Genomic DNA, 576,716 nt, shown 5'->3' with positions numbered 1-576,716 from the left:
TAATACAGGTGGAAGCCAGCAGCTAGTAGTTTCAGTACCAGACCTGAAAGACACTGTGTTTGGCCAATCAGGGCTGTCTGTTCCTGCCTGATGCGCTTACTGCTATTTGCTAAGGCTGTTCACACGAGCAGCTGTCCCCAGGCTTGTGCAGCCCATCCAGGGTAGGGCTGCTCATGTGGGATCGTGGCTGAAGCACCAGGATCACGACAGATCTTGAGGTTACCCCCTGGACCTTTACCCAGTTCGAAGGTTGCGAGTGCCCCCTTCTCCCTGGGTCCCCAGTCAGTGTTTGCTCGGGCTGCCTGCAGAGCTGAGTGGCTAGAGTTGGATGGCTAGAGTGCCCAGCTCTGGGAGAATTCCCCAATGCCCTGTGCTCTTGGAGCAGTGCAGTAGGGGATGCTGGAGGACTTTCTCCCCCGGCTCTCTGCTCTGCCACTCGCTGTGGCATGGCTAATGTGCCACACGAGTGGCAGAGCTTTCAAAGGAAATTGGATCATGTGTGGAGAGGCAGGCAGGAGTCTACATTCCTGCCAGTCCTCCCCCTGGCCATCATTTGTGGCCATGTGAATAACCTTTGCTTCCTTGCAAAGCTGGGGAGGAATTTTCCTCTGGCCTTTAGATTTTCAGGATTTTACTTTGCTTTTCAGGTCTGTGTTTTGCTCTCCAAGCCTTGTCAAGAAGAGATTTAGGAGTGGGTTTAAAAAAACCAAAAGCACCTCATAATTATTTTGCATTGGGTTGTTTCATCACAGCTTTGGGCCTGGTAACAGTGAGTTTTATAAGGAGACTGAAATTGAGATCAGGCTTAACTTTGTCATTGAAGAACTGACTGTAAGCAAATTTCAATCTGAGAGATGGCTAGGGATACTGTGTGGGTCTTAAATGGCTTGAAGATACTTTGGCCATCCCCCTATAGACAGCCAGGGAGTTGATTTTTCCTCCAGTTACTCACTGCATTTTATGGTTATGTAACGGTAAACTCAAATATTTAATCTGGCAAAAATAACATGCTCTCAGTCAGGTTTGTGAGATTACGTGTTAAGCTTGGTCTGTGGTTGTCTTATGACTATCTGGAGATGCCTGCATTTTTCACAGGGCATAATGATATGACCCAAAGGAAATGTGATCTGTGCTGCCTTCGCAGATGCAAAATTTTGCCCTTTGGCCTGTTTAAAATCCACTTATGTCGTGCTGGTCTACCTTTGATTTCTTTTCTCAGGGTGACAGAGGATCGTATGAAATCACTTTTCTTGAGTTTCCTCTTGTAATTTTGGCACCCGTTTTCAATAGGCACAACAGGCAGGCTACAGGTGAGGCAGCATGAGTTCTTTGAAGGACAGTGCTATTACAAAAGCAACATATTTTCCAGCTTTATAAATAAAAGACCATTCTACCCAAAGGACCACCTTCTCCAATACATTCCTGCAAGTTAGTAAGATAATCTTTTGAGGTTTTCTTCTGGATGCCTCTGGATGAGGCTTTCCTCTGGATGACATAGAGGCTATTCTCATGATGGGCTAAAATTGGGAGGAGCCTAGCCCAATTTCAGCAGACCGTGAGGAACACCGTGCTCACGGATGAGCCCGGTTGCCTCAAAGCAGGTTACCCATTTAGGAAGCCCTCCCCTTAGCCCAGGTTAGCAGAGCAAGTGCTCCGCTAACTTGGGCTATACAATTGTGTGTTGCCGTGGCAACTCACGAGGAAACCTTCGACTGGGAGGCTAAAAGGCAGCTTTCCGGCTTGGGGGGTCTCTCCAGCATGCTCTGCACACTTGCACAGAGCATGCAGGAACTCCCGGGGGCCGCATGGCCCCCAAACTCCCAAGCCGCCACCAGCTCCGTGATGGAGCCGGCAGTCATGTGGGCAGCCGATCCGACTGCCCAGGGAGGGCTAATGATAATATGTGGGGTTAGCTGGCTTAGCCCGTTCTCCCCGCAAACCCTCTGGAGGCAGGTCTCACCGATTGTAAGACCCACCTCTTAGAATGTATGTTAGGTGGCTACCAGGGGGCAGAGGTGCAACTAGGTAATTTTGGATGCTGGACCTATTAAGCTTACGGGAGGCAGGGGGTGGATAAGCATCCTCTCTGTATATATACATTTCATCACGAATCCACAGGTCTGGGCCAGAGTGCATGGGGGCGGGGGGAGAAAGACTACACAGCCCCCAAAGGATCCATACATCTTCTGGATCATTCACCACAAAGCCACAGATCTGGGCAATAGTGCATTTGCCAAAACAAAAACAAAAAAAGGTTACACAAGCCCCAATGGATTCACAAACTTATTGATCATTCACAAACTAACTAGGACACAAAATGTGTCCCTTGCTCCACAAAACACAGTTCAGAGTGAGGGAGATAATGAAGAAAATAGGGAGTGGTGGAGCTGGGGGCCCTCAGGATTTGGGGGGCCTGGGTACTTTGAACCCATCTGCTCAATTATAGCTATACCCCTGTCTACCATAAAGGGCACTGTGACACAGCCATGCTCCCAGCTGGCCAAGGGAGCTGGGAGGAGGGAGAGGTGTGTTGGGCTCGGAAGCTTCTGAGGCAGAGACATCCGGTCAGAAGGGAGAGGTAGAGGTACATCGTGATGATGTCAATGATGCGCCTCATTCTGAAGGGAGAGGGCCACAAGAGGGAAGGGGCAGGGAGATGATGAGGGAAAGCACAGCAGGGGCTAGTCAACAATTAAGGGTCTTAATAAAGCAGAGTGGGAACTTGGGAGGCATCTGGGATTGTGCTGCCTGTGCAGGGGCATATAAGGAGGGCCTGGGCCAGTGATGAGGCAGTCAGGGAGCGAGCCACAGGCCTCTGGAGAGGGGCTGTGGTAAAGAGCTTGACACCAAGGATCTGGGAGCTGAACAACCCCCTCCCCTTGATACTTCTGAGGCCCTGTCCCCAAAAGTCCTGCCAGGTAGCTGGGCAAGACCAGCTTGTTTGGACAGGAGGATATGGAGCTTGCAGAGAAGCTAAATGAGTTCTTTACATCTGTTTTCACAGTGGAGGATACTGAGCGTATACCTGTGCCTGAACCGAGCTTCTCAGAGACAGAGGCTAAAGAACTCAGTCAGCTAGAGCTGACGATAGATGATGTTCTAAACTGTCTGGAAAAAACTAAAAATTAACAAATCGCCAGAGCCAGGTGGCATCCACCCGAGAGATGTTAAGGAACTCAAATGTGAAACTGCAGACCTCCTTGCAAATATATGTAACTTATCTCTACAATCAGGCTCTGTATCAGAGGACTGGAAAGTAGCCAATGTAACAACAGTTTTCAAAAAGGGATGCAGGGGGATCTCAGAAATTACAGACCGGTTAGTTTAATGTCTGTGCTGGGCAATTGATAAAAAGCATTCTCAAGGATAAAATTGTTAAGCACATAAAAGAACAGGCCCTGCTGAAGGAGAACCAGCAAGACTTCTGCAAAGGTAAATCTTGCCTCACTAACCTTTTGGAGTTCTTTGAGAGTGCCATCTGGCATGTGGATAAAGGTGATCCAGTTGATATAGTATACTTGGACTTTCAAAAAGCTTTTGACAGTGTTCCTTATCAAAGACTCTTGAGAAAACCTAGCAGTCATGGGATAAGGGGACAGGTTCATGTGTGGATTGCTAACTAGTTGAAGGACAGGAAACAGAGGGTAGGAATAAATGGACAGTTCTCTAAATAGAGGGAAGTGGGAACCCCAAGGATCTGTACTGGGACCAGTGATTTTTAATTTATTCATAACTAATCTAGAAGTTGGGGTAAGCAGTGAGGTGGCCATCTTTGCAGTTGACACCAAACTATTTAGGGTAGAGAAATCTACAACAAATTGTGAGGAGCTCTAAAAGGATCTCTCCAAACTGAATGAGTGGGTGACAAAATGGCGAATGCATTTCAATGTAAGCAAGTGTAAAGTGATGCATGCTGGGGCAAAAAAAACCAACTTCACATAGGAAGATGGGAACTTAGGAAGCTGCCATATACTGAGTCAGTCCATTGGTCTATCTAGGTCCTTATTGTCTTCACAGACTGGCAGAAGTGTCTCCAAGGTTGCAGGCAGGGATCTCTCTCAGTCCTATCTTCGAGAAGCCAGGAGGGAACCTGAAACCTTCTGCTCTTCCCAGAGCAACTCCATCCCCTGAGGAGAATATCTTACATTGCTCACACTTCTAGTCTCCCATTCATCTGCAACCATGTTGGACCCTGTTTCGCTAAGGGGACAAGTCATGTTTGCTTCCATAAGACCAGCTTTCTTCTTCCCAGACCAGCTCTCCTCTCCTCTCAAGCATGCAAATGCTCTTCCACTGAGCTGTGGCCCCATACCTACAGAGCTCACATATACGCTGATGGGATCTGAGCTGCCAGTGACTGACCAGGAGAGGGGTCTTGGGGTCATGGTGGACAACTAATTGAAAGTGGCAGCTCAATGTGCAGCAGCTGCTAAAAAGGCCAGTTCCATGCTTGGAATCATTAGGAAGGGGATTGAAAATAAAACTGCTAATATTATAATACCCTTATACAAAACTTAGGTGAGGCCACATTTGGAGCACTGCATACAGTTCTGATCATTATAGAAAGATCATTAGAGAACTGGATAAGGTGCAGAAGAGGGCAACTAAGATGATCAGGGACCTAGAGCACCTTCCTACGCGGCAAGGCTACAAATGGCCCTGAGCCATTTTTGGAAGGGTGTTGTAGAAATCAAATGAATGAATGAATGAATGAATGAATGAATGAATGAATGAAACATCTGGGGCTGTTGAGTTTAGAAAAAAGACAACTGAGGGGAGACATGACAGAGGTATACACAACCATTCATGGTGTGGAGAAAATTGATAGAGATAACATTTTCTTCCTCTCTCATAATACTAGAACCAGGGGTCATACCATGAAACTGATTGCCAAGAAATTTAGGACTGACAAAAGGAAGTACTTTTTAACACAACGCATAATTAAACTATGGAATTCTCTGCCACGGGATGTGGTGACAGCCACCAGCCTGGATGGCTTTAAGAAGGGTTTAGATAAATTCATGGAGTACAGGTCTATCACTGGCTACTAGTCTGGAGGGCTATAGGCCAAGATGCCTCTAAATACCAGTTGAACGAGAGTAATATCAGGGGAGAGGGCATGCCCTCAGCTTTTGTCTGTGGACTTCCACAGGCATCTGGTGGGCCACTGTGTGAAACAGGATGCTGGACTAGATAGGCCTTGGGTTTGATCCAGAAGGACTGTTTCTTATTTTAAAACCAACTCTGAAACATACAGTGCATTCATAAGGAAGATAAATTAAAATCACAACTCGTGTTTCTTACTTCACCATTGTCATGGAGACATTCTGGATCAAAAACTGACTTGAGAATAGTGCATTTGTTAAAAAAAAAACTTTGTTTATTCAGATGTAATAGTCAGTTCCACTCTCAATAGGTATGAAGTACTCTATGGACAGCAATAACTCTTTCTAGCACCTTTTCTGTGGTGGGGGTAAATAATTAAAAATCACAGGATTGACCAATTTCCTTGAGATAAAAATACACACAGTCCTGCCATCTTGGGACACATGTGTCCCTAATTTCAGAACTTTAAGCCCAGCCATTCTCAAAATGTAAAGGGTTGGGCAAAAGGTGGGGTGTGGAGAATGCTGAACTTTTTTACAAAGTCAAAGGGCAGAATCCTTCACATGGGGCGGAATGAGGGTCCAAAAGGGGGTTTAGTTCCAGAAGTTTTTGTAATTTTCTATCATGAAGAAGCCACTTATAGGACTTTTTGTAAGTTTTTTTTAAAAAAATCAGAAAATCACTAAAAATCAATGCATTGACTAATCTTCTTCAAAATCAATATACAGAGGCTATTCCCACAATCCATGGAAAGTGGGCTAAGGGAGCTTAGCCCGCTTTCTGAGGATCATGGGAACCACCGGGCTCGCAGGCAAGCTTGGTGCTCCCAAGGTAGCTAGCCCACCTACAGAACCATCCCCTTAAATAAGGTTAATGGAGCAAGTGCTCCATTAAACACATTTTGTTGTTCATGTGTCACCATGGTGCACAGCGACACATGAGTAGACCCCCAACTGTGAAGCTGCAAGCAGACTCCCGGGCTCGGGGGTCTCTCCAGGATGCCCTGTGTGCTCGCCCAGGGCATCCTGGAACTTCCAGGGGCCACACAGCCCCCGATCCCCGCAGTCCCTGCTCGCCCCACGACGGAGCTGGCAGCTGGCAATCAGGCTGCCCAGCTACGAGCGGCTGCTCATCTGTGGGGAGGGCAGTAAGCGAGCTCTCCCCGCAGACCCGGAAGAAGCTATTCTCATGGATCATGAGAAAAGCTTCACAGAGTCCTGCTAATCTGCCCTACTTCTATGCCCAATTTTAGAACTAAGCCAAGCCATTCCATAAATATAAGAGAGGGGCCTCTTTTCCCTTGGGGAACAATATGGGGCCCTCTAGGAGAGTGGGCACACAGATCTGTGTCCTCAGGTCCTTGCCTAACAGTGCCCCTGCCAGTGAGAGAGCCATTTGTTTGTTTGTTTGTTTAACAGATTTATATACCACCCAAAATGCACATCTCTAGGCAGTTTACAACAATACAATAAAAACAATAAATAAAAGGGTTAAAACATTACAATTTAATTTTTTTAAAAAAATGTCAAAACTATTCAGAACCATAACACCATTAAAACAACATACATTTTCATTAGTGACCCCCTGTCTTTGGAATGCCCTCCCTAGAAAGACCTGCCTGGCCTTCTGTCTTCCTTGTATGTGTTTAGGGGCCAGGCAAAATCCTTCCTCTTCCAGCAAGCTTTTAATTTGCAGTTACTGGTTTTCTTGACATCAGCTTACTGGCTCTTTTATTTATTTTAGGGTTGATTTTCTATTCTTGATCTTATTGTTTTAGATTTTGGGTTTAATGTTCTTTTTGTAAACCGTTTGAAGGACATTATCAGCTGTGTGGCATCTAGATACTATTTTGGAAAGCACTAGAAACAATGGACAGAGAACTGGAGTGCCTATGGGGAAGTGAGAAGCACCAGTAGACTTGGGGTGACCTGCAGATTCAACCGTTTCACACAACTCTAGAGAGAGAAATAATGGGGGGATGCCCCCATATTATTTAGTGGGACAAAATGTTTATGAGCTCACAGTTAAGCAGGTGGGCAGAGCTAATGGAAGTTAGTGGTGAGGTGAGGAGGAAGGCTTCAGCAAAAAGGATGGGAAATTTCTCAGCTGAACCCCTTCTGCTTCTGAGGTGGAAAACTGTCTAATAGTCTCCTGAAAATGCTGAAACCGTGTGGCTCTCACACCAGTCAGGTAACCCTATTCTGTTTCTGAAAGGGAAGGAATTCAACACAGTTAATCTCTTGGTATTCTGAAGAGCCCTGCTTCTTAACATTAACTCTTGAATCTTTAGGGCTGGATGAAAAGGAGCTAGGACTGAGCAGTTCCCCCCTCCCACAAAAAAACAGGGGAAAAATTAAGTGTACACATGAGTAAGAGTAGTTAGAGCAGGGATGCCTGACTTGTTGCTAACTTTTGTTTGTTTGTCCCCCGCACCACCACACACACACACAAACTAAGTTCAGCCACAGGTTCAGGCAACACATGTACACCAGGAACATAGTGCAATATTTTGTGGGCCCATATACTGGTTAAAATATAATAAATAAATAAAATTAAGAATACCTTTTCCTGCATTGGAGTTAATGCAAGTTATGGTAACTCTGCTAGGCTGTCCCTTGTTTCCACTGAGTGTCAATTCAGTACTAAAGACAGAACATGGATTTGAATGTAGGAGGCTGCCCAGATTCAAATTCTCACCCAACTGTGCTTATTGGGTGGCCTGGAGCAAGTTTCTGTCATAATAACCTGCTTCATAGTGTTGCTGTGAGAACAAGAAGAATGCACTTGGTTGGAAGAAGTGCTATATAATCATATCACATTGCCAGTGTTACTGGGAGGAAGTTTCACAATCTGGAGTAAAACCCACAATCACATACTCATTTAAGTAACGTGCTACTTTATGTTCTTGAAGACAAACTATTCTGGAAGAACGCAAAATAAAAATGGCTCCAAGAAACTAATTACACTCAGATTGTTGACTAGGAAATTCTGGTGGCCAAGAATACTCAAGCACGTGCAGACAAAATATCAAAACACTATTGCCGTATCCATAATTATTGTCATATGTTGACACGGAGAGATGAAGACAAAATCTGTAGTTTATTTTTAAGAAGAGGCTTATTTTTTGTACAGTTCAAGGTGTACAATATACACAATACTACATGGTTTGGAACAGGGTTTTACAGACTACCTTGTCCACATTCATGAAAATTAAGATCAGTGACAAATAAGATAGACTTTCTAACAGTTCCAAAACGTCATCTTCAGAACAAAGGCACAACCCAATTGGAATTCATGCCTATAGCTAGAATACTGGCACTGGGAATGGAAATCAGACTGCATAACAAAGGGGAAATTTATGTCTGCACGCAGAAGTTAATGTACTTCATTAAAAACACTTGACTTGAAAGGAAGCATAAGAAGCTCCAGGCTGGGGATAGATGCATTATTATGTGATTACCCAAAGTTTGTCACTACATTAAATCACCTGTTAAATCATGTCACCGATATAGGTAATGGTTCAAAATAAATGAAAAACTGGATCATAATTTCCAAATTCACAAATATGAAACAAAACTGAGAGGAGAAGCACACATTTTCCCAAGGCACTAAGCAAAACCTTAATAGGCACGAGAGGCTCAGAGGTTTCTCATTCTAGTTCTACATTACATGGTTCTTGAAACTTGTACAATGTGCTCCATAACCATTCTGAGCAATCCACCATCTGAAAATAGCTTAGGATATATCTTTAAAATGGTTTTTACTTGGGTTGAAGGACTGGATTGCTGGAGTTTGAATGATCTAGGTTATTACATTGGTTATGTAAAGCACATAGACTTAGGCCACATTCACACATATCGTGAAACCAGAGTTGAAGAGGCCAAAGGTAGCTAAACCTGTACATCCGAATGTAGGACATCCCTTCAAAACTCCAGTTTCCACTGGAGTGGAATATAGGGCATCCCTTCCAAAACTCCAGTGGAGAGTGACCCAAGGTACTGCTCTTCAAACTCCAGTTTGAACCCTGGAGTTGTAGTGAGTTTCGCCACCACAACCCAAGGTTAAATGCAGCCTGTGTTACATGCAAATGCTGAACTGCAGGCTGCGGTCCCTCAAACCAGAGTTGAGGGAGGAAGCTCCTCAAGCTGTGAGTGTTATGTGGGCTGTCCTTCATGAAAGAAAGAAACCCACACAGCCAGTTCCCCCTCCTCTTCAATTTTGCTGACTGCAGGCTCCCTGCTCTCTTTCTACATCCGAATTCGGACAAGAGAATGGGGTAGGGTCCAGTCCATTGGACACGTGGCTGTGTGTACATGAGAATATGGCCTTCGGCTGTTGTTACTCTCTCTCCATGGCGTAGTGGGGTGGATGGTGGCCTGGGTGCAAATTTTAAAGCACACTTCCACCCCCTTTGCTCTCTCTGCCTCCCCTTCTTTCCCCCCACCCCCAGCAACAGCACGGCAGAGGCATGCCCATGTTTCAGCCTGCTCCAGCCCCCACTGGCACTCCAGCCAGGTGTGTGGCTGGGTTTGGGAAGTGGCAGTGGGTGGCAGGAGCACTGTGCACAGTGCTGGGTGTAGGCAGCTGTGTGCCACCTGTTTGCTGGCTGCTTTGCTCCCCTGCTGCTACCTCCATGACTGTGGAGGCATGGCCATACTCCAGCCACAATTGGTGTTGAGAAGCGGCAGAGGGTGGTACATGTTGCTGGGGTTGGGCAGTGCCACTGCCATGGCAGGCAGTGGGATTTGATGAAGGAAAATTCCACTATCCCCTATCACCTAGTTGTATCACCTACATACAGTGAGGGAAATAAGTATTTGATCCCCTGCTGATTTTGTCCGTTTGCCCTCTGACACAGACATGACCAGGCTATAATTGGAATGGTAGGTTTATTGTAGCTGTGAGAGACAGAATAACAACAAACAAACCCTCAAAAGCCCAGTGCCCAAAAGTCAGCGATGGATTTGCATTGTAGTGAGGGAAATAAGTATTCGATCCCTTCACAAAAGATGTCTTTGTACTTGGTGGCAAAACCCTTGTTGGCAATCACAGAGGTCAGACGTTTCTTGTAGTTGGCCACCAGGTTTGCACACAGCCCAGGAGGGATGTTGTCCCACTCCTCTTTGCAGATCCTCTCCAAGTCAGAAAGGTTTTGAGGCTGATGTTTGGCAACCCGAACCTTCAGCTCCCTCCACAGATTTTCTATGGGATTAAGGTCTGGAGACTGGCTGGGCCACTCCAGGACATTCATGTGCTTCTTCTTGAGCCACTCCTTTGTTGCCTTGGCTGTGTGTTTTGGGTCATTGTCATGCTGGAATACCCATCCACGACCCATTCTTAATGACCTGGCTGAGGGAAGGAGGTGCTCACCCAAGATCTGACGGTACATGGTCCCGTCCATCATCCCTTCGATGCGGTGAAGGTGTCCTGTCCCCTTCGCAGAAAAACACCCCCAAAGCATAATGTGTCCACCTCCATGTTTGACAGTGGGGATGGTGTTCTTGGGCTCATAGGCAGCATTCCTCCTCCTCCACACACGGCGAGTTGAGTTGATGCCAAAGAGCTCGATTTTGGTCTCATCTGACCACAACACTTTCGCCCAGTTCTCCTCTGGATCATTCAGATGTGCATTGGCAAACTGCAGACGGGCCTGTACATGTGCTGCCTTGAGCAGGGGGACCTTGCAGGCACTGCAAGATTTCAGTCCTTCACGGCGTAGTGTGTTACCAATTGTTTTCTTGGTGACTATGGTTCCAGCTGCCCTGAGATCATTGACAAGTTCCCCGCACGTAGTTCTGGGCTGCTTTGTCACCATTCTCATGATCATTGCAACTCCATGAGGTGAGATCTTGCATGGAGCCCCAGACCGAGGGAGATTGACAGTTATTTTGTGTTTCTTCCATTTGCGAGTTATCGTGCCAGCTGTAGTCACCTTCTCACCAAGCTGCTTGGCGATAGTCTTGTAGCCCAGTCCAGCCTTGTGCAGGTCTACAACCTTGTCCCTGACATCCTTCAACAGCTCTTTGGTCTTGGGCATGGTGGTGAGTTTGGAAGCTGAGTGATTGCTTGCTTCTATGGACAGGTGTCTTTTATACAGGTACTGTAACAAGCTGGGATTAGGAGCACTCCCTTACAGAGGGTGTTCCTCATCTCAGCTCGTTACCTGCATATAGTGAAAAGACACCTGGGAGCCTGAAATCTTGCTGGTTGATAGGGGATCAAATACTTATTTCCCTCACTACAATGCAAATCCATCGCTGACTTTTGGGCACTGGGCTTTTGAGGGTTTGTTTGTTGTTATTCTGTCTCTCACAGCTACAATAAATCTACCATTCCAATTATAGCCTGGTCATTTCTGTGTCAGAGGGCAAATGGACAAAATCAGCAGGGGATCAAATACTTATTTCCCTCACTGTAAGCCCTAAAGGTCACACAAGTTTCTGCACTCTGTTGTTACAGGCCTCCTTTCCTGGAAACAATACTCTGCCCTGTCTGACTAGATATAAGCACCTGTTGACCATATCTTGCCCTGTTTGACTAGGCATAAGCACGGCTAAAGCTGATTGGTTCATTATTGCTGGTTTTTGCCTTGTAATTGGTTCACCAATGGCTAAGTGTTATTCTGCTTGTACAAGTATGATTGGTGTGAAACCTTGGCCTCTGATAGGATCTGTACTATAGCCTGTATGTAAACAGTATAAAAGACTCTTGCCAAAAGCCTGAGTGTCTTGGAAGAGAGACACCCAGCATGCCATGATCAATAAAAGCTTGAACTTGATGGATGGTGATCGCCTCTGCTCATTAAACAAACCCAGAATTCCTGGAATTTCTCCATCAGATTGGAGAGGCAAGTGAAGCAGCTCTTCTCAGGACCAGGTGGCTCTGGAAAGCTGGGCGGGGCAGGTTCTTCCGACCCATCTGCTCTATTGAAGCCACACCCCTGCTCTCTGTAGTTGTATAGATCTGCTTTGAAAAAGCAGAGATCTAACATGTTTTCATTAATGCCCATGAACTTGTGGAGTAAATAGTGGATGAGGCAAAAGTATATCAGTATCCACACTTATAGGTGATTCTTCCCATTCCTGTATTGCAATAGTTGCATAAATAATTGTTATTTTTTTTTTAGGAATTAGAGCAATTGCATGTAATCAAGTACATATGCACATATGTTTATATGCTACTTTCTTCATGTCATCATAGGTGCATCTGAACTCCAGGAGGAAGCTGCCACATGCCAAAACTGGCATTCAGAAAGCCACTATGCCATGCCTTCATTCAGTCCAATCTCTATAGATGGAATATAAGATTAAAATCTGTGTGAGTTTTTCTTTGCTCATGTGCACCCAGAAAATATTGAACTAACGGTTAACTGCCTGCACCTCTTTTCACAAGTACCATATGCCTAAAGATTTGCACAGTGTTCTCTCTACCCATAGTGTTGCTATAATGGAACCATCTGTCAATGACTTTGGGGTTCAAGCCAGCAAACATATAGTTTGAGGCTGGGACCTAGACTGGACCTAGACTATGTGTGCCCAGGCATAGAATGGGATAGAAGTATGCAACATCAGTCCCTGTGATGGATAGACAGCCACTGGATTAACCAATCCTTGTATAACTACTGGATGCCTGGCCATCTGCTGTGCCTGGTCAATAGGGCAATGTCTTCTACCTACTCTGCTTCAGTGTCATGTTCCAGCCATGGACCCCAGGGATTCTGAGCTGGAGAACATGCCCCTCAAGTCTCAGTGACAGCTATCCATGCACTCAGCCTGGCCTTGACATGAAAGAATAATGTCATGGTTTGTATTTAATACATCAGGGTGTTCACTGCATTTTCTACAGTATACACAAATATAGAGCCCAATGTAACATGTGTTCCTCCAAATGTCCCAGACAGTCAGACTGGCAACATATTTTTGCACTTTCTTCTTTCAAATAGTCTGTCAATATTTAATTCCTTCTCACATATCTGCATAATGTTGCCCTAAATACTGCTAAAGTGCTTCCAATTAAAATATATGGATTTGTGTTGTCACAGTAAGCGTGTCACTTGCAGTGGTGTCCAAAAAAAGATTGGAGTCAGCTTGTCTGGTCTAAACATCAGTTTAACTTTCTGACAATGATGGCTTCCATATGACATGGGAAAGGATGAGAATAAAATGGGGGAAATTAATTAACTGAATAATGCCATGCTCTTCTTCTAGCACTAGGGGAAGTGGAGGAGAAACCTCATTAGGAACCTAACCTTAACAACAACAACAACAACAACAACAAAACCCTAACAAGAAGATACAGACCACTAAAAGTGAATCAGAAAGGGTCCCAATGTGAAAGATCCATTTTTTGCTTCATCACTTTTTTCCCCAATGTGTTTTTAAATCACAGGAATATTCTGCAATAGAGGTGTGTTGACCGGCTTAAAATCAAGCTGGTTTGTACCCGAACTGGCTCAGTTCAAAGGCTCAACCTTGAACCGAAATGTATCTGGTTTGCCTCTAAACGGAGCCAAGCCAGCCAGGCCAGCTCCGGCCTGGTTCAAAGCCACTATTGCGCAGTAAGGGTTAAAAAGAGTTACTCACAGTGGCTGCAGGGAAGGCTGTGGTGGCTCCCCCAACCCCCACCAGACTCCTCATGAATCTTGAGGGCCTGTCTAGGACCAGTCCAGGCCTTGTTTGGCCCCATTCATTCATTCATTCATTCAATTTCTATACAGCCCTTCCAAAAATGGATCAGGGAGGTTTATTATTATTATTATTATTATTTCTTGTTTACACAGTCAGACAGGTGTTATTGACTGGTTTGTTTTATCCAGACATCGAGTCCTTCCCAAGGACCTGGGATGCCAGAATTTTATTGTCAATTGTTATAGATATTGTGGCAGAATATAGGCTGTTCCCAGTAAAGCTGCTTTTTGTAATTGGCTGATGGTGATTTCTGTGGCCCCTGTGGTGTTGAGGTGCTCTTCAAGGTCTTTTGGAACTGCACCCAGGGCGCCAATTACCACTGGGATTATTTTGGCCGCCTTCTGCCACAGCCTTTCAATTTCAATTTGTAGATCTTTGTATTTGGTGATTTTTTCTATTTCTTTTTCTTCTATTCTTCTATGCCCCTGGTATTGCTATGTCGATTATTTTGACTTGTTTTTGTTTCTCCTCGACTACAGTTATATCTGGTGTATTGTGTGGCAGATGTTTGTCTGTTTGTAGTCGGAAGTCCCATAATATTTTTACATCTTCATTTTCTTCAATTTTTTCAGTGTTATGGTCCCACCAATTTTTAGCTACAGGTAACTTGTATTTTTTGCAGATGTTCCAGTGTATCATCCCTGCTACTTTGTCATGTCTTTGTTTGTAGTCAGTCTGTGTGATCTTTTTACAACAGCTGATTAGGTGGTCCACAGTTTCATCTGCTTCTTTACAAAGGCGGCACTTGCTGTTTGTTGTTGACTTTTCAACTTTTGCTCTTATTGCATTTGTTCTTAGTGCCTGTTCTTGCGCAGCCAGTATTAAACCCTCTGTTTCTTTCTTCAAGTTGCCATTCTTAAGCCATTGCCAGGTCTTGCTGATGTCTGACTGGGACTTTCCATACAATTTCAGATCGTCCATGTACAGCAGATGGTTGAGTTTACTTGATGTTTTAGATGTTTGGTATCCGAGGCCTGTTTTGTTTAGTATTTGTGAAAGTGGGGTCATGGTGATTACAAACAACAGAGGGGATATTAAGTCCCCTTGGAAAATGCCTCTTCTAATGCTAACCTGTCCAAGTGTCTCGCCATTGATTGTTAACTGTGTACTAGGGATGTGCACAAAACCGGTTTGCCCGGTTCGGTTCGGATCTGAACCGGGTCCGAAACGGACCGGGGTGGTTTGGTTTTGGTTTTGTCCGAACCACCCCCCGGTCCGGATCCGAACCGGTTTGGATCTGAACCGAACTGGTTCAGATCTCAAAAAAATACCTGGTTTTAAAGGGGACCTTGTGTTCTACCTGCCACCCAAATTTCAAGTCAATTGGACCTTCCTCTGATGTTTTACAATTTTTTTAAAAAAATTCAAATTTTGCCCATAACTCCCTATGTGGAGCACTTAGGGGCAAAAACTGGGGTGGGTGGTAGCCACCCATGGGTGTCCTCCGCCCCAACAATCCCAAGGCAATTGGTTGCTCCTAGTATTATTGGTGAATTGGGGGGGGGATTTCCCATTGGCTAGAATGGGGGTTTTGGGCTGCCCCAGACCCACCTCTGTGGGGCGGCAGCACCCCCAAAGTGGGTCCGGGGCCATGGCAAAAATGGCCTCAGTCCCTCCCATCAATCCCCAGAGAGATAGGAGTGATGGTTTTTTAATTAAGATTTTCTAAGGCATTAAATAATATCTAATTGGAAACAATAAAATGTGTGTCAGTGGGTGAAAGGTAAAGCCACATAGAGAGACAGTTATTTAATGCCTAGGAAATCCTAATTAAAAATCCCATCACTCCTATCTCTCCGGGGATTGCCGGGAGGGACTGAGGCCATTTTTGCCATGGCCCCCCAGACCCACTTTGGGGGTGCTGCCACCCCACGGAGGCGGGTCCGAGGCTGCCCCCCCCCAAAAAACCCCAATCTAGCCAATGGGATTTTTTCTCTTCTTTTCAAGAAATCCACCAACAATGCTAGGGGCAACCCAACAACTGCCAGCTTTTTTGCCCCTCTCTCTGGGCGCCCTAACACGTAACACCCAGTCAGTCCGCCTTAATGCCTACCTACTACCACCTATCCAAGCAACTAAGATGACACTCAGAGAGACAACACCAACTCTCTGATCTAACAAAAAGGCCACTGCTGTTGCTGCCTGCCAGCACAGCAGCAGCAGTGGAGCAGCACACTAAGCACAACAGCACACACAGAGAGAAGAAGCAGGAGGTGGAGCAGCAGAGCAGCAGACCTGCTGCTCTGCATGATGGGTGATGTGATGCCCAAAGAAACCACCGCCTCACTCAGTGCCTGCCACTGACTAGGCCCGACAGACAGAAGCCAGCCAACCTGCTCTGCTCTGCTCTGCTGCTCCCCATGGATGATGCACACACATCTGCATCCAAACTAGACCAAGTGCGCAGAGTCAGCACAGGGCAGCAGCCACCAGCCCAGTAACAACTACTACTACTGCTACCACCACAACCAGTGTTGCTGCTACACTAACATTTCCAGTCCAGTCACGAGTGCCACAGCCTGAGCCTAGCACACAGCCAACAGCTGCTGCCAGTCAGTGCCTAGCAAGCCAAGCCAACATGAGGAGAGAGCTAAGTAAACGGCGCACGCACACCAACCCATCACGACGCAACTGCAAGGGGAGAGGGCACAATTAGAGGCAGGAGGAGGAGGCGAGGCAATCCTAGCACAGATTTGAAAGTTTAAAATCCACCAGGACAGCTTCTTATTTCTACCACCAGCTGTAGTGTCTAGTTAGTGAGTGCTGTGCAGCTGAGCTGAGCTGAGCTGCGTGTGAGGCTGATAGTATTTAGTTTAGTTTCAGCAGACTGAGCATTGAGCATGGGCAATGGCACTGGGAAGCAACACAACACAACACTCACCTGCTGCTGCTGGTTAGAAGTTGCCTCTTCTCGTCTTTTCACCTCTTCTTCGTGTGTGTGTGTGTGCAGTGAGTGCATGCCTTTTGCCTTGCTGGAAAGAAATGCTTCTCTGGTCCACCACCACATATTTGCTCAAGGACACAGAGAGGCCCAAGGCAGGTGGTGGCACCAGTGTGAGTGCATGTGTGCTGGTGGTGTTTGCCACCACAGGTGTTTTGTGTGTGTATGTGTGCGCTGCTAGCTAGGAGGGGGGAGGGAGGGAGGGAAGGGGGGAGGAAAGGGGAGGGGGAGAGGGATGTAGCAGAGGGGATTGAAGGGGGAGGAGGGTCCGGCTCAGAGTTGGTCAGCCACATATTATGCACACACGTGATCACGTGTGTGCTTCGGTGGGAGAGACCAGATTCTCATCATCTGCCAGACCGGGGTTTGGGGGTAGGTGAGGTGGTGGTGGGCTGGAAGGGAGGATGGAGGGTGGTGAAGAGGAAGGGGGGAGGATAAGGGGAGGGATGGAGGGAGGCATGGGGGGGGAAGGAAGCAGAGGGGGGGGAGGGGAAAAAACATGTAGACACAGACACACAGCGCACAGACACAGAAGACAGCACACTACACAGAAAGCATCCACACACAGAGACAGTGCTAGGCATCCATTCACACAGACAGGCAGACACACAACAGGAAGAGACAGACTGAGCCTGCAACACACACACACACACACACACACACACACACACCCATTCCCCCCCCTGCATAGTTATCAATCAATATGTTGTGTTGGCAGCCAGTTCATTGCTATTCTGATGGTTTTTGTTTTTTTGCCATCAGCCAACATCAACAGTTACCACAATCAAGATGAACATAAGATGATAATAATTCATTCGTTTCATTATAAAAAACCATCAAATTATTTTCTCCATGTAAACCAAGCCCCCCACACATGATTTCTGGTAACATTTTCAATAGAATCAATTCATTTAGCATTCATCATTTTGTTCTCCCTTTGTTAACTTTTTTTTCTCTTCTGCATAATTTTGAGGGTTGATTTTAACATGGGGTTTTAAAGAAAAAATATTTACATGTTTATTTACATACAAGTATTTACATATTTACACTGCATTTTAGAACTTATACCTGCCGCTGCCACTGAGTCTAGTACTATTTGGGCTGTGCTACTTTTGGGGTGTGGGCCGTGCCCACGCCAGGTCCCCAAATGCTGACAGGTGGAGAGATAAGGGCCTGTGCTGCTGGTCAGCATTGGGTTTCTTTTTAGGTGGGCGTGGGCATTGTAAAAGTTTCTCCAGTCGCAGCACTACAACTACTACTACCAACCACTGCATCTCTGTGTGGGCACACTACACACTGCGACTGGCTGGCACGGCTCAGCATCTGGCACGTCAGCTCAGCTAGAGGTGGAAGGGGGGAGGGTAGGGAGAAGCACAGAGGTCGAGCCAGGCAGGTGACCAACCATAGGACAACCCACGGTAATCACTCGCCCGGCTCAAACTCCAGCTTGGGGTAGCCCAACAGGGGGAGGTTCACCTTAAGGAAGACCAGCTGCTCCACCAGACCAGGGTCCAAGCGTGAGCGAGCGGATGTCACCACGTCCCTGGCACATGAAAACACCTGCTCGATTTGGACACTGGTTGGGGGCAGGAGAGGAGGCGAACAGCCACCACTGCCAGGTCCGGCCAGACTTGGCGGCGGCTCGCCCAGAACTGTGCGCAGTCCATGCCGTCTTCCTCCACAGGCTCCTCCAAGTACTGCGCAACGCATTGCTCAGCACTGGAGGGGGGCCTGGCAGGTCGAGCCTCCCGCATACCAGGCATGGCGCCATAGCAGAACCGCTAAAACCACTGGGCGGATTTCGAGTCGGGAGCAAATGGCTGCTGCAATGGCGCTGCCTGGGATGCCGCGCTGCTGGACTGGGAAGAGGGAGGGGAAGGGGAAGCTGACGCCGGCTGGCCACCCATGCTGCTGCTGGGTGCGGGTTGGGCGGTGGGGGCTGCCCCCGCACCACTACCAACATCCTGGTCTCTGCGGGCCCTAGCGGCCTCCTCCTCCCTAACCTTCTCGACCAGGATGCCCTTCCACCTGGGCAATTCGTTGGCACTCACAGCATTGCCCTTGAGGGCTGGGTGACAGAGACAAGCGAGAACATACTCCTCCCTGTCTCCCAGCGCACCAACGAGCCGCCTGTCAACCCCAGACTTCAGCCTCCCAGCCAGAGCATGACCCTCTGGCGTGGTCAGAGAAATCTGGAGTCCACCCATCAGCTTCTCGAGACCAACAGCTGTGGGCAGCGCCTGGCTCAAGGGAGTGGTATCGCCACACAAGCCCTTCGTGGCAAGCTGGAAGGGCTCAAGTGCCAACACCGCCTCGGACATCTGCTTCCACTCTGTGTTCGAGAGGTCACAGATGTCCAAGGACTCATCCCTCGCCAGGGCAACAAGGGCTATCTCCTGCTCCAACAGGCGCTGGAACAGGAGGAAGGTGGAGTTCCACCGCGTCTCAACATCCGAAGGGAAGAGATGGCGAGGAAGCCCAAGGTCATCCTGCTTGTGGCGAAGCAGTCACCTGGACTTCTCACTGCGGTGGAAGTGGGCGGCCAGCTTGCGAGACTTCTCGACAAGCATGGCCGTGGCAGCAACAGCACCTTGGGGGGGGGGCCCTTCTCCTGCAACGCCTTCAGCTCCTTAAGGCCAAGGGCATCCCTGACGGTCAGATGGAGCGTGTGTGCCATACACCGTATGTTCACACAGCCCATGACCGACTCGACAGCGGCAGTAACGTTTGATCAATTGTTGGTGACAATGACTCCCCTAGAGAGGTGTGGAAACCCGCCAATCCACTCCTCTATCTGGCGGTCAAGTACGGCCACCACCTCCTCCTTGGTGTGCCTCGTGTCCATCGTCTCCACATGCAGGACGGCCCACCTGTGCCGTAGAGCATCGGGAGCCGCACAGGACCCAGAAGCATCGCCCGAGGAGGTCCCCTCACTCTCCGGTCCCCACCAGTGGGCAGTGAGGGCCAGGAAAGCAGCGTGCATCCCAATGACACTGGTCCATAGGTCAGTCGTGAAATGCACGCTGGTGCCAGCCGGAGCTGCACACAGCTCAGCCGACACGAGCTCCCTGCACTTGCGGTACAGGGAGGGGACCACATTCCAGCTGAGCGTGGTCCTTGAGGGGATGACATATTCGGGCACCAGGTATTGGAGAATCTGGTGGAAGCCGTTGTTCTCGACCACCTGAAAAGGTTGGTCATCGGTGGAAATCATCTCCCCTATGAGGCGGGTGAGGTGATGATGGTCCACGCGAACAATACGCTGATTGCCCGAGGACTGCGTCCACCGCTGGACTGGCAGTGTACCCTGCCTTTTGGCTGGCACACTGCCGCTGCCCGCCCTAGTGGCAGATGCACAAGGCACACTAGCGCTGCCAGCCTGTCCCTTGAGACCTGGGTGGTGATGCTCTATGTGTCTCCACATAGGCATCGTACCCAGGTGCCCAGGGTCCTTGCCACGGCTGACCTGCATCCTGCAGTGGACACAGCGGGCGTGGAATGGGGCATCTTGAGGGACCTCAAAATGTGCCCATACACCACTGCCCTTGGCCTCCTGCGCCCTGGGCGCTGTCCTAGGCCGTTTCTCGCAGGGTGGCTGCAGTCCTGGGGGGGCTGGCCGCCGCTGCCTGCCCACTGCCGCCACCCAACCCGCCCCTTCCGCCCTCCACACCAGAGGAAGGGCCCGGCTCAACTGGCATCGGAGAGACAGGCCTCTCCACCACCACCTTGCCAGACCGCTCCCCAGCAGAGTGTCGGGCTTCACAAGGGGGGGGGGGCACTGAGCGGCGAAAGGGCTGGGGGAAGGGGCCCCAGAGGGAGGGAGAACCTGGCTGCACGGTCCTCACCGCCCTCTACCTGCTCTTCCACATCCTCAGTCTCCTCCACCACAACAACTGGCGGTACCCCAGCAGCACCTGGTGCCGCCGAGGAGGGACCTGCCACAGCCCTAATGACGCCTCTGCTGTGATTGCTGGCAGCAGGCGGCATGGGGACATTGATCCTGTGGACCAAACTTGGAGCCAGGGCGAAGATTTGCCCAATGGGGAGGAGCGGGGTGTCCTCAGGCTCCCCGCATCCTCTCCCTCTCCATGCCACAGGCGCACCCTGCACCTGGCCTCTCCCACGTCCTCTGCCTGGCAAGCTGGCAGAAGGCCTGGCTGGAACACGGCGATCGCCTTTGCCAGGCATCCTAGTTGTTATCTAGGAGGAGGGAGGGAGACTTTAAGAGTAAGGCCAGAAAGGGGCAAAAAAATAATTTGGAGGGGGTTGGAAGGGGCAAAAAAATCCCAATCGATTGGGAGCCGGCGGCGGGGAAGTATGTTTTGAAAAAGTAAGCCAATTAGGGGGGAAAGGAAGACTTTTTGATACGGGGGGGGGGGAGCCAATTGAAGTGAGGGGGAGGGTGACCTTTTAAAATTTGGGTGTCAAGCCAATTGGGGGGAGATGGGGCTGGGAGGTTTTTTTTAAATTGGGGATTAAAGGGTGGACCCCTGGTGTGGGTGGCACAGGCAGTTGGGTGGAGTAGTGTGGTGTGGGTGGCAGGTCTTTTTATTATTTTTGGGGAGAATGGATGGGGGGAGGGCACAGCACCTACCGGGGGGGGGAGGGACGCAGTCAAAGCTTGGGAACCTGCAGATCAAAGGAGGAAACCCTTATTTAGTGAATTGAAACACAGTGTGGTATGGTTCTGGGGGGTGGGGGGAGGTGGGGGAGTATCATGAACCTCAATGCAGCCTATTTAGTGACTTTAAATTTCACACAACCCAAACCAGAACCCAGTCGCACTTTCACAGAACCCACCACCACTGTGACTCTGCCCGCCCAATCCCATGGCAAGCAAGCAGGGCATCAAACACTTGGCAGCATGGAACATCATCATCGTATATCTTTCAAAGATTACTAGAATGGCCCCAGGAAGAAATTAGGAAACGCTTCTTTGGCGAACTGATGATAATTGATGAACAAAGCCAGCCTATCTGGAACTTTCACTGACACAGAACCCAAATTGCACTTCCCAAAACCCAACTGCACTTTCACAGAGAGAGAGAACCCAACCCACCCACGCACTCTGTCTGCTGCCCAAGGCAAGAGCAAGCAGGGCATCAAACACTTGGCAGCATGGAAGGAACATCATCATCTATCTTCCAAACATAATGACCTGGGGACGGTGTGGTGGTGTGTTGGGGAACCTGTTAAAAAACCACCTCAGCATGCAATGCAACAACATACAGCAGTAATTTCTTCATCAAGCAAGACACAAGTCACAACAGTACATCTCCAAGTGTCCCTCCCCACACACAACCCAAATGCATTTCAAAATAGGGGTATCCCTATTTAAAACCGCCAACTAGGGAGAGAAAGGGGGCAACAAAAGGTGCACAATTGCACACGCACTAACCCCTCTTCTTCCAGTCCTTCTCCTGCCGCTCACTGCTGGTCATGGATGCACCGCCGCCAGCCAGCCACCCCTGGGCTGGGACACAACAGGGCGGCTGCACGAGGCACAGGCAGCCGGGGTAGGTCAACGATGGAGGAGCAGAAGTGAGGAGACAGACAACACTATTTGTGTCGCTCACTCACCTCCAAGCAGAGACAAATGAAATGAACAAACAACTTTCAAAAGAAAAGAAAAAACCGATGGCAGGGAGCTCCAGGTGAGGTCGGAGGTAGGCTACTGTGTGGCTGCAGCTGTGGGAGGAAGAAGTGAAGGGATGAGGAGAGAGAGAGAGAGAAAGAAAGAAGAGAGAGGAGGAGCAGCACGGAGGGGGGGAGCTGTAATGTAGCAGCAGGGAGGGGGGAATCGGGTGGGGGGGAGGGCAGCAGCAGCAGCGGTCCCAAGAGGAGGGACCAGAGGGTGTTTGGGGGGGTGGAGTGTGTTGCAAGGGGTCTGGGGTATGTAACAGAGAGTCAGGGGCAAGAAGAGGGGAAGTCCAGAGGGTGTTTTGGGCGTGGAGTGTGTTGCAAGGGGTCTGGGGTATGTAACAGGGAGTCAGGGGGGCAAGAAGAGGAGAGACCAGAGGGTGTTTGGGGGGGTGGAGTGTGTTGCAGAGGGTCTGGGGTATGTAACAGGGAGTCAGGGGCAAGAAGAGGGGAAGTCTAGAGGGTGTTTTGGGGGGTGGGGTGTGTTGCAAGGGGTCTGGGGTATGTAACAGGGAGTCAGGGGAAAGAAGAGGGGAAGTCCAGAGGGTGTTTTGGGCGTGGAGTGTGTTGCAAGGGGTCTGGGGTATGTAACAGGGAGTCAGGGGAAAGAAGAGGGGAAGTCCAGAGGGTGTGTTTTTGGGGGGGGGGTTAGTGTGTCAAGGGGGCAGAATCTGGATGGGAGGGAGCAGGGCAGGAGTGGACGTGGTGGTGGGGGGGAGTGGGTTTCTGGATGGGAGGGAGGGGGGAAGCTAGGAGCAGGGCCACACAGAGGGGAACAATCAATGAATCAAACCAATGGCAATCAATATGCAAAGTCAAAAAAAGAAAACCTTGGACCAAACTGGGCAGAAAGTCTCGGGCGGGGGGAGGGGGGAGGAACCAATAACAACCAGCAGGGAGGAAGGGAGTGGGACTGGGACACACACAGCAAAACCAGAACCAAAAGAAGCTAATTTCACAACAAAATCCAAAGGAAGGCAGGACTCAACAGGCAGCAGCACCAGCGAGGATGGGGGAACAATCTGGATGGGAGGGAGGGGGGAAGCTAGGAGCAGGGCCACACAGAGGGGAACAAATTAACAATCAGAATCCAATGAATCAATTGCAACAATAATATAAACTAAATCCTCAGTCTGAACAAAACGAAACAGAACTCAGGCGGCCAGCAACAACACAGGCAATGGCACAAATTATTAATTAACAATCAAACCAAACAAAGCAGTAAATATATAAATTAACACAGAAGCAATAAACAATCAAATTGAATGAAAATCAAAAAGTGGAATAAAAACAAGACAAGCAAGGCACAAAACAGCAATAAATGAAAGCAATGCAGATGGGTGGGGGTAGGGGAGGGGAAGCCAAAACTTTTGGAGGAATGAGAGAGAGAGAGAGAGAGAGAGAGAGAGAGAGAGAGAGAGAGAGAGAGAAAGGGTAAAGGGAGGGAGGGGAAAGGAGGAGAGAACAGAAGAAAAAACAACAGGAAAAGTTGAGGGAAAAGTAAAGAAGGTAACTTTGGGGAGACAGACAGACACACACACACAGAGGGCAGATGGACAAAAGAAGGTGGCACACAACAACACACAGAGAGAGCAGAGACACACACTAATATAGGACACAGTCAGGGACTCACAGACACCAGCAGCAAAAGAGTAAGGGTCTCAGATAATGATCCCACAACTGCAGCCAAAGAGAAGTTTCTAGGCAAGAGGCTTGGGTTTATATAGCAGGTTTGAAATTCCCTCCTTTGGGAGCCCCCACCTTTGCACTCCCCCCACGGCCAACAGGGTGCCAGCTCTCAACAGTACAACAGCCAAGCAGCCTACCAGACCAAAGGACTCATTCTGGCCAATCAAAGGATCAATAGCACAGCCAATGCAATGCCTGAAAATAGCCTCACAAAATGGATGCCAGGAGCAAAAGTTTCAGAAAGGAGCCACAAAATGGAGGACACACTCTAAACTTAAAATAAAAACTCCAACCACTCAATAGAAGCTTATGGGACATCCGAACCAGTTTGGAAAATCCGAACCGGCCCGAATTCGGTTCGGATCCGGCCCGAAAGGGCCCAATTCAGTCCGGATGCGAACCGAACCGCACATCCCTACTGTGTACCCCACATGCTCATTGCTTTTTAAATAAATATCTGAATGTTTTTGCTGACACCAGTTGTTTCTAAACATTTTAGTATCCATGTGTGAGGCAATGAATCAAAGGCTTTATTGTAGTCAATCCATGCAACACTTAGATTGGTTTTTCTTCTCTTGCAATTTTCTAAAATCATTTTGTCAATCAGCAGCTGGTCTTTTGTGCCTCTGGTGTTCGGGAAATTTCCTTTCTGTTCAACTGGAAGCTGTTTGTTAGTTAATAAGTGTTGCATCACTTCATCTGCTATTATTCCAGTTAATAATTTGAACATGTTTAGCAGGCAGGTTATCGGTCTATAATTACTTGGAACTGCATCTTTTGCTGGGTCTTTCATGATGAGATGAGTTTTCCCAGTTGTTAGCCATTGTTCAATATCACCGCCTTGCAAAATGTGATTGAACTGTTTTGATAGTTGTTTATGAAGGCTTGTTAGGTGTTTAAGCCAAAAGCCATGCAGTTCATCGTCGCCTGGAGCAGTCCAATTTTTAATTTTCTTTGCTCTTTCACTTATTAATTCTGGTGTTATTATTAGATCTTGCATTTGTTGGTTACATTTTTTGACCTCTTTCATCCAGCCTGCTTTTTTATTATAATCTATTGGATTGTCCCATAATTTCCCCCAGAATTGCACTGTTTCTTCTTTATTTGGTGTTTCTTGCAGTTTCTCCTTCTATGCAGAGGCGTAACTAGGGAAAACGGCGCCCGGGGCAAGCACTGAAATGTCACCCCCCCACACCGTGCCCCCCGCCCCCCCAACATACTACATTATACTTAGGTTTTTCCTCACAAGCGCCCGCCGCCGCTGCCAAGCCAGGCCACTGACTGGCCGCCAGGTGCCAGCAAAGCAATGCGGGGGGGGCGCAGGTGGCGCTGAAGGGACTGCTTGTGGGGGAGGGGGCACCGACGCGCTCCCTTGACTGCTGCAGCACTGCTGCACTGAGCAGGAAACATTTGTATTAACAAAAATTTTAAAAAAATTAAAAAAAATTTGGTCATGACGGCGCCCCCCCATGTGACCAGAAAAGATGGCGCCCGGGGCACGTGCCCCCCCTGCCCCCCCTATAGTTACGCCTCTGCTTCTATGCTCTGGTAGAAACGTCTCTGATTCGACTGGAATTGGAGATTTCTATACTGCCCTTCCAAAAATGGCTCAGGGATGTTTATTATTATTATTATTTATTCATTTTCTCTACTGCCCTTCCAAAAATGGCTCAGAGAAGTTTACACAGAGAAATAACAAATAAATAAGATGGATCCCTGCCCTCAAAGGGCTCACATTCTAAAAAGAAATATAAGATAGACACCACCAACAGTCACTGGAGGTACTGTGCTGGAGGTGGATAGGGCCAGTAACCTTGACCTTCTTCAGCCCATTTCAGGCCCCATGGGGGCCATATGTTTGACCTCTGTGAATGCACACGGGCTATTTGCATGACGCGGGTGACCCAGCTATCCCAGTCAAATTGCTGCGGTTAAACCATATTTAACCAGAATCCATAACAAGGGTGGTTATCAATCCCAGTTAAATGCTATTTAACCACAGTGATTTGCTTGGAAAACCCACATTCTCACATCATGCTCCATGAGTGTACGTGGGGCTCGACAACTGTGGTTAACTCTTTAATCATGCTCACCATTATCGTTGGAACACAGCTTCTATTGAACTTTGTCTTGTTGGTTTTGGACAAACATTTGAGCCTGTCAGGATAATTTTGAACTATGAATAAAGTCGCATTCACAGAAAAGAGCTTACTGAAAGCAATAGGAATAACTTGTCTAGTTGATTTTAGGGGGACTTAAGCCAAGATCTACATTCTAGATCATGGGGAAAGTGTTCTCTTTCAAGGCACTCTGACTCTGAGAGACCCTCTCAGAGGAACTTGAGCATGCACTAGCCAAGACTCCCAGCCTCAAGGAAAGCCCCCTAGATCTGAAAGACCCTTAGCAGGCAAAGCTTGTAGCCTTCCTGAAGTCACCCTCTCAGACCTGGGGCCTCTCAGCAAGGCTCTTGCCCTGTCCCCAGAACTCCTTCCATAGCCCACAGGATCAGAGGCAATACTGGGCCAGGGCTAAACTCCAGTAATGAAATGCTTGGGCCCCCCCTCCCAATGAGCCAACTTAGGAAGAGGATGCCCATTCAGGCACATTGTTTGAATTGGAGCCAACCTGAGCTCCAGGAAGGAGTGGGGCTTCAGGCTCCTATATACGCCTCCCCCCACCTGCCCCAGTTTGAGATTTGAAGCCAGCCATTGCTGGTTCAACAGCTCCTCTCTTGCCTCCAGCTTGCTGCCTAGCTAGACCCAGATATAGTCATGGGCACTTTCACACTATTCCTGTACCCTTTTAAACAGGCTTCATTCATGTTTTATCTGGAGGGGGGGGCAATTGTTGAAACAGCTCCTTTTCAAGCAGTTTTACCAATGAGCAACATACAAAAAACATCAATACAAACAAGGAGTGCCTAAATATGAAATAAATGTGATGATCTGAATAAATACCAAACTATAACACACCAAATGGTTGGAAACGTCAATAAACAAAATTTCTAAACTCTGAACAATTTACTCACTTCAGAGATAACAGCAGGGAGGTTGTTAGATTAATTTGAAATGTGCTTTGAATGAACATGGCTAGAAAAAAACCATTCATTATATTATAAAAACCGATCACTTCTACCATGCCATTGATGGTAAAACTCCATGAGGAAACAATTCAGTTATTTGTCTTAACAAAATGTAACACATATTTGTTCTAAGGAACATGGGGATCAATCTGTAGCTGACTGTTGCTACTATAATTTATAGTTAAACCATAATCATAATATTACAGTGAGAGAAGAATGGGAAACAGAATTTCCTTACTGAGTGTAATACAATACATTTAATTATGGCAATGGGTTTGGTTCAGAAGTATTTAGAAAGTCATATTGTCCCATTGTTAAAGTATGTATCTATTATATGAAATATGCCCCAGTTATGCTTAAAATAGCAAGCCTAGGAATGCTTTTACCACCAGATACTCCAAGGTTAATTTTCTCAGACACCTGTGGTCCCAACTTTTATAAAGGAAATAGATTTGACCACCCCCAACTGTTGGTGGCACATCAAATGCAGGGGTGCACCTTTTAAATTAGGATCCAGACCTTGTTGCAGCCTATCAAGAAGCAATGGGACCTGCCAGGGGATGGTGGGGACACTGTTGGATCAGGAGAAAGGAGCTAAGTTTGGGCAGGCAGGGTTTGGGCAGGCAAGGTCAAACCAGACCATCAGGGACTTGAATGAGAATCAAAGCAAACACCACATTTGTAATGGGTTAACGTGAAGGGACAGAGCAAGGCAAAGAAGGAAAACCAAAACAGCCTGTTTCAAAGATATAAGAAAGATGAAACTCCAAATGCAAACCGTTGATCAGTCTCCCAGCATCCCTTTTCTGCTACTTCTTTTTTCGTGTGCTTCAGGGAGATAGCAGTCAACAAGAGTAATGACATTCATGTGATGTAACTTGAGCTTCCATTTCAAGATGGGTGCACCCGAGAGATCTGTTCCTGGTACTGAACATTTCCAATATGAGGAAGGCAAGAGCTGCATGTGCACATTAGCCACAATTCTTCAGTCCCCTACTTGAGAGCAGTGCTATAGAGAACAGTGGGAAATACTTGCCATTGACTATAGGGTCACCAGATAAAAGCACAGTGTGAGTAAAGTCTTACCTTAACAGTTTATACCAGATTTTTACATAGATAAGCGCACTGAGGTCATGCACACGACCAAAAATGCCATCGGGGGAGGGCTAGTGAGGAGGCAGACTCCTGCCTGCCTCCTCACACACGATCATCCTCCCCAGTTCACTTGATCGGTGCCACAGAGGTAAAGGAAGAATTCCTCCAGCATCTCTCAATACACACCAAGAACGTGGTGCATTCATCATTTATTTTTAAAAGATTTTTAAAACATCCAAATGGCATCTTCCAATTAAATCATAATTTTGGACCTTGGACCAGTCACGTGTTGTTGTTTTTTAGGTCTGGTTCAAGATCAAACTGGTCGAACTGGTTCTGCACTGGTTTGCCTTTTTAAAAAGGCAAACACAAATACGGAATCTAGAAACAGCAGCTCCATAAGAAAAGGAAACAAACTGCATAAGGCAACTGGCACTGCTCACATTATAGTACAGTTGTAGCAATGAAATCGTCATCATTTAAAGCATAGGCAAATACAATCATTTTAACCAGGTACCTGAAGCTCAACAGGACAGGGCCAGTTAAGCAACCCTAGGGAGCATGTTCTGCAACTGGTGGCTAACACAGTAACCACCACCCTGGCTGCCCTTAGAAAGCTTTTAAAGGATTTCCCCACCCCTTTGCTTGTAAATGGGAATCTTCACTGGATTCCCCTCGAACATAGCCCTCGAACTGGGTCAAACCTGTCCGGTTTGACCTTGGACCAGCCACTTTTTTTAGGTCTGGTTCAAGTTCAAACTGGTTGAACTGGTTCTGCACACCCCTAGTCACCACCTGCCTGACCTTCCAAAGGTGGAAGCCCCTGCAGAAGATCCTACAAAGTAGATAATAAAAGCTAGCAGATGCATATGGGAACAGACAACCCTTTAAAAATGGAAAAGTGATACGGCTCTTCTGTTTCAAATTTGTGATGACATTCTAAGCTGATAAAGAAGATTTTCAACCCGCTGCAATAAATATAAGTTCTATACAAAAATCCTTATGCAGTTTTGTGAAAGCACCACAGTTCTAACCTATATCACCTCTACAATTGTGCTCCTGAGGCTCATTTACAAACATATGGCAAATGATAGCAAATTATGTGGTGGTTTTATGATGCATACCAATGGGAGTTAAGCAAGTATACTCTAGGGGACACAATACGAAGAAATGTCACTGGAAAGTAAAGGCTAGTTCATGATCACTTATTACCGTATCAGCAGAGTTTTCACAGCATGTGAGGAGATTGCTAATAGGTAGAAACACAAGATGCAGCACAAATAAGCTACTGTGTTTTCAGTAGTAAATTATCTATCTATCTATCTATCTATCTATCTATCTATCTATCTATCTATCTATCTATCTATCTGTCTGTCTGTCTGTCTGTCTATCTAGTTTGTAGACTGCCCCAAACTTCCATATCCAGGCAGCTTACAACACAGAATGGATTAAAAATGAAAACCACAAAACCACAGTTCAGTTAAAAAGCTTGGGTGAAAAAATAAGTCTTTAGAGACTTTTTAAAAGGTATCAGAGATGGGGAGGCTCTTATTTCAGCAGGAAGCGCATTCCAGAGGCTTGGGACAGCAACAGAAAAGGCCCGTCCCTGTGTAACCACCAGACGAGCCAGTGGCAACTACAAATGAACATCTCCTGATTATCTCAATGGGTGGTGGGGCTCATGGTGAAGAGGACATTCTCTTAAACAACCAAGACCTAAGCTATTCTGGACTTTATGGTAAAATACAAGACCACACCTTGTATTTTCCCTAGAAAAGAGCCAGTGTAGCTCGTATAGGAGTAATATGGTATCTCCGAGATGACCCAGAGACCAACCTGGTTGCTGCATTCTGTACCAACTGCAGTTTCCAGACTATGTGCAAAGACAGCCCCACATACAGCACATTGCAGTAGTCAAGTATGGAGGTTACCAGCATATGTACTACTGTTCTGAGGTCATTTATCTCAAGAAACAGACACAGGTGGCAAATCAGCCAAAGCTGACAGAAAGCACCTCTGGCGACCGACTCAACCTAGGACACCAGAGAGAGGTTTGGATCCAGAAGCATACCAAGACTGCATATCTGTTCCTTCCTGGGAAATGTGACCCCAACCAGAACTGGCAGATCGAAACTGTCTCCCGAGTTCCCATCCCATACAATAAGTACCTCCATCTTATCTGGATTCAGTCATAGTCAATGTTCCCTGTAACAGGGATTCACAGATGCTGTTGACTATGACTCCCAGAATCACCAGCTGCAATGGCTTTTGCTTGGGGATTATGGGAGTTGTAGTCAAGAACATCTGAGAATCTCTGTTAGAGGGAACAATGGTCTCAGATTGTTATCACTCATTGAGCCCATCACTGCCTTCAGGCAGGCATTTAGGGAGGCTCTGCCTTCTCCTGATGATGTTTACATAGAGAAATAGATTTGGGTATCATCAGATTACTGATAATAACCTGCACCAAATCTCCTGATGATCTCTCCCAGTGGTTTCATGTAGAGGTTAAAAAGCATTGGAAACTATATGGAGCCCTAGGGGACACCATATAAAAGTTCAGATTTTTAAGAGCAACAGTCTCCAAGGGAAACCATCTGGAATCTGCCAGAGAGGTAGGAGTGGAACCACTGCAAAGCAGTGCCTCTCATGCCCAACCCCCTCAGACACTCCAAAAGCATACCATAATTAGATTCAAGTTGATTTGAGTCTGTCTCCAATTGTATCCCAGTTGTCTACCTTGCCGCTTCAGCCCCTGTAGTTCTTCTGTACACCAAAGTGCCAATTTTGAAGCAGGTCAGGGAGGACACTTAGGAGCGATTATGTCCACTGCCCTGGTGAGTTGGTTGTTCCAATTCTCCACCAGAGTGTCGACAGGGTTACTGGCAGAGCCAACACTAAATCCTTTCAAGGCTTCTTGAAATCCTATTGGATACAATAACATTCTCAGGCAGAACCATCCTAGTAGGCCCCTCACCCCTGTGGAGGTGGGATGTGGTTGCAACCTTAACCAGATGGTGGTCTGTCCATGGCAATGGTGAAATCACAGGAATTCCCACCCACATAATACCACTCTGGTCAGAGTAAAAGACCAGATCAAGCGTGTGACCAGCAACATGAGACTGTCCCAAGGCTGCTTAGGATAGGCCTATAGTTGTCATGGCCATTTTGAATTCCTGAGCTGCTCTGGACAAATTGGTCCCAAAGTGAACATTGAAGCTCCCCGCCACCACAAGCCTGGAGGACTCCAATGCCAAGCTCGAGGCTAAGTCTGTCAGCTCAGTTAGGGATTTGGCTGGGCAGTGGGGTGATCAGTACACCAAAAGAAGTCCCAGTCTATTTCTGGTCCTCAAACTTAAGCACACACATATGATATGGTCAAACACTTTGTCAGGGATCCTGGTAAGGGAGATGTTCTTATAGACCACAGCCACACCACTTCACCTGCTCCTTATCAGAGTATTACATATTATTTATTTATTTATTCGATTTCTACACCGCCCATCCAAAAATGGCTCAGGGCGGTTTCCTGCAGAGTACCCTCCAGAGTACCCTGGAGGGAGAAGCTGGGACCAGACTGGCCTACCAGCCTCCCTCAATCAAGTCTCTGTTAGGCTTGTGCATTTTGATTCGGATACAAAACATTTTGTGCCCGAAAATGGCAATTTTGGAGGTTTTGTAACCAAAACAAAATCAAGAATTAAAAAACAGATATTTTTGTTTCCAAATCAAAATGACTGTGTTCTGGACAGAATGCTTTGGAAAAGCATTGAAATTGAAATTGACTTATCTGACTCTCCACGCTCCAGCTGAGGCACTGAGTAATTAGCAGAAGATAAGATGTGCAAAAAGCTTTTGAGCTTGAATGATTTAGTTAAGTATGTGTTGCATTCAGTGTGATTGAAATGCAAACTGACCTTGCAAAGGGATTTGGAAGACAGCATTTTGAGACAGAAATACCCAAATATCTTTGGGAGGTCAATGCAATTCCAAAGCTCTTGCTAAAAGCCATGATATAAATTGTGTGGAGAAGCTTTTCGAGAAGCTGGTTGGGAAAGTTCTGAAATTACACAGGTTTTTCTTTTCAAAGGTTTTGAAAGAATCTCTTGACTTGTTCAGGGCTCTTTTGAAGAGCTATTTTGTTTTTCTTCTGATTTTTATGAGTTATAGTGGTGTCTAAGTTTTGATGCCCAAGTTGAGCAGTCTAATGTAATTTAGTGGGACATGATGTCTAAGCCAGTGGTTCACAACTTTTGCCATTGCAGGGACAGGTCATCCAGATGGGACTACAGGAGACAAAAGGAGGGGGGTGGGGAATAACCCTGTTAATCTATTGACATCCCCAGGAATCTTAGTTGCTTCTCTCTTTCTTGTAACCATGATCCATGGTTTTGCACTTTGTTAAATACAGGGGCTATTCTCACGACCAACAAAAATCGGGCTAGCAGAGGCTAGCCCGATTTTTGTTGGTTCTGGAGCGGCTAACCTGCTCGAGAACACCTGGCAAAAAGGAGGTTTGCGGAGCGAGCGCTCCTGCAAACCTGCTTTTTGCGATCGTGAGTAGCCGCAGTACGCCTTCGCACCGCACCTACTCATGAGCAGACCCCCAGCTGGGAGGCTTAAAAGTAGCCTCCCGGCTCGGGGGTCTCCCCAGTATGCCCTGCGCACTCACGCAGGGCATACTGGGGCTTGCGGGGGCTGTGCAGCCCCCAGTCTCCCCCACCTCCTGCTGGCTCCGTCTCAGAGCCGGCCATTGTGTGGGCGGCCGATCTGGCCACCCAGGGCTACCTGCCTGCTCGTGAGCGGGGAGAGCGAGCTTAGCCAGCTCTTCCCGCTCACCAGACAAAACCAGGTCTCACTGATCATGAGTCCCAGTCCCCAGTGATGATAAATCTCAACAATTCTGAACAGTAGGCTGATTTGTTTGTGCTACGGCTCACTCCACTTCAGTTAATTGAACATTTGAAGCTGTTCCATAGTACCAAGGCAGTTCATTGGTCTATCCTACAATCTCAAATGACGCGTGGTCACTGTTCCATGGGGAGGGAGTGTTTTTATTGAAAGATTGCTTGAATCCACAAATGGGTTGTGCTGCTGTGCTAGTGCCACAGGGCACTTTTTTAACTGTGTCAAAAAATTAAGTGTCCTTGTTGTTCATCATTCTCTTCACTCTTTCAACTTGTTTATGTGGGGCTTCAGGGGCAAAACAGTGGGCTGGGTGGCAGTGCCCCAAGGGTGGTGCACTCAGATTACAAATAGGGCAAAGGGCTGATTTCTTAGGAATTTTTGAGTTTTACGCGTCTTTAAGATTTTTCCCCATAGGGAATAATGGAGGTTTCAGCAGCCCCATAACTCCACCTGGGGGGCACTGGGATGACCCAAAGCAAGTGGTGGTGTAGTGCACAGAACAAAAAAAGCCTGTACTTCATGGGTTGGCAACCCATGTGGGTGGTTGGCACCCTATTTGCACTACACCACCACTTGCTCTGGGCCACTCCAGTGCCCCTCAAGTGGAGTTATGGGACTGCAGGAACCTCCATTATATCCTATGAGGAAAATCTGAAAGTCACGTAACTTCATTAATTCTTTAAAAAACAGCCCTTTGCCAAATTCCTCTGAGAAAATAGTGGTAGCTTCCTTGTACCAACTGGGCACTATCACCAACCACATTCCACTCTGGGCCATGCCCTCCCCTCCACGTGAAGCTATATTTTTCCTGAAACCTCTATCATACCCTATGGGGGAAATCTGAAAGACGCGCAAACTTCAAAAATTCACCAAAAATCAGCAGTTTGCCCAATTCCTTTGAACTTCTTGTGGTAGCTTCCACTCATTGGGCACTATAACCCACACCCACTCTTTTGTCCATATGACCCATTTTTTAATCTAAATTAATTTGGATTCTGATTAATTCGGATACAAAACAAAACTGGGGTGATTCGGAATGCTTAATTTCAGACAAAATACAAAATGAGGTTGATTCGGATTTGGTGCAAATTGAAACAGAAAAAAATACAAAACATACAACCCTAGTCTCTGTGATACATACCAGGTCAGCCCCTTCATCCATAATCAGATCAGGGATGATTTCTGATTTATTCTGGACCAACCTGGCATTACAAAGGAGCAAGTGGTTGGTTTGCACTGCTCCCAAAGGTCAAAGAGCTGGCAGGACAGGCAGAAGGGGGGAAAGCAAGTAGATTTCTTTTTTCCCTTCCTCTGTAACAGCCTGCTGGCTTGCCAATGTTACTTCTTCTATTCACCACCACCACAGGAATGGCCGCTCCATAATCAGTTGATATGCCCCCTGTCTCCCCATCTCCAGTCAAACCCAGACACATTTTAAACCAATCTCACTCAAGACTTAAAATAACAGAAGCTAAAATATAAAATACTCACCCACCACTACCACACAACCAGATCATAAACACATGTAAGTTCCTGAGCCAGGGGGACTGGCTCTTGTGGTCCCCAAAGCGGGCAATCCCCATCAGTGGCAACTCCGCTGCCACAGGCAGAGTTCCTATATAGACCCAGAGTTGGCTAGTGGTGCACAGAAACTGCTGATTCATCCCGGGCCCCAGTCCTGCGCAATCTCCCCACAAAGCAACAGAAGCCACAGTAACAACAAGTCACCCCCAGGACAGGCAGCAGGCAATGGGCAGCAAGCGGGCAGCTATGAAGAATGAGTTGCAGAAAGATGTTGAAGCAGAATTATACTTACCTTCAGATTAATGCCATACTGCAGTACACTATAGTTTAGAGTAACTGACTAGCGAAATCTAAAAACAAGAAAACGTTCTAAGAAGGACAGCTAGTTAATCTTGTTCATAATTAAATGTTTTTAAAATAAAAAAAAATGTCAGCATAAGCCATGAAATGGAGGTGGGGAAGTGGGCCTAAGGCGAACTCATTGCCATGCTAGGCAGAACTGAACTGTGGGAAAGCAGGACAGAAAGAAGAGACATTTAAATGCACTACACTACTAAAATTGAATGGCAAAATTTCAAACATCAGTTTTAACTCATATAAGCCTGCATAATTATTTCTGCCCAATAATATTAAAGAACACATGTAGTGGACAGTGCTGCTGCTACTTACTAGAGATGTGGACAGAACTGGCTGGCCCGATTTGGTTCAAGGCCGGACCAGCCTCGAACCCAACTGGGTGGGTTCGGTCCAGCACCCCCCTCAACCCCCCCTCCATTTGGTCCAGTCGGGGGGTGGGGTTCATGAGCTTGACATTGTTTAATTTTTTTACCTTTACTCCCCTAGGGGGAGTACCTGGATGAAGTGGGGGGGGGGTCTGCGGAGGTTCCCCGTCCCCTCGCTGGCCTTCCTCATGTCCCTGTTTGCCCATTTGGTTGCTCTTTGGACTCTTTTCAGCCTTCGCCCAGCGGCCCAGCAGCTATTATGGAGGCCGCGCGCTGGCACACATGGCCTCTGTGTGGCCTGGGCCACCTCCAGGAACTCCCCCGAGGAGATAAATGGTGGGGTTTTGTTGTTGTTGTTTTACAATGTCAAGCTCGTGAACCTTCCAAATATCGGGGTGGGGTGTTCAGTCTGGGGTCGGACCGAACAGGGGGTGGTTTGGTTTGACACCAAACAGTCGAACCAAACCGGTTTGCACACCCCTACTACTTACTGTATATCTCTAAGGCCGGGTTCAGACATAACATGAAACTGGAAGTTGGCGGACCTGTGGTTTCAATTTTAAATTGTAAATTGCATCACAGATGTTCATCCAATCATGGTCCAGCAGGCTCCCTCCCTGCTTCCCGTCCACCGAGGCATATTCCAGCAAGCTCCATGGCCAGACTGTGGGCTAAACGTCAGCACAATAGTGGAGCGGCTGCAATTGGACATGATCTCAAAGGCGGTATGCCAAGTGTGATCAGAGCAGTCTGCCCATCCTCAGCATGGAAAAGGCATTTAAATCCCTTCAAATGCCATGCCATTCCAGTGCTGCTTCTGATGGCATCCCCCCAAAGAGCCCTGCACCCAAATAGTCCCGCACAAGCACGATTGGGGGGGGGGCACTATTTCCTTGTTACTCAGGGAAGTGAAGGAAACATGATGACTTCCCAGGAGGGTATATGTAAATGAGGGAAACGCTCATTCTTCAGCCTTATTTATGGATAGGGGAAACACTGGTTTCTGGGATGGACGTTTAAACCCTTGCAAAATTTCTGGGTTCAGTCTTGCATTGCACTATATGCAGATCTGCAGGCATAGGGAATCATGCGAGAGGAGACCCCTGATTTCCAGTGACCACAGGAGCGTGGGGTTGCCATTTCAGGGCACAAGCAAGGGTACACATGTCCACCTGGGTGGACAGGCTGGGGGGAGGGATATTTTGACAGCTACATGGTGGCAGTCATCAAGACAGGGAGAGCAATCACTCGGTTACCCATCCCTGGGGCTTTTCTCCATAGAGCAACCTTGCTCAATATAGAGCCTCAATTGCCTGACGCTCTCATGAGAGCATGGGAGAAGGGGTTGTTTTATCATTGTCCATTATTAGCAATAGCTAATCTATGCCCACACCTGGTTCCCCACAGGTAGTACTTCTCATGAGTTGTGAGGGAGGTGTCCCCATGGCCTGGCAATCTTTTGAGTGAGTGCAGTCCATTCCCAGGTCGGCATACAATGTCTTCACAGTAGTGGGCACCCTTTTTTAACAGGAGCACTACTGACCCTGGTGACTGACCCTATTTTCCTATCTTGTTGTGTTCCTAAGGTGGGGTGGGTGGGTGGCTAGAACAGTACTGTAGCTGGTTTCCAGAAAATGATCAGGTCTGTATAGGAGAACACTGTTCTTCTTCAGGTGGTTCCCGCCCCCCGGGGGGCGGGGGGGGGCAGGTTGAATCTTTTTAAGGACCTGGGACCATAAAGCAACCTTACTAATAGAGCAAGGACCATAGAGCAACCCCTGCTAACTTGGCAAAGAGGCACCATTTAATATGGTGATTCTCTTTATTTAGAGAGGGGGGGGGGACTGGCCTCCAGTGACTGTTGCTGGTGTCTATCTTATATTTCTTTTTAGATTGTGAGCCCTTCAAGGGAGCCATCTTATTTGTTTATTATTCTTCTGTGTAAACTGCCCTGAGCCATTTTTGGAAGGGCAATATAGAAATTGAATTATTTATTATTATTATTATTATTATTATTATTATTATTATTATTATTATTATTATTATTTTCTTGTTTACACAGTCAAACACGTGTTATTGACTGGTTTGTTTTATCCAGACATCGAGTCCTTCCCAAGGACCTGGGATGGCTGAATTTTATGGTCAATGTTGTTGCTGTTATAGATATTGTCGCAGAATATAGGCTGTTCCCAGTAAAGCTACTTTTTGTAATTGGCTGGTGGTTATTTCTATTATCATTATCATTAATAATAATAATAATAATAATAATAATAATAATAATAATAATAAATATCCTTAGCAAAACTTTGGTACACCTTTGTGGCTTTGTCATTGGATATTTGAAAGAAATAATACAAAAACAAAGCAAAACTAGTTGTCCTTTCAATCACAGAGGGGGGAAAAGAATCACAAATCCAATATCCAACACAGGGAATGTGAAGTATGCTAAGGGACTGATCTTCAGTAAACTAAATTCTGCAGTACTGAAGTGATAACCACAGAGAGAATTATTAGAAAAATACAATGCCTGCAAGGAAGAGCAGATTACAGGCATGATTGGCCATTATTTAAAGGTGAACTGAAAAACATAGTTAATTAGCATACTGTTGTCACAACATTCACTGCATGAGCTGAAGAGGATCTCAAAAGCAACACCATGCCATTTTCTTGTTGGAGCAAGTTCTCTGTTCCACAACCCAGCCTGGAGCTACTAGCCTATCATTTATTATTATTTCTTGTTTACACAGTCAGACAGGTGTTATTGACTGGTTTGTTTTATCCAGACATCGAGTCCTTCCCAAGGACCTGGGATGGCTGAATTTTGTTATCAATATTGTTCTTGTTATTATAGATATCGTCGCAGAATATAGGCTGTTCCGAGTAAAGCTGCTTTTTGTAATTGGCTGATGGTGATTTCTGTGGCCCCTATGGTGTTGAGGTGCTCTTCAAGTTGTTTTGGAATTGCACCTAGGGTGCCAATTACCACTGGGATTACTTTGGTCTTTTTCTGCCACAGCCTTTCAATTTCAATTTGTAGATCTTTGTATTTGGTGATTTTTTCTATTTCTTTTTCTTCTATTCTGCTATCCCCTGGTATTGCTATGTCGATTATTTTGACTTGTTTTACTTTCTTCTCGACTACAGTTATATCTGGTGTATTGTGTGGCAGATGTTTGTCTGTTTGGAGTCAGAAGTCCCATAATATTTTTGCATCTTCATTTTCTACAACTTTTTCAATTTTATGGTCCCACCAATTTTTGGCTACAGGTAGCCTGTATTTTTTTTGGGGGGGGGGCAGATGTTCGAGTGTATCATCCCCGCTACCTTGTCATGCCTTTGTTTGTAGTCAGTCTGTACGATATTTTTACAACAGCTGATTAGGTGGTCCACGGTTTCATCTGCTTCTTTACAAAGGCGGCACTTGCTGTTTGTTGTGGATTTTTCGACTTTTGCTCTTATTGCATTTCTTCTTAGTGCCTGTTCTTGTGCAGCCAGTATTAAACCCTATGTTTCTTTCTTCAAGTTGCCATTCTTAAGCCATTGCCAGGTCTTGGTGATGTCTGATTTTCCACTTATATTGTGCAAATATTGACCATGCAGTGGCTTATTTTTCCATTTTTTCTGCTTGATTCTTGACTTTTTCTTTCTTGTAGACCTGCTTTGTTTCATTGATGTTGAATAGTTTCTCATTATTGACCATTTTAAGTGCATCTTCTTTACTGTCCTTGATATATTCTTCAAGGCCTCTTTTCTCCTCCTCTACTATTTCATGGACTTGCAGCATTCCTCTTCTACCTGAGCTACGAGGGAGGTATAGCCTATCTACATCACTGCGGGGGTGCAGAGCATGATTGATGGTCATTATTTTCCTGGTCTTACGATCTAGCGTCTCTAGCTCTGCCTGGGTCCAGTCTATACTTCCTGCAGTGTATCTGATAACAGGTATAGCCCAGGTGTTTATGGATTGTATTGTGTTCCCGCCATTTAGTTTGGAGTTGAGGATTTTTCTAAATCTCCTGATCTATTCACTTCCAATTTTTATTTTAACTTCAGTGTGTGCGATGTTATCAGCCTGGAGAATGCCCAAGTATTTGTAAGGTTCTTTCTCTTCCAGATTCTTGATCTTGCTTCCATTGGGCAGTTCTATTCCTTCTGTTTTTCTTATTTTTACTCGTTTCATTATTAATGCATCACACTTGTCTAGTCCAAACTCCATTGCTATATCGCTACTGAACATATGGACAGTGTTTAGCAGCGATTCAATTTCTGACTGGGACTTTCCATACAACTTCAGATCGTCCATGTACAGCATCATTTTACATCATTTTACTTGATGTTTTAGATGTTTGGTATCAGAGGCCTGTTTTGTTTAGTATTTGTGAAAGTGGAGTCATGGCGATTACAAACAATAGAGGGGATAGTGAGTCCCCTTGGAAAACACTTCTTCTAATGCTAATCTGTCCAAGTTTCTCGCCATTGATTGTTAACTGTGTACTCCACATGCTCATTGCTTTTTAAATAAATATCTGAATGTTTTTGCCGACACCAGTTGTTTCCAAACATTTTAGCATCCATGTGTGAGGTTGAGTCGAAGGATTGACTTGTAGTCAATCCATGCAACTCTTAGATTTGTTTTTCTTCTCTTGCAATTTTCTAAAATCATTTTGTCAATCAGCAGCTGGTCTTTTGTGCCTCTACGACAATAATAGCCTAATGAATTATTTATTATTATTATTATTATTATTATTATTATTATTATTATTATTATTAATTCGATTTCCAAAAATGGTTCAGGGCGGTTTACACAGAGAAATAATAAATAATTAAATAAGATGGCTCCCGGTCCACAAAGGGCTCACATTCTAAAATGAAACATAAGACAGACACCAGCAACAGTCACCGGAGGTCCTGTGCTGGGTGTGGATAGGGCCAGTTACTCTCCCTCTGCTAAATAAAGGGAATCACCATGTTAAAAGGTGCCTCTTTACCCAGTTGCTCCAGCCCTGTTCTGTGCTGTGCTTCACTCTATGAATCCAGCTCACATATGTGCAGGCAAATACACTGGAGAAAATGGTGCCTGCCACCTTGGACTGGTGCATCTTAAGGAGCAGATGTCCACATGGTGGTGTAGTGCAAGTGCATTACTGTTCTATGTGCATGCATGCATACTATGCTACAAATGCAGCCACTTCTATTTAATGACTTTTTGTGAACAGTGGAGGCTCAGTGAGAGGAGTCAACCAACTCAGAAACTGGTCAGGAGCCCAAGGCAATCAGGTCCATGGCCAACCCCTGAGGCCCTGCCCTACCCTCTCCAGTGGCAGTGATGGTGTGCACTCCATTAACTCCATTCCTGCTTTCTCCAAACCTCATCCACATCCCTACTGAGAAGTCCACAGACAAGAGGTGAGGGCATGCCCTCTCTCCTGTTGTTGTTCCCCTGCAAGTAGTATTCAGAGGCATCTTGCCTCTGAGGCTGCAGCTGGCCTGTAGCCATAAGACTAGTAGCCATTGATAGACCTGTCCTCCATGAATTTGTCTAAGCCCTTTTTAAAGCCATAAAAGCTGGTGGCCAATACCACATCCCTTGGCAAAGAATTCCATAAATTAATTATAAGCTGTGTGAAAAAGTGCTTCCTCTTGTCAGTCCTAAATTTCCCAGCCTTCAATTTCATGGGATGACCCCTGGTTCTAATGTTGTGTGTGTGAGAGAGAAATTTATCTCTGTCCACACTCTCCATTCCATGCATAAGTTTATACACCTCAATCATGTCTCCCCTTAGTTGCTTCTTTTCCAAGGTAAAGAGCCCCAGGCACTATAGCCTAACCACATAAGGAAGGTGATCCAGGCCCCTGATCATGTTGGTTGTCCTGCACCTTTTCTAGTTCTATAATATCCTTCTTAAGATACGGTGACCAAAGCTTTACACAGTACTCCAGATGTGGCCACACCATAGATTTGTATAATATTAGCATCTTTATTTTCAATCCCCTTTCCAATGACTCCTAGCATGGAATTAGTCTTTTTCACAGCTGCCACGCACTGAGTCGACACTTTCAACAAGCTATCCACTGTGACTCTAAGATCTCTCTCCTCGTCAGTCACCGACAGCTCAGATCCCATCCATGTATATGTGAAGTTGGTATTTTTTGCCCCAATATGCATCAATTTACAATTGAATTGAACCACATTTGCCATTTTGTTGCCCTCTCCCCCAGTTTGGAGAGAACTCTTTGCAGCTCATCACAATCTGTTTTGGATTTCACTACCCTAAATAGTTTAGTGTCATCTGCAAATCTGGCCACTTGGCTGTTTAGCCCAACTTCTAGGTTGTTTATGAACAAGAGCACTGGTCCCAGTATCAATCCCTGGGGGACCTCACTGTACACTTCCCACCACTGTGAAAACTGTCCATTTATCCCTACCCTTTGTTTCCTGTCCTTCAGCCAGTTACCAATCCACACATGAACCTGTCCCCTTATCCCATGCCTGCTAAGTTTACTCAAGAGCCCTTGGTTGAGAACTTTGTCAAATGGTTTTGGAAGTCCAAGTATACTGTGTCAACTTGATCACCCTTACCCACATGCCTGTTGCCATTCTCAAAGAACTCCAAAACGTTAGTGAGGTAAGACCTGCCCTTGCAGAAGCCATGCTGGTTGTCCTTCAGGAAGGCCTTTTCTTCAATATCTTTAACAATTTTGTCCTTAAGTATGGTTTCCATTAATTTATGCAGCACCAAAGTTAAGCTGACCAGCCTATAATTTCCTGGATCCCCCCTGGAACCCTTTTTGAAAATTGGAATTACATTGGCTACTTTCCAGTCCTCTGGTACAGAGCCTGATTGTAGCGATAAGTTACATATTTTTGCTACGAGATCAGCAATACCACATTTGAGTTCCTTCAGAACACTTGGGTAGATACCATCTGGCCCTGGCAATTTAATTTTTAGTTTTTCAAGACAGCTTAGAATATCTTCCCTTGTCACCTCAAATTGGCTCCGTTCTTCAGCTGCTAAACATGAAAAGCTCAGTTCTGGAGAGGGTATATGGTCAGTATCCTCTGCTTTGAAGACAGATGCAAAGAACACATTCAGCTTCTCTGCAATCTCCTGATCCTCCTTAATAATCCCTTTCACACCCTCATCATCTAAGGAGCCGTCAACCACCACCCTGGCAGATTTTCTACTACTGATATATTTAAGAAGTTTTTGTTATTCCCCTTGACACTTCTAGCTATATGCTCCTCAAACCCTCTTTTTGCATCCCTTATTTCTTCTTCCATTTCCTTTGCCAGAGTTTATGTTCCTTTCTATTCTCTTCATTTGGGCAGGACTTCCATTTTCTGAAGGAAATCTTCTTCCCTTCCATAGCTTCCCTGACTCTACTTGTTAGCCACGCTGGCGTCCTACTGAACTTGGTGGTACCTTTGGTGAAGAAGTAGTTCTTGGTATATATTCCAACTGAGCTTCTATTATTGTGGTTTTAAATAAGTTCCATTCTTTCTGGAGTGATTTGACCCTCCTGACTTTCCCTTTCAACTTCCTTTTAACCTCATTTTTTAGAGGTTTCCTCTTCTGAAGTCCAACACATCTGTTATCTGTGTTGGACTTCCTGGATAATTCTCCAGTTGCATATATGCTGAATTGGATCACAGTATGGTCACGGCTACCCAATGGTTCTGCAACTCTGACATCTCGCACCAGGTTCTGGGCACCACTCGGGATTAAGTCCAAGGTCACCATCCCTCTGGTTGGTGCCACAACTAACTGTTCTAAGGAACAGCCATTTAGCATGTCTAGAAATCTGGCCTCTCTTTCATTACCTGAATGTGAATTTATCTGGTCTATATGTGGGTAGTTGAAGTCACCCATTATTACTGCCCTGTCTTTCTTTGATGCCTCTCTCATTTGGTTCTTCAACTCCAGGTCACTGTCAACGTTGTTATCTGGAAGGTGATTTCAATATCACCCCATACAAAATAATTCACCGGGTGGTATAAAATCTAAAAAAAGCAATTAAAACATTGACACAATTAAACCAATTTAAAAATACAGGGGAAAAACGCTAAAGCCTAAAGCTTTCAAAACTATAAACTAAAAGCCTGACTAAACAGGTATGCTTTCAGATACTTCTTTTAAAAATTCAGAAAAGGGGAGACTCTAATTTCATTAGGAAGCATATTCCAGAGTCCCAGGGCGACTCTAGAAAAGGCCCAGTTTCGAGTCAACACCAACTGAGCTGGTGGCAACCACAACTGGACCTCTTCAGATGATCTTAATAGGAAGCGGGGTTGATGAAGAAGAAGGCATTCTCTTAAATACCTTGGGCCTAAGCCATTTAGGGCTTTATAGGTAATGATCACCACTTTGTATTTCACCCTAAGCATATTGGCAGCCAGTGAAGTTCTTTTAAAATTTACGTAATATGATCTCTTTGGGAAATGCCAGAGAACAACCTGGTTGCTGCATTCTGTACTAACTGCAGTTTCTGAACTATGTACAAAGGCAGCCCAATGTAGAGCAGATTGTAGTAGTCAAGTCTGGATGTTACCAGCATATGCACCACTATTTTAAGGTTGTTTATCTAAAAATCCCCAGCCTTACCTCCTCGGCTAACAACCTATATTATAGTGACCAACTCAGGAGAATTGCTATCGCGTGTTTGTCTTCTCTCAAAATCTAGCCTCCCCTCTCACTTGCCAAACTTTGTGTAGCCAGCTGATTTTTCACCTGGTACCTAAAAACCAGCTGCATTGCATCAACTTGTTTTGCCTATCCCCTTCTTTTCTAACCAGTCTATTCCCCCGATACGCTGTTCCCCATGTCAATTAACTCCACACCTGTTTCAGCAATCATCCCCACATAGTATTGCCCTGCTAGCAGCTAGTTTAACAGCAAGACTCTCTAGGAGTCATGCCTCCCAAAACTCTATAGTTACCCCATTCATTTTAATGGTTAGTATTGAAAGCATCACTTTTCTGTGTTAATATTCATGCAAGCATATTTAGTCTCTCAAATTCCCCATGTTAATGATTTGGTTTGCTAGCATAACAATTAGATATTTATGTTATTGATTCCCCAAGTGAGATTGTGTATTCCAATCTATTCATTAAATGTTCATGTTGGGCCACAGCAGGCAGGGGAGGAGCAAGTCAGGAGCCACTTACTCCCAAGGCTAGACAAACCTGGCCCAAAGAATTCGGGCCTTGCCTGTTTATCCCTTTTGTGAGCAGCAGCATCCCGGTTGGGCACATGATGGCCACGGTGGCCTGATCAGAATGATGAGCAGGAACTCTGAGAGCCTTGGAGACACTCGTGTGGATGGCCCAAAATCTTGAGAGATTTCAGGATGGAATCTTGGGCCGATCCCACATCTCACAAGACTTGGCAAGCATGCAAGGGACTATTCAGAAGGGAGACTGCCAGTGGTGAGCGGCTGAACACCAAGGAGGGTCAGGACTAAATGAGCCCAATGACTTGGAAGGCTGGAGGCCAGAGTAGGGGACTAAGGTGGCAGAACCTCCTCTTTCTGGACACTCTGCAGTCAACTCCCCTGACCTTTCCAGAAGGAAAAGGTGTTGAGAGCCACCACTGGCAGAGGGTTGTCACAGTTCAATATTTTGCATTAGAAATGTGTTGTCCATTTGTATCATTCCCACATTTGCGCATGGGGTAGCTCTTGCTGCAAAGGTCCCAGTGCACACAAGTGTCTTGCCCTATGTGTCATAACACCAGGCAATCTGGAAAAAATAAAACAGTGCTACCGCTGAAGGAGGAGCATCTGCTGTTGCCCAGTACTCTTGCCAAGGCCAGGCCCATCACATCCTGGCACTGTTTCTGCATCCGTGTAATATGACAGCTCTTACATTTGCAATAACAGCAAAAGTGGGTTTGCTAGGCTGTTTAGTAGCTTTGCATCCCCCATTTTTGGCAACTGGCCAAAAATGTAACATACTGTGCCTGTTAAATTCTAGTGGCTGACAACCATAGCAAAAGTCATACACACAGATAAATCTCTGTGTGGTTTCAGCATGCAAAGTCCTAAAGGAAAGCTATTGTCTACTTTAAGTATGCGGGCTCAGTTCTGGTCGATAATAGCCAGGGGTAGCACAAGTTATAATAAAATGTTCTTGCCTTTCTAATTGCTTGCAAACCGTACTATAAATAAAGGTTTTGCTCTTTCTCCTGCGGAGTTGCTTTGCTAGAGGCTTCATTGTAAGTATGGCAGGCCCAGATAATGTAACAGTGCATTTGAAGGGGATCATCAAGAAAATAAGACAAAGGGCAAAAGCGTGCTGATGTTGTAGGACAGTGTGGATTATCTGCTCGTGCGGTTTAGGACATGCAAATAGAAGCTGTTGCTGCAAAGAGCCTGCTATAATTAGGTTTCATGCTGTTTTTAGAAGTTGCTTATTATACAGCTTTTAATAGTAGATAAAACCACAGCTTGAAACTGTTGGTTTGGATTTTCTGGTCATTTAATGTAAAAATTAGTATTTTCAAGTTCAGTGGTTTCTAAAATGTCATCATTTCTCTGCCAAGGAACTCAAGCTCCTTCTCTGACTGCTGGGTTTCTAAAAGCGTATTGTATGTCATAACCCAGAGTATTCTTCTTTTGCCTTATATGTGCTGGAGTTAGTACAAGTTTAAAGTTAGAAATAGGATGAATTTTGAAATCAAATTGTGGCCTCTAAGCCACAGCCAGTTTGCCACAGCTTTTCTATTTTATTTTATTTTAAAGCATTTATATCCTGCTTTCTGCTTATAAAGGATCCAAAGCTAGTAAAAAGAAAATAAAGATGTACGTACTTAACCAAATATAATAAAACTGTTTAAAATGGTATCGAAGCAGTGGAGACAGATAATAAAACAAACTAGTGGGAACATAATAAAAGAAAAGAAACACAATAAAACCCAAAGGCCTTCTGGAATAAAGTTTTTACTAGACAGTGAAACCCCAGAAGTGAGGGGAGCATCCTGGTTTCAGGGGAGCCTGTGACACCCTAAGGCTCATGGTGGGACTTACCTTGACAAATGATATGGGAAAGGAGAAGCAATGATAGAGTGACTCTGTGAAGAGCTGCTCTGCTACTACCTCATGAAGGCATAAGGTACGTAGGTGGTTCCAATGATTGGTAATAGGCTCTTCTGAGGGTCCTGAGTGCTCTATAGATGTTCATTGATGTCAACCTCTGAGGCTAGAAGAGCACTAAAGAGAGAATACTAAAGTCCGGAGCAAGATAGTGGGGAAATCCCTGACCCATATAGCTACCTGCCTAATTTCAAAAGTAGAAAGAATGGGTCCTTCATCTGAAGACCTAAGAGAGCAGGCAGATTCGTATTGGAAGAAGCAGTGCTTCAGATATCCTGGTTCCAGGCTGTTCATAAGTGTAATCAGAAAGGTACAAGTGGCATAGTACGCATACAAAGGGACCATAAGGATATATAACCAATATGCTCACACCAGGCCTTAAGCCTGCCCCAAGCCCTGATCCCTTAAAATTTCTTCTTAGATACCAGGAGCAGTACTGGACAACTTATGATCAAAGATAGTCCCTCCTACAGCATATCTGCTCCTGAGTAGTCCTTTCAGTCAATGGTTAATTTCTAAAAAGAGGAATGATGTAGTTATTCCAGTGTTTCTCAAATTCTATAAACTTGATCGCCCCTTTTAAGCGCATTCTTCCACTTAGCCCCCACTCACCCAAAGCACATCATCTATCTAATGGGTGGATGTTCAGAGATTCTTTGTGCAGCTGTGTCTCTCTGTAGGTGGTTTGCTGCTCTGTATAAGTAATTATAGGCTGAGCTGAAAAGATGTTAGAGGTTCTTTTAGCAGGAATCTCCTTCCCCTCAGTGTCCTCCCTCCCTCCCTCTCTCTTGTTCCTGCACAGATAACTCTGTGAGTTGTTCTAAGTATCCCAGTCTTTCTCTCATACACGTCTATGGGTACTATGATCAGCCCACATTATGAAGTCCTATCTATTATCCACTAATGGAGGAATGGGACTTGGCAAAAGTCAACAGAAGCATATTATTCAGTGTGGTCATACTTATTTCTTAGGGAATGCAAACTGCTAACCCTTGGTTCATATTAAGCCCCACTTACAAACTGACCAAGCAGCACTACCTCAAAAGGGGCCTATAAGCCCACAGCCTCTGCTTACACCATTTCTTTGTCCCTTTCTATTTAAGCCCTATTCAGATGTTAAACTAAAAGACACTGTACTGCCATACAGCATCGAAAGCAGGGTCAGAAGTCCCACCTCAGCCCCATCACTCACCTCACAGCCCACTGCTTGCAGTTACTGTGGCATTCATCTGATGAGGCAAATGCTGTATCTGTGATGGCAGGTGCTTCTGTGACTGGGAGACTGGGGTGCAATAACTGTGGGCCTAATAGGCTTAGGACTGTGGCTCCAGGAGCTGATAATCAAGAGAGGAGTTCCTTCCTCCAAACAGAACACAGAAGTGTGTGTGTGAAGTGGGAGGGGGGTGGTTGATTTCTGGCAGATTTCAGAGAAGAGAAAAATGTTTCTGAGAGGAGCCAGCATGTTTGTGATGAGGCCAGAAGCCTGTTACATTATTGTTGGTCTTTCATTATAATCCCTACTGATATAAGGAAAAGAGAATCTGTGTTATCAGTTATAAATAACAGATACTAAGTTTATTGCCTTTGGGTTAGCCTGCTCTGTATGTATGTCCCTACACATTTTCCTTTAGTTTACTTTGTAATCCTTAGGTAGTACCTAAATAAAAACCCAATGTGTATTTGAAAAACCCTGGCTTGTTTACTGAATGAGGAGATATAGATAGATAGATAGATAGATAGATAGATAGATAGATAGATAGATAGATAGATAGATAGATAGATATCCCACATGACCTGATAGCCTATTAAAAGGATGCTCCTTACCAGACCCAGATCCATGAGTAAAAGGACTGGCGGCAGCATAATTAACAGCCAGAAACCTGTCTCCCTCTGGTATTTCGCAAGTGTAAAAAGGACTTGTGTTTACCTATTTGATGGAGGGCTATGTCACAGAGACCCAACAGTTTCTAGTTTGTATCCCCTTTCTTCTGGAATCCCACTGAAGCAACAGTAAGCTTACCTGAAACCATAACCTGAGCTGATTCTCAGTCACACACCTTTGATAGCTTGGAGTTAACCTGTGCAGTTTGTTATCTCAGTCATGACTATGAGACATCCAGCCACACTTAGATTGAATAAATAGATTCCACCACAAAATGAATTTCAATATGAAATGAATAATGGGATGTGGAAATAAGAAAAATGTTCAGTGCACTCTGAAGCGAGGTGGTTGTAAAGGCTAAAGGGAGCCCTAGGAGCTGTTCCCCGGAAACCACAGGCTTCTGAGAAAAGATTGGCAGGGAACAGTTGCCAGTCCATTACTCTACTCTGATTTTTTTTCCCCACCGATGGGGGGATATTTCAGAGAGGCATTGAAAATGCATCATTCTATGAGTGATCTTATGACTTCAGGAAACACAAATACGGGAATTATTAGTAGCATTGTACCTGACCAAGGTATATGAACACTTCTGTGCATAAATAATTGTATACAAGAACAGAGGTAATTTTGGAGCCTGGACCTAAAGGCCTTTGGAGGCTCCCCTGCTCCCCTGCAAATTAAGCATCAACATGCTCTGCTGAGCGACCACACCATCTGGGATAGACTGAAGAGGATTGAGGGGGGCCCAGAGGCTGTGGAGGCCCTGGACTTCATCCCCAAAGTCCAGGGGTAAGAGCACCTCTGTAACAAGAATGTATCTGTACACACATACAAAATTTTTAATCCTTGCTCAATTCATGTGTGGGAGATGCTTCTTTCTACAGTCCTCTTGGGATGGAAGAACAAATTGATTAATTTGCAGAGATTTCTCTGGATGACCAGACAATCTCTCGGAACTCTGGGTTGGATTTGTGCCAAGGTCCTAAACTTTGTTGTACAGTGAAATACTTTGTTGTAATATGTCAGTGCTTGACAGTCTAATATCCTACAGTGGTATTCATGCTGTCAAGGGGGCCCTACCCACTTCACATTACTTATTGTAGGACAAGTGGAATAGTAACAGTACTGATGCACCTGAAGGTCCACAGCAAGGACCACACTTAGGAATGTGATTATTTATTTATGTATTTAAAATATTTCTACCCCACTCCTCAAGCACACTGCTGCTTGACATATCACAAAACAGTTTAAAACCAGATTGAAAAATGTCTCTTGGAAGAGGAATGTTTGAAACTCTATTTAAAACTCACTGGAGCGAGAGATTAGTCAACTTCATCCAAGAGGGCATTCCAAAGATGTGGGGTCACTACTGAAATGGCCTTGTCCCTGGTTCCTGTGAACCAGATTTGTATCAGCTGGGAAGCTGACACCAGGGCCTGTGAGGAAAAGCAAAGGACTCTGGAAGATTCATCTGGGCAAATGCAGTGTGACAGATATTTGAGTCCTAAGGTGTGAAGGGCTTTTAAAGTCAGAACCTACATACAGAGCTATGCATAATACATATTGGTGATCATTTATACAGAGTCTAAGCAAGTTGGAAACCTTGATGACATTGCATCACCTGGAGATCTCTAAGAGCCCATTTTGGATCCATTTCAGGGAGCAGCCAAATCCAGGACAGCATGGATTCTGGTCTAAATGTGGTAACTGGACTATCAAAATCTACATGGGAGAACCATGTGTATGAGGCTAATGCTATGGTTCCTTCCTGCTCCGGTATTGTCTTCTGTGGGAATCAAGCAATATTATGATTATTTATTATTATTCATTCATTCAATTTTTATACTGCCAATCCAAAAATGGCTCAGGGCGGTTTACACAGAGAAATAATAAATAAATAAGATGGCTCCTGTCTCCAAAGGGCTCACAATCTAAAAAGAAACATAAGATAGACACCAGCAACTGTCACTGGAGGTACTGTGCAGTGGGTGGATAGTGCCAATTACTCTCCCCGTGCTAAATAAAAGAGACTCACCACATTAAAAAGTGCCTCTTTGCCAAGTTAGCAGGGGAATGCCAAGTTAACAGGGGAGATATTAATGTGAGGGAGCATCATCGCTGGCCTCACTTACATGGTACCTCATCTAGATGTTACCAGTGTGGTGAGGAAAGAAGCTACAGGGATTTTCACAATGCTGTGGTAACACATGAATCATGCAGTCTATATCCATGCAGAAGAAAGAAAGAAATAAGATACAAAAGTTGTGGTTATCTTGGTTGAACAGACTCCAAGATATACTTTTTAAAGTATATATTTTTCTGTTTTGACAAGTTATTTAAAAATGTACAGAAACATTTTGCATCAGAAAAAGTTCTGATTAACAGAGTTAAACTAAACTAAACTAAATAGATTCATGTTAATCTTTAATTGTTGTCCTGACATTTCATTGCTCTAAGAAAAAGGTGATCCTTGGGCAGATTAAATTAATTGGATTAAATTTAATTTGCCTAATCCAAGGAGAAGATTATGGAAATGCCATGTCACTTTGACAATTTAACAAATGCTTTAAGGGGCAGAATAATCAGATGCATTTTATTTCTTCATTTATATTAGATATAATTAACATTGGTCACAATCCAGTGAAGAGTTGGCATACATGTTACTGAAATAAATGCTTTACTTGTTGCTAGATTGTTGCCATAGCATTAAGTTAAAGAAGGAAAAAGAGTGAGGGTGAATGAAGGAACTTGAGAGCTTGGTTTTTGTTTTTGTTTTGTTTGGGGGGTGTTTTTTGGTTTTGATTTTGGGTGTTTTTTTAAGTGGCTTCACAGAAAAAGTTAATGGATTTTGATATTTCAGTGGTGGCTTTACTGAAGAGAGTGCAGTAATACCATACTGAAATTTTAACAAAGGTTTATTTCCATCCTTCACTAGCATTTGATGGAAGTAAAGAATTGTAAAGGGGCAGATATTAAGTTTACAGAGACTAAGTTACTGAGCTGTGGATGAAATGTAACTCAGTGGCAGAGCATATACTTAGCATGTAGAAGGTTCAAGTCCTGACATATTGACTAGTGAAACACTTGTGTAATGAGCAAAGTTGCACTCGGGCAAGAAGACTGCATAGCTGGGCTAAAAATGGGGATTTGCAGAATTTTACTTTAATACTATAGTGCTCTTGTGCAAATGTTCTCTTTGAAACAAATGATGTGTGTGCAACAGGTTGTGAGCTGTTGCACAAACATGCTTGTGGTAGCACCATACTCATCTGGAATGCAAGAATTTAGCCCTAGCACAACGTCATTCCACAACCACTTCAAGAGGAGAGCTGGTCTTGTGGTAGCAAGCATGACTTGTCCCCTTAGCTAAGCAGTGTCCACTCTGGTTGCATATGAATGGGAGACTAGAAGTGTGAACACTGTAAGATATTCCCCTCAGGGGATGGAGCTGCTCTGGGAAGAACCGAAAATTTCAATTTCCCTCCCTGGCTTCCCCAATATAGGGCTGAGAGAGATTCCTACATGCAACCTTGGAGAAGCTTCTGCCAGTCTGTGAAGACAATACTGAGCTAGATAGACCAATGGTTTGACTCAGGTTATGGCAGCTTCCTATGTTCCTATTGGAGAAGATGTCAGCCACTATCTTGAAAACAGCCTGACCTGGGAAACTTCACAGCAAGTTTGCGCAGGCATGACCACCAGTCCTAGAAAGGATGGTCTTCCAGAGGGAATCAATGATGTAAATCCTACAGAGCCATTAAGTCAGTAATCTTTCCCAGTGCTGTCTTGGCAACTGGGAGAGCAGCAGAGAAGATAAATCAGGGAATGTGCTGCCATGGAACTGATGCATGCAGTCTTTTAACTGTGTGGTGATCTTGAAGAGGGCTGCAAGTCTTCCATGAAAGGGCAATCCAAAAGTCTTAAGCTAGTTCTGTTCAAGTCAATTGGTCCCTCAGTTTCGCCATCATTGCATATCCTAAGATCAGTATTTTTTCCTCTTATTTCTCTTTCTTCTAAGCTGCAAGTCCTACCAAAGATTCTCACAGACTACCCATATGCACGTAATTGGAATTGAAGTACATCTGAATGTGTGAAACCACAGTGCGGACCCAATAGTGACACAAGGTTTTCTTTCTGAGACTCTGATTTGAACCTTTGGTTTGTAGTGGGTTTTGCCACTACAACCTGTGCTTTGGCAGTGCCTGGGTTATGTCTGAACGCCACACCATAGTCCCACTCTGCTGCAACTGGAGTTGTGGGAGGAAGCTCCTCCCTTGCTCTGGCTGTGATTGGATGCTGGGGATGTCCTTCTGTCAAGGAAGAAGCCCACACAACCAGTTCCCCTTCATCTCTGCAGTCTCCATGACTGAAGAGAGCCTCCTGTCCATTATATTTGAATGCAGAAAGAAGAGTGGGAAGGAGGGAAGTGCAGAACTGTGGGTCCAATGGATTTGTGGTTCTGCGTTATGAGTTATTGAGGCTGTAGAGTGAATTCAGACACCATGCAGAAATATCATTTGTCTTGTTTTAACTGTGGCCCGTTGGCCTGTGTGAATCAACCCTGCTTTGCTTTGGAGCATTCAAAAAGCCCCATTCACCCTGGCCTCTTTAGACCCCACTTCAAGGGGGCCCACTTTGTTTTGAGCTGAACTGTTCATCTTTGCTTCAGTCCCCACCTCACCACCCCCACCACAAAACTACCTGCTAGGCCTGGCAGAGACCAGGAGAAAAGCTTCTATCCTTCCTCTTCACTCCCCACCATGAAGTGAGGTGAATCACCTTCCATGAACTGACTTTTGAAAGGACATGTTCTTTCTTTTCCCTATAGTATCCTAGAAATAACATGGGATAATAGCATGGGTGCTCCTGAGATAACAAACTGAGACTGAATCCAAATAAGATGGAGGTACTTATGGTGCAGAGTTGGAACTCAGGAGACAAGTGTGATCTGACTGTTCTGGGTGGGGGGTCACACTTTCCCAGAAGGTACAGGTATGTAGTCTGGGAGTGCTTCTGGATCCAAACCTCTCCCTGGTATCCCAGGCTAAGGTGGTGACCAGAGGTGCTTTCTATCAGCTTTGGCTGATATGCCAGCTGCGTTTGTTTCTTGAGATAAATGACCTCAAAACAATAGTACATGTGCTGGTAAGCTCCAGACTTGATGACTGCAATGCACTCCATATGGGGCTGACTTTGTATGTAATCTGGAAACTGCAGTTGGTGCACAATGTGGCAGCCAGGTTGGTCTTTGGGTCACCTTGAAGAGACCATATTACTCCTATACTTAAAGAACTACATTGGCTACCAATATGTTTCCAGGCAAAATACAAGGTGCTGGTTATGACCTATAAAGCCCTAAACAGCTTAGACCCTGGATATTCGAGAGAAAATATTCTGTGCCGTGAGTCTCACTGACCATTGAGATCATTCGGAGAGGTTTGTTTGCAGTTGCCAATGGCTCCTCTGGTGGCTACACAGGGATGGGCCTTCTCTGTTGCAGCCCCAAAACTCTGGAATGCACCCATTGCTAAAATCAGATCCTCCCCATCTCTGACCCCTTTTAAAAAGTCCTTAAAGAATTTTATTTCCTTCCAAGCTTTTTAACTGGACTGTGGTTTTAAATTGTTTAAAGGTTTTCAATTTTTTTTTGTCTTAATTTTTTTTATATGGCTGTAAATCGCCCAGAGACTGAAGTTTGGGGTGGTCTACAAATGTGATACATACATACATACATTTATAGATGCTATTCTCATGATGGGGGAAAGCCCAGCCCGGTTTTTCCCCATTGCGAAAACTAGCAGGCTCGTGGGCAAGGCCGGTGGGTCTCTGGCGACTAGCCCGCCAAAGTAGCCTTCCCCTTAGCCCAGGTTAGCAGGATGAGCGCTCCACTAACCTGGGTTTTTGGATCGTGTGCTGCTACAGCGTGGCTCCGCGCTATGGCAACACACAAGGAGAGCCTCGCTGGGAGTCTCTCCAGGATGCCCTGCACGCTCACGCGGGGCATCCTGGAACTTCCGGGGGCTGCGCGGCCCCTGATCCCCGTCGCCCCTATCGGCTCCTTGACAGAGCCAGCAGTCATGTGGGCAGCTGATCTGGCCGCCCGGCTACGAGCAACTACTTGTCTGCGGGAGAGCGGGCTAAGACTTCTCTCCCTGCAGAACCCACTCAGGCACTTCACATCGATGGTGTGAAGCACCTCATAGTCTTTTCTGAGGCCATGGCCATTGGTGCAGCTTCACAAAATACTACAAATCCCAGAAGCATCCTTGCCATTCCCAGGACTTCATCGGAAGACACATCATTTTAAAAGTTAAGCCTTGGAAGGCAGCTGTTTGCTGCCTCATGCCAGGGAGCCAAAAAGAGAGCTGGAAACTTTTCTCCTAGCCCCCACTGGTCCTGTTAAGTGAGGGGTGGGAGGCAAAGTAAACTTCAAAGGGCTGAAGGTTTTGGCCTGGTTTGACCCTTGCCTTGGACCCCATTTTAGCCCCCCCAAAGGAGGTTAATGGGGTGCTCAACCACATTTTTGCAGTCGTGAAACACCGCAGTGTGGCATTGCGCCGTAACAACTTTCAAGGAGAACCCCACCAGGAGGCTCCAACAAGCCTCCCAGCCTTGGGGGTCTCTCCACTCATGCAGGGCATCCTGAGACTTCCGGGGGGCGCAGCCCCTGATCACCCCCACCCCCGCTGCCGCCCGGCTCTGTAACAGAGCTGGCAATCGTGTGAGCAAATGATCTGGCTGCCCATGGATGGCTCCCTGCCTGTGGCTAAGCCTGCTCTCCCTGCACAAACCCTAACGGCACTTCACATTAATTGTGTGAAGTGCCTCATAAACTTCTACATTACTATGCATTTTAGAATAGACTGAAAAACAGTTTTTTATGGAAGGAAAAAGCAGTTTTTTCATTGAAGGACTCCTTCATTTATAGGAGTCATTGAATACTCCTTTTTGCTGACTTTCAACCTTTCTGTTTTAAGCTTTCATATTTATATCTTTTTTGTGGGAACCCCCATATTTTAACAACGAAAATGAATGCTCTGAAGCATGTTGGTTGCTTGTTTGGGATAGCTGATATTTGTGAACTTCTAAGGGTCACCATTCAAAATGAATTGGAAATAAAGCTTCACAACTTTGAGTTTAAAACATGTACACACAATTTAAAAATTGGATTTTTATTTCACTTCAGAGGCAATTTGCTGTTCTTCAGAACTTTAGTTATATTTTATCCAATACTTAGCTGTGAGAAGATTGTATTGCTTTAACTAGCCAAAGCTGCAGTCAACAAAACAAACTCCAAACCATCAGATTAGCAGGAGGTAAACAAATCAATAGAGAGATTCCAGTATCTCAGAATATAAGCAACTTGAATTTGGATTTATTGAAAAGAAAACAAGTAGAGCCTGAAGTGTGATTATGATCAAACTGATTATAGTTAGAAGTGTGCCTTTTTATTGCATCATAGACTCTAACAGGCTTCCTTTACTGGCTGTCTCCCTTGTTATACACATTAGCAAGACTCTCTCCTACCATGAGTGCCTCAAAGCTACAGTATGTCCTTAACCTGGGGGTTGTCCACTAGGGATTCAGCCTGTATCCTATGATCCAGCTCTAGCCAAAGGAGGAAAGCACAGAGAAATCAGGCAGACCAATATTAAGAACAATATTAAGAATAATAGGCCAAAGCAATTAATCTCCAGTCCCACTAAAGACTCCCAGATCAGGCTTTCTTGCTGGTCTTAGCAACCTAGAGACTCTGCTGATCCTCCTAACTACAGAGCTCGAGGGGATTCTCACAATCGAGCAAAAGCAGGCTAAGGGAGCCTAGCCTGCTTTTGCCCAATCATCTGCTGCCATGGGAGCCGCACAGCTTCCAGCAGCAAACCCTCCTAATTCCCCCTTCCCTTAGACAAGGTTAGCGGAGCAAGCACTCCGTAACCCCGTCTTTTCGATCGTGTGTTAACACAGCATGGCTCTGTACTGCAGCAACACATGTGGAGACCCCCACTGGGAGGCTGAAACAAGCCTCCTGGCCCTGGGGGTCTCTCCAAGATGCCCCCCCACGCACTCGCAAAGGGCATCCTGGAACTTCCAAGGGCTGCGTGGCCCCCGATCCCCACAGTCCCCATCGGCTCTGTGACGGAGCAGGCAGTCATGTGAGCGGCCGATCTGGCCACTCAGGGCTGCTTTCCTGCTCATCTGTGGGGAGAGTGGGCTAAGCCCACTCTACCCACAAACCCCTTCCCGACGAGTCTCACCGATCATGAGACTCGCCTCCTCCTCTTGCTCTTCTGAGGTTTCCCCACTTGCCACATGTCACCTTTGCCTCACCTTGTTCTGTATCCATCATGGATGGAGCTGGCTCTCACACTGCTGTCCCTGTGCATGCTTAACAAAGATAGCACTGATTATATATAGGTGAGGAATGTACCATTCTCAATGGCGCATTAATGGTTCTGCCCAGAGATGAAAGTTAATCTCCCAGGGACCAAAGTTTGGGGCAGATTTGATAGATAGATAGATCGATAGATAGATAGATAGATAGATAGATAGATAGATAGATAGATAGATAGATAAATCGTATTCTCTAAAAGCAGAAGCCAGTACTGGAGAATGTATATACCTTGTTAGTTGTGGTTTCTCCATTCATGGATTCAAGTATCTGCAGTTGGGTCATAGGGGCCCAATTTCTTTATATGCAGGGCAAAAATAGGACTATTTCTGCCTATCCACAGTTTCTGAGTGGCCAGAAATGACTTCTGGCATCATTTCCTGCTGCCATTTTGAATTGCAGAGCCATTTTGTGACTTTTTTCTGAAAAAATCCTGCTCCCCCCCCCACACACCCCAAATGAAAATTGGAGGATTTGGGAGTTGTTGGGGGGCATTGCTGGAGAGCTGGAAAGCAAGGTACTGTGTTTATTTCTGCTTCCCCCACCTTTTTCTTATGATTTTCAGCACACTTCAATGTGCTTAGGAACCTAACCCACCAATCCCTAGGTTGAGGCCTCTTTATTCACGATTTTGTTATCTGGGGAAATAGGTGGAAATGGAACCCCCACAGACAAAGAGGGCCTCCTGAAAAGGCTGTATCAGATTGGAGTAGCATGAAAACTCTAAATTTCTAAAAGAGAAAGCAGCAAAATGTTGAAAAAGAGAAAGGCAAGCCTGTAGTACCAAGATGCAGTACAAGAATGTGACAGAGATAACACTTCAATTTCCAGGGAATTCAGTATGACTTATCAGTGAAGTCTATCTGCCACTCTCTGCAATATGATTGCCTCAAATGATGCTTTCTAGTGTTGGCTGTAATTTAAGAGGAGTTACATTTGTCACTGAAAGGGTACACCTGTAGTTCCAAAATTGTAACAGGCAGTTTGACTTGGGGTCGAGGATTCAATTCCTACAATTGTAGATGGTGTTAAGTGGTGAAATTGTTCATGATTTGGAGATGGTGGTGCCTGGAAAGAAAGGAATTAAATATAAACATGGATATCTTAAAGTAGGGAATAATATTTATATCAAAACACTGGTTTCTGGTTTGCTGATTTCTACAGCAGTTTTTTTCTGAGATACAATACAAGTTTTGTAATTTAGTTAGGGTTTTTTTTAGTTGAATGCTTACCCTGCCTTCTAAAAAGGCTTGAGGTGACTTACAATCCAGTTAGTTATGCATAATACTTTTTAAAATCTCCACAATATAGAAAAACCGAATATTCTGGTAGATTATAGAGCTAACAATAAAGTTAAAATAGGAAGCTAAGAAAACCCTGTAACCTACAATAGGTGCCTGGTTAAGAGCTGTTGATGACAACTATTGTCTCAGTACTGACTCTGCTAGGCTGAGCCTCAGACTGAGTCCAGAAAAACCTTACTTATGTAATTCAACCAAGGCAGTACCACCTATGCTCTGGTACCTGTGACTGAGGCAAGAGGAAGTTAAGCCTCCATTCCCAAAAGCTAGACAGTGAAGTTGCAGTGCTTACAGTTTAATTACCCCTTCTAAAAAATACAATAGTCTCAGCCCCACCCTAGACACTGTACTGGGCAGAGGCTAGCAGTAAAGCATTTCACATAATCAGTAAGAGGGCATGACAAGCATCTCACTCAACCTTTGAGAGCTGTACATGCTCCCAATTTTCAATTGTATGCTAGCAAACAACTAAGTAGGAGGAGGGGGGAATGATAGTCTGTGATGTAGAAGCTGGGTAGGATGGCTTTTCCTCCTACCTTGTTAAAATGCTGGGTACAAGTGCTGAGTAGGACAATGCCATCCTACTCAGCTCCTATATTACAGATGGTCACCCCTCCCCAACTTGGTTGTGTAATAGCACACAATTGAATCAGGAGCACACACAACTCTCAGAGCTGGGTGGGCTGCTTATCTGACCCCCTCATTGACCATATGAACTACTTTAGTCTCTGCCTTATTTATGTATTTATGTATTTATGTATTTATTTATTTATGAACTTCTATACCGCCCAATCTTTCATCTCTGGGCAGTTAACATACAAACAGTTAAAACACATATAAAGTTAAAACAATGCAGCAATTTAGAAACAGCCATAACATTAAAAACAGACAGTTTTTAAAAGCTGGGAAAGCTTGGGTGAAAAGATGGGTTTTCAGGTGTTTTTTAAAAATTGCCAGAGATAGGGAGAATCATATCTCAGCAGGGAGCGCATTCCACAATCTCGGGGGAGTGACCGAGAAGGCCCATCTCTGTGTAGCCACCAAACGAGTTGGTGGTAGCTAGAGACGGACCTCCTCTGATGACCTCAATGAGCGGTGTGGCTCATAATGAAGAAGATGCTCTTTTAAATACCCAGGGCCTAAGCCATTTAGGGCTTCATAAGTGATAACTAGCACTTCATATTTTGCACGGAAACCTATTGGCAACCAGTGAAGCTCCATCAGCAGAGGAGTAATGTGGTCTCTCCAAGATGACCCAGAGACCAGCCTGGCTGCTGCATTCTGAACCAACTGGAGTTTCCGGACTACCTACAAAGGCAGCCCCACATAGAGTGCATTACAAAAGTCAAGTCTGGAGGTTACCAACAAATGTACCACTGTTTTGAGGTCACTGAAGTAGATTCTTTTAAAGAATCTACTTTATCTCCAGCCATTACAGCAATGGCTGGAGCTAACAGGAAGGAACCCCAGAGTCTGCTGGGGTTCAGTGAAGCCTCCAGTGCCTTTCAGGGGATCAGTGAAAGTTCTGTGGATCACCTCTGCCTGCTACGACCAAAGAAGGGACTTCCCTCAGTGTCAGATTCATCTTTTCTACACTAACTTTCTCACCCTACTCATGATACATCATTGACACCAGGGCTATAGCTCCATCCTTCATGGCATCCTGCCTTCCCCAAGCCTCCCTGCTCCATTCCCACTCTTGACTGGGTCAAGTGTGGTTTTGCAGCACCATTCTCCGGCACCTACGGCTGCAAACAAAACAAGCAGGCTCTACAGTGGGAGGAACAGTGAGGCATGGCAGGTAAGTTAGCACCTTGTTGTGACACCACCCTGTGGAGGTCAGGATGGATTTTGAGCATGATCTTTTCTTCCTGTATAAAACAAACACTTAATAACACATCACTACTCCTACAAATCCTTTGTTTCTCTGAAAAGCCTGCCAACAGCATACGGATGTAGCTGTTGATAGAAGCCTTGTTCAGAATACAAACCACATTAAATAGTTCATGCACTGGCAAACAGCTCTGGTCTGCAAACCTTAGATGAATTATTTTTACATTGGTCCTTTCCCAAGAAATGTGTCTTTCCCTTGGATAACTGAGACCATGCTATGAGAAAACTATGTGAAATATTTCCCTTGGAAAGTTTAAAATAGTCTGTACTGGAATGCAGTATTTATTGAACTGAATATTCAAGAGAAAGAAAACTATTGCTTCTACAAACTAGCTTGAAAGAGCTCCTGACAGCTACATGACAGCAACTGCAGCCCATGGACCACCAATGGTCCATGATATACTTTCAAGTGGTTGTCAACAAAATATTAAAAAACAGACGGAAATGATAAAGGCCTTTTCCACAGCACGTGGCAAATGTTGAATTAAAACAAAAATTTTCAGCACTCTGATGTGTCTGCACTAAACATGTGGGATAAAAGCAAAAGAGAAATAGATAATAGGTTGGCTAATACCTCTGTATTAATGGAGCATGTGCAAACCAAGTAAAGCCTACACACTGAGGCTGTTCTCACGTGCAGCCTAATCCAGGCTAGGGAAGCCCAACCTGGGTTAGGCTGCACGTGAGAACCACTGGGATTGGGCCAGTGTGCTGTTAACCCAGGTTCCAGGATTGTGTGTCTCCTTGGGCTACATTTAGGCCAAGGAGACACAAAGATGGGCACACAGTGCATTGTGGGACACCCAGAGGAGTCTGGAACTCTGCATTGCCTGGCACAACAGCAGATCTTCTGGGAGAGCAGTCCATGTTCACAGAAACCTACCATTGCTTGTCTGGGTGGAAGGTAAGCTTTGTGCAGCCTTCCCCCAGCCATCTTGCTCCCCTGCCCACCCGGTTGTGTGAATACATTGGCTAGCAATACTTCCTAGCATTAGCTAGCAATGCATTGAATGCATTAGCTAGCAATGAACTAGCATTAGCTAGTAATACTTCCTCTTCTATAGTGGATGAATGTTCTTCTAGTGTGAAATTGAATAACCAAGTTACGGTCTATTTGGACAGGTTGTAGTAACACTGCAGAGTATCCCTACCTATTCTCTGGACATGTTTCAACCTGGTTTTAATCCTGGTTATGGGACTGAAACTGCCTTGGTTGCCCTAGTGGATGTACGCTGGAAACTAGACGGGGGAAATGCATCACTGTTGCTGAACCTCTCCGCAACCTTCAATATCGTCAACCATTATATTCTTCTGGTCTGCCTCTCAAAGTTGGGGCTCAATGGATTGGTTGGGGACTAGTTCCAGTCCTATTTAGAGGGTTGGGCTCAAAAGGTGTAATTGGGGGCTTTTGCTCAACTCTGTGGCCATTGGCTTGTGAGGTCTGCAGGGCTTGATCTTAACTCCCTTGTTGTTTACTAGTACATATAACATCTGGGGGAGATTATCTGGAGATCTGGGAGGCAGGTTCATCAATATGCAGATAATGCCCAGCTCTATCCCACTTTTTAATATCTACATGAAACCGCTAGGTGAGGTCATCAGGAGATTTGGTGCAGGGTTATATCAGTATGTTGATGACACCTAAATCTATTTCTCCTTGTCGTCATCATCATCATCATATTGCACTCATTCCCTAAATGCCTGCCTACAGGTAGTAATGGGCTGGATGAGGGATAACAAATTGAAGCTGAATCCAAACAAGACAGAGGTGCTCATTGTGGGAGATCAGAATTTGAGGGATGAGTTAGAGCTTTCTGTACTGGATGGGGTTACACTCCCCCAGAAGGAACAGGTATGCAACTTGGGAGGTACTCTTGGATCCAGGACTCACACTGACATTTCAGGTGGAGGCTATGGCCAGGAGTGCTTTCTGCCAGCTTCAGCTGATTCGACAGCTGCACCCATTCCTTGAAGAGAACAATCTCAAAAAAGTGGTGCATGAGGTGGTAACCTCCATGCTTAACTATTGCAGTGCGCTCAACGTGGAGCTGCCTTTGTATGTAGTTAGAAAACTTCAGTTAGTTCAAAATGCGGCAGACTGATCTCTCGGGTAACTCAGAGAGACCATATTATTCCTATTTTAAAACAGTTGCACTGACTGCTGTTTCCATACAAAATACAAAGTGCTAGTTATTACCTTTAAAGCCCTGAATGGCTTAGGTCCGGATTACCTTAGAGAGTGGCTTCTTCTGTATGATCCCCACCTCATGTTGAAGTTATCTGGAGAGGTCCAGTACGTCTGGTGGCAACTTGGGGCCAGGCCTTCTCTGTAGCTACTCCTGGGCTGTGGAATGCACTCCTGGCAGAAATCTGTAGTTTGGGCTCATTGTTGGCCTTCAAGAGAGCCCTAAAAACCTTTTTGTTTGGTCTGTTCTTCTAAGGTTTTTAAATTGTTCTTAAATGCGCTAAACTGGTAATAAATGGATTTTAACTGTCTTTAAATGTTTTTTATATTGTTTTAAGTCTATTGTTTTAAATTGTTGTTGTTGTAGGACACCACCCAGAGCCTTCAGATAGGGTGGTATAGAAATGTAATAAATAAATATATCAACTGATTCCCAGGGAGGAACTGAGCCAGGGTTTGGAGACCATAACAGACTGAATGTGGGATTGAAGGCACTGCACTGGCTGCCAATCTCAATTCAAGGTGCTGAGCCTTTTAAAACCCTAAACAACTTGGGCCCCAGTTACCTTAAGGATCCCGGACTCCCAACTGACGAGGTCAATTGGGAGAGGAGAGCAGTGCTCCATGTGCTAACTCTGCTGAAGCTTGTTTGCTGAGCCCATAGAAGGGGGCCTTCTCAGCGCCTGCCCCCAGGCTGTGGAACTCACTTTCAGATGAGATCCACATGGCTCCCTCTCTCCCAATCTTTCAGAGGAAATTAAAGACTGCTCTTTTTTATTCAGACCGTTGGCCAACAAATTACTCCCCTCTGATTCCTTGCCAGATGGTTGTAGTTGTGTCTGTTGATTTTTAGTACATTTTAGATGAAGTTTTATGCCTATTGTATTAGGTTCTGTTTGTTGCCCTGGGGTCCTAGGATGAAAGGTGGTATAAAAATGTAAATTTTGCTTATGGGATGCACAGCTGTGTGTTCATTGGGAGAGTTAAAAGGCTGTTTATATGTCAAGTGTTATGTGTATGGACATCAGTCAACTGAACCTCTGCATAATGTGGGATGTATGAGCCAAACTGAATTTTCCAGTGGGGCCCTGTAGAACCATGTAGACTGTATCTTCTCTCCCCCTGCCTTGCAAAAGTGCTCAGCATGTAAACAACTAACCTCAATAGTTTCCCCTGCAGTAGAAAACAGGAGAGATGACTGACAGGCATTGTGATTCTTTTTATGTCACAAACAAGAGAGCCCTTGTTTGGCTCTCTTGCTGTAAAGGACATTCCTAGAATTATATTTTTAAAAAGTGTCTATAGGTTATGGAAGAATAAAAACATTAGGAATACAAACAGGGACCAAGGGCTTCACATTGAAGTGTATCATTCTTTATTCTGCTATGAAACTCCCATTGAGATAAATGCAAATACCATGTCTATCTGTTGTTACCAACATTTCTGTGAAAAGCTATGAAAAACTGATCTTACCCCTGCATTCTCCTTTTGATGTAAGCTGGCTTAACTCCCCTCTCCTTTAAAAATAAAACAACAGCTGTACCATAGTTAGCTTTAAAAAAAAAAAGTATTTTCCCTGAAATATAATTACTGGAAGAGTAATGCTCCTACTACGGGACATTAATTCTTAATATACTTAAAAGCCACATAAAGGTGAACTTTGTATTGTTGTGCCTTATTTTATTCAAGTGGTGTTCCAACGTTAACGTTGTCAGCAGGGTGACACAGCATGCTCAGGACTAGTTGGCATTGAATTTACTGTGTCTAATAAAATATTCTTTGACTGCTTTATTTCCAGCACATCATTGAGACAACACAGTTCTGGTGGTAGTAGTAAATCCACCTATCACCAATACTCAGTTACAGGCAAGCAGTAGACTGTTTAAAGTTTCAGCCATAGGGAGGGGAAAAACAAAATAAAGGCATTTCCAGCAACCTGGAGTGCTGGAATGGAATAATATGTAGCTGCAATTGAGATGGCTAACGGCAGTACAATACTGTGGTCAGGGATCTCAAGGTTTATTGCTCCCTTCCCTTTCAATCACCATTTACAACATCTAAGGCTCAAGGAACACTGTCTAACCAGACAGTTAATCAAACAGATATTTGCCATTAGCATTTTAAAATTGGGTGATGTAATTCAGAGATGATCCCACTGGAAGCTGGCATCCATGGGAGCTCAGGGCATTGGCTGATCTCACATAAACAGTGAGATGTGTCTAGGCATGTCTTTGCCTGTTGCTATACAGGGAATTCCAAAGCACAACTGTTGAAAAGCTTTTTCCTTTTTTACTATAAGGAATATATGCAGCAACATGTAAACTCCAAGGGAAATATCTAAATTCAAGAGCATAATAATTTTTACTGCAGCTTCCTGTAAAAAAAGGTCCAGGGGGATAAGTTTGTTCTTTGCATATAGAAAGATGTTCCATTCTTCTTTTCTTTTCATGACTTTTTAACATTGCATACTATTTATTTGATGACAAGTAATCTAGAATTAGGGGTGGGCAAAACTGGTTCAAATCAAACCTGGTTCAATTTGAACCCGCCCAGTCTGAAGAATTTGAGCTCAAATTGGACCAGCCGCCCAAGAGAGGGGGCCAGTCTAAGTTCAAATCGAACTGGGCATGGTTCATATTGAACAGGTTCAGCCCAGTTTGTCTGGCTCAACTGCCCTGTTTGTAAGGAGAATCCAGTAAGGATTCCTCTTTACAAAGGGGGGTTGCCAAATTAAAAATGGGTTCAGAGCAGCAGGCGAGAGGGCACCTTACCATCTCTGTTGGTGGAGTCACTGGTGGCAGCTTCCTGGTAGCAGCAGGGGTGGCTCTGTGGTGGTGGCAGCCCCTCTTGCCTACCCCACCCCCCGTGCTCCCTCCCCATGGCAGGTGGCCTGGTTCCAACCTCCATATGCAGAGGCCAGAAGTAGGCAGCCTGCCGGCCCGAAGTGCAAAGGAGGAGAGCTGGTCTTGTGGTAGCAAGCATGACTTGTCCCCATAGCTAAGCAGGGTCTGCCCTGGTTGCATATGAATGGGAGACTTGATGTGTGAGCAGCACTGCAAGATAATCCCCTGAGGGGATGAAGCCGCTCTGGGAAGAGCAGAAGGTTTCAAGTTCCCTCCCTGGCTTCTCCAAGATAGGGCTGAGAGAGATTCCTGCCTGAAACCTTGGAGAAGCCGCTGCCAGTCTGTGAAGACAATACTGCGCTAGATAGACCAATGGTCTGACTCGGTATATGGCAGTTTCCTATGTTCCTATGTTCCTATGAGGGAGAACTCTGGCAGGGTCCCGCAGAGCTGCCCTCACTTCCACCAGGGAGCTGCTGCCAGTGCTGTCACTGCAAGAGACAGTAAGGTACCCTTTCACCCACCTGCCCAAAAGCCCATTTTTACTTTGGCATTCTCCTTTTGCTTGTAAAGGGGAATCCTTACCAGATTTCCCTATACAAGCAGGGCAATTGAACAAGGTAGAACCCATTCAACCCTGCTGACCTGTTTCGATAGCTCGAAATGTACTGCCACCAGTTCTATCACCAGTTCTGTTTCTGGCCTCTGCATTTGGAGGCTCACGGATTGAACAGCTCAGTTCAAGTTCTGTTCAAATTCAAACCAAACCGTCCAGTCCGGTGCACACCCCTATCCTGAATCTGATGCTGTAGGGATATTTTCATCTTCATTTCAACTTACAGAGAAATCTAATTGAAACAAACAGGTCCACAAACACAATTCTTTATTAGCCATAGCATATGCATGTATAAATAAAAATAGTTGCTTGCAACGTTTTCAGTTCATTTGGAAAAGCACAATACTTGTTTGCTTTTTAAAGGAAAGTTAATTTCTCCAGTTAGCTAAAATTTTAGTAAAAAGGAAATCATTTGCTGTTGTCTAGTCTCCTAATTAGAGAGGGGTCAAAATGTATAGTCCTTTTAATGGTGGGTCAAAATGGCACAGAACTTTACCTCAGATGCAAGGGATGTGGTGTAGAAAGGTAAGAACATAAGAACAGCCCTGCTGGATCAGGCCCAAGGCCCATCTAGTCCAGCATCCTGTTTCACACAGTGGCCCGAAGTGGCCCATCCTGTTTCACACCAGAAGCCACTGGAAGCCTACAGGCAGGAGTTGAGGGCATGCCATCTCTCCTGCTGTTACTCCCTGCAGCTGGTATTCAGAGGCATCCTGAAGGTTTAGCTGTGGAACAAGCCTGTACAACATGTGATCCACCAAACTAAACACAATGCACTAGTCATGTATGATGGCATACCAGGGCCTTGATAAGCAACAGGAGAGGAAATCTCAAAGATGCTGTAGAAATGTTAAGTATAAGAATAGGCCCAGTGCATTTTAAAAGGATACTCTTCTTCAGGGGGTACAGATAAAGTAAAGCTTGTATTATCTCCATGTAATAATAATACAGGAAGCTGCTTTGCTTTATCAATACCCCTGAAAAAGAATAGTCAGTCAGAACAAGTTGGGCCTATTAATAAATAGCATTTCTAGTGCACTTCTGAGCTCTCTTCCCTTTTTCTTTCTGTACTGGCATCCTCTCTTCTTCCCTATGGCCCAGGGCCTTGAAAAATCTCCTGTTTTGCTGACTGTGTGGGGATGCAAAATGAGGGGTGGAACATATGAAGCAGGTGACAAGTCACAGTAAATGGCAAGTGGGCTGTGTTTGGGGCAGTCCAAGGGGGTCCAAATTATACACCGTCTATTATTTATTTATTTAGACTGGTTCACTCGCCTATTTGTAGAAAGAAAATGATTTATCTTTCATAATATTGGAGAGGATGCATGAAATGACAAGAAGAAAATATTTTGAAGGCACAAAAATAATGTACCCACAATAAAATATAGCTTTCTCAGATAATCTGTTTAAAGCCAAAACAAATGTATTTTATTACCCTCAGCATTCCTGAAGTTGAAAGTATAAGAAGATTCACACTCAAATCATAATTCAAATGTAAAAGTCATATTCAATTTTTTTTTAAAATGAGGGGGGTGGAATGGCAAAGAACTGTGGGAAGAATGGCAGGTTTTCAGCCACCACAATTATGCTTTCCTACTATAAAGTTCTCATTTCTCCATGCCAATAAAATGTCCACACTTGTAACTCTCAAGAGCAGAAGCCCATGTTTCTTTAAATCCATCCTTTGTCACTGAAGTCAGTTTTGCAAAATTTGAATATATTTCAATAGATAATCACCTGAAATAGATTATTCTGAATGTGGTGAGTGTTTTACGTGTATTTTGTGTATTAAAACATTTATATGCTACCTTTCTATTTTTAAAAAAATGATCCACAGGTGGATTTTAAAAATCTTTTTATCAAAGATAAAATCCAATAACTATAAGAAAAAACACAGCATAAAAATATAGCCACTGATCAGAACAAACACTACACTGAAAGCTTAAAACAGCCATTAGTAGGACCAAAACCAACAGTCTGCTTATCTCCCAAAGGCTCAGTGAAAAATAGTCTCAACAGGGAACTGGAACCATCATAAAACAATGTCTCCATCTCCATCTTTGCAAGGCTTTTTCTGCATCTCACTAGCATCTCAGCAGCATTCATTGCCACTGAGATGTCCAAAAGAATCAAAAGGGTTCTACAACCCCTGTCCATCTTCCAATGCAGGTCACTTGCCAGGCAATCAAGGCAATTTCATTTTCTGGTAATCAGATTCATATGGATGTAGGTCATCCAGAAATTCTGGTAACTGGGCCAGCCATCACCAAGCACCTTCCCCTGGAATAGCACATGGGAGAGAGGCCATAATAAGACATCTAATTTCAAACTTTTTTCATCTTTCACAGCACACAATTTCTAAAATGGATGCATGCACTGTTTGTCTATATAACTATCTGTAATGACCCCAGTGAGAGATCACAGACAAATAAATTTTAAAAATCAAATAAATAAATAAGTAATAATAAATTGTCATATGAGTCTCATGTCAAGTTTAAGTTCGGGACTGCAGGAGAATCTCCCTACACTCAGTTCCTTTGTTCAGGTCAGAAATGCCAGAGTAGACATGAGTTAATCAGCACTAGGGATGTGAAACAGTGAATTTCGGGTGATTCGGATCCGAACCGAATGACCCACGAAGAGCCCCGAATAATTTCGGATCCGAAACGAATCACCCCTGTTTCGGATCCGAAATATTCGGATGTTTTGGCCCTCCATTAGAGGCCCTCCAAATGAGATTTTCAATGAGACACCATGAATCTACTCTAATTTGGATCATAGAATCCACACTCAGAATACCTCAGAAACAACAGAACCCTGTACGCCATGGGTTAGAAACCCATGGGGGTGGTTGGCACCCTATGTGCACTACACCACCACTCACTCTGGGCCACCCCAGCACCCCCCAAGTGCACTTATGGGGCTGCTGAAAGCGCCATTATATTCTAACTTATGAGGAAAAACCTTAAAGATGCGTAAACTTCAACAATTAACCAAAAATCAGCCCTCTGCCCAAATCCTTTGAAAAAATTCAGGTAGCTTCCTTGCCCCTACCCAGCACTACCACCAACCCCACACTGCTCTAGGCCACCCCTTTCCCCCCAACGTGAAGCAATACGCCCTCCATTCTACCTAATGGGGGAAAACCTTAAAGACGCATAAACTTCAGAAATTCACCAAAAATCAGCCCTCTGCCCAATCACTCTGCAATTGGGATGGTAGCCTCCACACATTAGGCACTACCACCCCACCCCACTCTTTTGGCCCAGATCCCACTTTATGCCCCCGATCTGCCCCAAAGACACTAAAACTTCAAAAATTCACCAAAAATCAGCCCTTTGCCCAATCCCCCTGAAATTTGGGTGGTAGCCTCCACGCATTGAGCACTACCACCCCACCCCACTATTTTGCCCCTGGGACCCATTTTTTAATCCAAATCGATTCGGATTCGGATTAATTCGGATCCGAATCAAATCGGGTAATTCGGATGGGCCATATTCGGATACAAAACAGAACAGGGGTGTTTCAGTTCGGATCCGAATCGAAACACCAAAAATCCAAATTGCACACCCCTAATCAGCACTATTCTTTTCAAGAATTAGCCAAGTATTTTTCCCACGTTGGCACAGTGGATCAGGTCAAGATATCGCCTCCTCTGGAAGGAGTGATAAGAAAGTAGCAGGTCATCTCCTCTGTTAAAGAGTATTTTAATGGTTGCCTCAGGGCACAGAAAGCTAGCTTGTTTATATCTTAGTCACGCCCTAGGATTTTAAAAATATTTTTTAAAGGACATGAGATAAAGCTTGATGCATCCATTGTGTTTCGCTTACACAGGTCTTTTAGACATTTCTTAGCCTTTGTAAAGCAGGTCAAGGTGAATCAGACTGGTTCCAGATTGGCAATGCAGTAAGGCAAGGCTCTATACTTTCTCCTTCTTTATTCAATTTATATGCTGAACATATACTTAAGGAAGCTGGATTAGAAGAAGATGAGCATGGCTTTAAAGTTGGAGGAAGAAGTATCAATAACCTGCGCTATGCTGATGACACCACTCTGATAGCCAAGAATGCTGATGATCTGCAAGCTCTAGTAATGGAAATCAAGGAACACAGTGAAAAAATGGGACTACCATTAAATATAAAGAAGACTAAACTAATGGCAACCGGTACAGCAACCAGCCTCAGAATTGGTAATGAAGACACTGAAGTGGTGGATAGCTTCTGCCTTTTAGGATTGACCACCAACAGTAAAGGATCCAGGAGTCAAGAAATACGACACAGACTAGACTTGGTAGCATTGCAATGAAAGCCTTGGAAAGGATATTTAGATGCTGTGATGTGTCTATACCTACAAAGATTAGAATCATTCAGAGAATGGTTTTTCTAGTGACACTCTATGGATGCGAAAGCTGGACTTCGAAGAAGCACGATAGACAAAGTATTGATGCTTTTGAACTTTGGTGCTGGAGAAGACTTTTGAGGATACCATGGACAGCCAGGAAAACAAACAAATGGATCCAGAACAAATCAATCCAGAATTTTCACTCGAGGCACAAATGACCAGGCTCAAACTATCATACTTCAGGCACATTATGCAAAGATCCAGCTCCCTTGACAAGTCTATAATGCTGGGGAAAGTTGAGAAGAAGAGGATGACCAGCAGCAAGGTGAATGGACTCAATTACAACAGCAATGAATGCACCACTGAGACCTTAAAGGCCAAGTTGAAGACAGATCATCTTGGAGAGAATCTATCTATGTGGTCACTAAGAGTTGACACTGACTTGATGGCACTTAATCAATCAATCAATCAGCCTTTGTTCAAGAAGAAGTCCAGTCTTCACAATTGTCCCTATTATCCACCTTTACAAAGTACGATCTGCTAGCTGGGCAAAGAGGCATCTTTCTAATGTGGTGATTCTCTTTTTTTAGCAGGTGGTCGTAACTGGCCCTATCCACCCCCAGCACAGTACCTCCAGTGACTGTTTCTGGTGTATATCTTATGTTTCTTTTTAGATTGTGAGCCCTCTGCGGACAGGGATCCATCTTATTTATTTATTATTTCTCTGTGTAAACCACACTGAGCCATTTTTGGAAGGGCGGTATAGAAATTGAAATGATGATGATGATGATGATGATGATGATGATGATGATGATGATGCCTTCAGGCAAGACTTTTCCTATAAGAGCTCTTGTATCTAATGAGCTTGTATCTAAGATCTTGTATCTAAGAGCTAATGTACAGTATCTTGATTGTGTCCAAGTGGCTAGAGTGCTGGACTAGGACTGGGGAGACCCGAGTTCAAATCTCCATTCAGCCATGAAACTAGCTGGGTGATTCTGGGCCAGTCACTTCTCTCTCAGCCTAACCTACTTCACAGGGTTGTTGTGAAAGAGAAACTCAAGTATGTAGTACACCGCTCTGGGATCCTTGGAGGAAGAGCGGGATATAAATGTAATAATAATAATAAGAACCAGACAATAACACCTGTCTGACTGTGTAAACAAGAAATAATAATAATAATAATTCACCAGGTGTTTCTTCCTCTGATCTATCAGTAGCTTTTCACTATATCTTGGCACTGGCAACTCCATCTTGCCCAGCTTTGACTCTCTCTCCTGCTTTATTTTTCACCTCCAGATTGGCCCTTTTTCCTAACCCGGTCTATGCAGCACTCCTGGCTGAGAGATTCTGGTCATTTTTGGATTTTGCCTATCTCTCAGACCTCTGCCCAGTCCATAGACTCCCTGTTTTGCCTTCCTGCCTTCCTGCCTTCCTGCTTACCTCATAGGAGAGAAGCCCCTTGGTAACCAAGCTACAATGATTGTACCACACCCCATTGGAAGGATCAAGGTAGTAGCTAACCCTGGTCTCAAATTTCTCACTCCTTTTTTTCCTCACTCCTAAAATCCAAGGCCTGTTTCTCTCTTTCTCGCCAGCCTTGAGTGAACTTAATTTGGAAACTTAAGCCAAATTGCCTCTTTGTGAGCTGTAATATAGTCCTGTTAACCTCTTAGTCTTTTTAGTTAAATATTATTGCTCATTAATTATTAATTTCTCTTCCTGTACCTCTAAGAACCCTCAAATAAACCTTATTCTATTTTTGAACTTTAACACCTCTGTTCAGTTCTTTCTGCAACCAAAGCTTTGAACACATTTATTCTGAAGGTGGGCTGCTCCACTCAAGCACACTAATTCCCCCCCACAAGACTAAAACAAAGCATGGGATATCTGCCAATTCCCCAGGAGCAGTACCTTTAACAATACCTACGTTACTTATACTTATCACAAAGCTTGTTACACAGAAACTGACAAAAGAATAATGTTATATAGGATGGGCAGATGATTTTTGATTCCATCTGCATTCTAGTGGCTTGCATTTCCTAAGGAATGTGTGCACATAGTTTATAGTTTTCAAAGTGTTTGGAATCTAATTTAAATTTAGCCTTGAAAAATGCTGAGTAACTCATTTAAATTTCAGACCCTTGCAAGTATGCAGGACCACCCTGCAGATATCCACTATATATCCATGCAGCTGCGGAAAGCTCTGAGATCCAAATGTATATTTACAATGTTAGCTTACCTTAGAAGTTTAGGGAATCACCTATTATATAGTTAAATATATGTCTTGGTGCATGCCATCTAAATCAACTCACACACACACTCTTTGTACATTCATTAATGTGTCAAGGCTCCATAAGGCTATAAGAATGTTTAAATGCCTTTCTCATGTGGGCCCATAGGATTGTGAGACTCCAATGCCACATTTCCTTCAAGGCCAAAGACACTGGTGTGAAACCAGTCTTCTGAAAACTTGGAGAGCCACTGCCTGCAGGTGTAGGCAGTACTGACCTTAATTAGTCAATAGTCTGATTCACTATATGGTCATTGGTAGGGGTGTGCATGGATTGTCTGATGCGGTTTGGTCGGAATTCACCAAATTCACCATGGGTATGCAGACCGGTTCAGTCGAACTGATCAGCTGAGCTGGTCAGTTTGATTAACCAGCTCAAAGTGGTTTGAAGCGGTTCATGGTTGAACCGCTCAAACTGGCCTGGTTTGTGGCAGTACAGTTTGCGACCGAACCAGTTCTGCACATCCCTAGTCATGTGAGAAGGGATTGAAGCACTCTTGAAGCCATTCAGAGCTCCAACCAATCAGATGCAACTTTTGATGACAGCCATGTCTCTGTTTCAATGTCTAACCTAGATCTATGAGAAACTTATCTTCTTAAATTGCAGTTCCTCTAAAACTGCAGTAATTAAGTCTTCTTAAATCTGAATTATGAAAATTTACTCATAGTAATAATCCAGATGGCACTGACAAAACTAGTAAGCCTTCAGTGCGATGTGAATTTTTCCCATGATTTCAGCCCACTTTAAAGCTGCCTTATTTTGCCTTACTTGTGAAGACAGCATCATTTGAGCTGCCATTCTTCATTCAAGCCACACATCTACACCAGGTGTTTTACGAACGCATAGCATTATTGTAGACAGCTAGCAAAACAGGTGGTATGGTTGCTTCCACACAGTAACCAGGATCCAAGATTTGGGACCTTCAGGTTCTACTAGAGTTTCAGTTTTGGAATGTACTGTAAATGCAAGTATGAAATATTGTATATAAATTGCAATGCAACCTATAGATAGGGCCAGTTTGAACATATCTTATTGGCTCATATGATCAGAAAGGGGATGTGCCAAGAGCATAATCGTTAGGACATCTTGCACAGACATACTGATGCCCACCCAGCATATCTCTTTATTGTAAGGGAATGAGCTTTGGATGTGTCACCCGTCTAATCACATGGACTGGTAAGGTGTTATCTGAACCTTCCCTTGTATGTGCTGTCATATTTGCAGAGTTCTTTGTTAAGCAATTTATTATATTAATGTAGGGGAAGAGGCAAAAATCACTTAATATTTAACTTAAAACTCCTGCACAAAATACTTGGCTATTGCCATTTAGTTTTTCATTTCATAATTAATATTGATTTACATAAAACAGCAACAGGAGGCTACATTTTAGAGAAACTGTCACTGAATCAATGCTTTGCCATTAAAAATGCTTTTAGCCAGTTAGTAGTTCAAAGTTTACAGTGAGCTTTCTTTTATATGAAATTATATCTACTAACTGAACCCACACAGATTATCTGTGCACTAGGACTTCGTTGCTCTCCTTGCCCCCGGCCAAAGCCCCTGTTTTATTGCTGTCACCCACCCACTCTCAATCACCCGCTCCCCACCATTCACTTGCTCACTCGCCTCCTCCCTGCTGCTCACTGGCTCACTCTCCCCCTCCCTGCCACTCGCTCACTCACTGCCCCATCCCCTGCTCAGTCGCTCACTTGCCCCCTCCCCTCTGCTTGCTTGCTTACCTGCTCCCTGCCACTCACTCACCCCCTCCCCTCCAATCGCTCTCTTACTCCCTGCTCACTCTCACTCACCGCCTCCCCACCAGATGCTCATTCATTCACTCCCTACCCGCTCCTGTTCCCTATCTGCATATGGAATCCCCTCTATAGATAGATAGATAGATAGATAGATAGATAGATAGATAGATAGATAGATAGATAGATATCACACAGTACATACCAGTGGAAAAGATGTCATGGCCTGATTTCCATTCCCTTTATATTGTTATAAGAACATAAGAACAGCCCTGCTGGATCAGGCCCAAGGCCCATCTACTCCAGTATCCTGTATCACACAGTGGCCCACCAGATGCCGCTGGAAGGCATAGGCAGGAGTTAAGGGCAAGCCCTCTCTCCTGCTGTTATTCCCCTGCAACAAGTATTCAGAGGCATCCTGCCTCTGAAGCTGGAGGTGGCCTATAGCCCACCAACTAGTAGCCGTTGATAGACCTCTCCTCCATGAAGTTATCCAAACCCTTCTTAAAGCCATCCAGGTTGTTGGCTGTCACCACATCTTGTGGCAGAGAATTCCACAAGTGGATTATGTGTTGTGTGAAAAAGTACTTCCGTTTGTTGGTACTAGATTTCCTGGCAGTCAGTTTCATGGGATGACCCCTGGTTCTAGTGTTATGTGAGAGGGAGAAGAAGTGGAAGAATTTCCACTTTCTGCACACTATGCATGATTTTATAGATCTCTGTCATGTCTCCCCTCAGTCATCGTCCCCCCCCCACACACAAACTAAATAGCCCCAGGTGTTGTAGCTTTGCCTCATAAGAAAGGTGCTCCAGGCCCCTGATCATCTTGGTTGCCCTTTTCTACACCTTTTCCAGTTCTACAATGTCCTTTTTAGATGTGGTGACCAGAATTGTACGCAATACTCGAGGTGTGGCCACACCATCATTTTGTATAAGGGTATTATAATATTAGCAGTTTTATTTTAAGTCCCCTTCCTAATGATCCCTAGCATAGAACTGGCCTTTTTCATAGCTACCACACATTGAGTCGACACTTTCAAGGAGCTGTCAACCACGACCCCAGGATCCCTCTCCAGGTCAGTCACCGACAGCTCAGATCCCATCAGCAGCGTATACTTGAAGTTGGGGTTTTTCGTCCCAATGTGCATCACTTTACACTTGCCAACATTGAACCGCATTTGCCACTTTGTCACCCACTCACCAAGTTTGGAGAGATACTTTTGGAGCTCCCCACAATCCATTTTGGATTTTGCTACCCAAAAGAGTTTGGTATCATCTGCAAATTCGACCACCTTCAATTACCCCTACTTCTAGATCATTTATGAATAAATGAAAAAGCACCGGTCCCAGTACAGATCCCTGGGGGACCCCACTTCTTACTTCCCTCATTGTGAAAACTCTCCATTTATCTTCTACTCTCTGTTTCCTGTCTTTCAACCAGTTAGCAATCCACACATGTACTTGTCCCCTTATCCCATGACCGCTAAGTTTCCTCAGGAGTCTTTGATGAGGAACTTTGTCAAAAGCTTTTTGGAAGTCCAGGTATACTATGTCAACTGGATCACCTTGATCCACACACTTGTTGACACTCTCAAAGAACTCCAAAAGGTTTGTGAGGCAAGATTTACCTTTGCAGAAGCCATGCTGGTTCTCTTATGCACTCTCCATTTGAAGTACTGAGAAGTTCTAGGGGCAATGCGACAAGGTTTAATTTCCTTTGAATGGGAATACACTGGAGACTTGTGATATCTTTGTAATACTTCTCTATTTACAAATCAACGATGAAGATAAATACACTCCTCTAGGCAGACAGTGCAGGCCACATCAGATTCTTACTGTACAGCCATAACAGGAAATCAGTATAGGCTTTACACAAGCTAAGAAAGTTGAAGCTTAGGATATCACATTATGAGGGGCCTCTGAATACCAAAATATGACTAAATTTCAAGGGCTGGGCTGCGCGTGAGAATGGTTGGGATCAGGCCCAATCCTGGAGGGGCAATGCTGGCTAGCCCTGATTTGAAGCCTGGCTTTTAGCCTGGGTTAATGGCACCAATGCATCATTAGCCCAGGCTCCAGGATCATGTGTCTGTTCGGGCTTCATTTATACAGTGGAGACACAGAGATGGGTAGCTAAAGTGGTCGTCTCCTGGGTGAACCCCCCAATGCACTGTGCTTGGTGCACAGTGCATTGTGGGATACTGAGAGGCCAGGACGCATTGCCCCAGCCTCTGGAGCTCCACACTGCCTAGCACAGTGGAGGACCATTTGGGAGCATGGTTCACGCTCCCAGCAACACTAGATGGATCATTTGGGGGTAAGGTAAGCTTCATGCACCTTTTCCCTACCCACCTGTTCCCCTGCCTGCCTGGTTGTGTGGATAGCTCCATTATTTTCTGATAAGACAAAAATATACTTATATGGTTACACAATTATTTATCATATTCAATATGTAAATCTGTGCAGAAATAACTGTGAGTTATTTCTCCTGCTCCTCCTCCTCCTCCTCCTCCTCCTCCTCCTCTTGTTCTTCACCCAGCTGAGTCTAGCAGCCACCAACAGAGTTACAGACTAATGCTGCTGTAACTGTAGAGGCACAGTGAAGTGAGGGTGAGTGATATGCTGGGGTGGGACTTCTGACTCATTTTATAATGCTATGGGGACTTTTAAGCTTGACATAGTTAGGGCCTCAGCATGTCATAATCCACAGAACATTTTGGCAATGCTTTTCCTAAGTACAATTACATTTTTTTCAAAGGAAAAAAAATTCTATAGGAGTAAAAATAAACTAATAGGCATTTTTTAAAAAAATTCTGAATAAACTAGTCAGAATAAGCCAAAAATCCAATTGTAAGGCTTTTAACTTCTTTTTATATACTGTTTAAACTCTCATGGCCTTTAAACTACCATGTGGGGGGACTCATGGCCTATTGAACCATTTAATAAGTTAGCAAAGACTATTTCTCCTCGGCTACACCACCAAGTTGGTAAGCATGCCCACAAACAAAGGGAATCCATAGGGAAGAACTAGCATGTTAAGGCCTTGAGGAACACCTATTTGCCCCCAAAAAGGTGACCTCCTGGACCCCAGTGGCCCAGGGATATTTGTCCTCCTCTTTGTCCGATGGTGGCTATGCCCCTACTATAAGTTGGGGGGTGGGGGACCTGCAGCGCTTTCCCTGATATTCTCATTTCCACCTTGCAAAGAGCTTTCAAGGGAGCATTTAAAAACATAATCCCTCACCTGCAGTATGAAATGGTTCATCCATTCCACCACCTCTCAGTACCTCACTAACATCTCATTCTGCTGCATAGGTGTACAAATCCTCTGATTCCCAAAAGGTGTTAAAGTGGGTACATGATACAATTCTTTTCCAGTAATAGTCCTAATGGTTTTCCCTTCATGTTCTTAGGGATGGGGGTGTGACTGTGGGCTTAAATGCAGCCTTCCCTTTCTATTAACTGAATACATGATTTAACCAAAAAAGCACTCAATATAGCAACACAAATGCAGAGTACATGAAATCTGAATTAAGACATCAAAGAAAACATCAACTATTTTAAGGGGAGAAGGTGTCACTAAGATTAACCAGCTGGAGTTTCACTTCTCTTCATGGCAGCATAAGACCAAAAACAACAACAACCAACACCCCCCCCCAACACCCTTTCCAATTTAATTTGAAGACCTGCAGACATTTGACCTGAATCTTGTGTTTGGAATCACAAGCCCCTTGAGTGCTGCTTTCTAACAGCAGTAGTTCAGGGGAGCACATTATCGGCTTCCTTTGAAGCTGGCTCCTCTCCAGATACATGGTGCCAGCAATGCGATGGGGGCGGGGGGGGGGTTTAAAAAAAAAGAAGAAGAAGAAGCTGATTTCTCAGTCCAGCAATGGAAGAAACATGGTTAGGGTTTGTTCTGTTTGGAGAAAGATGGAAAATAGGAAACGTGAAATTAGTTGCTGGCATTAACTTGAACTTCTTGTTTTCTACAGACGAAGGTTGTTTTCCAAGATGCACCTTATTCCTCTTTACTGTCTTTGGCATGGTTTTCTACTCTGTGGTATCTAAAATTGATTGTGATGTTTCTGTTTCAGGGATTATGATAACAAAGCAAATAAGACATTGCAATTGTAGTTCAGTTTAGAAAAAAAAAATCAGCTGTACTTAGCACTTAACTTTCCATGCTGAGTGCTCATTCGTCAACGATGCTTGCACACTTCCTAGTCTTTTCACCATATGCATGATTGAATATAATCTGGGCTGGTGTGATGTCAAATGTTTGTGCCCTTCAAAATGCAACACCCACTGAGAATAAGCTACGTCTTATTGAGCCTGACTACCATTTTCTCATGTCCTGTGACGAATTGTATTGCTGTGCTCTACTGATTTCTTCTAATGCCATGCAGTGCCTTACATGATTCTTCTGTGGTCTGCTTGGAAAGGGTAGGAGGCTCACACAGGCTTCTGCAATTGTCATGACTCATTATGCAATTATCATAGAATCATAGAATTTTAGAGTGGGAAGGGATCTTGGAGGCCCCCAGTCTGTATTGAAGGTTCTGTTCCTCAGCCTGTTTTGCTCTTTTAGTTAAAGAAGCCATTTAGCTTAACTACCCTTAATAAACCAATGAAAGGAAAGCTAAATAGAACCTCCTAGGGATGTGTAGGATGTTTTGCTGGTGAAATGTTTCGACTCGAAATGGACTATTCTGAGTGTTTTGAGATTGAAACAGAACACTCTTTAAATAAAGGGCCTGTTTCAACCCCCATTTTGATAAAAATGTTTTGACATTCCTAGTGCCATTGCACACCCAGGCTTCAATAATGACAAGATGTGTGATTGGATGAACTAGGGCCATTTTTATTAATTACATTATAATAATCTGCAATGAGGAATTACAATTAGAGTGTGGGTACCCCCTCTGTGCCAGCCACCTAATGGAGCAGCAGGGAAATGGCTTGACTACCAAGGCAGAGGTTGCCTGTTCGAATCCCTGCTGGTATGTTTCCCAGACTATGGGAGACACCTATATTGGGCAGCAGCGATATAGGAAGATGCTGAAAGGCATCATCTCATACTGCATGGGAGGAGGCAATGGTAAACCCCTCCTGTACTCTACAAAAGACAACAACAGGGCTCTGTGGTCGCCAGGAGATGACACCAACTTGATGGCACACTTTACCCCTTCTGTGGGTCAGCCTCATAAGGAGGACTGCTCACAACAGGGCGAAGGACTGAATGTTGATTCAGCCTGGTGCCAAGTCCAGACACCATCACAACCGCAAGGCTTAATCCTGCTGAGGGGAGGCCAACTAGCACCACCCCCACCCAGGCCGCAAAACTGAGTGGTGGGCACCAACCAGCCTCCAAGTAAGGGCAGATCCCAGACCAAGGGCCGCAAAACCTGCAAGGGCTGCTCCTTGGCTTGCCTACTCGCCTTAAATGGTCCTCCTGTCAGACAACGAACAACACAGCCTACCTCAACCCGCACTCACAAAGTGACCAAACATTCAACAATGACAATCCTACAAAGAGAGTCAGTGAGAAATAGGCAAAAAACAAAAAACAAAAAATGCCACCACAAAGCCAATCAGGGATGACCCAAAAAATTCCTATTTTGCCCCAAAAGGCGACTGGATAACCTTCACCGAAACAGGAGGGGGGGATGGGTGCTTAGCCACCAGAGCGATTGACAGAGAAGCAAAGGGAGCTGGCCACTTAAGCAGCCACTCCCCTACTCCCATTGGCTGGCCTGAGACACCTGTCTCCAGGTCCAGGCACACGACTCCACTCCCGGTACAACCCTGGAAGGTAGAGAGCGGCTTTTTGGAGGTCTCTTTTTCCCTTGCTGATTGGTTTTGCTGGTAATGGCTTCTGAATTGCTTTCAATCTCTTTGTTTCTTGGTTGGCTTATTATAATAGAAATCAAGTGATGGCATTGGCAACTGTACCCCCATTGGCAGGAGGAAGTAAGGAATGAGGGAGGAAGACTTTTTGAGGGAATTTCAAAATGTATTAAAAGGGACTGAGAGGCAGATAAAGCCCTTATTCCTCTCTTGAAGAGGATACATCAGGAGAGGAAGAAGGTAGATTTGATTTTGTGGTTTTCTTTTGTCAGCACTGATTAAAATAAGTTGTGCTATTGCTGCTGTAACTACCTGGTTTTGCTGGATCTCAGACTGACAAAGGCAGAACTTGGGTGCCTGCCTTGAGTTGTGGTTTGTTTTGTTTGTGAGATAGGTACTCAGTCAAAATGTAGCTGAGGTTGCTCTAGTTGAACTTATGGCTATGTTTGCTGCTAAGAAGGGGTGCTAGGAAGAAACAGGAGTCAAATTGTGTGTGAGAGAACAACTTGTACCAATGATACTGCAGTGCAGTCAATGTGGCTGGCTGTGGATTCTGGGTCAGTGATTTCTTTTAGGCCATTTTTAAAATGTGTTTGAAATGTGTGTTCTGAGTTGGGAAGGACAGATTCCCTTTTACTGTGTGCTTCTGAAGTGTTTTGTTTTGGGTTGTTGTTTTTTTTTAAAGGCAGGGTTACAAACTGCATTGTAAATTGCAATGCAAAACTTGTGTGCAGTGCATTCTGTGAGTGCAGCTTGTTCCTTTCCCAAAGAAAGCCACAATAGGCATTCATGATAGGATATCATGATAGCAAGCAACCCCTCATCTCCACCTGGGACACCATTCCATAAGGAATCATCTCCATGGAGCCCAATTCAAAGAACATTTTTTTCCAACTGGTTTGTGGAAGACAAGCCAATCTGCTCTGCTTCACTTTATGCCCATCTCAGTCTTTTCTGCTCCACATCATATCTCTTGTGCTAGCAACAAAATGGCAGCATGCAGTGTCTTTACTGCTCCATCCTTACACTAGGCAGGAATTAATCACAAAAGAACAACATCTATCCTCATGTGTTAGAAGTTAATCATATTTATGGGCAATAGCACCTGCATGACAATTTCCAGAGGGCAATGAGATAATGCACATGTATGAGACAATGTTAACATGCACTGACACCGAAAGCTTGAAGATAACAACAAGAGTGTGTATGTGTGTGTGTTGGTAGAATACTTGCTAAGAACATTGAGAAAGTCCAAGCCACTTACAAACTGAAATGAAGCAATTCTGTCCATCACTAGTTCACAGGCACAAGTAATGTGTCCACCATGTCATTTGAATTAATGTCTCAGGACTAACATTACACTTTCTTTTAAGAAAAACAATACATTATTTCTTTGCTATGTTAATGAAACTGCCCCAGGGTGATTGGCGGACACTCCTAAATTTGTATTCAGGCTTCCATGGGAAAATTAGCTCAGAGAGGACAATTTCACATCAGAATTAAATTTGCACAAAGTTGTAGACCCCGAAAATGATTGGACTGAGGCAAGATCTAAGTTTCAAAATCAAAAGAAAGTCTTTATTGTAAGGAGTGGTACAGCAGAAAGAAGTGAGTGGTTAAAGCAAAATCACTACTAAAAATATGTTCAACTGCAAAGAGGCATTTTGACTTAAAGTTAAAATTGCATAAGTTCCCAGGCGGGCAAGCAAAAGCGGCTTTTAGAGGGCAAGATGGCTGGATTTAAGAGAAGAGACTAGGGATAGAGTTGGGCCCAGCTAGGGGCAAATGTTCATATCACCTGATCTGGATGAAGAAATATCAGGGCTCCTGGAACAACCAAGGGACCTCATTCCTCTGGGACAGCTCAGTCAGAGGAAGGGGTGAGAAGGTTGGAGGAGTTAGCTGATAGAAGTGAATCCATTAGGGAGCTTCCTCTGTGGAAGCAGCTTCCTATGTTAGCAAGAAAGACTGGGCACATCAGGCTAGGCAAGAAAGCCAGTCTGGGGAGTGGCACTAAGTACTGAACACAGCCTGGAGTGGTGGCCTGTGAACAGTAAGCAGTTGGTGACTCCAAAGTAGATGGTACACAGAGAGCACACTGGATCATGGAATTGGGGCTGGTTATACCCCCAAACATGTCCTGGGAGAACATTCCAATTGACCTTTTTTGTTCAATAGGTGTGTTGGGTGGAACCGGCAAGGATTCCATGTTGCTGATCGCTCTTTCTGAGTGTAACAACGTGTGAATTGCCAAGGCTTTTTGTCATGCCAAGGCTTTTTGTCATGAAAACAGAGTGCATAGATATGAGAAGAGGAAATCTGTATGGATGGAGAGTCCAATAATCCAATCAGTACTTTTAATGGGTGCATCTCTAGGTCCTTATCACTGACTCAACATCTTTTGTAAAAGGGGGGGGAAGCACCTCCATGAGCCTTATCTGCATTGTTCCTGCTGAATTAATTGATGCATTAGCTTGCTGCTATCCTTTGCTAAAGGAGGGGATGGTGAGGCAGTTCACTCTGAGTGCAGCGTGACCTTGGCAGAAAGTTAACCTGCTTTAGTTAACCTCTGGGGTCTATGTAGGGTATCCCAGCATAGGGAGGTCATCATCTGCTCCCCTTTCCAATTTGCTTGTTAGGAGCCAAATCTAGGGGCAACTGGCCCACCGTCAACTAAGTGACCTGTCCCCATGTGCCATGAATGGAGAGTTCATGATCAGCAAGCCTGGAGACTCAAACACAAATGAGGGGGCTCCTGGGAGCCAGCATAAAATCATTGCTAGTAACAGTCATCATAGACGGTACCAGGGAACGTGTTTGGGCAAATGCCAGCTCATCCTAACATTGCTGACCCATCCTAAAAGTTGTCTGCCCACTCAAGATATTATGCTGCTGCATGAGACTGCAGTTAGAAGGGGGGCAGGTCGCTGTCAGCAATTACTGTATTTTTAGTCAGGTTTTTTAAAACACATGAGAAGAATGCCTCTTCTGAGTGGTAAGATCCTTTGTTAACCCCACATTCCATGTTGCCCTACTCCTTCTCACTAAGGTTGCTACTTTTAGAGGAAACAATATGGAGGAACAAGAGCTGCAACACACCGCAGCTCTTTCAATTTTTTGACATTTTTGAAATTATTCCATTCCATCAGGAGGAATAGAATTCAAAGTAGAGTAAACTTATTCTTTTGAATAAAGCAACAGAACAAGGGAAATTCACTTATCCCTAAAATGATCCACAACAGCAGACATGGAAGTAGGCAGAACCCATTGAAACCATATCCCAGAGGATACTGCTATGGAATTCTAAAACCCGACATTACAAAAGATTTTGGGCATTCCTTCAGGATCATGTACTAGTTCATTGGTACCCGTAAGTGCCAAGCTGAGTATTTACCCCCACCTCTGCTCATTCTCCATTTCCAAGAATGACCTGGCAAATATACAAGAAATTGAATTGGCCATCACAAACAACCACTTGGGTTGCTTGTGCATATTCCAGGCCATGCTCTGTGGGATGGAGCTGGTATAAGAACCAAATAACTGCACATATTCCCCAACAGTAGCCATGATTATTAACTGCATTTGTATCTCACCCTTCTTTCAAAGATCTCAAGGTAGTACCTATGGAATTATTCCATTTCATTATCACAACCCTATGAAATATATTAGGCTGAAAGATAGTGATTGGCCCAAGATTATCCAATAAACTTTGCAGCTGAGTGGTCATTTGGCCCCAGGTTTCCCAATCCACCCAAGTCCTCCATTTTATTCATGCTACTCTGCCCCCATTTGTTTGGACCTGGATGTAGTTCTAAGTACCATCACAGAGCAGTCTAACTGTTTTTACACTGGAATCTAAAGTCATGAGATCAGGATACTAAAGATCTGTTGGAAAGAACAGCATAGCTTTTAATTTATTTTTAAATTGTGGATCAAGAAGATTATTAGAAATCCTTGTGTTTCATTTCTCTCTTGGAAAGAATAATGAGGAGTCAGGCCCTATATACCCTCAAGAATATTTATTTACGAGAAGGCTGGCCTCCATATCTGCTGAGGCTTCTGATACAGTCATCACAGCAGGGGCGTATCTAGCGTTCGGCAGGCAGGGCGCACGCCCCAGGTGCCACTTGAAGAGGGGCAACACTTGAAGGGGAGTGCCATTTTTTTAAGTTAGAATTTTTTTTAATGGCCACCAAAAACAAAATGGACACTGCGCATGCTCAAATGGCCTCTGTGAGGCCCTAGGCCATGCCAGGCCTAGCAGAGACCATTTGAGCATGTGCAGTGGCCATTTTGTTTTCAGTGGCCATTTTTTTTAAAAAAAATTAAAAATGGCAACTGCACATGCTCAAATGGTCCCTGCAAGGCCCTAGAGGCCAGCAGGGGGAGGGGGGACCTTTGCAGACCCCCCCCCCATGGCCTTTAGGAAGCCCCCCAAAGGGGCTAGAGCTAAAAAAATTAAAAAAAATTAATGTCACTGTACACATATTCAGATTGGCACTATGTACAGAGAATCAGGGCTTGTGAATACTGAGCTGAAGCTTATGAGCTAGGATTGTATGCATTTGCTCTTACTTTGCTTCTTGTGATAGTTAGTGAAATGTGAGGTCTTAATAATATGGCTATTAATGGTGAGTTTGTCTTTGAATCAGTGTGAAATCCTTAGTATTAAGGTCCACTGGGAGTTTCTTGCTCTCTTTCTAGGGTTGTGCATTTTGTATTTTTTCTGTTTTGATTTGTACCAAATCCGAATCAACCTCATTTTGTATTTTGTCAGAAATTAAGCCTTCCGAATCACCCCAGTTTTGTTTTGTATCTGAATTAATCCGAATCTGAATCCGAATTAATCCAGATTTAAAAATGGGTCATGTGGTCAAAAGAGTGGGTGGGGGTTATAGTGCCCAATGAGTGGAAGCGACCAAAAAAAATTCAAAGGAATTGGGCAAACTGCTGATTTGTGGTGAATTTTTGAAGTTTGCGCGTCTTTCAGATTTTCCCCATAGGGTATGATGTTGGTTTCAGGAAAAGTATAGCTTCATGTGGGGTGGGGGGAAAGGGTGGCCCAGAGTGGAGTGTGGTTGGTGGTAGTGCCCTGTTGGTGCAAGGAAGCTACCACAATTTTTTCAAAGGAATTTGGCAAAGGGCGGATTTTTAAAGAATTAATGAAGTTACGTATCTTTCAGATTTTTCTTGTAGGGTATAATGGAGGTTTCTGCAGTCCCATAACTCCACTTGAGGGCACTGGGGTGGCCCAGAGCAAGTGGCAGTGTAGTGCACATAGGGTGCCAACCACCCACATGGGTTGCCAACCCATGAAGTACAGGGTTTTGTTCTAGAGGTTTTCTGAGAGTAGATTCTCTGGTAGCATATGAGGGTGGATTCATGGTTTTTCATTAAAAATCTCATTTGCTACCAGAGAATCTAAATTCAACACCTCAGAAACAACAAAACCCAGTACCCCAATAGGTTAGCACTCCAGGGGGTTGGTTGGCACCCTCTGTGCACTACACCACCACTCGCTTTGGGTCATCCCAGTGCCCCCCAGGTGGAGTTATGGGGCTGCTGAAACCTCCATTATTCCCTATGGGGAAAAATCTTAAAGACACGTAAACCTCAAAAATTCCTAAGAAATCAGTCCTTTGGCCTATTTGTAATCTGGGTGCACCACCCTTGGGGCACTGCCACCCAACCCACTGTTTTGCCCTTGAAGCCCCACATAAACAAGTTGAAAGATTGAAGAGAATGACCAATGAGCCAGCGTGGTGTAGTGGTTAGAGTGCTGGACTAGGACCGGGGAGACCTGAGTTCAAATCCCCATTCAGCCATGATACTAGCTGGGTGACTCTGGGCCATTCACTTCTCTCAGCCTAACCTACTTCACAGGGTTGTTGTGAAGAGAAACCTAAGTATGTAGTACACTGCTCTGGGCTCCTTGGAGGAAGAGCGGGATATAAAATGTAAAAAAATAAAATAAAACTGCCTTGGTACTATGGAACCGCTTCAAATGTTCATTTAACTGAACTGGAGTGAGCCGTAGCCCAAACAAATCAGCCTACTATTCAGAATTGTTGAGATTTATCATCACTGCATTTAAGAAAGTGCAAAACCATGGATCATGGTTACAAGAATGAGAGAAGCAACTAAGATTCCTGGGGATGTCAATAGATTGACAGGTGTGTTCCCCACCTCCACCCCTCCTTTTGTCTCCTGTAGTCCCATCTGGATGACTTGTCCCTGCAGTGGCAAAAGTTGTGAACTCCTGGCTTAGACATGTCCCACCAAATTACATTGTGGTCTAAATTACATTTGACTGCTCAACTTGGGCATCAAAACACCACTATAACTCATAAAAATCAGAAGAAAAACAAAATAGCTCTTCAAAGGAGCCCTGAACAAGTCAAGAGATTCTTTCTAAACCTTTGGAAAGAAAAACCTGTGTAATTTCAGAACTTTCCTAACCAGCTTCTCGAAAAGCTTCTCCACACTATTTATTCCATGGTTTTTAGCAAGACCTTTGGAATTGCATTGAGCTCCCAAAAATATTTGGGTATTTCTGTCTCAAAATGCTGTCTTCCAAATCCCTTTGCAAGGTCAGTTTGCATTTCAATCACACTGAATACAACACTTAACTAAACTATTCATGTTCAACAGTTTTTGCATATCTTATCTTCTGCTAATCACTCAGTGCCTCAGCTGGAGTGGAGAGAGTCAAATTTCAATTGCAATGCTTTTCCAAAGAACAAAGCATTCTGTCCGAAACACAGACATTTCGATTTGGAAACAAAAATATCTGTTTTTTAATTCTTGATTTTGTTTTGGTTACAAAACCTCCGAAATTGCCATTTTGGGGCACAAAACTTTTTGTACCTGAATCAAAATGCACAAGCCTATCTCTGTCTCATTTTAACTGTCTTTTTGAAATATTAGAATATATTCCAAGCAGTGACACAGTTTACTCTGTGTATCTTTTAATTATTTTCAGAGTATCTGGGAAAAGTCAAATTCTCCATTAATTTTAAAAACTTATGTAATAGTGATGCTACAATACATAGTAGAGAATTCGGCAGGCACTTCTGTTTGGTTTTCCAAGTACACTTCCTATAGTATTTGGGTATTTTATGAGCCCCAGCATACTGAAATTTGTAGTTTCCCAGCATGTTTTGGTCTGGCTATGTCCACTGCTAAATAGTTTTTGAAATATTAAAAGATTAACGAGCTTGACTTGTATTTTTGAGCTGATATTATGGTAAAGTTATCTGAAAGATGGGTGTCAGATGTTTGGACAGGGGGTGCAATTTCAGTGCTTGCCCTAGGCATCATTTTCCCTAGATACGCCTCTGCATCACAGCAATCTGACATAGAGAACATTAAAGCAGTCTTGGCCTCAAAGAAGAACAGGTCTGTACCTGAATAAAAAGGTCTAGCATGTTCAAAATGCTGAAACTGAATTGCAAACCTAGACATTGATATAATCCAAATGCCTGATGAAAACACACATGTTGTCCATACATTGCCAAAAATGCAGGAGGGACATAAAGGGCAAAAATATTTTAAGCAAAGTATTTGTCATAAGATCAATAAGGATCTCATTGCAGTACATTTCTTAGTGAATTAATGACTAGTTTTGCTTAACAACCTTCATATTTGCCCAGGGCCATTAATCCTCCCCATTAGTCATTAATCCCTAGAAACATGGTTGTGATCATTACAATGTAATTGATGGAGTAGCTGACACTATTAATATAAGTTTCTTAAGGCACACACAAGCCTCTGTATTCCTTTTATTTTCTTCAGTTTACTCATTAATCAGGATAGGCTGACGCTGAACAGATAGTCAGGAAAATAATACAATTGCTCTGCTAAACACTTTAGGCAATGCAGCCTCACTTTTCATCCATGTATTGGGTTTCCAGACTATTCCCTGCTATACAAATAAATTAGGATATTCTCACAACCACTGGAAAGCGGGCCAAGGGAGCCCAACCCACTTTCAGCGGTCGTGGGAACCACCAGGTTCGCAGGCGGGCCCGGTGTCTAGCTCGCCTAAATATCTCTCCTCTAAAATGAGGTTAGCACAGCAAGCGCTCTGCTAACCCCGTTTTCGTGATTGTAAGTCGCTGTGGCGTGGCTCCGCACCACAGCAACTCATGAGGAGATCCCCAACTGGGAGGCTTCAGCAAGCCTCCTGGCTTCGGGGGGCTCCCAAGAATGCCCCACACACTCATGTGCAGCATTCTGGTACTTCCAGGGGCTAGGCAGCCCCCAATCCCTGTAGCCTCAACTGGCTCCATGATGGAGCCAGTTATTGTGGGAGCTGCCGATCCAGTTGCCCATGGAAAGCTGTATGATCATTTGCAGGGAGAGTGGAACAAGCCCACTCTCCCCGCCAAACCCCATCTGGCTCTCCACACTGCTTGTGTGGAGGGCCTCGATGTCTTTTTCATAGTTGTGTTATACTTGGTTCCCTTTTCTTTTAGGACATGAGCATGTGGTCTAGATAGCATATGCTAAGCGCACTGAAAAAGAGGCATGGAGTTCAAACATTTAAATTTCTGGCAAAAATGGAAAGTATGTCGATCACGCCTAGAACTGAAAATCTGTACAACGGTTTCATTACATTAAGCTTTTACATATGTATCCACTCTAGATCCAGAAGAAATTAAATTGCCAGATGGTGATAGGGATGAAAAGTATAATACTGAATTAAAACAAATCAGAATAATAAATTAAAAACAAAAAATGAAGGGGGGAAACCCACCATCAGATATTAGCTAATCAATATTTAACCATGATAGCTCCATGTCCAGTGGCCACAAGTCTGAACTGTTTCAATATTTTACAATCTTGATGTATGTATTGACCAAGCAAATATGCACTTGCAAAAAAACCTTTTAAAAAGACCAGATGGTATAATATTTTGAGAACAGAGAATAGTACATGAACCTTGTAGGAGATTTTGGCCACAAGCTTTTCTCCTCCAGCCTTCTAACCCTACAACTGATAAAAACTTGGGTTTATTATGAGCAGGAAACCAGCCTACTTGATTCAGTGCATAAAATAAAAGATGTTTCTAAAAAGCTCTCCTTATCATGGGGCAGGATAATATTTGCTTGAGTTACAGATTTCTGAGGAACCTTTTTCCAAATTCATGTTCTAGGACATAAGAGACAGGTGAACCATAAGCCCAAAGCCCATGTTTTCTCAGAGTACAAAGAAATGGGATCCTTGGGTCACCATATATTAAGAAGGACATTGTAGAACTGGAAAGGGTGCAGAAGAGGGCAACCAAGATGATCAGGGGCCTGGAGTACCTTCCTTATAGGATTAGGCTACAGCATCTGGGGGTTTTTAGTTTGGAAAAGAGGTGACTACTGGGAGACATGAATTATGCATGGAGTATAAAGAGTGGACAGAGTGAAATTTTTCTCCCTCTCCCACAATGCTAGAACCAGGGGTCATCCCATGATTCTTGAGCAATGTACTGGCAGCAGTTGGCTTCTTCAGGGGAATCAAGAACCAAGCAGCAGCACCGCACGGACCCCAAGTTTCCTCAACCACCCTCCTCCTCCCCCCACCTAGAATCAAAAGAATGAAAACTTTTTTAAAAAAAACCTAACAAACGCACACCGTGATCCAGCTCACGCTGGGAAAGCAGGATGGAACCTCTCTCTCTCTCTCTCTCTCTCTCTCTCTCTCTCTGTCTCCAGGGGCTAGGGGAAAAGGTAGGCTGTCTCTGCTGGAAGAGTGAGGGAAGAGAGAATGTATAATATGGTTGTTCCTCAGGAGGAGGAGGAAGAGAAGCAGGCAGTTATGTGAGCTAACCTAGAAAAAAGAAGGAGCTCTCTATTGTGCCTTGGTGTATTTAGAGCCTTAGAAGCAAACAACAGAACAGAAGAAACTCAATGTGCTGTCCATTACCTTTAGAGCACCTCCACTCTCAGGCACAAAGTTATTAAACTGTGTCTCAAGGAAAGGAGAATTGACTATCCAGCTCAAACCTAACACCAAGCCCCTGGTTTGTCCCCACTATAACACTTTTTACACCCAAATAGTTATTTGGAAATGACCAAAGAGAAATAAATTTGGAGTGATGTGACTTCTAAGCACATATTTCTATTTTAGGTTAATTTAGGCCAGCTTTGGTGCAGGAAACCATAGATTCCCCCTTTTGGTCAAGAGAAATCCAATCTGCAATTTAAAAAACTACCCTCTCCTTGATCTCTAATTGTAATTTTAAAAAAGCAGGGCTTCCCAGAAAACTCCACTGAAGAAAAATTATGTGGAGGAACAGTGAAAGCAAGGAAGCTACAGTTTTAATTTTCAGGTAGAGCCATAATTTGCAAATCAAAAGATTTGTTAATTAATTAGCTTGACTTGTATTTTTGAGCTCATATTATGGTAACATTATCTGAAAGATGGGTGTCAGATGTTGGGGGGGTGCAATTTCAGTGCTTGCCCTAGGCGCCATTTTCCCTAGCTACGCCTCTGTATACCACCAAAAACTTGTGTCTCATGGCAGTTTACCCAAAGAGTTTTATTACATTTACGAGCCTCATTCAGATGTTAGTGAGTGGTGCTCATGGTTACAGCTGTGAAAGTGGGGGGGGAGTCCAACCCCACCGCTGCCATTCACCCCCTCCGACCGGGTGCTCACGGTTACAACAACATTTGTGTGAAGGGGAAGCACCATCACTGTGAAGGCCAACACTTCCGTGAGCAGCTCCCTGGACTGACTGAGGCTATCTTTAATCATTCACTGCCCTGGGTGCTTTTGATGAGGGGCAGCTCACAAATTTACTGAATGTACAAATACTTGTAATCCATGCCATGCTTTGAGCTGGTAGCAATATTCACAGCAAACTCTTATTGTAAGATTTAGGCAACTGTTGAATCTTATCCAAGAAGCTAAAAGTGTCCTATTGGTCTTTTGCTTTCCCTCTGAGAATTATTGGATGTTTGGAAATGACCCAAATCTCCAGAGAGGACACCAGCTATATTTGCTCTCTCTCACACACAAAATTTCTCTATTCACATAAGATAAACTGAGAATATCCACCAGTATTCAGAAATACTCAGATTTAAAAAAAACCCCATCTCATAGGGTTTTTGCTTTTATTTATTTATTTATTTGATTGATTGATTGATTGATTGATTGATTTCTACAGTGCCCTTCCAATAATGTTTCAGGGCAGTTTACACAGATAGATAGATAGATAGATCGAGATGGATCCCTGTCCCTAAAGGGCACACAATTTAAAAAGAAACATAAGATATACACCAGCAGCAATCACTGGAGGTACTGTGCTGGGAGTGGATAGGGCGAGTTACTCTCCTCCTGCTAAATAAAGAGAATCACCACATTAAAAGGTGCCTCTTTGCCAAGTTAGCAGGGGTTTAAGGAAGGAGGAGGAGGAGGAGGAGGAGGAGAGGAAGGAAAAAACATTGTTGTTACTCCCATTTGAAAAGTCTACCCCCTTAGATAGAGACTTATTGAGTCAGTCTGCTGATTACTTACACAGCTTTGTCAGATACAGTGACTTACACAAACAGGACAGAAATACCAGCACTTCACTTTACAGAGGATTCCCAAACTAGGAAAGAGATAGCACAAAAGAAGCTGTACTTTTGAACGAAAACATCCACTGAGGAGTTGTTCTGCAGTGTAAAGTAGATTTTAAAGTTGTAATAGAAAGAAATGATAACAGCAAGCCAGAAGCAACAACAGCAGCAGCAAGCAACAGATAACAGAGGATTGTGATGTATTTGACTGGTCTACAGGATTCTATTCCAAACTTTTAAGGGGACAGAACTGAGCTGTGATTGACAGGAAGCAAATCTGCACAGAGTTTATTTAAACTACACCAAAAGGCACCTCTCATCACTGAAAAGCAGTTTAATTGAGTTGTGACACGAAACTTGTGCCTGTTTCAAAAAGTGAGCAGAATGACTTGTTTTGAGTTGGTAGCAATGGTACAGCAGAATGGAATGGGCATTTCAGTACAGTATATTGTATGCCCTGTTCCTGCATCTCTCTCCAATAGAAAATATATTTGTTGGTGCTTATATAATGCATTAAATTACACCACACTAACAGGTTTGCAATGGTGTCCTGGATCCAAAGAACCATGCAGGTAGTTTCAGGTGTCCAGAGGGGCTTTGGACTTGTCTTTCTCACTGCCCCAACACCATATAGTAAGCAGTTGTTGGAAACTGCGGGGATTTTCAAGAGCAATTTGTGATAGGACCCAGGGATCTGCCACTCTGAAACAGCTCTTGGGCACACCTAAAATAGCTCTTTGGATAACGGCCAGTGCCTGCATTCTTTTTTAATGTGAAAGCTCCTTTGTATGTGGAGTGGTGGTGGTTAGCTCTCTCAAAGCATATTTCTCCATTGGACTATAGATACTTGCTTTTGACAAGTTGCTATGCATAGCTTGCCTGTTGCCTTGCAAACTGTCATGTCTCTCACTTTGCCTGTGCTAAAGTAGTACCATGATGGCAGTTGACGGTCACTTATCGAATCGTTCTCTGACAAGCCTTTGGTTAACTGCCAAGGTTCATTGTGTGTTTGCACAATGCAATTTGACCAGATGAGATGCTTTGGTTAGGTATGTTTTGCTGGGCATTTGGAGCCCCCATGCTCCCCTTTGAATGCTCCTTGACGCTTTCAGATGAGCCCTTTAAATGGTTCTCCTTCCTCTTTCATTCTCATGACACTCACAGTCAATCTTCTGCTTTTTCCTCTGCCAGAAGTTGATAGGTTATTTTTATGCTAAACATGAGTCCATAGTTTCTGTGACCAACATGGCTTTTCTATGCTGTTTCTTTTCTTTTTCTTTCTTTCTTTGGCCTCCTCATGTGGAGAAATCTCCTTGGCAAAGTCAAGATTGTGGGCATCCCCAGCAGGAAGGGAAACATTGTCTAATTCTTTTGTTGCTAACAAAGCCAAAGTCCTTTTTGAGTCTCTCAACATGATAAACTACTACAAAGAATCCCTCCATCAAGGAACACTGTTATCAATTGCCCCTCAAATCTCTCCTTCCCTTGCAAGTCACACTTTTTAGTTTCTATAACACTTCAATGGGATTTTTTTAAAAGCTAGATGTGCAGTGTCAGACAGGTTTTTACAAATGCCTGGCAGGCTGTCTTTTGTTCAAAATATCACGGGGTTGTCAGAGTCGGGTGCATCATGCATCATGTTGTTCGCTGCACCAGTTCTCAAGATCCTGGAATTCTTGATAAATAAATAATCTTACCTGTGTATTTTTTTTAACAAGCAGTATTTGTTTACAGCTGAGTATGGTTAATATCATTCCACAATGAGGTGATTTCTGGTTGCTCTGTAGCCAACAACAGTGATGTCTTAAAGCAGTCCACCACTGTGGCTACTCTTTTGAAGCCAGGCATCCTGAGAGAGGGAAAAGGCAATGACAGGGAGAGAAGAATCGAAACTCAGCAGAAGAATGAGCCAGGCTAGAAGTGGGCCAAATAACAGGGTAACAAGAAGAAAGGCAAAGAAAAGAGATAACAACATAGGATATATTGGATAAAAAGCACCCAGCATATAAAAGGAAGAGCTTGTTTCATCCAGTTGGTGTGCTCAAAGCACTGAAAAATGGTCTCTTAAGGAAAGAAAACAAGAAAAAGGGGAGGGAAATATTTGGAAGTACTGGGAAAGAAAGTAATGTCAGAAGTATTAAAGGGGGAACCAGAAAGAATGAGAAATCCAGGATGAAGCTACAAGGGCAATGGTCAATGCAGAAATGCGTAGCTGGAGAGGAATAAATTAAAAATTGGAAAGAGAAGCAGGGAAAGACTCAACTGTTTGATTATAATTCCGTGCAAGCAAAAAGATGCATACCTTGTGTTGTTTTCCTGGCACGTATCCCAGAATTAACTAAAAGTAGAAAGGAGAGTACCAGAATGTTGTTGGTGTGTAGGTTTAAGTTGTGTTTCAGGTAACTGTCTTTAGCCATGTGATTTATTCATGCAAAAAATAGGGTGTGCATTTTTGTGATAGGATGACACCAATGCACACCTTTGTTTCCACATTCCAAGTTCTTCTGTGGAACAGATTAAAAAAAATAACCCCAAAGCTAGATAAAGCTCATTTGAGTAATTAAAAGACTGTTCTCATTATAACTATGTATAAGAGACCCACAAGCAAGGTTAATAATAATAATAATAATAATAATAATAATAATAAGAAGAAGAAGAAGAAGAAGAAGAAGAAGAAGAAGAAGGCGGCTGTGGCAGAAGAAGACCAAAATAATCCCAGTAGTAATTGGCACCTTAGGTGCAATTCCAAAACAACTTGAAGAGCACTTCAACACCATAGGGGCCACAGAAATCACCATCAGCCAATTACAAAAAGCAACTTTACTGGGAACAGCCTATATTTTGTGACGATATCTTTAATAATAACAACAATATTGATAATAAAATTCAGCCATCCCAGGTCCTTGGGAAGGACTCAATGTCTGGATAAAACAAACCAGTCAATAACATCTGTCTGACTGTGTAAACAAGAAATAATAATAATAATACAATATTATTAATTTTTCTTCAGTTATCCTAGACTCTTGGAAAGGGCCCAAGAATTAAAGTATGAAATCCAGTCAATATACATCTGGTAGACTGTGTGTAAATCACATAATAATAATAAACAAACAAACTTTGTTAGCCACCCTCTAACAAATTGGGTATGGGTGAGTGTGATGGTTTTCACACTGAGGTTCTTCTCACAATTGGTGAGAAGAGCCTGGATGAGGTTTGCGGGGAGAGCGGGCTAAGCTCTCCCGGCAGACAAGCAGGGAAGCAGCCCTGGGCAGCTGCAGTGGCTGCCCACATGACTGCCGGCTCCATTATGGAGCTGGTGGGAGCTGCAGCGATCAGGGGCCGAATGGCCCCTGGAAGCTCCAGCATGCCCTGTGCAAGCACGCAGGGCATACTGGAGAGACCCCCAAGCCAGGAGACTGCTTTTTAGCCTCCCGGTCAGGGGTCTACTTGTGAGTTGTCACGGCGCGGAGCTGTGCTGCAGCAACACATGAGCACAAAGACAGGGTTAGTGGAGCGCTCACTCCGCTAACCTTGGCTAAGGGCAGGGGCAGTTAAGCAGGTTACTCGCTTGTAAACCACCAGGCTTGCCTGCAAGCCCGGTGGTTTACACGACCAGCACAAATTGGGCTAGGTTCTCCTAGCCCAATTTTTGCTAGCTGTGAGAATAGCCACACTGTGTTCATTATACAAATACAGCATTTAGAAAGGTGGGGGGAGTTCAATATTCTGTTCCAGTACTGGCTAGTTAAATGTTTCTGGATAGCTGGATATGAAGGCAACATCTCACCACTGTTGCTTATCTCAGTAGCTGGTACTTTATTAACAGCTTTACTGCCTCTGAACATGGAGCTTGCATTTAGCTATTTATATATCTGAACAAAGGAAATATACATACAAATGTTAATGTATTTTGTTTCTTCTGCCCATTTTGCATTTGTACTAAGACATTTAGATGTACCAAAAAAGGAGTACATTTTGCATGGACATTTTAGTTTTCACATGATTGTAATCTGAAAGATTTTCACCCTCTGTTTGAAAATCTTGTTTGAAAGTTTTTATCATATATATGATGATCAGCCTTCTGTGATTTACTACCACATTACCTGAGTTTGAAAAAACAGTGAAAATCAAGATGGATTATAGGGTTTCATGCCTGTTAATTGAAAACTGCTCAACAATTAGACAACTTTCATTTCGTTCCCAGAATTAAATTCATAATAGAAGTATTGCTTTCAAAAAATCATTTTGGGTATATATCGCAATCAATCAATCATCTTTATTACGGTCCAAGACCAGCATAAGATAGAACATTATAGCATTATTCAAAAACAAATTATGGAACAGTAAAATCATATTACTTTAAAATTACTAATCTAATATTATGAAGCTATATTATAATGCAATAAAACTCTACCCTTAGAAAAGAGGGTAGCTATAAGATTATTAAGCAGCTGTATTAGAAAAATCATGAGCAATTTGATACTATGATTCTGTTTTGTAATACTGTAAAGCTACACCTTTAAACAGAGAAAAAGAGAATAAAAGCAAGACTGTAAAATCAATAAGATTACAGCCATAACTGAAAGCATCTATATTTAAAAGAATAAAAACATAGAATATATAAGGTAAAATAAAGAAGTGGAGAGAACTGTAAAATAAAGTGGCTAACAAGATAAGTAAAATAAGTTAGCTAACTGGGAGGACTGAACGGGCAAGTAAAGTAGTCAGTAGTTAAAATCAATACAAGAATGACGCATGGTTATGGACTAGCAGTCAGTGCCCAGCAGATCTTACATGCTGCCGTGCAGAACTTGGCAGTGTTATACATGAAGGCCCAGTCTTTGTCTGATAGCAAGTTCCAGGTGTAGGCTTGGCTTGGGAGACCAGGGTACTTGTGGAGTAACAGAAATATCAGCTTAGCATATGTTTAATCTAAGATCGTAAACAAACAACATAACACACATAACATAAGCTTAGCATGGCTGTCTCTATAAAAGGGGCAAAAGAGGAGTACGTGCTCTGTGATTTCAACTTTCCCAATGTCACAGGGACAAAGTCTCCAAGAACGGAATCTTTCTGCATTTGCCTTCAAAAACAGTAGAGGGGAGGGCATGACACAAGGCAAAAGTGAAGGTCCTTCTATGGCTTGCGATTTCCAACTGTGTCAGATACACAGCGGGGGAGGCCGGGGCATAGCTAGGGGAGAGAAGACCCATGTTCACCCCTCTCTCTGGCAGTCCCTTGGAGTGAGGGAGATAATGAAAAAAAAGAGGGAGGGGTGATTTAGGGAGGGGTGGAGATGGAGGGCCCCCAGTAGCTGGTGGCCCCGGGTTATTTGAACCCATCTGCTCAATTATAGCTATGCCCCTGGGGGAGACAGAGTATCTAAGTGGTTCCAAGGACCTCAAATTTGGACAGGATTCGTTCTAGTGAGGCAAAATTGGAGGGAGATCTCAAGTGGGCACCATAGAGTGATTGAGCCAGCAGCTTGGCCTCAAATAATTTGAGCGTTGTGGGTATGTATTGGCCACCTCTAGATCATAAAAACTTTAGAATGGCGGTTGAGCTCCTTTGCACAGTAAGGGTGCTGGCGGTGGTGGCAGGCAGAGAAGGAGTGGCCACTGAGCCTGACTGTCGAGCTCAATGACCTCTGAGAACTTTGAGGCGCTCAGCTGTGCCTGTGCAGTTAGAGTGTCGCAAGCCCGAGGCGTCATGGGCTTGCAGCACTCTATTTTAACTGCATAGGCACACTGGAGTGCCTCACAGTTCTCAGAGGCCACTTAGCTGGACAGTCAGGCTCAGCGGCCACTCCTGCTCTGCCCACCACCATGGGGGTGGGGGCTGCTCACCTCACCCCACCCCCACCCCATGCCACACATGTGGCGGCTAGAATATTGGCAGTTTGGCCTCTCGGTGGTGGGGAGGAAGGCTTGTGGTGGTGGCAAGAGGCCTCCCCAGCCCTTTCGAGCCCCCCAGGCCTTTGGAAGGCCTTGGAGGCCATGGTCTGGGGCCCCAAGGTCCAGGGGTAAGAGTGCCTCTGCTGGGAAATACACCTCTCTGGAGCCCTGGAGAACTGCTCCAAGTTATTATAAATAATGCCTGGTTAGATGGCCCAGTGGTCTGACTCAGTGTAAGGCAGCTTGGTATAATTTGAATGTTTACAGATGGCTGCTGGTGAAGCCACAGGTTGCAGCCTCTGCAATAGTTCAGAGCTCTGTAAGCACTAAAACACAAAGCTCCTGAGAATGTTAATATGCCCAAATGCAGTTCCATGTGCTTAAGATTGGTTTGGTTGAGAGTGAGGACCTAAGGCGATACTAAAAGCTTTGGGGAAGAGGTAGGTTAATTTGGGGGTTGAGAGTATTATATTATATTCTTCTTCAGCTACCATGAGTGAAGATCTCCTGGTTGGCTGCTTGCCCACATCCATTGCCTATATGTTTTTTCTGCAAATTAATAAAGTCACCATCTATTTGCATAACAGCCATAACGTTGCCCAGGACATTTTTGCACTTGAAAAAATCCTGAATAGTCCCAGCTGCCCTAACACAATTTGTAGCTTGCTAAATGTAGACAGATCGGCAGGAAAGAAAGGCACAGTGATATTGTGGCTCAATGCAGAAAAATGCCAGCCCTCTGATGCTTAAAGGGCCTGCTTCACGGTAAGGCTGTGTACTTCCCCCAGGATGCAATAGAAGCTGTTGTGGTAGAAATATCTGTCTGCATTGCCTCAGCTGCACAAGGGATAAGGTCAGACTCTCTGTAAGAATGATAAATATATATTTGTGTAGATAGCCTGTAATCTTCAATTTATCTCACAAATCAAATTTAGGGTGGTGTAGCCAGCTCCCAGTGTGAGAATTAGCTGGCCATTGAATTTTCTGACTTGGTAGTGTTTGGGAGAATGCTTACATTCACCATAATGCTTTTGTCACTGAAGATAATCCCAGAAGACATTCAATGTTCAGCCAGACTTTTTGCGGGATTGAGAAGTTCTTTTGTGTGGCTGCCGATAGACTCCAGTTGCTGATGAGCTTCAGTTGTTCAATAACCGTATTTCCTGCAGTTCTGAGCTGCTGCAATTTGCAGGCTGATTGAAGAGCTCGTAAGGAGCTGGAATTTCTTTCAGGTTTTGAAATTAAAAGAAAAACCCATTTGGCTCCTCGGGTAATTAACTGGAAGAGTATCACGGGGACCCTTTAACTCTGTCTATGGCATCTCCCTTTCTGAGGAGAGTTCACTGTCATGGATATGATTGTGTTACACCTTATTAATTTGCATAATAGAAAGCATAGAGTCCCAGGATGTGGGGAAAGAGTTGATCAAGTGATTGTCACTCTTTATAACAGCTGAACATTTCTTGAATCCAAAACAGTAAATGTTCTTTCTTAAGAATCAAAGTTTTTCATATTTCACTTAATCATACCCTGCTATATTGTAAAGGAACAAAACCCTTGTATCTATATGTTGTACTCGTAAAAAGCTTGCGGTTTTCAAACATCCCTCCTGTACCACAAAATATAGATACAATATTCAGTTGATCTGAAGCAGGGAATAAGAAATAAATAATTCCAATGGGCATCTGTTTTATTAACACAAACACATATTCCTTACCTTATTCCTTGTATTGTGATTTTAACACAAAGACAAGCTATCCAAAAGGGAAAGCCTGCTAGAAATAGTCACTGGCTGCCTTTGGACATCACGCCAAACTAGAGGCAACCATCCCAGAGGTTCAGGTTTGTGGTCCCTGAATACGGGAACCCTTGGTTCCATGAGAAAAGTCACCTCAGGTTTTGGACCACAAACCTGAATTTGTACCCTTGGTTGTTCTTCAGTTTTGCTGCTGAAACCTCCAGTCAGTAAGTGGTGGTGTGTTGTCTGAAGGCTTCCGCTGCTTTTATCCAGAGCTGAGGATAGGAAGCTTCTCTGATTGGCTGCCATGGCTGTCCTTCATAAGAAGGAGCAAGCCCATGCAGCCAGTTTTTCCCCCTTTTCAGGATCCCAGACTCTAGATCAGAATCATCTGGGAGCGCAGAATGAGGAATGGTGGCAAAGTCTGGGTCCACTGGATGAGCACAGAACAGATTTTGCATTTTGTTTCAGGCTCAAAACAAAATGCAGATAGCTGAAATATTTTGTTGAAACAGTGCTCGAACTGGTTGTTTCAAGTGTTTTTTGGCTATAGGGAACAATGGGGTGGGGAACCATGGGTAGCTCCTAGGGACACATAAGACTAGAACAGCCCTACTGGATCAGGCCCATGGCCTATCTAGTCCAGCATCCTGTTTCACACAGTGGCCCAGCAGATGCCTCTGAGAAGCCCAGAGGTAAGAAGTGAGGGCATGCCTTCTCTCTTGCTGTTGCTCTTGGCTGCTGCTTTTTAAGCTTGGGGAAAGGTTAGAAATTTGTTTAAAATTGCCCACTTGCCCATATCTTTGGTGAGTTGGGTGGTAGGTAGCACCCATTATGCCCTACCACACAAGCCACTTTGGTGTCCATAAGAGCTACCCATGGGGAATAATGGGGTGCTTTGTGTTTCCCAATTGTTCCTTATGGCCAGAACAAGGTGGACTCACAGAGTGCACACACATGTTTTACACTGCAATTTGCAATGCATTTTGCAACCCTGTCTTGAAAAATACTGTAAGCAAACAGTAAAAGGGAATCTGTCTCTCCCAACACTGAACACACATTTCAAACACAGTCTAAGAATGGCCAAAAAGAATCACTGACCCAGAATCCACTGCCAGCCACAGTGCCTGTGGCAATGTGGTAATTAGTACAGTGCCTGCAGTAATGTCATTGGCATAATTTGTTCTCTCACACACATGATTATGACTCCTTCCTTTCTAGCATTGCAACAGCTGCCACAACAGCAACATTAGCAACAAGCATAGCCATAAGCTCAACTAGAGAAACTTCCTCCTTTGGGCTCACCACTCCCTCCTCCCAGCCAATGGGGGCACAGTTGCCATGACAACACTTGATTTGTATGAAAACAAGCCAACTAGGAAGCAAGGAAATTGCAAGCCAGTTGGAAGCCTGTGCCAGAAAACCAATCAGCAAGGGAACAACAGGCCTCCAAAATGGCACTCGATACATCAAAACAGGGTTGTTGTGTTCTGAACTCGAAAAACGCCCATTTTGACTTGAAATGTTTCACACATCACCACACATTACCCACCCATCAGAATCAGGGTTTTCTTTCTTGCTGATTTTGGGGTGTTGTCCTAGTTGTGATAACTGAACTCGGCAACATCAGACAGACTGACAAAGAAGAAGAGGGTTCTGGCCCTCTATCTGTGTGATCAAGCAGAAAGCAGTGCCAGAGAGTCAGGTGCTGTTTTCAGGCAGCCTTCAGAAATTAACAGCTGCCATGGAGCTCTGTGCCTCAATTACATAATGAAACCATCAGCTTCCTATATCCAAACATCTATATATATAATTCTCATAAATGTACCCGTCACTAATCCCATATGTGGAAGCTCTTGCAGGAGTTCGTGAGCAATCTGGGAATTAGTGATGGGCATGGGTGGTCGGCTGGCCAGCGGAGGAGAAGCGACAGCCACCGGGCCAGTTGTGGAGAAGCAGCCGCCTCCAGGCTGGCTGAGGAGAAGCGGCTGCTGCCGGGCCAACTGGCGGGCCGAGGAAAAGCAGCCACCGCCAGTGCTGGGCTGGCCAGCGGGCTGAGGAGAATCAGCTGTTGCTGGGTCGAGACAAAGCGGCCGCCGGTGGACTGAGGAAAAGCGGCCGCCGGCAGGCTGAGGAAATGCGGGTGTTGGTGGGTCACCCGGCAGGCTGAAGAGAAGCGGCCACGGCCAGGCTGGCCGGAGGGCCAAGGAGAAGCAGCCAAGGGGAAACAAGGGGCACAGATGCTCTGTGCCAGGTCAGCTTTTATATAATAATCAATAGCTCTTTGCACAATTCCTTTAACCAGATTCAAAATAAAATTATTTATTCATTGCTCCATCGATTAGGTCAACAGCTAATATAACCAATTGTATTAATAATTCTACTTATAATTATTAATAAGAGCTGTAACATTTAGTCAAAGAATCTTGTGGCCCCTTCAAAACTTAAAAAATGTATTGTAGTATATGCTTGCATGGGCCACTTGTTTAATACAAAGACTTCATTGAAACCTAATCCATGCAAACCTGTGCTACAATAAATTTGTTGGTCTGAAGGTATTACCAGAACTCCCCTGGAATGCTGTCTAGACACTCCAATTATGCTTTTGGCTCAGCATGGGTTATTTGCTTGGCTAGAGGGCGCTGTTTGGTTCTAATATCAATTTTGAGCAAGTTGAGTGTCTTGGAAAAGATGAGGAATCAAAAATACAGTTCAAAAGTGTTATTCGGGGTATATAGGGGAACAGAATGCAAGAGTTCAGTTAGGCAAGGCAATAAATCTTAGCTGATATTCTAGGCAAGAGTATGGCTAGTGGCAATTTAGCTTGAAGTCTAATTCTGGATCAATTGGCTTGGCTAAGGTGCTTGACCAGAGCTTGGCTTAAGGCTTGTTGTGGGAAGTGCTTAAGAGCAAGGAGGTTGGAAAGAAGGAGTGTGAGTGAGTGAAGAAACTTAGAAGGGCAAGAGGCTAGTTTACTTATCCTTCCCTGTTTAAGTTGGTGCATTTGTTGCACGTTGGTTGTCCTCTTCACCAGTAGACAAGCAGACAAAAGCACGAAAGAAGGGAAGGGCAAAGGGCTACCACCCACTTGTATGAGAATCTGAATGATAGTGATCCAAACAGATTCTGAAGCCATGTGCTTTGTTCAGAGGTAGATATAACTCAAAATGTGTCCTGATGCAGTTAGCCATTCTGCCTACCCAGAGGGTGGAAGCTTCCATGAAAGACAAAGAAATCTTTTGCCACTCAAACTTAATCACTCTGAGAGTACTTTGCCCAGCAAAGGAAAGAGGAAGCTTAGTAAATGTGATGTACGTGTTGACTAGAGCTGCTGGACTGACTCTCCGAAGAACAGGATGACTCCCTCCGGGTGTATAGATTACACATCTCTAGTTTTGATGTGCTCATTCCCCTGAGTCCTTGCTAGCTAAGTTGTTCAAAAATGGGTTAGGAAATGTACTGCTTATCTCTGTGCCTCCTGAGAAATGTTCCACTGTTATCTCTTACAAGAGATAGGTAAACTAGCCTCAGGGATTCCTTCCCTGATTGCTTCTCCTTTTCAAATGGAGTCTGCTCACTGGCTACTGCCTTCTCTTTGAAAGAGCTGGGTAGGGGCATCCCACTCAGTCTTCGCTATTCTGACCCTGGGGTGCATTGCCCCACACTTTGCTCATGATGAGCGACCAGCTGTGAGTCTTGCAAAACACAGCAGGGGCATAGCTATAATTGATGGAAAGGGTTCAAAGAACACGGGCCCCCAGCTCCTGAGGGCCCTCTAGCTCCATCCATCCCTATTTCCTTCATTGTCTCCCTCACTCTGGGGGCCTCCAGAGAGAGGGATGAACATGGGCCCCCCTCCCCTAGCTACGCCCCTGAAACACAGGCAGGTGAAAGTTCACCTTTATGATCCTATTATGATCCTGCAGTCTCCAACTGATAGCCTTCCAACATAATATAGACAGAGCGGTGCTTTCTGGGCCACCCCCAAATCGGGCTGTCCAGCAACAAAGGTGCCACGAGGCTTTCTGTTCTTGTTGCAACAGACTAACATCACAAGCCCCCTCTGACTGTTTAGTCAATTGGTTTGTTAATATATCAAAAATATTCTTGTTGATCTATTTTAATCTTTTGGGCATCCCCAGTAAAATGGGCAGAAGTTTTTTAAAAAATATATAAAATGCATATACCTTCAAACATGAGTGACAGGTGCTTTCTCTGTCATACACAGAGGGAAACCTTCTAGTTCTTCCCTGCTCTGACATAAGCGTGTATTGTTTCAAAAGAAAATAATGGGGGTTTTTTCCCTGCTGCTTTCTTCATATAGACATTTATGCCGATTTACGATATGTGAACCCTTGTACTATGAGTGTACAGTGTACACAGGTAAATATTTGAAAACAGGTACAGTTATTCACATATTAGGTTGAACACAGATACAGCAGTTCACTTCCTATCTGTGCCATGCCTTTAAGAGGGTCTGTACCCAGGTTCACTTTTTAAAGGAATGCAGACAGAGTGATTCACACAAACACATGTACAAGTATACTGATGATTGTATACCCCTACAACATTATGTTTGAATAGGGCTTTAGTCTATTGCTGTATCTGTTAATCAACACACATGATTAATATATGTCAGTTAATGTTTTCTTTAATCAGGTGACAGCTCTAACAACAACCAAAACTATAATAATAATTTTCAGTTTAAAACTTCAGAAAATAATCAGCTATACAGTCACTGTTCAAGTGGAATTTTTAATAAGTGCTGTTATGGTTGTTTATTCCATTGCCTTTTCTCTGTGGCTGCACTGCTTTTTAATTTTTGTGCTGTTTTAGTCTTCCGTGGACTTATTTTTGTATTCTATTAATAGTTATTTTTATGTTTTATTTGTTCTTTTATCCGCAACTTTCAACAATTAGTAGACATGGGATATACATTTAACAAATAAATACATTGCTTTAGAATGAAGACAAAATTTTGCTGTTTAACCAATAATACTCAGCACATAACTGCTGGACATAGGATTTTGGTTACAAGCAATAAAGCACTCATTTATTAATCACTCCATATTATTTTTAAAAATGCACACGAATCCTGTCAGAAAATGTAATGTAAAAATAGAAACAGCTCAGTTTGGCCAAGACTCCCTAGAGAATACATCAAAGTCCCTCACTTTGAGGCCATACTTTGTCAGCAAACCATAAGTCAGTTTCCATTGAAGTGTAGTTTGGTGAGACCCAAAGCTAATCCACAAGCACAATTTAATGAGTGGCATGCCTGGTGCACTCCGAATGGGCCCGCATTCTCTGTTGGCTGCAGTTCATGTACCCAAATCTGTTAGCATTTGCCTATTTCTGTGCTTTTTTTCAGAAAGGCGGGGGGAAATGAAGCTCTTTGCCCAGTGAACAAAATCCTCCTCTGTATGATGAACAGCGTGGTGAATCACATTAAATACATGTAAAGTAATAGATAGCTGAGATATTTTGGTTTACAACTAGGCCACTAAATTGAAAATAAAGTGTCTACTTTTAAAATGTTTTGGTTTGAAGTGCCATAATCGTCTGTCATAATCTAATCAGATTAAAAGCAATTTGTTCCTGGCAAGGCATCAGCGCTCAAGGCATAACAGAAACCAATTTTTACTATAAGCCTTTACCACAGATATAGAAATTGGAAATAAAGTCAATGCCAAACATGTTTGCAAGAAGTCTAGGTCAATATGAGCCTTACCACTTTTATCTAATTTATAACTGAGCACCCTCTAAAAGCTTTATTCTGTCATAAATTATACCGAGGCTTTGTTATGACTGCTGATAGTTTACAACTTTCTAACTATCATGAAAGCATCATAAACAATGTATCGCACATACACATGGAAAATAACTGAGAAAGATCACCTACTTTGTCATTCAACCCTCAAGGCAGCAGGAAATTGTATATACCTGAGGAACAACAAAAAAAATTTGGGCTGCGGAAACAAACTAATCTTGATCTATCTACAGTCATGTCATTTTTCATAACATACCGTACAAATCATCCACTGTGAAATTCAGAAGGAAGGACTCAGCCCTACCAAAAATGTGTCACATGAGACTGGTGAAAACATACTATTAGTCTTGATAAAGTGGTTGATGGCTTTGGGGATCAAAACCAATCTGTCAATCCATATAGCTATGTCAATCCATATACCCAGGTCAACAGCTCAGGGATTTTTAGCAATAAATTTGTCCTTGTTTGCTGAAATAAACACCCTAATGGAAACTTTCCAAATATTTGTTGGTCTCACCTCTCTGCATGGAGATGAAACACAATACATTCACCTTTAGTTCAACATGTTAAGGGTGTTGATTGTTCCATTAAAATGACAAGATTCTTGTACTGTTAATTAGATATGCATTATTTGTCTCCAAAAACACTCAAGTGTAAGATCAACCTGTAACATTCCATACCTGTGCCTATAAAGACTCACTATAAGCAAAAAGGCTTCTGTGAGTAATCTGTGGGAATGGGATTCTTTCAGATTATTTGGGGGTGGGTTGGGTTAGAACTATGGCCAAGTATATAAAGTAAATAATCAGTTATACTTTGGTAACTTGATTCACCAAGGACCAGTTCAAACAATACAAGAGGCAGCATATGTGAAGAAGGAGAGGGGACGCTAAGAGCTCACCCATTGGGACATCCTCCACTGATGTCCTGATGCCTTACTGGGACATCCCTTGATTGTGTGTCAGGACTGTTCATCCAAATGACTCCTAAATACAAGCATGTGTTTGAACAAATATTTGGAGCACATGTTTAGAGGCCATTCAAATGAACAGCCCTGCTACATTCATTCATTTTATTGTTTTGTTTTGTTTTGTTTTGTTAACATATTACTATACCACCCAAAACCTGCGTCTCTGGGCAGTGATCAAGGGACCCACCCACACATGCTGGGAGGATGTCAGGATCTTTGTGGAGGATATCCTTATGGGTGCATTCTCGATGTGTCCCCTTCATCTTCCCGTGTGCTGCAGCTATATTGTCTGAACCAGCCCTGGAACTAATACAGTAATATCACTATTTGCTCTTTGAAGGCTATACTGTATGTTCCTCCCAAAGATATATGGTATGCTTCAAATATTTCTAATGCAAATGAGAATCACTTCCTGAGGCTTAAAAGTATGAGGATATAATAAGACTCACACAGGTTACTATAAAGAACAATGAGAGGAGGGGGGAGAAAATTCTGTTTTCATGATCTTTGGTTGACTAAGATGCTACCTGAACTGAGCTTACTGTTTCATGTAAACATTCTATTTCATGATCTGTGGGTGACTAGGATGCTACCTGAACTGAGATTACTGGAGTCTTTGAAACAGAACTTTAAAATTGTTGCTGATGTAGACCTGCTGAATCAATTGAGCCAATACTCCACCAAATCAATCAGGAATTTTGTTAATTCGTTGTTTTGCCAATTTTTGAATGGTGGTGTGATCTGAAATGAGCTTCCCTAGTTTGGCGGGTGGGGTGGGGGTGGGAAAGCTTTTTATTATCAATGTCAAAATCCCTTTGCATTTTTGATAGGCTTCTAGGGATCATAGGTAAGCTTTGTTCATTCTGAGCTGTTCTTCCTTTTCCTTTTCTTGAAAACATACCTTCCAGAAGCAGCAGTATTGTAATGGCTGCTCTCTGCAGCTTCATTAATCCTGAAATCCTTATCAACAGGAAGTTCCCAGTGTAAAGATCCCTGAGAAATGGAGTTTGTCAGGGCTTCTGAACTCTTATTAGGGACCCAACAAATTCCAGTCCCAGTTCTTTGTACTGGGAACTTCCTGTTGATGAATATGATTTTCAGACCTATTTGGAGACCCCTGACCCGTGTTCATGTGGCTAGAAGGTAGGTTTTGGGGGAAGAAGATAGGGGAGGAACATGCAAGGTGCTGAATGAGGGAAATTGGCTGAAGGGAAAGCTGGGACAATAGAAGTCTGGCAGGGAAGCATTTGGAATGGGGCAGGGCTTTCTATGTTTCTCTGAGCTTTTTCCAGGAATTATCTGAAAAAGCTCAGAAAGAACAAACCCATTCCAAATAATAAAGAGAGAAATTCACTGTTCTCTGTGTTAATATAAAGTCCAGCTTCTTTTGTACTGTCTGACTTCTCCCTTGCGTGAGAGTCCCAGTTGGTACTGAGTACCTACAGTTTGTTCTTTTTAAATTATAGTGTCTTGCTGACTTCAACGTAAATGTTCTTTAGGGCTGCAGCTTTAGTTAATGGAGGAGACTAGTCTCTGATTGAAACCATTTTGTCCAGAGCATTAAATTGGTGTGGCTGTTCTAGAACAAGTAGAAACATTGCTTCAGATAGAACAGCATAAAATTTGGTAATGGTGTTCTATTTATTTTGGTTTCGAAAATGTTAGCAGTGGGTTTCAGTTTCAATCAATAACTGTATTCTGTTTTAAGCCATACTTGTGATGTCTCTTTGTGTGCTGGGTTTTGCATCAGTTAATAAACTCATACCCTGAATGTTTCACTGATGAAAACAGTGAGGCGGGTCTCACGATTAGTGAGACCCGCTTTTGCTGCTACTGTGGGGAGAGCGGGCTAAGCCCGCTCTCCCCGCAGAAGATCGCGGCGATTGCTGGCTCTGTGATGGAGCCAGCGGGGGCTCGGGAGCTCAGGGGACTTGCGGCCCCCGGAAGCTGCAGTATGCCCTGTGTGAGCGCACAGGGCATACTGGGGAGACCCCCGGAGCCGGGAGGTGGCTTTTTGCCTCCCCTCTGGGGGTCTACTCATGAGTAGCCATGGCGTGGAGCCACGCTGTGGCTACTCACGATCAAATAGCCTGGGTTTGCGGAGCGCTCTCTCCCCAAACCAGGGCTAAGGGGAGGGCTACAGAAGCGGGTGACCCACTTGTAAACCATCAGACTTGCCTGCGAGCCCGGTGGTTTACACGATCGGCAAAAATCGGGCTACGCTCTCCTGGCCTGATTTTTGCCAATCATGAGAATAGCCCCAGTGACATGCATGTGAATGTGAAGAGACAAGAGGATTGTTCAAATGGCCACATATTCCTGGGTAGAAGGGAGTTAACCCACAAATCTGTGGTCATCTGGGGCACTGGGAGTCCTCCAAACCCAGCAGTTCTGAACCTGTGTAGCCCAGATCTGCTACCCAGGTTAAAAGTGAGGTAGGACAAGAAAAGAGCTGTCCTACCTTTTTGCTTTGGTTGCAACCTGGTTCCTGGGCTGCCAGCAGCCATGTTTACCATAGAAGCCTGTGGCTTGCAGGCACGGGCAGAACTGCTGCAATACTGAGGGCTTTCTCTCCACTGATCATACAATGCATTGTGTGATACATTGTGGGAGACCCAAGCTCTCAGTTTCAGCAGTGGAGAACACCTCTGCAGTGTCCGTGTGGGTGCAGTGAGCTGCAGAACCCAAAGGAGGCTCTGGTCATCTTGGAGACATGAGATAGGAAAGTGCCTTCCCTCCAGCCCACCTGATATGGTCAAGAGAACAAGCCTCATGGACAAGCATTCTTGGAGGCATCATATACAATGTGTAGTGGTATGAGCAAGTAACCTGGGAGGTATGGTGTGCAATTCTGACTACAAATATGCTGCAAAAGGAAAGCAGGCAGTTATGTGCATGCAAAGCACATTATTCCAGATTACCAAAGCAGATGAGCCCAGCACATACCCGCCAATGTTTCAGATATGAAAATGTTGTAACAACTAATTCTCATACCAAGGATTATTACTGAAGCCTCCCACCCAGTATTGCTGAAGACTGCATGAAGAATCTGTTATTCACTGCATAGTACCTTAATGTTGTGCACCTTATTACATGCAGGTGCACTAGAGACATTGCCACCTAATGGCTCAGTGGGGAAGTGACTTGCCAAGGAGCAAGAGGTTATTAGTTTGGATCCCCTCTGGTATCCCCTCTCCCAGATTTTGGGAAAGACCTATATCGGGCAGCAGTGATATAGGAAGGTGTTGAAAGGCATCATCTCATACTGTGCGGGAGGAGGCAATGGTAAAACCCTCCTGTATTCTACCAAGAAAACCACATGGCTCTGTGGTTGCCAGGAGTTGACACCGATTCAATGACAAGATCTTTCCTTTCCCCTCTTTTGCACTAGAGACACAATGCAACCTCTCATCCATTTGGAAATTTAATTTCTAGTGACTCTGGGGTGGGAGCTGTATCCTGAAAAATGAGACTCTAGCAACTCATATGGGAAAAACTGAATAGGGCATCCCCAAGTGCGAAAAGTAGGGACAAAAAATAGGGACAATGATTTACCAGGGACAGATTCCAGAAAACAGGGACTCTACATGGTAAATAAGGACAGTTGGAGCTTATGTTGTGTTCTTTAATAAGGTCTGTACAATGTATATTAAAGTGAAAAGGCTATGGTAGCTGAAACTTTGGGGTATCTAAATTATTTTCACTGGATTTATTTTTGTGAGAAACCCTTTGATAGATTTTAACACTGAAGTTGTTGTTGTTGTTGTTTCTTGTTTACACAGTCAGACAGATATTATTGACTGGTTTGTTTTATCCAGACATTGAGTCCTTCCCAAGGACCTGGGATGGCTGAATTTTATTACCAATGTTGTTGCTGTTATTATTATAGATATCATCGCAGAATATAGGCTGTTCCCAGTAAAGTTGCTTTTTGTAATTGGCTGATGGTGATTTCTGTGGCTCCTATGGTGTTGAGGTGCTCTTCAAGGTCTTTTGGAATTGCACCTAGGGGATTACTACTGGGATTATTTTGGTCTTTTTCTGCCACAGCCTTTCAATTTCAATTTGTAGATCTTTGTATTTGGTGATTTTTTCTTTCTTTTTCTTCTATTCTGCTATCCCCTGTTATTGCTATGTCGATTATTTTGACTTGCTTTTCTTTCTACAGTTATATCTGGTGTATTGTGTGGCAGATGTTTGTCTGTTTGTAGTCGGAAGTCCCATAATATTTTTGCATCTTCATTTTCTACAACTTTATGGTCCCACCAATTTTTGGCTACAGGTAGCTTGTATTTTTTGCAGATGTTCCAGTATATCATCCCTGCTGCCTTGTCATGCCTTTGTTTGTAGTCAGTCTGTGCGATCTTTTTACTACAGCTGATTAGGTGGTCCACAGTTTCATCTGCTTCTTTACAAAGGCGGCACTTGCTGTTTGTTGTTGATTTTTCTACTTTTGCTCTTATTACATTTGTTCTTAGTGCCTGTTGTTGTTGTTGTTGTTGTTGTTGTTATGCTATTTACACACAGTCTGCCAGATGTTATTGACTGGATTTTGTACTTTAATTATCGGGCCCTTTCCAAGGGTCTAGGATAACTAAAGAAAAATTAAAGATAGCATCTTAGTATTTGTGCTGTCCCAAATAGTGTGGCCTTCTATAGTTGATGTCTTGTAATTTTATCGATGCTCAAGGTGTCAAGATGGTGTTCAAGTTTTTTTGGTACTTCACCAAGGACACCAACAACTATTGGCACCACTACTGTTTTCTTTTTCCAGAACTGCTCAATTTCAATCTGAAGGTCCTTGTATTTAGTTATTTTCTCCAGTTCTTTTTTGCTGACTTGTCTATCCCCTGGGATTGCAATATCAATGTTCAGAACCCGATTCTTCTTGATGACTGTCAGATCCAGTGTATTATGTGCAAAATGCCTATCAATTTGTATTTGAAAATCCCAAAGGATTATTGCCTACTCATTTTCTGTGACCTTCTCAATCGGATGAGACCACCAATTCTTGCTTGCTGGCAGTTTGTAATTCTTGCAAAGGTTTCAGTGGATCATCACAGCATCTTTATGGTATCTTTCCTTATAATCATTCTGCACGATTTTCTTACAAAAACATATGGGGTGCTCAACCATCTCATCCACTTCCTTCCATAACTGACACTTACTGAGGCACTTCACACAATCGGTGTGAGGCGCCGGAGGGGATTATGTGGGGAGAGCAGAATGGGTTCTGTGGGGAGAGCAGGAGTGGGTTCTGTGGGGAGAGCCTGCAGATGATCAAAAGGTAGCCCTGGGCAGCCAGATCAGCTGCCCACACGACTGCTGGCTCCATTATGGAGCCAGTGGGGGCTGTGGGGATCGGAGGCCGCGTGGCCCCTGGAAGTTCCAGGATGCCCTGTGTCAGTGCGTGGGGCATCCTGGAGAGACCCCCGAGCCCAGGAGGCTGCTTGCAGCCCAGGAGCAATGCTTGCAGCCTCCCATTTGGGGGTCTACTCATGTGTTGCCGCACACCATGGCAACACATGAGCAAGAAGATCAGGGTAATGGAGTGCTTGCTCCATTAACCTCGCCTAAGGGGAAGGGTAATTAGCCGGGGTAGCCGCCTTGGAAGCACCAAGCTCGCCTGCAAGCCTGGTGGTTCCCATGGTCCCTGGAAAGCGGGCTAAGAGCTCCCTTAGCCCACTTTCCAGTGACTGTGAGAATAGCTTCACTGTCTTTCTGGATCTCATCAATTTTTGCTTTTATAACATTTGTTCATTATAACATTTGTTGTTGTTGTTTTATTCAATTTCTATGTCGCCCTTCCAAAAATGGCTCAGGGTGGTTTACACAGAGAAATAATAAATAAATAAGATGGATCCCTGTCCCCAAAGGGCTCACAGTCTAAAAAGAAACATAAGATAGATATCAGTAACGGTCACTGGAAGTACTGTGCTGGCAGTGGATAGGGCCAGTTTCTCTCTCTCTGCTAAATAAAGAGAATCACCACATTAAAAGGTGCCTCTTTGCCAAGTTATGAACCAGTATACTTTTGTAGCCCAGATAGAGCAGCATTACTCCTAGAATAAGTTATTTGATATGAATAGTCATTTTTGGCTATTTGAATGTGTCAGTTTAGACTTAGCAATCAGTCCCAAATATTTGCATAGAATATAATTTTGTTAAAATGGTTAAGTGTTAATTCTACTAATATAAGATTCTTGAAACACAGACATGCTTGTATATTGTCTCATTTAACTTTTAAAAATTCTGTTTGATATATGAGTTACTGGTCTTGTATTCCTTGCAGTTCTTACATGGGGTGTTCAGCACAGAAAATAAAATTGCGAGTGAATCATCTTCCAAATGCTGTGTAATTTTAAGTAAATCACAGTAGTTTATGTAATAATAGCATTGTTCACGCAACATTCCCCCACTCATCTTCAGCAAATTCATAAGGCAGGAGTGGAAGCATCATGCTTGCTAACCACATCCTGATGCTGATGCATCAGGATGTGCAAGTGCACAGTGTCTTCCTTCCCTCCCTTCTACCCCCACCCCAAATTTGTCAGCTGTGGCTGCAAGCTGCTGCAGCTGAAACACAATCAAGCAAACAAGATTAAGGGAGCGCTCACTCCATTAACCTCATTTAAGGAGAGGGATTTGTAGGCAGGCTAGCCGAACCTTGTGGTTCTCATGATGAGGGGAAACTGGGATGGGCGCTCTTAGTCCAGTTTCCCTCATCGTGATAATTTGGTCCTGTTTGTGGTTGTAAGTAGGGATGTGCATGGAACCGGCTGGCCCGGTTCGGTTTGAGTCTGGAACGGACTCGAACCTGACTGGACCTGTTTCGTCTGGCACCCCCTCGTTTGGTTTGGGGGGGCTTTGTGTATTTATTTATTTTTAGCGAGAATCTTTTTTTAACCTTTCTCCCCTTTGGGGGAGTTCCTTGGGGCAGCGGCGGGGGGGAGATGGTCTGCAGAGGTTCCCTCTCCCCCACCAGCCTCCCTAATCACCCCTACAGCTGTTTCAGACAGCTTTTTGGCCCATTTGGGCCTCCATAATTTGGCACAGCAGCCAAAATGGCCGCTGCCATGCATGTGCAAATGGCCTCTGTGAGGCCTTGCATGCCCCAGGGCCTTGCAGAGACCATTTGCACGTGCACAGCGGCCGGCATTTGGGGCAATGCACCAAACTACAGGCCTCCCTGGGCCATGCCAGGCCTCACAGAGGCCATTTGCACATGCGTGGCGGCTGCCAAAATGGCCAGAGGGGATGGTTATGGAGGCCAATGGGGAGGGGGAAAATTCCACGGACACTGCCCCCTGCTGCCCCAAGGAACTCCCCCGAAGGGCAGAAAGGTTAAAAAAAAAGGTTTGTTTTTTAAAAAAATAATTCACTAAAAATAAACAATTTGCAAACCCCCTGAACTGTCGGGGGTGGTGGTTCTGACTGAGGTCAGACCAAACAGGGGGGATTCGGATCAACCCCAAACCGTCGAACCGAACTGGTTCAACATCAAACTGGTTTGGGGTCGAACCTGTTTGCACATCCCTAGTTGTAAGTTGGTTGCCTGTTCTGAAAGAAAAATATGTGTATTTAAAAGTCAGTTTCAGCCAAAGGTTTTATTGAGTCAGCCAAGGAAACAAAACCCTGAAGTTTGGCTGCAACTAAAATCTAACAGAAGGCAAATTAGAACTGTGGGGACAAGAAGAAATGAAACTAATAAAGCTTTCTCATTGGTTAGTGTAATGATCAAAAGCAAGGCAGGGGGGTGGAAAATACAAAATCCCTCCACTAGCTTTGAGGAGTCCCAGGTAGGCTGCTACCAACCTCTTATTTTATATGAGCAGATTCACTCTTCCATGGGAATATTCTGGGAGAGTAAAGTCGAAAACCCCAACAAGAAAGGCTTAAGCAGTCTTAGGTCTTCAGGAGCGTGTGACTAGGGATGTGCACGGAACCATGGAGGCGCGGTCCAGCACTGGGGGGTAGGGAGCTTTAAGGGCGGGGGGTAGTACTTACCCCTCCCGCCGTTTTTCACCCTCCAGCACCCGACTTTGCAGCAGAGTTTCCGTCGTTGCCTGGCAAAAAGGGAAGCTGAATGTATGCATACACCCGTTGACGACGCCCCACATGTGCCACACACATCACACATTGCATGCACACGCCCCACGTGCGCCGCACACATCACACATTGCATGCACATGCAATGTGTGATGTGTGCGGCGCATGCGCGCATGGCAGTGATGGCATGCGCGCGCCGCAACAGGTGCATGCGTGCATTCAACTTCCCTTTTTGCCGGGCAATGACAGGGGCAGGGGCGGCAGGGAGAAACGCTGCCACCCCAAAAACTTTGCTGCAAAGTCAAGCTCCGGAGGGTGAAAAGCGGTGGGAGGGGTAAGTATTACCCCCCAACCTTAAAGCTCCATAATCCCCCCCCAATCCGGACCAGTTTGGAGGCCTCTACCATGGCCCCGGAACGGTCCAGTACACATCCCTACGTGTGACTAGGACAGGACCCAATAAAGAGTAACACTCTTTAACAACAACAAGGATTAATTAAGAATTGGGTGATAAGGAAAACTATAGAGACATCAACAATTGCTGCTTCCATTCAAGTAAAACCCTACAGGAACTACAGGAATCATAAAGTCAGATCTAGGCACTTAAACAAGAATAAATTATCTGATGTGTCTAGCTAAACTGGTCCCTATCCTTTCTATTTATTTGCAGGGGAGTAACAGCAGGAGAGAGGGCATGCCCTCAACTGCTGCCTGTGGCTTCTGGTGGCATCTGGTGGGCCACTGTGCAAAACAGGATGCTGGACTAGATGGGCCTTGGGCCTGATCCAGCAGGGCTGTTCTTATGTTCTTATGCTTATGTTCTTATGTTGCAGTTTCTTTCCCATCACACATCCAAGGGCCATCCCATCCCATCTAAACTTATAGTGTGACCTTCAAAGGGTTTGCGGGGGAGGTGCTGTTTGATGGAGGGAGCCATAGGAACAAAAGGATTTGCAACTCCAACATAGCAGGAGTAAAAGGGTGGTTTTGCTCACCTTCTATCCAGTTTACGGTCCAGGCCTGTGTCAAACCCTTGTACTTGGTTTTATATCTATTACCTTTTGAGTAACCAACACGTTACAATATTTTAAAAAATGTATATTTGTTTTGTGAGATCTGTTGTTTTTAATAATAAAAGTCCTTTTTGTCGGGGAATCAACCCTTTTGGGATAAGTCATCCTTTTGGGGATTCCATTCAAAATAAACTAATATTATAGGGTGCTTTCAAGGACAGGAGGCCCAATGGATTTACTTAGCATACTTCATTCTGAGCCCTGTGAGAGGAAATGCCATTTATAATCTGTGTACAGTGTCAAGTGTGTTACTGATTAATGAAACAGGCCCTTATATTTTATTAAGGTTATGTAATCAAGCACCAGCCTGGAAATGAGCATGTGCTTTTTATTTCAAAGGCACTTAAAAATAACAAAGCCTTTGAATTCAACTGACATTGTTGCAGAGGGCTTCTCCCACAAGGATTCCATACTCCATTATGCTAGCTACTTCTCTGTAGATCTCTTTATTTGTATAGAGAGTCAAGATTCTTTTATTTGGGAACTATAAATTGCATTAAAAGAGTTCAAATTCATCTCACAGTCAGGAAAAAAACTCCATAGCAGAGAGAGAGTTTTTTTAAAAAAAGAAAAGAATTTTCTTGGAATACAGTGGACACGCTAAATTTCTTGGGGACTTCTATAATGTAAATTATTATTATTATTTATTTACACAGTCAGACAGGTGTTATTGACTGGTTTGTTTTATCCAGACATTGAGTCCTTCCCAAGGACCTGGGATGGCTGAATTTTATTGTCAATGTTGTTGCTGTTATAGATATTGTCGCAGAATATAGGCTGTTCCCAGTAAAGCTGCTTTTTGTAATTGGCTGGTGGTGATTTCTGTGGCCCCTATGGTGTTGAGGAGCTCTTCAAGGTCTTTTGGAACTGCACCCAGGGCGCTAATTACCATTGGGATTATTTTGGTCTTTTTCTGCCACAGCCTTTCAATTTCAATTTGTAGATCTTTGTATTTGGTGATTTTTTCTATTTCCTTTTCTCCTATTCTGCTATCCCCTGGTATTGCTATGTCGATTATTTTAACTTATTTTTCTTTCTTCTCGACTACAGTTATATTTGGTGTATTGTGTGGCCGATGTTTGTCTGTTTGTAGTCAGAAGTCCCATAATATTTTTGCATCTTCATTTTCTACAACTTTTTCAATTTTATGGTCCCACCAATTTTTGGCTACAGGTAGCTTGTATTTTTTGCAGATGTTCCAGTGTATCATCCCTGCTCCCTTGTCATGCCTATGTTTGTAGTCAGTCTGTGCGATCTTCTTACAACAGCTGATTAGGTGGTCCACAGTTTCATCTGCTTCTTTACAAAGGAGGCACTTGCTGTTTGTTGTTGACTTTTCTACTTTTGCTCTTATTGCATTTGTTCTTAGTGCCTGTTCTTGTGCAGCCAATATTAAACCCTCTGTTTCTTTCTTCAAGTTGCCATTCTTAAGCCATTGCCAGGTCTTGGTGATGTCTGATTTTCCACTTATATTGTACAAATATTGACCATGCAGGGGCTTATTTTTCCATTTTTCTGCTCGGTTCCTGACTTGTTCTTTCTTGTAGGCCTTCTTTGTTTCATTGGTTCTGAACAGTTTCGCGTTATTGACCATTTCAAGTGTATCTTCTTCACTGTCCTTGATATATTCTTCAAGGCCTCTTTTCTCCTCCTCTACTGTTTGATGGACTTGCAGCATTCCTCTAACACCTGAGCTGTGAGGGAGGTACAGCCTTTCTACATCGCTGCGGGGGTGCAGAGCATGATTGATGGTCATGATTTTCCTGGTCTTACGATCTAGCGTCTCTAGCTCTGCCTGGGTCCAGTCTATTCTTCCTGCAGTGTATCTGATAACAGGTATAGCCCAGGTGTTTATGGCTTGTATGGTGTTCCCGCCATTGAGTTTGGACTTGAAGATTTTTCGAACACTCCTGATGTATTCACTTCCCATTTTTCTTTTAACTTCAGTGTGTGCCATGTTATCAGCCTGGAGAATGCCCAAGTATTTGTAATGTTCTTTCTCTTCCAGGTTCTTGATCTTGCTTCCATTGGGCAGTTCTATTCCTTCTGTTTTTCTTATTTTCCCTCTGTTCATTATTAATCCAGCACACTTGTTTAGTCCAAACTCCATTGCTATATCGCTACTGAATATACAGAAAGTGTTTAGCAGTGATTCGATTTCTGACTGAGACTTTGCATACAACTTCAGATCGTCCATGTACAGCAGATGGTTGATTTTACTGGATGTTTTAGATGTTTGGTATCCGAGGCCTGTTTTTTTTAGTATTTGTGAAAGTGGGGTCATGGCGATTACAAACAACAGAGGGGATAGTGAGTCCCCTTGGAAAATGCCTCTTCTAATGCTAACCTATCCAAGTGTCTCGCCATTGATTGTTAACTGTGTACTCCACATGCTCATTGCTTTTTTAATAAATATCTGAATGTTTTTGCTGACACCAGTTGTTTCTAAACATTTTAGTATCCATGTATGAGGCAATGAGTCGAAGGCTTTCTTGTAGTCAATTCATGCAACACTTAGATTTGTTTTTCTTCTCTTGCAATTTTCTAAAATCATTTTGTCAATCAGCAGCTGGTCTTTTGTGCCTCTGGTGTCTGGGCAATTTCCTTTCTGTTCAACTGGAAGCTGTTTGTTAGTTAATAAGTGTTGTATCACTTCATCTGCTATTATTCCAGTTAATAATTTGGACATGGTTGGCAGACAGGTTATCGGTCTATAATTACTTGGAACTGTACCTTTTGCTGGGTCTTTCATGATGAGATGAGTTTTCCCAGTTGTTAGCCATTGTTCAATATCACCTCCTTGCAAAATGTGATTGAACTGTTTTGATAGTTGTTTATGAAGGCTTGTTAGGCGTTTAAGCCAAAAGCCATGCAGTTCATCGTCACCTGGAGCAGTCCAATTTTTAATTTTCTTTGCTCTTTCACTTATTAATTCTGGTGTTATTATTAGATCTTGCATTTGTTGGTTACATTTTTGACCTCTTTCATCCAGCCTGCTTTTTTATTATAATCTATTGGATTGTCCCATTATTTCCCCCAGAATTGCACTCTTTCTTCTTTATTTGGTGTTTCTTGCAGTTTCTCCTTCTACGTTTTGATAGAAACGTTATTATCATTTCTTGTTTACACAGTCAGACAGGTTTTATTGACTGGTTTGTTTTATCCAGACATGGAGTCCTTCCCAAGGACCTGGGATGCCAGAATTTTATCATCAGTACTGTTGGTTTTTATAGATATCGTCACAAAATATAGGCTGTTCCCAGTAAAGCTGCTTTTTGTAATTGGCTGAAGGTGATTTCTGTGGCCCCTATGGTGCTGAGGTGCTCTTCAAGTTGTTTTGGAATTGCACCTAGGGTGCCAGTTACCACTGGGATTATTTTGGTCTTCTTCTGCCACAGCCTTTCAATTTCAATTTGTAGATCTTTGTATTTTGTGATTTTTTTTCTGTTTCTTTTTCTTTTATTCTGCTATCCCCTGGTATTGCTATGTTGATTATTTTAACTTGTTTTTCTTTCTTCTCGACTACAGTTATATCTGGTGTATTGTGTGGCCGATGTTTGTCTGTTTGTAGTCGGAAGTCCCATAATATAATACAAAAGCCATGCAGTTCATCGTCGCCTGGAGCAGTCCAATTTTTAATTTTCTTTGCTCTTTCACTTATTAATTCTGGTGTTATTATTAGATCTTGCATTTGTTGGTTACATTTTTTACCTTTTTCATCCAGCCTGCTTTTTTATTATAATCTATTGGATTGTCCCATAATTTTCCCCAGAATTGCACTGTTTCTTCTTTATTTGGTGCTTCTATGTTTCTTGCAGTTTCTCCTTCTATGTTTTGGTAGAAATGTTATTGTTGTTGTTGTTGTTGTTAATTCGATTTCTATACCGCCCTTCCAAAAATGGCTCAGGGCGGTTTACACAGAGAAATAATATATAAATAAGATGGCTCCCTGTCCCCAAAGGGCTTACATTCTTAAAAAACCATGATAGACACCAGCAACAGTCACTGGAGGTACTGTGCTGGGGGTGGATAGGGCCAGTTACTCTCCCCCTGCTAAATAAAGAGAATCACCACAGTAAAAGGTGCCTCTTTGCCCAGTTAGCAGGGGATTAAAAATGAATTTAATTCCAAGTGGCTGTGAAACTTCTAATATAAGAAATGCTTTTCAGGTGGCTAGTAATTAGTCTTTTTTAAATATGTGTTTTATCATATGTGTAAGCCTTAGGAATACAGAGGAAAAGATGTGCCACACTGACATCAGTAGGTCTAAAATACACCAAAAAGTATTTTTATTTTATTTTATTTTATTATTATAGTTAACATCTAATTACATCAAAATAAAACACAGTGTGCTCAATGAATATTCAAATCGTACTGTATAAATTAGCACTTAGCAATAGCAATAGCACTTACATTTATATACCGCTCTATAGCTGGAAGCTCTCTAAGTGGTTTACAATGATTTAGCATATTGCCCCCAACATTCTGGGTACTAAATTGTCCCACTAGCAATAACCAGCTTCTTCAGCATGTGGCTAGTTTATTGATTCACCTTTCTTGATTCACCTGCTCTCTCTTGGGCACTCTGTAAACTTTGTTGAGTTTGGGTCAGTGGAGATGTCCTGCCTTGAAACACAGCTTTCCCTTCAACAAAGATTTTATAATCCACCTACTACCTTGCTTTATTTGGGGGTGGGTGGGTTGGGAGGGGGGGAAGGCTTAAATCTCTAGAACTATTTATTATTGATTTGATTTGATTTGATTTATTGATTTATAAAAATCAACTTGGGACTAAGCAGTAAAGAAGCATGCGATAAAGGTTGGTTTTAGTTATCACATTTTTCCATCACAAACGGCTTTCTACTTGGGCCCCATTCACACAAGAATCTTGAAAAAAGCCTTCACATGCTCAGGGACCTCTGGCTCGCGATAGCAGCTATTCATTCAGTCAGGTGAAATAGTCAGTTGGAAAGCCTTGTTCCGACATTCTTATTTTTAATGGTGCTCACTTGCCACTCACTCTCCATTAGTCCAGAGATTTTTGTTGCTGCACCAGACAAGAACAAAGTTTCAGCATTACAGCCTTATCCTCTTCTCTGGTACTGCAGGAAGAATTTTATACTGCTGCTGGATTGTGCAACTGGGTGAGGGGAGACTGGTGGTGGGGCAGAGAGATTGCTGTTACAAGGCTCTTTGGTTGAGTCTTGTACCTAGCATGCAAAAGCAGTGTTTAAGTACTCCTTGTTTACTAGGCCTAAGAAAAAGTAATTAGGTAACATCCAGGCTAACATTATATGTCCTAACAAATATTTTGCACACAAGGGAGGAGGCAATTTGTATCAATGTTACCTTGCATCCACCTCCCGAAATTAGGTCTCTAAGGATCCAACAACCCAGAGGGACATATTTTCAGGAGGCACAGGAGGCTGAAGAAGAATGGGGAGATTAGTGGAAACTGCCCCTCCCACTTTGCGAACATGAAATATTTTCACTGGGTGCCATATTAGTCTGGATGTCAGCCACTATTCCATTGTTCCTAGCTCCCAGACTGATAAAAAGTCTATATGGTATTCCTGTGCATGCTGTCAGGTCCTCTTCCATAGCACTGGCCAGCTAGGAAGGAGGAGATTACTGATGCCTCCTGCCTTGTAGGCACTGAGACTGTCATGGGATCATAGCCTGGCATTATAACTGAATGAATACCCAACCCATTACATTTAAATATTCTGTTTTAAGTATCAAAAACTATAGCTTTCAGCCTGCGCTGCAACACTGATGGGCACCCAGTGTCCTGGAGGGAGGTATCTCTTTGAGACAACATTTATTCTCTCTCACTCCCTTTTTCAAACTCAAAATGTTTGCTCATGAAAATTCAGTTCAATCCAACTGAAAACTCCCACATCTAAACTTTGAACATTCCAAGTTTGAGATATATTAAGATTTCTAAGTACTGACATTAGCTCATTGCTCTTGTAGGCGGGTCACTAATCAACATCTTCAATGGTTACTTGAACCATTGAGTGAGATAAGAAGAAAGAGAAAGTGTTTCAAGGCTGGGTATGTAGTTTCAGAAAAATCCTGAATAAATCCAAATGGTATAGACTCAGCAACACTTGGGATGCCTCACACTCTCAAATAATAGATCAGAGCATGTTACTGTGCCTTGAGCAGGGGCGTAACTACCATTAGGCAAGGGGAGGCAGTCATCTTGTGGCCCCACTGCCTCGAGGGGCCCCCCAGAAGCACATCACATGACTCCCTACCCGCCCATGTTGCACCCCCTATGAATTATGTTGAGTCTCTTGGAGATCAGCAGGAACAGAGAGTAAAAAAACTAGATTCAATGTGAACTAGATTTTCACCGTATTCATAATGGGGATGTGAGTGATATATTGTGAAGTGTGTTTGTGTGTGTATATCAGCGAGGGGCCCATTTTAAAATCTTGTCTCTGGGCCCCCTCCAACCTTGCTATGCCCCTGGCCTTGAGATAACTAGGGATGTGTACAGAACCAGCTGGCCCAGTTCAGTTCAAGTCCAAACTGGACCTGGACTGGACTGGGCCAGCTCGGTCCGGTACCCCCTTGAGCCCCCTGGGGACCAAAAAGGTTTTTTTTAAAAAATTAATTCAGATTTGAGGGTGTCTGGGAGTGGTTCTGGGCAAAGAGGCACATTTTTAACATGGTGATGCTCTTTATTTAGCAGGGGGAGAGTAACTGGCTCTATCCCAGCCCCAGCACAGTACCTCCAGTGACTGTCGCTGGTGTCTATCTTATGTTTCTTTTTAGATTGTGAGTCCTTTGCGGACAGAGATCAATCTTATTTATTTATTATTTCTCTGTGTAAACCACTTTGGAAACTTTTTTTGTTGAAAAGCGGTATATAAATTTTGTTGTTGTTGTTGTTGGTTCGGCTCAACCCCAAACTGTCAAACCGAACTGGCCTGAAGTTGAACCAGTTCAGTTCCGAACCTGTTCGCACACACCTAGAGATAACATCTAGAATGCCATAAAGAAGCAAGGGTTTCTTTAAGGTGTTGGGTATGCCTTCTTTGAATCGACATCTTCTAAGATCAGGAGGTTCCACTATGTGTCTGCCTCAGTTGTGACTGAAAACAATTGAACCCACCACAGAAATCTGTAAGATTTACCTCCTTCAGAAGTTACATGCTGAATTTCTGCCTGAGTAACAGTACTTCCAGTTTTAATCTTTTTTTGAAAAAATAGTATGCCTCAGATGTTTGGAAAATGCTTCCCCCACTGCTGTAGGTAACATTCCCACGCTATCCCCCTGGTGCCATCTGGGCCATTTTATTTTGCTGCTACCATGCAAGGGATCACAGAAGGAACTTTCATATCATCCACTGTCACCTCAAACACAATATTTTTCAGTGATATGGTTAATTCATCCTGCTGCCCATAATCAAGCCACGAGAGGCAAAGTTATGTACATGCCCATATGAACCAACCCCTACATGGCTAATCTTTACAATTTGCCTTCACAGAATGCTGTATAATTATAAATATCTCTCTCCTCAGAATAGGCCCTGAGCAACTGAGCAGCCTGAAGGCTGGCATGAGAAATCCCTGGAGACTGCCCTATGTTTTTCAGAATTCATGTATCCACACTGATTGCGAAAGCCAATAAAATCTCATTGTGGTTTGTGTGGCATCAGTGTGGTTTGTGCTTGAATGTCTCCAAGGGCAAACCAAAATTAACTCTGTTCATCTAAAAGACTTTTACAATGCAGGGTGGAGCAGCCCCATTGCAGTTGTAGCAGATTAGCCATGAATTATTCAGTATCAAAATACACATGTGGCAATTGGCTTCTGTTATGTGACATACATAATTCATAAGGCATCTGTTGTATGTTTTCCCATTTTAAGGGGATGCGCAGAGAGTGCAAAGGCAACCAAGCTTCAGGCAGAGATGTGGGAACATTTTATTTCACAGCAGTGGTTTTCAAGCCTGTTCAATGAGAAGTTATGGTGAGAGCTATTTATCAAAAACAGAGACAGATTTTGAAGATCTTCTCTAAAACAGACAAATGGTCACAGTGATTTCTCTCTCCATCATACAAGCTGGAATGTTTGGGGACAGCCAGCATGGCGCAGCTGCCCCACCAGGGAACATGAAGAAAGTGAGATCTTGTTCGCCCACACATCCTTCCAGTTACAAATCAGAAAAAGGAAACAGACTGAATGCAAACAAAAGTTGTATTTCACAGTGCTGGAGAAGTTTCAGAAAAACATGCCTGCTATCAAAATAGGGATTTAAAAGTTTCTGCTAAGAGTTACAGTCTGATCTACAATCGTAATAAAGTTTATCTATCGATCTGCTAAGATGTTGGAACAGGACTTAGGTCTAAAAAAAAAAGTTAAGTTAACCTATTGCTTAAAAAACATTAGGTTTGTGTTTACATCTGATCACACATAGAAGGCATTTGGGCACCACTGACTTACTGATTTATGCATTGGGCTACCAAAGTTGCTAGGGCATTTCCTCCACAGACTTAACAGATGCAATTTGGAACACACATGACACACGCATACTCAAAGTGCTACAAATATCTGAAGTGCTAGAGTGTATACCAAAAAATGGAAATATGGGGGAGTGGTCACAACTTTGTGACATAACACTTGCTTTGCACAACGAAGGTCCCAACCTCACATTTCGCTAGCAGCTGCTGTCCAAGGAGACATCACTGAGCTAGATGGACCAGGGGTCTGACTTTAAGTCAAACTAGACTTGACTTTAAGCATGAGTTATGCAGCTGTGTCATTTCTTCTTTTCCAGCATGCCCTGGGGACTGATCCAGATCAGGATCATAGCAGGTGAAAGGGATCTTTAAACCCTTTGTGCCAATGCAGTCCTAATTTGAGTTGAGCCTGCCCCCCACCCTGACCTCTATTTGACAAGGGTAGAAAGCTCCTACTTTCCTCCCATGTCAAATACTCATAGGGTTTGATCCAGATCACAGTGATAAGGCAAAGAGTTCACACACACACACACACACACACACACACACACACACACACACACCTCTGCCATGGTCCTGATCTGGATCAGGCACCCACACATGCTATTTTATAGAGAAAAAACCAAGACATGGCTCCATAGCATGTGCTTAAAGTAACATGTTTAGCCCTTGGGCAGTTTTACATGTTCATGTTAATATGTGTTGATCACTTGAGTGCTACTGCTTGGGAAAGGCTGACTGACTCACTCACTCATTGCTGGTCTGATTCAGAATAAGGCAGTTTTATATATTTAAAGGTAAAGTGTGTCGATTTCAACTCCTGGTGCCCACAGAGCCCTGTGGTTTTCTTTGGTAGAATATAGGAGGGGTTTACCATTGCCTCCTCCCGCGCAGTATTTACTTTATTAATTATTTATTGTAAAATTTATATATACCACCTTTCATTTTAAAAAATCACGAGTATGCGATGATGCTGTTCAGCATTTTCATATATCGCTGCTGCCCGATATAGTACCAGCGGGGATTTGAACCAGCAACCTTCTGTTTGTTAGTCAAGCATTTCCCAACTGCGCCACATATATTGATTGCTTGAATGAGGAAAAATCAGCGCACTAAGTCACAATGATAGTTTGCTTACACACCAACAAGAAAGCTGTAATTTGATACATGTATAATTCATATGACCCAGGTTCACATACAGAAGATGCCCTGGTGCCTAACAGAACTTCCCAACTAACTGCAGTGATGCAGTGGGGAAGCGACAATTTCTGAAGCCCTTCCCTTCCCCAAGAAACCCTCTGTGCCATCTGAAAATATGTTCCAAGGGCTGCTCAACCCTCAGGGATGTCTTTTGGGATAGCACAGAGGGCTTCCTGGGGAAGGGAAGGGTGTAAAAAATGGCTGTTTCTGTGCTGCCCCACTGCGAACCCAGGCCCAAATAACAACAGGACATGTGTAGTTGGAAGAATCTAGGGCTATTTTATTAAATAATTACAAAAACTGCAGCGAGGAATTGAACTAAAGTGCAGCTATCCCTTATGAGTGTCGATCTCATAGGTGGTAAGCCCACAGGAGGGCGAAGGACCAGGCTTTGATTCTGCTCAGTACCAGGTCTGAACTTCATCTCAATCACAAGGTTATCCCAACAACGGCATGCATGCCAGCCCACCTCAACCCAGGTCATGAGGCACTGAGTGGCATTCACTGGCATGCATCCGAGTGGGAATGGATCCAGCCCAAGAGTCAAAAGATCACCAAGCTTTCCTCCATATTCCCACTCACCATAATAGCCCTCCAGTCCAACACTAATGCAATTACCTACCCCAACCTGCATTCAACCACAAAGTGAGCCAATAAAGCCAGTGACAACCTTAACAAAATCAGTGAGAAGTCGGCGAAAAAAGGCCTCAACCATAGCCAATCAACGGAGACAAAAAAAATTCCTACTTGGCCCCAAAATGCAAACAGAATATCCCACAATGAGTTAAGGGATGGGCGAAAGGGTGCTTGCCCGCAGAGCAACTGAGGGAGAATACAACAGAGACGGCTGCTTATGCAGGTGCTCCTATAATCTGATTGGTCCGCCCACAACACATGACGGGGGACAAAAATGGTGGTCATTTCTCTAGGGCCAGCCCACAACTCCGCTCCTTACTCACCCAATATCACAGCTAAAGCGGCGAAGGGGAAGGAGAGCAGCTTTTCAGTTGGTAGGGAAGTTCTGTTAAGCTGTTCTCTCGTGGCACTGGTGCATCCTTGCTCTGTGTATCAGCCCTATTTTTATTGCTTTAAAAGGGGAGGCATGAATTGTATCCTCAAATTGTTAAAGTGCTCTCAAACTGGTCTGAAAGCTGGACATTTTTCTGCCTAACAGTTATGATCTCATAAGAGAGGCCAGGACTCCAGCACAGAGTCAGACAAGCTGCGCATAGAACAGAATGTTGAGCTGGGGGGATTCCAGTGTCCCTTGACGCACTTGAATCAGCTTTGGGATCATTTCCAATAGAATCCATGGCTCTGTGGTTATGCAAGCAGAAGCACAAAGCAGAAACTGCCTATCAATTGACTATAATAACTGGACATTACTTAAAGTTTAGAGTTTAAAGTATGTTCATTTGCACAATCTTAAGTGAGGGCACAATAGACAATCGGTATAAAACATGTTCAGCTTGCTCCATTACAAACAAGAGAGTGGGATAGTGCACATGTTAATTTAAACATCACTAGGGAATGAAGGGGAAGGATCAAAATATAGAAGAGAGACATATTTAGAAAACAGGTGCCTGTGATTTTTTTCCAGCCTTTTTAATTTCCTCATATGGCGCCTACTGTGCTGCCCCAGTTATTGTTATAATTAATGAAGTATTAGTGCTCAGCAACTAAGAGTACCTGAGAAGTTTAGCATCAGTCAAGCTGTTAATTTGAAAAATCTCCAGTGATGGTGTTTTTTTTAATCACATCATACCAACCACATTACCCAGAGCTGTGTTCATGCTATAATGATGAGCCTTTCATTTCTACTTACAGATAAATTACATTTTCTTTGATCACTAGGAACTGCTGGGAACTGTAAGATTTGGGATGAGCCCTGAATTCCTAAATACTCACACTCAAGGCTGTTTCGCTTTGCATCCCATTGCTCTCCTAGCAACATGTGCATGCATAATACACACTTCATGCTCATTCATGAAGCATGCCCATCTCCAAATAATCTATGAATACAAGATTTGGGCACAGAAGCTTCCTTGTTTGTATGAAATAGGAGCTCATTATTTGTGGAAGGAAAAGGAGAGCAATAAACGGAGACAGTGTTGAACTGGGGAGTTCACTCCATGCTTATTTACAAGTATGAAGGCTGGACAATAGAAGACAGCTAAGATAACTGGGCAGAGCTGGAGCTACATAGTTGGAACTGCAAAGCTTAGGCCAAATAGCAAGTGAATGAGTAGAAAACAGCTCCAATGAGGCAGGCGGTCTCAGAATGGGTACCAGCTGTTGTCCAATTGCCTTGACGATGGCAGCCCTAATAAAAAAGAAGGCTCTTTTAAGGACATCAAGAAGTGTACTTGATCTTGATACATGCACGTTCATCGCTTGTTGACTGTACCTTCAAGTAATGACTTGCATGGATAAATGAGCCATCACAGATAAATCACAATACATAGAACTTTTGTATTCCTCAGTATCAACTCAGTTTCAGTATTTGTGAGATGTGCTCTGCTGAGGGTTATCAAATACTGAGGAATAAGGAAGATTGCTTTACCTATTATTCCTGCTGATGTGAACAGCCACTGTATTTGTCTGTTATGTTTACATAATAATGATCAATGACTGGACCTCTTCCATTGCATAGTTCGTCTGGTGGCCACACGGAGACAAGCCTTCTCGGTTGCTGCTCCAGGGCTATGGAATGTGCGCCCTATTGAGATACGATCCGCCCCATCTCTGACCATTTTAAAAAAATATTTAAAAACCCATCTTTTTACTCAGGCTTTTTAAGCTTCTTAATAATGTATCGGTTTTTAATTCTGTGATTGATTTTTAAATTGTTAGTTTTTAATTGTTTTTATGTCTTTTTATATGTGTTTTTAACTGTTTTATCATTGTGAACCGCCCAGAGACATGAGTGTGGGGTGGTATAAAAGTATAATAAAAAAATAAAATAAAATAAAATAAAATAGTTTTTAGACTGCCACCCTGTATATTTTTTCTTTCTCTGTCCCCATTCACATATGCCCACATGGGGATACAGAAATATATAGTATGTATATACTGAATATACAATGTGGCTGTAGAAAACTATTCAGACAATCCAAAACTAAACAGTAACTTGTCCCTCCAGATTTCAAGTGGTGCTATATATATTAAAAAGTGTGTCTTATCTAACCAGCCAGTGAGAGACTTACTAACGGTGGTAATTTATTTTTGTAATTTGAGCACTGCCTGGTGACTGGGCTTCTATATCCGTTTTACCAGCACCTCATGATTCAGACTAAAGACTGATCAGGGACAAAAATAATGAGCCTTATGAGTAAGATTTGTACTTTTAAAAATGGGGACATATTTAACCAGAACCTCAGGCTGTTAAGAGGCACTGAAGCTTGAGAATCAAAATGCCATTGAACCTGAGTAGGGTTTTTTAATCAGCTACCACAGACACCTAGAGTAGCATAGTTGCTGCTCCATCTGTTCTGCTTCTTAGAGCATGAGAAAGATTGGGGGGGGTGATCAGCATCTTTGGGGGTTAGTACATACCACATTTTAGAAGTGTCTGGTATGCTCACCACTGCCCACCCATTTGCAGACTGCAGTTAACAGCAGAATTGGAAGCAAATGTGTTGGTTCCCCCTCCGGCAAAATCTCTAATGAACCCAAAAGACTGGTGCAGACATAATACTGCCCAATCCACTAACTATTCTTAGGATCTTGGGAGTGTTTTTCTTTCCTCTCATAAAAACTTGTCTCCTGTCCACTAAGTTTGAGAGATAACTATGGTTAGTGCTACATTGGCACCAATCTTAATGCTAATCGTAGTAAAATCAGTAGCAGTCTCCTCCCCCATCACTGTGATAACCCCAGGGGTGTGTGGTGCTCATTTGCCAAGATTGGGGAACTGGATGAATGAGCAGCCTGTGCGTCTAGGGTTAAATCAAACCAAGGTTTGCAAACCCACTTCTGCCATGGTTCTAAACTGTGGTTTATGGTATTAACATTGGTGCACAGGCACTGAAACTGAAAAGGAGGACAGGGAATGTCTACACAAGAAGGGAGGAGGGAGGAGGTGTTGCTGATAGTCTAACCTTGTTTGTTTGTTTGTTTGTTTGTTTGTTTGTTTGTTTGTTTGTTTGTTTGTTTGAAACCCTGAAAAAAACAGGTACATTAAAACCCTTTACAACAATTTAAAAACTCTGGAAGGCCAGGCCAAACAGATAGGTTTTAAGGGCTCTCCTAAAAGCCAATAAAGAGTTCAAATTATGGATTTCTACAGGGAGTGCATTCCACAGTCCAGGCCCACCTCTGAGTCGCCACCAGACGTGCTTGTGGTAACTGGAGAAAGACCTCCTCAGATGACCTTAACATGCGGTGGGGATCATACAGAAGAAGGTGCTCTCTGAGGTAACCTGGACCTAAGCCATTCAGAGCTTTAAAGGTAATAACCAGCCCAGAAACATATCGGCAGCCAGTGCAGCTGTTTCAAAACAGGCATAATATTGTCTCTCCAAGTTGCCCCAGAGACCAGTCTGGCTGCCACATTTTGAACTAATGGAAGTTTCCAAACTATGTACAAAGGAAGCCCCATGTAGTGGGCATTGCAGTAGTCAAGCCTGGAGGTTACCAACTGGTGCACCACTGTTTTGAGGTCGTCCTCTTCAAGGAATGGATGCAGCTGTAGAATCAGCCGAAGCTGATAGAAAGCACTCCTGGCCATGGTGTCCACGTGAGATACCATAGTGAGGCCTGGGTCCAGGAGTACTCCCAAGCTGTGTACCTGCTCCTTCTGGGGGAGTGTAACCCCATCCAGTACAGGGAGATCTAACTCATCCCTCAGATTCCGAGCCCCTACAAGGAGCACCTCCATCTTACTTGGATTCAGCTTCAATTTGTTAGCCCTCATCCAGCTCATTACTGCCTCTAGGAAGGCATTTAGGGAATGAACACCATTTCCTGATGATGCAGATGAAAAAGAGAAGGAGATTTGGGTGTTATCAGCATACTGAAAACACCCAGCGGTTTCATGTAGATATTAAAAAGCACTGGTGAAAGAATTGAGCCCTGCTTTTACACCATATAACAGCTCCTGTTTTGAGGAGCAACTGTCACCAAGCTCCACCATCTGGAATCTACCCGAGAGATAGGAGTGGAGCCACTGCAAAGCAGTGCTTCCTATCCCCAACTCCCCCAGGTGACCTAGAAGGATACCATGGTTGATGGTATTGAACCCTGCGGAGAGATCCAAGAGAAACAACAGAGTCACACTCCCTCTGCCGATTCCCCGGAAAGGTCATCCATGAGGCCAACCAAGGCTGTCTCAACCTCATAGCCGGTTCTAAAGCCAGTTTGAAATGTATCTAAATAATCAGTTTCCTCCAGAACCGCCTGGAGCTGGTTGGCCACCACCCTCTCGAACACCTTGCCCAACCAAGGGAGATTGGAGATTGGCTTATAACTATCCATCACTAAGGGATCCAGGGAAGGCTTCTTAAGAAAACGTTTAACTATTGCGTCCTTCAAACATGGAGGCACCCTACCCTCCCTCTATGATGCATTTATGATATTAACTAGGACACCTCCAACAAGCAGCCAGGTCAAGCTAGGGTCCAGAGAACAAGTGGTAGGCTGCACTGCCCCCAAGCAGCTTGTCCACATCCTCAGGAGTCACAGATTGAAACTGATCCAACCTACCACTGCAAGAGGGATTGCTGGACACCTCCTTCAATGGAGTCCAAGTCGGCCTGAATACAGGAGATTTTGTCTGCTAAGAACCCACTAAAAATGCACAGCAATGCACCTCCAAGAACTGATTTGAAGCAAAAGGAGCAGAAATTATACTCTTCATAATCCAGGATAGCTCTACCAAACATGAACCCACAGATGCAATGCGTGCTGACCAAACTCCCTTTTTGCCACAAGCACTGCTGCCGCATAAGCCTTCAAATGGGTCCTATGCTGCATCCTGAAAGATTCCTGCTGAGTTCTCCTCCACTTGCATTCCAGTCGCCTACCCAGCCGCTTCAGCCTTCGGAGCTCCTCAGTATACCAGGGGGCCATTTTTGAAGCAGGTCTGGAGGTACACTTAGGAGCAATCATGTCTAATGCCTGTAGGGATGTGCGAACCGGTTCAAATTTGAACTGGTTCTAATTCGAACCAGGGTGGTTCGGAGGTTCAAATTCGAACCAAACCAGCCTGCAGGTTCGAATTTGAACCGAACCAGGGGTGGTTTGATTTGAACCAGTTTGAACTGGTTCAAACAGGTTTGGACACCCAGAAATTGGTAGTATGGTAGCTGGCACCGAGGGGTACCTGTCACCCAAACCCCAAAGCAATCGGACACTCGTACAATTTTTAATGAATTTTTGAGAAATATTTCTATTTTTTCTCATAGGGTATAATGGGACTCAAACCAGGCCATTATACCTTATTGTGGAGCACCCATGGGTGCCAACAACCACCCAAACCCTGAAGCAATAGGACAGTCCTACGATATATAATGAATATTTGAAATATTTTTAATTATTTTTCTCATAGAGTATAATGGGACCCGAACCAGTCCATACCCTATTGTGGAGCACCTAGGGGCACAAAAGTGGGGTGGGTGGTAGACAGACAGGGGTGCCTACCACCCACAAAACCCCAAGGCAATCGGACACTCCTCACATTATTGGTGAATTTTAAAATTATTTTGGAATTCCTCATAGAGAATAATGAGGATTGCAGCAAATGTATAGCTTCACGCTGAGGAGAAAGGGGTGTCCTAGAGTGGAGTGTGGTGGGTGGTAATTCCCAAGGTGGGCAAGGAAGCTATCAGAATTATTTGAACGGAATTGGGCAAAAGGCTGATTTTTAAGTGATTTTTGAATTTTATGCGACTTTAAGGTTTTTCTCCAAAAATTAGGCAATGAATTTCAGATATTGACACCGGGGACCACAGAGGAGTGGTTTTAATCTCATAAGAAGGATATCCAGAGTGAGCATTAGGGTCTCTATATAGATCATGGAAGTATTTCTCCCACAATTCAGAATGAATGTGACAACCTAAGGGGTTAAGTTTATAGCTAGGGGAGTATTTAACTAGGCACCAAAATAATGATGTATCTTTAGTTCATACCGCCTGAATAAGCCTCTTCCAGTTCTCCTTCAAGGCCTCTTTTTTTTTTTTATGGGCCAGTAGGGACTAACAATTTTGGGCGTCCAAACTGGTTCAAACTGGTTCTAACCAGTTTGAATTGAACCACCCCCTGGTTCGGTTCGAATTCGAACCTGCAGCTCGAACCTGATGGCTGGTTCGGTTCGAATTCGAACCTTCGAACCACCCTGGTTCGAATTTGAACCAGTTCGAAACTGAACCGGTTCGCACATCCCTAGTGAGTTCCTTATTCCAGGTTCCCACCAGGGCAGTGACAGAATCACTGGTTGCACCAACTTCAAAACCCTCCAAGGCCTTTTGGAAACCTACTGAGTCCAGCAGCCTTTTTGGGCGGACCATGCTAATAGGTCCATCACCCCTGCAGGGGTGGGTTGTGGCCCTGATACCAACCTTAACCAGGTAGTGGTCCATCCATGACAATGGGAAAACCATCGGATCCCCCACCCATGGAACACCCCTCTGATCCGAACAGAAGACCAAATCGAGTGTGCGGCTGGCAACATGAGTTGGTTCAGAAACTAATTTGGATAGACCCATAGTTGTCATGGCCACTATGAACTCCTCAGCTGCACCAGACAAGCCAGCCCCAAGGTGGATATTGAAGTCCCCCAGCATCAGAAGCCTGGGAGACTCCAACACCAACTCCACGACCAGCTCCCTCAGCTCAGAAGGGAGTCTGTTGGGCAGCGAGGTGAACGGTACACCAACAGAATCCCCAATCTATCCCAAGTTCCCAGCCTCAGAAATACTTACTCAATGTAAGTCAGCTGTCTCACAGGGGCCCTGGTAAGGGAGATGGTATTCTTGTGGACCACAGCCACTCCACTCCCCCCACCCACCCACTTCCCCTAACCTGCTCCACAACAGAATAAACTGGAGGAAGAAGCTGAGCCCACACTGGACCACTTGCCTCCCCAACCAGGTCTCAATTATACATGCCAGGTCAGCTCCCTCATCCATGATCAAGTCATGGACAATTTCGGTCTTATTCTGAACTGACCTGGCATTACAGAGGAGCAAGGCCAGGCTCCTCTGTTAGGTATTAGGCCATAGTTAGATATTAAGCAGCATTACTTCTAGGAATATAGGAAGTGGCCTTATACTGAGTCAGACCATTAGTCCATCTAACCCATTGTCTCTACACTGTCTGGCAGCAGCTCTCCAAAGTTTCCTACCCGGAGATGCTGGGGAATAAATCTTGGACCTTTTGCATGCAAAGCAGATGCTCTGCCACTGAACTACAGCCCCATCTCCCATCTCCACCAACCCAAAGGATTTGGTAAAACTACTGACATTTCTCAGCTGGAGTCAGCACAGGTTCCCTTGATCATCAAAGGATTTTGCTTAAATTGAAATTCAAAGATTCTTCTTCAGACAACACAAATAAGAAATTTTCAAGTAAAACCAATCTTTTTTAGCCTACTTTCCAGTAGGCTTATGAGATCATCCAGCATTCTGTGTGTGTGCCTGTGCGTCCGTCCGTGTGTCCCTGCTATCGACTTCACAATGCCTGGACCAGTATGAACCAAATCAGGTGCAATGGTAGGGACACACAGGGACACCTCAACCATGTAGTTTGTGATGATGTCATCCACCCTGATTCAAGATGGCGGATGCATAAACATTTGAGGCGCAATTGGGCTAACTTGTGAACCGCTAAACTGATTTGAACCAAATTTGCTGCAGCTGTAGGGACACATAGGGACACCTCAGTGGTAGAGTCTGTGATAATGCCATCTACCCCAATCCAAGATGGCAGACACGTGAACATTTGAGACGCATGTGGACAAATTTGTGGACTATCTAACTGATTTGAACCAAACCACCTTGGGGTTGTTTTTAACGAAAGGCGGTATAGAAATGTAAAAATAAAAAAATAAAAAAATAAATTAGGTGAAGTTATAGTGAGTGACACGCAGGGACACCTCAGTGGTGTAGTTTGTGATGATGTCATCCATCCTGATTCAAAATGGAGGAACCAAAAACTTTTGAGGTACAAGTGAGCTAACTTGTGAACCGCTTAACCGATTTGAACCAAATTTGCTACAGATATAGGGACACATAGGGACACCTCGATGGCAAAGATTGTGATGATGTCATCCACCCCAATTCAAGGTGGTGGACATGTAAACTTTTGAGGCACAAGTTCACTAACTTGTGGACAGTCTAACCCATTTGAACCAAATTTGCTAATTTAGCTGAATGGACACATAGAGATGTCCAAATAGTGTAGTTTGTGATGATGTCATCCAACCTGATCCAAGATGGTGGATGCATAAACCTTTGAGGTGCAAGTGCACTAAACTTAGATTGTCTAAGTGATTTGAACCAAATTTGGAACAGTTGTAGTGAGTAACACTCAGGGACACCTCTGTGGTGCAGTTTGTAATGATGACATCCACCCCGATCCAATATGGCTGACACATGAATATTTGAGGCGCAAGATATCTAACTTGTGGAACTCGATTTGCACCAAATTTAGTCCAGATGTAAAGACAGTGAAAGGAAAATAAGTGGATTAGTTCTTACTAGAACAACTTTTTATAACACAAAAAACATCTGTCAGGGGTATATCCTTGTAACCTGCTTTCAAAAGCTCTTTATATGGGCAAATAATGAAGGTTGATGTACAATTCAAGCTGAACATGACCTGAAGCAATCATTCAGACCACTTCAGCATGTGTAAAGCTCCATCCCAATTTGTTCAAACCTTAGAACTACTTTCCCCCAGTAGAGATAGATTTCCCACTCAAGTGGAGCAGAGCTGCTACTGATTAATACTATGTTCAAGATGGATAAAGGGAAACATTATTTCACCTCATGTATAATTAACATTTATTCTCATTCACATTTGTGTCTCAGCTTTCCTCCACTGAATTCAAGGAGGCGTGCAGGTTTGTGGGTTACTCAACTTTATCTTCTCAACAATTCTGTAGACTAGACTGAGAGAAAATCTCTGGCCTATAGTCATTCAGTGAGCATAAGGAGGGTATTTAAACTTTGATCTCACCAGCCAAATTCCAACTCTTTAACTATTATACCACTCTATCAAGTTCATTTCCACAAGATATGGTGATGGCCATAGCATAGGAGGCTTCAACAAGATTTGAAAAATTCATCAGCTAAGACAGACTTTTGGAATTTTGCTACCTATTAGCCTAATTCCACACATTTGTGAGCAATAGTCATTGTTCTGTCAGCTCGTGTGTGTGTGTGTATGCACAAAAAATATCCAGTTGCTAAGACAACTTGATGGGTGGGGTGGGGTGGAGGGGAGGTTTCTTCATTGTTTTTAGAACTTTTTAAAAATCTTAAAATTTTATCAGTTTATAAATTCAATGTCTAGGTTGTCATGAGGGCAAACTATCCTGAAAGTGTATGAGAAGGGTCTTCTGTTGAAGCTTTGGTACAAGTTTCTTGCAAATCCTATTCTGGCCTTGGAGTAAATACTCAACCCCATAATATGCCACAGTTCTGAGAGGTGACTTTCTTAACTCACATAACTATTTTAAAGAATCCCTTTAGGCCTCTCGTACAACCTTTTATGACCTTCTGCAAATGCCTTTTGCTGCTAGGCAATTGATTTTTTTTGCTGGTTTCTTCCCTCGGGTGGTCACTTTAACACAGATTTCACTGCACTTTTCTGCAACGTGTACTAATAGGAAGAAATGAATGGAGGCTGGAGACCAAAGGGTATTGAATTTATTGCACAGACATGCAGGTAAATAATTAGAAAAGTTGCAAGGGTTATTTTACTTGCTGATTAAATAGGCTTTCCCCTGCTGGGCAATGGAGTTGTCTTCATCATGGTGGTCATTTTATTGCCATTTTGTATCACTGTGTGAACTTGGGTACAAATGGGTCCATTTCACCTTTTATTTCTAACAAAACTGGCTGTTTCTGTCCACTGGTGCAACCTTTGCTCATAACTTACTCAGCCTGGCAGAAACAACTGGCTTGACTATAGTGCTCGTGCTACCAAGGAGGTAACTGATTATAAAACACTTTTATGTACAGGCAAAAAACCGAGCATGCCAGGTGCCTACTTTGAGTCTTTCAGCACAGAGATGGTCATTTCTGTGCCTACAAGGAGATACTTGAGACTATTTTTTCAATATATTTATGCATGGATGTACGGATTTTGATGTGTAGTTCATCCTACCAATAAAAGCCAGTTACTGTGGTGTGGAAGTGATACTAGACCACAGGCCATGGGTGGATAGCTGGCCTATTATTGGAGGACCAATAGTGCTTGATGGCATTGTGGATTCTTGCAAAGAATGCTTCACTAGAGAGATCTCCATCTGATCCAGCAAGGAACTTTTTCTTCTTTCATTTTTAAGAAGACTACATCCTCAGGGTCAGTAGACTTAGCTTTCTTGTAGCTTACGAGATCCTTCCTGAGTATGCTCACTTGCTTTGTAAACTCAACATTTTGATAGACTATGGGGACTCTAGGGGATGGGGTGGGGGAACATTACCACTTAGTACTGTTGTATAATGGATAAACTGTACAACTGTGACAGAGGAGAGCTGGGATCAAATCCTACTCAGCCATGAGCTGCTCACTCTCCCTCAGCCTAACCTACCTTACAGTTGTTGTAAGGAAAATGTGAGATAATCTTGTGACTATTGCCCTAACCTCCTTGAAGATAAGGTGGAATACATTTTTTAAATTATATTACAATGGTTAAGGCTAGGTAACAGCATCAAAAATGAAAAATAAATGTGTCCTTCATGATCACAATTTAAAGAGTGTAGAAAAACAAAGCAAATATTTAAACATGAAATACACAGGCAGAAATGTTGAGCCCATGTAATAAAAAATGGCGAGAACTGGGTCTTTTAAAAAGTGGATATCATATATATTCAATAGACAAAATCAGATCCCGCACATTTTGAGTGAAGACACTCTTCATCGGGGTAATAAAACAGTGAAAAGAGAAAAGTTAGTCAGGGGCGGATTAAGCTTTCTGTCGCCCATAGGCAAAAAGGCTTTTGTGGCCCTTTTACCTTAAAACAAAAAAGGTTTGCCTTTTAAAAAATAAGTTAAAAGGGAGGACTTTCTCCTTTCCCACTCCACCCTTGATGCAGCAGCTGCTGCCCACAGGGAGGGATGACAAAATTTGAGGGGGGGCAAAATTTGCTGCTCCTCAAATTTTGCCACCGTAGGTAAATGCCTACTCTGCCTCTCCATTAATCCACCACTGAAGTTAGTCCTGTAGACTTAGACTCAGCACTTATCTCCAGCAAGTTAGGAACACAAGAACATAGGAAGCTGCCATATACCAAGTCAGACCATTGGTCCATCTAGCTCAGTATTGTCTGAGATCTGATATTTTCAATTAATAGATACCCATATTTTGAAAAAAATGTTCTAAACTTCTAAATATAATGAGGAAGGTGGGGGGAAGATTTAGAAACTCTAGGAGCTGGCCTCAGGGGTGAACGAGCTGGTCAGTCTCCCAGGTTGCCTACCTGAAGGGAGCACCGAGCCACACAACTTGGCAGCACTGATAAGCTAACTATGGAGAGATGCCAAAGGCACTCCTTGCCCAGGATACTGTTTACCCAAGGGTTGGCCCTGGTCCAGAGCTAAAACTATTTTGGCAGAGAACCAAAACATTGTAATGGGGCATTTAAGACTAAATACCTCTAATCATAGGTGCTATAAAAGGCGGCTTCTCTAGATGAACCTTTTTGGGCTGTCAGTTGCCTGGTGAGTTCTCTGATCCAATGCACCAATCTCCTCTCTAGTCTTTTCAGATTTATCTAGAGCCTCAGTCTTCACCATTTTCAGACCTGAAGCCTGGCTAGAACCCAAACCTGCAATGTATGGTCCCATTTAATTTTTTAACATATATGCCTCTCTCTTATTCTGTTATCCTCCTTCTTTCACTTCATTTCCCCTTTTCTCTGTCTTCTAAAAAAGCCAAAACCAAACCAAACTGCCAAAATAGAAAAAAAACTCTCAATAATAAAAATAGAAAATGATGGTGGTGCCATTGGTGCAACACACTTTATAGTGTGCCACAGCTATTTGTGTATTATAACCCACCAGCTGAAAATTAATGACTTACATAAAGGCCAAATAAATACACATATGTTGTCCCTTACAGCCAGAGGAGATCCTAGGATGTCATGGTGCTTGTAGAAAGCTTTAGTCTTGGGTTCCTTCTGGCATGCCATTTAGAAGTGGACAATTGTTTATACTCCCCTGTGAGTATCCCATTCTAATATCCAACATGTCCACACTATGATGCACCATGTTCTGTCTGGTTCAGCTCTTCTACTCCTTATGGATTCTTCACAAGGTGAGTCATAATATTGGATACATATTTTAAGACTCACAAGTTCAATACACCAAAATCACAAAAATAAATAAATAAATAAAAATCGACATCACTAGATTAAAATGTAAATCAGTACAAATTCAGCCCATTTACAGTATGGGAAAAGAAATGTCTGTAGTTAGCTAAAGCAAAAACAAACAGGTCAAAATGCTGAAGGTACTTATTCCATTTGTACTGGGTCACAAATCTGCTATAAACATGATGTACTCTACATTCTGTTCCAAATGAAGGGACGCCAATGAGGCTGTGGAAATAACAAGCTTGATGAGGACAAGGTTGCTCATTTTATCAGGTTTTTATTGGCTCCAAAGTTCACCCAAAGCTTTGAAGGTTTTGTATGCTGAGTAGCAATTGGCCAGATAATGAAGCATTCAGAGTCTGAATTGGATAAGCACTCCAAAGTTTGGCTGCTTATCCAAAGTACTCCAAGCCTCTTGAATCTGCAAAGCCAAAAGTAAATCTCAGAAAAATCTCCCCTGCACACACTTTTTTTTTTTTTTTGGTCGTTCAGGAATAGAACAAGAACAGTCTCTGTCATGATCTTTTAGCATGTCTATTTCTAACATTGATCAGAACCAAGCTCTGTGTGCATGGAGGAGAAATGGAAAACGGAGGCAGTGGCTGACATGACACCCAGTGACCCATCGACGCAGTCAGATCTGCCTTGAGGCAGGGATCCTTCACGCTGCTCAGCCCTCATGGACATATTTCTGGGAGCAAAGAGCACTTTTGTGAGGAAGGGAGATAAGTGAAAATCTGTTCCTGATCTCCTTACCCCCACACTGCCTTACCCATCAGGTCTGCAAGGTAACTGCTCTGAAGGAGTAACTCTTACTCTTACTCTGAAGGGCTAACTACTCTGCAGAGAGTCTTGAGGCACTTCTGACTAAGGCTGTGCCAGACCAGTCTATAACTGAACCAGTCCACAGAAAACGGGGCCGGTTTGACTGGTTCAATCACAAATCAGACCGGCCCCAGCAAAAGTGGTCCTGTCTGCTATTGAACCAGACTGAACCCAGTTTGCCTGTGGACCAGTTTGCCAGTTTGAGCGCCTGTAAAGGGGAATCTGGTGAGCATTCTTCTTTGTTCCCAAAGGTAATAAAAGGTGGGGTGGCAGCAGCGAAAGAGAGGCACCTTTAAAACCAAATGTGGAGGTGCTTACTAGGAGGTCTGTGGAGTGCTCTCCCCACCCTTTCAGTGGCAGCATGTAAATGTCCTTCAAATACACTTGTGCAGAGGACATTTGCATGCCACCAGCACCACTGAGAGGGTGGGGACGCTGCACATGCCTGCCAATAAGCACCTTCTCTTTCATTTTTAAAGGCGCCTCTCTCTCACTGCTCCCCACCACCTTTTATTACTTTTGAAAGCAAAGGCAATTCCTTTCCCTTTGCAGGACCAGCCAGTCAGTTCAATTTAACTGTTGTGTGGACCGCGGTCCAGTCTGAATTTGGTCTATATTCAGACCTTACGGCTTAAACCAGTTCCACACACACCCCTAGTTGACTGTGTCAACGATCAATTCCCCATCATGTAAGCCACTGTAGAGCAAAGAACAATTTAGTAAAATACAGTTCTTTGTGCCAATTTTCCCCCACCTAAACCATCTTTATGCATTTTGCAATGATTCCACAACACTGGTACTGAAAAAACTATGTTTGTGTTCTTGGAAATGGTATAGACATATAGTCACTTACCACCGGTCCATATGGTACTTTCTCCATGACATCATGTCCATGAACGTTCCTGAGAATGACTGCACAAAGAAACGTTAGTGGTAAAATGATGGGCCCTAACAGTTGCCTCCTTTCTGACTTCCTTATTTCCTTATATTTCTTTCTCCCTTTGATATTTTCATAGTTACCTCACTCAAAAAAAGAAAACAAAAATCCTGACTCCTATCTGATCACTCCCATGTTTCACTAACTTCCTTATCTGACCATTCATTTTTAATCCTATCAAGGCAACCCATAGGATCTTCATTTCCTGTCCTAAATTACTATACATAGTGAATAGGTATAGTATATCAAGTGAGACTGCCTAACATGCTTTCACAGCACTCATATTAGGAATATATACATATATATAACAGCTTTGAATCAAACTGATAATACTGGTCTATGTAATAATAATAACTCACTATTAACACATGTTCATGTGGAAGTGATAAGCTAGCAACTGCTGGGTTTGGAGCAATGGTTTTCTAGTTTCAAGGAAGTATTTCCACATTTGTTTGTCTGCCAAGGGACCTTTGTATGTCTGTCACAGAATCCTGGAGATTCTGGAAGATTCTGTTGCACGTTCTATGAACAGTTTACATGGAATGTTGGCCAGGTTTATTTGGCTTCATGGATGCCCACTGTAAAATGAGAATATAGCATTCTAGAGCATAGGCAAAGTTCTCCTGCTGCTGTATATTGCAGGGAAATATTGATGGTGGTGAGCAGGCTGACTTTCAAGGAAACTTGGCCACCATTTGAGATTTTCACAATGAGAAAACCCAGTATTTCTCAGAACAGAGTTTGAAAACCACTGGTTCAGAGAGTTCTCAGCACCAGCTGGCATACCAATGAAATGTAAAAGTTGGCACTTTTAGTCTGATATGGAATCTAACTCAAACTATATAGGAAATAATGAAGAAGAATGAACAAGAGTCTTGTTTCTTTGTTCCACTGACAATGTTCAGCATGGCATATCTCCATAGTACATGGGCAAAAACAGTAGGAGTATTTAGAGTTTTTGAGTATTTTGCTTCATTACTGGCATATCGTGTTAGGAAATTACATGCTACCATTTTCTTCTGCCAGTGATATCGAATTCTAAACACAATGGAACCCCATTGGGCAGTTAACTACAATGAGTTTCTTTCTGCCAATTAAATTTGGCACCAAGAACAGCATGTGTATAAGAATATCCTGCAAGATGCCACATCAATGAGAGGTTTGGAAAGTCAGGTAAAAGAGATCATTAGATTCATAGCAAGTCTCATCTAAAATCATTTAGTACTTGTTCTAACAAATTAACCATAACTGAGTCACATTTAAATGCTTTGGGAAGTATTTAAAATGCTTTGGGGGAATTCATTAATGGTACAATTGTGTGCCATCGCCACCCCCATCACCCCCGCTTTGGCAAAGAGCAAATTTTTGTGTTAAAGTGTGTATTTATGTTCACAAATTCAGAATTATAATAAAATTATCTTTCAGAATTGACATCTTGAATGTTCAGAAATTTATAATGGGTGCTAGGTTCCCATGGCTTCCTTAAAACCACATTCTATGAATTCTTTTAGAAAGCTGCCATTATCCTGATTTGGACTATTGCAGGGAGAGAGGTTGAGATCCACATGTCAGTTGGCCACCATATTGTTGTGAGTCTGTTATGCAGGACAGTTACAACAGACATGAAAGCCCTTTAGTATGAACTCGATTTGCCTACAGTAGTGTACATCTTAACCTTTGTGATCCGTATTGGTTCAGATATATGGGCAGAACTGCCATTAAAGAGCTCTAGCAGAGTGTGGGGCTTGGGGCAAATCAGCCAGTATGGGGCCCCCTTCTAGTTAATTGTAGTGGGGGTTAGACGAGCAGGGCCCGGGGTAGTAGCCCTGCCTGCCCTCCCCTAAGAATATGGATCACTCGGCAGAATCATGTCATGTTCCTGGAAGGCCACTCCTCCAGGCTGTGCCTTCCCGATGGCCTGCCCAGTAGTCAGCATTGCTCACTGGTTAGGCTGAAGAGATGTTTGGCCATTTCTTGGGGAGGGCTGTCTCCTTCTTCCTACTCTCCTGGCTGTTCCAGATAAACTGTGAATATGTGTAGTCGCTTAGAAAGTTGGAAAGATACCAACACATAAAATGGCACAATGGAATAAACTGACAATTGTGATGATCCCCTTTGTGGTGGAGCTGGCAGGGAAAAGTAGTGACAGTAATACTACTACTGCTGCAAACAGCACTGCCTTATGCTGCCAATGTTTGGATTGCCCCTAATATCTCTATCTCTATCTCTCTCTCTCTCTCTCTCTCTCTCTCTCTATCTATCTATCTAAACTTTTTGCTTATGCATGTTGCTAGATGCATGTTGCATAGGGAGTTTAGAAAGGTTACCTTCTTCTCTGTTTCAGTGCCAGGCCAGATATTTGGTAGCCTGAATGAAACTTAAGAAACATGTTAGTAAAAGGCACAAATCAGAAGCAGCTGATAGTTTGGGATAATGGAAATTAGACTGTATATTCCATACTTACACTTTGAAGTGCCAGCTATTTTACACTATAATTCTAGCAGCAGGCATCTTAGAAGCATTTTCCTTTGACAAGTCAACAGCCCAATTACACTCAAAATTGAGCAATTGCCACCCTATTTGTTTAATATGAAAGTGTGTTAATGGTGACTTTTTATTACTATTATTATTTATCCATTTTGAGTTTGATGTTTTACAATAATCAGCAATGTTGGAATGTTTTTCTAAAATGCCATGACAAATCAATTGGGCAAACCTCCTAAAACTAACATCTGAATAAAATATGAAACAATTAAAAAAAATCAAAGCTCAATGGAAATGAGTTTCAGTTAAGTGAAGCTCTTAGCTGACGCATTTAGTCCATCATGAGACCAGAGATTAAATTAATAAATGCAGATGTTTCTCTTTTATTTTTATAAAGATATATCTCAGGAACGATAATAAGGGCATCTTCTGCTTTGCAGAAAATTGTTTCATGTAAGCATGAATGCTTTTAAAAAATGATATCCAAGATAAGAGGCAGGCTCAGACAACAAAAAGCTATCAAACTGTGTTCATAAAAGGTGCACCTCGTTTCAAATTTGTTGTCTCTTGAAGTTTTAATTCCTATCAAGGATTGTTCCCTGCTCAGTTTGCAAAACCAGAGAGATCTGCAGAATTGCCACATGAGTATTTACCAGCATGAAAAATATGTTTTAATGTTCCCTTTGTTACAGAATATGAGTTACAGAAAACTCTGCATGTGACAATACAGGATTAGATTCAGGGATACATTAACAAAGATACAAATGATCTCTTTGTTAATGTTTAATATATAATGAATATGGGAGGCTGTAAGGGCTGGGATATTGTAACTCTGTTTCTTATGTGTGTATTTTAAAACCAGGAAAGTATCAATTAAACAAATATTCAGCTTTGTAAACGTGGAAATAAACAACTAGCAAGTTGTTCTAGTAAGAATTAATCTGCCTACTTTCCTTTCACTCTCCCTACAACCGGAGTAAATTTGGTTTGAATCAGTTAGGTGGTCTACAAGTTAGAACTCTTGCACCTCAAAAAGTTCACGCATCTGCCATCATGGATTGGGATGGATGACATCATCACAAACTACACCATTGAGGTGTCCCTGTGTGTCACTCACTACAACTGTACCAAATTTGGTTCAAATAGGTTAGACAGTCCACATGTTTGCCTACGTGCACCTCAAATGTTCACGCATCCACCATCTTGGACTGGGGTGGATGACATCATCACAAACTACACTGTTTGACTGTTTGAGTTGCCTGGAGGTGGTAATGAGCTGGATGTGGACCAATAAATTGAAACTGAATCCAGATAGGTTTGAGGTGCTATGTGTCAGGGGCTCTCAAGTCCATGAAATGAGGAGATATCCTGTTCTTGAGGTGGTGGTAGTACCCTGGAAAGAACAGGTGCATAGCTTGGGGTTACTCCTGGATTTGCTGCTGTCACTGGAGGCCCAGGTGGCAGCGGTGGTCAGAAGTGCCTATTTTCAACTTAGGCTTGTCCGCTAGCTACGGCCATTTCTGGACAGAGATAGCCTGGCCACAGTGATCCATGTTCTGGTAACTAGGGATGTGCGGACTTGTTCAAATTTGAACCAGTTTCAATTCCAACCGGGGTGGTTCGAATTCGAACCAAACCAGCCATCAGGTTCGAGCTGCAGATTCAAATTCACACCAAAAAGGGGGTTGTTCCATTCAAACCGGTTTGAACCTCTAAATGTGGGTGGGGTGGTAGCTGGTACCCACCTGCCTCCCAAACCACAAAGCAACCAGACATTCATACAATTTTAATGAATTTTAGATTTTTATTTTTATTTTTTTCTCATAGGGTATAATGGGACTGGAAGCAGACCATTATTCCTTATTGTGGAGCACCCATGGGGGCCAATAACCATCCCAACCCCAAAGCAATCGGACACTCCTACGATTTTTAATGAATATTTGAAATATTTTTAATTATTTTTCTCTTAGGGTATAGTGGGACCTGAACCAGCCCATTATCTCCTATTGAGGAGCACCTAGGGGCACAAAAGTGGGGTGGGTGGTAGGCACTCAGGGGTGCCTACCACCCAAAAAACCCCCAAGGCAATCGGACACTCCTCCAATTATTGGTGAATTTTAAAAGTATTTTTGAATTCCTCATAGGGAATAATGAGGATTGCAGCAAATGTATAGCTTCACGTCAGGGGGAAAGGGGTGTCCTAGAGCAGAGTGTGGTGGGTGGTAGTTCTCAATGTAGGCAAGGAAGCTATCAGAATTATTTGAAAGGAATTGGGCAACAGGCTGATTTTTAAGTGATTTTTGAAGTTTACGCATCTTTAAGGTTTTGCTTCATAAAGAAGAATGGAGGTGTCAGCAAATGTATAACTTCATGTCGGGGGCAAAGGGGTGGCCAAGAGCAAAGTGTGGTGGTTGTTAGTGCCCAAGGGGGCAAGGAAGCTATCAGAATTATTTGAAAGGAATTGGGCAAAGGGCTGATTTTTAAGTGATTTTTGAAGTTTATGTGTCTTTAAGGTTAGCAGATGAGAGTGGATTCATGGTTTGTCATTGAAAATCTAATATGCTACCAAAGAATCTACACTCAGAACACCTCAGAAGCAATAAAACCCAGTACCCCGGTTGGCACCCTCTGTGCACTAGACCACCACTCACTCTGGGCCACCCCAGCACCCTACAAGTGGCTTTAAGGTTTTTCTCCATAAGGAAGAATGGAGGTTTCAGCAGCCCCATAACTGCACTGGGGCTTCAGGGGGGTGCTGGGGTGGCTCAAAGCAAGGGTGCTAACCACCCCCATGGATTGCTAACAGAATGCTGGGTGATCTCATAAGCCTACTGGAATGTTGGCTAAAAATGTTAACTAAATACATCAAAATATAGTTTTAGAAACTCCTCCCACGTGGGGGCAAGGGGATAGATGCATAATTTCCCATATAGATGTACAAAGAGCTCAATCCTATGGTTCTGCTGGGCAGACTCACCATCACCACAAGGCATCCTCATGCAACTACTAGGGCTCCAGCAGGGCCCATTCCTGATGTCTGTCTTGGGACCCTTTTGGGTGGTTCAAACAATATAGCCAGCAACAGATGTGAACAGAAAGGGAGCCCAAGAGCATGCACATCACAATGTTCTCTACAGTTGTCCCAACATATCCCTAACTTGTATGCGGGGGCTGTTCATCTAACTGGCCCATAAAGACACACACAAGTACTTGAAGCACATGTTTAGGGGGCATTTGGATAAACAGTACCCCTCCACACATACACAATTAAGGGTTTGTCAAAGAGGGCATCAGGATATCTGTGGAGGCCATCCCAATGGGCACACTCTCAGTGCGCACTCTTCCTGTTCACTTATGATGCTGGGTGCATCATTTGAACCATCCCTTTGAAAACTATGTTTCCTTATGCTTCAATCCCTCCTTTAACATTTTGACCCTTGACACTTCTCTCAATGCTGGGCACCTCAATGCTGGGCACACTTCTCTCAATACTGGCCCAACTTTCAGGTGCCTAGTGCCAAGAACAGCACTGCACTGCTGCTGCTGCCTTCCACTATTGCTGCCACATAAGTCTGTCAGGGCATAAGAGGTGCCCCACCAGAGGGCACACTTTCAAGGGCTCCTTTCTAATCTTGATTCAGCCCTGCTGTTGTGTGTGCATAATATAGGTCAGGCCATAGGATCCCAGGACTTGCATATGATGTCCTAGGACCTGCACAGATCATAAGATAAGGGTCTAGATATTAAACATAGGTCTAGAGACTTTCTGCCACTCTGTGTTGAGATTGGGACCTGCCCAACTCTCTATGCTGAATTAGCTGTCAGACTTGGTACAGTGGCCATAGGAAGAAGCCCTTATGTCATATAAGAATGTCATGCAAGATGTTTCCAGGCTGAGGATAAAGCAAGGTCACCTAAGGACCCCAGCACAGGAAAACATATCCTAATGGCAGCATACCTAGGGATCATCTAAACACATTTAGAGACAAACTTGGTGAAGATGTTGAACTCTGTTCCGCTTCCATTGCAAGCTTCTGCTTGTACATGGCAGCCAGAGTGGGGAACAGAGTCAAGCTGCCCATAGGCAACAAAGCAATATCCTCTTTCCCATAGGATTTACTTTGTTCCATGAAATGCTATGTCAGATGACTGACATTTTGCAGCCTCCACTTACTAGCCAAGGGGAGTTCCTCAAGTGAATGCTAGCTTGCACTTCCATCCCCACCATATACTTTCCTTCTCCATTGCCCTTTCCAGACATTGTGCTAGAAAAGATTCTTATCCCAGTTTCGCAGCTGAACTGCTTTGCATACTTCAGACAAGCAAAGTGTTTGATTCTTAGGTTGATTAAACCAATAAACATTAAATTTGTCTTGGCAAACAGAAATGGGCAAATCAATGAAAAAGTAGTCACCATGGATTTTTGTTGCAATCAAAATTGCAGATCTACAGATCTGCAATTCCTCAGATCTACAGTTGAGTTTGGTTCATTTGGCTTTTGGTATATAGGTGTATGCTTTAGATCCAAACATATGACTCCAAATGGACTTGTTGCCATGCCATAACTCATGTGGCATTGTTCCTGTGGCCTTTGTTGGCAATCTGTTTTGCAGGTAGGTAGCAGTCATCACTGCCTCTCCCCAAAATTTAGTAGCCAAACCAGCATCTACAAGCATGCATCTCATCATTTCCATAAGAGAATGGTGGTTCTTTCTTTCCACCACTCCGTTTTGCTCCAGAGTATAAGGAACAGTCCTTTGATGTTCAATGCCCTCCTCCTTTAGGGATCTTATGACATCATTCCCAATGTATTCACCACAATTGTCAGTGCAGATGATCTGTTACTTTCTCCCAAACTTGCTGCTCACTCTAGCAACATATTCTTTTGGTCTTTCTAATACTTGTTCCTTTTCACTGAACAGGTGTGTGTAAGAACATATTTATTCCCTCCTGATGTATTAACTTGCATAGGTCCACAAACATCAATATGAATCAGATCTAAAGGATGCTGTGTTTCTGTTTCTCCAGTTTGCAGAGCAACTGTGCAGATCTTTCCCCTTCTGCATACATCAGTTTTTCATCTGCCAAATATATAGAGATTTTACAACTTTTATCTAGGTTTATAAATCTCTCCCTTTCTCTAATCAGGTAGCTTGTAGCACCTGATTCAATACAAATGCCAGTGCTGCATTTCTCAGACTTAGCTCCCAAAACTTTATCTGTTCTTGCAAGGTATATCCTTTGCTTATTAGCTTTAGTCCCTGATTGCTTGTAAGTTCTGTACTCTGTGTTCCCAGATGACTCACTCTCTTTGCAACTTTGTTTTGCTTGCCTTTTATCTGCAAACTCTTTATTCTTGGGACACTTAGTCTGCAAGTGTTTAGGCTTCCACAAATAAAGCATTTCTTATTTCTTTACAAGGTTCTAAATGCATTTTCTTCACTTTCTTTTGGTTGCCTATCATTCTTTCTACACAAAGCAAATTCCTCTAGATCACAGATCCAGTCCCCAGATGTTATTGAACTTCAACTCCCATAATCCCCAACCAAAGGCCACTGGGGCTGGGGATTATGGGAGTTGAAGTCCAATAACTTCTGGGGACCCAACGTTGAGAATCCCTGCTCTAGATGGTTAATTACAAATTGTAAGTCTCCATCCTCCTTGACTTCCAAGGCACTAGTCACACTATCAAAGTAATGTGGCAAACTATTCAACAGCAATCCTATCAAAACTGCATCTGGCATGATTACTTCTGGAGCTTGCAGGTGCCTAGATAGTTCTAACATTTCATTTATGTTCTTGGACAGACTTTCTCCTTCTCTAAGTCTTTTATTGCTCAGTTTGCTTACTAGATGCACTTTGGAAACTACAGACTACTTCTTATAAAATCCCTTCAGAGACTCCCACATATCCTTTGCATTTTCTTTGTCTCTTAGATTCACTAAGATTGCGTCACTCACCACCGAACAAATCATTCCTTATGTCTTTTGATCTGCTTTGTCCTATTCTTTCTGCTCCTTTCCTGTATCTGCAGGATGCTGGGTGTGCAGAACACATGACTCTTGAGGAGCATCTCCATCTTGAAATACTTGGAGCTTAGGTATTTGTATTTTGAACCTTGCTTTTAATATTTTCTTTAAAATATTTTATGGTGGCTTTTAAATCAATTGCTTTTAGAGCTGTGTCCAAAAAGCATTATATAAATATAAATAAATCAAAAGTATATGCTATGCTACTATGTAAGCTTGTACAGACAGACTTCAACTTCATTTATCAATTGCCATCTGCCAGTTTACAGTAATTTCAGGAACATTCCTTTTCTGTAAAGAACTCACACCATTTTATTTTGAAATATGGCATGTTTTTCCGATCTTTTCTCCATCCTTCCCTCCTTGTATCTATAGAAAACAGAACACATCAAGATGGCTGCACTAAAAGAGGACTTCTCCTTTCCACACATGTTATGAATTTGGGGCAGGGTGGGGGGGAGAGAGAGAGAGAGGGAGAACAAATAAGTTGGGGATATTTCAGATCTCTGAAACCTCCAGTTCAGTGTAGGACTAGCTTGTAGTTCAAGTCAAGAAAATTGGCAAGTTCATTCTTTTGGTCTTTCTGCTTCTTCCTACCTTTGCTCAGGCTGTTTGGCAGAAGACCAGAATTCAATTGTTCTTACCTGCAAAGACAGGATATTTAACAGCACTAAGTGCTGAAGAAGCTGCTTGAACTTGAGCCAGTTGAAATAATGAATCCAGAAAACAAAAGAGGGACTGTGTAGCCAAAAAAACCCCTCAAAAACCACGCTTTTGCCGGTTAATGTTCATTTAAACATTATGCTTTCAGCACATTAGCAATGCTAAACTGGAAAGCTTGATCATTCTTAAAACAAATCACTGTATCCTTACATGTGATGTTACTGTAAAAGGACAGAGTTTAATTGTTGTCAAATTGCTAAGTATATATTATATGGCTACAATTCACGATAATGGTAGGTTGAAGTCAGGCTGTGACATTTTAGAACTAAATTTTTCTATTCTCATACTTTGCACCAAGTGATGCCTTAGGGCAGTGGTTTGCAAATTATCTTCCAAAGAATGGCAACTCTGGGGCTCCTTGGAAACTTATTAGGCATTCTTAAATGAAGCACTAGTAATGTAAGATTCGTCTCCCTGGACGAGAGCTTCCCACCATGACCATCTTCTCCAGCAAATGCATAGCACCTAGGACTGTTGGGGGCAGTGTTCCCTCTAAGAGGGATTCCTAGATGTTGTTGACTACCACTCCCAGAATCGCCAAGCAAAAGCCATTGCAGCTCGGGATTCTGGGAGTTGTAGTCAAGAACATCTGGGAATCCCTCTTAGAGGGAATAATGGTTGGGGGTGTTTGAGGGCAGACTTTGAGGTCATAGGAACATAGGAAGCAGTCATATACTGAGTCAGACCATTGGTCTATCTAGCTCAGTATTATCTTCACAGACTGGCAGCAGCTTCTCCAAGGTTGCAGGCAGGAATCTCTCTCAGCCCTATCTTAGAGAAGCCAGGGAGGGAACTTGAAACCTTCTGCTCTTCCCAGAGTGGCTCCATCCCCTGAGGGGAATATCTTACATTGCTCACACATCAAGTCTCCCATTCATATGCAACCAAGACAGACCCTGCTTAGCTAAGGGGACAAGTCATGCTAGCTACCAAGTCACTCAGAGCAATAGTGAGGCCCAGAAAGTGCTGGTCAGGGCCTCACATGAATTGAGTGTGCATCCTAAAACATGCTCCAGAATCCTCTGTAAAATGCAAGGCTTCAGTGGTTCAGATAGGCAGTGGCTCTTTGGCAGACAAGTTGATGAGGAATGAATTTCCTGAAGCCAGAAAATTGAAAACCACTGACTCGGAGCACACCTCTCAAGAGCTTCCTGCAATCCCAATTTAGCACTTTAGAGTGATTTAAACAGTTAGGGAGGGGTGGTCAGAACCAGTATTCTGTGTAAAATGGATTCCCAGATATTATTGACTACACTTCCCATCATCCCCAATAGCAATCCATAGGCTGGAGGTGATGGGAGTTGTAGTCAACATCTGGAAATCCCTGTTATAGGGAACACTGGTCAGAATTATCTGGTACTGTTTGGCAGGAGAGTTTTTGCTGAATCAGATTTCCAGTCCAGTGACCCCCACACGTCCAAAACGTTTTCTGAAATCCATTAAATTCTTGAATCTCTCTCCTGGAGCTTGGTGTGGCCTAATGGCTGATGATGCCACTTCTTCACTGGATCAGTGTTGTAAGCAAGTTGAAGGCAGTCTGGATGCAAACTCCAGAACACCTCTCCACCCCTTTGCTCACCGCTTTGCTCTCCCCAATGCAGCGTTCGCTCACCACTTTGCTCACACCTGCTCACAGGGTTCTTCTCTCCCCCCCCCCCCCACACACAGCACTTTTCTCAGCACTACGTCCCCCACCTGCTGGCCAGCTTTTTGTTTGTTTGTTTCCTGCCACAGCACAGAGTTGGGTGAGCAATATAGGTGGTGAGAGAGGTTAAAAGGGCAGCCCTCCAGAGCTTAGGGCCTGTTTTCTTTGGACATGAATGCCCAATTGTGGCAACACCCAACACCCCTGCACTGGGTAGATGTCACAGGACTATATTAGTGATGTGGGCCAATTGTTTTGTCAATGCCTGTGACATACTGGAGGCTTCTGCATATGCACACATAGGCCTAGTACAGCCTAAGTATACTGTGAAGCCCACAGATCCCAGATTTCTGTTAGATCTGGCTAACAAATTCTATTAAAAAACAGACTGACTACATTCCATGTTGAGGGAAGCACGTTGTTCAGTTCTCTTCTCTCATAGATTTTACCATCTCAAATTGCTTGTGGGGAAGCACAAATAAAATATGACTGTTAGATACAAATATTAATATGTGTATGCATGTCTGCTAAGAGAGCAGGAGGAGGTAAGTAAGGCATTTCAGTTTCTTAGAGTACAGTCTTGATCAACAGTATTGCAGCAAGAGACATCAGTAGAGATAAAAGTAGAGGGTGCTGGCATAGAGGATTAAAAAAAAACATACCACAGAATTTTAATAACCCAGTCATCTAGGATCAGGAAATCTGCTAGTCTAGTTGTTGTATGTCTAATTGTTGTGATGATGTACCAACATAGCTCGACTAGTAAAAAAAATTTTGTTTGGCTGGTGAACAAAGCCAACATTTCTTGACCCCTTCCAGTCATATTTATAGCTTAAAGAAACTTTCGTGAGTTTTGATTTCTACATTAAAATTGGAATGTTAAATGGGGGTGGTGGACTTTTGTGGAACAGTTAAACCAATAGCATGAAAATCAAAATGCTTCTCTGTTTTTGCGGATGTCCTGGACACTACTCACAGGCAGAGTGGCCATCACACTATTCTAGCTGTCCAGTTACAGGATAAGATACAGTATGAAAGGCTGATCAAAAAGAAAAAGGAGACTGCACAAAGGGAAGTTTGGTGGGCTCCAGTTCTAGCATCACTTTTTACAACCATTGACTATACCAGGAAAGCCCCAGAGGAATGGAACTTGTCACTTATTTTTCCTTACTTTAAAAAGAGGGTGAAATCAAATCCTGCAAATTATCGTCCAATAAGTCTGTGAAGTGTGGTTGGAAAACTCTATGCCAGACATTTAAGTGGTAAGCTTAGAGAATGGATGGACAATAAGGGAATAATTACTGAAGAACAGGCAAGGTTCTGAGAAGTGCACCATACAGTAGATCAGTGCTTGATTCTGCAACATCTTATCGACAAATACTGTACTCAGCTAAAGGGTACCCTATTTGTGGCATTCCTGGATTTTAAAGCAGCATTTGATTTGACAGCTAGGGACAGACTATGGAGGAAATTGGAAGTCTTCCATAAACCATCGCCTCTTGGCCCTTATATGTATGCTACATGATATCAACTGGCTTATGGTGAGATACAGTACCCAGGGCCATTTAACACAGAGGATACCCGTTCAGCAGGATGTGAGACAGGGTTGCATTTTGGCCCCAATCCTCTTCATTTTTATATAAACTCATTGACACACTCTCTATTAGAGTCAGATTTTGATCCTCCAAAAATAGGCCAGCAACCAGTTCCAGCGCTGCTGTATGCGGATGACACAGCAATTATCTCCTTTACAGAGATAGGCTTGTGCAGAGCCCTTTGAAAATTTGTTACATACTGCCAAGAGGAAGAACTACAAATTAACTATCTGAAGATCAAAAATGATGGTGTCCCAGAAGAAATTTGTGCAGCATAAATGGTAAATTGATGGCCAAGATATAGAACAAGTCAAGCTCTATAAATATTTAGGCATGGTTTTCCAATGTAATGGTTATTGGAGAGCACATCTATTCCATGCTACACAAGAGGCACAAAATAGTGCAATGGCACTTAAATTCTTTTTCGAGAAAGGACGTGGTTATGTCCCTGCTGCAGTTCAAATCTTCAAACCCTAACCCCAACTACTACATGGAGCCCAGCTGAACAATTATAAGGATTTCCACCCCCTAGAGTTGGTACAAACCAAATTTATTAGAACAATCCTTGGGTGCCAAGAGGGATGCCCAATGCAGCGTTAAGGCTGGAAATGGGGTTAGTACCAATAGAAGCACGTGTCTGGGTTGCAAAGATCTCTTATTATTTGAAATTAAGTCTTGGTCAAGTAGGCCTCGCACCTCTGGTCCTGAAGGACAACTTTGCATCTACATGGAAAGAGGGAGTTGAGAGGAAATTAGAAAGTTATGGGCTAAGTATCCCCATGTTGGTCTCCTTAGGGTTCTTAAAAGCCAAGGCAGCAGATTTGGGATATAGTGATTCAGGAAGACAGGGCCCAAGTCAAGCATTTACCTTTCTTAGGTGATGCAATTCCCCCTCATTGACCAGCTAAATATTTACATGAGCTTGTTCCTGCCAAATCGAGAAGGGCATTTGCCTTGGCACACTTGAATGCACTGACCTCAGCTCTCTCAGATGGATGCTATCTTGGTATTCCTTTTGCACAAAGGTTATGCCTGTGTTAATCGGGAGCAACTGAGACAATTGATCATATGTTGCTTCACTGTTTGTTATATAGAGATATTCGGCTAGCACTTTTGTCATCTATTTTGTCTAGATTCCCAGGTAGGCTATTGGCCTTTTATGTGCCTCTCCTTTTGTCTGACAATTTTATTTATTTATTTATTACTTATTTAACATATTTTTATACCGCCCAAAACTTACGTCTCCGGGTGGTTTACAACAATATAAAAACAACATTAAAACATTAGTTGAAAACAAAAACAAGAAATTTAAAACACAACAATTTAAATTTTGTTAAAAACAGTATTCTAAAACAACATTAAAAACAATCAAAATAGTATCAGTTAAAAGCCTGGGTGAACAGATACGTCTTTAAAGACTTTTTAAAAATTGTCAGAGATGGGGAGGCTCTTATTTCACTAGGGAGCACATTCACCTCAGGGCAGCAACGGAGAAGGCCCATCCTTGAGTAGCCACCAACAAGCTGGTGGCAAATGCAAACGGACCTCTCCTGATGAGCTCAAAGGGCGGTGGGGTTCATGACAATGATATTAATGTTTCCACCAAGGTGGCAAAATTTTGCCACATTGCAAGCTGTGTAAGGAAGCAATTGATAAAATCATGAGTGCTGACTGTACTATATATTGTTATATATAGTATAACAATACTATAATATTATATATAGTATAACAGTGGTACATCTGCTGGTAACCTCCAGACTGGATTACTGTAATGCGCTCTATGTGGGGCTGCCCTTGTACGTAGTCTGGAAACTACAGTTGGTTCAGAATGCGGCAGCCAGGTTGGTCTCTAGGTCATCTAGGAGGGACCATATTACACCTGTATTGAAAGAATTACACTGGCTGCTGATATGTTTCCGGGAAAAATACAAGGTGTTAGTTATAACCTATAAAGCCCTAAACAGCTGAGGCCCTAGGTATTTAAGAGAATGTCTTCTTCGTTATGAACCCCACCACCCATTGAGATCATCAGGAGAGGTCCGTCTGCATTTGCCACCGGCTCAACTGGTAGCTATTTAGGGACGGGCCTTCTCTGTTGCTGCCCCAAGGCTTTGGAATGAGCTCCCTAGTGAAATAAGAGCCTCCCCATCTCTGACAATATTTTTAGAAGTCTTTAACGATGCATCTGTTCACCCAGGCTTTTAACTGATGGTGTTTTGATTGTTTTAAATGTTGTTTTAGAATATTGTTTAAAAAAATTTTTAATTGTTGTGTTTTAAATTTCTTGGTTTTGTTTTTAACTAATGTTTTAATGTTGTTTTTATCTTGTTGTAAACCGCCCAGAGACGTAAGTTTTGGGTGGTATAAAAATATGTTAAATAAATAAATAAATAAATAAATAAATAAATATTGTAAATGGTGTTTTGTAAGAATGTACTGGCAGAATCATGATTGCTGGAAGTTACTACTTATCTATTGTGTTGTATTCGTGTCTGGTCAATGACCAAAATAAAGATTCCATTCCATACTCACAGGAGAAGCTTAGAAGGAGCTGTGCAAAAGCCCCTTTCCCCCCCTTAATTTTATGTTTCAAGGTTTCAAGGAACAATGCAGTCCCTAAGATAACCCACAGGGGAGCTGTTGAGCCTTGGAAGGAAAAGGGCTGTATAATCACTGAGCTAGTCTGACCCAACTGACCCAACGTTTAGACAGAATCCTTTTATGTACTCTGGGTAAATCCTCCTCCCAAGCTCGTGTGAGTCTATCTAGGGCTGAGAGTGGAGCTCAAATAGGCCTCTTATCAAGCCAATGGGTTGTACAAGAGTTTACAAGAGAATATAAAGGCAAGTTTGTTAATCAATTGTCATTTATATCCCGCGCTTCCTCCAATGAGCCCAGAGTGGAATACATGGTTATGTTTATCCTCACAACAACACTGTGAGCTTAGTTAGGCTGAGAGATAAGTTAATGGCAGAGTCATCATGGCTGAACAGAAATTTGAACTCAAGTCTCCTTGGTCTTCGTCTAACACTCAAACCACTACGTTACACTTGCTCTGTTGCCTAAGTTTTTGATCCTTTGTGGCAGGGACCATCTATGAGATTGGTCAGACAAGCTCATCAAATGTACATTCTTTTGCTCCTATGGTTGTATGAAGCCTTAAAAATCAGGTTTCTTGGCATTTTGTACAGCGGCCTCTAGTGCAGGGCTGCTCAGTTTTGACCCTCCTGCAGATGTTGGCCTACAACTCCCACAATCCCTGGCTATTGGCCACTGTGATTGGGGATTTGTAGTCCAAAAACAGCCGGGGGCCTAAGCTGAGCTCTAGTGTGTCTAGTGTCCAGTACTTAGATAAAAATAGAGCCAATTCAAGAAAGCATATGCAAGTACATCAAGGGGGGGTGTGTATTTTGCATAACCAGTCTTAAATACAGTAGTTCATTTTGTCTCAGTAATGTTTTCTTACACCAGAGAATGAGAGGTATAGATAATATTCCAGATACATAATCACGAGTTAAAGCAATTTCTGTTTTATCTATAAGAGTGGCACAAATGCACTTTATACTGTTTGCTCCCTGAACTAGAGAACTCTGAACTGAGTAGATATACCATTATAATAAGGAAAGCTGACAAGGAAAGCTTTGAGTAGCCAGCATTTCCCCCCAGAGCAAGATCATTTAGCCACAACGTATAATTCAGCTCTATTTTTGCATGACATTATTATTTATTCTGTTTTATCACTAGTGAAAAACTTATACAATGAAAAATATAGTACAAAGAGAGAGAAGGAGAGAGAGGAAATGCCAGTTGGGATATTGCTTGCAGAACAACTGACATATTAATGGCTAAAAGCAAATAAAACAACTGTTTCTTCCCCTTAATTATGCCAAGTGAAAATAATGTAACTTTACCATGTCTTTACTTTGTTTACAAATGCCATGTGCTTTAAGCTGAATGCCTCAATACAGCCAGTGCAGTGTGATCCTATACAGTCACTGGAAAAAAGCATCACAATGAAGAGGCATTGTTTTGTACCCTTTTCTTTTGAGTTCTAGTGAGTGTGTTTTTCTTTTCAGTTGCCCAGATTCAATGAAACTGTGGCTTTGTGGGATGGTACTTAGGAAATATGTTGTTCTCACTGGAACAGCTATGAATGAAAGTTGATTGTATGGGCTTGTACAAACTCCAAGACAGCTTTGTTCAGTGTCCAAACTAGAAATGCAGTCACATGTATCTTTCCTCTTTAGGAGGAAATTTAACTTTTAAAAAGGAATGTGGGCAAAATCTGTTCAGTTCTGGCTTTCTTCTGCCTATTTTCATGAGACCAGGAGGTTTTACACACAGGGCTTTCCCCCCGAATCCACTCCTGATTGGAGTGTGCCAGTTCACATATTCACTGGATTTAACCGGACCTCCCTGCGGGCTATCAGGGACCAGGACAGACAGGGCTTTGTTTTTCTCCAAGGGAGGCTGTGAATTCTGGCTTAGCCCAAGTTATGTCCGGGATAAAAAAAATCCTCTATTTCCAGCAGCTTTTGGAAAAAAACAAAAAAACCTCCGGGGCTTCTGCTTTCTCTGAAGGTGTTGATGGAGGTGCTTATGGCTATGCAAAGGAGGTGCTGATATCTATGCCACTGGTCCATATTATCCCTCAAATTAAAATGCCTCGAATCTGCTGTGAAGCAGATTCGCTCTTCAGATACCCCGAGGCATAGAGCCATGTGTGAAAAACCTCCAGCCTTGAAACAAAATTGGTTGTTCTAATTGACTTTACAGTCCGATAATTCTCTTGTTGGTTGCAGTGGCTAACATACAAGTCATTCTGTCTGCCTTGTAACAGAACCTGGACACAGTTGCATGATAGTGCTTTTGTGCAAATGAGAGCAATTGTATGAACACAGTTGCACAATTGGTGGCCATTAATTACAATAGTCATTGATCGTGCAACTGTGTTTGTACAGGTTTTTTTTGTGTGCACAGGAGTGCTCTTGCACAGCTGCACACACTTTCTGTTATAAAGCAGACATAACATTGTGCAGTATGTCAGACAGTAAATGGGGGATGGGTGGGAGCACTCCAGGGTATTTGAGGAGAGTAAAGTAAAGTAATATCTAGTTTGGCCCTCAGCCTAACTGAAAAAGATTTATCACAGTCAAAATCTTTCTCCTGAATATGGCCCTTCAGAATTCCCTTAAATAATCATGGAGATCTTGAGGTGCAAAATCTCATTGGGAATTAATACGTTAAAATGAAGAAGGCAAAATTATTGGTAAGTATATTCTTCTCAAAATATGCAGCCAATGGTAAAGAAAGATACAGTTCATTGCTGTTAGCCATGGATTATAAAGTAATAATCACAAGGCAAGGAGAGTGAAAAAATTTTTGGAAGAGACCATTTGATTGGACTCCTCTTCTTATCTGCATCACTAGTACATATTTGCATCTTTATATTTTATTGCCTTTCATTAATAAAATTATAGGAACTGCTTGGAATTCAGCAAAAGAGTATATGACTATATTATCAGAGCAACCCATTTATAAAATTTAGCTCATGAATAAAACATAAAATGAATGTTTTCCAAGAGCATTTTTGCTGGCTAAATTAGATGTGATAAATAGTTGAAAGCCAAACTTTTTTCTCTACACCTTTTTGATTTTCCACAATGGACACTGTATCCTCTCCACAGGAAAGTTAACAGGATTATTAATCTTTTGCCTTCTAAGACAATGAAAGAACATTGAGCTGGGGCATTTCTACAAATGCTTCCATTTGTCTTGGCCATGCACTGCACTCTATTGTGCTCATTCAACTGAACAAATTTTAGACACATCGTTTTTTATTTATTTAACCATCTATTTATATATCTCCCTATGGCCTAGAAAAGGTCCTCAGGACAGCTTACAAAAGTTTTTTAAAAACATACCCATAATAATATTACCATTAATTTTAAAAATACAGTTATTATTAAAGGTATAAATCAATAAAATCTACAAGATTAAATGGTTGACTTAAAATAGTGCCTGCCTCACCACATAAGCCCTGCTGGATCAAGCCCAAGGTCCATCTAGTCCAGCATCCTGTTTCACACAGTGGCCCACCAGATGCCGCTGTTACTCCCCTGTAACTGGTTCTTACCACCACCACTACTATCACTTAATGCCAGCTGAAATAAGAAAGAATGTCACTAATTTTCTGGTGGGCTTTCCTAGGAAAAGATTCTAAACAATTGGTGAGAGAGCCATGGCCTTTTGCTTCCTCAGCCAAAGAGGGGATTCAGAGAAGGCTGAGGAAGTTAGTGCATGGGGAAAGATGGTCAAGCTCTCCTCCACTTGCTTCAGATTAACTTGGACAGGATTCAAGTTCTTTCCCAACAAGTTTATTTGCCAAGCTAACCCAAGGAAAATGTTCCTCTCCCCACCAACCTTTCCTGTTCCCATAGAGTCCTTCCTGCCTACCTCAGCACCTGCCAAAACACTATCCCCTTCCTTTTACTTACCCAGTCAGCAGCAGCAGAAGCAACAGTAGTGCCACACAGGGAGGAAGGAAGGATTTTACTTTCCCTCCCAGTCACCCTGGCATGATGCCCAAGAGCCTATGGGAGATGTTGTTCTCTTCAGTTTGGCAGCTAAGTGCAGTTGCTTAGTACTGGTGTCATGTGCTTTCTTCAGCCTACTTCCAAACTAAATGGGCCGTCACATTTTGAACTAATTGAAGTGTTATTACAAAATATGAGCACACTGGCTTGATTTGAAATGAGTTTCCTCACATTTCTAGAGCATACACTTTCTTTAATTCACATTTCAGAAGGGTTTTTTTTTGGGGGGGGGGGTAAGCCTTAAAAGTTTCTTCTTCTTCTTCTTCTTCTTCTTCTTCTTCTTCTTCTTCTTCTTCTTCTTCTTCTTCTTCTTCTTAATTTTTCCTCAGAATCATAGCCATAATGACTGACCTAAGCAAAAATTAGTTTTAGGAAGTTTGTGGAGTGAATGGGTGAGATTTTTAAACAGTGGGTGCACTATACATATCCTCATCTTGTGTTTTACCTCTGGGACCTTCTGCATGCAAAGCAGATATTCTACCACTGATCTACATACAGCTTCATCCTCAAATCTCCACTCTTTCTCCCTCTCCAAACAGCAGATTGGAAGGGCTCTGGATGTTGGCCTAGCTTAGGAACATGGACACAGCACCAAATTGCATGGATAGTTCTCCAACCAAGTAGGGAGATCTGTGCTGAAGCCTGCTTTCATGCCTGTATAACTAGATTAAGGTAATCATGTATGATATATGTATACATATATTAAAATGTGGGGTCCATAACAATGACAGAGAAATATTAAACTCCAGTCTTAGCTGTTAATTCTTTAATATGCAAGTGCATTCTTTTGTCCATACCACATTCACATTTATGCATAAAATCCAAAGATGCATATTTGAGCACCTTTATGCTTTATAGACCTGTGAACATCTGCACCCTTGATCTGGCATCTGCAGGTGCAGGCTTGCCTTCATTTGCTAAAGGAAAATGAGCAGTTGGCCCATTAAGGATAATGACACACTGATTAACAGCACAGCATAAGGCTGACAATCCATCCTTTGACCTGTTGCGATCTTGACTTGCAGTGTGCTGCACGTGTTCTCACTCGCGGGAGATGGCAGGCATGTTCTGTTTCTCAATGACTTCCAAAGAGCTTCCTTTCTCACACACTGTTCCCAGGAGCAGGCTTTCCCAGGAGTCATTCTATTATAATAGTGGCACACAGGAGCACTTATAACGTTCTATCCCAAGCATATGTATGCTTATGCAAGGAAAGTCCCACTGAGTTCAAAGGAGCTTACTCTCAAGTAAGCCTGCACAGGACGGCAGCTTTAAATGCCAGAGAAGCAAAACAAAAGGTAAACCTCAAACTGGTGCCTGAAGGGAAATGTATTTGGTTCAGATAGGTTGCCTGATACATTTCAACAAAATGTCTTCTTCAGGGGAGACAATTACAAGTTCTCCTATTTCCAGAGGTGCTTTTTCAGAGCTCTGGTTCACACAGGATATTCACATACTTCAAAGGGACTTGCTTCCAAGTGAGTAAGTGTGCATAAAATGTCAGGCTTAACATGCCAACCTGTCCAAACCTCACCCATCAAAAGCCCTTTAATCTAAAATCTCTGCATATCAAAAAAGAGAAAGGGGGGGGGGAGAGGGCCTTTAAACTACATTTCTTAATTCCTGTTCCCTGCCCCATGATATAATAAGAAACTTGCATTAATCCTACCATTAAAAGTACAATAATTAAAAACCCTTCTTGAGAAAATAAAAGTGATCACCCTCCTACCACTATAAGAGACAGAATATTGTGCAGCACAGATGAACATCCATCTTGGCAGCTGGCTGACATCCCAACTAGCCATGTGGGTGCACTTTGTGGGACCACTGGGGAGGGATTGGCCACATTGGGAGTCCTTACATAACTCCTCCAATTCCCCTGCACTGCTGCACCAGAGCCTTTAGAATCCAGGGGGCTCCCTGCACACGGAAAGGAACACACTGCTGACCCTCAGTGATGTGTTTCCAATGTTTCAGTATCCTTGTGTAGGGAGCACCCTGGACTGAAATGGCTCTGGTGCAACAGTGCACAGGCATGGGAGGAGAGCTGGTCTTGAAGTTGCTAAGCAGGGTCTGTCTTGAGGTTGCTAAGCAGGGTCTGCAAAGTTGGGCAGGGCTGCTCAACTTTGGACCTCCTGCAGATGTTGGCCTACAACTCCCATAATCCCTGGCTATTGGCCACTGTGGCTGGGGATTGAGGGAGTTGTAGTCTAAAAACAGCTGGGGGGCCTAAGTTGAGCAGGCCTGCCTTAGGGGATGGGGCTGCTCTGGGAACAGCATCTGCATGCTTGCATGCAGAAGGATCCAAGTTCCATCCCTGGCATCTCCAAGATAGGGCTGAGAGAGACTCCTGTCTGCAACCTTGGAGAAGCTGCTGCCAGTCTGGGTAGACAATACTGAGCTAGATGGACTGTAAATGGAACTGTGCCAAGGGGAAATGGCAAAATACCCAGAGCTATGTTTTAGGCTCATGTGGGGGGATTAGCAAACTGAAATGGAGCAGTACACCTTCAGAATAAATTTGTTCAAAGCTTTGGTTGCGGAAAGAACGGAAGCGAGAGGTTAACATTCAAAAATAAAATAAGGTTTATTTGAGGGTTTTTAGGGGTACCGGGGTACAAAAAATATGGTTAATGAGCAACAATATTTATCTAACAAGACTAAGAGATTACCAGGACTATGTTACAGCTCACAAGGAGGCAATTTGGCTTGAGTTTCTGGATTAAGTTCACTCAAGGTTGACAAGAGAGAAACAGGCTTTTGGATTTTAGAAGTAGCAGAAGGAAAGGGAGTGAGAGGTTTGAGAGCAGGAGTTAGCTACTAGCTAGATCCTTCCGGTGGGGTTCAGCAAAACCCTTGTTGCTCGGTCATTACCGAGGGGCTTCTCTCCTCCAAGGTAGTCAGGAAGGTGGGAGTGGGAGCCCAAGGACCAGGCAGAGGTCCAGGAGCCAGGAAAAATCCCAAAAAGTCCAGAATCTAGCAACCAGGAGTGCTGCACAGACCAAGTTAGGGAAAAGGGCTGGTCTGGAGACAAACAGGAAAGCAGGAGTCGGAATCAAGGAAGGGCAGGATAGAGGTGTTAATGCCAAGATATCGTGAAAAGCAGCTAGTGGATCCGAGGAAGAACCACCTGGGGAATTGGGGGTAGAGACACACCAATTGATTGTGTATTGAGCTTTTATATGAAAAGTGTTACCCGAAGGCATTATGCTGATCACACCTTGAAAAGGTGGATATAAGGGGCAAAGGCCAGGACAAAGCATTCTCCTATTCAATTTGCTGGGTGTACTTCTTCTAGGAACAAAGGCTGAGAAAGGTCTAAAAGGCCCGTGTAGGGCAAAACACAAGCGATGCATCAAGGTTTATTTCGTGTCCTTTTAGAATACTTGGGAGTGACTAAAATGTAAACAAGCAACTTCCCATGCCCTGAGACAACCTTTACATACTTTTTAGCAGAGGAGATGACCTGCTACCTTATCACACCTTCCTGAGGAGGTGATATCGTGACCTGATCTGTTGTGCCAACACAGGGAGAATACTTGACTAATTTTTGAAAAAGAATAGCACTGATTCAATCACATCTGCTCTAGCATTCCTCACCTGAAAGCAAACAGGGAGGTGAGCATAGAGAGATTCTCCTGCAGTCCCAAAGTTAAACTTGATCTGAGAGCTATCATCCCAGGCTACATGCCAAGTGACATGCCCCATGAGTCTCGTGCAAATGGGGGGGGGGGGAATGGAGGTCTCAGTGTCCTGTGGGATCTTAACAGCAAAACATTGGAACTACCAGCTGGTAGCACCAAACTAGGTTTAAGGGTGCTCCACAGAGCCCCAAAACAGGCTCTCTTGGTAACTGGACCAATGGGCTGACTCATTCTAAGGCAGCTTCCTATGTTCCTATGACCAGGGGAGTCCATAAAGGCTCCCAGTGTGTCCCTGCATTCCCTCGAAGCATGCATGCTTCATTAGTCAGGATGTCAGCCCCCATCCCTAGGCCTGCATCACTTCACCATTTAATCCCTCACTTGCATCACTTAATCCTTCATCATTCCATTCTCCATTTCTGTTCATGGGTTGACATGTTCCACAGTGTTAGTAGGATGGAACAGGAGAGGCATCCTCCCAGTAAGGGCTGTTCTGAGTGCAGCCGATTGCATGCTCAGTGAGGGGGGGAATATTTCCACTGCTCCTGCCTCTCTCCAAAAGTATTTTTCGGCTTCAGAAATATGTCCCTGAGGATCACACATCACATCTGTGAATACTTCCATGAAATTCATTCTTACATCACAATGGCATATTTCTTTGTTTAGAAACATTCCAGTGAGTTTTGTAACACTCATAATCTGCGGCAAAAATCATTAAATGTGTTCTTCGCTCGCACATCAAGTGTGAGTTGGATCAGCAGTATGGCAGCATAAATGCATATTCGAGTAGGTAGTAGGAGATTGTATTTCGTAAGTGTCAAAATAATTGCAAAGTTAGATATGTGACACTTCCCTTTGTACAACTGAGACCCTCCAAACTTTAAAGTGAAAACTGCAGCAAGGAATACAAGTGATAGAAAACTGTAAGTTCCAAAGGTGACAGTCAGTAGATGCAAATAAAAAAAAGAACTGTGTAGAAAACCAGAATCTGGAGCATGCAAAAATAGAGGAAGAAGATTATCCTAATCCAGTGGTTTTCAAATTTTCTGTCTTCAGGGGACTCTTTTCATGTCAGCTTGTCTGCTAAGGAATCTCTGCATATCTGCCATGGAAATCCTGTGCATCGCAGAGGATTCTACAGCATATTCTAGAGAGCACACTTGCTCATATAGGGGACACTGGTGAGGTCTGTTGGGTGTTGCACCTAGTGCTCCCTGGGAACTGCATATAACAGTGGAAGATCAGTAGTCCAGGCAGAGTGTATTTCAGAGAAACAATTCTGCCATTATTGAGCTGCTCATTGAAAAAGACCTGATATGCAACAGCCACAGTCCTGATTATACAGGAATACGGCTTCTTCTCCTGCAGCATTTTGTTTGCAGAGAAAAGTCCAAACAAACTCACACATTGCTATCCTGACAGAAGGTTTTCTGAAGATGAATCTTACTGCAGGTTGAGGTCTTGTAAACATGTGCTCTTTGAAGGTTTGTTTAGGGTTTTTGTTTTTAGGCTCTGTGATTAATGAGAGATTCCAAAGCAATTCCATATTTCATCTATTAGCCTGTGGGAATAGCCAGCAGTAGAATTATAACATACATAGATGTTTAGCATATGCTAACATATTCTCTATCTCAAAATAACAACAACAACAACAACAACAACAAAACCCTAGGGTGTTTTTGGAATGGACTTGGAAATGTTTGTGAATCGCTGTTCCCTTCTGGCCTTCCACTTTCAGTCAGAAAGTCCACCTTACTTTGCTCTGTTCTTGAATATAATCATAATATATGTCATTACCTCAGCCCTATTCACACACTGAGGCAGGTCTCACGATCAATGAGACCCACCTCCAGAGGGTTTGCGGGGAGTGTGGGCTAAGCCCACTCTCCCCGCAGACAAGCAGCAAGCCCTGCCTGGGCAGCAGCTGCAGCCACCCACACGACAGCCTGGCTCCATCACGGAGCCATTGGGGGCTTGGGAGTTCGGGGACCGCGCAGCCCCCAGAAGCTCCAGCATGCCCTGTGTGAGTGTGCAGGGCATGCTGGAGAGATCCCCGAGCCGGGAGGCTGCTTTTAAACCATGCCACAGGGAGACAAACGGGGTGCACGCACAACAGGCAAAAAAACCAAAAAGAAACCGTGCACAATAATTCCTCCTACATGAGCCCGAAACACTGTAGATCTATATATGCAAGTCCTTATGGAGGCAGCATTTCCTCCCACAGCTTCTTGAGGGGAAAACTTAGTTTTTTCCTCAAGTTAGAAAAGTTAGTTTTTGAATGATGTATTTCTTGCATATTAAAGTTAGTTTTTGAATGACAGATTATTTGAATAGGGGATGAACGTCTGCCAGTAGAATTTGTACAACAGTTAATATTGACTTTTGTTCAGTTTACCGATATGTATGATTTCTTAACATATGTATGTGTGTACAGAACTTGCATGACATTTGTCATTGCTATTTGTTCATACTACTGTTGTCAATATAGTACCCTTGGTCATAAGAGATTTGGCACATGTATTTTGTCTAGGGGTATCTTTGTACATTTCATCACACAGGTCCCCAGGTACAGTCCAGCTCGTGCTTCTTTAATTTTTCTTGAGGTTTTTCCTATCTACCATTGTGCATGGTTTCTTTTTGGTTTTTTCACCTTTAAACCATGCCGTGGCAACTCACAATCGTAGAGCCTGGGTTAGCGGAGCGCTTGCTCTGCTAACCTGTGCTTAGGGCAGAGGTGTATTTTAGCGGGTGACCCACTTAAGAACCACTGGGCTCGCAGCCAAGCCCAGTTGGTCTCACGATGGGAGGAAATTGGGCTAGCTTCTGCTAGCCCAATTTTCTCCCATCGTGTGAACAGCCTCAGAGTGCTCAATGTACATTCTGTGTACACTGTATATAGCTGCAGATCTGTATGCAGGTACAGTTATTAACATGTTATGTCAAAAGCAGGGACAGAAATATATTTCCGGAGTATACCATGCATTTGAGGGACCTGCACCCAGGTTCACTTTTATAATGAATGAAGACATAGAGCCCTTTCTCACAAGCAGTGAGAAAGGGCTACCGGGTTTGCGGGGAGGAAGCCCTAAAAAGCTTACCTCCCCGCAGACAATCAATCTGACATCCCTGGGCAGGCGGATTGCAGGCCCACAAAAGCACTGGCTGCTGCCGGTAGCTCCGAGGGTTGGGGTGACGCATCACCACACGTCGCCACACATTGCCACCCCCACCCCCGGAGCTATAATAATCACACCATGCAAGTGCACGGTTCATTATGGGGATCCCCACTCCCTGAGTCTGCCAGTCGTGACTGCTTGCTGATTTATTGTTAGATTTATTTAGATATTTAGATGCACAATTTAAAAACAAGCGGAGTTAGGGGAGTGCCTGCTCTCCTAACCCCATTTTGAAGGGGGGCTCCATCGAAGGGTTTGCCGCTTTGTGGTGCCACCAGGATCGGGCCCGATCCCAGAGGTTCACACACAGATGCAAAACCAGACTGGGCTCCCTTAGCCCGGTTTTGCACACGCGTGTGAATAGCCTCATAGTCATTCAGACAAAAACATGTATGTGTATACAGACATATGAATGCAGGTACAGCATAGTGAATGAACCGAGTGGGTATCTAGTGTCACTGAGTTCCAAAGATCAGTTTGCAAAATAAATGGTAATGGTTAGAGAATCTCTTCCATTAAAGAAAATAGCATAAGAACATAAGAACAGCCCTGCTGGATCAGGCCCAAGGCCCATCTAGTCCAGCATCCTGTTTTGTACAGTGGCCCACCAGATGCCTCTGGGAAGCCCACAAGCAAGAACTGAGGGCATGACCTCTCTCCTGCTGTTACTCCCCTGTCAACTAGTATTTAGAGCCATCTTGCCTCTGAGGATGAAGGTGGCCTATAGCCCTCAAACTAGTAGCTGTTGATAGACCTGTCTTGCATGAATCTACCTAAACCCTTTCATGTCTGCAAATGAAGAGATTCTATACCTGTTAACATTTATTTGGCCATTTGATCTTTGGTTTTTAAGGTTTGAAAGAAGTTCCTCTTAAATGCTTCAGAGGGATAAAAGGCTTGATCCAGCTCTCTGCAGATGCTGATACTACTTTTAGATCAACTGTAAGCAATGGGTGTCCACTTTTCCAGGGCTGAAAGTGCTTCCAGAACCCAGTGCTATTTAAGGTCCACAGCTGTAGGATGTAAGAAATTAGAGAGAAAGGCAGGCTGGCTCACAGTATTGATGACACATTGAGGCTATTCACACAAACAGCCTAACCCAAGCTAGGACAGCCCAGCCTGGGTTAGGCTGCTCATGTGGAGTGCCAGGATTGCTCCTGATCTCAGCACTTCGGTGCCCTCCAGCCCAACTTTTAAACCTGGCATTTAACCAGGGTTAAACAAACCTGTGGTTCGTTTAACCTCGGCGTGTGATCATGAGCACAATCGCCACTCGGTTAAAAGGTAACCCCCCCCCCCCGGCTCACCACCATTTCTGGCAGCAAGCTGGGGGAAAGAGCAGCTGTACCAATTGCAGCCACTGCTCTAATGAGTGCCATGTGACACTCTGGGATGTGGGAGGGGGAAGCCCTCCCGCTCCCAGCTCCTGCCATTGCCACACCACTGCCCGTGTGGGTGTGCGGCGCAGCGGAGGGGATCATGTGCCGACAGAGGCCGCAGGAGGTCGTGTGCATGACCGCAGTCTCTTAGCTGCCCACTCATGGGGTTCTGTGGATAATGTCATAATGCACCAGGCAGAAGTACATCAGGTGCATGTGTTGCAGTGATTTTGAATGGTGTACCTGATAATTTCTGCTAGGCATTTACTATAAGAGGTGGCATTTTGAGGAAGTGCTGTGACTTATAGGGATGCATCGGGCAGAAACTCATCAGGAGTATCTCTAGAACGTGGTAGGAGATGTTATCCATGTTGAATGTTTGCCTGGATACATCCCTCCCTGAACCAAATTTGAGCTGAAAGACCAAGTCAAAGTGTGTGTACATAAGAACATAAGAACAGACCTGCTGGATCAGGCCCAAGGCCCATCTAGACCAGCATCCTGTTTCGCACAGTGGCCCACCAGATGCCGCTGGAAGCCACAGGCAGGAGCTGAGGGCATGCCCTCCCTCCTGCTGTTACTCCCCTGCAACTGGTACTCAGAGGCATCCTGCCTTTGAGGCTGGAGGTGGCCCACAGCCCCCCGACTGGTAGCCGTTGATAGACCTCTGCTCCATGAAGTCATCCCAACCCCTTTTAAAGCCACCCAGGCTGTTGGCTGTCACCACATCCTGTGGCAGAGAGTTCCACAAGTGGATCATGCGTTGTGTGAAAAAGTACTTCCGTTTGTTGGTCCTAGACCTCCTGGCAATCAATTTCATGGATTGAAATATGGAATATATGGAGCTTAATCTATCATGAGCATAAATCTCTGGTCATTTAAAGTCATGTGATGCTGTATTGGTGCATTTGAATTTGTTTGCATACCTAAAACCTGGCAGTAACAACAAAGCTGTTCCATTTCCAGAAGGCTTCCAAGTCTTAATGCAAAATTGTCCTGAGCTATAAGGAGGAGTGTTGACATTCACAGTCAAGGCTAGGCTTTCACAATCCACTCAAGCTGTACTCAGACACAAGGATCCCATCGTGACTCATGAGCTTTTTTCCTTTTCTTTTCATGAGGAGGCTTGCTCTGGAGTGAAGTTCATATCGAACAATCCTCCTTTCCTAAGGAACTATCCCATCACTGCAGAGAAAAACATTAAAACATTAACCAAATAGTTACTCTCATTCCCAGTATTCTAGAAGGTAATGAAGTGATCGCTTGCTATATTAAAGTGTATTTTGAAAGAGAAATTGGAGTAGTCTAGTGACTGTTCGATCTTCACATCACCCACTCAAATTCTGTCATCCTCTTCATAGCCACAGTTGTGGTGGCCATTGGCTGTATTCTGCATATATCACTGTAGCCAGAGTTAATGGCTTGGTTGTAGTTTGCTTACCAGTGTCTGTTGCTATGGGTGTATCATTTTAAAGTAGTGGCTGGACAACTACCATAGAGAATTGAAGCTGAGAAATTAGCATATCCATTTTTGCTGTATATAATCATGTGTGTAAAAAGAGAGGGGGTTTTGGAAGGAATGTGGAATGACTCAGAACGGAAAATTATAGGATAGTGAAAGTGAGCTGGGTTTGTTCAAAATCTAAGCCACCAATAAAAAGAGAAATGAAGAGCCATAATATTGTAGAAATTGTACTGACCAGAAGGTAGCTGGGAGTAATAGAAATTATAAATATTTTTACATGAAATCCAAGTGCTTATGTGAGTAGTTTTTTCCCCTCCTTCCCCATTTCTCAGGAAGCCTGAAAAGATAGACTCAGCTTTAGAAATTCAACTTGACAATCCCACTATAAACAAAGCATGGGAAAAATTCCCAGAGACCATAACCTGTACCCTCTTTGCTTTGCTGTGTTTTCTCTACTTAGATGGTTAACTAAACATTGAGAGAGAATTTATTACTGGATATTTTGAAGGTGTTTGGCTTTGGTGATCAGCAACATAGGAGTTTTGAGGAGGAAAAGCACACTCATGTTGGAAAACAGAGGCATGCTAAGTTGTTGCTAATATACTAAAATTAGGAATTTAAAAAATCTCACCTGAATCCCCTTACCCTCAAAATATTAACATACCTGCCAACATATCCCTATTTGCCCACATACCTGAAAGGGAAAATAGGGACATGTTGGAAGGAATGTATTAAATGGAATATAGCTGAAACAGAGAAATAAAGGAAGAAAGCTGCTGGAGTGTCCATGATGCATTTTCCTTCCCACAGTAGTTATTCAAATTACTCTAAAAGCTTCATTATAGAAAAGCTCTCAGGATGGAATTCTGACTTATCCTTTCCATATTTATAAATGTTTGAAACCTGAAATAGATCTGAGCTGAATACGTGCTGAGGGTGACTTATAAAACCTTTAGTGGCTGTAATGCTGTCCCCACTATATGAATTATGCAGGAATTTAAAACAACACTTAGAGATGAGGATAATTGTCTAGCCAGAGCAGAAATAGGAAAAATGCAGGTGGGTGGGGGGATGATACAGCCCCCAAAAAATAGACAGAAAAGAGAGAGAAACTTTTGGGTATGTTTCCTCTTTTTTCTGTCTGGCAATTGTCTAGCCTCTAAAAGGAATCTGGGAATCATAGGCCATGTTCTTGGAAATAGCAGAAACAGAAGGATCAATGGGGAATCAGGAACACCATTTTGAGGTTATCTATCTATCTACCTTGCATATTAAATTCCATTATAACCTAATTCTACTTGATTCCCACCACTTTCTGACTGCAGAAGTCAATGTTCTGTGAAAAAAAATATTAGTGATTGTCTCTTTCCACAGTAACTACATGTTAAGGCTAGCTTTCCTTTATTTTCATTTTCCTCCCCCCCCACCCCTCAGGACTCATTGGTGAAGCTTAATGTCAGGGTGTGCTCCCCTATCAAGCAGTTTTTTTTGAAGGCAAGGGGGAGAAGATTTTGGATAAATTCTAAACCTTTGCATCTGAAGTGATTTTCTTTTTTTCCTTCCTAAATTACAGTAGACAGTCTAGCTTATAAACAAAAGTACAGACTGTTAATGACATATTTCCTTTTTTCCCCAACTTTGAATTTCCTTTTGAAGGCAAGAGAGGGGAGAGGCTATATATTGCACATGCAACCAAATATAGCATTTGCCAGCCATTTTGTACTCAGTATAACCATAGATAATTTCTGCATTCCAGTGGTATCCGTTTCTACAGAGAAGTTTCATTTCAGTGGTCCCACGTGATTATGGGTAATGTGAAACAAAACACTAAAGATAAAAAGTCTGAGGACATTCAGTATAAACATTTTTATTCTTGTCTACCAAAAAAGTGGAATGGTTCAGCTTGAAACATTTATGGTGGTTAAGAAAAATAATGCATACTAGAATCTTTCCTCCCCCATTTCATATATGCTGGTGAGTTGTACCATGACAGACACTTTTCAGTGTGGATCATCAGATAGTTCTCAAGTAACTGAATTGCAAACAAAATAACTAAAAGTTTTTAAATTATAAGTAATGACTTAACTGGGAGAGCGCCTTGCTCCATATGTCCCGACCCAGATCTTGAGATCTTTAGAGGCTCTGTTCCGAGTGCCACCACCAAAGTGAGGTGAGGTAGGTGGCTACTGTGGAGAGGACCTCTTTGGTAGTGGCACCCAATTTATGGAATGGAATAGCCTCCCCAATGAGGCTTGCCTGGTTGTTCTTTTAGATGCCAGGTGACGCCTTTTCTGTTCACTCAGACCTTTTAAAATAGCTTTTTAAAGTGTTTTAAAATGTTTTGGTGTTGTATATTTGTTTTGTATTTTATTGTAATTGTTTTGTTTTACATGTTAATAATTGTACGCTTTATTCTATTCTAATTCCATTGAGAGCCACCTAGAGAACAATTTGTTGTTATGGGGCTTCTACAAATAAAGCTGTTGTTATAAAACAGTTAGCAGAAGAAACAGGAAAAAATCTGGATGAGTGAATTGAATAGAATGGATATTTCTGGCTCTATAGAGAGGACAGAATGGTAAACAACAGAGGCTGACATAATGAGCAGCCTACTGCTTCCATAATGGTCTGACTCAGACCTGCTGCAAACTTCAGCGGTAGCCCAAATGCTGTTTTGAAGCAGCAATTGCAGAAGCTGTGATTCTGCAGGATTCCCCATTCACAGGAATGGAGAAAACCTGCAGAAACATAGCTTCTAAAATCACTGCTTCAAAACAATGTCAGGGCTGTTAAAGTTCTTCAGCAGCCCCGGGGTGGACTATTACGGAGGGCAGCTACACATCATATCAGCCACTCTTCCTACTGAAAAGTGATATATTTCAACTGAAGAACTGTGGTGGTTTTAAAAAAGTAAAGTATACCATCAAGTCAATTTCGACTCCTGGCACCCACAGAGCCCTGTGGTTTTCTTTGGTAGAATACAGGAGGGGTTTACCATTGCATTATGAGCTGATGCCTTTCAGCATCTTCCTATATCACTGCTGCCCGATATAGTACCAGTGGGGATTTAAAGCGGCAACCTTCTGCTTGTTAATCAAGCATTTCCCTGCTGTGCCACTTAAGGTGTTTTTACACTAGGTGAAAACCTGATAGAATATAGTTTGCTAGAGGCAGCTAGTGAGGTGGCATGGTAATAACGGCCCTTGCATCTGAGCTGTGGCTAGGTGGGGAAGGGTGCCATGTCCTTACTAGCAGGTGTTGTGTGGTGGCTCTGGAGGAGAGGTCACTAGGTCCATACTGTGCAGATGTGCAAATCCTGACTGACTGACAGTGCCCTTCACAGGCTGATGATATAGTCATGTTTGCCTCCATTGACCAGCCATATGTAGAGTGTCCAGGTCTTAAAACCTGAAATTTCAGATGCAACCTAGAGACTTCTAACTAACCTTCAGCACAGGGTTCTTGCTCTTATTACCAGAATATGTTTCTTATGCCTATCTCAGTGTCCCCCTCTCAGCCATTCTTCCCCATAGAAAAGGAAAGAAAGATATCAACATTATTTTAAAATATATGCTGGGGTAAAAAAGAAGATACACTTTAGAATAGGGGAGATGTGGGGGGGTGGCACTTGTGGAAGCCTCCCTTCATTGTTTCTGTCTCCTGGTCTAGAGGTATAACTCTTTTCCCTGGGGACCCTTGTTTAGGGGATAAAATCCTGGAATTTCAGGTCAAACCCTGACTACCCTATCCACATGATTAACTATTTGTTTGCATTATTTGTTTTGTTCTCTCACACAAGGTAGTTCTTTAAATTGTCACTTTCATCTAAGAATCCCATCTATTTACTTCAATATACATGTCACTCATTCCATGTCATCTGGATAGGATCACAGTGTCCGTGTTAAAAGTTTATTTAGGGTCAGAGTAAATGGAGAATTTCCAGAAGGTTTAGTTCTAGTAGCATGTTTTATGCAGTTCTCTGTATGATGTTAAGGTATGCCTATCTGGAAATAATGGACACAATCCAGCTAAAGTTCATTCTTTACAGTAATTCATGCCCTAGTTACATCCAGATTGGATTAGTGTAATTTGCAGAGGCTGCCTTTTAAAGATTAGGTTATTGTAACATACGTATTGTAATAACATGCAGCTGCCTTTGAAAAGGGTTCAGAAAATTCAGTTGGTTCAGAAGAACACAGCAGCCAGACTGTTGTCTGGAGTGAGGTGTTCTCATTAGTTCATTCCAGTGCTGTTTCAGCTGCCAATTTGCTTGTTCCAGGCCTAATTTAAAGTGATTGTCTTAATCTCTAATGGTCTGAAACCAGGACATCTAAGTCAGGGGTTCCCAACCTTTTTAAAAAACATGTGTACCCCTTCTGTCACAAACCTTCTGCCCCAAAAGGTGTGTTTGTCAGAAAGTTACTCATGAGTAACCCCACTGAAATTAATGGGACAAGTTTACTTGCCCACTAATTTCTTTTAGACTGTTCATGACTAACTTAATCTGAATGTAAGCCTATGACTGGAGTAGCCTGTCTCATAACTGTAACATTTAAATGTTTGTACACATATGTACATAAAAACACAAATTTAAGTGTTACAGATATGGAGGCAGGCTACTACAGTCACTGGCTCACATCCACACTAAGTTACTCATAATCAGTCTTCGAAAGACTTATTCAAAGGGAGTACTTAGCGCTGTTTTCTGAAGCCTGTCAGTCAGGCTGAAGGGAGGGTCTTCACTCTCTTCCTTCCCCTTCTTAAATGGACACATATCTGAGGATGCATCAGCTTCAAGGTGGCAATTCTTAGATGGAGAATAAATGGCATAGCTGAAGCAGGGGAGGCAGGAGGGCTGTGAGTACCCTCTGAAGTCCTTCAAGTATTCCTAGGGGTTCCAAAACTCATTGCGGGGAACTCCTGATCTAAAAGATCACCTCTTCCCATATGAAGAACAGATGAAGACAGGGTTGTCTTAACTGGGGCACTAGAGAGCTTTTCAGAGAACATGAAGGATGGTTCCTTCTACCACAGTGTTTCTGGCTATGGGGCTATTCACACAACTGAGCAAACAAGCGGGATGAAGGCACGGTCCAATCTACCTTCACACAGAAGATTGTTTTCAGCCCCTGCGGCACGCAAACCAATGGCCACACAACCTGCACTGCAGAGGCTGGAAGTCATTATCCTGGTCTCTGAGTATCCCACAGTGTACCATGTGCTGAACATGGTACACTAGGGGATTCCCCCAGGGGATGGGTGCTCTAGGTACCCATCTCTGTTAGGGATGTGCACAAAACAAGCTTGGCCTGTTTGGTTTGAACTGGAACCCAATTCTAACTAGGGAGGGTAGGTTTGGTTTAGGTTTTGCTCAAACTCTCCGCCCCCGCTTTGGTTCAAATTCAAACCCAATTCAAACCAGTTCTAAAAGGTTCTACGTAGGGTATAATGGGGACTTGAACAAGCCCATTATTCCCTATGCAGAGCACCTAGGGGCACAAAACTGGGGTGGGTGGTAGGCACCCAGAGATGCCAACTACCACCTGAACACCAAAGCAATCAGAAACTCCTTTGTTTTTTAATGATTTTTCCAATAGTTTCATTTCTCCCATAGGGAATAATGAGGATTTGAGGCCGCCCCATTCCCCCACTTGGGGGTGCCTGGGCACCCCAAAGTGGGTTTGGGGGCATGGCAGGTTGTGCCACAACCCACCTCCTTGGGATCCCCAAGCCAGCTGGGGTTATGGTTTTATTTTTTTAGGAATATTTTCGTTTCTGGCCTCTTTCACAGTCTATAAGAGTGGAATCTTTGGGGGGGGTGTTTGTGTGTGTGTAAGGTTCTTCATAGGGATTCATTGAGAGAATTCATACAGCAGCCTATAATCCAATGTGTATGAGTGGAACAAAACAAGCAGAGGGGGACTGGAGGGAACACAGCATGTCTGCAGGCAGACTCTTACCAGCAGAAGCAGCAGCCAGCACTCAGCAAGCCAAGGACTGCAGTAAGAATGATTTTACAAGGCCAGAGGCTTGCCTTTAAATAGAACTTGAAACTCCCTCCTTTTGGAGCCCCCAACTTTGCCCTCCCCCCTGGCCAATAGGGTGCCAGTTCTGCACCACTGCAGAGCCTCCCAAAGAGCCAGAGTCATCTGGCCAATCAGGGAAGCGTGAGCTTGGCAAATGAAATCAAGCAACACAAGTGACACAAAATGGAGGATAGCACCTAAAATGGAGGCTCAAGCCATTGAACTGATTCAAACCAGTTCAAACAAAACCAGGTTCAATTGGTTCGAATTCAGACTGGCATTGCCAATGCAATGCCCTGTTTGGTCCGAGTTCAAGCTATCGAACTGAACCAGTTCAAACTCAGACCTGTTTGCACATCCCTAGTCTCTGTGCCAGCACGAGCTGTAAGTAGCTCATGCTTACACATGATCCCGGAAGCTGGACTAAGGGTGTGTTTGAACCCTTAACCTCAGCTAAGATCTGGGCTTTGGCTCTGGGTTTGGCGCCACTGGGATCCACTAGGATCTGTGCGGATCCTGACAGTTCTCACAGGAAGCTAAACCTGGACTTCGCTGCTCATGACCAAAGCCTCTATATATGATTACTATATTCCTCAGGCCCAAACTATACATGGAACACCTGTAACTTGATGGCCCTTTTTAAAGAGGAAAAGTTATGTACAGAGAGCACTCTTTGTTATGCAACCATAATTATTGTGTGTAGAACCAACTGAATGGCTCTATATACATGTTAAAGGCACTGATTCCTTTGCTTAATAAAAGTGTGACTCTTTAACCTGTGCTGAAAATATTACTACAGGTCAATGTTCTTATAATGCATTGCTTTTTAGCACTTTTGTCTCATCCAAGCACTGGCTTTTTGACCTTGCTGAATTTTACCCCTCCCACTAAAACCTGGCACCCATGTTTTTGTTCTCTTCTGAGTGTTATGGTTTTTAACATTCTAATTTCTGATTTTTTCCAAGCTTCTGAACTATGTTCTTCTTTTTGAAGGGAAATACAGCATCTACAACTGTGGAATACCCTTATGCTCTCTGCTATGGAACATCAAACAAAAAACAGCCTAATGTCACAGAAAGGAATTAATTGTGAATTGTTCATAAAAAGGTCCTTAGTTTGTTACTGTTCTTAGCTTCTTTAGAAATATACAATCTGAGGGCAACTATGGCATGTTTAATGAAGGCAGATTGTTAAAAGAGTTTGTTATCTAGAAGCCTCCAAGAAACAGTGACGTCTGTTTTCCCTTTTCAGCCACTTCTGTATTAGAGATTCTGAAGGGGGGGAAAATGAGTTTTGCCCTATACATATTCAGCACTTCTGGCCTCTGTGCCACTGCATTGTTGATTCATTTTTTTAAGAGCTCATAATCACATTCCACCTCTGCTTAAATCATTCATTCAACATGATATGGTAAGTGGACAGATCTGGGGGTGGCAACTGGTTAGGGGATAGGCGGGTTGGCTAAAGGAGCTCTCCTAGGAGTAGAATAACTGGTGCCAATTGCTTTATCTTTCTAATTGTGAAGAAGGAAGTGGGATGAATCAATATCGGCTGTTTTTCTCAAAAGGCAGATGCTCCAACATTTTTAATACCAAAAGTGATTTTGCATAGGACCTCCACACGATTGATTGATTGATTGATTGATTGATTGATTAAGTGTTGCCTCTTAGCAATGACATAGATAGATTCTCTCCAGGATTATCTGTCTTCAACTTAGCCTTTAAGGTCTCTCAGTGGTATATTCATTGCTGTCATTATAGAGTCCATCCACCTTGCTGCTGGTTGTCCTCTTCTTCTCTTTCCTTCAACTTTTCCCAGCATTATAGATTTCTCAAGGGAGCTGGATCTTCGCATAATGTGTCCAAACTATGATAGTTTGAGCCTGGTCATTTGTGCCTTGAGTGAAAATTCTGGATTGATTTGTTCTAGGATCCACTTGTTTGTTTTCCTGGCTGTCCATGGTATCCTCAAAAGTCTTCTCCAGCACCAAAGTTAAAAAGCATCAATGCTTTTTCTGTCTTGCTTCTTCAAAGTCCAGCTTTCGCATCCACAGAGTGTCATGGGAAAAATCATTGTCTGAACGATTCTAATCTTTAGACACATCACAGCATTGAAACATCCTTTCCAAGGCCTTCATTGAAACCCTACCAAGTGCTAGTCTGCAGCGTATTTCTTGACTGCTGGATCCTTTACTGTTGGCGGTCGATCCTAAAAGGCAGAAGCTATCCACCACTTCAATGTCTTCATTATCAGTTCTGAAACTGGTTGCTGTACCCGTTGTCATTAGTTTAGTCTTCATGACATTTTAGTCCTAGTCCCATTTTTTCACTGTGCTCCTTGATTTTCATTACTAGAGCTTGTAGATCATCCACAATCTCAGCTATCAGAGTGGTGTCATCAGCATAGTGCAGGTTATTGATGTTTCTTCCTCAAACTTTAAAACCACACTCATCTTCTTCCAATCTCAATATATGTTCAGCATATGAACTGAATAAAGAAGGAGAGACTATACAGCCTTGTCTTACTCCTTTGCTGATCTGGAACCTGTCTATTTCACCATGTTCCGTCTGGACTGTGACTTCCTGTCCTGTGTGTATAGGTTTCTCCTGAGAACAATGAGATGTTCTGGAATGCCCATTTTCCTAAGGATATTCCACAACTTGATATGATTGACGCAATTAAAGGCTTTTCTGTATTCGATAAAGCACATATTGACTTCTTTCTGGTATTCTTTGGCTTTCTCAATTATCCTGTGTGCATCAGCAATGATGTCTCTTGTTCCACAGCCTTTTCTGAAACCAGCTTGAACATCTGGCATTTCCCTTTCCATGTAGAGCTCTAATCTTCGTTGGATGATCTTGAGCATTATTTTGCTAGCATGTGAAATTAAGGATATTGTGTGATGGTTTGCACAATCTGTTGAGTCTCCTTTCTTTGGTATGGGTATGTAGACTGACCTCTTCCAATCTGTTGGCCACTGTGTCATTCTCCAAATTTGCTGGCATAGTTTAGTTAGAGCCTTGACTGTTTCTTCTTCTGTTGCCTGCCATATTTCTGTAGCTATTCCATCAATTTCTGTAGCCTTCCAACTTGGTAATGACCGGAGTGCTGATCTAACTTCATCTTCCCATACTAGAGTAATCCACACGATTACTCTACCCCATTCCCCTTCAAAGCTCTGGTTGGACTATGCATAGATACTGAAGTGCACAGGCTGAGCCATAATCAGTATAAAGCACAAAGGTGTATCTACAGAAGGCAGAGCTGTTGCCCCAGACAAAAGGGTAATGGAACAGCAAAGCCTATTGCTGCTACATATCTGTCATATCCCACAGGAGTCATACTGGAGGCAATCCTGACCCAGGATTTGCCCTGCCTTCCTTTCTCCATAGCTGATTTGATGCTTAGTTCCTTATGGGAGGCACTGCCTGTCTTCCTCAGCCTCCCATCACCAATCTGGCAATAATAATACTAGTTTACCTTACATAGCCACCTAATAGCATAACGGGGAAATGTCTTGATTAGAAAGCCAGAGGTTGCTGGTTCGAATCCCCACTGGTATGTTTTCCAGATTATGGGAAACACCTATATCAGGCAGCAGCGATAAAAGAAGATGCTGAAAGACATAATCTCATACTGCACGGGAGACGTCAATGGTAAACTCCTCCTGTATTATACCAAAGACAACCACAGGGCTCTGTGGTCTCTAGGAGTCAACACCAACTTGATAGCACACTTTACTTTACCTTACATAGTGGTTGTAAGGATAACAAACTGATGCATATGAAGTGCTTTCAACATTCTCAAATGCAATGTTGATGAAGATGGAGAAGAATTGGGATTACAGTACTTCTATTACATTTCTGGGGATTAATGCATTTTTCTGTAGTTTGTGGTGGGGGCTAGTCTGGGTGAGGTCTAGAATTTACCTGTGAAAATGGCATGTTTCTAACTTCTGTGGTTTGGTCTGAAAGTTTCAAGTCAGTCAGTCAGTGTGTCAGTAAGGGCTAGGAGTTTACAAGCATCTTAACTTCTTATCTTGCTATGACTCTAGTCTTTTCGTAACTGTATGAGATCTCATTTCCCATGTTTTCTAATAGGAGAGGTTTCTAGATTTTCTGGAGAAATAATGAATTTTTCTGGAATTTTTGATTTATTTATTTTTGTTGGTGGTCTGGGCAAGGTCTGGAACTTCCCTGCAAAAAATGGCATGTTTCTGTCTTTTGTGGTTTAGTCTAGGAGTTTCATCTCAATGAGTCAGTCTGTCATGAGGTCCCAATCCGCTTTATATTATAAATGCAGTATTAAATCTCTGCACATAAAATGGTACATGTGTTTGAAGAGGAAGACTTGGACTAGCCTGGGCAGCTACAGCTTTATAGGTAGCACATGTTTTTTTAAAAAAAATCTCCTTGGCATTATAGACTACCCACCCACTTCTATTTTCAGAAAACAGTGCAAGTGATATTATTATTAAATGTCTATTATAGTGCCAGAATTGATGGTCAAGGAGGAACTTCCACTCCAGGCATATTGGCATTGAATTCTGGAGATTTTGTTGCCGTTGTTTGCTATGCTAATTAATCATTAGCATTGTACTGAGATGGGTGTGTCTTACTTGGGATTTCATTCAGCATGGTGCTGAATGTGTTGCGTTTCCACTAAGTTACACTGAGGGAGAAGCTGGACAAGTGGGATCTGCCCCTATGTTTCATTTTGCAAAATTGTGTGTGTGCACGTGTGTGTGCACACGCGCGTGCACATGCATAATTTTAAGGATGAAATGTTCACAAAGAAGTTTTCAAAAATTAAAGATATAAGAACAAGAACTGCAAAATAAAAAGGCAAAGCAACAATAGACAAATGATAAGCAGCAGGATACAATCAAATTAAGATCAGCATAAAACAGCATTAAAATGAATGTTGAAAGTCTAACATTGGACATCAAGGGCTGGGCCAGGTGGGATAAACATGTCTCCATGTCCATTTCACAAGCAGGTAGTGAGGGGGCCTGACACACATTCCCAGGGAGGCAGTTGTAAATGTAGCAACCAGGGGCATAGCAAAGTGGGCCCTGGGACAAGAAGTGAAGATGGGTCCCTGGACCCCCTGGCTTCCTCTGTCTCCTGTCTCCCATCCCCCATGGCTTTGCTGCAGATGAACTATTATTAATTAATTAATTAGTTATCATTATTTATTATTATTATTATTAGTAGTAGTAGTATATGGACATTGTGAAAAACAAAACATTCTCTGCATGCCCTTTCTCCCTATCACACACTCTCCACACTCCAATCAGGTGCCAACAGCTTGCCACAGAGTCAGGGAGGTGAGAGGGGAGAGAAGAGAGTGGACTGTTTTCCAACAAGTGCCCTCCCCCATGGCCCCAAAGAAATTCCGCCCCCTTCACAATTATATATTCCTATGCCTAGTTCCACCACTGTTGTTCCTGATCCCCACCAAACAATTGCATTAAAGGCAAGCCAGGGAGCAGGGATTCAGGCCAGGGAGCAGGGCCTGAAATATAGATTTGAGAGGACAGGTTCATTTAGGTGGAGGCTGTCTTTGAAATAAGTTGGTCCTAGGCCATATACAGCTTTAATCATATTCAGAATATTGCACTGGACCAAAAACAAACTTCAACCAGTGCAGCAGATATAAAATGAGCATTACATGTGTGGCTTGCTGTGCCTCATCAGCAATGTGGAAGATGCTTTCTGAGCCAGTTTCCAAAGTATCTTCAAAGGCAGCCCCATGTAGAGTGTGTTACAATAGTCTGGGTCTGGATGTAGTCAATGCATATGCCTTCTCCAGGTAAGGCTGCAGCTGAGTAATCAGCCAAAATTGACAAAAGGCACAGCCATCACCTGGCATCACCTGGGTCTAAGAACACACACACATCAACCTCACAGTTCTGTTTTTAGATGGAGTGCAACTCCATCTAACACAAGTTGATTACCACCACCCAGACTGGCAGAATTTCCAACCAACAGTACTTTTGGATTAACTTCTCATCCAAATCAGAACAGTCTTTAAGCACCAGTCAAGTGTTTCCACGGCTGTTGCATCAGTTGGTGGAAATGAGAGGGAGAGGTAGGTGTCATCTGCATAAAGATGGTACTGCAGCCCAAACTTCCATCTGACCTCATCTAGTGGTTCCATGAGATGTTGAAAAGTATGGGGAGGACAATATAGTTTCTTGAGACCAAGAGGTAGAGCAAAAGTCCTTCAGCACCACCCTCTGGGTACGATCCTCCTGAAAAGACAGAAACTATCATAATATGGTGCTCCCAACCTGGCAAGGAGACCCAGAATGATATCATGTACTGAAAACTGCTGAGAAGTCCAGGAGACTCAGTAGACAATTTCCTGACTCCTGTCCCAGCACAGGCTGTCCTCCAAGTCCATAAAGCTAGTCTGAATGAATCTACATAATCAGTCTTATCCAGAGCCACCTGGATGATTCCTCTCTTGTTTTTCTGTTTCTCTTCAGAGCCTGTGCCCAAGGCTACACCTCACACAACTGGCAGGCAGGTACTTGTTAAAAGAGATGAATGTGGCATAGTAGCAAGCTTTGCGTTTTAAAATGATTCAAAGTTATTTCATCGGAAGCTAGTGGTTGGACCATGAATGACTACATAATGTTTTCTGTCTTTATGTGGAATGTGACAGTATGATAAGATTCAAGAGAACCCAGGGTTTTCAGAAGGGCTTGCAACATTCTTTCTGACTTCAGTGTTGCCGGTGGAAATATTTGTCTGTTGCAATGCCTTTCAGCACTACTATTTAAATCAGCATCTGAAAATTGCCAGCTCCCACAGAAGAAGCATGGCAAGGAAGCAACTAAACAAGTAAACATATATTTAGAGCTAAACTGAGACACCTGGTTGATTTCTCAGTGTGCCTAGCAACACTGTATCCGACCAATTTTTTAAAAAAATTAATAATTAAAGATGGACTAAACTTCAAAGAAAGTTTTCTCCTTACTGTGGTCCTTTGTACCATTATGGGTGGTCCTGTAATATGGGTGGGCAGAATCCAGTTAATTGCTAGCATTTTATTTACACGGCGGGATTTCTTTGCATACTGTCAAATGTGTTTATGTTTTTAGAGTCTTTTTAGACTAAATCATATAGCCCAGTATTTCTGAAATACAGATAGTGGTTACTTGGGAAGCATATTACATATGTGTCTATTCAACATAAAAGAAGCAACTGATGAAAAAGAATGCCATTGAGAACATAGAAATCTGTCCATCCAGTTTGTAATGATCTATTTCTTCTACTTGCCAAAGACACCTTTTCATTCTTGGTTCGCAAGTTTAAATCTTCCCATATGTATGAAAAATGAGGATTATATTCAGACTTCCATGAGCTTGACCACTTCACTTCACAAAGTATTGCCAGCCTCAGTATGAATCCTTGGAAGCTCTGATAAATAAAACCCTAGTTTCTATTCAAAGGACATATCCATTTTGGATATAGTGGATTTGCATCTGACTGGAACAAGAATAAATAAGAGATTATGCCTATGAACAATGGCCAATATATTTTGGTTTACCTGTGAACAATTTCACATATGGAACATTTTGAATAACCCCTCTAGTTTCACTGAGGGATTAAAAAAAAAAAGGATGTCCTACCTCTTCAACCAGTCTAATATCACTGCATCTCTTGAATGAGATTGTGTACAAATAAGCTTTGGAAGGAAAATAGTTGCCACTGCAATGTTACAACATGTTTCCCTTCATTTTATAAAATTATATGCATTTCTAAAAAAACACACCATAGGACTGAACAATAACAGAGTTTTCTTGTTGCTCAAATATCTGGAGGGATTTAACATGACCCCTTAAGTATGCATGATTCCCACACAAAATGCAAATTGATAAGCAGGAATATTTTCTGATAGTTTTCCTCTCATATGATGAAACAAACATCCACTCTTTATTGAGGTGAAACAAAGAAGGTGTTTTGAATTCATGAATAGTACTTGCACTTTTGAATGCTTTAGAACACTTCAGATTCATCATATATTTGACAAGTTTGGGATGTAGCACCATAATAGTCAGATTGGATTCTCATACTATCCAGTTAGAATTCATAATTTAATATGCTTTGTTTTTTTCTAGGCTGGAAATGTGTCCAGAACCTTGCTTGTGAACATCTGAAAATCCAGTGTTTTATATCTATTTATATCTAAGGTCTTAAACTATTTTAATTAGATGATTTTGATAGATGTCAGCTTTCAGGAGATGTTTGGTCAGCACATTAGAAGCAAAGTTTAATTAATTTGTGGTTTGATTGATTGATCTCTATATTGCTTTTCATCAAAATAATCCCAAAGTGGTTTACAAATATAATTAAAATAATGCACAATTAAAATACAAAAAGTACAGATATTAAATATTATATCTCTATTTAAAAGTGTAAAAATGTATGTAAAGCAGTAACATAAAAAACACAAAGCAGCAGCAGTAAAAACTTGGGGGGTGGCAAAAAAAATGGGGGCAAAAGCTGGGATTACTTCTGAGCACATAATAAATTGCAAGGGAAGTCAAGAATTTCAAGACTAGTGAAATCTATCGGTGGGGACAGGGTTGTCATTAAATTTCACCTAAAGCAAAATGCAAGCTAAAACACTGGACACCTCTGCATGGTGTTGGGGGCAGAATCAATGAATTTCTAGGAAAGCAAAACAGATTTTGGCTAATACCAGCAACATTGGTATTGTCAGGGAGGTTGTCAGGGAGGTTCCTCTCATCTCTACTCAATGCTGAAGCACTGTAGCCCCTCTCAGATATTCCATGCGTTAGCACTGGAGATGAGCAGCACTGCAAGCGCTGCCCCTGCCCTCAATATATGCACAGTATATTAACTGGAAAGTCTGAATAGAGCCTATGCACGAACAGTTCCATGTAATGAGGGTAGAGCTCTCTTCATCAGGGCTGACCCTTCTATTCAGCCACCTGAAGTACATGGCATTGGGCAATGAATTTGGGAGGGTGGCAAATTTGGGGGCATTCATTCCAACCCTTCACTTGCTCATCTTCTTGCTTCCGCTGCTGCTGGCACTGGCAGCACCACAGAAGACATCCTATTGCTCAACTTTACAAGCAGCATTCTCCTCTCCATTCTTCTACTTCCACATTCTCTTCCTTGCTTTTTTGCTCAATACATTGGCTCATGTCACTCAACTCCTTTGCTCTGGCCTCCCCAGATCTGTCTGTCTTCAAGTACCGGAGAGCCCAACAGGTCCACCTGGATTCAGAGTAATTGAGGAGACAGAGAGCGCTCCTATCGGTAAGTCCTGTTACTGGCACAGGTCTATTTAGGAGGTGCTTCTCTTCACCTCCCAATGAGTCCCAGGGCTTTTGCCACTTTGAGCCCTCATTACATACTGGCCCCTCATCGCTGGCCAGTGGTTCTTTAAATAGCTCCTGACAACCAAGGCAACTCTCACGAGATCTCAGCTGGTTCTTTTGGCGCAATCTCATCAACTCCCTGTCCGGGCCAGTCTGGGACATTGGCCATGCTGGAAGTGCCAATGTCCCCCTCCAGAGAGCCCTTCAGTGCCAGTAAGGCACACGTGGAATGGGACTCCCTTGGAGTTTCAGCCTTGCCCAGCCCTCTTTCTGCCCCTGCAACCCCTTCAGAGTTCACCACCAGGAGCTTTTTCAGATGGCGACTTTACTGCAACTTTACTTTGGAAAGGGTGTGTGTGTGTGTTCACATATCAAACAGATTTACCCTCCATATTGGAACCTAGCCCAGGGGCGTAGCCATCATTGTGCGAAAGGTTTCAAAGAACCCAGGCTGCCAATGGCAGGAGCCGCCAAAGAAGCCCCTGGGGGGCGTGGCTCAGGCTCCGGAAGAGCCCCAAACTAACACTCCCCGCCCAGGCTACCACAAGTCCCAAGCGCTTGCCGATCTGTTTCAGGCAGCGTTTGAAGCGCCTGAAAGCATCTATTGTCCCTTTCTCTCCCTCAGAGAGAACAGACATCACATGCATAGGGGGCGTGGCCTCACACTCCGAAGAGCCTGAGCGAGCCCTTCCCTTTCATTTCAGGCAGCGCTTGCTGCCTGAAAGCGTCTATTGTCCCTTTCTCTCCCTCTCTGTGGGAAAGAAAGGGGAATAGACGCTTTCAGGCAGCAAACACTGCCTGAAAAAGATCGGCGAGTGCCTGGGACTCAAGGTTGCCCAGGTGCGGGTGGGGGGCATTTGTTTGGGGTGCAATGGACATCAGCAGAGGGGCCGCCGGGCAGGGCTGGACCCAGGCCAATGCCAAGCTTGCTCCGCACCTGATCTAGCCCCATTTATGTCCATGGTAGAAAAATCCTCGTTTTGCATCAATTATGCCCCAAACTCGCAGTAAAGCCTTCTAGTAAACCCTTGGTAACGCCTGCTGTCTGAAAAGCATCCAGGCAGTTCCCAAGCCTCAGAAGAATATCCAGATAAGGTGGCAGGAAACAAAAGGGATAAGAGGATAAAACAAAAAGGTCTTGGGCTACTCCTGCTCTCCATGCAGTTAGGAACCCCACTTTCAGGGTTCTCAATCATGTGAAGAGAGAGTGTCATGTGTAGGCTCTAATGAACTTGCAAAGGCTGATGGTGAGACCTGCTATCAGAATCCTGCTTTCCCCCAATACATGTTCAGTAAATACATATGGAAGTTCTGAAAAGAGCTTCTTCATAAGCATTATAATTTACAATGGAAATTAATACTTCAGGTTGAGAAAACTTTGATGATTAGTGTGTGAAAGAAATTTAGTTTCCAAGACCAGTCCTATGTATTTTGACCTGGGAGACAGCCCTATTGGATTTACTGTGACTTTTCAGTAAACATATGTCGTAAGCATCTGAGCAGGATGTTTGGGCTACTTAACTGTTCTATAGAGTTGCTTTGTTTTTGTTTTCTGGCTGAGCTCCTTTGCCTTAGTCAACTGTAAGGCCGAAGTTAAATAGCTGAGGCTTTTCCTGGCATGCAGCTACAGTAATCCGAAAAGCTTTGCCAGTTGAAGTGTTGCTGCTTATGTACTTTACAGGCACAAGTAACCTGCCAGAAAAAACGTTGGCAACACTACTATTCAAAAAAAGGACTATTATCACTGCACTTTGCCATAAAGGGTAATGCTAATAATAAATGTTGCAAAGCTAAAGGCAAAACAAGCTACACCACCTTTAGAATCTCAGTAGATATTCCAAAATATATGATAAAGACAAGGATCTTTGTGCAGACAGGTCCTTTAAAATTGTTCTGCCTCTTCCTGGCCTCCAGCAAAATAATATAAATATATAGCCATAATGAGGTTTTTAAACTGATGATACATGGAGCTAGAATGCTACCGTGGTCTATTTGTTTTTAAAAACAAATGTTGTCCTTTGAATTTCACTTTGTGTCTTAAGATGTTGAAGATGGTTACTTTGTAAGTGAGATAGATGCATTTAAGGCTGGCAAAATATTACAGCTGTCTCCAGAAGGATGCTGAAGAGCAAAATTTGGTACAGAACAGGGGGAAAGCTCAGCAACATTGAAATTCAAGATGAATATGCACAAGATTGGAAAGATATACACCCTTCAGATGTGTGCTTATCTAAAATTAACCTGTGCTGAATCAAATCTGAAAGAGATAAAAATCAGAGTTCCAAAATCTGCACATTTACCAAATCCATAGAGAGAGAGAGAGAGAGAGAGAGAGAGAGAGAGAGAGAGAGAGAGAGAGAGAGAGAGAGAATGCTAAACATCTGAGCTCTATAAGGGAAAAGTGTTATGGAATGTATGGGATTTAAAAAAAACTCAACATGAACTAACTTGCTCAGCTAATAGGAATTTTTATCTTCCTTTTAAGTAACAGCTTGGATGCTGTTGCTCTTGTCACCTGATTGTGATTTATGTGTGCCATTCCAAAATGATTATCAAAGACACAGCTGGTTGAGGTGGTTAAGGGGACGCTTGAGAAGTGATAGCGACCCATCAAAATATTTGGATCTGTCTCATCTGTCTGGATGAGCTGAGCTCCTCCTTTTCAGTTTCAAATGATGCGGAGCTGAACTTTATTTTTATTCCCACCTACTTTTTTTTTTTAAATTACTTTCTGTTTCAACAGTCATGGGCACAGAACTGCTCTTCTGCATGACAAGGTCAATAATCACAGCCACGTTACATCTCAGTGCAATGGGCAATGCATCTAAGCGTGTTTATAAATGTGTGAAACCGGGGTGGGGGGCAAAAACAGATGGTTTCAATCAGCCTTAAAAGTCTGAATCACTTACATCCCAACAGAGTAAGCCCTGAGTAACAGATGACAGTTTCAAACATCTTGAAGCAGCTCACTTGGTTTCTTTTCTATTTCAAGCTCCAAAATGCTGCTGTCTTTTCACCTCAGTGTATCTCCTTCTCTTCTTTCAGACTCTTTTCTGTCTTTGTTCATATGCACCATTTACTCCTCCTCTTCTATAAGGCAAGCCCAATTTATAGAGTTGAGCTGGTTTAATAACCATTCCCTCACCCTAGAGAACCTGAGAGTTGTAGTTCTAGGAGGAGCTGGGTAGGAGTGTGTACAAAACCAGATTTGCCAGTTCGTCTCAAATCCAAACCGGGTTCAAGCTAACCTGGCCCAAATTGGTTTTGGCCCAGGTGAGCCAGACCAGGTTTGAGTTCAAACTGAGCCAGCTCAACTGACTTGGAGGTATATTGGTAAAGGGAAAAGGACAAGTGTGGATTCTCCCTTACTACTACAGGAAGGGGCAGGGGTTTTTTCCTTTAAAAATATATTTATTTATTTAGGTTTTATACCACCCTTCCAAAATGGCTCAGGGTGGTTTACAATTAAAACAAAACCATTAAAATCAGTTAACAATTTAAAAAATTATAAAACAGCGTAAAACAACAATTAACAATTAAAACATCATAAAACAGCAATTAAACAATCAGAACAATTTAAAAACCCTGAAAACCAGTTACAACATTAAAACCATTTACCACTATTTAAAAACCCTGGAAGGCCAGGCCAAACAGATAGGTTTTAAGGGATCTCCTGTAGACCAATAAACAACTGGCCTTCAAATTGTGGATTTCTGCAGGGAGTGCATTCCACAGTCCAGGAGCGACTACAGAGAAGGCCCACCTCTGAGTCACCACCAGATGCAGCAGTGGTAGCTGGATATGGACCTCTTCAGATGACCTTAACGTGCAGTGGGGATCATGCAGAAGAAGGCACTCTCTGAGGTAACCTGGACTTAAGCCATTCAGGGCTTTAAAGGTAATAACCAGCACTTCGTATTTTGCCCAGAAATATATCGGTAGCCACACTGTTTTGAGGTCGTCATCCTCAAAGAATGGACATAGCTGTCGAATCAGCCAAAGCTAATAGAAAGCACTCCTGGCCATGGTGTCCACCTGAGATACCAGGGTCAGGCCTGGTTCCAGGAGTACTCCTAAACTGTGCACCTGCTCCTTCTGCGGGAGTGTAACCCCATTCAGCACAGGGAGATATAACTCATCCTTCAGATTCTGAACCACTACAATGGGCACCTCCATATTGCTTGGATTCAGTCTCAATTTGTTATCCCTCATCCAGCCCATTACTGTCTGTAGGCAGGCATTTAGGGAATGAACACCATTTCCTGATGATGCAGATGAAAAGGAGAAGTAGATTTGGGTGTCATCAGCACACTGATAAGACCCAGCACCTTTAGATATTAAAAAGCATTGGTGACAGAATGGAGCTCTGAGGGATTCCATAAAACAGCTCCCATTTTGAGGAGCAACTATCACCAAGCTCAATCATCTGGAATCTACCTGAGAGATAGGAACGGAACCCCTGCAAAGCAGTACCCCGTATCCCCAACTCCCCCAGGCGATCCAGAAGGATACCATGGTCGATGGTATTGAACGCTACTGAGAGATCCAAAAGAACCAACAGAGTCACACTCCCTCCATCGATTCTCCGGTAGAGGTCATCCATCAGGCTGACCAAGGCTGTCTCAACCCCATAGCCAGCTCTAAAGCCAGTTTGAAATGGGTCTAGATAATCAGTTTCCTCCCAAACCACCTGGAGCTGGTTGGCCACCACCCTCTTGATCACCTTGCCCAACCAAGGGAGATTGGAGATTGGTTTATAACTATCCATCACTAAGGGATCCACTGAAGGCTTCTTAAGGAGAGGTATAACCATTGCCTCCTTCAAACATGGAGGCATCCTACCCTCCCTCAGTGATGTATTTATTATATTAACCAGGCCACCTCCAACAATCTCCCTGCTAGATAGCAGCAGCCAAGTCAGGCAAGGATCCAGAGAACAAGTGGTAGGTCGCACCGCCCCAAACAGCTTGTCCACCTCCTCAGGAATCACAGATTGAAACTAATCCAACCTAACACTACAAGAGGGATCGCTGGACACCTCCTTCATAGGATCGCTGGACACCTCCTTCATGCAGAAATAGTGGAGTCTAAATCAGCCTCAATATAGGAGATTTTATCTGCAAAGAACCCATTATAAGCGTCACAGCAGAATACCTTCAGGAACTGTTTTGAAGCAGAAGGAGCAAAAATTAAATTCCTCATGACCCAGGATAGGTCTGCTGAACACGAACCTGCAGATGCAATGAGGGCTGACTAAAATCCCATTTTTGCCTAAATATAGAAGGGATGGGAGGGGAGTAAATATGTACTTACAAGTATGAGCCGCAGATGTGGGGGCAGGGGTGGCCGGCCTCCCCCTGAGTAGCCTGGATTAGCAGTGGCCCGGTTCAGGCCTTCTCTAGCCTAGTTCAGGCCTATGAGCATGTGTGGGGGCCATTTTACTGGCCTCTGAACATGCACAGACTATTTGCATGAACCAGCCCAGAGAAGGCCCAAACCAGGCAGTCGCCAGCCCAGGCTACTCAGGGGAAGGCCAGTGTGGGGAGCCCCAGCCACACACACCCCACAGCCACAGTCACAGCTCATACTTGTAAGTACATATTTACTCCCCTCCCACCCCCTCTATACTTGGGCGGCGGGGGGGGGGCATGCCCATGCCTGTATTGGTAAAGGGGAATCCTCAACTGTCCATTCTGGGCTTGATTCAAACCGGCTCGGTTCGAAACGGGCCTAGTTCAGCTTTAACTTGGACTGGCCTCAGCCGATCTGGTTCATCCCCAAATGCATCTAGCCAAGTAAGCTCGATGTCGAGCCCAGCTTGAACCAAGCTGGCTCGCACACCCCTAGAGCCGGGCATTTCTATCAAAGAATTTTGTGCCTCCTTGTCAAACTCTAATTCTCAGGATGCTTTGGGGGGAGCCACAGTAACTAAACAGGTATAAAGTCAATATATATTGTAACATTTCTTTCTTTCTTCTGTTTCCTTTTGCTCACAGTTTGTGGGGCTCCCATATATAGTGCAAGGTTACACAGTTTAGACATTCAGCAAACAAGAAGGGTATTCACACAACCAGGAGGTGGGGTGGGCGGGCGGCGGAAAGGCTGCTCTAACTTACCTTCTCCCCAGATGATCCTTCAACACTGGTGGGAAGTACAGCCCATGTTTCTACACGATCTGCACTACTGCACACAGTGCAGATCTCCGGAAGCCAGAATGGTGTGTTACAGCTTCCACGTATCCCACAATGCACTGCACAATGAGCACAGTGCATTAGGGAATATCCCCCAAGCGATGGGCACCCTGGGCCTCCATCTTTATGACTATAAGCAGCCCGAGTGGTCACACAACCCTGGCTCTGGGATTAAGGGTGCACTCACGCTTTTAACCCCAGTAAGAGGCCAGGGTAAAGAGTAGGGTTGGGTGGGCAGCACTGGGATCCGTGTAGATCCTGGTGCTTCACATGTGCAGCCTACCCAAGGCTGGGCTGCCCTAGCTTGGGTTAGGCTGTCTGTGTGAATACCCTTCAAATGTGTGCAAAAATATGGCCTGCAAAAAGCTCTTGTGAACAGCACCCTTTTCCTGGAGCAAATACAAGTAGTCTTCATGACCACCTCAGAAGTACAAGATGGAATTGTCGCCTGTGTCACAGCAAGGCAACCAAAAGACAGCCTAACACACTGAACTTTTAAAATGATGCCTGGGGGGTTGCTAACAGGAACCGGGTGGTATCTGGTTCGGCAAGCAAAACCCTAAGGTGCAGAGGTGCAAACATTTCAGATAAATCAGAAGGGGACAGAGTAGAACCAGGAGTAGAGCAGATGGAAACACATGACAGCCGGTCAAAAAGGTCAAATGACAGCAGTACACTGATGGGGTTAGTGTACATGTAAAGCTGTGAGTTTTTGTACCAAAATGCCCTTTTTGTTGCCCACTCACCCATTTTGGAGAGCTCATTTTGGAGCTCCTCACAATCTGTTGCGGATTTCTCTGCCCTAAATAGTTTAGTGTTATCTGCAAATTTGGCCACTTCGCTGCTTACTCCAACTTCTAGATCATTTTTGAATAAGTTAAAGAGCACTTGTCCCAGTCCCTGGGGAATCCCACTTCTTACTTGTCTCTATAGTGAGAACTGTCTATTTATTTCTATCCTCTGTTTCCTCTACTTCAAACAGTTACCAGTCCATATTTGGAGTACTGTGTACAGTTCTGGTCACCATATCTTAAGAAGGCCATTGTAGAACTGGAAAAGTACAGAAGAGGAGCTACTTCCTTATGAGACAAGGCTACAGAATCTGGGTCTCAGTTTGGAAAAGAGGCGGCTACGGGGAGACATGATAGAGGTGTATAGAATTATGCATGGAGTAGAGAGACAGTAGAGAAAGCCGACAGAAAGATATTTTTCTGCCTCTCTCACACTAGAACTAGGGGTCGTCCCTTGAATGAAGGCCACGAAATTTAGGACTAAGCAAAGGAAGTACTTTTTCACAAAGTGCATAATTAATCTATGGAATTCTCTACCGTGGGATGTGATGATGGCCACTAGCTTGGAGGGTTTTAAAAGGGGCTTAGACAAATTCATGGAGGACAGGTCTATCAGTGGCTAGAGGCAAGATGCTTCTAAATACCAGTTGCAGGGGCGGAGGCAACAGCAAGAGAGAGGGCATGCCCTTACCAGTTGCTGTGGACTTCTCAGAGGCATCTGGTGGGCCACTGTGTGAAACAAGATGCTGGACTAGACAGGCTTTGGGCCTGATCTAGCAAGGCTGTTCTTATATTCTTAACTTATTGATAAGGAAACTGTATTGGTAGTATTGATAAGAGATTAACTGATTTGGCTTAAGAATTTATGCTTTAAAGAGACAGAAAGTATGTCTCTCGGTTTTGTCAGCATACTATAACCTTTAGTCACAGACAGTTCCAGGCACAGATGTTTCAACTCTTGCTGTCAGCTGATCGTTAAGTATAGGCCTTACAACACAGTACTTTGGGATGGGGGGATTTCCATGCAGCACAGGAAAACAAAAAGACCTCAGGTGTCACACAACTGATGTAAAGGAAAACAAGGCATATTTGGAGGGACCATGATGCAAAACACCAATTGAGCTTGTGGACAAAGGGGATAGACAATTAGGAGTACATCTGGCTTGAGGAACCTGGACCAGAGCCAATAATCTAGTAATCAAGCTGTGCTATATTTCAATTAGGGTTCCAATGAGAGAAAAGAGGTACAAAAGCATAAGGACAATTTAGGTAATGGTTGCAACTCTTCTTAGGAGCTGCTTTCCTAAGGACTGGTCACTTTCAGGTAGCTCGAAAAGCAATTGCGTACACTCTGCAGACCTCCATAGCTGAAAACTTTTGGTGAGTAAAATAAATTGTTTCTAACTTAAAGGCATTTCTGACCACTTTTTATTTGGGTCAAGTGGGCAATCAGATCTTGTCACCACTATTGTCACTATTCCTCTGCTGTGATAGTAGCCATGCCTTAATAGATAGGAGTGAAATTTATCATTTTCCTTCATTTTAATTCCCACAACAACCATCCACTGGATTTCATGATTGCCATCTACACAGGATGAAAACCAATTTGGACTTGGAACTTCCCAGCCATAATATTTCTCTACAAACAGGTACAGCCCTTATCCTTTGGGGCCTGATGAAGCAGTTGCAGCAAGAAGTACTATCAACCTAAAATATTGTGTACTGATCAAAATGATCATGTCTATATTTAAGAAATGGAAGTCTAATTAAAAATTAACCAAACAAAATCACCCGCACCCAGTTCATTTATTTACGGACTAGAGGTGGTGGTTCTAATTCTGTATTGTTTTTCTTCCAGTTTAAACATATGTCATATGTCTAACACTTTTAGTGTTGTTTTTATAGTACATTTGTTTTATTAGACAGTAGATTTTATGGATCATCTACATCAAAGGGTACATTTTTGTAAAGTGTACTTTCCTAAATGGGTAATTTACATCAAATATCTGACAGTAGATCTTTTTCTATGGTTTGTGCATTTTATTATACGGTTTGTTCTTTGGAGAGTTGTATGTTTGAAACATAATGTAATTCTTTTTTCATATTTTGCAATTTACTGAAGGGGGTACTATAGCTATTGTGCTACTTCACTGCAAAGGCATCCATACTCGGACGTACAGTATATTTTATTACTTTGCTTTTACAAATATAGTACTGCTTCTACTAGAAAATGCTGCACTGCATACCAGTTTGTATGACCTGATAATGGAATAAATGCAGAGATCAGGGAGGAGAACTTGGTAAGCAAGCATGAATTCTCCCTGTTGCTAAGCCTGGTCTGCCTTGGTTTACATTTGGATGGATGGCTACACATGAACACTGCAAGCTATTCCCTGTAGGGGTGGGACGATAGCTCAGTGGAAGAGCATCTGCATGAGGACCCAGGTTCACTCTTGGGCATCTCCTGCTAGGGCTGAAAAAGATTCCTGCCTGAAGCCTTGGAGAGCCACTGCCAGTCACTGTAGAGAATACTGAGCTAGATGGACCTATGGTCTGACTCAGTATAAGGCAGCTCGCTATGTTCCCATATTTTCCTAGATTATTTTGCTACTGCTGCCGCTGCTGCTGCTACTCTTATTCAGTCAGCACACATAGACCTTTACAGAGTAACATAAGCAATAGAGAACTCCTTCTCCTTCAAACATATAGTTAGGCTTCAGTTCTGAGTCTACAATTCCGCACATGGCCAGCTATGGGTTTCAAGGAGCCCTTGGCCAACTTTCCTACATAGGCCTCCTACTTCCTGGATGCGCACTAAGTAGGGTTTCGACATTCATCAGAGAATTCCTGAATATAATCGTCAAAGAAGGTGGGGCATTAAATCCCTGGTTTTCTGGCCTTAGTTTGAATAAGTGCTCAACAGTGGAGCTTGGCAGCTGTTTTGTGCACTTCTCCTTTTTAGCATTCTCCACAAGGGAAAGGGTTAGGCACACATCACCTCAACAAGACTGCAGCTGCTGCATCAAGCAATGGGTGTTCTAGAGAAAAGTAAGACTCCAACAATGTCACTTGAAAAAAGGAGGCTCTTTCTGTCCACATACTTCACAGCTAAACTCAGAGGCCCACTACCACCCTCACTAACTATAGAGATGATCCAGAGAGAAGGGAGATGGGTTTACTGAGTCATATGTAGAGACCCAACCTAGTCAGTCAGCATCACTGGTGCCAGATAAAAGGTAAGAATGCGGAGCTTTAAAATATTGAAACCATGTAGCTACAATGCCTAAGGAGAAGCACAGGAAATGGCTAAAATGTGTTAAAGCAATCTTCCCATTCAAATTCCTGGACATCCAGGATGACACTTTTTCTGCATCCTGGACTGTTCAGGCCAGTCCTAGACATGTGGCAACCCTAGACATGAAACAGACATTCTGCCGCCACCACATAAAAGCCATGGGCACAGAGGCCCTGAGTCCTCAGCAGATGCCCTCAGATGCCAGGCTCGGTTAAATATAAGCCCATTGCTTTGAGAGGCTTTAAACATGCTCAGTTATATATGAATAATGTATTGTTGTCCAAGAGTTTAAAAGTGAGGCTAAAGGCTTCAAGGTAGGTTATGAGTAGGGATGGGACCAAAACATTTTCATAGTGGAGAAATTTCTCCCAAGAAATTTCTCCCCAAATTCTAGAAGAGTATTTGATGGTTTTCCCCAAGGAAGTTATTTGCACGTGGCTTCAGGGTAAATGTTGAGCGAAGCCTCTTCAAGGTACACTCACGGCATTGAGGGAAGCAGCCCCTCCCCTCTGCTCTCGGGTTTTGTTTTTGCCAGTCCACATGGCAGGGGTCAGTGTTTTCCTTCCTAGCCAATGGGAGGGGAGGAAGAGAGAGTTCCCTGCAGTGAGAGATCTGCATTTCTGAAGAGACCATGCCTCTTATCATGCTAATGATTCTACGTCAGCACCTATCCCTGTTTGCCCCAGCATTTTCAGAAAAAGTAGCTTTAAAACAGAATTTTAAAAATCCAGAAATACCTTGAGATAAGCTAGAATTCTCATCACAAAGCCCGACTTGTGTGTGGAGTGGGTCCAAGGATCTCAAATGGACTTCAGGGTAAGTTTGGCTGGTGTGTGAATGCACACACACTCTCCCAAAAGAGATTCGGGGCAGAAACTGTGTGTGTAGAGCTTAGGAAACATAGGAAACTGCCATATACTGAGTCAGACCATTGGTCTATCTAGCTCAGTATTGTCTTCACAGACTGGCAGTGGCTTCTCCAAGGCTGCAGGCAGGAATCTCTCTCAGCCCTATCTTGGAGAAGCCAGGGAGGGAACTTGAAATCTTCTGCTCTTCCCAGAGCGGCTTCATGCCCTGAGGGGAATATCTTGCAGTGCTCACACATCAAGTCTCCCATTCAGATGCAACCAGGGCAGGCCCTGCTTAGCTATGGGGACAAAGTCATGCTTGCTAACACAAGACCAGTTCTCCTCTCCTTCAAGAAGAAGCAGATTTGAAGAGAATGTCAAGGAGATATTTCATGGAATTTTCTCAGGTGGTTCCTCCACTCTCCTAGTTTTTAGGAGGGATGTGAAGGGAGAAAGAGAGAAGTGGCACAGTGTGGGTGTACTGGAAATGATTTCCAGGAATAAGAGGGGAAATGAGAGAAGTCATTTGGAAAGTTATATGAAGAATATTTTTTTTTAAATTCCCACAATCTTTCCAAAATTTTACTGCCATGCTGCAGGGTAGAAAAGGTCATCAGAACCAGCAAATGACCTCTGATGACACCTCTGGGTTTAACTAGTTTCCAAATCTCTCCATGACAGAGCAAGTCTAAAGGTGATTTTATGATACTAATGCATAGCTCCTGAACTGTGTTTGACTGGGCCCAAGGATCTGGCTGTCTGTATTTAAGACTATTTAAGCAATATCTGTTTTTTCTGGCTTATCCAGTTCAATAACCACTTTGTTGTTTCTTTTATTGACAGGGAGGAAAGCACCTTGGGACATGTTGTGTGAAAGCTGCTGTAAAATAACAGTTTGTATTTGCACTGCATTACTTACCTGTGTGCAGAGATCGATGGCTCTTGTATTTTACCCTGTTAGTCTACAAAAGAAAGGCTTGAATGTCTTCTTTTACTGTCTCTTCCTTCCAGTAAATCAATGTTTATTTGTAATATTTAGCATCCCCTTAATGCAGACTCAAGATCTCTAGGTCTGTAGAGCTCTCCCCCATCCCCAAACCAGGTCAGGTGAAAAATAGCCAAAAAGCTGTTGTTGCTATATTGAGCAGCAGTCACATGAACTGTCATTTAAATCAGGACTCTTTGTGATTGCTTAATTTGATTCCCCTTGTGGTGGAATGCTAAACAAGGAGTCAGTGATCTGTTTGGATGATCAAAGCAGATTGCACATATAGACCACAATCCAGTGGACAGTACAACTAATTCAATGCTCCCAAAGGGCAGCTTCCCTAGATGCAAAAACTACATTTAAACTGAAGACAGTTTTTTAAAAAAACAGTTTGGGATCTAGTATGTGGTCTGCTGTTGAACAAAAGGAGAAACAGTTCCCCGTGGTATATGCACAAGACCTTGATGTTCCCCTGAAGTAACTCTTTAGATCCTGGCCATAATTTACTACATGGTCCTTAAACTGCAATCCTAAACTGATTTATTTGGAAGTAAATTCTGCTGAAATCAATGGGGCTTACTTCCAATTCCAAATAAATATGGGCTGTTATCATCTTACATAGAATAAAACAGTAGGGAACTAGGAAAATGTATCTATTCAGCAATATGGGGTAGTTTTGAAAAACAACTTGTGACATGGCATGGGAGTCTGGTATTCCTGCCCAGCCTAAAGTTGCTCTTTGGATTGTGGCTAAGTTTTTAGTTTCCGTTAATTATATTACTGCCTAGTTTTTATTGCTTAATACAATCAGAAGTCAGATTTTCTCCACACCAAAAGTTGGTATTTCCAGTCAAATGTATGGCTCCTAAGTTCTGCAGTAATCCAATGACACTTGGGAAATTCTACAGAGCCTTCAGCTCCAAATTTTACAGCGCAGAGAACTTATTACAACAAAATTGAGAACATCTAAGAGTGTAGCAGCTATTGCATATCTTCAAAAACATATTCTAGATTTTATTTTGCTTTATGAACAATAATGTTATCACATCAAACTGGAAAGCAGAGTTTAAACATGGTCCAAATATGTAGGGAAAAATCATGTCATGGTTACTAAATTATACACAAGCAACAGAGGGCAAACAAGTCAATAAGAAGAGAGTTGAAAAGGAAACCATGAAAGATCTTGGAGGCTTTTGATGAAGGTCAACAAATAACCAATGTTACAGGAGAGAGTGAAAATAATTGGTGCCTTATTTTGTTTAGGTTTTAATGTAGAAATTAACCTTGGCCTGATGGTTCACAAAAGCCTCACTATCAAAAGAAGGAGAAATGCAGATTAGGATATGTTAATGTACATTTGATTGTCTGATTTATCAGACATAATGAAAGTCACACATTTTAGAGTTTCAGACTGTTAGAGGCACAAAATGGGGGACAATGGCTTATGACCACCCTCAACAGTAACTTGCCCAGACTGACAGAAGGTAGCAGATGTGGGTGTTTTATATTAGCCAGAGGTACCACATCTGTCCTCTGATATCACCTCACTTCTCAGGCCTGGAGGATTATGGGATGTCATAAGAACATAGGAACATAGGAAACTGCCATGTACTGAGTCAGACCATTGGTCTATCTAGCTCAGTATTGTCTTCACAGACTGGCAGTGGCTTCTCCAAGGCTGCAGGCAGGAATCTCTCTCAGCCCTATCTTGGAGAAGCCAGGGAGGGAACTTGAAACCGTCTGCTCTTCCCAGAGCGGCTTCATCCCCTGAAGGGAATATCTTGCAGTGCTCACACATCAAGTCTCCCATTCAGATGCAACCAGGGCAGACCCTGCTTAGCTATGGGGACAAGTCATGCTTGCTACCACAGCTATCCTCTCCATAGACCAGCTCTCCTCTCCATATCGTTTAATGCTCCCACTAGAATTGTTTGTAGTTCTCTCTCTAATCATCAGCCCCCTACAACTGGATTAAATTTGGTCCAAATTGGTTAGGCAGTTCACAAGTTAGCCAACTTGGGCCTCAAATGTTCATGCACCCACCATCTTGAATTGGAGTGGATGACATCAACACAAACTATGCCATTGAGGTGTCCCTCACTGTTGAGGTGTCCCTAAGTAAGACTCACTGCAACTACACCAAATTTGGTTCAAATGGGTTAGGCGGTTCACATTAGCCCACTTGCACCACAAACATTTACATGTCCGCCATCTTGAATTGGGCAGGATGACATAATCACAAACTATGCCATTGAGGTCTCCCTATGTGTCACTCACTACAACTGTACCAAATTTGGTTCAAATCAGTTAGACAGTCCACAAGTTAGCCTATTTGCACCTCAAATGTTCACACATCCACCATCTTGAATCAGGATGGATGACATCATTACAAACTATGCAATTAGGGTGTAGTTTGTGTCTCTATGTGTCCCTACAATGGTAGCAAAATTGATTCATATTGGTCCAGGCATTGTGAAGTTGATGGTGGGGTGGACACACACACACGAACACAGATACACACACAGCATGTTCCCTGCTAACTGGGCAAAGAGGCACTTTTAAAAGTGGTGATTCTCTTTATTTAGCAGGGGGAGAGCAACTGGCCCTATTGATCCCTGGCATAGTATCCCTCCAGTGACTGTTGCTGGTGTCTAACTTATGTTTCCTTTTAAATTGTGAGCTCTTTGAAGACAGGGAGCCATCTTATTTATTTATTATTTCTCTGTGTAACCAGCTTTGGAAATCTTTGTTGAAAAGCGGGATATAAATTTGTAGTAGTAGTAGTAGAATGGTTGATCTCATAAGCTTGCTTTCCTTAAGGAAGGTAGGCTAAAATTACATAAATAAATAATAAATATCACATTCCATACGCAGATTATATCCCCAAATAAATTGAGCACATTTTAGCCGGTTTCATTTATTTTGCATGTCTTCTAAAATGTTGCTTACATATTCATCTTGCTTGCATCTTCCCAAGCACCCTTTCCTGTTATCACAGTAGCCACTTCCTCCTACTGTCAGGTTTTAGCTACCATGACCTTCTATTTCTAGCCTAGAAAAGACTGCTTCTAACCTAAGTGCATTTTTATCCCTCAATAAATGTAATCTGATCGCTTAACTTTCATATATCTATCTTTTCCTCTAAGCCCTCCTTTTACGAGTGTATTGACTCCCTGGTGCTTTTCTCTTAATTTTTACTGTGCACTTTTGATATTTTTTGTGGACAGAGAGAGGCCCCAAGGCATGACATAATCTCTAAAAATATTTACTATTCTCAGAGTTTGTTTTAGAAATAGTTTTTATCTTTTAGCTAGCACATTGACATTTATTCTTTTTAATGTTACAGATTTTTACTTTTAGAAAGTAAACAGAGACAGCTGGCAAGATGTCAAAAGCATCAGCCTCCTCCATATACCATTAACCAGAAAATTCTAGCTCATGGATAAAAGAGAGAGGGTCAGGGGATTTGAGGGTTGGTTTTTGTCTCCCCATGTTTGAATGAGCTGCTTCCAGAATCCCTTACTACCCTTCTGCTAATGTTCTCTGTATGAGGATTTCCCCTTTAAGCAGTGGCTTGAGTTTCAAGCTAGAAGAGACAGTTCAGATTAGCCTTTCTCCCATCTATATTGGGAGGTTTTAACAGCACAGCACCTGCTAAAGGTTTTCAGTAAAGACCTAATGGAAGTCTAAAGGCATTTCCATGCATAATGTTAAAGCAGTTCTTGCAACATGCTGTTATATAATGTAGATGTAAAACTTACTTTTACTTAAATGCTTGTTTCAACAAATGGCTTTTCCTGCTTTCTCCCCTGTATGAGCAACAGTCAGCTAATAAGATGTTAACACAAATAGCACAAGGGGATTTTTTTAAGCCTCAGGTGTGGGAATGCCTTAACTAGGATGAATACATAGAAAGCTTTAAGACTGAGGATGAGCTTAATTTCTGTTTCTATGATTCTGAAGTCAATGCATCTGGTTTCCTGTTCAAAAAGACTTGATAAGCTCTGTTGACTCATCATCTTACAGAATGATATCAAAGTCAGTTCATCGGTTAACTGGTTACTCATTAAAGCAGATATTTTGAAGAATTTATCACTCAGTACTGTAGTTTGAATCATATTACTGGTTTTGTGTCAGTGTCTGACAAACGTATATTTAATGTGCATCAATATTTAAGGGCTGTGGCTCTCTGTATGATGACAGTAGAGATGGGCAAAATACTTCTAAAATGTATTTTAGATACAAAATGCTTGGTAAACAAGCAATAAACATACAAAATACAAAGTAGTATTTTAAAATACATCTTAAAATACAAAGTACAGTGCCTGAAAAAAGGAAACAATAATGTTCATTACTTATACGGACTTGTTTCCATTTCCTTTAGGCAATACAAGTTATTCAAAGATTAAATCACTCAAGTTGTGCCTCCTGGGGCTGTGAATCATCCCAGTAAAGGAAAATAACTGTTCTACGGTAATGGGACCAATTGATGTTAGACTGGTATTATATCTTTTAAAATAGCCACCGGACAATGGGATGTCCATCCAACATACTAATGTGCTTGGATGTGTCCTGCAAAAACTGGAGTATTTCCAGCTTTTTAAACACTTGATCAGATAAATAATTCCAAAACATCATAATACCCTGTTTCTTTTTGCTATGTTTCTTCATTCCCTGCAGGCTTTTTTTCTGGCGGGGGTGGGTGGATATACACAAAGCATGTCAATAGAAGTCAAAACATAACCGGGTGTATATAATATTAATCCTGCTTAGAGTAGACCCTTTGAAATAATTGAGTTAGTCATGACAAAGGCTGCAATCCTATAGCTGTGGCCTAGTCAAATGAGTAGCAAGTAGTATTTATGGTGAAGCAATCAATATGGTCAATTCATATGGGGAGGAGAACAATTACTTTTACCCCAGTTAATCCACTCCCCCCTTTCCTCCCTTCTCTATGCTATTCTTGAAGCACTGAGAGCAATTGGGTGTGTGTGTTTTACTGGAGTGACTCAGAAGTATTTCCCTAAACCCAAGCTGTTAGTAAGAAAGCTGAAGAATGCTTCTAGTTTATATACAAATTGAATGGATTTGTTTATATATCCTCCTACAAATCAGAATAAAGAAGATTCTAACTTCTCCATAAGTCAATGTAATGTAATGATTAGGTTGTTGGATGAGGACTAGGGGACCCAGGTTGAAGCCCTCACTCAGTCAGATCACTGGATGATCTTGGCCACTCACTAAGGCTGTACACATGATCTGTGTATAGAGCCAAAAGGGGGTTTACAAGGAGAGCAGGCTTGGCCAGCTCTCCCTGCAGATGAGCAGGGAGTTCCCCCTGGGCAGCCAGATTGGCAACCCAGACGATTACCGGCTCTGTCACAGAGCAGGTTGGGGCAGTGGGGTTCAGAGACCTCCTGGCCCCCAGGCATCCCATAAAACACCATGTGAGTGCACAGTGCCTTTTGGGGAGCCTTCCAACGCCAGGAGGCTGGTTGTAGCCTCCTGGTCGGGAGGCTACTCATGAGTCATTGTGGCATGGAGCCGCACTGCAGCAACACACGGTCATTTAACCCACTTTTTAGGTGCTTTTGTGTCTGAAACCCAGGTTAAGTGGCAGGCTCCATACGCATTGCTGCCGAGCCACCACCAGGAGCTGCATGGCTCCCATCACTTCACACGAGCAGCAGGAACCGGGCTAGGCTCCCTTAGCCCAGTTCCTGCTGCTCATGAGAATAGCTTCACTATTTCTCAGCCTAGCCTACCTCAAAGGAGTGTTGTGAGGATAAAATGGGGGGGGGAGACAAACTTGGGATACTGTAAATGGAGTCATCTGCTTCTGTGAGGCTCTATCTATCTAACTATCTATATGACCAGACAGTTTATAGGCAATTGTGAGGGAAAAGATGGCTTTTATAACTTTAGAAGTGTTTAATCCAGTCTAAGTAAGCATGGTTGCTGGATTTCCTGTATTCTTCTGTATGTCCCACAGTTACACTGAGGACCAGATCTCACGATCAGTGAGAAGTGGTTCAGCAGGGTCCTCAGGGATAGCAGGCTAAGCCCGGGCTCCCCGCACATGAGCGGGGAGGGAGCCCTGGGTGGCCAGATCGGCCACCCACATGGGTTCAGGGGCCACACAGCCCCCAGAGCCTTAGTATGCCTATGCGAGCGCGCAGGGCATACTGGGGAGACCCCCGCAGTCGGGAGGCGAGTCTACTTGTGAGTAGTTGTGGCACGCAGCCACACCACGTCTACTCATGCACCACGGATACTCACGGAGTGCTTACTCCGCAAACCCGGGCTAAGGGGAGGGGCACTTGAGCGGGTTACCCGCTCTAGAACCACCGGGCTCACAGCCAAGCCTGGTGGTTCTTACGATCAGCAAAAATCGGGCTAGCAGAGGCTTGCCCGATTTTTGCTGATTGTGAGAATAGTCCCTGAGGCTGTTCTCATGACCAGCCTAACCCAGGCTAGGGCAGCCCAATCTCAGTTAGGCTGGCCATGTGAAACATACATACAGCCTGACCCCCTTACTAAACCCAGCTGCTAGTCGAGGTTAAAGGTGTGAATACACCCTTAACCCGGCTGTTGGGTGTTGGGTGTCTCCTCGTGCTGCATGCTGAAGACCCAGGCTTTGGTCATCTGGGGGAAAGGTGAGTTAAATGTAGCCTCCTCCTGTTTCCTCCCCACCCTCTCTCGGCGATTGTGAGAATCGCCTCAATGTCCACTGCCAGGAAACCTGGAAAGCCAGCTAAACACTCTGCATGCCTTCCAGCAATCGGAACACAGAGCTCTCTAAAGGTAAACTTCAAACAGAGAGTATGCTGATGCTTTGCTTCACAAAGACAAAAAAAAAATGGAAATTTGCCACCATTAGGTATACAATAGAGGACAAAGACAGGGAGATATTTGTAAACTACTTTGCTGAACAACCTGCCTAAGCCTTAGACACGTTTCAGATTTACAGAGACTAGACCAGAAGAACTTCAGCCTCTTCAGGTCAGGTCAGGTTCAAGTTGCAGCGTGGCAGCTAGAGGGATAGAGAAACTTTAAAGCAAGCGAGCTGTGAGGTAGGAAATTCTCTTGCATCCAAATTCTGGGGTGGGGGGAGTTTCTCCCTCTCCCCCTGCCCTGGACTCCTATGATATTAAAGGTAAAGTGTGCTGTCAAGTTGATTTCGACTCCTGGTGCCCACATAGCACTGTGGTTGTCTTTGGTAGAATACAGGAGGGGTTTAACATTGCCTCCTCCAACGCAGTATGAGATGATGCCTTTCAGCATCTTCCTATATCACTGCTACCCGATATAGTACCAGCGAGGATTTGAACTGGCAACCTTCTGCTTGTTAGTCAAGCATTTCCCCACTGTGCCACTTAAGGTGTGTCCTTAGGGTTCCCAAATATGACCTTGTAAATATGAATTCGCATTGCAATTTTTTAAAAAACAAAACAAAAACCTGCAACTATTTCTGTGCTAGAGGGCGTTTCCGTAGTTCAATTTCCGTAGTTCCTGCTGCAAGTGCCAAGTGGCTGAAATCACTCAGTGGCTATAACCTGTGAGTAGGTCTATTGAAAACAATAAGCTTACTAATGTGTAAAAAATGATGTGTGGTGGCAGGAGGAGCTGCTCATTTGTATGCTGCTGCAGTGCTGGCAATTCCCATCCCATCTCCCAGCCAAGAGTTGTTTGCAGCAGCCTGCCTCCTCATTTTCCAAGTGATTCACCATAACTGGCCCATTGGCAACAAGGAGGGACTTCTTCTTCTGATTACACCATGTGTCTCTGTTGCTCTACAGCTGTGGTGCGCAGCCAGCAAGCTCCTTCCAGGTCAGGAAATACTGGAAATGGCCAGTGTGTGTGCACCACCATGGAGGGGAGGCTAGTGTTGGACTTTGGAGAAGGGGTGCGTCCCTCCCCCAATAAATTAAAATGCACCATTTGCCCCATAGGATTCTGTGATCCAGAGGTTACTGGTGTTTGAACTGTGTGGAAAGGGTTCTGTGGTGGTTTCCCTCCCCCATGAAAATGAAAAGAAAATGCACCATTTTCCCCATAGGATTCTGTGATTCCAGTCAGATAAAGGTTGATGTTTAAACTGTGTGGGAAAGGGTGTGTGAGTTGTATTTGTTCTCTAATTATCCTGTTTTAAGCAAAGCATGAATATATTATACTAATTACCATATGTAAATTTTATGCAATTTTTTAATGCAGAGTGGAGACCTTGTTGGTGAACAGCACCAACTATTTCCACTTTTGACTATTTCCAGATTTCGACTATTTTCACCACCTGGACCTGGCAACCCTACATGAAGTCCTCAGCCCTGGTTTTCTGTTTTACTCACAGGGGCAGTCTCTTGCTTCCCCCACTTTGATTTTCAAACTTGTCTTACTGACCAGTCAGCAGCAGAGTGAAACTATTCAAACTTCAGGGGGCAGATAGGGAGGAACAAAGCACACACATGAAGATGCTTGGAAGCCAATAGACTGCAGGCAATAAAAAGGCAGCTCCTGAAGCAAGAAAGCAAAGCAATAATTGGCTGAGATGTATTTTGTTTTCAGCAATATATTTTCAAAATACAAAATACCTGAGCAAATATATTTTAGTAGGGATGTGCAGACAGGTTTGGGGGTTCGAGGTTCATGGTTTTGGTTTGGGGGTTCGATGGTTCGACCCCCGGACCAAACATCAACTGGCTCGATAGCCCTCAGAACCAAAACCACCCCGATGGTTCGGGGGGGGGGGGTCGCGAATCGAAAGTACTTAAGAAAAATTTAAATTACCTTTAAAATGATTGTTGAGGCGGGGGGTGCACAGAGGTTCCCCCTTCCCCCTCCGGCCTTCAAAGTGCATCCCTCGGGCCTTTTCAGCCCGTTTTTCGGCCCTTTTGGGCCTTGCTGAAAATGGCGTGGTGGCCCAAATTGCAGCTGCTGCGCATGTGCAAAAGGCCTCTGCAAGGCCTGGCATGACCCATGGCCTCACAGAGGCCATTTTGCGCATGCACAGCAGCCATTTTTGTTTTGGTGGCCATTTTTAAAATAATGGCCATCGCCCATGTCCAGGGGGTGGTTCAAGGGGTGCCAGTTCTGGCCCGGTTCTGTTCGAGGCTCATCCAGTCTCGAACTGAACTGTGCCAGACGGTTCCGTGCACATCCCTATATTTTAGATACAAAATCCAAAATACTTTTCTGAAAAGTATTTTAGATATGAAAGTATTGAAAATAAGTATATAAATATTGCCCATTTCTGGATTATGGGAGTCCTCGTTTGGTGTTGAGGACATACAAAAGCTGAGGTAGTTCAGCTGAAGAATGTATCTGGGAGATCAGAGGATCGGGTGGGCCTGGGGCTGGTGATTTCTCAGGTAGCGGGCAGAGGGAGATAAGGCAGTGGGAGTTGGGCAGGCTGTTACAGTGGGAAACAGACCAGGCAACTGAGGCCTGTGCCTTTTTCTGGCTCTTCTTCCTATTCTGCAGCCCCAGGGAGTTCTGGAAACACTCTCTCGAGGATTGTGGTGCTGCTACTGAATGCCATGTAAGTAAATGGTAAAATGTCTCTCATCTCATCATTCATTGTGGATGAGCATGCTGACCTGGTATGTGTGATAGAGACCTGTTTGAATGAACTGGGTGGGGGTGGTCTCTCTCAGCGTTGTACTCCGGGTTTCCTCATCCTGCAGCAGCCCCGCCTTGAGGGTTGGGGAGGGGGAGCTGCGGTCATCTATCATGAGACCTTTCCTCTTTCCAAGTTTTGATCGCTGGTCCCTGAGGGTGGGCCTCCGAGATAGGCTGGGAATTCTGTTGGTGTATTGACCACCCCAAATCACTTCAGTCTCCCTACCTGAGATGAGGTGGCATTGGGTTCCCCCAAACTTATTGTCTTGTGGGACTTCAATGTCCATGCTGAGGTCTCCCTAGTTGGGGTGGCTCAAGGCTTCATGGCCACCATAGCAACCATGGGCCTATCTCAAGGCCCATGAGACATACTTTGGATCTGGCAGGACACATGGCAGGACATACTTTGGATCTGGTTTTTGCAGACCAGGAAATGAATGATCTGGAGTGGGGGGTTGAGATAACTCCCTTGTCACAGACAGATCATCCTCTGTTTAGTCTGATTGTTCTATCTACCCTGTGCAGAGGTGGTGGACCAATTAGAATGGTCTGCCCCCAGAGGCTTATGGATCCATTTGGTTTCTGCATTTTCTTGATGCAGAAAGCCCTTGAGGAGTTTCCAGTGTCCAGACCTCTGTTGAGGCCCTGGTGAATCTCTGGAACATGAAGACAGCCCAAACTATTGAAAAGGTCACTCCTAAACTTCCTCTCCAACTTGGTGGAGCCTGTTCTGCCCCTTTATGGGGAGCTTAGGGCAATGAAACAACTCAGATGACGGCTGGAATGATACTGGAGGAAGAGTTGTAATGCATTTGACCAAACATGGGCTAGAACCCATTTTTGGGACTACTCCAGTAACAGTGCGGGTGAAAGAAATGGTTTTTCTCCACCTCTATTGCAATAGAGGTTTTTCTCCACCTCTATTGCAACTTCTCCAACAGAGGTTTTTCATGTTGGGGGAAGGGTCCAGAAGATGTTGCTGGCGGGACTACTGCTTGGCTCCAGTAAGCCAGCGGATCTTTTTCGTGTAGCTTAGTTACTGCTTCACACATCCCACTGTGTAATGGGGGAGGAACAATCTACAGCCCTCTGTGAACAGTTTGCATGCCACTTTGCAGATAAAGTTGCTCGCATCCATGCCGGTTTAGACTCCAGGATTTTGGCAGTTCCAGCAAATGTGCCTTGGGTATCATCTGGTCCTACTGTGTAGGATTCTTTTCCATTGGTGCAGCCTGAGGATGTGGACAATATTCAGGGCAGTGTATGGGCAATGTCATGTGCTCTAGGCCCTTGACTGTCATGGCTAATAAAATCTGCCAGGCAGGGTACAAGTTGGTGGTTGGAAACATTGATAATGAATCAGTGTTTCATTAAGTGAGGGCAGGATGTCATTGTGCCTCAAGGAGGTGGTAGCAAGACCACTATTTAAAAAGCCCTCCCTTGAACCCCCACCCCACCCTGAACAATTACAGACTTCTTTCTAACCTTCCCATTTTGGGCAAGGTGATAGAGCATGTGGTAGTGTCTCAGCTACAAAGGTCCTTGGATGATACAGATTATCTAGAACTCTTTCAATCTGGCTTCCATCCTGGATATAGGACTGAAACTGCCTTGGTCGCCCTAGTGGGTGGCGTACGCTGGGAGCTTGGCAGGTGGAATGTGTCCCTGTTGTTTCTGCTGGACCTCTCAGCAGCGTTCGATACCATCAGCCATGATATCCTTCTGGACTGCCTCTTGAGTATAGGGATCAGAGGCACTGCTTTGGACTGTCTTCAGTCCTTTCTTGGGGATAAGGGTCAAGAAAGTGGTGCTGGAGGCACTACTGCTTGGCTCCTTGGCCATTGGCTTGTGGGGTCTTGCAAGGTTTGGTTTTGTCCCCCCATGCTGTTCAACATCGACATGAAACCATTTAGAGAAGTCATCTGTGGACTTGGACTGAGTTGTCAGCAATATGCAGATGACACTCAGCTCTATCTCTTTTTATCACTTGATCCTAGGGCAGGCGCAGCTCGTGAACTCTCCTCCGGGGGGGGTGGCAGGCGGCTTATTTAAGGTAAACGGAGCCGGTGCTCCATGTCGCCCAGCAGCCCCCGCAGCGGGGAATCGCCTCCGCCACTCACTTGGCCGCTGGTGGGGGCTCGCCTCCGCGGGAGGCTGGTGAGTGGCGGAGACGATTCCCCGCCGCGGGGGCTGCTGGGCAGCACAGAGCACCGGCTCTGTTTACCTTAAAGAAGCTGCCCGCCATGCCCCCCCCGGAGGAGAGTTCACGAGCCGCGCCTGTCCTAGGAAGATATAGGGATGACTTGAATTGGGGTCTGGGGGCTGTGATGGGCTGGATGTGGGCTAGTAAACTGAAATTGGATCCAACTTCAAGATGGAGGTGCAGTTGGTCAAAGGGATTTGACTGGGTCTGGATGGGGCTGCACTCCTCTTGATAGAGCAAGTGTGCAGCTTGGGTGTACTGGTGGACCCGGCCCTGCTTTTGGATGCTCAGACAGAGGCAGTGCCCAGGGGTGCTTTTGCACAGCTTTGGCTAGTGCACCTATGTCTCTTTCTCAAGAAGGCAGGTCTGGCCACAATTACCCATGCCTTAGTCACATCACAGCTGGATTACTGTTATGCACTCTACATGGGGCTGCCCTTGAAGGCTATTCAGAAACTGCTGCCAGTGCAAAATACGGCAGCTAGAATTTCATCCAGAGCTGCCTGCTGGGATCATATTACAACAATTCTAAAAGAAATACACTGGCTACCAGTTTGTTTCTGGGTCCAGAGCTGTTGGATGGGATGGTCTAGAAATGCAATGAATAAATAAATAAATCCATGGTGCTGGTTTTGACCTTCATGGCCCTTAATGATTTGGGCCCCTGAAGGACCACCTGCTAGGGATGTGCACGGAACTGGTTCCATGCACTCCCGGGAGGTGGGGGTGGTTGCTTTAAGGTGCAGGGAGAGTGTGTTTCCCCCACCGGCACTGCTGCCAAAACCACTAATGCAGGGCAGCTGAGTACCTTCTTGCCACCCCAACTCAGTGTAATACCGGAAGTGGGTGGTGCACATGTGCATGTCACGCACGTGCACACACTGGCCATTTCCAGTATTACGCTGACTAGGGTGGCAAGAAGGTATCAAGCCACCCTGTGTCAACGGTTTGGGCAGCAGGGGAGGTAAGGGCACCTTCCCCATGCCTTAAAGCAACCACCCCGCCTCTGAAATGGCTCAAATGCCAGCATTTTGAACCAATTTGACACTTCAGAAAAGGAGCGCCAAACCGATTCCATGCACATCCCTACCGCCTGCTCCCAAGGGTTTCTGGCCATGACAAGATCATTGGAGGGGGCTCTGCTCTGTGTGCCAACAGTGAGAGAGGCTCAGCTGTTGACCACATGGGACAAGGCCTTCTCCGTCATTGCTCTCAGGCTTGGAATGCTCTCTCCTGGCTGGCAGCTGCTGCTCGGCCTCCATATCAGTTTTTAGAAAACAAGTTAAAAATGCCTCTTCACCCAGGGTTTTATTTGAGAGTACAGTTTCTACTGCTGCTGCTGCTGTTTTGTGTTTTGTATCTTACTGGGGGCTGTGTTTTATAGGTTTAAATAGAGATATATTATTTTTATATTTAATATTTGTATTTTTAATTTGTATTTTAATTGTGCATTGTTTTAATTATATTGAAAACCACTTTGGGATTATTTTAATGAAAAGTGGTATAGAAATGGAACAATAAATAAATAAGGAATATAACTTAGTACTCAGATAGTTAAGAAATTTAGTTATACTTGCTGACATCCCTACAAAGTTACTCATGGGTACATCCATTGAAATAACTGAACAAATTAGTCATGACTAATTTGTCCCATTAATTTCAGTAAACTTAGTCTGGATGTCAGCCACTATGGACTTGACAAGTATTCCATTTGTTGATGTTGGAGATGGAGTTTCAGTGCATCGACCTTTTGCAGCAACTATCCTAATGAATCATGACCACTAGTGGCACTGGGAGTACAGACAGTGAGTAAGGGTCTCCCTATCTGTCCCTACTTTATGACCCCTGATCTGACTATTGAGCACTTCCTGTGCTGAGTCACAATCCTTCCTTTCCTCTTAGAGAGTAGATGGAAACATATCTCTCTCTCCTTACCTATTCATTATGTAGTCCTTTAGATTAGGATTAGGTCTTTCCTATCCAAGTGTATTTAACCAATAAATACTTAGTATTTAGTTCTACAAAAATCTCCATGTGTTTTCTCTAAATAGCTGCAACAACTAAACCATCCTCTGCTACTTACTCTGTAATCAGAGTGTGTGCTCTCTTCCTTAGTGCTCTGTGGTTTAGCTACTGGGGGTAAAATTAACAACCCCCAACAGTTAAGAGATGTTAATATATAGAATAAGTGCCGCATTTTGGTATTGGCAGGTAGAGCAGCATGATAATATCCTTGTCACTAAAATTGATTTATTGAATGCATTTAGTAGTTTTTAAATCATTAATTAATAACATCAGATTTGGAACACTGTGTTATTTTTTAAAAATAGGGTCATTTGGATAGTAATGGTTTCATATAAGATTACTTAATATGTTTAACAAATTAAGCAACAATGATTTATTCTGCTGTTAAATAGTGTAGGACAAAAGAGAGCAGTGGTGCTTAAACTGCTCTGGCAACACTAGTGGTCTTCAGTGTACTTTTAGTTGCTCCTTGAGACAACAAAAACAATAGAGGAAAAGCTAGCAGGCTGTTTACAGCCACTTGATGTAACATTGGGGAGGGGGGAGCATCTGAAATGCAGCCACCAAGTGGTCATTCTAGGACTGCAAAGCAAAACTAGGAAAACAAGACAGGAATTCATTCAGGTTTGTTCTTCAAAGACACACAAAGCATATAGCACTTCACAAGTGCTCTATGTCAGGTACATACTCAAGACTAGACCTTTTATGCAACATTTCATACCACTACACCTTCTCTATTCGAAAAAGCTGAACAAATCATTTTTCAGCGTGATCAGATATAGAATAATATTTCAAACCTGCTCTGCACTGAATCATTTTGTGTATCTTTGGATGGACTGATTTTTAAAAAATTAGATCTTGTTTGTATGACAATCCTAAGTGTACTTTGATTGATTGATTAAGTGCTGTCAAGTAAGTGTTGACTCTTAGTGACCACATAGATTCTCTTCAGGATGATCTGTCTTCAACTTGGCCTTTAGGTCTCTCAGTGGTATATTCATTGTTCTTGTAATCAAGTCCATCCACCTTGCTGCTGGTCGTCCTCTTGTTCTCTTTCCTTCAACTTTCCCCAGCATTATGGACTTCTCAAGGGAGCTGGGTTTTTGCATAATGTGTCCGAAATATGATAGTTTGAGCCTGGTCATTTGTGCCATGAGTGAAAATTCTGTATTGATTTGTTCTATAATCCATTTGTTTATTTTCCTGGCCATCCATGGTGTCCTCAAAAGTCTTCTCCAGCACCAAAGTGTACTTACTAAAGAGTAAATTCCAATGAACTCAGTTGTACTTCTGAGTAAATAAGCTTAGAATTATGCTGCACATCAGGAAACACCATTCACTTACTTGCTATTTTTTTTAATCCCCCCTTTCTTAATGTAGTACTCAGATGGTGTATGGTGGCCATTTATTTATTACTATTGAGATACTTCTGAAACGGACATACAGAGACACACACTGTTTTGATGATCTCTGTGAAGGCCACTGATGGGCTTTTGGGGCTATGCATCAGAATATAATTAACAATAAATAATTATCAGTGGGAATTTATCACACTGATAATATTTTCTTGTTTATTCAATTTAAATTTTGATCAAGGTGGTCAACAAAACAGCTAACCACCATAACAATTAAAATATCAATAATAATAAAAATAATAATGTCAAAGATTATAAAATCATAGACCAACAGGGAACACCAACAGAACAACTTAACATTAAATAGGCAACATAAGAAAAAGTGGTCTCTACTGAACTCCTAAAATAATCAATGGCAAATCTCCCTTGGATCAGAAGATATTTTCATAGGTGCCACCCCAAATAGGGTGGCACCTAATTTCATTGGTGCCACCCTCAGGGTGCCACCCCTGAGTAGTCCGTACTTGTGTTAGATTACATATTACTTCTGATGGTGGTGACATACTAGGGTTTCCAAGCTAGATCTCCAGTGTTTGGGATGGAATTGATGGGTTTATATAGGAGAGAGCATTCCCTCAGATTTTGAGCATGAATTTACACATACATGCTCATCCCTCAATAACAGCAATGTCATGAAAACTTGCATGTGTGAAACAGCCAAACAGAACAAGCACCACAGACAGAATGTTCCTTTCACAACCTTCATCTGAAACATAATGTTCAGATGCATTTGACACATTCAACTCAAGTCACTGAGTGAAACTCAACATGTGATAAGATATCAAGAGATGTAAAGGTATGATTAAATCCATCCTAAAGCATGTTATTCAGGATGGAAAGTCTGTTATTTCAGAATAAATTGAATGATGATTCATACCAAAGTAATATCTTGCTTGTAAGAACATGTGAAGGATTAATATTGTAAAAAACAACAACATTCCGTTCAGTAAATTACTTTAAGAATGCTGTACACAATAGGTGAGACTATAATAATTCTGTAAAACATCTAATGGTCTTATTAATTTAAGGTGCTCTTTAAAAAGTCCTGCTGTACCGCAATGTTGTCCTTAAAATAGGAGGTGGAATAGGCCAAGATGGTTAAGGAAATGCTTGCTCAGTTTCCCCCCATTATTCAAAATTTTAAGAAACCCACTCAAATCATAAATGGCTATAATTACTGTACATTCCACAGTTATGGAAAGCACAAGAGCCTTTGTGGGGTAGAAGCAACCTCTTTAGACACATGTCCTGACACAGCAATGGAAAATTGCCCAGAAACAATGCCCCTTTTTCTTCCCACTTACCATTCCTGACTGCTGTGTAAGCAGAAGCTCTGTAAACTTTTAATGTGAATTATAAGGAAACTGCCGTGCTACTTAAGGCCAAAGAAAAACTTTCCTTGGTAGAACTGCTCTGCACTCAACAGAATACACTTACAGGGTTATTCTCAGAGCAATATACATTCAGAACTGTTGCAGTATGCAACAGAATTGCATTCTGTTCTATGCAATTATTAATCCTGAAAAATAAGTTGGCTTTATTGTGAATCACTTCAGTTGTGTTACTCATCAACTTGTGCTGCATATTCTGTCATTCTGTGATCTTGAGTAGAAAGATAACCAATGATGCAAAAGATGGACTTCAGACTCCTAGGGTTGGTTCTCAACTTACATTTTCTGACACAAAGATGAATTATATTTGGAAAAGTTCACACCTAATCATGTTTGCATAATGGAAAAAGCATTTTTCCCTTCATCATCTGTCATGGTGTCAGGGCTAACCTGAGGCCTCTAGAGATGGGGTGGGGATTTTCCAAACCATAATCTCTGCTGTCTCCTGGAGGATCTGAAACTGGGCAACTGAACATGATATATAAGATACTATTTCAATGAACAGGCAAAAGCAGAAAGCCAGGTTATGTATATTTATTGGGCCTTGGGAGGTCAGAGCCCTCTGAGGGCCCAGTCAGAAGAGGGGTATGTAACACTGGTCCCTGCTATTGGCCACCAATTGCATGCAGGGGCCAATGTTACATACCCATATTCTGACTAGGCCCTCAGAGGGCCCTGACCTCCCAGGTCCTAGGTGAAGTCCCAAACTCAGCTCATGAGGTTCCTGGATGAAATCTCAGAATCCCTTACGGCATACCAAACACCTGAGTGAGAACTCTTACAGCCTACCAGGAGGAGGAGGAGGAGAAGAAGAAGAAGAAGAAGAACAACAACAACAACAACAACAACAACACAAGGTATATACTTTTTCAGTGAATACATTAATTTCTAAGTTCGAACAGCAGGTGGGGTGGAGGGCTGATGGGGAGGCAGACTTCTGCCTACCTCATGATCACTTCTGGGCTACAGGCTCTGCTGCTTGCCTGACACACGATTGGTGCCAGGTGAGCAGCAGAGCACAGAGTTGGAGGACGAACTCCTCCAGCATCCCTCAGTGCACCATGCCAGGAGCACAGTGCATTGAGGGATTCACTCTCAGCCAGGCACTCTTGCCACCTGGTTTGCACTCGCACCCTTAACCCTGGCTAAAGGCCGGGGCAGAGAGAAGGGTTAGGCAGGGAGAGGGTTAGAAAGGGAGAGGGTTAGGCAGGCAGAGAGAAGGGTTAGGCAGCACCAGGATTGGGAGCAATCCCGTCACTCCACACTAGCAGCCTAACCCAGGCTGGACTGCCCTGGCCTGGGTTAGGCTGCTCATGAGAATAGCTTCTCTATCTCACTTGGAAAAAATGGCATATGAAAGAGTTCTCACTCAAGCCAGTCCTCAAAACATTTGTGACAGCAAGACAGAGCCCTACTGATGTCAGTTGTACATTGGTATATGGGATTTGAAGACTGGTGCCTTAACATGAGTGGGAACTTATAAGTCAGTTTGTCTTTCTGAAGTCAATGAGAGCTAGGCATTTCTATGCACTTGGTACATGCTCTAGTTGTAGATATTAAATCTATCCTTCATGGCAGGCATCCCCAAATTGCGGCCCTCCAGATGTTGCTGAACTACAACTTCCAGCATACCCAGCCACAAAGAATTGTGTCTAGGGATGCTGGGAGTTGTAGTTCAGCAACATCTGGAGGGCTGCAGTTTGGGGATGCCTGCTTCATGGTTATGAAGGACAACTTAAAATGAACACAATGAGACGAGACGTGGGCTTAGTTTTCCCAAACTGGAAATCCAACTCCACCTGGGCTGTACCACTTCACACTACAGGTTTGCACTTGTTATGGAACGTTTCTCCATGCAAGAAAAGCTCCCAGAACACAGAATATTGGTATGTTGGGGAAAGGCTAGGCTGGGATTGTTCACCCTAATAACTGTGTGTGGGCTGTTGTTTTTTTAAAATCGAAGGAGCATTCTATCATATGAGCATCTCCTTGTAGTTAAGTGGTACAGCCCAGAAACAGGTCTGCCACCCCATCTGCTGTTTGTGAAGTGGTAGACCATAGAAGCAATGAAACTAAATGGGGGCAGGTGGGGGGGAATGCTTGCTCATTTGCACATGTAATACAAAAGTTTGTTTAACAGGATGTCAAGGTCTTGTGAATGCTGAATTATTACTACTCACAATATATTCTTTCCTGGAAGTAAAAAGAGCTTTCTTTTCAAAACCCAGAGGAAAACAATTCTAGAGATAGATTCACTCTGAATTACATTTCAATCCATGACAATAAACTTGTTGGGGACTGGAGGTGATGTCAGGGTTGGCCACAGCTCTTGAGTCAATGAGGATTCCTCCCTGGCTCTGCTTACCTTAGGCTCTCAAATAGCCTCTCATAATGGTTGTACATTTCCCTGGATCTTGTGAAAATAGGTTCTCTGTTTCTTTGGGAATGCCAACATTATCATCCTCAAATAGTGCCATGATGCTGCAATGTCATACTGAGTCATTCTTCCTGTCTCCCAGGTATGCCCCCTGCACAAAACTTTGCTAGTAGCATTTCCATTGCTGTTTACAGTAATGTTTTGTTTTGTTTTACACAAAGAAATAGGCAAGGACCATTCACAGTGGCGAGGTGGAGCAAAGCAAAGAGCCTATAAAACTACTTGGGTTCAAGAAGGACCATTGTTTTCCAAATAGCTACAGTGGCCATTTTCACATATAATGCGGAACCGCAGATCCAATGCACCCGTGATTCTGCTCCCTACCCTACCCCACTCCCCCATCCAAATGTGGATGTCATAGAGAGCACTCTCTATGCAGTCAATGAGACTGCAGAGAGGAGGGGGGCTGGCTGTGTGGGCTTCCTTCTGGCATGAAGGACAGCCTGCACAGCCAATCATGGAGAGAAGGTGGAGCTTCCTCCCTCAACTATGGTTGAAGGGGACGCAACCTGTGGTTCCAAATTTGGACGCAACACAGGCTTCGTCTAATCTCAGGTTGTAGCTACGGAACTTACTACAACCCGAGGGTTCAAATTGGAGTTTAAAAGACAGAACCTCTGGTCAGTCGCTGCACAGAACTGGAGTTGCATGCATTCACACGTAAACCGCCCTGAGCCATTTTTGGAAAGGCAGTATGGAAATTGAATAAATAATTAAAAACCTCTGCTGCCTGAAACTCCAGCTCTGCAAACTCCAGCCTGCAAAGTGTTGGGAATTCTCTCTGGTAAGAGATACTCTTCTATTACACCAGAGTGCACTGAGGCACAACACAGTGGAGTCCGCCTAGGCATGTGTGTATGCTGAAAGTAAAAGAAGCTTTGAGCCAGTTCATAGTTTCAAATCAATATAAGGAGTCTTTATTGGTAAACTCCATTCTAGATAGTAAAGTGGAGAGACAGGATCTCTAATCTAGCCAGCTAGCTGGATGCAGAGGGATGGTTTCTGCATCTCTGCACACATGGTGCAGGGAGAGAGGAGCATGGGTGTTGCAAGGGAGAAGAAAAGGGAAAGAGGAAGTGGAAGGCAGGCAGGCAGGAAGTCCCTAAGAGTAGCATTCTACATATCAAAGGGATAGTGTCAGAGCAGTAGAGAAGGGATGACCAGTGTCTTGACCCCTCTAGCCCTCGGACTCACTAATCTGTCCCCCCTCTTTCACTGAGACATGAGACAGCGCAGAGTCCACTTTCAACACAAAAAGGTAGCACTGCAAACCTTGGAGGGAGGATTATTCCACATCAATAACTGTAAAGGTGCTGCTTCTTCTAGGCATGACTGTTCTCACCTCACATGGCAATAGACTCCAAAGCAGGGTCTGACTATTGATCAGAGGAAATCTGTGTAAAGTGCCCTGAGCCATTTTTGGAAGGGCGGTATAGAAATCGTATAAATAATAAATAAATGTCCCAAGACTGAGTGCCTGTACTGACAGGAAAGCAATAAAACAATTGCAGAATGAAATGAGGGTTTCCCCCCGCTCAGGGGAAACTTTTGGAGAAAACTTGGTGCTCCCCAAAATGCCATCTTTCTCTGCAAACTAGAACCAAGGAAAATTTACTGTTGCCTGATTTATTTGAAAGAGTATTGCCCTTGTGCCAAAAATAATGCAAGAGAATCTCTTTAGCTATAAATATTAATCAAACTGAATGTCCCAACAAAATACAGTAATGGTTATATTCATTATAATAAAACCAACTGGCAAACTGATAACCTAGATGAGAAGTATGCTTCCTCTCATTAATAGTCCCAGGACTCATTTAGTCTTTAGTTCCCTGGAAACCTTTGATCTCTTTAGCTTCTTGTTAAGCTTAACAAGTCAAACTCTGCCTTAAGTGACACCTTGAGGCCTCACTGACTACAGCAAGACGGTACATTATGGGAAATGGGAAATGGTTCTTAGGGTTATCTGAATACTATATACTTTACTGACTAAAGCTGTTTTAATCCTGTTAGTGCTATGAATCTACTCACAACCTAGAAAGCGATATTGTTCCTGCCTTCCACATTATTTTATATATATATATATACACACACACACACACACACACACACACACACACATACAGCCAGCCAGTAATAGTTCTGTTTCATTTGCAAATACCTGCTTTAATATAATACTCACTGACGGCTTTTAAAAATTGCCTTTCAACATACAAATTGAATGCTGTATCACCTAGTAGCCCCCAATATATACCCAAAATAACAGCAACCTGAATATGTAGATAAAAATGATAAGCCATTATTCCAAGGACAAATAACAAAAGTCAGAATAAAAATTCTGATTACAAACAAACCCTCAGAATGGGCTCATAAAATACAAGTTCTGCAGGACAAAAATTGGCATGATTCTCCCAAACACTACAAATTCACGAGAAGTATGATGCCTGCTACATCTTGGACCTGGCACCTGAAGAATATCAAGCAGGGATTCAGCTTGTGCCCTATCAACTGTCACTGACTGAAGGAAGGAACATCAGGAATACCAGCCACACACACACCAAAAAAATAGCCTCTTAGCAGCAGTCGGACAAAATGGATCCAATACTATCCCCTGATCCTTTACGCTGCTCAGGTGAGTGAGCAAATCTAAGATGGACTCGTTCATTGGTCCGAGCAATTAGAAGATTCTTCTCTGGCTGCACCTTGCATATAAAACTGCCTTCCACTGAGTCAAACCACTGGTCCCTCTATTTCAGTATTTTCTACACCAGCTGACATACTGCACTTGGAGCTCTGCAGCCATGCTGGATATGGGCTTGCCGCTTCTGGAGCAGCCAAGAGCCTGTGTGTGCACTTGCAAAAATGGAGACTACTCCATGTCTCCAAAGTTGTGCATCACTTCAGCTGTGAGCACCCCCCACCCACCCACCCCATTGAGAATTATGGTGGCTGGTCGCAGCTGCAATGACAAGGAACTTCAGAGAGCAGCCTCCATCTTCACATGTTGGGGCTCTTGCCTGGCATGGAAGCAACAAGCCCACATCCCTCTTGACTGCATGGCTCATTGCACAGTATGTCAAACATTGAGTGGAAGCATCACTCCAGAGTCTCAGATGAGAATCTTTTCTAAAGATGTCTGGGATTGAATTTAGGATCATCTGCAGGCAAAGTATATGCTTGACCATTGAACTATGGCTCCAGACAGTTTTGCCTTGCTTCACCTGAATCAGGGACTGAAGATTAGGGGGAATTTTAAGTAAAGTTCTTTAAACCGTTCTGTATGGTTCTGTTAGGATTGGCATACCCTAGTTGCTTTTTTAAAAAGGACAAACTTACCAACATTCTCTGATTGATTTTCCAAGTCTCACAAGCACACTCTGTTCAAATGTCCCTGAATCTCAAACCTTGGAGAATGGCTGGCATTTTTGTCAGACATGCAGGATTTCTCACAGTGAGAGAGATCTGGAAGGCATGTGGCATTCAACAGTTGGTCACATTGACTGTGGGTTGGGGCTTGGAATCTTAGTTCTTTCAGCAGCAGCAGCGACAACAACAGCTGCCACAACAGCAACAGCCGCAGGAGCCACAGTAGCAACTGCAGCAGCAGCAACCGCAACAGCAACTGCAACCTCAGCAGCAACCTCAACCTCAGCAGCAACCGCAACAGCAACAGCAACCGCAGCAGCAGTAACCACAGCAAAAGCAACCGCAGCACCAGCACCAGCAACAACCGCAATCGCAGTGGCAGCAACCGCAGCAGAAGCAATAGCAAATGCAGCAGCAGCAACCACAGCAGTATCAGCAACCGCAACCACAGCAGCAGCAACCGCAACCACAGCTGCTGCTGCAGCAACCACAGTGAGCAGCAGCACCAACAGCAACTGCAGTGAGCAGCAGCAGCAACTGCTGCAGCAGCAACTATAGCAGGAGCAACTGCAGCAGCAGTAACCACAGCAACAGCAACCGCAGCACCATCAGCAGCAACCGCAAACGCAGCAGCAGCAACAGCAACTGCAGCACCACCAGCAGCAACAGCAACTGCAGCAACTGCAGCAGCAGCAGCAACAGCAGCATCTGCTGCATCAGCAACTGCACCAGCAGCCACACCAACAGCAGCATCAGCACCAGCACCAGCAACTGCAGCACCAGCAGCAACAGCAACTGCAGCAGCAGTAGCAATGGCAGCAGCAACTACAGCAGCAGCAACAGCAACTGCAGCGGCAGCAGAAACAGGAACTGCAATGGCAGCGTCGGCAGCAACAGCAACGGCGGCAGCAGCAGCAACTGCAGCAGCAGCAACTGCAACTACAGCAGCAGCAGCAACTGCAGCAGCAGCAGCAACTGCAGCAATAGCAGCAATAGCAACTGCAGCAGCAACAGCAGCTTCAGCAGAAACAGCAACTGCAGCAGCAGCAACAGTAACTTCAGCAGAAACAGCAACTGCAGCACCAGCAGCAACAGCAACTGCAGCAGCAGCAACAGTAACTTCAGCAGAAACAGCAACAGCAGCAGCAGCAACAGTAACTTCAGCAGAAACAGCAACAGCAGCCACACCAACAGCAGCAGCAGCACCACCAGCAGCAACTGCAGCACCAGCAGCAATGGCGGCAGCAACTGCAGCAGCAGCAACAGCAACTGCAGCACCAGCAGAAACAGCAACTGCAGAGGCAGCAGAAACAGGAACTGCAATGGCAGCGTCAGCAGCAACTGCAGCAACAGCAACAGCAACTGCAGCAACTGCAACTGCAGCAACAGCAACTGCAACTACAGCAGCAACTGCAGCAACAGCAGCAACAGCAGCAACAGCAACTGCAGCAATAGCAACTGCAGCAGCAACAGCAGCTTCAGCAGAAACAGCAACTGCAGCAGCAGCACAACAACTGCAGCACCAGCAGCAACTGCAGCAGCAGCAACAGTAACTTCAGCAGAAACAGCAACAGCAGCAGCAGCAGCAGTAACTTCAGCAGAAACAGCAACTGTAGCACCAGCAGCAACAGCAACTGCAGCACCAGCAGCAATGGCAGCAGCAACTGCAGCAGCAGCAACAGCAACTGCAGCAGCAGCAGAAACAGCAACTGCAGAGGCAACAGAAACAGGAACTGCAATGGCAGCGTCAGCAGCAACTGCAGCAACAGCAACTGCAGCAACAGCAGCAACAGCAACTGCAGCAATAGCAACTGCAGCAGCAACAGCAGCTTCAGCAGAAACAGCAACTGCAGCAGCAGCACAACAACTGCAGCAACAGCAACTGCAGCAACTGCAGCAACAGCAACTGCAGCAACAGCAGCAACAGCAACTGCAGCAGCAGCAACAGTAACTTCAGCAGAAACAGCAACAGCAGCAGCAACAGTAACTTCAGCAGAAACAGCATCTGCAGCAGCAGCAACAGTAACTTCAGCAGAAATAGCAACAGCAGCAGCAACTGCAGCAGCAACAGCAACTGCAGCAACAGCAGTCACAGCAACTGCAGCACCAGCACCAGTAGCAACAGCAACAGCAACTGCTGCAGCAGCAGCAGCAACTGCAGCACCAGCAGTCACAGCAACTGCAGCACCAGCAGCAACTGCAGCAGCAACAACAGCAACTGCACCAGCAGCCACACCAACAGCACCAGCAGCAGCAGCAGCAACTGCAACTGCAGCCACACCAACAGCACCAGCAGCAGTCACAGCAACTGCAGCAGCAACAAATATTTATATACCACTTTTCAACAAAAGTTTCCAAAGCAGTTTACATGGAGAAATAATAAATAAGTAAGATGGCTCCCTGTCCCCAAAGGGCTCACAATCTAAAAAGAAACCTATGATAGACACCAGCAGCAGTCACTGAAAGTACTGTCCTGGAGGTGGATAGGGCTTTGAGACGAACAGGTGGGTGGACCTCTTTTTAGAACTGGGGCCTGCTCTGAGACCCCACAAAAGCCAAAAGGCTAGATTGAGGCCTGTGTCTGGATTGCTGTTCTGGCAGGAAGATTTTTCTCTAAGCCAGGTCAGTGAACAGAAATGCATATTTTGGAAGTCTGAGAAAGGAGAGGAATTTTCCCTCACACTCTCTCTCAGCCTTGAAGCTGTTTACTGCCTTGCTAAACGCCTTGGGCTGCTCACGACTTGCTAAAACCAATCATGAAAACTAGTTTGACATGTCAAGAATAATCATATCTAGCTGATTTAGGAAATTATAAGAAACCATGTATAGATAAGAATGCCTACGCTGTGCTATGGGGCACATTATATTCATATGACACTGAGAGACACACACACACACCCTTGCTTATGTAACATTCTCTGTCCTTCTAACATATTTCCCTGGGCTGAAGAACATCAACAAAGATCTGAAATGGCTACAAGCCAGGGCCAGCTGGACATAATAAAGTGTCTCTATCTTGAATTTAATGAAAGAGCCAAGCTGGGCTCCTGATTGGCTCCTCACCTGAACGGTGAGAGAGGACTCAGGGAGCAGGGATGGAGCTTTGTTTATCAAATTGGAGACACCCTGGAGAAAATGAGATGATTGTTTTGACTTTGAGAGGGACAAAAAGGTATAAAAGCTGCAGACAGCCATTCATGGGGGAAGGGCAGGATGGGCTTCTTCATGGAAGAGGCACCATGTAGCTCCTCCCTGTATCTTCAGAGCTAGTCACCTCCCACCAGAGAAGCCAGCGGAAATTTTGTTCCAGCTCATCTGGAAACTGGTAAATATAGCCAGGAGCTGTGACTTCACAAACCAGCCACTTCTAACACACCTTTTCTCCCTCCCTCTTTTCCCGTCTGTCCCTGGATCTTCTCTCTTACCTATCCTGAGCTCCAGCGAAGCCCCTGCTGCAGCCATCATTGCCAGGTGGCAGGAAATGGCATCTGTCTCCCCCTCTCCTCCTTCCGGGCCCTCCTCCTCCCCTCTTCCTAAGCTGCCTTAATGGACATTCCTCTTGTCAGTCTCCCTCCCTCCTTGGAAACTGTACTTTAGCTTTTAGCTTTCTGCCAACACAGCTTCTAGGATTGTTTTGGGAACAATCAGGAGATAGCAAAAGGCCTTCAGCTACTTGCTCCTAATGAAATTAAACTGTTCTAAACTATTCAGCATTTAGTAGAATGGTTAGAAAGAAATGCTTTTTCTGTTAAAAGCCAAAGATGCCTTGCACTTATTATTGGTATGAATTAACTGTCATAGAAATTATTAGACCAAATTAAAGGGGAAACACTGATTGAACTGTGTGCTTTACAGTCAGAACTGAGCTGGGGGAAATTGTTGTGGTTTGTAGCCTAGGCAACTAGAGAGATAAGATATTTCTCACACAGAGCTGAATTCCTAAGCTGCCTTCTTCTGGTGAGGCTAAATTGATTCCTAGTTAGCAGCTCTGCATTTTGACAAAAGGGGGGGAATGATTTTAGAAATGCTTTTAGCTGTTACTGAACACTACACTACAATAATAGAAAAATGAAATTGATAACTACTTGCCTATATGCCTAATCACCTACACTTATAATCATTAGCCTTAATAAAGCCCATTACAATTCAAAGTTGTGAGTGTGTGTGTCATCTTTTCTTCTCCAGAATCACCCATGAATCTCAGAAAATGAACACTGAGGCAGCTTGTTAGCTGCATGTGATAGGATAAGGGGCAGATCAACCACCACCAATGCCCACCCCCTTATTGTATAAGCTTCAGGAAGAGCTACCCATTTTTTTTCCTAACCAGGGGTCTTAAATCAGAACAAGATGAACAAACTGTTGGGCAAAAAGGGAAAGAAAAGAGTTGTTAATAGCAACTCTTGCCTAAACTTTCAAATAATTTCAGACTGTTTTGCTGCTTTCTCATATCTTTCTCAGCAGTCAACTGTACTGCTTTTGTGGAGAAAAATCTAAAAAGTTTTGTTGTGGATTAATCCAAAGCGTTTCTAGAACTAAATACATTTTTCCTGGTTAATTACAGGAGTGCCTCAGGGGGTTCTGCTGTCCTTAAAACACAGCAGCCATAATCTGCTGTTTCAAAAAATCAGTAAGAACATGCATAAATCAACTGCTCCTAAACCCATCTGAATAGCATAGTAATAGTATAATAATTCATAATAAAAATATTATGCACTCAGAAAGAGGTGGGGGTTGATATATGTCAAAGAGGGTTCTTGAGGCCCATATGAGCAAATGTCTCCACTTTGACTGCAAAGAATGTATGGAAGGAATAAAGAGCTAAATACAGCATGACCTCAAATGCTTGATTGGAAGACATATGATGGCTAGGGGAGGTCAGAGCAGATGTAGAGCAGGTGTGACCTTTGTCCTTAACCCCAAAGTCTCTTGATCTGTGGAGGCACATAGTGAAGCTATTCCCATGATCAGTAGAGAGCGGGCTAAGAGAACCTAGCCTGCTTTCTACTGATTGTCGGAACCACTGGGCTTGCAGGTGAGCCCGGTGGTTCCAAGGCGGCTAGCCCGCCTAATTCCCCCTCCATGTAAATAAGGTTAATGGAGCAAGCGACCTCATTTTTTTTGCTTCTGTGCCATCACAGTGCATGGCAACACACAAGTAGACCCCCGACTGGGAGGCTGCAGCCAGCCTCAGGGGCAGGGTGGATTTGATTTAAATCAAACTGATTTAAATCACGATTTAAATCACTAGCAGGGTGGATAAAAATCAAAAAAATCCGATTTAAATCAAAAAAATCCGATTTAAATTTTAAAAATCCATTTTTAAAAAATTTAAATTGGATTTTTGATTTAAATCGGATTTTTTTTATTTAAATCAGATTTTTTTTATTTAAATCAGATTTTTTTTATTTTTATCCACCCTGCTAGTGATTTAAATTGTGATTTAAATTGTGATTTAAATCAGTTTGATTTAAATCAAATCCACCCTGCTCGGGGGTCTCTCCAGAATGCCCTGCGCACTTGCATCCCAGAACTTCCCGGCAGCTCCCGATCCCCGCAGCCTCCACCGTCTCCATGACGGAGCCAGCAGTCATGTGGGTTTGGAGGCTGCTCATCTGCAGGGAGAGTGGGCTAAGACTGCTCTCCTTGCAGACCCTCCAGAAGCTCTTCTCACTGATCGTGAGAAGAGCTTCATTGTGTGCATCTGCTGTAGGGGGAATAAGCTCTTTGTCAGGAACTCTAGGGTCTTCATCAATGGGCTGAGGATGGGACCTTGCCTACTGAGAGTGAGTGGGTTCAGGCCTCAGAGCCCGCTTCAAGCACAACATGGAATAGGGGTGTGCAACCTTGATGCAATACAACGTCTCTGGATTGGCTGGGCATGACATACATAGGACACTTGGCCTTCTATTCTAGCTTGTCAACAGAGCATCATCTTCTGCCTGCTGTACTTCCATTTCTAGCTCAACCATAGTTTCAGCTATGGATAGCAGGAAGCCTCTATAGCACACTCTTCAGGCTACCTTCCATTGGCTGTTTGAGCACCTCTGTGGATAAGTGGGATGGATACGACCCACAGTCAGCCCTGGATCAGAATTATTCTCTGTCATTCTGTTTCCAACAGTGGCCACACAGAAGCCTCTAGGAAGATTGTAAACAGGACATGAAATTGCTTTCCCTGGGTCATTTGCTTTCTTCCAGATAGACTGTTTTTATGCGTGAACATTCCATTTAGTTATATAATCCAGAGAAAAGGCAGTGAACTTTCATAGTTCCACTGGTCATGAGCAAGAGCTATTCAATGGGGTCCATGGATGTAAGTTCCTGCTTCATTCTATTATCTGTGTATCCAAACAAGTCAAATTAGTTTGTTGGCAACTTTAGTCTGATAGGATAAACAAAGAATGGGAAAATTATTAGTCATATTTTTAGTAGGGCTTTGCAGTTGTATTGGTCCAAGAAGAATATTGGACGGATATTGGACCATTATCAGGCATTATCGAAAGGATTTCTGATACAACAGCAAGAAGCCCAACAGTCAAGTTTCCAACTAAAATCTTTCTGGTCCTTTTGGAAATCTTTCTACTTCCTATAGTAAGTGCTAAAATTTAGTCATGAATGTAATTACATTCACAATTATTACATGTGTGATGTTCATGAAAGTTAGACCTGCGACAGCAAGCTAGAGAAGTTGTGCCCAGATTGTAAAATAGCAAGCAACAGTATCTCACAATATTCTGAGTAACTATGCTCGGACATCTGCTTATGCTCGGAGCAATGTCTCTGTATTCATTACTTTAATTTGTATCTAAAATTAAAGTAATGAATATAGAGACATTGCTCTGAGCATAAGCAGATTATTATTCTGTGTCATGTAAATGTTAATGAACTTAATAGACGCAAATATATTTACTGAATTAAAAACACTTTCAATCCAAGATGTTTAGCTGAAGTATTTGACTTATAAACAGGTTAAGTATGTTATATTATACCTTTTATTAAAAGTTATTTGTGCTGATGGTGTGTCTTGGCGGGGGGAACATGCAGAGCATGAATTGCCGAAAGGAATGTGATGCAACTTTGGAAGGACAAGTTTGCTCCATATATACAGTTGGGTATTATGGATATGCGTTCCCTAGTAAAGCAAAGTAGTGCCATTGAGTTGGTATTGACTCCTGGCGACCACAGAGTCCTGTGGTTGTCTTCGGTAGAATACAGGAGGGGTTTATCATTGCCATCTCCCGTGCAGTATGTGATGATGCCTTTTAGCATCTTCCTATATTGCTGCTGCCCGATATAGGTGTTCCCCATAGTCTGGGAAACATACCAGCGGGGATTCAAACCAGCAACCTCTTGCTCCCTAGGCAAGTTATTTCCCTGCTGTGCTATTAGGTGGCTAGCACAATTTAAACAAGTGTTTCCCCCTCCCCGCTACAAATTGGAAAAGAAGAAGATTTTTTTTAATCCAATTGAGATAAATAGTATATTTTAAATATGAAGTTCACACACAAAAATTGCTGGCAGTCGCCGGCAGCATGGGGGGTCAGAGCTGAGATGCTTCATCCCAGCCCCTAGAACTCCCATAATGCATTGCACGAGTGTGCGATGTATTATGGGGATTCCCCTGATGCAGGCCAGGAACCCCACAGTCTCTCAGCCAGTGTTCCCTCTAAAAGGGATTCCCAGATGCTGTTGACTACAACTCCCAGCATCCCCAGCTACAATAGCCTTTGCTTGGGAATTGTGAGAGTTGTAGTCCACAACATCTAGGAACCCCTGTTAGAGGAAATACTGCTCCCAGCCCTGGCTTCAAGCAGCCAGGGCTGGCAGATGATCCCCATAAAATGTTCTAAGAGAGCACTAGCACTAACAGCGTGGCTGGCTTGGCGAACTTGTCGCTGAGCCACTGCTGGGATTGGGTGTGATCCCAGAGGTTCCCATGCATGGGCAAGACCAGGCTTGGCTTCATTAGCCAGTTCTGCCTGCGTGTGAGAACAGTCACATCATTCACTTTAAAAAAAATTAACTTCTATTATTGTTGTTGTTGTTTGTTTACACAGTCAGACAGGTGTTGTTGACTGGTTTGTTTTATCCAGACATCGAGTCCTTCCCAAGGACCTGGGATGGCTGAATTTTATTGTCAATGTTGTTGCTGTTATTATTATAGATATGGTCACAGAATATAGGCTGTTCCCAGTAAAGCTGCTTTTTGTAATTGGCTGATGGTAATTCCTGTGGCCCCTATGGTGTTGAGGTGCTCTTCAAGGTCTTTTGGAACTGCACCCAGGGCGCCAATTACCACTGGCATAATAGACATAGCAATACCAGGGGATAGCAGAATAGAAGAAAAAGAAATAGACAAAATCACCAAATACAAAGATCTACAAATTGAAATTATTTATTATTATTATTATTATTATTATTATTATTATTATTATTATTATTATTATTATTTTCCTAATGAACCGGCGGAGTGTTCCCCTATTTTTAGCACTTTTGTAACCCCCCTTTAAGAATGGTGCACTCCCACATCTATTTTGCCCTATGAACCTTGGTTTCTTTTTTGAGGAAGCAGCAAACAGCTATTCTCCTGCAGCTAGACTACCGCCTAGCACTGTGGGTGCTCCATTGAGGCCTAGCAGAAGTATACAGCTAGGAATAAAAGCTGGGGTCTTGTCTTCTGAACAGACAGTAAGAGGAATGTGAAATCAGTGCTCAGTCATTCTGTGTAAACAGCAGCTGCACAGCCCACAGTGACATATTTTTCAGGGGGCACAAAGGACTCCCTGGGGAATGGAAGGGCATAAAAAATTGCTGCTTCCCTTAGGCACTGGTGCAGTTATTTGGGAAGTCCCCTTAAGCTGCCCTCTTGCTGTACCAGCACTTTCTTGCTCTGAATATCAGCCTAAACAGTTTAGATGGGGTGCCAAGAGGTCAAATGTCTAATGAAGATCAAACTTATATGACTCCAATCCTTTTTGGAACTATCCTCGAGAGGACAAAGAATTGTTTGATTCCCTTGCATGGAGAGAAATGATGAAAGTGATTGTGATCATCAGCTGCTTGGGAGTGGACTTAATGCTATGGTTGCAGTCATGGCTGCTTGCAATCAGGAAGCAAGGTTGGGGGTAGTTGCAGAAAATATACTGGAGCTGGAATATCAAGTTGATCCCCCGTGGATTTGCCAGAAAATTGATGGAGACAGACACAGATCATCCTACCCATCGGACAGCATTGCTGCAATTACTCTGTCTGAATGGATTTTGCGAATGGAAATCTATTGTGGAAGAAAAGAACATGCTCCAGGAAATATTTTTGAGACACACAGTGCATTGCAGTTCAGAACTTTCCTCATAATGTGATATCGTTTTAGGCACTTAGTTTGGCAGGACTGAACAGAAGTAATCACTGAGATTACTTCTGCCTCCCTTAGCATCACTGATTCTCAAATGATGTCCTACATTTTTAAAATATGGGTTGCCCCCCATAAACAACTTCTGTGCTTCCATGTTCACTTGCTTATCTGCTAGACAGATTCATCAGGTTGTGCAAGTTCATTAGTCTGTTTTGAAGACAGTTTGTGTATTATATATTTGCATACAACATTTAAGTGTGTGTTCAGGCACAGGATTGAATCCAGAGTCTAAAAATTTAACATAACAATTGACCCTCAATCTCAAAATATTCTCATTAATATAAAGTGTGTTTTGGAAGATAAATTCAAATGGCTGCTATTTGGAACATCCCACACATTTTCCTTTGTTCTGACTGCTACTGATTTCCTGTCCTTCGGTTTTATTCATAATTTCTTCTCAATGTAAAGAACAACTTAAAAAATAAAGCAGAAAGGATTATTTCTCTTTATATAGAAACTCTGGCATAATTAGGGCCCATTGCTTCATACAGTACTATACATAGTGGCTGACATACAGAGCAAAGCAGCACCAGTGCAACCAGAGAGCAACCTAACAGAACTTCCCAACTAACTGCACTGGTGCAGTGAGGAAGCAGCAATTTTGGACAGCCTCCCCTTCCACAGGAAGCTCTCTGTGCTACCCAAAAATATGACCCTGAGGGTTGCATAGCCCTTGAGGATGTATTTTGGATGGTACATGGGGCTTCCTGGGGAAGAGGAGGACATCAAAAATTGCTGTTTGCCTGCTGCATTGGTGCAGTTAGTTGGGAAATTCTGTTAGGCTGCTTTCTTGCTGCACCAGTGCATCCTTGCTCATCTTTGCTGTCAGCCACCAGACATGACCTGTAAACCCAGTTGCACAAAATCTGTGTGCTGCATGCACCTGGATCCCACCCCCCAAATATAGCTGTTAAAATACAGCAATATTCCTAACTCTCACATTAACTTTAGTTTAGCCTCAGTACCAGAGCTAAAGAACAGTAAATGATACAACACCCATCTTCATAGACAATCTCTTGAATAAGTGTGGGGAGGTAGAGCACTGGTTTGTACCATTAGTGATGGCTTCAGAGGTCTACCTAGGTAATTTTGGAGCCTGGACCTAAAGACCTTTGGAGGCCCACCCACTGCATGTTAAGCATCATTTTTTAACATGTAGGTTCTTGAGGGCACAGAGCACACCACCCAGGAAAGACTAAAGAGGAGGCCCCCAGGGGGTGTGGAGGCCCTGGACTTCGGCCCCAAAGTCCAGGGGTAAGAGCACCTCTAGATGGCTTAAAAAAAATTAAGAGCCATTCAGAACAGCCCAGAAGCTTGCAAAGAACAGTTTTGAGTGAATATATGGCTGGAAAGCAGAGGTGTTGGGACACATGCCCTGGATCAATTCTCTAATGCCCTAGTCCTCTGTACAGCTTGAAAAACTGGGTCACAGTGTTACCTTAACAGCCTCAGTGTCATACTTTTATTCTTAACAACTTCCTGCCATGCACACTGCATAGCATCTGCATTTGATATAGGTGTAGCAGACCTGCTCTCCCCGCCCTGGCCCGCCCAATCCTACAGCATGATGGCACAGAACAGAAGCCTCCTTACTGCATAGTACATCTACTCCCAGCTAAGGCAGGAAGTTGCTGTGGTGCCTGCATGTCGTGCTGAATGAAGGTGGTGGCGTCTTCCTCTTTTGTCCCCTTTCACCACGACAAGGCAAGTGATGGAGAAAATGTGGTATACTTTCTGTTTCTGAATAAAGTGTGTGTGTGTGTGTGTGTGTGTGTGTGTGTGTGTGTGTGTGTGTGTTTCAGTTTCCCACATGTGGAACTGAACAAGGTCTTGTGGGCCCAGGCCCCAGATCTTTTAAGTACCTAGCAATGCCTCTGCTAGAAATCACACACACACACACACACACACAAACACACACACACACACACACACACACACGGAGGGAGGGTCAGAAACTGTGTTCCAGCCAGGTTTGGGAGCTGTGTGTGCTCCCTATTCTCAATTGTGTGGAAGCAAGGTAGGAGGAGAAGCTACCCAGGATTTCCTCCTACCTTACTTCCACACAATCACTTCTACCCAGGTTTTCCACCTACCTTGCTTCCACACAACTAAAAATTGGGAGCACACACAGCTCCCAAACCTAGGTAGAACACAGGTTTTGATTGTGTGAATGACCTCATCATTTGAACGTTACGGAATAATATGCACATACATTTGAATTAGCCCGGAATCAACTGAACTTTCAGCTTTCCCAGTTGTAAAGGGAGTGGTTCAGATATTTTACCAGAAAGTAGTCCAGAGAGGAGTCTCGATGCCAAGCAGTCCAATGCAGTTATGCTTTTAAAGCTAATCAGGTGTAGCCTGGAGGAGAGACTGCCTGTCAGCCAGGAAAGTCAAGGCACAAGTATAATTAATAAATAAACCAGCACATTACTGACCCTTGCAGTCTAGAAGCAGCAGTAACTTGGGATACCATGAGCTGCTTCACTGTCCTGGCTCTTGCACGCAGTAGACCGAGTGGCTGTCAGGGTCACTGCAGGTTGTGCAGCTTGCAATGCAGGAAAGGGGAGGGCTTCTTTATTCAAGGGTCTCCTTCTCCCATTGACCGTTTCAGTGCTAATGAGCTGAAACTCTAGAAGGAAAAGATGAGGTACAGTCACATCCTGATGAAAACCATGACCCAAAGACTGGAAGCAAGCATGTTCAGGGCAGAAGATGAACAAGAAGATTTACTTTTTCCTATGAAAATCAAACTCTCCTTACCACAGAGCCAATTTTGCTATATTTTAGGTAGTGGTGAATCTTGAAAAGATTCAGAAGAAATTGTATTAAAGACTGTGATCTACATAATCAGATATTTCAAGGTGTATAAATAATTAGTGGCATGCTGAGCTTTCTATGTACATTTCACTAAATCGGCATATGTAAGACAATTAGACAATTAATTTTACTGGGGAAATGACAGCCAGCAGAAGATCCATAATTACAGTCCTGAGAGTGTGCTGTAATTGCCACTGCATTTTATTATCTTGATATGCAAGTTATGAGACTATATTGCTGGCAGATGAAAACCATCTTTTTGGCATACTTTTCTCATTGTATTCTGAGTAGCTGGGGTTAAACGCACAGCCGAAATTATAATATTACCTCAGGTCCAGCCCATAAAAGGTACAGAGTGCTTATGCAAGTTCTGTCCCCCACTCCACTTCTATACATTGTAATTTCAGCATCTGAAACATTTTGAGTACTAAACGCCACAGGCAGTAATGTCTAGCTTAAACCTCTTCATGCTAAAGCTGTTTGCAACAATACCACCATTCATAAGTCTTGAGCAATAAAATGACAGCTACAAATGCCTCAAAGGAGAGCGTGCTGCTCTTCATGCAGGTCGCTCTAAATCTTCAGTACAGTAACTTCTGTTTCAATGAAAGCATTATGATATGAAAAAGGCACATGACCTGTAGTACTGCCACAATGTTCCCACTGAAGCTCGCCCTTTTTATCTCTAGGCTGGGCTGCAGTGCAGAGTTAGCTGTAGCACTGATGTTCACTAAGTGCTGTGATTTAACAGGACCCGGCTTCTGTCTTTTGGTGTCCTTTTTAAAGTGGAAAGTCAAGCTCCCAGTATCTTCAGATCTATTTATTTACTAGTGAAAGGCCTGTGACATTTCATAGACAGGAAATACCCGTGGTCCTGTCCCTTTCACCCCACCCCACCCTTCATGGCAGTTCTGTTGTTAAATGTGTTTTTTTAATCTGTTGTCAGCCATCTTGGGACCAGTTGGCAAAAAGTGGGATAGAAATAGAAAAATAAATCCAGGCAGGACTGGAAGGACCCCTAATTGAAACCTTAGAAGGTCACTGACATTTAATAGAGCTCATATTGACCTAGATGGACCAATGGCCTTCGTGTGTTCCAAGAAAGTCTGCGTAGGTCTGTAATCTTAGAATGTCTGTCTGTCTTCACCCTTTGGGGTCACTTAAAATGTAGACAGGAGGTAACAGCAGAAATGGATAAACCAGCAGCAGGAGTGGTGATGATAGAGGAGCACTTCAGGAACAAACAAAAGGCAGTAAAGAAAGGTGGCCTGCTTGGTTAGAGACCTCCACAGTGAGGAGTACTATAAAGAACTCTGTGATCCAACATATTTCACTACTGCAAACAAGGGGACATGGGTCAGGTGGCAATAAAGAGCATTGAGAAGAGCATGTTAGTAAGTTCTAGGCAAAAGCCTACTCAGTATCCAAACAATTCTGCAGCCTTTCTAGGGGTGTGCATGGAACAGGCTGTCCCAGTTCAGTTCAAGTCCAAACTGGACCTGGACCAGACTGGGTCAGTTTGGTCCAGCAGCCCCTCAAATGGTCCAGCATCCCCAGTTCTGTTTGGTCCGGGGGTGTGTGTTCTCAGACCTCTCTCTCTCTCTCTCTCTCTCTCTCTATATATATATATATACATATAAATATATATAGATAGATAGATAGATAGATAGATAGATAGATAGATAGATAGATAGATAGTTTTTAAACTTATCTCTCCAGGGGACTCCCTTGAGGTGATGGGGGGTCCATGAAGCTTCCCCCACTGGCCTTTCTTTATGCAAAAAATGGCCATGTTTGGGCATTCTTTGACCTGTTCAGGCCTTTCTCCTGGCAGCCATTTTGGAGGCCGCTGCGCATGCACAGTGGGACCCTGTAAGGACAGGTCATGAACCAGGTCATGCAGAGGCCCATTGAGCAGGTGTGGTGGCCTCCAACATGGCCACCATGCTGGGGGAAAGGCCCAAACAGGCCGAAGAATGCCCAAATAGGGCCATTTTTTGCATAAAGGAAGGCCAACGGGGGGAAGAGGGAACCTCTGCAGACCTCTCACCCCTCAGAGAAGCCCCCCAGAGGGGGAAAGTTTTTTTTTTAAAAAAAACTTTAAATATTTTACTAAAAGGTCTATGAACCACCACCCCCGAATAGGCCGGGGGGGGGGTTGGTTCAGGGTCGAGCTGAACTGGAGTGGTTCAGCTCAACCCTGAACATTCGAACTGAACCAGTTTGATGTCAAACTTGTTTGCACATCCCTAAGCCTTTCATCATCTTTTCCAGTGGGAACTCACAAACAGGCCAGATGGCCAGCAGGGACCATCACATGGTTTCCCTAGCACCACTTACTTGGTGGTAGGCTCTTGCTGTTGTAGGCTCTGTTGCTGGCTCTTGCTTTCCAGGATGAATTCCAGGAGGCTGATACAAGTCTCATGGAAGAACCAATAATGCTTTTCTTTTCTTTTTGCTTAGTTAGCCTTGATGAGAGCTCCTTTCAAGCTTCTATGTAGTCTGCACCTCTCTTGATACCATGCTTTCCTAGTTCTCCTCTTGGCCTCTAAGTGGGATGCAGGGGCAATGCTAGAACAATGTGTTTTGTGGAGCAAAGGGGTGCCAAGAGTGTTAGGAGAGAGAGGATTTTGCTATACTGTAGGGCTATGCACACAATCATCAAAATGAAATTAGGAGATAGCAGATCTAGCTATGCTTGTGAGAACCTATGAAAATCCTTCCAACCCAGTTTGCTCAAATGTGGGTAGCCCGCCTTTTTTACCTTGTTCTTTACTGAGGTAGAAGGGAAAGAGATGTTGTCCTACCTCAATGTTTTAATTGTGTGGGTCCATTTGCTGTTTCCAGGAGTCCGCAGGAGTGACCGGCCATGTTTCTGATAGAGAGCTGTGCCTAGAGTGTGTGCCACTTTGCACAGCACACTGCATGGTCCTTTGTTTGCAATATCTGAAGCAGAGCTAGTCCTGCCTCCTAGGAAACACAGGAAACATAGGAAACTGCCATATACTGAGTCAGACCATTGGTCTATATAGCTCAGTATTGCAGGTAGGAATCTCTCTCAGCCCTATCTTGGAGAAGCCAGGGAGGGAACTTGAAACCTTCTGCTCTCCCCAGAGCGGCTTCATCCCCTAAGGGGAATATCTTGCAGTGGTCACACATCAAGTCTCCCATTCATATGCAACCAGGGCAGACCCTGCTTAGCTATGGGGACAAGTCATGTTTGCTACCACAAGACCAGATCTCCTCTGCCCCTTTGTGGCCAGTCGAGGGACAGCATGATGGTGTAATGAGGGTTCCCAGTCTCATGGTTGCCCAATGCATGCTGGGATAGCTCTTTCAATCATTGGAAGACCCAGCTCCTAATTTCACAATGGAGACCTCAGCTGTTTGGATTATCTTGTTGATGATGTAGCTGATCCAAACAGAGGGTCTGCTCATCTGTAGACACCAAGATAGGAGCACTTAACACACACACCCAAACGACTCACATATGATCATGTGCAAGACCCTATTAATACTTTTAGAGGTAAGGTAATTAATGTTGTTTGTTTGTTTGTTTACCTTGTTAATGAAACTTGCATAACATTTTCAGACTTATTTAGAAAATAGAAAATTCTGGGGCCGTTCACATGACTGGACGGGAAGGGTAGCAGGTGGGCAGGGAGGACTTCACGAAGCTTACCTTTCCACCAGATGGACCATGGAAGGTTTCTGTGATCATGAACCGTACTCCCAGACAATCTGCTGCTGTGCCAGGCAGCGCGGAGATCTGGAGGCCAGGACAACATGTCCCGGCTAGGGATGTGCACAAAACTGGTTTGCCCAGTTCAGTTCGAATCCAAACCAGATTAGAACCAGACTGGGTATGTTCAGTTTTGCCCCCCTCAAATAGGGATCCAGTTAGGTTCAAATTCAAACCAGTTCAGTCCCAGTTCAGTCCGAGTAGCATTAATATCATTTGTTTAAAAGTTTGACTTACTACTTCCTCGGGGTCAGCCTCATGGTGATGTAAATTATGCCCATGCAGAGGAGCAAAACAGCCAAAACAGCCTGGGAGACCTGGTGGGGAGGCTGGCTGCAGAGGGGAAATGCCAAAGCAACCCTGATTGCCTTTTTAAAAAAAATGATTTAAACACCACTCGTCACCCCCAAACTGGGCCCAAACTGAGACCTGGCTCAATCTTTACTAATGTCTTCCTACTGAATTTCACAGCACTTTTGATGGCTTGGAATAGCCTAGATTTTTACAATAAGCTGAGAAACAACATTGGTTTTCATGCCAATGAAATATCTAATTATCTACTCTGCATTTTTTGCCTGCAATACTTCCATCTTGGCATTACTGGAAGTGTGGCACATTTTGTATGCAGCAATAGGCTGGTGTCTGCATTATTATTCATGACAGAGTACAAACCAGAAGTCTACAATGTATTTAGGGTATTGCAAAAGTAAGATAATGATAAGATGTCACAGTGTTTCTTTCCTAATGCAAAAATTCGGTGTCATTTTAGCCCAGGCTCAAATTTTGTAGTGGGAGCTTGAATGCAATAAATAGGAGGTAGCCAAATTGCACCAAATTGGGGGAGAAAGTGTGGCAGAAGACAGTGCTGAAATATCCTGAACAATCTGAATTGTGTTTGGCAGATGTTTATCTGCCCTCTTCAAACATGGCACTTCTAGGAAGTTTTTTAACTTCTCTGGTCCTTTTGCTTTGAGGAGAGGCCATCCAGTTTAGCATAGGGCTGTAGAACAGACTCTGTACACATACAGAGAGAGAGAGTAGGATTTGGAGGAGCCACAGTTGCTTAAACCAATTAGTCACCCCCATTGTACCCTCCACACTCCATGAGAGAACAGAGAATCATTTTCCTCTCAGCCAGAGTGGTGTCATCTGTAATGCTAGTCAAAGTCTTTGGTACTGTTTGACAGCTAACAATGGCTGGTAATAAAATGTAAATCAAAAACAGCTAGGAAATGGATGCCACACCCACAAGCCTGAGTCCAGGGAACCAGAGTTGCAGGGACATGCAATTTCATTACCGTTCTGTCCGAACACATGGAACTACAGTCCTGTCCATTGCACAACCCAAGGTTTCACTCAGGAGAAACCCAAGGTTTCACTCAGTTTGAACCCTCGGTTTGTAGTGAGTTTCGCTGCTCAAAACTGAGGGTTCATGTAACCTCCATCTCATTTGAATACAGCACTGGAGGCTGTATTTGGCTGGACTGGTGTTTCTCCTGCCCTCAACCCTCTCCTCAGTGTTTTTGTTTGTCTTTTTTAATACTCCTATACCACTTCTATAGCTTCAAGGCAGTTTGCAGCATATTTAAAAATGATATAGAAAGGAAACAGTAACATTAATTTAAAAATATAAAATGCCATTTAAAACTCCATTTAAAAAAAAGCAGAGGGCTGTACAAAGTCATTTGAAAATAAACTCCCCCCCCCCAAAAAAAAACTGCAAGTCTCTCTCCTCAAAAGGAGAATAACTTGACCTCCTACCACATGGGGAAGTAGGAAGCATGGAACCATAAGGTCAGAGGAGAAGCTGAGGGAAACAGTCAGGGACTCAGAAACAGGCAATTATACCTTTAGTTGGTATCTATAAGCAGGGTTAGAGATGGCTCTTACAGAGCCAGCTGGCTTCTGTAGGTCAGATAAAAGGTACTAAGAAAGCCGAGAAAAGACTGCTGTAGAAATACCAAATAAACTGGTCTTCACACACTTCAGAGGTATGACTCCTTTCACTGATCACAAAAGGGCGTGATTCTTTCATTCTTGAATGATGCTGAGGAAATGAGAAGTGAAGCAATCAACAAAGAGTGATGTTCTGAAAGGTGTTTATCATCATACCCCAGTTGTGCAAATATGTATGAATAGTTTCACTAAAATTAATGAACTATGTATGCAAAGGTTCTCATATCTATAGACCACGGTCTGTCCTTCTACCTTGAATATGCTGTTTCTGCGCCTGTTGCTATTTTTGCTTATCAGTGAGTCTACTGGTGCTTTTAAAATTTTCTTGCTCATCAAGTTGTTTTTATTTTTCTTCCTACACCTCACTCCTATTGTTCTTCTAATCTATTATTTGTCAAGAACGCAGTGTACTAATTAATTTCTTTTCAACAAAATCAATCACAAGCTGTTTTCAGACAATTTTTAATTGAAAATTTGCTCAGGTTTTTATGCATGCTAAGCTCTTGTGCATATGCCTTGGCCTTTATAAATCAATTTGTAGATGAAAAGTAGAAATTCAGAACTCCCTCACATCCTCAACTAATGCAATCTTAAATGAATTAACCTATTTTTAAAACAATTTCAGCTTTGGGGTATGAAGCACAAAAAGTATCACTTGTTATTAACCCCTGTTGGGTTTTTTAGCCCCTAAGAAAATAAACATTGTATCAGATAATGGTCATTCTAGTAGACTCAAGGCCTGACAAGGCAGCAAAAGGAATACCAGAAATATGAGAAATCATGCCAAAGAGGTATCTATGGAATCTAGAAATCTATGGCCACTGCATGTAGACATCCACAGATTTCAATCATTTCCTGCACTATTATAATTCATGCCTAAGTAAATGGGTAGTGGGAATGTGCATGGAACACAACATGGGTGCCAAATCACAGCACATATGTTTAACACTGAGGGATTACCGCCTTGGGGTTATCTTTTTAACGAAAGGCGGTATATAAATGCAAAAATAAATAAAAAATAAAAATAAAAAAAAATCCCCTTGAACACAAAGGAGAGCAGGTCCATACCTACTCCTCCACCGCTTGCCACCCCGATTAATCAATGCGATTAATTAATCAATTATGTGAAGTGGCCATTTGCATGGTCAGCAACCATGCTGACAATTCCCATGGCCGTTGTGCATGCATGGAGGCCATGTGTGTGACAGCGTTGCACAAGGGCAGCCAGAGGAGGACACTGCCGGTACACAATGATAGCTGGAGGGAAGATAGTGAGCGGCAGAGGGGCAGGTATGAAGTCACAGCACACCAGCCTGCAAAAACAAAACAAAACAATCCAATTCAGTCATACACAGACAAAAGCAGCAGTAAAGAGGTGCAGCTTGGGGCTACAAGAAGGGTGGGGGGAACCAGGACAGGACTCCCATTATTAAAGCCACCGCTAGCTACAGACAATAAGCTTGGGGAGAGGATCCAAAAGCAATAAGCTTGTGGAGGGGGCGGGACCACACAAGGAAAAAAATTCCAAGCAGGCAGCAGTACCCAGTTAAGCCATTGGGGCTGCTTGTACAATTTAAAAATAATTGGAGAGGGGAGATCAGAACAGCACCCCAGTTATTAAAGCCACTTGGGGCTGGATACAAGCAAGAATAATACATCCGAATAAAACAGAATTCCAAGCAGCACCCAGTTAAAGCCACTGGTGCTGCTGGTAAAAGAAAAAAAAAAGATAGAAAAAAGAAGAAAAAGAAAGCAGTTGTTGGCACTGCAAATTTAAAGAGGGGTGGGAATAGAGAGACAAATAAGCCCTGCAGGCATTCTTTGTCTCTCTCTCCACTTACTGGGTCAGGCAGGCAGGCCCAGACCATCGCCACCACTCTGTTCTCAGTGCTGCTGCACTCTCTCTCTGATTATCATTCTTTCCTAAGAATGATAAAAATCATTCACAAAAATCAATGGCTCTCTCTGCCTCCAAGCATCCCCTTATAAACATTTTGAAAATCCCTCCTTTGGCCTCCCCACTCCCTGCTCCCTCACCACAGCCAACAGGGGCACAGTTGCCCATGCCAACACTTGATGAGAATGACAACAAGCCAACCAAGAAGCAAAGAGATCTCAAGCCAATCAGCAGCCAGTGCCAGAAAGTGAATCAGCAAAGGAAAAACCCAGAGACAAAATAGCACCTGTGATGCAAATCACATGAATCAATTCACATAGCATCAGGGCTGATTCAATTCGACCTTGAACCAGTCCCTCGTTTTATGGGTGATTCAATTCAAGGTTGAATCAGTGAACAGGACCCAATTTGGCACAAATCAATTCACACAAAAATCAAATTGCACATCTCTAATCACCTGGCAGTGTGTGTGTGTGTGTGTGTCCCCTATCAACTTTGCAATGCCTGGATGAATATGAACCAAATTGGGTACAGTTGTAGGGATACACAAGGACACCTCAATGGCATAGTTTGTAATGATGTTATTCACCCTGATTCAAGATGGTGTGCACATGAATGATTGAGGCTCAAGTATGCTGACGGATAAAATGGATAGAATTGTAAAGCACATAGAAGAACAGGCCCTGCGGGGAGTGAACCAGCAAGGCTTCCACAAAGGTAAAACTTGCCTTAATTTTTTTGAGTTCTTTGAGTGTGTAAACAAATGTGTGAATAAAGGTGATCTAGTTGACTCATCAAAGACTCCTGAGGAAACTTAGCAGTCATGGGATAAGGGGACAAGTACATGTGTATATTGCTAACTGGTTAAAAGACAGGAAACAGAGGGTAGGCATAAATGGGGAATTTAGACAATGAAGGGAAGGAAGAAGTGGGGTCCCCAGGGATCTGTACTGGGATTGGTGCTTTTTAATTTATTCATAAATGATCTAGAAGCAGGGGTAAACAGCGAGGTGGCCAGATTTGCAGTTGATACCAAACTCTTTCAGGTAGTGAAATCCAAAACTGATTGTGCGGAGCTCCAAGAGGATCTCTCCAAACTGGGGGAGTGGGTGACAAAATGGCAAATGCAGTTCAATGCTGGCAGGTGAAAAGTGATGCACATTGAGACGAAAAACCCCAACTTCAAGTATACGCTGCTGATGGGATCTGAGCTGTCAGTGACTGACCAGGAGAGGGATCTTGGGGTTGTGGTGGACATCTCGTTGAAAGTGTTGACTCAGTGTGCTGCAGTGTGCAGCTGTGGGAAAGGCCAATTCCATGCTGGGAATAATTAGGAAGGGGATTGAAAATAAAACTGCTAATATTATAACTCCCTTATACAAAACTATGGTGCTGCCACATCTGGAGTACTGCATACAATTCTGGTCACCACATCTTAACAAGGACATTGTAGAACTGGAAAAGGTGCAGAAGAGGGCAACCAAGATGACCAGAGGCCTACAGCAACTTTCTTATGAGGCAAGGCTACAACACCGGGGCTTTGGGGGGGGGGGGGCTTTTTTTTTTTTTTTTTTTTTTTGAAAAAAGACAACTGCAGGGAGACATGGTAGATAGTGGTGTGCATGGTTTTGGTCCGGCCCCATGGGAAAGACCGCCGGACCGGTTCGGTGGTCCGGATGGGCGGGGGACTGTGACTTTAAGCGGGGGGTGGTAGTACTCCCCCCCCCCCACTGCCGCTCTTCGACCTCCGGCGCTGGTCCGTTGAAAAATCTTCTTGGGGCGGCAGAGTTCCTCCCTGCCGCCCCTGCCCCCGTCGTTGTTAGTTAAGGCTTAAAAGAGACGAGCGCTAGCGGTGCGCATGAGCCCTGCGCAGCGCGTGCTCGTCTCTGACGCTGCCACGTGTGTGCCGCATACATGACGTATGCGGTGTGCGCACGGCAGCATCAGAGACGAGCACGAGCGCCGCGCAGGGCGCATGCACGCTGCTAGCACTTATCTCTTTTAAGCCTTAACTAACAACGACGGGGGCAGGGGCGGCAGGGAGGAACTCTGCCGACCCAAGAAGATTCTTCAACGGACCAGCACCGGAGGGGGAAGAGCGGTGTGGGGGGGGGTAAGTACTACCACCTCCCCGCTTAAAGTCACAGTCCCCCCCGCTGGACCGGGGGGGGACTCCGGACCATGCACACCCCTAATGGTAGAGGTCTATAAAATCATGCATGGGGTGGAGAAAGTGGATAGTGAGAAATTCTTCTCCCTCTCACACAAAACTAGAACCAGGGGTTATCTCATGAAATTGATTGCCAGGACCAACAAACAGACCCAACAATGAAGTACTCTAGGACCAACAAACAGAAGTACTTTTTCGCACAACGCATAATCAACTTGTAGAATTCTCTGCCACGAGATGTGGTGACAGCCAACAACCTGGAAGGCTTTAAGAGGAGTTTGGATAATTTCATGGAGGAGAGGTCTATCATCGGCTACTAGTTGGAGAGCTGAAGATCACCTCCAGTCTCAGGGGCAGGATGCCTCTGAGTACCAGTTTCAGGGGAGTGACAGCAGGAGAGAGAGCATGCCCTCAACTCCTGCCTGTGGCTTCCAGCAGCATCTGGTGAGCCACTGTATGATACAGGATGCTGGACTAGATGGGCCTTGGGTCTGATCCAGCAGGGCTGTTCTTATGACTTGTGGACTATCTAACCGATTTGAACCAAATTTGCTACAGTTGTAGTGAGTGACACATAGGGACTCCTTAACAGCGCAGTTTTTGATGATGTCATCCACCTCAGTTCAAGATGGGGGATGCTATAAACATTTGAGGTACAAGTGGGCCTACCACTTTGAACCAAATATGCTACAGCTGTAGGAACATATAGGGAAACCTCAATGGAATAGTCCATTGATCATAAAATTAATTTCTTCTTCTAACCAAGCTGAACCAAATTCAAATTCATGATAACTATGAACCTGTTTCAAATCTTCCATTAATAATAATAATAATAATAATAATTATTATTATTATTATTATTATTATTATTAATTTATTTTACACAGTCAGACAGGTGTTATTGACTGGTTTGTTTTACCCAGACATCGAGTCCTTCCCAAGGACCTGGGATGCCAGAATTTTATTGTCAGTGTTGTTGCTGTTATTATTATAGATATGGTCACAGAATATAGGCTGTTCCCAGTAAAGCTGCTTTTTGTAATTGGCTGATGGTGATTTCTGTGGCCGCTATGGTGTTGAGGTACTCTCCAAGGTCTTTTGGAACTGCACCCAGGGCGCCAATTACCACTGGGATTATTTTGGTCTTTTTCTGCCACAACCTTTCAATTTCAATTTGTAGATCTTTGTATTTGGTGATTTTTTTCTATTTCTTTTTCTTCTATTCTACTATCCCCTGGTATTGCTATGTCGATTATTTTCACTTGTTTTTCTTTCTTCTCGACTACAGTGATATCTGGTGTATTGTGTGGCAGATGTTTGTCTGTTTGTAGTCGGAAGTCCCATAATATTTTTACATCTTCATTTTCTTCAACTTTTTCAATTTTATGGTCCCACCAATGTTTGGCTACAGGTAGCTTGTATTTTTTGCAGATGTTCCAGTGTATCATCCCTGCTAATTTGTCATGCCTTTCTTTGTAGTCAGTCTGTGCGATCTTTTTACAACAGCTGATTAGGTGGTCCACGGTTTCATCTGCTTCTTTACAAAGGTGGCACTTGCTGTTTGTGGTGGATTTTTTGACTTTTGCTCTTATTGTATTTGTTCTCAGTGCCTGTTCTTGTGCAGCCAATATTAAATCCTCTGTTTCTTTCTTCAAGTTGCCACTCTTAAGCCATTGCCAGGTCTTGGTGATCTCTGATTTTCCACTTATATTGTGCAAATATTGACCATGCAGTGGCTTATTTCTCCATTTTTCTGCTCAGTTCTTGATTTTTTCTTTCTTGTAGGCCTGCTTTGTTTCATTGGTATTGAATAGTTTCGTGTTATTGACCATTTGAAGTGCATCTTCTTCACTGTCCTTGATATATTCTTCAAGGCCTCTTTTCTCCTCCTCTACTGTTTGATGGACTTGCAGCATTCCTCTGAGCTGCGAGGGAGGTATAACCTATCGACATCACTGCGGGGGTGCAGAGCATGATTGATGGTCATTATTTTCCTTGTCTTACAATCCAGCATCTCTAGCTCTGCCTGGGTCTAGTCTATTATTCCTGCAGTGTATCTGATAACAGGTATAGCCCAGGTGTTTATGGCTTGTATGGTGTTCCCGCCATTGAGTTTGGACTTGAGGATTTTTCTAACTCTCCTGATATATTCACTTCCAATTTTTCTTTTAACTTCAGTGTGTGCGATGTTATCAGCCTGGAGAATGCCCAAGTATTTGTAAGGTTCTTTCTCTTCCAGGTTCTTGATCTTGCTTCCATTGGGCAGTTCTATTCCTTCTGTTTTTGTTATTTTTCCTCTTTTCATTATTAATGCAGCACACTTGTCTAGTCCAAACTCCATTGCTATATCGCTACTGAATATGCGGACAGTGTTTAGCAGTGATTCGATTTCTGATTGGGACTTTCCATACAACTTCAGATCGTCCATGTACAGCAGATGGTTGATTTTACTGGATGTTTTAGATGTTTGGTATCCAAGGCCTGTTTTGTTTAGTATTTGTGAAAGTGGGGTCATGGCGATTACAAACAACAGAGGGGATAGTGAGTCCCCTTGGAAAATGCCTCTTCTAATGCTAACCTGTCCAAGTGCCTCACCATTGATTGTTAACTGCGTACTCCACATGCTCATTGCTTTTTAAATAAATATCTGAATGTTTTTGCTGACACCAGTTGTTTCTAAACATTTTAGTATCCATGTGTGAGGCAATGAATCGAAGGCTTTCTTGTAGTCAATCCATGCAACACTTAGATTTGTTTTTCTTCTCTTGCAGTTTTTTAAAATCATTTTGTCAATCAGCAGCTGGTCTTTTGTGCCTCTGGTGTTCGGGCAATTTCCTTTCTGTTCAACTGGAAGCTGTTTGTTAGTTAGTTGCTGCACTGTACATTAGTTGGTTTGTTTCTTGCAAATTATTGGTTGTTATTTCTGCAAGTGCAGCATTGACATCTTTTAATTCCTGAGCAAGTTGTTTTTTGGCAACTGTTTTTAGAGCTGGAAGTCGAACCCTCGTGGTTGTTTGGTTCATGTGCTCAGTTATTTTTTGCTTTAGTCCTTGTTGCTTTTCTGTTAAACATCATTTGGGTTTTTGAGGTGAAGGCAAAGGGGAGGTTGCCTGGTTTTGATTCTGGAACAGTTCAGCAACAGTGGCATCCTCGATTTCCAACACCTCCTCCACCTGCGCCTGAGCAACTTCTTCAATTTATGATAATTCTTCTTCCATATCTTGAGCCTGTGTTGCTCTTTGCAGTTCTTCAAGCTCAACTCCTGTGAATACTTTATTTCTTATTATGAATCTTCTCTGGTCTGCTAGCCTTTGTTCTGTTATTTCTGTGTCTGGATGCTTCTCCTTCCAAATTTGGTACATTCTTTTTAAATAACCTCCTCTAGTTGGACTAGACTTGTAATAGCAGATCATTATTTCCTTGTTGGCATTTTTCGTATATTTTTTTCGGTTAAGCGACTTTTCTTCCAGTAACCTTGCCACCTCCAGCCCTGGTTGCTCAACTGAAGATCCTGAGTCCTGTTGCCCACTTGCCACCAGATGTCTTGGAACTATAGCACCTGGCGCGGTCCTTGTTGACCCAGGCGACAACCGATCCGGTATAGATTTATTAAAGTTACGTCTCACCATATTGTTGATGGGAGAGGCTCTCTTTGTCTGCCTCCTCTGGTGAGACCTGTCCAGTATGGTTGGACCTCTGGCATAGCTCTCACCTTCATCCGAGCACACAAGCCCCACAACCACGCCAAGGTAGTGCCTTATTATTATTATTATTATTAATAATAATAATTCTATGTTTATACCGCCCTTCCAAAAATGGCTCAGGGAGGTTTACACAGATAAATAACAAATAAATAAATACAATGGATAAGATGGATCAAACTTTTAAACAAGTTGATAGAGCATGTGGTGTCTGCCTTGGTCACCCTGGTGGATGATCTATGCTGTGAACTAGACAGGGGGAGTGCATCCCAGTTTGTTCTGCAAGACTTCTTAGTGGCATTCGATGCCATTGACCTTGGTATCCTTCTTACTGCCTCTCAAGTATAGGATCAGGAGTGGTGCATTGGAGTGGTTCCAGTCCTTTCTTGGGGCGAGGCTTCAGAAGGTGGTGCCCTGGGACTTCTTTTCGACTCATTGGCTTTTGGCCTATAGCGGCCCACAAGGCTCAGTATTGTCCCACATGCTGTTCAACATCTACATTTATCTGCTGGGAGAGGTCATCAGGGAGTTTGGACTGAAATGTTATCAATATGCATATGACACTCAGCTCTACCCTTCCCTGACATCAGATCCTAGGGAAGCTTGGATGTACTGAACCAGGGGTCGGAGGTGGTAATGGGCTGGATGTGGGCTAGCAAATAAAGATTAAATCCAGACAAGAAGGAAGTGCTGCTGGTCAGGAGAAAAGAAATTGGGATAGGGTGATTCAGTCACTTCTGGATGGAGTTGTACTCTGCTTGAAAGACCAAGTACGTAGCTTGGAGGTGTTGCTGGACCCAGCTCTGCTTTTGGATGCTCAGGTGGAGCATCCTATGTTCTTATGTTGGTGGTGGCCAAGGATGCCATTGCACAGCTTCAGTTAGTGCACCAGCTGTGTCCCTTTCTTGAGAAGGCAGATCTGGCCATAGTTACCCATGACTTAGTCATGTCACGGCTGGATTACTGCAATGTGCTTTATGTGGGGCTGCCCTTGAATAATATTTGGAAACTTCAGTTGGTTCAGAATGCAGTTGCCAGGGTTCTCTCTGGACCTACTGGCTCAGAGCATATTACACCTATTTTGAAAGAGCTGCACTGGCTGATGCCTAAAGGACCTCCTGCCTCCCCCCCCCCCCGCCCCCAACAAGGGGAGCCTTTGCTCCATATGCCGACGTTGAGAGAAGCTCAATTGTCAAGCACACGGGACAGGGCCTTCCCTAAAGGGCATAGTTAGGAATGAAAAAGGGCATAGTGTGGGGTCATCCACCCTGATTCAAGATGGCAGATGTGTGAACATTGAGGCACAAGTGGGCTAACTTGTGGCCTAACTGATATGGACCAAATTTGGTGCAATTGCAGTCAGTGAGACAAAGGGACAGCTCAACAGCATAGTTTGTGATGATGTCATCTGCCCCAATTCAAGATGTCAGACACATGAATGTTTGAAGCATAAGAGGGCTAAGTTGTTCACCACCTAACTGATTTGAACCAAATTTGCTACAACTGTAGGGCCACATAGGGACACCTCAGCAACATAGTTTGTGATGTCATCATCCACCCCAATTCAAGATGGTGGACATGTGACTGATGTGTAAGTGAGAAGCAACTTGGACCAAATTTGGTACAGTTGTATTGACACAGAGGTACACCTTGCAGGCATAGTTGTGGATAGATTTAGGCACCATGCAGCATTAGAAAAGATCTAGCTTTAGTTCTTACCAGAACTACTTGTTGCTAAATTAATCTGTCTACTTTCCTCTCACTATCCCTACAACTAAACAAAATTTGGCCCAAATCGGTTAGGCAGTTCACAAGTTAGCCCACTTGTGCCTCAAACATTTATGCATCTGCTATCTTGAATTGCGGTTGATGACATCCTAATCCCGCATGGTGCCTAAATCTATCCATATTTTTACTGAATTACTGACTCATCCCTGGTGAAAGCCTCTGATCTAACCAATGCCACACAGAATACAATGGTTATTTAACTACAATAATATTGTCAGACAATAATCAAGGCTCTTGGAAGTCAATGGCTGCAATCCAAAAATCACTCTGGAGTTCCTTTGATATCTGGCAACAATCTATAGTCTGCCTCTTAAAGGCTGGTGGCCTTTAAGAGAGCCCTAAATACTTATTTGTTTGGCCTGGGCTTCCAAGGCTTGTAAAGTGTTGTGGGTTTTTTAAAAAGTATTTTAATTGGTTTTAAAAGGTTTTTTAATTGTTTTTATATTGTTTTTAGCACTGTGTTTTAATTGTGTGTTTTAATGTCTTTTTAAAAGTTGTTGTACACCGCCCAGAGCCTCTGGATGCGGCAGTTTATAAATGTAATTAATTAATTAATTAATTAATTAATAATTCAAGTATTACTCTATATAATACTAGACCAAGCTTGGTAAGCATGCATTATGGTAAGCATACAGCTGCTGCCCAGAAATGGCAATCACTTCTAGCTGCCCTTCACTTCCCATCTGTAATATCTAGTAGAAGCTATGTCATGAGTGTGCTGTGCCCAGTGGTGCAAAATGTACTTCCACAGAGTATGGGCATTCTTAACACTGCTCTAATGGCTGTAGTCATTTTCCTCCATTGGCAAGACAACTTCTGTGAGAAGTACCTGTGAGAAATATTCAGGAAGGACTTGTTCCCTTTGCTAAGCAGGGTCTATCTTGGTTTGCATTTGAATGGGAGACATGTGTGAGCACTGCAAGATATTCCCCTCAGAGGGTAGGGATGCTCTGGGAAGAGCATCTGCCTCCTTGTATGTAGAAGGTTCCAAGTTCCTTCCCTGGCATATCCAAGATAGGGCTGAGAGAGACTTTGCCTGTAACCTTGGAGAAGCCACTGCCAGTCTGTGTAGACAGTACTGAGCTGGATGGACCAAAGGTCTGACTCAGTAGAAGGTAGCTTTCTATGTTCCTACGATGAGCAGTGCATAGGTGTTCACCCTGTGATCTGGCCTACCCACATGGATAGGCCAGATCACAGCCAATCACAACCATTTATGGTTGATTCAACATTGAGTCCTTGCCAAGCACAAGCTGTTTGTCAGCAGCTGTAGCCAACCACCATACTGTGACTGCTAACATTTGAAACAGGCCTAAGTGTTGTGTAGAATGTAGCCAAAGGAAGTTTCCTAAAGAATTCTCTAGGTACTGGACCATCAGGCTTGGACTATGGGCATGGATTTAAAGAAGAGTTTCAAATTCAATTACATTATCAAAACTCTGGAAGATGTCCAGACTTTAAGTTAATCACCTTCACATCCAATAATAACAGCACTTTTTTGAATTATGCGGATGCCTTCAAGGCATCAGATGATGTAGAATTCTTGTATTATTGAATACCCTCTCTCTTCAGCCAATTTGTTTTAAAGCTAAGAAAGAGCTATGTTTTTTCTCTCTTCATTTAATCATTAGTAGATGTAGGCAATAGGCATCATTTTAAAAAGCTCATTTGAATTCTTCATGGGCTGTTTGTTCATGTATCTCATTCATTACCTGTGCATTTCTAATTAAAACGGCTGAAGTGCAACAATTCTTTCACTTTATTCCTTCCATGGACAGGACTCTGGACTATTTTTGGTGACTTGATTTACAACAGAAATGTGAACTTGGATTGTTTCCTTTCTCGCTTATTTCCTATATTTTAATGTCAAAATGTATCTGTTAAAACAAGTCAACATTTCAGGTTTTCCTATCCAAAGGAAAAGTTGTATTTTTCCTCCCAACAAAGACTCTGAACAGCTGGAAAATTTGAGTTTTGTATTCATTTTCCACTGTAAGCAGAACGTTCCAAATCAAAAGCCCTTACCTCCCCAAGTCCAAGAGATCTACTTCATTATGTGCTTGTCATGATCTTTCCCAAACTTTTCTTACCAGATTAGGAGCACTTCATACATGCCCCACTTTAATAAAAAATATCCTTATCCAAAGGATTTATGAAGTAGATTTGATCATGAGTTGATAGAGAGAAGTTGGGCCTAATTAGGTAGACATTACAGTAAAAACAGAAGTGCAGAGGCGTAGCTGGGGGAAACGGCGCCCAGGGCAAGCTCTGCCCCTGAAATTGCCCCCCCCCACACACATACCTGCGCCCTGGCCGGAGTGAGCATGGCGGTGGCGGGCGGCGGCAGATCGTGCGGCGGTGGCGGGCGGCGGTGGCGGGCAGCGGTGGATCGTCATCATGTGCCCCTGGGATCATGGCTTGTGGCAGCGTGAGAGTGAGCGCGGCGGTGGCGGGCGGCGGCGGATCGCGCGGCAGTGGCGGGCGGTGGCGGATCGTCATCATGTGCCCCTGGGATCATGGCTTGTGGCGGTGAGCGCGGTGGCGGCAGGCAGTGGCGGATCGCGCGGCGGCGGCGGGAGTGAGAGCGGTGGTGGCGGGCGGCAGCGGATCGCCGAGTGCAGCAGAGCAATGCCGAGGCCTGCCGTCTGGCCCGGCGTCACTCCCCAACTGCAAGGCGCGCCTGCACAGTTCATGAAGCCTGGCTTACCTAGGGATAGCACGTACATTATGCTGTTTCCACTTGATATATGGTTGTCTGTAATCACTCACAGAGAGAAATACATAGGAAGCGTGACAACAAATGGCTATTTTTGAAGCATTTCTTCAGACAATGACTAAATACAATGAATAAATAGCCTCTGATTTCCATGAATTAAATTTTAAATGGTCTGATCCTAAATAAATTTACTTGGAAGTAAGGACAAATTCAGTCAATCATACAATCAAGTGACTATATGATGGCTACTATAAATTCCACTCCATGGAGGATGCTCTCTGTGATGAGATGTCTGTGCACCCACTCACCATGCAGGATCTTTAGTCTTCCATATGCTGGTATGTTGGTATACAGTATGTTGGTATACATGCATTGTATACCAACATCCAGCAGAGTTTATGTTGGAATGGTGTAAATCAGATATTCAGTGTTAGCCTCACACACAATCCTACTGGAACCATGGCTTGCCCTGGGAGCAGTGAGACTTGCCATTTTAATACCTGAGAAGCTGAGTCTTGCAAATAACGCATAGAGTTAAAATGGCCACAGGACTAAAAGCTTGACCAATGGAGAATCCACCTGGGAAAATAAAAGTCTTCCCTACATCCTTAAGGAAGCTTGAATTTCCACAGAACAAAAGGAGTTTTGAAAACATTCAATGCCATGAGTCGCCTACTGCCATACAAAAGACTTCTTAATGCAATGAACTAGTGGGAACCTCTTTACTACTACAGAGATTTTATACATATATATATTGGTATGCAGATTGGACACAGTAGAGCCACATTGTTCTGGTCACCCAATGAAAGAGCACCGGGGGGGGGGGAGGGGATGTTTCTAACAGCCTGATCACCTAAACGGAAGAAAACTTCCTCATGTTTTCCCCACTGCTACTTTTGCCACCAAACCTAAAAAACCCTATAAGAAGATTTTGTTCCCGTTTAGTTTTCAGCACGGAAAATGATTGGCTTAGGCTTCAAATTGGCTAGCTAGTTCACTTGGAGATCTGATCAAGCTGTCTTTGGGACACAGTTCTCCAGGGCTGCTTCCATGGGAGTTTAGCAGCACTCACTGCAAGCTACTGCACCAGAACTCCAAATGTTTGAGAAGGTCAGGACAAACCCAGGGAAAGAGAATTCTTTGAGACTCAAATCCTCTTAAAGTGAGTTTGCCACTAGTCCAGTATGTACTCACACTTCACTTCCCAGGACACTCAGTGTGACTAGTTGTGATCTAGTGCACAACTAGCTGTGATTTGGTGCAGAGCTACAATCTTGGGTGCTGCACTTGGAACCCACTACCCATCGGTGCCTCCTGGCCTCCCTAAAGAGGTACTGTCAGCATTTTCAAGACATTGCACACAAGATCAGCGGAACAGGAAAGGTATGTAGCTCTTCTCTTCACCCTGAATGCTTGTTCATTACTCTCTCCCTGTCTCTCTCCTTTTCCCACCTACGTAACTGTTCCTCCCTTGCCTTATATTATACCACATAACTGCTTTGGTGGCGTTTAAATGTTTTGCTTTTGGCCAGTACAGTCGGCCTATGTCTGGACACTGGTTGTCAAATACTTCCAATTTGCATTGTGCTTCTGTTGTTTCAGAAACTTGATTTCTGTTTTTCACAGACCTTCTCTCCATGTCCATTGTTTTGCTAGGAAGTACTTTGATTTGCTTTTGCGCAGACTAATGATTCTCTGCTATCACACACTTGCAAATTGGTTTCAGATCTAAGTCCGCCAACTTGGGCAAAAGCATAGTAACAGGCCATTGTAGTTGACATGCATCTGAGCAACTGTACTAACTTATGCATCACAATGCCCAGATACAAATGACTCACCACGTGGAGCAACCATTATATGTGGGGCAACTTAAGTGGCCACTATGCAGCTGCTCAGTCAAATGACTCTGCCCTGGGTATGGCTTCCATATAAATGAGAATAAGATTTCAGGCTGCAGGCCATCATTACAGGCACCACGTGGAAGCCATCATATAGAAATAGTAGCTATCATCACAAGGAAGTCAATTCGTACAGAACTATCTGGGCCGGGCACAAAGCATCTGCGCCTCAGGCCGCCCCGCCCCCCCCGCCTTTCCCCCACCCCACCGGCCCACCCGGCTTCCTGGCAAGCTGGCAGGCCCGCTTCTCCCCCCCACACACACACTCTTCTCTTCCCCACCCTTTCTCCACCACCAGCCCGACACTTTCTGGCTGAAATCAGTGCTGCACCTCCTCCTACCCGCCCGCCAACTCCTGGCAGCAGCCACCTCCTCCTGCCAGCCGGACGAGGCCACCGCCTCCTGCTCCTGGTGGCCAGGCCAGGCCAGGCCAGCCCGCCACCGCCTCCTCCTCCCAGCAACCAGGCCAGCCTGCTACTGCAGTCGCCAGAAAACATCCCTATTTTCTCCCCTGTCCCCATTGCTATCCCAGCAACTGCTTGTGAACTCTCACGAGAGCTGCCACGCATTGGATTAGCGATGGGTACGTTTAAGATAATTATATATAAAGATAGACTGGGAATGATCACCATCCCAGCCTTCTTTTAGCAAGGTTGCAATGTCAGCGTGAAAACTTGTTCTCCAATGCACATGGGGACCTCTTCCACATAAACAGCTTTCCACAGGATAGCAACGGACCCGCACAATGATTTACGGGGCTAAATGTTGGCTGCAATTAAGCCAGTCTTGAAGTACAGAGCATAAATTGTCCCTTTTGCTAAGCAGCATTTGCCTTGGTTTGCATTTGGTTGGTTGACTACATGTGAGCGCTGTCTGCTGTAAAATATTCCCCTTAGGGGATGAGGCCATAACCTGGTGGTAGAGCATTGGCTTTGCATGCAAAAGGTCCCAGGTGCAATTCCTGGCATCTCCAGGATGGGCTGGGAGAAACTTCATCTGAAACCTTGGAAAGCCACTGCCAGTAAGTGGCTTATACAATTCTAAGCTAGATGGACCCATGGACTGAGTCAGTATAAAGCAGCTTTCTATCTTCTTTTTATACTTGCGCGATAGCAGCAGTATAGTTAAGCTGGAGAGAATTTTCAGTGTTCCACCATTATAAGCCCTAAACATTCTATTGCTTATATAATCAAAACCATTTGTCCAATCTGCCTGGCCATGATCACACATTCACTAGGTGACAAGAGACACCTCCCCTGCAAATCTGGTGAGGATCTGTTGGGAAATGACTTAGGGCAGTTTAAAGTTTTTCTTTTTCGAACAGGGGTTTAAAGGGTTGGCTACATATTTGCGGACTGAAGAAGTGATATCTAAATGGTTAATCCAGTTGCATAGTTTCAGCCTTTAGACTGCAGTCCAGAAAAGTGCCTTTTGTATATCCCCCCTGGGACCCAATTGATTGTTATTTTACAATTGGTCCTCAAAACTGGGTTTTAAAAGGCAGAAAGATGCATTTTTAGTGCTTACAGATAGGGGTGTGCACAAAACCGAGTTGCCTGGTTCGGTTCAAGTCCGGATTGCATTCAAACTGAACCAAGCATATTCGGTTTTGGCACCACCACCCTGAACCCTCTACGGTTTGGTTTGATTTTGGGGGGGTTGCTTTTTATGCCCAAATCACCCCGTTTGGGTGGTCTTCGATCCATTCTGGGCCTGCCCTCTGTTGCAGTGGCCATTTTGGAGACCACTGTGCATGCCAAAGAGGCCTCTGTGTAGCCATGGCATTGCCCCCCAGAGGGGGTGAGTAAAATTTAAAAAACCTTTTCTTACTTAGAAACTCCCCCCCCCACCCGAATAAGTTAATATTGAACCAAAGTGGCAGGGTGTCCGTCTGATATCAAACCATCAAATTGAACTGCTTCGATGTCGAACAGGTTTGGAATCAAACCTGTCTGTACATTCCTGCTTACAGATTCTGTGCAGTAGCAAGTTTGAGGTTACAGTGCCCACAATAAATATGGCAGCTGACTCACTGCCCCTGACTCACTGCCCCGACCCTGCTGCCCACTACTGCACTCCTGCCTGGTGCTTGCCCCAGCCCCTGGCCCAGCAAGCCAGCATTCTCTGCTGACTGGGAGAAGCTGCTGCCAGTCTGTGAAGACGATACTGAGCTAGATAGACCAATGGTCTGACCCAGTATATGGCAGCTCCCTATATTCCTATGTTCCTATGACTGCCCTGGCCTCCGTGTTTGTGTGTGCCTGTGTGTGTAGGGGAGTAGCTAGGGGAGAGGGGGCCCATGTCTACCCCTCTCCCTGGCAGGCCCTCAGAGTGAGGGAGAGAATGAAGAAAATAGGGAGGGGTAGGAGCTGGGGCCCCCGGGTTTTTTGAACCCATCTGCTCAATTATAGCTTCACCCCTGTGTGTGAGTGCCTCTGGGTGTGTGTGTATGAATGGCTACGTCACTTGTGTAGAACATTTACACTATTTTGCTAATAACATCATCCTGAAGGAAATTAAATCAAGCAGGAGAACTGTGAGGGTTATGGGAAATTTCTGGGAAGATAATCTGTCGTTTGGGACATGGTCGTTTAAGCATTTGTTTTGTTTAATTATTGGTGTGTGTGTGTGTGTGTGTTTCAGAAAAAGGAAAAAATGAAGTACAAACTGAAATACACTTTGCCTTTGTCTTTCAGTTGGACATCTGGCTGGAGAGGGATGCCTCCAAGCAGACGTTTAAAAGGTGCAGCTTCCCTAATCACTTCCTAGAAATGATGCCCCTGATGAATTCCTGTCTGAAGCATTTCTGATCAAGGCAAAGTGTGGGTGAATGGATCCTTATTTCTAAAGCCATTGTCATATACCAGACTGTGCAAAGTCTTTACAGATTTGATGGCATGGCACTTAAGATGGGGACCTTAGCTTGCAATTCCCATTCTTTTTAGGGCACAAGTGAAAATTTAAAGCAGCTTAACTCTCATTTTAAACTGAAGGTTTTTGGATTACTGAATGTTCCTATGTACACCAGTTCTAAATCGAAATACTTCTAAATGCAGACAGGGGTTTTTTTATTTAAAAAGGGAGGATGGGCTGTTTGTTATTGTCTACTCTGTGTGTGGCAAGACGGGGCTATTGGTCAATGGAGGGGGGGATCATCAAGTTTGCTAAGCACACAAGAGCCCTAGGGTACATCTAATTTTGTCTTCTGTATTAATTTCAGTAATTAAGGCATCATTAGATACTTAATTGGAAATCTGGCTTATAGCATTATGCATCAGATCAGCAATATGAGCTGTCATTTTTTGTTGCACTTGTAAATGATTTGCAATGCATACTCAATAAATAACTGAATCTCAGTTCGGTGCTCATATGCTATTATCTATAAAACAAAATGAGTAGCAAGAACCATCAAGATGTCAGAAAGTTTAATTGATTGCATTATTTCAGAACATCTATAAGAGTTATTTTTATGTTGGTTGTTTTTATGTGTTTTTATGGTGATGTTTTATGGTTTTTACTGTTTAACTGATTTTAAGGCTTTAAATATCATTTTTATGGAGTTTTGTTGTATTTTAACTTTTTAAAACTGCCTTGAGATGCCTTATGAAAGGCGGTATAAAAACTGAACAAACAATCAATCAGTCAATAATATAATCTTTAAGATGCTCAAATCTCACATTGATCAGCCTGAACTTTTAGGTTTTGATTTTCCTTGAGAATCTTCGGCATGACCCACCTTGCAGTGTTGGTAGCAAATATGCTGGAGACAGTAGAGGGTCAGAGCAATACCCCTGCACATTATGCTTGTCTGTGGGGCAAAAGGTCCTGACGCCACATGGGGCAAGGTAGCTGGAGAAGGTATTACTGCACTTGGGCATATTTCTCCGTCTTCCGGTTAGAAAGTTCAACAAGCAACAAACTAGAATTTAACATGTATACCTGTGGATAATCCAGTGTGTAGCAGCTCTCGCAAGAGTTTGTGAGCACGCTGCTGATAGTGGGAAAGGAAAGTGACAGTGGCGGTGGGGAAGAAAAAGTGAATGGGCAGGCGGATGGAAGGGGAAAGAAAGCAGTGGCTGGGGGAGAAGGGGGGGGAGAAAGCAGCGGCCAGGGGGAGGTGAATGGGTGGGTGGGTGGGTGGGTGGCGGTGGGGGAGAGGATGCTGTGGGCAGTGGCAGTGGCTGGCCAGGTGGCTGACCAGAGAGAGAAAATAGTGGGCAGGCTGGCAGGGGGGAGAGTAAGCCATGCCTGGGGGATGGTATGGAGGTCCAGCAGAAGCACACACCACCTCCAACCTGTGGCCTCCACTGTGAGCCAGTGGGAAAGTGAACATCACCTCCAACCAGCCTACTCATGAGGAGGATGGCCAAGCAGGCTGGGAGAGGGTGGCAAAACCTCCTTCTTTGGGTCCACCTGCCACCCAAATGACTGGTCGGGCCACACTGCCTGCTCAGAGAGCCCCGAAATGGGCCAACAATGGGGGGGAGTTGAGGGGGAGAGGAGGGGGAGGGCCAAGAATGAGGGAGGGGGCCAAGAATGTGGAGAGAGCCGAGAGGGAGCGGAGAGGAGGGGAAGGGTCGTGAACAAGGGGCCAAGAATGAGGGAGAGGGGCCGCAAAGGAGTGGAGAGCCAAGAACAAGGGGGGAAGGAGGGGGGAGAAAAAAGGGAGAACGAGAGGCGCAAATGCTTTGCTCCCCGGCCAGCTAGTTGTCAATGGAATGGTCATGTCAGTAAGGCTACGTCCATGGAAACTAGCTAAAGAGCTGGAAAAGTCAAAGTGCCAACAACATCCTTCTCTGTAAACTGTAGTGTTACTAGTCAATATCCAGCACACTGCCAATGCTCCTAACATCCAGCGGCACACAACACTAGCCCCTGAGCTCATATTACTCACCCTATAGGGTGGGCAATTTTGTGCAAGAATGCAAATACTTTCCAGAGCTCACCCACACTCTGAAAGTGCTCAGTTAGGGTTAGAAATATGTTCGATATTTGTAGCATGGGTGTGGCCCAAGAGGTAATCAATTTGTTATCACTCTTTTCCTACACTACCCCAGACTAGGGATGTGCATGAACCTGTTCGGAGGCCCTTTTACGGGCCCTTTTACGGGGGGGGGGTGGGTTTGAAGTTTGAAACCAGGGGGTGCTATTTTAAGGGTGGGGGAGGGTGCACTTACCCCTCCTCTGCTCCCCCTGCTGGCACTCCTTGCCGCCCCTTCCCCCTCTTCATCCAGAAGTGGCCAGTAGTACCGGGTGTACACGCCAGCGGGGGTAATGTGGAGGGAGGAGTAAGTGCACCCTCCCCCACCCTTGAAGTGGCACCCCCACCCCCTCAAGCCACCCCCACCCAGTTCCGTGCACATCCCTACCCCAGACCAGCCATGTTCTTCTTCTATGAATTCTATCAGCACAAAGCCATGGTACTTAGAACAGCTAGGTACATTTTGTTTTGCTGTGATTTATTTATTTATTTATTTAATGTTTATACTGCCTAACCCAGATGGCTCTAGGCAGTTCATGATACATCTCAAGAGCCAACCTTTTTTTTTTTAGTTAGTGCTGCTAGTTAGCAATGCATATATGACAAGATGAACATATAACAGCTGCGTGGATGTCCTGCCTCTGTAAACCATGCTCCATATTTTTGAATACCATCATACCAACTAGGCCACAAGCACAATGTTGCCCAAGGACAGAAAGCAAAACCCCTTAATTGGGTTTTGCTCCTTATGTAGGGGGTCTGTTGCTTTGCTTGAAGAACTTTGGATCTTCTTCCAAAGTTCCTCAATTACCAGGTGTAAACTGTATGCCTGTTTTATTTCACACTTGCTTTGTCATAATTTCTATTATTCACCATAATTTATTCAACATTATAGAAAGTTCAGACAGACTTTTATTTTGGCCAGAGCTATTGTTCATTTCATTAATATCCTGGCATTTATTGCTAACTGGATCCACTTTTTCCAGTAATATTTGTTCATCTTTGGCATAAAAACAACATGAAGTGTGTGTGGGTGATGGACAAGGACTCTCCAATCTTCTAATTTGGTTGAGCTCTTTTTTCCTTTTTGTTTACAGCATAATTCTTTCCCTCCAAGCCTATATTCTATTCAGAGTCTTTCCTTCCAATAATCCTGTAAATTGGTTTCATGGTTCTCCACCATGTCTGCCTTTTCTATTTATTATATAATTTTTTAGTTCTATTATTAATAGACATTTCTGTTCAAGGGTTTAGCTCCTTCAATGATTATGGGGAGCATTTCTTCATTAGAACATGCTGCTTGTTAAAGACAACAAAAATGTTTCTTTTTCCAAGGGTTTCTTTCATTCTTGGCCATGGAGTAGTCTGTGTGTGGGCCTGGATAGATTCCCTCAGTCTATGTGTTGTCTAGAAACAGAAACTGGCGACACCACCAATATTGTATAGGGTGAATCATCAGGCAAGAACAAAATAGATTTTCAGGTGCATTATTTTCTCAGAGCAGGAATGTTCCAGTTCCAAATGAGTTCTAGGCAGTAAATGATTTTGTGCACTGAAAAGCAATTACCTACTTATAAATCACCTCGCCCATTGTTTTATAACTAATAGCACATCTGCATTTCCCATGCTATAGTTATATTTGTTCATTATAATGTTATGCCTAAGCAACTAGTGTGGTCCAGTGAATAGCATGATGTAGATAGGTCATAGTGCAGAGAGCTACTTTAGGCATGCCTTGAGGCTGCTACACATCTTGTGGAACTTCTGACTTTTTCCCTTGGAACAGAAGGGAAAACCACAGTTTGTGCCATGAGCATTCCCAGACGGCAATTTTACTTTGATTAATGACGGAAGGGCAAGTGTGCTTTCACATATTGTCCAGCTTTAAGTTAAAGTCCCTGAGATCTATTGGGGAGCACTCCATACATGATTCGGGTTTCTCATTGCTCATTGGAGCTTAACCTGATTTATGTTTTTAGAAATACACTTTTTGTGTCAGTTTTTTAGGCAAATTTGCAATATCCATAACTCACACTACTTCACCCCTCTTAATCCTGTGGTTAAGCCTGCTGTCTGGGAAAGCTCCATGTCACAAACTGCCTTGGAACTTTCCCTGAACTTCAAGCATGGTTGGCTGGTTAGTGTCCTTGTGAAACTAGTTGTACAGTATTGTGGCTCTTTAAAGGTGTTTTTTTTTTTTTAAGATTTCCTTCACATCCCTCTTCGTCACAATCTCAGTTAGTGATTTGGGGCACATTTTTGTTCTTCAGATTACTTACCTTTCTGTAAAAGGGGAAGAACTGTGGCCTGATCTACTTCACTTACCCCATTAAGATGGGCATACTACTAGATAGATGTGCATATGATTTTACATTCCTGCAAAAGAGTGCTGGAAAGAGCTCCATATTAAGCACTTTCTGATAATATGAGTATGTGTTGAACAAACTAATCTAAACATGTCCCAAAATGGAGATTAATCTCCATGTCTGTGATCAATATGTGAAGCAACCCTAACTTCCCAATACATGTGCTAAGGAACGAAAGTCATTCCAGTGGGGTGGGAGCTTAAACAATTACCTACAAAAATATAATTTTATAGTTTTGAATGGGGGGGGGATATTCTCAGGCTTTAAACTATTTTATTGGGTTGTCATGTTTTGAAAACATGTATATTGGTTGTCGTGTCTAATAACTGAGAACAAATTTGTATCTAATAACAATAGATAGAATTAGTCTGAAGAAACGAGGTTAATGGAGCAATTGCTCTGTTAACCTTGGTTTTTTTATCACAGTACGCGGTGACACATAAGGAGACCCCCGACCAGGAAGCTGCAAGCAGCCTCTTGGGCTCGGGGGTCTCTCCAGGATGCCATGCTCACTTGCGTGGGGCATCCTGGAACTTCCGGGGGCTGCACAGCCCCCAATCCCTGCAGCACCCACCAGCTCTGGAGCCAGCAGTCGTGTGGCTGGCCGATCCAGCTGCCCATGGCTGCCTTTTGATTGTTTGTGGGGAGAGCGGGCTAAGCCTGCTCTCCCTGCAGACCCAAAAGAAGCTCTTCTCACTGATCATGAGAAGAGCTTCATTGAGTCCTTTTGTATGATCAATGAGAAAGGACTACAGGGTCAGCGGTGAGGAAGCCTTAAAAAGCTTACCTTCCCACAGATGATCTGCTTCCATGTATTGGGCAGGTGAATTGTTCACTCAGACGATTACCAATTATCCGCCCCCCAGAACTCCCATGATGCACCACATGAGTGGGGGTATTATGGGGATCCCCCTACCCCTTGCGAATCCCCCCTCCCCTCCTCGAAGCCAACCAGGAACCCAACAGTCTGCCAGCCCTGGCTGCAAGCAGCAGGGGCTGGCAGATGATCCGAAAAACAGGGTTAAGGGAGTACTTGCTTTCTTAACCCCATTTAAGCGGGTGGCTTCAGAGGCGGGTTTGCTGCTGAGGCAGTACCAGGATTGGGTCCGATCAGGTGGTTCTCGCATATGGGCAAAACCAGGCTTGACTTCATTAGCCTGGTTTTGCCTGTGTGTGAGAACAGCGTCAAAGTATACTAAAGAGCTTTATGTCCTTAATTTACATTGCTACATTTCAACAGAGCATCAGTCTATATACACTTTTTTTTGTTAATGTGGAAGATGGGAAAGAAACATACAGATACTAATGAGCCACAATGGGGAAATCCTGCCATCAGCTTTTACCCCAGTAATCTCCTTCTTTTATGTCAAGAAAGTGGTGGTTCATGCTTATTTTTGTTGGTGTACTTTTTATTCCTTTAAAGACATTTTAATGAATGCACTGGGGACTCTCTCATATTTTTCCTTTCTATCAGGACATCAGCCTAGAAGATTTTTGTTGTCTGGAGCTCAATTTTATGTGGTCAGTATCCTATTAATATTACCATTTCCTTCCTTCAGGAATTACAACTTTACACAAATGGCATGTAAGTGTGAATGTGTGCATTGGAGTGGGGAAGAATAGAAAATAATGGTGATGTACTGAGTACTAGAGTACTGACCACAGGTCACCTTTATTCATAATTTACTAGCAAACTAAATTTTAAGATCTGAAGCTCAGGCAGGATCACTTATCAGCTGCTCTTGAAATCAAATACAGTATTGACCACAATCCAGCCCAAGTTAAGCACCTTTAAGTAACATAGATTTCCAATGTTGGGAGAAGCTTAATTCTCCCACAAAAATTTCAGTGCAATTCTAAGCATGTTTATTCTGAAGTAAGCCCCACTTTATCTAATACTGGATTGTGCCCATTGTTATTAGGTAATCCTTAAAGGCAGAGTCAGGAAGATATACCTCTTGTTGGTAACAGATGCTATCCACTGGATGTTAGAAATCGTATTCCAACAAATGTTGGCTTTTCCACACATTTGGGCATAAATGAGTTTATTGTATTGCTAATCCTATCCGGTTGGAGTTAAGCATTCCTTGGAGATTTTGAGTCACAAATATAGAAGACATAAGGAGCTGTAGATCTGCAGTTGCTATAGACTGAGAATACTGTAAAATTTGGGAAATGAAGAATTAAAGGGGCTACTGTCAGATACAATATATTCTTATACTTTTAGGAAGGGAGATACTTAAGAGACACTTATTGCCTCCAAAGCCAGAGATTGGCGGGGTGGGGGTGGGGGGGTGCACATTTCAAATTCCAATCTTGATTCTCTGGTTACTTGGGCATTCATTACTTCCCCATTCACTGGCTTTCATTTGTGTAAAAGAGTGTGTACTAAAATAAAAGACAAATATAAAATGCTAGTGTTCTATCAGATAAAGGCTTTCTTTTGAGTTCATAGTATTTCTGAGAGTGACACGATGGCCTCCTTTGCACGTAACAGGACCCGTGGTTTCCCTCCCTTCCTCATACACTTCCGAGATATCAAACTTGCAGTCTGGGAGACTGCAGAGAGGAGGGGGAACTGGCCACGCAGGCTTCCTTCAGGCATGAAGGACAGCCCCAGCAGCCAATCGCAGCTGGAGAGAGTTAGGAGCTTCCTGCCTTCAACTCCAGTTAGGGAAACTGCAACCTTCGGATGAGATGATGAAACCTCAAGTAGGAGCAGTGAAACTCACTACAAACCAAAGGTTCAAACTGGAGTTTGGGGAGGAAAACCTCCAGTCACTTTTCCTCCAAAACCATGGTTTGAATCATTTGGACAACCACAAATTGGAAACTCTGGGTTGTTTACCTCCGGGTTTGCATTATGTGAGAAAGGGGCCAATGTGTCAGGTTATCAGCTGTGCTGATCATTCAGGTTTTTTAAAATGTCATTCCAAGTTGAATTGTTTCCAAGCTGTCCAACTCAGACTGCATTCTAAATAACCATACTGTTCTAGAACATAACAAGATCAATCTACTGGTGATCCTTATTCAGTGCAATTGATTTGATTAGAATCTACATGTGGGTTCTGTGAGTCTCCATCAACTTCCTAAGCTTGTCTGGTTTAAATTAAGGTCAAAGACAGTGTGCCCTTGATCTTGTCCATAGATTGGGAAGCAAGCAGATCAGATGAAAAAGGAAATGGCAGGGCTATAGTGTGCTCTGTGAAGAACCCAAGAAAGCAAAAGGCTTGCAAAAAAAAAAAGAAGAAGAAGCTCCTATAAAACATTTATTTATATCTGGAAGCACTGAAATGTGGATTGTCCCTGGCTCAGACAAGGCAAGCATGGGAATGCTGTTCAATGTTATACACAAGCACCCAAGTGATTGGACAAGTGAATCCATGTGAAATGTGAAATACATTCACATTTCACTTTTCACCTTTTCATGTTTCCTAAAGAGGCAAGTCCCACATCTTCCCCATGATTAGATGGGTGAACATGAGTTGTGTATGAGGCTCATGCATCTCACCATTGGAGAAAGGAGTGGTGTTCCTCTTCAGATGTTATACTGAAAGTTCAAAAAGTGAATATGCATAATCCCAAGTAAACCAGGGATTTTTCTGGAGCTCAGATTTTTATCCAAGCTAGAAAAGGATCTCATAATAGTCACCTCTTCTATGAAGTGATAATTGTTAAAAACCAAAGCTTCCATCTGGTCCCAAGTATGGTAAGCATATTTATGTCATGTGTTTGAGCCTTATTATATACAGATCATAAAGGAATTTGATAAACCAGGAGAAGGGAATTTACGTGGAGAAATTACATTCTGAGATGCTACATGTGAAACTCTGGAAAGAATTATCAGAAAATTAATATTTTTCATTAGGAGAGAAAAATATTTCTTGCTTATTTCTCTCTTATCAAGATTGCATATTTTTCCTCGGCCAAATGAAACTGTTTCCTATCAACTGTACAATATTACACATGGAGATATATATTAATTTCAGAATGCATTTATTTTTTTTAATGTATTTTTAAAATTTTGCTTCCTCAAATGTCACACCTGATTATATTATAAATAAGTTAAGAGCCCCCATTCTTGGTGGCCTAGCTCATACTCATGCAAATGCAAACCACGGATAGGGCTGACACAGTTAAATGATGGAGGAAAGATAGCTGTGTCCTGAAGAAGTCCTTTTTGACAATTGTGTACAAGTTCATTAATTTATAGCGGGAATGATCAGTGGCTGAGCAGAACACATGGGCTTATGGGTAGATCATCAGGCTCTCAACAACTATGTATCAAAACAATATCAGATATCATTTTGTATGAGGAACAGCAGCACTGGATGCTTACAACAAGAGCAGCAGAGAGGAAGAACACACAGGTTCTGAGCCCACATATTCATTCATTTATTCTTTTGTTACACTCTGCTATTTTTCTGAGGCACTCAGGTAGCTTGTATACCCTAGAAAAGTCTGATCTAGGAAGTTTATCCAGACAGTCCTGCTAAGCTTCAGCAGTTGAGGTGCATGGACCATTCTATAAAGCAAAGGGGATTCCAACCAAATACTCTGGCGGGGAGCACTGGCTCTCTGAGAGCCCTTGGTCATTTGCCAGAGGAGGGAGTTGCTGGCCTGCTCTCTGGTATGCTTAGCGCCACTGTAGAGAATCAGCCCTCTTCATTATATTTTTAAAAATTAAATTATTGTATATGGAGGTTAAAGGTTGCCCAGTAGCGTATGCAACAGTGTACACTGTATAGTCTTGGGAACTGGTAAGGACAGACCTTTGTGAAGTAGTTATCTATTTAGGTTTCTAGAAGACCATTTTGGTTGCTAATGGAGTGAAGGGGAAGCTGAAAAGTATGACCTTGAAGCAGAAACCCATTATAATATGTAGGGGCTAGAGGAATGAAAATCAGTTGGTCCAGCACACTGGACACTATCACGGCACAATTCTCTTGAGATTGGGTAAGACCCTGAAAGGGAAAGCCATAGAAGGGGGTTGTGAGAGGGCTGAGAACAGAGAATGGATGGAAGACCCCATAAGAGAAATTGAACCTTAGAAAGAGATCTGGAGGTAGAAGACCAAGCCAGAGCTGAAGGAGTCAAGACAGGTAAAGAGCGCTGGTCACTTAGGAGATAGGAGTCTTTTCATGAAGCCAGATGAGACTGTTGCCCCAGGCAGTGGTTTTTCAGGGCATCAGCAGAGGCACATGTTAGACTGGTGATTATCTTGTATTTCATAGGGAGAAAGCAACTGACCCTGCCCAACCCCAACACAGCCTCTAGTAGCTGTTGCTGGTGTCTATGTTATATATTTTTAGCTTGTGAACACTTTGGGGACAAGGGATCCTCTTATTTATTATGTATTTATTTATTTTTCTATATAAACCACTTTGAGCATTTTTGAGGAAAAGCATTATATCAGTGTCTACGTAGTAGTACCCCTTGCTGCTGCCATTGGAGCAACTCTTTGGGACCAATGTGACCCTTGCAGGCTTTGTGAGGAGCACCTCTCCTCATACTCCTCATTGCAAGAAGCACGAGGATAGAAGAAGAGGATGCTGGCAACCTTCCGTTCTCCATGCCCCCTATACCTTTCAAAGCTTGCAAGGGCTGGTTTTGAAAGAGGGCTGGCCTTCACTGAGGTCGTGGGGCAGAGCAGCATTTGGTGCCTCACCTCCAGCACTGCAATATCTTGGGCTGCTCCTGACAGGAGTGGCTGTGGATTGGCAATGTTGCCAGGCTCTCCTAGGAGCTAAGAGCCTGAACCTCCCAAAAAGACTCACCTGCAAAAGGAAGAGCTGTGGCTGGAATCCAAACGCTTGGAGAGGACCAAGCTGAGTGGAACCTTCCAGGCCAGAGGCGTAACTATAGGGGGGGCAGGGGGGCACGTGCCCCGGGCGCCATCTTTTCTGGTCACGTGGGGGGCGCCGCCATGACAAAAAAAAATTTTTTTAATTTAAAAAAAAAATTTTTTGTTAATACAAATGTTTCCTGCTCAGTGCAGCAGCGCTGCAGCAGTCAAGGGAGCGCGTCGGCGCCCCCTCCCCCACGAGCGGCCCCTTCCACGCCGCCCGAGAATTGGCGGCGGCGGGCGCTTGTGAGGAAAAACCTAAGTATAATGTAGTGTGGGGGGGGGCGCCATTTCAGTGCTTGCCCCGGGCGCCGTTTTCCCTAGTTACGCCTCTGTTCCAGGCAGTAAGATTCCATCCCAGTTGCCAAGTGCTAGGCTGGGCCCAGAGCAGCAGTGAGGCAGCAGAAAGGCCTGGAGCACTTAAACAGTTGCTGGAGTTGTTGGTGAGAGAAAGCGGGGGGAGGAGGAGGAAGAAGAAGAAGCATGGAAGAAAGCTACCAAAGAAACTGAGGAGAAGTAGCAAGGCCTTGAAAGAAAAAGACTTACCTGTTGATACAGTTCCTGTAAGGATCCAGCATAGCAAAGACTGGTGTTAAAAGTGTCAGGCCTGACTGAAGCTTTGAGGGAGCTGGATGGGACTATGGGAAGGATGCCTAGGGAAGTGAGGAAAACTGTCATTTGTGTAACTGTCATTGTTTATTTATGTTGTTCTTTTGAGACCACTTATTTACTTCCCATCTCTTCCTTACTTTTGCCCATAAATTCTGTTAAACCTACCCTGCTTGTTGGATCTCTTTCCTTTCTGAAAACCCAGAGCCTGTTACAGTACTCTGTACCTTTATGATACCAGATGTGTGTTCCAAGGCACCAGGGGGAATATGAACTTAGGCTGAGAGAGAGAGTTGAACCAATTCATCTAATTCACATTGCTCCTTTAGTAAGTAATGCCACTCCATAAAGAAAAGTAACCTAATTTGTTTGTTTGTTTAAAAAAACTTTTACTAATTTCATAAGTAATCATAACTGGGCAGTTGCTGTCTCCTGTGGGATGCTAGTCTAAACCCACCTGCAGCTGCCTGTCCTAATTAACCACCCTGGGAGTTATTCACACATGCCTTCATGCCCAGGGGTATCTGAAGAGTAAATCTGCTTTGCAGCAGATTCACCAGATGTTTAATTTAGGGATTAAATAGGACAGTCCGCTTGGGGTCGGCTCCTCTCCGCAATCCCTACAATCTTTTTCCTGTGCATGTTCCTATAGCTTGCTCAGGGGTTTTTCTCCAGCCAGTCACAGGTGAGAGACCTTAAGTGTGTGTTTTTGTTGTTAGTTTGACAGAAGGAAAAAGAGGGAGTGTGTGCAGAAAGAAATTGGTGACAGGTGTCTCTGGAGAGGAATGTGTCCCTTGAGAGTGGGGAATGGGAGGCGATGTGACACTTAGCTAGGCACCTGCTCATTACTGCTGCTGCTGCTTCTGAGCCACCCCCCTTCCTGTGGGAATGAACCACGGCACCTTCTTGCCAGAAGAGCAGGTACCAGAGGGTTAAGAAGCAGTCATCCCATGGGGAGAAGGGACTGCTGAGATTCACTGAAGCTTTTGTGCAGCTTTCTCTCTTTATGCCTCTCTTTACCTGTGCTACTGCAAGGAGAGCAGAATGAGGCTGGGGAGAGGAGGAGGAGGAGGAGGCAGCGGCTTCATGAAGGAACGTTCTGCTTGTGAGCTGAGAAACTGGCATAGGCGTGCATCCAACTGGACAAAGATCTATTATTAAGAGCTCAGAGACTTTAGTGGGAAGAAGCAGCTGCTCCCCCACTGATTCTTTTGCAGAAAACTTGCATTTTCCCTGGTGTCTCCAACTCAACCCGCCTCCCACGTGCCCGTGATCACACATTGCCTAGTGATGCAGAACCAGCGTCTTGCATGCTCCTCCCCTCCTCCTCTTGATCTGCGGTGGCCCAGCAACAGCAGCAGCTGATCCTCTGAGGAGGGAGGGGACTGTCCCCCCCCATTTCGAGCCCCCTTGCTTGCCTTTTGGTTGGACTCAGACAGTGTTTTTCTCAGTGCTTGGGAGATGGGAAGTAATGATAGCTGGCACCCAAACTAATTCTGTGTCCCCACTCCCGCCCCAGTGGTCAGAACTGCAAATCACTCAGAACACATCTGTCAAACTCCCCTTCATTGTGTTTTGAAAAAAGCTGAGTTACTGCCAATGGCCACTCCACACATCTTGAGAGAAGTGACGGGGAATACCAGAAAGCTCAGCTTAAAAAAAAAAAGCTGCTTCTTTTTTTAAAAAAACATCGGACATAATTCGGTCCAAGCAAGAATGTGCAGTAAATTCTTAACAGTAATTCGGGGGAAAGCAGAGTCTGGATTTGAATTAAAAGCCCTATCTGTAAAGCCTCCTGGTGCCTCACACTGGCACCATCACATCATCATCATCATCATCATCACCATCCTTGGTGTGTTTCCTCATGTCAGGCTTGCAGCTCTCTGAGAGCCTAAGCTGCTGCTTCAGACACCTCCATCTCCTCCCTGGCACCCTCCTGCTCTGAACTAAATAATCCTGCCCCTGCCCATCCACCCCAGCCAGGAAGCCCAGTGCAGCTGTGAGCTTCCACAGCATCTTTGAACCCTGAAGCACTGAGCACAGTGCTACAGCCTGGCAGACTTCCAGGTTACTGTTGCAGTCACAGCATTTGTGGGTGTTACTCACCTGCTTTTCCTCACAGCAGGCATCTTCTGGAAGAGTTAGGCTTTGCCCTGGGGGAGTCCTTTTCTTTGAGCTAGGAATCCCAACAACATATCTTATATTTTAATAAACAGTAATTAGAATTGTTTTAATGTTAAACAAAGAAGTTTGAGTCTTGGTTCTCCCATGCCTATAAAATTTAATCATCTCCTAAAGGGAAAAGGAGCACGGTTATTTAAGTCGAGATTTGGTGGCAGTGAGCAGAGCACATTGGAGATGGAATAAGCTACAAAATAAGGATCCTCCAGACGTGGAAAGTGTGAGATGAGGATCCTCAGGATCCAATCCTCCACAACCATCATTGTGGTTGATCAGAGGGTTCTATTGCAGCTACCAGCTCAGAAGAAGTTGTGTACATATACCTGAGTACATATTGTGTACATATACGCCCTCCCTGAAGAGCTTCGCCATGCTTCCTCCCTCAGTGTTTAAAAAAAAAAACAATTGAAAAAACATCTTTTTAAAGAGGCTTTTTAATGTTGCATTTCTGTTTATATCTGGTAGGTTTTAGTTTTTATAGTTCTCAGTTTTTAGCTTTTAAAATAACTTAATTTGAGATAGATAGAGATAGAGATAGAGATAGAGATAGATGATATAGCTATAGAATAGATATATATATATATATAAATTTAAAATGTGGTTTTGGTTTTAGCTTGGTCTTTTAACTTATCTTAAAGTTGGTTAACTTTATTAATAAATAAAACTTTATTAATAAAACTTTATTAATAAAAATAAAATAAATGTCTTACATTGTACCTTTTTATTAATGTTGTGAGCCACCCCGAGCAATAATGTACTGGAGGGGTGGGGTATAAAATTTTTAATACATACAAACAAACATACATACATACATAATCTGGTGTTTGTAGAAGCAGAGGTGTATTTAATTTGACTCCATTCTCTCAGTTGCCCTCACTTTTCCTAAAGATATCGTTACATAGCCAAATGTGATTAGCTTCCCAGAGGCATCTGGTGGGCCACAGTATAAAACAGGCTGCTGTATTAGATAGGCCTTGGGTCTGATCCAGCAGGGCTGTTCTTGTGGCAGCATCACTTGTGAAGTTGTCCCATTTGGATGGGATCACGTAAGTGACTAATCCAGGAAGAAGCAACAGTCAAAGATGAAATGGTGCCATAGAACTAACAGCCAAGGGAAACAATGGAGCAGAACAATATTTTTAAAAGGTGAAGATCCACACAATATTTTTCAGGAAATATTTCTGCCTCACCAAAATTGCTACTTTCTACCCCAAAATTGAGAAAAAGAGTATTTGACATACTGCTAATGTGAATATGCTATTTCAATTTGTCATTTATAATTCTTTCCACCAGACATTTTATTTGCATTTTGTTTTCAGCACATGACTAGAAGTCATAGCTGTTCTTCAGTTGGAGAAATACAGCTTGGCATGTAATTATTTTTCTTTGCACCTGTTCAATCACATGTTTTTTTTCCCCCAGCAATGGAGATAATATTACACAATTTGGCTTTAAAGTGTGGCTCTTGTCAATTAGCAGTTGAAATGTTTTGTTACTTCATTTAGTTTGCGATATCAGTGTTGCACTTGTCGCCCATACTTCTGTCTCCTCTACCCTTCTGGTTCTCTGATTTGTCATATTGATTCTTTTTTGTTGTTGTTTTTTAAGGAGAAGCTGATGTTGAAAAGTAAATGAAAGAGAGGAAATTGAAAATGCTGAAAGTATAATTGTGTGCTTTAAGTTTTCCATTTTTAATACAGATAATAAGGATGTGATGATATGTGTGGCTATAACCATTTGGTATTATGAATAGCAAATTACTAGACTGCAGCATTGCTGTATATATCTGCCATCAGAGCTTTTTATAACTGCTTCCCTCATACACGCACAAAAATCTTAAGCAGATTTAACGAAAGGTTTATTCAGCAACCACTTTCCTTCTCCCTTTTCCTTCTCCTTTCCCTCCCTTTTCCTCTTGACTCCTCCCACACACTTTCTACAGGATCCCTCTTGGGACAAACGTCCAAACAAACAAACTGCAAAATTGTTTTAGGGGATCCAATTGCCATTTTAACCCCTGCTAACTGGGCAAAGAGGCACCTTTTACCGTGGTGATTCTCTTTATTTAGCAGGGGGAGAGTAACTGGCCCTATCCACCCCCAGCACGGTACCTCCAGTGACTGTTGCTGGTGTCTATCTTGTGTTTCTTTTAAGAATGCAAGCCCTTTGGGGACAGGGATCCATCTTATTTATTTATTATTTATCTGTGTAAACCGCCCTGAGCCATTTTTGGAAGGGCGGTATAGAAATCGAATTAATCATCATCATCATCATCATCTAGGAATATGAATGGCCCCAACTTTACTCCGAATTATGCCTGAAAATATTTATTTCTGCTTTGACTACCCTCATCTGAAGTTAGACGACTTCCTCCCACACTAAAGCTGGCAGACTGGAAAGGCTCCTGGTCAGTCACCAACATCTCAGACCCTATCAGTGTATATGGGAAGTTGGATGTTTTTACTCCAATATGCATCACTTTACACTTGCTTACATTAAACTGTATTTGCCGTTTTGTTGCCCAATCACCCAGTTTGGAGAGATCCTTTTGGAGCTCCTCACAATCTCTTGTGGATTTCACTACTCTAAAAACAGATCCCTGAGGGCTAGGACAAGCCAAGATGAAGGAGTAAGCAGGAAAGGGGCTCGGGCTCTCTCCTTTACCTAGTAATCATAGGCATGAGGAAAGTATCTTTCTGTAAGTACTCTGCCAACTGGCATACAAATCACTTTACTTCAATAGTACAGTAACATTCTACATCAGTGCTCATTATACTTTACAATAAATTATGCAATAAACTGGGAGTTGACATAACATCCCATTTCAAAACAATTTGTACAAGGAGAATGTGTAAACACAAGACACAAAGAGCCAAACTAGATGTTAAGCGGGAGATCCAATAATGGATCTTTTCACAACATTTTCTTTTTCTAAAAGTAGCCTTTGGGACTCCCAATATTGATTAGGGCCACAGGACTAGGCAGGTAAAGGAGTATAACCCTTTCCCCCTGCACCACAGCCCTAATCAAAATTGATCCCGCAGAACTGCTATTAGCAACAGAAGGGGACATATACAGGCAACAATATTGTGCCTGTGCATCTTTTCCTTCAAGATTAATAGAAACTCTGAGTGGGTGTATGATTTGGATTATGGCTGGCCATAGAGAGGAGGTTCAATCTCCTTTCCCTCCATGCTATGATCCCAATCATTCCTCCCTGTAGCTGCTTTTAGAATAAGAAATTTACTTGGGGAAATCTATGGATCTTTCACATAATGCGTAGCTTGGACCTAAAATAACATGAGCAGTGGATCTCCCAAAAGACCTGTCCAACAGAAGAGGAGGCAGGAACAAAAAAAATGAAGCAACTTCATGGCCTTCAGCCACAAAAACCTAATTACTCAGATACACACTGGCTGACAGCCAGAGCTTGTGGAATGAGCAACTTTGCTCATTTGGACAGAGCTTTTAGTGCTTGTGGAATGAGCAAATTTGCAGTAGTGCAAGTAGTAAGTTTCATTGCACTAAAAACAAATAATTTGTACAAAAGCACTACAGCGCTGTAGCACCCTTGCACACAAGTTCTCATTAAAACAAATGAGGCATACATCAGTTGCCCGACACTAGACTGGAATGCAAGCCCTAGTTTTGTACTAACCCAGTCTCCTTGCACAAGCTCTCTATTGCTCTGGATGTCAGCTGCTTATTTTCACCTTAAGGTCTTTTGCTAGCTGTTGCTGAGGCTTCATTATTTTTTGTTCTGGTCTTAATTGTCCTTCCTGATTTCTGTTCTTGGACCCAGTTCTTCATTATAGGTGTTTCTTTCTGCTCCCCATCTTCTGCGCCTCCCAGTTTCTCTTTTTGGGGAAAAATGATTTCCTATTGTGTAACAAATTTGCCTACATTCTAGGCTCGAGTTACTTCCTGCCCCTAGCTTCTTGTTCTCATTCCTGATGCACTGAACTGCACTGGTGTCCATCCACATTTACCTCCAGCGTCAACCTTTCACAGACTGCTTTATACCCTCTTTGGGGCAGGACACGTCAGTCAGATTTTGTTGAGTTCCTGAATAAGTATTGGAAACTTCAGCATATGAATTTACTCATATGCTAAAGTTTCTAATACTTATTCAGGAACAATCCAACATGACCTTTTTTAGGCAAACAAAAATAATGTAATGTCTAAAAGCTATGAAAGTATTTCAGCTTAAATGAAGAATTATGTTGAAGCTTGATTTTGTCCATTGCATGCCTAAAGAGAGAAACAGGTGTAGCCCTGCAGACTCTGTGCTTAGCCTTATGGAAGTTTTCAAATGATTTACTGATTCACCATGGCTTTTCTTTGGGTTGTTCTGCAATTTAGTCATTTGTGTATAAATGTTCTCCAAAGAAAGCACATGTTATTCCTGGACTGTTTTAGAAAGAGATTAACAAGGCATAACTAGAAAATAATGAGTAATATACTTTCCAGTAGAGTTCAAGGCCATAATCCAACAAAAAGTTAAGCATGTTTAAATCCATTAAAATAAAATGGCTTAAAGATGCTAAAAGCTGAACTGACTTGAGGCATAAACTCCTTCATCCAAACAATCTTGGGAACATATGAATTTTTCAGAAAACCAATCTGTGGGGGCAAAAAGCACATACAGTGATTCTGAGTAGGAAGGAATTTTAGATAACCAGATAATGGTAGTTCGGCACATATTTTTAGGTAAAGGGTTTAGATTTGGTACATGTTTGCATCAATGAGATGCAAGCCCTTTAATGATTAATAGGCAAATAAAAGTAGTTTGAAACACAATACATTGCAAAGTTATTGGCTGACATCCAGACTAAAAAAGCAGATGTGCCAATGCTGTTGTTGAGTTCCCAACTAATGCAGCACCCATGCTCACATGAGATGGGTATGAAATTCAATAACCTCCCCTTCCCTTGGAAGTGCTCTGTGCCACCCAAAACGATGCCCCAAAGGCTGTGAGAGCCTCAGGGACATATTTTCAGGTGACAAGGGGGTCATCGAATTTCACTCCTGTATGAATGCTGTTGCTGCATTCATTGAAACCATCAGTAGGACCCGCACTTCTCATCTAGCAGCCACACTTTGTTAGTCTGGATGTCAGCCAATATTATTATTATCAGCAGCATTTGATTACACGTATAATCCTATCCTGAAAGGTTGTTGTAATGGCTGTAGAACAAATATAGGCCTATGCCACTGCAGCTAAATCAATATCTTGTGACAGACAATTGGAGAAGTATTAGAAAGCCTGGATGGGGTTGTGTATTTAGACTTACCTGGGGAGCTGGGGTTCAAATCCCCACTCAAGCATGAAGCTTGCAGGGCAGCTCTGGCCATCAGCTATCAACCTATCAAGCAGATTGTAATGAGGATAAAATCGAATAACCACATGATTTTGTACTGGGCTCCTTGGAGAAAGGGTGAGAAGCAAATGTGAAATGCAAGCAAGTGAGCTATCTAGTTGCTTCCCATCTATCTATCTATCTATCTATCTATCTATCTATCTATCTATCTATCTATCTATCTCTAAACGCAGGCCTGCACAACATAAGGCCTGGGGGCTGGGTTTGGCCCGCAGGGACTATTTTACTGGCCCCACAGGAGCTGGAAGCTGCCTTATAGTGCCATCCTATGCACATTTTCTCAGAAATATGTTCCATGGTGTACCCAGTGAGGCTTACTCGCATGTAAGCATGCCTAGGATTGCAGTCTGAAAGCAATGACTATTTAGGGAGCGGAGAGGACTTGGCATTTGTTTGGGGCTGCCGTGCACTCCAGGGGCCCCACTGATTGAGCAGAGACAGGACCTATTTTCTGGCCACAATCCTTGGTTGAAACTTGATAGGTTGAATAGATCCACATGCAACGAATAATATTTTTAATGTTAATGTAATAATGTTCTAAAAATTGACCTTGGCCCCTGCATGCCAAGCTGTGAATGGTTCTGGCCCACTAGGGCATTTGGGTTGTGCAGCCCTGCTCTAAAGCATACCCATTGCTAATTCCATGTGTGTCAGCTCTCGCAAAAGTTCACGAGCGAGCTGCCGTCAGGGATAGAAGAAAGCAGCAGCACCAGTGGACAGATGGGCAAGGCAGGAAACAAAATGGCTGCAGGTGGGAAAGAAAATGGTGGCAGTGGGTGGGTGGGGAAGAAAATGGCAGCGGTTGGTGGGCGGGGAAAGAAATCCATGGCAGGTGGGGAAAACTAGAGGCACAGATGCTCTGTGCCTGGCCCAGCTAGTTTATCATTAATATTGGAGGGAAGTCCAGTTCTTCTGTCAACGACTACAAATTGCTTGTGCAACTCTTTAATTGTGCCTAAATGGCACTCTATTGTTCTCTTCTTGCCCTGTAATAGTCACAGCTGTAGTGGGCATAAAGAAGCAATGGTCTGTGCCCTTTCTAGTGACATATTTCTCTGCCAGCACAAGGGGACAGACTGTCCCCTTGCACTGGTATTAAGCTTCTTGTGCTGCATTCTGTGAGCTACTGCCTTTATTTATTAGCTGTGCTCTTAGGAACACAGGAAGCTGACTCATACCAAGTCAGACTCTTGGTCTATCTAGGTCAGTATTGTTTACACCAATATTTTTCTGGGCAAATACAAAGTGCTGGTTATTACCCTGAATGGCTTGGGTCCGGGCTACCTTAGAGAGCACCTTCTTCTGTATGTTCCCCCTCGCACGTTGAGGTCATCTGGAGAGGTCCATCTCCAGTTACCACCGGTACATCTGGTGGCGACTCGGAACCAGGCCTTTTCTGTAGCTGCACCTGGCCTATGGAATCCACTCCTGGCAGATATCTGCAATTTAAGTTCGCTGTCAAAGAGAGCCCTAAACACTTAATTTTTTGGCCTGGACTTCCAAGGTTTTTAAATTGTTTTTTAAATTGTTTTTTAAATTCTAATTGGTTTTAAATGGTTTTTGTGTTTAAATTGTTTTTATATTGGTATGTGTGGGGCAGTTTATAATTGTCATACATACATACATACATACATACATACATACATACATACATACATCAGGCTTCACAACATAAGACCCGGGGGTCAGATCTGGCCCATGGGGACTTTTTTGCTGGCCCATAGGTAGGAATATCCTGCAGCAACAACAGGTGCCATGAAGAATTTGTCTGCTTGAGCCAGATGTCCTCTGCCCCTTGGCCAGAGCCCACTGACACCATCCCTCTTTCCCTCAGTCTTTCCCCCCAACTTCAAGTTCCCCCTCACTTTCATTTAATATTTTTAATAATTAATTTTAATACAATAATGTGCTGGAAATTGACCTCAGCCCTCGCACAATGGTTGGTTCCGGACGACCAGGGCATTTGAGTTGTGCGTCCCTGGTCTATAATGACTGGCAGTGACTCTCTGAGTTTTCAGGCAGGGGTCTTTCCCAGCCCTACCTGGAGATGCCAGGGATCAAACCTGGGGCCTTCTGCATGCAACACAGATGCTCTAGCACTGAGCTATGGCCCCATCCCCTCTTCATGCTTTTCAGTTCATATTATATGTATTCAGATTCCACTGTTCACAATGACCAGAATCCAAAAATATGGAATGTGTGTGGGATGCACATACACAGCCAAAAATGTGTTCATTACCTCTGCAGCAACTTCTCTGCTAATAAAACAATCCAGTTTTTACAAGTGGCTCGTCTTTGACAGTAGTAAACGACTAGTGATAGACAAACTCCCTGCACCTTGATTCAGAATCACCCTGGTGTTTATGAGCATTCTTAGTAAGCATTTAGAAGACGTTCATCTGTTTTCCAGAAATTCTCTCTCTTCTTTTAATATTCGGCAGTATATATGCTCATAGAGAGTAAGCACTATATATGCTCAAATATAGTACCATTCAGAAGGTTGAGAGAAAGGTGGGGGAATCTTGCTTTTCTGGCAGCAGTTCTAGAACTAAGGGACTATGGGACTTAAAATGCATTGGATATTAATGAACTATACTTAAAGATATTCTGCATTCAATCTATTTTCAAGCATTCAGGGACATCCCCTTCTGGTGTTTTTTGGCATATGTAGTGAGACCATTTCATAGGAAGTATGCATGCCATGTCTATAAAATTGAATGAATCAAGGCATTTCCTATAGAAATCCCAAATGGCCTTGATTCGCCATCTCAGTAAATTAGAAGGAGATAAGAATATAGCATGATTAACAGTTACACATTTCAAAACAATAAACCCAACTCATCTCACTTCTTGAAACATACCCCCTTATTTTGTCATTTCTTCAGCAATTACATTGTATCTCTTTGCATTAAGTATGGGCCTACCATGTTAATACGACATTGTTCATTCTAGTAAACTCATTCATAAGGTATATATGCTAGATTAAAACTGATACACTAGTTTCACATTTTGTGCTCAAGGGACTCACACAAGAGTGAAAAGAGCCAACTGAATTTTATCGGCATGGCTTACCAAAAATTGTTACTGCAGTAGCAGCCAACAAGTTTCAAATGGCCCTAAACAATTTCCATTTTTAGAATGTCTTCACATATTATACGAGGAATTTATTTGTAATTAGACTTAGAGTCAACCTAATCTGAAGGCTCAGTGAGTAACAACATATTAAATGTGCTACTCTATCCTTTCAGAGGTTGAGCTCGAAATGGAATAAAACGCACTAAGGCGGTTCTCATGTGCTGCCTAACCCAGTCTAGGGCAAGCTAACCCGACATGTCCCGACCTCCAGAGAGCTGTACTGTGTGTAGCAGCGCAGATCGTGTGGGAGCGCAGTCTGCACTTTCCACCAACGTGGAATGCTCGTCTGGGGGGAAGGTAAGTTTTGCGCAGCCTCCCCGCCATCCGCTTGCCTGCCTCCCGACCACGTCAGTTGGGTGAATACCCTTATGCTGTATTCCACTGTTTCCAGAATACACATAAGGTAAGGATTTGGTAAGTCTCCAGGGAAAGAGAATTCTAAAGTTGAAATACTACCACTGATTCTATCTAACGAGCCCCTGGTGGCGCAGTGGTAAAACTGCCGCCCTGTAACCAGAAGGTGACAAGTTCGATCCTGACCAGGGGCTCAAGGTTGACTCAGCCTTCCATCCTTCCGAGGTCGGTAAAATGAGTACCCAGAATGTTGGGGGCAATATGCTAAATCATTGTAAAACCGCTTAGAGAGCTTTGGCTATAGAGCGGTATATAAATGTAAGTGCTATTGCTATTGCTAATAACCTCTTGCATATTGGTTTCCCTGTGATGACATGATTTCAAAGTGATATTCTAGCTATGAAAGTCTTTACCAACTCAGGGCCCCCACAGGAGTGATGAATTTTCTCCATGTGCACATACACTATTACATATGATGGATACACATGCGTATATTTCACCACACGTTCACATGTCAGGAAGCCTCAATTGGCAGCAAGTTTCTGTAGTACGTACTTGTGGCAAAGCAAGCTTGGTTATACTGTGATGCAGGGGCGTAACTATAATAGAGCAAAGGGAGACAGTTGTCTGGGGGGCCACTGCCTTGTGGGGGGGGCAGAGGCAAGTCACATGACTGACTCCCCCAGCTGCGCACCCGCCTGAGCTTCCTTCAGTTGTATTTATCCTCTGAAATTGATGTGAGTGTTAAGACCTGGAGCTACCAGAACAGCATGTCTTTCTCTAGTACCATTAAATGACTTTCATCGTCCACAATTTACAAAACCTTTAAAAAAATAATTTAGGATGACGTTCTATTGTGGCACATAGGTTTATATATATATTTCACTATGCTTTTTGTTACCACTATTCAGCCTCATTTAAGAGAGCTTTACTTCATGAGCTGAGCTTCAGGGGGGGGCATTTTAAAATCTTGTCTCTGGGCCCACTCCAACCTTGCTACGCCCCTGCTGTGATGACGATTGGTTTTAAACAAATATTTATGTATTTATTTGATACATTTACTAGTAAACTGGGCTTGCAGTTTGCAAGTATTCCTCCGGTATCATGAAATGACCTTGAACCCTCCATTGCCTCCTCTCTTGTGCTATTGTTGCTGCTCATGCATGGCCACCTTATGTGTACCACAAAGCACACACTGTCAGTCCACCTCCCAACCATCTTCCTGCCTGCCTCCGCCCACCTGCCATTCCTTCCTCTGTCCTCCTGCCATCCCTCCCTGCTTCTGACCCCAACAGATGAGCATAGAGTGGTGTGCATTCTTGCATGCACTGCTGCAAGGGGGCCTATGTGCCCCCTGGGGGGGCACACGCCACCAGGGCAGAGTAAGAATACAGGCCCTCCACATGCTGGCTATGCTGCTGCTTGAAAAATATCCAAGAGAACTGTCAAAGTTTGTCAGAAGGTATATTTTTCCATGCTTTTTCAATGGGAGAGTTTTCCCGCATTTTCCAATAAATAATTTTTTCCCCAGATTTTCATTTTTTCTGATAGTGTGGGTGGAACCTACCTGCCAAATGGCATGTTTCTGTCTTTTGTGGTTTGGTTTGGGAATTTCATGTCAGTCAGTCAGTCAGTGAGTCCCAAACAAATATATAGAGAGATATAGAGATAGATAGATATTGATATTCTGCCTTTCTTACATCATGAACTCAAGTGGCCTACATGGGTTTCCATGAACAAATTATACACAGTTTGCAATCTGTCTGTATACATCTCAAAGGTGGAAAGTACTTGAGTCTGAAAATGTATGTAGCATATGCTGGAAATATTTTCATTTTAAAGCAAATCGGATCTAATGCAGACTAAATGAGGCCATTTGGCCGTGGCCTGATCCTATTTCCATTGAAACGAATGGAAAAAATTTCCATACACTTGGCTAGGATCAAAGGCACAATCCCATCGCTATTACAAGCCTAAGCCTGATAATCTGTCTTCCATTAGTGAGGTCATATGAATCTCACTAATGGAACGCTTACCAGAATATTTACCAGAATCTCACACCCATACTAACCTGTTGTGTAGCAGGTGAAAACATGTGTTTGCTAACTAACCAGCTCTGGATTATATTCATTGTTAAAGGGTAACAGAGTTTTTGCACCCATAAGCATACCAATGGAAGCATGATGGTTTGTATTTTGCACAATTATATCTGGTTTTCCAAAGGTTTTCTAGCTTCTTTTAACTAAGTGCACAGGCTATCAACAGCATAATATGAAAGCTCCATTTTCTAGAAAAATAAATCTGTGGTCTAAGCTGTGTTGTTCTCTCTCTTTGCTCTTTTAGTTGTTTAAAGAGAATATTTCTCTTGAATACAGTACTAAAATGTAAGCGAGCCAACTCACTAATAGCTGCTACTAACATAAGTTTCATGTAAAATACAGTAATCTATCTTCCATTTGTAGGGTCATTAGCAGATTTTAGAAGAAAGCATATGTTCTAAGCATATTTACCAAAACCTCTCCATAGCTTCATCACTGAAAAGAATTATCAATGACATCAATAACACTTTTTTTAAAACTATGAAATGTATCTAATGGAGGGAGGAGGGTTGTTGCAAAAGTTTCCTTTTATTGAGAAATCCTTTGTATTTTTTTACTCTCCCAATTTCATTCCCTTCAGCTAGAGCTAACATGTTTATGGTCTATTAAATTGCTTTCATTTACTTCACACTTTACACAATGGAGTGAGAATGTAAGCAAGCATAGCTAAGTTAGCATCCTGAACTCACTAGTCTGTGTACTTCATGCATTTGTTTGCATTAGATTCTGACTCTTTGAAGTAGAATGATGTGATTTATACTCAATTGCCTTCAAGAAGATTTTCTTTGTGAAGCGATTCCAAATTCACAAGCGTGCAAGACAGAATCACATCCTTTCCTCTTGTTCTTCAAAGCAGTTGAGGGCTTGCTTATTTGGTTTTTTGTTTAAATAAAAATAAAAATAAAAATTAGCATATATAATTCATATGGAATGACTTATCCTCTCACCCCACCCCCACCCTTGTCATACTGTCAACCACTGATGTCTTACTGCTTGTTTGCTGTCTTAAGGCCAGATCCTTGCATTATAGCTGATATGCAACTACCACCAAAAGCAGTGGTTTCACATCCACTCCTTTTTCTCTACCTTCTAAGATTCAGCAGTTTGATTGACGAAACATGATCAGTGGGAGAGCAGAAGGAGATGGAGGGAAGAAAACCCCTACAAGCTCTTATTAGGGCCTATCTGAAACGGCACTGTCCCTGTTCTTGAACCCAGGTTATCCTTCAAGCTTGATGACATGATTTGATGACTCAAATCTTTTAGTTACTTCATTGCTGGGATGCTAAGCTGCTACAGGTCCATAAGCTGTTAACAGGTAAATAGGCAGAAAGTATATCCTGGCAGAGATATAGGTGGGGACTAAGCATCTGAGGAGTCCCCCCCTCATTTTACTGAACCCTCTGGGTCAAACTTTATTCATTCATTCATCCATTCATTCATTTTCTGTACCACCCTTCCAAAATGTCTTGGGGCAGTTTACAATTAAAATGGAAAAATTAAAATCAATTGACAATTAAAACAGAGATTATAAAACTCTATAAAACAATATTTAAACAATCAGAACAACTTTAAAACCCTGAAAAACCAGGTCACAACATTAAAAATGCTTTCAACTCTTTAAAAACCCTGGAAGGCCAGGCCAAACAGATAGGTTTTAAGGGCTCTCCCGAAGGCCAATAAAGAGTTCAAATTACAGATTTCTGCAGGGAGTACATTCCACAGCCCAGGAGCAGCTACAGAGAAGGCTCACCTCTGAGTGCCACCAGATGTACTTGTGGTAACTGGAGACAGACCTCCTCAGATGACCTTAACATGAGGTGGGGATCATTCAGAAGAAGGCGCTCTCTAAGGTAATAAAAACTGTTTTAATAGAAAAGTCTCTTTTCCCACAACATGTCTTTCCTCTTTCCAAAATAATTGAGGAGTTGTCTCTCAAATCTTCCCTCTGTCTGAATCCTTTCCTCACTGGACCTTCAGCTCCCAGCTCCTTAATTTTACTTTATTCTATATCTCTTCTCCTTCTAACGATCAAATAACATCCTCTCCATTTCCCCCCTCAAAGCTCTAATCATCTCTAGATTGATTTCTTCAGAATGCTGATACCTAACTAGGCTCCAAAGAGCTCCAAAAGGATTTCTTCAAATCAGGGATAGGGCAACAAAATGTGAAATGAAGTTCAATGGATGACATGTTGTGAAAGGCAACGCGAGCAGTTCTGAACTGCTCCTGTCATTGCAGGCATCTAAAGCAACACTGGGATGTGGTGGAACAGGGCTCCAGGGGCACACCTAGGTAATTTTGGTGTCCCGACTTGAAAGGTTTCAGAGCGCGCCCCCCCATTGCAAGCTGTTTTTAAAAGTTAAAGGGTTTTCTAAAGTTTTTTTTTTTAAGGCACCTGTATTTTTCGAGGGTTTCCCCAGAAGCATGCCACCGCCACTGCCCCACAGCGCCAAAAACGTCACTAATTCTAGCCACCATCTGTGTGGTCAGGGGGGTGGGCAGTGTGGGGCATGAGCTGAGTATGTCTCCCCCACACCCATGGGGGGGGGGGTGGCAGTGGCAGCAGGCAGAACAGGAGCAGCTTCTGGGCCTGACTGTTTGGCCCAGCAGCCCTTGAGAACTGCGAGGTGCTCTGGCACACCTGTGAAGTTAGAACAGAGTGTTGCAAGCCTGTGACGTCATGGGCGTGCGATACTCTATTTTAACTGTGCAGGTGCGCTGGAGTGCCTCGCAGGTCTCAAGGGCCACTGAGTTGAACAGTCAGGCCCAGCTGCCGCTCACCCCACACACCCCAGTCACACAAATGGCGGCTAGAATTAGTGGGTTTTGGTGCTGCGGTTCAGCGCAATGGGGCAGTGGCAGGGCAGGCATGGCGTGGTGACAGGAGGCCCTCCTGGGCCTTTTGGAGGCCCCCCTGGCCCTTGGATGCCACGGACCGGGGCCCCAAGGTCCAGGGGTGAGAGCACCTTTGCAGGGCTCATCTGCTACTGCTTGAAATTTTGTGACACTGTGAAAGTGCAATTGTGCAATTTTAAGTAGTAATGGATGATCTGAGCTTCAACTTTTTGTCTGTCTTTGCAGTTCAGGTAAATCAAAATTGGAAGTTCTTCATGTTTTATAAACTTGTTAATTATGCCTGCTGTAGGCAAACGGGTAGATTTAGTTATTCCAGCGATTAGAAAGGATACATAATTTCTACATTAAAATGCGCAGACAGATGTTCTGCTCTGCATATTAGAATCCCAGAGTTACTGAGTTCCATTACCTAGCAGAAATAATCATGAGGGGGTGAGCCAGTCCCACCATGGGTACAGACCTGTTGCTATGGAGTTCCACAGAGCCCAATAAATAGTTCTACATGCTCTGACCCCACTTCCGGATGTATGTCCAGGCAGTCCAATGAGCCATTATAGATGCTGGGTGGTCTGTGCCTACTTCCATATTCCTGTCTAGCCTTTCCTTTCTTACAATGAACGTTACATGCTCTGAGTATGAGCGGTATCTTGATGAGATGGAGAGCTGAATGGAGATATGGCACAGATCTCCAAATCGCTGTAATATTTTGTAAGGATCTTTCCCTATCTAGTACTTTTCCACAACAACCCCTGCAGACGAGCAACAGCAAGAGAGAGGGGATGCCCTCGCCTCTTGCCTGTGGGCTCCCCAGAGGCATCTGGTGGGCCACTGTGTGAAACAGGATGCTGGACTAGATAGGCCTTTGGCCTGATCCAGCTGGGCTGTTCTTATGTTCTTAAAGCCTACTCCTTCCTTTGGGTTCTTGACAAGTGTTTCCTTTTTTCCTTCTTTTTTTTTTTTGAAACAGTAGGTGCTCTTTTTCTGTTTTCTTCTTGTGTTCCTGTTAAGGTTATTCTTTTCCCCTCTGTGTGCTTCTTGCATCATGATAGATCAATCTACAAAAAAGCATAAGATTCTCTGAAGGACTTATGAAAGAGTTACGTGCACAAATACAGAAAAGCAGAATGTCTTCCTTTTTGCTTTTTAATATCTCTAAAGTAGCCTTCACATTAACTATTAACTAAAAATATCTCGGAAGTGGCTTTGACTTAAATATTAAGTAAAATCTTGTAAACACATAAGCAACTCTTCTCTTCACACATTGTAAGCATTAATTCCAATACACGTCTGAATATGAGATGAAGACATGCAAACACGATGACAGATGGTGAGAGTGCATTGGATTTTAGTCGTGGGGAAGTACTTTTGGAATGAGTAAATGGTCCAGGGACCAAAGCTGTATATCTGTGTTATTGCACCCTTTAATAATTTAACAGTTTCAAGTGGTCATACTTAAACTTCTGATGCAGAGAAAGTACAGTGTTTCATCAATATTGAATTGTGCTCTTTTGTGAAGCAATCTGTGCAAGCCAAATATTCCTTGCATTTCTAAATCATGTAGCTGCAATCAGGTTATTTGGACTTGCGGCATACATGAAGCAAACTCATTATGGCCTGCCCTACATGTTAAATTCAGGAATTAAATGTCATAATAATAATGGCATTGGTTGAAATTCACAAGCAGAAGAATAATATCAGAAATTCAGAATAATATCAGATGGCTGGTGGCTCCTAGAACTAAGGGGAAGCTAGGCGGGGCAGGAGATGGGCAGAGCAAGAGGTGAAGCCAACTACAGTCAGTACTGGAGGCAGAGCCTCTAGTGGGAATGTTTGGGAGTGTCCAATTGTACTTTCTGAGCCTTCTGAGTAAACATATAAGATGTGGTGTAGTGGTTAGTGTTGGAATAGGTCTGGGGAGACCCAGGTTCAAATCCCCATTCAGCCCTGAAACTCACTGGGTGACTCTGGGCCAGTCACTCATCTCTCAGCCTAACCTACCTCACAGAGTTGTTGTGCTGATAAATATAACCATGTATGCACGCTCTGGGCTTATTGGAAGAAGAGTGGCATATAAATGTAGTAAAATAAATACTGCAAGGTAAAATATTTAAGTCTCAATGAATGTAAATTAACTTCCAACAGTTTGCACTCAGGAAGACTGCTGCATTGTATCTAGACCAATTAGATATTTTCTATCCAAGTAGACATTTATCCAGAGCCCTGGAAATGAATGCGGCTGGAGTGGATAGGCAGGGACAGAGGTAAATGTGCACATGTGGGAATGCAGTCAAAATTAAAATGGTGGCTGTTGATTAAACAAAATGGTGGGTGTAGGATTTTTAAGGGGACTGTGCCCACCCTACCCTCGCACAAAAATAACCACTGCAGAAACTAGAAGCAGAATCCTTATGCTAGAAGGAAGATAATTTAAAAATAACAGAGCTTCCCTGGATCCATTTTTGTTAAGGAAAAGAGACTTAGTCATAACATCTTATCTGGGGCAGTCATAAAAACAGAAAATATTGACAACCCATAAATTGTTGCTATGACATTATTGCGCAGGCAGTTGTTCCAGTGATAATATAACTCAGTGGTTCTGAAGCTGTTTTCCAGTGAATCCTTGAAACTTTATCATGCATAATCAGTAATGGAGGAGGAACAGCTGCCAGCAATGAAAGTGCATATATCCCTCCTGTAGAATCCAAAGGAAAGAGTTGTGGTATGCAAGGACAAGGCAGTGGAGTGGAATCGGAAATACTAATAGTTTAATGAAATAGATATTATGTACAGAGAGGCAAGTGCAGACTGCTTTTCAGTGCTCTTGCCGCTGGCTGGTTTTTTAGCCCCACCTTTCCTCCAGTACTGGAATACAAGTAACTAAAGCCCCATTCAAAAGCTGGCCTGGATCAAGGAATAGATTAACCCCCAAAACCACATCTCCCATTCACAAATGGAGAGGGAGGGAGGAGCCGCCGCCCACTGTAGTACCAGCCCAGGGCTTTGTCTCAGGACCCATTGCAGCTTGGCCCAGCTCTGTTCCCCCCTGTAGCCAGAAGTGGGTGGTGTTGTTGCATTTCCTCCTTGGCTTCATCCACCAAGCTTGCCTTCTGATCATGAGAGGAGAAAGGTAATGGTCCACTGGCTCTTCCTCCTCCCAGGCACAGGCTCTCCCTCTCCCTCCCTCCCCTCACTAGAAGCAGGACTTCACACCAGTCCTCCCTCATCTGCTCGCTCCCCCAATCTGCTAAATTGACTGCGGCATGCTGCGCAGTCTCAGAAGAGGCAGACTCTTTTGAGACATCGTGGCCTCTTTAAATATTAAACTGCATCCCCGTTGCCTGGGCAACCAGGCTGCTCTTCACCTTGCCACCCAGTTTTCTGCTGGGCAGGGGAGGCCCAACAGACTGTGGTGCCTGAAGCAAGGAACCCAATGCTGCCTTGCCCACAACTCTGCTCACCTCTCTTTCACAGCTGACCTTGCAAGCTTTGGAAGTGGTGGTAGTGGGGGTGGAGAGATGGTTGCCAGCAGCCTCCTCTTCTCTCCTCCTGCTTCCTGAAAGCTATGCAAGGCATGTGAGGAGGTGCTGCTTGCAAAGCTTGAGGTCAGACTGGTCCCAAAAAGCTCCTCTGGTGGCAATGTGTCTCTTGCTGCCCTGCTGGCAATCCAATAATCTGTTGCCTGAGGTGACTAATTCACCTTGTTTCATGAAAGGATTGCCCCTGCTGCTGGGGCAACTTGGCAGGACTAACATCAAGGCTGGCAACTGTCCACGTACGAATACGAACCTTACGAATAAGCATATTTATATATTTATATACCGCTTTTCAACCAAACTCCCCAAAGCGGTTTCCATACAGAAATTGATTGACTGACTGATTGATTGATTAAACCACTGCTTGTCCCCAAAGGGCTCGCAGTCTAAAAAAGAAGCATAAGTCAGACACCAGCAACAGCCACTGGAGGGATGCTGTGCTGGGGTTGTGTAGAGTTGCTCTCCTCTGTTTAGTGAGAATCATCACTTTTAAAAGGTGCCTCTTTGCTCAGATAGCAGGGGTAAGTAAGTGGCTTCTCTTCTGTCCCCAGTTTCACTATTAGCAGTGAGTGGAGGCCGGGGCCATTGGGATGAATGATAGAAAATGAGCTGTTGTAGCTGCATCCTTTGTACTCTGTTCCTGGCCTGCCATGGTTCATGTTCTCTGTCCTCTCTCCTGGTCATTTGTCTGGTTAGGGATCCTGGTGGAGGATCATCTGGCCTCTACTGAAATGGTGGCAAAGATATATTTCTAGATAAGTGGTGCACCTGATAAACCTCACCTGATATCCCTGAGGCTATTAGTTTGAGTACCATTGTGAGATCAAATCCTGATGCCTTTCCCTTTTCTTTTTTATTAGAAATGTTGCTTTCCAAGCTACGTCTTTCCTGTGTGGTTACTGGGAGCTCTTCACAAAAATATGTTAGCCTAAAATCAAATTCTGGATATGAAAAGTAGTAGACACAAGATAATGTCTTTCTCACGTTCATCTGTGAGCTTAATACATCTCTGTTTCCAACACATCTTTAAAGAATGTACAATTGTGGTCGAGTTTGATAACTGCGACCCCATTTCAGAGGACAGAATTAGACAATATCTGCATGAACTGTAATGGCAGGCAGGGCTGAAGCATACAATATAACATCCTCATGAACAGCAGGTGTGCAGAAGCCCTGAAGATGGATCATGCCCAGCTGTATGAACCAGCCCCTTATCTTATTAAAGATCATTGCATTTAGTGTGCCTTCCACCAGCATCGGTAAAACAAACACAGAGGAATGTAAAATGTGTTATTTCAAATCAATGTTAGGCTTTAAACATTTCATAAAACAAGCTACGCTAGCAGTACACTGGAAACTGCCAACAGATAGATAGATAGACAGACAAACAGACTGTGTGTGTGTGTGTGTGTGTGTGTGTGTGTGTGTGTGTGTGTGTGTAAGCAGAAATGGGAGGGAGGGTTTTAGGGACTATGCAACTGATATACATTTTCTTATTAAAATGAGATTTTTGACAAGCTTTGTTATGGATGGTTAGGAGAGAGTGGAAAGAACATATTTTACATATAAAATAATTGCAGGGATGACTCTATTTTTGTAGCATTCTGCATAATTTAACTGTTGTTTATTTTATGTTACATTCATATGTAATAACCCACAAGCTAAGTTGTCTGTGATTCCTGAATAAGTCACTTGTAGTTATACTTGATGTGGCATATTCATGCTTCTGGGTGCATTATTCCTTCAAGAAGTGTATTTCATTTAACCACAGATAGGTGGGGGAGGTGATATAATATTTCCCAAGTAAATTGCTCAGATCCTGTTCAAATAACAGCTTTATTACATCTGAAAAATGGTATTATTTAGAAAGGCAGTCATTCTTTGCACTTCTGTAAAATAGCTTAGATATTGTCATAAAAAAGTATATTGATACTGCAGATATGAAAATATTCTCTTCTTTATTTTATTATTCCTTCCATACAGGCAGTGCAATTGCACCTAAAAGGAACCAAAAAATAATTTTTGCTGTATTTATTAAGCTAATACTTCTACAGAGATTGAGTCTTGCTCATAAGAACATCAAACCAGGTGACTGATGTCTACTCTTTTGATGAAGGCAGCTGTCGGAAAGATGAAAAAAGTAAATTATTAACCCCATTTTCCTTCCACATTCCTAACTGGTTAGGTAAATGAAGAACAGTTAGGAAAGTATGAGTGTTCCACCTTTACTGTGTCCACCCATATACCTACTAGGCAGAATTACATCTAACATACCAGAGGTTTCTTTGAACGCCAATCTTTCAGCTACATCTAACGCCGAAAGCACTGAAGGAAGAAAATGGGGGAAACAAATTAATGAATTCCATTAACATAGTGAGGGTTGGACAGCTGTTATTTTAGGTTTAGGGTGCTCCATTTTATAGGGAAGCTCCAGGAAACAATGGAATGTTTATGTGCACATTCTTTGCCGATGAGAATTGCTTGGGAAAGGCATGCCAGTAAAGGCATGCAAATATGAACACTCAAGATACTGGCAGCAAAGACAAGATTATATTATTGCAATCCCCAGGAAACATTTATTTTAAAAGCGTATGATATAGGTTCATAGAAAATGGAGTAGAGGAAAGATAAGGAAGCTGAAAGTAAGATCTTGATCTCATTGAAATCAGTGTGGATTTTGCCACAACTTTTCATGAGCCTTCCAAAACTGTGCATTTAAAAGATAGGCATATTTATTCCTCTAATGCATCAGAATGATAGTCCAGATAGTTGCAGTTGGCAAGAATACCATTAAAAAGTGATTTCTGGTGAAAATTGAAATTCTATCTTTTTAAAAGGATGTGTACCATACCTGTGAAAAAGATGTCCTAACTAGGGCTTAGATGTCCTTAGCTAATGTAACACTGTTAATAACAAGATTTTTATTTATTTATTTATCATATTTTATACCACCTGATATGTAAATATCTAGGTGGTGTACAAATACCAACATTAAAATCACACGTTAAAATACATAAAATGTGATAAAAACAATATAAAACAAATTATTAACATTCTAATTAAAAGCTTGTGAGAACAGGAAAGTGTTGTGGGTCTTCCTGAAAACAAACAGAGAAGGAGATATTCTTAGTTCAGCAGGGAGCATATCCCAAAGCCCTGGTGCAGCCACAGAGAAAGCCCGATCGTGCGTCACTGCCAGACGAGCTGGTGGCAACAGCAACTGGACCTCTCCAGAAGATCGTAAAAGGAGAGCAGGTTCATTACAGAGGAGGCACTCTCTTAAATAGCCTGGTCCAAAGCAGTTAAGGACTTTATAGGCAATAACCAGGACTTTGTATGTCATCCGGAAACATATTGGCAACCAGTGCAGTTCTTTCAAAACTGGTGTTATATGGTCACTTTTTGTTGTCCCAGAGACCAATCTAGCTGCTGCATTCTGTACCAGTTGTAGTTTCAAGGCTATGTACAGAGGCAGCCCCACGTAGAGTGCATTACAGTAGTCAAGTCTGGAGGTTACCAGCATATATACCACTGTTTTAAGGTCATTCACCTCTAGAAATGGATGTAGCTGATGAATCAGCAGAAGCTGATAAAAAACACTCCTGGCCACCACCTCAACCTGAGAAACCAGGGAAAGATTTGGGTCCAGGGGGACTCCCAGGCTACATACCTGATCTTTCAGGGGGAGTGTAACCCCATCATAACAAGCAGATCTAAACCATCTCTCAGGTCCCAAGCGGGCACAGACAGTACTTCTGTCATTTGGATTCAGCTTCAGTTTGTTATCCCTCATCCAGCCCATTCCCACCTCCAAGGAGGCATTTAGGGAAGATATGTCATTTCCTGAGGAGGTTAACATGGAAAAGTAAATCTGAGTGTGATCAGCATATTGATAACACCCACCACCAAACCTCCTGATGATGTCTCCCGGCGGTTTCATGTAGATGTTAAAGAGCATTGGGGACAGTATGGAGTCTTGTAGAACTCCATATTTCAGTTCTCGCTTTGCAGAGCAACAATCTCCAAGTGACACCATCTGGAATCTACCAGAGAGGTAAGAGAGGAACCACTGTAAAACAGTGCCACCCAATCCCAACCCTCTCAGACCATCCTGAAGGATACCATGGTTGATGGTATCGAAAGCCATGGAGAGATCCAAGAGGATCAGCAGAGTCACACTCCCTCTGTCGATAGCCAATTGGAGATCATTCATCAGGCCAACCAAGGTAGACTCAACCCCATAGCCCACACGAAAGCCAGTTTGAAATTGGTCTAGATCAGGGCAGCTCAACTTTTGCTCTCCTGCAGATGCTGGCCTACAATTCTCATAATCCCTGACTATTGGCCACTGTGGCTGGGGATTATGGTAGTTGTAGTCCAAAAACAGCTGTGGGGCCTACATTGAGCAGGCCTGGTCTAGATAATCTGCATCATCCAAAACTGCCTGGAGCTGAGAGGCTGCCACCGGCTCAATCACCTTGCCTAACCATGGAAGATTAGAAACAGGTCTGTAATTAGCCAACTCCAAGGGATCCAGTGCAGGTTTCTTCAAAAGTGGTCAGATAATTGCCTCCTTAAGACAAGGAGGCATCCTGCCCTCCCTCAGAGAAGCATTTATAATATTTAACAGACCCTCTCTGATAATATAATTATCATATGAGATAAGCCACGTTGGGCAAGGGTCAAGAGAACAAGTTGTAAGGCACATAGTCCGAAGCAGTTTGTCCACTTCCTCGGGAGTCACAAACTGAAAATGATCCAATCTAATCCCATAAGAGGAATTGCTGGGCACCACCACAGTAGACTCTTCAATAACCGTAGAATCCAGCTTGGCCCGACTATGAGAAATTTTATCCACAAAAAAATCATTTAAAATGTCACAGCGAGTAACCAATAGTTCCAAGTTTAAATTCAAGGGGGAGGGGGTACATACTAGACCCCTCACAACCCTAGACAACTCAGTTGGACATGAGTTTGTGGAAGCAATGTGGACAGAAAAGAACTGCTTCTTTGCTGCCTGCACTGCCAGAGCATAGATCTTTAAATGTGCTATGTATTGTACCTGATCAGACTTTCACCGATCCAGCAAGTATAATCCTGAGCATAGTAAATAACTTCTTTTGAACTATTGTCACTAGAGGGGGAAGCTGAATCTTAAAATTGTGACTTTTAAAAAAAGTAAATAATGTAAATGTGTTTGGGGGTTTTTTAGAATGTGAGCCCATTGGGGACAGGGAGCCATCTTATTCATTTATTATTTCTCTGTGTAAACTGTCCTGAGCCATTTTTGGAAGGGCGGTATAGAAATTGAATTTATTAATAATAATAATAATAATAATAATTAATAATAATAATAGCAATAGCAAAAGCAAAAAGAAATAAATACTGTTTAGCAGGAGCCAGACTATGGGTGGCTTCATAACAACCCTGAGCCTTTTGGAAGGGCGGTATAAAAATGTTAATAATGAAAATAATAAAATAATAAATATGACTGCTCGCATAGTCCATACAGTACGTGGGCCTGAACTATGGGGAAAAGTCAGGAACTGGGAGCACATGCTCCCGGGGCAGGACATCTGAACCTGCCCACATCTGGTTCTCATGTTGGATTTTCAAGATTTACCCAAAATTCTCCTGAGATTCTCCATTCATTTGTGGAGTGGAGAACTTCAACACTCATTTGAAATTGGGTGGAGAATGTTGAGGGAAGCTTGGGAATATGATACAGGAACTGGACTTGAGCGGGTTCAGACATCATGCTTACCAATTTTTTCCTGACATGTTCTTGGTTTACTGACTGGCTGGTGGTTGTGTGAAGCTGCCCTATGTTAGTCATGACTAAGCACACTGAAATAAACAAGACGAAGTTAGGCATCATTAAAACCAATTAATTTCAATGGGACTTAGTCATAACTAATTCAGTCTGGATCCTGCTATTGAAATGTAACAAATACAAATCCTTCATTTGCATAACACACAATGCCCATGTTTTCCAGAGGGTAAAGTGCTCATATTTTCCAGAGGTAGGAATAGAGAGTAAAGACTGCCTATGCAAGTTATATGATTAATTTGTATGAAGAACTGTCTGTCTATTTGACAGATGGATTTTTGCCGTTTCTTTCTGGCAAGGAGGACACAATTGGCAAGATCTGAAACAGAACAATTTATTATAATCTTTTTTTTTTACTGCTTCTTTTTCCTTGCTCCATCTCTCACCTTCCTTTTTCCCCTTAAGTATCTTGGTAAACAGATCCCTGAGGGCTGGGGACAACACTAAAATATGTTCCTAACACTAATATGTTCCTAGATAAATAAGAGGATGAGCTGCTTAATAGGATACAGCAAGGGTGATTTATCTCAGGTGATTCACCCAAAATGTCCTCAGCATTGTTTCACCCCAAAACTCTTCAGCAGCCATTGCTCACTACTGACAGAGTGAGAGTTCTACTCACTGCTGCAGAATAGGAGATGATAATACAGGAAGAACTACAGGAAAAGAGAAGGAGGCTGCGGAAGCAGACCCAGTCAAGGCATCTTACGAATTAGGGCTGGCATTACTGGCCAACATTCAGACTAACCATTTGCTGACATGACACTGTTTTCCATTATAAGGCAGGGGGTATGATTTTTTGTGATTGTCCCTTCCCTTTGCAACTACCTGTGGCTCCTAAAACTATGTCCCTGAGGGTTGGGAGACCCTCAGGGACAGTTTTGGGAGGCATAGGTGGCTACAAAGAGAAGAGAGGATCAACAAAAATCATGCCCCCCCAACCCTGTACAATAGAAAACACTGACACAACAGCAAGGGTTTAGTCTGGATGTTGTCCGCTGTAAGCTCTCAATATGAATTATGCACATGAAGGAAGTGTGCACTCCCTATAAGAACTGCACTCTGGATTTGTTTCACAGCACCAGTTTTCTGTGGGGGGAAATGCTGCCACAATCACGGAAATTGCTACCTGATGCATTTGCCTCAGTCTTGTGTTCTTCAGCACAGCAGTGCTTGGCAAACCACTTTTGACACTGAGAGGATTTTGAAAAGCAGTTTGAGATTTGGTGCTAGAAGGCCCTCTGAGCAAACACTGGGGATGCCCAAGTCTGTAGGCAAGCCTAAAATAGTTCTCTGCAAGTAGAAATCCCACATCCATGCAATGCATAATTTGTTTATGAATAAATGAGAATTTTAAAATCTATGAATAATATGTAGCATTCATGGGGCACTTATTATTCTAGAAGCATTATAAGTATTTCACCACCACCACAATATACTGCTAAACTGCATACTAATTGAATTTACAGTTTTGGAAATGACAGCTTTAGGCTCAGTTAGTATTGTGCACACTTACTCGGAAATGGCGAGCTACATCTCCAATCTTGATTACATACTAATAGGTTTTTATAAGGAAAATGAGCAATTAGAAAGCTTAATCTCATTTCAGGAAGACAACAAGGACCAAATTAAACACTGGACAAAAATTAGACATTTCAGGGCCAAGTGACAACCAGCTTTTCTTGTGGTAACCACATATTCATGCTACTTGTTATCCTTGTGTTTGGAAATTGACATGTTTAAGGAGTAAGTACCATTCAGATACAGGGGATGTAATGCTGAGCAGTACTGTGTAAAAATGGGGCAGAATCAATACCTAATGGAATCCAATGTCCATGATTGTCCAATCTTTTTAATTGGTCACTGCAATTTTTTATACCAGATAATTCATTTGTGACCACCTTGGGGTTAGAAAGGCATTTCCTATTGGGGAACCCCAACAGGAACACCTATTGAGGTTATTGATCATTCCCCTTTCTCAGGTGCATGGCTGCTACTGGGAGACAGACTATTTGGGAAGCTTGACTTGTTCCTCAGTCAAATTTCTCTGGAAAATTCTTGATGGGTAAATTGAATTTGAACTCAAAGTTGGAATTACTGTCATATTTGAGTAGAGAATTTCCCCTTTTGTCCATTCAACGAACTTGTGACAAAGTTACCTTCCCCAGTAACATATAGCTTGACTTATTTGAAAGGCTGTTCCAGACAAGTAGGTTTGCACATTATTCGTATTTCAGATCTGATCACCCTCAAACTAGGCATCTGGGGATGGGAGGAAATACCTGTTTGGATTACTACAATCCTGATGGATTAGCAGGATTAATATGAGATGGCAAGCTAACATCTCACCAAAACATTGTAGCTTAATTAAATTAAGCATACTATTAACCTTCTCAGCAGGTGGTACCACATTTGCAAGACAAGTATTTGCAAGACAAGGGAGCTATTCATATGACCATTCAGGACAGCGGGCGGGCAGAGGAGGGAAGGCTGTGAAATCTTACCTTGCCCCCAGACAATCCTTCGAATGTTGCTGTGAGCACGGACCCATGCTCCCAGACAAACAGTGCTGCACCAGGCAGCACAGAGCTCCAGAGGCTGGGATGATGCATTGAAGCTTCCAGTTATCCCACAATGCACTGAGCGCTGTGCATTGGGGGATTCTCCCATCAGACAGGAGCTCTAGCCAACCGTCTCTATGTGTGCAACCCAAGGAGACAAACAATCGCATCAGCTGGGTTAAAGGAGCCCTTGTTCTCTTAACCTCAGCTAAGAGCCAGGCTTAAAAGAAAGATTTGGCTTGGCGGGAGCACTGGGATCCGTGTGGCTCCCAGCACTCCACACGAGCAGCCTAGCCCAGGCTAGGCTGTTCTAGGCTGCTCATGAGAACAACCTCAAGGATGATTACAAAAGAAATTTACTCTGTGATTTCCTACTCAACCCTGCATGGTCATATAAAGACACCCATCATATAAGTACATTCAGAACTTTAGCGTCTTAAGTCGAATTGATTTTCAAGTGATTCTCATTTCTCATACAGCACAGCTTTGGGAAGCTGGACCTAGTTTTTTTTGGCATGGAAACACTGGAGTGTGTGGGGAGGGGAGTGGGGAGCATTCCTCAGCCAAGCTTGCTTAAAAAAAACAACAGCAACTAAAGAACACTATTTAGAAATCTGAAAGGAGTAGAGAGGAGAGACTTAATCTGAGATTTTGCCTCAACCCTTGAGAAGCCTGAAATTTGATTCAATAGAGGCATACTGTAGCACCACTAAACACATACTGCTTTATCCCTTTGCAATTAAGTAGTGCAGGAGATGGGGGAGAATAGAATCCCCTTACATGGCAGAAGTTGGGAAGAGTGTGTGTGTGTGTGTGTGTGTGTGTGTGTGTGTGTGTGTGTGTGTGTGTGTGAGAGAGAGAGAGAAGTCAAGCTTGACCATGGATTACAATCTTCAGTAATCCATGAGGTATGAAGTGATACTTATCCTCTTACCCAATCATATTTAACAGGTTCAGTACTTGATGATGGTTGTAACTAAAAAGGTCCAAATTCATGCAAGAAAAAAAATCATGGCTGTTGTCCAGAATGATGGGGCCATGTATACTCATGTTTAGCCTGTTTCTGAGGATGAGTTATTCCATTGTGTTTGTCCTGTGATGAACTGTATCCAGCAAAACAAATCAGAGATACACATTTTGACTTCATGCTTTATGGAGGAGAGCGTGCGCTAGATTTGCCATTTGAATGCAATTCTCAGAAACTAGCTCTGAGGAAACAGTGTTCCACTTTGGCATGAAGGTCTGCTTCATTCTCTCAGTTTTAATTCCTGTAGCCAGCCACAGCTAGGATGGAGGAAGGAGGTGAAAGCAGAGGAAACACTGAGAACAGAAACTTTCAACTCATTGACTCAGACATATTCTTGCCAAAGTGGTTTTTCCCCCTCCCCCCCCCGCTTTATTGCAATGAGATTACAACAATGCATAAACATGATTGAGGATAGTAATAATAAATGTGAGTATAACTGAAAAACAAAAGAAAAAGAAAAATCCCCTAAATATAACTTAAACATAATAAGATATAACCAATGCTGGAGGAAAAAAGTGTTGGGGGGGGGGATCTTCTTCTAAGGATATATATCTTATGTTTCAAAGCATAAATTGGACCAAAGACCTGAAAATTCCTCTTCTTTACCTTGCCGATGGGGGAAAAAACAGTTCAGATGCTGACAAGGAACACATATTAGTTACCCAAAGTTATAGCCCAGGAGTGAATTTGTCCTTCCAGTGTTGTATTATAATCCTTTTGGCAACCCCCCAAGAGCGAAGAATCCACAATTCTCGATATAATGTTAGATTCCATATGCTGGGGATATACCCCAACAAAACATGAAGGTCCTTGACAGGCAATGATAACCGCAGTGTCATGTTAACAATCTTATGGATTTCAAGCCAAAATGCCACAATAACCAGACAGGATCACACTATACGCGTAAGTGTACCTTCATCCAGATTACACCTCCAACATCTAGAAGTCTGCAGCCATCCCTTGTTAAACATTCCCTGGGGTGTTCAATAAATGTGGCATAAAGGTTTCTGTTGTATTAGCCACATTTTGAGATCTAAAAAGTCATGTTTCACTGCCTTCAAAGCAACCTGCCATTGATTTAATAAGATGGGGTGTTCAAGATCATTGTTCCAAATCTCAGATATAAGAGATACCAATCTTATCAATATCTTTAAGATTCTGATAAAACAAGGTTACAGGCTTAGGTGCATCCAATAGATGTTCCAGGTCTAATCATAGAAATGGAGTTTCTATTACATCAGGACCAAAGTCCTTGTCCCCATAACTAAGCAGGGTCTGCCCTGGTTGCATCTGAATGGGAGACTTGATGTGTGAGCACTGCAAGATATTCCCCTCAGGGGATGAATATTCCTGCAAGATATTCCCCTCTGGGAAGAGCAGAAGGTTTCAAGTTCCCTCCCTGGCTTCTCCAAAATAGGGCTGAGAGAGATTCCTGCCTGCAACCTTGGAGAAGACACTGCCAGTCTGTGAAGACAATACTGAGCTAGATAGACCAATGGTCTGACTCAGTATATGGCAGTTTCCTATGTACCTATGTTCCTAAAGAGCTGTGATAGAAAATGCTTTAGCTGAATAAACTGCCAGCTAGCATTTAAAGGCAGATCAAACTCAAAAGATTTTAAAACAGCTTCAGAAGAGATAATTTGATCTAGTGTAATGATGTTGTGGGAGGTCCAGTTAGCCCAATACAAAATTTATGATCAATCTTCAAACAGAGATTCTCCCACAACATAAGCTTTTCATGCTGGAAAGAATCAAAACCATGTCTAGAACCCAAAGTTCTCCATATATGCCTTGTAGCTTTAAACACCGCTAATGACCTAGATCCATGAACAAATGATGAACCGAGTACCTGCCAAGATTTCAATGGGAACAAATAATAACTCTCAAGCTGTGCCCAAGGCATAACCAAACCTGGGATTCATTGTTCCACCCTAAGACTGAAGATAAAATAAATGCCCAATGGAAATGTGAAAACTTAAATCTGCCTGACAATGTGGAAAATTAAATCTGCCTTCTTCAATAGGTAGTTGAAGTTTACAAAGTGAAACTCAGGGTGGGTATCCTTGCCATAAGAAGTCATTGACTAATTTATAAGCTTGCTTAAAATATGATAAAGGTATAAGAACAATGAAAAAATGGGACTATGACTAAATGTAAAGAAGATTAAACTAATAACGGGTAGAGCAACCAGCCTCAGAATTGATAATGAAGACACTGAAGTGGTAGATAGCTTCTGCCTTTTAGGATCGACCATCAACAGTAAAGGATCCAGCAGTCAAGAAATACACCACAGACTAGCACTTAGTAGGGATGCAATGAAGGCCTCGGAAAGGATACTTAGATGCCATGACGTGTCTATACCTACCGGTACAAAGATTAAAACCGTTTGGACAATGGTTTTTCCTGTGACACTCTATGGATGCAAAAGCTGGACCTTGAAGAAGCAAGGTAGAAAAAGTATTGACGCTTTTTAACTTTGGTGCTGGAGAAAACTTTTGAGGATACCATGGACAGCCAGGAAAACAAACAAATGGATCATAGAACAAATCAATCCAGAATTTTCACTCAAGGCACAAATGACCAGGCTCAAACTATTATACTTTGGACACATTATGTGAAGACCCAGCTCCCTTGAGAAGTCCATAATGCTGGGAAAAAATGGAGGAGAAGGAGAGGACAACCAGCAGCAAGGTGGATGGACTCAATTATGACAGTGATTAATGCACCACTGAGAGACCTAGAAGGCCAAGCTGAAGACAGATCATCCTGGAGAAAATCTACCTATGTGGTCACTAAGAGTCGACATCGACTTGATGGCACTTAATCAATCAATCAATAAGAATTGGAAGACCTTCAAAAATATATATGAGCCTCCCTGTGTGATGATTACCAATCTAGCTGGATTTGGACAATTGAGACAAAAATAGCTACCCTGGGTCTTTCCTCCTTGACCTTGCTTAGCATGGGTTACAACCAGGCAAAAGCCACCATCAAGCAGCACATTATAGATACTGAACACCAAACTGATCTCAGCAGGGTCCCAAATTTTAATATCAGTGACGGGCTTAGATATTCTGCCTCTCCAGCAGCATACCTCAGCCAACTGGAGGTTCCAAAGCACAGAAGGGCATTCACTCTTGCTCACTGTTATGGCCTCCCTTCAGCAGTGCTAGAAGGCCATTGTAGAAGGACTCCATTTGCAGAGCGACTGTGTCCTTGTGGCTCAGGGCAGATTGAAACTACTGAGCATGTCCTCCTCCACTGTTTGTTCTATAAAGACATTTGCACCTCCCTCATCCTTCCATTGCTAACCAAGTATTCAGGACATTCAAGACAATTTTACAGCTCCTTGCTGCTCTCTGACTCTAAGCCTGCAATCACATATTGCATTGCCAGGTACTGTGTGGCTGCAATCAGCATTCGTTGGTGGATGGTAGAGAGTGAGTCCTCTCAGCCTCTATCTGACCCTTGGTGAGTCAAGGCAGGCTCCACAATTGCTCACTCAGTAATGACTCAGTAGAAAGACTTACGCTTCTCCCTTTTTTATTGCTTCTTATAGCCTTTAGTCTGACTGTTATCCAGTTTTATTACTCAGGCTTTTATGTATTTCTGTCTTCTCATGTCTTTTTAATCTTTTTACATCCAGTTTTATGTCCCCCCACCTTTTATGCCTTTTTATGACTCATTACTTTTCAGGCTTTTATGTCCTCATGCCTCTGGTGTATTATCTACTACTTTTAGTATTTTTAGTATTAATATGTACCTTTAGTACCATTCTATATGTAATCACTTTTCATCTACTCTCACTTTTAACATGTAATCACCCTTATACTTTATGCTGGTCTATGACTGTAATAAAGACTGATTGATTATGAGAGCCTCAGTATTAGAGTCATCTTAGCCACATTTTTTTTTGCCCCAGATACTCAATGGAATCATAGCCCACCAATCTAAGTCATTTTTCATTTAAACTAGAAATTTTGTGAAATATAAATTGAGAGAGTTTCCTAGAAATTATGATGCCAAATAGTCAAAAAAGACACCACCTAAAACCCCAAATCCTACACCCATCAGGAAAATCTGTAGAACCTAAAGGCATAAAATCTGATTTGACCCAATTTATAGAATAACCGGACTAATTACCAAATGTTTGAACTAAAGTAATAAGATTAGGAATTCATACCTCGGTTTATCAATAAAACATAAAATGTCATGTGCATATAAAATCAACTTGTGCTCAATCCAACCTAGTGTAAGACCTTTTATATTACCCTTTATATTACCTGAGTCTCTAATAGCATAAGCCAGGGGTTCTAACGCCATATTGGAAAAAAGAGGACCTCAAAATTCATTCATTCATTCATTCATTCATTCATTCACTTTCTATACCGCCCTTCCAAAAATGGCTCAGGGCGGTTTACACAGAGAACTAACAAATAAATAAGATGGATCCCTGTCCCGAAAGGGCTCACAATCTAAAAAGGAACATAAAATAGACACCAGCAACAGTCACTGGAGGTACTGTGCTGGGGGTGGATAGAGCCAGTTACTCTCCCCCTGCTAAATAAATACCACATTAAAAGGTGCCCCTTTGCCAGGTTAGCAGGGGTTAAAATGGCAATTGAATCCCCCCAAACAATTTGAAGTTATTTGAAAGTGATTCATTGAGACAGCTGATCAAGCCAGCTGTTTTCAATGTATCAATTTGATGATTCTGAAATTCTATTCAACCTCAAATTAAATCACAGAATCTGATTCATTCACACCCCTAGTGGAGAAACCTCTTACCACAGAGTAGGGGTGTACACAAAATCATCTAGCCCAGTTCAGTTTGAGTTTGAACTGGATCCGAACCAGACCAGTTTGGTTCCCCCCCCCCATTGGACACCCCCCACCCTGCAATTTGGTTTGGTGGGGTTTGTCAAACTTTTTTTCATTTTTTTAAATTTACCTCTTCCAGGGGGCTTGTCCGAGGTGGCATGGGGGTATCCAGAGGTTCCCCATCCCTCTGCCAGCCTTCTTTTATGCAAAAATCACCCAGTTTGGGCGGTCTTTGGCCTTTTCCAGGACTATTCACCAGCACGTCAGCCATTTTGGAGGTTGCCACACATGCACAGTGAGACCCTGTGTGGCCTGGGTCATGACATAAAGCCCATGGTAAACATGAAGTCTATTCATTCTTCCATTGTGTTGCAAGGAAGAAAAGGAAGAAGTGCTACAGATGCTTGTCTATGTGCAAAAAAAGTTTCTTTTAGGATTTAATTCCAACAAAGCCTATTTTGTTTGACAACAACCAGGGAGTTGTTTTATTTTTAGCCTACCTTCCTCATGGAAAGTAGCCTCATGAGATCACCTTGCTGTGTGTGTGTGTGTGTGTGTGTGTGTGTGTGTGTGAGAGAGAGAGAGAGAGAGAGAGAGAGAACTGCACTAACATGTATACTAACATATATATGTATACATATATACACATGTATATATATATATATATATGTATGTGTATATATATATATATATATATATATATATATATATATACATATACATGCATATGTAACATATACATGTATATACTAGCATGTATACTAAAATGTATACATGTTAAGGTTGTAGAGGACATCAAACCTTGATATCACATATATGAATTCCAGAATCCATTGAAGATGGTGGCTGTGCGGGTGTTGCAACTTTGCAATGCCGATGCTAATTTGGATCAAATTTAGTACAGCTGAAGTGCCACACAGGCACATTTCAATAGCTTGTTTTATAATGACATCATTATCTGATTGCCATCCGCCACCTGTGCACAGTGCACCCAGTTCTTACAGATGAGGCTTTGGCGACTACTGTTTTAGTTTACTCTGCATATTGCATGTGGTGTTTAACAATAAAAAGTGCATGCATTTGAAGATGGTAATTATAATGGAAATTATAATGAAAAGAACGTTCTTATAAGAACTTCTTGTTTAATTTTATTTTGATCTGATCTCTCACTGTTTTCCTTATACTCTGTACGGATGGACCACTAGATCCCATTTACTTATTCTATCCAGAGTATGGGGGGGGGTTGCTTTTATTTTATTTATTTGTTTATCAAATTTATACCCCGCCCAAACTTATGTCTCTGGGCGGCTTTTGCTTTATCTAGACCAGCTCATTTGAACTCTTCTATCTAAAACCTGGATCTGTATTCATCCCCTCTTCATACTCTTTCCCCCGGCTGACTGAGGGCTTGGGAAGTTTGCTGGAGTGCACTCCTTACCTTGGTTTTTTATTCTGAAGCGTTTTCTTTGAAGAAACACAGCTTGAAAAGATTCAACTGACCCCACAGTACAGTATTCCAATTTTTATTTACCATTAGTTTATATAGCAGTTAGGCTGTGTCTCTATGAACGTTTTGATGTCTTCTAAAATGGAATCCCTTATAATTTGGCAGACTCAGTTTCTTGGAGGCATCCAAATGCCTACATACTTCATGAAGATTGGCTAGAAAATCATGAACATAAACAGAGGAGAAGTAGAGGTAGTTCCCTTATTCAAACTAAGTGGAATAATGGACAAACCAGCATCTATGATTCTCACAAATCCACACAGCCATGAATAAGATCTTTAGACACAAAAATAGAGATACAGAATATTTGTTTCTTGTCCACCCCACCCCCCAATGAGGTCATGGGATCAAACTGCTTGGAAGCCACATCTTCTGGCATAGTAACATTATGTAGTAATCCCAGCTCTGCGGAAATTTTTTAAAAAGCTGTAGTTTTTACTGAGGAAGTGAATGCCCTCTGCACATGCTTCAGTGAATTCTAATATTACGTCACATCATCCGTAGCATGGAAAACAGACTTAGTGGGTCTGATGAGCCCATACACAAGTTAAGCCTTGAATTTTATCTTTATAAATAATGATTTTGTTCAACATAAAGTCATTGCTGAACTCCAAGCTATTCAATATAACATGAAATGTATCCATAATCAAGAAACTAAAGCAAATGGTAGGAGATATAAATCGTGTTGTAACTAGAGAAATGAATGAAATAGGCTCTAATGCATATTTCAAAACACATACATTTGAACAGAATTTGCTTATTGCCCCAGTGGACTTCATTATGTCTACGCCTGTCATGTAGATGTAAATCTAGCAGTCAATCAAACAACTTTTCAGATAGCCAAATGCAAATGAACATCTCAACCTCACAAACATCAAACTAGTCTCTTTTATAAGATTTTTGTTTTGTTTTGTTTTTGCTGCTGCTGCTGCTGCTATTAGTGCTAGAGAATGGAAGTGTGTATGTCCATATGCACATGCACATGTGCCGGTGTGTGAATGTGTATCTGTTTTGTTTTCTCTGTACACTTCTCTGGCTTCTGAAACCTTTAAGTGCCTCTTGAGAACTGTCACCTGTTCTAACTGGAAAATATCACTTTATAATTATATTAAAATTTGAGTGTGAAACAATGGTCCAGAATGGTATCTGGAAGCATGTTTCAAGTCAATCTTTCATTTTGTGACATATTCTTAGGGCAATCTTGGAGGGAAGGACAAACGAAAGGCTGCATTGATTTGGTTAAGAAGACTAGCAATTATAATAATAGCAGCAGCAGGATAAGAAATAGTGATCATGAATAATTTGGCACAGTTTATAGGTAATATGCTACTTTGGTTCACTGTGCCAGTTCTGAAGCGGGGGGTGAATTCTGAATGGGTGAATGCTAATCCTTGGTTACATGGTCATTTTCTAACATTATGGTATTTCTTTTCAATATTTCTGTACTATTTCATCTGTTGACATAGTCACAGTGGTCAATTTAAAACAGCATAATAAAACTCAACAAAATAAAAATATAACCAAAGCTCTACTCTAGGGATATACCTTGAATGTTAACTCCTGTCTGGGGTGTATACATCATCAAGTGCCACAATAATTGGAAAGCATAGTTATTAAAGAGCTGGTGTAGCATAGTAGCTAAGAGATTGAGCTACAAATCACAAAGTCCCTTGTCTCAGTCTTACCTCTGCTATGAACTCACAAGCTGGCCTTAGCAAGTCACTTCCTCCCAGCCCAAGCCCCACATCTGCAATATGGGGATAACACTGGGGAGAGACTGGGATCAGTGCTAGAGCACTACTTTCTCTTCCAAAAGTCTCAATTCAATCCCTAATATCTCCTAATATCCTAATATCTGGAAAAGACCTCTCCTTGAAACCCTGGAGACTTGCTACCAGTGGTGCACCTAGGCAATCTGGGTGCCCGGACTGCCCTGCTGCGAGGCTCCCCCTGGCACCACAAGACCCCCGCCCAGCACTGCAAGCCCTCCCCCACACACTGTCATGGCAAGCCCTTTTCCCCACAACCGCAAGGCTGTACCACCAATATTCTAGCTAAGCTGGGGGTGGGGGGTGAGGCAAGCAGGCCTCCCCCCATGGCTGTGGCGGCAGGTGGAACAGGAGTAGCTGCTGCGCCTCACTGTCCAGCTCAGTGGCTTCTGAGAACTGCAAGGTGCTCTGGCACACCTGTATAGTTAGAATAGAGGCCCAGACCTCTGAGTCAGAAGAGTCAGAGGAGGAGTGGGAGAACTTGGTTAAGAGAGCAGGCTCAGAAGCACTGCAGGAGGACCTGGCTGTGAGAACAGACTCTAGAGCTAAGGTGAGGTGGCAGCAGACAGGGGAATCTGAACAGCTAGCAGAGATGAGGGCTGAGGAGACTGATCAGGAGGAAGCTGGAATTTCACCTGTGTTAAGAAGACATCTCAAGAGAAAGGCTCAGTGGGAGACACGCAGGCGCAAGATCTCACAGGAGAGAAAATAGAAATGCTGAGTCAGGAAAGCCTGATTGGCTGCCGGTTATCTTGAGCCCTATATCAAGCGGAGGCTGTTCCTGAGACGATACTGTCAGCAATGTTGCCTTCTACAGACAGTGTTCCTCGTACTTAGAATTGTTCAGCCTTTCTTGTTTCAGCCTGTCCTTGTTCTGTTCCTTCCTTGATCCTTTCTTTCCATTATTGCTCAGATATGTTACAGGGGGGTACCTAGTTTAGTTTCAAGGCACTTTATTTTGCTTATACTACTTTATCTTTGACAGTCATTCTTCGCTTTCATCCGTGCAGCTAAGCTGCTACTCTTATTTAAAGAATTTCGATCTTGACTCATAGAAGTAGAGCTGGAGGGATCGTAAATCCTGTCGGGTCAGCCGTACCAACAGATTTACAACACACACACACACCCGCCATGCATATGGCAGCTAGAATATCGGTGGTTCAGCCTCGTAGTGGTGATGGGGAGAATGGTGAGGGGTAAGGGGCTCACGGCGGCAGCAGGAGCCCCCTGGGCCTTCGGAGATCATATTGCCTGCTACCAGAATAGGCAGTACTAGACTAGATACTCCAATGGTATATCTCAGTAGAAGGCAGCTTCCTATGTTCCTATAATAATGTTCCATGATTAGCTGCACTCAGAGTTAAGACTAGTTGACCAGAAAAAGCTGGAAAACAACCACCAACAACAACAAACAGCCTGGCCTTAACAGCAGCTTGCTTTGTGTATATTAGCAAGTGTGATAATACTTATCACCATGACCACCTTCTCATGAAATTATCTGCTTGGTTACTGAACTCAGGGAGAGGAAAGAGGATCATTCCTGCTGACCATGCCCCCTGGTGCCTACTGGTCAAGACCCCCAGCAACACACATTCAGCTTTCATGAGAAAGAGGCCATTACCTTCTTGACAGTGTGGAATATACAGATATGGCCCTGTTTCTCATACAGTAATTATGAAAACTTACAACTGGACAATACGCAACAACTACTGGAGAAAGGCAATCTGTGAAACTCTCTTTGCTTACTGACGTTCACTTTCTATTACAGGAAAATCACCTTTTGAACTAGTGAGAGGATGCAAAGCAACCACCAAACTTACACAATGGCAACTACTGATAGAGCTTTCCATGCCATCTCACTCTGAGGATGCAGAGATTCATGATTGGGTAAGGGAGAAGCAACAAAAATAAAAATTGTATGTGAATCAGAAATGGGGTGCGAAAAGCAGACATTTCAGGTGGGGGACTTTGATTGAGTACGGCTGCCTTATAAAGTGAGAAAGGGATGTTCCCAATATTCTGGACCAAAACAAATAATTGAAATCTGAGGAGATTTTGTCATATTGGATGATGAAAAGAAATGGAAGAGTTCGAGACTTCTCAGCATGCATACTATGAAAAAAGGAGAAAAGGAGTCTAGTCTTGAGAGAGGAACTGGAGAGGATTTTGATCCTGCCTCCAGTTTTCACCTCACAGATGAGGCTGATGGAAGTGATGGACAGAAGTAAAGATACAAACAGCTCCTGTGCCAAAGAACCCAAGAATTAGGAGAAGTGTGCATGACAGAAGACGGCCTAAAATGACTTCCAGACTTTATCACTGAATTTTAAATTAATTCAGTTCTGGTTGTTATAAAGGAGAGGGATGTATTGTATCCTGTCCAGTAATCTTTTATGTTTTGTTGTTGAGAAGTGTGTCCCAGAGGGGATCCTATAGAGAGTGGGGTGGGGTGGAATCAGAGAGGAAAAGGGAGGGGAAGGAGAAGGAGAAATAGTTGTTTCTTAATAAACCTTTAGTTAAATCTACATAAGATTACCTTGTGTTTGTGAGAGAAGCAGCTATGAAACAGGCTACTAACTGACATTGAACACTGCCAGCTATTGCCATCATGAGGCTCTAGACCAGGGGTTCTTAACCTGGAATCCATGGAGTAGGGCCAGGCAGTCTATGGAAAATTAATTGACTAATTAATCTTAGCTCCCCAAAAACATCATTATATTCAAATGCAGCTTGTCCTTGATTTTTCCTGAATTTTAATTTTACCTTCAGTGCTGACAAGAGATAAGAGTGGAATTGCCTATTCTGAGTGTTTGTTTTTCTTTCTAATGTTTACTGGAGCCTTATTAAAATATATTGTATAAACTGGGTGGGGTCCGTGAGTAATACTTGACGATCTGTCGAAGGGATCCAAAGGTTAAGAATACCTTCCCTAAAGATATCAACTTATATCCTCGTTCACATTTGTTGCTGCTTAATAGTGGTGACTAAATGTGGAATATCATATTCCGTCCTCCCCCTTACCATGGAAGTAAACTTCCTATTCCTCCAATGCACCTGCAGTGTCCAGAGTCTTCTTCCTCAGCTTCTGATGGTAGAGAGGGTGGTGGGGGGATATATGTGTGCTATTGAGGCATTCAGGAGAACAGGGTCTGGCTCTAAGGAACAGGAAGCTATTTTTATTACTAGCCATATGCCTTTTAAGAACATAAGAACAGCCCTGCTGGATCAGGCCCAAGGCCTGTCTAGACTAACACCCTGTTTCACACACTGGCCCACTAGATGCCCCTGAGGAGCCCACACGCAAGAGGACGAGGTGATGGCATGCCCTCTCTCTTGCTAATGCTCCTCTGAGGCTGGAGGTGACCTATAGCCACCAGCCATTGATAGACCTGTCCTCCATGAATTTGTCTAAGCCCCTTTTAAAGCCATCAAAACTAGTGGCCATGACCACATCCTGTGGCAGAGAATTCCATAGGTTAATTAAGTGCTCTGCTCTGTGAAAGCACATTATTTTGTCAGTCCTAAATATCCCGACCTTCAATTTCATGGGATGATCCCTGGTTCTAGTGTTGTGAGAGAGGGAGAAAATTGTCTCTTTATCCACTCGCTCTACTCCATGCATAATTCTATACACCTCTATCGTCTCCCTATAGTTGCCTCTTTTCCAAACTAAAAAGCCCAGATGCTGTAGCCTTGTCCCATAAAGAAGGTGCTCCAAGACCCTGATTATCTTGGTTGCCCTCTTCTGCACCTTCTCCAGTTCTACAATATCCTGCTTAAGATACGGTGACCAGAATTGAATACAGTACTCCAAATGTGGCCACACCATTATTATACAATGATTTATTTATTTTATTGAAACTTCTTATATACCACCTCCTCCAAAGACTCTAGGTGGTGAACAACAGAAATACCAACAACAATCAGTTTTTTTTTTAAAAAAAAATTTAAAGGGCAAACACCTGGCGAAACAGGTGTGTCTTAAGAAGGGCCTTAAAAGCAACCAGGGAGGGGGGCTGAACGAATGGGGGGGGAGTGTTCCAAAGAAGAGGAATTATAATACTATAATTATAATATTAGCATTATTTTACTAGCATTTTTATTTTCAATCCCCTTCCTAACAATCCCTAGAATGGAGTTTGCCTTTTTCACAGCTGCCACAGTCGACACTTTGAACGAGCTGTCTACCATGACCCCAAGATTTTTCTCCTGGTCAGCCACCAGCAGCTCAGATTCCATCAGCATATACAAGAAGTTGGGGGGAGGGGTTTGCCTCAAAATGCATCACTTTCTAATGGCTTAGATTGAACCACATTTGCCATTTTGTCTCCCACACCCCCAGTTTTGAGAGATCCTTTTGTAACTCCTCACAATCTCTTTTGGATTTCACTACCATAAATAGTTTAGTGTCATCTTCAGATTCGGCCACTTCACTACTTACCCCAACTTCTAGTATTTGGCCATGATTACGATGATCCCTTATTAAGGTTCTTTTGACAACGGATAATTATGGCTGAGCTCCGAATCTTTATCTCCAATAATAATGTCCAAATGTGTATATATATTGAAAAAGAAAAAGAACAATTAAAATTTTAATGTTTTAATTTGTTGATGATTTTTAAATTGTTAAATTGTTTTTAAGTTTTTGTATATATTTTAACTTGTTTTATGCTATTGTTAACCGCCCAGAGATGAAAGTTTGGGGCGGTGTACTAATGTGATTATAATATAATATAATATAATATAATATAATATAATATAATATAATATAATATAATATAATATATATAGGAAATGGGAAATGCATACCATTTTGATTTTCCAGGGTTGAAAACAGTGTGTAGATCCCTAGAGATAAATAAATTAGATTACACAGTTCGTTGGAGGAATTGTATTGTTTTTAGGAAGGAAGAAAGTCAGTTCAGCAGTGAAAGAGTAATATTATTTATTTCTTACTTTAGAATCATAGGTTGACATTTCAATGAAAATGCATGCAGTCCATGCAGTCCATACAGTGAAAGGCCACAGTGGTAGCATCCCAAATTCAGAAGCGCAGATGCTTGCATGAGGGTATGTGTGGAATTTTCAACAAATCTCCCTTTCCCTTGGAAGCACTCTTTGCAACCTGGAAACGTGTCCCTGAGGATTGCAGAAGGTTGCTCCGAGCACCTGGGGAAGGGGAGAGTGAAAATCCACCCCTCACCATGTTCATGCACTCATCCTTCCAAAACAGGGAGGATTCTGCTGCAGATGTTCCCTTCCCTTGCAGAAAGTAGCATTAGCCAGGATGTTGGCCATAATATTTTAGATTTGGAAGAGAGCTCAACTCCCTGCTCGGTACAGGAATATGCTATAATACTCCTGACAGATGACCATACAGCTTCTATTTGAAAACCCCCAGCAAAGACACACAACAGAATGTCCCATTGTCCAACAGTTTGTACAGTTGGAAAATTCCTTCTAATGGAGAGCTTCCTTGTAATTTCAACCCACTGGTTCTAGTCCCTCTCATGAGCAACAGACAAAAAATCTGCTCCTTCTTCTGTGTAACAAACCTAGATGGCTATAACACCCCCTTCAGTTTTCTCTTCTGCAAACTAAACACACACAGCTCCTTTAACCATACCTTAAACTATAAAGGAATTCGTGTCCATGCTCCTCACCAGCTTTGTTGCCCTCCTCTGAGAACCTGTTCCAATTTATTAATGTCTTTCTTAAAATGTGGTGCCCAGAGGTGGGCACAGTGCATTATATCCAGAGCAATGAATTAATTGTGGAAGGACATTGTGCTACTGCAAAACTGTTGCACTACCACAAGCATGCTTGTGCTTTCACAACAGCTGTGAAACTGTGCCACATCTCATTTGTTTTAGTTGGGACATTTGTGCAAGAGCGCTATAGCACAATAAAACAATCTGCAAACCGCCATGTTTTAATGCAACTAATCTAACTTCTTGTGCTAGTGCAAATCTGTTCATTCCTCAAGGGGTCCATTGTTCAGGATGTCAACCAGAATTCCAAATAAAGTCTGACCAGTACAGAATAGAATAGAGCCATTACTTCTTGTGATCTGACACTAGGCCTCCGTTAATGCAGTCCAAGATTGAATTATATTTATATTCCACCTTGTTTCAATTAAACTCAGAGCAATGTTTTAGCCTCACAAGAAACCTATGAGACAAGGTTAGGCTGCGAGACAATGAGGCTATTCACACGATGGGAGAAAATTGGGCCAGCAGAGGCTAGCCCGATTTCCTCCCATCGTGTGAACCACTGGGCTCGGCTGCGAGCCCGGTGGTTTGTAAGCGGGTCACCCGCTACTGTACCCCTCCCCTTAAACTGGGTTTGTGGAGCGAGCACTCCTCAAACCCGGTTGTTTTAATTGTGAGTAGGCGTGGCGTGGCTGGGTGGTGTGGCTACTCACACGGAGACACCCGAATGGGAGGCTGAAAATCAGCCTCCAGGCTCGGGGGTCTCTCCAGCATGCCCTGCATCCTTGCACAGGGCATGCTTGAGCATCCGGGGGCTGCGTAGCCACCGAACTCCCCAGCCCCCGCTGGCTCCGTGACGGAGCTGGCAGTTGTGTGGATGGCCACTGCAGCCGCCCAGAGCAGACTGCTGCTCATCTCCAGGCTCTTCTCTCCAGGAATTTGATCCAGGATTAGGGATGTGCAAACCGGTTCAAATTTGAACCGGGGTGGTTTGAAGGTTCAAATTCAAACCGAACCAGCCATCAGGTTCAAGCTGCAGGTTGGAATTCAAACCGAACCAGGGGGTGGTTCAATTTGAACCGGTTTTAACTGGTTGGAACTGTTTCAGACCTCAAAAAGTGGGTGGGGTGGTAGCTGGCACCAATGGCTACCTACCACCCAAAACCCAAAGCAATCGGACACTCGTATGATTTTTTTAATGAATTTTTGAAAAGTATTTATATTTTTTCTCATAGGGTATAATGCGACTCGAACCAGGACATTATTCCTTATTGTGGAGCACCCATGGGTGCCAACAACCACCCAAACCCTGAAACAATCGGACACCCCTATGATTTTTTATGAATATTTGAAATATTTTCAATTATTTTTCTCATAGAGTATATTGGGACCCAAACCAGCCCATATCCCCTATTGTGAAGCACCTAGGGGCACAAACGTAGGCTTGATGGTAGACAGACAGGGGTGCCTACCACCCACAAAACCCCAAGGCAATTGGACACTCCTCTGATTATTGGTGAATTTTTAAAGTATTTTTGAATTCCTCATAGGGAATAATGAGGATTGCAGCAAATGTTTAGCTTCACGTCAGGGGGGAAGGGGTGTCCTAGAGTGGAGTGTGGTGGGTGGTAGTTCCCAGGGTGGGCAAGGAAGCTATCCGAATTATTTGAAAGGAATTGGGCAAAGGGCTGATTTTTAAGTGATTTTTGAAGTTTATGCATCTTTAAGGTTTTTCTCCATAAAGAAGCATGGAGGTGTCAGCAAATGTATAGCTTCACGTCGGGGGGAAAGGGGTGTCCAAGAGCAGAGTGTGGTGGGTGGTAGTGCCCAAGGGGAGCCAGGAAGCTATCAGAATTATTTGAAAGGAATTGAGCAAAGGGCTGATTTTTAAGTGATTTTTGAAGTTTATGTGTCTTTAAGGTTGGCAGATGAGAGTGGATTCATGGTTGCTCATTGAAAATCTAATATGCTACCAGAGAATCTACACTCAGAACACTTCAGAAACAACAAAACCCAGTACCCCAGGGGTTAGCAACCCATGGGGGTGGTTGGCACCCTCTGTGCACTAGACCACCACTCACTCTGGGCCACCCCAGCACCCCACAAGTGGCTTTAAGGTTTTTCTCCATAGGGAAGAATGGAGGTTTCAGCAGCCCCATAACTGCACTTGGGGGGTGCTGTGATGGCCCAGTGTTCTGAGTTTACTTCCCATTTCCATCACTGCAGAACAAATATCAATATAAAAGAATCTTTTGAACAACAATGCTGCAGTACATCTACTTCTTCAGGACATGTGATCTAGCCTACTTTAGGTGAAGGGTGTAATGGCAAACCATGTGTTAATCTGAATTAATTTTTCCCCTTTCTGCCTAAGTGTAGATAATGTCTCATAATTATGTAGCTCTGCTTCCAGAATTATAAAGCAATTACAGTATTTCACTACTTAAAGGGACCATATATACTTCCTGTTTGGAAGGCAAAGTCTTTTCATGATTCCTTGAAGGAAAACAGAGGTCTAAGGCAGGCATAATAAAAATAAAGGTAATGCATGGCAATTATATAGCACGGTATATCTTCAAAGCACTGTGTAAGCTTTTAATAATTTAAATGCTGGTGAAATGGTTCATTGCAAATTAATTATCCATTACATTTCCATCTTTTTTTCTGTTTCCAAGTTCTTTGGGAATCAGTCCCATTTTGTATAAACGTATTCTGTGTTCAAAAGCATTATATTTTTGGCTTTGTTTGCCAAATACATTATCTAAACAATTTTCAGCCTACACCCTCTGTATAACTAATATTTCTGACAGTTTTAAGTTTGTTGCTCATTGTTGCCTCCTACAACATGTTTCTGGTTTCCCATTGATTGGAGGAAGGCTTCGGAAAGGAGGACAATGAAAAACAAAAGAACAATAACAAACAAAAGCAAATGTTGTACATGAATACTTTTTCATGATTGAAGAGATGGAGCTCAAAGAAGCCAACTGGATGGACGGCAGCAGTGACTGAAGCTAAAGCCTTGATCTTGTGCCTGGCCTGATGTGGATCAGCCTGTACAGAACTCTGCTGTGAGCAAGACATGATGGAGTTAATCAAAACTGCTTGGCTTGCCTGCAGATATCAAAATTGCACTACCTCTGGAAAAACAAATCATGACTGTTCCAAAGGGTTTTTGTGACCTTTCACCTCAACCCACAAGCACTAAAACAGAACCAGTGCAATGAAGGGGCGGGGTCCAAAGGGGACAAACTGCCCTGGGGGTCCCACAAAACTGAGAGCCCAAATATATTGGTTCATATTGACAAGGTGCAGGAAGGATGCAAGTGGAATGTCCCATGTTGTTTCCTAGGCCCTGGATTACCTCTCGTGGCCCTGGTGGTAGACAATGACTGAGGAGACCCAAACCCCCACTTAACTATGTATCTCACTGGGGAACCTGGGCCAGTCACAATCTTTCAGCTTCCCCTATCTTACAGGGTTGATGTGTCAGATTATTTCTTCATAAGCAGGTCCAGATATTGTTTGGCAACCTTCACTTCCATCTACCTTACCAATACGTATAGTTGACTTATACTATAAAGTACAGATGCTCCTCAAGGGGTCTATATGGGATCTTGTCTTCACTAGACACCAGAAAGATTGACCTGACTATCCTTGTTTACAGGAAACAACTTGTGTTGTAACTTATGGATCCAAGTAGCGTAGATATTTTAAGGTAAAGAAGTCCATATGTGCCTTGATACAGCAAGAAAAAACTGTGGAGTCCTTTTGTGTTGTTGATGTAGATACAGATGTGCATCTGGATGTGTGTCCCCCTTTGCATTGCAATGCTCACTAAAGCACCATTGGACTGGCTGGATGCCTTTTGATATGTATTGGGATATGCACTAGTGTAGGGAGGGCATAGTGGCCCATGTTCAGGCTACCTGCCCTCCATGCCACACAACCAGTGGTGGCTGCATAGTGCCCCTTCTTTCCCATGATGTGGTGCCTCTTTTCTAATATTGTGTGTGCGCATGGTGACAGACCCTCTGATGAGCAAAGGCTGCCCTGCCTCTGCTGCTCAGCTGTTGTGCATGCACGGCAGCCATCTGAATGGTTGAATGGCAGCCAAATGCCATGCTGATCACTCAGCTGGCTGCCATATATGCACAGCAGGCAACTGAGTAGTGGGGACAGAGCACTCTACCCCCAGCTGCTCCATCAAGGAGGCCACCACCATGTGTGTAGTGGGAGGGAAGGGGTGCCACGCAGGGAGGGCCACCACCAGGTGCCAGTCACAACAAGCATGGCAGCTCCATAAAGAACTAGTGGTGGCCCAGTAGCAGCTGTGCACAGGTTCTTTGAACCCGTACATACAATTACAGCTCTGCCCCTGGGGATACACATCCAGGGGCGTAACGATAGGGGGGCAGGCAGGGCATGTGCCCTGGGTGCCACCCCGGCAGGTCATGTGGGAGGGCGCCAAAAAGTGGCTTCCCCCCACCCCCACCCCCCGAGTGTGGCGGTGGGCGTGTGGCAGCGATTTGGCGGTGGCGGGTGGCGGCGGCTGGTCGCCCGCCGAGTGCGGCGGTGGCTGGCGGCTGGCGGCGATGGGCTGTAGTGCGGCCCGAGAGGCGGCAGATTGCCCGCCGAGGAGTGCAGGCAGAGCAACGCCAAGCCTGCCTTCTGGCCCGGCATCGTTTCCCAACTGCGCAGGCACACCTGCGCAGTTGGGAAGCGATGCCGGGCCAGAAGGCAGGCTCGGCGTTGCTCTGCCTGCACTCCTCGGCGGGCGATCCGCCACCGCCGCTCGGGCCACGCTACAGCTCGCCGCCAGCCACCAGCCAGCGCCGCACTCAGCAGGCGACCTACCGCCGCTGCCCGCCACCGCCAAATCACCGCCGCACATGCCCGCGGGCCGCCGCACTTGGACGACCTGCCACCGCCGAATTGCCGCCACCACCGGCCATCTGCCACCTGGGGGGCACCGCCGCGCCCTCACAGGTATGTGGGGGCCGGGGGGGGGCGCCATTTCAGGGCCAGAGCTTGCCCTGGGTGCCGTATACCCCCGATACGCCACTGTACACATCCCATTCCAGACCATTATTTGTTATGTGTGACTCACTGCCATTGATTAGAGCTGGATTGGAATCATGGTACTCTCTGACAACACAATCCTGAAAGAGGTATTTTTTAAACCATGATGCTCAAGACATACACAACCACTATAACATCATTTAGAGATTATATAGCAACTTTATCCGTTGCTAGTTACAATATGTACTAGCTGATTTTTTGTTTTCTACTTCCAGGGAACAATAGCCACTCATGTGTTGCTATTAATCGTTTGTTTACAGCAAATGAACTTCTCGACATTTGTATGAATTATTTTTCCCCATGTGCAGTCAGTTATAACTAGGATCAAAGGCTGTTGGTTCTTTTTGATGTATTATATTTAAAATATAATTTAAATGCATGGCCCTTTTTAATCAGTATGGAATAAAATTAGTGGCATGTGGCATGTACTCATATATATTCTCCATGGTTTCCACCAGGATTTGCTAACAATCTTTTCATGCAAACACAAACAGCCAAATTTGCTGTGGGCTTACTCTCATGCAAAACCCCTAGTGCCTCACTAAATAACAATCAGTTCAAAATGGCACACATATGCTTTGATTTTCAGCATTTGGATCTGAAGTGTCTAAGGCCATGTATGCAGCTGAGACTCTGGTGAGAGAGTAGAATTCAATCAATGGAAATAGGGAATTAAAATCTACATGAAAACAGTGAAGCTGTCCAATTGTCTGAATTATATCATATGAGACTTGCAAATATGGGAGTTACTACAGTTGAATGGGGAATGGGGGGAGGGACACAAATGTCCCTGGGCACCTGAGGGCCCACTGGCTGGATGACCGATAGATTTAGAAAGGGTTTTCTCCATAGAGCTGGTTCTCATGATGACCTGCAAGATGCAGCCAAACTGGGAAGCAGGAGATTTGTGAGGCATGCTGTAATGATCAAAAAGGCGGCAGGGGCAGGGACATACAAAGTCCCTTCCCTAGGTGTGAGGAGCCCCGGGTAGGCTGCCACCCATCCACTTTTTTGTATGAGCAGATTCACCCTTCCAAGGAAATATTCTGGGAGAGTAAAGTGGAAAACCTCTTCCTACAACGAAGGCATAAGCACATAAGCAGTCTTAGACCTTCAGGAGTGAGTGTTCAGGGCAGGACCCAATAAGGAGTGACGTTCTATAGCAAGAACAACAATGATTTATTAATAATAAATTAATAATTATTATTAATAAGGAAAACTATAGAGGCATCAACAAACACAGCTTCCATTCAAGTAAAACCCTCCCCCAGGTACTACAAGACCATGCAGTCAGCTCCCAGCACTTAAACAAAAATAAATTCCCTGACACGTCTAGCTAAACTAGTCCCTATCCTTCCTACTTCCCTTACTTCCAGGTAAGGGACTCCCAGTTGATTCCCAGCCCGAGGCTGTTAGACTCCCTTTGTTCTACAGAAGTTGCTGATCAGACCTCCTTCAGAGGCCTCCAAGGAACAACTAAACTCTAACACACCCCTCCCCTACATATCTATATACTGTTGTCCGGTAAACCCTGCCCCTCACTCTGGATTGGGCTGCAGGGATTTGATTCTCCAGGGCTTTCTTCCTTATTTGGAGAGGCCCACCTTCCAAGCAGTTACTATAATTGAGGCCAAGTCCTCTCTTGCTCCCTGGATATCACTACACATGCTCATTCCCATAAGAAACTGGAAGATTTCTCAAGTTGGCACTGCACCAACCCAACATTTAACTAGGTTCAGTAATCTAGGATTTGGCCTCAGGTTATCAGTAGTGGTTAAATATCAAGTAGGCACAATGCCAACCCAACATTGCCAAAACTTTCCAGGTTCTCACAACCAGAAACTGTGAGTGTGTACACCTCACAAATCTCCATTTCCCAGTCTGGCATCATTGTTCAGGTCATGAGAACCTGCTTAATAGTGTGCTTATAATAATGCACTAGAATAAGTTGTACCATGGATTTTAAAAGGGTTTTCTTTGAAGTTGCTTAATTTGCACAAAATACAGCTCTCTGGTTTCTAACTAGGACCATTTGTTAGAAATACATCTTGCAGATGCTTAAAGAGCTCTACTGACAATGGGTTCATGTCTGACATCATGCTAATGTAAGTCTGCCTAAACAAACATTATACCCTGCTGAATCATAACAAAAGTCCATCTAGTTTGCCATGGTAGCCACAAGCCAAACAGATGCTTCTGGGAAGCCAATAAGCAGGACATAAAGTGAATAATCCTCCGTCTCTGCTGTTGCTTTCCCACATTCAGCAACTGGTATTCACTGGCATTCTGCCTCTGAACCTGGATGTTCTTTTTAGTTATCATGGCCCATACTGGTTGATAGACCTATACTCTCCATTGCACAAAGAGGGGAAAGAGCTGGACATGGTATTGTGGCATTTGGTTGCAGTCGATGTTAAGTATCATGTCTAAGAATATAAGAAGAGCCTTGCTGGATCCAGATGGCCCAGGATCCTGTTTCCCACAGTGGCCCACCAGATGCCTCTGGGACAGGCGCGGCCCGTGAATGTGCCTCCGGGGGGGGGGTGTCAATGGAGCCAGGGCTCTGTGCCGCCCAGAAGCCCCCGCGGCGGGGAATCGCCTCCGCCACTCACCTGGCTCCCATGGAGGCGAGCCCCCACCAGTGGCCAGGTGAGTAGAGGAGGGGATTCCCCACCATGGAGGCTTCTGGGAGGCATGGAGCACCGGCTCTGTTTACACTTAAAGAAGCCGCCCACCACCGCCCCCCACCGGAGGCATGTTCACGGGCTGCTCCTGCTCTGGGAAGTCCTCCACAAGCAGAAGATGAAGGCATGCCCGCTCTCCTGCTGTTCCTCCCATGCAACTGGTGGTCAGAAGTGCCCTATTCTGAACCTAGAGATAGCCTATAAGCATCCAGACATGTAGTCATTGGTAGAACTGTCCTCCACAAATTTGTCTAGTTCTGTCTGCAGAGTGGAGCCTTACTTGTAAAAAAAAAAGCTTTGCACATGTCTTCAGTGCAGCATCCAAGAAGGGCACTTGCTTGCTTTTCTCCAAAGATAACAACAGTAAATAAGAGTTAGCATGAAATAAGTAATGCAAATTGATTATTGCACATATTTTCATCATTTATTATGGCTGCATTCTCACAATCATGGTGATCCTGAACATAGGGACATAGGAAGCTGCCTTCTACCGAGTCATACCATTGGTCCATCTAGCTTAGTATTGTCTACATAGACTGGCAGTGGCTTCTCCAAGGTTCCAGGCAGGAGTCTCTCTCAGCCTATCTGGAGATGCCAGGAAGGGAACTTAGAACCTTCAGCATGCAAGCATGCAGATACTCTTCCAAGAGCATCTCATCCCCCAAGGGGAATAGCTTACAGTGCTTACATGCAGTCTCCCTGCTTAACAAAGGGGACAATTTATGCTTACTATCACAAGACCGGCTCTCCTCCTATAAATCCTGGTTAAAGAATGAACTAGGATTGCTGAGCCCCATGGAACTGGTTGTAAGAATGCAGAGCTCCTGGCCAACCCTGGAGACCCAACTGTGGTTAAACCACATTTAACCAGGATAGATAACCAGGATCTGATTCTAGTTAAATGTGGTTTAACCACAGCTACCACAATTTGATCAGCAACCATGGTTTGACCAGGACTGCCCAGGAAACCTGTATTCTCACAACCAACTTTGTGGAGGCAACCAGGGACCAGTGGGCAGTGATCAGTGCATAGCAAGACATGGTTTACGTGCATCTACTTTCAATCAATGTGGCAGAGTATCTGCTTACTATGGGCTTACCTTGGAAACACATAACTGTTAATATGTATGTGTGAACTGCCATATAATTGTACCATGAGTGTTTGCTTAGTGTCAGCTAGGTTAGATGCATTTGTTACTAAAGTATTTCAAGATTTTGACCTAAGGGAGAACAGTTTAAAAAGTATGTTTTGCTAATTATGTTTCTTTCTGGTGGTTAGCTAGGCTTGAGAAAAGAACTAAAAGATGCCTACCACCAAACAAACAAACAAAAAAAACCCCTCCCAAAAAAACCTACGAGAAGAAATATACAGTTTACAAAATTCTCCTGAATGTATTTCTTATATGCAACATGAAGTTTCAAATCAGTAGCTAAGCATGTTCCTTTTAAAAGACTCCTTCATCTAACAATGGCCCAATGTCATAACACGTAACCTGTTTCACAGTTCTGTTGAGTTGCAGGATCCAGATATCATACACACCATCATCCAACTTTTGCCTCTGGTAAGTTTTAGGCATGCTTTTATTGTTTGTTTCCAAGACCTTCAAAACCTATCTGACCAGAATGAAGTGAGACAAAATGTGTATACATTTGAAGCAATGCAATGCTTCAAACTATTTTCAATTACTATCCCTAATCTCTGTTGTTCACATTATAGGGGTATTATTGTTACTAATAGAGCAATATTAATAATATTATTGTTAACTAGTGAATTTTGGCCCGTTGAACAATGGGCCCTAGTAACGGCTCTCCTGTCCCCCTGCTGCCATTCCCCCTCCCTCCCTCCTGACCCCCCCCCATTAAGGGCCAAATCGGCCCAGCCACTTGCCCCCGCAGCTTCCGCCGCCGACCAACCGGCCGCCCACCCAGCTGCCGATACCTCCTTACCGCTGGCACACGTCCTCCGCTTGATCCGCTGATCAATTAACAGAAGGAGAGAGGTGCTCGCATGCAGAGCTCCACTCTCTTTAAAGTCTCTTCCCGAACTGGTGCTTTGCGTCCTTGCCGCCCAAACCGCCAGTTCGGGAAGAGACTTTAAAGAGAGTAGAGCTCTGCATGCGAGCACCTCTCTCCTTCTGTTAATCGAGCAGCGGATCAAGCGGAGGACGTGTGCCGGCGGTAAAGAGGTATCGGCAGCTGGGTGGGTGGCTGGTTGGTCGGCGGCGGAAGCTGCGGGGGCAAGTGGCTGGGCCGATTTGGCCCTTAGTGGGGGGGGGTCAGCTGGGAGGGAGGGTTGGCGGCGTCGGCTGCGGGTGCATTTTTTTAAATATTTAAGTGGCCTCCGCTCCGCCCCCGGCCTCGTCTCTTTTGGCTGAGGCAGCGGCTCTGCCGCTGCCTCGCTCAGTTTACCCCGGCGCTGGTTTTCCAGCTTCTTCGGGGTGGCCGCTTCTGGCCGCCCAAGATGGCTGCCGGGTACCGGCGAGCGTGTCTCCCTTGCCCTGTTCTGGGCCTGCGCTTCGCACAGGCGTAGAACAGGGCAGGGAGGCAGGACACACGCTTGGTGTCCGTCCACGGACGGACACCAAGCGTTTTATTAGAGAGGATAATTGTTAATAATAGAAAGAGAACTCAGAGAAGAATGAGTTTATTCTGTTTCTAGTCTAGTTGGCTACAGGAAGACTTTCTAATTTCAGATAATAAAAGTGACCTTTTATTTACTACAGTGTTGATGGTTCTTATTTTACTTATTTTCAATTCTTCCTCCCTAATATTTCAACAAGCAAAATGTCAGTTGTGTCCAGATACCTCAGGCTGCAAAAGCTCTGGTACTACTATAAATGTTGCTTAGTGTATTTGTGGCATCTTAAAACTATAAATGTCTTCATTTAAAAAAAACCAAAAAAACTTATGTGCTAAGATTTTACATTGTCCATTTTGTGTCTTTAAAACAACAAAGTAAGTTTAAATATTAAACAAAAATAACTCTTGCATATATTACAATTTCCCCCAAACTTTTAATTTTTTCTTGAAAAATAACCCAGCCCACCCCTCAAAGCTTCAAAATTTATTGATTTTAACATCTTTATTGTTCGACATGTATATTGTATCTAGGTCGCACCTTGTACTACAGAATGTGGATTAGTAGAGGTGCTTGCAACTATCTCCAATATTCAAATGTCATGAGAATGTAAGTCATTCTAGATTTTTAAAAAAGTATTTATAGGAAAATGCAGCTATCACAAGCATGTAACATGCTTGGCAACAGTGAAAACTTCCTGATCAACAATGATCATTCTCAGGAAGTGGAGCAAATTTCCAGGGGAGTTGCATGCATTAGAAGAGTTAACCCAATTTTCAATTTTTGCTAATGTTTCCATTAAATCTAATTAGAACTCTTACACTGGATGCATTCCTGGACGTATGTGCTCCTGAGGCACAGGACTGGTCTCTAAAAGAGAACCTTAAATCAACTCAAAGTACAAATACTTCAGCATAATTTAGGCCAGGCTTATTTATTTATTTATATTTGTTTGTTTACTGTTAAGTTTATATACCACCTTTCATTAAAACAAGCCCAAGGCAGTTCACAGAAAAATTAAAACAAGACTATAACAATACACAATTAAAATATTAAGCTAAAATATAAAAACATAAATCTGACTAAAGATATAAAATACAAGCATACAATAACCATATAACATACAATATACAAAGAAGCAGCAGTAGAGACAATAATAGAAAACCTGGGTAAAAAGCGAAGATTTAACATGCTTTCTAAAAACTGTGATGTAGACTGAGGAGTGAATAGTCACCGAGAGAGCATTCCAGAGTCTGGGGGTAGCAACAGAGAAGGCCCTGCCGCAAGTGCACGACAGCCGAGCCTCCCTCATTGTCAGCACCCAGAGCAGAGCCCTCTCAGATGACCTCGTCAAGCAGGCAGCAACGTTTGGGAGCAGGTGGTCCCTCAGGTATCCCAGACCCAAACCGTTAAGGGCTTCAAAGGCCAAAACCAGCACCTTGAATTGGACCCAGAAACAAACTGGTAGCCAGTGCAGCTCTTTCAAATAGGGTCTGATGTGATCCCAGCAGGCAGCTCCAAATAAAATCCTAGCTGCCACATTTGCTGCAGTTTCCAAATATTCTTCAAGGGCAGCCCCACATAAAGTGTGTTACAGTATTCCAGCCATGACGTGACTAAGGCATGGGTAACTGTGGCCAGATCTGCCTTCTCAAGAAGGGGATGCAGCTGGCACACTAGCCGAAGCCGCACAAAGGCACCCCTAGCCACCGCCTCCACCTGAGCTCCCAAAAGCAGAGCTGGGTTCAGCAATACCCCAAAGCTGTGTCCTTGCTCCTTCAAGGGGAGTGCAACCCTATCTAGAACCAGTAGAATCTCTTCATCCCGATTGGCTCGCCTACTGACCAACATTACCTCTGTCTTGTCTGGATTCATTCTCAGTTTATTAGCCCATATCCAACCCATCAAGTCCTCGAGCCCCTGATTCAGGACATCCACTGCTTCCCTAGGATCAGGTGACAAGGAGAGATAGAGCTGAGTGTCATCCGCATATTGCTGAAAACTCAGTCCAAGTCCCCGGATGACCTCTCCCAGCAGTTTAATGTAGATGTTAAACAGCATGGGGGACAAAACCAAACTGTGTGGGACCCCACAGGCCAATGGCCACAGAGCCGAGTAATAGTTCCCCAGCACCACCTTCTGGACCCCCCCCCAAAGGACCAGATCCACTGCAAAGCAGTACCTCCAATTCCCATACTTGAGAGGCGGTCCAGAAGGATACCATGGTCTATGGTATTGAATGCCACTGAGAGGTCCAGCAGAATCAACAGGGATGCCCTTTCTCTGTCTAGTTCCTGGTGTAGGTCATCCACTAGAACAACCAATGCAGTTTCAGTCCCATATCCAGAGCAGAAGCCAGACTGAAAAGGGTCTAGATAATCCGTATCATCCAAGACCTTCTGCAGCTGGGACACCACCACACACCTTATCACCCTTCCAAAAAGGGAAGGTTGGGAACAAGTCTGTAGTTGTCCGGGTTGGAGAAATCAAGGGAGGGCTTTTTTAAAATAACGGTCTTACCATCACCTCTTTGAGGGATGATGGCATCCTGCCCTCCCTTAATGAAGTGTTAATTATCACCTCCATCCATCTGCCCGTACCCTCCCTGGCAGCTTTTATTAGCCATGAAGGGCAAGGGTCAAGAGCACACAATATCGCCCACACAATGCCCAGGATCTTGTCCACATCCTCAGGCTGCACCAATTGAAAAGAATCAAACACAATAGGACCAGATGGTACCAGAGGCACGTCTGCTGTAACTGCCAAAACTCTGGAGTCCAAATCAGTATGGATTCATGCAACTTTATCTACAAAGTGGCATGCAAACTGATCACAACGGGCTGTAGATGATCCCTCCCCCTTTACCTGGGGGCATGTGCGCAGCAATGTCTTTGCTACACGAAACAGCTCCGCTGGACGGCACTGAGCAGATGCAATGGAGGTGGAGAAAAATCATTTCTTTGCCACCACCACAGAGTAGTCCCTAAAACGGGCTCTAGGCTGTGTACAGACGGATTATAAAGTTACTTAAATTGCAATCTTCCACGTGTTTACATGGCAGTAAGCTCTATTGAACATAGCACTTACTTCTGAGTAAACAGGCATAGCTCGAGATGTAAATGTGCCCAGTTGCTACCAATGTGGCTTGAATATTAGGTAGTAGTCATGTAGACAACTTGTGAAGTGCTAGCGGTGCTGAAGAGCTGCTAGTTGTCAGCACTGAACAGCCACCCTGCCTGGTCAAAGTGCAGCTGACAGCTGTGTTATTTGACATACGTTTCTGTCACCAAAGCCTGCTAGTAAGCATGTTGATAATGCAAATCATTGTTTTAAAAGGACTATCTATAAAAGTCCGTTCCCAATATTCTATTTCTGATAGGCTCTGGATATGACAGGCCAGAGCATGACAAAGAAAGGGAAGACAGACAACTGGGTTTGGCAGAGCAATGAATCAGCAACATCTCTCCCCTGATTTAGGACCTAGGGCTGAGGAGAAGATGGGAAGCACTTCTGCCCTTTTCTAGGAAGTAAACGTGGCTCACATTTCTGCTGCTTCCTCCTACAGGAGCCATGCAACACTCAAGCTCCTACACCTTCAGCCCAGGTTAAGATATGAGTGGGGACAGTTTGAATGCCTATAGCAAGGTTGTGTGTGTGAATTGGCTCTGTGGAGAATCAGCCACTACAGAAAAGTATTTGATTTCTTTATCTACCTCCCAGCTGCAGTGGAAGTGCAGTGGTAAGGCGAGCTCTGCTAATTAATATTGTCTGGAGACATGGAGCTGAAGTTCTAAATAAAGTCGTGTATTTAGGGAATCCATCAGGGAGATAGCTGCTTGCTAGATACAGGAGAAGAAGGAGAAGAAGGAAGTCTCTCTCTCTCTCCAGGTGAGAGAATGAAACCTGAGACTCTCAGTCTAACTAAGGGGAAGTACAAGGAGAGAAAGCGTAGTCGGAGAAGGGGTTCTCTTGCTCACTATCTCTACTGCTAGTGCCCCTAGTGGCCAATAAGGTTGCTGGTTCTAAGAGTCAATGCCATCAAGAGCTGCATCTTCAACAGTATTCTCTGTGGGAAAGGGTAGGTTATGTCAAACTGCATAGTGAACTTTGAAGGATACTGGCTGACATTTTCTGCAGGGCTTCAAAAACAGAAGTAGCTATTTCTGACCTGTGACCTGGAGTTAAAAACTACATCAGGAAGGAGGAGAAAACAGTGCAAAGATTATCGAGCAGTTAAGCTCACATCCTTTTACATCTTCTCAGGGCTACTTCCATTTTTGTAGACCTGCAGAGAATGTCAGCCACTATGTTTAAAGTGCAGCCCACCTATGCTCTGTTCTTTGGACAGAGCCTTCTTTGGCGCCTTCTTTGGGCCTTCTTTGGCTTGGAAGTCTTCCTTCTATTCCGTGTCTTCTTGAAGCAAGTTCAATGCAAAGTGACAGTGAGGCTCTTCTCATGATCAGTGAAAAGAGCCTGGATGGGATTTGTGGGGAGAGCGGGCTAAGCCCGCTCTCCCTGCAGACAAGCAGTCAGTCTGCTCTGGGCAGCCAAACCGGCTGCCCACACAACTGCCAACTCAGTTACAGAGTTGGTGGGGGCTGGGGGGATTGGGGGCCACACGGCCCCCAGAAGCTCCAGCATGCCCTGAGCGAGCGCACAGGGCATGCTGGAGAGAGGCTGCTTTTCAGCATCCCAGTTGGGGGTCTACTTGTGAGTTGCCGTGGTGCGGAGCCACACCGTGGCAACTCATGAGCATAGAGCCCAGATTAGCAGAGCACTTGCTCCGCTAACCTGGGCGTAGGAGAGGGCTACTTAAGTGTGTTAACCGCTTGGACTCCACCGGGCTCGCCTGCAAGCCCAGTGGTTCTCACGGTCAGGCGAAATCGGGCTAGGCTCTCCTAGTCCTCGCCCCATTTCACCTGATCATGGGAATAGCCTCAGTATCTCCTCCTGGAAGGCTAGGCCTCAAAAGACTCATTCTTTCTTCTTCGGAACATAAGCACAGCCCTGCTGGATCATGTTGCTTCTTCAAACATGTTGCTTCTTCGGAACATAAGCACAGCCCTGCTGGATCAGGCCCAAGGCCTATTTAGTCCAGCATCCTGTTTCACACAGTGGCCCACCACATGCCGCTGGGAAGCCCACAGGCAAGCGCTGAGGCCTGCTGTTGCTCTCTTGCTGTTACTCCCCTGCAACTGGTATTTAGAGGCATCTTGCCTCTTAGTCTAGAGGTGGCCTATAGCCCCCAGACTAGTAGCCATTGTTTGACCTGCCCTCCATGAATTTATCTAAGCCAGTCTTAAAGCCATCCAGGCTGTTGGCTATCACCACATCTTGTGGCAGAGAATTCCATAAGTTAATTGTGCATTGTGTGAGAAAGTACTTCCTTTTGTCGGCCCTAAATTTCTTGGCAAACAATTTCATGGGATGACCCCTAGTTCTAGTGTGAGAGAGGGAGAAAAATTTCCCTCTCTCCACACCATACATAATTTTATAACTCTCCATCATATTCCCCCCAGTCGTCTTTTTTCTAAACTAAAAAGCACTGGTCCTTGTACAAGTCCTTGGGGGACCCCGCTTCTTACTTCCCTCCATTTAGAGAACTGTCCATATACAGTATGCTCCTCTCTTTTTGACCCTGGCCCTTTCTTCCTTTGCTTTCCCTCTCAGTTTCTTTCTTCTGACAGCTCCCTGCTGCACACCAGCTCCAACCGCCAACTCCCAACTGCTCTCTTAGTCTCAACAGATCAACAGTAACCTTTCCAGAGTATACATATAGTCGCGCCCCTTAGCAACTCTGTTTTTCTCCTCCTAAGCAACACGGTCAGTTACTGTTTCTTTTTATCTCCGATAGAGGGCCTAGCCCCTAAACAGTACAAACACAGCACTTTAAACATAATATCTTCCAAAGTTCACTCTGGAGTTTAATATAAACTGGAGTTTAATCTTTCCCACAGAGAATTGGGGTTGGTTCTCCATAGGCTCTGTCGCTTGTGGAGCCTGCAATAGGTTTGGTTTCCCAGCTGCTGTGATTTCAGCAGGCTTGAAAACCACATTAATTTGAGACTCAAACCTCATTTCTCAGTCCACATGATGACAAAACATATCATCACCTCATGATTCCCAATCAAATTGTAGTGTTCTGTGAATCCTTTGCCTAATTCACACATTATGTTCAACATACACACAAAGGTCATTCACACAACCAACCTTACAGGAGTCGGACAGGACTACCCCAGGTAGGGCTGGTCGTGGGAAGTGCTGAGATCACTCCCAACCCTGTCGCTACTCCCCTGGGTAAAGCTGCTTTTAAACCCAGGCTAAAAGTGAGGTAGGAGGACACGCATGCTCCCCCTGCCTCACTGCCTGGTCATGTGGGTGCTCCCAGGCTGCTGGCAGCCATCTTGTCCATAAAGGCAGGGGGAAGGAGCAGCCCAGCAGCAGGAAGATTTCCCAATGCACTGCACTGCTTGCACAGTGCATTATGGGATATCTGGCAGCCTGGCTTCCTTCCCACCAGCTCCCATTCACAGCACTGCTGCTGTGTGGACACACGGGCAGTGGAGCCTGTTCAGGCTATGGTCGTGTGGGGGAAGGCAGTTAGGCTGCTGCCTTTTCCCCAGCCTTCCCCACTTTGGTCATGCAAATGACCTTCTGGTTTGTGTGCTGTGTCTGTACATACAGACACAGAGATATTCATATATTACATCCAACACACATGCAGTACTATACTTCAGATCTGTACTCTGAGTAGAGCAGGGCGGGGCTGTACCCAGGTTCATTTTTAAAGGAATGCATGTATAGTCATTCACACAAAAAGGCAAAAGCATGAACTGGACAAAGTAATATCTGAATAAGTCTCTTTTTTTCTATTAAGCAGAGAGAAGTAAAACTTAACTAGATGTAACTTAGCCAATCTGTATTTGATGTGAATATTTTGCTTTTATGTCCCATCTTTTAACATTAGGAATAATGAAAAAGGCCATGTGACTGAAGACAATTGGACAAAAAAAAAATTCAATAGTGTTGTAGACAAGGTTAAATGTTGCCAGACATCAAAGCAGAACAAAATCTCATAGGCATTTTCTAATAAATACTTTGTAACATTGTGTAATTTCCCCTTGTGCTTTAATAACCATTAGCATTTCATTCTCTAGAATTATTCCTTGTTAGATTTGTGACTGGAGCACACCACTTCAGGGTAGAAAAGAAGAAAGAAAAGCATAGGGTTACTGTAAAACCATTTCTGCACTCTATCTGAAATATTTGTCATATTCACATAGCCTCAGTATCTTGTGACATCTAATAGTCTGATCCCACACATGCATTTTCCCTGCTGTGGCACCACTAGTAGTACACTGTACTGGGAATGGGGCATTAGAAAAATCAACCTCAGCCCCTCTTGCCTTATATAAGCTCTTACTTGGCCATAGGATGCAGCCCATTGGGACTGGCTAGTGGCCCCACCTGACAAAGCCATGTAATTCCCTTCCCCATCACAATAATGATGTGTCCTGTGGAGCCCAGGAATGGAAACCAGGCTCCTTGCATGAACATTAGGATCATATGAATCTAAACTTCTTTCTTAGGGCCAAATCAGATTAAACAGAAGTTGCATGATTGTGTGTTGGCTTCTTTAAAATATGTAAATTAATAGCAGCTGCACAGGAATCAAATCTATATCATGACTACAGCAGGGGGGAGGAGCTTTAACCCTCTGTCCTGATCTGGATCTCAAACACCAGCTACAGTATTTGACCAGGGAGGAAAGGTCACATAGGTGTCTATAGGAATTTTCCTTCTGGGGCCAACAGCAGCGATGGTGGCCCCCAATTCAGATCCGTACCATCTTGGGTCCAAAGGTCAAAGCCCCTCTTCCCCTACTGCAGTCTCAATCAGATTTGGGCGCTGCACAATTACTGTTTTATACTTTAAGAAACAACAACAATGTATATACTGCTTTTTCAACAAAAGTTTACAAAGCGGTTTACATAGAGAAATAACAAACAAAGAAACAAATAAATAAGATGGATCCCTGTCCCCGAATGACTCACAATCTAAAAAGAAACATAAGATAGACACCAGCAACAGTCACTGGAGGTACTGTGCTGGGGGTGGATAGGGCCAGTTACTCTCCCCCTGTTAAATAAAGAGAATCACCACATTTAAAAGGTGCCTCTTTGCCCAGTTAGCAGGGGCCATATCACATAATAGTCATGTAGTCTATTTTGGCCCTGGATCAGCAGCTGGTAAGAAAAGGCTTTGTCTGCATCGATTGTATTATAATACCAGAAGATAATACATGTACTTGCCAGTGTGAACAGAGGCGTATCTAGGGAAAATAGCACCTAGGGCAAGCACTGAAATTGCACCCCCTGTCCAAACATCTGACACCCATCTTTCAGATAACTTTACCATACTATCAGCTCAAAAATACAAGTCAAGCTCATTAATCTTTTAATATTTCAAAAACTATTTAGCAGTGGACGTAGCCAGATCAAAAATGCTGGAAAACTACAAATTTCAGTATGCTGGGGCTCATGAAATACCCAAATACTACGTGGAGGTGTACTTGGAAAACTAAACAGAAGTGCCTGTCTAATTCCCTACTATGCATTGTAGCATCACTATTACATAAGTTATAAAAATAAATGGAGAATTTGACTTTTCCCAGATACTCTGAAAATAATTAAAGGATATGCAGAGTAAACTGTCACTGCTTGGAATATATTCTAGTATTTCAGAAAGACAGTTAAAATGAAAGAAAGAGAGCAAGAAACTCCCAGTGGGCCTTAATACTAAGGATTTCACACTGATTCAAAGACAAACTCACCATTAATAGCCATATTATTAGGACATCACATTTAACTCACTTATCACAAGAAGCAAAGAAAGAGCAACTGAATACAATCCTAGCTCATAAGCTTCAGCTCAGTATTCACAAGCCCTGATTCTCTGTACATAGTGCCAAACTGAATATGAGTACAGTGACTTATATTATATTAAATTAAGAATTTTTTTTACCTGTAGCCCCTTTCGGGAGCTTCCTAAAGACCGTGGGGGGCAGTCTGCAAAGGTTCCCCCTCCCCCCACCGGCCTCTTAATTCACCACCAAAGCTGGTCCCAGGCTGATTTGCAAAGATCAGCATGGTGGCCATTTTGGAGGCCACCATGCATGCTCAAATGGCCTCTGCAAGGCCTGGAAAGACCTAGGGCCTCACAGGGATCATTTGAGCATGTGTGGTGGCCATTTTTTTAAAAATATATTTTTTAAAAATGGCCGCTGAAAACAAAATGGCCACCGTGCATGCTCAAATGGCCTCTGTGAGGCCTGGCATGACCTAGGGCCTCACAGAGGCCATTTGAGCATGCACGGTGGCCATTTTGTTTTCAGTGGCCATTTTTTTAATTTTAAAAAATGGCGCCCCCTTTCAACTGGCGCCCGGGGCATGTGCCCTGCCTGCCCTACCCTAGATACACCCCTAAGTGTGAAATATGCGTCTATGTCTAGCCACCCTTCAATCTCTCACACTCTTACCAAGCCAAATGCATCCATTCACACAGCTCACATGCAATACTCATGTACAGTTACTGTCACAGGTTGTCACATACCACTCTCATGTACACCCCCCCCCATTCACAAACATACAGTGGTTGTTCGTATGAGCAGCTCTGTCCTGGCTTCTGCAGTCCTAACATCATAGGGCTGATCATTTGAAGTGCCGGGATTGGGGCCAATCTTGGTGTAGCCTAAGAAATTGCTGTGGGCTTTTACTTGGGTAGAAGGGCACAAGCGCACCTTTCTATTTATTTATTTGCATTTATATCCCGCTCTTCCTCCAAGGAGCCCAGAGCTGTGTACTACATACTTGAGTTTCTCCCCGCAACCACCCTGTGAAGTAGGTTAGGCTGAGAGAGAAGTGACTGGCCCAGAGTCACCCAGCTAGTATCATGGCTGAATGGGGATTTGAACTCAGGTCTCTCCGGTCCTAGTCCAGCACTACACTACACCATGCTGGCTCTCTACTCTCTCTTCTACTCAAGTCCCCAGTGATGGATCTGCTCAGGCTGCAGGTAGCCCAAGCACACACAAAGCCTAGAGCTCCCAGCTTCTGGGGGAATCCCCCAATGCACTGCAATCATTGTGCAGTGCATTGTGGAATGTGAGAAGCTGTGGTCTGCTTTCCTCCTGCTCTCCAACTGTTCTTGGAGCCACCACGTACCAGTTGTGTGGGCTGGTAAGTCCGAGAGCAGCTTGGATCATGTTGGGGAAAGCAGGGTGGTTCTTACCTTCTTCCAAACCCTTCCATGGTCAGCTAAGTTTTGGTTGTGTGCAATGCATCCAGACATTGATAGTGCTGCTGCCCCCTTCTGTCCACCACACTCTTTCTAGGCTGTGTTTGCTGAGATATTTCTGGAGGTAAACTGGCAAAAGGACTATTTCCTCACAAATTGCATGTTCTGTGCTTTAATTTGACACCTCTCCCATCTATCTACAACCCCAATAAGTGCCTTAGAAGATTGTCCAAAGCTTGCTGGGACTTTGCAGACAGATTATAGTGTTGCTTGCATTCAGTGATATACAGACAGATAAATAGCGCTGCTTGCACTCACATTGCTCACAGTGGATGCATCTGTTTTAAAACTCCTGTTTACACTCCTGTCTTTATTGTGTATTTTCTGTTTATCTCTGTTCATGCATTAGGCATTGCCCTCTTTCTCACCACACACATCAACTACAGGCCATATGCACATTAAACTCTGTTACTCTGGAGTGAGTAACTAAATCTACTGGAGGCTTGTCTTACAGGTTAGCGTGCAGGAAGGGGGATGTGGATGAGATTTTCTCTTTCCTCCCCTCCCCACAATAGCCATTTTCACTTGGAGAAATAACTCCTCTTAGAGAGAGAAGCAAAAATCTTATCTGCATCCCCCTCACTGCACGCTTCCCTGTGAGACAAGCAAAAGGGTTGTTCTCCCACCCTCCCTTCAGCCCCAGTTTGTTCTCACCCATGGCCAGGCCAGCTGATGCTTCCTCTTGCTGCCTGGCGGCCAGGCCGGCCACATCTTCCCGCCCAGAAGGCAGGTCGGCCGCCACTTCTTCTTTCCACCTGGTAGCCAGGCTGGCTACTGCTTCCTCTCGCTGGTCGCTCGCCTTCCTCTCCCCCTCCCCTCACTCGCAAACTCTTGCAAAAGCTGCCACACATGGGATTAGCCATGGGTATATCTTAGCAAATTTTATATATAAATAGGATGGATCCCTGTCCCCAAAGGGCTCATAATCTAAAAAGAAATGTAAGGTAGACACTGACAGTCACTGGAGGTACTGTGCCCTGGGTGAATAGGTCTAAATACTCTCCCCCTGCCAAATAAAGAGAATCACCATGTTTAAAAGTGCCTCTTTGCATTGTTATAAATGGGATGTGCATGGAACCGCAGAGGTGCGGTCCCACACTGGCGGGGGTCTCCCTTTAAGGGCGGGGGGTTGCACTTACCCCTCCTGCTGCTTTCCCCCCACTGGCGCTCCGTTTCAGTGAAAGGTTTTTGGGGCAGCAGCGTTCCTCCCTGCTGCCCCTGCCCCCATTCTTGTCCAGAAATACCAGTAGTAACGAGCACGCGTGCACCCGCCGCTGCACCTGCGCGCCCACTGCGCATGTCACACACATGCAGCATGTGGTATGCACAGTGGGCGCGCACACTCATTACTTCCAGTATTTCTGGACAAAAACAAGGGCAGGGGCGGCAGGGAGGAACGCTGCCGCCCAAAAAACCTTTCACTGAAATGGAGCGCCGGTGGGGGGAAAGTGGCAAGAGGGGTAAGTGCAACCCTCCCCCCTTAAAGGGAGACACTCCTCTGCCATCAGACCACCAGACTGGCCCAATTTCAAACAGGTTCGGAGGCCTCTATAATGGGCTCTGGACCGGTCTGTGCACATCCCTAGTTATATACACAATAGGGATTTTGCTAAGGGATTACAGTATATATTCTGTGATGGTAAAAAAAATCTATCATATTAAAATAAAATAAAAAGGTATAGCTTTGTATAACACTGGTTAAGAACATAAGATCAGTCCTGCTGGATCAGGCCAAAGGCCTATTTAGTCCAGCATCCTTTTTCACACAGTGGCGTACCAGATGCCTCTGGGGAGCCCACAGGCAAGAGGTGAGGGCATGCCCTTTTTCTTTTGCTGTTGCTCCCCTGAAACTGGTATGGAGAGGCATCATGCTCTGAGGATGGAGGTGGCCCATAGCCCTCAGACTAGTAGCCATGAATAAGAACATAAGTTTCATACTGGAGTAAGTTTGTATTCATGTTGATAAGCAAGAAACATAATTCACCCCGACCCTACTACTGCTTGTTATTAAGATCCTCCTGGATTACTCAGAAATTATCTCCAACATTTTTCCTATAGATTTTATCAAACCGCCATAATATGTGGTCAAACGACATGGGCCAATATGCTGCACAGTGAGCCATGAACCCAAGAAGGGTGCATGCTTGCTGGTTCCATGGCACAAACCAGTCCATCAGTGCTTCTAGCAAACTCAGAAAAGGCTCCATGCAAATTTCATTGTGCATCATCAGTGCTGGGCTTGACTCTCATTGGAAATTATGGGAGTCAGGCAGACTTGCGCTGAATGGAGTGGGGGAGGAGACAACTCATAAAACATTTTCCTTAGGGCAAATGGGAGCTATTCCATGGTTTTTTTGTGTTCAGACCCCTTGCCCCCCCTTCTTTTGGCATCTCACCTTTGAGTGATAGATCAGCAGGGACATTCAATTTTAACCATATTTAAGATGCACTGTGCCTTATTTATTTATTTATTTATTTATTTATTCATTTATTAATTACATTTTATATCCCGTTCTTCCTCCAAGGAGCCCAGAGCGGTGTACTACATACTTAGGTTTTTCCTCACAACAACCCTGTGAAGTAGGTTGGGCTAAGAGATATGCGACTGGCCCAGAGTCACCCAGCAAGTATCATGGCTGAATGGGGATTTGAACTCAGGTCTTCCCAGTCCTAGTCCAGCACTCTAACCACTATACCACGCTGGCTCTTTATGTGACTTTATTAGGCTCATTCTCATAATCCTCTGTAGGATTATGAGAATGTCTCTTACCCTAGTTTTAAAGCTCATTTTGTGATCATCTGTGAATAAAAAGCAAGGCAGGATGGGAAGAAAATGATCGTGTGCAGAGTTTTCCTCCTTCCTTGTTCAACAGCTGAGTACAGCTGCTGGGTAGGACAGAGCCTTCCTCCTACCCAGTGCAATCTTCACACATGATCACATCCTCCCTTCCAACCTTGCTTTTTACTCAGACAATCTCAAAATGGGAGGATGCACAGCTCCCGAACTAGAGTAGGACGCATTTCCTACCCTACTGAGGAACATGAGAACAGCCCTATTATGCTGTAAGCAGCCAAATCCAGATTTCCATTCAGCTCATTCATAAAAATTTCTTCTGTCAGCAGCCAGGTGCTTTTGGGCTCGACTCTTCCCTTATGATATTCCTCACTGCCTTCCCTCCTTGATGTCAGGATCCCATTCAGTGTGTCTTCTATAGCTCTTCTTTCTCCAGCCAGCCTTCTTTAATAGCCAATATTTTATTTTGCTACACTCCATTAGCTCCATTGTTACATCCCTCATGGGCTCAGCCTGCAGACTGTGCATTTTGTCACTGCAAATGCCAGAAATATTCTTTGTAAAAGAGGCATCATGGACTCCTGAATGTAATGTACACACACTGAATTTCTGCAGCATTTCTGGCAGGATAGATTCATTTCCTACAAGCCACATAGATGCTACTTGACCTAAAGCAATGCTTGCCCACTATTTTTTATAGATTTATATAAATGAAATAAATATTAAAAATAGGCAACTATTGCTTCCTCCATATAACCCAAGCCAAGGTGTAATATCCACAATTTTTTCTTAAGGACCTCCAATGATAATATCCATTATCTACCGAAAAATTGATATGTTTTCTTAAAACTGTATTGCCAACACTCCGCATAATAAGAATACCAAGTGTGTTTTAACTTCTTCCCCTCCTCAGCATAATTTCAAAAGAGTATCTCTACAATCTGCACTCACTGAAATGTCCTTTCCAAACCAGGCCAGGAATATAATGAGGTCTTTCACACGACTGGGTCAGTGGTGGGTGGTGGGGAGGCTGATCAAATGCACCTCCCCCCCCCAAGGAGGCACTGAATTGTTCCTGGGAGCATGGACCATGCTCCCAGATGTTCCACACTGTGTGCCGCAGCGCGGAGCTGGATATCCCACAATGCGCGCACACCCCTATCTCTCTCCCACCACTCCTGGCTAAATAAATACAAAAATATTGAAAGATCCAGTTTCTGGTGCTGTGTATTTTGGTCAGCAGCCTCCATCAGCTGAAAGTCAGCAGATTCACTTTAATCAGCAATCCAAGACAAGGGTGTGAAAAACAGCATGTGAAGTTGTTTTGAGCGGCATTCATACTGCTAGGAAGACCAGCTGCTACAATGCCCACTGCCTGCCTCTGGTTGGAGAGCTGAGGTCTCTCTGTCCATGCTGGCTGGCGAGTCCTCTCACTTGAATGGCTGTTCTTTGCCTGTTACAACAAGCAGTGACACACCAGCCAAGGCAGGCTTCAGGTATCGTAGTGGCTGGTCTTCCTCATGCACATGCTCTCTCTTCCTCCAGTGGTTAATTTCTGTGCTTTGCCTGTTCCCAAAATGGAGGGGATGAAGCACAACAGTTTGCTGAGGATAGAGGGACAGGTTGGTTGGTTGTGCTTACTGCTGGTGGGAGAACAGTGTTGGATGCTGCCAGGAAGAAGAGGGGTGACAATCAGCATGTGGGTTTCAAGCCCAGTTGTGGGTCCTTTGGCTTTGGCAGGGATGTAGGGCTGTAGGATGTAGGGCTAGTGATGTGGAGATGCCAACTTCACTTAAAGCAGCACCCTTCCTCCTATCACCTCTGATGACATGGCATGCTGCTTCTGAAAGGTTGCTGACCCCTTAATGCATCTGTTAAATGGTGGTGGGGGGAAGCAGTTTGGATAAATTGTTCTCTGTGTTATTATGAGGCTAAGGCATAGTGAAATGGGGTGGGGACATGTTTGATCAGATCCAACCAGATGTGTTTTCCAAACTGGCCCTGTACAGAAGATGGTGGGATCCTATTGGTCCCTTGTTCACCTGATGTCTTCTGAGCTGATAGCTGCAATATCACTTTCTTTTCATTTGCAGTGTTGGCACTGAAGCAAAGCAGAGGAGGCCATCAGCTTCTTCCTCTGGCAAGCAGTAACATGGAGAGTAAGGTCACTGGGTCTTGTTATTGGAGACTGTTGATGCCCTATAGCAATGTTTCTCTACCCCATTCTGCCATTATACTCATTATGCAACTAGGCTACTCACATAGACAGCAATGTTTCCTCTAACAGGGATTCCCAGATGTTGTTGACTACAACTCCCAGCATTCCTAGCTTAAATAGCCTTTGGTTCTGGGAGTTGTCATCAGCGACGTCTGGGAATTCCTGTTAGAGGAAACACTGATAGACAGGTTGTTGTTTGTTGTTTTTTGCAAGGGTTAGCTAGCTGCAGTAATGTCTGCACTGGCTCACAAACTCACCTCTCCCTTGTCATTCTGTTCACAACTGAACTCACTGAGTTCCCTAGGTTAGTCACCACTGATGTCCCCTTCTCTACACTGCAATGTTAGAATATCAATTGTAAATAATCTGAAATGACTTTTATGAAGTTAGCTGGCCATCTCTTCCTTGGCAGACAACTGGCTGATAACAGGGAACCAGTTGCCTAGATCAGATGCCTGTGAAAAGAAAAGAAGCAAATACAAAAAAAATATCACAGTGGAGGAGGAAGTTATAATAGAGTATGGCCAGAAGTCACATAGAAAGCATCTAGCCACAGTGCTCTGATTTTCACAGTGATTAATAATCTTCATAGTGTTGCGCACTCTCCAACCACACTTTGCTGAGCAGTGAGAAATCCCAGGGGTGTAGCACGACTTGGATTCTGGCTTACTTTGAGGGAGAAATATACAGACTGAGCGCTGAATGGAATTGATGGCAACAGAACTCCCAAACATCAGCAACAGGTTACCTCAGTTTCCAGAGAGACAGCATTCTAAATGCTGTAGCTCCTGGCTGGCTACTCTGTCTCATGCTCCAAAAATCAGTTTCTTTAGCCTGCCAGAACTCCTCTTTATGGATCACTCACAACAAAAGAGGAAAAATGAGTCCTGTGGTGCCTTAAAGACTAACACATGTATTATGCCATAAGCTTTCATAGACTAGAGTCCACTTCATCAGATACATATACTCTAGTATATGGAAGCTTTACACTACAATAAATGTGTGGGCCTTTAAGGTTCTCTAGAACTGTTGTTTTTGCTAGAACAGTCTAACATAGCTACCTCTCAGAAACAAAAAGGTAATAGCTTTGCTGTTCATAAAAATAGTCAACATCCAGACTTGAGAATCATGAGTAACCACCATTGAAATCAATGAGACAAGTTACTCATGACCAACTTGCTCCATTAATTTCAATTGGAATTAGTCATATTTAATTTTGTCTGAATGCTGCTCAATGTATTTTAATAACCAGCCCATGAACTCTGTCTTTATATAGAATGATGCATCCAACTTCAGACTTAAAGTCTCATCTGTCCTAAAAAAAACATTTATATAGGAATAAAGCCGACTGGTTTCACAAAGAAAGAGTCAAAGAACAAGATCCAAAGGATTTTAAAAAATTTTGTGGGGGGTTTTAAAAGGCAAAACCTTAAGCTATATCATAATCCCTTTTGGTTTTCAGTTTAGGAAACATAACCCCAAAATTCTACTGGGTGTACACAGCTAGTTGTGAAATTCTTTAGATTCCTACTAAAGACCACATTTCTATTCTATTCTATTCTATTCTGTTCTATTCTATTCTATTCTATTCTGTAGAAATCCTGTTACTAATTCTGACTCCACAGCCTGAATTAAAGTCTCTGTGGATTGAATGGTTGGCCTGTTTATGTCAACTAAGATGCTAAGAATAAATTCAGTTCAGTATTTGGAACTCTAAAGTATAAGCCCTGAAAATATGAAACAATACTATATGTTTTGTTTTGTTTAAAGGTTATCTCATGCCAAAAGGCATAAGAAGTAGGTAAACAAACTGATGTTTCACTCACAAGCAGAAAAGGATGTGTAATATTTCATATGACTGACACATTTATATACACTTGATGATGTGAAAATAAAGTAGATGGGCATTGATTTTTACTTAGATCCTACTTGGATATGTGCCTTTATTTTACAATCATTGACCTTTATATGATCTCATTTAGAGAAGGAAATTCAGCACATTCCATTTAATATATAATATTGGTCTAAATGAACATTTCTGCAGTCTTCATTATCAGTCTAATTTACATGGTAATAACCTGAACTAAGGTGCTATAACATGCTAAAGATTGTTTAGCAACCAAACCTACAAAATAAGAGAATAGCATTATTATAGACTATGTACAGAAAATTTGTTTCTTAGGTTATTAAAAGCTTTTGAGGGAAAGCAGGGAAGAAAAATAACTTTTCATATAAGTTGGGACACAATCTATCTCAAGGTGTTTTTCAGGAAAAAGTCCATGTGCAGCTCCCATTTATTTCAATGGGGCTGAATTGTGCCCATTGGGTCAGATTAATCCATAGGCCAATAAGGCTGTAGCCATAGGCCCTCACATTTTGGGCCCTATTTTAGGTCCTCCATTCCAAAAATTTAGACCTTGCATTCTGGTCCTTCTCTTCTATTAGCCTTAAGTTCCTTATAACCTGTAGCCAATTCTAAATGCAGCATTAGATCTCTAAATGCAGCATTAGCTGGAAAACAGACCAGCTTTTTGTAACACAATCTGAAGTAAGGAAAGAGGAAATTTACATCTTTTCCATTAAATCCTTTTATTTTTGCCTTTGTTTCATCATGTATATATGTTGACAGAATCTCTTGAATGCAATATAACTGGAGAATCAGTTCCATTAAGGATATAATTTCATGCCTTTCCCACAATAATAAGGACATTTCATGTACACTTGTTAAGCTATGAAGTAATGTGAATCTATCATTTAGTAAGGAGAGAAAATGCTGAAGGTGGGACTATTTATTTATTTACCTACTTACCATATTTCTATACCGCCCAAAACTTGCGTCTCTGGGTGGTTTACAATTAAAATCATTTAAACATTAAATCAATTAAACAATTAAAATCATTTAAACATTAAAGTCATTAATATTAAAATCATTTAAAACCCAGCATTAAAATATTAAAACTATAAATCTAATTAGAAGCCTGGGTGAATAAATATGTCTTCAGTGCCTTGTTAAAAGTTGCCAGAGATGAGGAGGCTCTTATTTCAACAGGAAGAGTATTCCAAAGTCTAGGGGCAGCAATGGAGAAGGCCCATTCCTGAGAAGCTGCCAAACAAGTTGGTGGCAACTGCAGATGAACCTCTCCAAATGATCTTAACAGGTGATGGGGCTCATGGTGAAGAAGTTCTCTTAAATACCCAGGGCCTGAGCTGTTTAGGGCTTTATAGGAAATCACCAGCACCTTGTATTTTGCCCGGAGACATATCGGCAGCCAGTGTAGTTCTTTCAGTACAGGAGCAATATGGTCTCTCCTAGATGACCCAGGGACCAACCTGGAGACCTCATTCTGGACCAACTGCAGTTTCCAGACTATGTACAAAGGCAGCCCCACATAGAGTGCATTGCAGTAATCCAGCCTAGAGGTTACCAGCATATATACCACTGTTTTGAGGTCATTCATCTCAAGAAATGGAAACAGTTGGCATATCAGCCGAAGCTGATAAAAAGCACCTCTGGCCACCGCTTCAACCTGGGGCACCAGGGAGACTTTTGGATCCAGAAGCACTCCCATGATTAATGCTAAACCAACACTTAAAGAGGTGTGTTGTCATACAGAGAGAAAGAGAGAGGAAGAATAGGCAGTGGCCTAATTTTTAGCATTATGAAGCACCCTTGACAATAATACTGATAACAGTGGAAGGTTGGGTGCTCAGCACTACCAATATATTCTAAACCAAGAGCTGTTTCTATTACTGAACATTTTTACTCAATTTCACAGGAAAGGGGGTGCACTATTTAAAACAAGATGAGTGACTTCTAATCTCCCTACTGTGAGATTGCTGTTGACTTCTAAAAGGAATAATGTTAAGAGAAATCTGCTTTTAATGGCTTCTTTTGAAGCTGAAGTTCTTGGACAGGAACAAACATTTGTCAACAAAGAATATTCAATTTCTTGGAAGTATGATATTCAACAATACAGTTCCCCACGGAACCCACCAACCTCCAGTTCCCCTGCAGCACTTCCCTCTGCCACACAGCATTTGCCACCCACCTTCAAATGTAGATTATGAATGATCAGGTTTCCAGAGGGAGGTGTGGCTTCGGAACTAGAGCTTGGCAGGTCCAGATGACATGGAAATGGGTGGAAGTAGCTGCTCGCACTGGGAGTGTGTGCATAGGGCTGGTACCAATGGTTCCCGCCAACATCCCAGTAGTTGTGTGAACCTGCCCTCTGAGGGGCACCCTTACCCTGGAACACACAAACTGAGCATTCTCTCATGTCATCTCTGATCTTCTTGTAGTTGCACTACTGGGGCAGTGGGTACTTTGCTGGTCTTGGATGCCCTGGCATATGCCCCCACCATATGACTTCTGGAGCTGGTGCTGTTACTACTGCTTATCATGTTCCAGCACAGAACTTTGTTTTTAAAACAATCTCTAGGACAGAATCCTGCGAGAACTGATGCAAACTGAGACCATTCCGATGCAGAGATAAGTGGCTGAAGGGACAGGAGGCTAGGCAGATGATCCAAGCACAGCACTGCAGAGCTCATGCCTGTTGGGATTCCCCTTGCTTTTGTCATTATCAAACTGGGCACTAGTCAAAGTGCAGGTTCCAGTGTTAAAACTTTTCTTGTGGTTTTGCTTCCAGCATCAGCCAGATAGAATTCTTCTCTTCCCAGCACTTCTGCCATGGCAGCTACACTATCAGTGAAATGTCTGTGATAGCCTTCCCTAGATTTAAACGTCGAGGGGTTGCTGCCATGGCATTTGCTGCAAAAGACCCTTGCCTTCAGTCTTTGCTTTCCCCATAAATCACTTTCCTGGTTTATCTGACAGGGTGCTAGTTTGTTATCATCTGAGATAGAATGAAAGGTTGCCCAGGCATTTGCTTTGAGACAGGCCTGCAAGGAGAATTATGTGTATGAAAGTCGGGGCATGAGGGGACCTCCCCCTCTCTGTTGGAAATGCTGTTTCTTTTTAACCGTAGCTTGTTTCCAATGGGAACAAAATAAGGAGCTTTAATACCATCTCTCATGAAGGGAAATGTTCCCATGGTGGAATAGCGAGAAGCTGTGATCACTTTGGGTTTATTCAGTATATTAGGGGTTGCCTGGCAAAAAAGAATCCCACTCCAGGGTACAAGCCAGGCCTGAAGCCAAATAAAATGTTTAACATATTAGCTGTTATGCAATACCCAATTAAAAATCATCCTAGGATTGATGCTTGTTTGCAAGATCAGAATCCAGGCTCAGGATAGATGCACAGGATCAGGTTTCAGCCAAAGGTAAAGCAAACGCCACAGGCTACCAAACCATACTGATTAGAGATCTCTCAAGGAAAGTTCCAGTTCACAATGCTTAGCTCTGTTGCTGGTAATTCCAAACTAAGGGGGTGGGTACTAGCATGCTGTGAAAGAACTGCTAGTGTGCCATGAGAAATTAACTAATTTAGGCTCTTGTGAGTACCAACACCCACCTCCAAACACACACACACACACACACACACACACACACACACACCCTGGTGTGAGAATAGAAGAAACTTGCTTGGAGATGCATCCAAAATCTAAAACTCCAGTGACTTGAAAACACTGAGAGAGATTCCTAAACAGAAGCTTTGGCAACTTTTACAATTAAGCTGAATATTTTCAAGTGTGTGGGTTTGTTTTTGTGCTTTGCAAATGTATGCTGAGTCTTTAAAAATAAATAGGGAGAGTAAAAGAATGAACACAGTTTGGCAGCATTCAGATTTAAAGCATAACTGTGGTTTACTGTTATATACTGTATGTAGCCAGGCATGAGCCGTGGTCTTGTACAATCTGTCCTCACTTTCTCCCTTCCTCCTCATGTGATGGAAGGAAGATTAGAAGCTTCTGATCTTGGTTTGCAGCAAACCATTGTTTGTAACTTCATCCAAACCAGCAAACTATAGTTTGTGCAAACTATTTACACAACTGCCAGAAAGTAAGTAGGGGGGACCAGAGGTTCTCAGTGAGCACATATAGCTGGGCTCTTTCCAGATTAGACACTGCAAAAGGATCAGGATGTTTATCTGAAGTGTGCTTCCACACTTCCTGTGTTGTGACACTGCAGTCCCTATGCTGACAGCAGGGTGCCGTTCATATTTCCAATGCCTTGTTTTGAATTTAATCGCTGCGATATAGTGCTATGACATCATATATCAGACATAAAGAAGTTGCTGTTTTTCCGGGTTATTCATTTTTGCAAGACTGCTCGCCATGCTGTTTATGTTTTGAATGTGATTTGCCAGAATGGAAGCATTTGCTGCTGTTGAGCAGCTAATTTGGAAAGCACCCCAGTGCTAGCAGAGCATTCTACTCCTTTCTGTGTTGTCTGAACCTGCCAGTGATGGGTGGAGAACGTCAGGTTCCCTCTGCAACCCAACATTCTCTGTCCAGCTTCAAATGTAGGTTGCAGATGTTGGGTGGTAGAGGGAACCTGACGTTCTCTACCCAACACTGACAGGCTCAGACATCATGGAAAGGGACAGAAGTACCGGCTTCTGCCAGGAGTATGTACTCTCCAGGAACTTCCAGTTCCCCCTTTCTTACTTCCTGGTGGTCATATAAACCTGCCCATACTTTGTCCTTACACCAGGATTGCAAACCACAACAAAATTGTGGTTTGCAGGCGTCCTCCACTTTCGAAGTTATACTCATTGGTTACATAGGAAGCTGCCTTATACTGACTCAGATTATTGGTCTGCCTAGCCTAGTACTGTCTACATTGACTTGCAGCAGCTCTCCAGGGTTTCGAACAGATATTTCCAAGTGAAGCCAGGGACCTGGGTCCTTCTGCATGCAAAGCAGATGCCTTTCTACTGAGCTATATTCAGTTCCCTTCCCAAAACACATTCAGCAAATGTGTGAGGGTATGTGTGGCTTTACATGTCGATGTGCAAACTAGCCATGCCCCCAGATGCCTGCATGTTTAGTGTTTGTCTGCAAAGAGAGGGGCTGAATGCCTGGTGGAGGCTCACTACATAACTTAGGGCTTTGACTTGCCAATGCACAAAATAGCATGGAGCATGCCTCTGTGCTATTTATGCTTGCCTTTGCAAACAAACTGGATGCATAAATGTTTGGGAGCAAGGTTAGCCCATGCATCAGAGGGGAGGCATGGCTAGCTATTGTGCCCCCCTCCTTTCACACATTTGGCTGAATGCCTGAAGAGGGCTTGTGGTATGCTGCAGTACATACCAAGACTAGAAACTTCTAATCTCCTCCTTTCCTGAGCAGAGGCAGGAGTACAATGCTCAACCTACAGAGGGGGGCTGACCTCCTTGCCTTTGTGCTCACCCCTTTTGATACAGTTTTTAGAAGGCTATGGGAGCATGATTTGGCTAAAATTGGATGGGAGAGTCAAGGGATGGAGCTTCTGGATTTTATTTTGCCCCCCCCCCTCCATAATTTGAGCACTAATCATGGAAACAGCTCATGCTTGTTTGTACATGAAATGCACCACAGTCTGAACAACCTCTCTGGGTAACGGATTTTATGGCTAACAACTTTTTGTTCATTTAATTTGTTTTAATGGGGGAAAAACACATAAGTAAATCATGCACACAATTTGGGGAAATGATCCTCTCTGCATTAAATGAGTGGATGAACTCATGCTATAGTAGCCTGGAAATAATCAGGATCTGCCCCAGTTTTAAAGTTTTAACAGTGGTGTGTGGGTATTTTAATTTTTGGAACAAAGCTGGACCAAAATTTTTCACAACCCTCTGTTTTCATAAATAACGAGAACGCAGTCTAGCCAAAGTTAGACGCTTTGAAAATGTCCATTAATTTCAGTGAAAGAGTTAGCACCCACTTAAATATTTCAGAATGAAATAAATGCAAACTGAAAGTGCTTAGGACATTATTTCAAGAGATATCTAAAACAAAAAACAAAAACAAAAAACCAGCCAGAGGAATCAGAAAATTAAACTCTCTGCCCACAAGATAAGTTTTTTGCTAGAACACTACTGTTAGTATAAACTCACCCTGGGAGTTATTTGTTTTCAGGAAAACAGATTATCTAGTTCAGTAACTAGGGCAGTGTATTTTTCTTAGCCATCATGGTTTCATGAGAGCTGTGGAATCCATGCCATTCTGTGTATGTAACATGCCTCTATGTAAAAGTCTATTAATAAAAGAATTAGAGATATACTGAAGTGGGCTTAATTTCATTCTGTATTTCAGAAAGGCTGCACAAGGAACTGTGTAGTTTTAACTCTTCAGCCATATTGTGTGATGGTTAGTAATAGCAAATTAATGAAGCTGGGTGTTGTTTTTTGGCTCACTTCCCCATCATGATCAATCTTATAATGGCCCCATAAAATGTCCTTGCCTTCCATTTTAATGGGCTGAAGAGTAGGCAGTACAACGTGTAATTGCTTCCACAACATTTTCACCCAGGGATGTAGCAATGTCTGTTTAAGGCCTTTGAGTCTTATGCTAGTATCTGTTGCTAGAAATGTATAGGAAAAGAAATCTTGACATTAAGTACTTTGGACAGAATCATTCAAAATGCAACTCAGAGTAATATGGATTGCTTGATTTTGAGGGGTATATTGTATGAAGCATATTCTGTTCTACAATACCTCACACATATACTCTCCAGCCCAAAGCTTGCCAAATTTTAGCACTATTTATATACATGTGGAGGCTCATTTGTTCATAGAAAAAAATAAATTCCTTTCAGCTCTCCTCATTTTCTCCATATCACTTTCCTACTAACAGTACATATTCATATGTTATGGTGCCTTCCTGAAGAGAATTCTGTTCAGTTTCACTTTATAGTCACCAGATTTTTATGCAAACATCTCTTGGGGAAGAAGAGAGAACACACAGAAATTCAGCCCACTTCACACAATTTTTCACCACACACAATCCCTTCTGCCCCCATTGTGCTAACACTTTACTCCTGAACATTTTAGAATGCCTTTAAACATTCCATGACATCAGTTATCTCAACCAATGGCAAAAGAGTAGATAGAAGCATTTCAGTAATCTGAAGCCAGTACTCTGGCAGCTCTGACTTCCAGTTACATAAGATCAGAGCAAATGACATATACACAGAAACCTTGAGTTTGAAAAAAGACTATTCAAAGGTGTTTGAATTTGTGGTCTGCTTTAAACCCTGGAAATGTCCCTAATACTAGACAGTTTGCATATAACCAGTTCTAAACACATTCTGAAGAGGGTATTAATTAGTGTTGGAAACTATGACAAAAGGCCTTGATCCTATCAGTGAAGCCTTCAGGTTCCCTTTTGATCAGGCTCACAGTTTATAAAACATTTAATATCCTTATTAACAAAGGAGTCTCTGTATAAGAGTCACACCATTGCTATTCCCTTGTGAGAATATTAAAGTCACTGGGACTGTAGCACTTCACTCAGGTAAGTATTATTGCGAAAAGGAAAACAAGCTTGTTTTCCTGTTTAGTCTGCAGTATGCTCCTCTCTCTGTACAGAACCTCTGTCATTCACACTCTGCATATAGCTGAAACTGTACACATCTGTACAGTGTCATTTTAAAATATAAGCCCATTCAGATAGCCATGGGGGATGTAGAAGAGGAAAGACAAACTGTAGAAAGAATGAAGGGGGAGTTTTCAGAACTAAGTGATGTTGTTTTAATCTTTTAGTGCAGATATTACTGTAGGGAAGTAGAGAAGTCTTGAGTGCTTGGGAGAGGAAGTCTTGACAGAATGCTACCTAAAATTATATCTGTAAGAGGATTCAGAAGTAGGTGATATAATAAAACACAGTGGCAAAGGAGTACAGCCTGCATAATTGATTTTTCCCCATTTAGTACTCAAAGCACCCACTACCATCACCCTATATACAAAAACCAAAAACCTAAATGCTTGCATATCACATCAGTTCACGGTAAATGAATCAGATGCATACTGCCAACACAGTGCTGAAAATGAGTCCTACTGAATCATATTTGTAAGAACTAGCTCAACCGCTGCCCAGATCCATCATCTAAGGTCACATTACTGTCACATCTGTCATTTTTCATCACAGCACAGTAATAATGAATCTGATGCAGCAATGAAAAAGCACACACAGAGGGCCATGTTATCCTGCCAGATCATTTTCGCTTGGACCCTCCAAATCCATCATCTCATGTCCACTACACCATACACCTGTCTACCCGCATTGATCAAAGAAGACCATAAATCAAATCAGGTGCATCTTCATAGTGCAGTGAGGATGATCCTACCAGATCCCAAAAGCTCCCCTCAAAAGCACCACAGATCTGCCTTACGTAACTGCATATCAAAACAAAAATAGAAAATTCAGCACATCTTGGCATCAAAGTAGGGGATAAAAAGACAAATCAAGGTTTGCTTTGCCATTAAAAAAAAAAAAAGCTTCAATTTCAGGTTGTTTGACCTGGGAATCACACTGAACCTCAGGCTTAGTTAAAAAATAGATTAAACCTTTGTTTCCCCCAAATCAGAACTATCTGTCCTGGTTTCACTCCCTGATAATTGTAGTAGTAGTGTTGCTGCTGTATAGTACCATCCATGTAGATGGCATTTTGCAGAGTGAGAAGACAGATTCCTGTCTCAAAGGGCTTATCTCAAAAACAACATTCTACATATTTCATAACTGTATGTATGCAGTGATTTCTGTGTTTGTTGGAATTATTTCCTGCTTTTTCAAACCAGGAAATAATTCCATGTTCAGCTCAGCTAACAGAATTTAAATAATTACAATTACAATGACCATACAGTAGTGGATATAAGATACATATTTAAATATTGATGTATACACTGGAAAGAAGAAATGTTACTACTGTAGCCAAGGCGTCACTACCTATAATAGGGCGGCCAACCTTACTAAATGTTCCTGTTCACACACCTAGACAAGGCTGTGTCAATTAACAGAATATTTCATAGTATAACCATAAGCCAACTCAACAGAAAGGCTATTCACATGTGTGAATAGCAGGAAGTGGGGGAGACTCTATCAGTTTACCTTCTCCCCAGACAATTGTCAATGATGTCTGGCTTTGTAAGCTCCTACTAAGGCTGGGCTTAGTAGTTGGGTAGTTGGGTTTGGCTGGATGGAAGCGCTGGGATCTGTGTAGATCCCGGTGCTCCACACGAGCAGCCTAGTCCAGGCCTGGGCTAGGCTGCTCGTGAGAACAGCCTTGTTGTCTTGTAAAGTAGCAATCTTTGTAAGTCCCTAAGTAGCAATCTTGTAAAGTAGCAATCTTTGTAAGTCCACATGAGCAGCCTAGTCTCGGCTTGTGAGAACAGCCTTCCTTAGTAACTGAGTCCCTGACTAAACTGATTAGTCACCTGACTGAATTCCTTAGGTGTCTGATCAGCTACAGCTCCAAAGCAGTGTTGAGTGTTCTGTTCTTCTCATTCTTTACTCTTGAAGTGATCAGCTGCTAGTCTTCCATTCTTCAGAGGCTGTGTTATCCTGGTCTGCAAAGAAGGATGGAGACATTGACAGTGCCACAGTCTCAGTTCTCTAAGCAAACAGATCAACAATCTCTCTCCTCTCCTCTCATTTTCTTGAAGGCATGGATTCTGCAGCTCTTTTAGGAAAAATGGACACAATCCCAGTTTTCTGTTGTAACAGAACCGCACTCTGTTTTCAGCTCTTTCTTTGATGCTACAGTAAGTAGCCTAGAGTTAGTATTTTAAATACTAAATACTAAATTTATTTATTTAAATACTAAACTACTAACCAGCATTTATTCTCATACCTTTCTTCAAACAGCTTTTCTCAGGGCTTTGACTTAGCTGCCCACTTTTGTCAGGGTGGAAAACTCATACAGTTGACATACAATAACGACCCAAACTATAACCCAAAGAGATATAACTTTAGGATGATACATGTGAGTACATGTGATCAGCACATGCATACATTGTGAGCATGCATGTCCTTTCCCTCTGACATGGTGCATCTTTTCCTAGTGGCACTGGGAGGAGAAGTTCATCTCAACTGCTCTTCTACATGTAGTACAAACACTACTAAAATAGTATATGCATCATGTGTAGAGGAGCAGTTTGGATTTATTGCTCCTCTGCAAAATTAAGAAAAGGCATTTCTGAAGCGGAAAGGATGCAAGTGTACAAGCATGTCCTGATATTGTGTGCTCAGACTGATCACTGGACAAGAATTGTCCAAACTGGCCCATTAATTCACACTGCAGCAAGCAAAAGTCCCTTCCAACTCTAAAATTCGACGAACCTATGTACACAAGACAGGCAGATTAGCTCCCACCAGCCTTTCTGTACATCTTCTCCCTGCATCTTTGCAAGCATCATTTATTTAGTGTGCTCCACTAGGTACCAGGGGAAGGCCTAATCTGCTGTACTCCTTCCATATTTCCAATGTTTTGCTTTTAAAAATGAGAGCGAGAGAGAGAGAGAGAGAGAGAGAGATTTGTAATGCCTTCTGAATGCCAGAAGGCTGGTATTATGGAAGACCTCCACCTTTCTTGTTTTACTTCACAAATTGAGGAAAACCTTAGCAAGTGATCACCTGAAGATTTCAAAGGACAAGCAGATTAATATGCACCATAGCATTTAAAAATAGCCTGGATATGAAAAGCTTGGTTCCTACGTTTATTTGTTTTTAAAGCTGGACACCAAAAAGTCCTCATCTATTTGAATAGTATATCCTCTATTCATTGCTCATAAACCTCACAAATTTGGCACCACAACAGTGGTAGATGAAGACCGATGGATGCTAAAGGAGCTTGACTCACCCAATCACCAAAAATGCTTTCCAAATCCAAATCCATTCCATATCCATCCAACATCAACTCATCACTCAATCACAAATCTGATGCATGTTAGTGACCAGAGATTAAAATAAATCAGATCTATATATATGGATGATTCTGAAAGAGGTGACTTCTATTTCCCCCCTGAACCTCACAGTCTGTCTCTTGAAACCTATTCACATGTTGCACAATGTATTTCAATAAACATAAATCTAGAGTAGCATTTTGCAAATGGTAGATATTATTATGAATGTGCATAACATCTCACACTCACAGCTCAAAAGAGTTAGTTTTAAAATGATGTAAGAATGACATGCTTTTCAGAGAGCCCAACTCCCGTGCCTCAGCATGAATCACTGGTTGGGATATGCTTCCTGGTTGGAAGGAGGTAGGCAAGCCCAAACAGGCAACTTTCTCTGAGGGTGGATAATTCTGCTGTGTTTGCATCCAGGGTACGTCGCATTTTAGACACATAAGAATCTTTAATGTTTGCATTCATTTGTTACAGTTTGGGAATAACTGAAGGCAGATCCTGGAATGAATTTCTTCTTTGTTTGTTACCCTTCCTCCAAGGAGCTCAGGGTACCTTCCTTGAAGGAAAATACCCTTCCTTTAAGGAGCTCAATGTGGTTCTCATTTTATTCTCACAACCCTGTGAAGTAGGCTAGGCTCATGCCAGGCTCACCATCAACCAGTGTGCTTCACGACTAAGTATAGATTTAAACCAGGGTCTCCCCCAGCCCTAGTCCGACACTCAGTCTAAGCACTACACCACACTGGCTCACAGGACTTCCCAGGACATGGTAACCGCTGCTGTTGGATCTTGAAGGTTATTTTCATTCTGTGTTCCCAAACAAGCAGTCTAAACAGGACATTCATTATCTACCACACCACAAAAAATCTGAAGAATGATGCATCATAGTTGGGAAAACAAGCTACACGGACCTGACCAGCTTTTGGTGAATTTTTGTAACCTAAACCTATCATCTGGAGTCATGGTGGTCCAGTTTCACAATTTTGTGCATCCTGGTACAGTATGTGTATATCTGTGGGGAAAGGCAAGAGAGTCACAAAAAGGACTGTTAGAGCATTGATAGTGTAAGATGGTGATGATTTGTTCATCTGCTTTTCTTCTCTAACATAGGAAGCTGCTGACAACTGAATCAGCTCTGTCTAGCTCAGCATTGGCTGCTCTGACTGGCAATAGTTCTCCAAGGGCTTCAGGGAGGAATTTTCTCAACCCTACCTGGACTTTCTGCATGCTAAGCATAATACTGAGCATGCTAAGCTCTGCCACAGAGCTATGGCTTCATACTCTGCTTTCCTTTCTTTTGCAGTGACTCTGGATGGATGGAATACATATTCCAGTCAGGCCCTCTCTAAGGCCTAACTGAAGAAAATGATCATCATCCATTATTTCAGACCTGTATTGTTTTCCTTTGCACTTACAATGCTTCTGTGTGAGAAGCAATGGGTCACTCTTTTTCCTAGTATATGTGTTGAACATAATGTATCATCGGGCTCTGTCTAAAGATTATCATTCCACTTCCCCCCATTGCACTGCACGCATCTGATGAAGAAAGCCTATCCTATAGTAAACATGTCAGATTCTTTATTGGTTTTGCCACAGAGACTAACACAGCTACCCTTCAGTAAGCGGCGGGGGGGGAGCATCCATTCCACGGATCCACGATGCTCGCCTCTGGGAGGGGAAAATCACAAGCGCGCGTGTGTTTGTATATGTAGCAACAGCCGACGGACGTGGCCCTCAAAGAGATGTGACCACTTGCACACAGCGGAAGTTCGGAAAAGTCATGCAGAATGGTATCTGCTGCTGAGGTTCTGCCCGCCCCGGCTCTGTGGTTTTCGCAAGGGCTCGGATTCGCCTAGGAACCCCTCCGGACTGCAAGGCAATCAGCAGCAGTCCTTGCCAGAGTGGCTCCTGATCTCAGCCTCACCTGCCTGCAGTCGCTCAAAGACACGCACGCGGCGAAGGCAACCCTGCAGGCGGAAGAGCGGGGGAAGGGAAGAAGCCTCCTTGCAGGTGCTCCGCCGCGCGCAAGGCAGAGATCCATCCACCCGCGCCGCGGAGATGGGCTGGGGCTAGGTCAAGAGCGCCAGGCTGCCGCCACCGTCGTCTGGTCTGGCTGGAGAATCCCTTCGGTCCAGCGGTTGGAAGAGGGAGTGGGCGGCGCTCCAGCGAGCGAGTTCCAAGCAGGAGGGAGGGAGGGAGTCAGTGTGAGCCGCTGCAGCCCTCGCTCTCCCCAGCACTGCAACTCAACTCTCCCCACACTCTTTGCCTGGACATGTCTTGAAAACTTGGATCTTTCCCTCCCCCTTCCAGCCAAGCCTACTCAAGTTTAAAAACCGGATGGGTTCAATCCGGCAGGCGGCCATTTGGATATGGAGAGAAGCGCTAGATTTCCCGGGCGCTGGAATACGCTGGGCAAAGTTGGCTTTTGATTTTATACGCATCTCTTTTTGATCAAAGTGTGCTGGAATGGACTGAAACAAAAGGGAACTGGATTTAGGGAAGAGAGCAACGTTGCAGCCAGCTGGCCTGGTTGGTGAGTTTATTTGATTTCTCTCTCCCATCTTCCTATTTAATTTCTACAGTTGCATTGGAGTCACTCCGCCGAGGCGGCTGGGTTATTAGCATAAAAAGGGATATTAAGTCTTGACCACTTAATATACTGCTGTGCTTTCCCCCTTTAGTTTCATCGCAAGTGTGCAATTGATTTGTTCCCCCTTCCCTCTCATATACGAATAAATAACCATCCCTGCTACCCGCTACCCTTTCTACGGCGAGAGAGCGGGATACAGCTATCTCGATCAAAGCCTGCACACTACAGAACACGATTAAGGAGCCTTGTTGCAAAGATGTGCTACTGGGTTTTGCATTTATTGTAGAGTGCAACTTGTTTTAGAAATGGTGCCTTTGGGAAGGAGAACCGGGGAATTCACGAGGATGTATTGTAGCGCAGCGCCCTCTAGCGACCGATTCGGATCGGGCCGCTCTGCTTTATCCCAGTCGCGGTTGCCTGGCCCTGGAACAAACTGGTCAAGTTCAGCATAGTCCAGAATCTTGAGACATGAGCGAACACGAGGACTCCCCATTCATTGTCCTCTCACTTCTCTGGGGGCTTTCCTGTTTCTTAGACGGTCCCAAACTCATAAGGTGAGCCTCGAGGGCAAACAGTTTCGTATTTCACTCCACATGCCAAGCGAGCACTGGAAGGGGAGGATCGCGATTTATATACACGGAGTGATTTATGCTTCTTCCTTGATCGCTGTGTTAAGATTCAACATGAATCCCTCACATCTTTAACGCTTGCCGCGAGGGACTTTCTTTTCTTTTTTTAAATGCAAAGGTGCGGGGGCCGGGAATAATAAGTGAGCCTAGTGCGAAGTAAACCTGTTTGGATGCTCTGACTTGCCATCTTTTAGCGCTTTTGCTGGTTTCCTGCTAGCTTCCTTCCAAGCAATTAAGTTTCTCGGGGCCGGAGGAGGGGCGGGCTAGAAACCGGAACTAACCAGACAAGTGCCTGATCGTTATTAAACCTGTCTGATCAATTATTCAGGAGGGCCGGATCCTTCAAATGTTGCTCTCTCTTCCATTCTTTTTATGGTATGAGACGATTCAAATGGAGATCATCAGCGTTAATTTTAATCCGTAATCATAATGCTGTTCTACATCTCACCGGAACAAAACGGTCTCCGGTGCAGTTGATTCCAAAGCGGTTCATCACATAAAATGAGTGGTATGCAGGAAAACGTGATGTTATGGGTGATCTATTAGGTGCAGTTTGGATTTAACCTGTGTTAGACGGTTTCAAATCAGGTTGCTATCCACACACTTATCAGATGACACTGGCATTTAAAACGGTTTAATTCTCAGCCTCCGAAGCAACATAGCCCGATCCTACCCATGTCTACTCGGAAATAAGGCCACAGATGTCAGGTTAGAATCGGACTGCATAAATCTCGTGCACCACACAATGCCAACCGGACAATTTGAGTATCGGACCGTTTAGCCCCATTGAAGTGGATTGGACCAAATCGGTTTAAGCCCAAGAATTTCGGGCCAACTAGGCTGTGAAATGCATCTGAAAAATAAATAACCCAGTTGGATTAGATCACGTGACCAAAATCGTTCTTGCAATGCTCTGTCCATCTCAAGACCCAGAGTAGACCTGCTGATTTGGCGGTGATTCTGGAGTAAGTGATTTGAGAAGAGGAACGCTCCGATTTTCCCTTTTAATATCTATTTATCAACGCCTGTTCGTAGGTTAGGGCAGGCACGTCCTCTGTGTTCTGCATAAACTGCTGATATAAATTATACAGGTCGGCTCAATGTATTAATTAACACTTCCAGCGAAATAACACGATTATAACATGAAAGTTAAAAAAGAAAGATCTATTCATCGGTCTTAGTTGTGTCTATTAGTACACCCCGCCCCGCAATAGTTCTGAGAGTCTAACGTTAGAGCTGCCTTGGCATAGTTTTAAAATATTGGAGCTCTTACTGGAATTTGATATCTTACCGTTTTCCCTGAGTTTCCCCCTCCGCCCCTAGACAAAAAGTCCTCTCCGTTCCTATTGGAGAATTCCGTCTGGAGTTCAGTCTCTCAGAAATAAGGCAGCCATGCGTCTGGGTCTCCGCTCCTTGGAACTCCCTACACCTAAGAGTAAGTAGCTTTGAATACCCTCGGAAACGTCCCCCTCGTTCTCTCCAGCGGGATCTGGAGTTAGAAGTGTGGGCGATGGATGATGAATCGAACTTCTTACTCGAGTGCGTTTCCCCTAGGAAGTCACTGTGGTTAGGTGTGTAATAGTAGCCCAATCTAGACACGACTTAATGCTGAATCCCTGTGATTCCAGGCTGATGGAAAGCACAGAGCTCGACCTTTTGCAGAGTTAGGCGCAGCTAGGCCCGTTGATTTGACTGGATTGAGACAGACTCAACTAACTGGCACAGGGTCGAGTTGCATGTCCGATTGAAATCTACTGGACCTTCTCCTGAGCAAGCAAGCATGCTTAGGATCAAGCTACAAGGTGAACTGTTTGTCGGGAGCCCGATATGAATCGGCTTAAGCCAAATTGCTGCGGCTTAACTGCTGTACGTTCGTATGCAAATCTAAGCAGTACGGGGGTGCAACCCGATCCTATTCATTGAAATGTGACTTCTTCCCAAGTAATCGCGCATGGGTTTATGGCCTTAATTGATCCTCTTATGCTTGAAGGAAGTAAGTGAGGTTCAAGATTTCGTATACTTGGAGATACTACCCACATTACTCTCTGGAGGAATTTTTTTTTTTTAAGAACTCCTTTAATTCAAAGACATAATTGGATGCAAAACTGACCGGACCTCCCAGGTTGGTATTTTTGTCGTTTCCGCCTTTAATTTCTGGTTGAGTAATGATGAGGAGATGCGGTGGCAACTGAGCGACAGCACCCAGCCCGCTTTGCAACGTTGGAGTTTTGCAGCAGCAGGCGAAGTTAGTTTAACCCAGCGGAGGCCGCCGGTGCTGGAGAATATTTATGATGCTCTCTAGCAGTTCTGTGTCATGGGGAGGTTTGGGCAGTGGAGTGTTAAAGCCCGGGGGGGGGGGCAAGATTTGGTTCGCGGAGGCTTCCTTTTAAGGGCTTGCGGCATCAGCAAACTAGAAAGCAATTATAGAGCCGGGGATGTGATGAGAGCGAGACGTATTCAAAGGCAGATTTGCAATAACTCTCTGCGGAAACGCGAGCGGTTGGAAACAACACACTTTGAGGATCGCGCGAAAGGAAAGACTGAAGGGCCCTTGTTCTCACTTTCTTGACTTATTGCATCATCAGCCTCGTGAATGGAAATCAAATATTTCGAACCGCCAAAGAAAGCACAGCACACGCAGGAGCAAGAGCAGCCCGAGCCTAAACCTGTTTACTCAGAAGTAAGCCCCGGGCCGGTGCGTTGAGCGGGGGCTTGTCGCCAAATAAAACCCAATCCTATGCATGTCTGCTCGGAAGTAAATCCTTGTATGTTCTGTGGGGCTTACTCCTAGGTCAGTGTGTTGGAGCCCCTTCTTGGAAATATGTTCCACTGAACTGACTCCCGAGTAAACATGGTCAGGATCGGAGACTTATGTATGGATGAACGTACCGGTGAACTCGGTGGGATTTGCTTCTGAGTAAAGACGCTAGCATCGCGCTGCAACTCCACATTTACCTTACAGGCTTCCATTCCGTGCCCTCCCCTTTTCTGCGTTTGATCAGGGCAGCCCCGCTAAATTTGCTCCTTCCTTAGAAGAAAGATAGTGGCGCGTTTGATCTGAAGGGTTGTAATCGCTCCGGAGCCAGATGGTTGCGAGCCGTGGAGTCGCTGAAAAAGTGTGGTTTAGGTTTTCATGCCAGAGAAATTAGTTCCGGAGGCGGTTTGTGGTGGCAGCCCCTGCTTTGGCGGAGGAATCTGGGGATGAGAGTGTGCCGCGTAGAGCGCCGCGCTGGAGAAAGAGGAGCGGAGGGGCGAGCGAAAGAAAGAAGAGGCTGTAAGAGGCGGGGGGAAGGAAAGAGAGGCAGCCGGGTGGACACCATGAGGGAGTGGGAGCGCAGACCTTCCCCCTACTCGGAAGCCTCTTCCAGGCAGGAGCTGAGGATGAAACGAAGGTGAGAGACAAAATGGGCCGCCTTGGGTAATTGCAGTGTCTCCGGGGAAAACTTTCGGGGTCGGGGAGCAGTTCTGGAATGGAGTCTGACTACGCCACTACTCAGTACAGGGAGCAGGAGCGGCGGCTGCCTTGTGGCTGAGAGGGGAAAACAAGGGAAGGAAACCCCAATTGCAACGAACTTTTCAACTTGGGCAAGGAAGGAAGGCGTTGAAGGCAGTGCCCTCGCTTGTCTCTGTCCCACCCAGAAAGCGCGTGGGGAGCGGGGGCTGCTTGCTTCTGAAATAAAGTTTCTGTTTTGTCACTCCCTTTATTAGCCGGGGTGGGGGGCAGAGCAGGGAGAACGTGAGGAGAATAGCGAATGGGGTACAAGGGGCTGCTGCAGCAACAGGAGGTCTGCGCAGGGTTATTGTCCTGCTGCTGCCATGAACTACACAAAGCCAAACCACGTTGGGAATGGAACCGGAATTGGGGGTGGGTGGTAAGACCTGCGGGGCGGGGGGATCCTCCAGGTCCCTTGAGGGGGCGGGCGGGTTGCTAGCCGCCTTGTATCTTCTGGAATAACTCCTAGTTGTGGAGTAATGCACCCCCTGCTAGAAAGAGCACCGCTTCCTAGGATGCAACAGAGGAGCTCAAGGTAGAGCTGTGCTGAGATGTTTAGTAAGCCTGATTAGGGCTTTTATAATAAGGCTAGGAAATAGATGCTTCCACTTCCCGTCCCTTTCCCTTCAACTAACTCACTTGTTTGTGGCATGGCTGTTGTTAACTGGCTGAGCTGATGAAGAAGAAAAAGATAACTCTCTTTCCTCATTAGCAGGAGTTGAAAAAGAGAGAAAACTTATGGACTGGGGTTGTGGTTTTTGTCTCTTGCTTTTGCCTGCCAGGGTTGTATTGAGGAAGAGCAAAAGAGTGACTAATACTGTACTGTGAAGGGAAAGTGCACATAACTTCTCTGTGTGCTTTGTATATGTCATGAGAGTGTAAACTTAACACCCATAATTGAACTACTTATTCAGAATCATTTAAAAAAACAATCCAGTCATATTTAAAACACTTTGAATTGCAGTTGTTTCCAGAAGAAAAGTTAAGCCCTGTTCAGTAGTTATGGAATGTGTGGAAGCTACAGTGCCCCCACCCTGTGCACCTCAAGCCTCTCCCCTTGTTTTCCACACAGTGGGAGCACTCTTGAGGATGGAGCACTCTTGTGGGAGCACTCTTGAGGATGCTGTCTGTGAGTAAAGCATCCCAGATTCCATAACCAATGAACATGATTTAAATATTCTACCATTTAGAATATAAAAAGAGCTCTGCTGAGTCAGACGCAAATTCCCTTGAGTTCTGTATTTCCCAAAGTGGCCAGCCAGACTTCTTTGGCATTTCAATGGGGTTTCAAAATGCTTAACTTTAACTGGATTGTGCCTTTGATCTCTGTTTCCTTTTTTGTTGTTGGCAGTTCCTACAATTGGTTCGACCCTAAAAACTCTTGAAAAATATACTGAAATGTTCAGACAGGAGGAACTCACAAACATCTAATCAAAGTAATTTACATCACAATCCTGTGAACTCAGAAGTTGTGCCACTGAATTCAGTAGGATTTATTTCCAAGTAAGTATGCATAGGATTGTAATTGTGCTGCAATCCTTTGCACACTTATATGGGAATAAATGTCACTGAACACAGTGGGCCTTGCTTCTGAGTAAACATAGGATCACACAGTTCGTATATTTTTCCAGTATTCTTTCCTTGTTTAATAGCCTTAGCATTCTGTGAAGGTCTGATTTAAAAGAAAACAAAACTTTTTTCATAGGTTACCTTTAGGGTTTAACATGCACACGTGCATGCGTGTGTGCATGCACCCACTCTTATATTGTGTGTCTTTAGTTGTTCCATACACATGAAATAACACTGCATCAAATGTCGTACATAGGAATTCAATAGCTTGATCCATGGACTAGTTAATCCAGGTTTAACATACTTAAACAAGTCAATAAGATTAAGGCTGCAATCCTATATGTGTTTACTTGGGAGTAATTCCCATTGAATTTAGTGAGTTCTATTACATGGTACTAGGAAATTTACAGTGCAATCCCATTCATATTTTCTCTTAAGCAAATCCCATTTAATCTGATAGGTCTTTTGTTCCATGGAAGTATGAGCAGGGTAGCAGCCTTAGCCATCATAGCAATGCACATTTTCAGAATCTATAAATTCAAAATACTAATGTTGCAAGATTTTTCCCCAGGTTCATTTCATATATCATTCTTAAATGGTTTAGGATATACTTAAAAAAAAAAAACCAGATAGGATTTCACTGATTTGCTTATAGTTTGAAATAGGATAATGTAAACTACTATATGTAGGCAATCCACTGACAGTTTATAGTAGTTTCACTTAATCCAGTAGGATACCATCTCTAGAGTTGGTGAATTACCTTGTGTTCTGGTATTGAAGAGATTTTAAAGTAACCTGAACATTATGCCAAAAGAACCAACAAAAGAAGTATTGTGTCCTTTTCTACAGTTGTTACCTGTATATGCAAACCTTAATAGAGCATTGGTGAACTAAGCCAGTAAATGCTTTCAGGTTCAGAATTGAGCAGTTTGCAAATGGTTTTGAATATCTAGGTCATGGCTGCATAACTTCTGCCATCCAGCTGTTTTTGGACTACAACTCTCCTTATCCCAAGCCACAGTAGCCAATAGTCAGAGATGATGGGAGTTGTAGTCTAACATCTGCAGGAGGGCCAAAGTTGTGCAGCCCTGATCTAGGTTGTTAGTGACTGCTATTTAACACAATTTAAATTTTTCCAGTGAAGGTGGGGGGCAATGGGTTTTGTTATGTTTGACAACATCCACACTGAAAATTTTATGTGGTTGGAATTGTTATTCACCCACCTGTATGTAAAATTCAGCATGTCATAGCATTATGAATAGTTTTCACAGCATTGCATAGTAATTTTGTTACATTTGGTTGTGCATCTCTCTATACTTCGGAAACATTTGTTGTGGTTTAAGTACAGGGCTGGAACTTTGGAGAGAGGAATTTTGATTCTTCCCATGTTCCTAAAACACTTTGGGCAAATCACTTAATAACTTCCTGTGGATTTAGTCTTCAGTGAAGGTTAAATTGTTCTAACAAGACTTTATTGGTCCTTTAACTTGATCATTTAACATATTTTCACTGGCCAGCAATAACAATTCAAAGCATAGCTGATGCCTATCCTTTGCCAATTAGACTCATTGCTGTTTATGGAAGAATCATAACTATTAATGGAAAACACAGCCTTAGAGCTCCAGAAGGTACGGATGTAAAAGCGTCTCAGCTGTTGTGGGGTACAATATTACAGATTTCTTTCTGTAGAACTGAGAAGAGGCAGGCACCTGTAATAGTTAGATGCTTTTTCTCCTGGTTTCAAGGGGCTGGGAGGGATAACTATAGTCATGCTCTTTTGGTGGGGGTGCTGTTGCAACTTCTCCTGCTGTTCTCCTGTTCATTAAGAGCCATAGAACAAATAATCACCCATGTCCAAGTTGGCAAGCACATTTAGGAAGATGTTGTAGTTGCTAGGATGCAATTGATATTTGACCTAGGCAAATGGCTAACTGCACTTATGACAGGGGGTGGGGGTACTATGATTTGTGTAATATAACCCACTTAGGGAAATTATTTAAGGTGTAGAATTTGTCTTCCAATTTCGACTTGCTATAAAAGTCGTGTTAAAAGAACTTGTTAAAAAAAACACTGTTTCAATTTTTATTTTATATTGTACTGCATTCTCCATTGGCAGGGTGCCACAATATAGCTGAGGGCCTTGATTTAGTTCCTTTTAAAAAGAAGATTATCAATCTAGAATAAAAGACTAACAAACTTCAAGCCAGTTCCTCATGTTAAGTAAGAAATGTAAGCACTAATCACTCTCTCCACATGAGAAATTGAAATCTTTGGTCATGACCTTTGGAAAGTTTATATAAACCTAAGGCAATGATACATACAGCTTTACGGTTTTGAAAATTGATTGGAAAAAAATCTTAGATCTGTAGTATTTTGAGGATGATACAATTTTAAAAGTTGTAAGCATGACTTTCAGCCAAAGTGTTGCTGAAATGGAATCAGTTTTGTGTTTTGAAGATGAACTGAAAGTGATTAAAGCTGAACATTTTACCATCACTGACTGTCTTACATGTTTACATCACTTTAAAGATTATCTTGTCCATGTAGTCAATAGTGTGCATTAATTATGGATCTTATATTGTGGTTGTTCCTAGTTGTCAGCATTATAGCACAGGAAGGATTTGAACTTATGTGAACACTTGGGGCTTGACTGATGATCCTGTCTGGGGAGATTATTAGTGATGCCCCTAGTAGGTAGAAGAGAACTGGTGTAACATAGTGGCTAAGAGGCTATTTACTTATTTATTTGATTTATATACTGTCCTTCCAAAAATGGCTCGGGAATTGGGCATTTACCAATTTGAATCACATGAATTGGGAATTTCACAGTTTGAATCACATGTCTGTCATGAGCTCACTAGGTAGCCTTAGGTCACTCCCTCTTATCTTCTGCTTCCTATTCTGCAAAATGGGGAATCATTACTAATTATTAAAATGTATATACTATATAATATTATAGTATAATTGTAATATGTAAGGTTTTCAACAAGCAATCTTGTGAAGCACTATGAACACTCAAAAGTGCTATACAAATAAGTATTATTAATTATTATTAATTGTTAGGGTATCCTTTGCTGGGATACTTCCACACACTGGGAGTAATTTCGATCAATACCATAGAGGGGATGGGGTGCCTATATTTTGAACTACCATGGAATGAAGTACTAAATAATGAATCTCCTCTTATGAAAATGTCTGCTAAAACAAATGTCTCTTTGTGCAATATGCTGAGTAGAGAAAACATTTATGTAAGGTGGTTTTATCCCGCTTTCAACCCCTAGTTAGTTATTTTGTAATATGACCTTTGTCACTGCCTAATGACTCTTTAGATAGTCCTGGGTTTTATGACCACCAATATGCTTAGATTATCTAAACCAGTTCTTTAGGGCAGTGTTTCTCAACGTTTTTGGAGTCATGGACCGGCATATCCTTTGTGCGCAGTTTCCAGGACCAGCAGTTAGTAAAGGGGTCGCCCCCCCGCCCCCACCCTGGCACCCCCAAAAAACAATTTCAGGCTGGGATGGGGCACTGCCACTGGGAGCTCTTCAGAGCTCATTTCTAGGCAGGCAGGCCTCGCACGCATTTAGCTTCCTCGAAATGAACGTTATCCCAGCAGTGAGGGCTGCCTGCCTAGAAATGAGCTCTGGAGAGCAGCCAGCAGCGGTGGCCCCTACCGGCTCAAAATTGTTTGGTGGGGAGATTAATTCCTCGTGGACTGGCACTCCTTCTCATGGACTGGCACCGGTCCACGGACTGGTGGTTGAGAAACACTGCTTTGGGGTATAAAGTGTTCACCTATTTACAGTACACGAAAGACGATAAATAACAACACCTTTGTGGTATAAAATGTGGATTTATACAAAGAGAGGCTTGGAGGCCAATGTGGTGTAATGCTTAGTGTGTTAGACTAGGAGCAGGAAAACCTGGGTTCAGATCCCCACCGTGAATGCAGCTCCAATTCCTCTGGGTGACTTTGGGCCAGTCACTTTCTCAGCCTAACCTACCTCACAGGCTAGTTATGAGATAAAGGGAGTTGTCTCAAGTACACACCCTAAGTTCCTTGTGGGAGGGATGGTATATAAATGTGAATGCTAATAATAATACTACAAGTCCTTAGGCAGACTGTCATTTAAAGTTTTCAATCTGGTTTTCTCAAGTGAAGCAAATGGGCTCAACTGGTAGTCTGCGGCTGAGAGAGAGTGCATATCCTTCACTGTATCCTCTCTTTCCCTCTAAGTTTGCTAAGTAAGATGTCTGCCTCAGAGATCATGGCTGTAAGATCATATTAAAAGGTCACTATCCTGTTGTCATAATTTTGATTTTCGATATGATAATATCAGATGCATTTATATTAGGCAGGGCAACACATGCAAATGTAATTATTTTTGTGGCAGATGTACTCAGAGGAAATGAAGATTAATTTGGCCAAATCTGAATTGTTTGGGGGGTATGGACCACACACTAGTCCAGTTATATAGAACTGTCTTGGTGGTTGAGATGATGCCATTGTTTCCCCCCATCTTTCCTGAATTTAGATGTGGCTAAACTGTATCCAGGTGGTGATGCCAGTCAGATTTGACTTCTGCAGAGAGAGATGCATGAGATACCTTGACCATTGTACAGCATCTATTAAACCTGGGAAATGTCAAAAACAAATCTTATGATTCCAGGAAGCTGCCTTAACTCTGGTCAGTCCACCTAGCTCAGTATGGTCTACACTAGCAGCAGCTCTCCAAGGCTTGAGACAGAAGTCTGTACAGCCCTCAGAGAAATATTCCTGAAATCTAAAGAGCACTTCTGGAGGGAGGGTCGAGCAGCAGAACTCATGCTATCTCTCTCTGTGCACGCTCTGCTGCTTGATAAGCCCTTGGCTGAATTTGGAGTGGCCCTCACTACAAGGTGTGCAGCTCCTGCTCTGTCCTAAAATGTTGCGTTGGATACCCGCTGTTACCTTGATTGCATGTGGAGTCATTGTATCAGTTCATTTTGTAAAAATATATGGCTTACTAGTTTTTTAAAAACTTCAAATGTCTTGATTAAAGACATAGAATACTGATTAGTAGAGAACAGTTTGGGAAAACTTGATTAATATTTCTGTTTTTGTTTCAGGTTCTGGTGAATTGCCATCATTTTGGAGAACCATTTGATGACCATGTTGCTGCTGCTTTTGACGCTGCTTCTGCAGCATTTTGGAAACTGTGAAGGAAATACAAGACACTATCGCACATTGCCAATGCAATTCACTCAAGCTCATTACAATGCCACAGTGTACGAAAACTCTGCAGCCAAAACATATGTTGGACATCCAGTAAAAATGGGCATTTATATCACAAACTCACAGTGGGATATAAAATACAAAATAATTTCTGGGGACAATGAGAACTTGTTCAAAGCTGAAGAGCATATTATGGGAGACTTTTGCTTTTTGAGAATACGGACCAAGGGAGGAAATACAGCTATACTTAACAGAGAAGTAAAAGACCATTACGTACTAACTGTCAAAGCAATAGAGAAGAACACAAATGCAGAAGCTCGCACAAAAGTCAGAGTGCAAGTACTGGATACAAATGACTTAAGGCCTTTGTTTTCTCCAACTTCATACAGTGTTTCATTGCCTGAGAATACAGCAATAAGAACCAGCATTGCCAGAGTCAGTGCAACAGATGCAGATATTGGAACTAATGGGGAGTTTTATTACAGTTTTAAAGAAAGGACAGATGTGTTTGCTATACATCCGACCAGTGGTGTAGTAGTTCTGACTGGCAGACTTGACTATTTGGAAACACAAGTTTATGAAATGGAAATCCTTGCTGTGGATCGTGGAATGAAATTGTACGGTAGCAGTGGTATCAGTAGTATGGCAAGATTGACTGTTCATATAGAGCAAGCTAATGAACATGCTCCTATCATTATGGCCCTTGCTTTGGCTCCTTCAGAGTTGGATAAGGATCCAGCATATGCTCTTGTTACTGTTGAAGATAGGGATCAGGGTTCAAATGGGGAGGTAGCATCTGTAAGCATTGTGGCAGGTGATCCACTTCAGCTGTTCAAAGCTGTGAGGACTTTTCCAGGAGGAAAAGAATATAAAATCAAAGCTGTTGGCAGTATTGATTGGGAGAGCCAACCATTTGGCTATAATCTCACTCTGCAGGCTAAAGATAAAGGAACTCCACCAAAGTTTTCTTCTGTAAAAGTAATCCATGTGGCATCTCCCCAGTTTAGATCTGGACCAGTAAGATTTGAAAAAGATCTTTATAAAGCAGAAATGAGTGAATTTGCTCCACCAAACACCCCTGTGGTTATGGTAAAAACCTTTCCTACATACCCCCACTTAAAATATGTGTTTAAAAATACACTCAGCAAAACTAGATTTAGTTTGAATCCTCATACTGGCCTTATCACTACTATAGATCCCTTAAAAGCAGAGCATGCATCCTATTTTGAATTTGACATCATGACAAGTGATAGAAAAGCATCTACAAAAGTATTGATTAAAGTCATAGATGTGAATACTCATTCCCCTGAATTTACCCAGACGTCGTATAAAGCTTCATTTGATGAAAATGTTCCTATAGGCACGAGTGTCATGAGTGTCAGTGCAAAAGATGTTGATGGAGGTGAAAGTGGCTATGTGACATATAGCATTGCAAACTTAAATCCTATTCCTTTTGTGATAAACCACTTCACTGGTGTCCTCAGTACCTCTGAAAACATGGATTATGAATTGATGCCGAGAATCTATAAACTTAGGATTCGAGCTTCTGACTGGGGCACACCGTATCGTCGAGAAGTTGAAGTTCCAGTTACTATAGTTCTAAATAATTTGAATGATAACACTCCACTATTTGAGAAAATAAATTGTGAGGGAACAGTTCCAAGGGAACTTGGTGTTGGAGAACAAATAACAACAGTATCTGCTATTGATGCTGATGAGCTCCAGTTGGTACAGTACCAAATTGAATCTGGAAATGAATTAGATTTATTTAGTTTAAATCCAAACTCTGGTGTGCTTTCCCTGAAACAATCATTGGTAGATGGTTTAGGTGCAAAAGCATCTTTTCACAGCTTGAGAGTAACAGCTACAGATGGAGAGAACTTTGCAACACCTTTATATATTAATATTACTCTAGTTGCCAGCCGCAAGCCAGTAAACTTACAATGTGAAGAGACTGGTGTTGCTAAAATGCTGGCAGAGAAACTCCTGCAAGCAAATAAGCTTCATGGCCGTACTGAAATTGAGGATGCCTTTTTGGATACCCACTCTGTGAACCTGCATACACCTCAGTTTGGAAGCAGTCTTCCCAGTAGCATTGAAATAAAAGAAGATCAGCTAGTAGGTTCCAGCATCCTACTTATGAATGCTACTGATTTTGATACAGGTTTCAATGGAAAGTTGGTCTATGCTATCTCTGGAGGCAATAACGATAGCAGCTTTATCATTGGTATGGAGACAGGAATGTTAAAAATTTTATCTCCCCTTGACCGAGAAGTAAAAGACAAATATACATTGAATGTTACTGTTTATGACCTTGGAATACCACAGAAGTCTGCCTGGCGTCTCTTAGATATCAGCATTTTAGACGCCAATGACAACTGTCCAGAATTCTTACAGGACAGTTACTTTGTTGAAGTGAATGAAAACCAAGACCTAAATGCAGAAATAATTCAAATAGAAGCCAGAGATAATGATTTGGGGACTAATAAGGAAGTGCGATATTCGTTTATCACAGATACAGATAAGTTTTCTATTGATAGTGTGACGGGTGTTGTTAAAGTTGTAGGATCTCTGGATCGTGAAGTTCAGCCTGTTCATTTCCTGAAAATAGAGGCTAGGGACCAAGCTGAAGAAGAACCTCAGTTGTCTTCAACTGTACTTCTGAAGGTATCTTTAGAAGATGTCAATGATACTCCTCCTAAATTTATTCCATCAAGTTATCATGTGAAAATTCGAGAGGACCTTCCAGAAGGAACAATTATCACATGGCTAGAAGCCTATGATCCTGACCTGGGCCAGTCAAGTCAAGTACGATACAGCCTTTTAGATGGCGGGGATGGAAGTTTTGATGTAGACAAGCTCAGTGGAGCAATTCGTGTTGTACAAAACCTGGATTTTGAGAGGAAACAAATGTATAATCTAACTGTTCGGGCCAAAGACAAAGGAAAGCCCATTTCATTGTCTTCTACCTGTTACGTTGAGATTGAAGTTATCGACGTAAATGAAAATCTCCACCCTCCACGTTTTCCAAACTTTGTGGATAGAGGTTTTGTAAATGAAAATGTTCCTGTTGGTACTTCAGTGATGACTGTGTCTGCTTATGATGAGGATACAGGAAGAGATGGTGAAATTAGATACTCAATAAGGGATGGATCTGGTGTTGGAGTTTTCAGAATAGATCAACAAAAAGGTAAGCATTGATCAATTCTGTTTGTATTATACAATCCAAATAATTGCTGTCAAAATGAGACTTTGTTTTCTCAACCAGACAACCACCTAAAATTGTGCAAACAACTTATTTTGTATATAGTACATCACAGCATTCATAAGAGTTCATAGAACTTGAATGTTCTTTGCAAGAGCTAGATTATAAAATTGTGCTTTCATTAGGAGAGAAATGTAGAATAAACTGCATGCATAAACCAAGTCATGATAAGTCCCCCAGAGGGCCAAAGATGCATATGCCCTAGTTGCATTCATGAAGATAAGTTTGCATGCAGTGGGAAAAGTAGAATTGAAACCTACTCTAGCACTCATGGTCCACACCTATGCTGGGGTACCTTTCCTCATGCCATTTATACTTCGGTGGACTCCAAGCAGAGTCCATTGGATTTTGTGTGTGGATCTAGGGGAGATGTATTGTGCAAAGGGCATTTTGATGACTAATAAAGTGTGCCGTCCCTGTGGTTGTCTCTGTCAGAATACAGGGGGGGTTTACTATTACCATCTCCCACGCAGCATGAAATGATCCCTTTCTGCATCTTCCTATATTGCTCCTACTCAATATAGGTGTTTCCCATAGGCTGGAAAACATACCAGCTGTGATTCGAACCGGCAACCTCAGGCTTGTTAGTCAAGTCATTTCCTACTGTGCCAGCAGAATTCCTTGTATATATCTACAAACTTAAAAATCTGTAATGCATATCCCATATTAGTTGAGACTACACCATACATCTGCACTAGAAGCGCTGGCTTGGGATGCGGGGGCATATCTAAACAGAACACTGCCATAGGAAGGTATATTTATGGATCAGAGATTCTCCATTTCTTCCCCTCCTGTCAACCCACAGACTGACAGTGTGTGCAAGTACCACCTGGAAACCATTGGATAGGCCCAGCCCAGATTTGTGAATTACAAAAACCTAGCTAAGCAAGTCTGGTAGTATCATGAATAGATTACTATGGATGGCTAATTCATTCTGTGATATTAAGGAAGTTGAAATGTTGGCCAGAATATACTTTGCTTTATTTATGTTAAATTTAGATTGGATCATGTTGAAACTTCGATTATTGTCTTAATTTTCCTCGCAGAGAATAAATCATACCTAGAATTAAATTGACATTAATTTCTGACTCATATAATTTAACATTCATTACGTATTGTATACCCTCCTGGAAGTGGCCTATGAGTACTTATTAACTTTGTCAAATGGATATACTTGGAATTCGAGATTTGAAAGAACAAAATGCCACTTGTAGTATTGTTTTTGAAAATCTATTATTACCAAAATAGTTTATGCTCTTTTTTTAAACAGTCCCAAGAGTTGTAATTAAACGTCTTGGCTTTTACTTCTCAAATTTGTATAGTACACATCTTACAAAGTTTAGTTGTCAGGCTACAAAGCAAGAGAAAATACTTAATGGAGTACATTCAATGCATTATTACACAAGTAACTTCTGTCTTGCTAGCAAATCATGTATAATTTGTAGCATACAGAATGTTCTTAAGCAAATATGAATGTGTCTGTATTAAGTTGCAAGTTTCAAAATGGGTTAGAAAAACAACCCAGTGAAAATAAATACAGTGTGAGTTTGGGATTCATATTTTGAGATAACCTTGTTGCTTCTGCGCCGGTATTTATTCTTTTGAGTCAGGATCCTGCTTCTAGAGTTGGGTCTTGGGTTCCTAGGTTTTCTTGACCTTTTTCATCTTACTTATTTGTTCTTGCATGCAGAGACATTATTTTCTTATGCTTACATAGATCACAGTCCAAAGATCTGCGTTAGGCATTTCCATGGGCTGGCTTGCCTTTCTTGCTCCCAGTGGGATGTCCAAACATGGTCTTTAAACAGCAGCTTCCCCTCCCCTTCAATGTGTTGTCACAAAGTGCTTTAAAAACCCTTGAGTTTCAGGAACTACTTGCTATGTGGAAGGATGCTTTATTAGGGTGGGGGAGGATGGAAATTATAAAAGAGTATGCAAATGTAGTGCTCTGGATTGTGGCTATGTCTTCTAGGAAACATTAGTTATTTTTAAACATTATTTTATCTGGTATCATAAGAGATAGTAGGGTTTAAAAAACTTGATTCTGTTAACAAATCGTTGGTACAGAACACTTTGTATAGAAGCAAAAAATCCACTTTACTGAATTAACTATGTTTACATCATCCTTAGAAGTAAGTTTTCAAGAAATGACTGTTACACAAATTCTTAATATTTGCTTTCCAACACAGGCTTATGTTAGTCTTAACAGTTAAACAATTGGTGACGTAGAAAGAAAAACTTCTCCATATATTACAAAAGCTTTTCTGTCTGTTCACCTGCAGTAAACTTTCATATGTTGTAGGAATGAGATGAGAAGTGGACTATTGCCCACAAAAGCTTGTGTTACAGTAACACTGTTAGTCTTTAAGGTGTCACAAGACTCGTCGTATTTGCTGCAACAGACTAATGCAGTTGAATGAATCGCAGTTAGACTGAGAATGCAATTCTATGTGCATTTGCTAGGGATTCAACCCACTTGAACATAGCAGATCTTTTTCCAACTAGACACACATCGGATTACACTACAAGAGCTGTGTGTTCAGGGAAATTGCTCCTCTGTGAATTTCCAGAGAGGAAAGGTGGTTCACAGACTGATACTGAATTAAAATAATGGCTAAATGGCTTGGGCCCTGGGTTCCCTAGGGATCACCTGCTCCCCGCTGAATCTATCCACTTGACTAGATCAGCTGGGAAGGCTCTGCTCTGCAACATCTGTTGAGGCCCATCTGTTAAGTACTTGGGACAGGGCCTTCTCAGTTATTGCCCCCGGACTGTGGAACTCATTCACGGATATGACTTGCATGGCTCCCTCTCGCCCAGCCTTCAGGAGCAGAGTGAAGACTGCCTTTTTTATTCAGGCTTTTGGCCAATGAGCTGTCTCTGTGTTCTAAACTTTTACCTACATTCTGTTCTGTTCTTATATCTTTTATTGAGATCTGGGTTTCATATTGAATTTTATGTCTGGTTTATGTTTTGTTGAATTTTATTGTCTTGTTGTTAACTGCCCTAGGGTCTTAGGACGAAGGGTGATGGCATATAAATATGAATATATATAGTAAAAACACAGTGTAGCTGACATTTTGAATGTACTAAATTGCAGTCTCTTGTTGGTGATCTGCAGAGATGTGGGGTGGAAAATTTCCATTTCTAAAATTTCTACTTGACTACTTGAAAAACTTGGGAGAGAGTGTGGGGGAAATTAATGGGTTTTTTTTGCTGTATACATAGGTCAAACATGCCAACTCAGGTCATAATCTATTTATGGCATCAGGGAAATGTGTATAGTAGTGTGTTTGAGAACATTAATGCAAAATGTATGCAAATGAATGGGAAATTTTTGCAGAGAAAAATATCTTGATCCCTGTAGTTATGAAGGGCACCTGACCTTACATTGTACTGTGCAGTACACATGGTTCAAAAGGGAACAGTTGTGACTAAACTTTTGCAATAGAACAGGAAGGACTTTAAGTAGTCTTGGCACAAGAACAATCAACTAATGCTGTAAATTAAAAAATTAAATGAAGTACAAAATTTGGTTAGTAATTGGTTTCAGTATCATCAGCTAAATGAAATTTATAAAAAGGATCTTAAGGTTGGGTTTGTGGATCAAATGTCGAGATTTGAGAAGGAGCTGTGTGAAAATGATGAAAGATTAGTCTCTAAGATGTATAAGTTGTTGCTTTTGGAGGAGACAAGAGATGAAGTAGTTAAAACGACTATGCTAAAATGAGCTCAAGATGTGAGTCATAATATAGATATGGCTGCTTGGGAAAAATTATGGAAAACTAAACTAAATAAAGTTTACTGCATGTTATACTTTAAAAGAAAATTATTATAAGATGATGTATAGTTGGTATCTGACCCCGAAAAAATTAGCATTAATGTATAAAAATGTTTCAAACAAATGTTGGAAATGTAGACAATGTGATGGAGCTTTTTTCCATATGTGGTGGTCATGGTCTTTGTGGGAAGGCAAAGGCTTTTTGGGATATGATATACAATGAATTGAAGAAAATCTTTAAAGTGACATTTCTTAAGAGGCCAGAATCCTTCCTGCTGGGAATAACTGAAAGAGAGTACTCTAGAAGAAATTTAACATTTTTTGTGTATGCAACCATGGCGGCCAGGATAGTATATGCACAGAAATGGAAAGACACTAAAATGCCCTCAAAAGAAGACTGGTTGATAAAATATTTGGAATATGCTGAGATGGTAAAGCTTACAGCACTAATAAGAGAGGAAAATTTGGAATGTTTTAAAGAAGATTGGGAACCATTTTTGCTTTACTTAAAGAATTATTTTTCTAATATGGACTTTTCAATAGGGTTTGAAATATAGTAATAACAGCAGGTTGGGTAAAATCTACTAGTATTGTGGAGTATGTATGTTTTGAATTATTATAGCAATGGTTTATATGTATAGGTATTGTGAACCGTGCAGATAGGCAAGCAGGAAGTCAATATTTACTTATGTGTAGAATTAGATAAATGAATGTAATTTGAATGTAAAAATGATTGTTAAATCCAATAAAAATTTAAAATGCAAAAGAAAGAAAAAACAGTCAACTAATCTTATCTTATTTGTTTGTTATCGCCCTGAGCCATTTTTGGAAGGGCGGTATAGAAATTGAATTAATAATAATAATAATAATAATAATAATAATAATAATAATAATAATGCAGTAGAGTCAGTTGACAACATCCAGACTAGGTTAGTCATGGCTAAGTCACATTCTGATGAATGGAACTTGGGTTAGCCATGACTAGCTTGTTGATTTCAGTGATGCTTGGTGACTGCTAACCAGTGCTCTCTCTAATTTTTTTCCATCTCTGTGCGGAATGAGTTTTGTTCTGGGTGGCAGCATCAATGCAGCGTGTGTGCACATGCATTCAGAGTGGGGCCTTTCTGATTCAACCTGAGCAGGGATGTAAAATTAACTGAGGGGACATCAAAAAGCTTGTGAGCGTGTCGCATGCCTTAGAGAGAACACTGCTGCTAACTAGTGATGTTTCTCACTGAATCCATCCAGCATTTGTGTATCTAACATATTTGCAAGGATTTTTGGTAACTATGTTGGAATTTGCAGAGTCTTTCCATGCTGCTTATGAAAGATGTCACACAAACTTGTATTATCTGACCTTTTCTTAATTCCCACACTATAAAAAAAGCTTTTTCTGCAGTGGTCTGATTTTATCCCTCATAGTGGGTTGTGTTCGCATATCGTGCCTCAGGAAGATAGGAAATGGTGTTTGAAATTTGCATGCCATATCTGGTAGCTAGGTAGGCGGAGCCCCAATCCCCAGTTCCGTTCCTGTTTCGCCTCAGGCAAGATGCTGCTTCTAGAGCTCTGTCTTTCTTTGGCTTCTTGGGCTGGTTGATTGTATTTCTTTGATCCCTCACCCTCCTTCTAGTGTGCAAGGGTGGGAAGGGAGCCTATTATTTATTATTTTATGAATTCCAAACACTTTTTTATGTTTCTTGATTCGACCATTGGCTGTTTGGTTATGTTATTTCTGTTTGTTTCTTCTGGGGTTTCCTCAGTTTTTTCTGAGATGGATCCCTTACATGCTGGGCAGTTGCTAGAAGGCTCCCTCTCAGAGGGACGCGCTTCTGAGTCCAGGGTTATGGCGGGCTCTGGGAAAAGCCACGAAAAGCGTTCCAGGGACTGCAAATGCTCAGCTCACAACCCTCCCACCGATGCAGTTCACACCTCATCATCTGCTGGGCTTGATTTACCACCACCACCCCCCCCCCCCCGCTATGCAAGTTATTGAGGTGGAGGCTGTGCCTCGTAAATCCTCCAAAAGGAATAAGAAGCGCAAGGAGGAAAGCGCTAAGGAGGCAAACAAACAAAAACCGAGTGGAGATAAGCATAAACTCCACAAAAGGAGAGCGAAACTGCCAGGCAGGTGTGCCTGAGTGAATGTTTGTTATTGAAAGCTGTTTGCCAACAGTGGCTGCCGAAATGCCTCCCTACTGCTGTCTTGCAAACACAAGTAGGTGGTTTAACCGAGATTATGGGGACAGGAGGTGGTTCAGCCCCTCCAAATGTGATAGCTGGTGAGCACTCAGGGGGAAGAGTACCTGGCTCCACCAACAGCTCAATCACCACTACTAGCATTTGAATCCTGGCTTAGAAATTTTATTTGGACTGAGTTAACAGCTAATCCTAATAGTACTGCTAAGACTGCAGAAAATCCACCTTCTAAGCCTATTTTCCTCTCATCTTCTCCTGGCTCCAGCCCTACTAGGGGTGTTTATTCCATCTAATGAGAAGGGGAAGTTTGTACCAGCGCCACCTAGGAAGCGCATTCATGAGAGACCAACCATTCCCGTGATCCCAGGCTCTTCTTCTGTTGAGGGGGCTCTGCCCCCACCTCCCAAAAGCCTCACCTGCCAGCTTCCCCCATTCTTCCCCCTCCACCTCCCAAACCTCTGCCTTCTCAAGCTGAGGACTCCTCTGCCTCAACTTCCACAGAAGATGGGTAATTATCTGAGGAGGAACTGCAGGCCACTCACGCTACCTCCTTTAGACTTTTTCAACAGGCGGATTTTGAACTCCTTCTTATTAAGGTACGGCGTGCTATTAAAGAGATCTCGCCAGAGGCTATCACGCCATCCCAGCCTTCCCTTGACCAGGAAGTGCCCCCCCTTCTGCCCCTGTTTCCTTCCCTCCTCTTTTCAAGGATACCATGTTGGCAGAATAGAAAGTGCCCTTTGCTTCCAAACCTACTAGCTCATACCCCCAAAAGCTGTATAATCTGCCCGAGGGTGTTATGTCTTTTCTAGTCCCTCCTGTTATAGATGTGCCCTTTGTGCAATTGGTCTCTGTATCGACAGTTCTCAATCTCAAACATTTGAATCGCTTCATCAAAAAAGCGGACCTTCCGGATGAAGTCCTTCCATACAGTCAAGGAGGTGATACAGAAGAAGGAATACCTGGCATCCATAGACTTGTCAGAAGCGTATCTCCATGTCCTGATCCTGCCAGCCCATCGCAAATATCTCTGGTTCCAGGTACTCGGCAAGCATTTCCAGTACACCTCCATGCCCTTCGGCCTGTCTTCGGCCCCCAGAACGCTTACCAAACTCATGGTGGCCCTCATTGCAATAATGCGGGAGGAGGCATTCCATGTCCATCCATATTTGGACTATCTTTTGATCTGTTCGCTGTCTACGACAGGCCCACAAAGATGGGCACAGCTACATCTGAACTCACTCTCAGCCATACACCTGAGTGGAAAGACCAACCTGACAGCAGATTGGCTCAGCCACCAAACCCTGGATGCAGGCTCTTAATTCATTTTGGTCTCTTTTTTTGCTATCTTATTCCATTTTATATTTTATGTAATAGTTCTTAATTGTATATTTTATGTGTATGTATGTATATATGTGTGTGTGTGTGTGTATGCACTGTAATTGATCACTGTAATTGAGCACTCTTGTATCTGGATTTGATCTGTGTGCAGATCTTTGATTGTAATAAATGGAATTGAAATTAAATTGCCTACAGGCAGGAGTTGAGGGCATGCCCTCTCTCCTGCTGTTACTCCCCTGCAACTGGTACTCAGAGGTATCCTGCTTTTGAGGCTGGAGATGACCTGTAGCCCTCAGAGTAGTAGCCATTGATAGACCTCTCCTCCATGAAGTTATCCAACCCCCTCTTAAAGCCATCCAGGTTGTTGGCTGTCACCACATCTTGTGACAGAGAATTCCACAAGTTGATTGTGTGAAAAAGTACCTCCGTTTGTTGGTCCTAAATTTCTTGGCAATGAATTTCATGGGATGACCCCTGGTTCTAGTGTTATGTGAGAGGGAGAAGAATTTCTCTCTGTCCACTTTCTCCACAACATGCATGATTTTATAGACCTCTATCATGCCTCCCCGCAGTCGTCTTTAAAAAAAAAAACAAACCCTAGAGGATCAAATGTAAAGGCTGTGGAGACTGGCACTCATGGGATGAGCTCACTCATTAAACTCGCTGATGCTCTGTGATCCTGGAATAATAGTTTTTTAAGTCAGAGGGCCAACACTAGGGGCAAGGCAAATTGTAACCCTGAAAGGTAAAAGCCTGCCAGTAAGGTGTCCAGAATTGTGTGTGTGTGTGTGCACACACGCATACTCATTCCTTTTTAGTTAGAAGATCAAAAATGACATGTCTGACTCCATATACATTATAGATTGAACTATCAGTATTTTGATTTGCTTAGAAGAAGTTTCCCCACTATCATTTGCCTAGATAAGTGTATCTTTGTATACACATGGAAAGGTCACTTTTATTTACTCAGTGTACCGCATATACTGCCCTTCCAAAAGTGGCTCAGGTTGGTTTACATTAAAATAAAAAAAAAAATAACAAAATGATTAAAAACAGAAAATATTTAAACCAGATAAAAATTAAAACTACATATTATTAAAAGCCAGGCTAAAAAGATGGGTCTTTAAGGCCTCCAAGGAAGATTGAGAGGTGCCATTAAGTCTAGCCTATGGCACAGTGGGGAAATCCAGAAAGTTGCCCATTCGAATCCCTGCTGGTATGTTTCCCAGTCTATAGGAAACACCTGTATCGGGTAGCAGTGATATAGGAAGATGCTGAAAGGCATCATCTCATGCTGTGTGGGAGGACTTGACTAGCAAGCCAGAGGTTGCTGGTTCAAATCCCAGTTGTTCTGTCATGGTCCTGACCATGCTGCCACACCTATACAGCTTGGGAAATGAGAGCTCTGAGGATAAGGCACCTGAATGGTCTCCAGACCCACTCGAAGGACCATCACATCCTTGACCCGAGGGGCTGATAGTGGACTCACCTTTGCAGCCATCTGTGCCAAGCCAGGCACAGGATGTGCCAGGTGAGAGGAAGGTACACTGGCTATATTAAAGCTATCATGCCCTCCAGTCTTTCTCCCATCCAAGGAGACTCCAGTAACTCTCCCAGCAGCCCACCTTGCCTAAAGCTGATGCTATTAAATGCCAGGTCCATAATTGCACAGACCACAGCTATCCAGGAGGTTATTCTGGATGAGCATGCAGGCCTGGCATGCATTACCTAGTTGGATGAGGGGGGGGATGTAAATCTCTTCCAGTTGTGCCTATCGGGTTTCCGGGTGCAGCATCAGCCAAGGCAGGGTGAGCTGGGAGGCCATCAGAAGACCATCCCCCTCACCAGATGCACTGTCTGCCTTTCTGACCAGTTCGAGTGCCTGCATGTAATGATTGTATTGCAAGAAGTTGGGATTCTGTTGGTATACTGCCCACCCTGCTGTCTAACAGTCTCCCTGACTAAGCTGCTTGAGGTGGTCTCAGATGTGTTATTGACGATCTCGTGGCTGTTTGTCTCGAGGGACTTTAATGTCCATGCTGAGGCCTCCTGGTCTGGTGCATCTTGGGACTTCATGTCCTCCATGATGACTATGGGCTTATTCCAACTGATTTCTCATCCCACACATGTGGCAGGCCATACACTTTACCTGGTCTTTGGGTCAGTGGTGGACAGTGGTGCTCCATGGATAGTCCAGGAGTCCTCAATACCATTATGGACAGATCACTCTCTTTTGAAGATTGAACTGAGAGTGCACCCACAACACCTCTGCAGGGGTGGGGGACCAGTTAGGATGGTCCACCCTCGGAGGCTTATGGATTCCTGATGACTCTGGGGGAGTTGTGACCTGCTGAGAGAGTTGTCGATCCTATTGATGCCCTGGTCTCCCTTTGGTATGAGCCCAAGTGACTCCCTGGTATACAGATGAGTTGCGGACAATGAAGCAGACTGGTAGGTGGGTTGAGTATCATTGGTGGAAAACTCAGAATGAATGTCACCGAACACAGGCTAGAGCTGATATTAGGGCCTACTCTATGGTGGTGATGGCGGTGAAGAAATCCTACTTTTCTGCCACCATCGCGTCAGTTCAATGTTGTCCAGTGGAGTTTTTTTAGGGGTTTGTGCTCCTAGGTGAGGATCCCAAAGACCATCAAGCAGAATCCTCGGCAGCCCACTGCAACCAATTTGCATTAGATTTTGTAGATAAATGTTGCCTGAGGATGTGGACAGACTGCTTGGAAGATTGAGGCCTACCACGTGTATCCTCAACCCTTCATGGTTGGTGAAGGCTTCTAGGGAGGGACTGGGTCCATGGGTGGTGAGAGTGGTGAATGCTTCTCTAGAGCAGGGGGTGGTCCCCCCTTGCCCAAAGGAAGCAGTCATTAGGCCCCTCCTTAAAAAACCCTCATCGGACCAAGATGACTTAAATAACTTTAGACCAGTTTCAAACCTCCCCTTCTTGGGCAAGGTGCTGGAGAGCATTGTGGTGTCTCAGCTCCAGGAAGTCATGGATGAATCTGATCTTAGATCCTTTCCAGTCTGACTTCCGACCTGGATATGGGACTGAAACTGCCTTGGTCGCCCTGGTGGATGATGGGAGATAGACAGAGGGAGTGTGACTCCGTTGATCCTCCTGCACCTCTCAGCGGCTTTAGATACCATTGACCATGTTATCCTTCTGGAACATCTCTCTGGGTTGGGACTTGGGAGCACAGTTATACAGTGGCTCCGCTCCTACTGGGAGGGCTGAACTTAGAAGGTGGTGCTGGGGAATGCCTGCTCCACCATTTGGCCTATGGGGTGCCACAGAGATCTGTTCTGTCCCCCGTGCTGTTTAATATTTACATGAAATCCCTGGGAGAGGTCATCTGTGGGTGTGGGCTGCAGTGCCACCAATATGCTGCTGACACCCAGCCCTACCTATCATTTAAGTCAGCAGACACTAGGGAGGCAGTTGATGCTCTGAGCTGGGGCTTGGAGGCTGTGCTGAACAGGATGGGGGCAAACAAGCTGAAACTTAATCCAGATAAGACAGAAGTGCTCCAGGTAGGTAGAACTGATCATCCGAGTAATGAGGTAGATCTGGTCTGGATGGGATTACATTTCCTCTGAAAGACAAAGTCTTCAGTTTAGGGGTGCTTCTGGACCCGATGTCATCCTTGGAGGCGCAGGTGGCTGTGGTGTGCAGAAGCGCCTTTTACCAACTATGGCTGGTATGCGACCCTACTTGGAGAAGTTGGACCTGACCTCAGTTACTCATGCATTGGAAATATCCATATTGGTCTACTGCAATGCACTCTACGTGGAGCTGCACTTTAGAAGCTTCAGCTGGTCCAGAATCCTGCTGCAAAGAAGCTTGTGGGTGTAAATCACTTTCATGAGTATCACACCCATCTTGTGGCAGCTTCATTGGTTACCAGTCCACTTCCAGGCTAGATTCAAGGCGCTGTTCTTGACCTTTAAAGCTCTACATAGCTTGAGACTGAGGTACCTCTCAGACCATATTCACCCATATGAACCTGCCAGGGCCCTCTGCTCATCGTCTCAGGCCCTGTTCATGGTCCCGCCACTCACAGAGATCCAGTTGGCGGGGACTAGAAACAGGGTCTTTTCAGATGTGGCCCCTTGGCTTTGTAACACCCTCCCTGAAGAGCTTTGCCATGCTCCCTCCCTCAGTGTTTTTAAAAAAACAACTAAAAACACATCTTTTTATAGATGCTTTTTAATGCTCCATCCTTGGTTATATCTGGTAGGTTCTTTGTTTTTTTGGTTTTTTAAAATTCTCAATTTTTAGCATTTAAAATAACTTTTAATTTAAAATTTAATACTGATTGTGGTTTTTAACCTGCTTTTAACTTATTTACTTAATTTGGTTAATTTTATTACTTTTATTGTATATTGTATCTATGTTATTGTTGTGAACCGCCCTAAGCAGTAGTGTACTGAAGGGGCAGGGTATATGTATTTAATAATTTTTAAAAGCCAGGATGAATAGGGCTCAGAGGAGGGGCACCTGAAGAGACTCCAGTCACTGAAAAGCCACCACCATGCCCTGAGGACATGCCTCTGCCCTCATCCTCCAAGTCAGAGGCTTCTTTGGCCCCTCAACCTGCAATAAAGGAATCAGGAGTTTACACCTGATAAATAAGTCACGGTCCCTTTAAATGGCTACACTCTTAGGAAGCAAGGGGAGGAGACCAGTGTTCCTTCTAACAGGGATTCTCAGACATTGTTGACTACAACTCCCAGAATCCCCAGCTGCAGTGGCTTTTGCTTGGGGATTATGGGAGTTGTAGTCAATAACATCTGGGAATCTCTTTTAGAGGGAACATTGGAGGAGACTCTGACTCGGATCCTGGGACAGGACTATATAAGACATCAGTTTGGGATGAGCAGTTCCTGAAGCAACGTTGTAAAGCGCTCTGCTTGATACCTGTGTCCTGTTCTTAAGCTACTGGTTAACCATTATTGCACTGCCTGACCCTGTTTTTGTAATGTGTATTGTCTTTGGTTGCCATCCCTCTGCCTGTTGACCACACATCACGCCTAATTCTGTGGATTATTAGACCCTTGCTTGTGTGACCTTGACCTTATTCATTTCTATGGACTGATCACAGACTACTGACCTAGGCTTGGCAACCTGGACTAGATAGTTCCTAGTGCTGACAGACATATCTGTGCTTGATGGACATGACACATTCATTTCTCCTTCAGTGGCCCAGTGGCCATGAGAGCTAGCATAGCATAGTGTTTAGAGTGTTGGACTTGGACCAGAAGACCCAAGTGCAACTCTCCATTTAACCATGAAACTCACTGGGAGACTCTGGGCCAGTCATGTATCTCTCAGCCTAACCTACCTCACAGGGTTGTTGTGAGGATGGAAATAACCATTTACACCTCTCTGTGCTCCTCAGAGGAAGAGTGGGATACAAATCTTAAAAAATGAAATGAAATGTCAGGTTTTGTTTCCTCATTCCCAGCAAACTCCCTTCATTTGCATAACCCCACTCTAGGGTTTGCTCCATAGCCAGAGAGCCAAGCAATGGCCTTCCCTCCATAGAATAAAGCTGGTTCTACTTGCTCTTTCCTAGTTTCTCTCCCTGAACTTGTTTGGGCTTTCTTAGCTCTCCACTCGGTGCCCTTCTCCAGATATCTACCCAAATTTGCTCAAGTCTATTCTTGCCTCTGCTCCCTCTCTGGATTGACTCCAATAGTTTCCTTTACTTGGATTTTTTTGGATCTGTCTTTCTCCTTCCTCTGTTCCCTCTCTGGATCTCTTCACCGGTCCTGTCCAGTGTTCCCTCTAAATGGGATTCTCAGATGTTGTTGAATACATCTTAGTAAGTACCTTCTACGTTCTTCCTTTTCCTCACTCCTTACTATAGCACATGCCTTTAAGTAGCCTGAATATCAGAGGTCAGTTATTAGTGGCCAGAGGTCAAGTATTGGTGGACACCTTGTGTGTTCTATGTCACGTAAGAGTGCTCTGGGGGTTCTATCTCATCCAAGCCTCCACTCTATATCCAATAAAATATATATTTATTTTAATTTTAAGTCTGTGGTTGTCACTACCTAGGAAACTGCCTGCTTTATAGTCTAGCCTAAAAGGTCCCTCAAGGGGATAGATGACTCCTCTCAATGCTACAATAGCAGATGTTTTCATACAGGGCTCTTGCCTGCTTCTTATGTTTGCATCTAATCTTCTTTTCCCCCTTTTCTACATTGAAATTCATATGCCTTGTCAAATTTACTCCTGCAGACAGGAATTTAGCAACAGTTTAACTAATTGGGTGTGTTCCATAGCCCTGGGGACCATTCTTTCAGTTTGCTTAGGTGGTTAGGAGTCTGAAACTATTTTTTATTACACACATCTTCACCATTTCCCTTGATTTTGCACTGGGAAGAAAAAATATGAATATGATTATCACATTTATATGTAAAGCCTATTGCATTCATATACTTAACAAATCTGAAGTTGTGGAGTTTAAATAAAGTTGCATAGTAGGTGCAGATACTGTTTGGGTGGGGAAAATGAATGTCAAGAACATCATTCTACTTTGCAATACCTACGTGCCGGTGGTGGCTTCCCTTGACCAGACTTATTGTTTATGAGACCTGTGCAAAACTATGGCCCCAGCAAAATATTTCACACAGCTTCTTGGCACCACATAGAGGAGACTGTTCCCTGCACATTTTGCACAGTGCTGGTGGAGTTCCTTTAAATAAAACAGAGGCCTCTCAAGCCCTAGTGCCATCTTTGAAGATGTTTATGGAACTCTGGGAAGCACTACCCTTCCCAGTGCTCTGTGTATGCCTTCTAATATGGCACTGGGGCTCCCCCATCAGTGCTGGGATGGAGGTGTTGCACTGTATTTCTCATATTGAAGGTTTTCTCTGAAAGTGGCCCCGCTTGAAAAATAGTGAAGATTACTGGACTAAAGGCGGAGGAACAGGGATTTGGGCCATGTATTACTATGTGCTGAAATAACATGTCCCTGTTACTCTGCCTCATGAGACACTCAGCCACTGATTTGTGATTGATTCCACATTTAAATATCACCAAAACCAAGCATCTCATGGTAGTTTGCAATGAATTAAAACATACATTGACCTATTTAATGGTTTCACACTGGATTAGGAGGGCATACTTTGTTCTCTAGAGAACAGCAGTTATGCAGGTTTAGTCGTCTTTGATGGTACATGTAAATGAACATGGATTGCAGAGAATTGCCTTGACTTCCTTTGGTATGTATTTTTAAAAACAGCCAAATAATGGTGATTGCACATTATGAGGAACTAGCTGACCCCGCACAGAGCATCTGTGCGGCAGTACACTCTCCCCACCTTCAGGCCCAGTTTGTTCTCCCCCCAACCTTCTGCCTCAGTTAGTTCCCCCCCCCACTCTTAAGGGCCAGTTAGTTCTCAACATTCTGCCCCAGTTTCTTCTGCTGCCCCCACCTTCTGCCCCAGTCTCCTTCCCCACCCCCCACCTTCTGTCCCAGTCTCCTTCCCCACCCCCACCTTCTGCCCCAGTCTCCTTCCCCACCCCCACCTTCTGCCCCAGTCTCCTTCCCCACCCCCACCTTCTGCCCCAGTCTCCTTCCCCACCCCCCACCTTCTGCCCCAGTCTCCTTCCCCACCCCCCACCTTCTGCCCCAGTCTCCTTCCCCACCCCCCACCTTCTGCCCCAGTCTCCTTCCCCACCCCCCACCTTCTGCCCCAGTCTCCTTCCCCACCCCCCACCTTCTGCCCCATTCTCCTTCCCCACCCCCCACCTTCTGCCCCAGTCTCCTTCTCCACCCCCCACCTTCTGCCCCAGTCTCCTTCTCCACCCCCCACCTTCTGCCCCAGTCTCCTTCCCCACCCCCACCTTCTGCCCCAGTCTCCTTCCCCATCCTCCGCCATCTGCCCAGTCTCCTTCCCCATCCCCCGCCATCTGCCCAGTCTCCTTCCCCATCCCCCACCTTCTGTCCCAGTCTCCTTCCCCATCCCCCACCTTCTGTCCCAGTCTCCTTCCCCATCCCCCACCTTCTGTCCCAGTCTCCTTCCCCATCCCCCACCTTCTGCCCCAGTCTCCTTCCCCACCCCCCCACCTTCTGCCCCAGTCTCCTTCCGCTGCCCCCACCTTCTGCCCCAGTCTCCTTCCCCGCCCCCACCTTCTGCCCAGTCTCCTTCCCCACCCCGCACCTTCTGCCCCAGTCTCCTTCCCCACCCCCACCTTCTGCCCCAGTCTCCTTCCCCACCCCCCACCTTCTGCCCCAGTCTCCTCCACCGCCCCACCTTCTGCCCCAATCTCCTCCACCGCCCCACCTTCTGCCCAGTTTCCTTCCCCACCCCCCACCTTCTGCCCAGTTTCCTTCCCCACCCCCCACCTTCTGCCCAGTTTCCTTCCCCACCCCCCACCTTCTGCCCAGTTTCCTTCCCCACCCCCCACCTTCTGCCCCAGTCTCCTCCACCGCCCCCACCTTCTGCCCCAGTCTCCTCCACCGCCCCCACCTTCTGCCCAGTTTCCTTCCCCACCCCCCACCTTCTGCCCCAGTCTCCTCCGCCGCCCCCACCTTCTGCCCAGTTTACTTCCCCACCCCCCACCTTCTGCCCCAGTCTCCTCCGCCGCCCCACCTTCTGCCCAGTTTCCTTCCCCACCCCCACCTTCTGCCCCAGTCTCCTCCGCCGCCCCCACCTTCTGCCCAGTCTCCTTCCCCACCCCCCACCTTCTGCCCCAGTCTCCTCCACCGCCCCCACCTTCTGCCCAGTTTACTTCCCCACCCCCCACCTTCTGCCCCAGTCTCCTCCGCCGCCCCACCTTCTGCCCAGTTTCCTTCCCCACCCCCACCTTCTGCCCCAGTCTCCTCCGCCGCCCCCACCTTCTGCCCAGTCTCCTTCCCCACCCCCCACCTTCTGCCCCAGTCTCCTCCGCTGCCCCCACCTTCTGTCCCAGTGTCCTTCCCCACCCCCCACCTTCTGTCCCAGTCTCCTTCCCCACCCCCCACGCCGGGCCGAGTGCTCAGAATGTGTGGCTCTCTCCACCCGCCCACCCCGTCTCCGGCGGGGCCCGAGTGCGGCCGCCAGCCGCCGCCTGCGGGGCCCGAGTGCGGCCGCCAGCCTCCAGCCTCCGCCTCACCTCTGCGGTCGGGCCCGCCTGGCTCCTCAGCCATGGCCGCCACCGCCGTTCTCCTGGGTGCGCCAGCCAATCAGGCTCCCCGCAGCCCAGCCAATCAGCTGGGCTGCCGGGACACATTTTTCCTGGGCACACCCAGGAGAATTATATATATAGATATTTCAGGTACATATGGTATACAAGTGTGCAGCTGCTAATTTCTAAGACAGTTTATTCACAGTGCTATACTTAAGATTGACTAAGGATACCATAGAAGCCCATTTTTTGTATTATAGGAATTAGAGTAGAATTAGATCCTTTAGTCTTGTTATTGTTATATACTTTCCTGAGACAGTATAGTTAATTAATTGCCTACATGTTGGTTGCAGATAGAATGTGTTATGCCAAAAACTAGAAAAGTGAAGATGGTCCCCGAAACCTGCGTCTCTTGGTGGTGTACAACAATTATTAATTGGATGGGAAGATAAAATGTGTTCGGCTGTTATGGCTAAACTAAAAGTGTATGGGTGAAGGAGGAGATGCCGAAATGCAGTACAGTCATCCCTTGCCAACCATGGGTTTTCCAACTGTGGTTTTGAGTATCTGTGACTGGGAAATTATGGCAGTTCCAATCTGTGAGCCAAGTTTCTGCGGATTGGCAAAACGCTCTGGCAGTGTGTGTGTGTGGGGGATGTTCGGGGGTCAGGGGTGGTTTTCAGGGGTTGGGTGATTTGGGGGGGTTGGGTGATTTTCAGGGGTTCCCCTTCACTCATCTTACTGATGGGGGGATTTGGAGGGATTTTTTTTATTTTGTGGTCCTTTAGCAACCACGAATCCCCTAACCACTGTTTGCCATTGATTTCAGTGGCTAGCCAACTGTGAGGTTTTCCTGGAACGGTACTCTCACAGTTGGAGATGGATAACTGTCCATGAGAAATTAGCAATCCTTTTTTCAGATTTGGCAAAACAAAGCTCATTCATCTGGGGACATTTTTCATATTTTATGTTATAGTTTTATAGTAGGTGTATACAATATTATGATTATTGAATAATTAAGAGAACATTCTATTTTTTATATTTACTAAGTTGTATAGCAATATTGATTTGGAATTTACATAACCATTAAATTCATTTTGTACTTTTTGTAGTAATTAATAAAATTATTAAAATCTGTAAAAGCAGAAATATGAGAAGCATAGTTCTTGAAGCTAACCTGTCTTCTGACACAATTGTTTTTGTAACCTTTTCCGGCATACAAAATGCTTTATAAGCCATATGTCATGGGTTTCACAACAATCCTAGTAGGTGGGTTAGGTTTAAAGAAAATTATAAGCTCAAGGCCACTCAGAACATTTTATGGCTGTTGAGAATTTGAATCCTTGCCCCATCTTGGCCAGCTCACTGTCTGATCAATTACGGCTAGTTCTTGCAAACTTCAAATGAAGAAAGAAACCTGAGTTTGAACTGTCCCCCTTCAGGGTATAAGTGGGGTTCACTTGATTAAATGTCATTCCATCTATACATGCATATAACTAGTTAGCTTGTGAGGTTTCACTCGCATCTAGTTTTCCATCTGGGAGGATTTTTTAAAAATAGGATTACCTGAAGTGATAATTCAGACACAGGCTTATTTCCTCATCTGCTCTTTGTGGGAATTAGGCCAAACATACATATGCTGTGGTGTTATTTTGAACCACTTTGTACAGATTTACAAATTATCCACACTTCGGTTACTTCCTAATAGTGACTGACATACAGACTTACAAAGCACCAGTGCCATAGGAGAAGACCAGTGCTTCTGAAGAGTTCAACTAATTCAGCTTGGCTGCTCATGCAGCGAGGGAGGAGGCTAATGTTAACAACCTCTTTTCCCTCCAGAAGTGCTCTGTATGACCTAGAAATGTCAGTCTTCAGGTGCATGTGTTTGGGTGGCACAGAAATTGTCAAAATTAATACCACACACGTCAGTGTGACATTAGTCTGGAATGCCTCAGAATCACTGGTGCTACAACAGTGCTTCTCTCATTGCACCGATTCTTTATTAGTCTGGATGTCAGCTAGTAACTCTACCTTAGCTGTATGTTAGTTCAGACATACAAAATAGCCCCAGTTAAGATGAACTAAACCATGGTTTCTTGTGATGGCTATACGTGCCGAGTGGTAAATTGTGGTTTTCAGCTACTGTATTTAGTTGTTAGGCTAAATTACAACAGCAATGAATGCACCACTGAGAGACCTTAAAGGCCAAGTTGAAGACAGATCATCCTGGATAGATTCTATCTATGTGGTCACTAAGAGTTGACACTGACTTGACGGCACTTAACCAATCAATCAATCAATTTAGCTGTGATATGTGTTCCAGATACAGAGACAAACCATGGCTTGTGCAGTTTCCCTCTTCTACCTTCCTATCCCAAACATCCTTCAGATGGAGCAACATGTCAAATCATGGTTTGTTGGTTGGGATGTGATGCCAAACCATTGTTTGCAAACCATCTTTAAATCATGGTTTCATATCCTGATGATCGTACAAACCATGCTTTTTCAGATAGTAGAGCTCTTCTCATGATCAGTGAGAAGAGCCTGTGGGCTGTCTGCAGGGAAGGAGGGTTAAACTTACCTTCCCTGCAGACGATCGGTGTTCAATCCCTGGGCAGGTGGATCACCCGCCCAGATGAACTGCAGCTCCCGCTGCAGCTCCTGAGGTCAGGGTGCCAGGACATGCCGTTTGTTGCCCCGCCCCCCTGGGGCCCCAATAATGCACCGTGTGAGTGTGCGGTGCGTTCCTGGGATCCAAACCTCCCCCCCCCCCCCGTGTGCCAGCCATGGCTTCAAGCAGGTGCAGCTGACACACGATTGAAAAAAAAGTCAACCTCATTTGAGGAGGCTACTTTGGTGGGTTTGCTGCCGTGTTGCCACTGGGATCGGGTGCGACCCCGGTGGTTCACACAAGTGTGCAAAACTGGGATGGGCTCCCTTAGCCTGGTTTTGCATGTTCATGTGAATAGCCTCAGTGTATGGTTCAGACATCACAACAAATGGTTGTTTCATATTGTACTGAGACACCACTTAGTTTTTCTGCCCCCCTTTCTCCACTATGGATAGAGACAGTTTGTATCTTGTACTGTATTCGTAAATCTAAAGTCAGGTTTGTTTTAGTCAGTTTATCCTTTAAGAAGACTCTGCTGGCAGTGTGTCATCTCAATAATTTCTGATTATTCCCAGCAGTCAGAAATAGGAGGTCGGGAAACCTTGGTTTGGTGATGTAAGATCATTATGTACATTTTTCTTCTAAACATTGCTTTAATAATGCTGAGTGAGCTGTGTGTGTGGAATTCAGATTTCTTCTTCTTTGCTGGGAGCTTAATCTGCTGTGATTTGAAAAATTATGTTGGGAATTTTTTTTCTTGATCCAAGAGCTAGTGCCCTTGTATGATGACAAATATGGCGATGAATATATTTATATACTGCTTTTCAACAAAAAGTTCCAAAGTGGTTTACATAGATATAAATAAAATGGCTCCCTGTCCCAAATGGCTCACAATCTAAAAAAGAAACATAAGCTAGACACCAGCAGCAGCCACTGGAGGGATGTTGTGCTGAGGATGGTTAGGGCCAATTGCTCTCCCCCTGCTCAATAAAGAGAATCACCACTTTAAAAAGGTGCCTCTTTGCTCAGTTCATAGGGGATAAGTTATAGTGCCATTATGTATTGTAAAACAGGAGAGTACATCAAAGTGGTGGTAGATAAGAATGGAATGTATGCACTGATTATGCCTCTCAATTTTTTTGGTATAGTAGCAGTATCTTTCTGCTTTATCTTGAACAAAAGATTAATAACATACAGTTTACTCTTTGCATGGCATTTTTATTTGCGACTCTAGTTTTGAAGGGCAAGGATATACCTAGTTTAGTGTGTTGGTTAGCGTGTTGGACAGGGACTTAGACAAAATCAGGTTTAAATCCTCACAGCTATGAAGTTAACTGGATGGCCTTGGGCCAGTTACTTACTGTTTCAGGCTCGCTAACCTCACAGGGTTGTTGTGAGGATAAGATGGGGAAGAGCCTTGTATGTCACCTTGAGCTTTCTAGAAAAAAGGCATTATATGAAAGTGTAATAACAGCAAAATAATACTTCCAAAACATGTCATGCTAAACAGAACTCTTCCTCTTTTTTGTATTGCTTCTTTCCAAGCAATAATGAAATTAAAATCTATTGTCAAATGTGGTGGAGAGTAAGAGAGAAATGGCGCTTAATATGGGTTTTTTGTTCCTTTTTAATGTTATGTGTAGCTAATGTTTAACAAATGTTTTGCCACTTGGGTTAGGAATGTTGATTGCTTTTTTGGGGGAATGGGTTAATTATATAAACTAAGGGTTTGGTAGTTCACTATAGAATTAGGTTACATAGTGGGGTAGCTAAGATATATATTCAAATGTTGTATAGGTATTTATTTTCAGTTTAATAATGGTTATAACTTGCATATCAGATTAGTTTGTCGACAAGTTTATTAACAATGCTAGTCTTATAATGATCTACTAAATTATGTTCAAAATCTTGCTCTATAAATATATGACCTTGTTACTGTGTATACTGATTTTATATAAGGATTACAATGTAGTGTTAATGGAAGAAATTTCTCTAATATTATCCTTTATTTCATTAGTAGTGCCATTAAGGTTAATGGTCATTTTGCTGCTGCTATATTTTTATCATTAGTTTTTTAAATTTTTAATTCTAAGCAACATTGGCCCATGTTGGGCAGAAAAACATCCTGTAAATAAGATAAGTAAGTTACCACATTAGCTGCTATATAACACATTATTGTGTGAACTGCAATAGCTAAAGCTTATAGACAGGATGTGCGTAACTTTTAAAAATGTGGCAACTTCGTCACTCATGCTCAACCTTTCCCATTCTGAAAAGCCTTTTCAGGAGCAGGAGCAGGAGTCCTAGGACCTTCATGCCTGATATTCAATGTGATGAATCAGGATCAGGCTGCTATAAACATTGATGTTCCTCATCTGATTACTGCAGGATGACTTGTAAACGTCAGTGAATCACCACAGAACAAGTACCACAGCTTTCTGTTGGTGGAAAAACAGTTCAGGTGATTTTAAATAGAAAAATTGAAAGGAGTTATTCTCAGACCACTGGGAAGATTGAAGAGGGCAGTGTCTTGTCCTGCTAAAGTACATGGGGCTTTCTAGAGGACATCTGCACTCATTTTGCAGAACCATTTGGAAAGTGTCCTATATGCTCAAATGAGAGAGTGTATCCCAGTTATTTGCACACTTCCATATGTATTTAAGTTCTACCTGCAATACAGTTAGTAGCCAGAAGTGAAGTATTTTTAGCCTACCTTTTCCAGTAGTCTTATGAGATCACCCAGCATTCTGTGTGTATGTCCCCCTCTATCAACTTCACAACGCCTGGACTAATATGAACCAAATCGGGTACAGTTGCAGTGAGTGACACATAGGAACACCTCAAGGGCGTAGTTTATGATGATGTCATCCACTCTGATTCAAGAAGGCAGACACAAACATTTGAGGCATAAGTAGGCTAACTTGTGAACTGATTTGAACCAAATTTGCTACAGCTGTAGGGACACATAGGGATGCTCCAATGGCATAGTTTGTGATGATGTCATTCACCCTGATTCAAGATGGCAGATGCACGAACATTTGAGATGCAAGGGGGCTAATCTGTGGACTTTCTAACAAATTTGAACCAAATGAGGTACAGTTGTAGTGAATGACACACACCTCAACGGCATAGTTTGTGATGGTGTCATCCACCCCATTTCAAGATGGTGGGCACATAAACCTTTGAGGCACAAGTGGGCTAACCTGTGAACTGTTAAATTTGATTTAAACCAAATTTCCTACAGATGTAGGGGCACATGGGGAAACCTCAGTGCCATAGATTGTGATGATGACATTCAGCCCAATCCAAGATGGCAGATGTGTGAACTTTTGAGGTGCAAATGCACTAACTTGAGGACTGTCTAACCAATTTGGACCAAATTTGGTACAGTTGTAGTGAGTGAAATACAGGGACACCTCAGTGGTGTAGTTTGTAATGATGTCATCTACCTCGATCCAAGACGGAGGATGTGTGAACATTTGAGGTGCAAGAGATCTAACTTGTGGACCTCGATTTGAACCAAATTTAGTCCAGATGTAGAGATAGCGAAAGAAAAATAGTCAGATTAGTTCTTACTAGAACAACTTGTTGTTTTTGTACTAAGCTCTGCAGTAATATGAAGTGTTCACTGCGTATGTTACATTATGTGTGATGAGAAGGGGGATAGCCATAATTGAATGGTGGGCGAGGGGCCACACATATCTCCCTGGGCTCCTGAGGAAGATGGGGCTCATCACCTGAATGAGAGCTTGTTCTTCACTCTTCCCTTCTTGCCTCTCCAAAGATGAAGTCAGGGAGGTGGAGGTGGGTGCATGTCCCAGGGCCCACTCCAACCTATCTATACCCCTAGAAAGTCACTTGCCTGCTGTTCCACCACATGAAGATGACTGTCAGTCCAGCGAGTCTATGAAGCAGCCTCAAGTATTGAGCAAGTGATTTACATGCATGTGTGAACCGCCCCTGAATTAGGATTGTGTCAGGGCATCTGAACACCAGTAAGGAAGGCACTGGAGTGGGGTGCCAAGCCTATTAAGATCAATAAAACGAAAAGCCCTGTGAAAATGGCTTGGCAGTTTCCTTGAATAAGTTTCAGTTTGGTAGTGATTGCATTGTATTTTCTAAAATTAAACTATTTAAAATACTTCTAGTTTTATTGTAAAATTATTAGTGCAATTTCTCCTCTGTTTTCTTGAAACACTGGATAATTGCCAACTTCCATATCACCCATAAGGTACATTTTCATCTGCGCTTCCCACAAGAGATTTAGGTAGCACTGGTGTTTACACTTCACTAATTCTGGCGACAGAATAGTTAGCTCTTCATTTCTCTGTGGTTTACTCTGAGGTATTCAGTGTCTCCCTACATCAAAGCTTCTGCGATATAGAATAGTTTCTGTGTGTAACAACAAGGTTATTTGTCCCAAAATTTGACATACAAGCAGCTTAGTTGACAGAAAAAAGCAAGAGCTATTAAAATAACCGTAAACTGAGATAACAATAGGAGTTGTCTGCTTTGGTACCAAAAGAGTTCCTGAACTGGAAGTAATATGTTGAGTTCCAAGGCAGTTCCAACTAATTGCATCATCTTTTTTTTTTAACTGATTGTCTTGAATTATGCTTACACTTACTTTGTGATTGAACTCTCTCTCTCTCTCTCTCTCTCTCTCTCTAACACACACACACACACACAGACACACAGACACACACAGACACCCCACTCACCCTCTTGCTCAAAGATGATAGAACTGACTCACTTGGGAATTATTTGTATGTAGATTTACCTAACAATGATATTTTGAAAATATTTTTAGATATGTTCTGCTTAGTGAACTCATAAATTAAGGGTATCAGATTTATTTTTGTAAAAACACTTGTTTAAGAAAACAGTGTGGTGTAATTCAAATGGTGGACTGGAGCCTGCATAGTAAAGCATGCTTAATTGTTTTGGCAAAATAAAATAAAAAAATCTAAACTTGCATTTGTCAATTATCCTTTCTCCCTCAAAGTAGGAGGTCATGGCTCATGTAGGGTTAACTTCCACTCCTAATAGACAGGAAATGATATTTATAATTCAGAGCTTTTCTTCAAACCATCTAATTGTTGTAAACAATAATACACCTGATTAAAAAAAAATTCTTGAGAGCATGATTGGTTTTTGTCAGCCATTTTGGGTGCCACATTTTATCTTGCATACCTGTGTGCTGCAGGCTTGTGTCAGAACTGCCTCAGTTACAGTAGCCACTTTTTAAAACTGGTCCTACCTAGGGATGTGCGAACCGGTTTGAATTCAAACCAGACCAGCCATCAGGTTCGAGCTGCAGGTTTGAATTTGAACCAAACAGGGGGTGGTTCAATTCGAACTGGTTCAAACCTCCAAAAGTGGGTGGGGTGGTAGCAGGCACCCATGGGTACCTACCACCCAAGCCCTAACGCAATCGGACATTTGTACGATTTTTTAAATGAATTTTTGAAATTTATTTATATTTTTTTTCTCATCGGTTATAATGAGACTTGAACCAGCCCATTATTCCTTATTGTGGAGCACCCATGGGTGCCAATAACTACCCAAACCCAAATAATGAGGATTGCAGCAAATGTATAGCTTCACGTCGGGGGGGAAAGGGGTGTCCTAGAGCAGAGTGTGGTGGGTGGTAGTTCCCAAGGTGGGCAAGGAAGCTATCAGAATTATTTGAAAGGAATTGGGCAAAAGGCTGATTTTTAAGTGATTTTTGAAGTTTATGTGTCTTTAAGGTTAATTAAGGTTAAGGTTAAATAATTCTGATAGCTTCCTTGCCCACCTTGGGAACTACCACCCACCACACACTGCTCTAGGACACCCCTTTCCCCCCGACGTGAAGCTATACATTTGCTGCAATCCTCATTATTCCCTATGAGGAATTCAAAAATACTTTAAAAATTCACCAATAATCAGAGGAGTGTCCATTTGCCTTGGGGTTTTGGGGGTGGTAGGCACCCCTGAGTGCCTACCACCCACCCCACTTTTGTGCCCCTACATGCTCCACAATAGGGGATATGGGCTGGTTTGTGTCCAATTATACCCTATGAGAAAAATAATTAAAAATATTTCAAATATTCATAAAAAGTCATAGGGGTATCCGAATGCTTTGGGGTTTGGGTGGTTGTTGGCACCTATGGGTGCTCCACAATAGGGAATAATGGGCTGGTTTGAATCCCATTATACCCTGTGAGATAAAAATAAAATTCAAAAATTCATAAAAAAACGTATGAGTGTCTGATTGCTTTGGGTTTGGGTAGCAGGTAGCCATGGGTGCCAGCTACCACCCCACCCACTTTTTGAAACTGGTTTGAATTCGAACTGAACCAGGGGGTGGTTCGATTCGAACCAAAATCGAACCACCACCCCCTGGTTCAAACCCGGTTCAAATTCAAACCGAACCAGGCGAACCGGTTCTATGCACATCCCTAGTCCTACCCTTCAGCCTTTAGCAGCAGCCAGACTTGCAAATTAAGCAGGTCACACTGTCCCTCGCACAGAGGGAGTTATAGGGGAAAGCCCCACTGCCGTAATTATTTATTTATTTATTTATTTATTTATTTATTTATTTCCATTTAAAATATGTATACCCTGCCCCTCCAGTACGTTACTGCTTGGGGCAATTTAGAACATTTATAAAATAGTTACAATATAAAATCAGACTAACAAAATTAACTAAATTAAACAAGTTAAAAATCCAAGCTAACACCATACTCAGAATTAGCTTTTAAAATTTCAAATTAAATTCTCTAAAAAGCTAAAAACTAAGAATTATAAAAACTAAAGACTAAATAACTAACCAGATATAAGCAACAGGTGAAACATTGAAAAGCCTCTTTAAAAAGATGGGTTTTCAGTTGTGTTTTTTTTTATTTAAAAAAAAAACAAAACACAGAGAGAGGGAGTATGGCGAAGCTCTTCAGGGAGGGCATTCCAAAGCCAAGGGGCCACAACCAAAAAGGACCTGTCTCTAGTTCCCGCCAACTGGATCTCCATTAGTGGCGGGCCATGAGCAGTGCCTGAGATGCTGAGTGGAGGGCCCTGGAAGGTTCATATGGGTGAATGCGATCCGACAGGTACCCCAGCCCCAAGCCATGTAGGACTTTAAAGGTCAAGAGCAGCACCTTGAATCTAGCCCGGAAGTGGACTAGTAATCAATGAAGCTGCCTCAGGATGGGTGTGATGCTGTTAAAAGCACATGAGCAAGGCCAGTGAAAAAGGGATGGCTGCTCCACTGGGATACGAGTCCATAGTGACCTCCCTGCCCCCTGTCCCCCAGCCTTTCATTTTAACACGTCACTATGCCACTGCAGTGCAAGACTGAGGTAGATGTGAACAGTTCTGCTGTTGTTGCACAGATTCCTTACAATGTGCTTAAGTTGAAAGGATTTTGATGGGACTGAAGGAGCATCTGGGTAGTTCCCTATATCCAGAAACCATTCAGCTGGGATGATATGTCTGATCCAGCCCTGCCCACGTGTCTATTGGAACATGCAAACTATCTATCTATCTATCTATCTATCTATCTATCTATCTATCTATCTATCTATCTTATATTCTGCTCTTCCTCCAAGGAGCCCAGAGTGGTGTATATAGTTAAGTTTCTCCACACAAAAACCCTGTGAGGTAGGTTAGGCTGCGAGAGAAGTGACTCACCCAACAAAAGTCACCCAATAAGTATCATGGCTGTATGGGAAGTTGAACTTCGGTCTCCCTGGTCCTAGTCCAGCACTCTAACCACTACACCATCCTGCACCCCTCTTGGCACCCTGTTCCCCTTCTCTTGCAGGGGAAGCATGTGGGGGTAATGTGAGAAGGGGGTAACCCCCTTCTCACACATGATTTGAATAGTATATTGATATTTTAAAATCCTACCTTAAAAATACCACTTTTACTACTCAAAGTATTTTTTATTTAAATCACTTGTGAGGGAGCAGTTCAGATTAACTACCCATCATGAGGAGGAGACTGAGTGAACATCTCCCTAATCATGTGTATATGGAGCCAGCTTGCATGTAGATTGTCAGAATATACCTGCCAAAGTTGTTAGGAAGGACTCTGTGTGTCATAACAAGGTCATGTTAACTTATTAAAACCTCACAGGCCCACAGTGCTCTCTTTTCTTTTCCCTTTAATCAGCTAGCCTTGCATTACTCACAGAGTAAGCAGAACAGTTAATCTTTCTTCAACTTGTACGTGAAAGGAACCCAAAAGAACTACCAACCCCAGTTCTTAAACAAGATGATATATGTCAAGGAAAATGATTTATTCTTACCTAAGGATTCAGATTAGCTATTGTTGGCTCTCGGATTTGTAGGAGACAGTATTATGCATGCAAACAAAGTGCTTATGTACTAATACCAATGCAGCACGTACAGCTTTTCCACTTAGAAAGGTCTTTTTCCCCCTTTGAGAATGTGCAGAAACTTTTACTGATAAAACAAGAGAAGCATTATTTATTTGCTGTGAAATGTGTTGCATATTTGTGTCAACTGTTTGAAATGCCAGCGAAGAATTACTAGAATTCTTTGGAATGGGAAAGTAAGTATGTGGCAGAGAATGTATTGCTTAAGATACGCAAGGACGATCAGAACAATTAGCAACATCCTCTTACATTAATTCTATCCAATCAAAGTAGGATAGTTTAGACTATATCTGAGGTATATCTGAGCATGACTATTTAAAGCTGGATGTTTCAAATCTTGAAAAGCTGATGCCATTTATTTAGCACTCATTTAATAACAGAGAGAACACTTATGTTTTTAAATGGTTAGTATTAAACAGTAATGTCAAAACCTAGCATTACTCGGATAAAAATGAGTATTGTACGTGTGCGTGCATGTGCACAAATAGAATCATCTTTAAGTATTTCATTCTCTCTAGGTAAATTAATAAACAGTTAATTAAAACATGTAACACAGAAGGCAATAATGTTTTTGTTGCTTGGTTACTAGTGCTGCAGTTCTGTTCCCAGTTATATACATTTTGTACTGCTGAAATCCGGGGGATTAAGTGCACCTCTCTGGCACAGTATTGTAGCTCATGTTTTCAACATGCATCAGCTTAGAAATATCAGTTTAAGGAAGAGAGTGAATAACGTTAAACTTAGCAAGTCCATTAACAGATAATTCAAGGTCTTTTGTAGATTGTCTTCTCCTGTATCAGAAATGCAGTCAGAATTAGGATAGAACAGCAATTTTCAGTCCATTGGTAAATTAGCATCATTAAATGAGATGCCTGAGTTCCCTGCTAAGCCAGTTTTCTTAGAGACAATTTTAAAACTATGTAGTAATCATATGCAAACATTATTGCATACCTACACATTGCTTATGAGCAAGTACAAGTAAATTTTGTATTTTCTCCTGTCCAAAAACGTGTCCATAAAATAAGTGAGAAGAGGTGAAACTTTCCTCCCCCACTTAAAAAAAACCCCAAACCCTATGGAAATAAAACCACATTGATCACAACAGGTCTTTCGTTTTAAAAAAAATATTATTGCAGTCCTGCATTTGGTATGTTGCCCTATTTATACAATTTTCAAGCTGACATTTCAGTTTTGATTTAAAAAAAAGACTCATTCTATTCCTCTTTCAGCAGAGGATTGCTTCAAGGGGTTTACAGGATGGAAGTTTGGTTTTTTCAACTGACATTTTAAGTGCTGAATAGTTCCTTGTCTCTTTGACAGGATGTACTTTACAGCTTAAATGCTTAGGGGCAACTGGTTTTGTCTACTTGAAACAACCACTAAACCATGTGGTGCCATTTGCTTGATTTTTTTGATACAGATGGCCTAGTAATATTCAGTTTTGTTGATATCAGGACTGGATGCCTTTAGCAAAACTGCAGACAAAGGGCTTGGTTGTGCTCTTACTGGCCTAGACTGAGAGGCATGTAAAGTCTGCCTGCTTTAGACAGAGAGAGGAGGAATTTTGCTCTTGGGAGTTCTGCAGGTTGAAATGGTTTTGACTCTGCCTACTAAAAGCAGCACTGTTGCTTAACTGAAGAACCATTGCTGTAACTACTACTAGCTGTGGCCCAGAGTTGCTCACTTTCTGTAATTCACTGCTGACACAGCTATGCATAAGCTGACACTGCAGCCACATAGAGAGATCTTATTTATGATGGATTTAGTTTTTCCCAAGCTTCTGAAACACTGCTTCTCCAGAATTAAATGTAGAGGCTCACTATGCTCTTGCAGTCAGAAAGATTTGCATTTAGAGTGTGGAGCAATCCATCTGTTGCATTTCTGCACAAGTTGCTGCTTTGGGATTGGAGTAGGGTTGCCAACATTTCATTGCCAGAATGAGGGACATAAGTGGTTTTTTTTGGGGGGGGGGGCTGGCCCTGGGGGGGTGTATGAACTGGTAATCAAGAGCCTGAGTATCATCGACATATATATATAATTGAATTATATGCTATAGAATAACCCCAGCATTGTTATTATTTAGAACATATTCAAGTTATACCACTTTTCAACCAAAAACTTCTCAAAATAAGAAGCAGCTCTCCCATTCACCAAAATGAGGGACAAATGCTGTTCATCCCTGAAATGAGGGACGTCCCATGTAATGAGGGACAGTTGGCAACCTTAGATTGGAGCAAGTCAAAATGAGAGCAGTAACTTGTAAAGATGCAATGCAGTGAGCAACCTTCTTTGAAGGTGGGTAGTTGAGCTGTATCTCCGCAATGGGTTTGAGTAAATAGTCCAGTCTGCTGAAATGCAGCAAAATTACCCGCCCCAGAAACTGTTTGAAAAGGGAGAACTTGGGCACACAGATGGTCTGTGCACAGGTACTTGGTGTCTTTAATTATTACGTTTCTCATAGCACGTTAAAGTTCGCTCATGGTACACAGCTTTGCCCTGGTACATATTTTGGGAATCAGCAATTTAAAGATATTGTCATAGCATAGTCATGCTTACTCGAGGTGTGCATCTGGCTAAAACCTAGTTTCTCTACTTTACAAGTTGCAAATCACTGCAAAAAGATATTTTGATGTGTTGAGTCAACAATGAAGGAGTGTGTGTGTGTCTGTGTCCTATTTGTTCGATTTTATTTATTTATTTGTTTGATTTACTACTACAAAGTACTAGTGCTTCCTTTGCCAATCTTTCCCTTAACCTACAAATGTATAGAATCATAGTTTATCAGCTAGCATGGTTTAAATTTATCTGCATGGTGGGTTTGGCCATTCAGCATCCAGTGCAATTCACAAGCCACTTCTGATGGGGCAAAGAAGAGACCATTGAGGGCTATACAGTCTACAGAGTGGTGAAAGAAGTTATATTGTTTCAGCCCAGAAGAAATTTTTTTTGTTCTTTAAGGTACACATTCATCCCATTTGCTGCAACTTGAGTTTAGCATAAGGTGGCTGAGTAGATGTGATTTTAGATAAAGGTTTGGGTTAAAAGGTGTGGGACAAAAGGCAGGACAAAAGGACTACATAGTTCTTTGATTAGGTGTGTGGTACTCACTGCAAAAAGCCACTTCCCAGGACATACAAAATTATAAACCATCTTTTGGTTAGCAGTCCAATAATTTGCAGTTGTTTCCTTTATGGTTTTAAGCTTCTTTGTGATTGTACTAATGTTACACAAGAAAAATCCTTATCTCATCAAGAACTATGGCAAACATCCAGTCTAAAGCTGTGCAGTGTTTTCCATTGCACAAGGGTAAAGGGACATTTGTTTTTTTTTTAGCAATTCCTCCTTTCCTTCTGCAACTGCTTGGGCCTCCTGAAACAATGCCCCTGGGTTCTTCCCATCCCCTAGGGACATCGTTTCTGGAGGCACTGGCAGCTGTAGAGTAAAATGAGAATAATTGAAAATGGTGACCCTCCTTGTGCAACAGAAAATCCTGCTGTGTTGGTGCAGAATTAGTCTTGATGACAGAAAGAAGGAAAGAAAGAGAAAGAAACTTTTGTATGTTCTCGAGATTGGCTTTCTGTAGTGAGCATGAAAAAGCAGAGTTGACTAGTAGTTGAACTTGGGTGTTTTTCTTCTAAGCCTGCACAAGTAGACTTAAGTGCAGAGGCTGGCTGACATCCAGACTAAAATACTCATGAGTAGTTCAGTTGAAATTAGTGGGACAAGTTAGTCATGACTAACTTGACTCATTAACTTCAGTGAGAATTTTCATATGAATATTTTAGTCTGGATGTCAGCCACTGTTTTTAGCAATTGTTCTTATTGTTTATTCTTCGTTTCTGTTTGCTTTATTTTGTTGTGTGTGTGTTTCTTGGTTTGTTTGTTTTTTAGTGGGGGGAACATAAAGGTAAAGTGTGCTGTCGAGTCAATTTCTACTCCTGGTGACCACAGAGCCCTGTGGTTGTCTTTGGTAGAATACAGGAGGGGGTTACCATTGCCATCTCCCACGCAGTATGAGATGATGCCTTTCAGGTATCTTCCTATACTGCTGCTGCCTGATATAGGTTTTCCCATAGTCTGGGAAACATACCAGCTGGGATTCAAATTGGCAACATCTGGCTTGCTCATCAAGTCATTTCCCCACTGCACCGGTCTTTATTGGAAGACAACAAGCATAGAACATAAATGAAGCTGAGAGGATTCATGATCTAAGATTTATTTTCAGTGATATGTATGCTGGAAATAAATAGGCCATCTATCTTAATTCTTGTCTGAAAGAAAAAAAATGTGCTTATGCACTGTGGGGTGTATTTTTATTGTTTATATTTGCAATTGGTTATGTGTTTGTATTATGAATGAAAAATAAATTGAAATTTTAATTGGAATATAAAAGGAACACAGACTTCAAGATTGCAATTCTGCCCCTAGTTTGTTTATCCCATTTGTATCCTATCCTTCCTCCAGTAAGCTCATAAAGGTGTTTGAGGGTTGGGGGGCATTTGTTCATACTTAATCCTTGCAATAGGCATATGTAGTTGGTTAGGCTAGGAAAGGGTGACTGGCACAAGATCAGTCAGTGATCTTTGTGTCTAAGATGGTACTTGAACTCGTCTTCAGATCTCCCTTGTCCAAGTCAAGCACTCTGCTACACTTCACTGCTACAATTCACTGGCCCAGTGCTATGTATGATAGTTCAGAAGTAAATCTTAATGCATTCAAAGAGCTTACCCCCTGGTAAGCAGACACACAATTGCAGCTTTAGATACTGATTGATAAGTTTCATTGATGCCATAGGGCTTAAATTGTTGGTAACTGATTGTAGGGAAGGTGCAGAGGAGAAGCTGCTGAGTTACTACAACCTATTTAATGATGCTAAATAACACTTTTGCCTATTCTGCCCTTCATTTAGAGAAGGGTTGAGATGTCTGTAACGCTGTTTGCATAGGTTTTTCATTGGTGCACAAAAAGGTTTACAGACATTATCACAATCTTTACAATGCCGTTCAGATAGGACAAAGTTATCCCAATATAATAGATTGTGGAGTCAAAGGCTGAGAACTTGCATGAGGCCACCCCAGAGTTAATGGTTGAAATGAGATTTGAATTAGGATCTTCAGTCTCACAGCTCATGTTGTTAAAATTGCTAGCCTTGTGCCATGGAGTAGGTGTAGACTCCTGGCGACCACAGAGCCATGTGGTTTTCTTGGTACAATACAGGAGGGGTTTTCCATTGCCTTCTCCCTCACAGTATGATATGATGCCTTGCAGCACCTTCCTTTATCGCTGCTGCCCGATATAGGATTTTCCCATATTCTGAGAAACACACCCCAGGGATTTGAACCAAAAAGAATAATCAAATACTATTTATGGGGGAGCACTTTTTTGGGACTGCAACTTGCAGTTTCAGTTTATATCCTGCAGTAAGAAACTCTTAAGAGCCTAAGGCAATTCTTCAATACGTCTTTGTTCTTAAAATGTTTATTGCTTTTTAAATCCTGGAAGCAGAAGCCTTCTAATGAGAAATTCACATTTAAAAGAAAAGTTTTAGAGTGTAAATGTGTACTCACAAAAAATGTAAATTCAGTAGCCTGATTCAGACATCATGTTCTGATTCTACACACATGCTTTGGAGGGTCAGGCATGTGCACAGGGAAGCATATTTCCCCTCCTTCCTGCCTTCTCACATCCCTCTCTCCTCTATTTACTGATCTGCTCTAACCATAGTTTGCCAAATCAATGAAATAATGAGCAGCACTAACCTCCAAAACATCAGCTGAAACCATGTTTTGAAGTGGGTTTGGAAACCATGGCTTGGAAGTTACTGCCCACGGTGTTTGCCTGATTTGGATATGACAAACTGTGGTTAGATCAAACTTGAAAGTGTGGGAAGAGAGAGTGTGCAAGCCCACCTCACATTACTAAGCATCTTAAATGAAGTAACGTGAATCTGTGGCTCTGAACAGATGTTGGTAATGAGGAATCCAAAATAGCAATAGCACTTACATTTATATACCGCTCTATAGCTGAAGCTCTCTAAGCGGTTTACAATGATTTAGCATATTGCCCCCAACATTCTGGGTACTCATTTTACTGACCTCGGAAGGATGGAAGGCTGAGTCAACCTTGAGCCCCTGGTCAGGATCAAACTTGTAACCTTCTGGTTACAGGGCGGCAGTTTTACCACTGCGCCACCAGGGGCTCCTGGTGGCGCAGGAGCTTAAAAATAGCTTAAAGCAGCCAATATTTGTCTCACAACTTTTGCTGAATGAAAATTTTATCAAGACAGCCAATAAAACACATTTTTTCAAACCTCACAAAAGCCTTGGGAGAAAACTTGCCTATCAGTCAGCTGGCATCTTGTCCCTTCCCAGCATTGCAGTCCAGCTCAGAAGTTTCTTATTTGAGGTTTCGCTGGCCTTTGATAACAAACATGTGGGCAGGGATTGTAAAACAAGTGCCTACAGCAAACCCTGTCTATGCTGCCCATTGATGTCAGCTTTCACTGGGGCTATTCTCACGAGCAGCAAAAATCGGGCTAGGCTAGCCTGATTTTTGCTGCTCGTGTAAACCATCAGGCTCGCAGGCGAGCCTGGTGGCTTACAAGCGGCTAGCCTGCTTTGGTAGCCCTCCCCTAAGCCTGGGTTTGTGGAGCGAGTGCTCTGCAAACCCGGGCTTCCCGATCATGGGTAGCCACGGCACGGCTCCGTCCTGTGGCTACTCATGAGGAGACCCCCAGAGGGGAGGTGAAAAGCCAACTCCCGGCTCCGGGGGTCTCATTAGCATGCCCTGTGCGCTCCCGCAGTGCATGCTAGAGCTTCCAGGGGCCAATTGGCCCCCAGCTCCGTCATGGAGCCAGCAATCGTGTGGGCGGCTGATTCGGCCACCCAGGGCTCCTGCTGTGATTGTCTGCTCACCAAACCGGGTCTCACTGATCATGAGACGCAGCTCTTGCTTAGTGTCATAAGTGTATAGACCTGCCACTAGGAAACTCTAGTGTTGGGACACATTTGTGCAGGTAAACTGACTTTATCTGAGCAAGTGACTAATGCTTCCCTGTTCATTGGATTGTGCTAAATGCTTTCAATGTTGCACACAAGTCACTGAGGCTCTTCTCACGATCAGTGAGAAGAGCCTGTAGTGGGTTAGAGGGGAGAGCGGGGCTTAGCCAGCTCTTCCTGCACATGAGCAGGCAGTCTGCTCCTGGAGGCTGAACCAGCTGTCCACACAACTGCCGGCTCTGTTATGGAGCCAGGGGAGGTAGGAGGATCGGGGGCCGTGCGGCCCCTGGAAGCTCCAGCATGCCCTGTGTGAGCGGGCAGGGCATACTGGAGAGACCTCCGAGCCAGGAGGCTGCTTTTTAGCCTCCTGGTTGGGGGTCTACTCGTGAGTTGCTGCGGCGTGGAGCCAAACCGCAGAAACATGTGAGCACAAATACGGGGTTAGTGGAGTGCTCGCTTTGCTAACTTCAGCTAAGGGCAGAGGCAATTAAGTGGGTTACCCGCTTGCAAACCACCGGGCTCGCCTGTGAAAAATCGCCTCTCCTAGCCCAATTTTTTGCTGGTCGTGAGAGTAGCCTCACTTTCTTTTAGTCAGTGACAGCACTAGGAAACAATTGAGGGAGGGTACAGAAGGGGAAAAATTCATTTCTGGGTGTGTGAGCTGTGTCCCATAAGTTGGATTTCTAAAATACAAATGGGAGCAGGTGGGGGAAACTACTTGTCTGAGGGAGTGCTTTCCCACCCTTGCCCTCCCTCTGGAGCCACCCTTACTTTTAGTTTGTGAACCAAGGTTGGCCAAAGATGCATTAAAGAAAAATTGTATTCCAAACTGAAGGTGGCGGGGGGAACCTTATTCCTTCAGTTTGTTATACAGTATATCGAGACTTTAAAATATGCCCGAGAGCCAATGTTTGAGTAAAATAGGTATTTATCTTTGGCATATTATACATCTCATTGTAAAGGTAAAGTGTGCCATCGAATCTGTGTCAGCTCCAGGAGGGGGTTACCATTGCCTCCTCCCATGCAGTATGAGATGATGCCTTTCAGCATCTTCCTATATCACCATATATCTTCCTATATCACCATCTGGGAAACACATTGTAGTGATACCCAAAAAGGGGACTAAGGAGGTTTGTTTGTTAAATAAATAAATACATAAATAAATAAATAAATAATCTTATTAAAATTCAGATTAATTAGAATTGTAATCAAATTTTGAGCAGCATGTTCCAGATCAGAATAATTTTTTGCTTTGTTTCAGATGTCACTCCCAGGACATGCTTTGCTAAACTGCATTTCCATGCATTGGTGAAAAATGATTGCAGGTTTTGATTTCCATTAAAGAGTCATTAATATTATTAATGAGAGTTCTCATGGATAAGCACACTTAAGGAGGATTATCCATGGGAATTGGGAGTATTACAATTTGTTAATGGGATAGAATTGGCATACGAAAAGCTGTATCAGCATTTTGCAATTTAATAAACCTATTTTTGTTTTAATAATTACTTTGGATCTTCTACTTTTCAGTATGGGGAATCAGCCCTCATTGAAACAGCTCTTCTTCTCCTTTTACTCCTCCTGCAGTATTGATTTGCTATTAAAAGTAAGCATAATTTGTCTTATATAAACTGTTGTACTTTGGATTTGTCACCTTAAATGGTGCAGCGGGGAAATGCTTGACTAACAAGCATAAGGTTGCTGGTTTGAATCCCCACGGGTATTGGGCAGCAGTGATATAGGAAGGTCCTGAAAGACATCATCTCATACTTTGTGGGAGAGGCAATGGTAAACTCATCCTGTATTCTAACAAAGAAACCACAGAGCTCTGTGGGCACCAGGAGTCGAAATCAACTCGATGGCACACTTTACCTTTCCTTTGGATTCAGGGCCAGCCCAAGCCATTTTGCTTCCTGAGGTAGACAAGATGCACCCTCCACAATCTCAAGCATGTGGAGCATTCTCAGGCCATGCTAGGTGTTTCCTGGGTAACACATCAGCGTGGATTCAAACCAGCAATCTCTGGCTTGCTAAACAAGTCGTTTCCCCACTGCGCCATTAGGTGGCATGAGGGACCCAATTTTGATTTCCCTCCAGTACACTTTCCTGATTAAGATTGCCCTTCAAACTGCTATTTCCTTCATACTGCAAATAACAGAATAAATAACAGAATTCTAATTGGGGGGAAATGTGAAGAAAGGGTAGACACTTCTCCCCAGCACTATGATCCCAATTTGAGTTGAGCCCCTCCTACAGCCACTCCTTGTAAAATTTCTAATTTGGTCTTTGAATTCCAAAGAGAAATGAGATGGTAGAATCTGGGATTCCCTCATAATGTCTAGGTTGACCCTAAGTGATGGAGTGTCCCTTTGTTCGGTCTTTTTTTGGTTCTTGAAATAAAACCATACTAGCTGAACCCGCACAGAGCATCTGTGCGGTAGTTCACTTCCTTTTTGGGGTTAGTTGGGAGAATTTGATTGGCTGGTCCTCCCACAGCTCTCTCGCTCGCTCTGTCCCCTCCACAACAGCTCTCTTGCTTGCTCTGCCCCCCCCCCACTGCCTCTCTCGCTCGATCTGTCTCTTCCCTCTTCCTCTCTCGCTCTGTCTCTTCCCCCGCGCCTCTCTCACTCGCTCTGTCTCTTCCCCCGCGCCTCTCCCGCTCGCGCTGTCTCTCCCCTGCGCCTCTCTCACTCGCGCTGTCTCTCCTCATGCCTCTCGCTCGCGCTGTCTCTCCTTGTGCCTCTCGCTCGCGCTGTCTCTCCTCGTGCCTCTCGCTCACGCTGTCGCCCCCCGCGCCCCTCTCTCGCTCGCCCCCGCGCCCCTCTCTCGCTCGCCCCCGCGCCCCTCTCTTGCTCGCTCTGTCGCTCGCCCCCACGCCCCTCTCTCGCTCGCTCTGTCTCCCCCGCCACCTGCCTCTCTCAATTGCTTGAGTCTGGGGCCACCACCGGTCGCCAGGCCAGGCCTGCCAGCGTGGGCCTTCCTCCAGTCCCTGGTGTCAGGCCGCCAAGCATTCAGCCAGCTCCTTCCTGCAGCCCTCCCTCTAGAGAGCATCTTCCGAAGCAGCCAACTGTTTGTCTCTTCCCAGCCAGGCTTCCCCGCTTTCTCTCCCCTCCCTTCTGCCCCAGTCCGTTCAGTTCTCCTCTCCACTTGCCCGCTTTCCTTCCTTCCTTTTCCTCCCCAAACGGCCCCTTCCCTACACGGCCAACCAGCCAATCCGGCGCCTCCACCGCCTAGCCAATCTGCTGGATTGCCGGGACGCATCCCCACAGAGGCACGTCTACGAGAATTAATATAATAGATAGTGCAGCCTTGACTCAGAATATGAGATGGGAAAAACCCTATCTACAAGAGACTGGCTCTTACATGGGGAAGTCCATTCCCTAGCTTCAAGCCTATCCTATCTTAAAAACCTCTTGTTGGGGCAGGGGGAATATTAACCACCACTTTTCAATGAGCAAAACTAAACAGTTATGCCTTAGGGCATTGGATAACTTTAAAATACCATAATCTTTCATGTTTGTATGTCTATACTGATTTAAAGTATTTTGAGTTGTGTTTCAAAAGGAATTGTTGTAATTATTTAATTCTCTTACGGTTGACTGCATAAGTAACTGTGTCTGGATCCGTCTGGATGCCTGGCACCATTGTCTTGGGAGGGAGTGGCAGTGAGGGAGGCAGGCGGGAATTGGCAGATTCGGGGGAACGGAGGAAGACAGGAGGAAAGGCAGAGTCGGGGGGTGGGGGAGGAAGGAGAAAATGCAGGAGTAGGCGGCTTGGCCCTGGGAGGCGGCAGGGCCTCCAGGAAGAGGAGGTGGTGGGCGGCAGTAGAGTCGTGCCACTGAGAGCAGCCCCACTAGGTGGGAGGTGGAAAGTGCTGCCAGTGGCCGGGACAAAAGAGAGCAGCCCAGCAACGGCGGTGGTGGAGAGGTGGCGGCAGTGGAAATGAAGGTGGCAGAAGGCAGGGGGAGGGCTGGAGAGACTGGGGCAGGAGGCGAGGAGGGTAGTAGAGACTGGGGCAGAAGATGGGGGGAGGGCTGGAGAGACTGGGACAGAAGGCGGGGGAGAGCTGGAGAGATGGGGAAGGCAGAGGAGAGCAATAAAGACTGGGGCAGAAGGCAGGGGGAGAGGGAAACCGCCAGCCCCAAAGAGCGCACAGATTCTGTGTGCGGGTTCAGCTAGTTGTAATTAAAACAGCCTGAACTGTTTAGACAATCAGGTTTTGGAAATTAGGTGTAAGCTTGAAAACATTTATCCCTCTCTCTTTCTTGTAGCATTGCTTTTAGTTTGCAGTTTAGAACTAATGATAGTTCATCACGATCAAATTGCCAAATGTGGTTAGTGCGAAACTGCAATTTCAGCGTTAAGCCACGTGTGAGAGGAGAGGAGAGGATAAGCGTGTGAGCCTGTGGGCTTGTTTCCAGTGGTCTGAACCACAGTTTGAAGGATACACCTTGATTGAGCTTAATACTCATAGACTGACAGAAAATGGGGGTGAGGAGCTCCTTTGTCTTAAGTTGCTGTTCTTTTCACAGTACTTGCATACTGAAAGAAAACTGTTTACTTAACATAATTTGTTAGTTGAGAAAATAATTTGTTCATAGATGCATACATTTTGTATCTTCTATTATTCTTTCAATAACAGGGATATAAAAATTCTATGACAAATCTTTTTGTTAGATGATCATCTTCAACTTTATTTTAAAAGTGACTTGTCTGACTCAGAATCTGATTTACAAACAGCATCATGTATGGAACAAACATTTGTTTAATAGTTTGTGATGTTCTTTAACAAGAGAGAATGAACAAATGATTCATTTTGCTCTGCTGAGGCTTCCTCATGGGTAATCATTAATGGAACAAGTACAGTCAAGCTGGAACAAGCAAAGAGCAAATAAGCATGATCTCAGGAATGGAGAGCCTATTTTTTGAGATGAGGTTCAAGCTGGACTGTTTAGCTGAAAAAGAGGCTGGGGGTTGTGAACGTATGAATTGGGTGGAAGGATAGAGCAAGGGAGTAAAGAGAAGAAAATGTAAACATTAAGAAATGGTGGCTGTAAAAATGATAATAAATAACCTGTAACTCTTCTTAATCTGTATCTAAGCATTAATTGTACAGGTATTAATATTATTCAGTTTCGTTGATCTAATTTTTTTAAAAAACTGATTTAATACTGTTTTAATAGTGGTTGTTCTGACCTTTTCCATATTTAAGAACAGCCTTGCTGGATCAGGCCCAAGGCCCATCTAGTCCAGCATCCTGTTTCACATAGTGGCCCACCAGATGCCTCTGAGAAGTTCACAAGCAAGAGCTGAGAGCATGCCCTCTCTCCTGCTGTTGCTCCCTTGCAACTGGTATTTAGAGGTACCTTGCCTGTTAAGCTGGAGTTGGCCTATAGCCCTCAGACTGGTAGCTATTTATAGACTTGTCCTCCATTTTTAAAGTAACTGTGGCCAGATCTGCCTTCTCGAGAAAGGGACGCAGCTGGCGCACCAGCCGAAGCCGTGCAAAGGCACCCCTGGCCACCGCCTCCACCTGAGCTTCCAAGAGCAGAGCCGGGTCCAGTAGTACCCCCAAGCTGCGTACTTGTTCCTTCAAGGGGAGTGCAACCCCATCCAGAACTGGTAAAATCTCCACATCCCGATTGGCTCTCCTGACCAACAGCACCTCCGTCTTATCTGGATTCAATTTCAGTTTGTTAGCCCACATCCAACCCATCACGGCCTCCAGTCCCCGGTTCAGGACATCCACCGCCTCCCTAGGATCAGATGACAAGGAGAGATAGAGCTGAGTGTCATCCGCATATTGCTGACAACTCAGTCCAAATCCCCGGATGACCTCTCCCAGCGGCTTCATGTAGATGTTAAACAGCATGGGGGACTAGACCGAACCCTGCGGGACCCCACAGGCCAATGGCCACGGGGCCGAGCAGTAGTCCCCCAGCACCACCTTCTGGACCCTCCCCTCAAGAAAGGACCGGAACCACTGCAACGCAGTGCCTCCGATTCCCATACTCGAGAGGCGGCCCAGAAGGATACCATGGTCGATGGTATCGAACGCTGCCGAGAGGTCCAGCAGAACCAACAGGGACGCACTCCCCCTGTCTAGTTCCCGGCGTAGGTCATCCACTAGGGCGACCAAGGCAGTCTCAGTCCCATACCCGGGGCGGAAGCCAGATTGAAAAGGGTCCAGATAATCCGTATCATCCAAGACCCTCTGCAGCTGGGACGCCACCACACGCTCCATCACCTTGCCCAAAAAGGGCAGGTTAGACACAAGTCTATAGTTGTCCAGGCTGGAGGGATCAAGGGAGGGCTTTTTTAATAGAGGTCTTACCACCGCCTCCTTAAGGCACGATGGCATCCTGCCCTCCCTTAATGAAGCATTAACCATCACCTCCAGCCATCTGCCTGTCCCCTCCCTGGCAGCTTTTATTAGCCATGAAGGGCAAGGGTCAAGAGCGCACGAAGTCGCCCGCACACTGCCCAGGATCTTGTCCACATCCTCAGGCCGCACCAACCGAAAAGAATCCAACACAACGGGACCAGATGGTACCAAAGGCACGTCTGCCGGAACTGCCAAAACTCTGGAGTCCAGGTCAGCACGGATGCAAGCGACTTTATCTGCAAAGTGACAGGCAAACCGATCACAAAGAGCTGTAGATGGCTCCTCCCCCATTGTCCGGGGGGATGTGTGGAGCAATGTTTTCACCACACGAAACAGCTCTGTTTGCCTGCACTGAGCAGACGCAATGGAGGCGGAGAAAAAATGTTTCTTCGCCGCCCCCACCGCCATGGCGTAGTCCCTAAAATGGGTTCTAGCCCGTGTTCGATCGGATTCGTGACGACTCTTCCTCCAGCGTCGCTCCAGCCGTCGTCCGAGTTGCTTCATCGCCCTAAGCTCCGAGGAAAACCAAGGAGCGGAACGGGCTCCACCAAGCCAGAGAGGGCTCTTGGGGGCAACCGTGTCAACAGCCCGGGCCATCTCTCCATTCCAGAGATCAACCAAGGTGTTGACAGGGTCACCAGCTCTGGACACTGGAAACTCCCCGAGGGCCGTCTGGAATCCAAGCGGATCCATAAGCCTCCGGGGGTGGACCATCTTAATCGGCCCACCACCCCTGCAGAGGGCAGACGGAGCAGTCAAACTAAATCCCACCAGGTGATGATCTGTCCATGACAAGGGAGTGATCTCAAATTCCCCCACCTCCAGATCATTTATTTCCCGGTCGGCAAAAACCAGATCCATAGTGTGTCCCGCCACGTGGGTAGGGCCTGATACCAACTGAGACAGGCCCATGGTTGCCATGGAGGCCATGAAATCCTGAGCCGCACCCATTAGGGGGGCCTCAGCGTGGACATTGAAATCCCCCAAAACAATAAGCCTGGAGGAACCCAAGGCCACCTCCGAGACCACCCCCGCCAGCTCAGGTAGGGAGACTGAAGTGCAGCGGGGTGGTCGGTACACCAACAGAATCCCCAGCCTATCTCGGAGGCCCACCCTCAAGGACAAACACTCGAAATTCTGAGATTGCCTGACCGGGCACCTGGAAACGGGGAGGGTCTCTCGAAAGATGACTGCAACGCCTCCTCCCCGACCCTCGAGGCGGGGCTGCTGCACAATCTGGAAACCTGGAGGACAAAGCTGAGAGAGACCGACCATGCCCAGCGCATCCAACCAGGTCTCCGTCACACATACCAGGTCAGCACGCTCATCCACAATCAGATCGTGGATGAGAGATGTTTTTGCGTTAACTGACCTGGCATTCAGCAGCAGCACCCTAATCCTCGAAGGAGTGTTCCCAGAGCTCCCTAGGGTCAGAGGGTTGGGAGAAGGGCCGGAAAAAGGAACAGGCCTCAATTGCCTGGACCATTTTCCCCTGTAACGGCCTGCCCAACTCCCACCGCCATACCTCCCTCTGCCCGCTACCTGTGATATTGCCGCCCCCGCTCCAGACCCACTTTTTTGCTCCCCCAGACACATCTCCCCAGACTAACCCACCACGGCTTCTTGGCTTAATTAAAAACAAAACAAAACCAGGCTTGCGTAGTCTCCTGCTGACTTCTTAATTGTGAGAAGATGGCTCTTCAGGGCGGAAGGAGAGAGATCTTCTGGTCCTCAGGCAGCTCGCCCCAGGGCAGAGAGCCACAAGGACGAGAGCCCTTGTGCTCTCGCCCTTCGGCTCACGCCAAGAGGCTCGCGCCCTTGGGCTAGCCTGCCCTATATAGCAGCAGCAGCAGCCAAAGCCCCAGCAGCAGCCCAAGGAGATGTTACACACACCTGAGGAAAGGTGGGGCAGGGGCAAAGACAGCAGTCAGTCAGTGCCCCACCCAAGCTGTTCTCCTTCTGTCTTCTTGTAACCATCCTCCTCTGAATTTGGTTCGACTTAAAGGTTACTAAGTTTTAACTATAAAGACAAATACTAGAAGACTTGGTAGATTAGATTGTGTTTGTTTTACATTTGGGTCTAAGGCCTAATTTCTGGCTTACCGGAATCATCTGGAAGATGCTGCAGTCTTTTATATGTCACTCTTGTAACATCTTTAAGAAAGAAAAATATGCATCTTGCAAATGGCATGGTTCCTTCTGACAGCCATGTTGCCTCTCTATTATCTTGGTACTAATAATCTGTAGATGATCACTATATTTGAGGTTAGGATATCATCAAACAACATCATTATTATTTATACTGCGTCATCAGTATTCATGACTCTCAACTTAGTTTCATAAGCAAAAGTATGCAGATTCCTGCTTTAAAGCTTACAACAATTGGTGAGTGGTTAGACTCTATGACCTTTGCTTTGATGGTTATAATACATTATTTAGAAGGTCAGTAATTTAAACTATAAAACAGAGGCCTGATTTAATCTGAAATAATAATTTCAAGTCAGTAAAATAACATGTACTGTACACAATGCACTCTGCCTGGAGGCTGATCGTGTAAAGGACCAAATGGATTACCATCAATTTAGAGGCACTGCCTCCCAAAACTTCCCATTTTTGCCACACACTCTTATTTAATTGAATGTGTGGTCACCTGATGAAAATAGGATTTTTCATCTGGTTGGATTTAAAACCATTTCCCATGTTATGACACAAAGCTACTTGGTCCTTTTGTAAAGTTAACATTTATACAGAAGGGTTAACGAAAAATTTAAAAAATTAGATTTTTAAAAATTTAAATTAGATTTTTTATTTAAATTGTTTTAAAAAACAATCCATAAAGGACCTAAATCAAATATATCATAATGGATATTAATCAGAACTTTTAATTATATCCTATGAACACATTAACAGCAGTATATGGAGATGAGAGATTAAAAAAACCAGTGTTCCCTTTAAGGCTTGCACATGTGCACATGCTCACAAATTTTTTTGATGTCCGCTCAGTTAATTTTAGATCCCACTCAGGTTGAAACAAGAAGGCCTCATTCCGAATGTGTACGCGCAGACACTGCCTTGATACTGACACGCATAACAAAACTCATTCCACACACAGAGGGGGAAAAATAGAGTGTTCTGACCTGATCAGTCTTATTCTGAAGGTGATGTATATGCTGCACACACACACACAGTCAAGCCCATACTACCCCGCCCCTCACCAAAGTGCAAAGACAAAGAAGGTCAATGAATAGAGGATTGTGGGGATGGGTAGATCTAATTGAATAGGAGTCTGAATATAAATGCACGGGAAAGGGGAGGGGAATAGAATGTGAATCCAAAAGTAAACAGAACATATTCATGCAGTCCTGAAGAAACTTTTTCCAGGTGTATCCCCCATTGTAGAAGAGAAACGCCTATTATGGCAGCAGGCTGTAAGAGATACCCGATTTGGGAATAATGTTTTAATTATGTTCCTGTACCTGTGGGTAAGAAAGGCACGGGTGCGAAATGCAAACAGTGCAACAATGAAATGCAAGGCCGGTTTGCCTGAATGAAACAGCATTATGAGAAGTGTGTACCTATTATAGTGTGTAAAGGTAAAGTTGTGCTGTCGAGTCGGTGTCAACTCCTGGCAACCACAGAGCCATGTGCTTTTCTTTGGTAGAACACAGGAAGGGTTTACCATTGCCATCTCCCGTGCAGTATGAGATGATGCTGTGTACCTACCTTCTAAAAATGAAACCTACACCTATCTTTGGATATGTGTTAAGGTTATATTAGATTAGACAACAAAAATGTCTTTTTATAGAAAACAATGATTAACTAGAATCTTCCTGACTAGTAATTTAAATTATTTAAATCATTAAAATTGAGTCTTTTCTGAAGCAATTTAAATAATGATTTAAATTGATTTGAATTTAATCACATCAACCCTGTTATACTGCCTTAGAGAAATTTCTTTAGTGACTGAGCATGTTTGTAAGGATTGATTGATTAAGTGCCATCAAGTCGGTGTCAACTCTTAGTGACTACATAGATAGATTCTCTCCAGAATGATCTGTCTTCAACTTGGCCTTTAAGGTCTTGATTACTAATCAAGTCCATCCACCTTGCTGTTGGTCGTCTTCTCTGTCAACTTCCCAGCATTATGGAGTTCTCTAGGGAGCTGGGTCTTTGCATAATGTGTCCAAAGTTTGAGCCTGGTCATTTGTGCCTTGAGTGAAAATTCTGGATTGATTTGTTCTGTGATCCACTTGTTTGTTTTTTGGCTTTCCATGGTATCCTCAAGAGTCTTCTCCAGCACCAAGTTCAAAAGCGTCAATACTTTTTCTATCTTGCTTCTTCAGAGTCCAGCTTTCACATCCATAGAGTGTCATGGGAAAAACCATTGTCTGAACGATTCTAGTCTTTGTAGGTATGTATGTAGGTTTGTAAGTACAGCCTGCTAAATACTAGAGATGTGCATGAATTGGATTTGCTATTTGATTCAAATGCAAATTGAAATGCAGTATCCTCAAATCTATTCTCGAAACATTGGCCGTTGCTGGCTGTTTCAGTGAATCAGTTCGAATCAATTTGAGTGATTCAGCCATAGGGAGCTATAGGGAACAATCTTCCTTGATTCCTTCCTTCCTTCCTCCTTTTCTGATGTATCCTCTTCAAGGGCACTAAAGAATCTCTCTGCCTCTGGTCTCCAGGCTCTTTGAAAACCTTTTAAAATCTCCTTCTTTTTTGTTCTCCCTCCCTCCTCCCTCTCTTTAACTAATGGGGGCACAGTTGCCCATGAAAATACTTGATTTGTATGATAACAAGCCAACCAAGAAGCAAGGAGATCTCAAGCCAATCGGAAGCCAGTGCCAGAAAATGAATCATCAAGGGGGAAAAGCCAGCCAGAATGGCTCTCAACTGATTTGAACCTGAATTGGGGTTGTTTTGATTCAAACTCAAATCATGTCCTTTATTTTAAGGGCATTTTGTTTGAGTTCAGATCTCTCAAAACGGCCTGACTGGAGCTCAGATAGATATGAACTGAAATTGATTTTCACATCTCTACTAAATACCTCCTTTTCGTAGTAATACTAAGTAGTAATACCTTCTCTTAGTATTATTATTATTTATTACTATTTAGATTTTATATCCTGCTCTTCCTCCAAGGAGCCCAGAGCGGTGTACTACATACTTAGGTTTCTCCTCACAACAACCCTGTAAAGTAGGTTAGGCTGAGAGAGAAGTGACTGGCCCAGAGTCACCCAGCAAGTATCATGGCTGAATGGGGATTGGAACTTGGGTCTCCCCAGTCCTAGTGCAGCACTCTAACCACTATACCACGCTGGTTCTAGTGGGTGGGTAATTCAATCATTAGGGGCATAGAGAGTTGGGTCTGTGACCCGCGTGTAGATCGCACGGTTACTTCCCTGCCTGGTGTGAAGGTTGCAGATGTCACACTGCGTTTAGGTAGGCTGTTAGGCAGTGGTGGGGAGGACTCAGCTGTTGTGGTGCACGTTGTCACCAACAGTATTGGGAGATGCAGTCAGGAGGTCCTGGAAACTAAATTTAGGCTGCTAAGTAACATTCTAAATCCAGGACCCCCAGAGTAGCGTTCTTGAAAGTGTTACCTGTTCCATGCACAGGGACAGCGAGACAGGTGGAGCTGAGGGGTCTCAATGTGTGGATGAGACATTGGTGCTGGGAGGAGGGGTTTAGATTCGTTAGGCACTGGAATACATTTTTGGGAAAGCAAAGCCTTTGCAAAAGGGACAGGCTCCACTTGAACCAATATGGAACCAGACTGCTGGTGCTTAGAATCAAGAAGTTCTCAGAGCAGCTTTTAAAATGACGTCTGGGGGATTGCCATCAGGAACTGGCTGATATCTGCTTCGGTCAGCAAAATCCCCTAAGGTGTGAGGGTGAACATGTTTCGGATAAACCACAAGGGAGCAGAGTAGAGCCAGGAGTTGAGCAGAAGGAAACACAGGACAGCTTGCCAAATAGGTCAAATGATGGTAAGGGGGATAGGACATGCAACACCAGATGAGAGACCCAGTGTATAGGTGTCTGTATACCAATGCTAAAAGCCTCCGAGCCAAGATCGGTGAGCTGGAGTACTTGGTTACTAATGAAAACATAGATATAGTGGGTGTATGAGAAACCTGGTGGAATGGTGAAAACAAGTGGGATATGACTGTTCCTGGATATAAACTCTATCGAAGGGACAGAGAGGGGAGGGTTGGGGGAGGAGTGGCACTGTATATCAAAGAAGGGATAGATTCCAATAAGCTAGAAAACATTGGTGGACCTGAGTCCTCCACAGAATCATTATTGGTAACATTATGAGGACTGAAAGGAAATGTGTTACTAGGGACATGCTATTGCTGTCCGGAGGGCAGTAATAATGGGTGACTTCAAGTACGCACACATAGATTGGGTAAATTCACATTCAGGTAATGACAGAGAGGCCAAATTTCTAGACGTACTAAATGACTGTGCCTTAGAACTGTTAGTTGCGGAACCAACCAGAGCGATGGCAACTTTAGATTTAATCCTGAGTGGTGTCCAGGACCTGGTGTGAGATGTCAGAGTTGTAGAACCATTGGGTAGCTGTGACCATAGTGTGATCCAATTCAGTATATATGCAAGTGGAGAATTGTCAAGAAAGTCTAACAGAGATAGATTACTATGCGTTGGGCTTCAGAAGAGGAAGCTTCTCAAAAATGAGGGGACTGGTAAGAAGGAAGTTGAAAGGGAAAGTAAGGAGGGTCAAATCACTCCAGGAAGCATGGAACTCATTTAAAACCACAATACCAGAAGCACAGTTGGAATATATACAAAGGAGGAGGAAAGGGACCACCAAGTTCAGGAGGACATCAGCTTGGCTAACAAGTAGAGTCAGGGAAGCTATAAAAGGGAAGAATGCTTCCTTCATAAAATGGAAGTCCTGCCCAAATGAAGAGAATAGGAAGGAACATAAACTCTGGCAAAAAAAAAAAAAAAATGCAAGGAGACAATAAGGGATGCAAAGAGAGAGTTTGAGCTAGAAGTGTCAAGGGGAATAACAAAAACATCTTTATATATATCAGAAGTAGAAAATCTGCCAGGGAGGTGGTTGGACAGATGATGAGGGTGTGAAAGGGATTATTAAGGAGGATAAGGAGATTGCAGGGAAGCTGAATGAATTATTTGCATCTGTCTTCACAGCAGAGGATACTGACCATATACCCGCTCCAGAATTGAGCTTTTCAGGTTTAGTGGCTGAGGAACTGGGTGAATTTGAGGTGACTAGGGAAGATGTTCTAAACTGTCTTGAAAAGCTAAAAATTAACAAATTGCCAGGGCCAGATGGCATCCACCCAAGAGTTCTGAAGGAACTCAAATGTGAAATTGCCGATCTCCTAGCAAAAATATATAACTTGTTCCTACAATCAGGCTCTGTACCAGAGGACTGGAAAGTAGCCAATGTGACTCCAGTTTTCAAGAAGGGATCTGAGGGGGATCCAGGAAATTACAGGCCGGTCAGCTTAACTTTGGTGCTGGGTAAATTGATGGAAAGCATACTTAAGGACAAAATAGTTAAGCATATTAGAAGAACATGCCTTGTTGAAAGAGAACTCACATGGCTTCTGCAAGGGAATGTCTTGCCTCAGTAAACTCTTGGAGTTCTTTGAGAGTGTCAAAAGGCATGTGGATAAAGGTGATTCAGTTGACATCGTATACTTGGACTTCCAAAAAGCTTTTGATAAAGTTCCCCACCAAAGGCTCTTGAGTAAACTTAGCACTCATGGAATAAGGGGAAAGGTTCATGTGTGGATCGGTAACTGGTTGAAGAACAGGAAATAGAGAGTTGGAGTAAATGGACAATTTTCACAATGGAGGTAGGTAGGAAGTCGGGTCCCCCAGGGATCGGTACTGGGACCAGTGCTCTTTAAATTGTTCATAAATGATCTAGAAGTTGGGGTGATCAGCAAATTGGCCAAATTTGCAGATGACACCAAACTATTGAGGGCAGTGAAATCCACAACAAATTTAGAGGAACTCCAAAAAGATCTCTCCAAACTGGGGGACAAAATGGCAAATGTGTTAATGTAAGCAAGTGTAAAGTGATGCACATTAGGGCAAAAAACACCAACTTCACATATATGCTGATGGGATCTGAGCTGTCGGTGACTGACCAGGAGAGAGATCTTGGGGTCGTGGTGGACAGCTCATTGCAAGTGTCGTCTCAGTGTGCGGCATCTGTGAAAAAGGCTAATTCCATGCTAGGAATCATTGGGAGGGGAGTTGGAAATAAAAATGCTAATAATATTATAATGCCCTTATACAAACCTATGGTGCGGCCACATCTGGAGCACCATGTACAGCTTTGGTCGCCGTATCTTAAGAAGGATATTGTAGAACTGGAAAAGGTGCAGAAGAGGGCAACCATAATCTTCAGGGGGCCTGGAGTACCTTCCTTATGAGGCTAGGCTTCAGCATCTGGGGCTCTTTATCTTGGAAAAGAGGCAACTAAGGGGAGACATAGTCAAAGTTTATAAAATTATGCATGGAGTGGAGAGGGTGGACAGAGAGAAATTTTTCTCCCTCTCACAACACTAGAACCAGGGGTCACCCCATGAAACTGAAGGTTGGGAAATTTAGGACTGACAGGAGGAAGTATTTTTTCACACAGTGCATAATTAATCTCTGGAATTCTTTGCCATGGGATGTGGTGATGGCCACCAGCTTGGATGGCTTTAAAAGGGACTTAGACAGATTCATGGTGGACAAGTCTATCAGTGGCTACTAGTCTGGTGGCTGTGGGCCATCTCCAGCCTCAGAGGCATGATGCCTCTCAATATCATTTGCAGGGGAGCAACAGCAATAGAGAGGGCATGCACATCCCTCTTGCCTGTGGGCTCCCCAGAGGCATCTGGTGGGCCACTGTGTGAAACAAGATGCTGGACTAGATGGGACTTGTGCTTGATCTAGCAGGGCTGTTCTTGTGTTTTTATGTTCTTGTTATGAAGATCTGTAGATATTTCCATGATAGGTCTAATCTTGTAAATGAAATGAGTAAATACAGTACACTTTCAAAGTATCACATAATACTTGCTCAAAATTTTTTGGGCCTCCACATGATTTTGTGTTGCAATGGTGTGTGTTTATTTTTCATTTACACTTTTTGTTATCTAGGGTATTGACCCAAATAAAGGCTCAGTCACATAAGTACAATTCTTACTGACTGTGCGAAGATAAAAAGTCAGCAGGAGCCTCTGCACTTCTTTTAACAAAGTGTTTTGGTTTTTTTTAACAGATTCCAGCATCGCTCCTTTAACTGTGGTGGTGGAATCTGTAAAATGTAACAGGAGGATATTTTAATTACACTCACTGTCTACCCACCTAAGAGACTTGAGAAAACACAACCATTTTAACCCTATTGCGTCACTTTTGAGATAACCAGCAATGTGGATATGGAACAGATTTGATATGTTAACTGTGAACGAGAGCAAAATCACTTAGTGAATCCTTTTTTTTTGGCATTTCTTAACTTGGGGTAAATTTGTCCCCTGTCCCATTTGCCCTGAGTAGAATATGAGACTTGTGCATACTACTCTCGATCTGACAGTCTTTGGCATGTCATCTTGCAATTTCTGTTTGTGTTTTAGAACTGAGGAAAGCTAGAGGGAATACATGAATGCAAGCCTTTTTTCTGAAACACCCCCCCCCGCCAACCTTATTTGGAGAACTGGGATGGTAATGTTTGAATACAGCCATAGGGTAGAGAAGATTGTTGTCTGTTTCTTTGCTGCTGGGTGTGAGCTAAAAGTCTGTCTGCCAATCCATAGCCATATAGTTGCTGCTTCTCTGCTGCTATTATACCTAGCTGCAGTACAATATAGCAAACATTTGGACAGGGCTGATCACCAGAGTGTTTCTTATCCTGCTGCTTGGGATAACACCATGGATGCTTCTATTTGGGTGTACACTTGACAGTGGGCTTTTCCAGGCTATTTGGGAATAATTGGCTTCATGTCCTGTATGAGATCCTTTTGAGGGGTCTGAACAGTGGATTGCATGATGCAGAGATCACATAGTGGGCTTGGAAAGAGAACTGTGCCACTGATGATCTCATGATCACTTCCAGTATATGCCTCTGTCATTAATGTAACCAAATTCTAAATAAGGTCTTTGCATATTTTCTTTGAATCTCAGAGCCAAGCCAAACATTTAGGAGCCAGAGTGATTTTTTAGAGACATGCCAGTTTGGAAGGCTGGGCAACAGCAGAGGAGGATTATTGTCTCCATGCCCTGCTCAAGGGTTTCCTGGCAGTATCTGAATAGCTGCTCTATGTATCACAACATTGAACTAGCAAGATCTTTGGTCTGATTTTGGTAGGGCTCTCCTGATATCTCTTATTAGGGGTGGTGGCGGGGAGGGGGACTCAATTTATTCAATTCTGGTAGTTAAACCAGTGTTCAGATTGTAGGAGCAAACTTGCGGGAATCCATACATACCAACTTTCTCCAGCCAAATCCTGCCATAGCCTTTTAAGGACATTAGTTAGGGAGGGTAGCAGAAAAGGTAAGGGGGCAGGCCTCCTCCGATAGTCCAATTGTTGAAAAACAGAACTCGTTGGCTTATGTTCACTGATCCAGGAATGGGAGGTTTACTAGAGATAAGGTTGCCAGTCTTGCAGATAATGGCCTGGAGTCTCCAGGAATTTGCATCATTGTCCAGGAGAAGCAATCCTGGAGATATTAATGGCTTGATATAGTGAAAAATATTGTGGAGGGGGGAATCTGCAGGAATAGCTTCAGAATTGGCAACCTAATTAGGTTCGCATCCCCGCTGGTATGATTCCCAGACTATGGGAAACATCTATATTAGGCACAGGGGCATAACAAGGCTGGAGTGGGCCCAGAGACAAAATTTTTAAATGGGCCCCTCGCTGATACACACACACGCTCTTCACAATATATAGTCATGTGACTTGCCTCTGGGGGGCCCCTTGAGGCGTGGGGGCCCCCAGGCAGCTGCCTCCCCTTGCCTAATGGTAGTTACGCCCCTGATTGGGCAGCAGCGATATAAGATGATGCTGAAAGGCATCATCTCATACTGTGTGGGAGATGGCAATGATAAACCCCTCCTGTATTCTACCAAAGACAACCACAGGTCTCTGTGGTCGCCAGGAGTCGACACTGACTCGATGGCACACTATACCTATTTGAAAAAAATAGCAGTGTCAGACAGCCTTATAGCTGTTACTGCTGCTACTTTGGCCACTTTATTGCAGCCTTGAAGGAAGGACTCACTTGGTACCAGAAGGAAGCTGCTTTGCCCCTGCAACCTGCCTTGCCAAAATGATGTCCTTGCATTTTCATCATTTGAAAATTCATGAACCAAGGGTCGTCTTTTACTGCTGCTTATTTTAATTTTTTTTTTTAAGTCATTTTTAATATCCCGCTCTTCCTCCAAGGAGCCCGGAGCGGTGTACTACATTCTTAAGTTTATCCTCACAACATTCCTGTGAAGTAGGTTAGGCTGAGAGATATGACTGGCCCAGAGTCACACCACTATTTTAATGGCTGGGGCAAAGGGCTGGAGAAGACAGTGGATCATTATCACTGTCCTGGTTGTTTGGGCTTCCTTCCTTCCTTCTTTCCCAACAAGTTTCGTCCATGCCTGGCTTAGCAGAGGGAATTAGAGAAACCTGGTGAACCCCTTCTTGAATGTTATCATTTATCATTATCATTATCATATCAGAACTTTGAGCCCCTGGTGGCGCAGTGGTAAAACTGCCGCCCTGTAACCAGAAGATTACAAGTTCGATCCTGACCAGGGGCTCAAGGTTGACTCAGCCTTCCATCCTTCCGAGGTCGGTAAAATGAGTACCCAGAATGTTGGGGGCAATATGCTAAATCATTGTAAACTGCTTAGAGAGCTTCAGCTATAGAGCGGTATATAAATGTAAGTGCTATTGCTAAGTGCTATCATTGGAGAAGGTGTGGAGAAGCTGTGCTCCAAACACTAGAACCACTTTGAGAACAAAATGTTTCATGCTTCGTAAAGATTTCTCTCGCTCTTGCTCAGGCCCAGCATGGCAGGTGTGCCTGAACTCCCTCTTTTCTCCCCATGTTCCCTGTTACTGATGCAACTAGCCATCTTACCTGTCATTTCCTCCACCTCCTAGGAGAAGACTATGGAAGAGCTGGCTGGTGGCAGCAGTAGTATTCATGAGGAATGCATCCTAGAGGGGCAAGGAAGCTCTTGGTGGCCCTGTGTAGGTGCTGTTGACTCTCTCCATTGCTGATTATGCTGTTGCTAATAAAATCAGTAAAATTCTTGGATTTCAGTGCCTTACAGTCTCCCCTGTTCAGACATACCTTTCTCTAGGTGCCATGATGAAAAAGCTAGGCACAACAGTGAGCTGGAACCCAGGATTTGTTGAGGCCTTTTCTAATAACACTCAAATTCACAATTGATGCACTGTCTGTGGAAACATACATTTCCCCAATGCTAAAATATTAGTTTCTGTACCACAGAAGTTCTGCCTTGAAGATGTTCAAATCCCCCTGTAAGAAATAACAATTATGCATTGGTTGAACTGTAAGCTGATTGCCTGGAAAGGCTCTGTGGCTCAAAGACATGACAGCAATAGTGTTAAAGAGCTCATTTCCCTGCTGGAAATGCCAGAAAACAATCACTACAGCTTCTCTTAGTCTGTAGGGAGACACAGCTTCCTGACAGTCTTTCACACAAACCATGTTGGGTTCTGTTAAGTCATAAAAATTCTTATTCATTGACAACACATTTGTAATTATTGTGGAGTTCCTACACTTAGTGCAAACATCAGGAATAAAATCCAGCAGCATAATATCTATGATAGTAATGGTGCATGGTTGTAATGTGAGTGCAAAGAAAATGGCTGCTGAATAATATTCAACTATTAAGTTGAAGAGATTGTAAAATAAAAGATGGCAATTTATTTTAAATTTAATAACCTGGATTTGCTGTAATGCCTTTACAGGCATTAGCAGATTTCTCTGCAACAAAACAGAACAATATAGCCATGTTTTGTTTGAGGGGCAGATAATGTGGTTGAATGAGAATGTGTACAGGATATGAATTACTACTTTAAAATCTAGTCCTTGCTTGTTTTTCATATTATCTCAACTTTGCTATAGCTTCTACAGTGACATCTGGTGGTAGTTGAGGAATTTTAAATATCCCATTTGAAGCTTAATATCAGAGTGGCTTTAAAGAGATGTGGGGAAGAATTTTTGGGATTGACTCTCCCTATTTACAAAAAGGCCCTCCAGTTGTGAGCTGAGCCAAACCTCCCCCTCCCCACTAGTTAATTATCAGTTTACTTTGGCACTTATTATTCCTAGCCTTATCTGCCATCGATATCCCTTCTTCCTGACCTTTCCCAAACATACCTTGCAAATGGTGAGTGAGGAGGAAAACCAAAAGTAGGAGAGGCTGGGAGCAGCCAAGGACCAGCCTTAAATTTCACAGTATTCTTGATGGCTGCAGGTCCCAGCGTTTTCTGTGGCAACAGACACTTCTGAGCTGGCTCACAAATAGGACTGTGAAACACTTCGGTCACATTATTGTTTTGGCCCTGCTGGCGGGGGTGTGTGTGTCCCCACTTCAAGCTGAACCCGTCAGCCCTCCATTGCAAATCTTCAGCACTTCTGCCCCACCCCAAAGCTACTTTCAGGACCTGGAAGTGGGAAAGAGACAGGCTGCTTTCCAGCTCCTGGCAGTGAGAGAGCAGGTAGTGTCTCCTTGAGCTTGGCTTTTAAAATGCCCCTTTTTCTTCTAATGGACCATTTCCAGATGGGGTTCGGAATGGAGAGTTTGTGTTTGCACAACAGCCGGATTCATGCCCAAGTCCTTGCGAGTTATTGGGGAGCACTTAACACACAATTTGGATTTTTCATTGCGTGTTAGAGCCTAGCTCGATCTATGTCCGGTGTAAAAAAATCCACTTTTTATCAGTTTTTTGGGACAAATTCAAACTCACAATAAAGCCTCACAGTAAACCTGTGCTACAGCCTGCTGTCTGGGAAAGCTCCTGGAGTCCTGGGAATGATATGAGTGCTCCAGGAAATGTGGTCTTTTTGGAGGCTGCAGCCTCAGAAAAGGCTACAGATCCCAGCAGTACCCATGCCATTACCAGGACTTTAGGGAAAGGGAAAAAAGGTATCGCACTTTCGTAATGAGTAAACAGGAGTTAATTTTAACAGTTCAAGTTTTACTTCAGGATTATATGTTTCTATGAGAATTATCCTTAAAAAAAAAAATTCTATGTTCCATTTTTAGATAGTTTATGTCAAGGGAATCTGTGATTTAATATATTTTTAAAATTAATTTCATTGATTTTTCTGAGCAACAGTATTAATGCTTGTTTATTATTTTGTGAACATACATTTGTCATTTATGTTAATTTGAACCACATTTTGCTTGGTGCCTATCATGCGCAGATTGAGCCCCACAGTTGTTAAAAATCTCAGTGTAGGCATGTATTTAGAACTACTATTTTTATGGGGAGGGTGTAGGGGGGAAATAGAAGCTTCGTATTAACTTGGGAAGAGTAAAAATGTGTTCCTTAAAATGGAGAGGAGATGATGACAGCTCAGCAAAACCAAAATGCATAAAAATAGTAGTTTTTCTAATTGCTGGTTGTGGTGAGGATATGCTGATATGCACTTTCTTTTTAATTCATTTGATAGTGTGAATAAATGGAATTGAGCACTGCAAGAGAAAATGTGTTGTGGCTAATGTAAGTTGAATAGAGACTGTGTATGAAAACTGGTCATTGTGCACATTAACGGGTTGTTGCACAGAATATCTACAACATATTGTCACTGATAAAGCAATATTTTATTTCCCGATCACTGTGTACAGTTTCCAGATAACATCAGTGAATATGTAGCACATCTGATATATGCGCCACAGCAATATATTTCACATTTTGCCTCATTAGTATGCATATTTTCTACTTGGAAACTATCCACAAAGTCCCCCCCCCCCCACCCGCCGCACAGCAATCCTAAACAGCTGCTCACACACCAGGAAGATGTGTTCTTGCCGCCCTTTTGCTGGCTGGCTGCTGCTCTCCTGGTCCTCCCAGACAATGTTGTGTCCTCCGTGTCCCCCATTCCTCCCCCCCACCTGCCTTCTCTATGGCTGCTGCTCCCCCGCAGGCAACCTTGTCCTGACCAGAGCAGGGAAAGGGCTCCCTCTTGGCAGCTAGAGAGCCCACTCTGGACATGACAAGAGCCTCAGCCCTACTAAGAATGGCAGGCGGGCGAGAGCGCATGTGAGCTGCTGCAATCATAGAGGTTCAGAGCGGGAAGAGTCAGCCAATGCAGCTTCAGTACTGTGAGTCACACTTGTGGCTGAGTCACTATATTGTAGCAACACAAATAGGCAAGCTCCAGGAGGTTATACAGAGGGCTCCCCACCCCGAATCCAATCCTGACTGGAGTGTGCCAGGCCACATATTTGCTGGATTTAATCCAGCCTCCTTGCGGGCTATCAGGGACCAGGACAGACAGGACTTTGATTCTCCCTGAATGGAGGCTGCAAATGTTGGGATTAAAAAATCCTCTATTTCCAGCAGCTTTTGAAAAAAAACCAAAAACTTCAGGGCTTCTGCTTTCTCCAAAGGTGTTGATGGGAGGTGCTGATGGCTATGCAAAGGAGGTACTGATGGCTATGCAAATGGTCCATCTAACCCCTTGAGTTAAAATGCCCAGATTCACTCTTCAGATACCCTGAGGCATAGAGCCATGTGTGAAAAACCTCCTGGTGACCTCACAAGACTGTGTGGGGCAAAAGGCAAAACAGCTGGGCAGAGGGCTAGGAACGGGAGGAAGGACCTCGTGGGGGGCATAAGAGCAACTCATACATTGCTGCAGCTGAATCTTTCTGAATCTTACTTCACCTTAAAAAAAAATCCTCTCAAAGAACCCCAAAAGGCTGAGATAGGAGTTCTGCTAAAAATATTTATAACTAGCTGGGCCAGACGCAGAGCATCTGTGCCTCCCGTCAGCCCACCCACACCACTGTTCTCTCCCCCCCACACACACACACACACCATGCCGGAATGCCCGGCTTTCTGGCTGGCAGGCCAGCCGGCCTCTCCCTCCCCCCAGCCACTACCTTTTTCTGCCCCCCCACATGCTTTCTGACTGGCCGACCACCCCACTTCCTCCCCCCCACCCCATGCTTTTTGGCTTTATGGGCTGGCCGGAAAGCTGGCCCACTATCTCTTCGCACCCCCTCCTCACAGTGGCCGGGCCAGGCCTATTCACCACCTCCTCCCGCCTCCTTCTCCCAGTGGGCGGCTGGGCCAGGCCACTCTGCTGCCACCTCCGGCTGACCGGCGGTGGGCCAGGGCCAGGCTGGCCCACCGCCGCCCACCTCCTCTTCCTGGCGGCTGGGCCAGGCCAGCTTACCACCATCTCCTCCAGCAGCCTGACCAGGGCCAGGCCGGCCTGCCTCAAGCCGACCGGTGGCAGGGCCAGGTCAGCCAGCCACCATCATTGTCTTCGTCTCTTCTTAGCAATGGATATGTTTAGGAGAATTAAATATATAGATATTTATAAATTCAGTAATATTGAATTAGAGTCTTTGGGGAAGGGGGTATATAAGAAAAATTGAATGAATGAATGAATGAATGAATATTTGCAGCTATGGTGTCGTGGAAAGGATACACAATCTCTGGGGAAACCTGATTGCCAAATCTGGCATGAAATCTGGAATAAAAGGGAATTTTGCTTTTCCCCCAAACAAAAATAAATATATACTTTTGGAAGTTGACTTCTTCAATATTAGTTGAATATTAGCTATACTAGTTCATTTTTTTAAAAAAGATGTGCTTTAAGAAAATCATAACACATAAGGAAAATACCCCCACACAGCCCCCATTTAACTCCCCTTCTCTCCCCTGCAATACTTAGTTGTATTTTTATATTTTTATATCCAACCCTGTTGGCTTTTTGGAAACAACTAAAGACACATCTTTTCAGCCAAGCTTTTTTTAGCTATTTGGTAGTTTTATAGGTTTTATTTTAATTTGAACTTTGTATATGTTTTAATTGTTGTAAACTTCTTGGTAGTGGGCAGTATACAAATGTTAAATAAATAAATACTTTTAACAAAATTAAAATTACAAATGATTTATTTTGTTTAAATTATGTGTAATCCTTCAACAGTGATTCTCGATTTGTGTGTGTGTGTATGCTATCTATAGTGGCATATAATAATGCACATGTGTGCACACTGCCCTGATATTGCTGCACAGAACAAAACTCATTCCACTCTCTGTCAAAAAAATTAGAGGGAATTCTGCTCCTATGATCCAACATGTCTGGGGTAGCTTGTTGACCAGACAACTTACACAATTCACTTTTCATCCTCATAATATGTTCACATTATCCACAGTGTTGAGTAAATGTGTACAGTGATCAGCTCTTAACTTTCTTCCTACAACTCACATTAAAATATTGATCTGGCTCAGATGGCACAAGCCATGGTTTGTTGTGAAATAAACAGATCATGGCAAGCTTTGGGTTTGCATGCACTCCCCCTTCCCTTCCCTTCCCTTCCTTCATGCATGGGGGAGGAAATTGTACTAGAGATTTGCACAACCCGGTTTGTCAATTATTCTGAGAAGTATCAAATCGGCTCGGGTGCTGGCGTTCGAACCAGCTGGGCAGGGTGGGGAGTGGTTCCCTTAAAAAGTGTGTGCGCCAGCCATGTGTGTGCCAATGCCACATGGAGGCTGCAGGGAATAGCACCGGAGCCCCGTGCGGCCTTTTGGAGAGCTAGTGCAGCTGCTGGAAGAGTAGGGGCAGGGATGAGCAGGTAAGGAGATGCTTACTTGACTTTTAAGTGAACCCCTACCCTACACTGCCAGCTCCCCACCCTGCCGCCAGTTGCCCCAAACCATTTGAGCCTAAATTGGACACTTCCACTTGCAGTTTGTAACAAACTAGTTTCCTGCAGCAGCTGAATACAGAGAAAAGTGTGCTTTGTAGCTTACTCCAGTATGTTCTCATCACAACAAACAGTGGCTTGTTTCTGAACCAAACCGTACATAAACATACTTGTATAATTATCTTTTCAATTCAGAATCTAAATACTCATCACTATTTTTGTGGATTGAAGGGAAAAGTGCTGGTTAGCTTTATGCATTAATATAATATATGTCTTAGAAAGTCTCCTTGAAAGTGCTGTGATGGCCATGTGACATAATTCCATCACTATGCAAAATATTTTCTGTCCTAGATATCTTGTTTCACAGCAGCAGAGAGATCCTGCATTTGAATAAAATCTCTCAGTTGAGTCATTGCTTTTGAAATGCAGTAAGGAAAATGGGTAAGGGAGTACACAAACCTAATGCCCATTCCCCATCTTACTCCAGGAAGAATCTGAGGATCAAGATAGTGCCTGAACAGTTAGAAAGGAAAGTATGGACATGTGGACAGGAAGCTTTCATAGAGTTTGAGGTGCAAATGCTATTAAAGCATCTGTTCTGAAAGGGCATAATCTGTGGACACTAGCATAGGTGATATTTTTTAGCACAGTGGCAAATTCACAGTGTAAAGTAAAGTGAAAGAAAGTTGCTCAAGTCCTGAAACATTGTAGAAAATTCAGCTTACATGTCCTCTAATATTACTAGTTGTGATAATGTCAAGTGGGAAATACTCCTAAAACAATTACAAATTCAGTGTAGATATATGCCTAATAAAAAACAAAAATGTAGTATATAATTTGAGCCTCCAAAATGTTGAGGCAGCTACTGCCCTCCACCCAGAATGTCCCCTGTAGCATTCTTTAGCTTGCAGTCTCACAGTTCTTGCCATATGTCTGCCCACATTTTGTGTCTAACCCTGCCCACCACAATGTGCTCACATTTTGCTGACTGGCCAGAATTCCTACAAAATTTGGGCTGGGTAGGCCAAAGAGTGAGTTACTTTAATGTTTATAATGACCTTTCTCAGTTTTCATGAGCCGGCAATCCCCATTCACCAACATGTTGATGTCATGACAAGCTGATGTAAGTCCTGATACCAAAAATGAGTGGCTATGGGTCTATATAGCCTTTGCTTAGGTCTGGGATACTACAAAGATAAAACAAGACACAGACTCCTCCCATGTTCTCTATGTTGTGGAGAAACAGTGATGAATAAATACACTTGGTGCCAAGTAATTTCTGAACGCACATTGTGATACCAGGGTATATTTGATATACATATGCAACTCAGTGCCATGCATGCTTACTCAGAAATGTCCCATTATGTTCAATAATACTTATTTCCAAGTAGGTGCATTAGATTGCAATTATAATTATGCAGCTCTAGTATATAATATGGGTTTCCCCTCTTCTAACTTCCGTAGCCCAGAATGATTTATTGGATAGACAACAATTTCTCTACTCAGCTTCTCCAGTTTCAGTTATAATTTGTGATTACTAAATGCCTTTGAGTTTTGCACAATGCAGGATGCTTTATTTTGGTCTAAACAGATTAAAAGGCTTAATTAAAAGCACCATAATGCTTTTCCTTTGTGTCTTGGAACAATTACTTTTTTTAAAAAAAAAAGTGTTTGATATAACTAGTTGTGTAGCTCTAATATTTAATTTGGTTTCTTTTTCTCCCTCTTCTAAACAGGTACAATAGAAACCGTGGATTTGCTTGACCGTGAGACTACTTCTCATTACTGGCTAACTGTTTATGCAACAGACCAAGGAGTTGTGCCTCTGTCTTCCTTCATTGAGATCTACATAGAAATTGAGGATGTTAATGATAATGCTCCACAGACTACTCAGCCTGTTTATTACCCAGAAATCATGGAAAATTCACCTAAGGATATGTCAGTCATTCAGATTGAGGCATATGATGCAGACTCGAGCACTAATGACAAGTTGACCTACAAGATTACTAGTGGAAACCCACAGGGATTCTTTTTCATGAACCCCAAAACTGGTAAGTACCAGATGCTGCTTCTTGAAATTTGCACTAATTCATTGATTATCCAATTTTTAAATAGAAATGAAAAGACATGTATTTTTAAAAAGTAATTCTGATTTGTGTATGCACAAGAAATCTATGGTTGCCATTACAATTGTTCACTTCAGAACAGTTCTTAGATATTAAGTCTGAATCACTTGCTTCAGCTTTTGGGCTGTGCCTATACCACTTCAGAATGCAAATGAGAAATCATGTTTGAGTATTCTCCACATAAAATCTTCCTGTTAATCAAAAATTATGATTTGGTTAGAATCCTTTTCCCTGCCATTCTCATGTTGCATGGCTTGCAGTGGGCTTATTACTCTCCTCCTATATTGTCAAGTGGTACATTTCAAGGAGGGGCTGTACTGTGTAATTCTACTGAACATGTAATTAGTCTGTTGGTCTTCTGTGATGGAGGAAAATGTTTAGAACTCTTCTCCCTGCTCCTAGCGTGTCTCACTCGTGTATGCAGACAAGCATTTGAAATCTGGAAACCACTATCAAATCCCAGGTGACTGATGGAGTCACTTTAGTTGCTGTTATTGTGGGATGGTTCTGACCATTTCAGATGTCTCATAGAAGATTATTATGGGAACAAAATGTGTACATTTAGGCCATCATATATTTTTTTTTTTAGAATAGATTTGAAATTATAAGTGAAACAGATCAGCCTTTAGTGCTACAAAAACTCAGATATTTCAGGAACTTCAAGTAGCACAGTAGCTACTTGATTTGTTATGCAAACCTTTAGCTTTTATACCACCAAGCAATCCTGAAGTAAATTGCATACGCAATATGTGTCTATGTGAAAATTACATAGGGCCAGAGGAAGACATATTCTGATATTTCCAAGCAACAACTTCCAGACCTTACTAGCCCGTGTTTATTTCAGCAACATGTATTGTTTCATTAATAGAGACCACCCACCCTCCCATGCTGGATTTAATCTTTTCAGTGGGAATAAGACCATAGGGAGCAGGGAATGGGAAGAAACTTAAGCTGAGGTTGACAAAAAATTTCAGTAGTTATCTGATCTTGTCTATTTCCTAGTTTTGATCCCTGAATCCATCTGTCTAAAAAGACGATTTATTAGCTTTTCAGACAGTTCTCTTCACCTCTCTGCCCTTCTTCACTGAAACAATGGATTAAGGCTGAATTTGCTATGAGTTTTGTGCCTGAGATCTCTGAATGCATGCAATCTGTCCAGCTTTATTTGTCCTTCTGTAACAGAGCTCTCCCCAGCCCTGTACCTATTCATCCTGCTCTGCCTGTTTATTGTCTGGATATTCCTTTTAGTAGCATCATGCAGTATGGAGAAAGCCAGTCTCACAAAACCTTGAGCCATCAACACCAGAAATGTCTTCTACTTTCCACCTAAGATTCTTTGGGTTACAAGCTAGTTTTGAGATTGCTTAGTATGAGTAACAAAAATCTAAGTATTTCATTAGAAAATAATCAGATTATATATCAACAATAAGGTAGCTTCTCTGATCTTCTTCCAGTTTACCTCAGTGTTTTTCTCAAATTAAGATATTTCTGTTATTGCTGTGATAAAAAAAGAGACAAAAGCAGGTATTCATTTAAGTAATGTTAGGATGAATCTTTATAAGCCACCTAATGGCACACCGGGGAAATTCTTGACTAACAATCAGAAGGTTGCCGGTTTGAATCCCCACTGGTACTATATCGGGCAGCAGCAATATAGGAAGATGCTGAAAGGCATCATATCACACTACACAGGAGGAGGTAATGGTAAACCCCTCCTGTATTCTACCAAAAGAAAACCACAGGGCTTTGTGGGCGCCAGGAGTTGAAATCGACTTGACGGCACACTTTCCCTTTTACCTTTAGAACGAATCTTTAACAAAACCTGCTTACACACAGGCGAGTGCATGCAAAAACATAGACTTAAATAAGTTTGGATAAAGTTGCAGAAGGGGAAAGATAGCACATATTATGTAATGTATAAATAAAAAGAAATTCACAGACTAGTTCTTGTACTTTAAAAAAAACAGTATACATATAGTATATTTTGAACTTCCGGCTACTTGCAAAATTATTCTGTATTGCAGCAGAACCTTATCATTTCAGGGTTGTTTGTTTGTTTGTTTTTAAAATATGTGTTGTGTCTCTCTAGCTGTCACTTTTCATAGATATGTGTACAAGTCCTTTTGAAAGAGGGTCTTCTCTTTATTTTGAGCAAATTCCATTTTTCTGTCTCTTTACAATTTAAAGAGTAAAGCATTCTGTTTTATCCTATTGTTAGAATGAAATAACCACATGAAATTGGAAGACAATGGTTGTGATTTAAGCTTCCCAAATAGTAATGGCTCAGCCCTATGAGCCACTTGAATTCATGTGGAGAAAAGAAGGGCCTTGTTAATTACCTGGGGATGACAACCATTCACTAGTAACTCACATACAAAAATGGTTGGTTGATTCCCTGCAGAGCTGACTCTCTGTGTTTTAACTGTCAATATGTTAACCCAGCACAACTTAAAGGTTACTGTTTTCAAGCTGTATCAGAAGAATGAGAGGTGTCCTTAAAGATGTACCTAAAGGAGGTGTTTTTTAAATGAAAAACGGGCTACCATTTCTTGCTGGTAGTAGCTACATAAGAAAAGGCTGCCTTGTGAGACATGTGATTTGGTACAGTCAAAATGGTAGCCCACATACAGTAGTCAAGATGTCTTATTAGGCATACAGCCACCTAATGGCGCAGCAGGGAAGTAACTTGCCTAGGGAGGAAGAGGTTGCTGGTTCAAATCCCTGCTGGTATGTTTCCCAGACTATGGGACACACCTATATCGGGCAGCAGCAATACAAGAAGATGCTGAAAGGCATAATCTCATGTTGCGTAGGAGACAGCAATGGTAAACCCCTCTTGCATTCTACCAAAGACAACTACATGGCTCTGTGGTCACCAGGAGTCAACACTGACTTGACGGCACAACTTTACTTATTAGGCATATGGGCATAGTACCAACTATTCAAACACAGATTCAATAATATTATTATCCTAGCCTGTATTTGCTACCAGTGTAATAAGTGCCAACTCACTGAATAGTGATAATGTGAGTGATGTATCAGTTAGCTTGGTAAACAGTTTACTCCTGTTGCTGCTGGTTATTAGGCCATTCATCAGTATTGTTTCTCCTCTCCAGAGTGTTCAAGATTGGATTTACCTCTTTAGCCAGAAAGTCAAAATGTAATTAACAACTTGTTTGCATATAAAATCTCTCGCATTCTAGCCAACTTGGACTCCACGGTTATGGCGGGGTCAATTGCAGAGGTGTCCATTAACTCCTCTGGTTCAAGTCGAATGGATCAGTTTCAGTTTGTGATTCCTGAGCATGTGGACAAGCTCCTTGGAAGTGTTCAGCCTACCACTTGTCCTTTGGACCCATGCCCAACATGGTTTATAACATCTATCAGGGATGCTGTTAGAGATGGCCTAGTTGTTGTCATAAATGACTCGCTGAGGGAGGGCAGAATGCCTCCATGTTTGAAAGAGGCAATTGTGAGGCATTTACTTAAGAAGCCTGCCCTGGAGCCCTTGGTGATGGATAATTATAGGCCAGTCTCCAACATCCCAGTTATCCAACATCCTCTCAAGGTAATTGAGAGGGTGGTGGCTGATGAACTCTAGGCAGTTTGGGAAGATACTGATTATCTAGATCCATTTCAAACTGGCTTTGTAGCAGGCTATGGGGTGGTCTTGGTGGATGATCTCTACCAAAGAATGGATGGAGGGAGAGTGATGACCATGTATTCATTCTCAGCACATATTCTACACTGACTTCGTTTATTAAATCTCTCTCTAAGTTTAACAGCTTGTTTTTGTTGTTTTTGAACTGCTTAGAGCCTTTGGAGTCAGGCAGTATATAAAATAAATACATAAATGGCTAAACAACAACTTAATCTACCCTATGACAAATTGTTATCTGGGTGGCTCACAATAAAACAACAATAGAATAAAACATTCAGTTAAAAGCACACAAAACCAAAAAATTTCAATCAAAAATACAAAATACAATACAAAACATTTTTAAAACTTTAAAAATAAATTTTAAAAGCCTAAGTGAATGGGAAGGTTTTCACCTTGCATCTAAAATAAGAAAGTGATGACTCCAGGCAAGCCTCACTGGGGAGGCTATTCCAAAAATGGGGTGCCACCACGAAAAAGGCCTGTTCCCTTGCAGCTACCTGCCTCACCTTATTTGGCAGGGACAGTTGGAGCAGGGCCTCTGAAGAGGATCTCAAAATCCATTTCATGACATATGGTACAAGGTGTTCTTTCGGGTAACCTGGTCCCAAGCTATTTAGGGCTTTAAAGGCAAGAGCTGAGGGCACTACATCTCTCCTATCATTGCTCCCCTGTGACTGGTATTCAGAGGCCTGTAGCCACCAAACTAGTAGCCATTGGTAGACCTGTTCTCCATGAATGTCCTCCAGCATCTGTAGCTCATGCACCTTGCTCAGGAAGAGAATGTTAGCCACAGGCCTTTAGTTGGTAACATCTTCTGGGTCCAGACTGGGTCAAGCAAAGCTGGAATCATTCCCTCTCTCACTGAGGCATTTACAACCTTCTGGATCCAGCCAAAGATTCCCTCCCTGCTAGATTTAATAAATCATGATGGGTCGACCAAACTCGACTGAAGACCTTGTCCACATCCTCGGGCACCAACAATTGAAACTCATCCAACAAAACCAGACCAGATGATACTCTGGGTGCCTTCCCAGTGACACTGAATTAGTTGAACTCATGATGAATGCGAGTGACTTTACCTCAAAGTGTTGTATGAATGCATCACAGTGTGCTGCTGAGGGCTCTATTACATCTTGGCAGGGCCAGATGTGTGTGTTTACTAGAGGAACCCAGACTTTATCTATAAACCAAACATAAAACTTGATTATCTTTTGGAAAAGTTTTGATATACTTCTGTTTAACATGTCAGGACCTTACATGTAGAAAACCTAGCTTCTTTCATCTGTGCAGTTTCAAAACTTCATATATGACCATAGTTTCATAACTGTATGCAGCTCTGTTGATGTGTCTCTTCTTATTCAGAAGTAATTTTTAAATCGCTTTATTCATTTAGCAATATTTTCAAAAGTATGCTTAATACTTTACTGAATTGTACACAGTGTATTGAATAGATTTCAGTATATTTTAAGTAAAGGAATTTAATCATTATGAAAGTAGAGGATTCTCACAGCAAAGTTACTAGTATCTATTAATCATTTGAGCATTGTAAAGGCATAAACTGCAGAAAGCCAAGGGCAGAGAGCTTGTCTTCTTATAACTTTTCTGACCCTTCAGGACAACTGTTGTGGGTGATCTGAAGACTGAGCAAAGCGAAATAGGAAATAGCGATAGCTGTGAACAACTTCCAAGGACTTCCGATAACATTGGGAAATGACATAGTGAGAAAATAAATGACCTGTAGTTGCACAATAGCCTATCCTAGAATAAGCCTCCATTGTTTACATAGTAAGCTATTTGAGGTTTTATATTTCCTGCAACAAGTTTTGTTGTCATGTACTAAATCAGTAGCATAACCTAAATTCCCATTTATCTGCTAGGTTCTGTTGTTCTCTTTGTATTAGAAGTAAGTTCCCATCCCTTCCTGCTCCAGAAGCAGGTACCTCATTTATATAATTATTCAATAAATATTGTTTGTTAGTTTGGTAAAGAATATGCAGTCATACAGATTTCAGGCAACCAAATTGTTTCATGTGTTCTATATAGCAAATGCAGTGGACATTCTGAGAAGCTTTATATGGGTAGTGATCAAATGCCTTAATAGTATTTGATGACAGAGCTATAAGTGTAACTGTATTGTCATTTTAAGGGCCACTGAAAAGTAGCTATACTTTCTATATAGTGTATGTATGTAAAGGTAAAATGTGCTGTCAAGTCTATTTTGACTCCTGGAGTCCACAGAGCCCTGGGATTTTCTTTGGTGGAATACAAGAGGGGTTTAGCATTGCCATCTCCCGTGCAGCATGAGAAGATTCCTTTCAGCATCTTCCTATATTGCTGCTGCCCAATATAGGTGTTTTCCATAGTCTGGGAAACATACGAGCGAGAATTCGAACTGGCAACCTGCTGCTAGAATGTACAATTATGAAAAGCATTTGTTATCAGAAAAAACAATTGAGTCAGCTACAATTGCACTATTTAAAACTGTATGTTTGCATAGATGAGGAAAAGTACTGCTTGTGTTTTTTCCCTATGTTCTTAGTTCTTTGTACAGGCAGAAATAAAAGGGCTAAATGTAGGTTATGCTCTGGTGATTAATGAACCAGTTCAAAGTAACTAGTGGCCTGAGATTACAGTATCTGTTTATCTTGCTTTGATTATTTTCTTGCTGGAAGGTTTGTGCATCCTTTCATCCAAGCATTATTTGAAGTTAGGTTCAACAGTTGTAGTACCCATCCCCCCAACTTATATAATGTTATATCTTGTCTTTCTTCCATGGAGCTCAAAGCAGTGTAATAAGGCGCTGCTTGGTTGCCCTTCCAGATCCTGACCACACCCAGATAGATTATCTTCAGCATTCACCAAGGTTGCTGCATCATCCACCTTTAAACCATGCCTTGGGACTGTGGAGGCAGATGCCGTCTGCTCATACTGAGAAGGCAAAATAATATATCACTTTTTTTCTTTTCCTGATATATTTCTAGTAATTAAACTATTGTAGCAATCCTCAGTACATTTCCCTTGGACTACAGTGGGAATTATTTTTAAGTAAACATGCATTTGTTCAGCTTGTACCTCTGGAAATATAATAAAGGGGTTTTCAAAAATATAACAACAAGAAGAGGGAAGAAAGGCTGCCTTTCTAGTTTGCATATGTTTAATCTCTTTAGGCACCTTTTCTCTCTTTTTACATTCCATATAGCAGATAAGAAGTCCTATATAGTACAATTTTTCAAACTCACTGCCATGCTAAACCATTTGCGACCAGTTCTTTTTTTTTTAAACATATAGTACAAAGGCTGAAGTCAATGAAAGGAAGCCATTTAGAAAAGCTTTCTCACCAACCCTGAGGAAGCATTTTGTTCAAATATTAGTTTCTCCAGGGGGAAAAGTCCCCCCTCATAGTCAAGTGAACTTGATGTCAAACAATGAAACCATCAAAACAGGTAAAAATAGCTGTCGAACTACATTCTGAACTTTATCATTGTGCTTTCCTGGTTTCTATCCCATGTTTACTTAAACCAAATGGAACAGAGTAATAGAATAGCACATTTTAAAAGGTAAAGAAACTCCATACAATACAGTCCATGTTATACTGGTGCAGGAGACCCTCGTTATCCACAGTTTCCTGTATCTGTGGTTAGGTCTTAGAGACCCAGTTCCTTTATCCGTGGTATAAAATATAGGCAATTTTCTGAGTGGCTGGAAATGATTTCTGAGGTCATTTCTGGCCACCATTTTGAAGTACAGAGCCATTTTGTGGTGCAATTGCGGGGGGTGAGGGCATTCCTGGAGATGTGGAGAACAAGGTACTTTGCTTTTCTACTGTTATTTCTGCACCCTCCCTGCTTTTAAAGCATTTTTTTTTCCAGAGTAAGGAACCTAACCCCTAGATTCGCATAGGGGTAAGGTTTTTTTATTTACACTTTCCATATTCATGCTAATTGGCAGGAGCAGAACCCCCACAAATAATTAGGGCCACCTGTACTACTGACAGCTGTTTGTTCCATGCTGCTGACAGCAGCATGGAGGGTTGGGGGCTGGGATGAGTCTGCACCCAGAACTTCGGCTAAGTGGCAGGCTCCCTAGATGGGTTTGCCGCCTCCGGGAGCTGTGCTGCTCCTTGTGCTTCACACACGCCGGCAAAACCAGGCTGGGTTCCTTAGCCTGGTTTTGCCTGTGCATGTGAATAGCCCCAGTGTCACGGAACAATTCTGCTTTACCAGCCTAGCCTGGGATGCTGCTGAAGTTGTAAACCAGATACACGTGATCATCTGAGGGTTTATCACAGCTCTCTGATACCCAGAATTATATTCTGATAGCAGGGTAGATTTAGGAGGGTTCCTTTTTTGGATAGATTGTGTCCTTGTGGGAATGGCGATGTTGAAACAGTAGGTCATGTGGTCCTGTATTGCTCATTTTATTGTGATCTGCGTCTTAGACTTATTGCCCCTCTTGTTTTTAGATACCCAAATAATTCTGATGAGTTTTATATAAAGTTATTTCTTTCTGATACGTATACCAATGTCTCACATCTGGTGGCCAAATTCTGTACAGCTGCGATTAAGACCCGCATACAGTTTGTCAGAGATGGTTAATACAGGCTCTTAATTCTTTCTGTTTTTATTTTGTTAGCTTATTCCATTTTATATTTTATGTAATAATTTTCAATTGTATATTTTATGGGTATGTTTAAATATATGCATGCATGGGTATCGATGTTCACTTTTTGGGACTCTTGTATCTGGATTTGATCTGTGTGCTGATCTTTGATCGTAATAAACTGAATTGAAATATTCTGAAACCCAGAATTATATTTAAGTATATTGGACACTTAAATTCATGCTTTTATTGCCAAGGACATACAGAGCTGTATATGATGCCATTAGTAAAGATTATGTTTATGGAATGGGCCCTATAATTTCATGCTAGTACAGGAAGTTTATGGAAAATTCATTATGAAATGTAAGACAAACGTGAAGCAGGAGAAGGAAACCTTGAAGCTAAACTTAATCCTTTAATCATTAGTCATAATTATTTCCTTTCTCATCTGATTCAAATTTTATTTTCCTTCAGTAGTTAAAATGTTGCCCTCGGCTGGCATTTTCATTGGAAGAGCAAAAACACATTACTTTTAGTTGCTATTAAAATTGCCTTGTAGAGTTGAAGAAGATTTTGAGCAGAAATGTGAATATTTGAAGCACTTGTTCCAAGTTTTACAAAAATGAAATGATGTGCTTTGGGTATTGCCTGTTTGGTTATTTGGTTGCTGACATGTTTTAGAAAGCATAGAAGGTTATATATGTTGGGAGAATGAAAGAGCAGTGCCTTAGTAAGGAGTTTAACAAGATTAATAGGAGATAATGGGATTTATGTGCTCAAAAGTTAGGGATTACTTCTGATTTTAATCACTAAACTTCTGTGTAGTCAGATAGATCTTGGTTTATGTTGCTTGGTCAACAATACATTTGCAGATACCAATCAAAATGTTTTAAGAAACTGTTAACCAGAATTTTTAGAATACAGGAAACCTTGCTATTTGTGGTCTCACCATCTGTGTTTTTGAGTATCTGCAGATTCTGCATGGTCTCTGTCTTCTACACAAATGGGCTATGTGCCTGTGCAGTGACATCATCAGAACCTAACAAGCTCAATTCTCCTGTTTTGGGTGGGAATCCCACCCCCAGCCGCTATATGCGGCTGCGCCACTCCTCATCCCTTCAGTCTGTCTTCATCGGTGCTTCAGTGAACATCGTGGAGTCTGCAGCTCAGCAACGAGTAGGATCTAGCTATACCCATGTTGTTTTTCTCCCAGTTTCTCTTCTATTTCTTTTATTTCTTAATTTTCGCATAGTAGCGTTTTTTCTTTAGCGTTTTGTTTTTCAGGAATTTTTCGCTCCTCAGAGCTCCAATCCCGGCAGGGATGGAGTATGGTGGCTGGCCAGCCTTCGGCGTTTATGCTGGGCACGATGAAATTTAAGAAATGTATCCACTGAGTATCTAAGATCCCTTCCCCCGATACTCATACTGAGTGTCTCTTGTGCCTGGGGGAATCCCACATTGTCGAGACCTGTCTTCATTGTCAGAAGTTCATGAACCAAGCTCACAAAAATAGGGTTTCTCGTCTGCACGCAGCCCTGTGGGATCAGGCTCTTTGTTCCTCGGAAGCCTTATTGTTGAAGCAGTCCATAAAAATGGCTTCATCAGTACAATCGGAGCGTGCGGTGCCTGCTCCTGCGGAGACCAAAAACCCGGTCCTGGTATCGGCGTCCTCTACCCCTTGGCCTTCGATGGCGTCAAGTGAGCCGGTGCAGTCGGAAGACCTTCCTCAACATCAGACACCTGTGGTACTGAAGTCCTCCCCGGATTCCTTGGGATCGGTACCAAAGCTAAAGAAGAGGAAGCTGAAGTTGCATCATGACTTGCCGGCAGGTCGACACCTCCCTCCTATACCTAAAAAGAAGAGAACAGTGGAGATTCCCTTGTTGGAGGCTCCTGTAGCCAAGAAGACTAAAGTGGCCTCTGATGGTCCTGTACAGAAGTCATTGTTGTCAACAAGGCCTAGCTTGCCTGTGGCTGCTGAGTCTTTGGACTTGGTCCATGTTTTGGCTAGATCAAGTAGGGAACGTTTGATGGCGTTGAATGAACCGGGTCTTGCTTCATCAGAAGAAGAGGCCTATTCTCCAATCAAGCCTGCAGAAGACGTATTGTGGCTGCGTAGGCTCTGGTCGCCCCCTCAAAAGCACCAAGAGAGTATCCCTCTTAGAGTCTGTGGTGCACGTTGGGGCATGGAGGAGCGCTCCTCGACGTACAGACAGGATCGATCCTGGGACCATCGTGATCAATCGTATCCAGAGCAATACTGGGTGGTGGAATATCGCTCTCCCTTGGTTGATGAGTCTTCTTACGGTGCATGGTGCCGGGACTCTGGATCATGCAATCGGTACCAAGTGGACTATCAGTCTGACTATTTGGACTATGCTCGACCCCGCTATGAGTCTCGTTTCTCAGAAGGTCCCACGTATGGAAAACCCACAGCGATGAGGGGTTGGCGTGCACCCTCCTCACACTCGGAAGGGAGGCTGCGTTCCCACTCACTGCAAGGATTCTCTAGGGATCGATACGAACGTTGCAAACTACCCCCTTCGGTTCCAATGGTGAATCAGGCTACTGTGCCTGTCCAAGAACATTCTGCTTCGATACCGGACAATCCGGGCAGCAAACCAAGCTCCCCTTCGGGTTTGACGCCTGTGGCTAAAGACCCTTTGGCTCCCCAGGACACTGAAGTTGTTTCCCTGGGCTCGTCCCTGCTCGACATACCATCTGACTTAAAACCTGTCTCCCCGTTGGAGGACCTCAAGCTATACTCCGCTTATGTAGCCCGGATGGCTTCGGCCTTGGGAGTGAGCCTCAGTAACCAGCAGAAGGGAGCACTGGATCCGTTATTCAGTCTTATTGATTCAGAGGCCAAGGTACCAGCTCCTTTACCCCTTTACTCAGCATTGTTAAAGGTTATCCGGGCTCAGTGGAAGAAGCCGTAGACGCTTTCTCAGCCAAACAGGTGTTTGGAGAATTTCTAGTGGGTGCAACTACTGGATTATATTACCTTTTTGAAAAATCATCCCACACCAAATTTTATTGTCATGGAGGTGTCCTTGCAAAGGACCAGAGGTCACAGCCAGTCGACACTGAGCGACAAAGAAGGCAGGAAATTTGGACTCATTCGGGAGGAGGCTTTATTCGGCCATGGCCCTCCACTTAAGGGTAGCCAATTATATCAGGCTTATAACACTCGCTATAACCACATTTTGTGGGAAAAGGTGGGTCCCTTTCTGGATCTCCTCCCTCAGGACAAGAGGGATCCAGCAAAAGTGTTTTTCCATGAGGCCATTCAGGTGATAAAAAAGGAACTTTATTCAGCCCGACATTCGGTGGAATGTGCGGCTAAGGTGATGGCCACATCAGTGGCGCTCAGATGACATGCTTGGCTGCATTCATTGGGACTGCACTATGAGGCTCGGGCTAGGGTTGAGGACCTGCCCTTTGAGGGCTCTAGCTTCTTCTCAGAGCAGACTGATGATGCGCTCCAGAAGTTTCAGAAGTTGAGGAGCACAGTGTGCTCCATGTCGTATGCTTCACCGGCTAGCAAACTGCAGAGAACTGCCAAGTGGTCACCTTATCAACCACGGAAGGCCCCTTCCCAGCAACAGTTGCCTTCAGAACAGTCCTTTTGTGGCAACAAGTTCAAGTCAAGATAGAAGTTGACTTGAAACATCTTTCAGAAACATCACTCGAATACCTTCCAAAAGAAGCAATGACTCAGGGCGCTTCAGGACTCGCCTGGCCCCATTCTCTGTGAGCTGGGACAAGCTGACTACTGACCAGTGAGTCCTGACAATCATTCGTTTGGTTTATGTCCTGGAGTTTTGCGGGACACGGCTGGTGTCCAGTATTGTGGTGACTCCTTGTACCCCAGAATTGGAACAGGAGGTCGCTGCTTTCCTGTCAGAGGACATGATCGAGAAGGTCGCCAACCTTGACAGCTCCAGGTTCTATTCCTGGTACTTTCTTGTGCCAAAACCAGATGATGGTCAGGGCCCTATTCTAGACCTCATGGCACTGAAGAAACATTTGGTCTACAAGAGGTTCCAGATGCTGTTGGTACCGACCATCATGACCATATTGGAAAAGAACATGTGGATGGTTTCCCTGTAGTTACAAGATGCGTACTACCACGTATCAGTTCGCCCTCAGCATCATCGCTTCCTACGTTTTCAGATTGGAGGGATCCGCTATCAATTCAAGGCCTTGCCATTCGACCTTATGATGACACCGAGGGCTTTTACGAAACGTCTGGCCCCGGTGGTGGCTTTCCTGCAAGAGCAAGGATTGCAGGTGCTAACATATCCAGACCATTAGCTCATCTTGTCAAGCACCGGAAGTGGAGTCCTGGATGACCTTGAGATTGTGGTGGCTACTCTACAGGACCTGGGGCTTCAAATAAATTTTGAAAGATCTCAGTTGGAACCGACCCAGCATATTCAGTTCATTGGGCTGATATTCATTGGGTCACATGGCGGCTACTATATATGTGCTGCCTCAAGCGTGTCTTCGGATGCGCATCATTCAGAGATGGTTTCTGGATGTGCGATCCCCTTTGGGATCCAGGCCACCTAAAGCACATCCCCCCCCATTACACTGGGGTGTTCTCAGGGACAGATTTGTGAAATGGGGGGTCCTGACTCTGGACCTATTTGTTTCCTGGGACAATACACAATGTGCCCTCTATTGCTCCAGGGGTGGGGAGGGCAAAGGCTCTCTGGGCAATGCCTTCGTGCTGTCTTGGACAGGCCCTCTTCTGTATGTGTTTCCCCTGTTTTCCTTCTAGCAGTGTGCCCGAACCGGTCCGGCGGCCATTCCAAAGAATGGCCGAACTGCTGGACCGGTCCGGCCCTGCCTGGTCCGGGTCCGGGTGGGGGGTATGCCTTTAAGGGCGGGAGGGCTTGCTTAGCCCTCCCGCCTCCTTGCCCCCGCCAGCGCCCATATTGAACAGTATAGGGGCGCTGGAAACCAGCCGCCCCCCCCCGCCGCCGCCGCGGCGAAATAACCCCCAAAGTCAGCCAGCCAGCCAGCCCTCCCTCCCTCCCAGCTAGCTGCCCTCCCACCCACCCACCCGCTCGCTCACCCGCTCGCACACTGGATAAAAAACGAGAGGAGCTCCGGCACAGAGCTCCTCTCGTTCGGAAGGCTTCCTGAAGAATGGCGGCTTGCGCGCGCCGCAAAGCACACCGTTCTCCGGAGGCCTGGTCTACCCGGCGGGAAAGGGCCGGGTAGACCGGGCCTCCGATCGCTGAGTAGACCGGGCCTCCGATCGCCGGAGGCCCGGTCTACCCAGCGATCGGAGGCCCGGTCTACTCAGCGATCGGAGGCCCGGTCTACCCGGCGGGAAAGGGCCGAGTAGACCGGGCCTCCGATCGCTGGGTAGACCGGGCCTCCGGCGATCGGAGGCCCGGTCTACTCAGCGATCGGAGGCCCGGTCTACCCGGCCCTTTCCCGCCGGGTAGACCGGGCCTCCGGAGAACGGCGTGCTTTGTGGCGCGCGCAAGCCGCCATTCTTCAGGAGGCCTTCCGAACGAGAGGAGCTCTGTGCCGGAGCTCCTCTCGTTTTTTATCCAGTGTGCGAGCGGGTGAGCGAGCGGGTGGGTGGGTGGGTGGGCAGCTAGCTGGGAGGGAGGGAGGGCTGGCTGGCTGGCTGACTTTGGGGGTTATTTCGCCGCGGCGGCGGCGGGGGGGGGGCGGCTGGTTTCCAGCGCCCCTATACTGTTCAATATGGGCGCTGGCGGGGGCAAGGAGGCGGGAGGGCTAAGCAAGCCCTCCCCGCCCTAGAAACAAGGCCCCCCTTCGGTGCCGGTCCGGACTTCTCCGGACCGTGCACATCACTATTTCCTTCATTCCAAGGGTCCTGCACAAGCTAAGGGTGGATTGAGCCAGGGTGATCCTGATAGCCCCTTGGTGGCCCAGGAGGCCTTGCTTTCCAGCACTGGGGCGCTTGGTGGTGGATTGGAGATGCCTACCTGTCCTGCCGGACTTTTTGTCACAGGAGAAGGGACAGGTGTTCCACCCGGATGTTCAATCCCTCCCTCTGACGGTGTGGAAGTTCCTGCTGACTTCCCATTGAGACTTAAGGAAGTTTTGGTTGCTGCTAGAAAGCAGTCCACATGGAAGTCGCATGATCACAAATGGACTCGTTTCTGTTCCTTTGCTTCCCTGCATGGCTTTGATGTGTTTAATCCATCTGTACAAGATGTATGTAATTATCTTTTGTCCCTTAAGGAATCTGGTTTAAAGCAATCATCCCTTAAGGTGTATTTGGTTGACATTGTGGCACGTTCCCCCACTGACCGGGCTTCATGGTTTAAAGATCCGGTGGTAAAAGGTTTTCTGAAAGGTTTGACTAATATGTTCCCAGACGATCCTGTCATGTCACTGGCCTGAGACCTGTTATTGGCTGGCCTGCTATGGACGCCATTTGAGCCCTTGGCTTCAATTGATCCTCGTCTTCTGACCCGGAAGGTCGCATTTTTGGTGGCTGTGACCTCTGCCAGGAGGGCCAGTGCATTGAGAGCCCAGAGGGTTGACCAGCCATACCTTCAGTTCCATAAGGACAAGGTCATACTCGGGCCGGATGTCCAGTTCCTACCCAAAGGGGTGTCCATGTTTCACCATTCATCCCTTCTCACTTTGCCCGTGTTTTTTACAAATCCTTCATCGGATGTCGAAAGAAGGTTGTACCTTTTGGACGTTTGAAGGGCATTATCCTTCTGTGTTCAGAGATCTACTGACTAGAGGAAATCTTCCTTGTTCATTCTATACGATGGGCCGCGTAAAGGTCTACAAGTTTTGGCCCAGTCCATGTTTAGATGGATAGTTTCCACAATTGAACTTTGTTATCAATTGCCTCATAAGAAGTTGCCTGCTACAGTTAAGGCACACTCTGGTCGGTCCATGGCGGCTTCTGTGGCCTTTGATCGGGTGGTCCTGTTGGATGCTATATGTCAGGCAGCTACTTGCGCTTTGCCCCATTCATTTATCCATCATTATGCAATTGATACCAGGGCATGGAATGATGCTGTGTTTGGCAGGAGTGTCCTGCAATCCTTTTTCAGCTGATGTACTTGTTTCTGAAATAAAAATTTCAGAAAACAGAAATTTGCTTCTGTTCTTCCCTCCTCCTTGGGTGCTAGCTTGTTATGCACGCATTTGTGTAGAAGACAGAGACCACATTGAAGAACTACAATTTACTTACCTGTAACTTTGGTTCTTCTAGTGGTGATCTTTACTTCTACACTCCCTCCCGTCCTCCCCGTGTGGTTCACTGAAGCTGGACTCTGTGACTGGGGGGATGAGGAGTGGCACAGCCACATATAGCAGCTGGGGGCTTGGTTCTCGCCCAAAGCAGGAGAATTGAGCTTGTTAGGTTCCGACTAGGTCTCTGCGCAGGTGCATAGCTCATTTGTGTAGAAGTACAGATGACCACTAGAAGAATCAAAGTTACAGGTGAGTAACCTGTTGTGTCTAATTGACACCCAATTTCATTATCCATGCATACTAAAGGGATAAAACCCACATATCTGTGCGAGTAACTTATGACTGCCATTTTGTAAGGAGAAGTGATAGTGCAGAAGCAGATACTGACTGAGTATATGGTAGTTTCCTATGTTCCAATGTTACTAAGCAGGAGCCATTTTGTGGCTCATTTCTTTCTTTTTTTAAAAAAGATTTTTTTCCACAATTATTTGAGGTCTTCGGCATGGTACCTGATAACACCAGACCAGTATGTCTTGAATTATCAAAACTGGTTACACTATCGAGTTCATAACTTTACCAAGCTTCGAGGGTATGAAGATCACTCTCCCGACCCTGGCGCTGTGGCAAGTACAAGCGTTGTTGGAGAAGGGTGCAATAGTACTAGTGCAGTGGACAGACTGGCTGAAGAGGATTCTACTCACACTATTTCCTCGTCGTGAAAAGGGGCGGAGGACTCAGGACGATTGTGAGCCTAAATCAACATGTGGATACACACACATTCCATATGACAACATTGCAGGGAATTCTTTTGCTCCTGACCAAAGAGGAGTGGCTTGCTACATTAGACCTCAAGGACAGATACTTCCTTATTGAAATTCAACACAACCACTGGAAGTTCTTGAGATTTGCAATAGGAGATTCAGCATTCTAGTGCAGAGTTCTGCCCTTCGGCTTAACAGCAGTGAGAGTGTTCACAAAGTGTATGTCAGCAATCATAGCTTATCTGTGCATGAAACAGATCACCGTATTTCCGTATTTGGACGATTGGCTCCTGGTTCACCACAGCAAGTTGGAATTGGAGTCACAAATCAAATACATCTTACGACTACTAAAGGACTTGGGAGTCCAAGTCAGTTGGGCTAAATCGAAATTCCAGCCATCCAGGTCCATAGATTTTATAGGGGCTATCTTGGATGCTCAAACAAAGAGAGCTTATTTGCCTCTAGACAGATTCCAACAAATCTACGTGATTGTGAGTCCAATCGAGGATCACTCCCAACAATGGGCCGATCAGATCCAATGTCCTCGTGCAAGGTTATAGTTCTCTACACTCAGTTGCAAATGCGTCAACTATAATTATGGTACCTGCGATCATTCCGCCCGAACATCGACAACCAAGGAATGCAAAGTCACTAAGATGGTGGAAGGTGAGGGAGAATCTTCTAAATGGGGTTGCTTTCGATCCTCCAACTCAGATGCAGTGGGTCACAACAGATGTCTCTCTGATGGGTTGGGGGGCTCATTGTGGAACTCATCAAGTTCAGGGTCTCTGGACAGTACAACAACAAAAAATGCACATCAGTTTCTTAGAATTGATCGTGGCTTACCTGGCACTGAAGTCTTTTGTGCCCTTGCTTCAAGACATGATTGTGCAGTTACAAATGGACAATACCACAGTGATTGCCTATGCAAACCGACAGGGCAGCATGGTGTTGCGCTCTCTGTGTCCTCTGAGAACCCAGCTGTGGAATTGGTACATATCCAAAAACGTTTACTTCATTGCCATCCACATCAAGGGATTGGAGAATGTCTTGGCAGACATCCTGAGCAGAACTTTTAAGAACCAGCAACATCACGAGAGGGAATTGAAGCAAAAGTGCCTAGACCGTTTGACAGAAAGATGGGGTGTTTCACAGGTGGATATGTTTGCTTCGGCCACAAACAATAAATTCCCATGGTTTTGTTCCAAAGCGGGCATTGGGCAAAGGTCCCTGGGGGATGTCTTTCAGCCACACTGGGTGAAAAGCCTGCTGTATATGTTTTCCCCTCCACCCCGGTCAACAATTTAGTGGGAAAGCTGATACAAGACAATGCAAAAGCCATTTTAGTGGCACCATGGTTGCCGTGCCAGCTGTGGTTTGCTTTGCTACTCAGACTAACGAGGAACAACTATTATCATCTTCCGTTGGACCCCAACTTACTGTCAAGAGATGGGAGGGAAATATTGCATCAGTTCCTTCGGACATTGTAGCTAACGGCATGGAAGGCCAGCTATTGGAATATTGCTGAACAGTCGTCGAGCCTCCACCAGAAAGAATTACGTTAGTAAGTGGTTCACAATTTATGCAAGAGCACATGGATTCCATCCGTTCAAGGCCTCTACAAATCGGGTGTTGTTATAATTAACCAGCCTGAAAGAAGCAGGTTTAGCTAGTGTGTCCCTGCGGGTCCACCTGGCCACTATTTCAGTGAAGCATAAAGGGTGGCAAGTCATTCTGCCTTTTTGCATCCACTGTGCAAAAATTTTTTGTGGGGTGTTAATTATCTTTACCCTTCAATACGACACCTGACTGAACAGTGGAGCCTATATCTAGTGTTGGCCTCTCTGATGGGAAGCCCCCTTTGAGCTGCTTCGTGAAGCAAGCTTACGTTACTTGATGCTCAAGACTGTTTTTCTAATCTCTATCACTACTGCCCATCGTGTAAGTGAGCTAGCTGCTTTAAGAGCGGATGTGCTGTATATGCAGTTTTATCCTAACAATGTAGTTATGTGTACTGACCCTGCATTCTTACCAAAGGTAGTAACTAACTTCCACTTGAATCAGAACATTGTGCTTCCATCCTTTTTTCAGGAGCCTGAAATGCGATTGGAGAAAGCTTTGCACTCTCTGGATATAAGGAGGTGCCTTCTGTATTATCTAAAGGGAACAGAAGGTATAAGATGAACTAAGATGCTTTTCATATTGTTCAAAGGGAAAAGTAAAGGCCTGTTTGTGTCGAGACAATGGCTGTCACATTGGTTAGTGGAGCTCATTTTCCTAACATGTAAGTTACAGAATCAGCTACCTCCCAAACTGATAAAAGCACACTCCAAGAGAGCGTATGCTACTTCCACTGCACACTTATCTGGTCTTTGCTTCAAGGACATATGTGTGGCTGCTACAGGGTCTACACACTTAACTTTCATAAAGCACTCTGCCATAGACTTGGGTATGGCAGTGGAAGCCAACTTTGGAAGAGAGGTACTCAAAAGAGTTCTAGAGTAGTGGGTGGAACGACTGCACCCTCCGCCATGGAAGAAAAAGCTGCTTAGTCACCCATTTCTCATCATCATCATCATCATCATCATTATTATTATTAATTCAATTTCTATACTGCCCTTCCAAAAATGGCTCAGGGCGGTTTACACAGAGAAATAATAAATAGACAATAAATAAATGATGACAGCGGATCACTTCCAGATAAACAGGTTGCTTACCTGTAACTTATGATCTGGAGGTGATCTGTTGTCAGTCATGAGTCCCACCTGTATCTTCCGCTGCAGCATTTTAAAGAATGAGACTGGCTTAACTATTGGGTCACGACTGCACAAGGTATGGATTGTCTGAACATCAGGCGGATCTGCAAGAAACTGAAACAAAATGGCACCTGACTGCCGGGAAAAGGCACAGAGCATGTGCACGGCAGGGAGGGGTGCCAGAGAGGAGCTAATTAATCCATCTGGAAGGTCCCTGCACAGGCGCAGTAACCCATTTCTCATGACTGACAACTTACCACCTCCAGATTACAGGTAAGCAACCTGGTTTTTTATAGTCTATACATAATTGCAGGATGAAGAGACATGAAGGCTCAGAAATTATTAAGCCTATTTTATGCATAAATACATTAATAAAGGCCCACATTTTCTGTAGCTTAAGAGGGCAGTCAAGATCTCACCCTCACATGGAGCCAGGACACTAGCTGAGATGTTGACTTGTTTCACATCTCAGCATGTGAGAAGGAGGATGGGTAAGTAATTTTTACTCATAGCCCCTCCCTAGTCACACAGCTCTCAGGAACATATTTCTACAAGCAAACAGGCTTTTGTGGGGAGCAGTGAAAAATGCTTCTGCATTCCCCTTGTTGTTATCTGGGCCACAAGGCAAACATACGGCTCAGCTAGTGTCCTGGCTCCATGCGACGGTAAGATCTTGCCCTGTCCTCTTAAAGCTGCAGAAGATGTGGGCCAGTAAACTGAACTGTCAGGTGCTCATCCCAGCAAACCACATCCTGGTTCAGTCTTGTTCTTCTCTACGCTTCCTTTACGAATGCTGGCAGTTGCAGTTGTGGAGATGTAACCAACCACGCCACAGCTGAGTGCCTAGGATAGAAGCAGAGTATCCTCCTCCCAGATATCTGGTTGGGGAAGGGCATTTTATTAATTTTAGCCAGCTGAAAGAGGAACAAACAATAGTGGGCAAGTGAAGGAGCAAATGGGCAGGGAGATGGTATGAGACTGATGAACTTGGACTGGCGTTCAGTTATATGCTGTCCTAATAGCTCAGCTGTGAAGATGGTTTTGCAGTGCTGGGAATGCACTGTGAATTCTTTCTTTTTGTTGTTTGTATCTTCAACTCCACTTATATCTGTATGGCATTTGATAGTACAATTTGAGAAATCATGTAAATCATAATGATGTATTTAACACACACAATTATTTGACAGTAATGCAATAATCTGAGAGGTTTATTCATTTTAGACTCCTTGAACACAGTTGGACTTCTTTCTGAATAAACATGTATAGAATTTCCATGTAACTTTCAATATTTTGATTCATTTTTCTAGCTTATATGGTGGTAGTCTTTGACCATCAAGCTTATATGTTGTTAGTCTTGGCTGTCTGAAAGACCTGTCTTTACTCCCTACATTCTGCCACTTCAGACTAGTTCTTGCAAAGTCAGCAGATTCTTTCTTTACCTTTACTTCTGAACACTGCTTAAACAGGATGAGGAAGTAGTTTGGCTGACAAATGCATAAAGGCCCCAAACTTTTGTTCTCTGTAGTTTTGCCGAAAGTTTTTATTATATTTCCTGACTGCTGATAACACAGGGAGCATTTCTGTAGAATATCAGGTATGAGATAAAGCAGTAACCTTTGATCCAAGACATGAAGTGCTACGGTCTTCCTTGAAAACACACATACATAGAATACTGAATCAGTGTTGCAATTGTGTATTTTATTGACTTTGTGATAGCTAGCCAAGTGCCATATGGTTACCTCTATGTACATTATTGCTTATTATCACTACTCCCACTCATGCTACCCTTTGAAGAATAAAGCAGGAAAAGAACTAAAGCTAGTGAAAGACACCCCCACTCCCACTACACTTGATCTTAGCCAAAAGGCCAAGAAGTGTGTCGGAGATGGTTAATACAGGCTCTTAATTGGTTTTGTTTTTATTTTATTATCTTAGTCCATTTTATTTTTTATGTAATAGTTCTTAATTGTATATTTTATGTATATGTTTATATATATATGCATGCACTGGTATCGATGTTCACTTTCAGGGACTCTTGTATCTGGATTTGGTCAGTGTGCTGATCTTTTATCGTAATAAACTTAATTGAAATTGACCCCACTCCCAGAACATTTAAATTATCCCAGTAATTCCAGTAATTGTCTTTAGGGAAGACAATTTTTAGGGAAGCAATATAATATCTTTAGGGAAGCAATATAAGAAAATGTAGAAACAGTGCTACAAAAGAACTTACTCAAGCTCTAGTTGAGCCAAATACTGCAGAAGAAGTACTCATGCTTAACATGAAGAGTGTGAAGAGCATTCGTAGACATCCCTCCAAATAAAGATCTGCAGGAAAGTGTCTGGCTTTGAAACATAATGGACACAATCCCTAAGATGCTTTTGGAGTACACAAGCAGATTCAGAGCAGGACCAACTTTGTGTGTGTGTAGATGGGAACATCAGTCCAATATTAGGGTGCTTTTGCAATGGCTATAGCTCCTTCAGGCATTATACTCTTGTCGCATGCTTTGTTCAATAGCAGTCACAGGAATGAGCCAGGTATCCTCCCAAGTATCCTCCCAGGATACTTGGGAGGATGCTCTGGAGAGGACAAATAACCTTGAAGGGAATATGTTCAGATGCATATTGACCCAGAGAGTAGAACATACCAATTAGTGTCTAGTCTGTTGGAAGTCTAAGGGTAGCCCTGCCAGAAGATTAGAAATCAGCAGAGATGGTCTGAAAATATATCAAAATGCTGCTCAGTAATGATCTCTCAGACTCTAAAAAGCAATAACTGAGAACTGTGTTCTCCCTGTGTTTTTCTTATCAATCACACAGTGATTATTTAGGATGAATGTGTTAAGTGAGCATTTTGACTTGGGAGCCATCAATCCTATTTCATCTTAGACTATGATATCAATACAGTGACCACTTTTAAAAATTTGTGTCTGACTGTGAAGCAGAGTGTAATGTTTGCTTCATGTTCAGAGAGTTTTGATAGATTTGTTATATAAATTATTCGAAGGACTGCTTCAGATATTGGCCAGAATCTAGAGTCCCAATGAATGCACAGAAAGTATTTCAGTGTGTACATAGGGGGAGTGTTCCCAATTCCAGCCCCAGTTGTACTGACTGCATTGCATGACATGTTGCTTTGTCTGGCCCTCTGAAACTGCATGAGCAGAGGGAAGCTCCACATTGCAAACAGAATATCTCAGCCCTTTGAGTTCTGACCATTAATTTTTCCTGCATGTGTGCTCACAGTGCACATGTATATCATAATGTGTAAACATTGTGTGAGTGTAGATTATGCAACCTGTGTATGTTTTTTGAAACCGATACAACCATTCATTCCACTGGTAATTCTATTGCATATACCTTTGTGTCCAATTACAGCAATTTGAAAACAGAAGCCAAGATATATCATGTATGCTTCAGTTGTGCTGTAGTAGCTAGAGCTATTTTCTTCTTTTTTGCCTTCTTAGGGATTTTTTGTTTGGTTGTTTGCTTGCTTTGTTTTTTTAAGTGCATTGCCAAGCAGAGGCTATTGGAAAGTTGCACTGGACATAGCTTCCATTCAGTAGGAGAAAGGAGGATTTTTCAGGAAACTGGTCAGTGTCGTCCACCATATTGTCTGTAACTCCACAGAATTGATACTGAATGTTACATCCCATGGCTGGGAAGTATTGCTTGACCTGTACATCCATTGAAACCCATTGCCGTTTAAGTCCCCAATCCTGAGAGACAAGTACCTTGCAAAAATAAATAAATAAATAAATAAATAAATAGTCAGCATTTTGACATTAAGGAGACTGGTAGTGTTTGAGAACCATCCTTAAGAAATTAATTGCATTCTTACAAATATGTATTGAAGCATTTTTAAAAGACCTTTAACATGGCAAAATTTGAAATAAAATTCACTGGAAAGTTGTTGCAATTCGCTGCTAATAGTACTTGTTCATTATTTTTTGCAATAAAGAGTTTTTAAATAATTGATATGTGCATCTATTACTTATTTAAGAAGTAAGAAACGATAAATAAAAAGTTTACCAAAAAGAAAAAAAACACCCAGCTGATTTTCCAGGGGTCACTTGCTAGTCTTAATCTATCAGTTTCAAGGCTATGCTGGTATATATATGAATATTTATATAACATTTTTCAGTAGAAGTTCCCAAAGTGGTTTACACAGATAGATATAAATGACTCCCTGTACCTAAAGTGCTCATAATAATAATAATAATAATAATAATAATAATAATAATAATAATGAAACGTAAGATAGTCACCAGCAACAGTCACTGGAGGGATGTTGTGCTAGGGGTAGATAGGGCCAGAATTGCATTTACTATTTAAATTACAGGAACCTGTTTCCTGCTACTCATTTGTGGAATCTGTAATATAGCAAGAAGAGTTGGGAAACATCTTACCTTTTCAGTTTGTTTTTTTTAAAAACCCTTTTTTCTCACCTGCATCTTGACATATTGTCATGACTCTCCTCTCTATCTTATCTGTATATAACAAGGTTTATATAGGAAGAACAGGTTAAAGTGCTTTAGAGTTAAACTTTGTTCATCAGTAGCCACAATTATGCTGAGCTCATTGACATATATTTCCATGTTCTCAAACATTCTGCAGATATGTACTTTACTCTACTTTTTTTCACAAGAGCTTCATAAACCTATATGAATGATGAATCATTTTCACGTTTCATTTGTGATTGAGATAAATATTTATAATTGCAGATTAGAATTGATCCATGCCACTCAGTATAAATGTATAGCTCACAATAAGAAACATTGTGGAAATAGTAAAGAGGAAGTGGAGAAATATTTTTTAAAAAACAATGTGTAACATTTTAAATTGAGATCACATCTCTAAAAATCTGTCCCATATCTGTTCCATTTTCTCTCTGATGCTGCCAGTCTTCTCATAGAAGAGCCTTTGATATGTATTACTGAGGAACACTGTTTAACTGCTGTTGTACATGGGGACAATCCCTACTTGGGGGGGAAAAACCTTTTCGCCTTTTCCTTTGTCATATGTTGCCTCATTTAACCAACGCCCCGTCCCTCAATTGTCACAACTTTCTTATTACTCCTGCATGGCATGGCATGGCATATGGTATGGATGATTTCATTGGCCCTAGATTCTGTTTGTCACTGCATATACTACACCAGCGTGGTGTATTCATTAGAGTGCTAGACTAGGATCAGGGAGACCAGAGTCCAAATCCCCATTCAGCCATGATACAAGCTGGGTGACTCTGGACCAGTCACTTCTCTCTCAGCCTAACCTACTTCACAGGGTTGTTGTGAGGAGAAACTTAAGTGTGTAGTACACCGCTCTGTGCTCCTTGGAGGAAGAGCGGGATATAAAATGTAAAATAAATGATGATGATAATAATAATACAACTCAGGAACCAGTATTTTAAAATCTAAGTTTTCCATTGTGTGTGTAAGTTTTACTCAGTTAAGAAAAAGCTGATAGTTTAATTAGCAAAGAAATTGGAATAGTTTTGAAGAAAAATCATTTTCTTTAGATGATGTAGAACAGTAGTTTTCATTATGTATTATTTTAAAAGGAAGCTAGAGTTGTACCCCAAATGCTTTACCACTTTTAAAGTGTATGTATGACAAAATGAAGCCTATTTCAACTTTGGTGCCAGATTCGTTTTAGAAAGTTGATGAACAGGTTTGTTAGGTTAGGATTTAAGCATGGTGTTGCATTACTTTGTGTTTGCAGAGCTAGAGGCTCCGGTTGGTTTTTCCTGGCTGAAACATAATGCAGACAAAACAGAGCTGTTGTCTGCTTTTAGGAAGTAACTAAAAATTGGAAGAAGGTGCCTCTTTTTCCTTTGACCCTTTTACTGATTTTTACAGTCACAAATTGAAGGCCTGATCAGGTTCCCAACACTTTCAAATAAAAGAAAAAGCTCTTAATCTGTCTGAACAATGGAAATTTATGCTTGTTTTTAGTGCATAAGAATTTAGTTTAAACGATGCCTTTTCTACCAAGTTCAGATAAGAAAATCATGCCATATATACAGCAACAATTTTTAATTACTTGGTAATTAGACTAAGCATGAAACCTTCCATTTGAGATGATATGAGACGTTGGGTTAGGGCGGTATAAAAATGCACTAAATAAATAAATGTGATATTGTCCTTCTGTGCTGTTTGACTGGTCATGGCTATTTCTTACATGAAAATCATGACATTAAGTTGCTGCTATTGAATGGCAGGCATGCTTGTGTGACTCTAACCTTATTATTATTATTATTATTATTATTATTATTATTATTATTAATTCAATTTCTATACCGACCTTCCAAAAATGGCTCAGGGTGGTTTACACGGAGAAATAACATACAAATAAATAAATAAGATGGAACCCTGTCCCCAAAGGGCTCACATTCTAAAAAGAAACATATGATAGACATCAGCAACAGTCACTGGAAGTACTGTGCTGGGGGTGGACCTTAGACTCTTGAGAAGGCAAGGAGAATTATTCCTCTTCAAGAAGCCCAGCAGGTTCAGCAAGAATGAGAGAGGAGAAAAGCAGCTCCTGTGTGTCAGATCATAATCTGGAGAGCTTCCAGAGGATAGAACTGTTGCCCCACTTCCTGAGTAGGTTCTTAAGTTATGTCAGCTTAATGGGAACCACTGCAGTGCTGTTTCTTCTCATGCTTTTGGGGTATAGTAAGGAGCCCACAAATACATATGTTAATGTGGTCCAGGACTTCACCTGGTACAGGAGAGAGCAGCACTCCACACACCTCATGTAATGCAAAAACATACACTCTTAAGAAACAAAGCTACCTCTTAATGTGAACTGAGATTCAGAAATCCTTCCAGATCCACATATCTGCCAGCAGATCCCAATCTGTCTTCTGTCTGCCCTGGTATATACGTGGTTATATATACTGTAAAAAACCCAGTACTTATTCACAATAGAGCAGAAAAATGCATTTTAAATGTAATGATAAAGAAATAAAAGAAACACCATTATCATCAAAGGCTCAGCATATATTGCTGCTTATTGGTACACACTGAGTCACTTACCTTTTTCTTCTTTCCTTCTCAAGAACTGACAAAATACTTGTTTTATGTTTGCAGGTCTAATTACGACGACGTCAAGAAAACTTGACCGAGAACAGCAAGCAGAACACATATTAGAGGTAAATTATGTTGTTGAATTTCTGCATTTGAATTGTAGTCTTTTGTATTTAACTGTCTATCAGTAATCTCTTTTGTAAAGTGGGTTCTTCATATGAGGATTCATTGGTTGCCCAAACCAGACTGTGTGTGTGTTGAAACAGAGGAGTTTTTGTCAATAGTAGATACAGATTATGCTAGCAGGAAAATGTTTAGTAGGGGAGCTAAAGCCTTAACCCTCCTGACTTCAACTTTATTTAGTATAGCTCATTTTTCAACTAATCCCTCTCTCCAGTAGTCACTATGGGGCAAAGGGATGCTCAACCCTCCCCTGCCTCCAGAATGCCATAGGAGAAGATGGGGAAAATTTTAAATCTGTGGATAGTTGGGCTGAGGCAAAAAATCTTTCCCCCTCTACAGCCACATCCAGTATAAAGGGATTCACAGCTCTCTCTTCCTCTGCAAAGTGATGGAGGGAGAATTTGAACTCTCTCAGAATTGTAGTGGCATTGAAATTGTGTTCAAAGAGAGTTCTGAGTCCAGATTCAACCCTGTTCATCACTTTGGAGAGGAACAGAGGGATGAACCTCCTTTCACCTGTGATATGCCTGTTGAAAGGGAGGAATTTCCCCCACGATTTAGACACTCACAGGCTTGTGAATTTCAGCAGCTTTCTAGGATCTCAGGTGAAAATATGTTATAGTCCTACTACCTGAGTTTGTTTAATTGAAGGTGCCAGATAATAGAAACTGGGACCTTTCATGTATGTGAACTGTGTGATCCATTCCCGCTTAACTATTCCCTACTGCTTCATGAACATAGGCATGTATCGTTTTTTGCCATGTGTAGCCTGTGCTTTGACCTTTCCATCTTCTATGGTACTTGCATGAGTCCCATCCGCGTTAACCAATTTCCATTTTTCCTTGTATTTATTTCATTCTGGATTGTGTACTCCCCTTTGAATGCTGAAGTGTGTACCTCCTCAGTTTTCTTTTTTAAAAGAAAGAATAAAAGAGAAAAGCAACAGGCAGGCTACCACTCTCCCCCTGCAGCAAGACTATTCCCCAACCTTTGGGTAGGAGACATGGTTCCCTCTATTTTTTATAATTAGTGTATGGAAAGTGTATTTTTCCCTGGGCAGCAGTGTCGAGGCAGTGTGTGCACATAACTCTCACACACCAGCACACACACACACACACCGGTTGGGGGGGGATGTCGCCGCCACTTCGCATCCTCCTACCCCCCCAGGCCCACACCACCTTCTCTGTCTGGACTCCCTGTGGAGTGGGGAATCCGCCACCTCCCATCCTCTTCTGGCTGTTCCATCACAGATCTTGTGAGATCTGTAGCCGGAACTGGAGGAGGAAGAGGCCCGGCCGGTGGATGGAGGAGGAGGCGGTGGCGGCAACCCAGCCGGGGAAAGCGGGAAAGCTCGGAAATGCTTCCTGGCCAGGGAGGTGGGGAAACGGCAGTTGGGCGGCAGTTGCAGAAGCAGCAGAGACTGCACGCCCACCAGAAACTGTTGTACTGGCTCCTGGAAGTTGGTGCATGCATGCACTTTGGAGGGAAGAGTGGTGGGAGAGACCAGTATTTCTGTGGATGAGAGATAACACCAATCTATTGCTTTAAAAATATTGATTTTGTTCCCTCCTACCCATCCATTAACCTTCTGTGGTAAAAAGGTTATTGCTTTGTGCTAAGTTGCTTTTTTCATTGTGCCAATTGCACATGAACACTCATACAGACGTGGGATAAGGATGCCAGCATGATAAAGATGCCACAGCTTTCCAGCAAGATTCTTTTTTCTAAAAGGAGTTTTTAGCAAGTGTATCCCACCAGCACATCTTTTTTTAAAATACTTTTTATTCACTTTTCACAACACAAAAGAACAAACACAAATAATACAAACACTCACTAACACGCAGATTAAAGACTTCCATCTCATCAATGGAACAAGTGTTGTTAACAATAACCGGATCTTGCCTATAGATTAAACATTCTCTCCCCAGTAGTTCATATAGAAAACAACTTTGGGGTGTTTTTGAAACATTTGTTGTTAGCCCTCAAAAGCCTGACAAAATCCATCCCACCAGCACATCTTGACAGACAATCCAAGTACATTGGCACAATCCAGCTCGCAGATACAAGAGCTTGGAAAGAGGCTAAGCCATTGCCATGCAAACTGTTTGTCAGTTATGTGATCTGTTTATACCATCGGAGCCTGCAGGGGTCATAGTGGCTCACATACTAACATGCATGTGGAAGAACATTTCATACACTTAAGGGGGAATGGACAGTATTGACTGAGTCCCCCCTTCCCCTGATGCCTCTCTAAAGTGTACCTCTGAAACTCCCCTGGCTCTCAGAGACCTATTTTTGGAGGGATCAGAGGCAGCAGAAGACGGGTGAAAGCTGAAAATTTCCACTTCTCCTTTGTATGCACAAAATGTTCTTTTGACCAAAACAACTTGCCACGTGCACGATGTTAATATGTTGTTCAGAGCTGTTTCGCTTGCAGCCATTTACCTTTATGAATCTTGAGCTCTTGGTATAATGAGTCAGAAGGCAGCTTTTCTAGACATCACACAATAAGGCTATCAGTGTGCAAAGGTGTTTTGTGCAATGTGGCTGTTCCTGTCACAATACAAATTTTAAAAATACGAAGTAGAACAAATTTTATTGCTGAGATTTGAATAAAGAATACTATTGTGCTACTTTAGAGTAGGAGTTCACAAGGTTGTGCAACAATTTATCTCCTTGAAAATGGTGAAAACAGAGTTCTTTACTTTCAGTAGTGCTCAGTGCAAATCCCATTCTCCCTCCTCCTCCCTGCCCACCTTGCTGCTCTTTTCTTTGTTGTTCTGAGGAGGGCTTGTTGCCCAAATTAATAAAACTTTAAATTAGGCATGGCAATGTTTCATATAGGAACATTATTAGAAGTTACAATATGTAAAATATAGGGGCCATTCACATCACCTACCGGGTGGTGGTGGTGGTGGGGCTTCCCAAACCTTGCCTTCCACTCATTGTTTTCCTGGTGGGAGTGCTCTGCGCTCCCACACGATCAGCCCTGCTCTGTGCAGCACGGAGCAGGACGGATAACCCAGAGGCCTGGACTCATTGTCCTGGCCCCTAGAACTCCCACAATGCACCGTGCAGGTATGTGGCGTATTGTGGGGATCCCTCCAGCAATGGGTGGATGCCTATCAGTGTTTCAACACATAGTTCTTGAAAATGGGTTAACTTTGTTTAAGAGCCTGGCTTCTTAGCCGGGTTTGCTGCCAATGCACTGCCAGAAAGTGCTTGGCTCCTGCAAGTTCTCAAGGGCAGCCAAGCCCGGGCTTAGCTACCCTAGCCTGGTCTTGGCTGCTCGTGAGAACAGCCTCTCTATGTTTGTATTTAAATGAAGTGCTTAAAACAACTCCCCACCTCCCCCCCCCCACTTGTTTGATATTGATAGCTTTAAAAAAATGGTTTTACAATCTTGTCCAAAAAATTCACGGCATGGTGGCAATGTTACAAGCAGCTTGAGCCAAATGCTGTGCATCTGGCTAATTAATTTAGCATTAAAGTGTTGACCAGATGGACTGGCAAGTTTATTCCTTGTTTGCTATTAAAATTTATCCTACATTTCACTCATTGGTGTACTAACAAATATAAATATGTTCCATTCTATTTCCTGCTAACATTTTTCTGGGTTTTATGGGAAACTATGAAATGGTGTCTTGCTTTTAAATACAGCATATTTATTTGCATCTTCATCTTGCACTCTAATATCTTAGAATCTTTACATAGGAAACATAGGAAACTGCCATATACTGAGTCAGACCATTGGTCTATCTAGCTCAGTATTGTCTTCACAGACTGGCAGCAGCTTCTCCAAGGTTGCAGGCAGGAATCTCTCTCAGCCCTGTCTTGGAGATGCCAGGGAGGGAACTTGGAACCTTCTGCTCTTCCCAGAGCGGCTCCATCCCCTGAGGGGAATATCTTGCAGTGCTAACACTTCTAGTCTCCCATTCATATGCAAACAGGGAAGACCCTGCTTAGCTATGGGGACAAGTCATGCTTGCTACCACAAGACCAGCTCTCCTCTCCTAATCTTTGTTGTTTCCCTCTTATTTTCCTCCTCAGGGATAAAGGACAATATAGAATTGAATTTTTAAAAGAGTTGTATCATCAATATACACTTATTAGTTATGCCTTCAGAAACTGACACTGCAATGCTAAGTATATTTATTCAGACAGTGCAGCCCAATGAATTTACACTAAAGTAAGCATGCATATGATTGCAACACTTAGATGGATTCCTAGCCCTATGTTTGTAGTATTCACACTGTCAGGCCTTTTTGCTCTAACAAGGAATATCTTTGTTGGGATTGCTCACCAATTGCTGTTACTAGAATCAAATCCTGGTGGTTTGCTGTAGAATGCTGCTGGCCAGCTAGTTTGTTTTCTCTAGCAGTTTTTGAACACAGATTCAAATGTTTAGCCATGAAACTCTCTGGGTGGTTTTGGACAAATCATGGTCTCTCAGCTTATCCTTATTTTGTGGCTAAGTGGCTTTCTGAGATACTTGGAAGAAGTGTGGGTAAAAATATAATAAAAGACTATTGAATTCCTTAAGCTGGCAATATACAAGATAAATAAATAATATATACAAGTCAAAAGTGCTTTTTCCGTCCCCATTTCCATTTATGTCTACACGTACGGTATATATCTTCCTTCTTTTAAAAGGAACTAGCTCTGGACAAAGAGTTCTGGCATTCATATTTTATCACTGTTCATTTAACACAGTAGTTTAAATTACCTATTTCATTTATACAGCCACACTGTAACTATGTTCTTACTGTCTCAGGAGAAAGCCAGTGTTTTTTCTTGCAAACACTGAAAATTTAGTCCGATTATTTCCCCCCTTGGTTCCTAGTTTTCAGAATTACAGTATTGCAACTTCTTGTCTGTATCTGGACTGCTCTAGTCACTTGCCTACTGTAGTCACTTGCCCAGGGTAAGAATTTTAGTGTTAACAGATGTGTGAGGCAGATTAAGTGCTCAGTCAGTCTAACATCATATATCATGATGTTATGCCAGCCTTTCAAAAATATGCAATCACAAATGTTTAGGATGCATGTTATTAATGGAAACACCACTGGGATAGTCTTCCCTAGAAAAATGTTTTTAAAACCAGCGGGAACCCTCCAATAAGAAACTTCTGACAAAGAGTTCTTATTTGCCTATGATACATCCCACTGCCAGTGTCACAGAGAGAATTAAATACTTATGTTTGAGAAAATTTCAGTAGCATCTATTTTATTTTTCTGGTCGATTGGCGTCTTGTTTGTTTGAGTTCCTCTATTAGGTTGGGCAACATATCCCTTAAAATAGCTGAATGGCTCATCTTCTATCCATTTACCATGATTACAGCAGAGCAAATGGTAATGACTGTCAGCTATTTCTGTATATTTCCACACATTGACAAAGAAGACATATTAGAAAGCAAGATAATAAGAGAAAGGGAATGAAATGGAGGATAAAAATAAAGTCAGAGAGCTTGACAAATGGATATAGGCAACAGCTAATAAAAACAAGCAGAAAGCTGTTTAAATGTATGCTGGATGAAGGCAGTGGGTCAGAGAGGGGGAGAAATTCATTTCTTCCCTTTGACACCCCCACCCTCATTCCTCTGCTAGCAAGTTTCCTGTGAGCAGCTGCATATCTCAAAAGAAGTTTCCAGTCCTGCTAGCCACTCAGTCTGAGATCTCCCTAGACTGAAGTGGCTTGGGGGCTGCAGTGGTTTCTTCTACAGCTGTCTGCCATGAAGGCAAGCCAGGAAAGCCACTGTAAGCCTCTGACTCAGAAATTACCTTGAGCATGTTTTCAGTAGCTTTACCCTTCTGTGGGTAAGGCATGCCCAAATACCAGGGATCTTGATTTGACTCATCCTGGGGTGGAAAGCACAAGGGAATCTTGTGCTGATGGGTGGGTGTGTTTGTTTGTTTGTTTGTTTGTTTGTTTGTTTAAAGGGTTTAATAAATGGTGTGTTTTTATGCTTAAATAGTACAAGGCTGAAAAGTGAATTAATACAAGTTTGGCTGATATGGGGCGTAAACCTTTAAATGTAAGGATTATGTATTTTAATGACATTTCAGAGCACTGTAGAATTTTCAAGTTGGAAGGAACCTTGAAGGTCTTCCAGTCCAACCCCCTGCTCTACTTCTTAGGAGCAACAGTGTGCTTCTCCTTCTTCCCCTTCAGATACTTGAAGGCAGCTATCATATCTCCCCTTAGTCTTCTCTTTCCCATGCCCAGCTCCTTTAATTGTTCCTCATAGCACTGGTTTTCAGACCCCTCACCATCATTGCTGCCATCCTCTGATTGATTGATTGATTGATTGATTGATTGATTGTTTGATTAAGTGCTGTCAAGTAGTGACCACATAGATAGATTCTCTCCAGGATTCTCTATCTTCATCTTGGCCTTTAAGGTCTCTCAGTGTTGCATCCATTGCTGTCATAATCCAGTCCATCCACCTTGCTGCTGGTCGTCGTCTTCTCTTTCCATCAACTTTCCCCAGCATTATGGACTTCTCTTCGCATAATGTGTCCAAAGTATGATAGTTTGAGCCAGGTCATTTGTGCCTTGAGTGAAAATTCTGGATTGATTTGTTCTATGAACCATTTGAGTGTTTAACCAGCTGTCCATGGTATCCTCGAAAGTCTTCTCCAGCTCCAAAGTTCAAAAGTGTCAATATTCTTTCTGTCTGGTTTCTTCAAAGTCCAGCATGGTTGGCAGCAAGCATGAATTTTGTCCCCTTTGCAAAGCAGCGTCCACCCTGATTTTTCTTTGAATGGGATGTAGCTCACTACATGTGTGAGCACCATAAGATATTCCCCTTAGGAATGGGGCCGGTTTTGGAAGAGCATCTGCATATTTACATGTTGAAGGTTCCAAGTTCTCTTTCTGGCAGCTCCAAGTTATGGGCTGAGAGCAACTCCTGCCTGCAACCTTGGAGAAGCTACTGCCAGTCTGTATAGACAATCCTGAGCTAGATGGACCAGTGGTCTGACTCAGTAGAAGGCAGCCTCCTATGTTCCTAAGTGCCTGCCATCGTGGTTATGGTGTTTGCCTCTTCAAACAAACAGGACTGTAACCATGAAGGGGTGAATGATGTGCTTGGGTAGAACTGCTGAGCATGCAGGATTAACAGAGCAGCACATTGGGACATAGGTGTGATTATGTCAAGGGAGTCTCAGAGGGGTGTGGCAAGCTCTCTGAAGGAGGGTATATATAGGCAGTGGGTGAAGGAGGTCGAGGAAGAGAAGGTGGCAGCTAATAAGTTGGGCCCTAGCCCCAAGGCAGAGTTTGAAGAAAATGTCTGTAAGATGGAGAAGGAGCAAAACCTAGAACCCCCTTTCTTCCATTACTGAAGTCTTGGAAAATGAGCCCCATGGCTTGACATCATGTCTAGGACTGTATAGGTCCCAAGTAAGAACATATAGGCTCAACCATTCACACAGGCCTCTGCTGCAAAAATGAAATCATTTCTATTAGTTCAGATATATGGCCTGTTTCATTGTGTTGAGTTTGCCTCTTAAAGAGGCAATATCTTGTTACTTCCAGTCTGTTGGATGGTCTTGAAGCCAGACACAGTCAGATAACACCTGTTGCTATACATATGTGGTATAATAGAGCTAAATGCATCCCAGAAACATAGGCAAGAACTTTTGTGCATGCAGTAGGGCTTGAGAAAGTGCAGCAGGCTTTCAAGATCAGTTCATTTAAAACTCCCCTGAGCTTTAAAAGCAATTTGCATTGAGGCTTTGCATAAACAATGTGTTTTAGTTTGAATAAGGAGGATATGGTTGTCAGGATTGCAGTTCATTTTTTTATTATTTCAGTGTAAAAAAATAGTTGAATGTGTATTATTTTTAAGCTTTTTCTTTTTAAGCTTCATGCAGATAGTTTGATTTAGTGGATTTTTTCATAATGGCATTTTTAAATTTCCATTAATATTTGACCCTATCAAATTTGAAAATATATATTAGTCCTAGTCTTTAGTTATTTGCATCTTTGGGTCAACACAAACATTCTTCATGTGAGAAAATGTTAAAGTATTTCCAGTATATTTGCAATAATATACAAGTAAATTCTACATGCTTCCAACATTTAAAATATTTAACAGGAGTTCCATAGCATTGCAGTTGCTTTAATCTGTGCCTATTATGCCAAACATGTCTTTTTTCCAAAATGCAAAGACAATGCTTGAATCAAAGAGTAAGTAATTGTTTCTGTAAACTGTTGTTATCAATAGGTAATGGTTGCAGACAATGGTACACCAGCAAAAACAACCCTTGCCCGGGTTATTGTGAAGATCTTAGATGAAAATGACAATAGACCCCAATTCCTACAAAAGTTCTACAAGATCAAATTGCCAGAACGTGAGAAACCAGAGAGAGAAAGGACTGCCAGAAGGGATCCTGTCTACCGTGTTGTAGCAGCTGATAAAGATGAAGGGCCCAATGCAGAAATATCTTATAGCATTGAGGATGGTGATGAGCATGGCACATTTTTTATTGAACCAAAAACTGGAGTAGTCTCCTCTAAAAAGTATTCTGGAGCAGGAGAATATGACATTCTCACAGTAAGTCAAATTTAAGTATTTCATGCCCTACGTGCTGCCATCAGTGTCTTAAAACATCTACTGTCTATTACTTCTTGTACTGAAGGTGATGTAAAAGGCTTGGAAAATTGGTAAGTTAACAAGCAAGCATCAACTTTATGCTGAATTAAATAGCTTTTTTAAAAAAATGAGAGAGAGAGAAAAGAGAACTTGCATTTTGGGCGGTATAGAAATGTATTAAATAAGTAAGTAAGTAAATAAATAAAATGTGAGTGTATTCCTGTTCTGGTCAAAATGTGAATGGTGAATGGGCTTAATTTTTTTCTTAGACGATTGAAAACAGGTAGTTGTATGGAGCCGGCATGGTGTAGTGGTTAGAGTGCTGGACTAGGACCGGGGAGACCCGAGTTCAAATCCCCATTCAGCCATAAAACTAACTGGGTGACTCTGGGCCAGTCACTTCTCTCTCAGCCTAACCTCTCACAGGGTTGTTGTGAAAGAGAAACTTAAGTATGTAGTACACCGCTCTGGGCTCCTTGGAGGAAGAGTGGGATATAAATGTAAAAATAATAATAATAATAAGAAGAAGAAGAAGAAGAAGAAGTACATATTTATCAGTTATTTTAAAAAGGAAATGTACAATATTTGTCCAGGCTCCAAAATTGCTGCTTAGTTTCATGCAAGGGGCACTAGCCTTGTGAAATGTATTTTTTGTTCTTTGTGTAGCTTCAAAAGCAGCTTGCCATGCTGCATGGAGGACTGCCATTTTGAAAACCTCCCTTGGCTCACAGTATCATAGCACTTGGGCCCTCTGTTGCTTTTGATCCAATCTTCTTATTTCATTGTATGTGCTGTCAGCTTTAATTTCAATATGTATTTCACATATGCATTATTTGAATTTACATAATTAAACAATTACTAAATCTCTTATTCCGTATTTCTCAGATCAAAGCTGTAGATAATGGTCGCCCACAAAAGTCATCAACAACTCGCCTTCATATAGAATGGATCCCAAAGCCCAGTCCATCTCTTGAACCCATTTCTTTTGAAGAGTCATTTTTCTCTTTTACCGTAATGGAGAGCGATCCAGTAGCTCACATGATTGGTGTAATAGCTGTTGAGCCACTTGGCACTCCGCTCTGGTTTGAAATTACAGGTAAGAAAAAGTTACAATTGTTCATTGTAATTATGTGGCAGCTATTACACATTTTAAGCATTCTGATCCCCCCAAATATGGAGGAATTTCTAAATATCTTTACATAATGGTTTTAATCTTGAAGAAATGTTGCACCAACATTTTCTTTATAAATCAAGTGAAAGCAGCTCCTCATTAAGAGTATTTCCTATGTGTTATAAAGAGTATTTTAATAGAAGGTTCTTTGTAGTCCCCCTCCCTTAATATTTTCACCCCTGCTAACTGAGCAAAGAGACACCTGTTAAAGTGGTGATTCTCTTATATTTAGCAAGGGAAGAGCAACAGGCCCTATCGAACCCCAGTACAGCATCCTCCAGTGGCTGTCGCTGGTGTTTACCTTATGTTTCTTTTTAGATTGTGAGCCCTTTGGGGTCAGGGGACCCTCTTATTTATGTGTTTGTTTTTTCTACGTAAACTGCTTGGAGAAATTCGGTTGAAGAGCAGTATATAAATATCCATCGTAGTAGTAGTATGTGGTATAATTTATGTTATCTCAAGAGTTTTGACCTTTTCACTGAAATGGGTTTTTGGGTTTGTTTGTTTTAAAGCAGGTTTCTTTGTTCCTGCTATATTCTACCCATGAAATTCCCATTGCATGCCCAAGGCTCTGCAGGGAGCTCACTATGCCCCCACACTTGACATGACTGTTAACCAGGACAGACTCTCCTTAGTGCATCTAATTGTGTACCGCAATGGGTATTCAGGGTCTGCAGCAGTCCCCCACTCCACTTCCTTGAATGTCCTAGTCTTTCTGATCAAGGCACAGCCCATAGTATGAGATCAGATCAAGTTCTTGGGCAGGGATAGACAACCTTGGTTCTCTAGCTGTTGTTGAACTATGTTTTCCATCATCCCCAGTCACAATTTATTGTGGCTGGGAATGATGTGAGTTGTAGTTCAACAGCAGCTGAAGAGCTGAAGATATCTACCCGTCTTAGGGTATCAGGGCTGGATATATCAGACTTCAGTTAGATTATAGATAATAAATTTCATCTAACATTGAATGTAAACATGAGATATAAGTATTTACAACAAGTTCTGTAAACAAAGTTGAAAAGAACTTTGAAGAGTAAGTCGTAATTTATTTTTTAAATCAGGAAAATTAAATGTATATTAATGCATTAAATTAATCAGAATATTACAGCTTCTGTTTTTAGATATCTTTCTTAACCTTTTAACTATTACTAATAGCATGAATCAGTTTGATTGACATATTTTCTTTCTTCTGTGTTTGCTTTCCATGCTTTCTTTCTTTTTGGCTGTGCCAGGAGACAAGCTTGCTAGTGACGTTTTTTACATCTTTCAGATGGCTTGTGACCTGAACTGTACAGCAGAAGGTATCTGCTGAGATCACATAATTTATTATCAGATTATGAGATCTAAACTGAAACCAAACAGTTTTAGATTATTTTAATAATGCTTGGGAGACATATTTTGTGTTCTTTTTCTGACAGGACTTTTTTTGTTTTCTGTAGTTACTGCTCTTGGTTGTTGTTTTGTGTTTGTTACTGTTGCTTGTCACATTTGAACCAAAGCATCACTTTGAAATGCTGGTGTTGGTTGGGCCCAAAAGAGTTCCATCTGTGCTTCCGGTGGACAGACCAATGTGCTTCTGCATACTATCAAGAGCTATGGCTGCAAAATATCTTGTGACGATTCAACTTTCTTAGGAGAGTGATAGACAGATGGATTTTATGTCTGGTGTCAAGGTTCAGGTGATTAGGTATGCATCATGCTGTCATAATAGCTTGTCCCCAATGTGGGGACATTGAGGATCCCTGTGCTGATCAGTGCTAGTCCAAATGAGAGATTAGTGTTTATTAGAATCAGTGCAGGTAGCATAGAGAGTCTAGAAGTCAACCTCTGTACTAGTTGGCATCTCTTCTGTGAGGTCATCCTCTGTACAAGTGACATCTCTTCTTTGAAGACCACTGAACTGACTGTGGGGGAGGCTGCTGTCTAGATCTAGCCTGAAGTTTTCCTACCCTGAAGGTAAATGTGGGTAGTATTGTCCATTGTGGAAGCATCCAAAATAAAATGTATTGCACAAGGAATTCAGATAAAATGTGTGGAGTGCAAAAATGAAGGTGGTTATTTTAATGTTCTGGAAGCATCCTCTGGGGGCAGTTAACAGAGCTATATTCTAACACTCATCGCCAGAAACTCAATGCCAGCAATGAAAATGTTGCATGTAATGAGGCAACATCTAGCTCATCAATCACTTTATTTGTCCAAGGCAGAAACAACCTCTAAAATATTTGTTAGAATAAAAAATCAGTTCTAAATATACTCACTTGGAATTAGGTCCCATTTAAATCAGCAGGACATATTTCTTAGCAAAATGTTTAGGATTAGAGGGCATGTTCAGTTTTCTTGTAATGGAAATATTGTTCAAGGCCAAATATAACTGGAATTCATAATTACAAAAGGTTAAGGATTTTGTGATTTATTTAAAAATGACTTTGTGCTTTAAGCATGCTTTTCAAAAAGAACAGGACAGAACATATGCAGCACCTAATTAGGACAAATGTCTTTGCCACAGCTAGTGTTATGTTCACAACAATGGAAACTAATTTCTTATTTTCAAATAGTTTGTCTAAAAGTCGAAACCAATAGAAGTTAATGGCCAGTATTTATCATCATGACTAACAACATTTGGTTTTAATAGCTATTGTGTTGTTGAGGCAATCTGCTCTGACTGTCGCAAATATTATTATTATGATCAATTAAATGCTTAGGTGATTGGCTGTGTTTACTAAGCTATATTTCAGTTGCATTATTTAACTGTATTTCAAAAGGCATTTAGAAAGGAAAAGTGTGCTTTTCCTGTAAAGGAAAAGAATAAGATTCACCACAGGAGAAAAGTGTTTAGTCTTTTTAAGCCACTGTGCTCTTTTCCTTTTCTCTTTCAGCCTTTAATTCAGTCTTTTCCTAAAGCTTTTCTCTCAGTGACCCAGAACTTGATGGTCATGTGGTGGGGGTGGGGCACAATCCACCAAGCACTGCTCTTGTGAAAGCCACATAGGTTCAATGGCAATTCAGTGGCAGCAGTGCTCAGTGGATTGAACCCATGGTAAGCATGTCTATTGTTTTGATACCCACCCAGAGTCATTTGGTGTAAGCAAGAAAACACCATCATAAACATATCACACAGAATACTATCCAGTGGTTCTCTTCCATGTGAATTACTATTTGCTTCCGCTTGCTTTAAGACTTAATCATGTTGGTAATTAATGATCATTTATTCTTGAACTTAAGCTTTCAAATAGACTTGTCAATAGCCATGTGCCTAGTTGTCTGTAGCAAGTAAGAATAGCCTTTTGTTGTCTAGGCAGGAAACCTTCAAAAGCTGGTTCTTTTTTAAAAAAAAAAAAAGATTTCAGATGATGCAACATGGGTATGTGTGAGCAGGGTTAGTAACTTTTGTGGACTTACTTGCAAGGCTGTTTTACAGTCAGCTTTTAAAAGAAAAAAATATCAAAATTTTCAAGACTCTGTATTGTATCCTAAGAACTCCTGTTTGTGCAGCGGGGGTTGGAGTTATTTTTGTACAAGGGGAAGTGATTTTTGTTGATTCCCTCTTTCTTCTGCCTGAAAAATTGTCCTTGAAGTCACCCTCAGAAACTGATTGGGGCGGGGGGGCCACAGGGGACTGCAGAGAGAACGGGGATTGGCACAAATTACCCTCATTGCACAAACAGAACTTCTGCAAATGAAATAAGTTCTTAGAATACAACCCTACATATTTGCCTTGAGTCAAATAAGCAGCAGCAATAAACCAAGATAAACCTTTTTGTCCCTAGTGGCAGTCTACTGTATTACCACTAAGCCACAAATCCAATTCAAAACTTCAAATGACTTTAGAGCCTGTTTTGTTTTAAACTTGTGTTAAATGTCATGAAGAAGCATATTCTCATGAAATGGTGCCTCAAAGAAGCATTTTATGAACTTCTGTTTCATGCAATTTCTTGGACTAGGTGGCAACTATGACAGTCGCTTTGATGTGGACAAGGGCACTGGAACCATCATTGTCGCTAGACCTCTTGATGCAGAACAGAAATCAAATTACAACCTGACAGTAGAAGCAACAGATGGAACTAGGACTATTGGCACACAGGTAATGAAATTTCTAATGAAGTGTTTATTGAAAGAAGAATTTGAAGCTATTTCATTCTCTCTCTTTTTTCCTTCTCCCCTGGGCAGAATTACATAGTGTATAAATTAGAAGGACTTTATTTGAAAAAGAAGCGGTTTCTGATACCAATGGAATACAGTACCACTTATGTTTGATGGCCAAAGGGCAAAGGTTATGTGTAAGCAGATAAAGTGCACTTTGAATCAACAGCTTTAAAGTCATATCGTGTTCTGGTGTTAGAAAGATGAATGAGGAGCGGAAAACAGACTTTGCAAACCACGGTTCACAGAGGAGGACAAGGATTAATAATTTAAAACACACAGACACACACGAAGCTGTCTCACTTAAATGTGATATTCTTAAATTTAATAATGTGGTATTACATGGCAGCATACCTGCGCCTGCCACTAAGTGTCTGCTTAACAGGGAGCTGTACTCAGTCCAGACTCTTTAATGAATGTACCAGTGAAGCATTGGAGCTGAATACATGTTTTTGCCACATTGTCAGTTTACTTTCATATGTAGTAAACTTACTGGCCAGCATCCTAACTAATGCTGTGTGCATGTAGTTGTATGACATAATTGCACGTTGCACAGAGAGCTTCTAGGGAAGGGAAGATTGGTGAAAATCCCACACACTGCTATGCACATGAGCATCCACACTTAAGAAGCACGAATGCATCCGCTGCACGTGTGCTTCTTTAGGTTGCTGGGTACATGCTGAAGCTTAGTGTACCCTCCCCTCATCCTGACTGACAGGCTTCAGAAAATCAGCAGTGGGCATTCTCAGCATTTATTATTTACTTGCTTAACATATTTTTAATACCGCCCAAAAACCACATTTCTGGGTGGTTTACAACAAAGTAAAAACAGAAAATGTAAAAGATTACTTAAAACAAAAAGTTCAAAATGTTAGAACAATTTAAAAATCTAAAAATAATATTTTAAAAACAGCATTACAACAATTAAAACTATATTTAATTAAAGGCCAGGGTGAACAGATGCATCTTTAAAGACTTTTTAAAGCTGCCAGAGATGGGAAGGCTCTTGTTTCAGTAGGGAGCATATTCCAAAGCCTCAGGGCAGCAGTAGAGAAGGCCCGTCCCTGAGTAGCCACCAGACTAGCCAGTGGCAACTGCAGACAGAACTCTCCTGATGATCTCAATGGGCGGTGGGGTTCATGTCAAAGAAGGCATTCTCTTAAATACCCAGAGCCCAAGCCATTTAGGGCTTTATAGGTTATAACCAGCACCTTGTATTTTGCCTGGAAACATATTGGAAGCCAGTGTAGCTCCTTCAAAATGGAAATAATATGGGCTCTCCAAGATGACCCAGAGACCAACCTGGCTGTTGCATTCTGGACGAACTGTAGTTTCCACGCTACATACAAGGGCAGCCCCACATAGAGTGCATTGCAGTAATCCAGTCTAGAGGTTACCAGCAGATGTACCACTGTTTTAAGGTCATTCATCTCAAGAAATGGACACAGCTGGCATATCAGCCATAGCTGATAGAAGGCACTTCTGACCACTGCCTCAACCTGGTATACCAGGGAAAGGATTGGATCCAGAAGCACCCCTAGACTGCATACCTGTTCCTTCCGGGGAAGTGTGACCCCAGCCAAAACAGGCAGATCAAAATTGTCTCTTGAGTTTCGACTCTGCACAATGAGTACCTCCATCTTATCTGGATTCAGTCTCAGTTTGTTCTCCCTCATCCAGCCCATCATTGACTCTAGGCAGACATTTAAAGAGGTTTATTTATGTATTTGATTTCTTTACCGCTCCTCCAAAATGCCCTCTCCTGATGATGCTGACATGGAGAAAAAGATTTTGGTGTCATCAGCATACTGATAGCACCCTGCACCAAATCTCCTGATCATCTCTCCCACCAGTTACATGTAGATGTTAAACATCGAAGACAATATGGAGCCCTGAGGCACACCATACAAAAGTTCATATTTTGAAGAACAACAGTCTCCAAGGGACACCATATGGAACCTGTGCGAGAGGTAGGAGTGGAACCACTGCAAAGCAGAACTTCCCACTCCCAACCCTCTCCGATGCTCCAGAAGGATACTATGGTCAATAGTATTGAAAGCCGCCGAGAGGTCCAAAATGACCAACAGAGTCACACTCCCTCTGTCAATTCCCAATTGGAGATCATCCATCAGGCTGACCAAAGTAGTCTCCACCTCATAGCCTGCCCGAAAGCCAGTCTGAAATGGGTCAAGATAATCAGTTTCCTCCAAGACTGTCTGGAGCTGGGAAGCCACCATCCTTTCAGTTACCTTGCCCAGCCATGGAAGGTTGGAGACAGACTTGTAGTTACTCAACTCTGAGGTATCCAAGGTAGGCTTCTTCAGAAGTGGTCTAATAATTACCTCCTTAATACAAGAAGGCATCCTGCCTTCCCTCAGAGAAGCATTTAACCGCCTTGGGGTTATCTTTTTAACGAAAGGCGGTATATAAATGCAAAAATAAATAAAAATAAAATAAAAATTTATAATGTCTACCAGGCCCTCTACAACCACCCCCCTGGTAGATAGTAAAAGTCATGTCGGGCAAGGGTCAAGAGAACAAGTGGTAGGCCGCACCATTCCAGTCAGCTTGTCTATATCCTCAGGAGTCACAAACTGGAACTGATTGAACCTAATAACACAAGAGGAGTTGCTGGACACCTCCACATCAGACACTGAAGTAATTGTGGAGATGGAGTCTAAGTCGGCCCGAATATGAGAGATTTTTTCCACAGATTATTCATTAAACACATCAGAGTGGGTAATTGATGGTTCCAGATTGTGATTCAAGGGAGGAGGGGCACATACTAGCCCTCTCACAACCCTGAACAACTTCATTGGATGTGAACTTGTGGATGCAATATGGGCAGAAAAGAATCGCTTCTTTCCTGCACATTTTGCCTGAGCATAGGTCTTCAAAAGTGCTTTATGTCGCAATCTGTCGGAGTAAAGCCAAGTCTTTATCCACTTGTGCTCCAGTCATCTACCTCGCCGCTTCAGCCCCCGTAGTTCTTCCGTATACCACAGGGCCAGTTTTGAAGCAGGTTGGAGAGGACGCTTAGTAGCTATCATGTCTGCTACCCTGGTGAGTTTTCTGTTCCAATTCTCCACCAGGGCATCAACAGGTTCACTGGCAGAGCCAACATTAAATCCTTCCAAGGCTTCTTGAAATCCTATTGGATCCAATAACCTTTTGAGGTGGACCATCCTAAGAGGTCCCTTGCCCCTGTGAAGGTGGGAAGTGATTGTGAATCCAACCTTAACCAGATGGTGGTCCATCCATGACAATGGGGAAATCACAGGCTTCCCCACCCACGGAACACCACCCTGATCAGAGTGAAAGACCAAATCAAGCGTGTGACTAGCAATGTGCATCAGTCCCAAGACCACTTGGGATAGGCCCATTGTCGTCATGGCCACTAAGAACTCCTGAGCCGCCCCGGACAAATTGGTCCTAAAATGAACATTGAAGTCCCCCAGCACCACAAGCCTGGGGGACTCCAACACCAAGCCCGAGACCAAGTTTGTCAGCTCAGTTAGGGACTCTGTTGAGCAGCAGGATGATCGATACACCAACAGAAGTCCCAATCTATCCCTTGTCCCCAAACTGAAGTATACGCATTTGATATGGTCTGACACTTCAACAGGAACAATTAAACTTCTCCCATTAATTTCAATAAAGTTATTTATGAGTAGTTTAGAGTGGATGTGAGCCGGTAACTGTAGTAACCTATCTCCCTAACGGTAATACAATTTGTGTTTTTATGTACACACACACACACACACACACACTCTCTTACACTTAAACGTTACATATAAGAGACAGGATTTTCCATTACTCCAATGGGAGTACAGAGAGAGAGAGAATGAATGAATGAATGAATGAATGAATGAATTTATATGGGGTACTTGAGCTGAAGGTTTGCAACAGAAAAGGTTGGGGTCCCCTGATGTAGGCCAGTGTCTTTTAATTAATCTAGGGTATTTTAATTACCACAGGGTATGTCGTGTGTAATCCCCAAGTGATGGCATATCCTCTGGAAGCAGTTTTCAGTTGCACATTGGTCTACACATATATCCCATGTGGAAGCCACTAGCCTCCATATGACAGCTACCATGTGGTACCTGAAACACGTTGAGTAGATTAGCTTCATGGATTGTTGCTGTCATGTGGTGAATCTTGTGAAATAGTAGCAGTTGACTTGATAAGTCATTATGTAGCTTCAGATGGTTTTCAAGTGGGAGCTGAAATCCTAAACTGCTTGTAAATCTTTTTTGGAAAAGCTTCCCATTCTTTGTCCATGTAGCAAAGATGGCATTATCAGTGCTTAGCATGGTGTTTTAAAATCATGACAAGAATTTAACTTTTTATACCATCTCTAGTTCTTAGAAAGGCAGAATGATCGTGCAGCTATGGAGCAGCAGCAGAGTACATACATACAAATATATCCATCAAAATATATAAATATAAACCTAATCTAGCCATGATTTGGGTGTGGGCAACTGTTCCCCTTGGACACCCATGCTAGAAGGACATCTAGAGGAAAATGTTCCTCTTCTTCTGCCTGCCATTATGTACAGCGAATCCTGTTGCTAAGTAATGTGAACTCCTGTGAACGCCAGCTTTACTTTCACTTTTTGTTCTCTTTAGTTTTCATTCCTTCAGCACAATTATTTATTTCTAGAGATCCAATTGGTGAGTCATATGCTGTAGCCAAGAGTTGCTTTCTTTCTGTCATTCACAAAATGTCAAGAAGTTGAAACATCCTGTTGCTTGTTTACTGCTTTTTCCACCCAATTTCTGAGTGGTCTAATACAAATTGTGAAAGTTGAGAAATAAATTGGAGAGTGAACAGTGGGTTGGTTCAGATGACTGAACAAATTATCAATTATTTGCTCAATTGTGAATCTGGCTTCTAATCCTCTTGAGCATGTGCACTCCCCCCTTACCAGGGGTAAGTGGTTTGTTAAACCACAACTCTATTTCTTATCTAAATCCAGAGTTATTTCAGGTTTACAAACCACAATTCACCTCTGGTTTCACATCCTGGTTTAATTGTAGTTTGTAAATGACGACTCCCATGTCCAGAGAAGCCATGAAACTGTAGTTGAACAAACCGTTATATCCATATCAGTGGTCCATGCTGTAGCTCAGGAGGTAAGAGGAAGTGGGATGAGGAAACCTGCCAGCTCTGGAGGAGTATAAGCCATGGTCATAACAAACCATATTTTGTTGATCATGTTAACTGGCCCAGAAAGTAGATTTGTCTCAAAGCAGCTACATCAAAACAAAATGTTTCCCTGGATATGTGTAAGAAGTATTCACTGATTTAACTTTTTTTAATACAAAAAAGTTCAAAACAATAGTTTTCACGAATATCAGATGAATTTGATCATTCTGCATTTCAAAAATGGGGGGACTTTACACTCTTGCTTTTGGGCAGTCAGCATGGATTTGTCAATTTTTGTTATCACAGTTTCAAATTTCATGGATTGGTTTTCAGCCGCATTCTATGTTATCCCTGGTCTCATATCTTAGTAGAAGACCCAGAGATTATGGAGGTGGCTTTTGCATTTCCCTTGATCCCTGCTTGGAGGGATTAGCTAGAACTGTGACTGCTAGAATTTCACATTTTGATGCTGCAAGAATAAAACTGTATCCATTAGTAGAAGCAACAAAGCTTCTGACATATAAACAGAGTATGCTTTTCACATTAGCTTGGATATGTCTCCTGTCTTGGCTTAGTTTCCCCAACTACATGTTTCCTATCTAGGCTTAGATTCCCCAACTTCTACTCTATCATATAAATGAGCAATTAAGGAAAATCTAATAAAATTATAGTTAATTCTTCTGTTTCATCTCATGGATGATGTTTGTCATTTTATTTCCCTAAAGATGAGTGGTGTTTTTTTACTACCAAAGCTCTACATGGTGTTCTTTCTCATATTGTAATCTTGCATTGCATCAAATTGATGTATATATTATCCTTTTATATCAATTGGAGTGAAACACATGATGTATTCAACTATTTACATTTCACATTCAATTTCCAAAGTACACCTTTATTGGAAACTTTTTTTTAACCTCAGGATCTTAAATTCTGCTGAGTGAGTAAGGAGGCACCTGTTTATTTTAGCTGGGAAGATAGCACCAGTCCTCTTTCAATGGTGCATAATATCCCTCCAGTATACATGCTTTATTTTGCCTCCTTTGAACATTTCATTCCAAGGCATCCTTTCCTTATTTCCTTTATTTTGCTCTTGATCTCAAATGGACTTGCAAAATATACTCATGCCTATTTTACTCTTTATCATATAATTATATAATAAAAACACATACTAACCTAGTAGGTATTAACAAATACCTACTAGACTATAGTAGAGGAACATAGGAAGCTGCAATATACTGAGTCAGACCATTGGTCTATCTAGCTCAATATTGTCTTCACAGACTGGCAGTGGCTTCTCCAAGGTTGCAGGCAGAAATCTCTCTCAGCCCTATCTTGGAGAAGCCAGGGAGGGAACTTGAAACCTTCTGCTCTTCCCAGAGTGGCTCCATCCACTGGGTGGAATACCTTACAGTGCTCACACTTCTAGTCTCCCATTCATATGCAACCAGGGCAGACCCTGTTTAGCTAAGGGGAGAAGTCATGCTTGCTACCACAAGACCAGCTCCACAAGGCTTTGACCTATATGGTTCCGGATAATATGAACTTAAATGCACTTGTTCTCGCTCATATGGTATTTTACTATAGCGAATTTAGCTGAAAGTACCCTCTATACACAGAGGCTACATCTAGACTGACATTGCACATGTTGAATAACATTTTAAATATACAACAGGGAGGCATGATTTTCACCAATCCTATCTTCTTTTTTCAGCTCTCTGAATCTCCTGAAAATATGTCCCTGGGGGTTCTGCAGCCCTCAGAAGCATGTTTTTGAGAGGCAAGAGGGCTGCAGAAGGAAGGAGGGGTTGGCAAAAATTGTCAGTTCCACCACCAACTACATGCACATTGTCCTTCCCTCCACTGTGAAACATTATTCAGCAGACACAACATTAGTCTGAATTTCAGCCATTAAGTTTATAACTTTAACATATTTCATCCATCTGTACACTCTGGCGTTAGTGGTGTGCAAACATGTTTGACATCGAACCGGTTTGGTTCAACTGTTCGGGGCAAACCCAACCGCCCCCTGTTCGGTCCAACTTTGGACCGATCCCCACTGGAGGTTCACAATTATTTTTCTTTCAAAAATATCTTTTTTATCACTTCTAGGTGGCAGGGGCGTTCCTCCTCCTCCCTGACAGCCACCTTGCCACCCTAACCAGGCCTTCCCCCTCTGGCATGGCGGCCCCAGGCCATGTAGAGGCCCATGTAGAGGGTGGCAAGGGTGGCTGGCGGAGGAGGGGGAACCCCCACAGACACACACCCCCTCCACGTAGAGGAAGTCCCCTGGAGGGGGGGTAAGTTATTTTTAAAAAATTAAAAATTTCGCGAACCCCCTCCCCAGACCACATCAAACTGGGGGTGGGGATTCGAGGGGGTGCCGGACCAAACTAGTCCGGTTCGGACTCAAACCAAACTGGGCCAGCTGGTTCTGTGCACAACCCTAATTTAAATATATTTCATTAATGGTTAGTCTAAAACATGTTAGTCTAGGTTTGCATTATTCTGCTCGGTTATAGTGCCCCTTTTTTTCCTTGGATTGCCTCATTTGAAATATCTTACAGACTATAGTTCTGCAGTCCATATTGTACAAAATGATGAAAAATTGAGTAAAATTGTGAAACCGTCTGTCTGCATTGACATTGCTCTGCTTGGTTGCTCCTTTTATTCTTTATAAATAGATCAGCGTGCTCAGTTCTGCTGTATTTAGAATCTAATCTGTTGCTTTGCTTTTTGACTAGGTCTGGTTATATTTCTTATTTCATCTTGGTTCTCTAAATGACATCTGCTGGTTATCTAATTCTTGAATTATATTCTAGTGTAGTATATTCTTTTCAGAACAATCTGTTTTATTACTTAGCTTTACTTTCAGATTTCTAAATAAAATCTTCTAAATTTAAACTCATTTACTTTTTCCATTTAAAAACAAACTCAAGATTTTCTGAAGTGATCATTGTTGACTCAGAGTACAACTACAGTGTCTTGTAGTAATCATTATAACTTGTGCTTCTCAGTTTTGTTTGAACTAATTTCCTAGTAGTTTTAGGGATGTTCTTAATGTTGTGAAAAGAAGAATGTTGCATCCCAAAGGTCATGTTCCATGAAACTAAATTTGTTCAACTATACTTAAGAATCACTGTTCTCAGCACATAGTGACCTAGATTTTTAAAAAAAAAAAATCCCACTCAGCTAGTTCTGCATGCTCAAGGAGCTTAGGACACATGTTTCTCAAATAGCACACACACACGTGCCGCAAGAGGAGAGTTTCAAAAGCAGCATGTGATATGGAATGGAGGTATGGTGTTCAAGTGGGAAAGACATACTTTACACTGGGCATGCCTAAATTTTTCTTTGGATCCTAGACAATACTGTATTCTTATAAGTGCTTTCTGTTAAAGAGGTGATTTCTGTATCGTCATGCATCTGATGAAGTGGGCTCTAGCCCATGAAAACTTATACCACATATACACTTCCTACATCATTAAAGTGTCGTAGGACTTTTTGTTGTTTTTCTGCTGCAACAGATTGATGCAACTACTACTCAATAGATTATTTGTATTTATCTACATTTTATGTTGTATTGTTTTGTCTTGTCTTTTAGGAGAACTAATGCATTTCAAAGAAGCTTAATACAAGTTTTTGCATTTTCATCATTATCATGGTCACTCTTTACCTTTTGTGTCATTACAGGTATACATTAAGGTAATAGACACAAATGATCACAGGCCTGAGTTTTCTACATCAGAGTACCAAATCATTATACCAGAGGACACAGTGCCAGAAACAGAAATTTTGCAAGTCAGTGCCTCAGACAGGGATGAGAAGAATAAATTAATTTATACTATGCAGAACAGCATCGATCCCATCAGCCTTAAAAAATTTCGTCTTGATCCTGCAACTGGATCTCTTTATACTTCTGAAACATTGGATCATGAGATCATTCATCAGCATGTTCTCACTGTGATGGTAAAGACGTGTTCTGTTATTATTATTATTATTTCACTGATACAGAATATTCTCTTTCTATGTAACAGAATGTTATTTGTAAACAGAGACTTTTGTAAGTGAGTGGAGTGAGGCTAGTGGAATGGAATAGTGGATGAGAGCTGTGGAAGTGAGAAAGTTCAAATCTCGCTTGTGTCATGAATCTGCTTAAGGTGCCCTTAGGCAAGCTGCTGTGTCTCAGCCTCAGTTGCATACCTGCAGTATGGGAAATAATAATATTGACATAGTGATGTGGTGGCTTTAAGAATTACTGAGATGATGCATGTGAAGCACTTTGAATATGCTGAAGAGCTTTATAAATGTTAAGTATTACTTTTGTTACAGTTATACATTTATAATTGTTGTGGTTTGGTTTTCTCTGCCTACATTTGGAGGGATTTTTTGTTACATTTTCCCCAGAGACAAAGGGAAGAGGCAGAACAAAGGGAGGAAATGTTTCCTCCTTTTGACTTGCCTTTTCCACTTGCCCCACCTGCACTTTCTTGTGTAACTTAAGGAGAACTGCAACTTAAGGAGATCCAACTTATGGAGATCAGCATATGGATCACCTTAAGCAGCCGTCTCTGTATGTATCACTTCCATTCGCTGGATCATGAATTATAGGCCAAAATCAAATGCTTATCCAAAAGTAGCTTCTTGGCTGTTCTCACAACCAGCATTTTCAGATTAGGAGGGAGTAAACCTGGTATACAGGCTCGTGTGGGGCCATGGGAATCCCACCGACCCAGCCACGCAACTCCTTTGTGGAGTTAAACCGGCCGGCGCTGCATTCGCAGCACGATTGGAGTGACTCCCCCTGCCTTTTAAAGGCAGGGAGAGCCGCTCTGGCTATGCTTCAAAGGCAATGCTGGCCGATTTTTAGCTCAAAAACGGGGCCACACAGCCCCGTTTTTGAGCTAAATCACGTCCCCTGCATCTGACATCAGACGCAGGGGTTGTGTCTGGGGTGCCAGGCATGGACTGAAGGGCAGCAGCCCAGGTTCTTTGAACCCATCCACTCAATGGTGGCTCCGCCCCTGCTTTACAACTAGGGAAATGATAATATTACTTTCATTTGCTGAGATTATCTGCGCTATACAAATATGTCTTTGTAAGATTGTTTCCCAATGCTACAGTATACCAGCATTGTTCCTTGGCCAATTCCATGTAGCTCCACAGTGTTTCTTCAGAATAGAAATGTTCCTTTGATGATCAATACTTTGCAGTGTTCTTTCTTGGAAAAAGGTGAATAAGGTGTCAGCTATTAGTAATGTATTGTTTATTTTAGGTACGAGATCAAGATGTTCCTGTGAAGCGCAACTTTGCTAGAATCATTATTAATGTAAGTGACATAAATGATCATGCACCATGGTTCACAAGTTCTTCCTATGAAGGACGGGTCTACGAGTCAGCAGCTGTTGGATCAGTTGTTCTCCAAGTTACAGCACTGGACAAAGACAAAGGGGAAAATGCAGAAATTGTGTACTCCATAGAATCAGGTATGATCCGAAACCTATGATGTGATAGTTGAAAGGAGATGTTTGATTTAGACTGCAGTCTAAAATACAGGAGTGGCCACATGGTCATTCAACGCTGATCCTAAGCCACAATATTTTGGTAAACTCAAGTTGTTGCATTCAGAAGAAGATTATTTTGATATCTTTAGGATCTATACTTCCATTTCTTGTAGCATTTTGTGATCTGAACTTTGGTTGAAGAAAAAAACCTCAAAGTCTACAATTCAACACCAAGTGAGACGTTCTTAAAATCGTGCTTGAAATCAGTGGCTGACATTCTGACTAAATTTACTCAAGGAAGCCCATTGAAATTAAAAGGACAAGTTGGGCATGGCTAACTTGTCTTTTTAATTTCAATGGGATTGTCTTGAGTAAATTTAGTCAGGATGTCAGTCAGTGTACGTATATGTGCCTAACTCTGTTTTGCATTGTGATCTGTTGCTGGTGGTGTATGTGGATGTATATGTATTGTCTCCTGTGGCATATTTTAGAATGCAGCATTGCTCAAGTAATTTGAAAATACTAGAACCCTAAAAATACTTTAAAAAAAAAAACACCACACACACATTCATTTAGTCAAATCGGTATTTTTAAGTTTGCAAATCTGTGACCTGCAAAAGTTAAAGCTGTTGGAGATAGTGAACATTGTCATTGTGAACATTGTGAACATTGTCTGGAGTATACTAAATTATATTGCAGTTAACAGAGCAAATCTCTCCTGCTGGGGGTCACTAAGGTATTCTAGATCCAGGCAGTTTAGAGTTTTAAAGGCTGGAACCAACAACTTCAACTTTAGTTTAGCCTGAAAACAAACTAGTAACCAATTAAACTCATGAAGAATCAGTGCCAGAGTCTTCTAGTAGCTAGTAACTAACAAAATTTGTGCTTTTCTAGTGAGGAATTTTGTTCACACATATCTCTCACACACACGCACACACCTCCTTTACCCGAAAAACACTGTGGGAGGAAATGTTAAAACTTTCTCAGCTTTGTTTTGCTAGTGTTCTGAACTTCTGTACAACTAAAGCATTAGGGCTGAAGTTATAAGCATGTGAAATGAACATTCCTTAAATGTTTGTAATAGCTTATAGGATTAGTAATGGGATATTCTAAGAATGGCACTCTGTATATGGCCTTCAGTAAGCAAAAAGATAATATCAAGTGCCTACCCAAATACATAATTTAAATGCTTTTAATAAAATCTTTTCATGGTGAGGTTATGGCTTTAATAATAAGGGATTTTTGCTGTGCTCCATAATTAAATGTAAGGAAAGAAAACAATCATTATGAAGTATAAAAACCCAATACTGTTCCCTGAATTTTGAAAGGCTTGTTTGTGGCCACCTTTTTGTTAAGTTGTCAAATTGAAGCTGGCATTTCTCAAATGCAAATTTTTAACATAGGGCATAAACTGTGTACATTTTAATTAGGAGTAATGTGAAAGAAAATGTTTTTAACTAATTCACTCTAATTCTCTGAAAAATATAGAAATAAAAACAGAAAAAATGTTATAAAGGACATTTTCATGAACTATTAATTGAAATCCACTTAAGACTCAAACAGTGCTTTTCAGAAACTCAAAATTATTTTAATATTTGGTTACAGTTCCATTTAGGCTAGATATTTGCATATAATTCTGTTCTGAGTTGTTGTTTTTTACTGTCCTGAAGTTAAAGAAGTTCAAGTTTCTTGTGTATGAGTTCGATACAATTTTATTTTTCATTAAAACACTAAGTTCTGATATGTTCTATTTCCATGTGTGTATCTGTCTGTATGTCTATACATTTATAGTATTTAAATCTGTTTTTTTCTTGACTGTTGATTTTGCCTTTCTTTCTGATTTTTTTTAAAAGGAAATATCGGAAATGCTTTTAATGTACATCCTATCTTGGGCAGTATTACCACTGCAAAGGAATTAGACCGCAGCAATCAGAAGGAGTACACTTTGATGGTGAAAGCTGCAGATAAAGGAACCCTTCCGATGAGTGAAGTGACATCTGTGCACATTTCTGTCACAATCTCTGATAATGCATCACCAAAATTCACAAAGAAAGAATACTCTACAGAAATCAGTGAAGGCAGCAGCATTGGCAGTTTCATTGAAATGGTTACTGCATACAGCCAGTCATCTGTAGTTTATGAGATAAAAGATGGGAATATAGATAATGTGTTCACTATCAACCCAAATTCTGGTGTCATTACCTCTCAGAAGATACTTGATTTTGAATCGTTGCCTTTTTATACTCTGATTGTTCAGGGAACCAACATGGCTGGCCAGTCTACTAACACTACTGTATTGGTGCACCTTCAAGATGAGAATGATAATGCACCAACTTTTACACAAGCACAATACATAGGACTCATCAGTGAATCGGCTTCAATTAACAGTGTGGTTCTAACAGACAAGAATGTCCCATTAGTGATACGAGCTACAGATGCTGACAAAGAATCAAATGCTTTGCTTGTCTATCAGATTGTTGAGCCATCTGCCCACAAGTATTTTGCCATTGATTCTAGTACGGGTGCCATTCGTACAGTAATGAACTTGGACTATGAAGAAACAAATATATTTCGTTTTTCTGTGCAGGTGCATGATATGGGGATGCCACGCTTATTTGCAGAATATGCAGCTAACGTTACAATGTATGTAATCGACATCAATGATTGTCCTCCTGTGTTTTCTAAAGACTTGTATGAGGCAACCCTTTTGGTGCCAACCTATAAAGGAGTGAAAGTTGTTATGGTAAATGCTACAGATGCCGATTCAGGAGCCTTTTCACAGCTAATGTATTCTATCACTGAAGGCAATATTGGTGAAAAATTTTCAATAGATTCCAAGACTGGATGGATAACTGTACAAAATACAACTCAGTTAAGAAGCAGATACGAACTGACAGTCAGAGCATCGGATGGCAGGTTTGCAAGCACTGCATCTGTAAAAGTTAATGTGAAGGAGAGCAAAGCGAGCCAGCTAAAGTTCACACAGAGTTCCTACAATGCTGTAGTTCAAGAGAATTCCACAGAGGCCAAAACAATAGCTGTTGTCAATGCTATAGGGAGTCAAATAAATGAACCTTTGTTTTATCATATTCTAAACCCAGACAGTAGATTTAAAATTAGCTACACTTCAGGAGTTCTTACAACCACTGGAATACCATTTGATCGTGAATTGCAGGAGTCTTTTGATATTGTGGTTGAAGTGAAAGCTGAGCATAAACCATTTGTAATTGCACATGTCGTAGTAAAGGTCACTGTGGAGGACATAAATGATAATGCCCCTGTTTTTGTCAATCTTCCATATTATGCCACTGTTAAAATAGACACTGAAGTGGGCCAAGTGATTCACCACGTCACTGCTGTAGATAAAGATACTGGTAGAAATGGAGAAGTTCACTATTACCTCAAAGAACAATATGACCACTTTCAAATGGGATCCAGTGGTGAAATCTCACTCAAGAAGCAGTTTGATCCTGACACGCTAAACAGAGAATATCTTCTCATTGTGGTAGCAAAGGATGGAGGAGAACCAAGTTTTTCTGCTGAAGTGACAGTCGCAATCACGGTTGTGAATAAAGCCATGCCAGTGTTTGAAAAACCATTCTATAGCGCAGAGATACCAGAAAACATCCAGGTCCATAGTCCTGTTATCCATGTACAAGCAAATAGCCCAGAAGGACTCAAAGTGTTTTATAGTATCACAGATGGTGACCCTTTCAATCAGTTTTCTATCAACTTTAATACAGGAGTGATCAATATTTTCGCCCCTCTAGATTTTGAAGCCCACCCTGCCTATAAGTTAAGCATACGTGCAACTGATTCCCTGACTGGGGCCCATGCTGAAGTGTTTGTTGACATAATAATTGAAGACATCAATGATAATCCTCCTCTCTTTACAGAGCAATTTTATGCTGCTACCCTTTCTGAGGCATCGGTAATTGGAACATCTGTTGTACGTGTCGGGGCTATAGATGCTGATTCTGAAGTAAACAGAGGGATTTTTTATCACTTGGTAGAAAACCACAAGAACCATGATTATTTCCACATAGATAGTAGCACTGGGCTCATTTTGACAGCAAGGGCTTTGGATTATGAAAAGACTCAGCAGCACACATTGCTAGTAAGAGCAATAGACAGTGGAATGCCTCCACTGAGCAGTGACATTATTGTAACCGTTGATATAACAGATCTGAATGATAACCCACCAGTATTTAACCAGCTGCTTTATGAAGCTAACGTCAGTGAACTGGCTCCCCGTGGACACTTTGTGACTTGCGTAAAGGCTTCAGATGCAGACAGTTCAGATGCAGATAAGCTAGAGTATTCCATATTAACTGGCAACGATCACATGAATTTTGCAATTAACAGAAAAACGGGGGTTATCACCCTCTCAAACCTACACAAACAGTCCATGAAACCTATTTACAGTCTTAATGTATCTGTTTCTGATGGGGTCTTCAGAAGTTCAACTCAGGTTCTAATAACTGTAATCGGAGCCAATTTGCACAGCCCCATTTTCAGTCAGAATGAATATGAGGTAGAACTAGCTGAGACTGCTCCATTGCATACTCTGGTGACAGGAGTTAAAGCAACAGATAAAGATACTGGTAGCTATGGCCACATCACATACCACATTGTGAATGATTTTGCAAAAGATAGGTTTTATATTAACGAGAGAGGGCAAATATTTACGTCAGAAAAGCTTGATCGTGAGACTCAAGCTGAAAAAGTAATCTTCATTAGGTTAATGGCCAAGGATTCCGGAGGAAAAGTGGCATTCTGCAGTGTCAATGTAATACTTACTGATGTCAATGATAATGCCCCATTGTTCAGAGCAACTGAGTATGAAGTAAATATTGGCTCTGATGTTCCAAAAGGTACATCTGTCATTAAAGTTTTAGCTTCTGATGCTGATGAGGGCACCAATGCTGACATCACTTATATAATTGAAGCCGATTCAGAAAACGTTCAAGAAAATTTAGAAATTGATAATTTGACTGGTGTAATAACCACAAAAGAAAGTTTAATTGGTTTAGAAAATGAGTTTCTCATTTTCTTTGTTAGAGCACTGGATGGTGGATCCCCACAAAAGGAATCCATCGTTCCTCTCCATGTTCGAATACTCCCTCCTGAAGTTCCTCTTCCAAAATTTTCAGAGCCTTTTTATTCTTATACTCTTTCTGAAGACATTCCTATTGGGACGGAGATTGATATTATACGAGCAGAACATGCCACTCAGAACTTGCTATACAATCTAGTTAAAGGGAATACACCTGAAAGCAACAGAGGTGAATATTTTGTGATAGACAAGCAGAATGGAAAGCTGAAACTTGAGAAGAACCTTGATCACGAGACAACTAAGTGGTACCAGTTTGCAGTCCTAGCACACTATATGAATGGAGATTACAAAGTTGTTTCTTCAGTAGACATAAGCATTCAAATAAAAGATGCAAATGACAATAAACCTATTTTAGAGTCCAATCCATACGAAGCATATATTGTGGAAAACATGCCAGCAGGGACAAAAGTCATTCAAGTAAAAGCAGTTGACCAGGATTCTGGAGTCAATGGACAGGTTACTTACAGGTTAGAACCAACACAAGATAGTGATATCACAGAATATTTCGCTATTAACACAGAAACAGGCTGGATTACCACTCTGAAAGAGCTTGACCATGAGAAGCAGCACAAATACAGAATTACCGTGGTTGCATCTGACCGTGGTGAAAAAACTCAATTTTCTTCTTCTGCAGTCGTTGAAGTTTCTGTAACTGATGTAAATGACAACCCTCCTCGTTTCACTGCAGAGATTTACAAAGGAACAGTCAGTGAAGATGATCCAGTTGGAGGAGTAGTTGCTATTTTAAGCACCACTGATGCTGATTCAGAAGAAGCTAACAAGTGTGTCAACTATTTCATTACAGGTAACTAGTTGCCAAGTGTATTGGTCCTGGAGCTATATCATATTATTACTATCATTTGGTTCTTAAAAGTAATATGATATTTCTATCATTTTAAACTTGTGTTATCCCATCTCCATTTATTTATAAGACTCATTTTCATGTACATCAGAGAAGTTTATTATTCCTTAAAACATTTCCATAAGGTGTGACAAATGTATATATAGTAAGGCTCTGAAGCCTCAGCCTGAACATGGAACTAAATGTAACAAGGAATGCCAAATGGCCACACCGTGTCATGCTATGTGATGTATAGTGATGTCACCATACTGTGTATTTTTCAGCCCCTGCTCTATATCATTGGCTGTCACTGGTAAGGGCAGGGAAATGTGCAGTGTCGTCACATCAGGTCAGAGGGTATGTTTTAGGGAATAATTTGACACAAGGCCACTGTTTTGGTGACAGGCCCATGTATCTTGCAGTGTACAATTTCACCCTTAGCTAATATAGCAATGTCTTGTCTAAGTTTCTCTAGTATACCCTATCTGCTTAGTTGATGGCATGAAGTAACTAAAGAAATAGAGATGGCAATCTCCAACATGGTGCAGAAAAATATGGGGAATGTATTTTCAAACGAATGTATGTATGTTCAAAATCACTGCACCCCACCCCTGCTACTCCTCTGACCCCTGAAGACACTTACTGGGTAGGAGACAGGCCAAGAGTAGTTCATCTTTTTCCTTGAAGTGAGGGAGCAACATTGGTGGCAGCTTAAAAGAACTTTCTCTGGATTTTCCTTGTAGTCTTGGGAATGGCACAGGCGCTCCTATTAATTGTAGTCTTTTCCAAGGCTGCAGTCATGACCAAATTGGGCCAGTTCTCAGAGTTTCACACAGATCTGTTTAGTATGTTCTTGAAGCTTGCCGCCTTTTCCCCCCCCTTCCTTCCTTCCTTCCTTCCTTCCTTCCTTCCTTCCTCCTCCTCCTCCTCCTTCTTCTGCTTCTTCTTTTTGCTATTGCTGCTGTTCTAGGCACCATCTCCCTTTTCTTCTTTTTCTTCTTGGTGGCATGAAGTAGCTATCATGCAGCAAAAAGTGTTACATATTGTATTATTCATTGGTACAAAATGTAGCATAATTATTACACAAATTCCATATTTTAAAAGTACCATAATACAATTTCAAAATGACATTGCGAGTTATTTAGTTTGTCCAGTATGTATTTTGATTTGCCACTAATACTAATTGCTAGTAATTGACTGCACTTGAAATGATTGTGTTTGAGAGAGAAACCTCCAAGGCTCCACTACAAACATGACTCTTGCATAGCAGTAGATGTGCACAGCTGTTGGCATATGAAAATCTCATATCTGACTCACCAAACCTGTGATATGCATACCCAGTTCTGACAGAGCTGAGGTATCCTCAGTTACCTATGGTGGGGGACTCAGATACGATATGAGTCCTCCGGTAGGCAATGTCCTTCTACATGCAATAGGTTAAGAACTAGAATGTATCACATATCACCAGGTACTGTGCGGCTGTGATCAGCATTCGGCAAGCAGTGAGTCCTATCAGCCTTAATCTGACCCTCAGTGACTCTGGGCAAGCCCTGCAATTGCTCACGCACCTCCCTTTTTACTGTTCCTTATAACCTTTGATCTGGCTGTTTTCCAGTTTTATTACTCAGGCTTTTGTGTATTTCTATCTTCTCATGTCTTTTAACTTTATTACATCCATTTTTATGCCCCACCCCTTGTTTTATTTTTTGTTTTTTTCTTCATGTGTTTTTATGACTTTTATTATTTCTCAGGCTTTTAGGCCCTCATGCTTTTGGTGTATTATCTACTATTTTTAGTATTTGTAGTCCTTTTAGTATTAATATGTCCCATTTTATATGTGATTACCTTTTATCTACTCTCACTTTTAACATGGAACATAGGAAGCTGCCATATACTGAGTCAGACCATTGGTCTATCTAGTTCAGTATTGTCTTCAGAGACTGGCAGCGACTTCTCCAAGGTTGCAGGCAGAAATCTCTCTCAGCCCTATCTTGGAGAAGCCAGGGAGGGAACTTGGAACCTTCTGCTCTTCCCAGAGTGGCTCCATCCCCTGAGGGGAATATCTTACAGTGCTCACATTTGGTCTCCCATTCAAATGCATCCAGGGCAGACCCTGCTTAGCTAAGGGGACAAGTCATGCTTTCTGCCAGAAGAACAGCTCTCCTCTCCTAATCACCCTAAACATGTAATCACCCTTATACTTTATCCTGGTCTATGACCGTAATAGATTGATTGATAATTACAGTATGCCTCTTTCAGCTGGTTGATTTTTTTTTAATTATTGTTAATTGTTTAGGAGGTGATCCACTGGGACAATTCGCTATCGAAAATATACAGAATGAATGGAAAGTGTATGTCAGAAAGCCTCTGGACAGAGAAGTACAAGATAATTATCTTCTAAATATCACAGCTAGTGATGGGATGTTTGCAACAAAAGCTGTGGTGGAGGTTAAAGTCCTTGATTCGAATGATAATAGCCCTGTTTGTGAAAAGGTACAAGCATGATTTATTAATGTACATTTACTTTTAACATGGAAAAAGAAATAGTCTTCTACATATACAGATGGCCCTTGTTATCCATGGTCTTGCAGATTGCGGTTTTGTGTATCTGCGATTGGGTCTTAGAGACCCAGTTTCTTTATCCACAGTTTTAAAAATAGGCAAGATTTGCCTATCAGTGGTTCTCTGGGTGGCCAGGAATTACTCCTGATGTCAGTTCCAGCCTCGATTTTGTAGTATGGGACGATTTTATGGCTCTTTAAAAAACCAATTCGAGAATTTTTACAAAAATTTGGAGGTTTTGTGGGACCAGGCTGGAGGCCTGGAGAGCAAGGTACTGTGCTTTATTCCATTTATTTCTGCTTCTTTAGCCCTTTTTTAGCCTAACCCCTGGATTCCCATAGGAGTAAGGTTTTATTATTTGCAGTTTCTGTATTCGCGGCTATAGGTGAGAACGGAACCGCCATGAATAATGGGGGCCACCTGTATAGTATTATAAACTGAGTACTTCATGTAGCTGTCCGGTATATAGAGACAGGAAGATAGAAAAAAAGTCCTTGCAGGTCACCAATAATTACTAGCTCACAAAATATTTGTAGTAACTGATCTGCCAATATGTGCCCATGTTCCCATTTGTGGTATGTGGACCATCTGAAAGCCAGAAAAAGAGAAACTGATTTTTATTTTATTCTATTTCTATACCTGCTTCCAAAAAAGGCTCAGGGCGGTTTACACAGATAAATAATAAATAAGATGGATCTCTGTTCCCAAAGGGCTCACAATTTAAAAAGAAACATAAGATAGACACGAGCAACAGTCACTGGAGGTACTGTGCTGGGTGTGGATAGGGCCAGTTACTCTCCCCCTGCTAAATAAAGATAATCAACACATTAAAAGGTGCCTCTTTACCAAGTTAGCTGGGGTAGAACCCTCCTTGACCTTTGAACCTAGAGGTTCAAGGAAATGAATTTGCCTTTTTTCCAAATAACATTGTAGTTTTCCACCTGTTGTACATGTGTTTTATATAACTTATTTATTTATTTATTCATTCATTCATTCATTCATACATTCATACATTCATTCATTTATTTATGTAGCATATTTTTATACTACCCACAACTGGGCAGTTAAAAACATTTAAACATTAAATCAATTAAACAATTAATATCATTTAAACATTAAGATCATTTTAAAACCCAACATTAGAATATTAAAACTATAAATCTAATTAAAAGTCTGGGTGAATAAATATGTCTTCAGTGACTTTTTTAAAATTGCCAGAGATGGGGAGGCTCTTATTTCAAAAGGAAGCACATTCCAAAGTCCAAGGGCAGCAACAGAGAAGGCTCCCGGATAGCTGCCAAATGAGTTGGCGGCAAGTGGAGATGAACCTCTCCAGATGATCTGAACAGGCTATGGGGTTCATGGGTGGAAAAGACATTCTCTTAAATACCCATGCCCTAAGCTGTTTAGGGCTTATAGGTAATCACCAGCACCTTGTATTTTGCCCAGAAACGTATCGGCAGCCAGTGTAGTTCTTTCAACACAGGAGTAATATGGTCTCTCCTAGATGACTAGATGATTTATATGTTTTTATACTTTTTAGCTTGATGTTTTTATTGTCTTTTTATTGTATGTTTTAACTTTTGTAAACCACCGTGGGGTTGTCTTTTAACGAAAGGCGGTATATAAATGCATAAATAAATAAATAAATGACCCAGAGACCAACTTGGCCACCACATTCTGCAGTTTACGGACTACGTACAAAGGTAGCCCCACATAGAGCTCATAGCAGTAATTCAGCCTAGAGGTTACCAGCATATGTACCACCATTTTGGTACAAAACTTAGCACAAGTTTTGCAAAACCCAGCCCAATGGTGCTTAGTTTATGCATGTCAATGTTAAACAATTTTTGAGGAGAAACAAAACAGTATAAATGGGATAAAAGGAACAGTGGAAGTATTAATTGTATTTTGTGGCTACATTTTTCACGGTTCTCCTGAAACACCAAAGTAATGAATGCATAGTTTGCCACAATGAACTGTTTCTAGGGATTATTTAGTTTAGTAATTTAGGAGAACCAGCACTATAGGCAGCACAATATACAGAAGTGAGATTATTATTTTGTTAACTATATGTGTTATACTGTGTATGTTCATGTGTTATCTATGCTGCATATCCTACATTTCAAACTCTTCAAGCAGTCATCCTATTAATCCATCTCCCTTTCATTCAGGTCCCAGTTTCCAATGAATTGTTTTCTTTTCAATCAAACGTTTATTTTAAACACATTTAGGTATTGTATACTGAGGCAATTCCAGAAGATTCCTTTCCTGGCAAACTCATCATGCAAGTCTCAGCCACAGATGTAGATATTCGTTCCAATGCAGAAATAACTTATACATTGCATGGTGCTGGAGCAGAAGACTTCAGGCTCACTCCAGACACAGGTAGTATTCAAAGAGTACTATAAGCTATTATGTTTCTTCTACAACTTTGGAGGCCCAGCGGCTGTCTGACGGAAGCAGCTGTGGTCTGGAGCAGATCTGGCTGGAAGCAGGCACATGGGCAGCAGAACAAGGACATCCAGATGGGGCAGTTTAGTATAGGCGCTGCTACTATCCCCTAATCTGTTGTCTACGGCAACTGCCTCACCAAACCTCATTAGGGGGCTGGTGCTGAATAGGGATGTGCATGAACTGGTTTGGTGCCTCCTTAGGAAAGTGCCGAACCAGCTTGGGCACCCGCAACTGAACTGGTTCGGTGGGGTGGGGAGCAGGCCACTCAGTGAGCTTCATAGCTGAGTAATGATTTGAACCTTGGCTTCCCAATTCTTTAGCCTGTTTCACCAAGGATAATAATCGAAAGAGTTGCTCATGTACAGGATAAGAGAACATCTTGTGTTGGTCATTGCTACTTTGTGTGATGTGTTGGTATTGGTGCATGCATTGAGCATCTGTTTAGCAGTTGTCTCTTGCTGTGTTGTCAGATGTCGCAGAACTGGCCCAAGTTAAATACAGTCAGTCTCTGCACATATTTTTCCCCCTCACCATTCACAAATTCTGCTTCCATCTGTCCCATCCCTCCACCTTTCCCAATATTTATACAATACCCCTTTATATTTCCTCTTGTTCTATCACCATACTGTATAGCTAGCCCAAGCCCTTCCAACCTTTCCCAGTTGTGCAGCTGATACAGGCATCTCCAAGAACAGCCAAGTTGGATCGTTTGTAGGAAGCTAAGAAGCTACACTTTTTTTAGAATAAATTTCCTGGACTTAAATGGACATGGCTGTGTTAATGCAAAAATAGAACTGTGTTCAAAAGTTTAACTTTCAAGTGAATTGCAGGTCTTTATGGTATTTATTTATTTGTTTGTATGTTTATGCAAGCATGCATGCATGCTTAGTTCTTGTTATTAAACCCATACGTGTGCTTTTCTTTTCTTTTCTGTTTTGTTTATAGGTGAGCTGAAAACTTTAGCAGTGCTTGACCGTGAACAGAAAGCAGTTTATACTCTTATGATCAGGGCTTCAGATGGAGGAGGAAGGTTTTGCCAGGCTAATATTATTCTCAATATAGAAGATACAAATGATAATGCCCCAGAATTTACAGCGGATCCATACTCCATCACAGTATTTGAAAACACAGAACTGAAAACTCTGTTGGCAAGAGTGCAGGCTACAGATGCAGATGCAGGTATGATTTATCAAGAAGCATTTCTAATGTTGTTTTATTTATTTTTTCATTCATTAAATCAATTTATATACCACCCTTCTTAAAGTGGCTTATGGTGGTTTATATTTAAATCAAAAACACATAATAAAACAATTAAAATTTAAGAAAACATTTTAAACTAGATTAAAATTAAAACTAGATATTTAAAGCCCTAAAAGGATGGGTCTTTAAGGCTCTCCTGAAGGCCTCCAAGGAAGATCATCCTCGTATATCCCCAGGGGTGGCATTCTACAACCTAGGGGTGACAACTGAGAAGGCCCGATCCCAGGTCGCCACCAGATGAACTAGTGGTACCTGAAGACAGACTCCTGATTATCTCAATGAGTGGTGGGATCTTGTAGAGAAAAGTGCTCCTTCATGTAACCTGGACCTAAGCCATTCAGGGCTTTAAAGCTAATAACCAGCACTTTGCCTGGAAACATAATGGCAGCCAGTGCAATTGTTTAAGAACAGGCATAATGTGATCTCTCTGGCGTGCCCCAGAGACCAATTTGGCTGCCACATTTTGTACTAACTGAAGTTTCCAAACTGTGTACAAAGGCAGCCCTACATAGAACGCATTGCAGTAGTCCAACCTAGAGGTTACCAGCTGATGTACCACTGTTCTTAGGTCATTCTCCTTAAGGAATGGGTGGAGCTGTTGAATCAATCACAGCAGGTAAAAAGTACTCCTGGCTATAGCCTCAACCTGAGGCACCAGGGTGAGACCCAGACCCAAGAGCACTCCCATGCTACGAACCTGTTCTTTCTGGGGGAGTGTAACCTCATCCAGAACAGGAAGTTCTATCCCATCTTACAAATTACCACCATCAACAATGAGCACCACTATTTTGCACGCACACATAAGCATATTACATTAAAATAGCTCCCTAATAGCTTAATGCTAGTCACTGAATGCCAGTCCAAATAAAAATAAATAAATGGGTTTCTCACCAAACCAAAAGATGCAGAACTCTTAAGCAAAGTAAGTTCTGTAATTGTAATGCAGCCACCAAAATTGCCACTCACTCTGCCTGTGCCATATGATCTTCTTGCATTCCCCATGTTGAAAAGATTATGCCTTTAGTTGCTCCTGTGGATCATTATAACATATACTAATAGTTTTCAGTGGTATTTCTAAGAAAGTTGGGGTTTCTTGGAAACTTATTGGGGGTTCCTTGATGAGAATATCAGTAGACAAGCTTCCATGAAAGTTAGTTGACCAGTACTACCAACCCACTCTTAGAACTGGATATGTTGGTTTTGTGGTAAGCTGCATTCTCAGATTTTATAGGGCAATGGTTAGGCCTTTCATTTTCCTGCTGGGCTCCTCATGCAAACTGGCAATACATCCCAGAATCCTCTACAGTGCAAAGGGATTCTTTGTCAGAAGAATGCATGTCGAAAGGGTTCCCTGAGGTTAGCAAGTTTGAAAGCCCCTGGAGTACACAGCAAGAGGCATTTTCCATAGCCCACTTAGCCAGCTCCTTAGGGCTGTAACAGCACAACCCAACCAAGTTGCTGGGTAAATAACAATTTCTTCAGAACATAGAACCATTTGAGATACATTCTCTAAGACATGCAAATGTGAGAATAGCCACGTTGATGCAGCTGAGTTCATTGTGCCTAGTAAGAAATATATTAGCCTAATTATTCTGTAATGCAACTGTCATTGATATAAGCTTGAAGTCTTCAGAATTATTTAATTATTTAAAATATGTCTATCCTGTGCCCTTACAAAAAGTCCTAGGGCACCTTATAAAAGCTGACAATTTCTTCAAGGACTGTCATGTGAGATATAAGGAATTCAGGCTAAATTACTAGCACATATGTTTCAAGGAAAAATCTATGCTATAAGTTACTTATAAAGAAGATAAGTTTTCTTCTAAAATAAAAATAGATGGCTCAGGTGATTCTGTTTTATTAACATGCAGTTCTTGCAAAATAAGGTATTTCCTGCTCATTTTCATGACTGATTCTTAGGGGGAAAATGTGCCTTGCCATTTTATACATTATGGCCCCATATTTATACTTCAGAGGATGTTAAAACTCCCTGTACCTGATCTTCTGTGGCACAGATGTTTGCTGTATTATCCTTCTTTTATTTTGTATGCAGTGTTGTAGTCTTTCTGAGTAAAAGTTTGCTTTTGGGGCTTCAGCATATTAAACAGGGATCCAAGCTTTGGAGAGGTAAAATGGAAAATTTTACCTATGGCCTTTGGGGCTATATCATAAGAGGCCATAAGGGCAAATAGTTACCCAAATTAGTCCCGTGACTGTAGGTGATGACATATGATGTAACCTGAGTTGTGGGCCTGGATTCTGCAGACATGCAGACATTTTGCACTTCTGAAAAAGCATATCCTGGAGAGATAGGGTTGTGTGTGTGTACTGTGTGAAATCACTTCTGAGCCTGGCAAAACCTATGCAGTAATATTTGATGTCTAATATTCCATAGATATAGATATAGTCTATGTGGATAGCTGTTCATAATGGTTGTTGAAGAAATATGTTTGTGAATACCAAATCATCTTCTGATGTGTTTTCATTATCATAGGGCTAAATCGGAAGATTCACTATTCCCTGGTAAACTCTGCAAATGGTCAGTTTTCTATTGATGAATTCTCTGGGATTGTTCGGTTAGAAAAGCCTTTGGATCGGGAGTTACAGGCAGTATATACTTTGACAGTGAAAGCGGAAGATCAAGGTTCCCCTAGAAGACTATCTTCTGCTGGTACTCTTGTGGTTTCTGTTCTGGATATAAATGATAATCCACCTGTCTTTGAGTATAAAGAATACAGCACAACTGTCTCAGAAGACACAGTGATTGGAATGGAGGTTCTTCAGGTCTATGCTGCTAGCCGGGACATTGAAGCCAATGCTGAAATCAGTTATTCTATCATCAGTGGAAATGAACATGGAAAATTCAGCATTGATTCGAAAACAGGTAACCATATAAAATAGATCTAGCATCCTAAATTTAGATCTTCCTCAACACACAAAAATGAGTCTTGACAATGTCTTAAGAAATGAATTGGCTTAATAAACTTACATATAGTTTTTTATTTATTGAAAGAATATGGGCAAAATAATTAAGGTATTGAAATCCTTGGGTAAATGGTTATTGCTCATGTAAGGAGGGCAGGGCAAGTAGCTCAGTGGTAGAAGGCATGCAGAAGGCCCCAGCTGAATCCCGAGCATCTCCAGGTAGGCTGACCCTACGGGCAGAGTAGACCATACTAAGCAAGATGGACCAGTGCTCTGACTCAGAGGAAGGCAGAATGAAAGAATAGAGGATACACGGACCAGAGAACAAAAACATATACTGGGTAGTATATATACCATGTATAAGAGTCTATTCACACACACAACTTACATGAAACGAGGATAAATTAAACGTCTATTATATTAATTCTCGTAGACGTGCCTCTGTGGGGATGCGTCCCGGCAACCCAGCAGATTGGCTGGGCAACGGTTGGCCATGTAGGGAAGTGGCCGCTTAGGGAGGAAAGGAAAAGAAGGAAAGGAACTGAACAGACTGGGGTGGGGGAGGGGGGAAGCTGTGGGGAGAGAAAGCAGCAGAGCCTGGCTGGGCAGAGACACAGAAACGGCTGGCTGCTTCGGAAGACGCTCACTAGAGGGAGGGCCATGCAGAAAGGAGCCGGCTGAACGCTTGGCTGCCCAAAGAGGTGGCGGCAACGGCCAGCGGGGAAAACACAAGCAGCCTAGAAAGTGGGGGGGGGGCGGAAGCACGAATGAGAGAGAGAAAATGAGAGAGAAAGAGGGAAAATGGAGGAGGGAGCAAGCTGGGGCAGAAGGCTTGGGGGGAGAACGGACTGGGGCAGAAGGCTTGGGGGGAGAGCGGACGGGGCAGAAGGCTTGGGGGGAGAGCGGACTGGGGCAGAAGGCTTGGGGGGAGAGCGGACTGGGGCAGAAGGCTTGGGGGGAGAGCGGACTGGGGCTGAAGGCTTGGGGGGAGTGTACTGCGGAGGCAAGTGGTGGGCCGCAGAGCCAGTACTTGGCCCAGTGGCGGGCCTGCCAGGTGGCGGGCCCCGCCCGCCCGCCCGCCCGCGGAGGCCAGGCTTGCCCGTGGAAGCCAGGCGGTGGGCCACGGAGGCCAGGCGGCGTGGGGCCCAGCTTGCCCATGGAGGCAAGGCGCCCGTGGGAGGCCAGGGCGGGAGGGAACCGGGCGGCGAAACTTCTCTGTTTGCCGCCTGGGAGGAGGAGTGGCAGCGGTGGGGCCCTTTGCAGCCACCCGCCACGCGGTAAGGCCTGTGGCAGCAGAGGTAAAGAACTCAGTGCAGGGAGGGGGAGTGCGGGAGGGCAGGAGGGAGGGGGGGAATCCAGCTCCAAAGAGCGCACAGATGCTCCATAAATGGCAATGCAATATTTGTGGCAGTGCAATCTATATATATATTTCTCCTAGGTGTGCCTGGGGAAAATGAGTCCCGGCATCCCAGCTGATTGGCTGGCACACCAGGCGAAGGAGAATTGGCTGGCCCACGCTGGCGAGCCTGGCCTGGCAACCGGTGGTGGCCGCAGACTCTAGCGAGTGAGAGAGGCAGGTGGGGGGGAGACAGAGTGAGCGAGAGAGGCACGCAGGGAGGAGAGACAAAGCGAGCGAGAGAGGCGCGGGGGGAGAGAGACAGAGCGAGAGAGGTGCGGGGGGAGAGACAGGTCAAGCAAGAGAGGCGCGGGGGGAGACAGAGCGAGCGAGAGGTGCGGGGGATGGGGAGACAGAGCGAGTGAGAGAGGGGAGGGGAGAGAGAGCAAGAGAGGCGCGCAGGAAGGGGGAGACTGAGAGAGGCGCGCGGGGAGGGGGAGACGGAGCGAGCGAGAGAGGCGCGCGGGGAGGGGGAGACGGAGCGAGCGAGAGAGGCGCGCGGGGAGGGGGAGACGGAGTGAGCAAGAGAGGTGCGGGCAGGGGGAGACGGAGCGAGCGAGAGAGGCGCGGGGAGGGGGAGACGGAGCGAGCGAAAGGGGCGCGCGGGGAGGGGGAGACGGAGCGAGCGAGAGGGGCGCGGGGAGGGGGAGACGGAGCGAGCGAGAGGGGCGCGCGGGGAGGGGGAGACGGAGCGAGCGAGAGGGGCACGCGGGGAGGGGGAGATGGAGCGAGTGAGAGGGGCGCGCCGGGGGGACGGGCAGAGCGAGCGAGAGGGGCGCGCTGGGGGGGTCGGGCAGAGTGAGCGAGAGGGGCGCGCCGGGGGGACGGGCAGAGCGAGCGAGAGGGGTGGACGTAGCACTGCAGAACTGCAATTGTGCAGTTTTAAATCTCAGCAGAACACCTCTATTCCACAAAGCTGCGGGGCTCACTTTAGACTCCCGCAGTGGCCCGAGAGGTTCAGAAAAGCCTGTGCTGTTATGCTTTTCGACAAAAACTCCTCAAAGAAGTGTACATAGCAAAAAAAAAAAAAAAGGAATAAACTCATAACTCCAGTCCTATTAATTTCACTGGTACAACTATCTCTCTTTGGAATGAATCCAGTTTGTTTTGCGTCTGTGACGTTTTTGTAAAGGAGTTGCGTGTTTTGGTAGTGGGCAAAAGCAATTTTAATTGTTACTAAGACACAATACACTCAACCTTCCAGCTCCAAGGATGTGAAATTCAACTAGATGAGGGGGTTTTCATGCTAAAATATATTAATTCTTTGGAAATATATAAAAATGAACCTAGCTTTACAAGTATGGCTCCATTTTTATATGCAAAAACTTTGGTGGTTTTGCATGCATAAAAACATGGGGGAAATGCAATAGCGTAGTACGATTAAAAATAAAATAAAATCTGGAAGTATCAGGAGAATCACTGGCCCTGAAATAATACTGAGTAACTTGAAAGTGCCAATCGTCATGGTACACACATTTACCTTACTAGAAAAGTGACATTTAATTTTTCTTTTATAGGTGCTATTTTTATTATTGGAAGCCTTGATTATGAAAGCTCCCCAGAATATTATTTGACAGTGGAAGCCACAGATGGAGGAACACCATCCCTGAGTGATGTTGTAACAGTAAATATAAATGTAACAGATATCAATGACAACACTCCAGTATTCAGTCAAGAAACTTATACAGCAGTGATCAGTGAAGATGCTGAGGTTGAACAAGCAGTTATTACAGTATGTACTTCAGTCCCTTGCTTCCCTACCTTATTCTTACATGGTAGTTATATTTTTTGTTTTAGAAGAATCGCAATTATGTTTAAGGGCTGAAATCAGAGGAATTTGTTTTTAATTTAAAGGTGAAGGTACAAAAACAATGAAATGTTGGAAATTCTTTAGTGACAATTATCCACCGTATATTATGAATACATTTGCAGAGAAATGAAAGGCAACTAGTGGTAACTGGTTTAGTTGAGATTAATGTCTTCTAAATATTGGAATGTTTACCCTGGTAAGACTGTAGTACAGGTATGCTAGCTCCAAAGCTGAGTTTATTGAAAGTACACAAATGTCATTTGGCCTGTTTCAAATGAGAACTGAATGTCCTCTAGGTTATGGCAGCTGATGCTGATGGGCCTTCAAACAACCATATTCGCTACTCAATAATAGATGGCAACCAAGGGAACCCGTTTACAATTGACCCTACCTTGGGTGAAATAAAAGTGGCTAAACTTCTTGACAGAGAAAAGGTAAGTTCTTACATTCTGGGATGCAAGATGTAGGACCTAATCTTCCAAGCAGTACTGCCATATAAACTGTAAAACTCAGAAGAATGAACTCTTAGGAATCATACAAACTTAAAGCTATACACACCAGCATACAACCTCAGTATACCTCGCTATACACACCTGAGTATACCACCTCTGAAGAAATGTGTGAGGAATTACTAAAATGGACAGCTTGTAATGTACTTGTATATATCTTCCTGCTCATGTTTAGCATATCGAGGAGAAAGGCTAGAATCCTTTTCCTTCTCCCTGCTTGTGATCCATTGCATTGACACTAAAGAGCTCTTTGTAGCTGGTAAACAGATGTTTTTTATACTGATTAATTGTTAGCCATATATTATGCTCCAAGTTGTGTGCTGTGTTCCTTGAGGTGACCATAATTTTCTGAACCTAGGTTGCTGGGTTATAATTTCATAAATGTATAAATGGACTTTAAGAAACACACAGAGCAGGATCCAGACTAGTGTTGCACTAGTGCAGGCCCTCTAGCTGTTGTTGAGCTACAACTCCCATTATCCCCAGCCACAGTAGTCAGGCATGTTGGGAGTTGTAGTCCAACAGCAGCAGGAGGGCTAAAGTTGTGCAGCCCTGCACTACTGTAGGTTAGGATAACATGTGTCTCTAAGTGGTTTGTGCTTCTCCACAGTGTTGCACAACTGTTAGCGGAAGAGACTCGGGGGTCTCCAAAATACACCGTCCCTTATTCCACTTCAGACCATGATTTCAAATCAAAGTTTGGAGGCAATGTTTTAACCATAGTTTACCAATTCAGAATGTCATCACAAATCACGGTGAGAACAAACCAGGAAGTGGAGGGGAGCCTACATGTAATAGGAGAGGAAGGATCATGCAAGCCTCCAGCACAATCCCAAGTCTCCAAACCATAGAGTATCAGATTTGTGTTGTCATATTTTCCCCTAAACCTCTTGTTTCATAATTTTAAAATACAGAAACAAAATAGAGAATGCAATTTTTAACATCCATATAGTAAATAATTTCACCTTTGTCAGAAATACAGTATCTCAATATAGACATCCCATATTTCAAAATAAATTTTTTACCAATATTAAAAGCATATATGAAAAATATTAATAAAATATATGAAGGTCAACGTTTAGTTCAACCTTATAAGAGCCAGTATAGCATAGCATAGTGAGAGCCAGCATAACATAGTGGTTAGAGTGTTGGACTAGGACCAGGAAGACCCGGGTTCGAATCCCCATTCAACCATGAAACTCACTGGGTGACTCTAGGCCAGTCATGTATCTCTCAGGCTAACCTACCTCACAGGGTTGTTGTGAGAATAAATGTACACCACTGAGCTCCTTGGAGGAAGAGCAGGATATAAGTGTAAAAATAAATAAATAAAAATAATTGTCATTAAAATGTATAATTAAAAAATTTTCTTTCTTGCATAATTTATCTTACATTTATCTAAATAATCTGAGCTGGGCCGACATGAGAAGACAACAGTGTTAAAATAGTGGAGTGTTGTCTAAGGTATAGGACTGTTAAGGTTGTGAAGTCCTACTGGGTGGGGTGTGGGACTCCTCCGCACTTCAGAGGAGTTCCAAGTTCAGTTTGGATCTCTTGGGAGGAAATCATGCTTTGCTTTGTCTGGAGCCCTTTGGTCCTCTGGAGCAGGCTATATAGGCCTTCAAAGATTTTTACAGCCCTACTAAAATGTATGTTTGTTGTTTTAATAGGCCAATGATCAGTCTGAACAGCATATGTTCAAAACCACCAAATCTATGCAGTCTTTAGACACTTTCTTGTACAAATGTTACATTCAAAATGTTTTTATGCAACAGCCAGAGAATATGTGTGCTCTAATACTGTTTGTTTTCTTATTTCAAAAGAATGCTACCTATTTTTCTTCTTAATGTTTGTATGTATGTTTTACTCTTTAGATCTCAGGTTATACTCTGACAGTTCAGGCATCAGATAATGGGAACCCACCAAGACTCAACACAACTGCAGTCAATATTGATGTGTCTGATATAAATGACAACCCACCCGTCTTCTCAAAGGGAAACTATAGTATTATCATCCAGGTAATGTATATATCACACTGTAGCAGGATATAAATACAGTTAAAATTACTAATGAACCACTATAACAAGTGGCAAGGTTCTGGAGGTGTCTTCTATCATTCAGTAAATGTTTGAATCAGTTTTCAGTGAAACATTATGAGTGCAGTTGTAGTTGCCAAGGGGCATACAAAAATGTTAGTATTTTTTATTTCAATCTGTGTTTTCACAATGGATCCATCAGTAGAGTCTAATTGAATAAGCTGTATTAGGGTCAGCAAATCACTGATACTGGTTCACAGGAAAATGGTGATGAGCAGTAAGCAGTGTAAAAGTTACCAATTGTCCTTTTGCTGGATTTATTGTCCTGCAATCAAAATGTGTATGGCACAGATACATGTTTTTAATGTAAAATTAAATTCTATTTTGCCCTTCAGTATCACTGTTATCAGGGTAGCTTCTTAAAAGCTATGTGTTATACCTACAGATCTAAACTGGCATGCCAAGAAGTAGGTTTGTATAGCTTCACCTGAAGGCTAAGTTTTAGAATAAGCCCTTGAATTCCCATAATTCAAATGAGAATAGCATTTAAATCCACTGGGAAAAGGAGATTGCAACATTCCGTGAGCTGACGTCACAGAGAGAAGTTGGCAAATGTGTCATTTTAAATACACGTACAGTACATACTAAATATGCTGTGATGAAGGATGGGAAAAGGAGGAGTTGAAAAACTCTATAATGTGCCAGATTTGTGTATGCTTCTTTGTTTAGTAATACAGTGGAACTGAACATAGAAGCAGAAATCCTTTGTTTAGGTTCTAGTTTGTTCTGCTTGCATTATAACATTTTACAGAACACTATTCATTGCTTAGTATTCTACCTTAAAGGTGGTAAAGTGTTGAATTATATGCAGAACATCTGAAATGTTGATTTCACCATAGCGAAAATTGGTAACAGAACTACAGATTTCATTCAAGGTTGGTTCTAATTGTGTGACACAGAGTTGATGGCCTTGGACATAATAGGGTTACAGCATGAATGTGTGAGCCAGACAAAGAACAGAGGGTAGTAGACAGTAAGCTTTGTCCTTCTTCAACCAGATGGGAAGTGGAATGACAGAGAGATTAAGAGATTTACTTCACAAGAAGGTTGTGACGCAGACAGGAAGTAATCCTGGATCTTTTGGCTATCAGTCCTTTTTGCACAGAAGGACTGTCCTAATTGGTCAGCTCAGTAACCCATCTCATCCTACACCCTGCTTCAGCAGTGACCATTTCAAATCAATCACAGCAAAGAGTAACTTTAAAACTATGAGATGAATAATCCATCTCTGTTTTCCTCTTTTGTAAGTCTGTATGCCTATTACAGCCTCTCTCACACAAGTTCTTCCCATTGAATCTGAGATTTACCAGAAACTGGTAATTTTTCCATTCTAGAAATCTCAGATAGATTCATTAGTTTGCTACCTTCAAAAATACTTGATTTCCTCTGTTTCTGCACAGTCCCTTCCTGGTTGTACTAGTAGCATCCAGCAAATAACCAGCCCAAACACAATTTCTGTGCCTAGGAGACTTCAGTTCTCGTTCAAGAAAAACTCAGTTTCCCATCAAAATTATGCCAACATTTTGTGTTAAGGATATATTTTAAGCTTTTGTATTGACACACAGCGTTTTCCCTATATTATAAATAGTCAGAACTACATTTATTAACAAACAGAATCTTATTTATAGAACATATTGTTTTTTTAAAAGAAAAATTCACTTAGAAATGACTTGATAGCACTATATATTCCCTTTTTTCCTAATCATATACTAGGAACTATACATCATTCACCAAGTTAATTAGGAGACAGATCACAGTTCTCAATGAGATTAAATTAAACCTAGCCATTTGAAGAATATTATAGGAAAGAAGGATGATGACATTTTACTGATAAAACTACAGATACTTTTATTTCTTTCCCCCCTCTTTCATTCTTACTCTAATCCTAAAGACATTTGTCATTATTCAGAAGTCATACAAATGTATGCCCAGATTTTTCAGAATTTCCCACTCAGGACATTCCCCCCAAAAACCTGCTTTTTGAATTCTCTCGATTTCAAAAGGCATTTTGTGGGCTTGGTATAAGAACTTTTAAATGAGTACATAGAGCCTGTGTGTGTCTGTGTGATTCTCCTCATCCCCCGCTGCCCAGCATGTCCCCATGTATAATCATTACAGGCCAAATACCAAAACTGTTGGCGATTTTAAAGTCAGAGGAGTTTCCAGAGCATGTTGCGACTTGTAAGGTAGCATCTCTGAAAAGGCAACCCCGCCCCCGATATTCAACCCTGTTAATCGTGGCCTTTATGAGAAAATGTTACTTTATGAACAGTACAGTCTTGATTCTAGTTTTTGACAGTAATATGAACACATCCAAGTCTCATGTTCAGGTTGGCCACATGATGGCCTTTTTAATTGCTCTAAAGGTGTCCGTTGTTGTGTGGTAGGCCCTTTGTGCAAGCACTGAAAAAATAAAAGTTTGCACTGTGTGAATAAAATTGCCGATTAGCGAGGTAGAACACTAAACATCTTTTCAAGGAATAACAACCGCCAAGTATAGACCTTTAAAATTGCTTCAGTGTAGAGCAGTAGCACATAAACCAGCTTTAACTCATCCTTAATTAGAGTTTTAATGATTAAACAAATCATTTCTTTTACAATATCTGCTTCCCCATCATCTTCTGCTTTTATAGGAAAATAAGCCTATTGGGTTTAGCATCCAGCAGCTGGTAGTTACAGACAAGGATTCTTCCCACAATGGACCGCCTTTCTTTTTCGCTCTTGTAAGTGGAAATGAAGATAATGCTTTTGAGATTAACCAGCAAGGAGTCCTTACAACTGCTATTCAACTAAAACGCAAAGTGAAGGATCATTATTTTCTTCATATTAAGGTATGAAGTGCCATATGTGTGTGGTGGTGGTGGTGGTACAGGTGTTTCTGATATTTGTGAGTGGTGATATATATTCAGAGTGTTGGTTTTGTGAGACACAGGCAAGTTACTCCAGTCTGGAGTAGCCTCATTGAGTTACATTAATGAAACCTAGTTTTGTGTCATCAGAACTCTAGACTGAGGACTGATACCAAAATAAAATAGATATTAATGAATTAATATCAATATCAATTAATATCAATAAAAGATACTAATGATGATCAATAGTCAGCTCACTTGTGCACAGAATGCTCATCATAGAGCAGTCTATGTGCACAAGCGATGTTACACTGGAGCAATGAACTTTTACATTGTACTAACTTGTACTAACCGAGCAAAGCTGCACCTTTTTAAAAATGATGATCCTCTTTATTTAGCAGGGGGAGAGCAACTGACCCTATCCATTCCCAGCACAGCTTCCCTCCAGTGGCTGCTACTGGTGTTTATCTTATGTTTCTTTTTTAGATTGTGAGCCCTATGAGGACAGGGAGCCATTTTATTTATTTTATTTTATTTTATTTGTTTATATAGATGTAACCCACGTTGGGAATTTTTGTTGAAAAGCAGTATGTAAATATTCTTCATATTCATACAAGATCCTAACTCCTCTTCTGTGAAAGTGAATAGAGTAGTGAAAATTCTAGGGGTATTCAATGCGATTCACCCTCAATCGATTCGGAACAAATTGGAGGTTATTTGCAAATTTGACCCTGAGTCGAATCTCCTTCAAAATAGAGGACCCAATTTGGGACTGAGAATCACCAAATTTGGGTGATTTGAATGCCATTTTGAGGCCCATTTGCTGGAAAAATGGGCCTCAAAATTGTTCTTTTTTCCGGGGAAAGCTGGTCTGCCATTTGGAATTGGCAATTTGAGTGATTTGAGGTTGATTTATCGAAGCAGCTGGCTAAGCCAGCTGTTCTCAACAAATCAATTTGAGGTTTTTGCGATTTGATTCAAGCTCGAATCGAATCACAAAAATTGATTCATTCACACTCCTAGAGAATTTCTCTCCGATCCCAAAATAGATGATGGCTGATTTTGATGAAGTGCTTAGTAACATGCTTAGGAAATTGTAATTGGATAACTTGTAAGTGTAACAAGAAATCTATTCGTTGAATAGTTCCATATTCAACTCATTATGAGGCCTGAGAAAAAAATAGCATCATTTGAATTTTGAAGGAGAAAGGTACTGCAAGCGCCATCTGCTGTTTAAAATTGGCTACTACATTGCTGATATATATTTTTAATTGCACTCCAGAGCTTTCCAAATTATTGGGTATTCTAGGTATCCAGAAACAAAGATGTGGTTACAAAAATGTATTCCAAAATCTATGTTTATTCTGAAATTGTATTCATATTTAGAAATCAGGTTTAGAAATCGAAATAATAATAATAATGTTGCAAACATCTGAATAGCATATAGTTCACATAATATTTTGTCTTCATTGCAATTTTATCTCATTGTTCTAAAGTTAGGTTAATAGTTTTAAAGAAAACTCATGCTGTGATACAGCTCTCTTGTAGAGACTTGGGTCCTGCGATGTAGGTCCAGTTGCACACATGATTCCTGCATACATGCAGGTTCACACTGCACTTCAGTGGAAGGAACCAGTATGCACAAAGACATGTGTGTTGATTGGGGCCTCCATTGCAATGAAGGGAAACCCTTGCAAACAGTGAGATTCCATGTATACATCTGAGACCCCCAAACCCATCCATATTTTGGAATGGGTACAGGGCTGCAATCCATTGAGGTGGATCCACACAGGCAAATATCTCTCTTGCATTTTCAGCTATGGCTGCAGAAAGTGCCCTGTATGTTTGTCAGACTCTCTGTGCCATAGGACAGCTCTTGGAAATTGTTCCAGAACTCCACACAAGCCTGTGGTGCTGTTGATCGCAACCCGGAAGCTGGAAATAAATTGCACTGATATTTTAAAATGACAGCTTTTTGCTGTTCGCTGATAATCCTTCTGCTAAGTGGTATACTAATATATAAAGCCATCATTAGACCTTTACCTTTCTAGTAAGTACCTAGACAGTATAACGCTTCTAATTAAAAGCTGATGAAATTGGGCAGAAACTCATTTTTTGTTGATCATTTCCCCACTAGGTGACTGATAATGGAAGACCTCAGTTGTCTTCTGTGACTAATGTTGACATTAGAGTTATTGAGGAAAGCATTCACCTTCCAGCAATTCTGCCTTTAGAAATCTTCATCACAACCTTTGAGGAAGAATATTCAGGTGGTGTCATTGGGAAAGTACATGCAACTGATCAAGACGTTTATGACACTTTAACATATAGTCTGGATCCCAATGTGGAATCACAGTTCTCTGTCTCTAGCACAGGTGGCAAGCTAATTGCTCACAAAAGACTAGACGTAGGGCAATACCTCCTGAATGTCACTGTTACAGATGGAAAGTTTACTACTGCAGCTATCATTCCAGTACATATCAGACAAATCACACAGGAATTACTGAACCACAGCATAGCTATCCGTTTTGCCAACCTTGCCCCAGAGGAATTTATTGGTGACTATTGGCGCAATTTCCAAAGAGCTTTAAGGAACATCTTGGGTGTCAGAAGAAACGACATACAGATTATTAGTTTGCAACCTTCTGATCCTCCATCAAACCTTGATGTGCTGCTGTTTGTTGAGAAGTCTGGTAGCTCTCACCATCCAACCAGAGCCCTGCTTCACAAGATAAATTCCTCTGTGGCTGACCTTGAAGAGATCTTAGGTGTACAGATACTCAACATTTTCCACAAGCTGTGTTTGGGCCTGGATTGTCCATGGAAGTTTTGTGAAGAAAAAGTGACTGTGGATGAAAACATCATGTCAACCCACAGCACAGCCAGGTTGAGTTTTGTCACACCACATCACCAGAGAACAGCAGTTTGTCTTTGCAAAGGTAAAGAAAACATGTATTATGATGGGAAATGAGTGTCTGTACAGTCTTGTTCTACAGAAGTGTTAATAAGTAAAAGTATATCAAATACTACTACTACAAATATTTATGCACCTCTTTTCAGCAAAAGTTCACAAAGTGGTTTAGTACTATCTAAATAAAATACACAAACCAGCCTCATTACACTTTTTACTTGAGGCCCTATTCCTATGCTTAGTGAGCTCACGAGTGAAGGGGAAATAAACTGTAGGATTTTAAGCTCTTAGAATTTCATTTTTTCTTAACATTAACACTTCAGTCTTTTGATTAATTTCACAGGCAATAATTCTACCACATATACAGCTTATAAAGGAGAACTAGCTGGCCCACTGCAGCGCATATGCACACTAGTTCTCCCTGTCTTTCTCCTCTCCTCCCCTTCCTCTGTGGTCTGGCTCCTTGCACTGCCTTCACCTGCCCCAGCACCCACCCCGCCTCCATCTGGGATGGCAGTGGAGGTGGCAAAACCTATTGGCCCCCCCACTGGCTGATTCGGCCCCTGCCCTGCCTCCCTCCGCTGCCTTAAGCCACCCCATGGCAGCGGAGAGGACAGGTGACGTTGGGGAAATAGTGGTGAAAGCTCCTTCCATGAGCCCACCTGCTGCCCAAATGACAGATCAGGCTGTTTGTGGCCCATTTTGAGGCTCTCTCAGAGAGACCCGAAATGCAGGCCCACGGAAAAAGCTTTCGCAGCCCGCTCCACACCGCTGCCTGTCATTACTGTCTCCGCCACCATTCCCGCCTCTGACAAAGGTTGTATGTGCAAGCCCCACCCCCACATTTTCATTGGTCCTGTGGTGGGAGGCGGGGCTTGCCACAGACAACCTTAGTGTATTATATAGAGAGATATTATAGCAACTTAGAAATTCAATATTTCTCTTGACTTCTTGCTGCCTGGCCTATTTTCTTGTCACTCATTCTTGACACAGCTATCATTTTCATCACTGATAGTTCCTGAAGAAAAGTAGGGCCTCAGCTTTTGATGTGCTCAGTTTAAACATTGCCATGTTTAGGAAGAAGTGGGTAAAATTAAAACCTTGCTCTATAATTTGCAGAAGGAAGATGCCCCCTTGTGACCAGTGTATGTGAGGGAAACCCGTGCCCTGAAGGTACTGAATGTATAGCAGATCACAGAGAAGGAAAGCACACTTGTGTTTGTCATGGAAGCAATACCGCCCAATGTCCTGGTGAGCTTTTCTCTTAATATCCATTGTCTGAGGCTGTAGCTTTCTCACAAAGTAATGCAATTTTGAACCAATTTTGCTTGTCTGTTTTGTTTTGTTTTAGCATCAGTTGGGCCATCAGTAACTTTTACTGGAAATAGCTATGTTAAGTATCGCCTTATGGAAAATGAAAACAAGGAAGAGATGAAGCTTACAATGAGGCTTAGAACATATTCTGCTCATGCAGTTGTCATGTATGCCCGAGGAACGGACTATAGTATTTTAGAGGTATGTAGGTCTTATACTAAACACTTCTCATTGTACAGAAAGTTACTTCAAGCTTTTTAATTATTTATAACAGACTTGATTATGGTCTTTAGTTGACACTAAAGGTGTATGGCACGCAGCCTGAGCATTCACTGAGCTGGGCAGCAAGAGCACCCAGATGAAGGAGGATCCCTCAATGCAACGCGCTCCTGGAGGGTGCCAGAGGACTTCCTCCTTCTGCTCTGCCAAAGCTGTCTGAGCAACTCCAACTGTGTGTGGGGAGGCAGGCAGGAGCCTGCCTAACTGCCAGCCCTGCCCTCCATGAGGTCAATTGGTCATGGGCATAACCTTATTGTGTTATACATATGGCAGTGCATGCTGCCATTCCTAGCAGCTTGTGCCAAGAGGTGTCCCTGTATCCCTCATCCACCTTCACCAGGTGGTGGTTAAGAAGAAGAAAAGGCAGTTTCAGTGTGCGTGATGCAGGTGCATCCTTCAGTGGCGAGAGCACACAGGGCCACTACTGCTAATATAGTAATATATGTACTGTCTTTCTGTTTTGCTTAGATCCACCATGGGAAACTGCAGTATAAATTTGACTGTGGAAGTGGTCCTGGAATTGTGTCCGTGCAGAGCATTCAGATCAATGACGGCCAGTGGCATTCAGTGTCTCTTGAAGTTGATGGAAACTATGCCAAGTTGATTTTAGACAGGGTACACACTGCATCTGGCATTGCTCCTGGTACTCTAAGGACCCTGAACTTAGATAACTATGTATTCTTTGGTGGTCACATTCGGCAGCAGGGCACAAGGCATGGAAGGAGCCCACAGGTCAGCAATGGCTTCAGAGGCTGTATGGATTCCATTGTGCTTAATGGTCAAGAATTGCCCCTCAACAGCAAACCACGGACTTATGCTCACATGGAAGAATCTGTGGATGTCTCTCCTGGATGTTTACTGACTACTGTAGAGGATTGTTCGAGTAGTCCATGCCAAAATGGGGGCATTTGTAATCCACTACCTAATGGAGGTGAGTGTTTTTCTTTGTTGTGGTAAAGTGGTTTATATGTATCACATTCTACCTTATGAATGAAATTCCAGGCATGCTGAAATCTCAAGATACCCACAGTCAATAAGGAAGATTTTGTTGTTTTGTTTTCTTGGTTCTAGTCCTTTACTACTGATAAAAGACTGGTACTTTCACTTCCACCATCAGAGTAAAACAAATGAGGATATTCCGGTTAAGTACTGCTCATTTAAATTCCTCTTCAGGAGAGTGTGAAGTCTTTAATATCTCTGGGTTATGTCAGTCTAGTAATGTTTTGTTTGCACAAATTGTGTTGCATAAGAGTAGGCCCCGTGTTAATAATGAGCTTACTTTTATGTGACACAATCTGCAAATTTCAGGCAACCTTACTAGGCTGATGTATTCTTGTGCAGTATGTGAGCCAATATTTTACATCACAAATGTATGGTCCCAGATTGTACCATGTAGCAGATTTACCAGCCTTTATCTCAGAGCAAGCCCACGTGAGGGGAAGCAAAATGCCGATTCATCTCCTCCATGCTTTCCAGAACAAAGGCTGCTCCCCCAAAACTTTCCTGCCACCACTGCCCGAATTATCAACAAAGTTTGACACCCCTCCCCCTGGTCCTGAGTGGAATGTCCAGGGCAACCCTCTCCTCTGCTATTGGAAAAGTACTAAAGCCTTCTATGTGCTCTTGGAAGCCAGCGTGGTATAGTGGTCAGAGTGCTGGACTAGGACCGGGGAGACCTGAGCTCAAATCCCCATTCAGCCATGATTCTTGCTGGGTGATTCTGGGCCAGTCACTTCTCTCTCAGCCTAACTGACTTCACAGGGTTGTTGTGAGGAGAAACATAACTGTACACCCCTCTGGGCTTCTTGGAGGAAGAGCAGAATATAAATGTTAAAATAAAATAAAATAAAATAAAAGACACTCCAGAGCTAGATGCTTGCTTTGAGGTACACAACTAGAACTTTTTGCAGCTTTAGGTTTAAGGATAGTGTTCCCTTTGGGGAAGAAAAAAGATACTTCTGAACATGCAAATGATGCTTTATACATTTTTTGTGAACTACCTGTCCTGGATGTGCTCCCTGACCTCCTCCTTTTGCCAAGTAAAACCAGCAGAAGTGATAGGCAAGAACTTGTGGTACCTCTAGCTATATAGAACACCTTTCCAACAGGTGCTTGCTGGAGCTAGACATTTTTGACCTCCTGTATTTGATTGGTGTTCTTTTTTGTGTGTATCGTTTGGGGGTTTAATAATAACTTTTATATGATGCACTAATCCTGTAGACCACCTCCATTTTCCCTCCCAAGGACAGAATTTGTTGTATTCTTTGGATTATGAGAACATAATTGCTGAAATGACTTTAAGTGTATACTGTTACTATTAGCTGATACTTTCAATTTGTTTTCTGGTTACTCCAGTGACATATCTTATTATAACAGACTGTTTGACTGTTTGTTTACAGTTTTTGCCTAAGATCAAAAGATGATTGTCAGATTTCTTCTGAACACTTTTTGGTAGCTTGTAAGTGCTCTCATGCTGTGCTTTTGTTTAATCAAAACATAACTTTTGTTAGATTTAGAGTGTGTATGTAGATCACCCTTGCTATGCATGACAGAAAAGTTTGCTTTGTTTTGTCTTAAAAGTGCATTTTTCATATTGTGTTTTCATTGCAGGTTATTATTGTAAGTGTGCAGCTTTATTTATGGGCACACACTGTGATGTAAGTGTCAACCCATGTGCTTCCAATCCTTGCCTTTATGGTGGTACATGCATTCCTGTCAACAATGATTTCATCTGTCAGTGTAGAGGACTATATACCGGCCAAAGGTATGGCTTCTTTGCCTGTTATAAAGATATTGTATTTATTTACAGTAATATTTCCCATGCTGTTCTTTGTCTTCAGAATATTTTCTGTGTGGTTTTCTTCTGTGTCTATGCATTCTTTGAGCTGATTCCGCACATTGCATTTTCTTAAGCATACAACTAAGATGTTTTACATATTCACTTGAGAACGTTAAGTGTGAACTGTGATTGGGTCAGGTGTGTGTTTGCATGCATGTGTAATCATACACTTAGGAAGACAAGATTGTCTATGGCGCCTCACTGAATGTGCTTTTCATTTACAGACTAGGTCTGCTGTGCATAATGTATGCAAAGGCCCTTGATGTCCCATGCTACTGTGTCTACTTAGTGCCTGGTCCTGTGAATCTCTGAGCAGATTTATAGGCACTGAAGTCAACTTGAGGTTATTACTGAGACAATGCTACTTGTCATTTAGAAAATAATGTGTGTGGCCTTTTGTTTTCTCTAGGTGTCAGATTGGTCCATATTGCAAAGACAACCCATGCAAAAACAGTGGCAAGTGTATTGATAGCTTAGATGGACCTGTTTGTGAATGTGAGGCAGGTTTTCATGGAGAAAGGTTCGTAGCTTTGTACTTACAATGTTTACATAGGTCAGCATCAGAGCTTGTATTTTATTTTATTTTATTTATTTTAACATATTTTAATACCGCCCAAAACTTACGTCTCTAGGTGGTTCACAACCAGATAAAAACAGAGACAAAACGTTAGTACAAAACAAAACAAAACTTAAAACACAGCAATTTAAAAACAATTTTAAAAACAGTATTCTAAAAACAACATTAAAATAATTAAAATAATATCAGTTAAAAGCCTGGTTGAACAGATGTGTCTTTAGAGACTTTTTAAAAATTGTCAAAGATGGGGAGGCTCTTATCTCACTAGGGAGCGCATTACAAAGCCTCGGGGCAGCCACGGAGAAGGCCCGTGTAGATAAAAATAAAATAGGTTTTCAAGAAAGAAAGTGGCATAGATACTACCTGTATATTCTTTAAATATACATTCAGATTGTTCAACAGCTCCCTGTTAATCAGATTAATTCCTTTGGTTATATCCTGCATTTAATAGTTCCAAAATCAGTACAAAAGAAGCATGTGTGTGTGGATTTTTCTTCATTTCACTATACTGTACTAACATCATACTTAAGTCTTGGATAACTAATATTAAATCTTCAGAAATATTGTTAAAATAATGTAAAATGAATAAAGTGGGATTTGCTCTTCTTTAAGGCCTTTGTTTAATCTCTTATCAGTTAGGTTATTTGCACTGATCTACATGCAGATGATAAATATAAGACTCACTGGCTGACATGTTTGACAGAGCTAGGAGAGTGGAGCAAGAGCTACACCCTCACAGAGAGGCTGCTGTGGAGCTCAGCCAAAGGCTTGTCTACCACCTGAGCACATTGGAAATGGGAAGCAGAGCGATTTTCTTTGCTCTCCCCTTCCTCCAGAAGTATTTTTGGAGAAATATATTCCTGAGGGTTGCAGAATGCTATACAAAGGCAAAGAGGCACACACACATACCTGAGAGTGGGAAAGATCTGTTGCTACCTACTTGTGATAAAGCATCAGATCACAGCCACACACAGCCTCTGTTCTCCAGCTGCATGGACAGGAATAACAGTGATCTTTACCACAGACCTTTTGAGAGGGAGAACATGATGAAGATGATAAAATCTTTCATAGCTGAAGTAGTCATATTGTTTTCCTGGTCCTTATAAGAATGGATGCATCCTCTACTGATCAGCAGAACTAATAATTGCCACTTGTTGCTAAAATGGAACCACATTCCAACACACTTGCTCCTTTTTAAGCAGCACCCTTTCCTTATCTATAATGAATCAGAATAATGGAAGGAGAGCTGTCTTGTAGTAACAAACATGAATTGTCCTTATATTCCTTAATATTCCATAATATTCCTTATGAGCCAGCATGGTGTAGTGGTTAGAGTGCTGGACTAGGACCGGGGAGACCCAAGTTCAAATCCCCATTCAGCCATACTTGCTGGGTGACTCTGGGCCAGTCACTTCTCTCCAGCCTAACCTACTTCACAGGGTTGTTGTGAGGAGAAACTTAAGTATGTAGTACACCGCTCTGGGCTCCCTAGAGGAAGAGCGGAATATAAAATGTAAAATAAATAAATTCCCCTTAGCGGGTGAGGCTGCTCTGGGAAGACCACCAGCATACTTCCATGCAGAAGGTTCCAAGTTCACTCCCTGGCATCTCCAAGATAGAGCTGAGAGAGACTCCTTGGAGAAGCCGCTGCCAGCCTGTAGACAATACTGAGCTAGATGGACCAATGGTCTGACCCGGTATATGGCAGCTTCCTATGTGCGTATGTAAATATGTCTTTTATTTATAACACTGCTACAACAAATATTTATATACTGCTTTTCAACTAAAGTTCTTAAAGCAATTTACACAGAAAGATAAATGATAAATAAGATGGTTTCCTTTCCCCAAAGGGCTCACAGACTAAAAAGAAACATAAGGTAGACACCAGCAACAACCACTGGAGGGATGTTGTGCTGGGGTTGGATAGGGCCAGTTGCTCTCCCCATGCTAAATAAAGAGAATCACCACTTTGGAATGTATCTCTTTGCTCAGTTATATAATGCATATCTAAAAAATACATATACAAAAGGTTTATCTATAGTTCTGTATAAACATATATAAAGGCAGTTTGGTGTCATGGTTAGAGAATTGGACTATGAGTGGAAAGACCCAGGTTAGAATTGCCATGAAGCTCCTGGGGTGTGTTCTCTCTCTCTCTCTCTCTCTCTCTCTCTCTCTCTCTCTCTCTCTCTCTCTCTCTCACTCTCTCTCACTCACTCACTCACTTCACAGGACTGTTGTGAGGTTAAAAGTGAGGAGAAGGATTTGTGCTGCCCTGAGCTCCATAGAGAAAGAATGAAAATAAAATGTAATTTCAATAAAATAGAATAGGAAAAAGAAGCAACATTAAAGCTGCACCTGATTCCAAGTGAAAATAACTCACCTTATTATTTACAAAGGAAAATTGTAAATAATGATGAGTTACAAATACATATTCTCCCATTCTGTGCATTTATATTTGAATCTTGTGGTTGTAAGATGTGAATAACATGGCTTTAGTATAAATAGTAACTATGTCTTGTGTTATTTTACAGGTGCCTGACTGATGTTGATGAATGCGTAGAAAGCCCATGTAAAAATGGTGCCCTCTGTGAGAATACATATGGCGCATATAACTGTAATTGTAGCCATGGATTTGGAGGAAAAGATTGCGCTGAGATTCTTAATGAATATGTTTCAACCCCTTGGAACATTAGCTTAGCAGAAGTCATTGGAATTATTATTTTCATAGCAGGAGTCTTTGTACTGGTTGCTATTTTCGTTTTTTGTCGTCAAGTAATCAGGAAGAAGAAGAAAAGCCAGCCACAACCTGAAGACAAACATCTAGGAACAACAACAGCTTTCTTGCAAAGACCATACTTTGACTCAAAACTGAATAAGAACATTTATTCTGACGTTCCACCCCAGGTGCCGGTTCGTCCCATTTCATATACTCCAAGCATTCCAAGTGACTCAAGGAACAATCTGGATAGGAATTCTTTTGAGGGGTCCACTATTCCAGAGCACCCAGAGTTTAGTACTTTTAATCCAGATTCTGTTCATGGCCATAGGAAAGCAGTGGCTGTCTGCAGCGTAGCCCCTAATTTGCCTCCCCCACCTCCTTCGAACTCTCCATCAGACAGTGACTCAATTCAGAAGCCCAGCTGGGACTTTGACTATGACAGTAAGTTGCCACCCCTTTTTTGTATTAAGAAATGTTTTGATAGCACAATAATAACATTTCTGCTTTGAAATAGGTGCCATCGTTGATGATTTCAAATCAAAGATCGCATCAATTTGCAAGATACAAGATGACTCCAGAAATAATTTGCCTGACATTCATTTAGTCAATATATTTATATGCTCCCTTTTTAAAGCATAATGGCTGACAAAGTGAACAACATTACATACAGCTTGCAATGTAATGTTTGCACAAGAGTGCTGTCGCACTAAGCACAAGAATCTCATGACTGCAGTTGTGCATTTGATGGCCATTGGAAAGAATAGCCATCAATTGTGCAACTGTGGTTGTGCATTCTTGCAGTTAGTGAAACAGCACTCTTATGCAACTGTGCAAATGTTATGTTGCAAGGTGCACGTAAGATTGCACAGTATGACAGCCAATTCTCACAAGGCAATGTGCAAGATAAAACAAAAAAACTGAGACAAATAACTTAAAGGGTTTAATCAGTACCCTGATTAAAAATCCAGTTAAGCCATCAAATTCCAATTTTGTCAAGATGGAGACATTTTTATAGAAAATGTTTGACCCATTTAACCAGTATCATGTAATGAGATCTCTCTCTCTCTCCTCAGCTAAAGTTGTAGATCTTGATTCCTGCCTTTCAAAGAAGCCTCTGGAAGAAAAGATCTCTCAGCCATACAATGCTAGAGAGAGTATATCTGAAGTCCAGTCCCTTAGCTCATTCCAGTCAGAATCGTGTGATGATAACGGTAGGTAAAATTCAGATTGCTGTTTCTTACTGCTCTGTCTCTTTGTTTACAACAGTTGCCGCATTTTATTAATCTCAAGAGGGAAATTACTAATCTCAATAGGCATGTCATATTCTCCTATATAAATGTACATAATAACTTGCAAACATTGTAGGCCAACTCTGTAAACCATTTAAACCAGCACTCATTAATATTTAACATTTCTTGTAAAGTTAATACAAGCGCTCCGAAAAAATATTCTTTTGTAAAATAGTTGTAATTGGGTTATGTATGTTGGAGGTTTAGAATGTAGTAAGGTTTAAAAATGTCTAAAATTGGATTACAGCTTCATTGTTTCCTTTTTTTCCTTTGCTGCTGCCTCAGCTCCCATATGGATCAGAGCAGTACTGAGTGAAAGCAGAGTATGAGGGACTTGCTTGTAAGTCTGATTATATTAGTAATGAAGGAAGTTGTTCACAGCAGGGCTTTTGTTGTAACTCTGTTGCTATCTGGCATATGCTACGATAAGGAGCAAATGTGTGCCAAATCATTGTGCTTGAAAAGCATTCCTCCCCATAGACACAGAGTCCTGTTCTGTAATCTGTCAAAGGGACATGGACCTGACCCATCAAAAGACTCCATGAATTTGCTCTTTATCAATCCTGATTTCACTTTCATTAGATTATTATGTGCAGTAATTATTTAAATTACTGCAGAGTTCACTTCAGATGTTCTCCTTGTTTATGAAGTGTTCAGGGGTGCTAAAGTCTTGGAAAATAATTGACCATGATTTCCAAATGGGTCATACTCATTTAGAATGTCCTGCCCAATTATTTGGATATATTAACTTGCACGTGGTCTCAACTTAAAACTTCCTTTTATTACTTAACAAAAGGTAAGTTTTGCTGATCACCAGAACTTTCAGTGAAGTTTGTGTATATGTTTGTGTGTGTGTGTGTGTGTGTGTGTGTACCCACGCGCATTAGTGATTTTTTCAGTACATTGCAAAATAACTATTTTTTAAACAGTAGAAGAGTAGTGGTGTTTTCAACTATGCTTCCTGTTAACACTGTAGCAACTAGTATGTATGGTGCTTCTCCCTGTAGCTGGTTACAAATTCCGAATAAGTTAGTATGCAATGGTGTGATAAGAAAGGAATGCAATGGTAAACGTCATAACTCAAGATCATAGATGAGAATATTTTTCATCTATAAATGTAAAATTTAGCTTGCCAGTTCTCTGATCAGGTAAATAATAAATTATAACTAGGAAACTATAGCCAACAACATAGAAATCATTTCCACTCCCAGTCTCAATACATTCCCTGCTTTTCCAGCTGTATTGCCTATCGGCCCACTTGCTTATCCCTCACTCCCTCCAGAAGCTTTCAGATATCACTCGCTTTGTGTGGATTTTTGCTCTGCTTTGTTGTTGACTCTCGCTCAGTTCCTCTCATTCTCTCTCTTCCCTCCCACCCGGCTTCCCCTGTACAATCTTCCTTCAGATTACTGCTTCTCAACTTGCTTCCCATGTCCATTTTATCATTGTGCCTCTAACACTCCTGTTTCAAAGTATCTCTTTCTACACAGTTTGCCATCTGTCAACATCCCTGCCTCTGGCCCACCCATGAAAGCAGAACAGAACCCCTCATGTCTCTATGCCCTCTCCCGCCCAGCTCTTCTACCCGTTTGCACCATCCATCTGCTGTCCCTTCAGATCCTTCCATCTCATCCCACTGTCTGTTCTGCTCCTTTCCTTCAGCCAACCTCCATTCTGGGATCACCTTTTTCTCAGCTTTGCTCTCTCTTAATACATGCCTCACACAAAACCTGCCAACAGCACATATCTTCTCCTGGCCCTAGGTCTTTTGGGCAGCTTTCCCCAGCCAAACAGGCCTTTTATTTCCTGCACAGATGCTGCATTAGTTGTCAGCATTCTACTTCTTTATCTTTTCCTTTTAGCAATTAAAATGTGAACGTGCCATGCATTACCGTTGCAGACTCACCAGGTTCACCATAGTTAGTAAGTTCTGTGCTAGGAGAAGAAATCCTTTTTGTGCCCGTGAGAATAGCAGTATGCTGAAATTATCACATGAACACATTTGGCATAGATAAAACATATATATTTTACAATAAATCCCACACATCATCTGCACTTTTGGGGGAGTTCTTTTGTTATTTCGCTTTTGCTACTGTTTTGGGTGCCTACTGTTCCAAGTACTGTTTTTTCTTGAGGTCCTTGCAGGCAGGCAGCTACATTTGAAGACATATATGTCATAAAACAAATTTTGTTTCAGTAACTGAGAGCAGACGTCTGCTTTTATTATACTTCAGTCTACCACTGTGATCCTTTAAAACCCCATTGCTTGTGTCAGTAGTCATGATGATCCAAGCAACATGACTGATGGCTGAGTCACACTTCAATTTAAAACAAAATACATGTATAAAATTTCAGTTGTGAGTGGCACATGCCCATTTAAAAGGATACATTTTTCCACAAGAGAGCAGCAACGACTGAAAAGGGATTAGGCTCCCACTCCCATTCACAACTGGCATATAGTACATTGCCAGATAGTAAAATGTGAATGGGCCCTGCATATTGCTACATGTATGTGCATGTTCATGTTTGCAAACCATTTGTAATCATTGTAACCTTTGTTAAACTATTTATAAAGATAGGGCTAATCATACCTGTATAGATATGATTCAGCATAGGAGAGGGGGAAAGACGTTGCATATTTCTGCCCAGGCAGAACAGCATGGCACTGGTTCTGGTTTGGTTGCTACTATGAAACCTGTAATATACATTTCAAATATTGTTCTGTGTGTAATTGTTACAGAATTTCAAAGCATTATGTTTATTTTTGTTGGCATGTATTTATATGCTGTTTGAAACTGCTGCTAATCATAGGTTTCTTTTTTAATTTACTCCTCCCATACTTTTTACAAGCTTCCCTAGTGACTGTAATACACCTTGTCAATGCTGTTGTTGACTCGGTGGGAAAAGAAGGTATATAATGTTTTCAATTTTATTTGCTGCCTTGGCAGAATGTTGCATGCATTTGTCTTCTATTAATAGTAGATAAATTTTAATAAACCAATGTGAGGTTATCATATATTCTTATTTGCCTAATTAGAAATGTGCTAGAAAGATACATACCTTTCTATAACCTTGTGTGTATATTTTCATTAATATACTGACAAATATTAGAGGCCTCAAATATTCCCATATTTTGGTTTGATTTCCAAAGATGCCACCTCTACACATATGCAAGGATGAGAGGCGATGTATGTAGAAGAGTACAGATGTGCTGCTGTTGTGAACTCTCATTCATATCTGCAGGAGAGGATCATGAGGGACTTTGCTTAGGAATACTCCAGATCGGAAATAGCCCTCTGAAATGGCTCAGATATGCACTCTGTTCCCCATAAGTGGTGCCCTACCTCATAGGACTAGTTTATAATTGCATCGGTTGCTCTCCTCACAAATGCTTCAGGAACACATAAAGGCTACCATCCAGCTCCCAAAGCACTTGTCTTGTGGTCACCACAAAGGTGAAACTATCCCATGAATAAGATAAGAATTGAAAAGCACTCAGTGCACACTAACAGTTGCTACCAACAATACTAAATTATGGTCGGTCTTGCATAACCAGGCTGGGGAAAGGATGATAATAGAACCATCCTGCGTCAGCTTCATTGACCACCAGTCCGCTTCCAGGCTAGATACAAGGTGTTGGTATTGACCTTTAAAGCCCTACACGGCTTGGGGCCAGGGTACCTTCAGACCACATTTGCCCATATGAATCTGCCAGGGCCCTCCAATCATCATCTCAGGCCCTGCAAACACAGATCCTGTTGGCGGGGACTAGAGACAGGGCCTTTTCAGTTGTGGCCCCTCTGCTTTGGAATGCCCTCCCTGAAGATCTTCACCATGCTCCCTCCCTCAGTGTTTTAAAAAAACATCTTAAAACACACCTTTTTAGGGAGGCTTTTTAATATCATTATTTTATTATATCTGGTAGGTTCTTTAGCTTCTTTAGCTTTTTATAATTTTCAGTTTTAATTTGAACCTAATAATTGTTTTTAATCTGACTTTTTAAAATAATAATAATAATAATAATTATTATTATTATTATTATTATTATTTTATTACTTGTATCTGTGTCTGTGTTATTGTTGTAAGCCACCCCAAGCAGTATTGCACTGGAGGGGTGGGGTATAAATATTTTAAATAAATAAATAATAATAAATAAACCACCTTTTTCTCAGCCTGGTTATACAAGACCAAGAGTATTGCTGTTTTTCCTTCTGAGCTTAGAGGTGAATAGAGGTGGACAGCTGAGAAGGTTGCAGTTGGTAAGCCAATGCAGCCCAGCTGGTTAAATTGTCTAGGGCTATTGTATCTACATAAATGAATGCAGGTAAAGATCTTATGTGGTGAAATGGTTAAGAGCCTGAGCTATGAGCTGGAAGCCTCTTGTTTACATTTCAGCTCAACCATCAATTCAGTAGGTAGCCTGTGGCCCTTTTGTAGTAATAGTGATGAGATTTAGTTTTAGGGGTGTGCATGAATCAGGTTTTTTTTGTTTCAGTTTGTATCCAGATCGAAACATCCCCAATTTGTTTGGGGTCCGAATCTGCCCCCTCCCCCCAATTACCCCAGATTCGATTGGTACCCGAATTTTCAAAATCTGAATTAATTCAGATTTTGAAAAAGGGTCCCAAGGCCAAAAGAGTGGGGTGGGTGGTAGTGCCCAATGGTAGCAAATGAGCATGGATTCAACATTGAATCCACTCTCATTTGCTACCAGAGAATCTACTCTAAGAACACTTCAGAAACAACAAAACCCAGTGCCCCATGGGCTTGTGGGTTTGGGAGTAGTTGGCACCCTATGTGCACTACATCACCACTCTCTCTGGGCCACCCTGGTGCCCCCCAAGTGGAGTTATGGGACTGCTAAAATCCCCATTATTCCCTATGAGAAAAAGCTTAAAGATGCGCAAATTTCAGAATTTTTTGGAAAATCACCCCTTTGCCCAATTCCTTTGAAATCTGTATGGTAGCAGGCATCCATTGGGGCACTACCACCTGGCCCACCTTCTGCCCCCCAAACCCCTTTTCTGCCCCCAAAGACATGCCATTTTCAAAAATTTGCCCAATTCCTTTGAAATCTGGGTGGTAGCTTCCTTGCACCCATTGGGCACTACCACCCACCACAACCCACTCTGGGCCACCCTGGTGCTCCCCACGTGGAGCTATAAGGCTGCTTAATTCCCCATTATTCCCTATGGGGAAAAGCTAAAAGCCACTTCAAAAATTCTTTTAAAATCACCCCTTCGCCCAAATTCTTTGAAATTTGGGTGGTAGCTTCCACCCATTGGGCACTACTACCCAACCCACTTGGGACACAAAATAGAGGTCTAAATCTTGGAATTTTTTGGGTCTGAATCTGAGGTGATTTGTTTTGTACCCAAATCTGAGCAATTGAGGACAGGGGTGATTTGTTTTATCTACAAATCACCTGAATTGGCCAGATTTGGGTACAAATCATTTTGTACCTGAATCTTCTCGCACATCCCTATTTACTTTACAGGATTTTAAAGATTATTGAATGCATGTTAATTATTTTGAACGCATAAGAAAGAAATATTGTTTCAAATAGCCATCTGTTCAACACATACAATAGATAATCTACAAATTGGAAACTACATTAAAATAGTGTAGTATCCCACCACGTGCCTGCAGAGGGTCTCACTGAGACCAGCCTTTATGGAAGTTTGAAGTTCTTCTTTCCGTGTTTCCTGTGATATGCAGTGCTTAGGTTTCAGGACAGATATCATTAAAGAGCCAGCATGGTGTAGTGGTAGTGTGTTGGACTAGGGAGATCCTAAGTTCAAACCCATGAAGCACACCAGGCAATTCTGGGCCAGTCACTTATCTCTCTGCCTAACCTAACTCTAGGTTGTTGTGAGGATAAAAAAACCCATGTATACTGGAATCCTTGGAGGAAGAACAGGATATAAATGCAAATAAATAAATAATTGAGAGTTAAAACATGTTGCAAATATTCCATGGCTTTCGATCCTGCTTATGCACTATAAAAGCCACTTTACCTATATAGCTGAAATAACCTCCTCAAATTTATTTATCATATTTATACACTGCCTCATATGTGTATCTCTAGGCAGTATACACAATTTAAAAAACAAAAAAATTAAAACAGTGTAAAAACAATTTCACAGAATAAAAGTTAACAATTTCATGGAGATAAAAACAATTACAGTTTCATGAACTTTTCAACTACTGCTAATATGTTTTTAAAGTAAATAAAGTGCCCCCCCCTTGAAAAAGATAATAAGTTCATTCACACAATCAAAAGCACTGTGCTACTCGGGTTTGGGAGCTGTGTGTGCTCCCAATTTTTGATTGTGTGGAAGCAAGGTAAGAGGAAAACCTGGGTAGAAGTGATTGTGTGGAAGCAAGGCAGGAAGAGATGCTACCCAGGTTTTCCTCCTAACTTGCTTCCATACCAGTGAAAATTGGGAGCACACACGGCTCCCAAACCCAGGTAGAACACAATTTTTGATTGTGTGAATGACCTCAATATATTGAAATAGGAATAAAACCAATCTATACAGATTCTGGATACAGACTAAATTATCACTTCTTCATATAGAACCATGTTCTTTTCCATAGATGAAGTCAGGGTCACACACTGGCCTGGCACCTATACTGTACAAACACAGGAGCACAGCAATGAGTCCAGATCATCTGTAATGTGATATATGTAGCAATCCATAATGTTTTCTTGTCACATACTATATGTGATTGCCAAAACCTCTACTTCTGAAAATCCTTCATGGTATATTTACTGTATCTCCAATAATATGTCACTCATGCAACCCTCAGGGACATATTGCCAGCGGTGGGGGGTGGGGGGAACGCAGTGCACTGCAAAAGCAAAGGGAGATTGGTGAAAATCACCCCTTCTTCATTGACAACATACAAATCTTTTTTCAGCATGTGCAATGTAAGTCTGGATGTCAGCCAATATCTAAATACATATAGTAGCACAAGTTACTTGAATAGACTATTAGAGATCAATACTTCCTACAAACACTTCTTTGAATCTATGAAAGGCAGATCATTAATCTACTGAATCTTTGAAATCATCAGTGTGAGTCTCTTGAACAGCTGTTCTTCACTCTCTCCATAACATACTATTTATGTAGTTCATTCCTCCCCAAAATATCAATTTAATTTATTTTCTCAAAATATCAAAAAATTTCAGTTACCCATCTCTTTAGGAAATTTTTGATAATTATTCAAAATAAAAATATTGGTGTTACACCATATTCAACAAGCCATACTCAATCAAGAATCCTTGTATTATGCATGCCTTATCCATACTGACATTTTGAATTTGGGATTTGTATCTCGAGTGGTCTCCATCTTTCTTTTTTAGGCACTGGCTTTGGCCACGTTTTGATCTCTTTTTTAAAAAAATTATTAAATTATATTTAATTATATTTGTACACACACACCCAAACGTGCATCTCTGGGCAGTTTACAACATAAAACAAATTAAAACAAAAAATTTAAACATTTTAAAGCCACAATTCTCGTTAAGGAATTTGGGTGAATAAATGTGTCTTTAAAGACTTTTTAAAAGCTGCCAGAGATTGGGAGGCTCTTATTTCAGCAGGGAGCACATTCCAAAGTCTTGGGGTGGCAACAGAGAAGGCCCGTCCCTGAGTAGGCACCGAACGAACTGGTGGCACTTGCAGATGGACCTCTCCAGATTATCTCAATAAGTGGTGGGGCTCATAGTGGAAAAGATGTTCTCTTAAATATGTAGTGCACCAAGAGGACTTTGGATTCTTGATTTTTGTTCAATAGCATCTCTTGCCATCACCCCACATAACAGTCCTCTTTTGAAACTCAGGACATTTGAAAGGTGTTTTTGTTTTAAAAAACAGCTGTTTTAAAAAAACCTTCAGAGACATATCAAAGAACATATTTTCCCATATCAGAGACTTCAGGGACATATTTTTGGGAGGCTCAGAGGGCTGCAAAAGGAAGGAAGATCAACAACAATAACCCTTTTCCCATTGCACATGCAAAATATTATTCACTGTGTGCAATGTTAGTCTGATTGTCAGCCACTGAATTTAATTGTTCAGGTAAAAATTCAATTCAAGTTCCCCATAATAAGTGGCAAACGCAGAGGCATATTTGTGTGTCAGTGCATAAGTTTCTTACTCCTATTAGACCATTGTGTTAGTTTGAACTGTTTGATTCCTAACTACACGTATTTTCTTCCTTTTCTTTCACTTTGCCATCTAAAGAGTCTTTTGCTGTTCCTGACCCGAGCAATTCAAGAGGTGACTTCTGCATGTAGTTGTACATTGATATTCACTTGAATGTTTCTGTTAATATTTGTCCTCAACACTAACTTGCCCTCAGTTGTTTGCTCAGTGTGTTTATGCAATACAGTATTTTGTCCTAATTTACTAGACATACTTTATTTCAGTCCTGTACAATTTTCCAACATTTTGTTTGATATTTTGCCTGTCAGACCAATGTTACTTTTGTTCCTTGTCCAATCTTATATACTTGTTATACAAAATAAAGTAATTCTGCAATCAGTGCATGATTAGCTTAATACTTCTGGGGATTTTTTCACATTTGAATGCTGGAATGTCTTTACTAATTGTCTTTTTTTAAAAAATCATCAAATGTATGGTTCAGTCTTTTTTCAGGATACTGTTTTAAAATTAATTATTGAGCTGATTGGCAGTAATTAATAGGGGTGTGCAATCCTTTTCAAGGTTGAATCAATTTGGATAAAAAAAGTGGGCAATTCATAGATTTGACCTCAAATTAAATTAAAATAGAGGGCCCAATTTGGGTTTGAAGTGAATCATCTCGACCTGAATCGATTCAGGTGATTAGAACACCATTTTGGGGCCCGTTTTGCTGAAATAAATGGGCCTCAAAATGGCACTTTTTCCTGGGGAGAGCTGGTCTACCAATTGGGGTCAGTGGGTAGACCAGTCCTTCCCTCCAGACTAGGCATATGTTCCTGTCTTGGAGGACTGGTCTACCTAGGTAGACAGGTCCTCTGAGATGGGCAGATGCTCTGGTCTTGAGTGGAAGGCTGATCTACCCGCCCACTCCAGCAAAATCAGCCTCAAAATGGTGCTTGAATCACCCAAATTGGTTTGTTGATTTGAGGGTGATTCTTTGTGGCAGCCAGCCAAGCCGGCTGTTCTCGATAAATCAATTCTATGGTTCTGCAATTCGATTCTGGATACTTTACCAATTAAAGTGTGCCGTTGAGTTGGTGTCAACTCCTGGTGACCACAGAGCTCTGTGGTTGTCTTTTGGTAGAATATTAGATAGAACTAGCTGACCCCACACAGAGCATCTGTGCGGTAGTACACTCCACCCACCTTCTGCCCCCATCTGCTCCCCCCCAAGCCTTCTGCCCCCATCTGCTCCCCCCCAAGCCTTCTGCCCCCATCTGCTCCCCCCCAAGCCTTCTGCCCCCATCTGCTCCCCCCAAGCCTTCTGCCCCCATCTGCTCCCCCCAAGCCTTCTGCCCCCATCTGCTCCCCCAAGCCTTCTGGCCCCATCTGCTCCCCCCAAGCCTTCTGGCCCCATCTGCTCTCCCCCAAGCCTTCTGGCCCCATCTGCTCTCCCCCAAGCCTTCTGGCCCCATCTGCTCTCCCCCAAGCCTTGTGCCCCACTCTTCTCTCCCCCCAACTTTCTACACCTCCCTCGGTGGCCAGGCATCTCCTCCCCACCCGGTGCTGCTACTCCTTCCTGTCACTTACAGCCAACCTCCATCTCAATCATTGCCGCCTGTATTCACCCCCCACCCCCCAACCTTCAAGCCCAGTTTGCTATCCCTCAGGTTCTCTTCCCCTCCCGTCGCTGCTTCTCCTCTCACCAGCGCCTTTCTTCCGCATGCCTCCACCTCCCACCCAAACTACCCCCCCCTCTTTCTCCCTTCTCGCTGCAGCTTTTGGCCCCGGCTAGCCGCTGCTTTGCAACCCGGCTTGCCACCACCTGCTGCCATTTTCTTCTTTGTCCCTTGCCTGCCCTGTCGCTGAGCAGCAGCTCCTCCCCCACCTTTTCATTGGTCGTGGTTACAGTGGGGGCAGGGCTTGCTACACATCCCCACACATCCGGCTTTAGAGAATTAATTATATAAATAGATTGATATTAGGAAGGGTTTACCATTGCCATCTCTTGCACAGTATAAGATGATACCTTTCAGCATCTTCCTCAGCCCAAAACTAGCCCCAATCCAAATAAAGTTAATTGTTCTTAAGACTGTTGGAATTCGTGGGAAGTTAATCATAACTCTCAAGCCAATGTTCTAAGTCTGCAGTTCTGTGCATTCCTGCTTAGGGGTAAGTAGTGTTGAACTCAGTGGGACTTGCTTCTGAGTAAACAAGCCTAGGAGCAGAGTGCACCTTTCTATGGATGAGGGCTATTGGTGGAAAAAGAGCTTGCCAATAGTTAAATGCACAGAAAAAGGACACGTGGTTTTCATTTAACTAGGTACCTTGCACCATCTGTTCAACATTTTTATTTTAAACAAAGAATTATTTTCTGCCATTGTGTATCAGCTCATTCCATAGGTGAACTGCAGCTCCTCTTACTTTTAGGGTGAGGTATGTTAAAATCATAGCTAGTCCAGACTTGGATAATATACATGAACTATCTCCTGCATGGCACACTGTGAACTTGTGGTTGTAACTTTGAATGTCTTTGTTAACCTTGGGAGCAGATTGCTCCAGATATGCTTATGCTCTAATCACTGGCGGTTGTGTTGTCCTTAGTGCAGTTCCTTGGTTGTATTCTGGATGTGTCAAGGACAAGAGACTGAATCTCCTTTCCTTTTCTTTCTTAATGTTTGCCCTGCAGGCTATCACTGGGATACTTCCGACTGGATGCCAAGTGTCCAACTGCCTGGCATACAGGAGTATCCAAATTACGAGGTAGTTGAAGAGCCAGCACCCCTGTACACAGATCCAAATTCCATTGATGCCGACTACTACCCTGGAGGCTATGACATTGAAAGTGACTTTCCACCTCCACCAGACGACTTCCCAGTGCCTGATGACCTTCCACCATTACCACCAGAGTACAGTGATCAGTTCGGCTCACTACAGCAGCCCAGGGACATGTCTGCTGTAGGTAGTTTGGGGTCCTCTGCGAGGCAAAGGTTTAATCTCAATCAGTATCTTCCCCATCACTATCCTTCGGACGTGTCAGAACTTCAGAACACAACCAGTGGCATCTCTCGCAATTATCGAGAACCCTATCCTCCTTACACTGTAGGGTACAATAGAGACTTTGAAGCCCCCCCTGTAGACAACATGTCCATGTCTGTGTACGCTTCCACGGCTTCATGCTCTGATGTGTCAGCATGCTGTGAAATGGAGTCTGAGGTCATGATGAGTGACTATGAAAGTGGAGATGACGGACATTTTGAAGATGTGATCATTCCTCCACTCGATCCTCAGCAGCACACAGAAGTCTGACACTCTTCCTCAATAAAAAGTGCCTGGATGTTAATGAACTAAAAAAGGATTCTTGAGCAATCTTGGAGAGCTTATTTTTCTCGGTGGCAGTGCTTGAGCGCTTTTGTTTCAGTGAGCTAAAACTGGCATGGCTGCACTGGATCATGCAGCTCATTTCAATATATTAACCAATTTTCCATTTCCTGACCTCCTGCAGTTTGACTGATCACACATTTCCCATTGGCTGTGCCATTGAAAGTGTTTTTTGTAATTACATTGTCTGTGTTAAAGAAACAAAGCAGAACACGTACCACATTCATCATTTTAGCATGATAAATGTATTTATATAGTTCAAAAGCGAATCTTTTTTTCTTATCTCTTTTTGTAAATTTTATGTACAGTTTTGATTTCAATAATTTTAACTAGATTTTGTAGATACTTTGCAAATTTGATTTCCACTTATTCTAGTGGTGTTTAGTGTGCCGTTAAACCAGCACAACCTGAGTTTTATTACATTCAGGAATCCACTGTATTATGTTTGTTTCCACAGAAGTTTGACATTTCATTTATAGATTTTAATGTAATCATGCATTTCCAAGTGTACATAATTTCCAGTTGTAAAAGTTATCTGATATTTTCTGGGCAAGGATCATGGAAATGTCTTACATGGGTTTCTGTAGAACAGTATACATTTTTCCTTTCTTGAAAAGTGTGTTGGGGCCCACTGCTTCCCCGTTTAGAACCAAAATCACCTTGGCACAGTTTTTATAGTGTCTGTATATTTGTGATGCAATGGTCTTGTAAAGGTTTTTACCGAAATCTACCATTAGCCAGTCTTTCTTACTGACAATAAATTATTAATAAAATACTTTAGCTTTGTTTACTGCATCTCTCATATATATTCTGTAGGGTTTAAATTGCACAAATGTTGCTTGATGCAGTCCAGCCAAAACAAGTGTTCCTTAAACATTTCTGCCAGATGTCCACCAGGTGGCAGTATGGGCCTACTTATTTGACTTGAAGTGCAGTTACCTGAATAGCACAAATAAAACGAATGGACACTATAAACAAGAAAAAGTATGTTCTCCCCCTCCCACCTTCTTGTTTTAAAAAGATATTCATTCTAGTGTTGCTTTATATTTTCCTCTTTGAGGAGCATAAGTGTGCCCCAATAGTTGCATAGGAAATTGTTGTTATTTTGTAATTGTAATCATCATTACTATTATTGTTCCTTTCCATTGTTGCCTATGCTTTGCAATTAGGTCTCTATTTATTTATTTATTTATTTCGTTATATGGTGCCATTATGTGCTATTGCAATTAGAAGACAAAGAACCTTACTATCATTGAAATCCTGGTGAAACCATATCTATGTCTATCATTCATGTGATGCTTTTAAGTACTCAGTGGGCCAATCTCAAAATTTTCTACCTGGGCAATTAAGTGTTCTTTCGCAGAATGGAATGTGCCAAGCATTTGCTTATGCAGTGTACATGACATGGGCCTCCCTTACTCTCACACTCTGGGAACATAATGCTTGTCTTGTAGGGAAGATGCACTACTGTGTTTATTTAGGAAAAGATTTAAGCACTTTACTGTCATCTTGTTAATCTTCACGGCCTCATCACAAATGTCTGTTGTCCAGTTTATCTTAACACTTTTGAACTGCAGCATCCCTTTTCTGCTTAAAGAATGGTTGATGGCCAGGAACTATCACATATTGAAATCATATAGAATTGCAGGCTGTATGGTCTATATCTATGGCTGCATTCTTTCGCTGGGACTGAAAGAATGATGCAACTAGATCCACACCCACAAAGGAGTTTCCTGGGAAGCTTGGCATGGAAGGTCTAGTGTTAAACACTGCTAAATTTCTTAGAAAGGCCTAATCCTGCCATGGAACTCTGAATTACGTTGTTGGGACTCTGAATTACGTTGTTGGGACACAATCTAAAAGAGTTGACTGCTCTTAAACCCATTAAAATTGAAGTGCTTCAGCATGATTAACCCTGTATTGTACTGTGACCTTGGAGGATTGTTTTTGCACATAATTGCCTCTTGACAATCAGAATTTTACATTAAACATATTTGGCAAATGATTAGGTTTGCTTTTCAAACACTTAATTGAGTTACATAATGTTCATCTTGCATTCTGAAACCTCTGGGCACAATCAGGAACTTGAAAAAGTCCCTTTGAATTCAATTGATTTCAGTGGAACTTGTGGAGCAGAACTTCCAAGTGGTTTCTGCCACTTACTTCCACTGAGGAAATAACTGTGCCATAGTGTTGCTCATTCTGTTTTAATGATGCAGTAGATCTTTTTTTTCTCCTACTTAATTCAAAGTTAATCAGGAATTCAAAGGTTTTTGGAAGGATCTCCATTGTTCTGAATGAGCAAATGTGATGCATTATCTCACACACACACACACACACACACACACACTTATTTACAACACACAGCGGATACAGTTAAGCTTCTGTTTCTGAATCTTTGGACATGTTCAGAAGACATGCAAAAAGCCAATTTTCAGAGCTTGTTGGCAAACCTCACTTCCGGTCAATATACTGACATTGGTCGTGTCATTCAAAGCTTCCAATGTTGGCATAGTCTGTCCTACTTGTGGTTTCATACTCAACACCTGTTACCAACTTTAAATCTTGGATACAGATGTTGGGTGAAGAACTGCAAGTAGGATGAAACATGCTGAGATTGGCAAGTTCAGAGGGCACAACCAGTGTTGGCCTATCATGCCCCTTCCTTCAGAAGTTAAGCTTGCTACCAATCTCTGGGAACTAGTATTTTGATTTTTTGCAAGTCAGCTGAATCTGCCCTTTATATTGTCTTTGTGCTACATATTTAAAAGAAGAATTGAATTCATACAGAAAGAAAAGGAGTATGGGCTGCCATCGCCACCATTTATTTGACATCCAACCATCCACTGGGTCTCTTGAATTGCTCTGTGGCAAGAACCACTTACCCAAACTTTGAGTCTGCAAGATGGAAAGTAGAGCTCAGGGTTTTTTAATTTATTAATAGTTTGTTTAGGGGATGATAAAATGTCATGAGGGGCAACCTTTAATTTCAAAATTCTTGATAATACAAATAAATAGGGATGTGCAAATTGATTCATTATTCAAATTGATTCACCTCGAATCTGGCCAGTTCAAGCGGGTTGAATTCAAATTGAATCTGCCTGATTCAAATAAAATCAATCTGAATCGATTCGACCTTTATAGGGGGAGCAGGAGCAATAGCCTCCTTTCAGGCTTTTTTTAAAAGAAAGAAGCACCAGGGCACCAGGAAATTACCGTTGCTGTGCAGAGCTTGCAGTGGCGGGGGGGGGGAGGTGGCCATTGCTTTTAAAATAGGTGTAGAGGTGTCTTTTTACTGTTCCTGGGAGCAGTAACTGCAGAGCATGCAGCAACTGTTTTGCACAAAAACACTGGTGCTCTAGTGAAAAAAAACACCGGGCTTCCGCTTTAAATGGTCTCCCCGTGCATGCATAGAGGCCATTTAAAGAGATAGCCCGGTGTGAATGGCTTGCAGGCCATGGGGGGGGGGGGACGGATCGGGTTTCCGCCTCCCCACTGCTGTGCACTCTGCAGTTACCACTCCCAGGAGCACTTCAAAGGTGCCTCCGTGCTTCTTGTTCTAAAATGCAGCAGCCAGCAGGCCACATGAGGATGGTGGGTCGGGTCACTTCCTCCGTCCCCTGTTGCGGGCTCAGCACAGCAAAGGTGATTTTCCAGTGCCCCACCACCTCTTTCAAAAAAAAATAAAAGGCTGAAATGAGGCTTTCTTTCCCCCATACAGATGAAATTGATTCAGATTCAATTTGAATCAAATCAACTTGTTTAGGACTGATTTGTGTCCAAATCGAAAACACATTTTGATTTGAACTTGGATCAAATCGAGATTTTCAACTCCTGTACATCCCTACAAATAATAAATGTTGCTAAAACTGGTGATCCCAACAAATAAATGTCGCTAAAACAGTCCTCAACAGGATCTGGCCACTGATGTTCATTCTCTACTTATGTCCAAAGCAGATAATTTTAAGGTGCCCTACGTGGGATTGTCTCTGAATAATGTTTAGACGCATCAAGTGATTCAGAACTCAGCAGCCAGACTTGTCTTTGAGGAGGATATTTCAAACATACAACCCCAATGTTATTCCAAGTGCACTGATTGCCAATTTGCTTCCAGCCCAGTCCAGCTGCATTGCTTGCAAAAGGATCCTTGGGAGGATTTTAACTTTGCCCAGGCACTCAGGTGACCGGCTGGGCACAAGCTTATGTAAAGAGACTGGTTTCCTGGAAGCTTTTTGAGCCAGATACACAAGGCTTGTGAACTTGAGTATTGCTTTCTGCCAGAGGTGATAGGACCTCGGAGTGATCCAAGTGGTTATAACTTCTAAAGTTAAGGTGTGCCATTGAGTCGGTGTCGACTCCTGGCGACCACAGAACCATGTTGTATTTGGTAGAATACAGGAGGGGGTTACCATTGCTATATTCCGCACTGTATGTATGTATGTATGTATGTATGTATTTATTTTGTCAAATTTGTACACACACACCCCTCCAAACTTTCATCTCTGGGTGGTTAACAATAGCATAAAACAAGATAAAAACATATACAAAAAACTTAAAACAATTTAAAAATTTAAAAATAAACCAGAGATTAAATCCTAAAAATTTTTAGGAAGCTGAGAAAGCTTGGGCGAAAAGATGGGTTTTCAGGTGTTTTTTGAGAATTGCCAGAGATGATGCCTTTCAGTACCTTCCTATATTGCTGCTGCCCGATTTAGGGGCTTCCCATAGTCTGGGGAAACATACCAGCGGGGATTCCAACCAGCAACCTCTGGCTTGCTAGTCAAGTCATTTCCCCGCTGCACCATTAGGTGGTTATAACTTCTAGTGGACAGAAAAAAGGACATGGTGGGGAGTTTGATTTGAAGCAAATGAAACAGCTGCTTGTTGATTTTGTTTAGCAGTGTATGTCAGTGAAGGTGGGCGAGCAAGGAAAGACAGAGGCATTGGGGATGCTACCCCAGAGGCTGTCAGAGAGGAAATCTCCAGCAAACGCTGCTCTGTGCCTTCAGTGCTGCCTAGAAGTTATGTTTCTGTATAACAAAAGGGAACAACAATGTTAGTGGCATAGGATGCACTTTGGGATGGGGTGGCTGACATCCAGACGAACCAAGTGCTTGCTCAGCAAAGGTGCACTAGGCCAAGAGGACTGTGCATGGGTGTGTGAAGTTGCAGGGGAAGCTGTTGCACAAATGTTCCCTGCAAATCATATGAGGTGGGCCAAAGGTTCCACATCTTATTGGACAAGCACAACACCAATCTGGAACACACACTCAGTGCAACTAGCTAGCACAACACATTTGGGCAAGCACTTCATTCGCTGGGATATCAGCCAGTACAAGGTTTAAGCCCTAAAGCATTTCCTTGCCAATAGTACTATAATGAGTCCTTTTTAAAAGGTTTTTTTAAATGGTGTTTCAAAAAATATCAATGCAAAAATCTTCAATACAAAGAAATCTAGATTTTAAAAAAATTCTAAACAATCATGCCACATGGTACCGATTTGATACAAATATTAAAATCCCAAAAGTGGACCCTACCCTACTGAATACAGAAAGATGACCTTACTTGCCTCCCTTCTTTGAATTCTGTTAGTTTCATCAATTTTGGACCCCTTTCCAAACCTTTTTCCACCATTCACTTACAGAAAGAGAATCCGAGTCCTTTCAACGTCTTGGAATTCTTATTTTAGCAGGAATCAAAAGGCCTGATGTTAGAGTTCCCAATCTACAGGGGATATTGACAAAACATTCCAACAGAATTTGTTTGTTTTGTTTGTTTGATGGTTTGTTTGTTTGTTATATTTGTACACTGACCCAAACTCCTGTCTCAGGGTGGTTTACAGCAACATAAAGCAAAACAGAATTTAAAACCTTAAAATAATTTAAAACCATGTCTAGTTAAAAAGCTTGGGTGAATAAATGTGTCTTTAGAGACTTCCTAAAAGTTGTTAGAGATGGGAAGGCTCTTATTTCAGCAGGGACCACATTCCAGAGTCTCAGGGCAGCAACAGAGAAGGCCCGTCCCTGAGTAGCCACCAGACAAGCTGGTGGCAACTGCAGACAAACCTTTCCAGATGATCTCAATGGGTGATAGGGCTTATAGTGAAGAAGAAGTTCTCAAAAATACCATGGGCTTAAACTGGTGATCTTTCAATTATTATTTTTATTATTTATTTTCTGCTTTTTAGTTCTTTTACCAACACTAAAACCATATTGTGAAAACAAAAATTCCTGTTTACTTTATTCAGGGAGATCACAGTCTACAGACTCATTAACTAATCAGACAAGGTTAACGCCATTCAAAAACATAGTTGCATTTTATAGAGTCACATGAACACAGAAGTTGGATGTACTTTTTTCGTTTAAAGTAGAATTCTTACAGATTACATTTTGACCCATCAGCTGTAGATAGCTGTCTAAAGCCATTGTTTGTATGGCCACACTGAGCCAAGGAGAAGGCCAAATCTTGTTGCTTTAAAGAGGACATTTAAAATGAAACATTCATAATTTTGGTTCAGTAGCAAAAGTTACTTGATGCATTTGTCACATGTTTCATTCAACGACATTGTTGAATGATTTCCAACCCAAACTGGAGATTTTTTTTCCTTAAGAAATCAGAATTAAATGTACCCCTTTTACCTACTGAAACAGCATACCTAGAGCAAGGAATTAAAAGGGTCATACAAAATTATGAATTCAACTAATGCAGAAGTTGTATGAAGATTCCATTATGCCCCTAGCTTAGAGAAGCGATACAATGCACTCTACATTGAAAGAAAAACCAAACATGTTTCCACTGCAGTTAAGATGTATTTGAAAGTTTCAGAAGCAGTAACAGATGATCTAAATGTTTTCCGGTTTAGGCATCTACTTTGTGCTTGGCTTTAGTTATTCCAAAAGAAAACAACTGCTTGTGGGCTTTGTTTCTGTAGTACCACTCCTACCAATGCTGCCAGGAACAAATATTCTTAGAAGGTTTAGTTAACACAGTTAGAATGAAGCAAATTGAGTCATTTCAAAAATGAATTTTCCTGTGGCAAAACTTGTTCTGAACCATTGCCTTTTAAGTTAATTTCATTGCTGTGATCCTAAAATCATTTAAAGTGAATATTCCCATTTGATTTGGGGGATGGGAGTGGGATTTAAACCAGTAACTACAAAGTACGTTTATCCAGGATCAGAGCCAAAGTAGTTTTCTGTATACAGATGCAAATGATTCTGTTTTAAGAAGTGAATTTCTCACTACTTTTAACCCCCTCAAACATCTTTGGTTCAAGCTCAAGAAGTCCACAATTTAAGCAGCAAAATCAACACTGAAAATGTGTCGCATAATGCCCTGATTTTATGTTAAACTCGTACCTTTTTTAAAAAGCAATTTTCTTCTAGTTTTGTAGCAATATATTCCTAAAATTCCTCAGATGAATATTATTTTTATTATTCTTCCTAAATTATCTAGTTAAGTGTGCCATTAAGTCAGTGTCGACTCTTGGAGACCACAGAGCCCTGTGGTTTTCTTTGGTAGAATACAGGAGGGGTTTACAATTGCCATCTCCCACACAGTATGAGATGATGCCTTTCAGCATCTTCCTAGATCGTTGCTGCCCGATATAGTTGTTGTTTCCCATAGTCTGGGAAACATACCATCCTTGATATGAACTGGCAACCTCATGCTAAGTCATTTCCAGTACCTCCTTCCAAACTTTCTAAACCACAGAGCAACTCCATAACATACAGACAATATCTACAGTAGGTTTATACCTCCATACTTCCAAAACCTCACAGAACTCTTGTATAACTTATTAACGTTTTTAGATATCATGTACCATTGTTATACCAAATGGTTTTCATGTAGCAAAAGCTGAAAGGGAAAATCAGGAGAGTCATTTGCTCCAGAATGCATGGAATTTATTTAAAACCACAATAATAGGAAGCCAGTTAGAATGTATATGAAAAAGGAGGAAAAGTACCACCAAGTCTGGAAGGATACCAGCATGGCTAACAAGTAAAGTCACGGAAGCTATAAAAGGGGGAAAGACTTCATTGCAAATATATACAATATATTGATTGTAGGGACTATATATATATCATCCCTACAATCTGGCTCTGTACCAGAGGACTGGAAAGTAGCCCATGTAACACTGATTATCAAAAAAGGGATCCACGGGGGATCTGGGAAATTAAAGGCCTGTTAGCTCAATGTCTGTTCCAGGCAAATCTATGGAAATAATTTTCAAGGATTTAAAGTCCTGAATGGCTAAGGTCCAGGTTACCTGAGAGAGCACCTTTCTCTACAAGATCCCCACTGCTCATTAAGATCATCAGGTTGGGTCCATCTTCGGGTGCCACCAGTTCATTTGGTGGTGACCTGGGATCGGTTCTTCTCTAGGTTGTGGAACACACTCCACGTGGATATGAGAGGATTATTCTCCATGGAGGCCTTCAGGAGAGCCTTAAAGACCCATCTTTTTAGCCTGGCTTTTAATGCTTTTTAAAATTTTACTTACCTCACCAACCTTTTGGAGTTCTTTGAGAGTGTCAACAAGCATGTGGATAAAGGTGATCTAGTCGACATAGTACATTTGGACCTTCAAAAAGCATTCGACAAATTTCCTCATCAAAAACTGCCTGAAAAAACTGCCTGAAAATCAGCCTCTGGCAGAGTCTTCCATAGACATAGTGAGTCAGATGCATTTTAGCATATGAGTAGCCCAGGCCAAAGCCTTTGTGTTCACCCATTTTACAAAACAATGCTGGATTCCTCCTGCTCCAGAGAGCAGTTTGACCTGGGTGCCAGTTCACCTCGAGTTCAGGTATCATTTCTTAATAAACTGAAATCAGACACAGGCCTATATTTCACCATACTTCTGAGTTGGTACCTCTGGTTCTGATATGTTATAGACCGTTCATAACAAAACTCTTGAGAAAACTTAGTAATCACGTCATAAGGGGACAGGTTAATGTGTGGATTGATAACTGATTGAAGGACAGGAAACAGAGTGTAGAGAATGGACAATTCTCTAAATGGAGGGAAGTAAGAAGTGGGGTCCCCCACCCCCAGGGGTATGTACTGGGACCAGTGCTTTTTAATTTATTCATAAATAATCTAGAAATTGGGGTAAGCCGCAAGGTGGCCAGATTTGCTGATGATGCCAAACTATTCAGGGTAGTGAAATCCAGATTAGATTGTAAGGAGTTCCAAATGATCTCTCCAAACTGGGGGAGTGGGCAACAAAATGGCAAATGCAGCTAAAGATTAGCAAGTGTAAAGTGATGCATATTGGGGCGAAACACCCCCAACTTCATGTATACACTAATGGAGTCTGAGCTGTCAGTGACTGACCAGGAGAGGGATCTTGGGGTCATGGTGGACAGCTAGTTGAAGGCAGGGGTGTATCTAGGGGTAGGGCAGGCAGGGCACGTGCCCCGGGCACCACTTGAAGGGGGGCGCAATTTCTTAAAATTAAAAATTAAAAAAATGGCCGCCAAATACAAAATGGCCACTGTGCATGCTCAAATGGCCTCTGTGAGGCCCTAGGCCATTTCAGGCCTTGCAGAGGCCATTTGAGCATGTGCAGTGGCCATTTTGTTTTCAGTGGCCATTTAAAAAAAAAACAATTATTTTAAAAAATGGCCACTGCACATACTCAAATGGTCCCTGTGAGGCCCTAGAGGCCTGCAGAGGAAGGGTTAACCTTTGCAGACTCCCCCCCACCCACGGCCTATAGGAGCGCCCCGAAGGGGCTACAGGTAAAAAATATTTTAAAAATTTAATATAAGTCACTGTACACATATTCAGTTTGGCACTATGTACAGAGAATCAGGGCTTGGGAATACTGAGCTGAAGCTTATGATCTAGGATTGTATTCATTTGTTCTTACTTTGCTACTTGTGATAAGTGTGTATGTATGTATTGGTTTATTTCGGCCCAAGGCCAGCATAAACACAGGAAAAAGAAGGGAAACAACAACAACAACAACAACAACAACAACAACAACTTGTGATAAGTGAGTTAAATGTGATGTCTTGCTAATATGGCTATTAATGGTGAGTTTGTCTTTGAATCAGTGTGAAATCCTTAGTATTAAGGCCCACTGGGAGTTTCTTGCTCTCTTTCTCTCATTTTAACTGTCTTTCTGAAATACTAGAATATATTCCAAGCAGTGACACAGTTTACTCTGCATATCCTTTAATTATTTTCAGAGTATCTGGGAAAAGTCCAATTCTCCATTTATTTTTAAAAACTTATGTAATAGTGATACTACAATGCATAGTAGAGAATTAGACAGGCACTTCTGTTTAGTTTTCCAAGTACACCTCCACATAGTATTTGGGTATTTCATGAGCCCCAGCATACTGAAATTTGTAGTTTTCCAGCATTTTTTGGTCTGGCTACGTCCACTGCTAAATAGTTTTTGAAATTTTAAAAGATTAACGAGCTTGACTTGTATTTTTGAGCTGATATTATGGTAAAGTTATCTGAAAGATGGGTGTCAGATATTTGGACAGGGGGCGCAATTTCAGTGCTTGCCCTAGGCGCTATTTTCCCTAGATACGCCTCTGGTTGAAGGTGTCGGCTCAGCATGTAGCAGCCGTGAGAAAGGCCAATTCCATGCTTGGAATCATTAGGAAGGTGATTGAAAATATATGCTAATCTTATAAATGGGTAATGTTACAAAACTATGGTGTGGTCACATTTGGAGTACTGTGTACAGTTCTGGTCATCATACCTCAGAAAAATGGTTATAGAACTGCAGAAGGTGCAGAGGAGGGCAACCAAGATGATCAGGAGCCTAGAGCACCTTCCATACGAGGCAAGGCTACAACACCTCAGGCTTTTTAGTTTAGAAAAAAGACAACTGAGGGGCAACATGATAGAGGTCTATAAAACCATGCATGGTTTGGAGAAAGTTGGTAGAATTTTTTCTCCCTCTCTCATTACACTAGACCCAGGGGGTCATCCCATGAAACTGATTGCCAAGAAGTTTAGGACCGAAAAAAGGAAGTACTTTTTCACACATCACATAATCAGCCTATGGAATTCTCTGCCATGGCATATGGTGACAGCCAACAGCCTGGATGGCTTTAAGAGAGGTTTAGATAAATTTATGGAGGACAAGTCTATCAATGGCTACTAGTTTGAGGGCTATAGGCCACCCCCAGCCTGTAAATGCTGCCTGTAAATGCCAGTTTCAGGAAAGCACCAGCAGGGGAGCGAGCATGCTCTTGCCTGTGGGCTTCCCGGAGGCATCTGGTGGGCCACCATGTGAAACAGGATGCTGGACTAGATGGGCCTTGGGCATGATCCAGCAGGGCTGTCCTTAAGTTCTTATGATATAAAACCTTCAGAAATTTGTCTTTCATATTAATGTAAGTAGCCTTCATTGCTTGGCCACTGGAAATATTATCCCACTCTTGTTCTGTTATCATTACCCCTAATCAGCACCACACTTGAAAGTCCTATCCATCTCCAGCACAGCACCCTTCCAATGGCCGTTGCTGGTGTTTGTCTTATAGGTGTTTTGTTTTGTTTTTAGACTATGAGTCCTTTGGGGACAGGGATATAGCTTTATTTATTTTTATCTCTATGTAAACTCTATGTAAACTGCTTTAGGGACTTTTGTTGAAAAGTGGTATATAAAAAGTTGCCCAAAGTGTGTTCCATCAAAGCAAGCTAATCAAGTGTGCTAGAAGAGCTCACAGATGACAGGCTGGACATATACGGGGTTACAGAGCAGGTCAAATGCTAGTGTAGTGTCCTAAAGGTCCGTCTCCAGTTGCCGCCAACTCGTTTGGTGGTGACACAGAGACGGGCCTTCTCGGCTGCTGCCCCGAGATTGTGGAATGCGCTCCCTGCTGGGATATGAGCCTCCCCATCTCTGGCAATTTTTAAAAAACTTTTGAAAACACATCTCTTCAGCCAGGCTTTCTCAGCTTTTAAAAACTTGTTTTTAAATTGTTCTGATTTTTTAATTGCTGTTTTATGATGTTTTTAATTGTTAATCATTGTTTTATGCTTTATAATTTTTGTTTTAATTATTAACTGATTTTAATAGTGTTTTAATGTAAACTGCCCTGAGCCTTTTGGAAGGGTGGTATAAAAGTTTTAATTAATAATAATAATAATAATAATAACAATAATACCCCCAGTGAGGCACTACCTTGGTGTGGTTGTGGGGCATACGTGCTCTGAGGAAGGTGAGAGCTATGCCAGAGGTCCAGAGACCTTGAAGAGCACCTCAACACCATAGGGGCCACAGAAATCACCAATTACAAAAAGCAACTTTACTGGGAACAGCCTATATTCTGTGACGATATCTATAACAACAGCAACAACATTGACAATAAAATCCAGCCATCCCAGGTCCGTGGGAAGGACTCAATGTCTGGATAAAACAAACCAGTCAATAACACCTGTCTGACTGTGTAAATAAATAATAATAATAATAATAAATAAAATGTGTACTATTAATGTAGCCAAGCCTGACTGTAATTCCTTTTTGCAGGCTGCTACAAAAATAGCATTAGCACTTAGAGCAGGGATTCTCAATGTTGGGTCCCCAGATGTTATTGGACTTCAACTCCCATAATGCCCAGCCAAAGGCCTGGGGATTATGGGAGTTAGAGTCCAATAACATCTGGGGACCCAAAATTGAGAATCCATGACTTAGAGAATCATGTGGTTCTATACTGAATAACAATCAGTAAGCAACCTTTGCCCAGGCTTGGACTGGCCCACAGGGCAACAGGGCATATTCCCGGTGCGCCCCACATGTGGGATGCCCCTGCGCCCTGCCACACTCAGTAGCAGTGATTACTCCCACCCTTAAGTACCCATTCTGCTCAAAACTCATTGCCCTCCCCACATACATTCCACCGCCCTCTCAGTGCCCCCAGCCCAGCCCTGCTTTTGCCCTTGTAACCAAGAAGGATCTACATTCTGTTTCCATCTGCTTGCAAGTAAGCTGCAGCAGTAAGATGCGAGACCCTTTCTAAATAACATGAATAATTCTAAGTACTGAAAAATGCCACAGGTATTCACCCTGATTCAGCTGTGTGTGTGTGTGTGTGTGTGCAGCTGATAAGTGACAAAAGCTTTGCTCCGTGTCTTGGGAGGGAAGGAGGGAGCAGAGCTGGCTATTAGTCTGACCAGCAGTTTTCTAACAGGACTACATGTTCACTGTCTCCACAGCTGAGTCATTGAGTAAATCGCACACACGGCATTTGTGTGCTTGTACTTTCTGCCATCTATTTAGAGATCCATATGGAAAAGCTTTAATCAAGGCAATTAAACTGAGGGTCGGTTCAGCTGCAGAATGGTGAGCTTGATTTGCCTGGGCAAAAATGTTCATAGTATGTATTAAAATGATCATGGGCTTTGTATATTTCACGGGATCTTTGCTGTACTTGTAATACAGCAGCGATCAATCAACCAATCACTCAATCTTTATTAGGGTCTCAGACCAGCACAAGGTAGAAGAAGTATGTAAGGCGATATTAAAAGCAATTAAAAGCAGACAAAAGCGATAGACTCTGTTTCTATTAGCATAAAGACTGTAAGGTGACGATGGAATTACTGTAAGATTAAAAACTATGACTGTCTGTAGAAAGCATAAAGGAGCTATAAAATTGTTAAAATGGTAGCATGTGACTATGGGGTCATGGTAGGGCTAAAATCAATGAGATGGTGTTGAAAGTTACATGCTATAAGCTATGAATTGCTGCAATGCTAAAATCTGTAGTAGTAATAATAATAATAATAATATGCTACTCATTTCTATGGAAAGGTGAGATTATTTGTAGAGAGGCAGGAGTAGAAAACACATCCTGAAAGGCAATTCCAAAGGTCTCAGGGGAACAACTGTAAACTTTACAGTCAAATCTGCAGTAGGGTGCGTATGAACCAGAAATCATGGTTCAGCTCAAATTCGAACCTAATTCAAGCTGAACCACGTGCTGCTGAAGCAGTCCAGGCTTGGTCCAGTTTGATCGTGGATTGAACTGCCCCCAGTTTGGTTTGCGATTGAGCCACTGAACCAGCTCAGTTTGAGGTGAACTGGTTCGGCAGCAAACGGTTTGTACACACCCCTATTCTGCAGCAGCTTCCACCACTATTGGAAGCTGACTGCACTAATCCTGTGGCCAGATATCTTTATAGCCTGTTCTGCTCAGTGGTGCAGATTTCCTTCTAAGCAACTGAGGAGTTCCCTCTTCTCATTTTACTGAACTCCCCCAACACACACCAAAGCTTATCTCTCATATCTTCAATCCTCAAAATATATTTTATCCCTCTCCAAAAGCATCTTTCCACTCCCCCCACCAAAATAGTTTAAGTGAGGAGTTGCTCATTAAGCTTTCTCTCTGCGCAATCAAGAATGCAGCTGAAAGAAAGTCCAGATGTGAATCGTCTTCCTGGGTTAGACTTGAGGTAATTTCGTCTGACATCCTCCTGACCTGTTTCCAAAAGAAGTTGGCCAGATGCTTCTAGAAGCTAACAAACAGGAACTGGTTGTTGTTTGTCTTCCTATCTGATAATACTATTTGAAAAAGGGAGGTTCCATTTAACGACCATGGCTAATAGGCATTGACAGAATGATCTATCCTCTGAGAATTTGCCTAATCCCTTTTTAAGAGCCGCCCAAGTTAGCAGCAGTCAACACGCCTGGAGCAGTACATTCCAGAAGATAATTACACACCCTGTGAAGAAGCATTTTCTTTTGTCACTCTATGTCCTCTGTTTTCACAGTACAGAGCATATTTTATAAGCCTGTATGCTCCTGTATTCTACCAAAGACAACCACAGGGCTCTGTGGTTGCCAGGAGTAGACATTGACTCGATGGCACACCTTACCTTTAGATGCTCCTAAACCTCCTCTAAAGGTGCAGAGGGGTATGCTTGACTAACAAGGAGAAGGTTGCCAGTTCGAATCCCCGCTGGTACTATATTGGGCAACAATGATATAGGAAGATGCTAAAAGGCATCATCTCATACTGCATGGGAGACAGCAATGGTAATCCCCTCCTGTATTCTACCAAAAGAAAAACACAGGGCTCTGTGGGTGCCAGGAGTCGAAATTGACTTGATGGCACACTTTACCCTTAAACCTCCTCTGCGCTTGCAAGATCATAGAGGGACCGCCACATTAAAGTTTGCAGTTAAGCTCTGTGATGTTCAGAGCAGCCATGTAGCGTGGTATGACAGAGAGGTCAGATTTGAACTGGGGCCATTTTGATTTGTCACTCAGTTTCTCAGCTGCTATGCTACCCCAGCCTAAAGGGAAATCCTGGAGAACTTGAAAGTTACCTTATTATTCACTACTTTGTGATGTTTTCATTGATCCCAATAAAGCTCTGGTGGTGGTGACAGTGGTGGCGGTTGCTGCTATGGACATTTCTATTCCACTTTCCAGCAAAACTTATCAAAGAGGTTTACATGGGGAAATGAATCATGAATGGACAGGATGGTTCCCTGTTTCAAAAGGGCTCACAATCTGAAAAGAAAGATATAGTAGATATCAGCAACAGCCACTAGAGGGACAATGTGCTGGGGCTGAATAGGGACAGCTGATCTCGCCCTGCTAAACAGAGAGATTTGCCAGTTTAAAAGATGCCTCTTTGCTCAGCCAGCACTTAGCCGGGGTAAGCAGTTACCTTCCGCTGACATCACAAAGGCAGTTTCCGTTGCATATGAGTGGAGCAGCTGCTGCCCCTCCCTTGGTCACACTTGTTTCCACTATTGCATGGAGAAATGTTAGTGTGTACTAGGCAGTAAGTAGTACATGTATCCGGCAGCTTTGATTCTCTTGATTATGGTAGTATACACCGGTTCATCTGGTGGCTATTGAGGGATGGGCCTAATCTGTTGCTGCCCCAAGTCTCTGGCATGCACTCCCTGTTGAAATAAAAGCCTCCCCATCTCTGACAACTTTTAAAAAGTCTCTAAAGAAGCATTTATTCACCCAAGCTTTTTAGCTTGAATTGTGGTTTTGAATTGTTTTAAGGTTTTAATGTTTGTTTTAATCTGTTTTGTGTTGTTGTAAACCACCCAGAGATGTATGTTTGGGGCAGTGTACAAATAAGTACATAAATACATTTTCTGAGTCCAATTACCCTGAGAGCAACCTTTTAAAGTGACAATTCTCTTAAATTAAGCAGGGGGAGAGCAATTGACCCTTTCCAGCCCCAGAACAGCATCCCTCCAGTGGCGGCCGCCTTATGCTTCTTTTCCAGACCTTTAGGGACAGAGAACCATTTTATTCATTATCTATCTATCTATCTATCTATCTATCTAAACCACTTTGAGAACTTTTGTTGAAAAGTGGTATATACTGTAAATATTCATAGAAGCAGCAGCAGCAATAGGTTTATTAGAATATCACAAACTAAAGTAAAGTTGTGCTGTTGAGTCAGTGGTGACTCCTAGCGACCACCGAGCCCTGTGGTTGTCTTTGGTAGAATACCGAAATGGAGTTTACCATTGCCTCCTCCTGCGCAGTATGAGATTATTCCTTTCAGCATCTTCCTATATCGCTGCTGCCTGATATAAGTGTTTCCCCTAGTCTGGAGGGAACATGGCAGTTTCAGTGTGGACCAGGATCAGTCCAACCTCGGTGGTGATAAGCAGTAGGTGTCCTGCACCCACCTCCACCAGCTACCTCACTGGGCCACCCTGCTCCTTCCCAACCAGGTGACAGCAGCTGCTGGCCTACTGAGACTCACACTGCTCTCTGCATTTGAAAAGGTAGGGGTCAGGAAATAGATTAGCAGGAAGTATTAACTCGACACACCCCATAGCTCTTTCCCTGCCCCCTGCCTTCTGAAAAGGCAGAGAGCTGCACAAAAAGCAGCAATTTTTGCCATCACTAGTGGGTTAGTAAGGAAAGATGGAGTGGATTTGAGTTGGGGCGAGAATTGGTGTTGGGGTGAGACTGAGAGGAAGGGGAGTGGCTCATCATGGTACCTCAGGCACTGGGAGAGGGGCTTGGGCTGGGACAGGTATGGACCAGCCCTCAAACTTCCATAATGGAACCTCAGCAGTCTCCGTGGCTATTCTCATGACCAACCCCGGGGTGGGGAGGGTGGCGGAGGACGATAGGGACAAACCTACCTCCCCACCCCAGACAATTCATGTTTATTGGTGGGACGTGCAGATTGGACGCCCACACGACCCATGCTGTTTTGAGCAGCGTAGATCTCTGAAGGCCAGGACAATGCATACTGGCCTCCAGATATCCTTCAATGCACTGCATGATCAGTGTGGTGCATTGGGAGAACCCCACCATGAGTCGAGTGCTCTAGGCGCCCACCACACATGACCCTGGCTACAGTGTGCTCACACCCTTAAACCCTGGCTATAGGCTGGGGTGAAAAGTCAGACTACCCTCGAGGGTGGAACCAGGATCGGACTCAATCCCAGTGTTCCACATGAGCAGCCCTAGCCTGGTTTGGGCTGCTCATGAGAACAGCCTTCAGTTGTCACTAGAGGACATGAAACACCTTCCTCTTCCATACCAGTTTACAAATGTAAATGCCGGCTGCCATGATATTTTCATGAGATTTTCCCCACATCTTATCCAAAGGATAGTTGTAGTGCTGCTCGCTCTCTCCGATGACTCTATAAGTTAGGCTGGGGTGGCCAACCTGAGGCTCTCCAACTGTGGTTGGACTGCAACTCCCATCATCTCCAGCTGCAATTTATTGCGGCTGGGATAATGGGAGTTGTAGTCTGACAACAGCTGGAGAGCCTCAGGTTGGCCATGGCCACCCCTGCGCTAGGCTAAGGCAAGTACCCAAAACAGATGTGACTGTGACAGCAAATGCAAGGTCACGGCTGAAATGCAAACCACACATCTAGCTCTTCCATACTGAGGTAGTAAAGGACTTACCTTGTGTCATGATGCATACCCACCACCTTCCTTTGCACAGCCAGTGGGTAGGGTCCAGAATGTGGGTAACCCGAGGCAAGTTCTCCTGGCCATTTAGTGAAGAAGGTAAATGCCTGTTGCCTCTTAGTTTGTGTGGGATGCCAGCTCGGACTGGGCCACAGGGCATATTCTCGGTGCACCCCACATGCTGGGTGCCCCTGTGCCCCACCAACAGTGAATACTCCCACCCTTAAGTACCCATTCTGCTCAAAAAACAGCACCCTCCACCCATACATCCCTCCGCCTTCTCAGTGCCTCCAGTCCAGCCCTGGTGGGATGTTTGGAAGCAAGTGCTTTGAACTGAGAAGGTAAAGTGTGTCATCAGGTCGATTTTGACTCCTGGCCCCCACAGAGCCCTGTGGTTCTATTTGGTAGAATACAAGAGGGGTTTACCATTGCCTCTTCTCATGCAGTATGAGATGATGCCTTTCAGCATCTTCCTATATCGTTGCTGCCCAGTATAGTACCAGCAGGGATTCGAATCGGCAACCTTCTGCTTCTTAGTCAAGCATTTCCCCGCTGTGCCACTTATGGTGACTTGAACTGAGAAGCACCACTGAATTTTGCTAGAGGGCGACTCCTAGTGAATGTTGAGGCTTCACTTAGGACAAACTGTTAGGAATTTAAGGATAGTCAAAAGAACTTCGTAAGATATGTAAGGATTTGCTTTGCGTGAACAAGTTATTAACAACTCTCTCTGTCATTCAGAACGATAGGTAAATCTCCAGCCAAAGGAGCAAGAGTCCTGTGTTTGGCATGTTGATGGGAGGATTTTTGGTGTGTGTGTGTGTGTAATGAAGAGATTCTCTGTTTGGTAAAGAGGCTTCACCACATAGAAGCTTACACTGCTATGTCCGTATACAATAACGGGCACTAACCGATGAGCTTTTAAACAATTTCATGGAAATTCCCACTTGCTAAACTCTACTATGTGTCCTTGACTCCACTTTATTTATTTACATTTAACATAATGCGAAGCCTATGTTGTAGTTGTCCAGTACCAAAGCAGAGCATGACCACAGGCTACCGTCTCTTTAAATCCCATTCCAACCATTGTGGGAGAAGCCAGAGCACACTTCACCCATCTTGATATACAAGAGCTCCTTAGACCTGGATCAATAGCTCGTCTGATCCAGTTCCTGATCCTGCACAACCTAAAACCACTACATTTGTTTAATATCATCCCTCTTTATCTGACTATCAGGTTACAGGTGCGGAAGCTCATCTTGGATCACCAACAGATTTAATGAACAGTTGCCATAATTCATAGTCTGATAAAGTCTGTTCTTCCAGGTCTTCATGTATCTCCTGCCCAGGATAAGAAAATATTTTTAGATTTCTCCTATAGATCTCCTGAAAAGGACATTTCACTAATATACATGTGAAGGAGAGAAGAAACGAAGGAAATATCTGTGTGCATTCCTCTTGCCAGTTCAGTACAGCCAATTTCAGATCCCTCTACTTCCTGAAAAAAGGCAAACAGATAACACACAGATCAGTTTAAACTTAACAATGAATGAGACAGTACTATTGGTGTAACTTTTCGACTGGTACTAACTTTCCTTTCCATATAATTGGACTGGATCTTGCAGAAGTGAATGAATTTAATGGTGACTCAACACCATTAAAATCATGACTAATGAGTCAAATCTATATATTTATTTCTCCTAGGCATACCCGTCGCTAATCCCGTGCATGGCAGCTCTCGCAAGAATCTGAGAGCTGCCGACGGGACGTGGGAGAAAATGGCCACCATGGATGAGGAGGCAGTGGCGGGCCCAGCCCGGCCGCCTGGGGTGAGGAGGTGTCAGGGGTGAGGAGGCGCCGGTGACAGGCCCTCCTGGCCCCTGGGGGTGAGGAGGGAGCTGGGCTACCAAGAGGAGGCGGCAGCAGGAGGGGATGGGCTGGCTTGAAAACTGGCCGGAAACTGCAGGGGTGGGGGTGGGGGAGAAGTAGGCCGGGTGGGCCATCAGAGGCACAGATGCTCTGCACCCAGCCCAGTTAGTTACTTTTAATGGGATTAGTCCTAACTAACTTTTTTTGGATACAACCCACTTAAGTTCCTTCAATATTCTCATGATCAGGTGATGCAAATGCAAACTGACAATAAACAGAAGTCAAACGTAAGAAGTCAAACATCTAACCAATCCAAACCTGAGTCCTAAATTATTTATATCCCCTCTGGTTGGCAGTAGGGATTTGCATGAACCGGCAGATGGCCAGTTTGACGGTAGGGGGGTTACCTTTAAGCAGGTGGGAGGGTGCTCTTACCCGCGCCCGCCGCCTTTCCCCTGCCAGTACTGTGCCAAAGATCACTGGTGAAGGGCAGCAGTGTACCCTCTTACCGCCCCGGTCAGCATCAGACCAGAAGTGGCCCATGTGCCTGCACAATGTGCGCATGCGCTAGGGTTGCCAACATTCCATTGCCTGAAAACGAGACACAAGTGGGGGGTGGTGTCTTGGGGGTGAAGTCATCTATGGGTGGGGGTCATCCTAAAAGCCTGAGTAGCAATACATTTGTAAAAACAACAACAAAACAAGCCCCAGGATTCCCCATGAGCTTCTTGTTCACACAGACCACTCCACATAGGCATAGAGCAAGTGTCAGGTGAAAAATTAAGAGAATCCCCCAGGCTGACACACACACTACATCCCCACACATTCCCCACTGAAAACATCACTGAAAGGCCTTTTTCTCTGCCAAAAGTGGTGAGTTGGTTAGCAGGAGTTTGTAGATCTATTTACATTTGATAAGTAAACAATTAGCCACTTGCAAGATGTAAATAACACCAGGCAATTGTTCCTGCAAGTTTGCAGAGCAACTGGGGCTTCTTTTATGAACTTTGTTTCTTTGACCATGCAATATGGAAACTTACCTCCTGCTTAAAGGTCACCTCCCCACTGGTCAAACTGGCCAAACCGCCGGACTGGTCCAGAGGTCCGGAAAAGGGCTAATGTATACAGAATGTTGTTTTCCTGATTTAAAGAAAAACCATCTGATGTTAATTTAATTTAATTCTGGAGAAAGGATACATCTTGGAAGGGGAAAATAAAACAATGGAGAATTTTGTTTGATGTCTTCAGTTTGCCAGGAGCTTTTTCAGACTGCGACTTTACTTTGGGAGGATGGTTGTGTGTGAGTTCACATATCTTTCAGATTTACCCCAAAGTCCGTGCGATATTTCAGAGAGCACTTAACACATGATGAGGGTTTTCCCTCTGTACTGGAACCTAGCCAATTTATGTCAGGGTAAACAAATCTTCTTTTTGTGTCAAAATATCTGTTATGCCCCAAACTCACAGTACAGCCTCATGGTAAACCTGCGGTACAGCCTGCTGTCTGAAAAGCCTCCAGGATGCCTGTCTAAAAACAGGTCAGTTTTCTTCCCTTTTAGCTTTTTAGTATCAGTGCAGGGCAGCTCTTTCATATTTCACACAGACAGACATCAACTTAGGTATTCCCCACCCACCCAGTCAGACTAGGGAATACTCACATTTTATTTTCATCTTCATTATAAGTTTAGATTCCACTGTGCTTAGATTTGCCTTTTGCTTCAGTGAAAACATCTTTTCTGGACTGCTGCTCCTAAATCATTTCTAAAATAACTAAATCGTGCAGCTAAACCACACATTGCCTGCTCGATGGAAGTAAATAGCAGAGGCAGCACATGCACTGCCAATAATTCATGCAAATGTGAATTCATCTGAGGATGATCACATGGAGAGGAAAATAGCTAGCTGGTGATCAAATCAGCTGAGGCAAATTAAGCTCCTTTTTGAAAGGGCACATTTGAGAGTTGTATATTGCTTTGATAACCTTGGAACATTACTCTATCTTTTTCTTTTTTGTCCCCAAAAATAACTCGAGACACAACTTGAAGTAAAGCACACTCTCTTTCCCAGTGGTTGTCTTGAGTATATTTGAGTTCCTTTCTCTTACATGCCTTTGATGCTGAAGGATACCATGCCTGATCTTTCAGTTTAAATCCTGTCTCTTTTGCTCTCGTTGGCTTCACTAAATCTGTCATTCATCATCACTTTCAATCTCCTTTTAGTCAACATCCCCAGAAATACTTTTCCCCCAGCGGTGCATAAAAAATATAAATGGATAATACTTCCAGTGTGTAGAACTAAAAAGTCAAGGCTGAGGGCCAAGTTTTCTTTTCCTTAATCCATTTCATGTTTCTACCACTGCTCACTCCTCTGAGATAGTACTGGGAGGCTTTACACACAGGGCTTCTACCCCAAATCTCCTTCAGGAGAGAGTGTGTATGTTCACACACCAGCCAAATTTACCCCGAAGTCCCTTCGAGATCCTTGGACCCACTCCACACACAAGTTGGCCTTTGTCTTACATATTCTAGCTTATCTCGAGGTATTTCCGAGTTTTTCAAATGCTGGTTTTAAGCTACTTTTTCTGAAAATGCACTGACATAGAATCATTAGCATGATAAAAGGGTTACTGTCTTTACAAATGCAGATGTAGCTCTTTAGTGATCTCCCCCACCCCTACAATTGGCTAGAAGGAAAACACGGAGGCATGACATGTGAACTTGTATTAAAAGCAAAGAGCAGAGGGTAGGGGCTGCTCCCCTCAATGCCGCGAGTGTACTTTGAAGTGGCTTCACTCAACATTTACCCCGCAGCATGAAGCCATGTGTGAATAACTCCTAGAAAGTTGAACGAGAGGTAGATATTATGATGTGTTTTCTGCAGGAACTGTTCTTTGCTTTGCTTCAAATGGTAGAGCTCATGTGCTTTTCCTCAAATGAAGAACAGCTTATACTCAAACCCAACATGTTATTGGTGATGTATCCGCCGGCATAATGCATATGACCTTGCTACTGTTCTACCACAATATGCTAGAAAGTTAGCATCGAGAATTATGAGCAGCTGAATAGCAGCAGAGAGCTTCTGCTTCCCACCAACGAATTTCCTCCTCCTGCAGGTAAAGCCACAACATGTGGGGGAGTTGCACTGGACAATGGCTCTCATTATGGCTAGAAAATTGCTTGGGAAATTTGCGCAGAAGGTTGTGATAATTCTTGCTTTACAAAGGTTAATACATTTCAAGCACAGCTTATAACTGGAACATTAATTTGCTTTTGATTCTGTAACTGCAAAGAGGCCTGCCAGTGTTTAAAAGGCAGGCATGAACGAAAGCATAATGTTACTTCCCAGACTGGGGAATAATATGATTTCAAAGGAGAGCTGCTTTGCAGTTATTCCAGTGCCATGTTGAGAAAATTACCTACTTTGAATTTGTATATCCCCATTACCGGCACATTTCTGAGGGGCTGGCAAATAGTTCAAGTAAGAGCAATGTCTGAAAATGAAGAAGGAAAAGAGCTAGGGGTGTATGTGTGTGTGTGCGGTGTGGAAAGTTCCTTGTTATAACTAAAGCACATTCATAACCCTCAGGCACTTCATTCATTCCTGCTCTCACTTTGCAGCATACATGACCTCAACGATGTCTGCTGTTATTAATTATTATTATTATCATTATTATTTTACACTTATATCCCACTCTTCTTCCGAGGAGCTCAGAGTGGTGTACATGGTTATTTTTATCCTCAACCCTGTGAGGTAGGTTAGACTGAGAGATACATGACTTGCCCAGAGTCACCCTGTGAGTTTCATGGTTGAATGGGGATTCAAACTTGGATCTTTCTGGTCCTAGTATTAGTTACGCAGTAACTAGTCTGTGTTACTTGTCCTAGTCACACAGTTAGGGCTGATTCAAGTCAGGGCTTAGGACTGGTAAAGCAGTTCAATTCAGGCCAGACTGCTTTGGCCCATTGTGAACAAACCTTTGCAAATATCTCAGCTAATTTTCCAGCTGTTCCTAGATCCATTGTCCACTGTGACTTCTCTGACCTCCTCCCCTAACTGATTCAGTTACAGATCAGAAACAGGCACAACTTCATTGACATGGTCCTGGTTTGAAAAGGTCTTCTGGATGAGTGTTTTATTTCTTCTCCTGTGGCAATGTGGTCACATCCCTGGAAGAGTCAACAATTCCAAAAAGGTCTTGCACCTTTCCCAGGACAGCAGGAAGAGGAAATGAAAGCCTCTTCTGAAAGCTCTGAAGAAACCTGACAGCTAGCTTTACTATATTCCATATCAAAGAAGCTGATGTGAAACATCCTCAGATCTTGCTGGTCAAATGCAAGGAGCATTTGAAATATGAAATAATCGAAAAATGGAATGTTGCCTTCTGAAGGCCACTAGTTTCTGTTCTTATTCATACTGGCAGGGGTGGGGGGAGAAGCAAATAGATCATATTAGGTAATATTTCCTGTTAGGAACATAGGAAGCTGCCATATACTGAGTCAGACCATTGGTCTATCTAGCTCAGTATTGTCTTCATAGACTGGCAGCGGCTTCTCCAAGGTTGCAAGCAGGAATCTCTCTCAGCCCTTTCTTGGAGATGCCAGGGAGGGAATTTGGAACCTTCTGCTCTTCCCAGAGCAGCCCCATCCCCTGAGGGGAATGTCTTCCAGTGCTCACACATCAAGTCTCCCATTCAGATGCAACCAGGGCAGACCCTGCTTAGCTATGGGGACAAGTCATGCTTGCTACCACAAGACCAGCTCTCCTCTCCAATGGGAATACAAATAACAATGGTTCAATAGCTCCACTTATTTCTGCAAAACAACTTATTTACCATGCTTTTCTTCATGCTTTATTTTTTTTTTTACAGAAAAGTGAAGAAAAACCACCAACTATTTCTGAGCCACCAACTATTAACCACCAACTATTTCTGAGCCATCCATGTTCCATATCCAGGCATGAATCCATCTGAAATATCAGCTTTGCAAAGCTATGAGTGTGTCTTGAAATGAGAAACGTTTGCAGCCTTTAATATCAGAAATCAAATAGTCAACTGTGTATTTTTCACATCTTCCTTTGATGCAAGAACTTCAAAGCATACACGGAGACGTTTAGCTTATTTCCTTCCTCACTAATAGTTCTAGGTTGCCTCTTCTCCCCCACCCCCCACCCCACAGAACCGACAGGTACAAATACCAAATATTTTGCTGCACTTACTGTTCATGAGAGAAGACAAAATAAAACCAGATGTCCACTTAGGCCTTTGTTTCTGGCATAGCTTGGTTGCTTGTGCTCTGTCAGAATTGCCATTTCTCTTTATGGCCTTCAAGAACTTTCTTTCAGAAACTTTTAACATTCTTTGGAATGTGCTCCCTATTGAAATAAGAGCCTCCCCATCTCTGACAATGTTTTAAAAGGCAGTTACGACACATCTGTTCACCCAGGCTTTTAATTAGATGCTGTTTTAATAGTTTTAAATTATTGTAATGTTTAACCTTTTATTTTGTCTTGTTTGTATTATTTTATTGGTTTGATACCATGGACCATGCATTCAATACCATCGATGTGGTATCATGGACGCGGCGATACCATCGACGTGGCATTCAATACCATCGACCCTGGTATCCTTCTGGATCACCTCTTGAGTATGGGAATTGGAGTATGGGAATTTTAGCATGATAAATGTATTTATATAGTTCAAAAGCGAATCTTTTTTTCTTATCTCTTTTTGTAAATTTTAAGTACAGTTTTGATTTCAATAATTTTAACTAGATTTTGTAGATACTAACACAGTATAGAGTGGCTCCGGTCCTTTCTTGGGGGGAGGGTCCAGAAGGTAGTGCTGGGGGACTACTGCTCGGCCCCGTGGTCATTGTGGAAACAAACATAATACAGTGGATTCCTGAATGTAATAAAACTCAGGTTGCGCTGGTTTAACGGCACACTAAACACCACTAGAATAAGTGGAAATCAAATTTGCAAAGTATCTACAAAATCTAGTTAAAATTATTGAAATCAAAACTGTACATAAAATTGACAAAAAGAGATAAGAAAAAAAGATTCGCTTTTGAACTATATAAATACATTTATCATGCTAAAATGATGAATGTGGTACGTGTTTTGCTTTGTTTCTTTAACACAGACAATGTAATTACAAAAAACACTTTCAATGGCACACCCAATGGGAAATGTGTGATCAGTCAAACTGCAGGAGGTCAGGAAATGGAAAAAAAGGTCTTCTAAAGCTGAGGGGCAACAACCGAAAAGCCCGTGTCTCTGGTCCCCACCAACTGGATCTTAGTCAATAAGATATACTACTCTCATCTTATACCATCTTATAAAGGTTATGAGTTGTTTCCAGCCTCTATTCAAATAGCTGTTTTTGACCTTTACCAGCCTAGGAACAGGGTACCTCAACAACTGCTTTGTCCTATGAACCTGAATTCCCTGAGATCCATATCTGAGATCCTGACAGATGGGGGAGGGAGAGAGGGAGGGAGAGGGAGAGAGAGACCGCTTTTTCTAATGTGGTGCCAAGGATCTGGCATGCCCTCCTGAGAGAGATCCACCTGCACCTTACTTCACAGCTACTAACTTTCCCCCCCTCAGCTGGCTTGTTTGGATGCTCTTTTTTCAGTGATAAATAAGATATATCAGCTGTTGTTTTAACCTTTGCTTATGGATGACTGAGCCATCATTTAAATGAACTGTAGTGATATTACCTTTAGATTGCTATTTTATTGTGTGCTTTTTTCCTATTAGGCCAGCTTGACCCACCGATGCCTGAGGGTGGGTGGTGAGCTGCCTGCCACTCCCACCCTGATTCCTGTGCCACAAGCTTTCTTCTTCTTATCCATTTAGTTGTGTCCGACTCTCAGTCACTTTATGGATCAATGCACTCCATGCCATCCTATCTCATACAGCTTCCTTTAATTCCACCATGGTCATTCCAGTGTCATTTTTAATAATATCCAGCCACCAAGTACAAGGCTGTCCCTTCTTCCGCTGATCATTCCCAACATACTTGTCTTTTCAAGTGAATCAGCTCGCATGACATGACCAAAATATGTCAGTCTTTGTTTAGTAATCTTGGCTTTTAGCGATATTATTAGTTTAACTCTATCTAAAACTTCCTTATTCATGATTCTCACTGTCCATGGGATACGCAACAATTGCCTCTAACACCACATCTCAAAAGCATCCATCCTTCTCCTATCTGCCTTCTTCAAAGTCCAAGTTTCACAGCCATATGTAGCTATTGGAAATATTATTGCATTGACTAGTTTACATTTGATTGGAAGAATAATATCTTTGTTCTTCCAAATTTTGCTCATGCTGATCATTGCAGTTCTTCCAAGTGCTATACACCTTCTGATGTCAGGGCTGCAGTCACCACATTGATCGATTTTAGAGCCAAGAAAAATAAATTCTTTTACTACTTCAATTATCTCATTATTGATCTTCACTCTGACTTGTGTATTCTCTGCAGTCGTCAATATCTTTGTGTTCTTGATGTTAAGATGCAATCCAATTTTTTCACTTTCATCTTTATTTTTTAAAATTAGCCACTCTAGATCTTTCTTGCTCTCCGCAAGCAATGTAATATTTTCACTCCAATAGCAGATTCTTCCAAACATCCATTTCTCATGACCATTTCTGTGTACATATTAAAAAGTGTGGGAGACAGGATGCAACCTTGATGAGTGCCTTTCCCAGTTTTAACCACTCTGTATCTCCATGTGCCGTTCTTACCATGGCTTCTTGATCAGAGTACAGCAACTGTATAAGCTGGATGAGGTGTAATGATATTCCCATTTGTTTAAGGCAATTCCAGAGCTTGTCATGATCAACACAATCGAAAGCTTTTGTATAGTCAATGGAGCACATATAGAGATCTTTTTGATATTCCTTTGCCTTTTCTGTCATCCATTGAAGATTGGCAATATGATAATGCGTTCCTCTTCCTTTTTGAAATCCCACTTGTACATCTGACATCTCTCTATCAACAGTTGGATTCATATGTTGTTGAATGATCTTCAAAAGAATTTTATTCACATGTGGTATCAGGGCTATGGTGCAATAGTTTGAGCAGTCTTTCATATCACCTTTCTTTGGTATTGGTATAAATACAGACCTTTCCCACTCTTTTGGCCACCAACAAGTCTTCCATACACTTTGACATAGTGCTGTCAATATCTTTATTGGCAAAACTCTCAATAACTCTACTGGTATTCCATCAACTCCAGGGGCTTTGCAGTTAGGCAGCTGATTGAGTGCCCGTACAACTTATACAGCTTCCTCCTCCAGAATATTTTGTTCCAGTGCTAGTAGGTCTTTTCCCCATCTTATAATGTGACTTTGATTTTCACTTGCATAAAGTTATTCTGTGTATTCCTACCACCTTTCTCTAATTGCTTGTTGGTCATGTAATTCCTGCCCATCATGTCCTCTAACCATTGCCTTTCCTTGCCATAAAGGAGTTTCTCACATAAGCAAAACACTCCATTATATGACCTCTCTTAATGGCTTCCTCTATTTCCTTACAGTGTTTAGACCAATATTTTTCTTTGTCTTTTCTCACTTCTCTCTGAAACTCTGCATTTAATCTTCACATTTCTTCCCTGTCACCAATAGCTTTTGCTCTCCTTCTCCTTTCTGCAATTTTTATTGTAGCATCTGATATCCACTTAGACAATTTCATTGGCTGTTTATGTGCAATATGTTGATGGGCTACTTCAGTAACAATTGTCTTTATTTCCTCCCATAGTTCATCAGGTTGTCTTTCCATGATGTTAAACAATTCAAATCTATTCTTAACTTCAACCGCATATGCCACGGGAATCTTCTCAACATCAAATTTCTGAGTCGTGTCTGATTGTTTGACACTAAAGCACCTTAACTTCACCTTGGCAACTAGCAGTTCGTGATCTGATCCACAATCCGCACCAGGGAACGTTTTCACTGCAAGAATAGAACTTTTCCACTTCCGTTGGCATAAAATGTAATCGATTTGATTTTGGTATTCCCCATTTGGTGAAGTCCAAGTGTATAATTGCTGCTTAGGCTGCTCAAACCACGTGTTCATTATACGTAACTGTTGTTCGTGACATAGCTGAATCAAATGTTCTCCCATCTTATTTTGTTCACCAAGGCCATACTTGCCTACAATCTCCGATTCGTCCACTTCTCCCACTTTTGCATTGAAGTCTCCCACAATATAGACAATATCTTTCCTTAGTGTCTGTTTCAGGGCTTCCTGAAGCTTAGCATAGAATTATTTGATTTCCTCTTCTTCTGAACCCGCAGTGGGCACATAGATTTGCAAAACTGTTATATTATGAAATTTCCCATTTATATGTATAGCCATTATCCTATCGCTAACTGCTTGAAAACTTTCTATGGCTCTATCCATTTCCCCCCAAATTATAAAACCCACTCCTCTTCTTCTGATAGTATTATTGCCAGAGTAGTACACAATATGATCATCAGAGTTGAAAAAGCTACTTACAATCCAGTGAACTCCACTGATCCCTAGTATATTGATGTTAAGCCGATTCATTTCATTCTTAATGATGCTCAGCTTCCCTAGATTTAATGCATTAATATTCCATGCTCCCATTTTAAAGAACTTCAAACAGCGCAAAGATCTCTTTTCACTAGAAACTACATCAGAAATTGGGGGGCCATTAAGATTTTCCCCATCCAAGTCTCTTGCATTTTCGAGTTGATCTATAAAGTTTTTGGCAAAAAAAATACTGGAGTAGGTTACCAGGTCTTTCTCCAGGCCAGAGCCATGTTAGGCAGCATAAGTAAACTTATACTGTTCACTCCTCCATCACGTTGAGGTACGGTTGGACTTTGGAGGGGAAATTGGAGCACTGGGCACCAATTTCCTCTCCCTGCTGATTTCCTCCAGCCTGGAATGTAGGGACATAAGAAACTGTCTTTTACTGAGTCAGACTATTGGTGCATCTATCTCAGTATTGTCTGCACTGCTGGCAGTGCTTCTCTGAGGTTACAGGGAGGGAAGCAAGGGGCAGGTGTTGTGGTTTTAATTTATTTTCTTTAGGAACACACTATATATCCAAAATGGTTTTGTGTTTGAACTGTGGCACAAGGGACACATGTTGTGTCCCAGTTAACTAGCAAATGGTCAAGAAACTGTGAATCCACTAGGGATTGTGTATTCTTTCTTTTTCTTAGGTTTATGATCCAAAACCAACTGTGAAGCAAGGGGCATGTGTTGTGGTTTTAATTTATTTTCTTTAGGAATGCACTATATATCCAAAATGGTTTTGTGTTTGAACTGTGGTGCAAGGGACACATATTGTGTCCCAGTTAACTAGCAAATGGTCAAGAAACTGTGAATCCACTAGGGATTGTGAATTCTCTCTCTCTCTCTCTCTCTTTCTTTCTCCCTCTTCCTCTTTTCCTTTTGGCAAATGCACTCTGGACAGGTTCTGAGAGTTTGTGGTGAATGATAAGATGATGTCTAGATCCTTTGGGAATTGTGTAGTCTCCCCCGCCACCCTGCACTCTGGCCCAGACCTGTGGGTTTGTGGTGAAATGTATATATATATATATATATATATATATATAAAAGATGCTTATTTTGCAGCAGCGCCCCCCCCCCCCCCGCAAATAAGCTTACTAGGTCCAGGGTCCAAAATACCTAGCTGCCCCTCTGTTCACTACCACAAGACCAGTTCTTCTCCCCAAATGGATACTGTCAGAAGTCTAATCCCCCTTCTCCTCTCTACCCCATGACACACAGAGTATTGCACACACTGATTCCCCTCCCATTTCTTCCCTACCCCCATCTCTACCCAATTAGGGTTGCCATATTCAAGCTCTCCAAATCTAGCACCCTAATTAACATATTATGTAAACTGGCTTGTAAATAATTTGCACATTGTGCATATTATTCAAGTTAGCTGATGCACTTTCCGGTTGACTTGTATTTGATTTGGATATCAATCAGCAATAGTTGGGGAAGATGACTCTGCATGACCATTTCCCTTAGAATTGAACACCCAGACTTTATAGCCCAACACTTTCTAATATAGAAATTCAGTTTTTAACATTGGTTAATGAGCTGTGTGTAGTATTGTCATGTATTCTTCACCAACTGCAGACTACCATCCCACTCTATTTACAATACCTGAATATGCTATTTATTGGTGAATATATATGCTACTTATTCTTTTAAATATGCTAACTTAAATATGGTATTTATTGGTGAAGGTGAAAATAATTAAAGCTCATGCTGAGGAGCAGTGCTGACTCTGAGTGCATTGCCACTAAATTCTACAATTGACCCTGCAAATCTGGCACTAGGGATTAAGGCTTTCATGCTTACACCTTGTCACCATTTACATCCTGAGATAAATACATAAAATGTAACACCAAAATAATTATAGGCTTTAAAAAGAGCAGGGGGCAGGGAGAAACTCCTTTAACTCCTGGGGTGGAACACACAAAAACAAAACAATATATACAGAAAATAAATGAAGGCTACACTGTTTGACATATTAACAGCAGCAATAGAACAACAAAAACGCACAGCTTTTCAGTAAAAGCTCCAATTCTGTATACTTATTTCAGAGATCTGATTGAAACCAACAGTACTTACTTCTAAGTAGACATGCAGAGAATGGGTTGCACTATAAAGCTAAAGTCCTTAAACATTACAATACACAGCCTGGTAGGCAGCGATTTACCTCAAAAGCAAGCTATCAAATGCCAGGTAGAGATCCACCGCTGATTTTTTTTTTTTTAAGGCAACTTTAGGGGATTACTGTGCTTGTGAACATCTCCCACCTAGCCTCTTGTGCTTTAACTGCCTTAATTGAAGTTCAGCCACTGAGCAGAATAGTGACTGCATGTTTTGCCCCATAACTCCACTTCTACAAGGGCCAGAGCTTAGCTTTTTTTTTTCTTTCTTTCTTTCTTTTTTTTAATGAAAGTTGGGAATCCAGGGGAAACCTGGCAGGCGAAGCAATCTGGGTGGCAGGCTTAAAATCCAGATGCTATGTGGAAATCCAGGCAAGATGGCAACCTGATCCCCAATCCCTCTTACCTGAGAGTTCTGGCAGCAGCAACAGTGGCAGCTGCCTTGACTCTTGCTCCTCATTCAATTTTGAAAAGGCAACAGATGGGAAATGAAGAGGCAGGAAGTAATTGAAAGACACTTCCTGTCACTCCATTCCCCACCCTCTGCCTTTTCAAAAGGCAGAGGTGGGGGAGTGGCTGTGGTGGGGGAGGGGTCGTGGTCCAGTGAGTGGTGCTACCAGATAAAGTTGCAAGGGAGTAGACTGGATGAGGAAACTGGTCAAAGTGGGTCAGTGGAGGTGAACAATTTGTTGCCTAAGGTAACTGTCTTGTTTGTGGGCCAGCTGTGCTGATCATTGTTACTTGCTTTAGTATTGTGATGGAAAGGTGGGAATGGATGTGTATCTTAGGAATCAGTCAATTGATCTGTGGATAACATGCAGTGGCTGCCCATACATTATCTCTCTAATGAAATTGCTAGCTAAGGAAAGAAAAGAACTGAGGCCACATTTTTATTTGTCTGTCAATGTACACATAAATATTTCTGGTTATGCTTTAGCAGCGGTGGCTGTGTTGCCACTGAAAGGCTTCTTGTAGGAACTTCCCCTCCTGCAGGGTTCCTGCCAGTGCCATGGGGCAGCTCCTTTTGTCTCTGACTGTACCAGAGAGGGAGAGAAAGGGAAAAATGTTCTATTAGGCAGTCGGAGCTGCTTGAAATCACACTCCGAGAGCTCGTTTGGGCTCTCAGCAGCCCAGGCCACGCCAGAAATATTTATGTGTACATTGACAGACAAATAAAAATGTGGCCTCAGTTCTTTTCTTTCCTTAGCTAGCAATTTCATTAGAGAGATAATGTATGGGCAGCCTCTGCATGTTACCCACAGATCAATTGACTGATTCCTAAGATACACATCCATTCCCACCTTTCCATCACAATACTAAAGCAAGTAACAATGATCAGCACAGCTGGCCCACAAACAAGACAGTTGCCTTAGGCAGCAAAGTGTTCACCTCCACTGACCCACTTTGACCAGTTTCCTCATCCAGCCTACTCCCTTGCAACTTTATCTGGTAGCACCACTCACTGGACCATGACCACCTCCCCCACCTCTGCCTTTTGAAAAGGTAGAGGGTGGGGAATGGAGTGACAGGAAGTGTATTTCAATTACTTCCTGCCTCTTCATTTCCCATCTGTTGCCTTTTCAAAATTGAATGAGGAGCAAGAGTCAAGGCAGCTGCCACTGTTGCTGCTGCCAGAACTCTCAGGTAAGGGGGATTGGGGATCAGGTTGCCATCTTGCCCGGATTTCCACATAGCATCTGGATTTTAAGCCTGCTACCCAGATTGCTTCATCTGCCAGGTTTCCCCTGGGTTCTTGGCAGAAAGTTTGCCAGGGCTCTCGGCGGCCTGGGCGTGGGAGAGGGGAGTTCGCTCTGGGCTCCTATGGAGCCCAAGCCACTCCCTGTGCGCATGACATCACGCACACGGGCATTTAAGAAGGGGCCGCCGAGCAGGGCTGGACACAGGCTGCCGCTTGGCTGGCTCCACACCTGTGTGATGTTGTCTAGCCACTAACCACAGTTATGAAATCAAGAATGGGGGTAGGCTCCCATTTCCCCTTCAGCCCCGCCCCCCTTGATTCATGGTAATCAGGATTTTCTCCTGAACAGTATCAGAAGCCAGGGTCTGAAGGGGAAGATCACATCCTGGGTTGGAAGAAATAACGGCTGGTGTTGCCTATGAATCATATCGGACAAACACATAATAATAAACTGTGATTTAGACCAGTGTATTTTGAACCACCAGTCTGTGGGCCAATGCAATACCCTGGCAGTCGACAGACAGACAGTCCACAGAAGTCTAGGAAGGTAGCCAGCCAGTCTTTGGCATCAAAATGCCAAAGGCATTTCTTTGGGGCAATACTGCTTTAGACCAACAAAGGCAATTTGCATGAGAGGAAATTGGTTTGGGGATGACATGCATGCTCCTGTGGCTTAAGCCCTTCAGCATGAAGACTTTCTAAAAGGAGAGGCTATTTTTGACATCAAGTGCTTGGAGTTTTTTGGATCTGTGACCTAGGGTTGCCACATTCATTGCAGAGGATTTCTGGACACGGCTGTCAAAGAATGGGGGCCAAGGTTAAAACCCAACTTTTTGGCTGGGATTGGAAAGAGTACTCGATAGTGTGACTTACACGCATTTTTCCCCTGTTCTTTGCACAGGAGAAGGTTAGGAGCATTTCACCTCATTAGACAGAATCAAATAAGCAAGATCAATATAATGACAGCAACACACGAGCAGGAGATAAATGAAAACAACAACAACCATGTATAACGTGTTTTACATGGCCGGTTTACAAAATGGCCATGGTTTAAACACAGTTGGACTTGGAACATTTTTTAAAAAATTCTTGTCTACTTGGTGTCTTCACTAACTCAAGAGATGATCCAGAAATGAAGGGAAGGGGGTTACTGAGCCATATAGAGATTGCTAATCTAGCCGGTCAGCAGCACTGGTGCCAGAGAAAGGGTACAAATGTGGGGCTTTTAAACATTGACACCATGTAGCTATAATGCCTGGGAAGAAGCAATGGGTAAAACTCATTAAAGCAATCTTGCTGCTCAAATTGCTGGATATTTTGTGTCCAGAACAATACTTATCCTCCATCCCGGGCGGGACGTCCAATTCCTGGACTATCCAGGCCAATCCTGGCCATGCAGCAACTTGACTGTAACCTCATCTCTGCCTGTGAGTGCAGTCAGTGCAAACCTTTGATCTCTCAGCTAGTCTACATGGTGTCCTGCTTCTTTAAAAGGAAAGCCCAGCAGGCCTCAGGTGAAATGAGTCAACTGGGGGAACAGTTTCAGTTTTGCGACAAAAGCCTGTGTGAGTGAGCCTGTGGGATGTTTCCAGGGACCAAAGAGTGTTAAGCCCAGATGGACCAGTAATCAAAGACAGATTAATTGTACTTCTTATTTTGCCTACTGAAGTTTTTCTCCCTTAGTTCCATCCAACATGGTGTGCGGAATAAATAGCTGAGTTTTTAGACAGAGTCTAATAACTCTGTGGTGCTGTTCTCACAAATTTAATAATGTATTTGTAAATAAACAGATTGTTACCAAGGGACCATATGCACTCTCTCACATAAAGGAAACTCGGGATGCACTCGCACATAACACGAAACCACAGTTAAATGGGAAGAGGTTGGAATTTGTGAATGATCAAATACATGCAACTGCGGTTTCGTGGCAAAAGTGACCGGAGGTTTCCCTTGTCAAACTCCAATTTGAACCTGCGTTTTTTAATGAGTTTCACCACCCCACCCTGAGATTTTTTGGTGGCACTGTTATGTCCAAATGCAGATGCCGCCATAATTATGGTTTTGTGCTGTTTCTGGAACAGCAATCCTGGAGAAGGTGGCCCAGACCCGCCTGGGATCATTGCCGCTCCATGCCTGTAGCACTTCTCGCTGGCCGCTTCTCCAAGCACTTGCTCTGCCCCCCCCCCCAATCTCATAAAGCAGTTGCCAGGCAAGAGGTACGTGGCCGTGTCCCATCCCAAGCTTCCAAGCCTGTCAAATGGGAACGTCACATGGGGGCATGCCCTCTCCCACTCAGTCCCTTGTTCCCCTCCTGGCAGTCAGGAGAGAAAGGGGATGGCATGGCGAGATGGGCATTATGTGCTTAGCTCTCAAACAAATGAGAATCAAGATGTATGTTCACAAGCACATGCAGTGGCAACATAAACAAGGTGGCAACATGGTGGCAACATAAACAAGGGAACTCCATTAGATCACTGGGATGGCAACATGCAGCAATACCCAGGGTCAGACTTAAAAGGCATCCCCACCCAGGAATTCTTGAATGCCTGAGGTCTATTTTTCCCCCCAGTGATGTTGGGAAATGGGGCCCCAGCCCCTCCCCCTGGATAAACACATGTGCTTCCAAGGCTAATGAGAAGGGCCAGGCAGCAAAATCAGCATTGCCTCCAGTTTGAGGGGAGATGCCTCCTCCTCTGATGATGGATGCTGTTCCCGAGAAAACCACTCTCTCATGAGAGTGGAAGGACATGGCAATACCCCTTCACAACTCATGAGAAGAATTATCTGTGGGGACAGGGGTGTTGGGCAAAATAGTTAACAATGTGCAATGACATCTCTTCTCCCATGGACTGCTCTCTCACGAGAGCGGTCATGGAGACACGCATGTGAGCTAGATGGCAGATGCTGCCCAGCCTGGTTGCTCAACACAAGCAAGCCAGGGTGGCGGCGGGGGGGGGGGGGGAGGTACTCAGGCAAGACCTCTCCCTGTCTTGGTGACTGCTGCTGTGAAGAATCAGTCAAAATGGACCCTCTGCCAGCCCGTCCACCCATTTGAACATGTCAGTCCTTTTTTGTCTGGAACAATGACTTCACACTACTGGGATTGCAGACAACCGTAGCTCCCCTCTCCCACAATTCCCCACGGTGGCAGAGCTGCATATGCCGCAACACTGGTCTGAACCTGGGAAATTTGAATGAGGGTTAAGATCTGACCCCAGTCCCAGTGTTTTCCCAGTCTGCCCACCCAGCTATGCCTGGACACATGGAGTGTCAAAATCTCCTTTTGGTGTGTCAAAGGCTTCCCTGGAGAGGAGGGAATCACTGTGCAAAAGATCTATCATTAACCAGAGAGTGCAGGGGCCCCAAGCAAATGCCCTCCCTTTTGATAGCTCAACTCATGAGTGTGCTGTCTGACAGAAGACAGAAGTTTAGTGAGCGCCAGTAAACTGGCCCTCTCATGAGAGTGCTAATACCCTGGTGGTAAGCCACCATGGGGCCAGGAGTGTAGTTTGGTCTCCATGGACTGCTTTGCTGGGTTGAGCTATTGCAAGAGCATTCTTGGTCACAGCGGGTCAGACGCCAGGATCCTTTGTCCTCCCTCATACAAATATCCCCTCCTGGGAAGTCATGTTCCCTTCTCTTTCCTGAGAAAGAGAAAAAATAGTGCCCCTCAGCATCACCCCACTGCTTGTGCAAGACTGTTTTGTTGTGGGGCTCTTATGAGGGTGGAGGTGCAATCGCTGTCAGAACAGCAATTGAATGGCATTTAAATGGATTTAAATGCCCTTTCCCTGCCAAGGGCGGGCAGGCCATTCCAAAAAGGTATGATTGCGGTTGGCATGACCCCTTGAAGATTGTGGCCAGTGGCTGGTGCCCTGGAGACATTCTGACGCCTTGTCCACAGTCTGGCGATGCGAGCACTATGGAGCTTGCTGGGATGTGGCCTTGGCGGACCGGGAGGGGGCCTTCCCCTGCCCTGAAAATGGAAGTTGCCAGGCTGCAGTTGGAGGAATGTCTGCGATGCAATTCATAGATAGAAAAATCAACCACGGGTTCAGCAACTCTGGTTTCACATTGCTTGTGAATGCAGACTAAGCCTATCTATAGATTCAGGACAGAAAAGAAGGTATGTACTTTGCATCCCATATGATGATAATACCATTACTATATAGTAATTCCATTACTTGATACAATTCACTGCCACCAGTTCCAGTGAGGGACGCTAGTTTAGATGGCTGTAGTAAGTCGAGATTATACACGTTCATGGAGAAGTCTACCAATGGTTAGCAGCATACTAACCAAATAAAAATTTCAGGTTCAGAGGCAGTATGCCACTGAATGCCAGTTGTTGGGGAGCATAGGAAACTGTCTTATGCTGAATCAGACCCTTGATCCATCTAGCTCTGTATTGTCTACACAGACTGGCAGCAATTCTCCAAGGCTTCGGACAGGGGTCTTTCCCATATTTAAAACGTGTGGTAATGGAATATTTATTGGTTGCATTTCTTCATGTGTGTGCAATTATCTAGTAGCAAATTGGTTGGATTTTCAAACTTTATGTATGAAGTATATAGTGTTTTAATGAATGGTGGAGATGTTTTATTAATATCATTGCTTCTTTATATACCTTTTATAGACTTTTAAACATGCATGTATTTTATTTAGTGAAGATTTTATTGTTTACAGATGTATTTTATTTAGCGCATGTATTTTATTTAGTGTCGATTTTATTGTTTACAGAATTCCCTTGAGAAAGATTGTCCATAAAAATCCATCAGGAATAAATCACTTCTCATGCAGCTGTTCTTTTGCTTTTGTGGTAATTCACAGTTGGTAATGATCCTCTGTATCGGTTTGTCTTTCCTAGCCCTACCTGAAGATACCAGGAATTGAAACTGTACTGGGACCGTCTGCAAGCAAAACACTACAGATGCTCTACCACTGAGTTATGGCCCATCCACAATGAGGCCCCACAGAGAACCATTGCCTTTTAATGCCTTGCTTGTAGGTTTCCTGGAGGTTTCTGTTTGTCACTGTGTGAAGTAGGGGTGTGCATGAACCAAAAATTGTGGCTCAGATAGAATAGAATCATATTCAAGCAGAACCACTTGCTGCTGAACCGGTTCGGTCAAACCGAGTGGACAGTCCGGTCCATTTGACTGAGCTGTTTTAGTGGTTCAGACGGCTAATACTTGTAAAGAGAAATTCAGTTCGGGAAGCTGAACAGACAGCTGAATCCAATTCAGGCAGTTAACCGGCAGCTGATGAATACCCTGGGGGTGGGGGGAGTGTTCTAGGAATGCTAAGGGGAGGTCAGGCAGGGGCAGTGAGAGTTAGTAAGGTTGTTACCCAGCCAGGACAGCTGCCGGCATCACCACTTCCCCCTACCCCCGGGTGCCTCAAGCATGTGTACTGCCTTCTTAGGTAGCTGTCCGCATGGTGGTGGCACAGTTCTGGGCTCTGTGGATGCACGGAGGCCATTTGTGTGGCCATGCAAATTGTGAGGCCATGCATGTACAGATGGCACACAGATGGCCTCTGCACATCCACAGAGGCAGGAACCGTGATGAAGAAGGCATCACACATGCTTGGGGCCATGCTGGGCGGGGGGGCAGTGGCAGCGCCAGCAGCCACACCAGCTGGGTAAGAACCTAATTACCTCTCGCGCCAGCCCCACCTGGCCGCCCATTTGCTGCCGAATCAATTCGCCAGAACTGGGCTTGGTTCAGTTCAATCACGGACTGAACTGCCCTGGTTTGGTTCGTGATTGAAACACTGAACCAGCCCAGTTAGAGGCAAACAGGTTTGGTGGCAAACTGGTTCAGCAGCGAATGGTTCATGCACAGCCGTGGTGTTAAGCTAGGGTCCATCTGTGGACTGATCCAGCAGGGCTCTTTGTATATATCATCTGCTCCTGAATTTCCCACTACTCGGTCAAGTAGGAGAACAGACTATTAAAAAACATATGTTAAATATTCTGAAACACATTTGCTGCAAGGGGTTGACTACAAGTCTTTAGCATACCTTCAATCTTTTTTCAGTTGATTAACCATTGGATACCATCAGCTCAGTCAACCCAGCGGCTTTAGGGCAGATTGTATAACATAGAATGGCAGCATCAGAAATGGCAAGCTAGCGTGTAATTAATGCAACTGACTTGTGAGTGTAACCTGTGTGTTCAGCCTATTGGTGCAGAATTTTCCATATCTGTAGGTTCAGAGAAGGCAAGGATTAATCAACAATAGGGATGTGCATGTCAAGAGCCACAGAGCAATTCAGCTAATTTGTGGGCTCATAAAAGTCATATCCTTGGTCAATAAGTGTTGTTTGGACAAAATAATTTATTATTAGTTAATGATGCTAAATGACGTTAATAGGCAGCTGAGAAGTTTGTCAAAATGTTTTTCTTCTGACAATGCACTTCCTTGAAAAGCTAGCATTAACCATTATATGTTTTGTTTGCAATTTCTGTCTGTCATTTTAAATTAGCTAGTACAGAATAGTAGTTTGATGTTAAAGGTTCCTTCCTGCATTACATTTTTTAAAGAAGCTATGGACTTGTTTAATTGTGCACACGCACACGCACACAACACATATTGAAAACACCTTTGAAAAATGCCAGTGTTACAAACCCACAAATTTGGAAACAATGTACTGGTTGGAGCATTGGAGCACTGGAGCATTGGACCAAGATTGTGGGAACCCAGGTTTAAATCCCCACTCAGCCATGAAATTCACTGGGTGACCTTGGGCCATTCATTCGATCAGCTTAACTTAACTCACAGGGTTGTTGTGGGGATAAAAGAGGAGGGGAAAGAACCATGTATGCCGTACTGAGCTCCTTAGATGAAGGGTGGGATACAAATGTCATGAATGATTGAATTAATAGGGGGTGGGAGTAGGAGCTTTAGCATATCTGACTTAGAGAAGAGGTTTTCATCATGCCATACTAGATAGATGGCCATGGTGTTACAATTTCACTACCGACAACTGGAATAGGGATCTAAAGAGCCACTAAAGGCACTTCTGCATCCATATGGAGGGTGCCACTCATTTACCCCTTTTTGGCTGCTTTGTGCTACATTGAATCTTCAGCATCTTCTGGCCATTGGGAATGGCTTTGCAGCAATCACAAGGAGCCTGCACAGTCCCTTGGACAGCAATTTATGCTTTTTCTCATCACAGACTGGCTCACCTGTGATCACTGCTAGTGCCATCCTGCGTCCAGAGAGGAAATCCTTCCTTTCCTGGGAGTGGAGTTTGCATTCTCTCCACCTCCACGAGCCCCTGAAAACCTAATCAAATAAGTTGGGGGGGGGGCTGTTTTCTGGAGTGTCATATAATGCAACATGAGGGGCTACAGCAAGAAGAGAAGATAGCAGAAGAGTACCTGCTTGCTTCAGGTGCACCTCTAGCTGGTTGGGACCAAGGCATGATCTGCACTAGGAAAGCTTTTTGCTCTGCAAGCTCTACCATCATGACACGTGTTTTGAGTGTGGTAAGTGGCCAGGGACCTTGACAGTATGGGAGCTGTTTAATTATTATTAAACAGCTCATTAATGGGAGCTGAAACGGTAGTGAGAGAAACTCCTTTAAATAAAAAGGTAAAGTTGTGCTCTCAAATCAGTGTTGACTCCTGGCGACCACAGAGCCCTGTGGTTTTTGGTTTTTGGTAGAATACAGAAGGGGTTTACCATTGCCTCCTCCCATGCAGTATGACATGATGATGCCTTTCAGCACCTTCCTATATCGCTGCTGCCCAATAAAAGTGTTTCCAGGGGGGATTCGAACCAGCAACCTCTTACTCGCTAGTCAAGGCATTTCCCCGCTGTGCCTTAATAAACATAAACATAATTCATAAGAGGGCATTTGAGCAGACTGTTAAATACAACAGTTTGCCCTGGCACTGGCATAAAATGATAATATTCTGGGGAAAACAACCTTATACATATTTGGGTAATGAGGCATAAACTCTGCTGCCTGGATATCACAAGACAGTCTGACTTTTTCAGAAGCCGTTGGTATGAATTTGCATTGCCGTTTACCCATATAGCTTGATTTAAAGGGCCTGCTGCATAGATGTGCACACACACCTGTGAACAGACATCTTGGGGGCAGACGTGTGTGCACAGATTTGTGTGTACATGTAATATAAAAAAATACCACACATACATACATACATACATACATACTGTTTTCTTGAAGTTGCAGGTGAAACAGGGGAGTCAAAATAATAATCTGCTGTGACTGGCTCAACCTGACAGCTGAATGTTTATCGAGCAAAACGATTGTATAACAGCTGTTGTTTTCCAGACCGATTATTGCACAGTTTAGCATGTTTGCCAAAGAAACATCTTGTGAATGTTGCACGTATTGATTTTTGAGAGAGATGAGGTAGTGTGTCTCCCTGTTGGTAATGAAATGACAGGCGGAGAAAAATTCTAACTTTTCTTGAATTGATCAGTCTCAACTAAACATTTGATTGGGATATTTACACTGTAGGGCACGACTTAACCAGTTCACACTGTGCATATATAAAATGCGTCACCTCTGAGACAAGGGCATTGCCAGCAGGGGAATTAACTGGCACTGGACTCACTCAGGTAAGGTACTGTCTTGTGTCATGAAGTGCCAATTCAAATCTTAATAGGATTTCAGAGGATCTCGCATATCTCAAGAAACTTCAGTGATTCAGAAGTTCAAGGTATTCTGTGTCATGGAGATTTGTTAGGAAAATTCAGCTTGCTATAGAAAAACCTGCAGTGCTGTTGAATGCCATGATGACGTTTCACTCGCTTGAGTATGTCTGATTAACTTTCACTGGTCTCCTTCATAAATTTCGGTGAGGTGCTGAGGTGGTCTCCCATTTTAGAAGGTGGTCTTCCGTGAACATTTTCAGACAGCAGGCTTTACCATTGGTTTACTGCAAGGTTTTACTGTGAGTTTGAAGTTGCCACAAAAAACAGATGCAAAAAGTCAATTGTTTTTACCCTGGACATAAATCGGGCTTCACTCTGATGGGCAATGAAAAACCTGAACTGTGTGTGAAGTGCTCCCAGATAGCTTGCAGGGACTTTGGGGTGAATCTGGCCGATATGTGAATGAGAAGGAGATGAGAGCTAAAAATCCTGTGTAAAAAAGCTCCACGAAGACCACACACACGGCAAGGCCTGAAGGCACATGATGCTACAAAAATGCTGAATAAGTGTAGGGCCCATTCTCATGACCAAAAACTGAGTAGGAGGAGTATCCAGCCAAGTTCCTGTGCGCATTCCCGAGAAACAGTTGTGCATAGGCAAAAATCAAAGTAGGAGGAGGGGAAAGTGATTGGGTGCTAGTCACGGTCTGGATAGGGCAGGGCAGGACATGCTTTCCCTTCACCCACAAGACAATGCTGAGTGAGTACACAGTGTGGGTTGGTTGCTGCCACCCTACCTAGGTTGCTGCCTAGATTACAACTAGCCCACAATCAATTCCCCCTCTTCCTACCTCGATTCTTGCCAACACATGATCGTTTCTCAGCAGCATGCATGGGACTTAGAGCATGGCTGGATACTGCTCCTATCCAGTTGTTGGTCATGAGAACCAGCCTAGAATCTGCTGCTATTCAGTGTTCCAACGGAATGCTCCTGTGTTGACTAATCAATAGCCACTTAGTTCTCAAGGTCCTTGAAGAGACAATGCCACACCAAGATCAAGATGGGTTCTTTAATGTTGTGTTTCAAAAAATGAGGTGGCTAACCAGGATTTCCCATCCTGATGTCCACCAATTATTCCATTCTGCTTTGGAGCCTCTTTGAGATTCCAAATGCAACCAGTTCTAATAACTTATAGCACTCTGGTGGATCCTGGAGTCCCAGAGGATTCCCTAATGCCATGTACTACCCTGGGAATGTTTCAGAATCTCCATACCTAGACACATGCCCGGTGCTTCCTGCCTGCCTTTTGAGTGCCTGACAAAGCCTGCCCTGTTCTCTTATGCTGCTAATGTTTTGGTTTTTTAAATAAGTACTTGAGATCTTTTTAATGGCAACTCTCTTGCACTGGCATGCTATGCTGTCATAAGAGGCATCAGTGCACCAATACATTGTTTGCCTAAGGCTCTAATCTTCTGCACACCAGGTATGTGCAGAAGAACTTCCTCTCGTGCCAATGTGTCCTGATGCCAAAGTGACTTGATGACATCTACCACATTGAGCTGGCACATTACAAGACAGCAGTTGCAAGACAGTTACAAGATAGCCTTCCATCTTGAAGTGCAGCACTCCCCCTGAGCAAGACTGTCGCAGAGACACACATTTGGTGCCAGAAGGGCGATGAGCCTCCCACTGAAGCAAATTGCTCAGTCGGGCAACCTGAATTGGGAGAAATAACTTGGACTGGCAAAGCACCAACCCTGGATCCTTGAATTCTTCATGAAGCTAAATTTTCATTTGGGATAAAATCCCCTGTTATCCCCTGCTAACTGGGCAAAGAGGCACCTTTTACCGTGGTGATTCTCTTTATTTAGCAGGGGGAGAGTAACTGGCCATATCCACCCCCAGCACAGTTCTTCCAGTGACTGTTGCTGGTGTCTATCATGGTCTTTTTTAGAATGTGAGCCCTTTGGGGACAGGGATCTATCTTATTTATTTATTATTTCTCTGTGTAAACCGCCCTGAGCCATTTTTGGAAGGGCAGTATAGAAATTGAATTAATAATAATAATAATAATAATAATAATGTAGATGAAACAGTGGACCACCTAATCAGCTGTTGTAAAAAGATCGCACAGACTGACTACAAACAAAGGCATGACAAGGTAGCAGGGATGAGACACTGGAACATCTGCAAAAAATACAAGCTACCTGTAGCCAAAAATTGGTGGGACCATAAAATTGAAAAAGTTGAAGAAAATGAAGATGCAAAAATATTATGGGACTTCCGACTACAAACAGACAAACATCTGCCACACAATACACCAGATATTACTGTAGTTGAGAAGAAAGAAAAACAAGTCAAAATAATCGACATAGCAATAGTAGGGGATAGCAGAATAGGAGAAAAAGAAATAGAAAAAAATCACAAAATACAAAGATCTACAAATTGAAACTGAAAGGCTGTGGCAGAAAAAGACCAAAATAATCCCAGTGGTAATTGGCGCCCTGGGTGCAGTTCCAAAAGACCGTGAAAACCACCTCAGCACCATAGGGGCCACAGAAATCATTATCAGGCAATTACAAAAAGCAACTTTTACTGGGAACAGCCTATATTCTGTGAAGATATCTATAACAGCAACAACATTGATAATAAAAATTCAGCCATCCCAGGTCCTTGGGAAGGACTCAATGTCTGGATAAAACAAACCAGTCAATAACACCTGTCTGACTGTGTAAATTAATAATAATAATAAACAAAAGGCTTAGGCTAAAAGGCAAGTCCTGCAGCCTGTCACCTCCCCCTAGAATGCAGTCAAGGCAAGCTCGAAGGCAATTAAATTTCAGTGTACCTATGCCCTTTTGTCTTGGAAACCCATCTGAATAGCAGTCTCCCCCAATGAGATCCAGCCCATTCATTCATTCCTTCCAAAAAAGGCTCAGGGCGGTTTACATAGAGAAATAATAAATAAATAAGATGGCTCCCTGTCCCCAAAGGGCTCACAAAGAAACATAAGATATACACTAGCAACAATCACTGGAGTTACTGTGAGGGGGGTGGAGAGGGCCAGTTACTCTCTCCCTGCTAAATAAAGAGAATCACCATGTTATAAAGGTGCCTCTTTGCCCAGTTAGCAGGGGTTTTTATCCTAAGCCCTTGGCATTGCTCACAGAAGAGCAGATTGGAGGAAAGTTATAAGCTCTCTCTCTCTCTCTCTCTCTCTCTCACACACACACACCAAAGCCTCCTCACCAGCTACTAAGTGATCCAAGGCTTTTGCCTTACTCCTTCATTCTTTCCGCCTCTCTCTCCTGGGGACTCTACCTTCACACCCATTTCAAGTATTGCCAGATACCCCCTATTTTTGTATTATGCTTCTGTCCTTTAAGAATAAATGTTATTTCTTTATTCTTCAAAAGTTCTTGTCTCTGACTCTTTTCATTCCTCTGGGGCACCCTAATGTGACACTGCCTAGACTGGGATCCGTATGATAGTCACACTTGCAGATTTGGTTTGGATTAATTCCTCCATTCCGTTTCAAGCTAGAAACACACAAATGTGCAGGATACATGGGTTCAAGCAAGCATGGTAACATGGCACGTGCCCAGCACAGCTTAGAATGCCTCTGGAGGCACTAGGCAACTGCAAGTCATGCTTCATAGAGCTTTAGTTTTGTTTGTTTTTTGTTTTATTATTTATTTTACTTTATTTCAAATCAGTCCAGCAAGGAGGCCCTTGAAGAGCAAACGGTCTGATAAAAAAGAAGGCTGAACCGAGACTGCCCGACTTGCAAAATCTCACTGCTGTTACTCATCATGTTTGGTGCAAGCTTGCGACTTGTCGTTTGAAAAGATCTCTTGGAAAGAAGGCTTGCTCTCAACTGCCGCTGCTATTATGTGAAAGCTGAATCTTGACAAAATATTGATACTATCTCTATTCAACAGCTGCAGACTGTGTGTTCCCAGCTGTTGGAACGAGGCTGCATCAATATTTTGAAAAATAAACTACTGTTGCCATTACCAAAAAATATAGCACCTGATTTCAAAAATAACAACTAGCAAATAGCCATCATTGTGATGGAGGCGGCAGAAGAAGGACACGTATGCTGCAGGGACTCCACCCACCCGCTCTGGGGCTTTTTGTCAGCAGAGACCAGACAGCTCTCAGTAAGGTTTTGCGGCTGCTCTGGGGATGTCCCACTTTCTCCCGTAGGAATCATGGCAGACATTTTGTTCAGATGGGAGAAAATTCATTTGGGGAAAGAATTAGACTGGGATTGTACGTGTTCCCTGAACTCACTATCAAGGGGGAGTTTTGATCCCACCTGAATGGTGTTCTAGACTGTAGTAAATGGCTGCCATTTACTTGGACCTGGAAAAGTACCACTGTTCTGAAGCATATCCTTCCATGGAGACAAAACCTGCCCCCTCCCTATAGCACTGATGACCCAGCGGAATGGCCAGGGTTCTCCCTCAGCTCAATAGTGTCCTTGACAGCAGCAATTTGCTGACTACCACAGAAATGAATTGGGTCCTTCCTCTTCCTCTTCTTGACTGACATGATGTGCAGCATTACGGAGTTTCAGTGCTGGGCCCCAGGGCTGCGGCTGACGTGTAAGAGAGTGTCTTTGTTTGACACTGCAGAGAATGGGCGGTTGCACAAGTAGCACTCACACCATTGCTCTCATCGTCATGAATTTGAGGAAGCGCAATAACACTCTCTATAGCGTCAGGGCAGCCTTACGAGTCAGCAGCAGCCCCAGGGCACAGCATTACAGCTCTGTGACACTGTGTAGCATGTCAGCCATCTTGTTATTATTAGTTCACCTTTTGGATGTATAGCATGCAAGGTGACAAATAGTAAACCTTAAAGCAATTATACAGCCAAAGAAGGAGTCCCACCCTCCGCGATAACATCTGTGCGAGAGCTTTATTGTGGAGGCTTACTAGGCAGAGATTGCTGTTGCTTGTGGTGTAGGCCTTATGGGAGGATAAGGAGGGGAAATATCCTGAGACCTGCTGGAAGAGCTGAGAAATAAAGTGATCTAAGGCTGGTCTGAATCTTGGGCTGCGTCAGTGTGAGGCTGGGGCAGAAGCACATCTGAGGTTCCAGCTAGTGGTGTGGTGTGGTGAGGTCCACAGCTTCATTGGTAGGGCTCAGTCTGAGACACGCTGTGCGGTCACTTCAGTCACGGTTCCACTGGGTGTCCTCAATAGCACTTGTATTACTGTATGACGGAACTCTGACCTTTCACTAGGGGAACTTGGTCTTCAAGCAGTGTGCTGCCTGCTGCATAGCAGGGGAGCAACAGTGGGTGGGTGGGGTGAGCTGGCTGGCTGTCAGGCCAGGAGCAAGTAAGGGCCCAAGAGCTGGGGAAGGATTCACTAATGGTGGCAGAATACACATTGTGTGGGTGTTTGGAGGAGCGTTTCCCTCGACAGTTACCCATTACCTAATTTTCTGTTTGGGGGTAAGGTGATTGCCTAAGACTGTTGGGGTATGCTGGATGCATTTCAGGATCTCACGGAAGAACTGGATGTACCTTAAGCCTCCAAGAAAATTGAGTGCCCAATGCCCCCTTGATTTGGTGGGGGGGGAGTATTAAGTTGGACTCAGAGGCGAGGCTGTCCTGTCCCCCTTCAGAGAAGTTGGAGGCACTGAAGGGGCTGGTGTCTGGCATGCAACCCCATGAGAAGGCCACACTGAAGGATTGCCAGAGTTGGACAGATCACCTTAGTTTTGCCTGTTGGTTGTGGTTTCCAGCTGGGCATTTTGCTCCAGATGATATACGCATGATCACATTTGGGGTGTGGACCAGTCAGTGTTTTTATTATTAATGGGGATTAAGGTTGATCTCATGGCTTGGGAAATCTTCCTGGTTTCCTACTGGAGGGACTTCTTGTGTTTAGTGTGGCTGACTTGCTGGTCCAGTCAGCTGGAGGGTTTGGTTTGGGGCCATATTGAAAGGGGAGATGGAGTGTGCTGCTAAGTGGCCTCCAGAGTGAGTGGCTGCTGGACTACCTAGGGACGGGACCTTGTTGTTCTTGAATTCTTTCCCATTCTGGTTGTGATGGTAATTGGGGGTAGGGAATTTTAGTAACATTGAGTGTGGTTCCACAATTTAGTGGGGTTCCATACAACAACCTAGCAGCCATGCATAATGCTGATTACCAAGTCAACCAGGTGATGTGTTTAGTGTATACTTTTCTGTTGACCTGTTTGGAGTGGAACAGATTGTCGGTGTGGCATGTCCCAGGTGTGAATAATGAGGCAGCAGATTCCATGTCTTGTTTTCAGTTCAACAGGTTCCAAAAGCAGGCTGCAGGTGCAAGCAGTAAGTCAATGTCAGTTCATCTGGACCTGTGGAGACTTGAAGAAGAGAGGCTGATAGGGCCATCTGGCTGTCGTCGGCTTTTCTCGTGCAAGTGACTTATTCTATGAATCTTCAGTCATTTGGCGTGTTTCAGCAGTCATGGAAGGCAAGACTGGATTGGTTAACTGACCCCAAACTGCATTTTGCAGTACTGTGTGCATTTGAGGGGGCTGGGGGCTTGTCCCCCAGGACCATAGGGCATAGACTATGAGATGTGAGTGGATAGATAGACAGACAGACAGACAGACAGATAGATAGATAGATAGATAGATAGATAGATAGATAGATAGATAGATAGATAGATAGATAGATAGATAGATAGATAGATAGATAGACTGGCTGCTGTGGTGTTTCAAACCAAGGGTGCAGGTTTTGCCAACACTCTGTGGATTTATGGGTGCTGAAAGTGTTGGCAGGGTGGGCTAGAGAGACCCTGGGTGGTGGGGATCATATACGTTCCCTGGGAGAAACACTTGGCCCCTTGGTGGGGATTTTGCTAGCCACTTGCTTGCTGTTCCTTGTTTGAGGAGGTATCCAGTTGTTCAGGAGGTATTTCTCCTGGTATTTGGGGGCACTATGGATAAGTAAGCCACTGCCCTGATCCAGTTTGTTGCTGCTTGGGGTCCCTTTGGAGCCATTCTGGCATACAGTTTGTACTGGGGTTCCTAATACTGACCAGGCCAGATGATACGCGCCCTGCCTCCATGCTTCCTCCAACTCCCCTTACCTTTCTTTCTGCTCACTGGCAGGAGGTCTGTCTTCCCCATTCTTCTCCTGGCATCCTGCCTCATTGGGACTGCTGCATGCCCGATGGGAGGAGCACTGGGAACGGTCATTTCCCTAGGGCTACTGACCCCCGCCCCAGGCCATGTTTAGTAGCTCATGGAAGCCACGGAAGCTTTCATTCCCATCTTGTCTTGCACCTGTCACTCAGCCATCTCAGCGACCCAAGAATCCAGGAGGGCAGCACCAAGAGAGCAGTCCCTCCGTTCTGCTGCTGCCACCAGTGAGCAAAGCAAGTCGGGGGAGGGGCTTGAGAGCCAAGGAGGGTGTTGGGTGGGGCAGGGGACTGTGAAGATAAGTGGAGTGGACCCTTTTGACTTCATTGGGAGCATGACAGGGTCCCAAACAGGCTTTGAATTGGAGTCAGAAATGAATGTGCTTCTTACAAATGATGGTAGGCTGTGCTTCCTACAGACTGTTAACTCCCCAAGCTAACTTGGCAAAGAGGCACCTTTTTAATGTGGTGATTCTCTTTATTTAGCAGGGAGAGAGTAACTGGCCCTATTCACCTCCAGCACAGAACCTCCAGTGACTGTTGCTGGTGTCTATCTTATGATTCTTTTTAGATTGTGAGCCCTTTGGAGACAGGAATCCATCTTATTTATATATTATTTCTCTGTGTAAACTGCCCTGAGCCATTTTCGGAAGAAATCGAATTATTAATAATAATAATAACTCCATGTCCCACGAAAGAGGAGATGCGCCAGCCACCTAGAACAGTAGCTTGGCAGCAGCCATGAACTGGCTGCCTCTGTGGACCTGCTGCATTCCAGAATCTTAGAAAATCTAATACATACCTGCCCACCCCCTGCCTGTTCCAAACGTAGAGGGTGGGGCTATGGGAGGCTCAGGAAGTGATGGAACACACTTCCTGTGGCTCCAACTTCCTCCCACCTCCTGCTTTTTGAACAGGTAGAGGGCAGGATGCCACCTGGAAGAGAAACAGGAGCAATGGCTGCCCGCCCGCCCCCCACTCCCGCCCAGCCCCAGTGAGGGGGAAAGGCTTTGAACATCTTCCAAGGCTTTGGTCAGCCTAGGGGCTGTTTGGCCCTCCAGGGGCCAAGGTCAGTTTGGCCCTCCAGGGGCTCTGTGCAAAGAGGGCATCCGCTGGTCACTTTCCCTTCTCACATGGGGGGTGGGTGGGTTGGTCCTTGCAAGGGAACTTCTGACCCAATGTTTGAAAAAGCTACGTTCAAGAGAAAAGGAACATTGGAAGCTACCTTATCCCGAGTGGTACACTTGGTTCATCAAATCCAGTGTTGTCAACCCTGACTGGCAGAGGCTTTCCAAGATTTTAGGCAGGTCTCTCTCCCTGCCCTACCCGGAGCTGCCACGGGGTGAGCCTGGGATCTTTGACATGAAAAGTGGATGCTCTACCTTTGAGCCACAGCTCCGTCCCCTAAAAGGCTGCTTGCTGGCAGGTTCTTCTTACTGTCCCCAGCCCCCAAATGGACAAGAAGAGACTCCCAGTAAGAGGCTCCTCTTTTCCTCAACTCCCTCTAAACATACTTCAAGGGCAGCGGGGGGCAGGGAAAGCTTTTTTTCCATTGCACGTCAGGCTCCCAAACAACTTGGGCCACCCCTGCTGTGCTGTAACTTGCTCCACATCACCATTTTGAATGACTTCTATCTGGCTATCCTTTGGGGATGAGGGCAGATCCACCAAGCAGCTAACAGTAAATACAAAAGCGCCAGCTGGGAGAGGAATCAGGCAAAACCTTATTCCAAGAGGCCTGATTTCCTTTAGCGTCTCTGGGCACGAGACTGAAAATGATTACAAAAATCAAACCAAATGCATTCAACAACAGCTACATTAGAGCCAAAGTTGTCAAAAGCACCGAAGTCGACTGGAAGGGAACTGTGCAGAGCGAATGCGAGTGGGGGAAGCTCTCGGTGGAGAGTGACCTACTTGGGTTTCCCAGTCGCCATCTGTTCCTACAGATTTTCTGTTCTCCTAGGATAAAAGTTCAGGGATTGTTCGCAGCCACACACCACCTGACTGCTAGAGTTGGAGCCTTGTTGGGATAGGCCGAGCCATTTCCTTTTGCATGTCTATGCTCAGAAGCTTGAGGCAAAAGATAAAATTGAATCTGAAGCAGCAGAAAAGCAAGAGGCCTATCAAAGAGCCACGTCCTGAGCCAGAAACCCTCCTCACATGTATACAGTCTGGCGTGGTTACTTTGCACTCAGGGCAAGACTCTCTGCACATGCTCAATGGACTTGACAAGGGACATGATTCTCTTTCAGATGCATTCAGTGAAGGTGGTGTGTGTGTGTGTGTGTGTGTGTGTGTGTGTGTGTGTGTGTAGGAGATGGTATGAAAGAAGGACGCAGTTGTTCAAGCAGTGGGGAAAGTTGCAATCTCAACACGAAAGCCAATCATTTAAAAAAGAAAAAAGGAACAACTTGCAATGTTAACTCCCCACCCACAACAAAGCCTCGTGTGGAATCTGAAAGGTGTGCCTTCGCTCCATTGACAGCATCCCCTTCCAGTAGCTTCCAGGAGCAGTTGTGATTGAGTGCACATCTCTAATCCGGCTTGAGCTCAGCACACATCCAGCCATCATGGTTGGATTTGCCCTCACATTTGAAAGCGAGGCAGCACACGGAGCAGCTGAGCCAGGCTCACTGGAGAAACAGCAGCCACCACGGGCTCCAAAGGTCATCCCTGCACCTCTTCCCAGCAGCAACTCATGGCGGCGGGGGGGGGGGGTCATCTCACCACCCACCATCTCTCAGACATGTGAATTCCTTCTAGAAAGCAATCTTGGATGGAACCCCCCACCCCCAATATTACTTTCCCCACGTCACTGCACTCACCGTGAAAAAGAGCTTCAGAGCTCTGGATTAGCCCTCTGTCTCAAGTCACACTCAGATAGCTTCACCGCTCCTCTGCCCTGCAAGCTGGTAGTCCAGGCACTCAATGGATTTGGATCTGTGGTTCTCAACCACCTTGGCTCCCCGGAGATTGTTGGCAGGGGCGGAGCCAGCATTGGGCGAATGGGTTCAAAGAACCTGGGCCGTGCCCAGTCAGGTGCCACGAGTGTGCCCCCCCCACACCCCATGTCTGACATCAGATGCGGGGGTGTTATTTCGATCCCAAATGGGGCTGCACGGCCCCGTTTGGAGTCAAAATCGGCCTGTGCTGCTGCGGCCAGAGCAACCCTTCCTGCCTTAAAGGCAGGGAGAGCCACTCCCGGTCCTGCTACCAATGCAGCGGGGCCGATTGATCTCCCTCCCAAACGGGGCCTCAAAGCAGTGCGGGCCGATCTCCTTTCCAAACAGGGCCACGGGGCTCTGTCTAGAAGGGAGACTACGCCCCCGTGTCTGACGTCAGATGCGGGGGCGTGGCTAGCTGGGCACGTCTGATGTCAGGTGGAGGGGGCAGGGCCAGGGGGCCGTGGCAGCCGCCGCACGCAGGCCACCGCCAGCCTGGCTCCTCGCCTGGTTGTTAGACTTCAACTTCCATCATCCCCAGCCACCAAGGGCCATGGTTTCCCAGGGACCACCAGGACCTGTGCAGTGCAGCAACCAGAGAGAAAAGAAAGATGCCTCCTACATTTTCTTCTGCTATTGCTGCTGCCGCTGCTGGCCCAGACACAGGCGGCAAGTGCTTTTGGAAATTGGGGCGGGGGGGGGGATCGGAATTCTTGCTCGACATTAAAAAACAAACAAAAAAGCACCCCTCCTTCAATCTGTTGAGTCATTCAGTCTCAAGCCTTCCTCTGCTCAAAGAGTAGACCAGCACCACAGCACCTGCTTTCCCCAGCTCTTGGCAAGCGTTAGGTGGATGGGACGGCATAAGAAGAGTTCAGCAGCAGGAGCAGCCCATGTCGGTGGGTGGCTGCCCACGGGCGGTGGCGGGGGGGGGGGGCTTTCACTGCAGTGTCTTCCAACATGCCCACTCATGTTCTCTTCATTCATTCCTCAGTTATCAAGCACACATTGGCTCCTCTTCTTCTCATAGCTCTTCCCAATTCATTAACAAGGAATCACATGTACGATCGGCTTGTTAGACATTGGTGCCAGGATCCATCCTGGGTGTCCCCGCGGACTGGACCGCACAGCGTGGCTGCTAGTCGTCCCTCCTTGCCAGTGACACAGCTGCCCTTTAAGAAGAGCCAGCTCCAAACGATACTATTGCTCAAGGGTGGGCAACCTTGGCTCGCCAGCTGTTGCTGGACTACAACTCCCATCAGCCCCAGTCACGAGGCTGGGGATGGTGGGGGTTGTAGTTCAACAGCTGGCGAGCCAAGGTTGCCTGCAGTTTTACATTGCCACTGGTGGGATTTTGCTCTGCAAGCCTTGTGTCCCTGTGTTGTGCTGGTTATCTCAAAATCAAGTACGTTTGGGAGTGAAGAATAATGCTGATGCCCATCCATTCATTTAAAGTGCACACCAGTGTCCTTTCAACATGTAGAAAGAATACAATGTTAGAGGTTGTTGATTTTTACCCACAATAGGTAAAACAGCAGAGCACTATGGAATGAGCACACACTCCAGTTACAGAGTAGGTAGCAGAGGATGGTTTGGATATTGCAGCTATTTAGAGAAAACACATGGAGATCCTTGTGTGTGTAAACACTAAACATTTATTGGTTAAATACACTTAGACAGGAAAGACCTATATCTAATCTAAAGGACTACATAGTGGATAGGTAAGGAGAGAGAGAGAGAGAGAGATGTTTCCATCTGCTCTCTAGGAGGAAAGGAAGGATTGTGACTCAGCACAGGAAGTGCTGCAGAGTCAGTTCAGGGGTCATAGAGTAGGGATAGATAGGGAGACCCTGACTGACTGTCTCTACTCCCAATGCCCCTAGTGGTCATTAGAACAGTTGGTGCAAAAGGTCGATGCACTGGAAGTTCACCTCCAACATAAAAACATACCTCTGTTCAAATGTAGGCATCCATTTGGCAAGTCCCTCCACACTAGAGAAAAACACGATAGCCTTTTACTTCCTTATTGGCAATACTATTATCCTGCTTGTCAGACAAAAATGGTTCCCCAGAGTGGCTTCCCCAAATTAAAATCCAATACACACTACTGATGGCAGGCACTGTACCTAAAGGAGAATACAATTGGGGCTGACAAACGAAAAGGCAAGACACAGAAAGGAAGGGGTGTGGCAGGAAAAGCTCGAGAAGGAAGATCAGTCTGATGATGACACTAGAATGAAGCAGAGAGATGTGTTAAGAGGGGTTTGCAACCAGTTGGGGCCAGGCTGGTGTTTTCTTGCTGATGTTCTTGCTTGGAGGAGGAGATGCTACCTCCCAGTGACCCTTAGTGTGCTTTCCTCTCCCAACGGCACTCACAGGGCATCTGACATTCCGAGGAAAGTTTGGGGATGGATCTGTAGCTCAGTGGTAGAGCATCTCCTTGGCATGCAGGAAGTCTCAGGTTCAATCTGGTATCCCCAGGTAGAGCTGGGCAAGATTCCTGCCTGAAACCTTGGAAAGCGTCTGCTAGTCAGTGCAGGCAATACTAAGCGAGATGGACCAATGGTCGTACTCTGTAGAAGGCAGCTTCCCATCTTCGTGGCAGGAAGGTGAAAAAGAAGTTCACTGCAGCTGCTCATTCTCTGGCCAATAGTCGGTGCCAGGCTGGTCTTCCCTTGGCCACGGAGCCCATTCTCATGATTGGAGAATGGACTCGGACGGGGCGAGGGGAGGGGAGGCAGCCGCGGAAAGCTTACCTCCCCCACAGACAATCCCAGCCATGTTGTTAATATTATTTATTTGATTTCTTACTGATGTTACTGGGTGGCTGGATTGGCCGCCCAGACAACTACCGGCTTCTGCTGGGAGCAGGGAGGGTAGGGGGCTGGAGCTCCCATCATGCACCCCGCGAGTGCCTGGGGCATGGTGGGGAGCCTCCTGATGCGAGTGGGGAGGCGACTTGTTTGAGGGCTTCTTGCATGAAGTCACGCGGCACAGACACACAAGCATAGACACCCTCGGGCCCCAAATCTGGGCTAAGCGGTGGGCTCCCTAAGCAGGCTTGCTGCCGTGCCGCCGGCAGAAGCCGCATGGCTCCCGGTGGTACACAGGCACACCGGAAACCGGGGCTGGGCTTCCTTAGCCCAGTTTTTGGTGAGCTTGTGAATAGTTTCTCAGTGTTCTTCCTGACAACTCATGGGGAACATATGTTTCTATACTACCCACACAATTTTCTATTTTGCTCCCACTTTGTCACATGCTGTATGCACCTAATATCAAGTACTGTATATGGCCAACATGATTGTATTGTGTTTTATCTGTTCTTCCCTCCTGCTCACGAATGTCTTCAGTGAATTGCTTGCCTTAGGATTTGTGATCAAAACCAGTCATATTTGCATGATCAAACAAGATCACCCATAGGCCGCGTTCACATGTAACGTGAGT

At 43.1% G+C, this 576,716-nt stretch overlaps 1 protein-coding gene and 3 long non-coding RNA genes across 12 annotated transcripts; 1 reads left to right on the top strand and 3 right to left on the bottom strand.

The window, feature by feature from the left end:
- Positions 1 to 285,991: 285,991 nt before the first annotated feature.
- On the bottom strand, positions 285,992 to 306,042 carry LOC128326791 (uncharacterized). Its single transcript, XR_008308273.1, has 3 exons — positions 305,954 to 306,042; positions 286,269 to 286,319; positions 285,992 to 286,114 (listed from the first exon to the last, which is right to left on the bottom strand). It is a non-coding gene; the product is annotated as an uncharacterized LOC128326791 (long non-coding RNA).
- Positions 306,043 to 306,317: 275 nt separating this feature from the next.
- Positions 306,318 to 352,088, bottom strand: LOC128326790 (uncharacterized). 3 transcript variants are annotated; one of them, XR_008308272.1, is made up of 3 exons: positions 351,909 to 352,088; positions 344,259 to 344,390; positions 306,318 to 306,360 (listed from the first exon to the last, which is right to left on the bottom strand). It is a non-coding gene; the product is annotated as an uncharacterized LOC128326790 (long non-coding RNA). The 3 variants fall into 3 exon arrangements; XR_008308270.1 differs by lacking the exon at positions 306,318 to 306,360 and adding an exon at positions 309,867 to 310,289; XR_008308271.1 differs by lacking the exon at positions 306,318 to 306,360 and adding an exon at positions 309,867 to 310,286.
- Positions 347,977 to 522,204, top strand: FAT1 (FAT atypical cadherin 1). Of its 7 annotated transcripts, XR_008308269.1 has the most exons (31): positions 352,147 to 352,345; positions 359,125 to 362,420; positions 422,983 to 423,297; positions 449,456 to 449,517; positions 457,803 to 458,132; positions 459,057 to 459,267; positions 460,575 to 460,643; positions 463,284 to 463,423; positions 472,322 to 472,597; positions 473,904 to 474,114; positions 475,986 to 480,053; positions 482,386 to 482,582; positions 484,886 to 485,039; positions 486,054 to 486,287; positions 488,863 to 489,252; positions 492,207 to 492,421; positions 492,796 to 492,933; positions 494,883 to 495,026; positions 497,738 to 497,935; positions 500,091 to 500,892; positions 501,984 to 502,115; positions 502,216 to 502,379; positions 502,926 to 503,388; positions 505,068 to 505,221; positions 505,706 to 505,816; positions 508,408 to 509,036; positions 509,669 to 509,806; positions 510,170 to 510,224; positions 512,735 to 512,794; positions 518,137 to 518,172; positions 520,727 to 520,770. XR_008308269.1 is itself a non-coding variant. In XM_053254337.1 (30 exons), the coding sequence occupies exons 2-30, from the start codon at positions 359,162 to 359,164 to the stop codon at positions 521,344 to 521,346; spliced, it is 13,920 nt and encodes a 4,639-aa protein (XP_053110312.1). In that variant the 5' UTR covers positions 347,977 to 348,267; positions 359,125 to 359,161; the 3' UTR covers positions 521,347 to 522,204. The 7 variants fall into 7 exon arrangements, 6 of the variants coding, with proteins under 6 accessions (XP_053110312.1, XP_053110316.1, XP_053110310.1 ...); XM_053254337.1 differs by lacking the exons at positions 352,147 to 352,345; positions 510,170 to 510,224 and adding an exon at positions 347,977 to 348,267 and having other exon boundaries at positions 520,727 to 522,204; XM_053254341.1 differs by lacking the exon at positions 512,735 to 512,794 and having other exon boundaries at positions 520,727 to 520,747.
- An 18,360-nt stretch (positions 522,205 to 540,564) lies between these two features.
- Positions 540,565 to 553,366, bottom strand: LOC128327939 (uncharacterized). Its single transcript, XR_008308907.1, has 3 exons — positions 553,251 to 553,366; positions 542,215 to 542,314; positions 540,565 to 540,803 (listed from the first exon to the last, which is right to left on the bottom strand). It is a non-coding gene; the product is annotated as an uncharacterized LOC128327939 (long non-coding RNA).
- Positions 553,367 to 576,716: the final 23,350 nt, after the last annotated feature.

This window comes from Hemicordylus capensis, chromosome 5 (genome assembly GCF_027244095.1).
Source record: "Hemicordylus capensis ecotype Gifberg chromosome 5, rHemCap1.1.pri, whole genome shotgun sequence".
Classification (NCBI taxonomy): Eukaryota; Metazoa; Chordata; class Lepidosauria; order Squamata; family Cordylidae; genus Hemicordylus; species Hemicordylus capensis.
Note: the sequence above shows the minus strand (reverse complement) of the source record. Positions and strands in the feature narration are given on the sequence as shown.

Bases quoted from the DNA above. Each gene is read 5' to 3' on its own strand.
- FAT1 (XM_053254337.1), top strand. From the start codon at position 359,162: ATGACCATGTTGCTGCTGCTTTTGACGCTGCTTCTGCAGCATTTTGGA. The intron at 458,133-459,056 runs GTAAGTCAAATT...CGTATTTCTCAG, and splicing joins GAGAATATGACATTCTCACA to ATCAAAGCTGTAGATAATGG. The intron at 492,422-492,795 runs GTATGTACTTCA...AATGTCCTCTAG, and splicing joins TTGAACAAGCAGTTATTACA to GTTATGGCAGCTGATGCTGA.